This window comes from Amyelois transitella, chromosome 25 (assembly GCF_032362555.1).
Source record: "Amyelois transitella isolate CPQ chromosome 25, ilAmyTran1.1, whole genome shotgun sequence".
NCBI lineage: Eukaryota > Metazoa > Arthropoda > Insecta > Lepidoptera > Pyralidae > Amyelois > Amyelois transitella.
The window spans coordinates 3,664,662-4,129,993 of record NC_083528.1 but is presented as its reverse complement, the minus strand read 5'-3'; the positions used below and the strand labels follow the sequence as shown (position 1 = coordinate 4,129,993).

The 465,332-nt window shown below is 35.9% G+C and overlaps 19 protein-coding genes and 1 non-coding gene across 35 annotated transcripts; 12 read left to right on the top strand and 8 right to left on the bottom strand.

The window, feature by feature from the left end:
- Nucleotides 1-48,434: 48,434 nt before the first annotated feature.
- Nucleotides 48,435-52,060, top strand: LOC106137125 (uncharacterized). The gene has a single exon (XM_013337888.2). It carries the CDS (start codon nucleotides 48,450-48,452, stop codon nucleotides 51,816-51,818), a length of 3,369 nt encoding a protein of 1,122 aa, XP_013193342.2. The 5' UTR covers nucleotides 48,435-48,449; the 3' UTR covers nucleotides 51,819-52,060.
- A 19,160-nt stretch (nucleotides 52,061-71,220) lies between these two features.
- LOC106137138 (protein windbeutel-like) lies at nucleotides 71,221-72,088 on the bottom strand. Its single transcript, XM_013337906.2, has one exon. The coding sequence runs from the start codon at nucleotides 72,071-72,073 to the stop codon at nucleotides 71,315-71,317; it is 759 nt and encodes a 252-aa protein (XP_013193360.1). The 5' UTR covers nucleotides 72,074-72,088; the 3' UTR covers nucleotides 71,221-71,314.
- Nucleotides 72,089-144,673: 72,585 nt separating this feature from the next.
- On the bottom strand, nucleotides 144,674-188,855 carry LOC106137157 (catenin delta-2). 3 transcript variants are annotated; one of them, XM_013337934.2, is made up of 20 exons: nucleotides 188,457-188,855; nucleotides 183,307-183,465; nucleotides 159,624-159,744; nucleotides 159,123-159,248; nucleotides 158,481-158,633; nucleotides 158,032-158,117; nucleotides 157,514-157,655; nucleotides 156,541-156,637; nucleotides 156,001-156,201; nucleotides 155,358-155,539; nucleotides 154,968-155,127; nucleotides 154,292-154,481; nucleotides 153,855-153,946; nucleotides 153,321-153,496; nucleotides 152,825-152,966; nucleotides 152,392-152,564; nucleotides 151,932-152,097; nucleotides 151,278-151,406; nucleotides 149,293-149,426; nucleotides 144,674-148,225 (listed from the first exon to the last, which is right to left on the bottom strand). In XM_013337934.2, the coding sequence occupies exons 2-20, from the start codon at nucleotides 183,345-183,347 to the stop codon at nucleotides 148,097-148,099; spliced, it is 2,640 nt and encodes an 879-aa protein (XP_013193388.1). In that variant the 5' UTR covers nucleotides 183,348-183,465; nucleotides 188,457-188,855; the 3' UTR covers nucleotides 144,674-148,096. The 3 variants fall into 3 exon arrangements, with proteins under 3 accessions (XP_013193388.1, XP_060807490.1, XP_013193389.1); XM_060951507.1 differs by having other exon boundaries at nucleotides 153,321-153,493; XM_013337935.2 differs by lacking the exon at nucleotides 149,293-149,426 and having other exon boundaries at nucleotides 148,087-148,225.
- An 11,522-nt stretch (nucleotides 188,856-200,377) lies between these two features.
- LOC106137161 (collagen alpha-1(I) chain) lies at nucleotides 200,378-219,208 on the top strand. Of its 5 annotated transcripts, none has more exons than XM_060951503.1 (21): nucleotides 200,378-200,494; nucleotides 203,563-203,658; nucleotides 204,645-204,824; nucleotides 205,365-205,507; nucleotides 205,821-205,994; nucleotides 206,220-206,348; nucleotides 206,632-207,018; nucleotides 207,189-207,321; nucleotides 207,514-208,139; nucleotides 208,532-208,640; nucleotides 209,325-209,431; nucleotides 209,932-210,070; nucleotides 210,460-210,558; nucleotides 211,145-211,264; nucleotides 211,940-212,095; nucleotides 212,836-212,950; nucleotides 213,533-213,675; nucleotides 213,951-214,150; nucleotides 214,511-214,832; nucleotides 215,095-215,529; nucleotides 215,867-219,208. In XM_060951503.1, the coding sequence occupies exons 2-21, from the start codon at nucleotides 203,589-203,591 to the stop codon at nucleotides 216,199-216,201; spliced, it is 4,122 nt and encodes a 1,373-aa protein (XP_060807486.1). In that variant the 5' UTR covers nucleotides 200,378-200,494; nucleotides 203,563-203,588; the 3' UTR covers nucleotides 216,202-219,208. The 5 variants fall into 5 exon arrangements, with proteins under 5 accessions (XP_060807486.1, XP_060807487.1, XP_013193395.1 ...); XM_060951504.1 differs by having other exon boundaries at nucleotides 200,421-200,586; XM_013337941.2 differs by having other exon boundaries at nucleotides 200,421-200,588; nucleotides 206,223-206,348.
- Nucleotides 219,209-220,590: 1,382 nt separating this feature from the next.
- On the top strand, nucleotides 220,591-240,618 carry LOC106137123 (uncharacterized). Of its 2 annotated transcripts, none has more exons than XM_060951477.1 (18): nucleotides 220,591-220,834; nucleotides 226,533-226,635; nucleotides 228,007-228,081; nucleotides 228,568-228,681; nucleotides 229,181-229,330; nucleotides 229,793-229,879; nucleotides 231,231-231,420; nucleotides 231,806-231,937; nucleotides 233,449-233,490; nucleotides 233,895-233,964; nucleotides 234,730-234,857; nucleotides 234,966-235,634; nucleotides 236,013-236,515; nucleotides 237,158-237,327; nucleotides 237,706-237,849; nucleotides 238,575-238,669; nucleotides 239,463-239,581; nucleotides 240,154-240,618. In XM_060951477.1, the coding sequence occupies exons 2-18, from the start codon at nucleotides 226,603-226,605 to the stop codon at nucleotides 240,274-240,276; spliced, it is 2,844 nt and encodes a 947-aa protein (XP_060807460.1). In that variant the 5' UTR covers nucleotides 220,591-220,834; nucleotides 226,533-226,602; the 3' UTR covers nucleotides 240,277-240,618. The 2 variants fall into 2 exon arrangements, with proteins under 2 accessions (XP_060807460.1, XP_060807461.1); XM_060951478.1 differs by lacking the exon at nucleotides 220,591-220,834 and adding an exon at nucleotides 223,283-223,478.
- A 773-nt stretch (nucleotides 240,619-241,391) lies between these two features.
- LOC106137137 (carbonyl reductase [NADPH] 3-like) lies at nucleotides 241,392-243,370 on the bottom strand. Its single transcript, XM_013337905.2, has 3 exons — nucleotides 243,292-243,370; nucleotides 241,810-242,455; nucleotides 241,392-241,637 (listed from the first exon to the last, which is right to left on the bottom strand). The coding sequence occupies exons 2-3, from the start codon at nucleotides 242,441-242,443 to the stop codon at nucleotides 241,429-241,431; spliced, it is 843 nt and encodes a 280-aa protein (XP_013193359.1). The 5' UTR covers nucleotides 242,444-242,455; nucleotides 243,292-243,370; the 3' UTR covers nucleotides 241,392-241,428.
- On the top strand, nucleotides 242,915-243,922 carry LOC106137134 (protein lethal(2)essential for life). Its single transcript, XM_013337898.2, has one exon. It carries the CDS (start codon nucleotides 243,021-243,023, stop codon nucleotides 243,432-243,434), a length of 414 nt encoding a protein of 137 aa, XP_013193352.1. The 5' UTR covers nucleotides 242,915-243,020; the 3' UTR covers nucleotides 243,435-243,922.
- A 1,616-nt stretch (nucleotides 243,923-245,538) lies between these two features.
- On the top strand, nucleotides 245,539-260,526 carry LOC106137164 (latent-transforming growth factor beta-binding protein 4). Its single transcript, XM_060951476.1, has 25 exons — nucleotides 245,539-245,778; nucleotides 249,205-249,385; nucleotides 249,865-249,943; nucleotides 250,049-250,183; nucleotides 250,538-250,733; nucleotides 251,002-251,163; nucleotides 251,486-251,698; nucleotides 252,187-252,336; nucleotides 252,735-252,840; nucleotides 253,393-253,454; nucleotides 253,794-253,922; nucleotides 254,274-254,448; nucleotides 254,676-255,421; nucleotides 255,614-255,796; nucleotides 255,895-256,017; nucleotides 256,446-256,571; nucleotides 256,690-256,896; nucleotides 257,178-257,329; nucleotides 257,538-257,630; nucleotides 257,939-258,060; nucleotides 258,414-258,565; nucleotides 258,896-259,031; nucleotides 259,408-259,528; nucleotides 259,791-259,909; nucleotides 260,359-260,526. The coding sequence occupies exons 1-25, from the start codon at nucleotides 245,721-245,723 to the stop codon at nucleotides 260,519-260,521; spliced, it is 4,089 nt and encodes a 1,362-aa protein (XP_060807459.1). The 5' UTR covers nucleotides 245,539-245,720; the 3' UTR covers nucleotides 260,522-260,526.
- Nucleotides 260,527-261,101: 575 nt separating this feature from the next.
- On the top strand, nucleotides 261,102-266,099 carry LOC106137136 (delta(24)-sterol reductase). 3 transcript variants are annotated; one of them, XM_060951567.1, is made up of 11 exons: nucleotides 261,102-261,120; nucleotides 261,889-261,961; nucleotides 262,241-262,432; nucleotides 262,783-262,938; nucleotides 263,245-263,469; nucleotides 263,582-263,676; nucleotides 264,181-264,355; nucleotides 264,499-264,657; nucleotides 264,903-265,100; nucleotides 265,460-265,594; nucleotides 265,896-266,099. In XM_060951567.1, the coding sequence occupies exons 3-11, from the start codon at nucleotides 262,241-262,243 to the stop codon at nucleotides 266,097-266,099; spliced, it is 1,539 nt and encodes a 512-aa protein (XP_060807550.1). In that variant the 5' UTR covers nucleotides 261,102-261,120; nucleotides 261,889-261,961. The 3 variants fall into 3 exon arrangements, with proteins under 3 accessions (XP_060807550.1, XP_060807549.1, XP_013193357.1); XM_060951566.1 differs by lacking the exon at nucleotides 261,102-261,120 and adding an exon at nucleotides 261,353-261,372; XM_013337903.2 differs by lacking the exon at nucleotides 261,102-261,120 and having other exon boundaries at nucleotides 262,250-262,432.
- A 1,570-nt stretch (nucleotides 266,100-267,669) lies between these two features.
- Nucleotides 267,670-272,558, top strand: LOC106137154 (delta(24)-sterol reductase). Its single transcript, XM_013337930.2, has 9 exons — nucleotides 267,670-267,935; nucleotides 268,222-268,377; nucleotides 268,903-269,127; nucleotides 269,256-269,350; nucleotides 269,735-269,909; nucleotides 270,162-270,320; nucleotides 270,790-270,987; nucleotides 271,560-271,694; nucleotides 272,040-272,558. The coding sequence occupies exons 1-9, from the start codon at nucleotides 267,744-267,746 to the stop codon at nucleotides 272,241-272,243; spliced, it is 1,539 nt and encodes a 512-aa protein (XP_013193384.1). The 5' UTR covers nucleotides 267,670-267,743; the 3' UTR covers nucleotides 272,244-272,558.
- Nucleotides 272,559-272,565: 7 nt separating this feature from the next.
- Nucleotides 272,566-294,288, bottom strand: LOC106137153 (dual specificity protein phosphatase CDC14A). Its single transcript, XM_060951498.1, has 8 exons — nucleotides 293,670-294,288; nucleotides 292,609-292,808; nucleotides 283,227-283,486; nucleotides 281,191-281,400; nucleotides 279,902-280,220; nucleotides 279,426-279,564; nucleotides 278,917-279,097; nucleotides 272,566-278,680 (listed from the first exon to the last, which is right to left on the bottom strand). The coding sequence occupies exons 2-8, from the start codon at nucleotides 292,652-292,654 to the stop codon at nucleotides 277,712-277,714; spliced, it is 2,124 nt and encodes a 707-aa protein (XP_060807481.1). The 5' UTR covers nucleotides 292,655-292,808; nucleotides 293,670-294,288; the 3' UTR covers nucleotides 272,566-277,711.
- Nucleotides 294,289-294,986: 698 nt separating this feature from the next.
- Nucleotides 294,987-310,179, bottom strand: LOC106137141 (uncharacterized). 3 transcript variants are annotated; one of them, XM_060951548.1, is made up of 7 exons: nucleotides 308,812-310,179; nucleotides 300,397-300,477; nucleotides 299,533-299,603; nucleotides 297,772-297,954; nucleotides 296,074-296,286; nucleotides 295,418-295,616; nucleotides 294,987-295,143 (listed from the first exon to the last, which is right to left on the bottom strand). In XM_060951548.1, exons 1-7 carry the CDS (start codon nucleotides 309,773-309,775, stop codon nucleotides 295,064-295,066), a joined length of 1,791 nt encoding a protein of 596 aa, XP_060807531.1. In that variant the 5' UTR covers nucleotides 309,776-310,179; the 3' UTR covers nucleotides 294,987-295,063. The 3 variants fall into 3 exon arrangements, with proteins under 3 accessions (XP_060807531.1, XP_060807532.1, XP_013193364.1); XM_060951549.1 differs by lacking the exon at nucleotides 308,812-310,179 and adding an exon at nucleotides 307,329-307,521; XM_013337910.2 differs by lacking the exon at nucleotides 308,812-310,179 and adding an exon at nucleotides 301,402-301,523.
- A 1,130-nt stretch (nucleotides 310,180-311,309) lies between these two features.
- Nucleotides 311,310-311,381, top strand: Trnad-guc (transfer RNA aspartic acid (anticodon GUC)). Its single transcript has one exon. It is a non-coding gene; the product is annotated as a tRNA-Asp (tRNA).
- Nucleotides 311,382-312,616: 1,235 nt separating this feature from the next.
- On the top strand, nucleotides 312,617-417,194 carry LOC106137120 (ankyrin-3). 3 transcript variants are annotated; one of them, XM_060951674.1, is made up of 35 exons: nucleotides 312,617-312,917; nucleotides 356,881-356,988; nucleotides 360,403-360,505; nucleotides 361,420-361,613; nucleotides 362,633-362,788; nucleotides 363,180-363,381; nucleotides 363,857-363,981; nucleotides 364,346-364,492; nucleotides 364,900-365,029; nucleotides 365,443-365,642; nucleotides 366,326-366,479; nucleotides 366,859-367,092; nucleotides 367,456-367,554; nucleotides 367,841-367,969; nucleotides 368,413-368,611; nucleotides 368,958-369,051; nucleotides 370,010-370,118; nucleotides 398,501-398,581; nucleotides 400,701-400,872; nucleotides 401,536-401,655; nucleotides 402,329-402,436; nucleotides 402,541-402,670; nucleotides 403,225-403,413; nucleotides 404,171-404,362; nucleotides 404,727-404,878; nucleotides 405,367-405,429; nucleotides 405,738-405,864; nucleotides 406,571-406,699; nucleotides 407,210-407,302; nucleotides 407,950-408,067; nucleotides 408,521-408,627; nucleotides 409,382-409,454; nucleotides 409,539-412,361; nucleotides 412,675-412,756; nucleotides 415,433-417,194. In XM_060951674.1, exons 1-35 carry the CDS (start codon nucleotides 312,822-312,824, stop codon nucleotides 415,461-415,463), a joined length of 7,269 nt encoding a protein of 2,422 aa, XP_060807657.1. In that variant the 5' UTR covers nucleotides 312,617-312,821; the 3' UTR covers nucleotides 415,464-417,194. The 3 variants fall into 3 exon arrangements, with proteins under 3 accessions (XP_060807657.1, XP_060807656.1, XP_060807658.1); XM_060951673.1 differs by lacking the exon at nucleotides 415,433-417,194 and adding an exon at nucleotides 413,806-415,075; XM_060951675.1 differs by lacking the exons at nucleotides 312,617-312,917; nucleotides 415,433-417,194 and adding exons at nucleotides 354,596-354,661; nucleotides 413,806-415,075.
- On the top strand, nucleotides 391,292-393,278 carry LOC106137140 (putative nuclease HARBI1). 2 transcript variants are annotated; one of them, XM_060951676.1, is made up of 6 exons: nucleotides 391,292-391,572; nucleotides 391,685-391,925; nucleotides 392,008-392,204; nucleotides 392,304-392,436; nucleotides 392,537-392,678; nucleotides 392,832-393,278. In XM_060951676.1, exons 2-6 carry the CDS (start codon nucleotides 391,689-391,691, stop codon nucleotides 393,257-393,259), a joined length of 1,137 nt encoding a protein of 378 aa, XP_060807659.1. In that variant the 5' UTR covers nucleotides 391,292-391,572; nucleotides 391,685-391,688; the 3' UTR covers nucleotides 393,260-393,278. The 2 variants fall into 2 exon arrangements, with proteins under 2 accessions (XP_060807659.1, XP_013193363.2); XM_013337909.2 differs by lacking the exon at nucleotides 391,292-391,572 and having other exon boundaries at nucleotides 391,580-391,925.
- LOC106137142 (uncharacterized) lies at nucleotides 393,371-394,443 on the bottom strand. Its single transcript, XM_013337911.2, has 3 exons — nucleotides 394,327-394,443; nucleotides 393,997-394,129; nucleotides 393,371-393,820 (listed from the first exon to the last, which is right to left on the bottom strand). The coding sequence occupies exons 1-3, from the start codon at nucleotides 394,399-394,401 to the stop codon at nucleotides 393,549-393,551; spliced, it is 480 nt and encodes a 159-aa protein (XP_013193365.2). The 5' UTR covers nucleotides 394,402-394,443; the 3' UTR covers nucleotides 393,371-393,548.
- Nucleotides 417,195-420,187: 2,993 nt separating the features above from the next.
- On the bottom strand, nucleotides 420,188-459,212 carry LOC106137151 (polyamine-transporting ATPase 13A3). Of its 2 annotated transcripts, XM_013337926.2 has the most exons (20): nucleotides 458,967-459,212; nucleotides 439,345-439,431; nucleotides 435,372-435,539; nucleotides 435,056-435,126; nucleotides 434,619-434,728; nucleotides 434,164-434,326; nucleotides 432,854-433,058; nucleotides 432,281-432,467; nucleotides 431,333-431,468; nucleotides 430,637-430,802; nucleotides 429,856-430,056; nucleotides 428,742-428,942; nucleotides 428,305-428,430; nucleotides 427,826-427,979; nucleotides 427,300-427,421; nucleotides 426,593-426,710; nucleotides 426,006-426,139; nucleotides 423,858-424,019; nucleotides 423,465-423,591; nucleotides 420,188-423,376 (listed from the first exon to the last, which is right to left on the bottom strand). In XM_013337926.2, the coding sequence occupies exons 2-20, from the start codon at nucleotides 439,399-439,401 to the stop codon at nucleotides 422,400-422,402; spliced, it is 3,585 nt and encodes a 1,194-aa protein (XP_013193380.1). In that variant the 5' UTR covers nucleotides 439,402-439,431; nucleotides 458,967-459,212; the 3' UTR covers nucleotides 420,188-422,399. The 2 variants fall into 2 exon arrangements, with proteins under 2 accessions (XP_013193380.1, XP_013193378.1); XM_013337924.2 differs by lacking the exons at nucleotides 439,345-439,431; nucleotides 458,967-459,212 and adding an exon at nucleotides 438,257-439,004.
- Nucleotides 424,210-425,709, bottom strand: LOC132903383 (protein GVQW3-like). Its single transcript, XM_060951636.1, has 3 exons — nucleotides 425,273-425,709; nucleotides 424,686-424,997; nucleotides 424,210-424,301 (listed from the first exon to the last, which is right to left on the bottom strand). Exons 1-3 carry the CDS (start codon nucleotides 425,604-425,606, stop codon nucleotides 424,258-424,260), a joined length of 690 nt encoding a protein of 229 aa, XP_060807619.1. The 5' UTR covers nucleotides 425,607-425,709; the 3' UTR covers nucleotides 424,210-424,257.
- LOC106137152 (DNA-directed RNA polymerases I, II, and III subunit RPABC5) lies at nucleotides 439,686-444,201 on the top strand. The gene is made up of 3 exons (XM_013337927.2): nucleotides 439,686-439,822; nucleotides 440,070-440,175; nucleotides 444,073-444,201. Exons 2-3 carry the CDS (start codon nucleotides 440,081-440,083, stop codon nucleotides 444,179-444,181), a joined length of 204 nt encoding a protein of 67 aa, XP_013193381.1. The 5' UTR covers nucleotides 439,686-439,822; nucleotides 440,070-440,080; the 3' UTR covers nucleotides 444,182-444,201.
- LOC106137118 (uncharacterized) lies at nucleotides 445,722-446,135 on the top strand. The gene has a single exon (XM_060951453.1). It carries the CDS (start codon nucleotides 445,722-445,724, stop codon nucleotides 446,133-446,135), a length of 414 nt encoding a protein of 137 aa, XP_060807436.1.
- Nucleotides 459,213-465,332: the final 6,120 nt, after the last annotated feature.

Below are 465,332 nucleotides of genomic sequence, written 5' to 3'. Positions count from 1 at the left end.
GTATTCAGATATTGAAAAAGTTTTTTGGCTGCAGTAGCTCACTTGTACTGTGAATACATTGCGGTTATTTTTAGCGTCAGAATAAAAGTTTTGGGTGTCGGCCGTCGATGGATATGTTACAGCCGCCAAAACAGATCATATTATGTTAACAAACTTACAATTATTTAAATTTTATTGTACAACATACAAATTGGATTATCTACCAGTCAACCATTGGGTCTGACAAAGAACTATATGTCAGGTCAAACTAAATAAATATATTTATACCTACAAAATACAAAATAAAATAATTATAATAAACATAAATAAAAACTACAATAAATAAACAATAAACATAAATAAATAGGTGTAGCGATAACTAGCCTACTTATAGTTTTAAATACCCTTTTGAACTAAAATGACTTAATTTAGTTCTTTATTAATGACTATCTTTTGTCTTCAACTTCGCTTCGCCAGTGTATTTGTATAATTGTAATTAATATAATTCTCTATTGGTATCAATTTCAAAATGCTATAAAGAGTATTTCATTCAATCTTCCGTAAGTAATAATTCTATATCTGTGATTCTTCCGTTTCATAACTTTATTCTAGTCATATAACTTTTACATTTTATTATAACTCAACGAAAAATATCCTGCCAACTCAGAAATGGGAATAAAAAAGGGAAATTTAATTTACCGTAGACCGATGGGTAACAAATTGGTGGCGGGTCAACATATTTTAATAAAATTTCGCTGCAAACTACTGAAAGTACAGAATATGTATTTGTTTTGCGGTTAATATTTTTTTTTTCCACACCTTTTAGATAAATGATGATTCTATCTCACACACCGGATTGTTCTGAAGACGATGAAGAAACATGCGTGCTAACTGTTTCTCCAGCCGTGCAGATGGCAGAAGTCAATCAAGAGAAAGAATTATATACTTGGGATTCTTCTTTTAGGCGATGGTCCTTTATGGTGTAAGGTGCACTAAGAGAAGATTTCTCAATATCCAGCAGCAAGAGAAGTTTATGGGATTTTATTTATTTATTCATTAACAAACAACATATTATGAGGTATTTTGTAACTGTTAACTTTAATACTTATATTTTTAGTTTTTTAAATACATATTTTTTGTTTTACGCTTTAGCTCTCTAGTTTTAATATAAGTCTTAACATTTTCCTCATAAAATGTTTTTGTTAAATTTTTACGGCATAATATCCTTTCTTTTCTTTTTATTTGGTTCAATCAAACAAAATCACTTTTGTTTACACCTTTGTTATTTCCTTATTTTATAAGGTCTGCCCCTGAGGTATCCTTAACAATTGTCATTAGGGGATAATTATTCATCTTATTGACTTTACAAATTACAAATCGGCTTTCTTATACCTCAAAAAGAAAAAAATATATGCGAATTGAAAATTAATTCATTATTTTATCACGAGCAAAGATTTCAAATCAGAAGACTGACAATGAAGAGATCATATTATTTTTTAGGATATACTTAAGTTAATGTAGGATTCAGTCTATTATTATTTCTGGCATTATATCCTTACCTCTAAATCAATCTCCATTAAATTTTGCATACGTTTGTGGAGTACGAAAAAGGACTTACGGATATCAGGCGAGAGCCGTAGATGACAACTAAGAAGGGCAGAGGGCATCCACAGTGCGTCGCTATCCCGCTCGGTCTTGAGCTTCGCGTTTTATTTCGCTCCAAGTCTTCCCTAGATTCTTCACCTCTGCGATGATTGTCCGCCGCCAGGTCTGTTTAGGGCGGCCACGTTTACGCTTTCCTTGGGGATTCCAGTCTAGGGCTTGCCTCGGTATGTGTTCGGGGTCCCTTCGGAGCGTGTGGCCGATCCAGTTCCATTTGCGGCGTTTGATCTGCTGGTCGATCGGAGTCTCACCGCAGCGTTCCCACAGGTCTACTACTCTGTCAAGAAAGTAGCAGGAAAAGATCAATAATACACAAACTGTTTGTTATTCATCCAAATTTATTTTATCACCTTCAAAATATGCTCCTTTAGAAACGATACACTTACGCCAACGAATAATCCAATCATCAAAACATTTTTTAAACGCTGTTTCCGGAATTGAGGTCAGTTCTCGCCGCGAATTCTCTTTTATGTATTCTACCGATTGAAAACGGGTGCCACGAAGTGGTAATTTGAGTTTAGGAAAAAGAAAAAAGTCGGCTGGAGCCATATCTGGTGAATATGGTGGTTGCTCGATGGTATTTGTTGAGTGTTTGGTTAAAAATTCGTTCACAATGATGGCCTTGTGCGAAGGTGCATTATCATGGTGCAAAATCCAAGAATTTTCTTTCCACAAATCTGGCCTTTTTCGTCGGATTTGCTCTCTTAAACGCCGCATAACACTCAAATAATATTCCTTATTTACCGTTTGACCTTCCGGCAAGAATTCCGAGTGCACAACATCGCGATAGTCAAAGAAAACAGTCAACATGACTTTGACTTTTGAACGACTTTGGCGTGGTTTTTTCGGTTTCGGTTCAGTTGGAAGGCGCCACTCCGAAGCTTGTTGACTAGTTTGCATGTCAAACTCGTAAACCCACGTCTCGTCACCAGTAACAATGCGTTTCATGAATGTTGGGTCGGAATTGACTCGTTCTAGCATGTCCTCAGCGACTCTCATGCGATTGAGTTTTTGAAAAAAATTCAGGTCTTTTGGGACTAGCCGAGCGGCAACATGTTTCATACCCAAATTATTAGTTAAAATGGTACGGATCGACTCGTGAGATACAGAAAGTTCGGTGGCTATCTCTCTCAAAGTTGAATGAGGATTTTCAGTCACTATTTCCTTCACTTTTGCGATGTTAACTTCAGTTGCAGACGTTGATGGCCTACCAGAGCGAGGCAAATCTTCCATCACATCTCGACCGCTTTTGAACGCTTTGTACCACTCATAAGCACGAGTTTTTGATAAAGTCGATTCACCGTAAGCCTTCTGTAACATTTTCAGTGACTCCGAACACGATATTCCATTGGCAATGCAAAATTTAAGACAAACTCTTTGTTCGATGTTTTTATCCATTATGAAATTAGCAATACACACTAGATATAATATAACTAAAAATAGCACTGTATTTAATGTAAACAACAGATGCAACTCAAACTCCGCGCCAAAATGGAAAACAGTTGTGCCAATCTAACAACAACAAAAAAAACAAAAATTTGAATTTGGAACCATAAATAAATAATCCATTCCCGATACTTTTCTGACTGAATGTACGTTGGAGATTTTCTCAGGCCAGTAAACACCGAGAATACGGCGAAGACAGCGGTTAAACAACTAAGAAGTAGGTACTTATAATATATCTTCACTTACATAATTTTATTACCTAATTGTTAGTATCAATAACCCAATTACACACATTCTAGACTGGCTGACTTATTTGCAAACTTATAGACATTTATCAGTGTTATTTGTTGCCGTCCTATATGCCCTGAAAGGTTAACTATAGGTTAACAGAACAAGATAAACGAACAATTTGTGATAAGTTAAGCCAAGTATAAGTATTCTAATCAAATTATAGAATTTCTAAGATTTGGCAAACTCATTAAGGTGAGGAATATTAAATTCGAGGAAGTTTATTTATTTACTTGGCTTACTTTTGAATGCTACATTGGTACATGTTATATACAATCTTATTTATATCCTACTACTATTATAAAGGCGAAAGTTTGTATGGATGTATGAATGTTTGTTACTCTTTCACGCAAAAACTACTGAACCGATTACCATGAAATTTGGTATGTAGGTAGCTGAAGACCCAGAATAACACATAGGCTACTTTTTATCCCAGAGTTCCCGCGGGATTGATAGGGTTTCCATGCGGACGAAGTCGCGGGCGGCCTCTAGTCTATGATATTTTAATTCCTAAATATGCTAAACAATAATATATGATAACACTAATTGTTAAAATTCATAGTTGAAAACATTAAATTAAATTGGCCTTTCCTTTAGTCGCTTTGTTCGACATTGATGGAAAAGACAATGAATTATTAAGAGCAATTTTAGTTTTAGTTTATAAATAAGCTTTATGTTCATGTACTCATACTTAGTGATAAACAAACATACATACATAGCTTTAAAGAGTGAATGATCTACATCGGGCAACTAACGAGGCATGCGGAATGCAGTTCATGTCAAATAGAGAAACACGTGGTACAACAATAAATAGATGTTGTCAACGTTACGGGTGCGGACATGTTGACGGGCGGTAGCGGGTAGCGACAGTACTAAAGAGATTTTGTTGGGAGTCCCGTAAGGATGCGCTGATAGAGAAAGCAGAGGCAAGAGCAGCGCACTCCTCCCATGATCCGACAATGATGGTATGAGATGGCAGAGCCATGGGTGGTGATGGTATAGTGGTAGCCGGAAGCGAATTAGGTAGACGTTTAGTTTATGGTCCAGACGTTATAGAAGTTAATCTGTGGTGCATTGGGACTGCACAATATCGATAGTGAACTGGGTCGAAAGAGGCCGACATCAATCGTATGGGAAATCTAAAATACATGATATCGTTATTGTCCCGAGTAGTGGAGATGTTAATCGAATTTGCGTTGTTACTATAAAAATATATATTAATTCTATATCGTATTACAAGTAAACATATTTTAATTAGGTATAGTAAAAGGTTGTAAAATTTCACTCGTTAGACATTTTTTTATTTAAGTACCATTAAAGACTTTTTTCGTAACGATCATAATGTTGCAACCAGTAGGACAATAGGAGTTAGGTTGAGGGATGTTCTACTAGTATTATGTTCACCGGATAGAGCATTAAGACTCAATAAAATTAAAATTAACATTTTCTCACCTCCAATCTGACCACACCCTAAAGAACCCGTGGTCAACAGCTGCCTTCGCTAGTGGATTAAAACAATTGATTAATTCAACTCCAGCGAGGAACTGAATGCTGCTTCCTGGACGTTTTCCAGGCTCTCCGGACATGCAAGCCTGAACTAAGTTTGCCATAGTCCAAGAGTATAATACCTCTTTATCTTTTTTGTGCAAAAGATTAAATTTTGTATAGGTACCTATACAATTTTCAGTGTGACCTGAATCTAAAATACTTAGGGAAAAGTAATATGGTGTATCCATTCCTTGATGTTCTTATTTTGTTATATTAAACTTCTATCATTATCTCTATCTCTCATCATGGCGTATCTCCAGTTGCACCCTAAGACATTAAGCTTCGGAGCTTGGAGACTCTGCTTTGTTATATAAACTTTTCTAGAATATACTAGTGAGATCTGGGATAAAAAAACTGAACCACCAGATCACGGTAATACATAATAATACATAATATAATCACGTCTTTATCTCTTACCCTCGTAAGTATCTTGAAAAGGCTACGGCAACCTTAAAGTAAATATGGCGATCTTATAATAACAAAACTTATAATAACTGTCTTTAATACTGGCATCACATCGCACGCAATATTAATTATTTTATGGCTTTGATATAAAAGACAAGTTATTAAAACCCAGAGGGGTATCAACGGATGACATTTATTGAGCACTTGAGGATTTGTAATCGATTCTCGAGTTATATTAGAGTAATCGATAAAATTGATGATAAGATGTTTAATATAAGGCCTTTGTTTATGCCGTTGTTTATAAGAACCTGTGGGAAATTGCTTAAACCTTTTCTTATTTTTTTCTCCTAGAACTACAAATTGTAAAATAAATAAATAAATATCTCAAAATTTTCTGAACTGAATTTGATGCCACACGAACTTAAAAATTCTATTGATACCTACATACATATAAAGACGTCTATATCCCTTGCGGGGTAGACAGAGCCAACAGCCTTGAAACACTATAGGCTACGTTCAGCTGTTTGGCTTAATGACACTATTGTAAGATTCTACATACTATTAAAATTTCATGAAAATCAGACCAGCGTTTAGAAAGTTATCCCGTTATTAACATACATATAAACAAAAATATATATTTCTGACCCAAGTTGATTGATAGACCTCATTCGCTTGCTCGGTCAAAAATATGTTTTCTATGGCTGGAATTAATACGCCGTAGTTGAAGAGAGAGTGACAGTTATCAAACGTGACCTATATGTTATCAATATTGACACTCGCTCGTGAGAATTGATAACAAAATAATTGGGTACTGATAAAATATGATCGACATGATTCGTTTGACTTGAGAGTGAAATAACAAAACTATTTAATAAAAATGTTGATTGAAGAATGATGGGTGTAAAATTGAGTGACAGGATAAGTAATAGTGCTGATAAGGGAAAGTTGTGATATAAAAGAAGAAATAGAAAGAAGAATGCTTAAATGCTCAGAGCAACACGGGAAATAGGAACCTGCGCTGCCCTAAGCTTAATTGGTTATATTGAGAAAGTGAATTACAAAATATGCTTACAAATTAAATTACAAGGTTTTAAATACAAAATTTCAAATTACTATAAGCTCAATGTGCCGTGTGGCACCAGTAAAAAAAGAAAATAGGACCATTCCATTTCTTTCCAATGTATGTCTTAAAAGGCGACTAAGGGATAGACTTATAAACTTGGGATTCTTCTTTTAGACGATGGGCTAGCAACTTGTCATTATTTGAATCTTAATTCAATCATTAAGCCAACCAGCGAACGTCGCCTATCAGTCTTTTCAAGACTGTCGACTCTGTCTACTCCGCAAGGGATGTAGACGTGACTATATGTATGTATGTATAGGAACGTAAACGTACCAAGACGTAATTGATGTTATTGATTAAATTGAGTATTATCTAGTAAATGGTCAGGTCAAGATTACCCTAAATCGACGAGCTTGCATGAAAAGATTGAAGAATGTGGATGACTTCTTCAACTTAAGATATTTTGTCGTTCAAAGAAAAAAAACATACGTTGGTACGAAGACCTTAGCTAAATACATCATTAATAGGTAAAAAAAATAAATTGGATGTTAGAATATATACTAAGATAACATGACCGATATGAATTCATCTTTTTACAGTATAATAACACTTATCTATAAAGTAATATATTTAAACATTTAAAAGGATTTTCGAAGGCATTATCACTATATTTGAATTCATGGGCAAAGCTTGCCAAATGTAAAGCAACCTCTACAACTTTCCTCGGATTTACTCAAAAATCAGTACACTATAAAATCTGAAAGTCCCTTAATACAAACCATTACGGTTTTGCTCAATGAATGAGTTTGAAATTTCGGCTGAATGGATGAGTGGGTTTCCCGCTCACCCAAAACTATTTTACCCTTTAATGGGGGCTTTTTAGGATAATTGTTACCCCGATTAGTTTTGAGTTAATGGTAGGTGAGCGTTAATTTTGATGGAATCTGAGGGAATGTTAACATTTCTTGAGTTATTAAATTTTAACTGGCGGTAGATACGTCTGTCCTAGGCAGGTAGGCAGGGACTACATTTCCACTTGCATCTATCGCTCCATACTTCGGTTCAACCACATTTACCAGTCTTTTCATGCGAGCTTTACATGAGCTACATTTAGGGTTTGAATGGCATTGTTTTATTAAAAAAAAATTTCATCTAAGTTATATATCTGTAGGTACTCACGAAAAACAGACGTGGTGACCGTCCAGACTTACTTCTTACCAAAGCCTCGGCCGCTTTACCCAGGGTGCACTTTCTATGATTTTTTTTTCTCCATTATGCCCAGGTTCTATGATTTAATAAAAATTTTCTCTCCGTAACTATACTTAGTAGGTATTTATGAATTTTCTTTTACGGTATTTTCAGTTTTGTGTCCTATTACTAGGAAAAGGATTCCCAACTCCCCTTCAGCTTTGAAGCACAATTTTTCCATTCATTCAGAAAGATTTCGATATAGTCTCTCCACCTCCTGTGAGGTCTTCCCCTAGGCCTACGCCCCTCGGGTACCCATTTAGTTACCAGTAGGGTAAATGATAAATTTTAGTTCAGATAACTACCATAAAAATCCACGTATTTTCTCACCGTAATATGAGATTTTTTGAACAAGTCAGCTGTTACATATATTCATGTACCCTAATTAACGTTTACCAGTAGCTGCGTCGGAGTTTTCAAGTTTTTTAATTAAATTTTTAGCGAGTTTAACATTTTACATAGATAACCGTGAGTACGGGAAATACTTCATGCATGCTTATCTTTATATTTTTTATAAATAAAAAACTTTAATTTTTTTACTTGGATTTTTTAATGAAAAGAACATAATAGTGAATAGATAATTTTTTTATGGGCTAAGGCGTGGGATCTTTGTTTTGGCTCGACAATTTAAACCGTAATGTGGTTTAGAAGACACTTCGTCTGATAATTACGTACGTAAAAAGGATTGAACGAAAACAAAAAAAAATATACTAAAAAGCTATGGGCGGTGATAGCCTCGTTACCTTATCAAAATTTTTGAAACTACGCATAATGTAAAAACAAAATCGCATGATATTTTCAGGGCATAAAGGGTTGCCCTCATATGGTACACTAGCTAAGCCAGTCAGCAATTTATACTCACCTGTATTATTGTAAAAATCTCTTAACTTTTCAATTATAAGCGCTACCGGTGCAACCATAAGTTTCCTTGTATTTTCTTAGCAACACATAAATTTCAATTCCAGCGTTATATATAACAATTCTAAGCGTCCGTTTGCCTAGCTCTCCAGTGCGGCTGTGCCCTAGATTCCTAGATTTCTAGATAAAAGTGGCCTAGTGTTTGTCTTGGGGCTGCGTCTAAGCTCGCTAGAAATTGCTACGTCTCTAGACTAGACTGAAATGTCGTTGGGTATCGATTGGGTGGCTAAAATAGTCGATTGACCTGTTCGGGCTATTGATAATGCTTAAGGCAGCAGACCTGTGACTTGTGAATCAACATTCTCCTAGAATTAGTCCCTCCTCTCTAGAGAGGAGCCCGGGGTGCGCCTTTGACCATGATTCTGGATGCAGCACCTCCCGTCTAAACTCCACCATCTTTGCAGAAGAATCTAACCTATATTGAATTATGGTGAAAATTGCATTAGATGAATTTGCTATTCCCTTTACGAAATCCTTGGGAACCGATGACTTGGGACGAAAGAGAGAAAAAGAGTGGTCCTAGTCTAAGCTGACGGGAACGACATAACGTGTACGCGGGACAATTCCAGTCTTCTCTGTCAAAAATAGGCCTCCCCCAAAGATATTTTTCTTAAACATACATACATATGGTCACGTCTATATCCCTTGTGGGGTAGACAGAGCCAATAGTCTTGAAAAGACTGAAAGGCCACGTTCAGCTATTTGGCTTAATGATATAATTGAGATTGTAATAGTGACAGGTTGATAGCCCATCGCCTAAAAAAAGAACTCAGGTTTGTAAGCCTATCCCTTAGTCGCCTTTTACGACATCCATGGGAAAGAGATGGAGTGGTCTTATTTTTTTTGTATTGGTGCCTGGAACCACACGGAAAACTAGTCACTATAATACCAAGACCTAATTTTTGTAACCGTAAATGAAACGATTCTCTCAAACACCATATTTTACAAGCTTCCTGGTCCGGCTTAACAAAAAACTTGAATGCGAAAAGTCCTATCAATAGATATTCCTTTGTTCTCCAAAACTATGGAGTTTTAGTGGGCGTAGCGTAGGCTGTGACGAAGTGTCCATGCTAATGATACAAAGGGGACTGCTTAGAACTGCATTGCTACCAAGGAGATACAAACATACATATATCACGTCTTTATCACTTCAAGGTAGACAGAGTCAACAGTCTCGGAAAGCCTGAAAAGCCAAGCTGGATGACTTAAAACTTATACCAAGGAGGTAGTTTCCTATATCCTAAACATATTACCCTAATTTCCCCTCCACAGCTTTGCAGGGAATATGTAGCGGAGTGGAGTTCAGACGGGAGTCGCTCCGTGTAAAAACCTCAAATATATAATCCAAGATATATATTTGAGGTTTTTACCGTGTGTGCCATGTGGTTCCCGGCACCATTACAAAAAAGAATAGGACCACTCCATCTCTTTCCCATGGATGTCGTAAAAGGCGAATAAGGGATAGGCTTATAAACTTGGGATTCCTCTTTTAGGCGATGGGCTAGCAACCTGTCACTATTTGAATCTCAATTCTATCATTAAGCTAAATAGCTGAACGTGGCCATTCAGTCTTTTTAAGACTGTTGGCTCTGTCTACCCCGCAAGGGATATAGACGTGACCATATGTATGTATGTATGTATATAATCCAAGATCGTGGTCATGAGAGTACCTCGAGTTCCTTCTCCAGAGATTTTGGGACGCAACCGGAACTGAAGCCGGGATGATGATGCAAAACATTGTTTATTCTTCTTGTTTCCATCATGTCTACATACAATTTTGCATAGCCAATCTGTATCTTACAGTTATCCAGGTGGGTCATTGACCCCAGACGGAGGCATTAGTGTCGGGTGTCTGAGGGCGGCCCTTGTTGTTATTGTATAGAATTACAGACGTAATTAGCCGATGCTCAGTGCGATTGGCCATTGTAATTTATCATTTTTCCAAATGTAATAAATATTTTTTTTGGGGCAAAATGATCAGGTGTTTTAGCCTATTTACTAGATATACAATTTGTGTTATGGTCCTTTCGTGTAATAACCTGACCTATCCAAAAGACTGAAAGGCCTCGTTCAGCTGTTTGGCTTGATGATAGAATTGAGATACAAATAGTGACAAGCTGCCAGCCCATCGCCTAAAAAGAATCCCAAGTATATAAGCCTATCCCTTTAGCTGACTTTTTCGACATCCGTGGCAAAGAGATGGAGTGGTCCTATTCTTTTTTTTATTGGTGCCGGGAACCACACGGCACACAATGTACGATATTTGCTAAAAATAAGAAACAAACTAGAAAGTATAGACTTACAGAATTCTATGTGCAGCCTTTTTTTATATATTTCCCATTTTGATTACCTATATAAGATCTTGATTACATCTTGATTAGTTACAATAAAAGTATTATCCTTTTCTCCAGTACCACGTCGATATGGCTGCACGCAATTCTTTTGGGAGAAAGTTGGAGATTACACTATAATCCTCTTTGACGGCGCTCCCCAAACTGTGCGCTGAACCCTCGGAAATCACATAATGTAACACATTCAGGGTTAGACTTATTGAAATACATATTTAAAACTACTAACTTAATTGAAATTTTAACATTGCATTTAAATTTTGGCAATTAAACATCATTAATTATAATTACTATTATACTTTTACCTTCTTACTTTGGAGTTTAAAATGGTGAATTGATAATATTAAATTTAAGAATTTAATTATACCTATCATAATTTTCTTTCAAAATAAAAAAAAATGGAGTACACAAAACATCGTGTTAAACTACTACTTTCACGGGGCTTTCAAGATCACTAAAACATAATCTTTATAATAATTTTCGAAAACCTGCAGTTAACATGTGTTCCACAGAACTTTGGGAACCATTGCCGTATAAGGAAGGCTTAACGCCTTATTTGCACTTGTAAGTGTTCTATCTCATTCAAATAACAGGATCAAGGTAATATTATTATGCTTTGTAGGTAGAGCACTGAAGAAAGACGTACATATTATATATGTTCGATCAATCATAATTTTATCGTATAGCTAAGGGTTTTTCAAAGGTACTTACTTATATTTATAATATAAAATGAAAATAGGCTTAGGTTAACATTCATGACGTTCGTTCAATCTTAATATTCCATTTCCAACATTACTCTACTTGTTTTTAATATACAATTTTATTTAATGAGTACTTAAAATATTGTTTTTTCAACAAAAAATATGGAAATTAATTCTTTTGTAATAAGCTTATAGATACAGTGTCCCCACGGCTGTGAAAATGCCTAATTGAATTTCTGAAAAAAAAAGTAAATCACTGCTTATTATAAAGTAAAGTCCCCGTATTTACTCTGTCTGTATTGCGTTAATCTCGGAAAGTTGTGGACGGATTTAGTTCCTGTTTTTTCGAGGGCTCTCCTAGAAAGGTTTTTATCTATAGATGTTACCTATCTATAATAAATTGTGCAAAGACGGGGCCCTAGTATTTTATAAAACTTTATCGTTTAGTTCAAAATGGTTATTACTATATGTAAAACTTGTGCATATATTTTTAAATTTATTAAGCCCTAAAACAATAACAGGTGAACTTAATACTAAAGAATTTTATCACCTTCAGAAAATAGGCGAATAGATAAGAAATCAACCGTCAGGTGTGAAAAATGACTGAAAACAATTCACAAAATTTATTCCGTCAGTCTGGTGTTATATATAAAGATATAATATAGCAGCTACGTAATGAGGCGACAAATATGCGGAGTGCGTTCCTCAAGTAAATATTGTGACCGCGTGTGTTCGTGTGTTCCAGCGATAGGGGCTGTGCTGTATTAATACTAAAGCTAGACTCACAAATATACAGAAATTAATATGAATCTCTTTGCGTACATGATGAATATATTGGTAAATTTTACGTTTCTGTTTCACGATGTGTGTAGATATTTTGTTAAATTAGCAAGGATAGCTTTGGCAAATTAGAAACACTCTGTATTTTTTGTTTTTTGATATTACACACGTAGTACATGCGAAATCGAAAAATGCGAATCCCGGCCCCCTAAACATACCACCGGGAACACGCAGAGATGAGAGAGAGTTAGTTAAAAATTGAATTTTTATGATTTTATATCTTATCCCAGTGGATAGCTAACCTATAGATATAATAAAGTCGTCGCGTCACGCGCACACTGCCATCTCATTACGTTAAACTGTTTCAGTAAGGATTTATATTTAGCATAATTTATTATTTGTTTGTGTTTAATCACTACACTTAGCGATCTTATGCTCGAGGAATATTTCAAGTTATTAGACGTTACCGAGAGATTGAACGCATGTCACTTTTAATTAAGTAGTAGTAGGTTATTATTTGGAAAGCCTTCCTTGTTATAAATATTTACCCATTTCATGATCATAAAGGCTAATATACTCGGGGTTCCTCTTTAAGGCGATGGGCAAGCAACCTGCAACTATTTGTACTTACCTCAATTTTATTATTGAGCAAAACAGCGAACATGGTCTTTCAGTATCATGTCATATTTAAATTTCTGGGAACCACACGATAAAAAATATTATACATAATATCTTCCCCTACGAAAAAAATTGCTAGAGCAAGTCGAAATTTCTATAAATCATTTCAAATTACCGACGTCGTATTCGGCCATAAAAAGTACATTTAATCTGTACAGCTCAGCATTCGCCCAATAAGCGTAGTGGCCATAAATTGCTGTAAATAACTCGTAAACCAGATCACTCATTGTTTGGGGAGCGCTGACCTCAATTCAACTAATTTTGCTTGTGAAGTGTCGTTAGGAAAATGAGGTTGGATTGACATTTTATAGCTTAAAATAACACATAATTTCTATAATATATCAATCACACTTACATTTCTTTCTCCTGGCGTTAGTCCCGGCTTCATCTTCACCCCGCCTCCTGAACATTATCCTGGATGGTGAAGTCAGTTTTTACCCTCTCGTCTGGCCTCTACATCCTTTGCATTGACATAACTCATATTGGATCGTGAATACACATACTCATGATCCATGACCCATGCTCTCTAAAACCGCACTCTTTCTCGACTCCCTACAGAATCTCTTTACTGTTCCTTTAATTCTACAATACTTACTCCATATTTTAAGGGCGTGCTGCCGACTGGTAACCCTGAAAGTATAGTTGTATTGATATAAACGTAACTATATCGTTCGACCTCTATCTGATCAAATCTTAATTTGAATCCCAATCAAGTAATGCTGTGACCAGTGTCCGGCTGACTTGGTATGTTGGACATTACCGCAAAATTAGCACGCAACCTTAGGGCTGCCCACTAATTGTTAATATTGTTTGCTCACCTGTACCTTGGATGGACTCCTTTTGGACCTACTGAGGCGACCCTTTTTTAAATTTATCCATATCCATACAAATCTTACACAAGAAAACATTCATACGCATACATATAGTCACGACTATACCTTGCGGGGTAATCAGAGCCAATACTTTTGAAAAGGCAACGTTCAACTGCATGGCTTCATGATGGAATTGAGATTCAAAAAGTGACAGGTTGCTAGCCCATTCCATACAGGAGGAATCCCAAGTTAATTAGCCTTCTGTTTTAAAGTGAAAAGAAAAGATTTGTGTTTTTGTATTTTTATTAATTATTTAATAGGAAATATAAAAAAACACTATAATTTTTTTACGAAATATGCACAGAGAGACAATAATCCTTTAGAATTAACATAGTTTAACATACTTTATTCCCGAAATTCCCACAGAAACGAAACCCCGCGCAAATATAAGTTTTAGAAATTTCTATAGAGGAATATAAACTTTATTTCGATCGATCGAAATTTTAATATATTCTCGAGTAGTACGTAAAATATATATGTACAAACAATACTAAAATTAGAAAAGTTTCATTAATTCCGCAAGTGGATCAAATCTCCAGCCGCAAACAGAACAAACCGCGCCTTTCAGGAATGCCACGTATGTAATCCAAAGGTCGTTTATTCAACGAATTAGTACAACTGGAGTTATGCTGTAATTCCAGCTATGTGATTACGAATTACAGCGGTTTTCACCAGGGATTAATTGTTGGGAATTAACGGAGCTGAAAGACCTAGAATGGAGGTTTTGGGTGGATGTTTTGGTGATTTGTATTGAAACAATGGATGGAAACGTTTCTAAAGATTTGTTTATAACTTGATTTTGTTCTTGTTTATTTTGTGTATTTACTTAAACAAAAGCAATTTAGCTTTTGGCTATGCATAAAGCGATGAATAAGCCACTTTTATGGACTACTAGCTTTATCCGAAGCTTCCCCGCGCGAATTTAGCGCCACCTACAAAAGAATACAAGTTTTCACAAATCCCACGGGAACTATAGCTTTTACCGGGATTTAAAGTACTCTTAATTATATATAAAAATGTCAAGGAGATTGGTTCAGTCGATATCGCGTGAAGAGGCAACAGACATGTACATTTACCTGGATTGGACTCGATATAAATTTTCTTAAACCTTCCTTCCCTTTCTTTACTGTTTTAAAATACTTATCATTTAGAAGACGGTTTGTTTTGTTTGCATCATACAAATATTTTGCTTAATTTTTTAGTTGTTTCACAAGTATTCTATCCGAACGTCAATTCTATCATTGAGCTAAACAGCTGAAGCCGGAACATGTCCATTCATTCCAAGTCCTTCTATCCCGTTAGGGTAAATATATTTATATATAGACGTAATATGTTTTATATGCGTATCGTACGTTCCCCAAATAATGGCATTTATGAAGCAGTTATCGACCGGTACGCAATCCTATTAAATATAACGCGAGCCTAAAACAATATACCTACTATATTCTTGTACTCGGCGTAAGGAAAACTCATAATCCGGGCGTGCTCCCTCGGGATCGTGTATATTGATTGGTGTTTTCCGCTATTTTCAATACTTTATCACTACCTCCCGTGGGCTACATCTATTGTTTTACCCCAAGATTGCTTGGCCGTGATTATGAGCAAAGATTTTTTTGTTTTCATAGTATTTCTGAACGATTTTTTTGGAGATGAAAGAACCCTATAACGTGGATATTACTCGTAAGTACTTAAGATTAATAAAATATGCGTGTTTTTATTATAACTTCTTCCATAATTGTGAGTCTTACTCTTCTTCGATTGTGTTAAGGAACTTATAGGCGTTTACCCATATTATTTTATCCTGATTATAAATATCTAAATTGGGTAAAAGAATTAAAAAAGAATCTTAGTGACGAATTCATGGAAAGACCTGGACAAAAATACCTAGATCAAATTGGTAATGTACTGGCAAAAGGTGACAACAGGGCAAGAGTATCCTAATAAAACGAGCTGGTATGAAGAGTTTTATGAATGTGGAAAAACTAAAAGAATTACGCAGGAATCGTAGCAACATACAATATCCCTTGCAGGGTAACTGAGCTTTGAGAAAAAAATTCTGATAGGCCATTCAACTGTTTGACTTAATGATACAATTGAGATTCAAATAGTGACAAGTTGCTAGTCAATCGCCTAAAAGAAGAATCCCAAGTTTATAAGCCTATCCCTTAGTCGCTTTTTACGACATCCATTGAAACGAGATGGAGTGGTCCTATGATGAGAGTTAATAATAATATGGCCTCTGCTTACCGCTGCGAAAAAAATGCTCAATTTTTATATGTATTACAGATGATATTTTCATACATAAACTGCTACATTATAACTAAAACTTAGAAGATATAATACAGAAGATAAAATTGTGACAAGCGTATATCTTTCTAACAGAGTGCGCAATCACTTAACACTATTTATAAAGTGTTTACTTAAATTAAATGGCTGTAGTTGTATGGCGTACGCCACACAGGCAGCAACGACAAATTGATGCCATTAGAACGTAAACGGTACTAAAGAAATGTTTAGAAAAGAGGGATTCATTAGTATACGTCAACAATAAACTTAAATATTTTTTTACTTACATACATAATCATTGACATCCGCTGAAAATACTGCAGTGTAGTTTGTTCCGCCGCTTCTTCTACACATGCGCTTTGAAAGTGGTAGTAGATTTAAGTGATGTGTCATCAATAAGTGATACTTTGTATCCAATTTTAAAAATAAATCTATTCTAAATTCTTGTGTAAAGTACATTTTAATTGTTTTTGTGATTGGCCTGGGCCTTGGATGTTTATCTATATAAGTATTTATTTTAAAATATTGTATTGTTGAGTTATTAGTATCTCGTAACACAAGTTTCCAACTTACTACGATTCTAGCTAACTCAATCTGTGTAATTTGTCCAAAAAAAAAACAAACTTGGCTTGGCTTACAAACTTGGGATTCTTTTTTAGGCGATGGGCTAGCAACCTGTCACTAGTTGAATCTCAATTCTATCATTAAGCCGAATAGCTGAACGTGGCCATTCAGTCTTTTCAAGACTGTTGGCTCTGTCTACCCCGCAAGGGATATAGGCATGACCATATGTATGTATGTATGTATACATAATAATCACTTTTTTATTCTTTACGGTTTAGACAGAGCCGACGGTCTCGATAAGATTAATAGACCACATTCAGCTGTATGGCTTTGCTGCCAGCCCATCGCCATCAAGAAGAAGCCTTACCCTTTGTCGTCTTTATGGATATTCTAAAGTGCCGGTAACCACACGGCACGTGGGCAATAAACTGAAGGACGCTATTATATACTATATCTTGTAAGTAAGGTGCATTCCTTAAGATGACAGTATGGGGAATCCTCCAACCGCGAAATCTATAGAATACAAGACTGAACTATTATATGGCCAATGATGTGCAATATAAAGATACGTTCTGTTAGTAAATATTGTGCCGTGTGGTTCCCGGCACCAATATAAAAAAGAATAGGATCACTCCATCTGTTTCCCATGGATGTCGTAAAAGGCGACTAAGGGATAGGCTTACAAACTTGGGATTCATTTTTAGGCGATGGGCTAGCAACCTGTCACTATTTGAATCTCAATTCTATCATTAAGCCAAATAGCTGAACGTGGCCATTCAGTCATTTCAAGACTGTTGGCTCTGTCTACCCCGCAAGGGATATAGACGTGATAATATGTATGTATGTAGGTAGTAAATAAACAAGGCGAGACTAAATCAACATTGGTCGGGCTATTTAGAACGTAACTTGATCAAATCGGATATCAAATCTGGGAATATCAGAACAAGTAGAACAAGTAAAAGTAAGATTGCATGATTGATAAATGTCGATGAAGCAAAAGAAGTATGCCATGATCGTGGTAACTGAAAAGATCTTTGTCTCTGCCTACTTTACCGGGAGTAGGAATGATTTTTTTAAATGTTTAAAAATGCTGTGTGATTTCAGGCACTTCAGAATAGAACCACTCCATATCTTACCCGTGGATGTCGAAAAAGGCGACTAAAGGATAGTCTTAAACTTGGGATTCCTCTCATATTTTATGGGTTGGGCTAGCAACCTGTTACTTTTTGAATTTCAATTCCATCACAAAGCCATAAAGCTGAACGTGGTTCGGTCTTATCAAGCCTGTCTTCCCCGCAAGGGATATAGACGTGACTATTATAATGTTTGAACATCTCAATTATTTTCAGCTAGGCTACTGTCCCATATGAACGCTAGTTGGTGCAGCTACTAATGTGTGTTTCAATGCATTTTTTCGTATCATAGTTGATCTACATACAGTTGATCTGAATTTATGCGGATTATTTCAGGATGCGAATGTTACGATGGATGTGTGGAGTGACAAGTATGGATAAAATACGTAATCAATATATAAGAGGAAGTACGAAAGTAGCGCCAATAAATGAAAAGATGAATGGTAATAAGCTGGGTTGGTACGGACACATCATGAGAAGAGAGGAAGGTCATGTTACTAAAAGAACCTTAAATATTGAAGTGAAAGGTATAAGGAATAGGGGTAGACCGAAAAAGAGATGGATGGATGGCGTAAAGGATAGTATGAGGAGAAAGGGAGTGACCAGTGAGATGGCAATTGACAGAAGTAATTGGAAAAAACTAACATACTGTGCCGACGAAGAAGAAGTTGATCTACAGGAATTAGGTGATCAATGGCAATAGAATAGTGGTACCGGTATAGGCACGCGACCGCAGCCCTATCGGCCGGAATGTCTGGCATTCAATCCTAGTGGTCACATACTAACATGTTCATACCTTCACCACTTCAGTCTATACTGTGAGGTATAACATTAGTGTGTCGTGTGGTTCTCGGCACTTAAGTAACACTTTATGTCTTTTCGTAGTAAAAGTAGAGTAAGGGATTGGCTTTTAAATGATGGGATTCTTCTTGTAGGCGATTGGCAACCTGTCACTATTAAAATCGCAATTCAATCATAAAGCCATACACGCTTGGCTCTGTCTACCCCCAACGGATATAGATATGGTAATATGTATGTATTACAATAACCTTTAAACAATCTGTATCTGTTTCCAGCCGATTTTTCAATTATACTTCCTATCTAAATATCTAAATAATAATAAAATATAATAAGAATGTCTAAAATTTGTATGAATGTATTATGCATACTAAACAGATTTTCACGAAACTTTGCAGTCATATCGCTTAGACATTGGAATAACGTAACAAGTTCAAATTTAAAAAAAATTACTTTTGTACATATATACATACATATGATCACGTCTATATCACACGTAGACAGAGCCAATAGTCTTGAAAAGACTGAAAGTCCACTTTCAGTTATACGTGCTTTTATTTAATTGTATTTTTAGTCAAGAAATTAAGTTTTTGAACAGACAAGAGATAGAGATTTTGGAAAGACAAGAGATTGAGTTTTTGGTAACTCAGGCAAACAGCAAGAGCATCTTTAAATTTTGTTTACTTTGTATAACCCGACTGTGAATTTTGTTATGTCTACCCCGCCCACATAACCACGAGAGGTCTGCGGGCTACGACATCGACTCTTTATGGTATAACCTAAAAATGCATGTAAACGAATGAACGAATCACATTACGATAATCTCGGTACAAGTTACCACAAACATTGGCATCTCGCCAGACCCGGAGTAGGACGCAGTTGTGAAGAGTTACGAACAGTTACGAACAACGATGAAACTACAGAATTATGAGGGAACTGAAATAAATCTTAACAACGCAATTAACCGCCCGGCTACGATCTGTTTTCGACGCTTGGGCTCCGGAAAATATGTTTGTTTCTGCTCTATGGCCTAATTTCAAGCTTGGCTGTATATTCAATCTTTTTCCTGGTTATAAGTATACTTAGGAGTCTTACATATGTACATACATATAGTCTCGTCTATATTGTTTGCGGGGTACACAAAGCCAACAGTCTTGAAAAGTATTTGAATCTCTATTTTATCATTAAGCCAACTGAACGTGGCCTCAAGTCTTTGAGAGTTTAAACTTACAAAAAATAGGTAAAATCTGATTCAATGAGAGAAAAAAGCGTTGGTGGCCAAACGGAATAAAAAATATGCACAGGTTGATAACTTACCACGGTTACGAAAATATCGACGACTTTTTCAGAGTCGTGTATAAAATTATATACATTAATGTACAATCACATAGTGTTATATATCTCTGTGAATTGAAAAACCATGTGAAGAATCCTGTATAGACAGTCAACTGGATGGTGGCGCTATTTTAGCGCGGGCCAAGCTGCGGGTAAAGCTAATGATGAATAAAATCAAAAAGGATGATTCCAACCGAAATAATTCAACTAACTGAGCAACTAAAAATCATTCCTTTGATATAAAAGTTCAGTGTTAAAATAAAACTTAGTGCAGTTAAAAGCGACCTAAGTTTCCATTCAAAAGTGTCGCGACGCCGCCCGGAGTTCATTGAATAACTGATGACCCCAGACTTGTTAACTACGTGCAATTCCAGATTACATTGATATGATATGAATGGATATCCAATGCTTGGTACTCAACCTCTTCTTGCCAATGAATAAATTTATTTGCCAAAAAAAAACAATGCGACACAAAGCAAGTTCTATAATATTAGAAGAATATATAGGTACTACAATGTAAAAAGCGATAGGTACACAAAAGTACTGTGATGAGTGTCGGAGAGACAGATAATATTTTGTGTTTTCCATATTTTGATGTGGCAGTTTTTACGACCGGCCGTCTACATGACATCAAGCCTCATTGGGAATGAGATTTTTAAGTATTTGTTCCTTGCTTAGGCAGACTCCAGCTACAGAATTAAAGGGAACTTAGTAAAGATATTTCTTCGGGAGTCCAGAAAGAGTACGCTGTTAGAGAGCTTACGCGAGAGCAGCGCACTCCTCTTATGATTCCACTCGTAGAACTAGAAGGTTGGTGAGCCATGGGTGGTGGTGGGATAGTGTTGGTCTTTTCCCCAAAACATTAAGGAGGAGGGTGCAATCGGGAACATACATACATACATAAAATCACTCCTCTTTCCCGGAGGGGTAGGCAGGCTCTTTCCACTTGCCACGATCTCTGCATACTTCTAACGCTTCATCCACATTCATAACTCTCTTCATGCAATCGGGAACACACAGAGGATATCCAATGCTTCCATGTGGCGAATAAAAACATGAGTGTGACAGCTGCTTCTTTACCCGCGCAGATCGTAACTGCCTCGCGCCGTGACATCGACGTATGATCGCCTGAATCCTGAAAACCTCCGAATAATTCTTGATGTGAAAAAAACCAGGATGTTGTTCATTGGCAGTTGGCATGGCAAATATTGTTTGAGGAAAACGAAAGGTTCTGCGCGTCTCGGAGAAAATGCTGCTGTAGGTGTACTGAGCTGCTTATATATGCCGCCTAGTCTGCAGGCTATCTGGGGGATAAAAAATGCCTGATCATGCAGCTTCGGCCAGTCTATCAGCCGACCCAGGTTGAATAAACCCTGGATGGATGTTGCAAAAGATGTGCGAAACATTAGACTATAGACGCCGAAGGCCGGACAAAGTGGAGAGAGAAATGTCGGAAACTGGACCTCGACGCAAACTTGTGGAGGGTGAAACCGGGACCACGCAAAGATTCGCAAGAAAGAGTATTCGTTGAATTGAGAGTTCTTTTTAGAATAAAGTTTTTTTATCGACATCATGTGTCTTATTCCACAAGAGTTGCACCGTCACCCGTAATAATGCAGGATCTTAAACAATGTAAGTAAACCTACCTACCCAATAAAAGCAAGTAATTTTCACGAAAATTGAACATTTTCTAAAGTAACTGCCTAACAAAAGGGGTCTTGTAGACGTGTGTGTATACGTCTTTCTAATGTCCTATAAATAAACATAGAGGGAGCATTAGGGCAAGTTTACACTGAGGACTCTGACCTTTTTCGACATAAATGCGCTGGATAAAAGTAATTAATTGTGTTTAAAAGGTAGATGATTATGAATGTTTACTACATACACCGCTTATGTCTTAGATGAAATTGGGAGTTATCGTCTTAATTTTATAAATAATGTTTATCTTTAATAAGTGATAGATTTTTTAACCAACTTCTACTATTTTATTCCAAGAAAATTAGAATCAAACCTCTGAAACTGTAAAAGGAAATTCAGAAGAAGGAATGAAAAATAAAAACGGAAACCGTATTTAATATAATAATAGTAACGTTCAAATAACTAGATAGTATTTGATTTTTAATTCTGAAATAGCTCATTTATATATGTAACTGTAGAACCCAAAATACTCATAGCACGACCAACAAGTTAATTATATCCTTCACTTCCCTACGCATTAACTTCACATCAGCGAAGTTTAGATAAACGAAATCGATCAATTACTTCAAAGAGATTTAATAGTAGTCAGAAATAGTAGATAAAGCGGCGTCATGGTTAATGTTTTACATATCTTTTTGTAATCATAATAAAAATGCCAGTAATAGAATTAAATGTAAGTATTGTTTAAACTAGACAGTATTGCCCACTCAGATCTTTGGTCTTAGTTTATGACAACATTTTAACTACTTTACGACATATCCTTTTTTACATTATTCTATTTATTATTTCTATAAACATCAAATAATAAGTAAATAAGCGCTATACATTTCGTTTACCGAAATGTAAGAGCATAAATATTAAATTCAAAATTATATTCATTATTATAGGACATTTTTACATCAATTAATAATTGTCATGTCTTTTAGTTTCCCTACATTGGTTTACGTAAAATAAATAACTTAAAACTAACTTTTACTGCCGCTTCCAAAGCGTCAGTGCAGAAAAAGCCGTAACAAACCATTGCAGCATTTTCTAAATGACGTCATCATCACAATTATGCAAACTTGGAAATGTGGACGAGAGAATACATTGTTATAATTAATTGATTTATACGAAATTTTAATAAATAAAAGAAAGAAAGACTGTTACTAACAATTTGTTGGGCCATTAGGGAAATAATTGTATTATTTAAAAAAACCTATGTTAACGTCTTTAGTAGGTCTCCAAAGTGTGTAACCCCCTTAAGGTTCTTCAGAATGGCTTATTGATGGAGTGCGCCTTTAGCGACGACACAGCTGTGGCTGAGTTGTAGCCGATAAAAAAAAATCGCACACGTAAATAAAGGTATTTCTTTGTGAGCGATGTCCAACATATTTTACTGAGCGTACCCTAAGTATGTTCTCTGATTGTTATTGAATAAGGTTTTTGAGCTATACATTAGTTTGATTACTAACTAATACTCTGATGGAGAGGAAAAAATATCGTGAGGAATTATACGCATTCAAACTATAGTACCGTGTAGTTACCGGGACCAATTAAAAAAAGAATAGGACCACTCCATCTGTTTCCCATTGATGTCGTAAACTGCGACTAAGGGATAAGGTTTTAAACTTAGGATTCTTATTTTAGACGATGGGCTAGCAAACTCTCTTTATGCAAGCTCGGGTTTCGGGTACCTACTCTTGACCTGTCCTCAATTTGATCAAGGTATGTTTGTCTAAGCCTTCTTTTTCACCTACACTCTCCTTGTACCTATATTTCCTTAGTCAGCCTGTTTTCATTCATTCTCTCCAAACCATCTTAACATACCTTTTCTATTCCTGTTGACATCTTCTTTCACATCACAACATTCAGACTTATTTATCCCTAGAAGAGATTTTTTTCCCGACAATCAGTAATGTTTAACTTATACATATTTTTTGGAGCTGAACAATTTATACGTTGATAAGAAGAACGATCCGCACGATAAACATAATCGCATTATTAATGAATGAAGATTTATTTGAAATAAGTGTAATTATTTTAGTGATTTTAAATTAAGTTATAATTGTTTTAGTGATTTTAAATTAAGTTTCACACCAAGAAAATAAAACAATTTTTATTTATTAATTGATGGCATTGTTTTTTTTTTAATAAATAAGAATTCTTAAAATGAACTTTCCAATCGTATTTTGAATGAATACATACAAAATATTCGTTATTAGTATATAGTACTTGATTATATGTATTCTTTCATTAACTAATTTATTGTTTAAAGACCTTGTCATAATTCCTATTGTACCAAATCTTTACAGGGCATGTAATAATATAGTTATAGTGTTTGCATTCTATTTTTAGTAGACAGAGTTTGGAGCCAACAAAAGCAGAAAATGTATAATAGATTTTTCATAGGTAATTAAAAAGTTTTATTATTACCAGCGTGTTGAAGAGGAAAATGGAAAATGGAATCTTAAGATATTATCTCGCATCATTCTCCTAGTGTTAGTGTCAATGTATTTGTTCCAGAGGGCCCTGGGCCTAGCCCTGGCCCTTTGACTTAAAACCTGGATTAGGTAACACTTTTTTGCTTCATCCACATTCATCAATCTTTCGTGCAGAATCAAGTCTTGCAAGACTAGATTTTCGATCAAAATTCAGATGATAAAACTTTCTTCCAGTTGAGACATTGATATTTAGAGGTCAAACAAAGAAGGTGTTAACCCGTAACAAAATAATAGACACAAAATACGTATAAAACTCGTACACATCTGGTACACTTTAGGACAATGTATGACATCAATAAGCCTGTCTCTATAAAACTTAACCCTTTTGATAAGAACAACGATTATATAACTATCTCCTTTCGACTTATGGTTTATAATCTATTCGCGTCTCTGTCTAAGGTCGGGTAAAATTTTTCCGAGCCGTTTAACGCGGCTCTTTTGTGAAAATGAGAAGGATATATCTGGCGTCAAATGAAATAATTTATTTTGATCTACATTGTTGAAGGTTGGGTTGCTGAATGTAATGTTCTTTGTCTGCTCTGAGGCGCAATGGGAAATATGCAAGCTTCTGAATAACAAGGTCCCAAATTGAAACTAGCTATGATGAAAAACAAACAAATTTTTCTGAGTCTTGGGTGTCCGTCTATGTATTTACTAAATTATGTTGCAATGCTGGCTCCGTAGGATTTTGCCTAAAGATGTAGTCACAGTGGTTATGATTAAGTTGACTGATTTAGCATCCATGCGAAAAGAAGTGTCTAACCATCTTCTGATGGCAAATACATCTACAAAGTCTTACTCATTGGTCGCTTTAACAAACAAATCTGAAACCAAACATTCCTCGCATAAATCAGTGTACAAACCCTCTAGGTCTTAACAAAGCAATTCCCTAAAATTAATTAAAGGCGAATACCCACATGCAACTAACATTAGTCTAACTAAATTCCCGGCTGTTCATTGCGAACTAAATAGACACGTTACAAATTTGAATTTGGAACTAAACTAAAACTCGAATCAGTTTCGCCGGCGGCGGGCGCAGATTGGCGCGCTGACTGATGACGTCATCAATACGCGTCCTGCCAACCAACCACAGCGGTCCGTTCGTCAGGCGCATCATCGCGTTATTTAGTCTGTGACGAATTAGTGATTTCGCGTTTGTAAGTGGATAATTAATTTTATTTGTTTTGGAAGTCTTGTAGTAAGTCGAATGGAAATATTCCTTTCATAATACTCTTTATTTATATAGTTTTCAATTTCTTACCATAATATCTAGCAAAATGCACTTTTTGAAAACATACCTGCTTATAAAGTACAGTTTTATTTGAGCGTAAGTATCATATTTAATACCTACCGCGTCGAGTATAGGATCTAACATTAGTTAAAATATAAAATGAATGTAAATAAAACGCAAGACGTATGTAATATAGAGATAGTGTGTTAAGTCGCCCTTCCGGGAAAGAGGCGTGATTTAATGTATGTATGGCAATTTAAAACTTAGTATTTTCACGTCATAATAAAAAGCGAAACAGCGATAATTATTCGCGAGATAAAAATGGCGTCTATCATGCTGCCATACTACGAAGACTGGATTCATTACTTTATATAAAGCCAAGTGCACACTATACTGTGGATTATAACATTACAAAGCTAAGTACACACATACGTTTGAGTCGCATCTCATTAGCATTGTACCGCGTAGTGATGCAAAGTGATCGAGTTAAGACAACGCCGAATACCAACTTCAAACTAAGTTATTGTGTCTTTGGTGTGACTAACAAGCTATTGTTTTGTAAGATGGTTGTTAATCACTATCAAAAGTGCCAAAATCTTTCTATTTCATACATACACTAATGAAGTGTATACCTTGCGGGGTAGACAGAGCCAACAGTCTTGAATAGACTGATAAATCACGTTCAGCTGTTTGGCTTAATGATAGAATTTAGATTAAAATTGTGAAAGATTGCTAGCCCATCGCCTAAAAAATTAATCGGAAGTTTATAAATCTATCCCTTATTCGCCTTTTACGACATCCATGGGAAGGATATATGTAGGAGTGGCCCTATTATCTGGTGGTGTTTTTTTTTTTTTTGGTGTTTGGTGTTTTGGTGCCGAGAACCACATAGCACTGCCTGTATTCCTAATAAATGCGAAAGTATGTATGTATGTACTTACGTTTGTTACTCTGTCACTCACAATCTACTGGACGGATTTTGGTGATATTTGGTACACAGGTAGAGCACAAACTGGAGATTTTATATCCCGAAATTCCCATAGAAGCGAACCCCCCCAGGTTCAGCTAGTACTCAATAATATCGCAAATATTATGAATGAGTAAATGAAATTCCTTTTCTTCCATATATTATTATTATCAAAAGTACCTATTTATACGAAACCAGAGGGGGTACCTCAACAAACATAATATGATGATATGACATGAGTCAAATAAATTTCTGAGAAAAGCGATTTGGGTAAAGTTCCGGGAAACATGTGGACATTACCCCTGTAATCTAACTTACGTAGAATACTAACCAATGCTCTTACGGTGAGGAAAAACATCGTGAGGAAACCTGCACATTCGGCAACTGGACGTGTAAAAACAATCGATCCATTACCAGGTTCACCTGCTAAGTCTTTCAGTCGCTTCTTGTAAAAACCTGGCCCGCCCAATTCAGGATCCATGGTCAAAGGCATACTCCCGGGCTCCTCTTTAGAGTGATGTGGATGCAATTGGGACAAAAGCCAAGAGGAAGAAAAGTCTATACTAATTTGATACACAAATAAAAGATTCAAACCTAATTAACTGGAATGAAAGAAAAGAAAAAATAAACTTTGTCCCGTCAGTTACAGTGCCTTTCTTGCTTTAAGCTGTGGATTTGACAGCTCTGTTGTTAAATAGAAAAGATAATCTTAAAAAACAGACAAAATGTCCGCTTAGTACAATTTGTATGTATGTATTAATTGCGAAAGTTTGTATGGAAGTGCGATTGTTACTCTTTCACGCAAAATCTACTAGACCGATTGATTAAATTTAATACATGGGTAGACTATAATCTAAGCGGTTTGAATATAACCTGGAATAACGTTTTATTCCGAACCGCGATAGACTGCAAAAAGTGGAGAGTGAAGTAGGAAAGCGGACCCCAGGTCAAGTTTTTTTATATATACATATATATATTTATACTGGGAAGGATGAGGGAGAGGTTTTTGAGGAAGCAGCCAGTTATAAATCCATCATACGAGAATCAAGCATTCTTACGCTGACTTGAGACGCCAAAAAAATGTTTTTGGAAACAAATTGTTCAATATGAATATAATAATAATATTTTACAACATTTAGTAAGTACATAATTATTTGTATAAGGCAGGGTATACACATGTTTTCATTAAATTTTATTAATATAGGTAATTCCACTTTCCGCTCATTTTAATTTACATTCACATGCATAACAGAAGAACTCTTAATCATATTTTATGCATAAATAAAACCCATCTGTGTACAAAATGAACAACAAAATTCAAAATAGGAACTTTTGACGCGGGAATACAACCGTGCAATAACAATATCACAGCCGCTTACAGATTCATTCCAAATTCAAAATTTATGTGCCATGTTGGTACAAGCGGACGATTCATCAGAATTAGCACGATTGGCGGGGAGAGTGATGACGTCATCAATATGCAGCTGACCGGTAATACGGATTCGAAATTTGAAAATTAATCGGAATTATGTCGTCAAGTAGATTTAAAATTCAGTAGGTACTATATTAATTGTATTAATGTAAGTGAAGCATAAACTTGGGATTCTTCTTTTAGGCGATGGGCTAGCAACCTGTCACTATTTGAATCTCAATTCCATTTTAAAGCCAAACAGCTGAACGTGGCCTATTAGTCTTTACAAGACTGTCGGCTCTGTCTACCCCGCAAGGGATATAGACGTGATTATATGTATGTATGTATTACCAACAGTCGCTTGGTTCATTAAACAGTCAAGACGATCTTTTTATCTATAATTACATACTTTTCAACCACGAACGTTTGGCCATGAATCATACGCAAAGAACCTTTATTAGGCATTTTTGTTTTCCAAAATATTTTTCTAAAGTGCCTTTTAAAAGCTAAGTAAGTAGTACTTTTATTTTTACACTCTATATATGAATGTGTTCTTTTGTCATTTCGCTAAAAGTTTGTTTCCACGATTAACGATAAAAGAGAACATTAATTTGCTGTCTAGACGCAGTGTTAATCGGACATTTTGTAAAAATCTCGAATATTACACTGGGCGAGTTACTTGTGCGCGAGTAAAGCAAATTAAAAGGCTAAATAGTTAATAGAACAACACATACTTAGACTAAAAACATTGGGTTATTTTGACTGTAAAATGGTAAAAACAAGTCGAACATAGATATGATCAAATTGGAGGTATAATTATGAAATACTAGAACCAAAGTACCTACCCTAAACTGACGAACTTGTATGTAGAGTACTTTGGAACGTTTAAAGCCACTGGTGCATCTGGATTTCCCAAGTTTTTTGTGAGCTAGCAGATCGTTAATACTTTTCCAAAATTTTCACTGTATTCCATACTTTTGGCAGACCTCGAGCTTTGAAGCTTGTAATAAGGAAGCTGTTGGTTGGATATAGAACCTTTTATTGAAAGAGCTTGATCTGAACATGCATTGTAATGATGATATTCCAAAAAAGGAATCTATGCGTCTGTGTTGTTGCTCACAAAATATATTCACCTACTTAGTTGACTGGTGAAAAAGTCATTTGCTTCAAGTCCTTCGTCTACATCATTTCGTAATGAAGATACATAACCAAATAAATATAAAATATTGCTGGCAAACTCTTCACTCGACCAAAACTCGTCAAATCTGAAATTTGACCTCTCGTCTGAGTGTAGAATAAAATTGTTTGACAAGCATTCGCAGTAACAAAACTCAAAACTATCACGTCTCCTACTTCGAGTTTTCGAATATTAATAAATAGTTTCGTGTCGTTACTATATATTTTACTTATTAATTGTTTTCGAGTCTCGGAGACCGCTTCCTTCACTACAAACTGTTTTAACATCCTCAAATTTGAGTCTATCCTACCCAAAAAAGGCTTGAAGAACAAGATAAAATCCTCGGGCTCATAACCAACGTGTCTACTGTGTTATCATCACAATTAAGTTGCAAAAAAAAATAAAAAATAATGGGTACAATCTGAGCATCGCTACTAACGAGTTTTAAGTTTACGATTGATACTAAATTGAAAATATGATTATACAAAAAATGCAAATTATGAAGTCTCTTGTCAACACTGGTAGGGTCGACCAGCCGCACTGGCGTCTCGCCAGCTACTATTCGTCTCCATTACTGCTGCTATTGAATTGTAGATACGTACGCAAAAAACTAAGCACGTAATGCATTTAAAACGCGAATAAATCCAATTACGGCATGATCCATTGATTTAATCTAACAGAGAGGACAATAAATTTAATTTGGAAAATTAGTTGTTTGTGATTTTTTTAATAATAATATTTTAACGAGGGTATCTTATAGTTATTTGGTAAATTTAAAAAAAAAATAATCTGAAAATGAGGATAAAAAGTTAAAGCAAGTATTGAAATGTATACAAACGATTATCGAGGAAGCCAATAAAATATTTACATTAAGAAAAACATTCTGAAAATCCTAAATACCTTCACCATAATAAGGTCTTTTAATAAAAGTGGTAAGCGGTAAAATTTTGAGACATATATTTTAATAACTTCCGTGATAGATAAGTACCGAATGCCTTTTTCGTAGTATTATATGCTGTGCAAAATTTCATGAAGATCGGTTCAGTTTTTAGTAGCTTTGTCGTTAAAGACGGACAAACAAACACACAGACACACATTCAAATTTATTATCCACAAAATGAAACAACCTTAATGTTATCTCCGTGCACTTTAACTCAATGCCTTCAAATAAAATTCCGCTCAATCATCTTATGAGCTATAGATAATTAAACACTTATTTTACTAGTGAAAAAGCGATCTATATTTATTTTCACGCATTGCTGAGCGCGACATTGGGTCGTTGCAGACTTTGTTTTTTTTTACTCTTATTACAAATCTATGGTATACAGTACTACCGTATCTATACAAAAACAAACATACGCAGAATCACGTCTTTATACAAGAGTATCTAACGAGGCTGACAGAGCCAACAGTCTCGAAAAGGCCACGCTCAGTATAGTTGGGAAAATCGGTATGCCAGAGTAGAATGTTATTTTTTATACACCTTTATACCATACAGGTTAGCCAGAGTCTCGAAAAGTCTCTAAGACCCTGTTCAGCTGGGTTGAGACAATCGTCAGGTTGCGAGCCTAACGCCTTAAAGAAAAATCATTAATAGATAATTGACTAATATTTTTATATAAAATTGGTTTGTTTTTGTAGGTATAATAATAAGGTATAATCATTCATTCATTCATATAGTCACGTCTGTATCGCGTGCGGGGTAGACAGAGACAATAGTCTTGAAGAGACTGATAGGCCATGTTCAGCTGTTTGGCTTTATGATAGAATTGAGATTGAAATAGCGACAGGTAAGGTATAAGTCAAGACTACACCGCTTATACATACAATCTTCGTTCAAAACATGTGCATAAATGTGCTTATTCCTTTAGTCGCCGTTTAAAACATCCATCTGAAAAGATGGACTGCTCTTATTGTAAAGAACATGGAACCGATTTTTTTTATTTAAGCACAAAATAATTTTATTTTTTCTTTTAAAACGAACGGGGATCTTTAAGGTTTTTATATGCAAAGTTTAACACACATTATGTTGTTCATTACACTTTTTATGACGACCTTTAGGAGAGCCCTTATGGGGCCCTTCTGTCCCAGTTAGAGTGACCCTTGGATTCTGCAAGCTAAGATGTCCGTTGTGCTAAAAAAAAGGTTTTACTTCGATTTGCTAGTAATTTCTTAACATTTGAGGTACAACTAGCAGCTCATATTTATTATCTTATGAACCTTGAAGTCACACCAAATTACAGATACATTAAAATCTGATGATCAGAACATCAGATTTTAATGTATCTAGGGATTGTTTTAGTGTGCTTCTCGGCTCCAGTAAAAAAAAAAGATTAAGACCTTATATCTCGTTCCCATGGATGTCGTTAAATGCGACTAAGGGATTGGCTTATAAACTTGGGATTCTTCTTTTTGGCGATGGGCTAGTGACCTGTCACTATCTGAATCTTAATTCTAACATTAAACTTAACAACTGAACGTGGCCTACCAGTCATTTCAAGACTGTCGGCTCTTTCTACCCCGCAGGGGATATAGACGTGATTTTATGTATGTATGAAAAATCATATTCAGTATATTTAGATTTAATCAAAAAGTAACCTACCTATCTTTCTCCGTACTTCACACTTTTTGTATGCAAAATGTAATAGAGATCGGTTCTTTCAAAGGTTTTGACGTTTAAGACGGACAAACATATACACTTTCACATTTATATTATAAGTATGGACGACTCCTTACTTTTTTTTCCAAATATCTTGCACCTAATGACATTTAAATTTGTGACTTTTGTCCAAGTAAAATTAATGTTCTTTACCACCTAACCTTATCACTACATTCTATTTAGTTTCATACAAATTTTGATGAAATTTTGTATCCTTTATTATCAATACAGTTCGAGGGCAGACTAAGTCATGTGACAGATTGCTAGCCTTTCGTCTAAAAGAAGAATCCCAAGTTTTATCAATAATCCTTTGAACGCACAATATGCAAACCATTCACTCATCTCCTACGTTATTAATATTTTTTCGATTTTCAGCACTCTCAGATTGAACTTTCCAAGAAAATCGTAGGGGAGGAAACAGCAAAATCACTGGGAACCAATATCGCGGGATTTGTTTAAAATTTATTTTTAATCCCTTAAATAAAGGGGAGTCGAGTTCAATTTATATCAGTTTGTTTTGCCCCTGTGACTGATGGAACCTTAATGTTTTTCGGGATTTCATCCTTTTTTGGCATTTAATGAAATTATTTTGGGATAATGTAGGATTATGGACATAATATCATCATTGTTCAGGTCGGTTACATGTATATTGATGATATTCTTGATTACTTTTGTAAGCCGAAATTCAAATCCATATAAAATTAAAGCATTTGTAACAAATAAATTAAAAACTATTCAAGTAATTTAAGTAACATTTGGCACAGAGATAGACTCAACCTTAAGAATGGTAACTTAAATATTTCTAATTTCCCAAACGGGCGAAGCCCTGAAACCAAAGCATAGTTTTTATTTTAGTTTTAAATACAGTTTCACTTCTTAAAATCTCAATAAAATTAATCAATTTTTAAAGTTTTTAAAAAATCATACGCATTTATCAGTCGCATGTAAATAATCTCAATAAAACGAATAAAAAGTCCGGGCCAACACAATGAGTCAACCGTTGAAAATTTAATTTGCTTCAAAGTTGCCAGCCTAATTCGTTTACCCATTCGGGAAATTAAATAGATGGGTAATTTGGCAACCCCATTAGTGGCCCGAGCAGGGTCTATTCATAACAAAGGTTTTTTTCACTTCATCATATGAATTAGATATAGTATTATATTCAAAATAAATAGTTGCGCTCGAGTCTTGAGTCACAATCACAAGGTCTCATTGTATCAACATAAGTACATTGATTTGATAGCTAACCGGTACTCTTTCGGTGAGGGATATTATCGTGAGGAATCCTGCACATTCTACTCGATGTGCAACCATGATCCAATATTGGTTACGTTCCGTTGCGGTTGGTGGGGTCAGAGTCGTCCGTCCGTACATATGTATGTCTGTCTACTGTAACATGTGTGGCGTATCTATATAACTATTATTTGTAATACAAATGTTAGAACTAGAACTTTGTCCAGAGTTTTGCTGAGTGTTCATTTCTAGAAATAAATGTAGCCTATGTTATTAATGTAGCCTATATTGTTTAAACAAAACCTTTACAGTACTTTTTAGGTTTTACAAAAAGAAATTCATTTAATTTTTATATCGAATGTCAAGAAATATGCACTCATGACTTCAAAAACTGTATGTCAAAAATTACAGTTAGGTATTTATTGTTAAATGTGAATGAATTATTTTTAAGTGATTAATGATCTCTTTAGTTCAAAAGTAGTGATAAATTATTTCGCCTCGGTGGTTGGATTGAATTGAATTTTTGCATACACATATCACGTCTTTGTCGACTACGGTGTATCAGAGCCACAAGACTGAAAGGCCGCGTTTAGATAAATGGCTTGATGATGGAATTGAGACTCAGATAGAGACTGATCGCTTGAATAAAACAAATTATATGCTTGAAGGCACTATGATTTTTCGACGCTAGATCAGCGTAATAGGAATTATTCTATAGTACAGCATTTCGGTTTGCAATGAAAATATCAAATTTACTAAGGTGAACAAATTAAATTTCAGGCCTTTTTTATTTTAATAAAATCTCACGGGAGCAAAGCCCCAAGCAAAATACAACAACTCGCTTGTTTTTATATTGGTTCCGGATACTGATTCTCTGGGTTGAAATAATCATATTTTGCAAGTTAGTTTTCTAAAAAGAAACACCAAGAAGACTTGCTTTTATACTTAGGGCCTTTTTACGATAATATTTACATAATTTAATCTGAGGGTTAAATAAAATATAAGTAAACCAACTATTAATTGCGATTCCTATATCTGAATGTGTTCATCCTACTTGCAGGATTCGCCTTATATCTTAAATTTGGTAGGTTCAGTTTTATATTTTAAAAAATAACAATTCTTTATAAACCTATAAACTTAAATCAATATAATACAATGTACCTTCTCGGGTTCGTCTTTTATTATAATTATAGATAAATTGTCATTATAATTAAATATTTTATATGTCCTATCTACATCAATCTGAAACTTTAAAACAAATTTTACTATACATATGTAAACGTTTAGGTTTATAGTGAATATCTTTTCAAAATATAAAGTCGCGAAATCATAGCGAAGTAATTACCCAAAAATTTTTAGAGAAAATTTTCAACAGCTCTCAGACTATAATGGGCTAAAAGTAATTTTATAAAGCCAAAGGGCTTTCCCTATTCCTCCAGTTTTTATCTCAATCCCGTTAATTACTGGCGATTGTGTAGGGACCCGAGGGACTGCTAAAAAAATAATTATTCCAAATTAAAAAGGATTATCACGTCTTAGTGTTTTTTGCATAACGCCTTTTTTATAGCCGTAAGTCATCTGAGTGTATTCCTGGTTGCATCCTTAGCAATATCCTCATCCTCCTGGCATTAGTCCCGGTGGGGTCCTGGCCGCTAGAGAGAGGACCCTGGGCGCGCCTGTGATCATAATCCTGTAATTTGTAAGTTATATGGTTAAGTCATTTTGCCGAATGTGGCAATTAAGTCTGTTCAAGACTGTTATCTATGTCTACCCCGTATAAGGATGTGATTATGTTACCTACGTATAAATGTATGTATAACTTATGTTTTACCATTGATGTTCTAAACTAGCGTTTAGCATTTACAGCTACTGCATCAAAATTCCCTAAATAATGTTATCAAGAAGTAAAAACTTTTAAGGATGTATAATGTCACATGATGTGTACATAGCAAATCCCAAAATTTGATTAAAAAAACTCTGAAACATACAACTGAACGTGGCCTTTCAACCGTGTTAAGACTGGTAGCTCTGTCTACCCCGTAGAAGATAAAGACGTCATAATATGTATGTAACCAAGAAACAATTAATATTCGCACGTTAATTTTATCTAAGTACAAAAAAGAAAGTACTCATTATTCTATCTTTGGCATCAAATCGATAGGTAATTCAGAGAATTCTATAAAAAAAATTAATGAATCCGTCCCACTTTTGCCGAATTGAGCAATTATCAGATTAATTATACGTTAATCTGCTTCAGCCATAAAATATTTTTCCGCTTGGATGGGAATCATCCTCCTCGTTGGAGATTATTCCCCTTTGCGCTATAGTTTCGACCCAAAGAAAGCAGCGTGGAGACGAACAGTGAAGACTGATTTCGAAGTTATATACATTAGCTTTAATACTAACCACTGCTCTTACGGTGACGGAAAAAACATCGTAAATAAACCTGCACATTCTCACCCAATCCATGGTCAAGGGCGTACCGTCGGTTCCTCTCCAGAGAGGTGAGGATGACGGTGAAGAATATAGTAGTGAGTAGAAGTAGTACTAAGTTTAAGCTTATAAATATTTGTGTCAAATATAAAAAGGGTGTTACGTTTAGAGCAAGCAGGAATAATCCTCGTGGTCCATAAAAGATAAATTAATATGAATTGTGTTTTTATCAATGGCTGTAGCTGTAAATATATTTCTTTGACCCATGACCCGATATGCGAGTTCTGGTTCACTCCTGACCATATTTTTGAATATCAGAAACTTATGTAAGTCGTCGATTAATATATTCTGAATGAAATGACATACAGCTCACTCTAGAGATGTCTGAATCTGAACAAACACAATATTTTTATAATATGTTGTTCACAATAGCTTTGTAAAAAAAAACTTCATCTTTCAAAAGTTTGAATAGAAATGTACATAAATTATTTCTTGATGAATTAAAATAGGAAGTACCTAAAGCCTACAATTTTGAGGTTACATTTTTTAATGCAGCATATAATGACAGATTATATCCTGTTTGCTTGAATGAATATATTTAAAAAATCATTTTCCTTAAAGGTGCTTGGTTAAACTTTGCTTAATCTAGCAAATTGCAACCAGGTCCATGCCGATTTAATTATTTTAAGAATTAAACATGGACCGTAGAAATATAAACAGTGGAAAATTGCTTTAGGTGCTTCCTCTTAACTCATTCTCTCGGCTTTACTAGCAATAAACCGAAATTATAACGATTAAATCGGCTTTAATCGGACTTTGCGACCTTTTATTATAGTTTTATCTTTGAATAATAAACGTAATCTGTGGTATATTGAGTCCTTTCGTGTTACACCTGTGTACATATACGTTGTGTTTTAAAATCTGGTTTATGTGCCATGCCACAAGTGAGACTAATTCACTCATAAATAAATTGTTATAAAAAATGCCTTTATTCAGTTACAATTTTACACATATAAGCAAAAAATAGCATACAATTTTTACACTATCAGTATTTGGTTTATTGCTCTTATTTATTATTTATTTTATGTGAGACTTTATTGGCCTTAAAGATAAGTACATACATATACATACCATTCTCTACCAGTTAATTTTTAGAGTAGAATTGCAAACAGTTAAATAATCAGGTGTCAATTAAAATCTTTAACTCTTATTAGAACTCCATCAGAACCAAAAAAAAAAAAGAAAGATTAAAAAGGATACCATTAGAAAGTTCGTGAATAGCTTTAAAGGGTTTAATCACGGTTCAGCTTGTGTGTATCATTTATTTCAAATCCCAAATTTTGTAGGTTTTCAATAAACTCATATCTTTTTAGTAACTATGCTCTTTTTTATATGCACGCGAGACTTCGTGAAAATGCAAAATTTGTGGTGTTGAAAAGTCGAGATATACTTACATATATTATCACATATTATTGTTGGTTTTAGTATTTAGCGCGCGCAAAAATAATTGTAATTTGTATAATATACTCGTATAAGCCTATTATATAATACTATAAGAAAGTTTTTGTATTACCGTAATAACCAAAATCGGGAACAAATAAACTATGCCAAAAAAAAACATTCTTGTTACAATTACTTGCTTGTGAAATTCTAAAATCATCAGAATATATATTTCAATCTTCACTTTATAACTAAAAACTTAAAGCTCAAATTACCAAGACACGTGTGAATTATTAAAAATTTAGTGGCCAACATGTGCGTAATATATTTTTAATCTACGGTCGCTTTTTAATAATAAAATCGTTTAGGGTTCAAATTAGGTCGCCGCTTACATTAGACCGTTGGAGATGTATTTTTTATAACGCACGCTAACCCTCATATCACTTTTAATTTTGGATAAACTATTGCTGTGATAAGTTGAATTGGTAGTTCGGTTTTGGGATATTTATAGTATAAAACCTTTTTAACAAAGCGCTGAAAATCCTTTTTATAGTCAATCTTAATATTTTCATACTCGTTTATTTAGAGTAAGTACATAATTTTGACACCACGAGAATGTCCCCGAGAGTTTTATCAAGATACTTTCATCTAGAATTCTAGACCTTTCCGTTCCAAATACCAACTTTGTGAAATTAACACACCCTTATTTCTATTTAATAATTAATCAAAAATATCCAAAAAGTAACTCTATTAATAGCCGCTAATGTACAAAAATAAAACAGCATAACGAGCGAACCACATACCATTTGACAAAAACTTCAACGATTCCGCTACTGGTTTAATTCCAAACTGTTTTACCAATTAACACATTCGTTTTACACTTTATTTGACACTAGTTCTCTTTGTGACAAACAGACAAACAGGGGTTGCAGGTTTAAAGCCGTTAATTGGACTCATTCTGATAAATAACGTTATTTACGTTCGGTAATGGAAGATTTTTTTAACCCTCAATAAAAATAACTGTAAATTTTCACGTTTTGATGTGTTTTTTGATCTGTGAGTTTGTGATGTAGTAGGTACAGTAGCTTAGGCAGGTAGTAGGTTTGCCTGACTAAACTACGTTACACATAGTAACTATGGACACACATGACAAAAAGTCTTATTTATAAATATATCTCAAAATCTTGTATATCCTCTTCTGTGAATAAAGGTGAAATAAAAAAGCTACCTTAAGTACATACGCAAACCTATAAACCTACTTAGTACTAATACGTAGCTATGATATGTGTATTTACTTCGTGTCATTATTCCATTTACGAACCATTAAAAATGTTTAATTCATTCATTCATAACTTAAAAATATTCCAATAGTTCCAGTTCACTCTATGTTATTTATAAAATATAATGTACCTAAGGACGTTTGTCCGAATTTCCGAAAAAAAAAACACCATAAATATACCATAAAATGTTGAGCTCAGTACGCGCTTAGCCACTTCAAAATTCCGCTGTTTATTAAAGCTATAAACTGGTCGCATTACCGCTTCCAACTCATAAAGAATATACTGTGAGTTAAACAATAAATACATTTGCCAAGTGCACTTTAATCGGTGTTCAAAAAAGTAGAAAATAATATTTGACTATTCCGTTATCTGACCATTGGCCTAGGTTAGGAATATTTATTTATATTCTTTTTAGATTTCCGTACCTCAAAAAGAAGAAATGCTTATGGCATTGTCCGTCTGTCTGTCAAGATTCTGAAAGATCAAAACCTGTAGGATACTTGCCGTTGACCTACAATCTCGAAATTTGGCACAAAGTGAGAACGTAAACAGATAAAATAAATAAATAAATATCCTTTTTCTTCTTCTTGACGTTAGATCCATTTACATACACATCTCTCTTGGAGAAGATTCCGGGGTGCATCTTTTGACCATGACCCCATCTGACCACCGCAACATTTGCAGAGGAACGTTAATTGGATCATGATAACACGTCCTGGTGTCTCAATGTTCAGGTTTTTTCAGGATAATTTCCTTACTTTACTATTGTTCACTCGCATCGCACACATAATTCAAATCCTACAATTCTACACTTGAAAACATTACATTGTGACGTCATCAATCCGATGCAGGGCTGAACAACCGTAGGGCACGCCTGCGACCGACAGTTTTACAGCCCTGCCTAAAGAATTGCGCATTTATTATTTTTATACCCCAAATGCCATTCCCGGCGTTTTTTTCGCTCCGCTGATATCTTGTACTCGTATTGAGATGGGAAATTCTAAATGTTAGCTATTTGTTCGGCTTTGTTGTGAATTACCCAAGTGTTGTGTTATAATGCGAAATGTTGTATTTTCCTGTGTTGGTATAACTGTGTTTGGGAGTTCATTTGTGTATTCTGATCATCAGCAGCCTAACGCAGGATCCTTTAATACTCAATTGGTAACTTAATGTTCCTGTATTTATGTGTGTGTTGTGTTTAAGTTTGTGTGAATGCGAAAATCATAACGTTAAATTTACACACTGATTCATATGGGCTAGCTCAGTCAGTGTGATTTGTCCTTTAAGCGACCCGCACTAGCTTCACACGAGTATCATTTATAGGTAATATAGGTATATACTTTAATTTATAGGAAACAAAATCCATTCACAACTTTCCAAGATACGAGATATATAGATAAGAGAGCATACATACAAACTGAGAAAATAGAAGGATTTTATAATATGTAGTAGTAGGTACCTAGATATGTACTTTGTGAAAAAACATGGTTAGAACATCAAGAACCGTCAAACCTCAGACGTTGCCTGTCTAATACCAATTCTTAAGGAAATAAGGAGGCATTAAATAAGTGCCTTTATCCTTAAGCCCCCTACGACCTCCGATTAATTAAATAAAGCAAAAGTAAATACAAAACCATAGCAATGCATCAAAACGATTTTGACAGATAGGACACGGCTTTATATCACAATATTGACGTCAATTAAAACAAAATGTCCCTTAAATCAATCAAACCTGAAACTAGAATTACAGAATTAATTACTAAATACACAAACTGAAGTGGTAGACAGAGTCAATTTAATCACAAGACTAGAAGGCCACGCATAGCCGGACAGTTCAGAATATTTTTTAAGACTCGTTTGAGGGAGATTCACTTCAGATATGCTGAGTGGAAACCCTTTTGGTCGCAACATGTATATTTTTATTTCTATGATTATGAACAATGTATTGTGCTTTCTTTCTAAAAGTGAACGGGTAGTCAAAACTCGGACCGTTTTTAAAAAATGACAGTATTAATGTAAGTACGTTATGATAAGAGGGAGATAAAAACAGTGCACGTTACTTTGTGACTTTAAATAATCAATCATTCAAGCTAAATGTGGCATCTTAGTTTTGTGACTGTTGGCCCTGTCTACCCCGTAAGGGATAATACGTACTGTGTGTGAAAAAAAAAATTATAATTCTGTTAAACCTTGATCACAATTAATTATGAATCATATTGGCATGTTTTACTAATAACAGAGAATAAGAGACACGCATTTTTTCTAAGAATCGTTCAACGAAACTTGCCAATAACATTTTATATTTAGATCTAAAGAAATAAAGTTGTTTTTTGATCACAAAGATAAGTAAAAATCTCGTCGACAGCTCCTTTCGATGACTTCAAAGACCCAGTTGAAAAACCCAGTATAAATTGACCCGTGACGAATACTGTTCTTTAAAGTTTGCGAGGGATGATTTGGTTTATAAGAACAATCCAAGGTCAGGTTATGCTGGATGGTTGCCACCCGTGGAGACCGCACAGCGTGGTGGATGTGACTCACCACAAAGATTCGAGTTTAGGGTTCAAATCGTTTCGTACATGAGCCAATTTTGCGGATGATTATGAAGAAAATCATACATCAAAAACAAGTAATGAATCTTATCTAAGGAATCAATTGATTATCAAATTGTACAAGTCAAAATTCATTGTGCTGAGTTTGCCATTGTGCTGGCGCTTTTCCCATGGAAATCGTAAAAGACAACTAAGGCACATCAATATAGTTCAACCTTCCATACAAGTCTAATAACAAAAAAAACACAATGTGTGCCAGCTGCTTCTCTTCCCGTGCAGAATGCAAGTTGTTTAAAGAAACTCAATTCGCTGTAATTTTTTTTTTCAAAAACTAACTTTGCCAGAGAACAAAGCATGTTAAATACATAAATTTACATTTCTCTCGATAATTTTTTTTAGAGTTTACTAAATAATTGTTTTTTAAATTATTATTTTTTTTTACTAATTTAGATGCACTGAACAGTACGACCCCTGAATTTATGCCAATAACATTAATTTGATGTGGGAATATTTTGAAGAATGTTACAAAACGTTAATGTTAGGTCGTTACGACATTGTCCAGATTAATGAAGATCCCCGTGTTGGGAAGTGTTGAAGTCAGTGACCACCTTATCTGTTACCTCTTATATTTCTTTTTTTTATTGCCTTTTTATGGTAACATATAGATATAATTTTTGCTATAAAATGACAATCAACCTTCTGATGTTATTTCCGGTTGTATCCTCTCCTCTCTGGAGAGGAGTCCGAGGTACTACTATCACATTCAGGAACTGGTTAGTCACCTTCGCAACCTTTGCAGGGGAACGTATTCCACATTGGATCATGTTTACACAATTTGCACATTCAATTACCTGAATGTGCTGGTTTTCTAATGATTATTTGTTTGTATGTTTGTTTGTAATATCTTTATTGCACAGAAATGTACTCGTACACAATTACAAGAAATAGTACATAGTTATAAAAGAAATAAATCACTTACAATGGCGGACTTATCCCATAAAGGGATCTCTTCCAGTCAACCAGTCCTTCATCGTAAGAAAAATAGCTCTATCAATATAATGTACACAATTCAGAAAAGTGTCATTAGTGCATACTTGGATTTTAACCTTTAGATGTAAATTAACTTTGTTGCGATCTATTTCACCCCCTTCAAAAAAAACGTGGTTCTCAGTTTATATATATGTATGTATGTTTGTTCGCGATTATCTCGCGTTTTACTGATTTGATTTTGATGCGGTTTTAAGGAAAAAAAGAAGGATATCCATTGGAGGAGGTTCTCTTTTTAGAAAAGTTTATTATTATTTGTACCACAAAATTATTTCATTGATTTTCAAAAATGAACATTCATATTCTTCCACACGACTAAACTTAGTAGTATAATCATGACGCAATCATCACGGTCCCAGAATTTACTTTCTTGCTAAAGAAATTATGTCTCATTACGATTAATTTTAATCCAAACTTTGCAAACATAAAAAGTTTACCTACCTTGTAACTCTTCAGTAACCTTGTCATAAGTACGTAACTCTTCCCATCGACATAATTAACCCTTACGTTATCGATGACATAAACTGCATGTTCCTAAAATGCAGTTTGAATGCGGTCGGCGGTGTCAAACTATTACAGGCAGGTCACGCCATCTAGCGGCCAGCGGCATGCACGCCATCGTAGCCCCAACCATTCGTTTCCTTCCGAAAATTCGAAAGTAACTCTAATAAGATGTTGACTATGTCACAAAAAGAACTTGACATTTTTGAATTTTCATGAAAAATTTGTAGAAAGAGATATATTTTCAAAATTGGATACAAGGTATCACTTATTGACGTCACATCACTTAAACTTTACTAATTTAAACTACGATCGCTTCCTAAGCGCATGTGTAGAAGAAGCGGCGGAACAAAGTACACTGCAGCATTTTCACCGAACGTCAATTTAAAAATATGGATCTCTTAAATCTAAATCATGGACGAATGCACATTGTCTACATTAAAAAATATAATTGAATATAAAACTAATGATTTCAATACGAATATTTCGGTGCAAAAGTGCCAAGGCGGTTATTTTTGATTAACAAATATGAGAAGAAAAACTAAAAGGTAATAAGTAAGTCTACTTATTACCTTTAAGTTTTTCTTCTCACTACTACATATTGTCATATTACCTTTTAGTCAAAAGGTAATAAGACAATAGTAGGGGACAAAGAGCCATAGCACCGAATGAAATTGACTTGTTTCCGAGTAAGCAATTGAATCATTACATTTTTAATCCGAACTTCTAACTAGGCTACCGAAAGTGCCTCAGCTTGAATAAAATAGCCGTCGATACACGCCACATCAAGAAATAGATTGCAGTATGAAGAACCTATTTTTGTTTTTAGATCTATACTAATATTATAAAGCTGAAGCTTGTTTTTTGTTTGATTGAACGCGCTAATCTTCGGAACTACTGGTTCGAATTGAAAACTTCTTTTTGTGTTGAATAGACCATTTATCAAGGAAGGCTTTAAGGTTATATAACATCACGCTGCAAGCAGCGAAGAAATAATGGAAAACGTGAAAAAAACGGGGAAAATTATTCATCCTTAAGGGTTTTAATGATGCCCAAAATAACTATTCCACGCAGACGAAGTCGCAGGCACAGCTAGTATAAAATAATAGGCATACCTTTATCTGGTGCAAGCCTCCGTGCTGGTGTGATAGCAAAGAAAAATCTTAGTGTGTCCCAACTATTTATCTTCCCGAGCAGATTGTAAAGGCCGATCAAGGGAAAGGCTGATAAACTCGTCAACATTTGAATCTCAATTCCATCATTAAGCCGTACAGCTAAACGTGGCCTTTCAGTTTTTTCAATGTAATGCTCCATCCGCCATCAAATCTGTGGTCACAAGTATTTTCTTCTAAAGTCATCTTTTATCTAGATTCTGAAACAAATATTGCCACTACAGAAAGAAACCGCAGAATTGTTTTTACAAAGATTATGCCGGTAGATCGAAATATAACACATAATTGTAACCTATTTTCGTAAATAAATTGATTGATTGATAAAGTGAAAGGTTCATGGGATAGACAGAGCTTAAATTTATTAGAGTCGAAAGCAACATTTACAAGAATAGTGTGATCAGATCTAGCATTCGTGATATGCTAAAAAATGCTTATCGCAAAATTTTACAAATTATTTTACATCATTCCTAGGTACGCCAATGCTGACCCGTCAGTACCAAAGCCAATCCGTGGAAGCCCTCGTGAGCCCTCGAATGTACTGAATGATATTATTTGTTGAAGGTAGATTTGGTTATTTTACAAATTAAAACTATATATTATTTTATTTTCATACATACAAACAGTCTTGAAAAGACTGATAGGCCACGTTCAGCTGTTTGGCTTAATGATATAATTGAAATGCAAATAGTGACAGATTGATAGCCAATCGCCTAAAAGAAGAATCCCAAGTTAATAAACCTACCGCTTTATCGCCTTTTACAACATCCATGGGAAATAGATGGAGTGGTCCTATTCTTTTCTATCGGTGCCGGCGCACTATTTCATTTAATGCGATTTACAAGTCTGCTAGTCTAGATCAGGGGTCGAATCTCAAATGTTAATAATAATGTAGAAAAAATGCACAAATCTGTTCGAAGCTGATGTTTTTATCAAACTTGAGATAAAGAAAAAATGTGTACCTAAAATATTTTTGGAAGTAAAAGTAAAGTAGGTTTATTTGCACGGAGGAAATTTAAAATTAATAAATATATAGGTATTACACATTTATTTGCAATAATATAATGTCCACTTAAACCATAAATTTTAAAAATTCAAAAGCGTAGTGCAAAGTAATATTCTCATTAGCATCGATACAATGTAATCGATACAATGTAGCAGCTCATTAGCGGTTTGTCCGATTCCATGGTGGTGCTTTACGATTGCTGAATTGCCGCCCTAAAACGTACAACTTTGATTTTTACAATCTAGTGAAGCGACCCTAGTAACATATCGATAAGCATATGTAAACGATGACCTTCTTATCATTCCCTTGTAATACATACAAATAATAACGTTTTAATCCCTTACGGAGAAGACAGAGCCAACAGCCTCGAAAATACTGAAAGTCAGCTGTATTGTTTTCTAATAATTAAAAAAGATCAGCTTTAATGATGATGATTTCTTCATAACGTGTAAATTATCAAAAAAAATTACGGATTTCGATAATTTACATTTTAAAACGTTATTAATGAGAGGAGTGTGCTACGTATAAATTCCATCTGTATCAATTTACAACTCGTTTGTATTTTACAAATTATTAAATAACTTCCTTCACAGTCTTGAAAATAATAATTGTGAGTGAATATTAAAATTCATGAATATCTGGAAATTAAACTATTTCATAGTTTTACATAGATAACACATTTAAGAAGTTTGTTATGAGGCATTAAAATCGATTTAGATATATTTTAAGATAAAATTTTAATAAAAGTACACCAATTTTACAAACAAAATCAAAGAACTTAATTGATACTTAATAAAAATATTTGAGAAACGTGCCAAAATTATTTATCGATAAAATTCTGAATTACCGCCACCCTTGGCTCTCGATTGAGTCATTAGTCGACACCCTTAGGTTCTTTGGTTATTATGAACAATTTCCTTGTGAAATAATCGTAAAGAATTCACCTCGGAAGATAAAATTTTATTTAGGCAGTGAACCGTTCCGTTTTTAGTAGAACTAGTGCAAGTCGTCATACAATTCATTTTAGTGTGAAGCATTTAGGAATATATAATACATACATACATACATATGATCACGTCTTTATCCCTTACGGGGTAGACAGAGCCAACAGTCTTGAAAAGACTGATAGGCCACGTTTTTTTTTTTTTTTTTTTTTTTTCGGGACAAATTACACTGATTGAGTTACGTTCAGCTGTTTGGCTTAATGATAGAATTGAGATTCAAATAGTGACGGGTTGCTAGCCCATCGCCTAGAAGAAGAATCCCAAGTTTATAAGCCTATCCCTTAGTCGCCTTTTACGACATCCATGGGAACGAGATGGAGTGGTCCTATTCTTGTTTTTTTTTTTTTTTTGGTGCCGGGAACCACACGGCACGAATATATAATAAATACATTTTTACAGTTTACTGCAATTGATACATACATACATACATAAAATCACGCCTTTTTCCCGGAGAGGTAGGCAGAGACTAGATCTTTCCACTTGCCACGATCTCTGCATACTTCCTTCGCTACATCCACATTCATAACTCTCTTCATGCAAGCACGGCGGTTTCGGGTACTCTTAATCAAACCCTTTGCCAGGACGTCCTTAATTTAATCAAGATCCGTTCGTCTAGGCCTTCCTACTCCGACCTTTCCCTCCGCACTCTCCTTGTATATCTGCTTAGTCAACCTTCTTTCATTCATCCTCTCCCCATGAACAAACCATCTTAACATACCCTTTTCTATTCCTGTAACTTGCAATTGATTCTGCTATGAAATAAACAATGGCACACGAAATATATCCGATCTAAGATTGCATACGACAAATTTAAGTTCGCTGTACTACTTAAATGATTGATTTTATGTAAAGTATTTGTTAGTCTAGTTTTATTTGTTTTTCACAATTATGTCAATGTCATGTCTGTACATCAAGTGTCAAATAGATTGTTGAGCAAAAATCACGTCTTTTATTCCAAGAAATTAAAACACAAGCAAATATACATATTTTATAACAATTTCTACATGGTCCAAAATCGAGACGGATATCAGCGAAAAACCCAATGTAAGCCGGCCGCCAGGCACCCGATGCCTTGAGAACAATTTCGAAAAACAAAGAGAACAAGCAAGCGGCCATTACAGGTCAATTACAATAAGAGTGAATTTGTTTTATATAATACAATATTGCAATATTACGAGGTACGACAATACATTTGCATTATTTGGTTTAAAAGACAATATTATCTGTATGCAATACAATGGCTGAAGTAGTGAAAGAATCTTTAAGAATAGTGGAACATATTGTGAGTACCCTACGTAAAACGCAAATTAATTTAAAAAAATGCCCTAAAGCAAGATTGACACGGAATTATGTTGAATCTCGTATTAAATGTGTTGAAGATCATTGGGAACAATACAAAGAAGCGCATGCTGACATTTTACGTCATGCAATCAAGGAGAAAACTGAATTGCCGTATTTACAAAGCGATGAGTTCTATGAACACGAGGAATTATACATTTGCTTAAAAACCGAGCTTAAAGATTTGCTATCTGGTGAACAAAATCAATCTGCAGCGGCTCCATCATCAATTCCCAGTGATGTACAATCTGCTCGAGTTGTCTTACCTAAAATACAATTACCAACTTTTAGTGGGCAATATGAAGACTGGTTATCATTCCACGATTTATTCAACTCCTTGGTACATAATAACACAACATTAACGAAGGTACAGAAGTTGCACTATTTAAAAACAAGTCTTAGCGGAGAAGCTGCTTCATTACTCAAACATATACAAGTGACTGAATCTAACTATGAACAAGCTTGGGTGCTACTAAAGTCCAGGTATGGGAATAAAAGAATTACAGTTAATTCTATCATGAAAAGGCTATTTTCACAAAAAAGAGTATCTGTTAATACATCAAACCAAATTAAGAATTTATTGGATACCACATTTGAATGCTTACATCATTTGAATAATTTAGATTTAAATACCGAAAACTGGGATCCATTTATTATATTTCTTATGGTTCAGAAACTCGATACAGATACACACAAAGATTGGGAGGAATATGTTAGCAACAATTGTGAAAATCCAGATAGATTACCATCACTTGAAATGTGTCGCAAATTCCTTGAAAACCGCTTCCGTACACTTGAACTTGTTGAACCAGCACGACAAAAATCAACCCAAGTCTCAATTAAAGAAAAATCTTTTCATGTTGCCGCAAGTGTTGAAAAAGCAAAGATTTGTCCATTATGCAACGAGAATCATACACTCAGTCATTGTAAAGAATTTGGAAAACGCACACCTACTCAGAGAAGTGAATACATTCAAACAAACAACTTGTGCTTTAATTGCCTTGCATCGGGACACTCTGTGAGGCAATGTCGAGTACCATTATGCTGTAGATTATGCAAAAGGCGCCATCATTCTCTTCTTCACGAAAATAGAGAAAGCAATGAGAATTCAAGTGAAACATCGGGCAATACGGAGAAGACTAAACAACCCCATGTAGCACTACATACAAACATAGAGAGCTGCGAAGAAGAAGAAGAAACTGATATTACAATGCTGGCGTCACATGTAGTTACTAAACAAAACACAGCATTATTAGCAACAGCGCTTGTGCAAGTTCGAAGCGAAAATGACAATATAACTACACTCCGCGCACTAATTGATCCAGGCTCGCAAGCGAGTTTCATAAGCGAGCGAGCTACACAACTGCTTCAAGTCAAACGGTATCCTGTTAAGGGTACAGTAATAGGCGTTGGTTCTACAAAGGAAGATATCAAATATGTTACTCATGTTAATGTAGAATCAAAATGCGAATCATTTAGTATGAAGGTCAAAACATATGTTATATCAAAGCAACTAACCACTAAAATTCCCTCACGATATATCAATGCAAAATGTTGGTCACATTTAAATGGATTAGTTCTAGCTGACCCAAGTTATTCTATACCGGGTCCCATAGATTTACTGTTAGGAGTAGATGTTTACGCTCAAATTATACAGCCTGACTTAGTAAAGGGGTCGCCAGGTTCCCCATGTGCACATAAAACAAATTTAGGTTGGATATTATTTGGAACAGTCGAAGACAAAACACAACCAACATCTGTAATTGTTATGCATCATCAAATTATAGAAGAAGATTTTTTGAGAACGTTGTGGGAGATAGATAGTGATCCGAAGAGAAAGCAGACGAAGGAAGAACAGCTGTGCGAAGCATTTTACGAAAAAACCTATACAAGAAACACTGAAGGAAGATATGTAGTCAAACTTCCTTTTAAATATGACAATTTATTAGCGCCAAATGGTAATACTAGACAAGTAGCAATGAAACGTTTGTTACAACAAGAGAAAAGATTACAAAAGTCCCCTGATTTAAGAGAAGAATACGAAAAGGGTTTAGAAGAGTACCTGAGAATGGGGCACATGGAAGAAGTTCCGCAAGACGAATTAGACAATAAATCTGTCTATTTACCGCATCATGCAGTGGTAAGGAGGGACAAAGAGACTACCAAGGTTAGAGTGGTATATGACGCCTCCTGTAAAGGTGAAAATGGGATTTCTTTAAATGATGAACTGTTGGTGGGACCAGTTTTACAAGAGGACTTGCGGAGTATAACCATGAGATGGCGCATGTACAAGATTTGTTTTGTGAGTGATGTTGTTAAAATGTATCGAATGGTTGTAATGCATAAAGAACATAGAGATTACCACAGGCTGCTTTGGCGGCGAGTTACAAAACAAGCAGATAATCAAACAAATGGTAACGATGACATTAAAGATTTCAGGTTATGCACGGTTACTTTTGGTACTGCAAGCGCCCCCTATCTTGCGATCAAGACATTCATGAAAATTGCAGAAGAGGAAGGTGCTATGTACCCAGATGTTTCTAGAATTATTCGAGAAGATACCTATGTTGATGACATAATGTCCGGAATGGACACCGTAGATCAAGCAATACAAGTTAGTAAAGATTTGATAAAGGTTTTACAACGAGGAGGTTTCGAGCTACAAAAATGGGCATCCAATAATGCAGATTTTTTGAAATCTCTAAATGCTGAACAAATCACTACTAAAGTTAATTTGGACATGAAGTTGGATGGCATGATTAAAGCTCTAGGACTATCATGGAACATTGGTAATGATGAATTTCAATATCAACTACAATTAGAACCAATGACAGAAAAGGTCACAAAGAGAACTGTACTTTCAGATTTACAAAAATTATTTGATCCTTTAGGTTGGATTGCACCGACTATTGTCACTGCAAAAATTTTAGTTCAAAAGCTTTGGCTAGAAGGTGTTGGTTGGGATGAAGAAGTAAAAAGAGAATTAAAAGAAGAATGGCAAGCAATTAGAGAAGATTTAGAGAATGTTTGTAAAGTAAAGATTAAACGATGGATAAACACATTGAGCTCTGAAATCAACCAAATTACATTACATGGATTTTGTGATGCATCTATAAGGGCATATGCTGCTGTTGTGTATTGCAGAGTTATTACAGAATGCAATGAAGTGAAAACACATCTGATTGCTGCAAGAACAAAAGTGGCACCTGTTAGAACTATATCATTGCCACGTCTAGAACTGAGTGGAGCAGCATTGTTAGCCAAATTATTGCAAAAGGTAAGTCATGCCATGAGAGTTCCTCCAAAGAATGTTTTTGCATGGACAGATTCCACAATTGTCCTTGCATGGTTATCTGGAGAGCCAAACCGATGGAAACCGTTTGTAGCAAACCGGGTTGTTGAAATAATAGAACAAGTCAGCAGCAATCATTGGTTCCATGTGCAGTCTTCTAGTAACCCAGCAGATGTTGCATCTAGAGGTTCATCTATTTCAGAATTACAGCAAAATAATATGTGGTGGTATGGTCCTGCATGGCTTCTGAATGAAAGCATTGAATTCACTAAGCCCTTGACATCGTCAACAGATTTAGAAAAGAAGAACAATATACAATCTTATTTAAATATTACAACATCAGAGGAGAAATGCATTAAATATGAGAATTATGAATCACTTACCGAATTATTGAGAGTGATAGTACATTGTAAGAGATTTCTAAATAGGAGAAGACATCCAGACAAATTAAATCACGCTATAACAACAGAAGAAATACAGGACGCGTTAGATATTTGTATAAAGCAAAGTCAAGAAGAATTCTTAGAAGATATTAAAAGGTTAGGGGAAAACAAGATAGTAAGCAAAACAAGCAAGTTAAAGACTTTAAATCCATATATTGATAAAAAGAATATACTCAGGGTGGGCGGTCGATTGAGAAACGCTAACGTAGACGAAGATATGAAGCATCCTGTGATTTTAGGCAAAAGGAATGAACTGGTACCGTTGATTATAAAGGATGCACACCTGAAAACAATGCATGGAGGTATAAAATTAATGATTACTTACCTGATGAGCAAATACTGGATCATTGGCTGCAAAGGTTTGGTCAAATATTATATTCATAAATGTCTTACCTGTGCGCGCCAGAGAGCAAATAATACTCAGCAATTGATGGGTGACTTACCTGAATCACGTGTTACACCTGCACGTCCCTTCTCTCGATGTGGAGTCGACTTTGCTGGACCTGTTCATGTACTTAATCACAAGGGAAGAGGGGCCAAGACTGGTAAGGCCTATATTTGTATATTTATATGCATGGCGGTGAAAGCAATACATTTGGAGTTGGTGAGCGATTTGACATCAAGCGCATTCATTGCAGCGTTTAAACGATTTGTTTCGAGAAGAGGTAGGTGTCATGAAATTTGGAGTGACAATGGATCTAGTTTTGTGGCATCGGATAAGGAATTGTCAGTCATGTTCAAAGAAAGTGGACTTGAGATCCCAGGTCAGGTTGCTGATAAACTAGCTAATGAGGGAACACAATGGCATTTTTTACCACCATACAGCCCCAATTTTGCTGGTCTCTGGGAAGCTGGAGTCAAATCTGTTAAACAGCATCTCCGTAAAACGTTGACTGCTAATTTGACTTTTGAAGAGTTTGCTACAGTGCTTACACAAATCGAAGCCTGTTTAAATTCTCGGCCATTGACGCCTATTAGTACGGATGTGGATGTATTAGATGATATCCAGGTGCTCACTCCTGGACATTTCATTTGTGGGGAAGCTTTGGTTACAGTTCCAGACCGTGACTACTCTCAAGCTAATATGAACTTATTGACCAGATGGCAACATACTCAAAGACTTGTTCAATTATTTTGGAAACGTTGGCAAACTGAATATTTGTCACGTCTTAATCAGAGGCCAAAATGGTTAAAAAGAATGCCAGAGTTTAGGATTGGTGATATTGTTTTGTTGAAGGAGGAAAACACGCCACCAAGCAAGTGGGCTTTGGCAAGAATAATGGAAAAACATCCTGGACATGATGACTTAACGAGAGTTTACACTGTACGTTACAATGGGAAGTTAACCAGGCGATCCATTTCAAAGTTGTGCCCCTTGCCTATTTCAGTACATGACGAATAGAGTTTTATTATATATTTTTTCTTACATTTATCTTTGAGCATTTTAAACTGAGCGATTGGATGTTTTGCATTTTATTTTAAGAGAAGTTACTTATATGTTAAGAAAAGGCCTCATAGCCCTTTTGGTGGGCGGTATATGTTAGTCTAGTTTTATTTGTTTTTCACAATTATGTCAATGTCATGTCTGTACATCAAGTGTCAAATAGATTGTTGAGCAAAAATCACGTCTTTTATTCCAAGAAATTAAAACACAAGCAAATATACATATTTTATAACAATTTCTACAGTATTGTATATCTATACTTATATTATAAAGCTGAAGAGTTTGTTTATTTGAACGCGCTTATCACAGGAACTACTGGTTCGAATTGAAAAATTATTTTTGTATTGAATAGACCATTTAGCGAGGAAGGCTTTAGGCTGTAACATCACGTTGCAATTTTTAGGAGCAAAGAAATAATGGATAATGTGAAAAAAAAAAACGGCGAACATTATTCATCCTTGAAGGCTTCAATGATGCCCAAAAAAACTATTTCACGCGGACGAAGTCGCTGGCACAGTTTTTAGTGCATAAAGAACTTATACAAATAATAAAGAGCGTTAGTGGTGCTTTATTAAAAATGCGTGTTGCGCATAGCCTACTCCTTCCTCGGCCATGTACTCTTTTCTAAATTATATACGTACATTAGTTAGTGTGCTATCCCACGCTCTTATGATAAGGGAAACCCCCATGATGAAACCAGCAAATTCAGAGAACTGGATGTGTTACCATGATAAAATAATGGGTAAGGTAATTTGCAAAGGTTGCAGAGGTCAGATGGGAGACGCTTCGTGTCTAAACATCCAAAGACGACGAAAAAGAAGAACATTTTAATGTACGTTTATTTTAATAACAATGATGAACCATAAATAAGATATAAAATCATACATACATATAATCACGTCTACATCCCTTGCGAGGTAGACAGAGCCAACAGTCTTGAAAAGATCGATAGGCCACATTCAGCTGCCTGGTTCAATGATAGAATTGAGATTTCAATAGTGACAAGTTGCTAGCCCAATGCCTAAAAGAAGAATCCCGAGTTTATAAGCCTATCCCTTAGTCGCCTTTTACGACATCCACGGGAACGAGAAGTAGTTGCTGGGAACCATACGTCACATATAAAAAAAATCATGATAGCAGAAAATAATGATAATGGTTTAGAAGCTTTTATAATTGGATTTAAGATAGCAATAGAATATAAATTGTTGTACAAAGTTAGCTTTGTCCACTACGTTCATAACAATACAATTTGGTGACCGTGTATTTATAATTATCCCTTCATGCGCTATTCACGTACACTTTTATGGTCCATATAACTTATTAGGGTCTTAATTGCTCCCTGACGAGAAGCAAGGCATGCGGTATGGTCAAGGAGTAGAAAAAATACAGAGCCCAAGCCGTATCTCATATGGGTACGTTGCGCCATACCTAGTCCTAGTTAATCTATTTAATTTCAATATTATTGTCCTTTTAATAATTTTTTTCCTATACCTCTCCCACATGTTTTCGCAAATAATAGTATATTTTTTGACAAACAATAAAAAAAAGAATAGAACCACTCCATCTTTTTCCCATGTATATCGTAAAAGGCGACTAAGGGATAGGCTTATAAAATTGCGATCCTTCTTTTAGGCGATGGGCATTGACGTACTTGTTTATAGATGATCGAAGGCGATGGGCTAGCAACCTGTCTCTATTTGGATCTCAATTCCATCATCAAGCCGAGCAGCTGAACGTGGCCATTTAGTCTTTTCGGGACTATTGGATCTGTCTTCCCCGTAAGGGATAAAGACGTGACTGTATGTATGTATGTATTGTTTGACTGGTTGACCTACATCAATGGATATACTTTATAATTATGTACTTAATTCTTTATTTTTATTTCTTTTGTTGTTGCTGAGCAACATGTGAAAATGATATTAAATATAATTTATTATAGGCTTAAATAACTCAAAATTGAAGGCACTGTCTTAAATAATACCAACTAATGAATTCGAAGTAATCTTGAAGACAATCAACTTACAAGGACTTCCCTAAAATATATCTTCCAAAGCAACAAAACGTTAATTAATGGATCGTTAACGAGATCCGAGAAGTCTATTCTATTAGTTTTACAGTCAAATCGCAAGTTATTAGTAATCTATATATACGAGTATTTCACTCTTCCGGTACGGTCTGACAGACAACACACAGCCCAAATTTGGGAATACAGACTGGAAAATTAGCAAGTAGGTCTCCTCCTCTCCTGGATTTCCTGTAATTCCCACAGGAAAGGGAATTAACTGGATTTTTCGTTTAACTCAGGCGGAGACTCGTCATCTAGTTTACTATAAAGTTTGGACTTTGTAGTCAGTTCTCTGTACTACGTCAAGGAATGCAGATAATATCGGATGACCAGCGTTGGCGAATTTTACACGTTTTTATGCTTAATAGTATACCTATTAAATTTAGTACCAATATTAAGGTTTTCAGAGTTCTTCAAGAATAACATTGATGATGGCAATTAAAAAGTAGAAGGTAAAAATAAAAATTTAGATTGCTCTGGAATATTTTGGAAGTAAAGTAAATGTATTCACTAGGTATACTATACATATCTTATATCTGTCGATTTGGAGGTCTGTGCAATTCGGTCTGTCTGAGTGATGATGAACGATATGTGTAAATATTGACTGATCACTAACACTTAGCCAAAGTTATTTGAGCATTCTTTTCGCTTGTCGCGACATCAGTAACGTCACATGCCAGCTGCCAATCACAGCGAAGAAAACGGCGCGCTCAACCAATAGCAGCGAAGTGTATATGGCGCCATCTCAAACGTCACACGCCACCAAGCCTATCACAACGGGTATGCTAAATCGCGCAAGCAAAGATTACACGGATTGTAGCATAAATAAAACGTAACCCAACGTGTTGGTCCAACCTCAATCATCGCTCCCGCTTCACGCATTCCTTGGAAAACACTTATATTTCCCTAAACTCGTACAGAAGTGATAAATAACTATTTTACTTGTTTTCAGGGCTCTTAAAAGAACTAACTCTCTTATAAATAAACAAGCTTTCTATATCCACAATTTTTATAAATAGTCTATAACACCTGTCTTTTCCAAAGGAGGTTAATAAAGAAGCTCATATCGATTCGCCGTACAAGTTACCACCCCAGGTGGAGTTTTATTTAAAAACCAATTTACGTTCAGAATTAGCGCCTCCCGGACACCGGAATTAGACGTGGAGTCCCACTTTTTATTTCCATTCGAGAAAATTCCATTGTAACGTTTCCTGGGCAGACGATTTCAATTACCGCGCGCCGTTGGGAAGAAGTTCCATAGGGTGGAAAAGGACTTATTTATAGATTCAGGGCTAAAGCAGGACTGTTTTCTTTTATAGTTTTAGAGTAGAATTAGGAGGTAATGTGAGGTGATCGGCACTTTGGAATAAAAACAACTCCATATCAATGGATGTCGTAAAAAGCAACTTAGGCTTGTTTACTTGGTAATCTCAATCCTATCATTTAGCCCTTCAGCTGAACGTGGCCTTCCAATGTCTTTAAAACTGTAAGCTCTGTTTACCCGCGAAGGATACAAACGTAAATATATGTGTGTATGTTATCGGTTTATGCTGGCGAAGCTGCTTCTCTTGTATATAAACATTTAAGAGTGAACAATAACTCATTTATGTTTAAAATACAAAAGCCAATTAGTGGAAGTTAATTCTGAGTAATTATTGTTTTTAAAAAAGCCCTTTCCTCACCAATTATCCTATAGAAGCAGTAGCCAGTATCAAGTCGGTTGCAGCCCGCTACATGATATCGGAGTGCTGCTAAACGAATAAAATATTTTGAAGGGCCATCGTGAAACTCTCTAATTAACGGTGAAGGATCCAAGTAAAGATCAAGATTTGTTATTTAAAGAAAAGATGCTTATTTTTTAACTATTCAATTCTATTGGTATTCAAAATAAGTAAGTAGGTTCTGAAGTCAAGTCAGACAGGCAACATAATTTTTATTTTGTATAAGCGAGTATGGTGTCATTTTTTTTATATATTTATTAACTAATTTATGTACACAGAAAACATCGAGACTGATAATCACAAGAAACAAAATTACTCATTACTTAATTAATTTATATAAACTTCATTGTACAAAATTCAAATGTATGGCACAAGAGGCGGATGCAATATTAGAAGCATTATCTACGAGTACTAGTCAACCATTAGGTCTGACAGAGAACTTTAAGTGGCGTCAAACTAAGTAAATAGTTAAGAAAAGTTCATAAATGATTAACTAACTCTTATGTATAACATAGAGTCGACAGGTAGGAAAGAAATGGACTAATTAGTACAAGACTAATATTTCCTAAAAATTGTCATCTTGTTTATACTTTTGCTTTCCGATGAAAATGTCCGGAAAGAAACCAAATTTTCCTTGTTAATAACAAGGAAAATTTGGTTACAAAGAGCTATTTAAAGAAAAATACGACTTATTTTGAAAAAACAACGCCAATTGTTTGCTACAACTGTTTCTTCGGAGAACAAGGTTTATTTGTTAATTAAATTAATTATTTTTAATTCTGACTACCTGATCAGCTGACTACCTATGTTTCGTATTTCTACTCAAAAACTGAATCTTATCTTTTCGCCAAAATAAATAATTTACTTACACAAATTATTTATGTTAAAAATGAGACTTTTACTTTATTAATTACTTTAAATTTTCTCAGTATGCCGTGAGGTTCCCGGCACCAGTACAAAAAATAATGGGACCACTCCATCTCTTTCCTATGGATGTCGTAAAAGGCGACTAAGGGATAGGCTTACAAACTTGGGATTCTTTTTTTAGGCGATGGGCTAGCAACCTGTCACTATTTAAATCTAAATTCTATCATTAAACCAAATAGCTGAGCGTGGCCTATCAGTCTTTTCAAGCCTGTTGTCTACCCCACAATGGATATAGACGTGACCATATGTATGTATGTTATTTATTTATATATTTGTGTACAACAAGGAAAAAATATACAGCTAGAACTTAGACTAAGAAAAAACTTATTACTACTTATTTCTAAAGAAATATCTTCCAGTAGGCACACGACAGAAAATGGTAAAGAAAAGCACACGCTATACCGCTCCAAAATTCATCTCGCCTCTCATGGGTCTTCTGAAAGAGATTTCTATTGAAATAAGTAGCAACTTTGTACTAGAATTACTGTATTCAATGCTTCTGTACCTATATAACTTTATGTACATAAATAAAGAAACAAAGTCATTAGATTGTCTACATAATTAATAAGATATAAACTTACATAAACTTACTGATACTAATAAAGTTGAAACTTATATAAATCTTAAAAACAAAGAGATCTAAAATTACCATCAACTACTGAAGATGTGTTCATGCTCCTAAGTGCCTTTAAGGCTGTTGATGGCATAAAGTTTCTGTGACGATGAGATTTTTATACAGCATTGCTACACGCCATTACAGTTCATATAAAGGCGTCGAATCCGTTAAATAAATGTTGTACCATTTACTCTTAATAAAGAATTAAGACATAAAAATTTAAAATTAATCTTCTTCCTATTATAATAATAAGGAAATTCAATCAAATAAAGACATTTCATTGTTCGGTATAAGATATATATGTAGAAATCGACCAACATTGTTTTTTTTTTCAGGAGAATCACATCTATATCCTTTGAGGGGTAGACAGAGCCAACATACTTGAAAATACTGATAGGTCATGTTCAGCTGTTTGGCCTAATGATAGAATTAATTAATGGTGTTATATATCTATATAGTTTAGTATGTTTTTGTATTTTCACGTGATTTTTAAATCATTCACTTACTAGAAACTCACGAAAGCTAAAGGAAATTCCTTTACTAATATAAGACTCTGTATACCATGAGAGATTAAGACGTGAAAATGTATAAACACAATTTGGATATCGGTTTCCGTCAAACAAAACCTGCAGACGAAAAGCAAAACTGAACATTTCACAACTAGGGTTACCACGCGGTCTATTGTTCTCTAAGTTAAACGTCAAATTAAAAGTAAGTTCAGAAACAAAGGGGTTGGTTGCTTGGTGGAGCACCTAGTGGCACTAATGCAATTCCGTACAAATTCGCGTTTACTTTATCGACGCATTTGATCGAGTAAAAAGTCAATACTGACAACCAGCAAGCTTACATGGAGAGAGTAACGATTGTGGATTTAGTGAAATAAGAACTTGTTTATTTCATCCTTTGCCTACCCCTTCAAGAAAGATGCGCGATTTAGACTCTTCGCTGCTATTGGCTGAGCGCATCACATTCTTTCGCTGTGATTGGTTGATGGCGTGTGACGTTTGAGAGGTCACCACAATGATATAACAACTTTACAATATCGTAACACGAAATAAAATCTTAGGAAAATGGTTGTGTAAATATTCATATATATATTCAGGTCAAAAGTACCCGAAACCGCCGAGCTTGCATGAAGAGAGTTATGAATGTGGATGGAGCGAAGGAAGTATGCAGAGATCGTGGCAAGTGGAAAGAGGTAGTCTCTGCCCACCCCTCCGGGAAAGAGGCGTGATTTTATGTTATGTTATGTTATGAAAATGGTTGTCGCCCTACACCCGGGCAAGCTATTTGAGTAACGAGCCGGTACCCGGATAAGTGAAAACAAAGCCGGGCGTTGTTATCCGATCGCAAACATCCATATGCCGCAGACGGCGGGCACCAATACGATTTGCCATTTATATTTTTGGAAAGCTAGACGTATTGTTAAACGGCTAGTTTACAAATCTTTTTACATCGTTTTATTATTATAAGTGAAAAAAAGGTTTAACATTATAATTGAATTATTAAGAAAAATATGGCAGTCTTCTAAACTTGCATTTAAATTGAAGTACTTATTCGTTGATTCGTTATGATGTCAGATTTTTTCATTAAAACTTTCACAAACTATAGACATTTTTGACGGCTTCACTCCAAGGGAACGTATCTCCCACATCAAACGACCTAAACGTACGCACAATTAATATTTTCAACCACGAATAACGAGTGTATGTTCATTTTGCACCCCATTGGTGGATGTTTTCCCCCAGTAATTAAAAGCGTATGACAGCATACGATGATGGCGTATTGGAATCATGAGAAGAGCTGTCTGCACTTTACTTATTGCTGTTATACAGCGGGTTCTCAGAAATTCTGCCGTAAAATACAACAATAACTGGGTAAGAAAATAAGGAGTAAACAGAAATATGATTAATATAAACTTTTTGAAAGGGTATTTAGTCTTTTTGACAGGACTACACATAATTTCAAATCATATCAACAATTTGACCGGTGGCGCAGGTAGTACGCTTGTCTGTGACACTTGAGGTACCGGGTTCGATTCCCGGTTAGGGCATGATGTGAAACTTTCTCTTATTATCCTGGGTATTGGAAGTTTATCTATACATTATATTATAATAAAATATAGTATCGTTTAGTAAATATCTCGTAACACGCCTCAAACTTAGAAGATAACTTACTCTGTATAATCTGTCCCGTATATATTTATATATTCGTGGCAACTGCCAAATAAAGGCATATTTTCTAATCTTCCTGCTAGCGTTAGTACTGCTTCACGATTCAGAAATCATTTTTTCGAAGTATTAATTTAAATAATCACGTTATTCTTTAAGTTGGACGTAGACTTCTTTGTAGATTTTTTTGAAGATAGAATTCAAATAGTGACAATTTATTAGCCAATCGCCACAAGAGGAATCCCAAGTTTATAAGCCTATCCCATAGTCAGTTACTAGTTATTATATAACTTGCTGTTCTTACATTATTTTACATTCGTAAACAATGTTGTTGTAACAAACTGTAAACTTTTAGTTTATATTTAGATAATAATATTACAACTTCTAACAACAATTCGACTTTATTATATGTGAGTAATTATGGAGTCGTAGTTAAAGTTTGTGTCGTTAAAATACAGTGAGAAATATGTTCGTATGACTACGTAAACATACATATAAATCTCATCTAATATTATACATGCGAAAGTGAGTTTATTTGTTTGTTTGTTAACTCTTTATTGGTCATCTACTGATGATAATTTTCTTCTTGAAATATTACGAATGTATAATGAAGAGTCTGGAAAAGGACATAGGGTACATATCATCCCAATAAAAACTAAAGATCCCGTGGGATTTGCGAACAACCTGTATTTATTTGTGGGTGGCGCTAAATTTGTTGCTTATGTAGGCGGCGTTTAATTCATTGCTTTTTGCAGATGGCGTTAAATTCACGCGGGCGAAGCGACAGGTAAAAGCTAGTTAAAACTATAGACGCCACTTCAGCGTAATACAATTGTTAATATAATCATCATTGCTTTTAAATAAATACATTTTGAAACTTTTTGGGTATTACACAACCTAAAATAATCTGTATAGAGAAAAAAGATCCCGTCTGCCCCACAAGATCCCGTTGGGTTGTCCCTTGGTAGGACAAGCCATCAGAATAGGACCACTTCATCTATTTCCCATAGATGTCGTCAAAGACGACTAAGGGATAGGCTTACAAACTGAGGATTCTTTTTTTAGGCGATGGTCTAGCAACCTGTCACATCATTAAGCCAAATAGCTGAACGTGGCCTATCATTCTTTTCAAGACTGTTGGCTCTGTCTACCCCACTAGGGATATGTACGTGATCATAATGTATGTGTGTATGTATGTTTGTTATAACACTTATACAAATAATTATTTTTAAATGTTAGCTACCATACTGGTACCGGAGAAAAAATATAGTCTGTGCCAGCTGATTCCCTTCGTCTGCTGATTGTAAAAGCCAATCAAGTGGCCTTTCAGTCTATTCAAAGCTGTTGGCTCTGTCTACTCAGTAAGGCATAAAAAGACATGATAATATATATTTTTATTCAAATTAAAAAACAGAGCACCCTGTACGTGCGAGTGTAGGAGAGCGTCTATCACACAACATAGGCATGCCTTGTGGCTTTTGTTGCACTTTTAAAAAACGCATAGCGGTAACAATAGTCGAGAATGCAGGTGAGTCTGCAGCCATTATGCTTTTCATAGCAGACTGCTGTAAACAGGAATATCGTTTTTCCTGTTAGACATTTTTATGAGCTGTTTTTACTGTCCAGACGATGTTGTACACATACATACGTAATACTAAGTCACGGCTTTTTCTTAAAGGGAAAGGTTGTCCGTGCAATTTGCTTCTAGAAAAGCTATTTATCCTCCTGGTTAGTACCGGTCGTATCCTCACCTCTCTGGAGAGGAGTCTGAAGTGCGCCTATGATCACGTTCTTAGATAAGTCTGGTTTACTTCTGACCTCTGCAACATTTTGCAGGTAAACCTAACCCAATACTTACCACTTCTATACATATATCACGCCTCTTTACCGGAGGGATAAGCAGAGTCTACATCTTTCCACTTGCCTCGATCCCTGCTTACTTCTTTCGCTTCATTCACATTCATAACTCTCCATGCAGGGTGTACCGCATTTCTATAGTAGCAGGTATATAATTTGTTATTCTATGGATAGAAACAATCAGGTTGTTAGTCATTTAAATTAAATAACAATAAGACTGCAGGTGAAATTACTTGACGACGTTTTGGAGGAAGTCCATAATTTTCTATGTTGATGTAATGCCAACCAATTTACGTAATTATCTATTAATATTGGTCACGAATACTTTGTTTTTATGACTATGACAATGTTTATTTGGTTATTGTTTGTAGAAAAATCTGAATGTGATAAAAATATATTTGTGTCATATTTATTTATTTAAGAAAAATGTAGCCTATGCCCATTACTCCATCCACGTTTAAGTAAAAAGTTGTTGCTGCTCCCTTCCTTAGTAAAAGAAGCCTATATTTGACCTCGGGTATATGACTATATTCATACCAAAATCTTATCAAAATCAGTCCTACGATTTAGTCGTTGAAGTGCAACAGACAGACATATTCGCAATTTAATGTTTATAAATGTGAATGCATTCATTGTAATGATTTTTACGGCTTAGACTCTCTCCCTCCCTCTTCCTCTGGCGTTAATCCCAGTTACATCCTCACCACTCTGGACAGGACAGGAGTCCGGGGTTCGCCGTTGACCATGGATCCTAAATTGAGTAAGTCAGGTGTTTACATGAAGTGACTCCCAACCTGAACTCCGCAACTTTGCACCTTCAGTTGCCTAAATGTGCAGGTTTCCTCGCGATGATTCCCTCATCGTAAAATCATCCTTTAGGACTCAAATTAATGAACATAACTCATTTTACTAAGAGTCATTGGGACATGGCCGAAGTAGGATTTGAATCGGTGCCCCACACGTTTATTTGCGCATTTTTGCCGCGCTCTCTACTTACTAGGTAAGTATTTAAGAACTAAATATTCTAGGTATTCTCCATGGCTAAAATACAATTTTTAAGAACACCCGCTTTAATTTCTTCAAGTACATTACTAATTCTAAGCTCTTAATAAAAGTTTATACGTAAATCTCTTGTTTTGCCCCCACTCGTGCTGACAGACCGAGTTGCTTGGGATTTGTTTAAAATTTATTCCAGCTAAGACTGCCATTTTGTTTTCTACGCCCATTGTTGGAATTCTAAATAGCCCGCGAAGTTTGTCAACGAAGTTTACGCGCGAAAAATTGGTGATGGCCGCCAAATTTAAATTTGGAACGCGTATTTACTTAGTCCGCGTAGAGGATTTTAAACCATTCTATCGGTAAATATACAAAAGATGCACGTTAGTTCACGTTATTATTATTCATATATACCTACATATAATCACTTTTATATTCCTAGCGGGGTATACAAAGCAACAGTCATGAAAAGGATGATAGGCCATGTTCAGCTGTTTCGTTTAGGTAATGATAGAATTGAGATTCAAAAAGTGACAGGTTGACATCATATCGCCTAAAAGAATAATCTCAAAGTTATAAGCCTATCTCTTAGTCGCCTTTTCCTTTCCATTCTTTTTTTCTATTGGTGCCGCGAACCACACGGCTTATTATTCTCATAATTTATATTATAATAATTCAGCCACTTGGTATTCTATGTAGCATACTGTACTTACATTAAAAGTTCACAGTTAATTAAATATAGTTAGGACTAAATTAAAACCCAATGGCAGACCACACCAGCTTTAAATGTTGAAATTTAAAGAGATTTGAAAACTCGATTATCGAACCGATTCGATAAAAAGAGGATTATCTTCGCTGATCCAAAAATATAAATATGGAAGTTCATAGTTACCACGTTATTCCATTATAGTGGTTATCCCATAATTTCTGAGTGCTGATCCCTGTAACCTGTCACACAATATCGGACGTCCATTTTTATGTAACTACTTTATTATAGTTGGAGAAAAAATCTTTCCCTGTTTTATCTTTAACTTTCCATTATTGAAAACGTATTTTAATTGAACCAAAAATGTTTTATAGAGTGAGCATTGTTTCATTTATAGAGCTCGCGTAAGCTGCTTCTTGAAAAGCTACTCAAAATCTGAAAAGGACCTTGGTGTGCGCCAAAGAATAGGATATTGGATACCAAAGTATGTTTTTTTACAAGAAGAGACTTCCATCCGTTGACGTCTCCAATTTTTGTTATGAAAATCGTTTATAATAATACAAATTTACAACTCAGAAAAGAATCACTGGTACATATACATACATAGCCGCTGCAGGATTTGAACTCATCCCACCACACAAATTGTGTTAACATTCAACCCGATGATCTACTTCTGGAAAAGCTTTCATATTTATAATTGTTTTCACATCAATCACATCATTGCCATTTCGTCATCGATCAGATGTTAACTAAAATAAACTCCAAACATTATTCTCCACACTATACCAACCAAAATAAACTCAAAACACAAAGTCACCATACACAAAAATATATCAAATCCATTCGATTATACTGTTATGCATAAAATATAGTTCATAAAAACACCACAAACCATGTCAAACCAAGTTAAAATAATATAAATACCTTAGTCAACACAGATGAGCAACGCCGGGCCGCCATTTTCGAGACCGAATGTCAAAATAAGTGTTTCCAGAGACGTGTTTTATTTTTCCTTATAAAATTAATTAGTATTGCAATGAATTAAAATGATTTGTGACACAGACATTTTTATTATACTATGTCAAATATTTTTACAAAGTTAATGTATGCCAGTACATACACTGCCAATTTAAGGGTTAAGATCGGCTCAACGGCTACAGTGTGAAGAGGAAACAAACTTACTTTCGCAATAATATATATGAAATATACTTAAATATTCTGGGCATAAATTTTTTGGGAAATAAAAATAAGCTTTAAATTTATTTTAACCTCTAACGCAGCTAAGGAACTTCATATAAATCGTGAGCGCGCTCTACAGTAGCACAGCTATTGTAAGTCTCATTGTCGCAAAGATTTAGTGTTTTAGAAACTTTTTCACTTTTAACGAGGGATGAAATTCAAAGTTTATTTTAATTTCTGAATTTGAATAAAGCAATAAATTTTAAAAACTGCCTTTTATAATCCTCGTGATACCTTTGCTCAATGTGATAAAATAAGTTTGTTATAAATCTGTCGCTAGAATAATTAAAGATTATGGATATACGAGTAAAAACCATTGAAGTAATTGTTAAAACGAACATGGATTTGTAAGAAATCAGTATATGAAATAATATTAAATATTTGTCCTAACTAAAAGCAATACCAGAAGGTAAAAGTTTTTATTACCGACTGTAATTGGGACCTTAAAAGATTCTAAACAAAAGCAATGCATACATATATACCATGTAGCCTATTTAGGGGGTACAGAGGTAGGCAGAGACTATGGATTGCCCCCTGCTAAGGTCCTAACAAATTTGACTTGGTTCCTCATTATTTTCATTACTCTATTCTTGTGAATTGTGGTCACAAGCGAATCTAAGTCTCCTACTCGTATCTATAATGACATAATCGAGAAGAACCAGAAGGATGATGTTAAATCCTCATGAGCGTAATGCAATTAATCTTAACGGTAAAATGAGTCAAACGTAAATCCTAACATTTGCAAGGAATTTACTAAAGAACCGATGATCTCGGACATATTATTGAAACTACTTGAATTACTGAACTTATATTTTAACTATTAAATCAAATAAAGCAAGGTATGCAATAACAACATTGGTCTGTAATTTCGTATTGCAAATTCTCATTATTTACCCGCCAAAAGATACACAAACATAGACTTGGGTTCCCGGAATTGCATCCCCGTAAGCAATCTTTGATCACTGGTCCATGCGATAAGGGATGGCCCACGTACACTAAATGTGGCAATGAAAAGGACATAGTGACGTCATCAATCGAGTTAAATGGCAGAGGGACGTGTGTAGACAGTCGATAGAACGCATAAAGTTGCGGTCTGATTATTAGCGTTGGGAGAATAAACAAGACAATATTGTTAGTAAAATGACAATCCAACATAAATTGTGCTTTAGTGTAAGTAAATTAGTGGAGCAGTTTGGAAATGCTCCTTTTCTTATGAATGTCCTGTTAATACTTCCCCCCAAATAAAATACCTGCAATGCGATATTCTATCATAGTATGATTATTAGTTTCAACTGTAATTGTTTGTTTCGAAGGCAGTAACTTATAAGAGTTTTATAATTTCGATTGACTTACTGCTAAACTGGTTTGTATTTATCGTATATCATTGTTTATCATTCTATATCTCCAAACCTAATACTAATTAATAATATCCATTCTAGTTGTTTGATGCGAATAATGATGTTAATGACAGCTACTTGTCTTATGGTGCTGATTCTTGTGTCGTTTAGGTAAAACATCGCTGGTAAGGATGATGCGAGATAATTTTAAAATTCGTTAAATAATGAAAATCTCTATTGGAGTTAAACAATTTTTCAGAGGGCGTGGGTTTAGCTATAGACACGAGATCCAGCAAGTAGCCGGCTGGGGATAGCCAACGTCGAAGTAGACCAAAGGAGACCGGCCAGCGCGCGCACGCGTGCTTATAAAGGGAGTTTGCAGCGGCACAATGTCATATTCATAAACTTGACATGAACATTCTTCTTAAAGCGATGGGCTGGCATGTCCTCACTATCCTTGAATTTCGATAATGATCCCGCTAAACATGACCTTCTAGCCATTCGGCTCTTGACATAGTCTACCCCATATGAGATATAAACGTAATGTTTGATTAAATCCGTATTTTTATGCGTCTGGTTATCCACTTTAGAACAAAACCACTAGCATCTTTTTTTCACGGATGTCCTAGATGGCCACTAAACTAACAGCATTTAACATGATTCAATATGGGTTAGGTTTCCCTGCAAAGGTTGAGGAGATCAGACGGGAGTCGTTTCGTGTAAAAAACTAAAATTACCCGATCGAGGATCATGATCTAAGGCAGCTTCTCCAGAGATGTGACGATGTAATTTGGATTGACCTCCAGAGGAAGATGTGTTTGTGTAATAACCCCGCTGTAACTGGAACCACGCCTTTACCCCAATACTCCCAGTTAGCTATGTCAAGAGGACTTACTTTCAGGCTGACCGCAGACTAGACGGAGCTATCTCCAAATGAATATTAAAGTAATGAAGACTGAAGTTAAAGGGTTGCCAGATTTATGGAACCCCTTTTTTAGGGTAATTACGAATCAAGTGTTTTAAATTGTAAGTAGTATAAAATTTTATTCCTAAATTAATGTTACAAAGGGTGTACTTTTTTTTTAATTTAAGCGATTTTTTTTTTTAATGTCTTGTTTTTTAAATGTCATATTTTAGGAGTTATCAACTTTACATTATGTTTGCGATTGTCATTTGATTGATTTTCATTAGATTATTTATGCTATATATTATACATACATACATACATACATAAAATCACGCCTCTTTCCCGGAGGGGTAGGCAGAGACTACCTCTTTCCACTTGCCACGATCTCTGCATACTTCTTTCGCTTCGTCCACATTCATAACTCTCTTCATACAAGCTCGGCGGTTTCGGGTACTTTTGACCTGACCCTTTACCAGGACGTCCTTAATTTGATCAAGATACGTTCGTCTAGGTCTTCCCACTCCGACCTTTCCCTCCACACTCTCCTTGTATATCTGCTTAGTCAACCTGCTTTCATTCATCCTCTCCACATGACCGAACCATCTTAACATACCCTTTTCTATTCCTGTAACTACATCTTCTTTCACATCACAACATTCCCTTATCACGCTGTTCCTTATCCTGTCACTCAATTTCACACCCATCATACTCCTTAACGCTCTCATTTCCACTGCATTTATTCTGCTTTCATGCTTCTTTTGCCATACCCAACTTTCACTCCCATACATTAATGTCGGGACCAACACGCCCCTGTGCACAGCCAGTCGAGCCTTTTTGGATAGTTTCTGACTGCTCATAAAGGCATGCAAAGCTCCATTCACCATGTTCCCCGCGTTCACTCTCCTTTCAATATCACTATCATACTTGCCATCTGATGTAAACTTTGATCCTAGATATACAAACTCTTTCACTTGCTCCACTTTTTCTCCTCCAATCAAAATATTACATGCTGTCATTTCTTTCTCCATTTCAAAAACCAGTGTTTTAGTTTTACTTACGTTCACTTTCATTCCTTTCTCTTTTAAAGCTTCATGCATACAGTTTACCATCTCCTGTAACTCCTCCGCTGATGACGCCAGTATAACCTGATCGTCGGCATAGAGCAGACATTTGACGAGTAACTCATTCATCCTTAATCCACTTTTAGACTCTTTCAAATCTGTCAAACAGCTATCCATAAATAGGTTGAACAGCCACGGTGACGCAACACATCCTTGCCTAACGCCTTTCTCAATCTTAAACCACTCAGTGTGCGCTCCGTTTATCCTGACACAAGCACTCGAATCCTCATATAAGGATTTCAGTGCTCGTATTAAGAGACTGCTCACCCCATGCATAGAAAGTGCTGACCACAATTCATTCCTCTCAACTCTGTCATAGGCCTTTTCCAGATCTACGAATGTGCAATAGACTTTTTGACTCTTGGCCAAAAACTTTTCGGCTATGCACCGCAAGGAAAAGACCTGATCAGTACATCCCATTCCCTTTCGAAATCCCGCTTGAGCATCCCATATTTTGTCATCAGTTTCATTCCTGACTCTATTAATCAATACCTTAGCATACAATTTGCCGACGACGCTAAGCAGGCTTATACCACGATAATTTTTGCAGTCCAGCTGTGACCCTTTTCCTTTGTAAAGTGGCACGATAACAGCCTTACACCAATCTTTTGGTACTCGGCCGCTTCTCCAACACAAATTGAAAAGGCAGTACAACTGACTAGCTGCTACGCCTTTTCCTGCTTTAAGCATCTCGACCGACACTCTATCACACCCAGCAGCCTTTCCCGCTTTCATACTCTTAAGTGCTTCCACAATTTCGAACATTTCAATTTCGCCTTCCATCTCATTCTCTTTTTCTTCGCTATAGCAGAAATCTTTCTTATTTCCTTCCTTTTTTTCAAATAAACTTTCAAAATAGTCCTTCCATATCTTTAGTACACATTCTTCTCCTTTCACAACGCTACCATCCTGGCATCTGATCCTAGTCAGCTCTCTGGTTATAGTATTTCCTCGGGCTGACCTTACGGATTTCCAGAATACTTTCAGATTTGACTGAAAGTCTTCTGATAGCCTTTTATCAAAATCCTCTTTATACTCTTCTTTCTTTCTAATCACAGCTTTCTTAACCAAATCTTTCATTTTCTTATATTCCTTACGTGCTTCATTCACATCTTCATCTATAACCTCTTGCATTCTTAAGTTAGCTTTTGCTGCTAACAAATCCAGCCATGCTTTCTTCTTTAATCGCACAAGTTCTTGCACATCTTTACTCATCCACGCATTTTTGTGATTTTTTCCTTTCCTTCTTCTACTTACACCACACACTTCAACAGCTACTTTCACAATTCTTTCTTTAAATTCCTTCCATCCATCTTCAATATCGCTCATTTCCTCTAAATCTTCAAATTCATCCTTCAGTCTATTAATATACTTCTTACCTACATCCATATCTTGCAAATTTTCTACTTTTACTCTTTCCAAAGCGCTGGTTTGCTCCCTTACCCTGTGCCGCCAGCGATTGAAGATACCCCTTATCCGGGATATCACCAGTAAATGGTCCGAGTCAATGCCAGCACCGCGATATGCACGGGTATCCAGCACTTTGTTCTTCAATCTTTCATCTACAATCACAAAGTCTATCATACTTTTTAAAATACCTTCCACTCTTGTGTAGGTGTGGATCTCTTTATGTTGAAACATTGAGTTCGACACAAAAAGATCCCACTCTAGACAAATTTCTAATACACTTCTTCCATTATCATTCACCTTTTCGTCACCAAACGCACCAAGCACCTTTTCATATCCATCACGCTTTACACCCACCCATCCATTAAAATCACCTAACATAATAATCTTCTCATTTGGCTTGGTAACTTTCAATACTTCTCTTACACTATTCCAGAACTCCTCGTTTTCGCTTTTTGCTGATGTTGTACCCCTCGAACCCACATCCCACGGTGCATAAACACCTAGAACGAAGATCCGAGTGATTCCAACTTTCAGCCTAATCCATAGAAGACGAGGGCTGACACACTCATACTCATTCACGCACTCAGCCATTCGTGCAGAAAGAATTAGACCGACCCCTTGACAGCCTCGGCTGGTACTGGAAATTCCAGACCAATACGCCGTGTAAGGGCCGTGCTGCGTCGCGTCGCATCCTTTCCGCTTCGTTTCATTCACGCACAACACATCCAAACGTCTTTCATCCATCATCTGGCATACTTCCTCAATCTTATCCTTCATTCCTCCTCTTACATTCATCGTCGCAAAGCGGCTTTCAGCAGACCGCATACCGCTCCCGCCGGGAACGAGACGTGATGGGGTGCGGACACCATCGCCGCCATCTAGGTGCTCTTTCAAAAGATTTGCATCCATGCGATTCCCACGAGACGCTAGGGAAAAATTTTGTCCGCCCCAGCAGAGCCCCGCATGCCAGGGTAAGGCTAGCCATTACCTGGGGGTCGCCCAACCCCATGGCGGAAGTGGCACGCTCGAGACTAGGCTCGCCCCTAGCCATGCATCCATCGGCGCGGCAGACCTTAGATTGGCAGCTTTATATACGTGTTACGTGTACGTGCAGATTATTTATATACGTGTTATCAAACAATGCATACAGACGATTTTTGTAAAAGCGCTCTTTTAATTTTATAAAAAATCGTGACCAAAGCTTTTCTTAACCAAACAGATTAAGTGTTCATTAAAACATCTCAACATATTTTTCTTAAAATTTACAGCAATTTATTTTTATAAAAATTAGAACAAAAATATTTCGATAACTGTAGGTATGTTTTAATGTTGTATTCTTTTCTGTTTCACCTTTTGATTGTAAGTACTAAATTTGTAACTGGATGGAAAAGTTCGATAATTGTTTTAATTTTAACTCTACGATTGATGATATATTTATATATATATATATTATGTATGTTTCGATAACAAAAGTAAAAAAATGTAACAAATGAAAATTTTGAACCCGGTTAAGACATCCTTTTAAAGGTTTGGTAGCTGAATGTAAAATAAGAAGTATTTTGTTGAAATAGTGTTACAATCAAGTTATAACAGCCAATGCCACATATTATTAATTTAATTACCAAGAAAACTATAATTTACCTTGTAACGACACAATTTTACTATGTGTTTCAAGAGAAAACTAAAAAAAAAAAAAAAAAAAAAAAAAAAAAAAAAAAAAAAAAAAAAAAAAAAAAAAAAAACTTTTTTGTATTTAAATTTCTTTAAATTATTCATAAATTATACAATTCTCTAGTAACACATAGTGTGATCCATTAGCCACTTCGAATTTTAAAGTATCTCAGTGGATATCTCCGTCTTAATATCTTTTTATTATACAAATGTTTATAGTGAACGAATTTCAGAGCTCTTAATGGTTTAAAACCTGAACAGGGAAACTCATGGAAGGTAAAATTGTATTTCTATGATAAAAACTAAGTACAGAAAACACCTACAGTCCGCTTTCACCGAATTGTTAAATTAATACAGAAGATAATCATAAATTATTATTGGAGAAATAAAGTTAAATATTTACTTCATTTATAACACTCACGCATTTTATATTTATTTAAGCCTGTCCTATTACATTTATATCACAAAATAGTTTGATGAATCCTTTAAAACCCAAATATATTTTATAATTTGTATAAGTACCTATAATAAATTAACTCTATCATTTTGGACAGGAAAATTTGCCTAGCTGTAATAAAATACGCTAAAAATGTATTGCACAATTTATGTAGGTACATTATGCAATAGATTTTTCAAACATAATATTTTGTGCCACACTTCAAACCACACTAATAAAACCTAAAAATTGCACTTAAATGTCCCTAAAATAATCACAGTTCATCTTTGGCTGCACTAATGTGTGCCAACTGGAATGCTTGCAAGATATTGGTTCTAATTCCTAGCTCTTTCTTCTTCTCCTCAGATACTTTCCCACTGAGTATCTTCTTTACTCTTTCGCTTTCACTTTTAATGAAGTCATCCCCTTTTTCTAGAATCTTGCTCATTATAGTCTTATAGACTTTTCCGGAGGCAGCTTCTTTGTCTGATAATTTTTTGACATCTTCCTCCAGTTCTTTTAGTATTTTCTTTCTATTTTCATTATCACTGGCCTTTATAAATTTGACAGCAAGTTTGTCCAAGCTCTTTACACACCCTGGAAGGCTTAAATATAGGCCAGTGTTTTTACGAATAAACTTTCGAATTTCGTCACTAGTAAAACCGTTGGAATCGTCAAAGGTTAGCGGCTCATCCTTGTCTTTTAGAAATAGTTTCACGACGGGGAAGTTGTCTTTCGACGCCCCATATTTGAGCGCTAATTTCTCATTTTCTTTTTCCCCATAATCTTTTACACCAACTTCAGCTATCAAAAGTTCGTCCACATCTTTCGCGTCCTTTGCAAGTGCCACGAAAGCGTCGTGTTTGTCGCCATATGGAAATGCGACGTCGAATTTCACAAGAGAAGCATCGAATTTACTTGTTATTTTTTCAAACGAAAGCTCATCCAATTCCACTGATCCAGAACTTGAAGTGGAAGCGCTATAACTGTAAGGAGCTGTTATGAAGAGACACAGGAGCAAAAGCCGGTGCATGGTCGGCTGTCGGTTTAAAGGAACAAAATAAATAAACGGGTAAATGTGCTAAGATATGTGATGTTTTCCAAGTAGCTTAACTATTTATTACACTTTCACCGGTAAAGTTACCACTATAAATTACAAATAAATATATATATTATACTACGCACATTACGTCTATATTCAAGGTCGAGGTCAACTGAGCCAATAGTTTAGAAAAAAATAATTGTTCAGCTTATGATGGAATTGAGATTCAGATCATCATAGATATAAACATAATAACTTCTACATTGCTTGCGGGGTAGATAGAGCCAACAGTCCTGAAGCAAATGAAAGGTCACGTTAAGCTGTATGGCTTACTGATTGTATTGAGATTCAAATAGTGACAGGTTGCTAGCCCACCGCTTACAAGAAGAATCCCAAGCTCCCTCCCTCCCTTCATGAAGCTCTGAGGTCATAATAAATGCATGTAACGTAATGAAATGTGATATTTATCACAGCAGTTTTTTTTCCAATTTTGAAATAATTTCTATTCGGCCAGTATTTTAAAGGTCGCTTTTTTTCGCGCCATCACTTTTAAACCTCTTTTCAACACTATCTAATATTGACTGCCTTCCATTCAGCCAGTAATTGTAGCCAGTCAAATACATTGATTGGACCGACGAAATTGCTAACCTATACACTAAATAAAAGTGCTTTATAGAAATCTATTTTCGCGACTATACAAAAGATACTTCAAAGATAGGACAATGACATGTTAAGAGCTTTTGTAAGATTATGATTACGTACTAAATTGCGGTACAAGAAAAGGTAATTTTCCGCTCTTTACAAGTAGTTGGAAAGTCGTATTGTGTTCAATGCGCAGTGGTAAAGTGCTTGCCTCTAAATAAAAAGGTAGCAAGTTCGATTCCCGATCAGGTTATAATGAAAAATGATTTTTTATGAATCAAGTATTTATAATTAAATAGGTACATCATAAAGTTAGTAGATAGCTACTTTGCGCCTAGCGCAATGTGATTGTTATGAATCCATTTTATCTATCTGTGCTTAATGGCTTGGTCGTAAAGTTAACATAATAAAAGTATTTCTTATTTTCTGAAGCCTACTAAAGGCGACTAAGGGATAGGCTTATAAACTTAGGATTCCTCTTTTAGGCGATGGGCTAGCAACCTGTCACTATTTGAATCTCGGTTCTATCATTAAGCCAAATAGCTGAACGTGGCCATTCAGTCTTTTCAAGACTGTTGGCTCTGTCTACCCCGCAAGGGATATAGACGTGATCATATGTATGTATGTATGTATGTATTTTCTGAATAAGTTTTTACAAAAAGCAGTTGGAGCTATGTCTAAACTTATTTGAAACTAATCTCAATTAGACTGAACTCGTAATAAATTGGTCTCTAAGGAAATTCTATTTCTAGGAAATATTCCAGACAGGTTTATTGATATTTTTATATACTCCACAAACATGTTTATATATTTAGAAGACAGCTTTGTAACTAAATGACGTTGACCGATTTGAGTTTTGCAAATCTTCGTAAGTTCTTCGTCTTTTGGGAATTTTGAATAAATAATAGAAAAGAAACGGTTTTCTTACCTTCTTTTGTTATGAAAGAACATAATACGTGTTTATACACCTATACTTACACAAGTTATGTGAAAGAAATCCATCAAATATATACCTTTTTACTAAAAAGTGTACTGGTCCTATCTACCCAGTAAGAAACAAAGACTGATGCTTACAACCCAAGGAGCCTTAACCCTCACATGTCAAAAGCGAATAAAATTAACAGAAAATTGCAATTTAACACCGTCAGAATGTCGTGCTGGTGCCGGTTAACACGAGACCGGCGTTTTAAAACTAATTATTTTTATTTAATTTATTTATTGCGCACGCGAATCGAACCCGGCTCTCACGGCGCAGCGGCCGAACCCGTTCCGGACAATAAGGGCAAAAATTGGCAAGTTATGTGTAAGTACAGTCGGGCACGTCATGCTGTTGAAGATATACACGCGCGTGAGTGCGTGTGATGCCTTTGTTTTGTTAGCCCGAAAAAAAGAATAATATTATAAGTTTTACCAATAAACTGATTATGAAAAAAATTAAAAGGCTTGAAATGCCCTATCTTTAATTCATGAGAAGAACAATGTTTAAATAATGAGAATTTAAAATAAAGGAGTTGTATATTTATAAAGAAAGATTGTAAAAATATATTTTTGAAGGTTTGATTAATTGCGAGTACCTACGTTGAATTTCAATTAATAACACACGGTGAATATTCGGAATAGATAGAAATTTAATAACAGTTATCTGACCAGATCGTACTATATTTTATTTTATTTATGCGTCGTGAGTAAACTTGGAATTCTTCTTTCTCTTATTTAAATCTCACATTAAGCCCAGAAACCAATAGCCATGAACCAATTCTAACATTAAACCCAAGAGCTGCTATCAGTCATTCAAGACTGTTGCCTCTGTATTATCCGCAAATGATATAGACGTGATCATATGTATGTATATATGTGTCGTGAGGTGACGTGTAGTTTCAATTACTAAACTCGATTATCCATAATATACTTCAGTAATCTGTGGAATCCTAATAGCGATACCCGATTGCGCCACCTTGGCTAGTTTAGGCTATTAGTTTCCTAGCTTTATCACCCACGAAGCACGAGAAGTGGAGGCGTGAAGTAATTGGATAATTTCTGCTGTAAACCAGCCACAACACTCAACCTGCCGTTACCGGCGGCCGATCACACTGCGTCAAATAGTTTTGCATAACCTAGAGTAGGTACTTACTAATCTTTGAACACAACAAATGTGCCGTGTGGTTCCCGGCACCAATACAAAAAAGGAATAGGATCACTCCATCTCTTTCCTATGGATGCCGCAAAAGGCGACTAAGGGATAGGCTTATAAACTTGTGATTTTTTTTAGGCGATGACCTGTCACTATTTGGATCTCAATTCTATCATTAAGTCAAATAGCTGAACGTGGCCGATCAGTCTTTTTAAGACTGTTTGCTCGGTCTACCCCACAAGGGATATAGACGTGACCATATGTATGTACACAATAAAAATTTGAATGATAACCGATGCGTGAGAGTGAGGTGTGAGTTGAGGGTAATATCGTGAGATAACCTGTATCTAAATACAGGTCACTGGATATGTAACTACTTCCTGATATGGGTGAGGTTCCCTTGCAAAGGTAAAGGATGATGGAAGTCGCTTCATGTAATAACCATATATCAAAAGGAATAAAATAATTCTATAAATGCAAATTTTATAACACTTTTCATGGCTCGCCTGGATTTTTATTGCTAATTTTATCAAGTCTTATAAGGGTAATGTGTGTATAAATTGAAAACGGAATGTCCACCACATTCCGTTTTCAATCTAATGGGCACTCGACAGCTCACATTATATATAGGATTAAGGCAAGCAAAGCCGGGTGCGGCTGCCATGAGGTGGGTGTGCCGGCTATTGAATATACTTTATACTGCCTTACTTGACTTTGTAATAATCATCAATATCATTTTTGAATAGAATTAGACGGACCCCGAAACACTTCTGTATAGGGTGCAACTGGGAACATCCAGAGATGAGAGAGAGAGAGAGTGATCCTTTTTGCATAGAACTAGAGACTACGGAATTTCTTTCGCTGAAATTGAGTCTCAATATCCACTCAGTATGTTTGGATATACCAAATATACTAACTGAAACTAATACTCGTATTATAAATGCGAGAGTAAGTTTATTCGTTTGTTGTCTCTTTACGCGTTATTTACTTAACCGTATGTAGCTTTCGTATATATAATCTGGAGAACGACATAGGGTACCTACTATCTATCCTGGAAAAACTATAGTTTCCGTGGTTTTGCGGTAAACCTGTATTAATTTATAGATGGCGCAAAATTCGTCTATTTTTTTGGCGATGGCGCTAAATTCACTCGATGAATGATGATAAGTAAATAATATGCATCTTGCTATAAAAAGCACGGATCGTGGTAAGTGAAACAATATAATCTCTGCCTACTCCTCCACGAAAGAGGCGTGATTTTATACTATATGTATAAAGGTATTAATATTATTAACATCAATTTAAACCCGACTGTACTTCGTTATGAATAAACATGTCATATTAACAATGCTCTGTCTTAAAAGCCACAACTTCTTACGTGTCCCGTATTAAAGATACGTTGCATTCCGATCTCGATAAACCTCTGTTATCGATTGTATCGATTATTTTTAGCGATGGCAAGATCGATTTGTGATGGTAATCGATCGTCGGTCTGTATGTGTGGCATTGTGCGTCTGGCTGTCTAAGTTGAAACATCGAGATTTTTTTTGTTCGAAACTCTTTAAATCGAATAAACCTATATTTGAGAAATATTCCTAAGAATCTCTCTACTCATAAGTTTATATATGTATTGGAAATTTGAATGTGTACTTGCTCAATGCAGTTAAAAGGTTTCACATGTAACATTGAAAAACCCATATTATTATATATATAATTTTTTGCGTTTCAACCCGTTTAAGAATAACCTTCTACAGTATGCTCCGATTCATGATCTACAACCAAAATTTTAAAGAAATCATTAAATGGTTCAGCCGTAATATCTTTGCAGAATTTAAATTAACAATATTCTGATAGGCATCTATTGAATTCTAAACTATTCTTTCCGTCAATGCGTACATATTGTGAAGTCTATCACAGTACTAAAGTAATTTATTTCATGTATGAATTATACCGGAGCAAGAAATTGCGCGCGCGCAATCTGCGGATGTGTGACGAATCGGGCTCGTGTAGGCTTCCTACTGCAAAGTTGTCCAGTGGAGGGGTTAAGCAACAGAACTTTTGTAGATACGGCATTTATAATTTAATTTTATTTGAAATTTTGATGATATTTTTTACTAAGAATACTAAATATATATTATGTTCGCTCCTTAACTTACGGCGTTTAAAATAGTCAGAAAATTATTTTACTTAATTTTAAGATTAATTAACGGTATTTAGATCGTAATAAGTTTTTGTTTTACTTTTGCTTTTCTAGTTAATTGTAATAATTTATCAACGTTTATCAATGTCACATCCATACTAAACTTCTTCACTCCATGACATCGCATTACCAATCGGCTACGCGCGACGCCGGCCGCCGCGCCGTCAACCTTATAATAACACCGTAATATAATTACACGTGCCGCCTCTAAAATGGAATTAGATTTTCTTCGCACATCTATGCGTTTTTTTGCAAATGTTTTTTCTTTTTCAAAAAACTTATTTCATGATGCTTTTGTATGACTTTACTATCTTATTAACTGTTATTAATTATCTATATATATAAAACTCTTCCGTTACTGAGTGACTGACTGACAGACAACGCACAGTCGAAACTACTGGTCGTAGACAGCTGAAATTTGGAATGTAGGTTCCTTGGGATATGTAGGAGAGCACTAAGAAAGGATTTTTGGAAATTCAACCCCCAAGGGGTGGAAAAGGGGTAAAAACGTTTCTATGAAAAATCTTATTCCTTGGGTTTATAAACTTGAAACTTGGCATGAACACGTACATAGGCAAGTAAATATGTTTGACATTATAAGTTTTTTCAAACTACCCTCCAATCGTGATTTAGGGGGTGCGATTGGGTGACTGATTTATTAACGCACAGCCGAAACCGCTCGGTATAGGAGTCTGAGATTTTGAACAGAGGTTCCTTTAGTAACATAAGTGAGCACTAAGAAGGGATTTTTGAAATGTCAACCCCCAAGGGGGGGAAACGGGATATACTGAGCCGGGGCTGCGGGAAAGTTCTAACGAGATACCGTGGCCCCGGAACGCAAAGGGCAACTGAAGGAACGAGGTGGGTTTTAGTCAGTAAAAGTCTGACACTCCCTTCCGTTCCACCCAGAGCGGGAGAGGTCATTTGATGATTTCCCATCCTTAAAAAAAAAGATTTTGTATGACAACTTTCAGTCGTCTCTTTAACATACATAATAACATACATAATTATGTACATACATGCATAATATTAATAACATCACGCCTTTAAATCTCTATTTTGTGTTAACACTACCCATACAAACAGCTAAAAGGAAACAAGTGAAGAGACGAAATTTGTCCGCATCCATTTTCACCTAAATTCTTAACGTTAATGAGATTTACTTTTTATTATCAGGTCAACCTAATAGCCTCACATGTACGTATAACTTCGTAAGAATTTTCTTTCAACTCCTAACCGTTGAGGAGTTGTACCTTCCATCATCAGCTCATTCACATGGGATGATGACTATCAGACTTGTTTCTCTCATGGACAACTGTATGTTGCTTGCTCGCGTGTCAGCTCTCCCTCTAACCTGTTCATACTGGTAAATAATAAAAAAACTAAAAATATTGTTTACAAGGAAATCCTGTAAGGCCTCTTCGTCCTATAAATCCTGTTTTTTTTTTCTTTTGAGACGATGATTTTGTCTCGCTTTACTTTTTCTATATAGATTTGTATGTATACTAATATTATAAAGAGGAACAATCTATTTTTTTATATGTTTGTTTGTTTACACATGTAATCGATAAACTCCGAAACTACTGAATCGATTTCAAACATTCACCATTAGAAAGCTACATCATCCCTGAGTAACACAGGCTATATTTAATTCCAGTTGTAACAAGATTTCAGCCTGTGGAAGAAAAAGCCCTGTCGAGATCATTAAAAAACGCTATATATAACCGAATTACACGTGGGCGAAGCCGCGGGCGGAAAGCTAGTTTTAGTATAAAATTCATCGACTGTTTAATGCAATTATATTGTTGTAAAATATTTTTTAAAAGAATTACTATTAATTGCCTGACTACTTGGTCAAAGCCTTTCAACGTTCTCGTTTGCACTATTCATATCGATTCACAGCATTCCTTCTGTCTATTTTTCATATTACTTTTTTCTATGTAAAATTTACGAGATAGAATGACACAAGTATGGCGTATATATTAAAGCTATTCCATGTTAAAAGTATCAAATAGACTACTACTAACTACCTATTTTTATAACCAATTAAAAATACTTTAAAGCTAATCTAATCTTAGAATAAAGCATAATTTATTCAAGCATATAAAAGTCAAGTGGTTCTGAAAGTTTAACCGGTCCATTTCTTTTAACGGAACCCCGAAAAAGCCAAAGTTTTAACGCCAATTTATTCGGCATGCCTTAATTAGGGCTTTAGGACAGAAGTTCGGTGCTTGACCGGAGCTCTTGGTTCGTCGACATCATTTTTACTGACTCTAAACTCTTTATTTTGAAAGTATTGTAAAGCGTGTGTTTCAACTAATAATATAATAAATGTATAATCTAATCTGTTAATAATCTCAATTCTCTCATAGAGCCAAACAGCTGAACGTTTCAGTCTTTTCAATATTGTTGGCTCTGTCTACTCCGCAAGGGATATATATGTGATTATATGTATGTATGTATATTGTAATATTATAAATGCGAAAGTGAGTTTCTATATTTATTTTTCATAACCTGATTACATTTTATTTTCTCAAAATGTTATCTTAAATGATTTTTATTGTATCGCATAAGTTACATATTTAAAAATATTCAGACAAAGATATACTAACTCTTGTGTTTCTTTACACTCATATATATATACAAGGTATGTGACCAAAACACTACAATAAACATTACTAACGTGTGTGTAAATGCTATTGGTGAAATCATCAATATAAACGTGTATGCAAGAGCGGTTGCTTGAAATAACTATGTTTCAATATCTCGGTATGACTTTAAGAAAAATTATGGCGAGTTTCGAAACTAAGCCACTAAATAAAACTTCAACCAATTGAAACATTCTACCAGATGACATCTGACTGATTGACTAACTGGAAAGATCGATCAAATCCACATCAGGGCCGGTTAATATAAATTTCTGATCAGTCGTTTGATAGCAAAAACTTCATCCATAGTGAGTGACGTCTAAGGGAATGTCGCTTTAATGAATCTTGCATATTTCTCTTCTTGCTCACACATCAGGCTGTCTGTAGTTAGGTTTTAGTGCGCAAAGTTCTTTCATATGGTATTTTAAATATTTGCTTTATAAATAGAAATAAATGTATTTTACAAAATAAATGGGTATCGTTTAGGCGTTTTTATAAAATAGATAATGAACAAAATTTATCTATATAATCCAAATATGTCTTGATCAAATCCGGGACGGCCTAGCGAAAAGTCAGGTCGAGAGTTCCCAAAACAGACTTGATAAAGCGGAAGTCGTGATATGTGGGAATATGTAGTCTCTACCTACTACTCCGAAAATTTTATGTCTCATCTTCACTTTGTTATGTTATCGCATTTACATAAAAGCAAAATTAACCATAAATAAAAAAAACATTCTACAAAAGTTAACCACAACGTACATCAACAAACAAAAGTAATTCTCAAATTAATCCGGGCCGATATTTATAAAGCTTCGTATAAAACAGTAGTAAGTTAACAAAATATCAATTGGGCGGTGTTGTCGTTTTTTATATTCAGCACTGTTGAACACTGGACTTGCGTGAGTCCAGCCCTTATGCGCCGCTGGCACGCGACGGTACAACCGCCAACAAAATTATTCGCGTAATTTCTACCATTTCACTAACTAATACGCGCCGTTACGCACAGTTTTGTACAAATTTTTGGGGTTGAATTATTTTACGCACGAATCCGCGATGATAATTTAGGCTCATTTTTTTGTGATAAAAGAAGACAGGAGAACGCGACACGTATCTTGTTTTTTGCTATTTTTATTAGGAATGTGAAAAAAAAATCGATTATGGAAAAAATCGATTAAAAATCGATTTTTTTAAAGTAAAAATCGATTTTTATACTTGATTTTTTTTTAATTAATAATCGATTAAAAATCGATTTTTATAATCATCCAATAAATGCACTCCGAAATTATGTTTTTGTCTTCTGGCTTTGAGCCTGGAACGCGAACTGCCAAAGAATACTATCATAGCTCCATAATATTACATTAACGCCATCTGTGCATTCTTTCTGTGCTCTTAAAACAGTTTAGATGATTAATTTAATCAAACATTCTCTAGATGGAATTAGTCGATGAACAGTATTTTACCGACATTCGGTTGATATTTTATTCATTATTCGTTGCTGAAACTTCATTTTTCAAACTTGATTGTTAAAAACTTAAATTTGTGTTGATTATACAGGGTGACATTTAAAACAACTGCATCCTTTTAAACATACACTATACCCATGCTTCTGAGCCGTTTGAGCCTATTTTTATTTAAAGTAAACGTCATCATTTTCACATTTAAAAAAACCCTCAAAAACTACGTCACACGCTTTATTAAGACCAATACTACAAAAATAATTTAAAACTAAACATGTAAATAAATGTCTGAAAAATAAATTATTTTTCTAGTATCAAAATCAAGTAAAGTACAGAGTTGTCGAGATCGCTCAGCTGAATGCATTGTGTCGTTGACCTCTGAATCTTACGCGTCGCTTTTCCGCCGGCCGGGGTGATATTACGATCGTGGATTTTGATACTTTTATTTTTTTTCGTACTTTCTGAAATATGAATCGATATTTTTTTCTTTTTACGTTTTTAAATATCCTTTAGATGAGTACACTTAACAGTTAAATTTATGCAGTTGAATTAAATGTCACCCCGTATAAGAACTTACTGATTCTGTTGTTCATTTTTAATGAATAAATCTATTGATATAATGTATATGGCGTTTATTTTGACATAAATTGAAAAATTTGGAAAAAATCTATCAATATAATAAAATCGATTATTTTCTTAAGAAAAATCGATTATTTGTTAATCGATTTTTCATACTTAAAAAATAAATCGATTATATAAAAATCGATTTTTTATCAGCAATGTCACATCCCTAATTTTTATACTAGTTTGGCTTTTAATCCTTAAGTAGACTTTATAATCCCAATATTAAGGAACCTCAATGATACTTTTATGACATTTTAAGTCACAAAATGTTGTGGGCGTTATTAGTTTGAATACATAATTAGATATTGGACTTTGAATATAGACATTTCTCACAGAATTTGCACAATAAACTCTAGAAATTGATATTATCTTTATTTACGACTGCAATATGATTGCAATACTTGAGTATTTGTCATTAGATTAAAGTGATTGTATCCAACTGAACGTTCCTGTTTGGCTACTTAATTTTATGAATATGAAATATTTGATTATAAGTGGCTAATAAATTATGTTTAAAATAAGCGATAAAGGAAAACTCATTAGGGACTAGGTATTCATAAACCAAGTATAAGTCCATTAAGTTTACTTCACTTGATAGCAAATTTCCATTTAAAAATAAATAAATCCATTCAGTAATGTTGTTTAAACCAGCATTTTTAAACCTTACTTTATTTTTTATCCATTGAAACTATAAATAAATCTAAAGTATAATGTGGCATTCAAGCAACCAAATATTGATGCACTTTTTTAATCGAAAATCTCTTTTTATCTTCTTTCTTTTTAATCCTTTTATTACATATTTTTAAGTACTTCTGGCCATGACTGTACTTAAACCCTTTATATTTTAAAACCAGCGTTTCGAATGATCGAGCGTTCGGAATCGGTGTACTACGTCCCAGGTTCCGATCCGAACGTCGCAATTTGTTACCCGCTTTACAAATGTCATATCGCGACATGTGGTCACGTCATGTTGCTCGTTTTGTTCAATACATGCCTTTACTTGTGGTGCGAGAATTTCTTTATAAAGTCAGTTTAAATTAGATTTTTATTAAAAGAATTTGTAAATGATGATAATGGACGAGTTGCAAGATATCCTTTTAATAGATATAATTATTTTCTGAGTAAGAGTCGCTTCACGGAGAAACGATGCTTAATAGAGTGAAGTCAAGAAAATATATATTTTTTGAGTGATAAAATATAATATTTTTATCTACTACACAAAAAATACATTTCCTCCACGCCGCATCTTGTCTCGATGGGAAATAACCCGATGCTCTTACGAGTAAACCCAATATGAGTCAGGGTCTAACAATACGTTGTATAGCTTCGATTGTCCAGGGAAGAGGGGCAGGTAAAATAGCGTAGGGCTGTTCTGAAGGTTACCGCCCTACAAGATACGGAAGAGAAGTAGGCCATAGTTAAGAAAGACTACATAACATAGGTCATTAAATCAGTGGTATTTTTAAAAAGAAAGCATAATTTTCTCTACCTAAAATGGTTACTTTTACTGCAATTTGACATGCACTTTATTATGATCTGATAAAACATAACTGTCCTTACATAAAATTAATAATAAAATAACTTACTAGAATTAAACATGAAATTAACTACATTATATAATATGTATAGACCTATTATGTCCTTACAAAAGAATATATAAATAAATATATAAAAGCACGAACAGATACCCGTACAAAAAACATATTTTTGCTATAAGATTTATCTTATTATCTTGCATTCAGGACCACATTAAAATTATACAACTATACCGTATCACGATTCGGCTTTAATATAATTTCCATTATTGTTTCTGCTATGCAACGAAACAAAGAGATCAATACAGCCTTCTCCACATTGCACGCGATTTTGCAAGAATGTTGCAAGAGCTTCGAATAAAGATACGATTCAATTAAAGGATATGTTTTGTAGATAAATTATTCGTTCGCAAAAGTTAATGTTTCGTATAAATGCAAGAATTAATACACTCTCCTAGATGTAACATATATTTATCCCTTACGACAAATCAAAATCAAAGGGGAAGCTGGATGGCTGAATTATAGAAGTGAGATTCAGAGATGGTAACAGGTTGTTATATCATCGCCTATAAGAAATTTCATCGCATATAAATTCTACAGAAATATAATCACGCCTATTTCCCTTGCGGGGTAAACAGAGCCAAGAGTCTTGAAAAGACCGATGAGCCACGTTAAGCTGTTTGGCTAAATGATAGAATGGAAATTCAAATACTGACAGGTAGGTAGGTAGGCTAGCCCATCGCCTACGCGAAGAATCCCAAATCTATTAGCCTACCCCTGAATCGCCTTTTACGAGATCGATAGGATAGATACGAATCGGTCCCATTTTAAAGTGACGCAAATCACACGGCACATATTATATCTCATATCAATTCTTTTGGCGTTAAAAGTTGATAAAAATAGAAAAGATCTGTTTCCTCTGTTTATCTGGGTCCAGATAGATCAGCTGTGGCTTTAATTACAGCTATAAAACAATTGCGGCGCCTCCGGGGAGCCTTGCACTCATTAAGGCAAGATAATGGCGAAATGGCGGCGAAGAAATGGCGGGAAGAAAGATGTTTAGTGCTTGGAATGGGAAATTGACGGATTTTCTTTCCAATTTATTAGTATCAACATATACTCGTACTTACGAATGTAGGTAGCCATTGGGTCATTTTGTGCATTGGTTAGTAAATCGTAAAGTAATACATAATATAACGTTGTAGCTCAAATGCAAGTTATTTTTTTTTTCTTTGCTTTTAATAATGAAATTAAAATTTTATCTTGATTAGATTGTAAGGTCACGTTAAGCTGTAGGGATGGCTTAATGATAGAATTTAAAAAGTGATATGTTGCTGAACACATCGTCCAAAAGAAGACTCCCAAGTTTATTAGCCTTAATCTTAGTCGCCTTTTACGTCAACCATAGGTCCATAAGATTAAGAGTGGTTCTATTCTAAAGTACCTATGGCGCTTACCTTTGACTCTATTTGGATATATGACATTTCATTCGTTCATTCAATTAACACCTTACATTCACCAATATCCAACCTATAGTTATACGGATCTCATTGATCCCAATCTCGTGTTAACTGCAAACCATTAGGCTAACTTAATAGCGGAGTAGGCTAGAGCAGGCTACAATCAAATGACTACAATGACTACGATTACTGCCCCCCAGATAGGGCCTATTAACAGTGGATCGACCGCCTCACCCAATCTCTTTCTACATGAATGAAATACCCAATATTGGGTCACAAAATAAAAATGGTGAAGATAATTATCTGTTTAACAACTCGGCTTTTTTGTTGATTCAATAAAATTGATGTAGATTTGATTTAATTTCCTACATCTAACGCTGACATTTGACACCTCATTTATTTTGCGCCTTAACTCACACACAATTGTTTCTGTTTTGTCTAATGCCTTAAGGCATTCCAGCTTTTGTACTTATTCGTCGTATGGATTTAGTAAACAAGGCTGAGGGGGCCAAATAACCTTGGAATTCTTCTTAATTTGGATTTGAATTGGATCTCAACTCCATCAGTCAGTAATACAGATGAGCGTGGCCTTACAGCAATTTTAAGGCTGTTGGCTCTGTCTACCCTGCGAGAGATATGGTCGTGATTATTTAATGTATGTTTAGTTTGTAAGAATTTGATTTATGTAGAGAAATTATCTGAGATTCTGTATTTGCAAATAACATAATTTTCGACTTCTTTCTTTGAAATTTTCAAACTAATAGTTTAACCTATGTGGAACATTATCTATACCTTTAATATTCTGTAACTAATGTCAGGCCACTCTCGCCATTTATATCTTCCGGTAAATAGGTCTCAAGGTCAGACCCCGAATAACTTTACCGCAAAAAGTTAGCGGATTCATTGAAACTGCTGAAAGCTCTTCTTTAATTCATAAACCCTAATTGATTTATAGATTAAATTTGGTTTAGAGTTTGCCGTATAATTTTAGAAATACGTGGATTAATGGATGGAAATTTTTGAGTGTCGTTCTTTTTGTGTTGTGTTGCATACATTAAAACTCGCCTCTTTTACGCGGGGGTAGGCAGAGTCTACACTTTTTCACTTGCCACGATCCTTGCATACTCCTTTCATTTATTTATTTACATACATAAATACATATGGTCACGTTTATATCCCTTGCGGGGTAGACAGAGCCAACAGTCTTGAAAAGACTGAATGGATACGTTCAGCTATTAAGCTTAATATTTAAATAAATATTAAGCTTAATAGCGTAGTAAACGTAAATACGTTTACTTTATTGTACAAAAAACAGTCTATATGGTTCAATAGTTGACATTAATGCTAGTAGCATTATCTGACAGTCTAACCCTCTTCATGTTATTTCTTTAAATGATTGTCATTCTAACTTTTGTAATTAATTTTAAGTCCCGCCTTATATAAGTACACATCAGGCGTGGTCAAAGCCAAAATGCAATAAAGCGTACTTTAACATACATACATACATATGGTCACGTCTATATCCCTTGCAGGGTAGACAGAACCAACAGTCTTGAAAAGACTGAATGGCCACGTTCAGCTATTTGGCTTAATGATAGAATTGAGATTCAAATAGTGACAGGTTGCTAGCCCATCGCCTAAAAGAGGAATCCCAAGTTTATAAGCCTATCCCTTAGTCGCCTTTTACGACATCCATGGGAAAGAGATGGAGTGGTTCTATTCTTTTTGTAATGGTGCCGGGAACCACACGGCACATATAATATGTACTTAAACATAACTGCCATTATTGACACGTTAATAAAATTGAAGTGACAATAAAACATTAGTAATAGCCCAACAGTGTACGTGTACACTACAGGGCTAAGTAACTTGACCAATTATTGCCAGTCCCCCGCAGAGTGGCTTGTTCTTGACATTAAAAGAATTCTCTCCAAAGAATTATACGATTATCTGGAAGCGACTTGGAGGCGCCAACAAAAGTCACCGAATAACGATAGTGAGAAACTTTAGTTTGATATACCTAGTTTACATCCTAGTCTGCTTTTTAGAACAGAGCTCGTGTTTCGCCTTTTTGACCATGATTCTGGATTGTGTAAATCATGAAAATAGAACTTGTAAATATTGATAATAAAAAAAACAACACTATTAAGGAGTTTCTTATATGGAGGATGGCCATAATTAATTTTCCGGTGATAGATGTTGTTTGGCGGAAATGTATCACTCTGATCGATAATGTCAAAATAAAAGCTATGTTATGGCCTTTTTAAATGAAGTTTTCGACGAGAACAGGCGAGAACGATCACATATCCGTAAAACTACCTACTTTCCAACCTATGATATGAGGGTCAATGAACTCAGAACTAAATGTGAACTTAAAGCCCGCTATTTTGTAGATCAGAAAGCAAACGCAACTAAACTACTTGACTACTTCAGTCATATCTAGTAGTTAAATCTATATCGTTGTTGGTTCCAGACTGTGAAAGCCATTGTGGGAACATTTGACATCGTGATAGAAGTTAAATCTAAGTGTTCATTAAATACGAGGCGGGCAGTACCTATTTCACTTTCTATTAGTGATTTAGAACATCTTTTCTTATACTTAACTGTAATCAAGTATTCGTAAATAAAAGTATTAGCTAATTATTTTGAAATCCATGGTATAACATAAAATTTTCGAGAAACAATTTAAACTCGCACTTCTTAACCTCAGAAAACAATAATTGATGCTTTAAATTAAAACAACGGTTATTATTATAAAGATATCATATAACGTGATGGTATAAAATGCAATAACTCTCATTTAATTAATTGCCCACAAAAATTAACGACAGTCGGTCACCGGTTCATATCCACGGCTAAAAATAACGAAAGAACAGAAATATATATCAATATTACTTTGAATATACGAATGACTTGTATCAAATATTTATAGTTATCTACGAATACGAATAGTAAATAAGCAAAAGTCTTCTCTCCAAAGTGGTGGGGACGTAACCGGGACTAACGCCAGGAAGAAGAAGGTGAATAAGCAACGACTAAGGAAGGGTTTTAAGACTTTTCAAGTTAGCAAAGTCTTAATTGTCAGCATTCAATCACAAATAGAAAATGTGTCAGAGAATTTTGTATGATAGATCAATTTTTTTTAAGTGGCCGATATTCACGTCAACTAAAAACTGAATTTGAAATTCAGATTTATTTGTCAGCAAGGTATAATTTATATAACAGATCTTCATCGGATACGTTAGTTAGTTAGTTTCATATAGTATGTCAGCCGACATACTATATGAAACTAACTTATACCTACTTACTATCTCAATATGAATTTTGAAATTTGAAATGTTACTAGAATTGTGTAGATAAACCCAGTATTAAACAATTTACATATACTTATTATTATTAGGTGCTTGTTTAATATTATAATGTACTTATTTATTTATATTGTTAAATGCATAAGTTATTTTTATTTCTTGTATGATGTGTATTTGTATATTTTATTTGAATGAATAAATGTTTATTTTCATCCTGAATGTTATAAACTGAAATACAGTTACGAAATAAGACAGACAAACTAGGAATTGTTTATATATAGCCATAGTTGTATTATTTTCTCTCAGTTCAATCTCAATCCCATAATTTGATCTTGTCTTTGGCTCTGTCTACTACTGCTTAAATAAAATGCGTTTGCTTTATACTTTCCATATTTTATACCCCAGTATTTTGTGACCTCAGCATCCATCAAAAAATAAATTATAACCATAAAATAAGTGTCAATGCGGTCATTTTATTTTGCTCTTCGGATAAATTTAGTGTTGCCTGTAGCTAATTCTATGGGTGGGTAATGGGCGAAAGATCGCGCAACTAATCGGCCGACCGGTCCAATGAAGGCAGGTCGGTTCCAATTTTAACGAACGATTCGTTCCCCACATTTTATACAAGCACCTTTTGCTCCTAACTCTTTCTTTTGATTTGTTAAGTCGTCGAGTTCTTTAAAACACTATTATAAAATTAATTAGTGGGCAGTCGCTGACGAACTATGAAGACGAAGAAAGAGTTTGTCCTTTAGAAACGTACTATTTTCTTGCATACTAGGCAAGGCAATGAAGCAAAATCGTCTAATTAAAAATTAAAACTGAAATAGATGAAATCGACAACTTTTATTCAAGTTTGATTTCAAATTAGTCATTTTTAAACTTTGGGTCGAATCTAGTGGCTCATAGGGAAAGGCCACGCTGTACCAAAGAATTAGCAATAAGAATCATTTACGGCGAAAATGTACATAAATATGTCGACTTGCGAAAGGTTAGGAGGCGATATAAAGATTTCGAATCGATGTAGCTAATTTAATTCTCACAATTATTACTTGCTTAGTTATATTTATCCTCTCATTATTAGATATTGCAGGTAACTAAAAAATTAAGCGCTTACTACCTTGTAACCTTTTTTTAGCTTCGCTCCAGTGGGATTTGCCATGTTTTTACCTATATACAATTGGTCCACGTTACTTCTTAAGGTCTAGTCTAACACTAACCTTGTGCCGATATCATCAAAATCGGTTAATTCATTGAGTTAAATCGTAACAAACAAAATACAAGTCTTTGAATTATGTATAATTAAAAATATGGGTTAGGCAGTGGATTGGTTAGCATTACTACATATGTATTATTTCTTATAATACTTGTTCTCTCCTAATACTTACAATCGCCAGTTAGTTGTAGAATGTTGTACTCTAGTAACTTTGTATTTCAAGATTAAACTTTAAAGATAATAGGTACGATAAAATATCTCAAACCACCTTCAGACTTTACTCAATATGTGCCGACGCAAAACCATTGAAATCGAATAATTTAAATCGTAAATACTTAAGTATTTACATAGATGTATACAATGTAGAGTTTATTTTAAAGTCAAAAGTTTTCTTTGGCGTATAGTTGCACCTTATATAATTCTCAGTACGAAAATATAAGTAATGTGGCAATATAACAAATTTTATTTTGGTAACATAACGATTATAATCATACGGTCTCCTCTGGTAAATAAACGGCTAATATGAATCGCTTGCAGGGCAAAATTTTTGTACGAAACATACTTTGGAAAAGAACGTGAAACTATGATGTATGAAAATTCAACCAAGCAAAGCATGACATCTAGCAAAGAACACTAGAACTTTTCAACTTGTACTATGAATGTAATAGGATTAAGGAATAGTCATCACTAATTTCCAAGGCAGTTAAATTCGGTAAAAAAAAATTACAAAATATTAGACAAAATGTAAAGAATTATATTAAATTAAAAAATAATCTCTATGATGATTCAAAGAGGTACAGTAGATATAAGTTTTATATTGTAAAAAAATATTATGTAACTTATCAAGTCGGGTACATTATTTATTTTCAACTGTGACTCCTTCTAAGTAATTTAAATCTATGTTTCATCACATACAATCTGAGATAAACTCAAATACCTATCAGATTAGCACAACAAAGGTTTGCTCCGGCCTTGGTACTCCAAATGCCATGCCCGCTCCGTGGATTTCCTAAAATAGGGATTGCTGTAGTGTTGTGCATTGAAGTTGATTTTCCTAAATTGAATAGATATAATGGAATAGAAGTTTTTGTGAGAAATATGTGAAGGGAAAAGCATAGCTGACATTCTAGGTTATGCACGTAGCTCCGCCAGGGTTAAACTCGTTTTTTCCCTTCATGTAGGATATTATGATTCTCTCTTGTGCTCTTTGTATTTTTCAAGGAATTGTTGAAACAAAAGTATTCTTCTTTATTTATACCGTACTTAATACATCAACATTTACATGCCGTATGGGTTCATATAATCACGCCTCCTTCCTAGAGGTAGAGACTACCTACTACTTACCTTATATACATCTTTCTGCTGATACGATCCTTGCATTCTTCTTTTGTTTCATTGACATTTACTAATCTTCTAGGCAAGCTTTATAGTTATGTAGTCTGTTTAGGGTTTTCTTGACCTGACAAAGATGACTATCATCATCAAAGTCCTTTTTAGATTCTTACCTGTCGAGATAATCCTGCTGAGGTTCGCCTGTCACCACGATTGTAGATTAGGTAAAGGTTTATTCATGAATTGACTCCCGTCTGACCTCCGCAACCTTTTAAGGGAACACCCACATTGAAATTAGATTATTCTCTTTTCGACTTATTAGTGATCTTAATAAGTTCAGATCACATCCTGTATGTTTCCAATGTAACTTAAGCCTCGACCTATAATTATAATGTACTTTAAAGTTATCATAAACAATATTACTGAAACCATTCCAATTGATAGAATTGTGATAAAAACTTGGCATAATAAATAAGAGAACGTTCAACACTGCTACAAACTAAAATAAAGAGTGAGACAGATGTGTAATCTCTTCAGATGTTGGTGTTGAAAATATTATAAATCTTGTTTAGCTTTTCTATCGGTTCGGTAGTTATATTTTGTATCTTGATATATTGAATATATGTTTAAAAAAAGATTGAAATCCCAGTTTCAGGATTCAGATTTATGTTTATTTCTATCTTTTCGTTAATTTATAACAGAGATTTATCGGCCGAAGGTAAATTCATTTACTTACGATATTTATTACCAATTCTGTCCAAGTTTGTATGAAATATTTACGTCCATCATATTTATTAGAATTTAATTTAATACAACTAGGACTGACAGTCTTTATCCTAGATTAAAATACTTATTTATATCTGTATGCGACTAAAAGAAGCATGCTTCTCCAAAGTTGCATACTGCACACGAACACAGGTTCAAATTATGAATTATGTGTGTAGGTAACTACTTTTATTTTTAAAACATCGCATGAAAACCTACAGTAAGCCCGAGCTGGTTGAAATTCCTCATTTTCCCTTAAGATAATCATTAATTGCATACCTATATACAGATTATAAACACACATTCTTCCCTTGCTAATTGTAAAAGTATGTCAAAGAACTAGCGATTCTGTACCATCTACAATTCCATAAAAAGCTAAACATGGCCTCTTTATCAAACACCTCGTTACGCGTAACGTTATTTTATATTACATATGCATTCCGCATATTGCATGCATAATGTATGTCGCAATATAAATAATCAAAAACCGTCAAAGCACTCTGCTCTTGATTATTCCGTTTCCAATTCAAAATAATATAGAACTTAAACAGAATCAATCAAAGTTCGTCCTTCTGACTGACAATAACAAATAATGAGCAACAGCATTTGAATATCGCGTAACACTGCTTGTTAGTCGAGCGAAACCAGGCCGCGCCACTAGTCACGGTGAGTTGTAGGACGAAGTGCGCACGATAAGTGAACTGTGGGAATGGTATTCACACACCCAGTGTCTTGTGTAGGGCTGCCACCGCTGCGTTGTCAATGATGAAGATTATCAGCAGATTTTAAAAAAGAGAACATGGTTAATGGAGAATATTTTCCTGAAATGAAATAGGGAGCCTAGGTTTACGAAATGCATGTAAAATTTTAAATAATATTGAGAGACTTTTGCTTCGAAGAAAAAGCAGTTCCCACTTCATTTAACTAATTTTTTCTATGAACCTTTTATTTGTTTTCCAAAATTTTTTTTTTATTATGATGGATAAATAGATGAAATATATGTTAACCAACCCTAAAAGTTATTGCATAAACTGTGCAACAGAGGGCGCTTTTTGCGTACACGGCGTACGTATGAGTCGTTCCATATCCGGAAGAATGCCTCTCGAAGGACCAATGTTGTAATTGTCCAAGAAAAAAGTTAATTGAAACGGAATCCGCGTTTGAAATTTAACTAATTACGATACTGATATCTTTTTTGGCAGTGATTATGTTGGGGAATTGGTTGGTAATCGAGAAATTACCTGTATCAATGTTAATAACGTAATGACATGTGTGCTGTTCTTGTTTCTGATAAAAAGGTCTTTTTCAACATCGTACTGTTTGCTTAGATAGCGAAGAAAAAACGTAATGTGTAAAACTGAAAGGGTTATAAACTTAGATTTATCTTAAAGGCGACAGACTTGCAATTCTAAACATCACTGAATCCAGTTCTCTGGAGAGGAGACGCAGACCGCCTATCACGTTAAACGTAGCCTCACAGTCTTGTCAAGATTGTTGGTTCTGTCTACCCCGTAAGGAATAATAAGGTTATTTGTATGTATCTTGATTTTGTTTCAATTATACTTAACTTTTATTAACTATGGTAAAAGCAGATCTTTTGATACCACTTTATTTTGAAGAAATGAATTCAATTCCATTCATACAAATAATTACATGTTTTGAGATTCCAATTTGCAAAAATCACTTGTGTATAACAAATACTTTAACTTCGGAGACAACCGAAAACACGTAAGGAGTCAATAAAAGACACAAAAAAAATAAAACCATACCAAAATCCCAAATATATACTAACGAAAAAAATATGCGAAACATAGCAAAAAGAACCTTATTAATTTGGTGTTAGGCTTTTTCCGGAGGCAACATAATTGAAAACATGTATAAGCTTATAAAGGTGGTGACAGACAGTACAGTTGACAATATAAAACACAACAATTATATTTTTTTCATTGGTAAAATTTACCAGAAGTATCGTAAGTAACTGACATCAACTCCTGGGTTAGTCATAGACATTGCCAATCCGTCTATATCTTTTGTTCTCTCAATAAACTGAGGTTTACTAAAGATATGGAAAGAGAGAGAAGATTAGGACTTGGGAGTGAACGCCATGGGCTAAATATAACATTATTCTTTACCGTGTCTATATCCCTTACGGGCTAGACAGAGCCAACAGTCTTGAAAAAATTTATAGGCCACGTTCAGCTGTTTGGTTTAATGGTAGAATTGAGTTTCAAGGTTGCTAGCCCACCGCCTAAAAGAAGAACTCCTTATTTATTGAGTTATAAGCCTTTAGTCGCTTTTTACATCCATGGGAAAGGGATGGAGTGGTCATATTTTTTTTATTGGTGCCGGGAACCACACGGCACATGGTTACACATATGAGTATAATAAGCTATCTAAATTTGCAGGTACCTATCACGTCGTTTCCCTCACCACATGAGCTTCGGTAAATCATCAACCTGTATGATTTGAACTGTACACTCAATTTAAGGGTGCTTTAACTGTATCCCTTAGTCTTCGCACAGACTTTTGTCCCTGATCTTGTCATCAGCCAAAATATATAGGAAATATCAATTCTTGCGACCAAGACGATGAGCAAATATTTCGGTAAACTGTACAAAAAGGTACCATTACGTGTGAGCTGTCGCAAATAAAGTTGCTTAGATAACGCAGATCGTAAACACGCCAAAGTCCCAGTATGTATTTGCATTTAAGAATAATTTCGGATTGATTCCGCTGATTACATGCCAAAACACTGCTTGGTAATTGAGATCGCTTTTAATTTGCTAATGATAACTTGAGAAAATGCTCTTGGAATGTATGGAACTGACACAAGTTCTTAAAATACGGTTATAGGCTCCTTCTAAATATGTAAAAATTAAATGTGCTTGTTCAATTTAAAATATTATTGAGTGCCTATTTTGTTATAGAGTGAGGGTCCTAATTTACTGGAAGCACCGCCACTGATCTTCAATAATAAGTTGTTTTATATAATTATATTATACTTTTCTTAAATGAATTACTTTTCCAATAACTAAACTACGTATTCATTCGTCACTCTCATACAAAAACGCTGACACATAACATTCACACTTACATTGCGTCCCTACACGGTCAATCATCCTCCTTTTTTTAAAAATCGGTTAATTAAATTAGACTAAGAACCGAAGCGACCATAATGTTGAATGGGAGATTATATTGATTGATGCTATCTATGAAATCTTAGCTTGCGCGATTCAGTCTCGCCGCTGCTATTGGCTTAGCACGTCGCATTATTTCAATGTAAACGTCGTTACATGTCACTGTGTACTTTGGAATATTTAGAACTAGAGGCCGCCCACGACTTCGTCCGCGTGGAATCAATCCCGCGGGAACTCCGGGATAAAAAGTAAAAGCCTATATGTTATTCTGGGTCTTCAGCTACCTACATACCAAATTTAATCGTAATCGGTTGAGTAGTTTTTGGGTGAAAGAGTAACAAACATCCATACTGACATACTCACAAACTTTCTCATTTATAATATTAGTAGGGTATCACATCACAGCTAGAAATATTCAAGCATACACGCCATATCGCATTCTCGGAACGCGCAAAAAATATGCAAATGCTAAACAAATAATACGACACTTTGGCAGCTGTTGCCGGCCACTCGTATTGGTCGATACCAATACGTTCGAAATTCAAAATAATATCTTCTTTTATCCATACCGTCCAAACAAATATTTGAGAAAATATTTGTACCATGCTAGGTCTGTTAGGAATGGAAAAACAGTGTGGGCTAGAGGCCGTTCACATTGTAACAGACAATCAAAGGAAAGGCTAATATACTTATGGATTATTTTAGGCGATTTGAACAGCTTATAGTGATCTTTCAGTCTTTTCGAGACTGTTGGCTCTGTCTACCCCGTAAGAGATAAACTTACCAATAAGTAGTTCAGTGTTTTTATTGGTTTCCCTTATAAACTCCTAAACAACACATTCAAATGGTCGAATATCTTCGTAAATCTTTACACAACATGTATATTATTAATTATATCAGCTTCCGCCCGCGGCTTCGCCCGCGAATATGAAAATGAAATGAACCCTATGACCTTCACTATTACACATTTTAATACCTATGCAAAATTTCACGGAGATAGATTAAGTGGTTTTGACGTGAAAAAGGGACAAACAAACACACTTTAACATTAAAAAGTTATATTAGTATATAAGTACGGATTTTGAGTAACGCAGGTCCCATACTTTGAGGCTTAACAACTAAGAATTAATAGATATGTATATTTAAAGATGTTACATCTTAGAAGAAACAAAATATAAGTAATCCAATAACGAAATACACAAAGCAATTACTTGTACCGGGTAGATACTTACGCCGCAGATTTTTTTTCTAGCGAATAAAATAAATAAAAGGTACCTAGTATGGTATCCAGCACTTAAAAATAATTTAAATGTAACAAATGAGCAAAGTAATTTAAAAAAATTTTTAAACTTCTTATATACTTACATTTTATGAAGAATTTGATTTAAGTTAGAAACACTAAAAGTTAAATGCGCTACGTTACTGCATTTATTATTTGATGGCCACCTACGAATTTGACATGGAAAGATGAAATGGTCCTATTTTACTCTGCCGATAATTATAAAACTTATATTATATTGTAATAATAGAATTTTAATGATTATTGATATAATGTAATTTGTTATTACAAAAAGTTAACTGTTTTAAAGAGCGACTGGTGTATTTTATATGAGGGTATTCTATGGGTCTGTCACCTGAAGTCAATTCATTGATATTCATTCTTTTTTTTTTAATTATTAATATTTTTGAAATATTAAAATCTTTACTGACCCAATGACTGTAAAGAACGGAAATAACTACTAAGAGATAACAGTAAAGGTTTCTTCATAATGAAAACGGAGCGAAGACGCGATTGATAAAAGATCTTAATCTTGCAGCAAGCTCTCGCACTATTAAGACGATAAAACATTTTTAATAAATCACATTTCGTAACACCACTTATTAAAACGGAACGCAACATCTTTGACACGAGCGCACTTAATGTCATTTTGATTTGACATTTGCGGCTGACTAACAGCACGTTGACGCATTTTTAACTTTCTCACAGTGCCGTAAGGTCTACTTTTAAAATTTGATAGCAGAATTTTAAAAGCTAGTAATTTGCAATGTGAGTTTAGACAAATGAAATGGAAAGTTGAACATGGCATGTTGATTGCTCATTCAAAATTTAAATGATTCACAAGTAATAGGTATAATTGTGTATATGGAAATTATAAACTCGCTTTAATTTAAGAATATAAAGAATATTCAATGACTTCTTTTAAGAGCTGTGTCGCAATCCAAAAAAAGAATTCTTAGTTCTCAAAATCTTTTTAGTACGATTAGGTACACAAAATGTGGCGACAAGAACATAGAATAATTGCTTTACTTTTCAAAATTTTATTTGTATGACAAAAGATTTCGTTTAAGCGATTTCTTCAAGTATATTTTGCAAATTTTAATTTACATTTATTTTCTCTACATTGCGCAAAAGTGACATTTTCGATAAAAAAACAAACATTTTGATGAAAACTTAGATAAACTTAGAAATAAGTATATATTATGATCTAAGTACGAATATTTTCAAACTGAGCAGACTTATTGAAATTTCTGAAAACGCCTAACGTCATTTCTTTATTTATAAATTTCCTAAAAGTTATACCGTGTATAATTATATGTTTTTTTTTAATTCTAAGTTAAATGCTCCACTTTCTATTCAAAGCGTCCGCCCGGGGCTTTGCTTACGTGTTAATTATACTTAGCTTCAAAGTTATTGTGATGTATTAGCTGTAATTACACAAACATTATGCATTTATAATATTAGTATAATTGCATAAGTTTTAATTCTAAGAAGTTAATGTTACATAATTCAATTAAATGGATTTATGAAATGTCACACGGTCGCTGTCACACATAGATTTTTTTTTTTAAGGTATTATGAAATGGCTTTTTATCTGTGTTTAATAATTAAAATGCCACTTGCTGTTCCGGATATATCATCATTCAAGTGTCTGACAGTTTGAAAGTGGGTACTAGGTTTTTTGGCATGGCATTTTTTGGTGACTTTTTTGCGGGAACCCAAAAGTTTGAAAGCTAAAATCTTCGGCGAAGTTCTGTAACATAATATTTTCATTGAAATATAATCTATATGTCATAAATTGGTTTGAACAATGCTTATATTGTCGTTTTCGATTTTGTTATAAAAGTACCTAACCAATTTTCTAAGAATAATTACTATTTTACTTTTTTCACTGAATTTTTAAATGCTGTATCCAATTGAATATGGCCTATTTAATTGAATAGTTTCTTTTTTATTTATGGGGTGTATGATTAGAAATATAAAAAAAAAATCATATTTTACGTATATGTATAATACCGTTTTTACATCGTTTCATTACACCTTCCAACCTTCCCCGTAAAGTGAAAATACTTACGGGGTAGGCAGAGCAAAAAGTCTTAAAACTACTGAAAGGCCTAACATAGTAAAGGCGACCTTATCGCATAACATAATGACTGATAATAAATTAACTAAAAATAACTGATAAGAACCCTACCTCCAACACCAACCCTGTGATGCCGAGCGTAGAATGCGGTCCAGTTCACGCCAATTCACTCCGGAACGAATCGGCGACCGGGCGGGCCGCACTGACCACCTAACCACCTAACCACAGGCGCTTTGTATAAAATACTACATACATATATAGTCACGTCTATATCCCTTGCGTGGTAGACAGAGCCGACAGTCTTAGCAACATTGGAAGGCCACGTTCAGCTGTAAATCTAAATGCTACGATTTATAGAATAATAGAATATGTGGTGTTTTCTTTCGCCAGGGAGCCAAATGGCGAAAACGGATGGCTCTGTCTACCTCGTAAGGTAGAATACCTTATACCTTTTAAGTTATTTATCATACATCAACCATTCCGTGCCGTGTAGTTCTCGGCACCAAAACAAAAAAGAATAGGACCATTCCATCTCTTTCCCATGGATGTCGTAAACGGCGACTAAGGGATAGGCTTAGAAACTTGGGATTCTTTTTTTAGGCGATGGGCTAGCAACCCGTCACTATTTGAATCTCAATTCTATCATTAAGCCAAACAGCTGAACATGGCCTTTCAGTCTTTACAAGACTATTGGCTCTGTCTACCCCACAAGGGATATAGACGTGATTATATGTATTTATGTATCAACCATCCCGTGAGCCAGATAGCAAACAATAAAACATTCTTTAATAATATATTGTTAATAAAAGTGATTACATATCTAAAGTTTAATTCAACTGTTTTTTAACATTGAATGGTATTTCAAACTTAGGCTCTCTACCCAATAAAGATAAATACGTGATTATAAATGTATAAAGATATTTATAATCACGTATTTAATGAAATAATCTAATGTCATACCACAAATGTCTTCGTATTAATGAAAAAAAAGATGTTAAAACAAAAATCGACCCGTTAACAGTTACTAAGAAAAACAATTTAAGGATAAATCCCCATGGAGTGAAATCTTTACAAACTTACACCCAACTTAAATCGTTTTAAAATTGAAAATGCAAACTAGTTCTTTGACTCCCTGCTTTCGCCAAATTTCTTTCTTTGTTCTCTTAAGGAATCCTCCATACATTTATCTGAACGTTAAAAGTTCGCAGACTTTGGCACGAAAAATATGTTTTACTTTTTTTTATTTAATAATCAGGTGTTGTCATTTATAAAGATTTTTTCTAATTCAGTGCTTCTTACGAATTTAAGTAATCCACAATGCTTGATAGTTTATTTATTTTTTTATTAAAGTATCAATGATGCTTCCTCAACACTGTTGACTCACATTTTTAGATTATTTTATAACGAATGCATGTCAATGAATGAACTAAGAAGGAATTAATTAAGTTTTGAATCAATTTGAGAAAACAGAAACAAATTACGTCGAAGAATTTTCTTAGTAAGACATACCTAACTGGCGTAATAACAAGTCATTAATTGAGGTTATAAAGTCTGACAACTCATTTACAACTCAATAAAATCGATCAAAATCCAAAACTACACCAATTTAAAATTCGAACACATGCAACATGCTATTACACTACCTAAACGGCATAAACCGTCGCCAAAAAAAAAAGTAAACCTGTAAAGAGGCGCGAAAAAGTAAAAAAAAAGGTTGAACCTGGCTGGAATAACGCGTTCCCAAGTCGCGTAAAAAAGAAACTAAAACAGAAGAGCGAGAGGTGTGATTTGTGTACTTTTTCGCACCGTTCGATAACATGGAGTTGTTGATCTGTCGATCGAATTGGTTACGAGGTTTTATGAGTATTAATTTGAAATACACTTCATATCGATTATAATGTTTCAGTAGCATTAGCATTGGTTAAACAACTTTTCTTCTTTTTCTTCATTATACTTGCTAGTTTTACTGAACTTGCAATGTTCATTATACTTAAAGTAGGTTCGGTTATAGTACCTACAGCTAAATTTCTCGACCAAACTGTACGTATTGTACTTAGATCTAAATTGTCGGCATTTATTTAATAAATCCGAATTTGTCTATCAGCTGCTAAACCCTATAAATAAATCAACACGCACAAGTCATACAATAAAATAAAAAAAATCACCGTTGGCATCAAACATTCAGAGTTGGAAAATAAAAAATACTTATTAAACAAATACGATATATCCAAAATTTCAAAACACGAGCTTCAACAACAAATTCAGAATAGTGATGTGATTTGGTTCGAACAAAACAATAACAAAATAATACATTGTGCCATCAATATGTTTTCACATTCAACAAAAATTCCAATCATCATTCCAATTTGCGTACGAACACTCACATGCTTATTTTACAAAACACCTCGTGCAGTACACTATAATTTAAACAATTAAAGATTCGCCATCACATTAAACTCACAGTTATACATTAATCAAATCTGATAAGGCAGGCTGTTATCAAACCTCGTATTTCGCCAAGAAATTACTCAAATCCAGTCCACGCCTCTCCATCGGAAGATTATCTCTTCCAATGTTCGGGAGATGGAATGGTCCGAATAATTGCTATAAAATCGAATATTTTTTTATGTAACAAATCGAGTGCGATAACACTATAGGGATATTTAAAAAATCTTGCAATATCCTGTCAGAACTTTTATTATACGGAGTGCAGTAGTTACGTAAACTTACGCATATCAAAAACTGAAATGATAGCATTTATAGGTAATCTTTACTATTACTTTACAAGGAGAGTGTATTGTGTGTGTGTATGCCGTGTGGTTGCCGACACCAATAGTAAAAAGAATAGGACCACTCCATCTCTTTCCCATGGATGTCGTAAACGGCGAGTAAGGTATAGGCTTATATACTTGGGATTCAACCTATCACTATTTAAATCTCGATTATATCATTAAGCCAAACAGCCGAACGTGGCCTTTCAGTCTTTTGATTACTGTCGGCTCTGTCAACCCCGCAGGGAATGTAGATGTAATTAAATGTTATGTTACAAGGAGAATGTAAATGGAAAGTTATAAAGACCTAGACGTAACCACTAAGGTTCTAGGGGATGCCTGGGCCACCTCCCGTAAACTTCTCAAGGCGAGGTGGCACAGGTATCTCTTAGGTCGACTGGACCTTCTGATCGGGTTACTTACAGAAGAATCTCAGGTCTAGAAAAAACCTAAACCTAACCTATGCTTGCTGATTTGTTAAAAACGTCAAACATTTTTTAAATGGAATAAATAAATTTTTACTTGGGTAAATTTAACGTATTTCGTTAACTGTAATTATGTGTGATTTCATTTGAGAAAGTGCTTTCTTTACGATTACTGAAGAAACCAAAATCATTCCTTTGGTAATGGAGTATTGCCAACCAAAAAAGAAACAACACAATACATTCAAAAGACTTCGGCGGCCGAACACTACATGATAAATTTGTATGAACTGGTTAACGGTTATTTTATGCATAAACGTAAAATTTAATTACAGCGGCCAAATAACATGCAATTTGTTACTTGCACTGTATATATGCAGTTGGTTCTTTTTACTCGACTGTCCAAAAAAGGTATGTTAAATGTTATGGGGGTTACGTCGACATAACATACTTTTATTTCATTATATAACTGTTGTAGCATAAATATTGCTAACAATATTATCAAATTAAACAATTTACCGTTGTTCTTAAGAAAATGAATTAATTACATAAGAAACAAACAAACACACACACGTTCTTAGCGGAGCGGACGGGGAACGAACTCTCAGTTTCGGCGCGAGAGGCATTGCATGTAATAAACAGAAAACGCTTATTGTTTTTCTGACTTTACATCTCTCTGTAGATGCAATGGGGAAACCGTTTGTCGCCGTACGTATTTTATAGCAATCCACTGTAAAAAAGCTACATTGTAAAAAAAATATATATATATTGAATATATTAAATCACACAAATTGAGCTAGCCCCAAAGTAAGTTTGACATTTGTTTTATACTAACTCAACGACACTGTATTTTATACCCAAATAGAGTACGATACATCCCGTTAATGTCTGTTGCCCTGGGAATATCTTAAAACTCTTACAGTGCACCCCTAGACCAGGTAAGGAACTTACATAGCAAAATTAAAGATCCAGTAGTTTGAGCTGTGCGTTGTTGGTCGCTGTATGTCAGTCACTCCTCAGAAACAGAAGAGTTTTTGGCATAAAGAGGTATAAGCGGGCCTTAAGTAATGCGCACACGCACACGATACTTACCGCTCCATTGTCACCGCCATTTTATTCACGTCAAATACTTGAAATACCGGCGGCGCTATCTTCATGCATTTTCATACATTTTTTCGCGAAGACAAATTTATTGTCGCGATAGAGATCTCGACAAAATACTTGTAATTTTTGTGATTTTTGTTCTTGCAGGCACACTGTCTTTATTCTTAATAGGGTCGACAGAGTCCGAGGTAGGTAAGTACATGGTCATTGACACCAATAATCTTCAAACCAATCTCCCAATTTTTCAAACCAATTTTTATTGTTAGCTTTTTTTCGTCTAGGCATTTTTTTTGAAAGAATACATATATACCTATATATATAAAGAATACATATTACAATAAGCATATTACAAATTACAAGAATACATATAGGGGTGTGATATATAGGTATATATTTCCTCGAAGGGTAGGCAGGGTAGGAGTACCTACGTTCGCCTAGGCTTTCCCACTTGTTAGGATTCCTAACATTTTAGTGGCAACATTGCTTTGTGCTATTTCATGTATTGTCTGTTGCCGTTGTTGACGCTCCCGCGTTTTTATGTTTTTTGTGCTCTGTACCCTAAAGTGAAAATAACTATTGTTGAAAACAACTTTTGGGAGATATATTAACATTACCTCAGTTTAGTAACCTCACCCTAAGTCTTGTAAGTCGTTATTATAAGAAAATATTTCCAAAGATTACAACACAAATTGGAAGCGACAACTTCGATGTTTTTAATCTATTGCGAAGTAAAACCCTAAACAAACGCGCTCGCTTATTAAATTTTCGACACGGCTATAAATTGCATGTAGATACAAGCTGTGCTTTGAAGCTTTGCTCTCCTGAGATTATGTTATTAAAAGGTGAGTTGGTACATAAAAGTTTATCATGATTCTTAATAATATCAATAGGATAATAATCAAGTGATAAATTAATCACTTAATCGCGATGTAGTCTCTGCCTACCCCTTCGGGAAAGTGTATATTTGTTTGTTTTAACTCTTTTACGCAGAAGCTACTGCACGGATTTTGAAGAAATTTAGTACATGGATGGAGATACCTAACGTGGAATAACACATTGGATACTTTTATCCCAAAATTCCTAGCGAAACATACTAATCTACATAATAAATAGGTACGGTTAATTTTAACAGAATACTGTAATTTTAACTAGATACGTTACTATCAGTGATCTCATATAATTTTTTAAGTTTCCACGTTTTATTCATAACGAATATCGCAGTTATGTATTTATGTGCTGAAAGCAAATTATTTGTAACGTTCTTTTAAAATACGAGTCTAGGCAGCCTTTAGCTCAGGTAGTGATCGCAAAAGTCGATAATTTATAATATCGATATTATCCTTTCGTAATGTTTTACTAATTGGCTATGGCCTTTGTATGATTTATGGTATTTTGACTTACTACTGACACGTAATAAGAATGTTATTAATTACAAATTGTACAGAATACCTTATTATGTTTAGGTTTATTACTACGCCCTACCGTTATTTGTAAGTAAACCTATCACTCACTTATTTATGTTTTTCGTATTACCTTCACCAAATTATTTATATTTTCTGTATAATATTAATCATTTGGCCGCTTTTGGATTGGTGTGGCTGATCACGTCGTTACCCCTTACTTTGGATTGGATCGCTTACTAACTTAAATTGATATTCAGATAAAGTTAAAGGCTGCAAGCACGTTACTTTAACAAAATTTGAGTAATTTACACAACTACTTCTCAATAAAATAACTATATTTTGTATACAACACATTAAAGAGTTATCCATCATGGTTTGGTAATATCGTAGTGTCTAAGATGTTCACGATTGGTTTCTTGAATTTTCGCTTTTGTGTTTTTATTAGAATCAATCATTTTACATCTCACGTCAAGTCATAATTACAAAGTCAATTTTAGGCAAAAAAGGCGTAAAATTGAGCAGTTAGTCAAAATAAATATATACGAGACACATTACACAGATTGAGTTGGCCTCGAAGTAAGTTCGAGACTAACTACCTACTGACGAAAACAAGCCGTCAACGACTATATGACAAAACGTGAGAAGCGACATCTATAAACTTCATTGATAACACTTTTTATTTTCACTCTCGCCACAGTGTAACATTACAAAGCTTCGCGACTGAGCGCCAATAAAACTAGAAATTGCATCGATATCGATAAATTCCCGGGCGGGCACGCTCGTCAAAGATTTATTGTCTCATCAGAAAAGGCATCTTTTATTCATATTCATATTGGTAGTCGGAGAATCAACCTAATTGGTTCGTAGAAGCAAAAACGTCATTAAAGCAGGATCAGATGTATTAATTGTCATAGAGATGTATCGATGATTATTGGAACATGCGAATGTCGACATGTGGGGCTGATGGAGCAGCTAACATCGCGAATACGGTCGGCAACGGTATTTTTTTAAATATCTTTTATAGATTGGTTTATTGATTAAAAATGTAATTAATGAAAAGTCTCATTTTTCCTTTTTTTTTCTCATTATAAAGAATTTGCGTTCCTACCGAAATTTCGGGAAAGTTTATACACCCCGTAAACCATATAAGGAACTTACTTGCCAATTTACAAGTTAAAAGTCAAAGGTTGTGTGTCAGTCAGTCAGTCAGTAAGAGAAGAGCTTTGTATACGTAAATAAATAATATATTTATATAAATAAATATAACCGGACTTTTTTCGGAAGATATAATCTGTGGTTGGCATTTTTTTTTTATAATAACACCTACTTGGCTTTTTTAGTTACAAAGGAATTAGTTATTTGTTCAGGCTAGCTAGCTTAACCCTCCTAGCTTCGTCTACATTAATCGAAAAATCTTATTTATTTCCCGGTATAATGGAAATTTCATTTATGCTACAATTTCATAGTTACTGCTAGTCTACATCTTTAGGTAACAGTTTTATACACACGTATATTGATTGATGATACCAAGTTATGTTTATCTCGAGATAATATAACAAAAGAAGCTGAAATACATTTAGTGTGAAGAAGAAACGGGGTTGTGAATTAATGACTCTTCGTTTGGGGCAACCGAGCGCCGATTACTTGAATAAATGGAGCTGCAGTAAAACACAGTTCACTGTACCGCATTTTATTGTATAATTAAAAATAACAAATAGCATATCTTGAATAAGAAAATTATTGCAAAGCTCTTGGATCTTATTCAGGAATGTTGTTCCTAATTAATTTCATTAAGAAACTAACGTTGTTTGTAAATATCTAATATTCAACTAATATTATTAATGCGAAAATTTGCGAGTATGTCAGTATGGATGTTTGTTACTCTTTCAAGCAAAAACTACTGAACCGATTACGATGAAATTTTCACGCGGACGAAGTCGCGGGCGGCCTCTAGTAATCTATATATAGTACATGTTTATGTGATTCAAAGGTTACCTGGAGAATAATGCTTTTTGTTATAATACTTAAATTTATATAATACCACCACAATAAATTTATATAATACCTATATAAATTTATTGTGGTGCAGTGAAGGCTTATAGACAGTGAGAATATAATATATTTTTAATATTGATGTAAAAAAACAAGACACTTGTTTTTGCTGTCCGTACTCTAGAATTCACGCGATCGTTTATAACTTGCCTTCAATTCAATCGAATGACTTTCAATGAAAGTATAAATTTTATCTTAACATTTCTACATCGAAATAGATTTACTAACTGATATATATACACTTACATTTTCGATGATGTTTATATATAGATATGTACTACTTAAAATGTTTTTTACATTTTGCTCCTGACCTGACACAGCAATCGAAAATACAGAAAGAGCAACTTGAAGCACGCATATAGAGAGGAAATAAGGTGGTGTTATCTTTATTTTGATTTATCAGACATACATACATATAATCACGTCTATATCCCTTGCGGAAACAGACAGAGCGGACAGAGCCAACAGTCTTGAAAAAAGACTGATAGGCCACGTTCAGCTGTTTGGCTTAATGATATCGTTGAGATCCAAATTGTGGCAGGTTGGTAGGCCATCGCCTAAAAGAAGAATCTCAAGTTTATAAGCCTATACCCTAGTCGCCTTTTACGACATCCATGGGAAAGCGATGGGGTGGTCCTCTTCTTTTTTTGTAATGATGCCAAGAACTACACAATTTCTTTTTCTCATATTTTTTTTTACAATTTGTAATTGGCCAGAAACCATTATAAAAAACACATTCACAAAATCACGTCAAGAGGTATCCTAATCTCTGCCTGCCCCGGAAAAAAGACGTGTTTTTAAGTATATATTAATAAGGCTGCCTTGCAAAATACCCATCGGCTTTCCTAACTATTGGTCCACGGTATGGTTCACGTTAGACTATATTGTGACCTAGGTAAATGTTCCCCGTGTAATAAGCTAGATTTTGGTTTAATTAAACCCTGTTCAATGTACGTCAGGCGTAATTAATATACTTTGAACTTCGCTAACGTATAAATCATTTGAACGTACACCCCACTAAGTATATAATACATACATGTATGTATGTATGTAACATAAAAACACGCCTTTTCTCGGAGGGGTAGGCAGAATATCTGTTAACTTTCCACGATCCCTTCATATTTCTGCCGCAACATCCGCATTAATAACTCTCTTCGTGCAAGATCGTCGGTTTCGGGTAATTTAAATATTACTAACTAATAACATTTTGGAAATAAATTATTACCTAACCAATAGGTTTTTATTGAGAAAGTCAAAACGCCACAAAAGAGCACGTTGCTTGACAGTAGGATATGAAAAGCTAGAATAAAAATTGGATGATTGTAAGACATTGTAATAAGAAAGAAAGAGAGAGAAATTGTTTATTTGGTGCAAAACTCAAAGAACACATTAAAATTTTAACAACTACAAATGCACTTACAAAAAAGGTGTACGTTCAGCAAATGTAACAGTTCGAGCCGTGACGCTGGTCATCCGCTGATGCCTTTGACAAACATAAAATTAATTAAAAATTGTAACCTCTCCAAGCCTTAGTAATCTATACTAATATTATAAAGCTGAAGAGTTTGTTTGTTTGTTTGAACGTTCTAATCTCAGGAACTACTGGTTCTAATTGAAAAATTATTTTCGCGTTGAATAGACCATTTTTCGAGGAAGGCTTTAGGCTATATAACATCACGCTGCAACTATAAGGAGCGAAGAAATAATTGAAGATGTGAAAAAAAAACGGGGAAAATTATTCATCTCCGAGGGCTTCAATGATGCCCAAAATAACTATTCCACGCGGACGAAGTCGTGGGCACAGCTAGTTTGTTAGGTATATATATTGAATTTATTTTATGTAAGTTTATTATTTGATATAAATGTATATGTTTTATTATATTTTATTTATATATTTGTTTAAGTATATCTATTTTATTAGTTGTGTGAGCGGAGTACACGCCTGTCACCCTTTCCATCATCTCTCCTATCTCGGGTCTGCTGGAAGTGATTTCTTTAGAACAAGCAGAACCTTTGTAATTTTATTTCTTGTGTTTATCAGTCTCGATGTTTTCTGTGTACCTAAATTAGTAAATAAAAAATAAAATACAATCTAAAACGTTATCAAGTTTATAGAAATTTAAAGCAAAGAAAGTCGCGAAAAACCGTAAATAATATAAAAGTGATTATGTAGTCGAGTGTACAACTCGACCTAGTGACATCGTGAGGAATTCTAATGAGACATCGTGTCGGGCCTGACCATAATGCATGACAAATTGAGCACTTTATGACGTCAGCGCAATGTTAGGTCTGACCTCTAGATTAAGTACTTAATCATACTATATCTAAAAAGAAATATAAATGCAAATTGCCGTGTGGTTCCAGGAACGTTAGAATAGAAACACTCCACATCTTTTCCATGGATTTCTTAAAAGCCGAAAGACTAAAAACACTTCGGATTCTTTTTAAAGGCAATGGACTAGCAACCTGTCACTATTTACAGCTGAAACCTTTGCATGTTGACACTGTCTACCCCGCAAGGGATAAAGACGTGATTATATGTATGTATTTTTCTGTTTTTCTTTTTCTTATGGTGCAATAAAGAGTCTATCTTCCTATCCATGTATGAGTTTAATATATACCGCCAGATCACCAATTTGAATGCAAAGTCAGCATATCCATATTATTTTAAGCTTACTTTTAAAAGCACAATCGTCTTACATTTTATTTCTTATTATATAATAACCAAATTTAACCGAATTACCACAAAATATATCTCTCTTTGTTTACATGCGTTCGACCCGGATGTAAATAAAATTTAAAACAGACTGTGTTTTACACGACACGACTCTCTTCTGACCTTCTGAGCCCGCCCTTTGGATAATCATAGTTGCATACATACATATAATACACATGAAATCAAGTCTATATCTCTTGTGGGGTAAGCAAAACTAACGGTCTTTAAAAGACAGAAAGGCGTCACTTTCAGCTGATAGAATTGTGTGAATCTCAATTCAAAATCTTTATTGTAACTGTAATTCAACTGATGATACTGATACTATACGATATATATGATGTATATAGTACATCAGTTGAATTACAACTACTGCTTATAAAAAACTGCTCGCACAGATAAAATTTTACACAACTTTATCATAGTCCCAATATACATTCATAAAGGTGTCTCAATGTGTGAATGTGTAAATAAAACTAAAATAAACAAAATACCAAAGCGACATTAAAACGAGCTAGAAACGAAATAAAGCGCAAACAAGGATTTAACTAATAAATTATTTAACTGAACTGGGGGAGTTAAAACAGTGAAATCGGGCGGATCGTGAGATCACAAAATATAGAGATAACAGAATTCCATCCTCGTCTTGTAAAAGCCTATATAATATAGAGTTCTTATAACTCTTGACTGGTATGAAAATAAATTTTCTGTTTTTGCTCTTTATTGTTTATCTCACTCTCTCGCATACGCTCTCATATCTCGTTTCTCAACTCTCTATCTTCCTCTCAAAATAAGTATTTGTTATCTCTTTCGAGATGAGCTTAGATCCACCTATTAACTGTCCTATACTTATTCATTTTATTACACACACTCTTATGACTGCAGTATAGTTTTCACTGTAGATTTTAATTTAGGATTACGCTAGTTAAAACAAAATATGTTTAAAACAATAATGGATCCATAACTAAATAAAAATTAAACAGTACCTGGCAACGAATTGACGTTAATTTTTCAGTTAAACCATAGTTTGTGTCGTGTGGTTTTTTCACTTTAGAATAGGATAACTCCATTTCTTTGCCGCGATTGTCGTAAAAGGTTACTAAGGGAAAACTTGGGATTCTTCTTTTTGCCGATATTTTACACGACACTATCTGAATCTCAATTCCATCATTAAGCCGTAACAGCTGAACGTGGTCTTCTAGACTTTTCGAGATTGTGGGCTATGTCTTCCCCGTAAGGGATAAAGACGTGACTGTATATATAAAAGAACGTTTTAAGTGTAACCAAAGATAATTTAAATCGATAACAATTATTGTCGATACTTCGGATGTACCTTTGTACTCAAATTAATTTGCGATAAGTAGAACTAATTAACAAACAGTGTAACAAGTTGGATGTCCACTGCGATCCGAACACAGGCAGGCTCTGTGCATTTTTAATGTCAGGCGAAAACTTCTTTAAATCCATTTAGATAATTATCGGTAGAAATGTTTATGTCTAATGTAATCTACGAGAGGTAAAAGAAAACAGCTATAGAAAATACTAGAAAAAAAAATTGGTAAAAAGTGTCTTTTGTAAAGTTGTTCTAAAAACATTACGTTTTTAAAAAAAATTGGTAAGAAGTGTCTCGAGGTCATAAGGATAAGGTTTTATCCATAGTATCCAGGTGGGGATGTAAAATTATTATTTTCTAATTATTTTTAATGAGTAAACACAATTGGTAGCCCTATAAATTCAAGATTCTTATTTAAGGCGATGGGCAAGCAACCTGTCACTATTTGAATCTTAATTCTATCATTTTTCCAAACAGCTGAACGATATAGAATGATTATAATTTATGTATGTAAACATAATTATTTTTAAGATTTATAAAATTTTAATAGATGTGGTATGCAATAAAACTTATATTTAAATTTTAAATAATAAATCTTTTATATGGTAAAATACAAACAAAAAAAAAAACAGATCTATGACCAACTGAAAAAAACGACAATCATCTTTGTGGTTTATAAGAACACAATTACTTCACTATTGATTTTGTCCAATCTTTATTTACATTATTACTTTTATGTATGTGTGTTTATTTACACCAACGTTGGAAGTGAAGGCCAAGACGAACGTCGATCAAGTCTAGGACGAGACTACCTATTAATGTGCCGTGTGGATCCCGACAGTTTATAATGGGATCAGTGCATAGTTTTCACATAAATGTCGTAAAAGGCAACTTAGGGATAGGCTGATAAGCTAAGGATTCTTGTTTCAGGCGATGGATTAGCAACCTGTCACTATTTGAATCTCAAATCCATCATTAAATCATACACCCGGACGTGGTTTTTCAGTCTTTTCTAGATAATTGGCTCGTTCTACACCGCAGGGAATATAGACGTGATTAAGAATGTATGTACCTAATAATGAATTTGGTTTAAGCGAAAGAAGAAAGAAGCGAAAAAGACATGATACTACTGAACTTCCATTATATTTATATAAATCATGGTTAATAGGAAGATCTATTCTAAACTTTGCCAAAAAAACAGAATTTTTTGATTTATGTAAAAAATTTACAGACACAATCAAAAAGAATCACAAAAGCCTTACCCAAAACGAACGATAACAAATACATACCACTACATATTGTCAGCGAATTTGGATATTAATCCTCGTATCTTACGTGTCGGTTAAAATACGGTTTTCCTCTTGATGGCGACATCAATTTATTGCGGAGGTTTATTGAATTCCGTGACGTCATCGGGTGCCACCATAAACATTCAGATTTCGGGCTGAGATCACTGTGGAAAGAACAATTCTTAATATATATGTAAAGTATATGTGTAAGAATACCGTGCTGACCGTAATAGAAAAAAAATAACAAAAATATATTTCGTTTTATTATGCCATGCAGCTGAATGTGGCATATCGGTCTTCAAGACAGTTGGCTTTGTCTACCCCGCAGGGCACGTAGACGTGAATGTGAATATGTATGCGTAAATATATTGACGGCCTCTGTGGCGCAGCGGTAGTGCGCTTGTCTGTGACACCGAAGGTTCCGGGTTCGAATTCCGCCCAGAGCGTGATGAGAGACGATTTTTTTTCTGATTTATCTGGGTCTTTAATATTTAACTATATATGCATTTTTTTAAAATATAGTAAAGTTACTGTCTTTTAACTAGTAAAATACTCAAACTTACATCGAGGGTAACCTAATCTTTGTAATCTGTCTCGTCCTATATGTATTTATTTCAATAGAAAAAGACGAAACATTTCGAGCAAAAGTAGACAGTATTGCGCTACTCGTGACTCGTCTGGCAATGGCAATTAGATCTTATTACTCCCTGTTTGGTTATATAAATTATTAGAATATAGTTATAATAAAATTTCTGCAAGGAATGTATTAAATAGCCAAATAGGCCATTCAGTCTTTTCAAGACTGTTGGCTCTGTCTACCCCGCAAGGGATATAGACGTGACCATATGCATGTATATAACGTATTCAATACGAGTATTTAATTATTACTAATAACACGATGAATTACAACAAAGCGTCTTTCACAGAGAAAAACTTACAAAACGACCTAACGGTATTTTATTAATAGCTAGTTTTATTATAAACTTCAATACTAAACAGGAAACGCAGTAAATAATTATGAAAAATACGTATGTAAATTTAGAATTCAATGGCATAAATTATTATAATCGCTACCGCCTCACACCCAGTCATCACCCTTACAATATTTGCGATAAATCACGCAGATATATTGTAAATAAATACTTATTCAGGGATTCCACGTAAATATGTTGAAGTATTAAAAGTCCACATAAATTATTGCCTTTCACAGTTTTGCAGTTGTTATAATTTATGTTTAAAACTCTATATTGATATTCAAATTACGTGTTTTTTTATACATAGTGTGAGTGTAAGTAATCCAGGGAGAGACTTATAAACTTGAATTCTACTTTTTGATGATAGGCTTAATTGCAACCGCCACTAATACGTAGAGCTTGAACTTTGCTAATTGGCTCTATCTACCTCGTAAGAGAAAATAAATGATAAATTACCTGTCACTATTGGAATCTCAAATCTATTGTAAAGCCGCGCGGCTGAACGTGGCCTTTCAGTCTTTGCGAGACTGTTGGCTCCGTCTACCCTGTAAAGGATGGGGACGTGATTGTATGTATGTAATATTTATAAAGTACTTATTATATGAAATAACCCAAAAAGAAAATAATCAGTTGATACTTTCTATCCCAAAAACAACTTCAACGCACTAAATCAGCGTTACCTACCAGTACTTAAATATGTCTCATGTCTATGAATTTTAAATGAAATTCCTTAAAATTTCGCACCATGTCGACATGATACTAACTTCCAAAATATTTTTAATACCAACATATTTGGCATCGCTTTTGTTGGCATTTTTTAATAAACAAGCTTATGAATCTTAAATTTTTAATGTTTCATCTTCTGCACTTACTAATGAAAATAAAACACGCGACAATCTAATATTACAAATGCGAATTTTCTTAGTCGCTTTTTACGAAATCCATGGGAAAGAGAAGGAGTGGTCCAATTCTAATGGGAACTACACGGTTCATGTTTAGTGGTACAAACTAGGTTGCCAAAACCTCTATATCAAACTTGAATGCGTGAGCGAGATAACACCAAAAGAGCGAGACGCAAGAGTCACGTTCCGTAGTTTACCGAGCGTCGATTTAGAGTTATAGTAATGAATATGATATAAATAAGTTTCGTAAATGGCTCAAAGTGCATCCATAGAGACGTATTCAATAATATATATTCAAAAAAGTTTTAGAAAATTTTGTCAAAACAAAGAAGACACACTTCTTTATTTATGTTTTATGCACATTACCCTACGGGAGACAGAGACAAGTTTATCTTCATGATGGAATAGAGTGAAAAGGTAGATATTATTTGAGCTTGCGTGCACCACCACCACCACAAAAGAAGAAGAAAGAAGAAGTTTCTAAACCTTTGCATTTATTAACTTTTAAACCAAGCGTGGTAAGCAAACAAAAAAAATATTTGACAACGTGTCCACAGCACTCTTGTTCTTTACCTCTACAGCCTCCGAGCCGCATGTTCGGGAATGTAGCCGCGACCTGCGTCTGCGCTGCCACTACAAACATGCACATTCACCAACCGCCTGACAACTACCTAATTCCCGCGACTCTTCTACCTAAACTTATTATTCTATTCTTCCATAATAATATTAAAGATTATAGATTTATCAGTCAAAAGCATCTAAACCAATTTTTATTATTTAGCACAGAGACAGGGAAAACGTTCAATAAACACTTGCGGGACAGACAGAGACATCAGTCTCGCAAAGACTGAAAGGCCAAGTTCAGCGGCATGGCTTAATGATAATGATTTTAAATAGTAATAAAAAGCGAACATCAGTATGTTTGTTAATAACAAATTTTATTTAACAATTCTCTTAGAAATCTTTGTGAGGAAAACTGCACAATCAAAGAAACGGATATGCAATCAAGATCCCAGTAGGTTCCTCTGATATGCCGAAGGTTGTAGATGTCAGGCGGGAGTCCGGCGGATCCTGGACTTCACTCCATAAAGGTAAGGACGCCTGGACTATAGCCTGAACACGATTACTAGAAGAAGCTGGCACGATGCTCCATAAGGAAGTAGGATTTCAACATAATGATATATTAACCCGTGTATTGCTTCACTAACATTAACAGTAATTAATGTATCTAAGATATTCGCAAGATAACGGTCGCGGCTCATTCGGATTGCGGCAAGCCGCGTGCTAAAGTTAGTGTTACAATAAATCTTTAGAGGGAGCAAAGGTTGCGTTGTATAGAAGTGTACATTTTATTGAGAGAGCAATAATGTAGCTGAGTTGCGTCGGCGTTAATGTTTCCTGTGATCTGGATCAGAAATATTGTCGATCTAAGATGGTCAGTTAAGACTGTCGATAAGAAAATTCATGGTGCTTTAATAAAATCTAATTATTTAGGTATTCAAAATCTTTTCCTTAATCGTTATTTTTTAATACGAGTATATATCGATTAAGTGTTTGATCAAGCAATCCTGTAAACCCTGATTGAAGCAATCAGACTTCCATATTAAACTTTATTTTTTCTTTAATACGAATATGAATGTGCCCTTTTCCCTTCGTAAAAACCGACACGCACTGAAAAAAATGGTGACTTGTAAACAAACCATTACTTGACCATATATTCTCGTAAGAGCACTAACCCAAAGAGTTTATGATTAGATTACCAGATAAGCTAACTCGTTGCATGTAACAGTCATAGAGTTTACTATGTGTCTGCATTGTCGGCCAAGCTAGACCTAGCTGGTACTGGGCTAGTTATCGGCTGGGCCAAATACGGCCCAATCTGAATCTCATCTACCGTTTGTTCCGTAAAGGACAGGGTAATAAGGTAGTAAAGTGTTAATAGCCTGATAATGGTGCGAACTGGACTGAAATAATACTAAATCATTAAATTTTTTTCCTCTAAACGATATAGAAACTTAAAACATTACTATATCCCTTCAAAATTGACGTGTCCTGATCGAAAATTCGGAAGACTATGCGGTGTCAGTATAGAAAAAATATGTCAGTGGGTATCAGTTTTATTTTCACTTCTCTGCCGGCACTGTTGGAGTACACCCATTGTTTTTTTTGTCTTCTACCAGACCAACATGCTTGCTATCATATAACATCATCATCCTGACTAAATCTCTTTAGTTTTTTAACAACATAAAGCTTTACCAGACAAATGTACGTCTTACAACTGCGTGCATCCAATAGAACCAGAATTGCGACTGCGCGCTGAACAGATTTTGATGTTACTTTAAGAGGGCGATAGCGGTTAATAGAGGCTGCGTTTATGGTCTCGAATAAATCAAATCTGTTATAATGGGCCGAGTTCAATGGCGGACATTACTTATCTTTAAAGGAGGAATGGTTGAACATTTATTTGTTACTTCGCTAAGTTTACCCTCTCGGAGGTCAAACGGGAGGCGCTTTGTGTAAACTTGTCATAAACAGTCCTGGATCGTACTAATAGGACCCTGGGTTTCTCACAGTGATGACTTTTATGGTCTTTGTCAAAAAAGGTTTTTTTTTATGTTTATATTAAAGAATATATTGGAGTGATGAAAAACATCGTGAGGAAACCTTCGCATTCAGGCAACTGGATGCGTAATCATGATCGATCCAATAAAGGTTACCTACCCTTTAACCAGGAGAACCTTCCCCTGTAAAGGTTGCGAGGTCAGACGGGAGTCACTTCGTGTGAAACCTGCTCACCAGAACCAGGATCCATGGTCAAAAGCATACCCCGGGCTCCTCTCCAAAGAGATGATGATGCAACCGGGACTAAAGCCAGCAGAAAGATAGACTTATTTATTACTAAGGGGTCTTAAAATATGGGAGTAGGTTTTAGAAATAAGGGAAAATCAAAGGTAAAGATTGCTAGCGAGATTACATATGACAAAACAAATTGAAAGAAACTATGTTTACAAGTATATTTAGACAAGTATATTCCCTAAAAGGTCAGGTCAAAAGTACCCGAAACCGCCGAGCTTGCATGAAGAAAGTTATGAATGTGGATGAAGCGAAGGAAGTATGCAGAGATCGTGGCAAGTGGAAAGAGGTAGTCTCTGCCTACCCCTCCGGGAAAGAGGCCTGATTTTATGTATGTATAGTATACCATACTCCTATTTTGAGAGGCTGGCGCTCTGAGGTACAAGCTCGCTTAGTTCAGCCACCAGGCTCTCACAATCTTAGCTCATTTAAATTATTTTTAAGAAGGAAGATTGTAGAGAGAAATACAGTTTATTATTCTTATTATGCCCAACTCACGTAAATATGGGAAGTGGTATAACGAGGAAGTGGAATACTTAAAGCTAAGTTACAAGGAAGAATAAAAAAGGACATTGTTAAATAAACCCAAGGAAAAAAAACTGAAAGAGAATAACCAGACATTTAAAATTTAAAAAGGAAATAATTGTCGTTTATCACAAATTGTGAAGATATTAAGCAATGCATTGAGTAAAATATACCTCAATTAGGCTTGCTTATTCCGCGTGATGTTAAGTTAGACAAGTATTAACTTACCGATTGCGCCACCGGGCGATTCCCGCTTGCGCAATTTTGCGCAACAACCGATGGTTTATCAGTTAATGCGGTGATAAATACAGTTAATGGTGTGGTGACCCTAAGGTGCAGACGTCGTTTATTTAAAATAAATAAACTGACTGAATAAAAAGACTGTTATTGACTGACTAACTCACCGCATAGCCTACTGCTAGGCCTATAAACTTCAAATTTCTCATCTAGGTTCCTTATGTGGTCTAGGGGTGCACTATTTTTTGTTTGGTGGAGCCGCGGACGCCCTCTAGTTATAAATACGAAAACGCCTTTGTATTTTTCTTAATTGTTCTGTTCACCTTCTGAACTAAATCTTCTTTTAATTTTTAACATATAATTCCGATCACCAAAAAAGGTTAGTATTGTGCAAAGGTCAATAATGTACCTTTCATCCCACAAAAATAAAACTGTTCAAGTTCAAAAATTAAAAATAAATATACGTAGTATCTATCATTAAGCTTACCGGCAAATCACGCATAGAATTTATATTCTAGTCAGTTCTAGACTAGCGTTACGGGATACTTACCAGACGATTCTATAAGGCAAACACTTTTTAAAAACATCTCGTTTTTCATCGCGAAGTTAGTTTTGGAACCCGTGATATAAACAACTAACTCAAAATCAGGTTTTGATAAGAGTATTGAGATGTGTGGAAACTTGGTATAGGAAACCGTAGTGTGGAAAGACGAACGTACGTTAATCAAATTGGGGAAGTCCTGGCGAAAGGTCTTGCATAAAGAGAGTTAAAAATATGGATAAAGCTGAAGAAGTAGGCAGGGATATGGCAAGTGGAAAGATACACTGTCTACACCGCAAGGTGAGACGTGGTTACACATTCATATGATAACTTTTTTCCGTTACACCCAGCATATAAACTTTGAGGACTGGAGCTAGCTACTTGTTTCCAGAATTCTTACGGGAACAAAGTCTCATACAAATGTCTGGTTTCTACGTTAAACATGTTTTAAATTAAATAAACTTAAGTAAAACATAGTGAATAGCCAACAGATATAATTTAACACACCTTATTGGCAATAGGACGCGAAAGCGCCCATTCATTGGAATAATGAGGTTATTTTACATTAATACTGCTATATGTGTGACTGTGATATATTATGTTCTACCACAATAACATAACACTATATGCACACCTGCTCTATAATCTTATATTATATTTCATACATAAGTATGTTGTTTGAGTAAGGTTTATATATTTTACGGCTAAGGATTAATATGTGTTTCTTTTTTGATGTTTTCCGACGACTCTATAAAACACACATACATAAAATTACGCCTCTTTCCCAGTTGGTGCTGGCAAAGACTACATCTTTCCACTTAATAAAAACAAAACTATTATTCCTTGTATTTCCTTGTACGAATCAGTGCCATGACTAGAATTTAAATATCTTCAGACGACGACCTATTTTCAATCAAACTAGATTGTAAAATCACTAAATGTATTTAATATATAAGTGAAATAACATAAGTAACTAGTTTAAATAGAATTTGAAAGTAGGGAAATACCAAATGCCGTAAATGACTTACATAAATCAGTGTCCATTCATTATGGTTGGACAATGTCTTAATTATTGCATTTCCATCTGAATTATTGTACAGTCAGCTACATTATTGAATTCATAGAAACTGTTAATTATACAAAGTACCTGGGTGACCGAGCAGTGCTCGTTGGACATCAGAATAACCATAAAAAAAGGACAAATAAAAAAACACCTAAAAGTCAGAAAAAACCATGACAATATGATGATAAAGAATAATAAATAAATATACAATACAATATATAAAACTTACAAATGTTTTTTCTTATATTATTTTCTTCTTCCTCCTGGCGTTAGACACAGTTACATTACATCCTTATCTCTCTGGAAAAAAATCCGAGGTACGCCCATGACCAGGATCCTGGATTAGGATACCTTTATTCTAATGCAAGCGCACCCGGTATGATAGAATAGAAAATATAAGTGAAAGTGACTGTACTCTCTGATGAAAATACTACGAAAATTTTACTTATTTATAAAATATTTTGTATGTCATATACATTCGATGTTCTTTTGTAGGTACTGATTATCCATAAAAAACACATAAGTCTTGTTACACCCCGGACTTTTTTATGGCTATTATAAGGTTTCCCCAAAGTAAGTCGCTAGTTATTCTAAATTATGGCAACGAAAGTATAGAATCGAAAGTAAACAAAAAGAAAATTTTGTTAAAAATCAAGGTAAAATAATGAATGTAGAGAACCTAAAATCTAAACAACTAAGGTATATATAAGAATAACAAATTAATAACTTTTCATGACTGTACTTGAATCTAATTTACATTTTACGGACAAAGTATTTCAAACGTTTGTTGAATAATGATGGCCGAAAACAGATGTGAAAAAAATAAAAATATTTGCCGCCTTCCCGCGAGAGAGGAAATTAACGAGATTTTTCGTGTGACTTTTAGATACTTGTAACAATACCTATAGTTATATATAAATTTCATTAAAATTAAAAAAAGGTAAATCTTTAGTATAGAACATATTTATTTTACCTAATCCGAGAAGTTTAGTTAGTCATAAATGTAACTATGATTACGACACTCATTGACACCTTTATGTAACACGAACGTACACTTAATGATTTATTTTAAACAGTGCGTGTGAAATTACACTTAGGGAAATATAATTTATTCATAATTTTATAAGCAGTATCGTTAACCGCACCTAGCCCAGAGGCGTTTAAAGGCTAGGAAATATAATATTGGATATTTTATACCTACATTAATGTGGTTCTGCCTAGACAATTGGTCTCGTATCCAATTACGAAAATCCATCAAACCTAGTGACCTTTTGAAATATAAAATTAGTAACTTACCTATTTTGTCCTTCTATATTGTTGTGTACCTTTTGCATCTATTAGTTTGAACTATGTTTTATTACAAAACTGAGTATTCAACATGAATGATATAAAAATGTTGTTAAGTCATCCACTCGTCCAAAATTGTCTGTCATTACAATGAAATACATAATAATAGATCATTATCTATTGATAAAACTTATTCATTGTAGCATTCTCAGCTTATTACGCTTCTGAGCTTAGTTAAGAAGAGCTTAAGATTTTTAAATTATTTCTCCCACACATTCGAACATCTATATGCATTAAGAATATGTGGAAAATCGAACAATCGATGCCTATCTAAAACCAAACGGCATTGGGGTCTTTAAGTGCATTTGCTTTTGAAATTTATCCTTTATTTAACTTTACTATAGAGGTGCAAAAAACGGGTACAAGTGGAACAATCACAGTACCATAGGTCCCTGTATCGTAGGTATCGTGCGTTGACATTTGATAGAACAGAATAGATTTCGCAATACAGCTATCTCATTCACGCTCAAGTTCCCAAATGGATATAGAATAAGATAACGAATGCACATTTAAGGGCTGTTTAAAGCGATCGTGATTTTATGAACTACCATATTTTGAGCTAATTGTTTAATGAACTATCCGGTACGAAAAATAAATCGTTTTGCAAAGATATTAAATATTAAACCATTAATCACTATCTGAATTCGGTCATCTAATTGTATTTTATGTAAATATAGCAATACCAAAATATATGATTGTAGCAAATACATGCATACATACCCATCACTTTCCCGTAAAGGTAGGCAGGAGCTGCACTAGCCATGTTCTCTTCTTCTTTTTCTTCATCCACATACATAATCTTTTTATGCAAGTTCATCTATTTAGGGTGCACTTGACCAAACCTGTAAAGGAGAACTTCATAAAGATCGTCTGCGGTTCCGCCTGCATAAAAAGAAAAATCTATTTATCTCCGTTCACGCGAAAGTTTCTAAAAATCCTTTGTTAGCGGACGTGTCGTATCCTAGTTACAATTTAGGTACCTTATTTTCCTGCCAAATTTCGTTTTTATTGGCTCAGTAGTTTTTGCGTATGTGTGAGAAGGTATTTTTCTCTTTATATTATAAAGATTAACATCATATGATACATTTTCGAAAATTGGCAGCCCTACATTTGTGCAGCCGACGCAGGAGTCTATCGCGCGGGCATCTGTACAATTGTAATACGAATTATTTAGCGAGTAAAGCCGCCATTACTCATTGACAGCATTAATTAAATTGTATCGGCTGTGGGTTATATCCAATGAAGTTCTTGATGTAAATATTAATAAAAATATATTAAAAGGACTATTTTTTCCTTTTATCAGAATTAAAAGATCCTTTTTATTTGGGACTTATGTGTACTCTTTCATCACATCATATTCAAAATTCTATTTTATAATTTGAAAAATCTTTCACGAAGAGACTTTGCGAAGAAAGAAACAATGTAATATTTTTTCGTAAATGTTTATTTATTTAAGCCTGGCTAGAAATAAAACGCAGAATGAGCACGTCCCGAGTGAAATTCAAATTCCGAACAAGATGTGTTCGGATTCCACGAATGGCGGTGGAGAAAACTTCAAATTTGAATGAACGCTAAACTTTAGAAGCGGAGCGAAGACGTAACCGTATTTCAGTAAATGTGGCCTAAATTAAATTATAAAATATGACATTTTCATGATAAACAAAGCTGCAGTTTAATGCATGAGACTCAAAAACTTTCCTCGAAGTAGGTACATAATATAATAAAAACCAGCCAATTGACTGCTTTTAATGGAATTAATTAAAACGATTGCCATTTTTTATGAAAATTTCAAACATAATTCTCCAAATATGATAGTAATAACAATCAAAGCTCGGAAATCGCAGATTGTACAATTCAGAATGAACTGCAGTCGGTATCACGACACGAGAACGCTGCACGCAACATCGAAATTACGTAATTAGTACTCCCGGGCCCTCGAATTTGCGGTATTTAGATAGTTTGTGCATAGTTATCAAGATTCATTGCGATGATGGCACGTTATTCCGCATATTGACAAAGCGTCGCGCTAACGGCAACAATTTAACAAAACAGGAGAATTTATCGCCAGTGACCGTTGTTGGCATCTATGCATAATTTAAAGTAGGCTCGAATGCGCCATCAATAACGAGAGTCATGGCGGCAACAACAATTTAGCGCGAATTAGGGAAGTAGGTCAGTGGTGTATGAATGTTGAAAATGTAGTGCTCAAAATGGTTCTTTTTGACAAGCATAGACAAGTGGGTGTTATGTAATGTGTCTAATTCGTTGCTCTCAGGATATGTTCAGTTTAGCGTGAATTAAGAAAGTAGGTCAAAACAGTGGTCAGTAGAGGTAATATTAATTCGTGATAGCAATATATAACGTGCATTAAAACTAACAACTTATTACATTTCTTTCACTTGAAGACATTCTCAAATCTTTTCTTAGCTAATTCTTTTGTCATAATGTAAACTTTCACTGAAAACGGATGTGCGTTAATAGCGAGTCGGTCACTAGTTTTTTTTTTAAATAAGTATACACAATATTATTCAGCCTAAGTTCAAGGCTAACAACATCCATGCTGTATTATTATGTTTTTTTTTATGTGCAACTGGTATGGTATTTTTCATGCGGGCGGAGCCGGGAGGGAAAGTCAAAATAAGTACAAACTGTTTCACAATCGCAGATCTAATTGGAACTACATCCATTCATATAAAGAGTCATGTCTATATGCCTTGCTGGGTAGACAGAGCTAACAGTCTTGAATGTAACTGAAAATACGGAAAGACCACGTTCAATTCTACGGCTAAATGATGGAATTGAGATTTAAACAGCCGGTTGCAAGCCCGCTAACATGAAGAATGCCAAATTTATTAGCCTTTACCTTGGTTGCAATCAATATTAGAAAAAATACCAATATTCGGAATCTATTATAATCTTAATCTATAATCAATGTGGATGAAGCAAAGGAAGTATGCAGAGATCGTGGCAAGTGGAAAGAGGTAGTCTCTGCCTACCCCTCCGGGAAAGAAGCGTGATTTTATGTATGTAGGTATGTATTCAGAATCTAACAAACCCCGAAATGAAATAATAGCATGTAACATTGAATTCGGCGGAATTTTCGCGGATTTTTCACTAATTCCCTGTCAACGACACGTGTTTCAGAGTAAGGCCTGCCAAAGGCCCAATAGGCCCCGTCACTGTGACGCAGTTGGGCCTTGTGCGTTTGACTGGCCCGTGTAGTGCAACGTTCAGAACTGTTCCTAACTAGTAAAATCTAAAACTGAACCTGTCTTAAATTTCTGATATTCTTACCTATGTAATTGTTACCTTTTATGTTAGTTACGCGATTTTTTTTTAATTGATACAATTTTGATGATTCTTTTGGTTGAAAATAAAAAAGAAACTACGAAATTAGAAAAACTTTCATTGTAAAAACCTATTTATCAATCTATTCTATATAAATATTATCTATCTAAATCTTATAACAATAACGGTTATATAAGATATTTGGTTATATTACCTTAAAGTTCTAGGTATATATATATATATATATAACAAATTTCTAGTAATAATTAAAGTAATAAATGTGGCCACTACCAAACATACCAACAAAGCTTACCTCTATATGGGGGTAGCATGGTCATGTTCCCTCATCTAGAATATAACCCTATATAAAAATATCTTGTCCCCGTGCCTTCATCCCCCTAAAATATCTATAAATTTTAACTTATCATATTATTCCAACGTCTTAGCTATGTGATATACATAGCTAAGACGTTGAAAAGTTACATCAAATCTGTTCAGTAGTTTTTGCGTGAAAGAGAAACAAACACACACACATTCATACAACTTTCGCATCTACAATATTAGCAGGATGACAGGATTACTCGCGTGTTGACGATCTAAACTCACCCTTGGTGCTAACTTCCATCGACTTTGTTGTTACATCGGCGGTTTAAAAACTTTGTTTACTCTCAAGATTGCGCTGTTTATATTATAATAAGGTGTCTTAGCAAGTATTCTTGAGAGCGACAAAGTTGCCGACTCTAGCCGAGTGTAGGAAGAATATATGTCTAGTGTACAAATACCCTAATTATGTTATGGGATATCCTACCTGACTATGTAAATTAAGGCTGTGTAGATGCAGAAGACTGGTCAAAGTTGAGAGAAGAATTACAGAAAGCGGAGACTGGCGTCGAAAGCTTAACTTCTGAAGAGACGACTTGGGCAAGCAATGAATATAAAATACAACATTGACTGACTTATAAAATTTGGATAGGTATCCATCTGTTTAAAATATCATGTAGCTATTGTATGGCTAACTGCGTAAATGAGCCTCAAATAGTGACAGTTTGCTTGTCCGTCCCAAGTTTATAAAAGTTGTATAGCTGTCCATTTTGTGTGTTACTACTTTAATTCTGTGCTGAAACAGTAATAAGGTAAGACAAGCCCACGCCATGAAATTAATGACCAATTTTACCAACTCCTGCAACGTAATTCAAGCTTCCTAAACGCCCACGCGCATACTTTACGTTGTAGCCATCCGTTTTTATGTTTATTTTACTCTCTTCCCATTTTTAATTAATTCTGTGACCAAAATTACAAATATTACATTATAATAGAAACAGAGTTAACTACTGCCTACAACTTCAAGATCGAATATACTTAGTACAAGTTTCGCTTTATATGAGAAAGAACGTAATTCATCAGACACAGATTTCTAACTTTATCTGTGAGCCCCGGAACTTGATTGTAATTAATACATACAGACATACATATAATCACGTCTATATCCATTGCGGGGTTGACAGAGCCAACAGTCTTGAAAATACTGATATGCCACGTCCAGCTGTTTGGCTAACTGATAGAATTGAGATTCATATATAGTGACAGGTTGCTAGCCCGTGGCCTAAATGAAGAATCCTAAATTTATAAGCCTATCCCTTAGTCGGCTTTACGATATCCAAGAGATGGATTGGTCTCATTTTTTTTCAATTGGTGCCGGGAATCACAAGGCACTAATGAATAATATTTTTTAAATATTGACCAGTTTAATGATTTTTTTGAATTATTACCATTAGAAACGTAGTTTAAGAATTTAACGTAGCCAATCAAGAAGTACTTTAATTACCTTGTTAATATACAAACTGTCAGAGCGATGTTGAAAGCTGGATTTGTCGCAAGTCGCCGGGTCCTGATTGCACCTGATCGGCGCGACCTGCGACTGGCGATCGCCGCCGATATTATGCTAAGGCCCGCTACATACATGTGTAAATAAAATATTGATAAAATACGAAAACGCTAAATTGCTAAACTATCAAGTTATATATAAGGAGATATACAAGGAGAGTGTGGAGGGAAAGGTCGGAGTGGGAAGACCTAGACGAACGTATCTTGATCAAATTAAGGACGTCCTGGTAAAGGGTCAGGTGAAAAGTACCCGAAACCGAAAAAATATGGATGAAGCGAAGGAAGTATGCAGAGATCGTGGCAAGTGGAAAGAGGTAGTTTCTGCCTACCCGGGAAAGAGGCGTGATTTAATGTATGTATGTATGTATGTATCAAGTTAAACGCAAATTAATGGGATTTCACCAAATAGTTTTAGTTAATAGTAGTTAAAGTCGGGACTGTTAGGTCTGTTTGCCCCATAAGGGAGGGAAGTAGACGTGATAATACTTATATAATATGTATGTCATTCTCTAGAGGTGAAAATGTGTAACATAAATATTATTTAATAGACTCGCTCAAATAGGTAAGTGATCGACCAATAGTTATAGAAATGAAGCAGAAAACGTAATTCGATTTGGCGTGATTGCCATTTATCATACCGTGCTACGTAAAATCTAAAAGTGAGCATGCACAGGTCACAGGACCAATAAAATTATTTTTTTTATCGTCACCACGTCAAAAAATAACTAAAACGTTTCTTTACATTTGGTCGACGTCATAAGTAATCAGTCGCACATATACAGCCACCCTAAAGATCTGGCACAATGGCGATATCAGCTAAGTTAGGAGTCGGCGCGGACAGGGATCTTACGAAAACGTAATCTGCAATCTATCGGGCACATCGAGACTTATCTAGGAAACGCTTTGTAGCCAGGGTTGACAGGTGCCGGACTTCTAAAACAAATCAACGAATGCACAATTGAATGTTTACAATTAACTTACAACTACAAGTTTGTTTCCTCATAAATCGTAATAATGAACTAATAATGAATCAATAATCATTTTTTTTAACAGATTTTTGTTTTGATACAGATTGTAATTTAATGTAGAACCTTAAATTATTACTTAAGACATACAATCTCAAAATGACACCCGAATTATTTGTTTGCCTTTTCCAAATGAGAATTAAGCTATTAGCATTAAGTTCCCTTTATACCTTTAAAGCTCAATAAAGTTTCAACAAGCAAAATAAGGCTTATTAAATTTTACATATAATCGAGTAAGCAGATTTACAATCTATAAAAGCAAAAGTAGTAAATGCCAAAATCATAGATGATTGATATGGTTGGTTGGAGAAGGGTGACGTTCTGAAAACTATATTAAATAGTATGATAATAACACTTTTTTCACTGTTTTTAACGTTTAGTTTTATTACTTATCACAATGCTGTTTGACGCTTGCTTATTTTTGTGAATTTGGGTTTGGGATTGGGCCCATATAAATCTGACTAATTGATGAGAGTTGGAACCTTTTTTGAGAACACTCCTCATTACCGTAGTTGTTTATTTCTACTTAACTAAACATTGCAGACTAAATGTTGTGATCTATTGTGACGCATTTAGAAAAAAAATCTATGTGCGCTGGGCAGCCCTACTTAGTTCCAACTTTCAAGTGTGGGGTCCTGCGGGTTAAATGTTTTAATAAAGACGTTTCATAATGCCGTGAAAGTTGTTTAGGACTTGAGAACCACCTGATTAGGTAGTACCTGTGAGAAATTGCATGTATCAAATGGACTATTATACAAGTGTTACGTTGGCGAAATGTTGGTAAGTGAAATATTCTTTTGAAGAAACATGGGTTGAATATTATGTGGACTAAATTTTCATGAATCAATCAAATGTTGGTATAATGTTCTTAGTTAAATTAGAAGTCATACTCATTTTCTCTTTACCACGGATCCAAACCTATGGAGACAGAATGACAATTATTTTCTTTTCTACGTTGTTATTTCAAAGCCTACACAGGTGACGCAGTAAAAATAAATCAAAATACGTGTAATTTTATGAATATTAAATATTCATAGTGTTGCAATTTCACAATAACTATAATGAATAACAACGAGCAATTCCGAACGTCCATACAAATCATAACAATAGTTCAAAACTGCTGGTTCGCTAATTTCCTTCATAATTAGATAGTTGCTAATACTTAACTATAAATTATTTGGACCGCAAGCAAAAAGGTCGATGGTAAAACAGAAAATGCAATTTAATGCAACACCAAGTAAGCTTTACACCGCTTAACTTTACAATAGACCTAAATATGTTATATTAAAATGCAAAATTGAATACTGTTTATGTTAAGAATGATTTGTGTAACTTTGTATGATTGGAATATAAGCTTTGTCCCAATAAGTAGGCGCATAATTCGCAAGGAGATTAGCAATAAATTGAAGGCAATATATCGTTTAACGTTCTAGGTTCGGGCCGTAGGGCAACATTTGCAGTTAGATTTTAGCTCGATTACGCACTATGGGTAAATGGTAGTGATGTGCGTTAGGTTTTTAAGATCGATTTAATCTATTTCATGTATTATTTTTTATTATTTAGGACGAAAAGATAGTAGATTAAATCGATCTGGTATATTCTGAAGGAGGTGAAGGTGATAATTTCGTCTCTTTTTTTTGTTAGATCGCGTTTAATTTAAATTCACACGAAACCGCCGGTAAAACGTATTCTAATAAATTTACAAATTCACTTTCGGTATTGATATTGCATTACAGCCACAGCCAGTCTTACAAGTCATAAATCGTGAATTTACCCTTTGTTAATTCTTTGCGCGTCACTTCGTCCTATAATATTTACTGTGCCGGAAGGCACACGTCTAACAGATAGTATTTATGTAGTAAACATCCAAGTACAGTCAGAAGCATATAAATCTGGCCACCGTGAATCAGTAGTCGCCACCGATTTAATTTATATGCTGCTTACATCCCTAAGCTTGGGAAATTATATGACATGGACATTAAAAGCAATTATATATTTCCTTCCAGTAGGTAAGAAAGAGACAGCATATACATCTTGCTGTAGACGTGGAGGCTCTGTTGTTTCGCTGTTGCGCCAAACCCTAATAATCCTACTATTATAAATGTGAAAGTAACTCTATCTGGTAAGCTTTCTCGCTTAAACCACAGAACCGATAACGATGAAATTTGGTACAAAGATAAAGTTAAAGAAAAGATGGAACAAAGGCTTTCTATTGCGAAAAAAGAAACTCCACGCGGACAAAATAGCGAGCAAAAGCTAGTTAAAAATGAGATTTAGTGCGGTGAGGAAAACCATCGTGTGGAAAAGAACTACATCATCTTCTTTCCGCTGACATCGTCTATGGCCGTTTCTACGGTCGGCACCGAAGGGACTATGCACGCACACTAACCTAGTCTGGTAACTATTTTTCCATACATGGTCAGGTTAACAGTCGCCCTAAGCTTGGAATACTTTTTTTGGGTTATAGGATTACTAAACTCTGAATTTTTAATATTTGATTTTGTCTTGTCCGTAAGGATATAGACGTGATGCTTGTATGTGTATCTAGATAGATAGATAGATAAAACTCTTTATTGCACCATATGAGTAAAACATACAAAACAACACAAAGCAGACATATATGGTACAAAGGCGGACTTATCGCTAAAGCAATCTCTTCCAGTCAACCTTTGGGTGGAAGGAAATCAAACAGGAGATTGGCGTTGGCGCAGAGCAAGAAAAATAAATGTTTGAACATAATAAAATACATACATAATATATATCTATATATAATACATACAAATACGCATAAATACATAAAAATAACATATACTTAGGATAGAGTAGAAAGATAATGAGACCTAACGAGATCTAATTATAAATCACTGGCAAATGTAAAGTTGTGAGTTACCTAGATCACATTTACCTATATATTTTGTATATTTATAAGTATTGTTGTAATCTGTTCTTGTGTGTTTATACATACATATAATCTCGTCTATATCCCTTGCGGATAAGACAGAGCCAACAGTCCCGAAAGACTGAAAGACCACGCTCGGCTGTTTGGTTTAATGATAGAATTGATATACAAATAGTAACAGGTTGCTAGCCCAACGCCTAAAAGAAGAACCCAAAGTTTATAAGCCTATCCCTTAGTCGCCTTTTACACCATCCATAGGAAAGAGATGGAGTGGTCCTATTCTTTTTTCTGTTGGTGCCAGAACCACACGGCACGTATTTATATTTTGTAGTATTGTTACTACCTGTTCTTGTGTGTTTATAATAAATAAATAAAGTAGTATTTCTAAGCAAGCTCTGTAAGCTAATACAGCATCGCTACAAATTGATTGACGCATAATATGCATGTAGTTAGCGGAACTTGTGACGTCACCAACGCTAATCTCCGGTCAATCATAGTTAGCGCTGGTATTCATACAGGTGCTAACTGGATTTCAGCACATTAATCTAAAATGTTGTGTAATAAATAATTATAATCTACTAGCTTTTAGCTTACTACTTAGCTTACTAGCTTCGCTCGCGCGAATTTTGCGCCTTTTAAGTCTGCGTCTTATAAGATTAGTCATCCTAAAGCTGTCTTCTTACAGATGTTAATAGGAATTGTAAAACAATAAAATGGCTTAAGTTTCTAAAGGAATTCTAATTAGAACAAATTAACTGATTGGAGCGGGAAACCATTTAAGTAGGGGTAAAAACATTTTTTAAAGACATCTCACCCGTACAAATGTAGTTATGCGAGTTCTACTAGTTCTGCGCACACGCACACGCATTCGTTTAGGGTAGATTTCCATGAGACTTCTATTTTTAAAAAGGAAAATATCTATCTTTGTTATACGATGATCATATGGGCTTCATTCTTTCTAGAGAAACTAGAAACGACTTAGAGTTATCTTGGCCTCACTTTTCACTATAACAACCCTGGTTTGATCAAGCGTTGTAAGGCAGCAGCAGCCGATGTAAGCAGAGTACAATAGCACCACTCCATATCTTCCCGTTTGTATCGTAAGAGGCGATTAAGGGGTCAGCGCCGCAGCAGCGCCTCCTACTGATATTACAACATAGTCTAGAATCAATAGACACTGGAGAGGCCTTAGTAAAACAGTAGACTTTTATGGGCTATTATGGTAAGCGTTCATCTGGGTCTTTTCCTTTCATATAATGTCCTTTATTTTTTTAACATACCTCCTACACTTAGTTTTTGGCTTGTGTTGTAGTCAATTTGAGCTTCCTTCAAGTCGTTGTGGGTTACGGACATACACGTTTGGCAATTGTCTCGATTTTATCCTCAACTTTCTGAAGTTCAGGTTCATCCTGACTACGAATCTGGAGTAGTTTGTTAGGTAGTTAGCTACAAAGCGACTCCCGTCTAGTGGAATTCTACCTTTACAGTGTAACTACGACTACTCTTCGAGCAGATGTCAATCAGGAATATTTTATCTTTTTTTAACTAATGGCGAGAGTATTGTGTTGTTGTCTCTCTCTCACTCTTTTTGCTTTTTAATGAGCTATAATAATTGGAATTGAAAGTCTAGGGCGAAGTCCAAGTTTTAGCTGATTAGTATGTGATCAAATTACTGCATAACTTTCATGGAATTTTTGCTAACTTTTTATAACTCATGGGGTATTTCTACCGTTCCAATTTACTCTTCCTTTTAATATTATTTAGGTATTTATTATTCACGAAACAACAGAATTTAAAATAATTTACTTCAAATTACTCATAATGTTTGTAATTTATTTTCTGTTTTATATATATAGTGTGTATATATAGTAGTTATATATATAATAATAATAAAACGCAGCCTACGCGGCTTCCGATCTACACAGCCTCAGACACTGTCTACTCAAATACCTCCCTTAATACATCGTAAATAATTACATATTTTCTCACAACACAATTTTCATAAAAGCCCTACGATATCGCATTAAAAAATTATTTATCGTACCTTAATCCTAACCTAATGCACTTAAACATGTCTTGAAACTAGATGACGCAGCCTACGCATGCGTGTAAATGTAATACAAGTTAAAAAATACATTTTGCGCAAAATATCACTATAGCTCAGCCGACATTAAATACGTCTAATGCCCTAGCTATTGTATAACTTTATAGCAAAAAAGTTTCACTAATTTGATCCCATCAAATGAACATGCAACACTGAATAAAAAAGCCATTTCTAACACCACACCTACAATTACTACGTCCACACTTATAGCCTTATTTCAGGGTACAGAAAATGAGTAATTGTAATGAAAACCTTTGTTAAAACAACCGGTGCCTTAATACTTGGATTTCCTTCATCAGGGTTGTATATAAGATTCCTTATGTTTCTTCATCATCTCCATCCACTTCCTTGCCCGAGATCCTGATTGGCTCTCTCTCGAGTAACTTCCCTTATTACTGGAAGTCATTAAGCGCACAAGCTTTCTTCATCGGTTCCGTTTGGATGTAGACCTCACCACCTCGTAGAACCTGGAAAGGGTTATAGCCCTCTTTATTTGGTTAGACCATAGTGTTGGCCACATCTCGGTATTGCCAGCAACTGACGTCAACATCTTCCATTCTATTTCACCAAAAAGTTTATTAAAAAGTAACTATTTTTCAATGTTTCATTATATTACAACAAGTCTCTAGCTTCATACTTCCCGACATAACATTAATTCAGCTATCCTATCCTCGGATTAGGATGTCATTACGAGTAATCACCATATATTTCAAGGCGCGGGCGCAGCGGCTCCCTTGATCGTCATAACATGGGCTTTATTGCCCTCAGTTACCGGTGCACTTGTGTGAAATGTGGCCAGACTGTTGCGAACTGGTTTGGAGTAATAGACTTAGAATATGTACTAGCTTGTGTATGCGACTTGCTTTCCTTAATGGTTTGTTGGACAACATAAAAATAGATTACAGGACTTCTCGCACTCTTTCTTTAAATGAGTTATGATACTTAGTTTAGTTTTTTATAAATCTATTAAGTAATGGATATTCGTTTCATATTATTTCAGGACAGCATATTTAATATAACGTTTCTATTCGTACCTAAATGTCAAACTCCATATTTATTTATCAGTCGTTTGTTAGGTCCTCTTGTAAACAACACACACTTATGTAATGCTGAAGAAGCCTCATCCTGTTTTTTTTCTCATCTTGGTCTTCAGATTATACGTCCCTCCATGTTGTTATCCAAAATGGCTGCCTGTAGCAACCCTACCATAGTGGCTATCAAAAGGTTGCGCGTGCAGATAATTAAGACGTCGCCCGACCGCATAAAATGTCGATAATTCATTTTGTGTATAACATCAGGTCGCCCACGTCGCCCTACAGGCCGCAGGTTTACATCGAACGATTTTTTGTCGCCTCGCAATATAACAATGTCTTTCATGCTCTTATCATGCATTGCATTCCCTACTTAGGATCAGACTCGCGCACGAAGGGTTCCGTACCAGCATCATGTTTGTTACTTAAATATTTATTTTGTATATATTCACGTTTCTACCTGTTTATTAAAATGGACTAAAAAAACTGTATTAAAATTACGTATGTTGTGTGGGAGCTTTTTAATAATTACTTTATTGTTATTTCATTATTTATTCTGAAAGGCAATATACAAGTTAATATTCTATGAAAATTTAAATCTCTCTCTGTTACTTTTATTGATTTTGAGCAAAACCATATAAAAAATCATGTTTATTGGAAGCAAGTTTGATGAGATACTACCTTTCTTTCTGGACGCGCTCATCTTAAAGACAAAGCTTATAAACTTGGCATTCTGTCTTTTAGCAATGGGTTAGCGACTTATTTCTTCCTTCATCTCAATTCCGTCTTCAAGCTAACATGACTTTCGACTCCGTCGACCCCGTAAAGACGTGATATATGTGTGTGTTTTACTTACCTTCGTTCCGTTCTCCCCATAATCGTACCGTATAATTAAGTGTCTCAACCTCATATTTTAGAAACTGAGGTGCAATTTTGATATGAAATAAGTACTTAGATGCCGCTTATCGCGGGTTCAGATCCGATTAATTGATCTTAGATATGAGCGCAGGGCTACCGCTTAATAATTCTGCTTTGATAAGAATTTAGGTTCTAATAACAAAAGATGATACTTACTCAATTGATTTAATAACTAGGTAGCTACGAATTTTATATTCAAAAATAACATACATATATTTCATCAGGTATTTATCCCATACGTGGTAGACAGAGCCAACAGTCTTTTAGGAACTGAGATTTTAGTAGTTGATAGGTTGCTAGCCTATCGACTAAAATAAGAATCCCAATTTCATTAGCCTTTCCCTTGATTGTCTTCCCGAAGTCGGAAAAGCTACCTTCAGCTAGACGGCTTTACAGGAATACCAGAAAAGCTAATTTTATTATGTAGTTACTTACATAAATTGTTTTGTTTATATTTACACCGTGTTTATAATAAACAGGTATTACAAAACATACAATATTTATGAACCCAAGCCGGTAATATATGAACGTAGATTGGAGAGACACGCAGAAGGCAGAACATATATATTGGACAGTATATATCATTGGTTATGTAAGGGCTGAGGTAAAAGGTACAACTAGTGTTGCCCCTCGATAGTCAACTATCGATAGTTTGAGGTAAAACCAAAGTACCTATTGGTAGAACCGCTACTACCGAGAGCCAGTTTTGGTGCAATTGATACTGTCACAAGCTTTCATGACTATTGAGCTAATGTAGTAGTCTGTGTGATTTGTGTAATTTTAATTTTCTTTATTAACATAGATTATATAATTAATGTAGCTAATGTGCAAAGCTTACAATAGATATATCCAACTAGCTTTCGCCCGAAGCTCCGTCCGCGTGAAAAGTAGGTAGGTACTCCATTGTACAGTACACACTATCTCCACATTTTATGTAAGCAATATTTTATGGAGATCGGCCCAGTCGTTTACTGCAAACACAACCGTAAATTAAATACTCAAAGTATTGGTTCAAAATTAATAGCTATTGATCGATTATTGCAATAATAATGACATTATCAATCAATTTAAATCAAATAATTGAAATCAGCTTTCGATAATGAAACTAACGACAGTTCAACAACACTATACTACAAGCTATATGACCTGCGCGTTAGTTTACGCAACTAAAATGTGTAATGCTGTCATTTTGTAGATTTATAAGGAGAAGAGTAATGCTTCGCTTTAGAATGGGAATATCGTCCTACTAATATAAATGCGAAAGTTTGTGAGTTTGTCAGTATGGGTGTTTGTTACACTTTCACGTAAAAACTACTGAACCGATTACGATTAAATTTGGTATGTAGGTAGCTGAAGACCCAGAATAACATATAGGCTATTTTTTATCCCGGAGTTCCCGTGGGATTGATAGGGATTTCATGCGGACGAAGTCGCGGGGGCCTCTTGTTTAAAAATACTTTCAAATGTCACTATGAATGACACAGGTGTCTGATGTAGGAGTACGCAACCCACCTAGATCGCTTCATCACTTGGTTATAAGCGCACCCTGGGCTCCTGGCGAGGATGATGACATGTAGCAATCCCCGACTGAAACCACTGAACTGGTTTCGTCATCTGGCGTACATAGATATCTCACTTATTATTTTTAACCGCTGACAGAAAAAGATGGGTGTTATCTCAGGGTGTCTGTCCGTGGCATCATAGCTCACAAACGAATGATGCGATTTCAATTTAGTTCCCCCAGTAGGTCCCCAACACGACGTATTTCTTAAAAATTATTACATACATACATACATATGGTCACGTCTATATCCCTTGCGGGGTAGACAGAGCCAACAGTCTTGAAAAAACTGAATGGCCACATTCAGCTATTTGGCTTAACGATAGAATTGAGATTCAACTAGTGACAGGTTGCTAGCCCATCGCCTAAAAAAGAATCCCAAGTTTGTAAGCCTATCCCTTAGTCGCCTTTTACGACATCCATGGGAAAGACATGGAGTGGTCCTATTCTTTTTTGTATTGGTGCCGGGAGCCACACGGCACGGCAAAAATTATTACTTAATACATAAAGGGAGATTAAAATTGTGTCGAGGGTTCTTAAAAAAATTTATTAAATTTTTTGTTTGTAAGTAATGTATGTTTGATAATCTTTCAGCCAAATCACCAAACAGATGAGGAATTTGAATGAGACATTACAGTATCATAATATCAACGACACCTGCCAAGTATTTTTAGAAACTCCAACACAAGGAAGGCCTTAAAAAATATCAGTTAAGTAATGCTGCCACTTGCACATAAATTTTATTTTATCAAAACTGTATCTTACAATGTAGTATTTTACATCTTATTTTTCTCCCTTCGCAAATGGTAATTATTCCCGTTTACTTATGCAAGGAGCTGAAACAGTGCAATGTGTAGGCAATATTTTCAGGGCAACTGAAGCGGGATTACAGCGCGTCTTGCCTCGTTTAAACTGTTAAACACAGTGGCTCTCAAACTTGCAAGTGGTCTACGGTCACAATAAATTATTGTTAACACAACAAATGATTTTGTATTCGTCAAATTTTGGTCCAATCACTTTTTGTGCGATCGGTTTAATCGCGTTTGACTCGTATCCAATTTGCGACTAATCGTGAATAAGACCCAAATCAGTGTTACACTTTTCCTTAAATTGCAAACCTACTTCCTTTTTACACGTTGCAATATGGATGACTTGTTATATTCAATTAAATATTATGAAATCATAAAGATTTCACATTAAAAAACTGTATAGATACGTCATTTAAGTAGTCTAATGCAATCAATTAATACTTTTTAAATAGTACGCATTCCCTGTCTTCGAATGTAGTTATAATGATAGATCGTAAATAAAGTTAGTGAGTTTATGCATTATCTTTGGATATGATTATCTTATAAAGTATTAAGATTAATAGTTTTTAATGCTTAGAACATATTTCAAAATATGAGACATCTTGTTTCTTTTATACATAGATATAGTTTGAAAATGGATAGTGTTTAAATATCTTGATATAGTCTCAGAGTGAGAAGTACGTTATATTTTCTCTATTCTTAGAAATAATCTGTAAATTGTACTAGTAGTTCAGAAGTACTCTAAGTACTCTTTAAGTATACGAGAAATTGAATGAAGATCTATTATAAACACTTTTTCGTATTTACAAGTAAAAATTATTTTCGATATACCTACTTATATCTTGTAGATACTTCTACTAGTCAACATAATATTTTTTAAAGTCAAGTCAGCGTTCGCTCTAAATTAAATTACAAAGGTTGAGAACTACTGGCAGAAGATTTTCCTTCTCTATGCTGTAATAAATTACTTGGTACCACTGATGGTGGGTTAAGCTGCAAAATTAATTATTCATTGGCGATAGGTTGTATCATTTTACTTGATTGTTGCCAGAGCCGAGCTATATGGTCTATACTAAGTATCTTTTTTTACGTCGGTGTGAAAAAAATACATTTTTTTTAATATCTTTTGAGTAAGCCTTGTATATCCATCCTTGATAAGTCATAGTTAGTTTATATGTCTTATCGGATTTACACTAATCCGATTTAATCATACAAGCTCGTCTGTTTAGGCTACTCTTGACCTGACCTTTCCCCAGATTTTTTTTTCAGAATTTGATTCAGGTAGGTTTATCCTCTCATTGACAGGATATTTAATTTATTATATTAAATTTATACTCCTACATACAAGTAGTTTACCTGACTTACCCAATCCATGATCTTGGTCTCTAAAGAGGTGAGGATATTCGTGATTATCGGCAAGAAGAAGTAAAAGATTTATTTATCTCGGTCTAGCAGGAAACCGAACCCCAACCCTGGACAACAGTCCAAAAATAATAACGTTACCATTACACCAAAGAAGTCTACAATATAAATCTGTGCCCGATTAAATACTAAACGAAATTAATGCCTATCAGTTTAACGGCTAATACCTAGTCTAGGTCTAATGGAATAACTGTGTCCTGTCCATGAATATAGCTCTTATCAGTGGGAACGAGTGAAACCTGTTACTTCCAAAGAGTTAGTATAGCTTTTGAAACTGTTTGCAAAAAGGTACAAGAGGATTCGTTTGAAATTATTGCTATAGAATGCGTAGTGTTGTGTCAATATAGAGTGTTAGCAATTAATGTACTACTATAATACGAAACTTAAAAATGCGGAAGTTGAGTATTTTTTTACTCTTTCACCGTTTATTTGCAAAATATTAGATTGTCAAAATTGAACGGGAATTTGGGTGAAAATTTACGTAGTTATATATATACTATTTGAAGTAAAGTAATATTTTATCTAGTAAATAAGTTTATTCATCAGAATAACACGAAAGCGAAACTTAGCACTCGAGATTCGAATTACTTTTTCAGTAAGTCAAATAGTCTTTAAGTACCCTAGCCAGAATTCCGGAAGGGGGCCAGCCCCGTAGCATGGCCCCAAAACGGAGTCGCGCGTGACATGCTACGAGGGTAGGGCAGAAATATCAGTCATGCCCGGTGTTCCACCAAACCTGGAGGTAAGTTCTATAAGAATGTGCACAAAATGTCTACAATTACTATGGAACAATACTAACTACCGAATGGAAAAACGATGCCATTGAAATTCTATCGACATCATATCGAGCCATGCATCATTATTTCATTTCATAATTTTACTACCTATTATCACAAATTCACTTGTTCTACAGACATAGTTAAGTACTCTAAGGTTGTAAAACTATCTTGACATTTCTGTTATTCCTTTTACACCTGATAGGTGCAACTAGTCACCTTTAGATGCGGTTCTAGATAACGAATAGGGCGTAAAGTGCCAAGCTTGTTTCCCAGAGACGATACATTCCGGCCCTATCATTATTATTATATGTCAAACAAATTCTATATCTCTAAATTTACAAAGAAAATACGTTTACGACGAAAAGGAAATAAGATTTAATGAAGACTCATTAATACAATATTGATTTACCTATCTCTCTCTCTCACTCAATATTCTAGCCCTCAGAAAATCATTTTATTTTTTAGCAGAAGAAATAACGTAACAACTTTTGCTGTGAAAACAAGGAAACAGCTTTTGCAATAGCTACATCTTCTACATCCAAAACATATAACTGGTGAAATGCAGAAGCAAGAAAATAATCTATATATGTTTTATAATAACGTATGTGCAATAGCTGTCAGTTTTGTTATTTCATTAACATAAATTTGCACTTTCAGTATTTAGTTTCTGAACAAAATTGAATACGCTACAAAGTATCAAATGACCAGGTTTTTACTAAACGAGAATCATTATGATCGAAGTCTTCGCATGGTAATTTTAATAACAACAAAATTGCATTTTCATTGCATATTTTCTTAAATATCTTCCTGATAGCTTTATGTTTGGAGATAATTAACTATTTATTTTGATGCTTATAATCAATAGTTAATTTACAATCGAAGTTGTGTTGTTAAGTAGGAAATTTATGGCAACGAAATATGGCCGACTATTTCACACTCAGAACTAAAAGGTGCAAGCACGTAACCCATGCAAACAGATGAATCAACTATTTTCTAAACAAAATGTAAGGAATAAATTATTTTATGGCTGTAGAAAAGTCTCTGCTCCGCTTCTACTAAGTACTTTTTCTAAAAAAAAAACTAGATTGTGCCCGTAGTTTCCTGTGCGCGTGAATGAAGAAATTTCACCTATCCCGATAGGAATAGGCGAAATATCGGGATATCCTCTCTTTCCGTAGTTCAGTGGGTGTCCTGTATAGTTATTTTCCGCAGTAAGTTGTCTGTCAGTCAGTCAGTAACGCAATGATTTCATATTACATTGATTGATGGCAAGAAAGTTTTGCTCAGAAGTTATGTCGCATTGCATGTTTCAAATTAAATAAAAAATGGTCTTTTGGGACTTTGTATCTAATTCCGTAATAAGACATTATCGTAGAAACCCCAAGTTGTACCTGTGAGTCAGTTAGTTCAGTCAGCCAAGTTAATACAATACCTATGGCTACTGTACTGACCATAGTAATTACAATAATATGAGACTATAAAAATACCATATGTATTATTCATGAATTGAAAAAGAAATATAGGGCCGATGTGTCATTGTCTTGGTTAGCTCGCAATTCAAAAAGCATTCAAATTAATTTCTATAAATATGAAGGTACAAAAGGCGAGCGTATCGAATCATCTTCCAGGATACCCATAATTTGAGATGAATTTGAGTTGAGTATAAAAGTTGAATATAAAAGGCTTGCAAACTTGGGATTCTTTTTTAGGCGTTGGGCTAGCAACCTATCACTATTTGATTCTCAATTCTATCATTAAGCCAAATAGCTGAACGTGGCCATTCAGTCTTTTTAAGACTATTGGCTCTGTCTACCCCGCAAGGGATATAGACGTGACCATATGTATGTATGTATAAAAGTTTTATGGTGTCACATTGCGATAGCGACATTATCATATTTAGCAGTAGGTTCCACCACTAGCCACTTCTATAGTCTCATAATATTCCGAATTCTACGGTACTGCCACAGCCTTAGACACGCTTTCGCCGGGGGTAGCGATTCTACATTCCAACTTGTGTTCACTTACGTGAATAACAGCCCTTTCCCTTTGTTGTAGTAGTTACACATACTCGAACCAAAATCCTGTCGGTCTCAGCTTGTGTACCCAGTCATGGAAATAGAAAATAATATTCTAAACAACCAAAACAACGTTCAAGATGTTCTGACTCAAAATATGTCAAAATAATCCCCCCTTATTTTATTACATTTATACTAGAGACCCACCCAGACTTCGCACGAGTTAGACTTTGTACATATAAACCTTTCTTTTGAATTAATCTATTTATAAAAAAAAAACATCAAAATCCGTTTTATAGTTTTAAAGTTCTAAGCATAGGTACCTTTGTACTTAGTACATACAGACATAGGGAGAGACGCGGGAAATGACTCTACTTTATACTATGTAGTGACAATGAGCCTATTTCTTATGTGGTTATTTAAAACATTAAAAGATTTTTAATTATTGATTTGGTCACTATCGTTATCATTGCATTGTTATTTTGTTGTTTAATTTTTAGTTAATAACTTACGTTAGACAAATGAAACATAAATAACTTTATTAGACTGAATAAGTTTTTTAGATTTTCATCTCACAAGTTCTAAAACTAAGTTGTGAGGCTTCGATATTTAAAAAATATATTTTGATGGTCATGGGTTACATATCAAATTCATTCTAGTGGCTTCCAGTCTTTCACTAGTGTGATAGCGTACCGGACAGACTGACCCAGGAACCATAATACGGAATATAAAGAAAATGGGATATAATTCTATTAGCAAACTGCTTTCCTGTTTGCAAACACGGCGCTGTAGACTCTGCTAGATGATACTTACCTTATTTGCAGATATAAAAACCAGATCGAAAATCCTTCGCCGCCTGAAGATATACGTATTTCAAAACGTCAAAACAGCGACACCATAAAATTATATAGTGGTCGTTCACAGCGAGATACTACTATAAAGCTGTCGTTTAAGTTATTTGCAGGCTTATAAACTTGGCTTATAAACAATCGCCGATTGGAGTCCAATAGTTTCCCGTTATGATTGGATAATAGACCGCACGATGCTGTCGTATTTATCAGTTAACTAATGGAATTTTATTTTTATGGTCTACCGGCGTACGATTTGCTGTTTATGGTCTTCTAGAGATGTTGACAGGAACCTAATCATAAGTTTCAGTGAATCTACCAACCATTGGGTCTTTTGCTTGGAGATATCGAATTGGTTCTGATCCTAAAGGAACTTATATTGTCCTGGATTAAAATTGGACATCGACTGTAGGCTGTTTTAATATTGCACAGAATTTAGATAATAAGCAATTCGGGTGATGGTTATACATTCGCCATGGAGAAGAGCACAGGGTAAGTCTGATTTTTCTTGTCATCATAATATTATAAGTAGGTAATCCTATATACGCGTGGGTTATACTTACGTCCACAGTCAAAATTTACTTGTTTACGGTCCGGGAACGAGTATATACCTACTTATAAAAAAATTACACACCGCAACTGCCGTCTGTTCGCAGTGTGAAATGGGTAAACGCGAACTAATCTTGGCATAAATACCTATTGCAGCTAAAATACCAACTAAGTTTTGAAGCATCCCAGTACAATTTACAATTATGTCTAACTGTGGTGTCGCAACGACACCGTAATCCTCGTGTTAGTGACTCGGCAGTATCTACACGTGTCTGAATAGCTGGCATCAAGTTTTCGATACGGTCTTTAAGACCATGGAAATATAACTAACCTGGAAAGAACATTCACTGCAGCAAACTCCATATGGAAAAATACCGTCTAAGTATTTAATAATGAAACCTTAAATTTAACGTTTTCCCCCTTCTTTTCACGCTGATTGGTGGGAGGAACGCAAAAAAAAATATTTCTCTAATCCCAAAATACTAATGTCAACAAATGTTATTTGAGGTCAATGTTTCCTCAGAATATTATCTTTTCATTGTGATATTTTTTTGTTTTGTATATTCCAGGCTCTCTGTAATTCCATGTCTGCGACATTACCGAGGGGCGACCTTATTACGCGTATCGCCAACCTGCAGTCAAGAGCCAACAGATCAAAAGTCAGTCAGAACCTTTGCTGTACAGGTACGTAACTTTGCTGTCGTAAAGTTAGCCAAACCTGTAAAATTGCGTAATCGGTTAAGAGAAAAAACACTATAAGTAGTTAAAATGTCAATTCTTTGCTATTTCTTAGCTTTTATTCAACTATTTTTCACATCAAAGACTTCGCCGTATGAATAATATCTGTACAACTTCAGCTAGCCGTTAGTTTTTCCTATCCCTTAGTCGCGTTTTACGTCAATCATGGGAAAGATAAATAGATGGTTCTATTCTAAAGTGGCGGAAACCACACGGCACTTTAGAATAGCACTATTACTTACCTAAGCTTAATACCTTTTACTTAGAATAAGCCAAGTCTAAATATAGACAAGATGGTATTAGAAATAAATCACTATGGTTATTGCTAAACGGTTTGTACTAAACCCCTAAAGTTAGCAATAAATCTACGATGTCTATCGTATTGATTGTATGCATTCTAGCGCGGGCTATTGTAGTTTCTGTCTATTGTGGCGTGGCTAGGTGCGGTGCGCTTACGCATTGATGCAATCGGACCAAAGGTCTTTGAAGGGAAGCCTGTTTGCTATCGATATTTGCAGTTCGTTAGTTGTTTGCAGACTTGCTACTTTTAAGTTTTGGCTTCACTCGGTATTGTTGTAAATCGAATCTGGACTACACCAACTTGACTCATAGTAGGTCGTAGGTGAAACGTTTGTGGGTGAAATGTTAACAATACATGGATCAATTGAATGTTGATGAAACGTTTCAGACTCGGAACTTGGTGGTCCAGCGGTTAACGAGATTGCGATTAAAAACCCCTAAAAATCATCTTATGCGGAAAAAATATTTTTACGAGAGAATGTGTATAAGCGATTTTTCTCCAACTCTGGGACTAACTAAGCTAAATCGATTGTTCAGCCCGTGGGCTAACTACATTTGTGACAAGAGCGATCAATCATAGATCTTTTCATGTCATGCTAGCTGCAAAAGAATCATTATTACAAAAATATTAATTATTAAGATTCATGTGGAAATTACTGATCCTTTAAGTGCAGCGGCAAAAAGGAAGGAATGAATCGGGTATAAAAAATCATCAATTCTCAGACTGAAATTATCCAGTAAAAGTCGCCAGTGTGTTTAATGTTGGACCTATCCTGTAACTCCAAATAACTAGGTCCATACTCGTATAACCAATAAGCTTTGTCATAATCGTAGTGATGAATTCGCCATTTCATTGTAAGTTTAAGCTCATAAGTATTTGCAATTCCAATTGACATACTTAAATTCAAAGTGGTATTAAATCGGTGATTAAACTTACCGAGTGACAAGTCAGTTAAAAGGTTGATTTAGCTTCGAAATAGTATCGAACTTATTTCGAAGCTAAATCAATCTGTGTAATTTGTCCCGTACTTAGGTATTTATTTTTAAGTCCAACCTTTTTGTCTGCATGGACTTTTGAGTCATGAGGATACGCAGATGACCAGGTGTGTCTTCTCCGCCTCATTCGCGCAGAAATATAAAAGACTGCTTGCTCATAATGTATCTTCTCCAAGTCTTACCGCCAGTTTTCAACATTGAAAGGTACTTACTGTGTTATCCGTGTGGTTCTCGGCACCAATACAAAAAAGAATAGGACCACTCCATCTCTTTCCCATGGATGTCGTAAAAGGCGATGGGATTCTTTTTTAGGCGATGGGCTAGCAACCTGTCCCTATTTTAATCTCAATTCTATTTTAAGCCAAATAGCTGAACGTGGCCATTCAGTCTTTTCAAGACTGTTGACTCTGTCTACCCCGCAAGGGATATAGACGTGACCATATGTATGTATATATGTAAAGGTACTTACAGATTACTGAAACGGTAAAAATGAAACACTTATTTAAATGTAGTAAGTGTATTAGCAACGTTGGTACATGATACTGAATAATACTGTTGTGGGTGGGGCCCGCGCGAACGGCCCCGCACGATGACACGAGTAAAAAATGTTCGCCTTCACATCGCCGAAGAACCGTGCTCCTAACATTACATAATCTTCCTCGCTATCCGGCATACACCGATTAGAACCTTATTACACCAACTTAACGGCGACACCACTCAAATATAAACTTTGTCGTGTGAATATTTTCCATGAATTAAGGAACCTTACGCCAGCGGTTCACACTTAGGTTCATATTGTTTTCGTAGTTAAAAGTGGTTTCAACGTCAAGTTCGTGTGATAGGCGAAGTCCTGTAATGACACCTCTCTCACTTATCCAAAGAATAACTAGTATGAAATATGAAGATCTAAGTCCACGCCACATTAATCTGGAAATCACTCAGATCTTTGCGGTACTTACTGTTAAATTTATTAACGCCTTTTCGTACGTAACTGCGTGTTTACCAAGTTAACGTGAGTTAGCTTTATAAGCATTCACGAAGTAACGTAAAAAGCAACAATTCAAAGTAAATCTATAAGCAATCTTATAAAAGGAATGGTCGTAGTTTTAGTATCTACAGAAAATTTTATCCTGCATACATTTATTCTCGTATAATTGAAAGAGATGTCTTCAACGGTTGACCGCATTACACCTATAAATTCAATAACTGTTTAATTTAATATTAAGGATACTACAGATAAATATAAAACGTGAGCATTCATACAGATAGGAAATTTATCATCGCTTAACAATATTCAGACCACTGGCGAAGTATTTCCGCGCATTCTCAGTTCAAATAAAGACATAAGTTCAGCTGACGTCGAAAGTTTTTGAAGCATTACATACATTTTGTAATATGCTTTATTACAAAATATATGTATAATAATATTACTCAAACTGTTTTGCCATCTAAGGGTTCAGAGTCCAGAGTGACAAACGCAAACATCCAAAATACCTGTATAACAGATGCCTTTGGTATTAATATCAAAGTTCTCCGCTTTTTATATAAAGAAGTTTACAACAGGTAAAGTATTTGGTGACAAAAGACAAATATATCATGAAGATAAAAACAGTAAAAATTAAAATGATGTTATGCCTTTTATTATGAACGAATTTTAAAAAATCTTTTGTGAGAAAGCGCGGATATAATTCACAATTGTGACGTCACCCACTAAACATTAAATGCCGTGCGAAAACGCATGTCCTCCAATCAAATCATTGGGTACAACATATAAAAAATCGTACTACTTGATAATCATACATCACTACAATTCTCTAGTACCCAATTATGGTAAAAATACCTTTGTCTAGTCTCGTGAACTACAAATGAATGAAATAAACTTGGAAGCCATGGTAACTAACATGTAAATCTACGTTGTATTGCATCGTGGTAAAAGCGTCAAAAACGTCACTTCCAGTTTAAGTCTTTATCAGTGTGTATAAATCCCTATGTTTAGACACATATTTACCAAAAACATTAAAAACAACAAAAAATAACCTGTAAAAGAAAAATCAATGAAAAAAAATAAAAAAAAACAAATAAAAAATCATTCATTTAATTCTCTGTGATAATAATATAATAATTTCTTTAATCATAAGTATCTTTATGTATAAGCGAATAATGATCTATTAAAATCTACATACAACAAGACATAAGAGCTATTCCATTACCGCTACAGCGCAACGACAAACTAAGATTGCGGTTAGTTAAATAATTTCAATATAAAATTTTAAATAAAATATAAATAATCGAGTATTACTGTTCCAACAACTCTATAATTTATGGTTCACCATAGTCATTTATATATTTTAAAACGAGGAGTAACACTAGATAGGATCTCCCAAGTAATGCATGTGACACTACGACTTACGAAATAATGCTTAAAGTTCAAGAGATCTGCAAATGGAAGGTCTCATATAGAATAAACAATGCGAATCCATAAATACAATTGCCTATAGAAGCATGAGTAAGATACAATGTACAGACAGATCGTATTAAAGACGTTATAAAACAACTTTACCTAATAATGCCTACATTTTTGTCTAAAACTCACATCTACATTCGATAAATAAAATGGTGATTAAATAAATTCTTAAAACTAATTTAAATCGAAAGGATATCAAGTGAAAAACGTATTCTAATATAAAAAGGATCGCTTCATAGAAGCGACGGCGCCCTGGCAAGCAATGTTGTCAAAAACTGTTGTATACTCGCTTACATTTTAATAAAATATGATACAAAAACTTACAAACACGGGTACTTAAATCATTATAATGCACTGGATGAGTTAGATTGTACCAGCTGATCAGTCGAGTGGCCGTCCTGAAGGACGTGTACAAATGCTTTATTGTGCATAAAAGTATCCAAAAAAATGTCCTCACAAAACCGCTTAAGATATTGCCTACGAATAAAATTCAAATCTTATACTTTAATGTAAAATAAATAGCTTTACACTATAACTAAACGCAATGACGGAGGGAAAATAAATCAAAATCATTTTAAAGCTGCATCCACAATTTTCATACTCTATACGGGTACGATGCGCTAGTTACGCCATCTGGCTACATTATGTGAAAGCCGTTTCACAATGTTCTCAACAAAAAGCATTTGTATGAAGAAATCTTAGAGCTCAAAGTTCTATAGCAAATAAATGCAATTATTACTAGTTTGTAATTGGTAGGAAATATCAATCAGTTGGTTAGCAACTTTCATTTCATGTCGACGCAGGCATTTGTATGCCGCCGTCAAAGCATTGAATGGCTAATAAAGGAAATTAGAAATGTCGTCATATCCAGTTCTAGATTAAACAAAGAAAATCGAGCGAATAAACGATATGATTCAGATTATTGCGAGGTATTGGTTAAAATGTTTAGTTCAACTGTAGAGAACAAATGGTTTTTATAGATTCACATATATGTACATTTGTCAGAATATTTTATTAGAAGAAAAAGAAACTTATTCAGCTACCCACATATAAATATATTAAGTTTAAATGCCCATCGCCCATATTGGCACATGGAAATCGATGTGATCAAGATGTGCTCATTGCTCAGGGCCAATACTCGTCCAATATATCCTTAAATATTTATTGCAAGCCAGAAGACGTAACTGCGCCAGTATATATATCGAGATCGACAATGTCTATTACAGATAGACATGGCATAGCTGCTTTAAACTTTAAACCAAATTCGACAAGGACTTTTGAAGTTAAGAATGCAATTAACAATCACTCTTTGAATTCGATTATTATTTCCATGTGTTCCATTTTTCTAAAATTAATATGCGGGTGAAAAGTTGGAACTTTTTACACAAGGTGAACATTTTCTTACAGAAGCAAATTGGCGCGCATACATTTATCGACCAATAGAACACCGTTCGCAAATAATGAAACATTGTGATTGGTTCCTTTCGGTTGCAATGCATTATTAATTCCAAAAGTCACGGTCTAAAATGCAATACGAGAGCAAACTTCTCATAATAAATCTTAACGCTAAATATAAGACGGATATTTCTTAAATATTATTACAAGAGGACATAGACACCTATATTACATTTATTCGTAAAGGGTCGTGGAATGGATACAAAATATTACAAAATTCTATATATTTATCATACATATACTTTTAACTATTCGGCAGTACGCGGAGAATCGAACGATACTCGATAACAAATTACAGTTATGCATAAATCCTTCGATTTTCAAACGAATACGGCTACGTGAGTTCTACGAAACTAATGTTATAAATAATAACAATAATATTCAAATTTCGAATATTACAATGTAAATTTATAATAGTTACTCGTTTAGTTATTACATGGGTATATTTAGAGATTAGTATACGCGGTGCGATCCAGTTCCATAATACATTGCCACTTGCGAAACCTTCTGTGGTTGTAACAACAATGCTCAAGGAGCAATCGACTCGGTACAATTACCAAACTCCGAATAAGATGTAGTATTTTAATTAATGTGAGCTTCGATTGAAAAAGTTTTGATTTCGATACACAACACATCTACAGAAAGAATTCGTTTAATAAATATTTAAAATACTCAAATGGCACGACTATATACATTGGGAATTGACATGATCTCTTCACAAAATGGCGCTAGGTTACAAAATAAATTAGGCCTTAGGCAAATTAATTGGTCTACACTACTGAGACTTTGTAATCAGCATAACTATGCATTTTGATCATAAGAATTAACTACAATTCAGTTATAGAGCGCAAGTATATGCGACTATCAATAATAACATGTTTATGATCAAAATTCATAGATTTTATTATTTATAATGTTATGTCCTTAACTACATACACAAATGTTATTAAAGTTAACAAAACACGCTGAGAATTGTACAGTTATCTATATAAAAATAGAAACGAGTGAAGTATTCAAAGACTTTCTTGTTGAAATCTATTTAAATTCAGATAACTCTACGAAATTACGTCAAACCTTGCCAACCAACCGGCGACATAATTACAACGTAAAAATTGTGCACGTATGTTTATTCTTATTTTACTCACAAAGTTTTCGTAGACATTGTAATCCGTATACTGAGGGTATAAAACCTAAAGTTATCCCAAGTTTAGAAAAATCAGAGTATTAATACTCTAGCAATATGGTAAGATGTTAAGTATATGAAAAATAATAGTAAGAAAAATATTAAGAAAATTTATTTTACCTTCCAGCCTTCGTGTTGTTAAGGTAAAACTTTAATAATTTTTTTACTGCTACATCTGTTAATGTTCAACCTTCACAAGTATCAAAATGACTTGTGTGGATTTACGGAAAAGATCAAATTTCATACACAAGTATATATGAAAGTTATGTATATAAATTCACCACGCCTCTTTCCCGTCGCTGTAGGCAGAGACATCTTTCAACATCTGTATAATACTAAGTGAATATACCCTCAATCCACGGGACAACGCCCCCTTTTCTAGAACGTTCTAGACTGGCCACTAGCGACTGCTAGGCGGCATCGGCATCTGCGCCTGTACCCCTTGCAAGTTCATCGGCCTCCCGTTGGGGTTCCCCATCCCCAGTCCGTCCTGGTAGCTGTTCACGTCCATAGCTGGCATGTCATCGTTCTGAAAGCAATTGTTTATTTAGAAAGACTGACTTATAGCTTCTTTTTTAAGCGTTAAAACTGACTTTTCTTTCTTTCTTCTCCAGTAACCTCATTGTTGAAGAGGTCAGATGATGTATGCATATTAAGTCAAAGTTATATAATAATGAGTTTCAAATTCAAATTCAAATTCAAACTTTTCAGTTTTGCAAAATGAAATAAAAATAACTACATAGCATTGGTAGTTTTATATGTTAGCAGCGCTTTAAGAGCTACATGTTCAAACGCACATGAAGCGATGCTTCTTGATTGTCCTCGTTTATCTGTTACGCACGGATATTTAATGTTGCCATTAATATGTCAGAATACAGACTTGTGAGTTTCGAAGGTTAAGAAAGGTAAGTTTAGATTTGAAAGGTGATGTGCTTATTGCCCTTGCGTGTCAAGATTATGAAAGTTACAAATTGCAGAAGCTGTAAGCTGGTTTCTACCTCACATTGATTTGACATTGAGTAGATATAAATAAACAAACATATCTTTGAAAATTATTTGGGGGATCTATGATTACCCATTATGAGTGCAATCTTGACCATCGTTAGCGAGAAAATACATTAAAAGAAATTACCTTATGTTGCTGCTATTTTAACGGGTAGTTTTAACATTTATGTACGAATAGGTATATTGAGTGAGCAAAACAGTGTAATGTTACCAATACCAACCTTAACCGTTGGAAGTGACGTTCATCCAGCCCCGTCCTGAATCCTTGATGAGTTCGTCGGGCTACCTATGGCAGGCCACCTAGTGTATTTGTGGCGACATCTCTACGCCACTTGTCACAACATCCAATCAAACAACTACTGTCAATCATCGCGAAGAAATTGACGCGCTCAACCAATAGCAGCGAAGAATCTAAGACGCGATTTCAAAGATTTCACGGATTGGAGCTATATATACAACCTCCGACACAACATCGTCGGAGCCGCGGTTCCCCAGGCATAATACCTAGCCTGGCGGAAGATCTTCCCTTTGGTGGCGGTCGAGCCGAATCATCGCGCCCGCTACATATTAATTAATTTGAGTTTCCGTTACCTCGCGATGTCTGCGTATAGTGCGGTCCTCGTATCGGGTGCCGCCGGTGGACGCCATGGGCCTGCTGAGCGTGCTGTTGGCGTTGCTCGGCGAGTGCGGCGCTCCGGTCGCCGCGGACGACGGCGTGCCTTGACCTGCCCCAACCGATTCACTATGCGACACTTGCTACCAATTGATTTGTGGTGGGTGAACTAAGTTATAGTGTATATTGATACGCAAGAAAATGTCATCATTGTAAAAAATTATATTAAAATCTACCTGTCAAAAACTTTTTTTTTACAAATTAAGTTTTATTTTTGAATATCGTAAAAATACGTATTTAGGTAACCAATGTAACTGATGATAAGTTCACCCGCAACAAACAACAGTGCACAGAAAGACAGCGCAAGATTCTCATAGCAGTTAATAGTATGAAATTGTTATGATTTATGCAGTACAGGTAACTCAATCATGAAAACTTATAACTTGTTTGGAAATAAAGTGATTTTCTTTAAATTTATTTTATCTCTTTTGCCATAATGATGTGTATTATCTATTTCGTTATAAGAACAACAAACATGTATATGTTTTTAAGATACAATATTTTTAAACTACTACTATTTATAAATTTATAAATACTTTATAAAACTTTTCACACATATATCTAGATGATTGAGTTACCCACGTCACTTTTTTTGTACATATTCAACAACATTTACACAGTACAAGATTCTTAATGTATTTACATGGTATTCATTATAAATGATTGTTAGAACGATGAAATTAGCCTTTTATTATTTAGTTATTTGCAATGCTATGTGCCTTGCGTGGTAACCCGTATGTTTTTGTAACCAATGACATTTTAAAAAAAGTTCTTAGTGTGGTATGTATGAATAATAATGACTGAAATTTGGTCCAGCATTTCATGAATGGGACACTATGAATGGCAAATATCGACCCATATAGAACTAATTTAAGTGCTGCCTCAGTTTGTATGGTTCACTGGGATAAATACTATACACCTCAGGTGTAAGCCACGGTTGCGTCTTCTCTGGTGAGAAACCCCGCTATGACCCAGATTAGGAACTGTGGTCAGACAATGATGTGGAGCGCTTGCCGTCTGATTCTCGTGACCACGTTAAGAGGGGAACTTGACCTAATTTGCAGTATGATAGAACCTTTGATGTTTCCTAGGCTATTCAAATTGACGTTTCTTAAAAAAACAAGAAGCTGTGACAATGAGAATACAAATTCTGCCCCAGGCACAGATTTACAGAACATTTTCACGCTTGAACCATATAAATAAGCTCCCAAATAGCAAACTCGCATGAGAAAGTGCACGCTGCAGTTTTCAAAAGCAATAATTTTACTATGAATCAATGAAATATCCTTATCGCATTTACGCATCCCCATAAAAAATATCTAGTTATATATATCCATACCCATTTTATGTCCAAGAAAATGTCAAACTATCTTTCGAATTCATTCGATTCGATTTAAAAAAAAATTTATCAAATTAAGATTATAATTTTTTTAAAGGTATTTTTTTGTAAAACAATAGGTTTTGAAAAAACTTGATGGCTGTGACAGATGTCAAACGCTGACATTGAATGGGCCGTCTTATTCGCACCTACGTCTGTCACAAAGATTTCATATTTTAAGGTTTATGTGCCGTGTGATTTCCGGCACTTTAGAATAGGACCAGTCCAATTCTTTTCCATGGATGTCGTTAAGACGACTTAGGTATATGCTAATAAACTTAGGATTCTTTTTGTAGACGATGGGCTAGCAACCTGTCATCATTAAGCCATACAGCTGATCGTGTCCAGTGTATAGACATGACCTATGTTTAAAGTTTATGTATTCACCTAATAATTCATTTTTTATAGGCAATAAGATAACTTGTTACAGTGTCGAGCACGAATCAATCTCCCGCTGCATATATATGTACGTTTAAGGTTTACATGTGTATTTTAACTGATGAATAATGGTATGGTATCACCCACCGCTGCTGTTGGAGGACCCCCTGGGCTGGGCGGCGCGCGCGGGCGTGAGGAAGTCGGCCTCGCGCCAGCCGTGCTTGCGGTACACCTCGCGCAGCTCCGCGTGCGACCACATGGTCATCAGGACTTGACCTGGGGGGGGGAGAACATTTTTTGTGGAGTTGTAGGGTGCTATTAGTCTTTTTGAGATTGCAGGCTCTGTCTACCTTTGTTGTCTACCCCGTGGGTGATAAGGATGTACTTGTATTTATGAATTGTTTTTGTCATGAATATTTCTTTTGTCATCCTCTTCTTATGGAACACACTCTCATTTTCGCGCGTACGAGTGCAGTACTGAATATTTCGAAATAAGTCTTCCTCTTAAGAACCCACAACAAAATATGTTGAGTAGTTTTAAAGATTTAAGCATATTTAGGGACAGACAGCATGAAGCGACCTTGATTTATACTATGTAGATGATCTGTAAGCTGTGTTAACTTTGTCCAGTATTATATTCTCACAAATATTTTAAGTTATATACTCTATGACGTGCTTCTCTTACCGCTTTTTTCATAGTGCATTCTCAATATTTTTTTTTCTTTAAAACCAGATAATTACGGCACATGTCAACTCTCTCCTTGATTACAGCGTTGCGATTCTCTGTCTACCCCACAATACCTGCGAACTTGAGCACTCTCGGCGTGTGCCGGTGACGTTGCTTGGTGAGGTTCAGCAGTCGCTCCACGCCGCCCGCCTCCAGTAGCGACCGTGAGAATTCTCCGCTCTTCTTTATGACTTCGTTCAGAGTTGCCAGCACGGCGGCTATCGTATCGTCAGATGTACCCTGTTAATAAAAAAATCATTTGTTAGGTATAGTAGTATAGTACTTCTTTCCCCTTGACCCATACTAGGGGAAGAGATGCCTGGCCATGCTGCTACCGCCGGGTCCAGGTAGAAGAGGCAGGCCCAAAAGATCATGGCAAGATAGAAACTTTAAATGTTCACTGCTATTGGCTGATGACGTAGCATATTCCGCTATGATTGGCTGATGGCATGTGACGTAATGTTGCTACATTGTCACTAGGATAATATAAAGATTACACTTAACCGACGATGAATATTAAGCTACTAAACCAACCTGTTCGTGCTGCTGCGTGCCACTAGGCAGCTTCTGCACCAAGTCTCTCATGGCGTATTTCCCGATCAGCTCCTTGTTCCGCTGGTCGATGGCTAAATTTCTCAAAGCTGTGGCCACAGCGCAAACTACGCGATCCACTTCCATTCGGAGAAGTTCCACCAGAATTGGGAGACCTGTAATTAAAACACAATTTTAGTCGATTGACTGGAAAAATCAAGTACATTAAGACCACGCCGTTTGAGTAACAAGTACTTCGTGTCGCTGTTTATTATTTTGGAGCAGATCACTCCGATTCAAGGGCAACTCGAAAGCCAACCTAGATTGCTTAATGGAGATTGAATATAGAATGGAAATCTAAAGGAATATAGAGTTCCTGGTACTTGAGTAAACAAAAAGTGGTACCTAACGTAGTGACAATTATAATATAACTAACCTTTTTCCTTGCGCACTGCAGCACGGATATCTATAGAAGGCTGCCAGTAACAAGCGGCTAGGTTTTGTAAAGCGCCCGCCGCCGCTTCTAGAGTTTCAGGGTTAGAGCACGTCTGTAGCAACGCCATGTATAGCGGGACCACCTGTGGAAGAAAAAGGTGAAAGATTTTATGAGAAACCACGAGAAAATAATGTAAAGACCATCAGAAACCAAAGACTTATTGGCAAAAAGCTGGATCGGATGCGCATACGATTCAAGGTCGTCATCGTCAAACCAAGAAGAAGATTCAAGAAGAAATAATAAACTCCAAAACAATATCACAGTTCTTGTCAAATGGCTTGGTTTAAGACGTAGGTTTTCGTTGTCAGTTATTCTTTCTTCCACGGAGACTCTGTCGTTGCGCTTAAAATATCAATGATGGAGCCGCAAGGGCTAAAAATTACTTTTACGAAGAGCCATTCTTGTAAATTCATTCACTTTTAATGACTTATCTTACCTCCGGCGACCATAACATTTCAGTTCCCTTGGGCACGCTGTAGCCCAGTTGTGAAGGCGGTGTATCTCCCAATGGCTGGGAATCGGGTTCACTCTTGCCGAGTGGACTTGTAGAGTTAGACGAGGAGGAACCTTCTTTCTTCTTTTTACTGCCTCCAAAACAGCCGAGATTTTCTCCTGGGCGAAAACAACACACTATACAACTAGACAAATTGAAGGAAAAAAGTCAAGACTTTTATGCAATGCAATACATTTTGACAAAAAGAATTACGAGCGGAGAGGAGTTAGCTCTGTAGTTCTGTTTTTGCATAATCACTCTATCTACACTGCATGATCCCAGATTGGGTGAGTCAGGTTTTTACACAAAGCGATTCCCATCACTATACTTAAATTCTTCGTATCACTTTCGCCAAATCTTTTTATAATTCGTGTATGCTGTCTTCACCTAACTAAGTTTTTAAGACAACACTGAAGAATACAGTTGTTACTTAACTTAGATTAGAATTAAGTATGATAATGAATGTATTTGGCATACCTTTAGACGCACTAGCCTGTATCCTCGCTTGACCAGAAGATTGTGTGGGCGGCGCTCTCGTGTCGTACAAAGGATCTTCTATTTCTTGACATCTACAAACAATATCGATTACGTTTAGTCATATTTATGATTGACTGAATAGTAAGAAGAAAGGCTTAAATCAAAGGATCAAATAACTAACGATTTCGGAGAAGTGGATGATACTAAATTTTTTCACAGAGTCATTAGAAAAAAACTTATAGGATAGGATGTGATATTTAAATTTTTCAGGCATAACCATAGCCAAGAGTCACGTTCAAAAACTCGAACTTCAAAACATACAAGTCCTATTTCTCGGATATTACTCATGTTTCTCACATATTGAACACGTTTCTCAAATAATAAACACATTTCTCAAGTACGAAACACGTTTCTCATGTATTAAACATATTTCTCACCTGTAAGACAAATTTCTTAGTACACAGACACAGTTCTCAACAATCTTGGTGCCGATTGCGTTTGCTTGTATGGCGGCTCTTACGGCGTGCAGTAACGCTTCTGCCAAGCCGGGCAAACCGCGAAGCTTTCGCCGCGCGTATTCGCCCGCTGAAGAAGCGTTCCGAAGCACACCAGAAGCGTTGCGGAACACTGTAGAGAATATAATGTCAGTTAAATTCACGATTTCTGAATCAAAAATCAACATATTATTCAATTCGAACGGGCATCCGTGGCAGTCCGAACAAAAATTGCTGGTCGCTAGTATCTTAAAACTGTTTTTTCCTCCTCATATTAGTCCTAGTTGTCCTTCGATCCGAACTATAATCCTGGTTTGGATGAAGTTTTTACATAAGCGAATCCCGCCTAAACACCGCAAACTTTGTGCAAGAGAACCTTACCCACATTGGCTCACACATTCATTTACCTGGATCTGCAGATACCTAAATATACCTTTAAGATGTTTATCCTTGATGTAAGAGCATGCCTCAAAGAAAGGAGAGAGTCATTGGTATATTGTCACGGTAAATTTTGACACGGTGCTTCATACTTTTTTAGTTGGGACACCATAACCGTTCGATCTGACGTTCTAAATCCTTAAAAATATCTATGGAGCTCTTACAAATATACTAAATTTACCTGTAGACCAATAAGTGTCCCCCGGGTTGGTGGGATGCCAGCCCGAGTGCGGTATGATGACCTTGTTGACGATGACTTGCGCCGCGTCGTCTATGATCGACTGCTTGAGGTCCTCGCACGACGACATGTTCCATATCACGCCGGTCACCAGCTCCTTCACCTGTTATAACATAAAATACTCTAGAGAAACCAGTAAAGCTAGTACAATTGCGAACTTGTAAACATATATTTTTAAAGATCTAGGGATTGCTACACTTTTAATAATTATTGTTAGGAGTCCGATTAAAAAATCTGAGGTTTGGATAGCGTCCATCATGAGAGCGTTGTTCTATGTTGTCGTATGTTCTGCCTGCCGTACGACAAGTAGCGTAGGGCTCCACAACATGTTACCTCGATGTCAGTGGCGCGACACAACAGCGCCATGAGAGCGGGGATGCCGCCGGCGTCGCGTATGGCGCGCTTGTTCTCGTCGTTCTGCCTGCCGTACGACAAGTTACGTAGGGCTCCGCAAGCGTTGCGGCAGACTTCGGGGTTCTCGTGCGATACCAGGCGTACTAGAGGAGGGATGCCGCCTGAAAAGGGGTAAAATTTGAGTTATGAGGTTACAACTAGAATAAAATAAATTCTACAATGTCACACTCTTGGGTTTGAGTTTGACGTTGTGCCGAAAAAAAACATATTTTTTCTATTTTTAGGGTCGTCCACATATGTAAAGTGCTTCTTCGAAAGTCAAGATTCACCAGTCTGAAGGACAGAAACCGACGACTTTTAGAAGGTTGAATCCCCGCTGTTGCATACCCTGAAGAAATTAAATGTAGCAACACCTATACGTAACACGCAATCACGGCGAACTATGCTACGCCATCAGCCAATAGCAGCGAAGATTCTAAATCGCGCAATCAAAGATTTTGAATATTAAAAAATAAAGACATCGTTGGAGGCAAGGTTCCGTATGTATAACACCTAACTTGGCGGAAAATCTTCCTTTTGAAGCCCGAAACATCGCTCCCACAACATTAAAAAAGCTACTCACCTAAACTCCTAGTCTTTTGTTTATTTGGGTCGTCCATGTAAGTCAGATGCTGGAGATACGCCGCAGCGTTCGCCTTCACCACGTCTGATGGAGAATTGAGAAAGCCGATGACTTCGGGAAGGTTGGGATCCCGCCATTGCAGACCCCCGCCATCTTCGCGGGGACCCACGCCCACGCCCACGCCGTGGACGCCGTATGAATCTAGAACGTGGAATGTTATATATATTAATCAATTATAGCATCGGTTGTATGTGATTCAAGACAAACGCCAAAACATATTACACATGCTTTGATGAAGCACGTCTCGTCAGGGCTTTCCGAAACCGAAAAGATAAAGATAGAGAGAGAAAATAAGATATTAAGCTTTATCGCAATTCTATTAATCCTACAAAATTGAAAAGATTAGAAGGCCTAGAAGGCTAAAAACGACTAGAAGGCCACGTTCAGCTGTAAAGCTAAATGGAATTGAGACTCAAATATTAATAGGTTGCTAGCCCATCGCCTAAAAGTATAAATAATTAAAAATATTATGTATCATACCTAGCGCCATGCCGGCCATTTGTTTCTGCAACTCCTCGTCGTCGCCGTACATAGACTGGCCGCCGGCGCTGCCGAGGCTCAGTCCGTTCTGAGAGTCCTAATGAAAAAGGGCACGATTACATTGCAGCGCTAATATAGCTTAAACAATCTGAACGCACTTGCGACGCGACGCGATTAGAGTTGGTACATTTTTGGGGAAATATGACATGTGATGCGCCATGCAACACGAGCGTGGCTATTTCCAGATATGACAATAACTAAGATTGTAAAATTAGTCGCATCGCGTCTCAATGCAAAAGTATTTAAACTATAAGACTTGTAGTTTGAACATAGCAGAATGGAACTAATGAAAACTTGATGTTTTACAGAAATTTCAGCACTAAAAACAAAAAATGGATGGCATAAATAAACCCGACTTTAAAATCCGATAGTCGCCAGTTAAACAAAGCCAGTTAAACATAACCATACCTTTAGCTGATAAACCCTTGGCCCTTATTGGCTGTTAATTTTTAATTAGCATATTTAGAACTATAGTTAAGTCATAGACATGCATGATTCACCATTAGGTACCAAATAAACGGTTATTCTTTGTTGTAAAATATGATTTGTTTCCCGTTAAATTAGCACAACCATTGGAATTGAGTAAAAATAAGATAGACAGGTGTTAAATAATATAGTTGTTGGTGCTTTCGATGAAGAGGCACGGTTTGGTGAGCTTCCATTTAATTTCTCCCAAGATTTTCTCCTCGCTACCTCGACCCATATTTATATGTAAAATGAATTGTTTAAACATAAACGAACCCTAGGCATTGCAAGAAAGGTATGAATTATTTAACTATATTTAAGTGAACTTAACGTACAACATACAAATTTTATAAACTTGGAATCCTTCCCCTTGGAACGTTCCCATTTACACTCTCCCTCAATATTATGCACAGGCAACCAGTTTTCATTCATACATTTCTTACTGTACCTTAAACTGGTTCCCCTGGTGAGGCTGCGTATCGTAGGTGGCGGGATAGTGCTGGTAGCCGTACGCGTCGCCGGCGTACTCCCCGCGCGGCGACGTCACGCAGTAGTGCCGCCCCAGCTGCTCCAGCGACGCGGAGTCGTACCTTAATGGAGATTCTTTTTTTAAACTGCTGTTTTTGAAATAAGAATAGAATGACATGGAAATTGATACTTTGAAATTATAAAAATACTGGCCACTACTTATGTTACTATGAGAAAAACAAATCGTAATGTAACCGGAATATTTATGCAGCTGGTACTTACGAAACTGGTTTAGGATATCCTGTAAGGTTGCAGAGATCAGACGGAAATCGCTTTCTAAAATTACGTAAAGCCACCCGAAGACATAATCCGAACTAACGCTAAGAGAAAGATGACTGTTTCTTGCAAAGACACAAGAAGACTAAATAACACTAAATAAGAAAGGTATGTTATTATAAAATAAGGCTTTTCTAGAGTAAAATTATTTGTTTGTATTACCTCTGCTGTAAATGTAGATTGTGTTGTGGTAACGCGCCCGGTGAAGTGCTTCTGGGTGACGCACTACCGCCACCTTCTCCGTACTCCTGGCAATAAAAAAACAAAGGTCTTATTGTCAGTTTTTAATTTGTATTTTATATTAAGTACCAATAACAGTCTTAATTATTTATTAATTTCTTCACTTTCTTTATTGTCTGTTATCATCTGTCCCCCTTCTCTCTGTAAACCCCCACCCACTAAATACAATTGTCATCACCTGAATTTATGAAGAAATTAGATCATAAATACTTGATTGTATAAAACATGTGTATCACAAAACCCATACAATTTGGCACCTGCGTAGACGCATCTACCGAGTAGGACAACGAACAGGCGGCGCCGTAGCCCCTCCTTCACCCACCAAACAGTATCTTAGTCAGTTACTAGGTAACATCATCTTGATCTCTCACCTGTCCCATGTAGTTGGGCACCTGCGCAGGCGCATCCACTAGGTAGGGCTGGGACGGGTAGGCGGCGCCGTAGTGGCCGTACGTGCCGTAGTGACCGGCGCCCCCCGCGCCTGCGTAGCTGCCTCCTCCCGCCACCGATACCGACTCCATCACCTGGGTGAAATATTAAAAGATATTTATTTCAAATCGAAACTTTACCACATAAGGCGCGCGAGTCACAATATTGCCATAAATTATTTTTTTAAATCTCTCAAAAAGATTTTAAATTGCCTAGTTTAGAAACTTTGTGACTGATAGTTACCGTCCACGTCTTATTTGCAATACCGTGTCTAGCCACAAAAAAACCAGACAGTAGAAACTCTTACGACACAAAAACTGACCCAAATGATGCTTCGTGAGTAATAATAGGAAGCCACAGCACCTGCAGCTATGAGTCTATAAACTTTATGGCAACTCCCTCCATCATCACTTCGTGGCCTCTCCATCAACACAGGGGATCATTTCCATCAGTGTATATTTTGTTTTTAATCTATTTTCGCAATGATTCAGTGATCATAGGGAGCCCAAAATTTTGACCTGTGAAGAAGGGAAAGACCAGCCTTTTCTTGAAATATTCTTTAGATATATATTGAAGAAACTTACATGTGGGTATTTCTGCGAGGGCGCCATAGTGAGGTGCCCCATGTGGTTATAGTGCGTGGCCGGCGACGACACGTATCTCTCGTAATCCGGCTCCATGCCGCCGCCCACGCCTGGGTATTCGCCAGCCTGGAACAGACGGGCGGAACTGAGAAACGACCAGCAGGGTTTGTAGAGAAAGCAAACGCGATAGCTGCGCATCCCTCCCATGATTCGGCTCGTATTACCTGACGATTGATAGAGCCATGGGTGATGGTGGTGGTATAGTCACCAGGGTTGCTAGTAGGTATTTTTAGTTCCTAGAAAATCTTAAAGCACTTCATTATTAAGGCTTCAAATGATTAAGAAGTAATTGGAACCGACAGGCACTGCATAGAAAATCTTATTGAGATTGCAGGAAGACGCCGATTTTAACGAGTCCTGGTCTTCTTAGTGACTCCCCTTTTTCCAGTATATGTCGCGTTCGGGCCGTGCCGGACCATGGCTGTAACACAGTGTACACACCTGCATCGCCAGGTGGTGCTGGTGAGCTAGCGCGGCAGACAGCTCCGCGTCCTCAGTGGACGCGTCGGACCGCGACACCGGACTGTGCTGCGGGCCGTACGCGCCGTCCACCGGACCGTTGCTGTAACAAACAAACAGAAATTATAAGCGTTTATTATAGTATAAGGAATAAGAGACTAAGAAACACTTAAAAACGATGCAAAAGTATAATATATACCTACAGATAATGGACATTACGGACAATTTACGTTTTGGGACGTGAAAGTTTTCGGATATTGACGTTTTCTGATTTGGACGTTTTCAGAAATGGGCGTTTTGGGAATTGGACTTTATGGAACGTATTCTTCTTGTATCTCAATAATAAGATTTTTTTTACTGCTTAACAATATAAAAGCGAAAAAAACTTATTTATTCATACACTGATCACGAAATCTTTAAAACTACTGAAGGAAGGTAGATTGCAACATTGCATCCTACGTTAAAGGCGAGCGCTCTCTAGAGCGACATATTATTGTCGAAGTCCTGAATACCCCTGTATCTATTCTGCCCGTCTGCCCCATTCTAATTTTTCTATGCTAGGCATCTGTACCAAAGCAGTAACTCAATGACATCATTTTGAAATATTATTGCGTTAAAAAGATAATTGTAAAAAATATGACATTTATCAACAGATACGCTTACATACGCTCATATAAAAGATGAAGGGCACAGAACAAGACACAATCAATACGTAGGAAATCATCTTCATATGAGAGGTAAACGTATCAACCTGTGGATCGACAGCAAATCTTAACGATAATTTAAAGAACTAGGACAAAAATCACCAACTGATTGCGAGTATTGTATGGTCATTAAGACATGTAAATCTCATTTTTTGTTCTATTCGTCGCCATTACAAACAACATAATTAACAACAATACTTTGTGTAATGTTATTGTTTTAAGCCATATTTATAGAAATGCCATTTACACATAGATGGACATTAATTACGGGGATCTTTAATTTAATGAGACAAACGACCATGCGACTGCCAAAACTGATATAGCAAATAAATAAACTAACTTTGCAACTGGAAAAAATTTACGTTTTCTTAAAATTGCTTCCATATCTAAAAAGGCAAAATGAATAAATCCTATTTCTGTCCGATCTATGCGGCGGTAAAGGAAAGACTTCAAAAGATTTCTAAAAAGTCAACACTGTATTTGATACCCACTTCTTTCAGTTCATAGAAAGTTTATTACAGCCTCATTTCATGCTCGTAGATTCATGAGTTATTTATAGTCAAAACATTACAAAGAAACAAAGACTATTTTTTTTACTCAGCATTGCGGATTAAAAAGAGCTGACGGGTAAGGTATACCTGCAAAGGTGGCGGTTATATGGGAGTCGCTTCGTGTAAAAACCACCCAATTCAGGGCTCATGTTCATACCCCGGGCTAATCCCCGAATTGGACTAAAATGCCAGGAGGAAGAAGAAGATTAAAAAGACAGCGTCGACTACGGGAATGACGAGCAGAGAATACTCATAGCGCAATTTACCTTTTGTATAGTACATACAGTATACAAGAGTACGCAGGTTGTTAAAAATGAATAAATCATAAAGAAAAAAATTTGCACACTTTGAAGCTGTCCATATGTTTAGGAAGCACGGCACAAACGGAAAAATCTTTTACCAGGTCATCGTATAAATGAAAAACTAATTCTCATAAAACTCCCTGAAACGCCAAGCACACCCAATAAAAATCCAGAGCACTAAACCGGTGGCTATTTCGTCCAATAATTGATTCGTTTATTTAAGTGCCAAGTGGTCTCTCAGCGCCGCCTGCGTTTATTATTTATTCACAACCTCCAGAGACTAATGTGCAAATATTTCGACTATGGAAGATTTTTTGGACGTTCAGCTGTTTGTATAATGAGAGGTGGAGCTAGAAAATTACATTTTGCCAACACTAGAACAAATTAAGGTAAACCAGCAGCAACATAGGTTGAACTGGACTAGCTACCGTGTCGTATGTAGATAAAATCAGAAATACACAAAAAAGACAAATAAACCAAAGAAGATGCTGATATGCCGAAATACATTCTCATTCATAAAACATGAAGTATCGAAATATACGAATTGTTATATTATATTACGAATAAAATGTTATTTCTCCGGAGAACGTCGGTGGTCGAATCGGTAAGGTGCCTGGTCAAAACGCGGTTGCGCATAAAGGCACCGGTTCAAGAGCTTACCGCGGGCTCCAATCAGAGTAGTGACGTTGCAACCATTAAATAAAATATATTGTCAAATTTTATTTTCTAGTAATAATACATACATACATACATACATAAAATCACGCCTCTTTCCCGGAGGGGTAGGCAGAGACTACCTCTTTCCACTTGCCACGATCTCTGCATACTTCTTTCGCTTCGTCCACATTCATAACTCTCTTCATACAAGCTCGGCGGTTTCGGGTACTTTTGACCTGACCCTTTACCAGGACGTCCTTAATTTGATCAAGATACGTTCGTCTAGGTCTTCCCACTCCGACCTTTCCCTCCACACTCTCCTTGTATATCTGCTTAGTCAACCTGCTTTCATTCATCCTCTCCACATGACCGAACCATCTTAACATACCCTTTTCTATTCCTGTAACTACATCTTCTTTCACATCACAACATTCCCTTATCACGCTGTTCCTTATCCTGTCACTCAATTTCACACCCATCATACTCCTTAACGCTCTCATTTCCACTGCATTTATTCTGCTTTCATGCTTCTTTTGCCATACCCAACTTTCACTCCCATACATTAATGTCGGGACCAACACGCCCCTGTGCACAGCCAGTCGAGCCTTTTTGGATAGTTTCTGACTGCTCATAAAGGCATGCAAAGCTCCATTCACCATGTTCCCCGCGTTCACTCTCCTTTCAATATCACTATCATACTTGCCATCTGATGTAAACATTGATCCTAGATATACAAACTCTTTCACTTGCTCCACTTTTTCTCCTGCAATCAAAATATTACATGCTGTCATTTCTTTCTCCATTTCAAAAACCAGTGTTTTAGTTTTACTTACGTTCACTTTCATTCCTTTCTCTTTTAAAGCTTCATGCATACAGTTTACCATCTCCTGTAACTCCTCCGCTGATGACGCCAGTATAACCTGATCGTCGGCATAGAGCAGACATTTGACGAGTAACTCATTCATCCTTAATCCACTTTTAGACTCTTTCAAATCTGTCAAACAGCTATCCATAAATAGGTTGAACAGCCACGGTGACGCAACACATCCTTGCCTAACGCCTTTCTCAATCTTAAACCACTCAGTGTGCGCTCCGTTTATCCTGACACAAGCACTCGAATCCTCATATAAGGATTTCAGTGCTCGTATTAAGAGACTGCTCACCCCATGCATAGAAAGTGCTGACCACAATTCATTCCTCTCAACTCTGTCATAGGCCTTTTCCAGATCTACGAATGTGCAATAGACTTTTTGACTCTTGGCCAAAAACTTTTCGGCTATGCACCGCAAGGAAAAGACCTGATCAGTACATCCCATTCCCTTTCGAAATCCCGCTTGAGCATCCCATATTTTGTCATCAGTTTCATTCCTGACTCTATTAATCAATACCTTAGCATACAATTTGCCGACGACGCTAAGCAGGCTTATACCACGATAATTTTTGCAGTCCAGCTGTGACCCTTTTCCTTTGTAAAGTGGCACGATAACAGCCTTACACCAATCTTTTGGTACTCGGCCGCTTCTCCAACACAAATTGAAAAGGCAGTACAACTGACTAGCTACTACGCCTTTTCCTGCTTTAAGCATCTCGACCGACACTCTATCACACCCAGCAGCCTTTCCCGCTTTCATACTCTTAAGTGCTTCCACAATTTCGAACATTTCAATTTCGCCTTCCATCTCATTCTCTTTTTCTTCGCTATAGCAGAAATCTTTCTTATTTCCTTCCTTTTTTTCAAATAAACTTTCAAAATAGTCCTTCCATATCTTTAGTACACATTCTTCTCCTTTCACAACGCTACCATCCTGGCATCTGATCCTAGTCAGCTCTCTGGTTATAGTATTTCCTCGGGCTGACCTTACGGATTTCCAGAATACTTTCAGATTTGACTGAAAGTCTTCTGATAGCCTTTTATCAAAATCCTCTTTATACTCTTCTTTCTTTCTAATCACAGCTTTCTTAACCAAATCTTTCATTTTCTTATATTCCTTACGTGCTTCATTCACATCTTCATCTATAACCTCTTGCATTCTTAAGTTAGCTTTTGCTGCTAACAAATCCAGCCATGCTTTCTTCTTTAATCGCACAAGTTCTTGCACATCTTTACTCATCCACGCATTTTTGTGATTTTTTCCTTTCCTTCTTCTACTTACACCACACACTTCAACAGCTACTTTCACAATTCTTTCTTTAAATTCCTTCCATCCATCTTCAATATCGCTCATTTCATCTAAATCTTCAAATTCATCCTTCAGTCTATTAATATACTTCTTACCTACATCCATATCTTGCAAATTTTCTACTTTTACTCTTTCCAAAGCGCTGGTTTGCTCCCTTACCCTGTGCCGCCAGCGATTGAAGATACCCCTTATCCGGGATATCACCAGTAAATGGTCCGAGTCAATGCCAGCACCGCGATATGCACGGGTATCCAGCACTTTGTTCTTCAATCTTTCATCTACAATCACAAAGTCTATCATACTTTTTAAAATACCTTCCACTCTTGTGTAGGTGTGGATCTCTTTATGTTGAAACATTGAGTTCGACACAAAAAGATCCCACTCTAGACAAATTTCTAATACACTTCTTCCATTATCATTCACCTTTTCGTCACCAAACGCACCAAGCACCTTTTCATATCCATCACGCTTTACACCCACCCATCCATTAAAATCACCTAACATAATAATCTTCTCATTTGGCTTGGTAACTTTCAATACTTCTCTTACACTATTCCAGAACTCCTCGTTTTCGCTTTTTGCTGATGTTGTACCCCTCGAACCCACATCCCAAGGTGCATAAACACCTAGAACGAAGATCCGAGTGATTCCAACTTTCAGCCTAATCCATAGAAGACGAGGGCTGACACACTCATACTCATTCACGCACTCAGCCATTCGTGCAGAAAGAATTAGACCGACCCCTTGACAGCCTCGGCTGGTACTGGAAATTCCAGACCAATACGCCGTGTAAGGGCCGTGCTGCGTCGCGTCGCATCCTTTCCGCTTCGTTTCATTCACGCACAACACATCCAAACGTCTTTCATCCATCATCTGGCATACTTCCTCAATCTTATCCTTCATTCCTCCTCTTACATTCATCGTCGCAAAGCGGCTTTCAGCAGACCGCATACCGCTCCCGCCGGGAACGAGACGTGATGGGGTGCGGACACCATCGCCGCCATCTAGGTGCTCTTTCAAAAAATTTGCATCCATGCGATTCCCACGAGACGCTAGGGAAAAATTTTGTCCGCCCCAGCAGAGCCCCGCATGCCAGGGTAAGGCTAGCCATTACCTGGGGGTCGCCCAACCCCATGGCGGAAGTGGCACGCTCGAGACTAGGCTCGCCCCTAGCCATGCATCCATCGGCGCGGCAGACCTTAGATTGGCAGTAATTCTGCATCTAACGTATATTCCCAAACACCAAGCTTCATATCAAATAACCGGGCAGTAGCTTTACAAACTACAGTACACCGTGCCATGGCCTTTAATAACGCCACCGGAAAGTGCCAACAAGCCGCCATATTCAGTGTACAGTGATACGGAATCATTGACTGACGATGTTGATTATTTACAATTCGAGAGGGATGCTCTTCAAGCGATGGCGGAGAGGAATGGAGGGAGATTACTGGGTGACAAAACACGCCTGCGCCGAGCCGTGCAGGGAAGTGTTGAAGGCGACGACTCGTACCGACAACAGAGAGAGAGGAACAACATTGCAGCAACAAAGTTTGCAACAAAACAGTCCTATTCTCAAACGAAACCTGCGGCTAATTCTGCATCGTACATATTTTCCCAAACACCAAGACAGCCTTCATTCTTCAAACGCGCATTGAAAACAAGAGAAAAATTACTGTGTCGGAGATGTCCTATATTTTTCCAACTTAAATCTAAAAAGCTATGATTTTTTTCTCAATATTTAGGTATATTCTATGCCTGAAGGCCGAATACAGAAATCAGTCTTAGTGAAAAGTGATATAAAGTTTAATATTAATGTTGAAATTGTAAATATAATAAGTTGTACATAAGTTTAAAATTTGATTCTTGAAAACAAATTCTTATTGTTTATAATATTTATGAGTTGTAAAGTAACATACCCGTCATATTACGTCTATGCCGGGCAGAGCTTACAGTCATCAAAAGACTGAATGGCCACGTTCAGCCGGTTGGCTTAATGATAGAATTGAGATTCAAATTGTGACAGGTTGTTAGCCCATCACCTAAAAGTTAATCCCAAGTATATAAGCCTATCCCTTAGTCGCCTTTTACGACATCCATGGGAAAGAGATGGAGTGGTCCTATTCTTTTTTCTATTGGTGCCGGGAACCACACGGCACATTAATTAAGTAATAATTAACCTTATAATTTTTTTTTTAAAGTAAAATCTCTTCGTTAAATCATATTTTCTATCTTAATTAAATAATTGCGAATTTTCTTTCTCATCTTATAAGGAATGTTGTCTTAAAAATTATTCCCTTTATTCTTCGTGAAAATTGAGGAGGGTGAAACAGTGAACCGTTTCAAAAACAAACTTTCCTTTTTAATTTTTCTAATTGGCCTAAAATAAAGGAACATCTAAAATGGCGGCAGAAATGCGTAAAGTGTCACATTTCGCGTTAAAACTTGTTGAAATTAATGTAATCGAGGGGATTGATGATAATAACGGCAATTATAAATGTGATGGTGCCGTAACTGTCAGGTTGCGTCACCAATTTGTCAAGTGGGTTAACCGAGCGCATCGTATATTGACTTCTAGATAGGGTGGAGACCACCACAATAGTTTATATCACACTCGCACACTATTTATGTCACGCTAAATGCTTTCATAAATGTATAGTTCATACTGAAAACTTCAAGTGCAACGAGTTACGTGCCACACAGAGATTGCACTGGTTATTTGCTATATAACATTTAAAACAAAGAATTCAGTTTATTCTTGAACCCTACAATAGTCTAGATTCTATTTTAAATCTAACAATGAATAAAGTATTGCAGCATTCTCAGTGCACACGATACCATTCATACGTAATGCAAGAAATCGACAAGAAATGCTAAGGAAAATCTGATTGTAGAGCAAATACGACCTATTTCGGAGTCAGTGGGAAATTAACAACATTGCGCAAACTATTGTTGCTATTGCATATATCGTCTGCAAAAAACAAACTGAAAAAATAAACGAATCCCCATCAATTTGATAACCCCTTGATAATGCTGAACGAATTTCCGCCAGAAGTCTTCTATTTTCCTCATTGACAGCTGTCATATTCATCGGCGTTCGATTCGTTTTCAAACGAATGAGTGAACTTTTAAATTGAATCCCGCCAAAATAAAAGCAATTTGAACGTGGAACAATAATAATTAACCGGTACCGAAGGCAGCTAAATATATCCACGGGTATAATCAAGCTAATGGACGCCAGGAGACTTGCAGCTGCTAATTTTATCAGGAATTGGTGGAATGATCAATCCGGAACTTCACAATGCAGCAACTGTGTCCAAATTTTGTCTGTTGATGTTCTTCAAAAAGTTAAAATTACTAAGTACTTTTTTCTACATCATTTTTTTCTAAATGTAATTTTAATTGTCAATATATTGTCTGGAAGAGATAATCGACTCGTTTCGGCCTTCCATTTCCAATTCACTTTACTACTCTCTTGGTCTATTTGCTTCATTAACCCTGCTCTCATTCTACCCATGATTTTTTTAAACAAGTCATAATTTTGTAAATCATCAACTAAATTTGGCCTTACAATAAATCATCAAGATATATCCTAGTGCCTCGGTACGTTGCGTATCAGTGTCTGTCTGTATGATATTAGCTTATGGAAATCAGATAGACCAGGAAGATTACGTCGTGGACGCTGGATGCATACGTAATTATTGATCAGGCGCAAATGCGAGGAAACAAGCACATCGCAGGCATTCCTATCACGGAAACTTGTAATTAGCATTGTTGTAGATATGAACTATAAAACTGAGATCGAAATTCGGAAAACTACTGTTAGTTTTGAAGTGGATAATAAGCAGAACTTGCTAGATGAGACGTTTTTGCCTATAAATGCCAAACATGAGCAAATGAAAGTTTTACATGAAAAGAAACCGGCTGCTTTTGTTACTTTATCAAAACAACGTATGTATGACTAGAACTGCTCAATTAAGCCTAGCTCAAAACCAGTACGTCCATATCAGAACAATTTCACAACGTCTTTTCAAGCGAGATTCCTTCAACATAGCTTAGTGCCGCTTAGGGCCATAGCAGACAAGCTCCCTGCATTGAATTGCCGGCGGGCGATTTAGCCGCTTTTCGGAATCTACACTCGCCCAATGCTGCCAACTCTCTCTGATGAAAACGCGCTAAATTGGAACAAGAAACACGCTTTAATGTTAAGATTTAGAAGAAAAAGCGACCTTTAAATCACCTGGGAAACTTAGCCACGTTATTTAAGTGGAATAATTCTTACTGTATTCCCTTTATAATACTGACAAGCAAAAGAATGGACATCTGTTTTTTAACAAATTAGTAAAAGTAAAAACAACTTCATCATCACCGTTTTTAGATGTTAGACTTAGATATTTCAGGGCAGACATAATCAAAAGACGACAGATTTAGCGCCGAAAGCGCTATGTTGGCAACAACTGTACTCGACGGCTGATAACAGCAATACGCCATATATGGAGTGCCGGTCGTGAAGGTTTAGTGACAATTTTGCGTCTGCCGTTAGCTTCAAACATATTGCCAGTCCTCAACTGAAGTCATGATCAATTTGAATATTACATACATACACACATAAGGTCACGTCTATATCCCTGGCGGGGTAGATAGAGCCAACAGTCTTGAAAAGACTGAATGGCCACGTTCAGCTATTCGGCTTAATGATATAATTGAGATTCAAATAGTAACAGGTTGCTAGCCCATCGCCTAAAAAAGAATCCCAAGTTTTTAAGCCTATCCCTTAGTCGCCTTTTACGACATCCATGGGAAAGAAATGGAGTGGTCCTATTCTTTTTTTTATTGGTGCCAGGAACCAACGGCACACCAACCGGCAACCTGCTATAAATAAATGTCCTTTTTTCGACTTTTCGAACACAAGAGTATTCCTAGACGACTTCTGAATATCGCCTCTTCTAAAAGTGCGAGTGTGTGTTTAAGTGATAAGGTCCTCAAGCCCAAATTACATACGCAATACGCACACCGCACAAGCGGACAATTAGCGCTCGCTACGCATGCGAGGATTCTAATTCGAGTACATACGGTACCTAATGAACGCTTAGCGGTTGCTAACTAGATCGTAGGGAGCCACTATCTTGGCAGTGTTCTGGATAGGACTGAACTATAGTATGGCTCGCCGGACTCAATGAAGAACACTTCCGTCTGTTGAAGTGAGAGGGATTTGAGACATTTATTTATTAAAAACTTTATTGCACAAAAAACAATGTACAAAGGGCGGACTTAATGCCTGTCCACCAGCCGACCAAACAGAAAACCATAAGTTAGTTTAAGTTCCATTACCACAAATAAATAGGATTGTTTCTGACCACTCCATAATCGGCGGATTCTGGGCTCCTCTCCAGAGATGAACTCCACGCTTGAACGCAAGACGAAGACACCAGTAAAAAGATAATTAACCTGACCCATAAATGTAAATTATATGGGACATTTGCGCTTCGAACAATATTCGTCAACGCAATAAATGGATTATTGTTACCTAATGGATTCCTGATTGAGTTTGCTAAATGGCGTAAGTGGACAGAAAAATTCTTTGACACTTTTTACCGTTACCAAAATACCTGACTACGGTTTTATCAATAATACGAGGGGATCACTTCCAAATCTATCATTATTAGACAAAATGCATACGAACGAATATTCCAATTGGAGTCGATCGCCGACAGACATCCACTTAAAAGTTAGTGCTTCCGTAAGTGATAATACTGAGTTTTAATGGTTTGCTTTAGAAGTTAGTCTAGGCGGTAATATCTCGCTCATGTGTTTAAATAATTAATGCACTTTAGCGTTTAGCAATAACGGCTAGTAGTTGCAAACTCAATCGCAGAGGTGCAATGTTAGGATACCAGAGTTAGCCATGAATTAGTTAGTTAATTTAATTTAAGTCTATTTTGTTAATCCAAGGAGAATTCTGAGCTTCCGAAAACGAACCTTAACTAAAATTTGAGGACATCCAGAATTTTTGAACTTTATGCCAGCAGTAAACATAATGTCAAGCTTTTAAAGGTTGTTCAGTAGCGTCACATAGGGTATGGGATCAGGTATCTTCTAGGTCTCTAATGGACATAAGGTGGGATGAAGTAGAGGATTGTAACGACCCCAACAATGCTCTCTCAGGTAAACGGGTAATTTAAAGATAAATGAATGAATATAATAGGCAAAGTTCTACTGTAATCAAAACAAGTGCCTTAAATTTTAATTACATCCAAATCCTGGTAACCCTAACTAATGAAAGTGAGATGATCTAATGAATTAGTAGTGGTCTGATTTCTGAGTCAAAGCTAATTAATATTGTAAAGGCGATGAGTGATTTCACATTAAGTTTGAGTGAAGTTTCAACATAGTTGTGATATAATCCTGGTCGTATATCAATGTTTTGAGTCCTCTACAAATCAAATTAAGCGAAAGCCTGTTGGGCGATACATAACATAATATTATAAATTTGATGCGCAGGCCGAGAGCTAGTACCTAACTATTATATTTTTTATATAATTTAATGATGAACTTGTCCCAAAATCTTTATTGCAACAAGACTCAATAATACTAACCGCGGATAAAACTCTAAAAAGAAAAAAAACAGTACACAGACAATGATCTATTTAACTGTTTTATTAACCATCGTAAAAGTGTACCGTTTAATGGATCATTATCTGCGCTTTTTAGCATAATTTTCTGCTTCTTTCCCAAACACGATTATATAGTCAAATTAAATAGTATGTATTTTTGGGTTGATTGTATTACATTTCACAAATGTACAATGGAACGCATAAACAACAAATTGGTTCAATTTAATTGCGCGAACGAACGATCAATGAATTCCATTTCAGTGTATTTGATCACTTCATTGACGCGGTCACTTCGTCAATACTGAATGTGTTTTTATTGTTTGTAAGTGGCATAAAAAAATATTGCAGGTACTTTACGATATAATTATTTTGATTTAATTAGAAGACCAACATATAATTGTGTAAAATAAAACAGTAAGAAATTATTTACATTAAATATATTTATGTACATAAAAAACAAGTTATAGGCGATGAAGAAACGGTAAAGGTGAATGATATAAAAAAATATCTTTAAATTATGCTATAGATAATATAAAAATTGAAACATCTGATGGAGAACCATGATAGTCCAATTAATAATCTTTTAGTGTTTAAAATAAATCTTAGCATTTAATTTCGTCCAAATGTCTTCTGTTCATTCCAACAATCAAGTGGTAAATAGCAATGCCAAGTGTAGTGTGGCGGAAATAAATGGGATACAGGAATCTCGGCGAGTTCCTGTAATAAAGCCACGCAATCCCCGGCTAATTTTGGAAACCTAAGCTACGGTAATTTGCCGACAGAATGGAACTCATCACGACGTTTGAAAGCATCTTTTCTTAACTGATATTTAAATTCACAATTTTACGGTAAATTTACTAAGCGCGTAGAGGCGTTTTAGTAAATAAGTAGGTACGTTTCTTAAAATATTTTATTGTCAAACTGAGAATTAGCTTTTTCATTTTATACTCATAAGTATACCTAGGGCCAGCAACCTGTTACTATCTGAATCGCAATTCCATCACTAAGCCGTGCAGCTGACTGTTGGCTCCGACTACCCCATGAAGGATGGAGATTTGATTATAATCTATGTAATTATATTTGTAAAATGTCATGTACAGTGTGTAATTATACATTTGAGTGTTACGCTATCAAAATAAATCAATATTGTACGAAATTTGTCTTACAACCGTTTGGTCTTATACTGAGAACATAATATATCTGTTTCAATAATTGTCAGAGAACAGAGAACTAAACTGAACCAGAATAATAAAGTGATTGATGACACACGACCAAGTTTCCTTGTCTCCGACTGTATGATAACTTCAAACGCCTGATAAAACACGTTTACGTTGCACACACAGCGATTATAGAATGTTAATTTTAATGAGGTTTAAAATTAATTTGGCGAAGGTTCGGATCGTGTCCAGTCCCTACTGGTGGTTCCTGATTCCTTTAGAGCATTTTGCGATAATTTTTTTTAAGGATAAGTTCTACAATATTAGAACTTTTTAGGAATTTAACGATATAAACAAAAATTGATTTTATAAATTTACATCTAATATTTCGTTGCTAAATATTACCCGTAACTAAAATACTACACTTTTAAAACATACATGATCCTAAAATTTTTATTGACAATATTAACGCGTCCTATGTTTTATGTACGGAAGGATGAGTTATACGAACTCATTATGCAATATAACAATCAACAATGCACTGCCAAGGTCCACTACACCCTTTCAGGCACTAATGAATGATTCATAATGGTACATGATGTTACGCAATCGATCGGCCTTGGCAGGGAACTAACGGAATTTATCCGTAAGGAAAACTACAAGGGGAACAATTCGATTGAAAATATGAATGAACCACTGATTTTATTGAGTATTTGTGGCGTAACAAAACTACACAGAGTACATTTTTTCCCTCTCTGTAAATACATGTCTCTTATTCACTCCATTGTTTGTTTCACTCCATGTGAAGTGGATTTTCGCTTCTGTGAATATTATGCAGCTTTTGTAGCCTCTGCGTATTGCATTCTAGTCTTATGTCCATAAGAAAATATAATTTTATTTGTTACCATAAAATCGTCTTGTTATGTTTATCAAGTTTTACAACTTTAAGTGTCTCCATAAGGACTAACGTGAAAAAACTTTATATTATAAATGTTATTTAATTTTTTATAGTCCCAACGAACTCAAAACCTTCAATTCTCGTAGGTTTTAAAACTTAGTCTATATTTTCTTGTTGAAAAGACCTGACGTTTAATTGTACAAAGGTGGGCCTTCGTGTAAATCCGCTTGGGCGTATAATTATTGTGACGAGTGTCTCTTGACCTTTGTAGATCCTCATTTTTCAGCGAAATCGTTAAAAGTCTAATTAACAAAAATAATCAGGTTAACGGGAAATTGAAGAAGGAAATAATTACATGCAAGAATCTTAAATTGAGTTGCAAAAGACATCAATTAACAAGCTAAAGCACACAGATAAGAAAAACGCGCTATTCCTGACTATGCTGTTGAGGAGGCGCACATAGCTTTCATGCTGGCCTGGTAGCGAGGGAAAATCCGCCTGTTTTTCTTCCCTTACGGATTGTAAAAGTCTATCTAAGGAAAGGTTAACAAACTTGGGAATCTTCTTAAAGGCGATGGGCGAGCAACCTGTCACTATTTGAATCTCAATTCTATCATTATGCTATACAGCTGAACGTGGTTATTCAGTCTTTTCCAGACTGTTGGCTCTGTTTACTTAAAGGAATAAAAACGTGACTATATTATATATGTATGGTTGAATACAAAGAAACAGTCTAATGGACAGTTTTAACACAACAGACTTTTTACAGACCTTACATATGTAATTAGATAAGTAGATTGCAAAATTACAAAAGTGAAGATTGGACAACGACCACCTTGTGGTTTAAACCTTAAACCTTGCACTTAATAAACCTGTGATGTCAAGTGTGATGATCGAAACCGCAAAAAACATATACCGCAAATATTTTAACCATTTAGCCAAACACTTCATTATTACGGGTGCCGTGTGGTTCCCGGCACTATTACAAAAAAGAATAGGACCACTCCATCTCTTTCCCATGGATGTCGTAAAAGGCGACTAAGGGATAGGCTTATAAACTTAGGATTCCTCTTTTAGGCGATGGGCTAGCAACCTGTCACTATTTGAATCTCGGTTCTATCATTAAGCCAAATAGCTGAACGTGGCCATTCGGTCTTTTCAAGACTGTTGGCTCTGTCTACCCCGCAAGGGATATAGACGTGATCATATGTATGTATGTATGTACTTCATTATTAATAACGATACAAAAAAAATCATGTAAATCAAGTGATATAAATTTCCCAAAAGGTACGACTCAAACAAAACAAATCGAGACATCGGATACGAATGCCCGAATCCGAGTGTCTCTATAAATCCCTTCTGGGGATTCCAGCGCAATACCTGATAATGAATTTGACAAAGTTGAATAACTTTCATATTTTACGACTGGAAGATCTCGCCATCTCTCACTGCCGCAACAGAGTTGCAACTGGATATTGATTATCTTCTTTATGTTTACAATCATATTAACTTAGAAATCCGGTAAGGATAAATAGAATAAAATGCGCAAGCTAAAGATCTGTTAATCATTAAAACTCAGATCTTGTAATGTAAACGTAATTTTGGATCCGTCACAACGATATCATCTACTTACCTATTGGTTAAATTTCTTCCGTCAAAATAGGATGCAAGGATGATCACCTTAATGACGTCAACCAAACTAATTATTAAATCTACTACTACTTAATCCAAAGCTCAAAAGTGTAAAAGTAGCGGAATAAACTACACTGCAGCATTTTCACCTGACGTAAATTTAAAAATTATAATCCATTGTCTAGATTAAAAAAATAATGAATAAGTAAAAAATGCTGAACATCTATTATTATTATGATGTAAGTATGTTACCAAAACAATTATACGGCAATGAACAAACGCCCAACATAAACCAAATGTATTGTAATGACAATAATTATATTGCTCGTAATATCTCAAAACAACTTGTGTTGTATTTTTCATTAACATCTACACATCACACGCCTGTAATTAAATGGGCCTAGTTGCTACTTACAAAGGATTTAATTACAGACAATTACACGTATGTGTTATTTTGTAATGATCATGAAGGAAAGAGAAAACAAAATATTCGAATGTTGCGTCAAATCGAGGTTCATTTAATTGATGCTCAGATCACCTTAACATCAAAATAAACAAAATTATTAAAGTTTTATAAAAATACAAAAGATCGTTTGTTTTTAACCTCTTAACAGTTAAACCACTGTACCGATTTGCTTGAAATTTCACGGAGAAGGACATTTGGGTATCTTTCGTCCTGGTAAAAACTAGAGTTCCCGCGAGATTTGCGAAAAACATTTATTCTTTTATAGGTGGCGCTACATTCCCGCGCACTAAGCTGCGGGTAAAAGCTAGTAAGAATATAATTTTCTCATGTTCTCTCAAACAATATCGATTAGGGCCATATTGAATAATTTATAAACCAAATCAATATCATCATGACCTACTTTGTCAAGGAAGATTGGATTAACGGAACAATAAATAACACCGATTGAACCCTTGTAATAATTACCAATCCATGCATTTATTACAATAGTCACTGAACGACGTATACTTGAAACATATTGGCAAAATAAGCCAAGACCAAAAGACTGTATATTTGTACTCGAATAACGCCTTTACAAATTAGGTTTGTTTTTTCAACTTATTAAAACTGATATAGAATAATTTCTCCCTTCACCCCTCTAACTAGGAATACAATAGTCAGCTTCAGCAAAAAAAATCGAATAAAAATAAATAATTAAAAATAAAGTAAAGTAAGCTTTTGACAGTGAACTTTTAATCAGATTTCACGGAGAACGAAGTCGCGGGCTACAGCTAGTAGTAAATAGGAACACATTTGGTTGCAGTTGGTAAGAAAGGGGGATCGATTGCATTCCGTGAATTCAATTAGCATCGGAGAATGTCATGCCGCAGCTGAGAATTGGAGTCAGTTATATCCAAGTGGCATTTACACCTCGACGATGGGTCTACGATATTTAGATAGATAAACTCTTTATTGTACCATAAGAGTAAAACATACAAAACAGATAGAGACGGCACTTACACGGCACGCGGACTTATCGCTAATGCAATCTCTTCCAGTCAACCTTTGGTTCTAACATTGATCCAGCTTATATCTTGATTTTTGCAACTACGTCTTCAAGAGGGTCTTCGAAATCCTTATAGTTTAAATTACACTTAATACGTCTTTTAAAGAAGAACAATGACAGCGATCTATACGCACATCTAACACTATTCTCTCATCTGAATATATCTATTCAACAAATCTATTCAGCAAGCTACAACAAGAATAAGTCAGAAGATGCTATTGCTAATATTTTCTATCAACAGTTCGCAGAAAACATACAAGTCAAACTAAATAAAAGCTTTTAAAAAATAAATAAAAGCAGAAGCACTAAAGCAGTACTTTGTGAGCTTCGTCGCCAACACCAGCTTAGGTATTGAATAATATTCACAAGAACATAATGTTACTAAAAGTGGAACTGGTTTGTCAACAATAGCCGGCCTTGGAGATGTAGCTAACCTACATATTTGTCGCGCAGGTGTAAAGCGGCTTCAGGGGACCGACACATGCACACCGCTGAATCCGGTGAATGATGTACACCGGAATTGCTCTGGTTTTGAATGCTAGCTACGAACTAGGTAGGTAGTTAATGAAAATCAAATAGTACGTAAACGGTTGTTTAGAACAGCAACTCGGGTATTAATAATAATCGGGAATACTACACTATATCAAGAAATCCCTTTACGGCTTAGACACAAAGGTAGATCTTTGAGACTCGTCAATCGTCAATTTAATAGAGGCCTTAAAAACTTTATGGATTTTCTATCCACTGATAATAAAACAAAATCTAGACTCACAAAGTGTGTGTATTAAGCAATTTAAAGAATTTTACGAAAAAACAAATTGTGTGAAAACCGCCGCAGTACGGACCCGTGTGTCAAGCCATTGAGCGACCGTGATTGCCCAGTTATTTTTACTTCGGAAGCTGTTCGCAGAATTTCCCTATAAAAGCAACTCAACGTGGCGTAGTGAAATATATTTTTAACTTAACAGGAAATCTCGGTATGCCACTACTGTCTCTTTTTACGATTGAGAGACAGACAGTGCATGGCAACTGATAGTAAGATAAAGCGATATGGTTATTGATCAATAGAAAATATTAATTGATAAGCATTTGCATTTAAGGCACGTATATTTGTATACACAGACAATTACACTAATTTACATCAATTTCCAGAAGTTTGTTGTGTTCATTGCAACAGAAATCTGTTTGTTTTAAGTTCAAAACCCATACTAAAAAGAAATATTTATTAAATGTCAATTCTTTTCTGAAAGAGTAAACGTAAAAACGTATCAGCAAATAAAAAATAATAGTGGTCTCTCCACTTTACTCTACCGAAATGACTGCTACTCTTAACTAGCTGTAAAACATAAGAAAAAGATATCACACGCCAAACATATCAAAAAGCAAACACTTCTGTTCAATCAATAACAACCTTATACATAACAGTAATATGCATCCGACAATGAATCCGTCGACAATAGCAACAGTCCGTTGTTTGTGAGTACGCATACAAACAATACTGACCGCTCACCGCAGAGATAGCCTCCATTCACGCCGGCCATCCGTTCAGATCGCGAATTGAGAACGACCACAGATCTCAAGTATTACATGAACGCTGCTGGATTGGATGTCTTTACTTATAATCATAAAAATATAACTTTCTCTTCGGAGGAAAGCAGAGCCACTAGATATAGGCCTCTTAGTTTCCGTGTAGCTGGATGACTTAATGATGGAATCTACAAGGATATAGTAACAGCCCAAATCGTCTTTACCCTTCCCCCTAATATTATTGTCTGAGATAAATGGACTACTTTTAAAAATATATCTGTTAGCATAAGTTCAAACAAAAGACAACTTAACATCTGAGAGGGACCGTCAAAAACAATACATAAGGTAGCAGGGTAAACAGAGACTGGATTTCAATTTGCTACGATCCTTACAAACCTCGCCCGCTTCCTCCACACTCATTACTCTTTTCACGCACATTCGACGATTATGGGTACTCCTAACTTCTCCCTTTTTTAAGACATTCAAAAATTCGACGAGGCCGGCCCGGTCCAAAACAATGGAACGTAAAAAGCAAAACCAAAAACGGAAATCTGTTTATTTGCACCTGTAAAGAATCTTAGACTGCATCCAACAATACTTTCGACGTTATAAAAAGTTCAAAATCAATAGGTATGCATCTGATCCTTCAAATTATAAAGAGTACAAAATCGTTTTCTTTTTAATTCTCTAATATTACAAAGGGGTTTTGTCACGCAATGACTATGTCACCGTAAGGTTTCGTTAACTAGATGGAACATAATAAAATGTTTAATAACTAATAGAGTTAAGTTCATTTCAACATTTTAAACTTATCCAAGGCGTGTGCTTTAGTAGCTTAAATCAAATATTTTCTCTTCACACATCGACACTTCATTCCACCATCCATTACATGAATACTTATTGAAAGAAAAGGACCAATTCATCTCTTTCCCATGGATTGTGTAAAAGGCGACTAAGGGATAGGCTTATAAACTTGGCAAGCAACGTGTCACTATTTAAATCTCAATTCTATTATTAAGCCTAACAGCTGAACTTGGCCTATCAGTCTTTCAAGCCTGTTGGCTCTGTCTTTCCCACAAAAGATATAGACGTGACTATATGTATGTATGTATGTGTACAACAAAAATGTATCTAGACAATAATTATACATATACACTATACGAGTGACCCGATTCGTCATAAAGACAATGTCATCTGCAAATAATAAATCATAGCGTGACGGTTGATAAACGAGCGAGGAATGTGTGGATACAACTTATATTAACATAATAAATATGGTTTATCTGAGTGGACAACGATTATTACTGTCATACGGAAAGTACTTCTAGTGGCACAATATTACTTTTGAATAGAAAAAGTAAAAGTAGTTTAGACTCATTTACATATATTCATAGTATATATGTAAATCAGTCAATACTACTTACTACGTCTTGCAAAGACTGATACGCCACGTTCAGTTTTTTGGCTTGATGATAGAATTGAGATTTAAATATTCTGACAGGTTGCTGCTAGCACATCGCTTTAAAGAAGAATCGCAAATTTATAAGCCTATCCCTTAGTCGCCTTTTACGACGTCAATGGGAAAGAGAAGGAGTGGTCTTATTATTTTTTTTATTGGTGCCGGGAACCACACGCCTTTCATTGGTCCAAATTAGTTTTGACTGGATATGAGATTTGACTCTGGAAGTGGCATCATATTAAGCTTCAAGCTTGTGTTGTACGTTCAATAGACAGACGACAGATAGATATTAAGGACTCCAGTATACGAAAACAATTAAAAGCTCATAATAACGTCAGGTTATAATAGACCAAAACTTTGTACCAAACAATAGGTCCAATACGAAGTTACCATAGAAACCGTGATATTTAGGTAAATATAGACAAAACTAGACAGTTTGTCACGTTGTTCAGTGGCCATTCAAACCGCTGAAGCTTCTAGTTATAGTTCTAACCATTGTCTCGAACTCTCTATACTATACTACCATATAATAAGACCAAGTTTAGACGCTACAGCAACAATATTTCCTATACTTTAAAACTATGTTTTGGAGTTTGGTTTCGCTTAGTATTTGCTGCGATAATTAAAAGTTTATTTTGAACACCAACTTCTATTCAAAATTGAAATTAATTTTTTTTTTTTCATTGTTATGGGACATTTTAATCTCACTTAATCGTTGTCATATCTTTTGGTTTCACAAACTTGGTTGACGTCAAATAAATTACTTAAAACTAAGTTTACTGCCGCTTCCAAAGCGTCAACGCAGAAGAAGCAGTAACAAACTGCACTGCTGCATTTTCATCAATGACGTCAACAATTATCCCAAACTTAGAATAGCAATGAGAACCACCAATAAAAATGCACCAATAAAAAAAGAATAGGAATAATCCGTCTCATTCCCATGGATGTCGTAAAATGCGACTAAGGGATAGGCTTATAAATTTAACATTCTTCTTTTAGACAATGGGCTAGCAACCTGTCACTATTTGAATCTCAATTCTATTATTAAGCCAAACAGTTAAGCATGGCCTTTCAGTCTTTACAAGACTATTGGCTCTGTCTACCCCGTAAGGGATATATACGTGATTATATTTATGTATGTATGTATGTATGTAATCGAAGCGTATCACGCATTACTGAATTATATCATGTATCATCATCCGCACATCATGTATTATTGAAGGACTTATATTTAAAAAAGAATAATTGATAATGCAAATTACCCAATGGACGGGTGCACCATAAGATGAAATTGAACAAAACAGTCGATCTCCGTTAGCCGCTAACCAGAGAAGTTTCAGCGGTAAACTCCTGCTTATAAAGTGTTTATAACTGGGTTATACGAGTAGTTAAGTTCGTTGTCTCTGTAAACATACTGCGACACGTAGTAAGACAAAGTTGTAAGAGTTTGTAACTAACATTATTATAATGCTTTTAAATCATAATCTACTTAATGCCGTGTTATGCTCATAATCCCTAGTAAAATAACTGTTGTCTTGTTTTATTTTGATACCAACAATACTACAAAATTTTATTAAACATTTAATCACGTCTTTATCCTGTACGGGATAGACAGAGACAACAGTTTCAGAAAAGACTGACGGATCTCGTTCAGCTGTATATAAGCTTAATGGTAGTTAAAAGGATAGATGATTTACTTTAATTAAAAAGCAAAAAAAATATCTTAAGATGAGCGTTGAATGCTTAGCTTAATGAAAGTAATGAAACTAAAATATATGGACGCTTGGGAAAAACACATTAAAATCTCATTAGTAGATCCTGCAAGTGCAATATATTTTAATTCTTCAATAAGCTAGTATTATTATCTTACAATAAAATACAGCAATAACAACGGAATTATGAACCATCTATTGTAATTGTAATTATTTAATTATGGGATAAAAATATATTCGGCCGACTAATGGTTATTTACTAATGATAAATAATAAATAAATATATATGGGACAAATTACACTGATTGAGTTAGCCTCGAAGTAAGTTCGAAACTTGTGTTACGAGATACTAACTCAACGATACTATATTTTATAATAAATACTTATATAGATAAACATCCAAGACCCAGGACAACCAGAAAAAGTTCTTTTCTCATCATGCCTTGATCGGGATTCGAACCCGGGATCTCCGGTGTCACAGACAAGCGTAGTACCGCTGAGCCACAGAGGCCGTCGAAATGGAAAATTTTTAAGCAATGAGACTCCCAACAACACAGAAAACTTAAATTAGAAGCCAGTAAACAGTATTTATTGTTACCACCAAAATAACAATATTCATAATTTGTTGTTGTATGCTTATTCCCATGTAAGGTGTTATTTACATATTGTCATATAGTTAAAGCCAAGAGACTAGTATACATTCCTTAATACGCTGTGATGCAACAGTAAGACTTATATTACAACGAGTATATCAGAAGAACAAAAATCTATAGAGACTTCAACTCGTGCGAGGTCAAAATGCGGTACACCCGACAAGGACGCGGAACGGCGTATGAATGCGAATTAGGGGGTGGGAATCTGCAGTCCAGGATTGTCTAGAAAATACAGCCGGAATCCAGGGATGAAGCAAAGCCACGACACGACGCCGTATACGTAATAAACGTGCGTATTAACTATATATTGGGAACGGTAAGGTCGACTTTCAAAATTGAAAATTAAAGATATTAGTTCATTGTAGTTACTACTTTGGATGGAGAAGACCAACCTATTAAAACGTACCTCGAGAAAATAGTTTCTTTGGGAATATATTATCAATAGTAAATAACGGGTAAATATTCTAAAAACAAAGATTTAAGCTACATAGGTAATTATCAACAACATGATCAATAGGAATCGCTTGTATCCTACTAATATTATAAATGCGAAAGTTTGTGAGTATGTCAGGATGTCAGCATGGATGTTTGTTACTCTTTCACGCAAAAACTTGTGAACCGATCGCGATGAAATTTGGTATGTAGGTAGCTGAAGACCCAGAATAACATATAGGCTACTTTTTATCCCGGAGTTTCCGCGGAATTGATAGGGTTTCCATGCGGACGAAGTCGCGGGCGGCCTCTAGTACGTCATAAAAATACGTAGCATGGTCTTCTTACCATATTTCACCTTGCACCTTTATACTGTTAGTTTTCATAACGAGGCGCCAGATCAAACTACATCTTTGAAAGTAAGTAGAAAATTTCAAACCCGCTCCTTCGCGACGATAAACGTTAGGAAATGGTCTTATCTGTCCACTTGATGACCGTAAACCGGGGCATAATAATTTAAATACCGAGATAATAAGGATTACCTTCACTTCCACACGGATGTTGTAATTTTATAAAGGAAATTGTTCGCATCAGTCGCGGTTTTCTAATAGATTTCTTACTAACCAAACATTTTGCAGAAAGTATTATTATAATCACGTCACTTCAAATCAAAACCTTACATGTTCCGATTAAGAGTGGGAAAGTGTTTGTTTGTGGTAACTTCACATTATCTCTACTGGATCAATATTCATGAAATTCGATGAATTTTCGATAACACGCCCTAAATAGGCAAATAATCTCTACGGATACGGAGAGAAAAAAAAAGACTTCTCCATCATCGAAACAAAAATAGGACCTTTAGGGGTGCTATTTCTGAATATGGTTACAGCCGAATACCGGCGAAACGAGTGATCTTCAATCAGTCTTGCACATAAATAACAGTACTAAAGTAAAAGACTAAGGGATTGACTTATAATCTTGGGATTCTTCTTTTAGGCGATGGGCTAGCAACCTGTCACTATTTGAATCTCAATTCTATCATTGAGCCAAACAGCTGAACGTGACCTTTCAGTCTTTTCAAGACTTTTGGCTCTGTCTACCCCGCAAGGGATAAAGACGTGATGATATGTATCTATGTACTAAAGTACTAAACTAAAATATAGTCGTGACAGATTCGGTTACTTCAGAATGTTCCTCAAGATTATAATAAAAATAGTACCTACATAGAAAGAAAAATTACTCTACCCTTTTGGCTGCCCGAAGTGCCACACAATTATGTTGTGTAAATGTCATGAGTAATTTACCCCTAAATCGAAATAAATCGAAACCAATCGACAAGTGGTCACGCATATAATATTTCGCCTAAAGTATCTCAATTTTAAGAAGAAGATTTTCTTCCACATCTTCACTATCATCTTGAAAACTCAGTACTCTGTTACCATTAAACGTCAGTTTCACCGATCTTAATAATTCAGAAACTAATTCAGAAAAATAAATTAACTGTCGTAAGGAAGTTTCTGAACAACTTATATCGAGTACTTATGCGATTTATATCGAGTCAATCGTCTCTTGCCATTCCGTGGGATCGAATCGGTATCTCATTTTCGTCTTCAGACATCGGCCCCAGCCCAGTCCCACTTTAACTTAATAAAGCTACAATAAAATCAATAAACACTCACCGATACAGTGTTCCCGAGTGTATTTTCTTCACGCTGTCCATTGCTGCAGTTGTGTGCTTAACATGTCTAACTTGACGGCCGGTTGCTTAATTGCCAGTTAGTGTATTAAAAAGTAATGTCATTATGAGCCGCTCTTGATAATAGGTCGATCTGGGTCACCTGGAACAAATTAAATTATTTATTTTTAATTGCCTACGACGTGGATACGTAGATGTATGGTATTGTTTTTAGTTTTACACTTAAAAATCTATTACGATATTTATTGTTATAAAGGAACCACACGGCAGCATTACTCCGCCAACATGCTACAATTCAGGCGAAGTAATGGTGCCGTGTGGTGCCTCTATCTCTTTTCCATGGATTTCGTAAAAGGCGACTAAAGGAATGGGTTCATTTGTCTTTTACCGAGATACAATGTGGGGTTCCCCAAAAACCTGATTTACCGAATCCAGAACAATTCCGTCTATCCCACTGAGTTTTCCAATGGGGAGTTTGACAAGTAGGACGATTTTGTCCTAGCAATCCTGTGGGACAAGTGACAAGTGTGTGGCCAAATCTTTTTACCCTTAAAACTAAAGACTCTGGACTATCTTACTCGAAGACCTCAGACAGATATCCATCAGGCATCATTTTAATGGAAAAGTACATTCGTTCTTCCTCAGAAAGCAAACGGCGGAATGATTCATCATCTTTTACTTGCGTTATAATATTTATGCATATTTATCTATATTCTTATTTACTTATGCATGTTTCTACTACATATGTATTTTTTATGGGCAATAAAGATAATTTGTATATATATATATGTTTGTGTAAATTTTCTTTCACTCTTAAATTGATACCGGATTGTTTATCTGTTTGCTATTTTAAGCTAGTAGCATTTAGTTCAACTATTGTACCTTTGATGCTCAATTAAGTTTTAAATAAATAAATAACAAAATCGTTATGTTATGGTCAAAATTCGCACCCCGGTTAAGATATAAGAGGTCCTTACGCCAGGAACAAGGACTAAGATGAATTAAGGCGAAGTTCTATTGCAACAACGGCTTCACTCTCACCCATCACTTTCTTCATGCAAGCTCGTCGGGTTCAGATACATTTGACCTGACCTATCAAAAACATATTCGCTTCTAAATTCATCACAGAAAATGCTGACGTGAAAATATCAAAAGAAACAATTTGGCCGAACCAACCAACCGAGATGACCCCAAAACGGCGCAAGTAAGTGTGTACCTCTTAGAATTATTACGTTGTGTAAATACCGCAGGGTTTGCTTAGTTTAAAATTTGCTCTTTCTGGGCTGTCTTCGTGTCTTTTAGTGGCTCAAACGAGACTGGAACAGGGCGAGTTTGAAAGATTCGTTATCTTTCTTATTGGTCTGGATCATGGAATTTTATTTATAACTATTTGAAATATAGTATCGTCGAGTTGGTATCCCATAACACATGCCTCGATCTTACATTGAGGTAAACTCAATCTAAAATTTTTTCCCTTTGCTTCATCTACGGTCATCACTTTTGTAATACATGCTTATACATACATACAGTCACGTCTACATCTCTCACAGGATAGCCAGAGCCAACAGTCTCGAAAAGACTGAAACCCCACTGTATGGTTTAATGATGGAATTGAGATTCAAATAGTGACAGGTTGCTAACCCATTGCTTACAAGAAGAAAATCAAGTTTATTAGCCTTTCTATTAGTCGCTCTATTACGATATCCATGGGTAAGATGTGGAGTGGTTCTATTACAAAATGCCGAGAACTACACGGCAGGTAATACACGCTCGATAATTGTAATTAATCTATCTCTTGTTAGTTCTACTTCTGAACAAAAAGGGACATTTCAACTCTGCGCATGTCCCCGCTCCTAGATGTCCCGCACAAAAAAGCAATTAGACCGACTTTGATTTCATTTGATAGCACGAAATCCGTCGCGATAACATCGAACCGCTGCGACTGGGAAAACCACTTAGCCGATTATGACTCGTAATCCAAATTACAATAGTAATCCCTTCAAATTATTTAGAGATCAGGGAATAAAATATAATAAGGACCAAAGAATTATACATATCTCGATTCGGTCGATTCTCACGGCAATCGAAAGAATCGAATTACATTTCGATGGATCGTTAGTCACTACGGAACACAATGTATTGGAACCGCGGTGCGAAAATCTCTATTCGGAATAGGCTGTTAGGCGATTTGGACCGCGGTTCGAATTGTGGAGGTGTGAAACGACTAAAGACCCATTTCGACATAATTTTTAAGGATATATAATTATGTGTAATGTGTGATTCCCGGCACCAATACAAAAAAGAATAAGAATAATCCGTCTCATTCCCATGAATGTCGTAAAGGCGACTAAGAGAAAGGCTTATAAATTTGAGATTCTTCTTTTAGGCGATGGGCTAGCAACCTGTCACTATTTGAATCTCAAATCTATCATTAAGCCAAATAGCTGAACATGGCCATTCAGTCTTTTCAAGACTGTTGGCTCTGTCTACCCCACAAGGGTACCCCGCAAAGGTATAGACGTGACCATATGTATGTATATTATTATATATTACTGCGTGCCTTTACAATTGCCAAAATAGGTAACGAACAGTGTCGGAAGTCAAATCGATAAGGATTGAAAATGATAGACCGACTTGAAAATGCTTGATACGCATATGGAGACAGGTTCAAATCCCACCTAGGCCACGTTCCAATAACTATTTTCTATTTTATAAGTTCAAATACTAACCGATGTTTTTACGATGAGGAAAACGGAAAACATCGTGATGGAACCTGCACATTCAGGCAACTGGATGGGTAACCATAGTCGATCCAATACGAGTCAGGTTCCCCTGCTATGGGTTAGTTTACAGAGGTCAGATGGGAGTCGCTTCTTGTAAACTATGACACATCCAATCCAGGATCCAAAGCCAAACACATACCCTGGTCATCTTTCCAGAGTGATGAGGATTCAACCAGTACTAAAGCCAGAGGAAATGACATTGAACCCTATGTTTGTGTAAAGATAATCTTTCAAACCAATAACATACATACATATGGTCACGTCTTTATCCCTTGCGGGGTAGACAGAGCCAACAGTCTTAAAAAGACTGAATGGCCACGTTCAGCTATTTGGCTTAATGATAGAATTGAGATTCAAATAGTGACAGGTTGCTAACCCATCCCCTAAAAAAAGAATCCCAAGTTTGTAAGCCTATCCGTTAGTCGCTTTTTACGACATCCATGGGAAAGAGATGGAGTGGTCCTATTCTTTTTTGTATTGGTGCCGGGAACCACACGGTGTGTATGTAGTAACAACTTCATCCCTTAATATAGACAAGAGCCAATAGTCACCCAAAAAGAGGCTTTTATAAAAAAAACAATATCATAATCAACAGACTAACAATGAGCAAAATAAAAATATTTACAATAACATGTTGGTAAAGAAAGGTGTTGGCTATTGTTATTTGTTTAGAAAACTGGTTATCTTCACAGGAACATTGGGGTTAATGTATTCAATAATTAACTTGAGAAAATGGAGTCAGCAATTACAATAACTTAATGATAGTGACATTAAAATCACTGTGTTTGTACAACATTTGAGTAGAAAGTATAACTCTTGCCAACTCTAGTTACTGCGGAAAAAAATTGAGAGTGTGGTGACACCCTAATGTTCAAATCATCAGTCAATCACAATATTTTGTACTCTATCTAAGTATTAGCTAAATCCATCACACTTATTTTTTTGTGCAATAAAAGTTATTCATTTATTCAATGAAAGAATGTGATGCGCTCAGCCAATTGATTTTTAACAGATTTGAGAGTAAGGCAACCTCTGACACAACATCGTCAGTGCTACAGTTTCCCTGGCACAACACATTGCCTGACAGAAGATTTTCCCACTCGAATCATTGCTCCCATTTCAATACAACAAGTATTCGAGAAATCGGAGCATCTGTAGTGGACTGATTACAGCCAGAATAAAATAACCATTTTCACAGGGTGGCACACATATAAGTCCTACCATGTACCATGCAGTTCTCTAAGTTATGTCAGTTCAAGACTTCCCTATCATCATAGGGAGAGCTGCACAGTGTGGATTAAGCTTATATTCCTTTGACGCTCACCTACCCAACACAACCGCACCTCCAAGGAGGTGATGATACAAATTGTCAGTTCAGGGTAGACAGGAGATAAACTATAGCTGCCCTATTTCATGTCATAATAAAAAGCAAAACAGCTAAAGTAGTAAGTCATGCAATAAAAATGGCAGCTGATCATTCTTATGTGGATAGATAGAGCTTCGTTGTAATTTCATTTCACAATTATCATTAAACATTAATTGTGTAATTAAAACTAGCTGCAACTTTTATAGAAAAAAATTTTAATCTTGTGAAATACATATCATTATTATCTCTTTTATTCAGGGAGGTAATTTGATAAGGTAAAAAAATATTCTAGATTCAGTGAAGAGAATAAAAAATGTCATAATGGCTAGTAAATCATAAAGCTTAGCTTAGCCAAATCTTTTCATGCCAATTTATACATATAGTCACATATCCCTTATAAGGTAGACAGAGCCGACATTCTTGAAAAATTGAATGCCAACATTCAGCGGTATGGCCTAAATGATTGATTGAGATTCAAATGGTGACAGGTCAGACAGCCCATCGCCTAACAGAAGAATCCCAAGTTTATAAGCCTTTCTCTTAATTGAAACTGTTTTTTCTTCACTATCAGATGGGCATGGAAGCTTAATGGTATACAACTCAAAATGTGATAGAGAATATGCTATAATGAGCATTAGGAACTGTAAATCTTATTAAAGAGTGTGATCTGATAATAGTCTTTATTTATTTCAAACAAATTGGATCAGCATGCTGAAAAGAATGAAATACAGCAACAAATCCTAGCTTATAATAAATAGAACTTAAATAGACTTGACATTCCCCACATCTACCTTTGATGTGGTCCTGAGGCGGTTGAGTGTAATGAATGAATAAATAGCAAGAATAACATAGAGAGAGGAACATATACTTAGCTCACAATTTGTTCTATAGCCGAATTCATTAAAAACAGAGTCATTTAGAAAACTCAAATGAAGCACTGATTTTTCGGGACGTAAATAAGTAAATAGATAACTGGGAACTCACCGAAAATGGCTACAATTTTACAAAACGCACTGTCTCGACGATCACCTCATAACGCTCACAAATTTATGGAACGTGGGATAGTTTTTTACACTAACAATTTCCCATACCAATGCACTTTCCAACAGCTTTTACTATTACGGTCCGTACTAGAGCAAGTAGTACAAACAGGCATGAAAATACTTGACGACTGACGTGCTATACGCAGGGAGCGGTCGGAATGTAATCGGTGAAGGTAAACAACAGGCAATAGAAGTCTTAAATTAACACTTGCACACAATTCGAGCACTAAATATCGTCATTTATTTTAATATTCATACACCAATTCCTTTAAGATTCACTGATAAATTATAAATTCTACGCGACAACGATGCGAAATCACTCCTCCTCCCTTCACCCGAGATAATCATAGACTAAGAGTTCTCTTTTTATTCGACTCGATGACTCCGTAGCAAAAGAAACTATCCATATAGAGGAGGAACGAAAAAATTACCACCGAATTTTAATCATTTTGAATGGAAGTGGCGCCTAAAATTTTATTCATACTAAACTTTTCACTAAACTCTATCAATAATATATTACGTACAGTCAACAGCATATCAACCTACCTAAATTCAGTGAAAATCCGTTACTTTTAACGCGTAAAATTATTTTTGTTCGATTTGATAACTGCATTCAGTTAAGAATTGTAAGTTTTAACACACTTCAAAAATATTTAAAGTTCGTCACAAAACAAACATAATTTTGACATTCGGACACTTTTAGTTCAATTTCTTTGCTCCGAATCGAACATACTTATTAGTACAGGATTGAGAAAGAAACGAATTCGTCCGACCGTTCGAAAATGGATCTTAAAGTATAGGCACATAATTATTAAATATTAACCAGCAGAGTTTTATATTTAAAGAATGTGTGCTTTATTACATTTCACTAATATCTTCTTTCAAATGGTATACTAACCTACTTTTTTGAAATGTATGAAACATGGACGTTTACAAATTTGTTTAACTATTCTCGTATCTGTGAATGTAGTATTAATAAGTTGATCAAAGGTTTCAAAGTCTAACAAATCCGAATGGATTGCATATGTTGCATAAGTTTTATATGTTAAAGTTTTACAGTGTATTGTTTTAGAGCGTATAGTTTTAGAGCATGTTTAACACAGCTAGATATAATATGTTGGTAATGTCAGAGATAATTATCTCAAATTAAATGGAGATACTATGTATGATATTATTTAAGGTAATGTTTAAAACAGATGCAACTGCCAGGTGCAACTCTAAAGACAAAAAGTGATCGTATGAAACTATTTTATTAAGGCGTATTTTTAAGACGTCTATGTGCGAAAGACGCTTCACGTGTCATTAGACCTGTCATGCTGTACGGAGCAGAGTGTTGACGAAAGCGACGGAGGAATTGCATGCAAGTGAGATGCAAATGTTAAGATGGATGTGTGGAGTGACAAGAATGGATACAAATACGTAACGAGTATATAAGAGGAAGTATGAATGTATTTTATTTTTATTAATTTTTTTAATAAGCTGGGTTGGTACGGACACATCATGAGAAGAGTGGAAGGTCATATTACTAAAAGAGCCTTAAATATGGAAGTGAAAGGTTTAAGAAATAGAGGAAGACCGAAAAAGGTTTAAGAAATAGTGAGATGGCAACTGACAGAAGTAATTGGAAGAAACTAACATACTGTGCTGACCCCACATAGAAAGTGGGAAAAGGTAATGACAAAGAAGATGTGCGAAAGACACTTCATTTAAAAAAACAATGGACAACTGACGGATTTCGAAATTTGTTGGATTATACTAACCGACATCTTAAGTCCGCCATGCGGTTTAGTTGACAGCTCGTCATTTTACGTATTTCGGCATTATCTTAATACGTCACATTATTATCTCGTCTCTTGACTTAACTAGACAACATCTACTACTGGTCTCATGCTGTATTTCGTCAATGCTCTATCTCGAGCTGTCAACTAAACCCGCGCATGCTGGCTATCGAAGAAACATTTCTCCGTGACATAATTTAGTGCATTGAAGCTAAAGCATTTTAGGCATGTTTATAATATGTATGTGTAATACCTATAATCTCTGGTTAAGCAAAATATCTTAATAATAGTGAATAAGAATCATACTACATACTAGGTGCCTACCTAGTCTAGGTAGACCAATTTATACTGATGTGTGATGTGCATCCCTATCACCTTTTTCTTGATTTTGGCACAATGTTGCATTGTCAATTTATTTGCAGCCCTCATGTTGGCTGGACTGATTACAATTGTTTCATTCTAAAGTATTTTCTCTTTGTCTTTGAAGAAGTCCCGACACCGGTTAAATTTTTTGGCCTTTATCATGTGACGAAGCACCAAAAACCAAAATATGGCGGTATAAGGCCAATAGTGGCGTGCGACACTAGCGCTATGCGCATACAACGGACTACAGTGTTTCGGGTCAGCTTTGAATCTGGTGTTGACGTGACAGTTTATAAAATGACGAGTTGAGATGAGCATCGTCAACCTCATGGTGCATATCTTTTGGAGTAAATAAACAAGGATAGCTATTTGTAATGCAGTTCACGTTGGTGCCTAACCTATACCGCATTTACGGTAAGCATGGTTTCCCTTTTCGATTGTCCATTAGCACTGTTTTGTAACTAAAATATCCCTAATAATTAACATGTATTTCGTATCTATTTTGTGATTTATAATCTATTATTTGGCATCAATTTATTTATCATTAGAAAGAAGACTGACTGGGCTCAACGCTGGTACATCTGTGTGCATTGAGAAGCATTGCAATTGTGAGTAACAACAACAATTAATTTTAAAATATTTGCTAACGGGCATTCATCAACGCACCGCTGTGCCGGCCGCAAATTCAAATTCAAAATTTTTATTAATTAATATAGGATACTTTATATCGCTTAATAATTGTCAAAACGTATGGTTTAACAACATTGGTTGACGTCTAATAAATTACTTAAAACTAAGTTTACTGCCGCTTCCAAGGCGTCAGTGCAGAAGAAGCGGTAACAAACTGCACAACAGCCGCAACAACTGCTGTGTCGTCTCGTCATCGAACGGTGACTCACTATCGCTTCAAAGCCACGCTTGCATGTACTTAGCTTAAGCCAACCTATTGATTGTGAGCAGTATTCGGCAGTTTGGCAAATGCAAATAAATAAATATAATAATAATAATAATAAAGGCGTCGGGACGTGACGACCCCATCGCCCCCTGGGTCACCTTCCCAGTGCAGTCAGTCTCCGCAGGGCAGCTTGTGGCGAGCTGTTGGGGAGTAGCGACCCCACGGACCTGAGTGCTCCCAGGGGAGGCCCCTGTTCCTCGCCTCCGATCTTCCTTCGCCAAGGTCGGAGTGGAAACCGATGAGGGACAGGACCCCTACCTCTGGCTTGCCTTAACCGGCCGGTCAGAGTGGAGTCGCGAGAGCTATACGCTCGAAGGATGGAAGTGTAAAATGTCATAACGCCGGGGGTGCCTGACTGGATCACCACGATTTCACGCCCCGCAGTCTCACCTCTCGACATCCTTAGCCACCCACGCCGATGTTGCCCCTTTGTTGCTTATCATGGTGACTGATTTGAGGGGCCCATTTAGTGAGTGGCGAGTCACCACCTGCCACATAATAGTCACGTATTCATGATTATGGCAGGTGTCCGAACTTCTCCAGCAATAGCCCAGTTTAAATCCATCCAAACGTCAACTCCATAACCCATCATTCTTTTCCTTATTTTGTAATAGCTCCACCTCCTGCCGAGACCTGTTCAGGGACATATCGTGTATTGATATGGCCGGGAACGGGTTTTGGCAGGAGAACAACATAACATCAACTTCTCCAAAGGGCCTCTACGTGTTGGATTTATATCCCCACGCAAGCCTCTCAAAAATCCGGGGTGTATAGACCCGTGAAACCCAAGAGGAGAAACATAATAATAATAATAATAAATATCTTTATTTCTTTCTCCACAAAAACAACTTAAATATAACTTAATATTATAGATAGCATGCACAATACAGCAAGAGATATGCGCTGGTTGTTGCAATGTCATCTTCACACGACAGTAATTAGTTGAGAAGGTTGAGAGGAATGAATTGTGGTCAGCACTTTCTATGCATGGGGTAAACAGTCTCTTAATACGAGCACTGAAATCCTTATATGATTCGAGTGCTTGTGTCAGGATAAACGGAGCGCACACTGAGTGGTTTAAGATTGAGAAAGACGTTAGGCAAGGATGTATTGCATCACCGTGGCTGTTTATGGATAGTTGTTTAACAGATTTAAAAGACTGAAAGTGGATTAAGGATGAATGAGTTACTCGTCAAATGTCTGCTTTATGCCGACGATCAGGTTATACTGGCGTCATCAGCGGAAGAGTTATAGGAGATGGTAAACTGCATACATGAAGCTTTGATTGAGAAAGGAATGAAAAGTGAACGTAAGTGTAATATTTTGATTGGAGGAGAAAAAGTTGAGCAAGTGAAAGAGTTTGTTTATCTAGGGCAAAGTTAACATCAGATGGCAAGTGTGATAGTGATATTGAAAGGAGAGTGAACGCGAGGAACATAGCGAATTGAGCTTTGCATGCCTTTGTGAGCAGTCAGAAACTATCCAAAAAGGCTCGACTGGCTGTGCGTAGGGGCGTGTTGGTCCCGACATTAATGTATGGGAGTGAATCATAAGAATCAATGTAACTGCCAAAATGTTATAGTAAAATACCGTAGAATTATAACCTGTGCGATTAGTCACATCAGACAAAGTGCTTTGGATAACTTTTGCCCGCCGATTCTTACACACTATGACGTACGTACGTTTTTCCGCTCCCGTACGAATTTCGATAAATCTTAGAAACAACATACATAAATCACGCCTCTTCCCCGGAGGGATAGGCTGAGACCACAACTTTCACTTGCAAGATCCCTGCATACTTCTTTCGCTTCATCCTCATTCATAACTCTCTTCATGCAAGCTCGTCAGTTTCGAGTAATCTTGACCTGACTATTTGCTAGAACGTTCGATTTGATCAAGGTACGTGTTGAAGTTGTTTTTCGTCTAGGTACGAACGTACCTTGATCAAATCGGCTTAGACTCTACACCTTGCATTCACTCTCCCCTTGTATATTTGATTAGCCAACCTGCTTTCATCCTCCCGACATGACTAAACCCTCTTCAGAGGACAAACACATGCACACCGCTGAATCGGGTGTATGATTTGAGTACACCAGAACTGCTCTGGTTTCGAATGCTAGCTATGTACACGAATAGAATATGTACACCAGAACTGCTTTGGTTTCGAATGTTGGCCTAGAATATTTATTTGATTTTGACTAGGATTTACAAAAGGTGTAAAAACAAAACATTTCCTCCTGGTCAGCCATGAATTATAGCATGCAAATTATTATAAAATTATACATAAGTCACTTAAGTCAATTAATAAATTATTAATAAAATGATGAAAATATAATGTCAATTTGTTACAATAAATAAAAAAAATTACTTCATCAGTCAATATTTGATTTCAAGGAAATAAAATAATTATGAATAAATTTAATTTTTATCTAAAATATATAGTACAATACATAGTACGTAAGCGGAGGGGGAGGGTGGAAATTGTTCGCGTCCGGTCCCTACCTGCGATACCCTACACGTGCTACCCGGGTGGTGCCAAACGAGCAGGCGGTGGTACCTGTTTCCCCACGCACTTGGGTGGAGGGCTCCTACAAGCCCTGAGGGACTAAATCACCTCAAAACAGTGACTAGACTCGCCAGCTCGCAAAGGCCAGCACGGCATTTCAAGGCCAACTAACCTACAATGAAAGAAGAAATGGCCTTCACTTCCCAGTGGTCCTGCTAGGCCTGACTACGGCAGCGGTCGGGGAGCCGGCAAGACGGAGGGTGCTAAGAATCCCTGGGAGACCGGATACGGCTGTCAAAACGTTTACCTGACTATATAATGTAAGAACTCTGTTAACCGAAGAACGGTACCAAGAACTGGAATCTGAAGTACCTACTCAAAAAAATCAGATGGGACATCATAGGCTTAAGTGAGACTAGACGACGAGGACAAAATCTCGTGAAACTTAAATCCGGTCAGTTGTTTTACTACAAAGGCTACGATGACAAGTCAGAGCATGGAGTAGGATTTCTTATTAACACCTCGATGGCGTAAAGTCTGCAAAACGTGCGAGCCTTATCACCACGTGTAATTTATGCCACTTTCCGCTTAAATAAGCCTTATTCTTTAAAAGTTGTGCAGGTGTATGCGCCAATGAAATCTTACTCCGATGTCGAAGTGGACGAGTTTTACGACGAAGTTACTCGCGCGTTAAATGAGAATTCGTGTTTTTACACCACAGTTATCGGAGACTTCAATGCTAAGTTAGGTAAAACAATTGAGAATGAAGAGTATGTGGGCAGTTTTGGACTGGGTGAGAGGAATGAAAGAGGACAGACCCTGGCAAATTAATTATGCCAAAATAACCTGTTTGCTACGAACTAACCCTAAATCTGAAGAACTAGATAAACTTTTAGAAGAACGCAGGTTGGAACTTAAGACATTAGACCAATCTAACATATCTCGCATTAACAGTTAAATAAGACACTTACTCCGCATGCTGCTAAGACAAAGGAAACGTGATCTGATTCTACAGACGTAAGAACGACATAAAGGTCTCAAAGTCTACCGCAAACAGCTCAAAAGGGGGAACGAACAAATTCGTGGACTATCAAATGTAAAAGGGGACTTAGTAACGGACGGAGATAAATTAAAAGAGATAGTAGAACAGTTTTATAGTAACCTTCACAGTTCTCAACAGCCAAAACCGAGTTCCAGCCCCACTGATACAACCTTTAGAAAAGCATTTTACAGAAGATCTTCCCGAAATCAGCCTCTATGAAATTGAGTATGCTCTTAAACTTATGAAGGCAAATAAATCTCCCGGTGACGATAAAGTCACTTACGAGAGTCTTAAATACGGAGGAAACCCCGTTTTGAAACAGCTGCAAATAATCCATACATATAATAAAACTGTAACTGTCTGTACATTGAAGATATTTAAGAAAAAAAGGTCTTATTAGGGTCAATAGAAGCCTTTAGAATTTTAGTTTTTTTTTTTAGAATTTTTGTCTGTCTGTCCGTCTGACACAGACCAGATCTGAACGAAATTCGGCACAGATATAGTTAGTAACCTGGATTAGAATTAGAATATAGGCTACTTTTTATCCTGAAATTCTATCCCAAGGGGATGAAATAGGGAGTGCAAGTTTGTATGGAACTTCGTCATTTTTGAATCGATATAAAAAGCTTTAAATAATTAATTATTATATTTATTATAATGATTAAAAAATAGCATTTTATTGATTTAATTCATTATGCTTTGTTTTTTGATTTAGTTCCCGTGGTTTAGATATTTATTTTTTGACCACCCGATACGAGATGGCGCCTCATGAGAATTTAAGAAATAACACGATTGTAGCCGCTGGCAAAATTTGAAATTAATTATAAAAAATTGTTTTTTTCATTGATTTAGTTTCGCCAGTTCTTACCGTTTCACCACATCTTTGAGAAGATTTTTTTATGTAGGTAGTTTGACGCGCCCCGCATCGGCGACGGGTGCCATGTTCCTCAAGATTAGCAGGAATAACACACATATAGTTACGTTTTACCATTGATTTGGTCTATAATAATATTATAAAGCTGAAGAGTTTGTTTGTTTGAATGCGCTAATCTCAGGAACTACTGGTTCAATTTGAAAAAAAATATTTTTGTGTTGAATAGATCATTTATCGAGGAAGGCTTTAGGCTATATAACATCACGCTAGAACTATTAGGAGCGAAGAAATAAAAGAAAATGGGAATAAAACGGGGAAAATTTTTCATCCTTGAGAGCTTCCGTTGCGTGCGTTGCAAGATACCAAAAATATATGTATAAATGAATTATTCCACTTGAAATAATCTAAAAAAAATGTTCACGACAGTATATGTCTATCTTTTAAGATTAACTCACTAGAACCGTTTTTACGGTAATCAAATTTGATCGAAATTAATGCATTATTTTTTAAGAGCTGTATCAACGTAATAATATTAATCTAAATCCAAATAAATGTATTGTTGATTAAGAGTATTTAATTGTGAACAAAATTGTCTTTGACATTACTTAATTTCAATGAACATCTTAAAAAATAAAAATAACATCGATATAAAATCCACTCGCGCCGCATGAAGTGCAAAACATTACGCTGCAAGGAAGAGAGGAGCCTACCACTTAGCTCAGATATTTTATATTTTCCGTTACAGGTAGTTAGTCTACTTTTTTGTTTGTTTTGTGAATCCCAGCTAATAATATAAATGCAAAAGTTTGTTTGTTGTCTCTTTACGCGTTATCTACTGAAGCAATATTCTTATTTAATAAGGCACTCTTTGATGGTGAGATTTCTGATCGGTGGGGCAATGCATTGGTGATATTATTGCATAAAAAGTGAGATACTACTAAGCTTACCAACTATCTTTCTTTTGAGTCACATCTACAAGCTATTCACTAAGGTGATTACTTTACGGCGAACCAATAGACTCGACTCAGTCCAACCTGTAGAGCAGGCAGGATTTAGGCAAGGCTTCTTAACCATTGATCACATTCACACTGTGCGTCAAGTGATAGAGAAATGTAACGAATACAACTGACCCTTAGTAGTAGTTCTTATTGAATACGAAAAGGCGTTTGATACAGTAGAACACTGGGCGGTAACTAACTCTCTAGAACGATGCCAAGTTGATACTAGATATATGGAAGCAATCAAGCCATATATAAATCCGCAACGATGCAGGTAAAGTTGCATGAGCTCACAAAACATGTACCAGTGAAAAGAGGTGTGAGACAGGGAGACACCATATCTCCTAAACTATTCATTTCTTGTTTGGAAGATATTTTTAAGCTTCTCGATTGGTCTTATAGAGGCATAAAAATAAATGGGAGACACCTGACACATCTACGATTGCGGACGACATTATACTCTTTGGCGAAAGCCTGGAAGATCTTAAAGCCATGGTCGAAGAACTCTATGATGTATCAGTAATGGTGGGACTAAAGAAGAATATCTTAAAAACTAAATTCATAGGCAAAGACATAGAAGCCGACCACATTACTGTAAACGGAAATGCCTTAGAGAGAGTAAACGAGTACGTATATCTCGGTCAACGGCTGAGCCTTGACAATAGCAGACAGAAGGAGGAAATAAAGCGCCGCATCAGGCTAAGATCAGGCTAGAGAGCGTTCGGTAAACTGTCTGATGTTTTCAAGGATAGCAGTATACCGATAAACCTAAAGCGAAGAGCCTTCGAACAATGTGTCCTTCCCGTAATGGTGTACGGCTCGGAAATATGAACGCTTACAAAGCAATTTCTAAGCATGCTACAAATCGCTCAGAGGGCTATGGAGCGGGCAATGCTTGGTGTGTCTATCCGGGATAAAATTAGAAACACGGAAATCCGAAGACGGACAAGGCTTACCGACATTGCTCAGGAAGTAGCCCAAAGAAAGTGGCGATGGGCGGGCCATATATGCCGCACCACAGACGACCGCTGGTGCAAAGTGGTACTGGAGTGGAAACCCAGAACTGGTCGCCGAAATGTGGGTAAACCACCTTTCAGATGGACGGACGATCTGGTCAAGATTGCTGGAAGGAGATGAATGAGAAAAGCACAAAACCGTGGAGAATGGTGTATATTACTAGCGGCCTACATCCAGCAGTGGATGAATATGGGCTGAAGAAGAAGATAAGAAGAAGAAGAAGTACGTAAGCGGTTTTTTAAACAGCAACTCGGGTATATTTATCAAAATATATCAAGAAATCCCTTTACTGCTTGCCGGAAGTCGCTTATGAATAAAGAGCAAAAATTTAAAAGCGTATAAAAATCCCACTGACTTAGATCTTTCACAAAAAGATATCGATAGATTAACAGCATGGTAACGCGTGAATGATCTGATATACAAACGAATGTCATCATTACATTCACAAGACCATTTTTTTCATTCATATTCATATATAAAATGATAAATATATACGGGGCAAATTACACAGATTGAGTCAGCCTCGAAGTAAACCCCCGGGTTCGATTCCCGGCCAGGACATGGCACCTCAATTCTTACAGACAAGCGTACTACCGCTGCGCCACAGAGGCCATCAAAAATATAATGGGAGAAATTGCAAGAAGTGAAATTTATTAGAGACCTTGATATTTGGCTGGATTTCGAGTTCAGTTTGTTGAGAACTTTGAAAACATTAAAAAGAAATCAGCCCAAATGTCGCTGAAACGAAAATTCTCCTTTTCAATATCATGGTTAGAAGCAACTTAGAATACTATAGTTCAGTTTGAAATCAAGCATATTATTTGTAAATTTTATTGTGAAATAAGTTATTTTGTTTATTTATTTTTTAAAAAGGAAAATGTGCGTGATGATATAAATACTTTTTTTTCTAAACTGAAGAAAAAAAGTGACAGAATATTTTTTTGAGTATTTTTTTTGTTTATTTTTTTTATGCAGTATTTTTGTATTAATATAGAAGGTCATAAAATACATACATACATAAAATCACGCCTCTTTCCCGGGGTGTAGGCAAAGACTACATCTTTCCACTTGTCACGATCTCTGCATACTTCCTTCGCTTCATCCACATTCATAACTATCTTCATGCAAGCTTGGCGGTTTCGGGTAAATAAAATAAACACTGTTGGTGTAGCAATTAAATAAATAAATCAAGCGTTGCGAAACATTTGTGTTCTTTGAATCTGGTGTTAACTTGACATTCGAGGCGCCTTGCAAGTGACGAGGCGCTAAATCTTTTAATATTGAATAATCATAACAATCACAAGTTAAACGTCACTAGTCATGGTCACGGTACTATTTCTGTGACTGCGGGCAAGCTGGAGGTACCTAGGATAAGTAATTACTATGGCGATAGAACATGAAAAAAACGCTTGCCCTACTTACTGTTTACTAATTTAAAAAAAAACTAAAAAAAAATTAGTTCTCAATTTCTATAGGAGTATGAAAGTCTAAAACTAAATTGTTACCTACACGTTATAGATATATATAGTTTTATTTGTTGTGTTAAATTAGTAATTTTAAATGAGACTGACCGCAGTCAAACTGTGAAAACAGTTTTGCGGAATATTGTTTAAGTTTATAATGAATATTGTGTAATAATAATAAAAAAAAACTTGGCCGAAAATATGGCGGCATAAGCGGCTAATAGCTGCGTGCGACACTAGCGCTATGCGCATACATCGGAACTGCTGGCCATGGTGTTTAAGTACCTACTTGTGTAAACCTAATGGCTATCCGAAACTATTTCTCCCTTTTTCTTTTTTTTATTTAAATGTTACTAGAGAGACTAGAAGTTTTAGTGACCCATAAACTATAACAAATATGTATAAACAAATCTGATTACCTATTTAAATTCAGTATCAAAGCTCTTTCAGTGATACTTGAAATTGAAATATATTCATATCGACAATAGAAAAGGATCGATTACGCAATCAAAAATCGATGTCTCTTCATACTATGTGTGTGTTCTTCTGAGATTCTTCTCATATTAAATGTAAGTCGTACCTATGTACATTTATAGCAGAGGTGATCGATGTTGCAAAAACAACGATGATGGTATCTGTAGTTGATATTATTTGCATACGTTATAATAAAAGTAATCTATTGTGTCAACTATTAGAAAACAAAGAATTTTACATTAAGATTACGTGTCCGTGATTAATATTCAATTTTATTTAAATGTATGTTTCCTTGATGTGACGATTTTTACATCGGTGATCATCGAAAATTTATCAATATCGAGTGACATTGTTATATCGATTTTTTGCATTTTGCAATATCGATTATGAAACATCGATGTATCGTGCACGTCGATGATCATCGAGCATCCCTACCTATCTGTATGTTGTGTGTTGTGTGCGTGGTGATTTGTGTTAAATGCTGAAATAAAGAAAATTAAGTAAATCAGGTATAATTTAACGATGAAACTAACTTAAATGTGAAAAAAACACAGTGTTTTGTGTTATCAAGTGAAAGTAAATCCGTCGGCAGGCGGTAATCGTGTACGTTTATTTGCTATTTGTGGATTCTGGATCTCGTCGATGTACCATAAACAAAAATGTCACCGATCCTGATTTTTTGTTTCTTGCTGCATACCTATCACTAAACCTTAATTATATCACAAGAACGATATAAAATTAAACTAGTCGCTTTCTCCAGTGAATTAATCTCTACTAACGAACGTCCAAAAGTAATTAATCGGCCATAGTAGCGTGCGTTTCGTGTACGCGCGCCTGTCTACACCCGACCTATCTCATTGTTTATGTATGGAGAATAAGCCAGGAATTTTTATGGAGTTTCGCAGCGTAATCTTAATCTAAGTGAAATTTTGGTTACAAGTGTGGATCTAGTCGGTGGGATAGTGATGAAGACAATGCGCGCCGCCTACTTGTAAATCAAGGTTTTCTTGGTGTTCCATATTATTAATATCTCGATCATTTGCTGCAGTATAATGACATTCCTGTAATGAAGTGCCGTTTTGGATTTGCGGGACTTGTGCCAATAACTATGAGCGTGACGAAAGCGCGCCCATATGTTTGTATGTACACAAATGCGTACTATACCCTGAAGCTATTAGTTCCCTTTGCTATTTTATGTTTTATTTGCACATTCAATAACAACAACATTGGCTGTGCCTGGATCACCAGATAAGATTTTATGCATTCATATTTTTGTCAACAGTGTGACTATTTATTTACTAATCCTTTCAATAACCTGTTGGTTTGTAAAAACCATTTACAGTTAATGAAAATCTGAAAAAAAATCATGCAATAATAAGATGTCTTGACATCCATAATGTATTTTGTTTACATCTTACATAATGTGTTTGGTAACCGTGCAGTTTGAATGTTTAGTCAATGAAAGCTACTTGTTCATTGAACAGCTGATGGTAAATAACTTTATGATAGGAAACAACTGACTGACTGACTTATCAAACCTTGTCTATTTGGATATGATTATTACATTTATTATTAGTGTGAGGTAGGGCCTTCTTGGGCTTGGCTGGATGTGCAAATTCCTCAATGTGCCTTTATTGAGGACTTTATTTGGACCTTATCCATTATCCTCTCTGTTCTCATCTGTGACTTGTGGTGTACTGGTAGATCAAAATTTTTGCATGCTTTTCATAAGGATTAATTTGTTGCTCTTCTTGCTGTGAGGCCATCAAAGTAGGTTTGAATTTCATGGCATTCATTGGCTTCTGTTATCAGGTTCTTCAGTTCATTCACTGCTTTGTTGAGTGCAGTTTTGTCACTTGAATGCCTATTGGTATGCCAAACCCTTCCTAGTCTCCGTTTGTTCAGAATTTTTTTTGGTGTATTCTTTCTGAGTAGAATTCACATTGCAGTTGGCGCCCTTTGACAATTGAAGTACACTGCCAACAATTGGATCATTGTAGTGATTCTCTGGGCAGCTTCGTAAATGTCTTCCTCTATTTTGAAGGACATTTTGAGATTCATTCTTTGGTGTAGTAGTTCTCTATAGGAGACGCAGTCAGTATTTGTTTTTGTTTTTTTTATATTGACTCCTGTGCTTCCGATAGTTAATGTCACCGGTATGTTAGTATCTCCGTCTAGGCTAGTTCATATGTTGTAGGATAGCTTTGATAGACCCTTTACAATAAAGAAATCTATGACATCTGGTTATCTTTATGGATTACAGTTAGTGGAAATTGTATTTAAGTTGTTCTTGTCTAGATTTTTAAGTTCTCTACCTTTGGTATTAGTAAGTCTTAAACCCCATTGGAATTTTTGCATTCCAACTTGGAAGCGTGGGTCAAGCGTATTAAATAGTTAATCATATTGGTCCATTGTTATTTTGTGTTTTGGCCGACAGTAAACAAGCTACAGTGGGGACAGTGGCTACTTGTATATGATGCGTCTTAAACTGAGGCTACTTGTATATGATGGGTCTTAAACTGAGGCTACTTGTATATTATGGGTCTTAAACTGAGGCTTCTTGTATATGATGGGTCTTAAACTGAGGCTACTTGTATATGATGGGTCTTAAACTGAGGCTACTTGTATATGATGGGTCTTAAACTGAGGCTACTTGTATATGATGGGTCTTAAACTGAGGCTACTTGTATATGATGGGTCTTAAACTGAGGCTACTTGTATATGATGGGTCTTAAACTGAGGCTACTTGTATATGATGGGTCTTAAACTGAGGCTACTTGTATATGATGCGTCTTAAACTGAGGCTGCTCACCATGTTTAATGTTCGATCTTACTATTATTACCACACCTGCATGTGCAGTTCCATCTGGGTGGTTTGTGGTGTAGATCTCATAATTCTTTATCTAACCTTATTGTTTAAGCGATAGTTGTGCATTTGGAGTTAAAAATGATTTCTCTCTCCTTTTTGTTTACCTGTTGTTTTAGGGTTCTTTTGTTTGGTAGATTACCTGGCTAGTATCTTTTTGTATACTTCGCAATCTTAATGGGACAACCTGGATGAGCGCCGAGATAAAGAGCACATTTACCTATTTACCTGGGGTGTTACGATCTCTTTTGGGAAAATCCTTTGTTTTGTTAGATAGTGCATGATTCACACAACAAAACTTTAATGTGCTGTGGAAAAGTTACTTATTATAACTGCATTATCTACGCTTGCATTACTATAGGTACTAATGCAGATGATCAAGGCCAGAGCATAATTAGTAAACATTTATTTATAGTCTAAAAAGTGTTTTTGTTTATGGTGTTATTGGTAATTTATTAATGGTATATTTGGGTATGCAGTGGGGGAAAAAGAAATTTCTTTGGAAGAGAATGAAACTTATTTGAAATATATAAATTGGATGTATGTAATCATCACAATGGTTAAATTATGATTGAATGTTTTGTCACAAAAATGTGTGCAGAGTTAGCTCTCTAACAAGACATTGAGTTGCTTGGAGAGCATTGCTCTGGTGGAGATCACATAAAGTTATATGTTTCAGATGTTAAATAATGTTTTTTGTATCTTTTACAGTCAAGTTGGCGAAGGCACGCAGGGGTATGATTAAGGAGAAGGAGAAGGGAGGGGGTGCTCGCCTCAAAGACGAGCCTAATGACCCCACAGAGCCTGGTAAGATTTTTATATTTCAATAACATGACTAACTGGATTCTATAAGCTGAGAACAGTCAACAAGGGTTATAATAATAAGTATGCAGTGCTGAAAGTTTGACCAGAAATACATACATACCATCAGGCCTGGTTTCCACTGGGGTAGGCAGAGGACTATGAATTTCCACTTGCTACAATCTTTTCAGACTCATTACTTTTTTCATGCAAATTCGACGATTACGGGTACTCCTAAGGTCAAGCCGTTTCACAGGAGTAGGTACGGGAACGAACATTGTGACAGAGGACAAAAACTGCCTGATTATCAGACTGTTAATGCACAGCCCAAACTGCTGGATCTAGAAATTTTAAATGATTGATTTAGGTTTCATATAATTATTGGCTATGAGTGCACTAAGAGATGCTTTCCCAAAAATCCCATTGAAACAGAAATTAAGAGAAGATATTTTTTTTTTACGCGGACGGAGCCGTGCGTACTCAAGTCACAAAATAGTCCGACAATATAATGATAGATTTCAAATACTAGATCCAGTTCATTAAAAAAAAAACTTGCAGAGAAAACAATAGTAGTGAAAGCAATGCTTACAGTCCATGAAATTGATTCATCTCATTTATTTATCAGCTAATAATTTGATGTTACGGACAATGTATATTTGTGCCAATTTTTGCCATGCAGTGTTTGATTTTCAACGTTTATCGTTATGAATTTAAATAATTTATGTCAGTAAAATTATAATTCATGGTATAATTTATTTTTCGTAAATAAATTATTCTCTCCATATGACTAAACCATTGAAGTATTCCATTTTGTATTTCTTTTACTCGAAATCGATGAGTTTTCCTGAAGAGACATGAATGCGGATGAAGCTAAAGAAGTGTGCAGATATCAGGGCTACCAAGGAGAGTGGCGAGTTTATATGTATGTATTTCGTTTACGTCAATGCCTGCCTGTTCACTGCGCGTCAATGCAGCATGATATGCTTATTCAGGCCACGGCTCTCGGCCGCCTTCAGCGTCGCTGCCGACCCCGGCGGCGCTGAAGAAAGAGCCCGAGGACGGACCTCACCGGGTCAAGATTGAACCCCACCAGCAAGGAGGCGAGGACTCCGCCCCCGATCTAGCGGTGGACGGGATCAAGACTGAGATTGACACACTCATGGACAACGATGGTGAGTTGTTCAATACTCACATAAGCAAGATGTCAACAGTGACGTGTCCATAGCCCTTCCGCCTCTTTCAAGTTGGTACAATAAAATAGAGACAGAGGGGGGAAATGAAAAAATATTACCTATCATTCTAATTGGAACAATTTGAAAAAAAAAAAAAAATGCAAGTGAATTTTCTTTCCTACAAACTGAATGAAATCATCTTCCACGGTATTATCTATTTCCCGAGCCCTAAGGGTGTTATATAATATACAGTTTGTGGAGAGCTTGCAATTTCAAAGAAATGTAAGCTCAATTTAATTTTTTTGATTAATGTAAATCTTTCAGTAGGTAAAACGTTTCCTCTTAATTTTTCATTTTCAGCCCCTTTTCAACCGACACCACGAAGTGTCCGTTTGGTCGCGATTGCTATAAATAATAATCGTACAGTCTTTTTTATTTTCTAAGTCTAATTACTTTATTACTACTATATACTAGTACTATGCTACTTCTATACTATTACTATTTGAAGTAACTCATTTTAACTAATTATCATATTTTCAGTCCCACATTCAGGCGACCCCACAAAGTCTCCGTCGTGCGAGATGGGCGGGCCGGGGTCGCTCAAGTCGGAGCGGCTTTCTTCAGATTCCAACGATATACTGGATCCGCAGACTGGACTCAGAGGCAATACAGGAAATATGCAGGTAATTGACTTGTATTGTTTAGTTGACGCCTGTAGAACAAATATTGTGTGTCCATTACAAATTTAAACCGTAGATTGCAATAATGTGACAACTAATTTCTAAATGAATGATAATATTTTATTATAACCATACTATAGAATCCCAAATGATAAAAGACCTAAGAAAAATCTATGTCTATGACATTTAAAACTAACTTTTACTTAGGAGAGTACTGTTTCCAAAATCTGTTCTCATGGGGAAGGTATTTAACTTTTTGAAAAACTGGTAATAAAAATGAATGTTTCTATAAAGGATTCCATTTACTTTTCTACAGGATGGTAACCAAAATTGCCGGAACCCAAACGTGGGTCCCGAAGGTTTGGGGTCCTGCCGCATGGGCGGCGGCGGAGGGCCCATGGGGCCTGGGGTCTCCATGGGGCCCATGTCCGCCAGCGAGGCACAGACACTACCTTCCAATGTCATCAGCAAACAGGCGGGCAGTATGGAGGTAAAGGAGCATATTATTTATTTTAATTTTATGCTGGGCGAGGTTAAAATTTATTAAGCCTTTATGCTATAAAGGATACACTTAATTGTAATACCGCTGTATGTTAGTCGACCTTCATAATATAACATAGCCGTCAAATCGGATAATAAATGAAAAAAATGATATATTTTTTTTGTAGGGTTTTGTTGTTGGTTGTATTTGTGTAATAAACCCTTATTCCGCCAGCAGCAAAGCCAGATCTTCGTGTTCTCCACGATGCTGGCCAACAAGGGTGCTGAAGCGGTGCTATCTGGACAGCATCACTCCATCATCTCGTACCACTGCGCACAGCCTGGCACTAAGAAGTATTTGGAGGTAAGTTCTAACCCTTAACTAAAACTATGCACATACATAATTGGATTCATTAATCGAACTGTAATATTTCTATTTGAAATGCGCCAGAAGCTTAGTTAGCAATTCTCGAATTCTTTGTTATTTATCTGAGTTGCATTTCTCTGGGGATGATCCGGACTGCACCTATGAATTCGATCGAGGGGGGTAATTTTAGAGGTCCAATACCCTATGTAGACACGACAAAAGACAATTAAATCCGTTTAGAGGATATCTGCGAAGTTCATGATCTGCTTCATTGTTGCAGAAACACCCTCTCAAGATGGGTCAGTTCAACAAGCAGAGTCCGGCGCAATGGCTCAACAACCTCGCCATGGCGAAGACCAGGGGAGGAATGAGAGGCGGCCCTAACATGATGGGCGGGCCTAATCAAATGGGGCACATGATGGGCGGTCCAATGGGTCCTAACATGGGGCCAATGGGACACGGCGGTATGGGCCACATGGGCCCTAATATGATGGGTCCAAACAGGATGGGAGGGCCCGGTAATCAGATGATGATGATGAAAGGAGGCCCTGGCCCCATGGGGCAGATGGGGCCGGGCATGGGACCCATGGATGGGTTTCCAGGAGGCACCCCGTCCTGTGGTGTCATGGACGGCCTCGGTGCTGATGGTGAAATGCCCTGGGACACCGTAAGTGGGAATATGCATTTACCTATTTTAATAATAAAAAAGATTGAAAAAATCATTTAGTCTATCAATAAAAGCATTGCAAATAAAAAAATAATTGAATAAAAAAATTATGTGAATTATCTTTTTATTTAACCTTATTTTTAACATATTAAGTTTTATTTTGTCAACAGAAAAACCCCTCCGTAATGTCGAACGGCATGGCAAATGGCGGTGGTAATATGCCGCCGTGTTCAGAGTCAAATGCCAACGACACACCCACCTCTGGTGCAGATTCGTCTGAGACTTGCCAACAAGGGCCTAAAGGTAGCCGACATTTACAATTTATATAAATTCAAAATATATTTCATTCTGTATTCTATTGGAATCAATTCTTTGATCGTTCTTTGTTCAGAATTTGAGATTATTATATTAGAATTAAATGAGTAATAATGTATAAAAGAATAAAAGTAGTACAAATATCATCTTGTTATTAACAATTTTCTCTGTCACACACAGGTGTTAAAATACCAGATGAAAACTTAACGCCGCAGCAAAGAGCACATCGCGAAGAGCAACTGGCCACGATACGCAAAATGCAACAGATGTTGTTCCCCGAAAGTGGCGGCAGCAACCCCAACCAGGGTCCCAACGACCAAAACCAACAAAACAACGATATCAACCCGCCTAATTCAGCAGGAAACATGAACATGCCCTTCCCACCTATGTCGGGAATGGGGCCAAACGGACCTATGGGCTCTGGACCTAACGGGCCTATGGTGTCAATGTCAAACAGTATGAATTCCGGCGGACCCAATTGTACTATGTCCGGCCCGATGGGACCCAACGGACCTATGGGAGGACCGATGGGCCCCGGAGGTCCAATGGGGCCAAACGGACCTATGGGTGGGCCAATGGGAATGGGCGGCCCGGGCGGTATGGGAATGGGGCATGGATCGATGGGGCCTAATGGCATGATGGGGCCGAACGGGCCCATGATGCCGGGTATGGGGCCTAACGGACCGATGGGGCCAATGGGCCCGTGTGGGATGAAAGGAATCAGAGGAGCGTGCGGAGGCCCGGATATGAAGGGAGGAATGTGCAATGATATGCACATGGGAAGAGGATGCGGTGGCCCTATGGGGGTAAGTTGTATTCACTTTAATTTTAAATTACCATTTCTTTATTTTAATTCGCCTGATTCATGAAAATTTCACGAAGATCAGTTCAGTGGTTTTGAAGTGAAAAACGGACAAACAAACTCACTTGTTCGCCGCGAACTATTACTTCGTGACAACTTAAATTTTTTACATAATTGTGAATACCTCATAAACGACTTAAACAATTTTGATGCCCCACGAACTTAAATATTGATAGATCTTACATACCTTTTAATTTTTATTAAATCAAACCCACGAAAGTTACGAACGTACATACAAAAAATGTATTTTCTTCCCAAGTTGATTGCTAGATCCCGCTCGCTTCACACTCTTAGTCAATTAGTATTGGTAAGCAGTAATGATATTGTTTGTTCCAGCGAATGCCCAACCCAATGGGCGGCATGGGCGTTCCTAAGCCCTGCATGATGGGCGGACCCCACATGGGACCCCGGATGATGCAAGGGCCTAATATAAACGCTATGAATGGTATGTATTGTTGTTGTTTATTTGTTTTATTGTTCAGTGTTGGTTTATCGTAGCTTATAACCCTGTTATATTTAAACATTTTGTATTATATTATCTAATACTGGTTTTTAAATTATATACACACTTGGTATATAATTTTAAAACACTAGGTATATAATTTAAATACACACTAGGTATGTAATTGAATAATTTTAAATATCATTAAAAAAAATTGAAAAAATTGGCACGGGCAATCAATCACGTGCCAATTTTTTCAATTTTTTTTAATGATATTTAAAATTATTCATTACTATTTATTTATTTGATTTTATTCTCATAAATCTACAGACAATAAGAGTTCATGAGGTTTATGTATTATAATTGATTATATTGTTTATTTTGTTATTTGTATGTTTTGCTGTTTGGTTCTCGTTACTTTAGAATAGGACCACTCCATATCTTTCCCTAAATTAATGGCGAAAAGGCGACTAAGGGAAAGGCTAATAAACTTGGGATTCTTCTTGTTGGAGATGGGCTAGCAACTCAATCTCAATTTTATCATTTAGCCATACGGCTTAACTTGGCCTTTGAGTCTTTTCAAGACCATTGGCTCGGTTTACCCCACAAGGGACTGGAATATACATATGTATGTATGGTTTGTAAAAATTAATTTTTTTCTTTCTCTAATAAATGACATTATTCCAGGTGGTATGATGATGGACAGCGGCATGATAGGCATGCACGGGGAATGCGGGGACCACCACCCGATGCCCAACGGGCCCATGTGCGACGACTACGGCCGCGGGAGAAACGTGAGTCGGGATTTAAATCTATACTAGACACTAGCGACCCGCCCCGGCTTCGCACGGGTAGCATTTGTGATAAATTACTTGTAAACTTTCACTCCTCGTTTTAGTAATTTAGAGTATGATTGTTGAAAAAAAATGTATCTATCTTAGACCGCTGGTTTTTACGCATGGCAAATTTAATTCAAATTAGTCCAGCGGTTAAGATATAGAAACGGAACGGACAGACAGACTTTCGAATTTATTATATAAGTAAAGAATTAGTAAATAGGTAAAATTTGTGTAGCTCTTCCTTCTGGTGTTAACACGGTCCCATCCCATCACGGTTACATCCTCACCTTTCTGGAGAGGAGCCCGGAGTGTACCTTTATGATCATGATCCTGGATTATCTTATAAATAAACCTACTTTTAGAATATGGCTCTATATCAGATTTTTACCAAACTCTGCGTCTGCGTACACATCCTCCACTATTTTCCGATATACTTTATTATTGTTTCTGCATAGATGGGCCCAGGCGATCCTGGCGGGCTGGGTCCGGGCCCGGGGCGCGGCATCCGCAGCCCAAAGAGCCCCAACGACATCGACTGGCACAAGTTACACCACCAGTTCTTCGATGACCCCAAGTCTATGGACACTGAACTAGGTAAGGTTGCATATTCAGATAATTGAATATATTATCATTCAAACACGACAATCCCCAGGAGCATTAAAGAATTTATGAAGGCTCAAGGAATTCAGATAGCTCAATTAAATCGGACAACAACATGATTGAAACCCTTACACAAATTTTGTTTAGTTAGCATAATGAAAACACAAAGCACAGTTTATTATTTTTTGACAGATTTGCCACTTGTGTTAAGAAGCTGCTGAGTTTAATATTTGTATTTATTTATTTGTGAATATCTTGGTGCCTACTGTTGTGCTATATTAACCAGAGGTTTCTAAGCTCAATTGTTGATGTGACCAGAGGTTACTTAGTTAAGCTTAAGCTTAATTGTCTCAGATGTTTTAAAGTCACTGTTTTTCTTCCAGGAACACAAGCAAAATCGCCTTGTTCAGAACGCGGCGGCTGCTTACCGCCGCCGCCATACGGAGCCTCGCCTCTACACAGATCTGCCTCAGTACCTATTGGTAAGTGCTAATATGTTCGGAATTAATTTATTCGTCAGTTAGTAAAGTAATATAACAGTGTTTATTGTGGCTATCTTGATTCACATCACAAATTAATTAATTAAAAACAGAAGAATAGCGAAGCAGTTGCCAGAAATGGTACCATCTCATGTACAATTATACAAACATGTGTTTATATGAGAAAATTTATCGCCGACTTAAAAAGTGTAGCGCTGACATAAATACATTTTGCTGTGAATATAAGTATATGACTGGGAGCGATGATTCGGGCTCCACTACCACCAAAGGGAAGAACTTACCACTTACACCAAGTAGGTGTTGTGCCCAGGGAACCGCGCGACAGACCATTTTGAGCCTGAGATTGTGATATTATACTCCAATCCGTAAAATATTTTATATCGATTTGAGACCCTTCACTGCTTGCTATTGGCTGAGCGCATCGTATTTTTAGCTGTGATTGGTCGATGGCGTATGACGTTTCAGATATCACCACAGATTTCTGTATATCTATAGGTTACAATGACGTCCGCTTCCACTAGGAAACTTCATTGCTTGAATTCACTCGATATAAATATTTCCCCCCCAGCAACACAGTCCCCCAGTCACGGCTCGGTACAAATGCCGATGTCGGCCGAAGCGTCCCGAGCGGGTTCGGGGCTGAACAGTCCCGCGCACTGCAAACAGGGGCCCAAACAGGACGCACCCGGTATGTACATGCGATGTTACGTGTCGTGTGGTTACAGGTACTTTTGGAAGGGTTAAAGAGTGGTAAAGTTTTGTTTAGTTGCTTGAATTATCATTAGAAATTGATCTTGATGGATATAATGCTTTGGTAAAACGACAAATTGAATCGCTATCCTTTGAAGAATCTTTGTTTGGATGTTTTGTTTGAAGTGTTATAGTAACACGAAGTAATTCGGATAGTGGTGTAACCACGCCTGCTGTGGATTTGAAAATAAATTTGACTGATTGGTATAATGATCATTGATGATGAAATAATTCAAGCAATATAAAGCAACCAAAGTGCATGATCCTACAATTGCCTTCCAAAAGTACGAGTATGTTTTAAACATTTCAAGAGTATTGCATGCGTAATTAAACGTTTTAATCTAGCAACATAGAAGCCATAGACGTAGAGCATGCTGTGTCCGTGTTAGACATTTTCCCAACCACGATTGTTTTTTTTTTATTAATATTAAAAGTCATGTGAGGTGCATTTTTTTTTGTTTTAATTTTGTTTTATTCTGTAGTTGTAATGCGTATTTTTTGTTTTCCCCCCCACCCTCTAAAACGCTTGACGCTTGAAATTCCAACGTGTGCGGATATAACAACGATATAATAAAATTGGATCAAATGTTGGACGAAACATTGGCCACATAAGAAATACTAGAGAAGTTGGACGATGGCGTGTTCGTTCGAACGCTCCAATGTTTGGCGGCGCAACAGCAGAAGAACCAGGGCGGGTCGCATAGCAAGGAGCCAAGTTTGATGCCCGTGCCATCCCCACAGCAAATATCTTACCTCAACCAGTTCGAAGGTAAATTGGCTTGAATACACGGAGGCAGAAATAATTTCAAAGTTGGGGCTACAAATCGTCATCCGTCATCCTATCTTGTGTGTTGGTTTTTATCTTACAGCTGTTTTTTATTTATATATATTTTGTTTGATTATACCGAGCAGCATTATTGGTAAAGACTTGACGTTTGGTCACGTCGCTTTATATAGTTATTCAAAGAGAAATCAGAGTGCGAAAGTCCAGTAAACGTAGCGGCTCTTGTATGACTTTGAAACCTACTATTAGAACAAAGTTTAAAACATGTTTCATTTTGTTACAGTCATTAAATCCTACCTCAATCTGTCAAGATATTTGTTTGTTTTTAATTGATACATACTTACTTCCCTTAAATATATTTTACTTTGCGCTTTTTTTTGTAATAGGTAATTATTTCTGTTTCGTGTTTTTCAAGTCATTTATGTTTATGTGTTTTTGTAATTCATTTTACACGTGCTAGTGCAACCATTTGTGTTCCATTCTTGTGAATGTTAAAACGCATGCTTTTCGTGTCCTGTGTTTCTATATTTCCACGGCATACATCTTTAATATAATGTATAAATTATAAAACATTTTATATTAGAGTGATTATGCTTTGTTCTGTTCTCATTTTGGTGATGGTTGGTGAAAATGTGCTAACATCGTATCTTCATACTCTATGGCTAATTCGTCTATCATTGCGTCCGTTGTCTGTGGTATGCCATAAACAAAGTAACCTCTTTCAGGCCAAGAGCTGACAATACAGAAGCAGCCGAACACGTCGTTGAAAGACAACGGGCCGCCGTCCAATAGTGGCGGTCAGACGCCGCAGTCGGCCTCCAATCAGAAGTCTCCTGCCGGGTAAATATTTTTTTTATTATTGCTTATCATAATTGTTAATAAAAATGTCAGACTTATTTGGTTCAAAGGATTGCCATAGCGATACAGCGTGGCAATGCCGCCGGTGCATTGGGAACCATTGCTACAGATAATTAATGGAGAAATTAATTGTTAATGTTTAATTTATTTGTTTGTTTGTTTGTAATATCTTTATTGCATAGAATTTTTTTGGATTTATTACATAAATAATACCTACCTTTAATATTGCATTGAAAGAAAGTGTTCACTATGGGCAACTTTATCCTTTGGAGTTATTTTATCGCAACAATATCTACGAAAAGTCGTTATACTTCTATATAGTGGATTTGTAACTATGTGATTGTATTTGGCATAATCATCTTTAAACATCACTTTTCATTTGGGAAACTATTATTATTCAGCTTTTTAAAATTGATTGAAATTCTATTAGGCCTGATCTCGGAAGTTTGTTTTTCTCGAATTTGGCGAAATTTCATAGAAATCCACTTTACGTATCGTATAAAATCTTAAGGTTAAAAACAGTTTGAAATGCTCTCGTCATTATCACATAACTTTTATCGCTAGCATGATGCCGGGCACGCCAGAGCCCCACGGCGCGTGCAGCGGGGGCTCGCTCACGGAGCAGCGCTCGGGGCGGTTCTCGCTCGACCACAGTCCCGGGTTCAATCCGCAAACGCCGCAGTCAAACACCAACAAGTGTTCTCAAGGTCAGTAAAGTTAATCAATAAATATAATATACGAGATTAATTAAATATAATATAATTACACAGTTCGAGTTAACCTCCAAGTAAGTCCGAAACTTGTGTTACGAGTCAATGATGCTATATTTTTTAATATATGTATTATTGTAATCTCTCAACAGACTAAGGCATAAATAACATAGATCGAATTTACCTCGAAGTAAGTCCAAAACTTGTGTTACGAGATACTAACTCAATGATGATATAATTTTTTAAAATATTTTATTGTAATCTCTCAACAGACGAGAAATCCCGGCCGAGTCCGTCCTCGAACCGGTCAAGTCAAGACAGCGCCTCAAAAACACCCCAAAGAGACTCCGGCCTCAGCCAGGGTCCCTACGCCCCGTCGTCTTCAGCGGCTTCGTCTTCTGTCAAAAGCAGTTGTAGCGTCGCCTCCGCGCCTTCCAACAGCATGGAGGATAGTTTGGCCGGCAACACGGAGGTAAGAAATAAAATAAATATGATTGTAATTAACTTGTCGCCAGTCAGGATCAGCCTCTGATAGCGATTCTGGAGTGGGTTAGTTAGGTTTTACACAAATAAATACAAATTCATGATTTGATTTGTGGTGATGATATTAATGGTTACATACAAGCTATCCTGAATGTAAAGGTTTAGACTGCATACTTTTTCACATCAAAGAAGCATTGGTATATGGACGCAATGTTATTCGTACCTTTAAACATTTCAGTCTGATACCATAAACTTTTGAGTTTAAAATTATAATTGAAGATTCTTTTTAATAATTTAGCTACGCGTCTATGTTAGAATAAGATTATCATTCTTCTATTCCTATTCCCAGACGACGTTATCAGGCGGGCCGAACAGCACAACGCTCCCGGGGCCGTTCCCCGGCTCGTGCAGCATGAACAGGCCCGACAATATCCCCATCAACCCCAACCAGGGCCCCGGGGGTCCCATGGGTCCTAACTCGGCCTCGTTCGACCCCATCTCGTCGCTGGCGCAGATGTCGCAGCAGTTGACGTCGGGCGCCCCGGGCCCGGGCCCGCCGGGGCCTGGGGGCCCGGGACCCATGGGACCCTTCGCCCCTGCGCCACACCACATGCAGCATCACCACTCAATGCATCCGCATTCGCATCCACATATGATGATGAATGATTTAGGTGAGTTCAAATATTTGATTCCTTTATCTATTTTTTTTTGTCCTGGACGAAGATCAGGTCGAGAGTACCCGAAATCGCCGAATTTGCATGAAGAGTTATGAAGTGAAAGAAGTATACATGGATCGTGGCAAGTTGAGGTTTAGGTCTTTGTGTTCACCTTCACCGCAAGGAATAAAATTTCCAAATTTCATTTTCCTTCAAGCCTTCCTCAAGTCCATCATCATTAAATTTATCTGGATGACAACGAATGTATAATTTCCAGGCTGCCATATGGACAACATGGGCGGCCCCGGCATGGGGGGGCCCATGGACTCGATGATGGGCGGCGGCGACTTCCCGCCGGACATCAACCTCAGCCCCAAGATGGGCAACATGCCCGGCATGCCCTCCGACGGCATGATGACCAGAATGCCGGGCCCCGGGAAAATGCCGCCCTTCAACGGAGCCAACGTCCAAGTGAAAGCCAGCGCGCCGAACACGATACAGTACCTCCCGACTAGGCCTCAAATGCCGTGTAACTCGGGCCCCAGAGGCCCCCCCAGCCTGGACTTCCTGCAGCGAGTGACGAGCCCCATGCAGCTGGAGGGCGGCAAGGGCGTGCAGTACTTCCCGGGCGCGCGCGCCGTGGACGTGGAGGGCGCCATGCGCGGCGTGCTGCGCGCGCCCGGCATGCTGCGCATGTCGCCCTACCCCGCAGGTCACCATTGCTATGCATTTATGTTTTTTATGAGCATGATAACAATTTCGTCTACTATGATCTAGCCGTTTAAATCTACAATATGAGGATTTGTCTTACTATTTTCGCATGAGCTTTGGGGTTATTTTACGATTTATAAGCTTTCCTAACGGGAAGCCTTGTATCTGTTTTATTCTATTTTTCTCATTACAACGTGTTCTGAAGAATCATATTTTAAGCTTAGAGTTTGCTTCAGACACCAGTAATATTTGGATGATCATAAAAATTTTCACGGTTTCTCTATGATTTATATTGTCAGTTACACATATTCAAACTATATCATTGTTATCACTCGCAGGATTCAACTCACCCCCAAAGATGGGCGGCGACCCGTTCGGCCCCGGCGGGCCCGGCGGCCCCGGCGGCCCCGGGCCCGGCATGTGCGGCCCGGCGCCCGGCTTCCGCGGCGTGAAGGGCGCCATGGGCCCGGGCGCGCGCCTGGGCGCCGCGCAGCCGCTGCCGCCCTCCATGCAGGGCGCGGGCTTCAAGGGGCAGGGCTTCGCCGTGCCGTCGACGGCGGACCCCAACTACGCGGCGCAGTTCCACAACTTCCAGCAGCAGCTGTACGCCACGGGCAGCCGCGCCGGCGCGCCGCACGCGGGCTACGCGCACGGCAGCTACCCGCCCAAGTGATGCCGGCGGCGCCGTACGGCTGACACTCGTGTACTTAAGGACTCGCCCCGGCTGTGCGGCTGATTGTGTTTCGATTGCTGACTAATTTGTTGTTGTTTACGCGGATATGCTTATAAGTTTGTGTAAATTTGTTTTAGAATTTCCAAAAGAGTTTCAGTAGTTTGGATGGAATTACTGCAGTTTTTAGTTACTCTGACTACAGATTGAAATATTAGACTGACTAAATTTTGAAAATATTAAAAAAAAAAAAACATAATAAGCAACCAAAAAATTAGCTGCTTTTCTGAAATATAATCAAACATTTTTCGCGCTGGGAGTGAGGAAATTAATGTTCCCTAAACGTTGGTCCTTCGCCGATACAATTTTGGTGTTGAGACGTTTTGAACTGATCCCCTCTTTACTAGTTACTCTGTAAGTTACGACTAAACGTTGTTCGCAAGCCCTATGTCGGACACGCTAAATGACAAATTTCGCATAAAGCCAGTTTTTGACTTAACAGTTTTGCTACGCGGTATAGATACAGTTTTTTGTAAATAAATAACATTGATAGCGGTATTTTTTTATGATTAAGTTTATAGCATTTTGTGCGGTTCATTTTTACTTCTGACATTTTATGATGTAAATATGAGTCTTGCCGTTTTGCGTGTCTGGCATTTTGCGCGTGAATCGTTTTATGATGCGTTAGTGAATGCGAATGCGTTTTGTACAAATTGTACAAAATTAGACGTGTTATTGTGTACTCTACATAATTTAAAGTACAGTCTAGTGGTAATTTGTTCGCTTATGGCAATAAATTAGTTTAAGATGATGATTTTTTTACAGAGACATGCCAGAAATCAATGTAATCGGTTCCTTTACTTAGCTATTTTATGTACGATTCCTATGCACACAGATAATCTAGTCAATTTTGAAATTAATGGAGTCCAATTTGTGTACACAGCCGCTCTAGACCGCCCCGGTTATGCACATTAACTACATGTTAAACAATTCGTCCTTTTTAGTTTAAGATTTTTACCTAATTAGTGAAATTGGTTTTATCATTATTATTTTGGCGCACGGCCAGTATCTCTTGGAATTAATTGACCAGTCTATACGACTAATTTTATTACTTTGATCTGATAGCAATGTTTTTCCGTCTTCCAATACCTATAATAGACTTTTAATTATACAGTAAGTGGAGTATACACTAGTGCTCACTGACATTTCAGACTTACAACACGATTAGCGTAGTTCTACTTTAAATATTTTTTATATATATATATAATTAAAAGTACTTAAAATCTGATGCCATATTATTTGCCACATGATTTTGTTCTCGTGATATGTTGTATCTTAATTTATCGCTTTCTACGGAGTTTTTTTTATGTCGAATGTTTTTGACACGGTTTTTACGGCATAGTATTAAAGTGCTAGGCTAGTTCGCACATTGTGGATCCACGGTGGCCTTTGACTCATGGCGCCTTGTTTATAAGCAATGATCGGGGTGAGGCCCGGGACCATAGCGAAGTGAGCTGCGGTTTGCGGCATTTTAAGCTGCCTATAATGTTGTGTAGAGTGACGTTAGAGTAAAAAAAAGTGAAATATTGTTTTGAAAGTGCTCATTTCGGATTAAATGAAAAAAGCATTTTAAACTATCATCGTTAGGATAACAGCCTGCGATTTATCTTTTCAAATTATTTAGTTTTAAGACTTAACGAAACTTGCGCACACGACATCTGCCGGCAATTCGTCGCTCACTTCACCCCCCTCGAGATTATTAAGGCCTAAGCGAGCCTCTTAAACGGGAGCTTCGTGTGAAGATTTACTGAAGAAAGTCAGTTAAGTTGTCTTATCTAGTAGATATTTTATTATTTATTTATATATAGTGAAACAAGATGTTAGGTGTCATGGTGATTTATGACTTTGTAGCGTTGTTTACAAAAGAAAACAGAATGAGAGTTTACAACGAGGTAAAATAGAATTAATATCCTAGGCCTATCATAGATGCGAATTCCTATATGGAATATCAACTATAACTCACTTTAATTAATAAAAAGAAACTGGTCCTATTACCACATACACTAGGATTTAGTGTCTAAACACACTATGCCGAAGTTACGCGACCGAAATTCGGCGGCTGATTTTACGTTCCGACGTGTTCGGCTGATATGACACATCATTAGTGCCGAACTTACGCGGCAGAAATTCAGCTCCGCAACGCTCCCCGCTGCTCCCCACCCTGGATCTTCGTCGGTAATCGAACCGAACTTCGGTCGTGTATAATGTGTTGCCGTATCGCCGAATCGCCGCCGAAATAAAATAGTAATTCAAATAGCATTGCAAGCGTAATTGCGCCGAACTTCAGCCGCGTAACTTCGGCATAGTGTGTTTAGACACTTAGGAATGGGTTGTGTTTAAACGCTCTTAAGATTTGAACGAATCTTAAGCGTTCGGTTTACCTGTCCATATTTTGTTAGCATGCGTTTTGTTGTTCGGGCATAGAAAAAGAAGTACGCTCGTTACTATAAATAAATGTGATTCCCCCGAAGCTCCCGTATGTGGGTTCGGGCCTAATGGCATGAACATTTGATAACAAGCACAACAAAGTCCAGTGAAAACACCCGCTCGATTAGATAGTGTTAATTTAACTGTAATTATTAATATAAGGTAAAGAATGGTTCTTGTTTTAGGATAAGTGAAGAGCAATGATATAAAATAGTTTGTGTAATATTGATAAGAAATGAAATTAAGATGCAAACTATTGGTTGTGATTATGACACAATTTGTTAAGTTGTTCGTAGATTGTGACACAGTAATGTGGACTTACTGACGATAAGACCCTTTTTATTTTTTATTTCCTTGTTTTTTGGATATTTTTTACTTGACGTTCTCGTTTGTACATCGCTAACAATAATTGTACAGAGTACTTTTGGACTTAATTAAGGGCAATAAATGTATTTATTTTATAACTCGTGATGTAAGAATTTATTCTTAATTATTATAAAAAAAAATATACGATATGCTTGTACATACATGTTTTATTTATATTAATAGTCGTTCGAAGTTAATGCAGATTTTATCTTCTCGTTAATTATTATCCCTCCTCTACAAAAAAGTCCAATCCACGAATACACTCCATTTGAAAAATGAGAGGATATAAGAGGCACGTTTTCCTCGTGGACCAACTGATATGAACAACTAGTTGTGTCATCCCAGGACTGTTCCCAATCCCAATGGCACAAGTGCTTAGTTTGTTTCTTGTTTTAAACTAAATGGCTGAACTGATTTTAGGGATTTTTTGGAGTTCCTAATCACGGAGAAAGGCATAGAGATAGCATGGAATGGAAGTAGTGAAAAACCTGAAAAAGTACCAATGAATTTTCTTAAGCATGCTGTAACTTTTCGCTATTTTTCGATATACCTATTACTTATTTATTCTGTTGATTTTTGAGGAATTCCCTGGAGTTTTATCCACATTTATGATCAGACCTTACAAAATTTGTAAGGGACCACATCTACGGACACTGCTTTAGAATTTAATAAAGTCACGTTTATATCCTTTGCGGGGAAGTCTTGAAAAGACTGATAGGCCATATTTAATAATAACTTTTCAAGGCGGATTATAAATATAGGAAATATGTCGTAACATACATAAAAAAACGGTCGAATTGAGAATCTCCTTTTTTTTAAGTCGGGGTTAAAATAATTCATATCAGCTTCCTCTATAAACAAAATTTTCTGCCAAACCTAATAGAAAGCAGACATGGTAGGTTAGCAATGGCATTAGAAAATTAATCCATGACCAGACTATAAAGATACTAAACAAGATTTTTTTTAGAATTTGATTTTTAATTTGAAAAAGAAATAATGTTCGTACGTAACATAACAATGCTTATTACATTTTCATTTACTAGTTCCATCTGTGGATGTTTTTAAGAAATTTATATAAAATAGTATAGTGTCGTTGCCTATGATACATAAAGCGCCATCTAGTAGTGTAAAGTTGAACTAACTATTAAGGTATCATAGACAATGTGTGCGTTTTTTTTCGGCAATGGTAAATAATTGGTTCAGTCACAGTGATTTGGAATAAAATTATTCATATCTAAATTACTTTCTAAAATAATAGGTAAGACATATAGCAAAGCCTAAATTTCTTCAAAAATAACGAAAAATAGATATATTATAGGTATTTTTCGATAAAAATTACCTTACTAGTTAAATACTTTAACCTTATTGAAATAAAACAATAATTCGTCTATTATATGATTTAGACCATATTTATAGCACAATAATTATTTTAAATTACAAAAAATAAATAATTGGAGAAGAAGAGAAAGTTGCATCCTTGACGAAAGTGGAAAATTACTCATAGCTTTTTTTTATTATTTGAAATTAAAAAGTATATGAAGTTGTCTATGGAAACACAGAACGGAATCTTGTAAAAAGATTAGGCCATTTCATAAAACAAATGTATAGTAACTCGCAGAAAATATCTTCGGGACACTTGTATTTATTTCAGCTTTGCATTTTATTTTAAATTGAATTGTGAGCAGCATTGTAGGTCCATTGAAAAGGATTCATCTTCGACTTGCGGAAGGGTTAGCAGTCTTGATTCTGCAATAGAAAAGATTGCATTGAGAGGAGACGTAAGGTAAACATCGATTTTAATTTTTTCTCCTAAAATGGAATCGGGTGCTAAAATTAAAGAATAGAAGTTTGTATACGTAAGAGACTGTATCTTGAGTGTTTATAGTGTATTTTTAGTGCATCCTTGTATGAAATGAAAGTTTGACTTTTGCCACATATTCTTTTGAATGGCAGCTGACGGACGTACATCTAGCTTAAAGAGTGGGTACATAATTGATACGTGTATTTTAGGTATTTCAATTTGTTTTTACTGGGTGTAACTATGCCGTTATATTGCCTTACACGTATATCAGTAAGAAATAAATAATTGTTTTTTTTCAACTAGAAAATGTCAAATTGTGAACTTGTCAATGCTGGGTTGAGTCATGTCATTGTTGCGATCATTTATCAGAACCAACTTATTGTTAGGGTCCCGCTGTGCATGACCCAAGAACACACTGTTTGACCCCTGCTAAGGTACACTTGCCAAACAACAAGTTTTGTTTGCATTAATTTTGCTGTTTTACAAAATTAGGTAACACCTAGTTAAGGCTTATATGACAAAGGCTTTATAAATGTTTTGAGAATCATACTGTACTCTCAAACAGGTACATCTATTATCCAATTATTCAAATAATTCTGGAACAGTATTGTTGTAAAATTTACAATATGTACGTCTGTCAGTTATTTCACATTGAAGAGTGCACCTAAATTATATTCATTTCAATTAGATATTTCATTGTGAACACTCATATCTATTTCGGGGAAGGTAAGGTAAGTACATCACCTGTAAACGGTTTAATGAAACCACAAACACTACTCTTCAAACCCTTACTTTGTGGTTTTTGTTTTCAGTGTTATCAGCAATCAGCTGAGATGAATGTAAATACACAATGTTCAGTAATATATAGTGACGGCCACTTGTTTGAAAACTTAGTTAAATTTTACATTCGTAAAACAACAGTATTCACCTCAGACAAATTTCACAAATTCTTTACGAACAACATAAATATTTATCATTTTACCAACAACTTTCTGTAAATGAAGACCAATATAAAAAAGAATATTTAATAGCTGAATACCAAGAAGAATCAAATGCAGCTGTAAATTTAAATATTTACATGGAGGCTTTATGATCTGTTGATCACAATGTAAATTTTTTCATAATAATCAAAAGGAAACTTTCATACAATAAAGCTTAATTTGTAATAAATAAATTGTTAAAACAAAGTCCATATCATGATAATGGATATGCACTCACTGTTTATATTTGTTGATTTATCATGCCTATTGATTTATCTTTATTTGAAAATAAAAACATAATTTGGTGGGAACCAATGTATACAATATCTTATGCACAGAAGTATAACATATCAATAGAGTGAAGTAAACACTGAATGAAGATGCAATCAAATTTTTTCTTATGTTTCTGCTAATCCTTATACAAATTATAACAATAATAAAAGCTCTGTATATAACATACACTAGTAAGAAGCCAGATGAGAGCTGTTTGAACTTAGGCCAATACAATCTTAACTACATCCAAACTATAAAGATAATTGGGCCTGTGTTACAATTGCCACTTGTCCAGTGTGTCAAATCATGTTTTGTAATTTTTGACATTTGAGAAACAATTCGAATAAAATCCTTCATCAATTCACATAATGGGTCACAGCTCCCACTGGTACTATATGTACATTGTAAAATAATGACACTTCTATTACTATATAATTTGTGGCAGATATAATCTGGAGGGTGATTTAATTTCTCTTTAATTATATTGATATAGCAGGGTGTAAACATACTATCATGTCAAATATTACTACAAATTGATATTGTATTACTATAACTATTAGTGCTAATTTAAAATTTTCCAATCAAAATATCATGATTGGTTGTTCAGATTGTCACCTCACTACTTAGGGTTTATTTGCAACCCAGGTTCAAATCCTCGCCAAGACGTGATGTATATATTTACTAACATTGACTTTAATTTATTTTTCCATAACTCGGAGTTAGAGTCAGATCTTATCGTATTAGCATATGACTATGATCCAGTAGAGATTTAGTCAGTTTGATAAGTCCTGGCTGACTCACATACATACATATAATCACGTCTTTATGTCTTTCGAGACACACTGACTCACATAACTAGTTATATTTATTATATATTTTATCCTGCAAGGTATTTATCTATGGGCCATTGATGCTTGAATGTAAATAAATAAAATAACTTTATTAATAAGTGAACCTAACCCAGCTTGGATCTGGTTCCAAGGATACGCTCAACATTTAATTGGAATTTACTATTTGTTTTGATAATTCGTGCACTCAAATCGCAATCGGGGCCATATCGTTTCTTAATTCAAATGGTTCCTTATCTACCTTATCTTGGGTAATATCTATGACGATTGTGTGATAGATAAGTTAAAAACGCATGTGTGTACTTTATTTTTATTAGTGACAAGAATGTTTTGTTTCAGTCGCTTAATTATAAACAAACTGTGTGATTGCATAGAAATTGCATAGTTACAAGTGTGTGTGTTTATATATATTATATATTTTTTCAAATTTTGTAATTTCTGTGTGTAAGATACTATGGTTGTCAAGTCAGATTTGACCATGAGTGCCTATGTAATGTTAGTTCTCCTGTGGAGTGTTATTTAAAGGTTTTTTAATTTTCTAATAAAAACTTTCTTTTTTAAATTATTCAAGCTTTTTGCAAGTAAGATAAATAGCATGGGAATAATTAATGCCATAATGAATTTTAAATTCCATCTTGCATTTATTTATACTTATATCAAACAACTCCATTAATTTTGAAATCTTTGTCATTATTAAACTGCTTTGCACAATTCAATATATTTAACAGTCGTTGTTACACTGAGATTTGTTTTCGTGGGAATTGAAAGAAAAGATTTAATTTTTAAAATTGGTGTAGGTATAAGTTCGAGATTCTTATTTACTATATATATTTTTTTTATTTATCTACAAATTTCGATGTTGCTACATACTCAAGACTGTTTGCTCCTTGGTGGTGGTGTGGTGTCATGTATGTAAATTTTACTTTATGATTTACGTGAACTTTGCTTATTATGAATCGAATCTCCACTGACCTTTGACTATTGGCTCGAATCACGATTTTCGTACAAACTTCATAGCTTCCTCGATCCTAAAGTAAAGTGATAATATCGACCTTAACCCAATAGTAGCCAGTTCGAAACCGAATCTTGGTCGAAACATCTGGCTCTCACGCATTCCCTTTCTAATGCCGTATCTTACATAATGTACATCTTTGGCGCCAGAAGCCAAACTTGCCAGTGTACAGCGTAATTGAGTCTGACCTCCTGTCAGTAGCAACTGAAGAGTCATTTGGGGTCAGATTTCTGTATAATCTACTTCTTTAGGTTCTTACTTAAATAGAGGCACTGAAACAATCTTGATACCTCCTTTAATTCAGAAATATGTAAATATACATTGACAAAATAAAACAAAAATAAATTTAGTTGATGTTATGATGAATTATTCATGCTGTCAAGTAAAAATAAACTAAGTTTTTTTTTAAAATTTATTTTTGATATTAAGACATTTCATGATTATTTTATTTTAATACCTTAGAAAATGGACTATAACTACTCACTGCTGTAGCGTGTGCATCATAAAAATATATAAATGCGTTTTATACCAATACCCGTAGCAAAGCACGCGCGAGGTCGTTTTTATCGCGAAAAAAATAATCGCTGTTTCGCTTTTTATTATGACGTGTAACAGGACAGCGATAACTTTTCGGCGCGATAAAAGCTGCGTCGCGCATGTCATGGTACGGGTGCAAGACTTTCATGTCTACAAATTGTTATGTTTTCTATGCAATAAGTTTCCTATTATACCTATCATTTTTATAAAATCGCGTTTGTTGATGTTTATTTTGAAATAGTAATTACGTCACCGTGTTTACTTTAGTCATTAGCAATCGCCTTATCAATTTCGCGAGTGTCTACATACAAACGGTTGTAATGATCTTTTTAAAAATAAAAACAACTTTCTAATATATATTCACAATTTACACAAGTTCAGTTTGGCGTAGCTATATTAATTTCCTCATGACCTTAGCCGCGGATTATTATTCGATAGGATGGACATTTAAGATAAAGTATATTCTTTATGGCTCATTTTGCTTTTTTATTTTATTTTTATTTAACCTGCGGAATGCCTTAAAAGACCACTTTTAAGTCATCCCTTGGCCAAGTTTGTAACAAGACAGAAAATGCTCTATATTAAAATAAATACAACATAAAGTATTATGACATCGTCATAGTCGTAAAAGTTATTTAATTATATACATTGTTACTTTTTTGTTTTTAAAACAAAATCTTTGCTTTTTTATGTGGTTGTAAAATTATTAGTTTTAACAATTAACTGTGATTTATTAGGTCAAGCAAATATTAAAGATAAGGTGAAAGTAACCACGTTCATTTGTGTGAGTAATGATACGACGATGAATTTCTAGTAAAATTGTGCAAACTAACTTTTCTACAACCTTCTGAGAGTTTAGGGGAATTCGTCCACTAACAAAATAATTTTTCGGAGCACATGTCTCGTCTCGTTGTGAACATACATTTAGGCAACTGCTAACAAAGTGGTCTAATAAAATTCCCATGGGAATGAAAGCCAAGCAAAAACGATGGGGTAGTTGCTTACATACAGTCCTTTTTTATATTTTATTTATTTCCTTTACTAAGTAGTATAGTAGATAAGCATATAAACTCACAAATTACACTTTAAGACTTTCGGTGACAATAGCAGTGTCACTGAAATAATTGAAATTTGAAACTGAGCTGAGTAAATGTCCTTTAGAAATGATTGCTGGCCATTCTGAATATTGTGCTTCGAAGGCCGAGTGGGTTTTGTTATGATTGTGTAATGTTTGTTGGTACATCCAACGAAGATCATTTTCTCATCTTACGACATGAAAGCGGTATATTTTTACATTATTATTTTACATATATTCCCATTGAAAGCACCACTAATGTAAAAAAATATGTTGATTTTTTTTTTGTATGTTTTTCTTTCGTGGATGAATGTAACTTGTTATTTATTAACAGGCAATTAATCACTACTGAAACTTTAAATGTTGTCAAAATTTGCAGCATAGTGTCAGGCGGAATTACTTCCAAAATCAAAGCTTAAAAATTGTGTGATTAATAATTTAGTTTAACTCAATTTGACACCCACCTAAATAAAATTTATATTGTACCAAAATTTAACCCCCACAAAATAGCCCGAGTTGATCCGACGCCTACCTCCTGCCCTTTAAGTCTCCCACACGTTTTGATACTAAATCCTAAAGTGGATAAAAGTATCTACCTCAATACCTATCTGTAAAGTTTTCTAAGAGGCTGCTGTACATCTTGGCCAAAATAATTCAAAAATCCTAAATCTAAAATTTAAAGGACTAAATTTCTAGCGCGACTCCGCCAGAATAAAAATTAATTTAACTTAAGCATATAATGTAACTATGTATATGCATGCAAATTTCATTAATATCGATTAAGTGGTTTAACAGTGAAGAGGTAACAAACAAACCTAATTTTGGATTTATAATAATATTTGGGATGGCATTTTTACTTTTACATATTTTGTAAATTTTAATCTGTGCCAAAACAGTTTGACTACCTACTATGAAAGTATGTACAAGTAATTAAAATAATTGCTTTTTTTTTCAGATTACAGTGTAAGCTGACATTAGTTTGCGTTATACTGGAGGCTACGGAACCTTTGGCGTCTGGGGCTAGGATGTCAGTACTGAATCAGAGCGGAGAAGAGCAGGTTAATCCACAGTATTACATATATTAGCATTATAGTTGTCAGGGGATTCCTTTTATTAAAAGTTCCCATAAAAAAGGAAAATTAAGTTATGCAGTAAATTGAAACATTTGTGAATCCATAGTTAGGACCTTAGGACTCCTGCATTATTATATTAATGCGTGCGATTTGAAGAAATCACAACCTTATAGTAGTGTAGACCTGTGACCAACGCGTTTTAATGTGTCTGTGGTCATTTATGACTTGTTAAATTACAAACTTGACACCTGGGTGTGCACTGTGCAGCATAGTTTGATTTGACATACATACAGTACATAAATAAAAAAAAAGTAAGTCAAAAGTACCCGAAACCGCCGAGCTTGCATGAAGAGAGTTATGAATGTGGATGAAGCGAAGGAAATATGCAGAGATCATGGCAAGTGGAAAGAGGTAGTCTCTGCCTACCCCTCCGGGATGGAGGCGTGATTTTATGTATGTATGTACAGTACATAAATTTACACATATAATCATGTCTTTATCTCTTACGGGGTAAACAGAGCCTGCAGTCTCGAAAAGGCTGAAAGGCCACATCCTTCCAATAGTGGCAGGTTGCTAGCCTAGAATTCCAAGTTAATTAGCCTTTCCCTTGATTGATTTTTACAATTTTCACGATAAGAGAAGCAGCTGGTACACACTATGTTATTTTTTCATTATAGTATACCAGGTAGACAGCATTTAAACTTGCACTAGATGAATGTGCACCTATTACCTTAGTCGTCTTTTACGACATCAGTGGGAAAGAGATGAAGTGTCCTATTCCAAAGTGTCGGGAACCACACGGCACATACTCATATAATGACATTAAAGTTTACTTAATAGTTTGTAGCACTTCGTTTGGTTACCGTAACATTAATTAAATGCATGGCTTGCTATTGAATATAATTGCGGTTTACTTTCTATAATTATTTGGTGCGTCTCGCGTCTTGATTGATTGAATTACAAATAAGACATCACATGAACGCTTCGCACAACAATTGTTCAGTTTCATATGAGTAATATGACATTAAAAACTGTTTTTTAGTTTTATACACTCTTGAGTTAACGTTAAGTCACATTCCAATATCTTGTTGTATTTCGGGAAGCTTATCTTGTTGCGCGCCTTGACCAAATATCGCCAAATATCAATCTATGGCTGTGCATCGATATGTTAGTCAGTCAATCAATTAGTTCTTTTTTTTACATACTTGGTGATTTATTATGGATTCCTAATAGTTTCATTTAGATATATAAGATTTCAATTACAAAAACAAGTATAGTGGTATCTAGGTAGCATATTTTTTGATGATTCTGCCGTCTGACTAGTATAGTTAATGTGTATGTTTGTACGTGTTCCAGGTGGAATGTCCCCTGTGTATGGAACCCCTGGAAGTGGACGACCTTCACTTCTACCCGTGCACATGTGGTTATCAAGTGAGTTGACCATTTTTTTAAATCTTTTTTTCCTTCTATTTATCTAGCTAGACTCGTTCCATTGTCTCTAGCTGTATGTTATTATGATAAATTTGCAGAATATCTGCTTCTTCCTGAAGTTAGTTTCAGTTGTTTTTTCACCAATCTGGAGAGGAGCCCAGGGTATGCCTTTGACCATGGATCCGGTTTTTGTAGGGAAACCAAACCCGTGCTGCACAATTTTTTTTTATTTATTATTGCACTACTATTTTAGTAAAGAACTTTTGGATTTATTAGACTGAAACTTTTTGCATGAGCCATGATTGTTTCAATAATGTTAAGTTTTCAGTTACATGAAATGAATGAATCATTGTTATTTATCCATGGTTCTTATTTTTGGTTAAATGTAGCCACTGGGTCGTCATATGGCTAAGCGTCAGGCGTCAGGGCTAATGGCCAACTATTCGTACGAGTGGAAAGTTTTAACAAATTGTGTTTGTGTTACAGATATGCCGGTTTTGCTGGAATCGTATTCGGGAGGGCGAGAACGGTCTGTGCCCGGCGTGTCGGAAGGCCTACCCGGAGAACCCCGCAGACTTCACTCCGCTCAGTCAGGAACAGGTAACATTACCCCGTCTTTTTGTCAGGAGTGGGCAACAGTGCCCTGTCTCCTTTTTAGCTGAAGCAAGTAACAGAGATTAAATTTACTGTATTTATGGCAAGAGAAACCAAAACAAAGCTTGTCTGTGGCATAAATCAATTTCTATTAAAATACCTGTTAAAATAGCAAAAGAAAGGATAGTTTTTTTTTTGGAATATGAGGCGTTATTTTTCACAAAATCTATTGATGGATTAAAGAACAGTTTATCACATTTATTTTTCATTTTCTTATTGAACTGAAATGATGAAAGATAGTTTAAGTAAGTTGATGTAAGTTTAAGATTCAAGTTTGATCCATCACTGATTAGTTTATTGTTGGCAACAAAATACCTCGAGACTGGAATTCGATTTGGAATTTATTAGATTTTTTTTTAATCCAGCCAGCTGATCGTGGCCTTAGTTTTTCTCAAATTGCGGCTACCCGGTAAGGGATAAAACATTATGTCCGTTTTGTTTCCAGGTGGCAGCGATAAAGACGGAGAAGAAAGCGCGCGAGCAGAAACGGCGGAACAAGACGTTGGAGTCCAGACGCGCCCTCGCCAACGTGAGGGTCGTACAGAACAACCTCGTGTTCGTGGTGGGGCTCCCTGTGCGGCTGGCGGACCCCGAGGTAACTGTCTGTCCCCACAGGGACACCGTCTCGACTTCCTGGACTCTCTGCCGGTCTCTGTCTACCAGGGAAGTAGAAACTAACATCTCATGGCCATGGCGTATTTACCACATCTACCTTGAGAAGGAGCCAGGGTTTCGCCTAAGACCGGTTTCCAGGGGAAATTTAGATATACGAGTCGACTTTCTTTTAACTTCTGTGGTTAAGCTGAGCAATCATGGATCATGATAAACATTTAGCTTTAAGAACTATGTGCAAAAAGTAATATACATGACTAAGAAAAGAGTCATTGATGTATAAATACAATAAGATTTATTTCTTTTATAACTATGTAATATTTCTTGTTACTGTATAAATTTCTATGCAATAAAGATATTATAAACAAACAAACAAGATTTGAACCTTACGAATCAAAAATAAACAATTGACAATGTTATTTTCTTACAATATTTTTTGTTTCAGATCCTCAAACGGCAAGAGTACTTTGGAAAATACGGAAAAATCCACAAAGTAGTTATAAACCAAAGTACCGCGTACGCAGGCTCACAGGTAGTTCTTGTATCGCCGTTTGTTTGGTAGGCGTGTTTGGTTGTATTGTCTTTGCACCTGTATACCCATAACCTCAATGTGAACTTCTTGAAATATAGCTTGATAATTATAATTGTTGGGAATTATAAATAAGGGACAAAACAAAGTAAAAATAAATACCTGTCATTGTTATCAAGCTATGTATAGCGATGTACAACCCAAGACATTCTCATTGGCGTGATTATTTGTGATGAAATGCATTTTAATATCTTGGTGTCAGATTTTATAGCTTGCAAACTGTTTAGCATATATTTTGCATGTTTTTATGTAGAAAATAGATGTGTAGATTTATTTAGTACTTTTTAATCATTAGTGTTTGTTTGTTATACCTTTTCGCTGCATTTATTATTTATTTATTGTCCAGTGTAACTTTCAGTTTCTTTCGCAAGTAGTTTACTATGATAAGATGCATTCCTTATTTGCAATAATTTATTTTGCACAGTAAATTGGCTTTAAAATTACGAATGGAGTTATAAAAACAATATTTTGATATGAAAAAATATTTTTCTATCATGTCCCTAATGGGTGGCAAATTAATAAATATTTACTTTATTATATACAGGGTGACATTTAAAACAACTGCATCCTTTTAAATATAGACTATACCCATGCTTCTGAGCCGTTTGAGCCTATTTTTATTTAAATTAAACGTCATCATTTTCACATTTAACAAACCCTCAAAAACTACGTCACACGCTTTATTAAAGACCTATACTACAAAAAGAAATTAAACTAAACATGTAAATAAATGTCTGAAAAATAAATTATTTTTCTAGTATCAAGATCAAGTAAAGTACAGAGTTGTCGAGATCGCTCAGCTGAATGAATTGTGTCTTTGACCTCTGAATCTTGATATGACGTATTTTGTGTTATTTTTCGTGGATTTTGATACTTTTATTTTTTTCGTACTTTCTGAAATATGAACTGATATTTTTCTATTAACGTTTTTAAATATCTTTTAGATGAGTACACTTAACAGTTAAATTTATGCAGTTGAATTAAAAGTCACCCTGTATTTGTAACCAAAAAAATCTTCATCATGGCTTGTTCCCAGTTGCAACAAAGCCTTTGTATAAGATTACATACATATGGTCACGTCTATATCCATTGCGGGGTAGACAGAGTTCACAGTCTCGAATAAACTGAATGGCCACGTTCAGCTATTTGGCTTAATGATAGAATTGAGATTCAAATAGTGACAGGTTGCTAGCCCATCGCCTAAAAGAATCCTATTCTTTTTTCATTGGTGCCGGGAAGCACACGGCACACATTTTGTATAAGATGTAGCGTTACAAACGTATTGCAACCGCAGGGCCCGTCCGCGTCCGCGTACGTGACGTACGTGTCGCCGGCGGACGCGCTGCGCGCCATCCAGGGCGTCAGCAACGTGGCGCTGGACGGCCGCGTGCTCAAGGGCTCGCTCGGCACCACCAAGTACTGCGCCAACTTCATGAAGAACCAGCCCTGCCCCAAGCCCGACTGCATGTACCTCCACGAGCTAGGTGGGAGCGCCTCTCGAACCTTCTACATTCAATTAAAAAATATATATATACTTGGATAAGATCGAAAGGGGAAGTGAGACATACAAGTGTGCTGAAATGAAAAAGCAAAGCTAATGTGGGTTCTCAATGGGACAGGTGGAAAACTGGTTGTTTTTATACCTATTTGTGGGCCATTCTATATGTCTCAAACGCGCACGATACACATGTTCATAATACATATGAGTCAGCTGTCTCTCTTCCTACGCAGAGTGTACAAGTCAACAGAAAGAGAGAGATGATGGGCTAACAACCCGTCACAATCTGCATGTAAATTCCATCATTTAGTTCTGTTGACTCTTCCCTCATAAATATAAAGACTTGTTATATATTGGTACTTGGTTGGCAGGTGATCCTAAAGCGTCGTTCACGAAGGAGGAGATGCACGCGGGGCTGCACCAGGTGTACGAGCGGAAGTTGCACAACCAGTTGCAGCAAGCCACTCGCGACACGCCCACAGACAAACAATACAGCAGTTCAGGTGTGTAAATCGCTTACATTTTATGTAAAAACCTGACTAAGGTCTAAGGCATATCTCCTCTTCAGAGTGATGAGGATGCAATCAGGACTTGGGTTTACTAGCTTAAGTCCTGGTTGCCTGATTCCTCCTGGAAGTAGCAGCCTGTGCCATCATGGCGACCCTAAGGACTGGGAGGACCGTAATTGAGGTGGGAAGACGACCTGAAATAGATAGTACGTACTGGATCCTAATTGGCCAAAACAAATCATAATTGGGTCGGACCAGAAGGTCTATACCATGCACTTAGTAGGCAGGCAGGTCGTCTGTCTTCTCTTTTAGATAGTTTAGATATTTGTAGCGACAAAACAAACATTAATAACAGGAAATAAAAGTTGGCCTAAATACGTAAAATAAACCACGCATGCGAGCATCTTTTCTCGTGGAAGGAGATCCTTCGACCCACGATCCTGGAGTATGTGGGATAAAATGCAAGATAATCTTACTCATTTTATGATAATTACACATATGGCAGATTTCCTCACTATCCGTAAGAACATAATGTGTGGGACAACCAAAAAAGACTCATACTATTTATAATATAATAGGTATTAAACGCTCACGTAACGTACCTTTATTTTATATCGGATGTTTCGATCTATAAATAGTATAATGTAACGCGAAAGTTTGAAATCAGTTAAAAGAGGCATACCCATATAGTATATGTCATATATGAGGCTTATACAAGAATGATGACGGTGAAAACTTAATAATTAAAATTAAACAAGTTTATCGTGAGAACTTAAAAATGGATTTATCGTTAAAAATATTTATTTGGCAAACGCGCTTTATAATTTATGGTAACTGTGTGCCGACTGAATCTTGAAGTCGTGCCAAATATTATATTCATTCAGTCGATGCATTTGGTAACTGTGTAATATCTATTACGTAAGCTCTGTTAATGAGTTTTTATTTTAGACTAGATGTCGTCCGCGAACTTTGACACGTGGAACCTTAATTTGTTACATAATGAGCGACATATGTATGTATTTATTAATAATCGCATTACATTTTATATATTGAAACTTTGGCGTGATGCGTTATCAACGTAGGCGAAGCCTATATATTTTCACACGATCTCTGCATTCTTCTTTCGCACACACATCCACATTAATTACTCTATTCAGACTCGTCGTACACAGATATAATCTCTTCAAAACGTTCTAGTGGCTTCTTTAGGTTCAATGAAGAACCATTTATTCCTTTATACTCCTATACGAAGATCAGCGGGGCTAACATGGCACGCGCGACGCATTTTTTTATCGCGCGATAAACTATCGCTGTTTTACTTTTTATTATGTCGTGAACAGGGACAGCGACAGTTTATCGCGCGATAAAAAACGTTGCCAGTGCGCTCTGTATAAGCGAAAAAAGTATGTTTATTCCTATTATTTCGCAAACCTTCAAGTTTTTAACATCGATGTTATTTATGAATTGTAAATAAGTACTATATGCCAAAAATATTGGAATTTCAGGTAATTCTAGTACGAGCGCAGAAAAAAGCAGTTCAAAAGATGGTAAGCATTTTATTATTCTCAATATGTATTTTATTAGGAAATCTATTAAAATTTACATAAATTTAATATTTTATAAGCTGAAGATTTATTGGATAAAACACTGATAAGAAATAGGATGAACTATACCAGAATTAGGTATAGGTAATTTGAATTTATAAAAAAAACTTAATTATTATTAGTATATTAATAGTAGGTAGTCTTTATATCTCTCTAAATATTCTCTTACTATCCCTCAGCGAATTCTCTCTTATGAAATGTTTTTCTTGTTGTTTGGAAGAAATTGCATAAAGCGATAAGGCCGCCTTTTGTAAATTTCCTTAACATAAGTTAAGGATTATTATATTGTTTAAATTTTTTGTGCAATTTAGGGTAATTTATTCTATTGTTAACTTTATTTGTTTCAGGCAATCAATCAAATAACAGTCAGGCGGCAGCGGTCACATCACCTAATATAAATGTAGTCAATTCATCTAAGTGAGTATTACATTCATTATGATAAATTTGAATTCGAGGCGAGGCAAACAGTTAATAAGTTGAATAAGGAAACACTAGTTGCAGTTTTACTAGATTCGATAGCGTGGTGAGAGAGTAGCGTGTGAGGCGTGTGCGCATCGACAAGTCAGGGCTGAATTAAATGTTATTTGTAAGAAAGTTGTGCTATTTCACATTTTGGTTTTTGCTTTCTAACAGAACGCTGCGCTGAAGATATGTTTTCGTGCCTTCAATAAAGAGTCGCCCTTCAATATACATACATATAATTACGTCTATATCCCGATAGGCCGCGCTCAGCTCATTTCGCTTTAATATAGAATTGAGATTCAAATAGTGACAGGTTGCCAGCCCATCGCCCAACAGAATCCCAAATTTATAAGCTAACTCGCTTGGATGTCATTAAATTGATGGAGATGGAGTGGTTCTATTCTTTTTTCTATTGGTGTCGGTAACCACACGGCACTTCGCCTTTCAAAGCAAATAAGAATCTTCGCCTTAACAAGTGCTGGACAGTACAGATTTTTACGTACACCCGTCTGTAAACAGCTGATCTAGTCTTTTGATGTTCGTGCCCTCCCCTATTTTCTAAATATCTTTTAGCATATTTGTGGTTTCTTGATCCCACTGTGACCTCCACTCTGGGCTTTTATTCTGCCACAAACTTAGTTTTTTTTTTTAACTTATCCATTTATATACCCTGCTGAGCGAAATAGCTTGAAGACGAGAATATTTCGTTCCGTGTTGCAGATCTAAAAAGGAGTGTAACGGCGTCAGCGAGAGCGGGGCGGGCGGCGACAAGAGCGGCAAGGAGGCGTGGCCCAGCCTGGCCGAGCCGCCCGCGCCCGCCAGCCCCGCGCCCGCCCCCGCCGCCCGCAGTCAGTATATTTATTATTATGTTTTGTGAAGTTCCTCTCGAGATCGTCTTTTGCTGAGTAATCAAGAAAAGATGATTTCGATCTAAAACGAGTTTCCTCTGTTTCCAGACAAGTCACAAGAAAACGGCACATCAGAATCTTCCAGTCCCACACAACTCACACAGCAGGCTCAAACGAACACAAAAAGCAACAAAGACCACACGGACAAAACGAGAAGCAAGGACAGCACAAACCCTCAGCCCAACAAGAAAAGTAAATCCGACAAGAAGAAAAGCAATAGTATTAACGACGAAGACAAAACAGAGAAACACACGCAGAGTAGTAGCACTAGCACTGTATTCGAGGCCGATTCCCACCAGTACTTGACGAACGAATTGGACGAGTTGGAGTCGGACAGGCACAGCCTTCTCGAGAACCACGACTTATTAGATAATAGCGAACACAACCTACTAGAGGACGACACACACAGCCTGCTGACGGACCCCAATAATGACGTCATGATGATGCTCAGACACAAGGAAATGTTCGCGGGCTTAGTCGAGAACAACATGGCGAAACCGCTGAACGGTTACGGTTTATTAGACAGAGACACGATCAGTTATTTAGGTAATGATAGGCAAATTAGTCAAAAAATTCCGATGGGCAAAGTGGAGAGGGACCTGAGAAGAGAGGAGATGCTGCGGCAGAACGAGATGCTGGCGCGGCAGCGCGCCCTGGAGCACAAACACTACTTGCCCGCCGCCAGTATAGCGATGGATTCCGCTAGTGAAATGTTAGGTGAGTGCCTCCACAGTAATAATTCAGCTTTGCTGATTTGCTATATACAGCGCTATTGTCTTGATGTCCTGGCAGACGTGTTACAGCCAGGGCGAGTTAAAGCAGTGCTATTGTAGTAGGTTCTTAGTCGTCCTGGTGTTTATGCACTCGCCTATAGATAGATGTATAATGGACGTCCTTAGACCAATGCAAAATCTATGAAAAACCTACTCAAATACATAAACTTTCGGCATTTGGATGGCCGCCTTATAGTAAGTTAGGTAATTTATAATCTATCATCATATTTGGTTCTTATAATAGTTAGTAAATTCGTATTTGTGTTTATCAACGACAAAAATATGTTAGTGGGTTTAAAAAAATATATATTTACATTTTCAGGTGCTAATTATCATCCAAATCCCAGTATGCTTCCACCGTTCGGCATGCGCATAGACAATTCAATGGGCACAAGTTTAGGCATGAACACAATGGCCAATATGAACACCAACCTAGCCAACAATATGCCCAGCAGTTTGACCAACAATATACCCAATAATCTGACTAGCAATCTCCCTAATGGCTTGACTAATAGTCTTCAAAATGGTATGGTGAATAATATGACAAATAGTTTGGTAAACAATATGCCAAACAGTTTGGTCAATAATATGCCAAGCAGTTTGGTCAATAATATGCCAAACAGTTTGGCCAATAATATGCCAAACAGTTTGGCCAATAATATGCCAAATAGTTTGGTTAATAATATGAGCAATTTGAATAATATGCAAAGCAATATGAATAGTATTCCGGCCGGGTTTATGATGCACAATCAAATGTTGGGCCAACAACAACAACAACAGATGCAACAGAATGCACTCGTCAACGGGTTCGATGCGCCACAGTCTGTAAGTATTTATGTTGTTTTTTTTAACAATTCTTGTATGGCCGGGGGCAGATAAAATTAACCATCTTCTTCCTCCTGTCGTTAGACCCGGTTGCATCCTAACCATTTTGTAGAGCCCGGGGTGTGCCTTAGACCATGGATTAGGCGAGTCAAGTTTTTGCACGAAGCGACTCCCGTCTGACCTCCGCAACTTTTGCAGGTAAACCTTACCCGTTTTGGATCGATCATAGTTACACCTCCAATTTCCTGAATGTGCAGGTTTCCTCATAATTTTCCCTTACCGCAAGAGCATCGGTTTGTATTCAAACTAATAACTTCGAAAATAGTCATCGGTACATGGCCGCGGTGGGATTAGAACCTGTGCCCTTTTACGCCATACGCATTTCAACCGGGCACCTTACCGATGATCAATAAAACTTACCATCTCGCCGTGGAAATAGCATGGAGAGGTTGTTAGTTTTATCTGCCCCCAGCCGTACACTCACATATCAGCTATTTTGAAACCCGCAACGTTAATGTGCGATGGTATTACAATCTACAGAGGTTGAACCGTGCGATTCATTTTGGGGGTAAAATACAAATTCTACGAATTTCAAGATGTCGGATATACAGATTAATTTGCAAATGAATCATGAATTTGCAGAGCGAAGGACGATATCTCGCTGAGAACATGGATAAATTCTTCACGGACTTCCACAAAGCGCAGCAGCGCAGGCTCATGCTGTCGCGCGAGGAGCTGGAGCCGCAGCAGCCGCACATGTTCGCCAGGAACATGCTCAGCGCCGAGAGACTGGAGATGGAGCACAAACAGAGGTTAATTGAATTTTTTTACTTACACAGCCGGCGTGTGAGTCAACTTATTTGTTGTTCATACATACATACATCTATATGTAATCCCCGCAAGGGATATAGACGTGACTTTTCACGTCTATATCCCTTGCGGGGTAGACAGAGTTGAAAAGACTGAAAGACCACGTTCAGCTGTATATCTTTATGATGAAATTCAGATTCATATAGATGGCTAGTCCATCGCCTACAAGATTACTATAGTTTATTAGCCATTTCCTCAGTCGCGTTTTACGACATCCACGGGTGGTGGTCCTATTCAATTAAAGTGCCGGGAACCACACGGCACGATTGTATTGTACAATATGTATTTTTAATTAGTAATAACATGTTGAAACATTCCAGAATGAACAACCTGCGAGTGGGCGAGAGCAGCGCACGCGCCGCCGGCGACGGGGACGACGACCTGGACTTCGACCCCTTCAAGGAGACGCAGAAGGCGCTGCAGGAGATGATGGAGACCGAGATGATGCAGGGCGTCTCCAGCGGGTCAGTACATACAGACTTTAATCATTCCTTTATTCCTTACCAGGTAAACAGTCTCCATTAGACTGTAAGGTCACGTTCAGCTATATGGCTTGATGGTAGAATTGAAGTTCAAATAGTGACAGGTTGCTAGCCCTTCAGCTAAAAGAAGGATACCAAGTTTATAAGTCTTTCCCTGTTTTGCCTTTTACAATGGTGCGCGTTTTTGACCATACTCCAGAATTGGGAGAGTCAGATTTTAATATAAAGACCCTCTCATCTGATCTCCGTAATCGCAGGGGAGACTGGAATCGTGTGATAATAGTCTTGTCAGTGATACCAGGTGTTTTTCTCCTAATATTTGAAACAATAATAGTTTCTCTATAATAGTTTCTCTCATCATGGTATGTTCCCAATTGTACCCTCTGCCATTAAGCTGCAGGTCCTGGGATCCGCTGTCCCAACATAATTAACCAGCTTATAACAGTCTTCTTCCTCCTGGCTTTAGTCCTGGTTGTCATATTCCTCACTCAGACGAGTCCAGGGTATGCCTTTGATCATGGACCAGGGTTGGGTGAGACACGAAGCGACTTTTATCTGACCTCCACAACCATTGCAGGAGAACTTAACTCATATTGGATCATGGTGACACATTCAGTTGCCTGAATGTGTAGGTTTTGCCAATGTTTTCCCTCACCGTAAGAGCATCAGTAAGTGTTGAAAGTAACGTACGTTTTGTGTGGTTGCAGCGACAACATGGAGCGCGTGCGGCGCGCGCGCCTGGCGCCGCCCGGCTTCGGCCACCTCGGGCTGCCGCAGCCGCGCCCCGTCGCCCACCACGCAGGTCACACATACATACATACATACATATGGTCACGTCTGTATCCCTAGCGGGGTAGACAGAGGTTGGCTCTTGAAAAGGCTGAATGGCCACGTTCAGCTATTGGGCTTAATGATAGAATTGAGATTCAAATAGTGACAGGTTGCTAACCCAATGCCTAAAAAAGAATCCCAAGTTTGTAAGCCTATCCCTTAGTCGCCTTTTACGACATCCATGGGAAAGAGATGGAGTGGTCCTATTGTTTTTTGTATTGGTGCCGGGAACCACACGGCCATACATACATACATATACTTTTTATTATTTGTGTACTTTTTGTTATATTGTGACACGAGAATTTTATATACGAGTGTACTCATATATAAAATGAGTACACTCACATTTTTTTTAACTAGAAATTACTTTAAAATTATTAATATGGCAAAACAACGTTTGCTGGGCTTTAAATGTAAGAGCTAACTCTTGTCGGTGGAGTTAAGTGGGACATACCCCATTTAGCTCTTTTCTCTACAATTTTTTTGTTGTTTGTATTAGAATGTAGCAGACTGTAGGTAGTTATATTAAAGTTGGAAACCATACTAAACTGGTCTTCAACAACAGTAACTGAAAAGATACGCTTAGATTTGATCTCGGAAGTAAAATTTATTGACTGGTTGCTAGTCCGGTAAGAAGAATCTGTTGTTTACAAAAAGCCTCTCCCTTAATTAAGAAATGAGTAACATATGAATGCTTGCCTTAAATACTTACAGTTGATTATATAAAATTAAAAAGTTATAAATAATATGTGTTCGTATTGCAGGTTACACATCTCAGCAGAACTCGTTCTCCGACTGGACGCAGCTGGACCCGGCCATCGTGTCCACGTCCGTCAGCAGAGCCAAGGGCGCGCCACAGGGCTCGCTCACGCATCAGCAGCAGGTAAACACATCTATACATGAAATACATACATACATAAAATCACGCCTCTTTCCCGGAGGGGTAGGCGGAGACTACCTCTTTCCACTTGCCACGATCTCTGCATATTTCCCTCGCTTCATCCACATTCATAACTCTCTTCATGCAAGCTCGGCGGTTTCGGGTACTTTTGACCTGACCCAAATGAAATCACGCCGCTTTTCCGGGTTTGTCGTGTGACGTTTAGGTAAGGGTGTTGAGAGACAATTAAAAAGATCATAGATTTACGACAATCTTTATAAGGACTAGTTTTACAATTTAAGAGGGCGTGGGTTTAGCTAATGACACGAGGTACATACAAAGTATACTGAAGTTGACCAAATTACCCAAATAAAATGTTTAAATACTATTTATGATAAATAGTATTTAAACATTTTATTAAAAAAGTAAGATTTAACATTTTTGTTTGTAATTGTCCAATACAACACTTTGTATACTATTGCACATATTTAACGTTTTGATCTATACGTGACTTTGCTGCGTTGAACAGGTTGTATTCGTGCTAAAGTTGATTCGCATGTTTTCCGTGCCGCCAGGAGCTGTTCGCGCAGTTCAGCCAGCTGTCGGCGGGCGGCTGGGCGCCGCGCTTCGTGCCGCTGCCGCCCGGCTTCGCGCCCGCCAAGCGCCCGCTGTCCAAGGAGTGCATCGACGCCAAGTAGACCGCAGCGCACACGTTTTCTACAAGATATACCCGTTTCCGTTGGTCGTGTCATCGAGAAATCTTTGTATTAAGAAGAGCATATTTTAAACGAGAGAAATATGATAACAAAGGAATTTGTAAAATAAATTAACATATTTGTTTTATTTAAAAGAAAATACGTTATATATATATAAAGTTTGATTTTCTTTTCGGTTTCGGTTTCATAACTCGCTGTGACCTCTCTTTTTCTTTGTTTCGTGTATATGTATATTCGTTATTATATTATATATTTACTACAATCATATCCCTGTTATGACAGATTATATTTTCTATATTAAAATGAGATGCCAATAACTCGCTGTTCCTTGTGTACCTTATTGAGCCATTACCACGGAAAGATCATTAAATGAAGCAATTATACTCACTCTTTTACTGACACACCTTCATCTTACTAATGCTTTTACAAACACTGAATTGAAGAAAGTTCAACCAGAGTACCTACTCGGATTTTAAACTAACTGCAGGTCTATTTAAAACAGTAAATATTTTGTACTGTTGAACACATTCAATATGAAGAAAAAATGCCCGCCTATTGTACTTTATAAATTGTAGTTGTTTGAATAAAGAATAAATAAATAAGAAAACAACAACTGAGCACAAAAACAAATTAAATGTACTAAGCAGACATTAGATACTCAAGTCATTGGCATAGTTTGCAATTGGCATTGGGCTTTGATGAGAGAGACAATTTATTTTTCTTAAGCTACACAGATGCAGTTTACTGATTTTTGTTCGGAAAAGTCTTAGTTAAATATGTTTAGTCATTTGACATATAAATTATGACATTCATAAATTTTGAAAAATCATCAACATCACCCAATACACACTGGTTTTTAGTCAATTTTGCGTAGTTCAATCGAAAATCATAAAGGGTATTGATTATTAACTTACTGATTTTAATATCTATATGAATCGCCTGACGACAGCCTTAAAATGGTTTTTCTAATAAAGGAATCAAAACCAACTTTGTATTTTTGTTGAACTAGGTATAAAAAATGTCTGGTTACCCCTTGCTTCATTGGTTCACGGGAAAGAGATCCTAGTGCCGGGGATCATGGAAAACATACAAATAAACAATTTTTCATCTTCTCTTTTACTTCAAAAATAGTTATTACACTGGCTTCCCATCAATATATCCCCTGGGATCTGGTCCCCCCCACGGCACGGTGGTGCCATTTCTCCACATGTATAGTCCCCCGGCTTGGGGCTCCAACGCCAGCCTCACGGGGTGCTCCGCCGCCGCCGCGGGGGACACGTCGCCGGCACCGTGCGTCATGTCCGACATCACGTACCCGGGATGCACACAGTTCACGATGATTCCTGGTGTGGAGGGTAAGAACTATGAGAAAATTTCCACGGGAGCGAAGCCACGGGCAAGATAGTGAGCATTTATTTATAGCAAGTAAGTATTTATCACTGAAATCTAATGTTTTTGGATTTCATATTTAAAAAAAAATGGAATAGGTAACTTTTATGTAGTAATTTCGCTCACCTCTCGATTTCAATCTGCGATGCAGCAAGAACGTGTACGCATTTACAGCAACTTTAGACACCACGTAAGGAGATTCTCCCCAACCTTCTTCCATTTCCTTATTTCTTTTCACAGCATCCAAATATAGATCCGTTAATCTCCTCAAACCTTCTAGCGTTAACTCTGGTGAACTGATCTTCTCTCTTATCTCCTGAGATGGAATCCTAGATAGATGTCCAGAGGAACTGGATATGTTAACTATTTTCCCGCCATCTTTAGTTAATGGCAACATCGCTTCGGTAAAATTCACCAATGATGTAAAATTAACGAAAATTGTTTGTTCTGCTTGGTATGTTTTTGGTTCTTTTGCATCTTTCAAGAATAATATGCCAGCATTGTTGATAAGAATATCGATCCCTTCATATGTATTTTTCATATAATCGCGAAATCTAATTACACTTTCACTATCTGTGACGTCTAGTTGGTAATATTTGGGTGTTAATCCCTGTTGATTCAGTTCTTCACAGGCATTTTGGCCTCTTTTCTCGTCTCTGGATGTAAGATAAACTGTTCCGTCGAATCTCTCACAAAGAAGTTTAACAATTGCAAGCCCGAGGCCCTTATTAGCTCCAGTGACTATGGCCACTTGTGTCATCTTTAACAACAACTGTAATACAGAAGTAAAGAAGTTATTAATTTATTTTTAAGCTTATCTGCTCGGAGATAACGAACCTAGAGAATATGTCAGAAACAAAGTAGGTATACCTATAGATACTTATAAGAAATTTATGTTAATCTTATCAACCTCTTTCACTCTACAACTTCATAAGAATACAGGCGCCTAGTTTAAATTTTCTAGGGGCCTAGTTTTTATATGGCGAAGCTGTTCAGTGATTTTTTAAATACTCAGGAGAAAACTCAGTTTGTGTAATTTTAAAACTACCATTCTATACGGAAGAAACAATAAGTCATTTCTAGACTAGACATCAGGGTGCTGTTTCCCGTGTTTTGAGACGGTTTTAGGTCATGGTCAAAGTGTAGTGATGGACAGATACACGTAACGCCATCTAGAGCCAATCGATGTAGTTGAGTATAACATCCACGAAAAGCATCGTTCTTATCAAAGCAAGGTCGACCAGCTCGTGTGCAGAGCGTCGCAAGCGCATAAACAAAAAACAGGCAGGTGCCACAGATTGTGGAAGTTTGATTTATTAGACAAGTGAGACGGAAAAATGTCACCACTCCCGGCGGTTAATCAACCATTTGGCGACGAATTAGTCCTAAGATCAATAGATTGGCTGGAAAATTTGCCTTGGAGGCAGGAAAATAACGTTCGGAATCAAAAAGATAAGTATGAAGTTACTCTCTTAGTGAAGGACTTTGCACCTGAAGATATATCAGTAAGGACAGCTGATGGCCACGTTGTGATCGAATGTAAACATGAAGAGAGGAAGGATGAACATGGTTATATTTCTAGAAGGTTCACAAGGAAGTATGCTTTACCTGATGATTGTAGACCGGAGGACGTGGTGTCTACGTTATCGTCCGATGGCCTGCTGACCGTCACTGCCCCAAGACAGCTGAGAATGAGACAAGACACCGTGATTCCTGTTACACACGATAACAAAGCGAAGAGCAAGCTATGAGAAATGATTTGGTGATCATTTAATGTTTAATGGCAAATAAGAACTTAATGTAAATCATTTTAGGTATCACAGGGAACAAATTGATGATTTGGAGCACAAAGTTTACCTGTTTATTGTTTGTCTCCTTCGGAAAAACTTGTTTGGTGATGGGCTATTAGATCAAAATTTTCATTCATTTATGTGTTTATTATATTAATTAAAATCGCATTTATATAAAACTTTTGTATATATACCTATATCGTGAGAATTTACTGTGGGGTAAGAGAATCAAGAGAAATATCTACCTACCTACTACTAATAAACGTACATTAATATATTTGTTTAAATAAACTTACATAAATGTAAATACAATAAATATGTGCGTGTACTTGTGTTTGTGTGTGTGTGTAATAGGTACTTATTGTAAAAATATTGGCTGTGTTTTTATTTTTATTTTACCAAATTATTTGTTATTGTTAATTTGTTATTAAGTAAAAAGTTTGAATTAAGCTTGCGTACTTATTCTTGAATCCTAAAATCTTCCTAAATAGATTGAAATCTTTCTAAGTAGGGGTTTAATTGTTTCCTAGGGTTTTTATGCAGGGTAGGAATTTGCCTGACCCAGTTTGCAACAAATAAAGAAAAGGAAAGATCATTGGCGAAACACCAACACCCTTTAATCAAGAATATTTAAAATATATTTCAAAAACAGTGCCTAGTATCTTACCTACCTTTTTAAAACTACAGAAGAGATGATTCCAAAAATACTTTGAAATCAGGTAAAGTCGCAGGCCGCAGCTAGTACCTATAAACAGACCATTTGGTTAACAACCCCAGCAGAAAGCTATACAAACAAACAGCCTCTTTGACATTTCGCTTCACATTAACATTTAGGTACAATTGACGTTGTACCTATTATACGCAGACAGACAGTAACCCTCATAGTTATGGAGGTACTTTTTACTTTACGCAAATGTGGGTTAGTACCTGAAAATTTTATGTCTAAGTAATTACATACATAGGCATTATTAATTTTGAAAGGGCTCTGGAAAGATATTATAGAACAAAATACAGTCGCATTGAAAACCTGCTTTCTTGAGGTCTGTTAAAAAATACTAATTACCTAATGAGTGAAAAGAAGAGAAAAGCTTCCATGCTCTATTTATAAATAGCGCATGCGCTGTCTAGTATTGAAAAAAACATAGCGTGTGTTAGCTGATTATTTTCCCTTGCAGATTTTTGGATATAGACATGATTATATGTACCTAAGTATGTAATTATTATATAAAATGCTTTTCATGATTCTATACATATAAATACTTACATAAAATCACGCCTTTCCTGGAGGGGTACCTAGGCAGTCTACATCTTTCCAACCGCCACGATATATGTATGTATTTTCGTACAAAATACCTACAAATACATTTTTAAATTTGAAGACACGGCAAGAACGTGAAATAGTTACAGACAGAAGCATCAAAGGATATGTTAACCTCGATGGAGGTTTGAACATTGTACCTTGTTATTCGTACCTAAATATGGGAATTGATTTTATCATTTACTACACCAATAAAATAAAATTCTCCCCAATTGTACACATCGTTAAAACGATTATCTTGGACACAAACATTTGTTTTGGTCCGGGAATCGAACCCAAGGTCGTCTTGCAACATCGCACGGCCCGATCTCGATAATAGGTTAATTTACTTATGCGTTTGAAATACTTATAACAAATGTAAAAATTAATGGTTGGTTAGGTAATATAGGTACCTAATTGTTTGTTACCATTAGTGCTTAGGGTGTCGTTTCAATGGGAACCATCATTCTATTAATATCCAGCCTTTGTCTTAATTAACTTTATCCATAAAAAATTACATCAAAATTGATTCGGCATTACCGCGAAATCAAAATTTTCTTACCAAAGAAGTAAAAAATTTTTTCCGTGGGATTTGCGATAAACTTCTTTCTACTAAAAATACGCTTGTAGGTAAATCCCTATATATCTATGTATATGGTGAATGTTTTTCATTACGTGATGCGTCTGTGATTCAAACAAATACTGTTTACTCCGTATAGTGTGTAGACGATACTTTCAACCAAAATAGTTTTGGTCCGAGGATGGATCTACGCATGCGCGAAATGTTATCAGCAAGTTGACCCGCTATCATTACTTACGAAGGCACTGCGGAGGGTACTCGTTTACCAAGAATTTATCAATAACATCTAAGTATTTATTAAAAAATAAGTGAAAAGTTTATTTTTAATTTTTAAACATTATGTGCCAGTGACTTTCAGTGATTTAAAGAAATGAATGTGAAAATTGTATTATTAGTGCTGTGCGCGTCACTAAAAAGTTTTGGAGAAGGTAAGTACCTATCCATACAATTGTACAAACATTACTCATTTTAAGAAACATTCATCTTTTTCGTGAATAAGATAGCAAATATAAAATGGCCTTGAACCACTTATCTTGTTTAATTAAGTTCAAGTTTTTGAGGGAGTTATTAGGATTTCCAGAATTATGGAATATGTATATACTCTGCTTTAAGTAAGCATGATATTGACAAAAGGTCTAACTTATATTATTTTAAAACAGAAAAGCAACCTAATTTTTTTTGTTAACTATTTGACATTTTTCAATTTCTTTTAGACATACTGCATGGTCGGTCTTATTCTATGTTAAGTATTTGCAAACCGGAATTCATGGGTCTGATAACATGTATAATCACTCTTTCATAACATAAATAACTATCAAATTCGTGGAAAATTAATATAAAACAGTTTTGTTTTAAGACATAAAAAGCTACTGAAGCTTTTTGATAAAATCGCATACTTTTTTTACTCATATCATTCCCAGCGCGATCGTCATAGACTGTCACATTAAATATGGAGTCTCTGCCAACTCGTCTGGAAAAGCGGCTTTATGTGTCTATGTATCCAGGTTATTAGCTCAGTATAGACCTAGATGGACGAATCTTGGTCAAATCGAGGATGCTGTGACCAAAAGTGTGGTCAAGAGTATGAACACATTGAACCAACGAGAATGAAAAGTTTGATGAATGTATACTAAGATGAAGCAAAAGAAGTATGCAGTGATCGTGAAGGGAAAAGATGTAGTCGCTGAATTCCCTCCTTCGTCCTAATAGTTGCAGCGTGATGTTATATAGCCCAAAGCCTTCTTTGAAGGCTTCAAAAAGAATTTGAACCCGATAGTTCCTGAGATTAGCGCGTTTAAACAAACAAACAAACAAATTATTAAGCTTTATAATATTATATCTACTATACTTTGTTAAAACAAGTTCATAAGTAGGTATTATTCGGTGAAAGAGCATCAAAATTTAAATACATACATATGGTCACGTCTATATCCCTTGTGGGGTAGACAGAGCCAACAGTCTTGAAAAGACTGATAGGCCACGCTCAGCTATTTGGCTTAATGATAGAATTGAGATTCAAACAGTGATAGGTTGCTAGCCCATTGCCTAAAAAAGAATCCCAAGTTTGTAAGCCTATCCGTTAGTCGCCCTTTACGACATCCATGGGAAAGAGATGGAGTGGTCCAATTCTTTTCTGTACTGGTGCCGGGAACCACACGGCACCCGGGAACCACACGGCACTCAAAATTTAAAAACAGAAACAATAGGTAAGTCTAGTTCACTCGTAGTCAATAGCTGAGTTGTAAAACTTAGTTCTAAGCGACTAATCAGTTAATTGGTCGACACTCGATCCGGACGCGGTATGGGTTCAAACAGGTCAGCCCTCGCATGACTGGATTTACTAACACTTACTATATATGATATTACATAAGGTAATTTAAAAAGGATGGACTGTATAAAACTCTACAATAAAGAATGTAATGAAATGTTGTAATGATAGAAAATAGGACGAATATCGTTGAAAATATTATATTTTGATACAGAATAAAACGTTTTAACATAAGTACTTATAATAAATGGACACAAATAGAAAGACGGATATCGCAAAGAATTTATTTACATTAAAAGAAAATTTGGGGGAAAAAATTGTCATTTTGAAAAAACCCAGGGATTCTCTTTTGATTAGAGATATTATTTTACGAATTGGATGTTTTTCGTCTCTGACCCCCGCAATCTTTGCAATTGCCTGTATGTACAGGTTTCCTCAAGAAAACCTATCTGGGCGTAGTGTCATTAATGTTTGCGTTACGTGTAAAGTCGGGGCACCATATTAGTAATAGACCTAGAAGATATCGAAGACGCGCGCAGTGCATCGTGAGGGAGGTCGCAGAGATTATCGCGGACATCTTCATAAACAACCCGAGGTCGCAAATAATATTTCGCCGGAAGAGTCGCATTTCTATAAACATGGGATAAAACATAAAGCGAAGGTAGGCTAGACCGTCTACCGTCGAGAGAAGCGTACCCACATATTGTAGGTATACAAGTACTATATTCTATGACTACGTAGTAAGGAGTAATAATATCACAAAGTTTTAAGTATACTTATAATTTTCTTCGTGGGGCATTCTCGTATGATTGGTCTGACCGGAACGTTGGTGAACACTTGGATTTAGGACACAAACATTTAAACCTCTCGTTTTTAAAAAAGCAATCTGAAATCTTTCAGGTGAAAAAGTTCTTGGGGTTGAGCTTCGAAATGGGCATGAGATATATTTCAAATTCTTTTTAATGAAGATCACGTAGTTTTTGCATTAGCGATAAGACCGCCTACACCACATAACCTATGTTTTTTTTATTTACTTTTTCTTTTTGTGCAATAAATAGTTTATCTATGTAGATGCGTCTACGCTTGGTTATCGTAATCGAAAATTTCAGCAATATCTGTTCTTCCCTCTCCTTCCTTCATTGTCCTCAAAGTATTACACAATATGTACACTTAGGTGCTTACCATTGCAAATAAATAAAATAAAAAAATAGGTACAGACTTGTTCATTCCTGGTAAACAAATGGGATGCTACAATTTGTTTACTTAAAGTTTTAATAACGGGATGTTTACAAACGTCGTTAATTTACAAGAAAATATCGCGGTTTTTTTAATTACAGATAAGAGGGATATTTACGATCGAATTACTTCATGCAATAAATTTATTTAGATCATTGGTTTCATCTGTGGATTTTTATTACAAGTGCCTTTAAACTAGGTACTTGCTACTCGTGTCATGATGCAAGTATCCATAATTTAAACATGAACTTTGTTGCAAATAACCATATCAGTGCAAATTAATAGCGTCATGAGTGTCATTAGACAATTGTACCAGAGTAGAATGTGGGCCTGTAGGTGAGCAAGCATTTATCCAATCAGTACAATGAGGCTTAAGTTACTGAGCTGAGACCTTCAAAGGATTAATAGAAATCAGAAATTACGTACACTTTGTTGTTATTTCGAGTTTGTCGAAGAAGTCTCATTTTGTAGAAGGTGCTCTATTTGTCTATGTTACGAGATGAAGGCGATATAATTACCTAGTTTAAACAGAATACCTGGGTTTTTTTTAAAAGTTTGTATATATTAAAGATCGTAAGGCAGACATGTTTTTGTAGGAATAGAATGTAAATAAGTCAAATTTATGTATGCCTTTTAAAGTTTATTAGGATTGTGTTATTGCAAGAGAAAACGGGTGAGCGTTTTAGTTTTAGAGTGAAATTCAGGGATCGTGCAATCTTACAAAGTACATACCTACTAAGGGCGATCTATAAGTTCAATAAAGTTATAAAAATATTAAAAGAAAAAATATCTAAAATATTATACCACTAAAAATATCTAAAAATAACATAACTAAATAATTAAATCACAGGTTTGACCTCTGAAGAAGAGGTAGACATAAAAGACACATGTTGCGGCCACGCGGACTTGCTGGCCGTGTCGACGAAATCTGTTCAGGAGTGTTCCTCATCAGACCTGCCGGACTTTATCAGCCCGGACGAGGAGGGCACCTGCAGAGCCGCCATGCAGAGTTGCTGCAGCAAGATATTCACGTGAGTCCTCCTGACGGGAGCCCGAGGATACGCCATAGACCATGCATGCTGGATTGGGTGAGACAGGCTTTTGCACGAAGCGATCCCATCCGACCTCCACAACCAGGGGAACTATACCCGTATCATGGTGACACATACCGTTACCTGAATGTGCAGGTTTCCTCACGATTTATTTCCTCACCGTTGTACGTTAGTACTATACCTACAGTCTAAAGTATATTTGTCACTTTTCTCATAATGTTATTACGTACCTGTTTTACGAGTATCTTCATCAGTTATCTTTAAGATACGAGTACATGTGGTACATTCGCCATAGCGTTTCTTACTTCCACCGAGGACTGCTTTCCTGGGCCTTTTACCTTGGCCATTTGCTCATTATGGGATTCCATATGTTAATCGAGTCATAGTATTGTATTGTCAACATTTTGCATTTTCTATAACTAAGTCTTACCTACTACTTACTACTTAATTTTTTTCAGTTTGAAAGATGAATGTACAGCGGGCACAAAATATGCAGCTGAGAAGCGATGTAGTGTTCCCAAAACGGAAATAGGGAAGGTTGGTATAAATTAGATGAATTCACTTAACTTTTCTTAAACATGATTCTACTAATATTTATTAATAGAAAGCTTAGGTTTCTTAGTAAATGAAATTTGTTTTCAGACATGCTGTGAGGAATGCTCGATTGGTCGTTGGACCGGGGAGTCTCAAGGTGTTGAGTCTTGTGGAGCACCCGCCTCGGAGGGCACTCCTCCCAACACGGCGCTTAGGAGAAATACTTTCTATCAATGTTGTGTGGTAAGATAATAGATGTCTGTAAGATAAACTTTAAATGCACTATACCACTGCCAGTTCTAAAGACATATATTTTTGAAATTTAGAAGCTTTTACTTTTTTTTAATAATGCGGGCTTTCGCCTTAGAATAAAGTTCAGCGAAATTATCATGGGTACAAAGTTTCAGGCTAAAATTAGTTAAAAGCTACATTTGATTCAAAGCTTTAATGAACTAATATAAATACCTACCCACAGAAAAAAAATAGATATTTACAATGAGTTAGTCAACATTTGCCGGCACTAAGAATTGGACGATCAGTAGCAAACGTTAATAAACGCCATGAACATATAGCCTCTTTATTATATCGTACCTATAGGAAGCAGCATCACAGCCTACGACGACGGAAAAAGTGGTAATCACAACGACTGAGAAGAAGATAGAGACGACCACGGCGAAGAAAGAGAAATGTGCGAAAAACTCCTGTGATCATGTCTGCAATGATGAAGACGGGAAGATCAGGTGCCAGTGCCACGAGGGGTACAGACTTCAAGGGGACAAGAAGTCATGTAAAGGTAAAATTAAATAAGTATTTGAAGTAATTGGGAAAGACTAAACTAACATCAATGAGGTTCCATTTCGTCGTATTATGTTTAGCTACAGAAGAGTGTTACTTTCGCAATGCGTATCCACAGACAACTTTTTAAACAATTTAATGAATAAGAATTTTGGAAAGTTTAACAGAAATTTACCATTACTTTGTCACATCAACATAAAAAATTTGTTACAATGATATCTATCTAATTCTTATAACTTTAGATAAAAAGATAATTCTCTTTACAGATATAAACGAATGTGCAGAAGCATTAGATGATCTGTGTGTAGCACAGGACACTGTCTGTCACAACACGGCTGGATCCTTCAAGTGTGTTCCTATCAAAAAACGAGAGGTTGGTGGCTGCCCGCCTGGCTTCAAGAAGAATATCGAGAGTCAAGTCTGCGACGGTAAGATCATTTGTTGCTAGGCTCAAATTATCATCTTCATTAATGCCATTAGATTCTATGTTCTGCAATATAACGATGAAAACGTTTTGGTGGTTTTACACCTATATTGTAAATAAACAAATATTATTTTTATATTCATTTGATGAGATGAAATTCCATTCAGTCAACATCCACTTCTATTAAATTTCTGTTATAAAAAATGGATGAGAAAAATGGACGACTATAGCGTGCGTTACTAGGGGCTTACATTCAGTATTGGATAAAAACGGGCTAAAGAAGAAAAAAATTCTCATAATTTTCGTGAATTCAAAACTGGTTTCAGATATAAACGAATGCCAACACCCCCGTCCGCCGTGTCCAAAATATCTTTGTAAGAATACCATCGGCGGGTACACGTGCGCGGGCAAGCCTGGCACTCCCTACGTGGAGGAGTCGCCCAAGGCCACCACTGAGACCAATGAGGCCACCGTCCCCACTCCGAGGAACGACATCTGTCCTCCAGGATTTAGGGCGGGACCTGACGATGAGTGTATAGGTCTGTATTGTTATACGTAACTATTGTAAATTATTCTGCTGTTCAAGCTTTTCTGCCTGCTTGAAGAGTTCATGTTTGATTATGTCAGGATTTTCCATCTAGAGATATTATTAAATGACAAAATTGCTAAAGGCCATTGACTTTATATTCGCATTATTGATTACTTAATCATTATTGTAGATAAGGTCTTTTCTCAGTTTGTCGTTATGCAAACTATGTGAACTTTACTATTATCTAGTGTCATTAAGCCATTATAACCACATGGTTGGGTATATTCTGTATGATAAATATTTCTAATTACTACCTAAGCACCATAAGCATTACCTTTCTCGTATTGTCAATCTCTAATGGAATTAAGCCGATAGCCCTAGTAGTGCGGTCTGCAATCTATTTGCATAGCGTTAATTGAGAATTGAAAATATTGTACCAGCGTTCCCTTAATTATTCATACCTGCCTTGGATATGAATTCATATAAAGGACATTTCAGATATCGATGAGTGTGAGGAGCGGTCGGACGATTGCCAGCATCTATCCCAACACTGCATCAACACCCACGGCCACTTCTTCTGCCAGGACCATGTCTCCAAGAGGTGCACCCCTGGCTTCGTCATCAACCCCACTACGGGGAAGTGCGAAGGTAAAGTTTGTTTTACTGATCAAGACAAAACGCAAGGTTACAGTATCTGCAGTAGAAGAATAACAGGCATTGATACATCTACAAAGTCCAGTAAAATTAGATAGCTAAAAGAGCATGTAGAACAAATGGCCGATAGGATAAAATCCACTCAATCCAGAATCATGACGTCGTATTGGCAAGCTAATGCACAACAAACAACCGTTCATAGGTAGGTTACCTATGTATTACAGTAGAAAAACGCGTCCAACCGGTTAAAGTTACATACTTTGGGAGAAGTCTTTGTTGAAAAGAGATCTTCATGCGCCTTAGATAGTGGCGTGTTAGAACCTAACACTTTAAAATTATGCGGCGTCACAATTGATTTCAAAACCAAATCTTGACTGTAGACTTTGTTGCAGACATCAACGAATGCGAAGACATCACGGAGGTGTGCAAGCGCACAGAAGTGTGCATCAACCTCCCAGGAGCCTACAACTGCAAATCCAAGATCAGCACTTTGCCCAAGTAATGTAATGTTGTGATACACTCTTCTTCGTTATAATATATTCAATGTGTTTAATGCTGTGTAGTAATTTAATGTGTGTTGTTATTCCAATAAATAGTGTGGTCTCCTGCACGTACTCCTACCTTATCTGTCTGAAGTAAAGTAAGTAATGAGAGATATTAGAATGTAAACTTACCATGACACTCATATGAATAATCTCCAGTCGTTAACAATCTTGACTAATCTTCATATGTATTAAACGTGATAATACTTGCATAATTTTATTTTAAGTGTATTTAATAGTTTCAGTATAATCTTAATCAGTTCTTCTTTTTCTTGTCTCTCTTTCTTTGTCGGATTTAACTTTATCGTACCTAAAGTAGAGTATTTCATAATTGACTAAATTTCCACGAGTAACAGAACATACTACTTGTTCTATCATAACATCTTCAGTAGGTAATCAGAATTGCACAATCCATGCTAGCAATACTATGCACGTGCTTATTTTTAACATCTAAGTATTGTAAAAATCTGTAGGTAGGAAAATCTATAGTAATTTTATAAATTTTCAGGCTTGCTACTAAGACCTGTCAAGAAGGCACCCGTATTCGGCCAGGCGGTACAATTTGCGAAGGTGAGTTAAAAACTAAAGCTCCTGTAATTTCCCATAGAGTAGAGTACGTTACGACTACTTTTTCTCTTCGTTCGTAAGCCATGTAAAATATCAGAATATTTATTAAGCAATAATAACTATATGCACTGCACTTAATTTTTTATATGCCTTTGTGTCAGTCAGCAAATATTAAGTGGCCCCTCAGATTTTAAGCGAACCTCTGAGTTCCTAATAGGGAATACGATAGAAAAAAAAATCGAAATCACTCCGAGCTGAAGAGAGGGCTGCTCTATGCAAAAAGGGCCCGAGTTTTTTGTATTTGTTCTGCAAAAACTATTAATTTACACCCACACTTTATAGATATTGATGAATGCAGAGAAGGTACCCACCTCTGTGACGAGTTCCAAAATTGTATCAATACGTTTGGAGGTCACGAATGTCGCTGCAAGAATGGGTTTGAACTGGACTCCTCCTCAGGCGCCTGTGTAGGTTAGTATACATTTTCTGTCTACTTAGATATGCATTTGTAGAATCTTTTGAGTCGTTGCTCATTATACAGTATACACTCTTGGGAGAGTGGTCGTGATCGCCTAGTGGAATCTGGTGCCAAGCCAAACGTTTCGTTGCTATTTGTCCCTGAGTAACTATCAAGACCGCTATAGCCCGTTCGGCAATTTCATTAATCAGAATAGTTAGGGATATTTTTTGTAATTGATGACATCCTTGTCTTTCATAATGTAAATGACTGATAAATAAAATATTCATCTAAATTCACGGAAGATTTTTGCATCTTGATCTTAACTAAATTCTTTCAACACAAAAACCTCAATGATTTTCCAGACATCGACGAGTGCGCCTTGAAGATGGATAACTGTTCTCCGGGCACTCATTGCCTGAACATGCTAGGCACCTTCACCTGCACCCGCCGGGCTCCAGCTACCACCAGCACCACCACGCCGTCTACCATTGCACCAACACCAGCGCCATCCGAATATGATTATGAATATTATTCTGAGTAAGACATTTCAAGTACTTTTTGTATCCAGGGTTCGAATGAAATTTCATTAAAGTTGAGATACTTAGTTCATTGAAACTAAATTGGATATGAACTATTTTTTTTTAACCATTATCTTACCTTTTTTTCTCTACCTAACGTTATTTCCCTGCTTTGGCTTAATTTCATCGACATTTAATGTATCATTTCAGAATAAAAGCGGTAAATATATATTTTTTTATTGACAGAGAAGACAATTCAACGGATTCCACAAACGAAGCTGTTCCACCTCCACCACCAACTACGACGCCGAGACCAACAACACCTAAACCACCTACTACTACGTCAACAACAACACCTCGGTCCACCACAGAAAGTTCTGCTCGAACCCCCAAGTACCCTTACTACTATACACCTAGAACAACCACAACAAGTAGATCACCATACAGACCTGATAGACCAATGTACACACGACCCATATACACTACTTCTACTACTACTAGAAGACCACATATACCAGAAGAGAGACCAAGATATCCTGAATATTCCTATGATCCATACGGAAGACCGAGAAGACCAGAAGAGACAACAACTGAATTATTAAGAAGACCAGAAGATCGTCCTCGTCCTGACTATTCCCGACCAAACACTTACGATAGACCAAGAAGGCCCGAAGAATCTACGACTACTGAAGAAATACCGAAGCCATACATCCCAAGGAGACCAGAAGAACCAAGACGACCTGAACCTTCAAGACCTTTGGATCCTTTTGCTAAACCTAGGCCTGATGATTTTACAACTGAAGAAGTCCCAAAGCCATTCATACCTAGAAGACCAGAAGAAACTCCATCCAGACCAGAAGATCCAAGGGAAGAAATACCAAAGGAACCGGAACTTGGGCCGAAACCAGACGATGATAATAGACCAGGGTTTGACATCAATAGCTTGCATTGTTTGGATGGATACGAAAAAAATGAACATGGTGATTGCGTTGGTAAGTTATAATTTAAGTAAAGTAAGAGTTTATATATTAAAGATTGGTTTTGTCTTTTAGCTTCGAAATTAAGAAGTCAGATGTACCGTCTATTCTTCTGTTGTTAATGCTTGTTCTCTAGACAGAGTCTAAAACTTTTGTCTTAATGATTTACAAGTCTATTCAACAAATGTATTTTTTTTAATGCTTCAGATACCAACGAATGTGAGGCAAACCGCCATCTTTGCAGCAACCTGGAAGAATGTGAGAACCGCCCCGGAGGGTATACCTGTGAATGCATCAGGGGGTTCACCAGGGACCCCTCAGGTTGGTGCGTGGCTATCACTACCAGTAGCACTACTACTAGCACTACCACTGAAAGAACAACCACACCAGGTAAATTAAATTATGAAGGTATCATAATGTATCTATATTAGATGGCGTATTATGAGTAGAAGATGATTGTGTTCTACACCATGCTTTTTATGTTTTAGTTCCCACCACGACCCCTCGAAGAACACGATACCCACCGAGAGTACGGCCGACTGCTCCTCCGCCTTCGAGGGTTAACTGTGACTTCGGGTACAACTTTGATACCAGTGAGGGTAGATGTATAGGTGAGCACTGTTCCACGAACATCCATGGCCCCACTTACCACGCTCCTTTGTAATGAATTTGCCTTTAGTGTCCCTTTGTTTCTGTATTACTCATCCCCTATTCTAAATGTTGTAAGTGAACAAAAATAACGTAGGTCACCTACGTTACAATGCAATGTTCCTATGTTTTTAAAAGATGTAAAAATTTTGTTAATTTTATCATCTTCTTCGTTTCCTTTCTCCCCTCTCTACGTGGGTTCGGCATAGTATGTTAATTTCTTTTAATTTTCAGCCACTTATCACACACCTTTTCTTTCGCGCTATCTACTCGTACACCATCTCTTTTTCGGCCTTCCCTTATTTCTAAAACACTTGTACTATCTCTTTATTTGCGAAGGTTATTCAGTAATTGGTCAATATGAACTTGTTTATTCAATCTTAATTTTCAGATATTGACGAATGTGCGACCAACAAGCACACCTGCGCGCCTAACGAAGACTGCATCAACTTTGGAGGAGGCTACAACTGCGAATGTGGCAGAAGATGTCGCGGGGAAACAGATAGGCAACCTAATGGTACTATTTACTTCTTAAAGCACATTTTATATGTTGGGCTTATATGTTTCCTAATGTAAAGTATTACAAGCGGCATGGAATCGCTAAGGGATTTTTACATTAAAGTTATTTATTTCAGTCTATTATCCAGTGTCTCCCACAAGAGAGACAGTCCCAATGGCTACGACCCCGTCGTCGCCAACAGACTCCAACATCATCACAGTGGGGGCCCAGTTCGGCCAACGAGGGCCTAGGGTCATGAGGCCCCCGTACGTCAGGTTCAACTACGGGACTATGCAGCCTTGCCCGTGGGGCTACAAATTGACGCCAGACAAACGATGCTTAGGTAAGTAAAATAATAATTAAATCATCAAAGTAACTATTTTCAGAGGAAGGCTTGTAATATTTTAAGGTTCTGCTTACCAAGAAAAAACCTAAATATGTAAAGAATTAAACTAAATGAGCAATTAAAAAGCTAGATCATTGCAATATGGATTTCAAATAGGTGTTTCTGTTCTTTTCATCAATTGCAGAGCCGCTCACGTAACTCTTCTTCCTAGTATTCGTTGCTCATATAAGAAATCCAATGCTGGCTATAAGTTTACTTATATGTATCTTGTTACAAAGATATCGACGAATGCGCCCGCAACGTGTCACAGTGTGGTCCCGAGCAGCGCTGCGAGAACTTCTTCGGCGGTTACTCGTGCCACTGCCCCGGGGGACACCGTCTGTCCGGGGAGGACGGCTGCGAGGACATCGACGAGTGTCGCTTCGGCTCCGTAAGTGTTTGTATTGCCAAGAGTCCTAGGAAGTCCGTGGGAGAATTTTTCGACGGGTATTCCTGGCACACTATCACGAAACTGCGGCTGTCAGGGATGAGATTAGTTTTCGCGTTACACCTTCAATACTACTTGACATCCACCAGTTACCACTTACAGCTAAAATGCTGAGAGTTTATTAAAATCATAAAACAAATGTTTTTTCCAGCCCTGTTCTTACAACGGAGAATGCATCAACACTATCGGCTCATATCACTGCAAGTGTGGAGATGGCTTCCGTAACGCGCCAGCTAACGACAAGGTAAATTAAATAGAAGAATGACCATAGTTCCTAGTAAATAAAGAAGTCCTGAAAAAGATAACCAAGTATTGTCATCATGGATACCTTATAAGGCGAGTTAGGATATGCAAGTTAAACGTGTGACAATTAATGACATCAATTCTTCGTTCGTGCTATAGGTATTAAAGGTTAGGGAGTCGTTTTATTCTAAATCTAAACTACACTACAGATATGAAATCATGATGCAGTAAATATCGACAAGAACACAAATTTATTTCCAAAACAACAAGTTATACTGACATAAATTTACGTACTTTTTTCGTGTTTAGGTCTGTATGGACATTGACGAGTGCTCAGAGGACCCTGGAGTTTGTGACCACGAGTGTACCAACACGTGGGGTGGATATAGATGTTACTGCAGGCGGGGCTATCGACTGGATAGAGACAATAAGTAAGATGGGAAATATTTCACGAATAGAGTTTAGACTCTGTCGGTGTTCGGAATATAGAGGAAATCTGGAATACTAAGTAAACTACCTGAAATAATAGAAGCAACCCTCCGCCAGTTATCAAAATGGCGGAGGGTTGCAAGTTCAGTCCCTTACTTCTCTAATCCTCTCTTCTTCATTTCCTTCCTCCATCTTTGTGAAAGCAAGTTTTGTTTAAGTTTTTACCTCATTAGACACATCGTCGTGAAATTCTTTCACGTTTTCACATATTACTCTCTTATATGTACGTTTTTTATCGTAATATAATAATTTTGTGCTTCCAATCCGATATTAAGGTACACCCACTTTTTCCCAGAACATGTGTGGACGTAGACGAGTGCTCCGAATGGTCGGCGGTGCGCCTGCGCGGGCGCCTGTGCGGCGGGGAGTGCGTCAACGAGCCGGGCAGCTTCCGCTGTCGCTGTCCCGCTGGGTACAGGCTTAGCGACGACGGGAAGAGCTGCGTGGGTAAGGGAATACATGTGCTTTAAAGGTATTAATATCTTCATAGTGTTTTATCTGCGTGGGTGAGTAAGATTTGTCGTTCAATGTCTTTATGGGTCTTCTAAAGTTTGCTTCATCATTATCCTCCCACTAGCCTTTGTCGTGAATCCACCCCGACTATTTCATAACTTGCTTAAAGGAGAACGTAACTCTATCTAATTTAAATGTTTCATACCAAGTAAGGCTAAACATTTGTTATACTATATATATGATTCCTTTTTCCGGATGATCTATCCGGCTCGAAGGACCACATACTCAAAAGATGAAAGACGATACTTTTTTTGTTAACTCTAGATATTGATGAATGCGAGACTGGCGAAGCGTCGTGTGCGCACTCCTCCACTCCCGGCGAAGTGTGTCAGAACACCCGGGGGAGCTACCACTGTCACCGGATAGACTGCCCTAGAGGGTACCGGCTGGAATCTAAACAGTAAGTACGTAGCGTATATGCGTGACAGAAAATAGCCTAAATAAAATTTCAAAGTTGATTGTACGGAAAAATAAAATTTTAATGTTGATAAAATACAAAATACTTAGGTACATAGGTACATACATATAGTTAATATCACTTGCGGGGTCTTGAAAAGACTGATAGGCCACGTTCAGCTTTTTGGCATGATGATAGAATTGAGACTCTAATAGTGACAGGTTGCCAGCCCATCGCTTAAAAGAATAATCCCAAGTTTATAAGCCCATCCCTTAGTCGCCTTTACGACGTCCATGGGAAAGAGCAGAAGACAAGAAACATCTTGATGTTTACGTAAAATAGCTACCTAGTTATATTTAACACGGTTTTTGTTTCGCAGCCGTTGCACGCGCGTGCAGCGAGCGTGCCCGATTTCGGACTGGTCGTGCCTGCAGCAGCCCAGCGCCTACAGTTACAACTTCATCACCTTCGTCTCCAACATCTTCCTGCCTTCCGGAAGGGTCTGCATTGTTATTTATTTTATAATCTGTTGGTACTTTGGTGAGAACTTGGTAACATTGTAGTCGAAATGTAGCTATTTGTTGCTGGCCACTTTCACACACGATAAAAAAAATGGAGGTTCGTTTTACTCCTATTTACCGCTTCAGATGTTGGTAGGTACAATTCAAATAAAACTTGTATGCAAATTACCACCTTATATAATGTCATCTACATAAATAAAAAAGTTGAACAATTTGTCAAATATTTGATTAATTGTTGCAGGTGGATCTATTCACGATGCATGGGCCATCGTGGAGGGACACACTGGTGACCTTCGAAATGAGGATGATTGACGTCCAAGCGTCTCACGGAGTGAAACCTGCAGATCTTAGATGTTTTGAGTGAGACCAATTTATTGTTTTAAGATTTGGTTAATTTTATTAGTGTGTTAAAAAAAACACTACTCAAATTTAAAATTAAGGGATTAATTATATTTTTTCTGTAGGCTACTTGAAAATTTTAAAATTAAGTTTGTTTTTTTGGGTTTCGAAAATATGATTTTATTTTTACATTTGTAACACTAATACATTATTTAAGGTGCAATAAAGTTTAAATATATAAATAAAATAATATTATACTAATATAGTATAAGATACTATCAGATAGATAGGGAGAACTCTTTATTGCACATAAATTATAACAAGGATAACTTATCCTAAACTTATGCTAAGGTAAAGTATAAGATGCGGCCTTTTATACGTTACTCTAGCATTTTATGAAGTGAGAATTTAGTGAAGCTAGTATGGATTTAAAATGCAACTCGTAAAAACTCTTCTATATTTTTTGACAGTATGCGACCAAGCAACAACGTGTGCGTGATATCCCTGCTGTGCTCCCTGCAAGGGCCGCAGGTGGCGGAGCTGGAGCTGACCATGTCTCTGTACCAGCGGGACCAGTTCGCGGGCAGCGCCGTCGCCAGGCTGGTCGTCATAGTGTCGCAGTATGAGTTCTAGTAATAAACCGTTGTTTTGTATTCACTGTGTTTTATTAAAGCTTCCAGTAATAATTAGACAGGTGGAGCTGACTAAACATTCAACAGGTTGAACAACCAAGATGACGCAACAAATCCTTTTCTAACATCTTAAAGAATTTAAGTGTTTGTATCAAGATGCTATGCGAGTCGCAGTACGAGTTCAGAATAATACCTATGTTTAGTATTTTTATATCCGCTGTATTTTATAAACTTTCAAGCACGGCCTTGTACGGATTCAGGTATTGCGATGGATAAAGAAGAACGTGCTAGGCGTGCAAAACTTAGAAAGGAAGGAAAAAATTAAAATGAGTCAAGCGTGTGGCTCCCGCATAGACGACGCATAGGTACCTACTTGTAGAACACGCTAGACGTGTTTTAAGCAGTGCGTCATCCTCCTGACGTAAGTCCCGCATTTTACCCTCACCTATAGAGAGAGAAGTGACTCCCAAATTCTGCCAACTAGTGAAATTAACAAGCTTCAAGTAATAGTATGCTGAATCTGACCATGTCCCCATCGAGCGGGACTATTCGTCGTCAGCCAGGATCGTCATCATTTCGCAGTTGATTGTAGAAAGCATAGTAAGTAATTGCATAGTGTAAAGTATCGTAATGTTTTATTAACGCTAATCAAGTCGGTTAAATTGTAGTGAAAATATTTTTATTATTACCTATACTGTCATTTACTATGATTACAATAGTAGACATTGTCTCTGGTAATACCTACTAGTGTCTTATCACCCACTGCTTACCCTTTGACCGCAATTGCTATCCATGTGATAAAAATGTATTTCGCCTAACGCCTGGATTGCGGATTCTTATTGAAAGAAAAAGGTAGGTTGATACAACTGGAATAATTAATTACTTTTTAAGTTTAGTTTTAAACTAATAGAGTGAACTCAGGACTTAGGCGGGCCATTATTTGCGAGAACCGCTATTGACACTACGGAAAAAACATTATCTAGCTATATTAAGTGTGCCATGGTTTGGGGAGAATAGGGGAAAGTCATCATTTGCACTTCTTACCACGTTTTGGTCGATCTGAGTCTGCAGGCTTTCATACAACCAAACCTGTCCTGTCCAACTGAAGGACACACACTTTTACTTACAAATTTGTGAATGAAACAATAACGATACATCATGAATGAAAATACAAACTATTTCAAACTGGGACTAGAATCTTATGACGATTGACATAAGAACCATTATAGAAAACACAAATTTTAATGATTTCATCAATTAAAATTCATAGTGTTTAGATTTTTCTTACGTCTACATGCATAAGGTTTAAAATCGAAGAAGAATTTTTATAATGTTTGCTGCTGTAAGACCGGTGCCCTTGAAATTTAGTTTACAGATATAGACCATCTGCGGCTGACGGATTCAATGTAGAATTTGTGATTCCTGCTTATTTGAGTAAAAGGTGCGTACTAAAAGATTTACCTTAATCTCGACGTGCTTATACTAGTTTTCGCCCGAAGGATGTCCAGAAATAAAGAAGCCAATGTTCCTTCTGATAGTGTTCTCTATCTTCTGAAAGTTTTATGTTAAGTATTACAAACAAAATATGAAGATCGAACAAATTTAGTATTTACGATTTTAGTAATTTAGTATTTCACCATTTAGTATGTGTTTATGTAAATGATTGAATGACGTGATTGTTTAAAGATTATATCTATACATATTTTAACCACCTATCAAGATGGTGCAGGTCCAAACTGAAGGTCTAGCGGAGTATATCCTGGTCCAGCACAGATGGATCATAGTGCTTCTGGCGTTGCTGCCCATGTCCGGCGTCTGGAAGCTTTGGTCTATCGTCAGGAATTACGTGGTCTTCAAGATGAGCAGCGCGCCTAAGATGCACGATAAGAAGGTCAAGGATGTACAGAGACAGGTTAGATAAAGTGATAAAGACTTTTAAGTTGTTTAATACAACAGTCAAAACCTTAGCCACATAAAAAGAGGAAGTTCTATGACCATAGGTAAATATTTTAGAAAGCTATTTTTTTTCCAATTCTACGGTTTACTTGGGATTTTCGTTATCCAGATAAAACAGTGGTTGGCCACCAACTGCAGCCTGCATAAGTAGGTAATGTATACATTCATATAATCACGTCTTTTTCCCTTACATTCAACTGTATTTCGTATTGATGGAATACCACCGCCTAAAATAGAGTCTCAAGTTTATTAGCCGTTCTTCTTGTCATTTTTATGCGTCAATAAGTTTATCTACCTCTTTTCCAGGTAAAGCAGTGGTTGGAGAGCGGCCGCAGCACGCACATGTGCACGGCGCGGCCGACGTGGCAGACCATGTCCTTCCGCCAGGGGATCTACAAGAAGACCTTCACCAACATCAGGGTCAACCTCGTCGACGTCCTCGAGGTCGACACTAAAAACATGGTATGTTGTGAAAGGCAGGAGTGTCACATTTCGTATTGAAACTTCTTTCGAGTCTTATTATTTTTTTGGTCACCAAAGATAGTTTGTCAGTCTTGAAAGGAATTGATTGAAATAATATTTAAGTATTGATTTTTTTTTTAACTTCTCAACGTCGTTGGCGTTCGGGAGTTTGTCCCTGTCTCTTCCTTCCTTGACAAAGAAAAATCTTTGGACAAAGAGACCAACCTTTTAGATACATAAGACAACGCTATATTAGACAACGATAACAATAGATTAAAGAATATGTATTAACTTTAATTTTCACAGACCGTACGTTGCGAGCCCCTGGTGACCATGGGCCAGCTCTCCCGCACGCTGCAGCCCCTGGGCCTGGCCTTACCAGTGGTCCCAGAGCTAGACCAGTTGACAGTCGGAGGGCTGGTGATGGGCACAGGAGTAGAGACATCTTCTCACATCTTCGGGTTGTTCCAACATATATGTCTCCAGTATGAACTGGTTTTGGCCGATGGATCAGTTGTGACGTGTAGTAAGGTAAATGTGAACAATGATACATACTCGAAAACGGAAAAGGAAAGTTCTAATCGTGATTTTTTAATTTTTTTTATGAAAGCCGATAATTTTAACTCATCTCTCTTCCCGTTAGAATGAGAACCCGGATTTATTCTACGCGGTTCCCTGGTCCTACGGAACCCTGGGATTCCTGGCATCGGTTGTTATTCAAGTTATCCAAGCGAAAAAGTAGGTAATTCTTAAACATTAATAAAGATAATCACCAAGAACAAACACAACTGTACAAAGTCAAATCAAAAATCAAATGCTGAAGCTGAAGAAGACTGGGGGTGTGGGTTAATAATGAGTGGAAATAATTGAAGCATGCAAAAATTTTCTAAATACTTTTTTTATATCAATCTTTGCTCTCTTCTCTTCTTCTTGTGAAACTTAAGGAAATAAGTGTCCTTGACTTTTATTCATAAAAATATTCCTTATGAGATTTTTATGTAAATTCGTGTTGCCAAATTTCAGCATTCGGTAGTTTTGGCTAAGTGTCTTGTTTAATTTCTATTTATTCTTTTAACTTCGCAGTTGGAGTTGCATCCCTCGACACTTATGTTTTAGAGTCAGGGGTCGGTTTTTGATATTTTTCTCACCACATTGTCTGTACTTCAGCGTTTTCATTTTAAGGATGGCATGCATAATTCATTAATCATCTTTAGCTTTAATATAACAGCTTAATTTCTCCAGATACGTGAGGGTCCAGTATGAGTCCTATACGAACATAAAAGAGCTGTCAGCGCGCTTCAGCAAGGAATCCCTAGCTGTCGATCCTCACCAGTTTGTGGAAGCCATTATGTTCAGCAGAGACCATGGCGTGGTCATGACCGCTGATATGGTGGACGAGGTCGGCCCTGGTGGAACTGTAAGCTGATATTTTCTCATTCTTACATACTTTTTTATCCAATTTTGTAAGGTTTTGTTACATTTCACAATTACCCGAAATATAACTAGGATACCATCTTCACGAGCCACGTATCTATTAATTCTTGACGAATTCTCTTTCAGTTCAATCCAATCGGCAAGTGGTACTCGGAGTGGTTCTTCAAGCAGGTGGAGAGGCACCTTCAGAATTTCATCTATGGCTTCAAGCGTCCCGTGGTAGAGTACATCCCTCTCAGGGACTACTACCACAGGCATTCAAAGAGTCTATTTTGGGAAGTCCAGGTATGATTATGTCATCTCATCAGAGTACTTGAATATCGTAAATCTTAAGTGGTCACTAAACTACTTTTCCAGTAGCAGTGTGAGCAAAATATGACCATTCTGAACCATCCATATAAAATTTAAACTCGTGTAAGATCCTTCTATCATCCTAATCCATTGGGGTAGCCCTCCGATTTCTTTACAACTAAAAAATTGCTTTAGTAATGAACTTTTTTATTTTATACTTCTGTTACCAAAACTTTAAGGACATCGTCCCATTCGGCAACAACCTGATCTTCCGTCTCCTGTTCGGCTGGCTGATGCCCCCTGAGGTGTCTCTGCTGAAGCTGACCCAGCCCGAGGTAGTCGCCAGGCTGTACGAGAAGGCCCACGTGCTGCAGGACATGCTGGTCCCCATTGAACACCTGGAGAACGCTATTAACAAGTTCCATGAAGAGTTTGAGGTTAGTCGTGAAAAAGAATTTAACTAGCTACTTCGATTTTGTGATTTTTTTGTTTGAGCTGGTGCCAGATAATGAACTTCACCTCAGGGTCTGTAAAGACCACTTTATAATGATATCATTATAAAGTTCATAAAGCTACTGCCTTCCTTCTCACCTTCTGGTTATTCCTATCGAATATTCCATCAAAAAGAAAAAGAGACCCGCAATGTTATTGTCAGAAAAAAATTACCTGTAAAATAAAATTATCCTTATATTATCCATAGGAGAGAAATGATTTTATGAACAATTTTGATGGTACGAGCTACCTATTATGATTTATAGTACTAACTATAGTTGTTTAAACCTGTTTGTAATTGCAGGTGTATCCGCTATGGTTGTGTCCGTTCAGAGTCCGTAACGAGCCGGGCATGCTGCGAGTGAAGACTGGCTCCGAGTCGCAGATGTTTGTTGATGTCGGGGTCTACGGCGTGCCTAAAGCCAACAACTATGAGACTGTAAGTTGACTGAGCTAGTAAAACGTTTTGATATATAAAATTTATTTCTTTTCCTGAGGGGTAAGTAGACTTCATCTTGCCACTTGCCACGATCCCTGTATACTTCCTTTGATTCATCCACGATAACGACCCCAAGCTGGGCTAAGGTGCCCGTAATCGCTGATGGATAACGGCATAGTTCGATGCCAGAATTTCCCACAGAGAGGACAAAATCTCGTCCAGCGCCTAAAGGATGATCAATTCTAGTGGGAACAGTCACAATAATGGTCACCTTCTGAAATATTTTTTGTTTTGTTTCCAGGTACCATCAACCCGTCGCATTGAAGAATTTGTGACCAATCACAATGGGTTCCAGATGCTTTACGCGGATACCTACACCACTAGAGAGGAGTTTCGCCGCATGTTCGATCACACCCTATATGACAAGGTCCGAGAGAGCCTGCCCTACTGCAAGGAAGCCTTCCCTGAGGTCTACGGGAAGGTCAACAGGAGTGTTAGGAAATAAATAAAGAATATTGTTACCTAAATAAATGTGTTTTTTTTTCTTTGTCAATAGTTCTATCGAAATTTAAAGTACATTCATCTAGTGCTGTAGCGGGAGCGATGATTCAGGCTCGACCGCCACAAGGGAAGATCTCCGGCAGGCCAAGAATCGCGGCGCCGACGATTCTAGTTCTTTCAAAAATTGCACGGAAGACGCGTAAAAAACTAATTTACACATTCAAGTATCCTAATGGTCAATAGGCTCACCCCGGGGTCCTCTCTACAGAGGTGAGGATGTAAATGGTTATACAGGCGTTAATGTCAGGTTTAGGAAATGGCTTTTGGCTGTTTTTACAGGCTTTTAATCAGACCCAATAAAGCCAATAAAGGACACGAAAATTTTAGGGTTGTTACCAATAGGTATTCCCTTATTACGTTAGTTGAAACTACACAATTAAGTAATACTTAACGGTTTTTTACGATCTACTATTGAGATAAAATGAATAGAACATAGTAAAGTACCCATGTACAAGAATGAACCTCCAATCAGGGGAGATAAACCTTCGTGGGAGCAAATACATGTGACCAGGAGGTATGTAGGTACATCCATCCATACGTAATATTATAAATTCGAAACTAGCTTATCTGTTCGTCTGTTACGGCTTCTCGACTTTGTGGTATGAAAAATGTAATCTTGTATGAAAATTATCTGAAGTCAAACATGGGACAGTGTGGGATTTTTTAGAGAATAGAGAAGGTAACTACTTACTTATTCTCTAAAAATCAGGAACAGGACAAACAGAATTATACTTTAACATTGGTTGATGTATTAAGTTTTAGGTACCTACTGATGTCAAATCTTTTTCTTACTAAAATTATCAAAAGAGCAGAGATTATCACTCTTCGTCATTAAAATAGTAACAGCTACGGTCTTGCTGTAGGTATACAGACGAAGATACCCTTTGACCATTTGGGTGATCATGCCAATTGGACAAATCACCTTTTATTTCTAACCATAGTTTTTTTTTTGTGAACATACTCTAAAAAAGTACTGAAAAAGTGATCTCCTGCTTTTTTACTTTTTTACATCTTCTTTCTTACATGCATAGGTTAATTTTATATTTTGTAAGTACGTAGGTATATTCAGAAGTTCTAAGCAGCTCTTGGTAATATCAAATATTTTTTAGATCGAAATGAGATTTGGCTACAGATAATAGCTAAGGTAGCATGTTATGATAGATAGACTATGATCAGACGGATTAATAAGAAGTGTCAGAGAAATAGAGAATGATAAAAATTTGATGTGTTTATAACATCGTGAATGAAACGAATCCCATTGAAACTCTCCACTCTAAGAGAACAATTGTTCACGTCAGATTATCGATGACTTATGTGCATATTGTAGGTATTAAATCGTAAAAGGTAGGTATATATATTAGGTACATTTACAACATGCGGGCAAAGTCGCGGTAAATAGCTAGTTTACTTTAATCATGAATCACGTGCCTCCAAGAAGCCTTACATACTACTGAACCCTAAAAACAAAGTATTACTGATAACATTTACCAGATAGGTGTTTCTTAAGTTAGTTTACTCATACATTATTATCTGCGGCCAACGGAGACGAGTATCAAAGACTCTAAGTAGTCATCAGCTCGCTCCCAAGATGGCGGCGGTTCAAACCGAAGGACTGTTGGAGTATATTCTGGTCCAGCACAGATGGATCATCTGTCTGCTGGCCTTGCTGCCTATGTCAGGCATTTGGAAGTTCTGGTCCATTGTCAGGAATTATGTGGTCTTCAAGATAAGGAGCGCGCCGAAGATGCACCACAGGAAAGTCAAGGATGTTCAGAATCAGGTTAGTTATTGAAATTGATGTTGAGAATTTTCGATCTGCTGGACAGTAAATGATGTTTTTGTAGTTATTGACGTTAGTTAAAATTTTGATAACGTTATATATAATCTTCAGCATAATGTCTCCAGCATTTTCCCATGGAAATGACGAAGAGGTCCTTAAAAGAGGTTGAGTCTTAGAGATAGGTACTAAATCGCCATAAAACATAGTAACATTACAATATTTTATCGTCGCTCTCATGGCAAGCATTGGGGTGATATAAATAAACTTTTTTACTACGCTTTTTTAGGTTAAGCAATGGTTGGCGAGCGACCACGGCACCCACATGTGCACCGCCCGCCCTTCCTGGGAAACCATGTCATTCCGGCACGGCTTGTACAAGAAAACTTACACCAACATCAACGTCAACCTCGTCGATATCCTAGAGGTTGACGCTAAGAAAATGGTACTTGAATCAAGTTCTACACAATATAAACAAAAAACTAACACAATAAGTTTACCTCACGAAGTACAAGTGAAGCAGCTACAGCAGCATCCTCCCGGTGTCTCCAGCGTCCTCTCCGAGAACAAGATCTAGGAGCGGGATAATAATACATACATACACGTCACGTCTATATCCCTTGCGGGGTAGACAGAGCCAACAGTCTTGAAAAGACTCATATGCCACGTTCAGCTTTTTTGCTTGATGATAGAATTGAGATTCAAATAGGGACAGGTTGCTAGCCCATCGCCTACAAAGAGAATCCCAAGTTTATAAGCCCATCCCTTAGTCGCCTTTTACGACATCCATGGAAACGAGATGGAGTGGTCCTATACTTTTTTTTATTGGTGCCGAAAACTACACGGAACATAATACGAAGCCCAGATAATGAGGGAAGCGAATCCAAATTGGATATAACGGTCATTGAATGCCCTACAATGTTCAGATTTTATTTCTCTCATCATTAACAGAAAACCATAACAATTACAGACCGTCCGCTGCGAGCCCTTAGTGACGATGGGCCAGCTATCACGTACCCTTCAGCCCCTAGGCTTAGCCCTAGCCGTGGTCCCAGAACTAGACCAGCTGACAGTCGGAGGTATGGTCATGGGTACAGGAGTGGAGACTTCCTCTCACATCTTCGGGTTGTTCCAGCATATTTGTCTACAGTATGAGCTGGTTCTTCCTGATGGATCCGTTGTGACTTGCAGTAAGGTAATTAAGTTTATAGACACCATTATTGTCCGATTTCTATGTTGGTATCTTAGGTTGAACCCTTGGACCTTTCCGTTAGCTTATCAACTTAACGTTTAAAAAACTTATAACGAATATTTTTTGTCTAGGAAGATAAACCGGATCTATTCTACGCTGTCCCGTGGTCTCACGGTACACTGGGATTCCTAACGTCAGTTGTGCTTCAAGTGGTACCAGCAAAAAAGTAAGTCATACTCGCTTTTAATCTGTTGCGACTGCCACTAGTTGTGATAGGAAAATTGATTTCAATCATCCTTTTATCTGGCCCATTTTTTATTGTACCTATTTGTAATACTGTTGTTATGTTATGTACATGTAAAGTTGAACGAGACATGGCTTTGCGACAGCCATCTTGTTCTTTCTTTCTTTTCTATATTATGGCTTCCACCGGACTTTCGGTGATTCTGCCAATGTCATGGTTAGAAAAGACACGAAAAACCATCTTGTTATGTCAGCTAGAAGCAAATGCTTAAAGTACCCTCCGAGGCGTGGAGAAGCTCGAGAAAATTTCGTGCCACCACCGAATGGAAGAGTTAAACTCCAAAATATAATATGGCTTATTTCCCAGATACGTAAGAGTACAATACGAATCGTATACAAACACTACGGAACTGGCAGCCCGCTTCAGCCAGGAATGTAACGCTCCCAACCCTCACCAGTTCGTGGAAGGCATCATGTTCACTAAAGACACTGGTGTGGTGATGACTGGCGACATGGTGGATGAAATAGGCCCTGACGGTATTGTAAGTTCTTAAACATACCTAGGTAGATAATAATATTCACAAAAATGGTATCTTTACTTAAGTATTCCCTGTAATTGCAAGTTAACAATAAGAAGTTTTTTAATTAATACATTTGATTTCAATAAAAATTCTCCAAAGTAGATGGAGAATAAACATTGGCGAGATTTCACTTTAACTTTCTTTTTTTTTATGTACTCCCTCGTCGTCAAAAAGTAGTACCTAATTGTTGTTTGTTGTTTATCATTATTTCAGTACAATCCAATAGGCAGGTGGTACTCGGAGTGGTTCTTCAAGCAAGTTGAGAGGCACCTTCAGAATCACATCCTAGGCTTCAAGCGACCTGTGGTGGAATACATTCCTCTACGGGACTATTACCACAGACACACCAAGAGCTTGTTCTGGGAAATACAGGTATTTAATTTATGTCTAAATGACAAAATTTACCAATTAGGTACCTCCACCAACCCATCATATTAGTCACCTTCCGGTTGTATCCAAATAAGGGGAGCGTCAACAAGACAAGCTTTTTGCATCTGGCGGTGAAACCGTAGTATGTGCCAGCTGCTTCTCTTATAAAAGTCTATCAAGGGAAAGGTTTATGAACTTGGAATTCTTCTTTTAAATGATAGTTAACCTGTGTCTATTTGTATCTCAATTCCTTTCAGTCTTTTCAAGACTGTTGGCTCAGGTTACCTCATAATGGATAAAGATGTCATGTAGTATGATATATATGTATATGTATGTGATGATAACCGAAATGTCGTTTGCACCTGCGTAGAGCGTCGAACGTAATCTTGGGTACATAACCTAAAAGCTTTGAACTAGTATTAAAACTACTGCTGTACTTATCTGAAAAAAGTTAAAACTTAATTGTTTCCAGGATATTGTTCCTTTCGGCAACAACATCATCTTCCGTTTCCTGCTCGGTTGGTTGATGCCACCTGAAGTGTCCCTGTTGAAACTGACCCAATTCGAAGCTATCACCAAGCTGTACGAGAAGGCCCACGTGTTCCAGGACATGCTGCTCCCGATCGATCACATGGAGACAGCGATAAACAAGTTTCATGAAATATTTGAGGTTAGCTTATATTTGTCTTCAAGGTTAGTTCAAAGTGCGTAAGTCATAGAAAATTTTATTAGTACAGTGGAACTTAAGAGATAGCTGTGCCACCTCGCGTTGATTGGTGTATTGGAGGTGGACAAGCCTGACTCCTGAGTCGTGACCTTCTCATGAGATTTTTTTAAATATCTAAAAATGGTAAGTAATTCTATATACTTAGTCTACGTACTTGTGAATTGATAGATACACTTACTGTTTATTTTCGAGTTAAACAATCGGTAGTCCAGCATATTGTTACATGTAGTAGGTATACTTATATAGGTTAAATTCGTTGTAAAAAGCAGGTCATCATCTCTATCCCACCACCACCTATAGCTCCTCTACCAACCATCCAGGCGAATAATGGGAGTTGCGCTGCTCTCGCGTTTGCACCCTAAAAGACGACGGTCAATAACTAAAATATTCGTATTCTTGCCAACTTAGTGTAGTACCTACATTGGACTTGAAATTAGGAATAGAGCATATGACTTACGTGACTTTTTACAGGTACCTACAGCATCGATAAAATATAATTTTACCAATATTTACAGGTGTACCCGATATGGCTATGTCCATTCAGACTGCGCAACGAGCCGGGTCTGCTGCGAGTTAAAAACGGGGCCCGATCTCAGATGTACGTCGACGTCTCGTTGTATGGCGTGCCTAAAGCCAAGGGTTATGAGACTGTAAGTCTGACTATAAGTACTTTACTAGAAACTTTAAAAAACTGAAGACAATTATTTATAGTCAAGTCCCTTAAAAGCGCCTTATTCAAACACCGATTTAAAGGAGATCTGGTAAGTAGGGGTGATGGTAGGTAATGCCTGTTTTGCAAATAAGGGTGTGCGGGTGATGTTTTGTGTCAAGCAGACAGCTGCCCATGAATTGGGTTTGAAGCGAAGAGTACATAATTCCATCGATGTCTAGTACTATAATGATTGGGTAATAATGAGGTATAGAATATTTCCTTCCATCCTACGGCTGGTATTTCAGATAATTTACTTCCGTTTTAATATACAAAACACTGTCAGGTACCATCCCACCGCCGCGCCGAAGAGTTCGTAGCTGGCCACAACGGGTTCCAGATGCTCCACGCAGACATCTTCACCACTCGAGAGGAGTTCCGCCGCATGTTCGACCACACCCTTTATGACAAGGTGCGAGAGACGCTGCCCTACTGCAAGGAAGCCTTCCCCGATGTATACGGGAAAGTCAACAGGAGTGTTAGGAAGTGATAATGACACGTGATGGAAATTGTTGATTATGATAACTAAATAAATAAATTTATTTAAATCCTTTAAAAATGCATAGTTTCAAATTCTTCCTTTTTTTTCAACTGTGCATCGACCAGAGTAATCTAATCTAAATAAGTAATAAGAGGTGTTCATTATATTAGATAGCTGATTAGATATTTGTAATATTATTTGGCAAAGTTTCTGAAACTGAGTGCCTTCTTTTTATATGCAATGCGAATTACCAGATACCCTGTATACTACCTTGACCAATTGAAACATATCGAGTTTCGGCAGCAATTTACTTAGAAATAAAATAACTCAATTAAATTGGAATATATCTTTTTATTTTGTATTAAGCACAAGCATTCAACACCACTCGTTATCTCGAGCACACACGTACCTACAGGTAAGAGTGCATTAGTAACTGATTAGGTCTCCGGATCACAACATAATTATTAGAAATTTAAAAATTACATCTAGACAACAGAGTAAAACAATATACAATCTATATTTATCACTACAACGCTCTGGTCCCAGGTTCTACGCGCTCCATATGCCATCTGTAAACGTGCATTTTCAAACAACATAGCTTACATTTCCAAAAAATACAATTAATTTTGATGCAATTTTGGCAAAGTAAGGATACAACATCGAGTTTTGTTATTTGTTTCTAGAAAAAAAAATCCTATTAAGTATTATTTTCTTTATATGTAAGTATGTGATACAATCAACTTGGGTAATATGATATAGGTATAATATCATCAAACGGCATAGGTATCATTGGAAAATTTAAGCGAGATTACGTTGTTAGAAAAATACTTTAACGCTTACAGAGGACTCATAACTCGCCAATATATAACAGTTTGCTTCAACGACAATAACTTACAATACTCGCTAGAGACTCAAGTATTTGTATGAAATCGCGCCTGGCGGTTTCCGAATACTATCGTTAGCGATTATAGCAAGTCGAAACACATGGTATTTGTTTATTTAAAAATATATGCAAGTCAGATAAATCAGAGTAAATGACAATGCTGTTTGTTGTATGGGCACATCTTGCAATAATAACATTACACAAGGCAGTTTATTATAAATAGTCAATTGAAATATTATTTACTTTTTGCATTATAAATTTGTGAATTAAACTGATTTTTTTTTGCTCTTCAACAAGATCCAAATCCAAGGAGCAATTCTGCATGGATACTAAGAATTTTTTTTCCAATATTTTCGATAAGTATGTTTGTTACATACATACATACATAAAACTTTGACAGACTTTTTTACTTATTTTAGGGCTGACTCAAACTTTTTGTTAGAGTCGGTAGTTGGAGGAGTAAATATTACTTTGCCCAGACACAAAACTATTTGCTAATTACCTGGTGTTTCAAGATAGGCATTTTTTAAATATTTAATCGTATGCATCACTTACACTTAAAAAACATAATTAATTTTTGCGGACATTCTATTTACTTGATGATCTTAGAAAAATTATAAATGTAAACAAACACTTAGAAATTGTAAAAATATACAAGTGATACAATTATTTAAACATAATATGTTAAATGTAAATGTATAAATATCAAATGTAAAATAAAAGACACACATCATTCAGAAATAGAGTATAGCAAAGACCTTATAGTTCATGATAATTATATGGAATATTTTATCCTTCATTTTAGGCCTGCAAAATAAGCCAGTATAAAAAAAATTGTATAATACAGAACACCATTTCTATATCCATAAAACATGTGTCATTAGAAACGATTTTATCAAAACTAATTTTTCAACCAAGAAGTGCCCTAGCTTTGCCAGTTGATAAGTCAAATATTGTATTGATAGAAAACCAAAATCCATTTCTCAACTTAAACCTCGGTCTCCATTATAAATACAACACATCAGATTTCCGGTGAAAACTATCGATAGTAAGGGAATCACTATTGGATAAGATTCAACGAAGAAATTTTTTGAAACATTTTTATATTAAGTCCACGTTAAACGAATAACAATAAAATTTAATAGCAACAAATAAATTGAATACAACCAAAATATCGTATAAAAAGTCACATTTTTCACAGCTGCCGCACCGCTTTAGCGTATAATAATTATAATTTAACTATAATTATAAAGCGTCTTACATACTGTACTCACAATTATAATATCTATTTTGAGTCAAATAATTAATATTTATTTAGGTAAAGACAGCATAATAAATAATATTGAATTCAATAAGTCCTTTTTAATGACTGATTATAATAAAGGAAAGGGAAAAAAATTGAGATATGTACATATTAATTTTAAGGCAAATGTTAACATCTTCCGATCTCACACCAAAATATTTTCTATACATTTTGCAATTTTGAGATGACAACTTACTTGGTTGTACTTCTTGCAATAAAATTGTAAGTACAGTGATTAACAACAAATTATTTTAAAATGGCCGAGACAATAGTCTAACAACATTCACAGGTGTTACTACTGGGACGTCGCACCATCATAATCAATCACCATTCAAACCATCAAAATCACCATTATAAATTTTATTAGTGATTTTTAAACTTCTGAGGTGGCTCACCTACGACCTAGAATTCACAACATTTATCGATATCGGGGGCTAGCCCCCCCGCTGGATAATCTCTGTAGATACGCCAATGACGTTTCCTTGGAGATCCATTCGATGGCGCGGTAGCATAACTATATAAATAAGTGCTTAGACGCATCTGCGCTTGCATTTTGTAAAATAATGCAGGCGTACAAATCTGATATGACCACGGTAAATTCGTACGATTCGGAACTTCGTAGAGGATTGTGTATGGACTTAAGGCTTCTTTGTTTGCTAATGTAACAAAAGTTGTTAATGTACTTAGACGTATTTTTATAAGCCGTTATTAATCACATGTGCACAACATTTTTTCCGTGTAAAAAATGCATAAAAATGCCTAATGTTCCATGCAGGGCAACTTGATATGCGGTTGACTGTACCACAAATAATACTTGGACAAATGTATTCCCAAAACTGGCATCCCATAACAAGATGAAATATGTAAATCATTAATGAAAATACGTCCATACACCACCTTACAGTACAGAATATCTATAAATCCTTACTAAATGTAATCTAAAAGAAATATTTTCATACAATATAATTTTGTGAAAAAAATATTTACAACATAAAATCAATTTAAGTAAGTGATAGTCGTCAAAAGATTACAATTCAATAACAACTCGAAAACATTTTAAACAACATAAGGCTATACAAGCTAAACGAAATGGCATTGGAAAATCACTTAGTGCTTACGAACTAGAAAAATATTTCTCCTTAACTATGGCGATTAACTGATTTCCTTATATTTTTGTAAGCATATAATAAAAATGTATTCAATAAAAACATAAATCATATAAAAGAGTGATACTTTAACTAAGGTATTTATCGCTTTGCGTAATGCATGAGATAGTTAATTTTAATACCTAATGAACTAAAGTAGAAAAACTTAATATGTTACCAATTCAAAATTTTAAAAGGCTAACATTATGATTTATTAATAACACACAGAGTAACAAAATGAAATAATTTTCGCGACTAGCAACACCATTTATTGATATCATTTATGTATAACAATACAAATAACATTTATATACCTTCCTTTTTACTATGTCATGAGACGTTGATAGGATAACGGATTACTACAAAAGGTAAGTAATGCGGTGAGAGGAAATTGCTATGAATATGCCTAAAACTTGTTAAAAAAAGTAAATTAATAACCCAGTGTAAACAATGGAAGCTATAGCTGCATATACTTCGTAAATTATTCTTAGAATTAAGATTGCACATCAAATCAATAGCACAATTAACCCATCAGACAAATCATTCTCGTTCATAACGCACTTAAACAAACACACATGAGATTGTAAACATTTAGGCGCCCTCTGGGGTTTTACAACGATGGAGCCGTCAGTTTGGAAACGTTGAGATCAAATGTCAAATAAGCATAAAAGATAGATTACTTTTAGAAACTTTCGGCAAGTGGCTGATTCCATAATAAGAGCCTTCCGATGCTGTATATTTTTGAGCTCTACTTCTTTACCACTACGTATGTATATCAAGACCCAAAATAATAGGGAGGTGAGTAATAAACACAGGACACTGAAAATATTTTGAAGGTAGTCAAGAAAATGTGCACTGTCAGAGCGAGAAGGGAGAGCAGCGCGCCCCGCCCATGATTCGGCGACAACCTATAGGTTGGTAGAGCCAATGGTGGTGGTGCGATAGACCATCTCAATACACGGTACCCAAAAAGCTGATATGATTTTGATCACGGAATAGAATTAGCCATAGTAACTAAAAGTACACCTATCTCTCGAAATACGCGATTAAGTATATTTTACCGCTTTGGTGAATGCTTCTGAGCAAAATCTAAGACCCTTTTGGAGGTAAGCCAACGCCAAAAGTCTCTGATTAGTCAAAGAAAATTAGATTTTTAATCCGTCTTGACCACGTTACAAACTTACGGCCCGGCTACACGCACTAACACATAAGGAGGCGACTCGTTCACACCTGTCTTTTCACGCTTTAAGGCCTGCGCAGACGAGTGACTTTTGTCCATGGACTATTTTGTCCGCTAAAATAGAAAAAAAATCGTCCTACCGGCGAAAATAAAAAGCCATGAAATGCATTCGTGTGGATCAAATACCTATTTAAAATCGACAAATTTATTTTGGCGGCATAAATGTTCGTGGTAAAACGTTCCTCGTCTGTGATGGCCTTTTGGATCCCCTACATCAACTCTACGTCGATGTTACTTCTACTCGACTTATTGTAACGCAATCAAATATAAGCTTTATGATCTATTTCAAAGTGGAAATTCTAATATCTATCGAAATACTACGTACAAATTTTGAACTATGTTCTATCGACTATGTTTTAAATATTAAAAATTCCACTTAAATTAACCACGCTCACATTTCTAGGTTTTACTGTGAGTCGAATCGAAGTACCCATCGAGTTGAAGTAATGAGCTAATTTTATTTAATCTTGATATGAGTTCAATAAAAAATCAGTCGATTATATAAAAGAAAAATGGTCTGAACGAACCCGCCAACACTAATACAACACCTGTGCTATGCACAATAAACACCTATAGGATCTATATTATGTGCAATACTACATCTAAGCTAGGTAGAGGGCAACTCGTCCCAAATTCAATGAGCTCATGACTTTTTACATATACTGTAATAAAAAAAAAACCCAAAAACATATTCGTAATTCAAAATATTTGCGTTAGATGAAAAAGAAGAGACAAGGAACGGCGAATCTATCTCTTTAAGCAGAGAATGCTCATATTATGGTATCGAAAAAACGAAAACGAGTTACCTTATGATCATCTGTCATTCAGCCAATTAAAAAAAAAGTGGGACGAGTTAGCATTGGGACCGATTGCCCTCTAACACTAATTATATGAAATTCACGAGCATCATTTCTTTTTAACGGTCGAGCTACTCGCGCAACTACTCGACCGAGTTTGAACGCCGTCTTTCTTCAGTAAACTTACACCGAACGCTGGGCACTTTTTCCTTAGCGCCTTTATTTTGTATAGTTTGTTGCCTTGCGAGTTATTCGTCTCCTCGAAATTGTCGGGTGTGACATCGGCCGTTATGACCGAATTTGAAATGATATCCATAGGTTCCGGACTGTTAGATTTGTCCCTTTTCCTTCTAAACCTGAAGGGGGTTTCGAGAGAATCGGCCGATATGTTGGTGACGTTGGTGTCACTGGAAGACAGGTCCTGAGTGGACTCGAGTCCACTTTTGGGAAGATTACTTTTGGGGAGTTTCTTACGGGAGTTAGAATTAGATCTTACTATAAGTTTCTTTCGCGTCATATTGCCCGGGCTAGATTTTGTTTGTGTAACAGTTTTCAAATTGGGTTCAGACGGCAGCCGTTTGCCGTTCAGATGGCAGTTCTCAGTGAGCGCCGACAACGTCGACGTAACGTTGTTCAGCGTGCTAGTTACCGTCGTGTCGCTGTTAGTGATTTTGGCGGCGACAGTTTTCCTGGTAAAGGTTTTCAAAGGGCTAGAGCCGTGAGTGTATCCTAAGGCCGGCCGCGCCAGATTGGCTCTTTGGCCGTGAAAACTGCTCTTACCTGTGAATGGTTTGGCATTAGTCAACTTAGCTTGGGAATTGGCACTTCTTGTTGGCGGGAAAGTAGACGTTTTCGACGCGTAGGATTTCAGCGTGTTGTTGATGATCCTCGGCTGCGGCTTGAGGTTGGTGTTGTTGGAGTTTCTGATGTTGTTTGTCGGCATCATGTAGTTCATCTTGGGCGTGAACACCGTCTTCGGCAGCATGGGCGAGGGTATCGTCTTGTATTTGGCGATCACTGTGGTCACGTTGTTTTCGGAGTCCGTTTCGTTGGCGTTCAAAACGTTCGCGTTGTCCAACTGAACAGAGGAAAAACTCTCTTATTTAAAATTTAATGTTTTCACAAACAAGAACCAATTCTTAAATAGACATGTGTATGTGTGAAATGTTAAACTCTGTCAATCAGCGAGCGAAGAAAAATATCATAACCCACATAGAATGATATCTCTCGCATATAACAAGAACGGATAAAAATCTTGACCAAAGATTTTGACTCACACAATTTACATAATAATCGATTTAGATAAAAACATACCTTATTCGTGGCATTCTTGTTGTTATGTAGTATAGTTTGCAGCGACACGGGTTTATCGTCCTCCTTAGCGGCGCCCTCTGGCGGTAGATCGCAGTAGATGCCGCGGGCGAAGACGGGGAACGAAGTGATGTTGTGTCGCCGCCGGAACGCCTCGCCTTCCGCGTGCATACGAGGTTGGACGCTGCGAAGAAATTAACATTAATTTATTAAATCAATTTTTGTGATTTGTAACTAGAAAATATTAATTATGTAGGAAAAATAGTCCGTATTTTATTGACTGAAAAATTGAGTGTGTTTTATGTCAAACAGATTGTTGGTAAGCAGGATGTATTGTATTTTAGAGTGAATTGAATTTGTTACGTTACATCATCAAAGCCGCTCCAAATCTTATGCCACTGCTGGTCAGGTCTGTGTAGTATACCGGACCAACCCTGAGAGGAGAATCCGAAGAAGACTTATTTCTCTAGTAACCACCGCCAGTGCTTGTGGTGCACAGCACTGACACTCACTTCTCCAGGAACCACTGCTGGTGCCCGATGACGGAGCCGGGCCGGCAGACGCGCAGCCAGCTGATGGCCTCGCGGGCTGTGAAGCCGTGGTGCTTCATCATGTAGCAGGCTATCAGCGTGCCGGTGCGGCCTAGACCGGCTGCGGAAATATATTATTCCTTCATAAACAGAACTAAACAGACGCTATATTATCAACACCCACGTTTCTGCCTCAGTCATACCACCAATATCAAGTCTTTGACCCACCAATATCAAATATTTGAAGGCCAGGTATAGATGGATAGCTTAGTGCTTAAATTGCAACTCAAATTATTGATATGATTGCAGTTAAGGAAAGAGCAAAAGCGAGAGCAGCGCACTCCTCTCATGATGCGGCTCGTGTAACCGGACGGTTGATAGAGCCATGGATAGGTGGAGAGATAAATCTACAAAGAATTTTCCTAATTGTCTACATTACTGTAAATGGTTAAACATACCTTTGCAGTGAACAGCAACTGCTCCCTTAGCAGCCTCCGAAATCCTTATAAACCGATTAACAATCAGATCTGACGGCACAGAGCCATCCACGAAGAACAGCTCTCTATGTTCGAAGCCGTGCGACGTGAACTGCCTGGCGTCGTACGACTTCTTGTTCAGTCGCACGATGGTCGTGACGTTGTGTCGGCGGAAGTAGTCGTGGTAGTGCTCGGGGCTGTGGAGGGGGTAGCCGCGGTCGAGCCGCGAGCGGTGGTGGGGGCCGGAGAACGCCAACATCTTGCCGGGGACTATCCAGTTTAAATCGCCGTTCTCGACTTTCTGTTAACACAAAAGAAGAATACCAATTCAATAAGTCTTTTCCTACATGGCGGAAAAGGCTCCTTCATTCATTTTTAAATCTGCGCATACACTTTGTTTTTTGTTCACTACCATACCAGCATGGACGCTGAAGGAATTTTACTCAATTCAATTCAAAATCTTTTTAGAATTTTAACTGTGTAGAAATGTGGATATGCATAGTTAAGTTCTCCTCAAGGGTCGTAGATGTCAGACGCTGTCATTTGTCCCACCCTCCCCTCCAATCCCGGGCTCCATCTCAAGACTGAGAGGCGAAATGATAAGTTTATCTACTTTACGGCAACGTGCTGCTTTAGCCAGGTAAAAAATAATTAGTGGCAGAAGAGTCTTGTCACAGTCTTCTACCAATGTGTGTCCATGCATGCACCAAACAATATGAAAGAAACACCAACATATGCCTTAATGCTCTCATCTGAGAAAGATATAAAACAAGTGATGTCTCATTCTTCACGATGGCACATTAATATTTATAAGTGTCACGACCATATACAGAAATGTTACGTAAATATTTGACCAGATTTTATAAAACTAATACAATAAATTTCTATGTTCTACTCAATCCATACTTCATTATGAATTGTCGATTATGTCACCCAAGCACGCATCGATTCCTAACGAAACTGTTTCGGTCCTTCATCGATTGTTTTTCCATAATTAGAACTACGTTATATTTAGGCTTTATGTCTATAAGAAATTCATTCGATTTGTTGTGAAGGTCGACTCAATCCAAGGACTTCGTTTTCGGACGATTGAAGGTTAGAATTTCATGTACATATAATCATTTTTTTTGCAAGTGGTAAGAGGGGCTAAACTGAGTAAAATTACTGTCTATTGTCTCAGTAATGGATAAAGCCGTCCCTATCATTCTTCCACGTTCTCTATACCAAATTCCAAGCTGTAATGCGCTACCGATTGCATATAATCCACTAACCTCATAGAACAAGTACTGCTCCGCATCAAAATGGTCGAAGTTGAAGAAGCCAGCGTCATGAGCGACCTTGATGCCGTGCAGCACGTCCAATAGCGAGATGCCGAAGAGTGGGGGGCCGCCTGACGCGTCGCGGAAGTTCAGCAGCGACCAATCAGAACCCTCCGTCAACTGCTGGTACACTACTGCGGGGTTGCCTTCTAAGTATATTATCTGAAAAATCAAATTTATAATGATTATCATCCTTTATGATACTTTTCAGATGATCTTTTCGATAAGCAAGATCAAGATACCGTTCCGGCTTTTCAAATTTCTTAGCAGAACCATTTCTTATAATAATCATTTGCTATACTTAGTAAACGTACACTTTCTTATCCCAAAGAGTGAGAGACAAAATATTAGTAGTTTCAATGAAGCAAATAATTTTATTGCTTGTGTTAACGTCCACCTTTTTTATTCCGATTAAGGATCTCGTGGGAGGCAGTGGGAAGCAGAAAACGCTACTGGAACTCAATTAACTGTCTTATACGGCAAATATCTTATTTTTTATTTTATTCCATTAGGAAGACCAACAGCTATAATGGTTACAATATATAACAAAAATAGTTATTGAAGCAGCCAATTATCCTCACAGCTAGAAATACAATGGGTACTTAAACAAAGTAACTTTTAAAACAGAAACAGTTACATAAACTTGGCAGGGAATAAATCTGCTAAGTATGAATTGTCTAATACAAAAATTATTCTGTGATATATTCGTAAAAATCTTTTTTACAGAGTTCTACAGATATCCTCAATGAGTACAAACATTACAAAGTAAAATTAAATTTCCATTTCTCCATTATCTTGAATTATTGAAAAATAATTTGTATTAAAAACAGATTCTGGACTAAGTATCATGACATACATATTTTTGCTGAATTCACACATAAAATTATGTTTAAAGCATTAATAAAGTTCAAAAAAACGTTGAACATGAGAAATATATTTTTAAACTGTCAATATTGTCCTTTTTAAAAACCTGTGGCGGTTAGTGTCATCTTTACAATAGACAATAACACACACACACTAACCTATGCCATGGCCCATGACCTTGGTTTCGTATTGGTTCTGTTCTGCTACTGCCGTCCAAAGGTCATAAATTAATACGCTAGTATCCATAACGAACACTTTTTTTAGCATTTGAGCAACATTACCGCCCTTTAAAAAATTTCTCATTTTCATTTCGTGGTAAAGACCTTTTTGGGTTCCACAAATTATAGTGGCATAATATTAAAAAATATCTCGCCCACTGGCTTCCTACTGGCATCAGCACAAAGGTACTAAATATTAGAGCAATGACTTCATTGATGATTCCGCCTTAATATGTCCTTTTTTTTGGCTTCAATAATGTATGTATGTTATCTATGTACGGATAAAATAATTGCATGCGTCTTTCTTGTATACAATCTCCACTATTTATTTCCTCCATTCTAACACACGCAACATATATAGTACAAACGCGTCGTTACGTACTTCTTAATTGAGGATTGTGAGCGGCGTGTATTCCCACGCGCGGCCAATTATCCAATAACACGAGAGTGAAAATAAAGTTGCCGTGGCCGGTTAAAGTTCTGCACACATACATATACTCTACTACAGACGACGATATTTTATACAGTACTTTAATTGCCAATGTTGTTGAAGTAAGAAAACAATTTTATTTCATAGAGATATGATACCTATATACGAAATTTATAAAGACGCATCGAGCCTACTTCGTTAACGTTCTCACATATTTCAAAATAAATATTCAAATAAATTTCTTTCTAATAAATATTTTACTAATTATTAAGAAAAAATTACGCACCTGAAAATTATGCCTATTTTATAATTATGCAATATTGCGGTAACGGAAAATATTTCATTTTTATTATTCAACTATATAGTTTTGTTTTAATAGATATAGTCCACTCATGACATGTTTGTAATTTACTTAACATATTATAAGTTTAGTAACTTCATTAAACGTTTCTAATAACTTAGTCAAAATCAATCACCTGATAACTCCCAATAAGGTAGGCAGCATTGAGTCTGAGGGTTTTATCATCGCTGGTGTAGAACACGATCTTTTTCTTCGGACTCTTATCCAATTCTTCGCGTAGTTTCTTGCAGAACTGGTACAAATGGCACAGGTGGTAGGGGCCGAAGTCGAAGTAGAAGTTCTCGTAGACGATGTCATCTTCAATGTGGAAGTATTTGCTGTTGCGTGTCGGCTTCGGCTTGTAACCGGATTTCAGGGTGGCGAAGTACAGTCTGTCTGTAAGAGATAGGGAATAATTGTGTCTTAAAACTTTTAAGTGAACAAAACCACTATTTAGTATAGTCGCCGGCAGAGAAACATGAGCCTCTCTTCACACAAACCAAAACTATAGGAGGTCAAGTTGTTCTGCAGGAGATTGTAGTGACCATTAGTTCTACATTCATTCATGTTTTTTAATGAAGTGCATTAAGGGATCTATATTTGTAAATTGACGTCTGATGAAAATGCTGCAGTGTAGTTTGTTCCGCCGCTTCTTCTACACATGCGCTTTGGAAGCGGTAGTAATTATAATTATATTTAAGTCATGTGACGTCAATAAGTGATCTATTCTATTCTATATGAGCAGAAAAACAATGTACCGATTTTCAGAAAAATGGTAAAGGGCTACATAAGTATGCACTTTGAATAGTGTCTCAAATTTTATAGAAATTTTGTTTACTGATTTCATTATATGCAGATTTGCAGCCCCTAAGCAATACAGCTAATGACGCACCCGGGAACGCATAAAGGTCAGTTCAGACGCGACATTTTATGAAGAGCCACTCAAAATTTAACGTTAATTTCTTTTTACATTTGAAAATACACATTTCCTCTAGAGGACATTAGAAAAGGGGGTTGTAAAATGACCTCCCTTATATTGGGCTATTTCCAATGTGATTCGGAGGTGTTTCACTATGATTATTATTCTCATTAGGACCTCGTGCAGGCAGCCACAGTATACTAGCGTGAACCGTGAAGTAGTACGCTCCAAAACTATTTGCAAAATAAAGTTTTTGTTGGTCTGGTATAGCGTTCACTCACACGACAAGTTGACAGTTTTTTTTTTGTCAAACAGCAAAGTTAAATGGCCATAAATGTTTTCTAGGACACAATTTGTGTGTTTATTTATTTACTAATGAGATTGCATAATACGATAAAAGCCGCCTTTTGTGCATCATTCATTCAGTCAACAGAAAGAGTAAAAAGTAGTGACAATATGTAATCTCAGTACGAGTACCTATCTCTGCCTACCGCTCCTGGAGAAAACATGATGTATATATTTGATTCACGAAGTTTTACACATTATACATATTTATGTGTTGAATTCCCAGCCGCCAGCCTGACTTCAACTTTCCTTGGGAACGAAATGAAACCTAGACATTATGCCCCTCAGACGACAATCATACGTTATTGAAAATCGCAATGTATATTTCTAACATGCAAAATAAAAAAAATGTAGAAGAAACACCTGACCTGGGCGAAGTTATTACTTACTATTTATTTCAGAAACTCAACCTGATGAAAAAAGAAATTAAAGACGGGAATTTCTAGAAAAAATGTAGCTTACAATGCTTAAAATGTAGCTTTAATTTTTTCTAGAAGAAAAAATGAAAAAAGAAACGAAGAAAGTTATTCGTTACAAACATACAAGTGTGTGTGTATTTAGTCATAGTAAGCCGATGTTTTTCTATAAAAATAACAATTTTTAAACTAAAAGGAATACCTAGAAAGAAATACCTGAGTATTTCAACACAACAGTTAGTTCGCGAGGAAAGCGGTAATCAAATCGTGTTAAAAAATAAACCATCTATCAAGCTTTTCACAATTTTAGCGATAAGTTGAAAAGTTCAAACCACTAACTACTATCATGCATTCACATTATAAGACAGGTCATTCTTCTGTACACTATCTATTTTAGACCCAGAACCCCAAACACGAAACCGCCGTGAACTTAAAACGATATTACACAGCGAATGCATATAGTGCACGTTTTAATGGCGTCGTTAGTTCGTAAATAACGCTATTACGTATTAACATAACGCTGCCAGTTTTAAAATACGTCGGTTACTTGCGTGAAACGTACGGGGCTCATGAATAGTAATTATTAGGAGCTGTGGCAGGGTCGACACCAATTTAAACTATCAGAATCCATACATACATACCACAAAAAAATGTACATAAAATCACGTCTATATCCCTTGCGGAGAAGACAGATCTAACAGACTTGAAACGACTGAAAGGTCACGTTCAGCTGTATGGGTTCATGATGGAACTGAGATTCAAATAGTGTCAAAGGTTGCTATGCTAGCCCATGCTTACAAGAAGAATCCCAAGTTGATCAACGACATTACACATTTACGATATCTACTTATAGGTCCTATTCTAAAGTGCCGTAACCACACGGCAAACCAATCAGAATTACTAAATAGAATTCTGAAATAGTCGCAATCATGTGTAACCTTTCAAGTTCTCACAGACTACAAAAAGACATATTTCAAATAAAACAAAATGATGACAATTCAGATTCTCTTCTGGATTTTCTTTTAATAGAAAATATGACGGACTGAATTGATCGTAAAGGCTTCTAAATGTAACCTTGGCCACTGCTCAGTAGTTTCAATCCGATCAAGCAATTTTACGGGTCACTGGTGATGGATATGGCACATGTGGCTTCCGTTTTTCCAACAAATGATACAGCGAAGATATATTTTGTCATTTGTTAGACGTCTGAGTAATTTTCCGGTCGCATGGCAGGCGGAGACGTTTCATACCCAGGGTTCGCTACCTTCCTGATATGAAAGGCTGCCGTCTTATCTTCTACACCATAGACCACTTGTTCCTAATAATACTAAGATTGTAAAACTAACGCCATCTATATGTTTGAAACCATAGAATACAGAGATAACACACGTTGAACATACCTTCCGTTCACGCTGATTAGACTTTTTTTTTCAGGAAATGAGACAAGCATTATGATTCTTCAACCCATTCAAACTTTTCTTTATTTGGATAAACATATATTATGCTTACCAGATAGTAATAAAAAATAATAATTGAAATAATTTACTAACTGGATGTTTACAACCCTACGTTGCGTTGGCCTCAGGTCGCATGTCCCCAAACAGTCTATGCAGTGCTCGAGCTATGCTAGCCAGTACAATTATTTTCTATTATACTATCCTATTCACAATTTTAATCCCTTGATAATAAGAGGAAGAAATAACTGCATTTAGAATTGAGTAAAATAGCCGATGGACACTGCCATTTCTGCCATTTAGCCAAACCGCAGAACGTGGCCAATCAGTCTTTTCTGTCTACCCTTCAAGGGAAATAAACGTGAATATATGTATGATGTACGGCCCCGTATACATATAAACCGCCGACGATGGCCGTATCAATTACACCACCGAAAATTACTATGAAGACTTTTAATTTAACCTTTTTGTCACTCAAATTGATGGGTTTCCGCCAGCAAAACCACGCCACCGTTTCGACCTTGGAAGTTAATTGTAAAAGTGGTGAAAAGTAAGCTTGTTTCTTAGGTATTAGACTAAAAAATAAATAGATAAGCTGTTTAACAAATGCATGCATTCATACATTGCGTAATTTTGCACGAATTCCTAAAGATTATGAAACAGTACTCGACAAACACTTTATCATTGAATTTTAGTTACAAATGAGCATAATACTTTTGTAACTAAAAAAGTTTATTTGTTGGTTGCCTCTGCACGCGTTGTCTCCTGGACTAATCTTCTTGAAATCTTGCGTATTGAGAGCCTGGCGGAGGATACTAATAGGGTACTATGCATCCCGGTAACAACTATAGTTCCCGTAGGATTTACGAAAAACTTTATTCTTTGTAGGTGGCGCTAAATTCATCGCTTTTTGTAGGCTAAGCTGTAAAAGCTAGTCAAATCAATGAGAGTGACTGATTTCACAAAGAGATAACAAGAAAAAATAAAAAGAAATAGTGTCTACCTATATAATATTAATTTGCCAAACTGATAGAAGTGTTAATAAATGATTCACAATCTATTAGTTTGTATTTCTACGTCTACCGCAAAACTGTGACGCATAGATTGAAGTTTTGAGACTTGACAGAAACTTAATGGAAATTGCTACCCTTAATATTGTGGTGAATTGTGATGAAATGATAGGGACGAATAGAAACCTGCCATAACGTGACGTCACTTGAGTGTTATAAGATACAAAAGATGTGTGCCCCGTAACCATGAACTTTGCATGGAGGCTTTGCATGTTTCTGTAGTTGGATATAGATCGCACTGCATCAGTCTTGCACATTTACCTCAAGTGGGTGTAATTGCCTCAAGTTCCGTGCTTTTCCGTGCGACGCTCTCGCGTGTGGTTCAATGTATGATGGTAAGCGATTTGACAAAGGGAAAGTGTGTTTAAGACCTTTCTTTTCTTCTTTTGTCTAGGCTTCTTTTTTGCGCCTCCTCGGTTCTCTGAAGCGGAGCCTGACGCCTGAGTTTTGGATTGGTTAAGTCCCTCCGTGTAAGTGACTCTCATCTAGCCCCCGCATCCGACTTTGCAGGAAAATCTAACCTAGTTTGGTTCATAGTTTCACATGGAATGGATGTACAAGTTTCCTCATATTATTTTGAGAGCATCTGCATTTAAACTAATATAAAAAAGAAACTAATGAATATTAGTAAAGGCATTATAACTCGAGTATCTTGGAACGGATACGTTTTCTACTCATTAAATTAATCACTCGCGCACCGAAGCAATTCACGTACTAAAATCCTAATCTTAGTAAACCAGTATACCGCAAAATAATGGATTATTCAAAAAACGCTAACAACTTGCCCTTGGACCACGCCCCGTATTGCATTGGCTTACGTAATCCCAAGGTCAGTTTGACACTCCTAGTTTGCATGTGTTCAGGTAAAGGAAATTAAAGCTATTCAAAGCTATTTCAGTTACAGCTTAGCTGAAACCCTTATGGTTGGCGCCATTGAAGATTTCAATTTAGGTTTTAAGTGTATATTATATTACTTTCATAATTAATGTTTCTCTCAAATAAAAGGTTTAAATTTTTCTTGAACCAAAGTAAGTTGAACTTCCCGTCTCGTAAAAACAAAACACCCAGGTATGCAACTAGTGATTTGAATCCGGGCTTAAATTTCAAAGGTAGATACTCGTAGTGGATTAGACAGTATTTTAAGCGCAATTTTTCAGACTTGTGCCTAATAAATTTCAACTTTAAACAACCCTCACGTACGAGTCAGACCATCCTCAATAAGAAATTATATATTTGTGATGAGGTTGAAGTTAAAACCACCGCCTTCGTCGGCTATTCAGGCATCGTTGCAAGTAATTTAACGTTTTTTATCTAAGTGTTAGTCGGTTTTACTCGTGACAGAGTCAAATCTATATAGACCACGTTCTAAGGAGGTTGAACGGCGCAACAACACGTTTTATTCTGACACTCGATGATGTAGCCTGATAGAAAAGAAACCTTGAGACGCTTGTAGAATTAGCTCTACTTGTGTTACAGTCTGAAACACGAAGCCAGGCAAATGTAGACTTAACTAGCCGTAGGCGTATGACGTACAACTACTGACCTGTTAGTACACACGTACAATATTTGTACAATGTATGCAAGGCTGCTTTGCCATCTAAAAAAAAAACCAGCCAAATGCGAGCCGGACTCGCGCACGAAGGGTTCCGTACCATCATCCATCACGTTTGTTACTTAAATATTTATTTTTTATATTCACATTTCCACCTGTTTATTAAAATCTAACAAAAAAATTTTAAGCCTTCCTTTAAAAATTAAAAGGTAATAAACACAAGTTAATATTTGGTGAAAATTTAAAGCGTCTACCTGTTACCGTTGTTTAATATTGATCAAAAATAGTATGTTTACTGTATGGGGTCCCTTTTAAATTTTGTTAGCGGCAACGGAAATAAACGCACATAATTTGTGAAATTTCAGTTTTCTAGCTATCTCGGTTTATGAGTCACTTAAACGTGGCTTAATAATAGGGTCCCATTTTTACCTTTTAGGTACGGAACCCTAGTCAAGTCAAGAGGGAGTAAGTATTACGCACACGTAAGCCAACATTTAATTTCTTTCTTCAAAATTGAATGATGTGTGTTTCATTTTATTATGAGGAACCCTAAAAAGGGTGCTCAGACTAACAAAGGCCAAATGGAACCTAAAATATATCACTGTAATGTACAAAAAGGGCCCCGAAATAGATGTTAAAGGTTCGCAAACAAATCTTTTATACAGCTGTACAGTTGGCTACGTAATCCATATTCTTATACATATATATATTTTTGTATATACATCAAGAAAATATAACTTGAACTTAGACTAAGGAGAAACTTTACTTTTTCTGCCGTGTAGTTCCCGGCACCAGGATAAAAAAGAATAGGACCACTCCATCTCTTTCCCATTGATGTCGTAAAAGGCGACTAAGGGATAGGCTTACAAACTTGGGATTCTTTTTTTAGGCGATGGGCTAGCAACCTGTCACTATTTAAATTTCAATTCTATCATTAAGCCAAATAGCTGAGCGTGGCATATCAGTCTTTTCAAGACCGTTGGCTCTGTTTACGGGATAGGGATATAGACGTGACCATATGTATGTATGTATGTATCTAGAAACTTTAAAAAATATCTCTTAAATGTCATGTATAATATAATAAAGAGTCTGGAGAAGCATATAGGCTACCTTGGAGAAAAACCTGCATTCCGTTGTAGGTGGCTATTTAAGATTCAATGAAGTTAAAAAGAGCATTTTTTTTACTCGATCAAAATATTTCATTTCAGGACAACCTGTTCATTTCTATTTCTACCGATTAATTGAGACAGCTTAATGTGCCCTCGCCTGTACTTATTTACATATGCACAAAGCCGCGTCCTTGGGTTGAGAGGTCGAATAGCACGAACGGCAATTTGTATGCAATATGCCATGGAAAATGTTAAAAAGATTAACAATATCCATTCATCAATCTTTTATTTACTTACTTTCAATGGATATTGCTTACCGCGACTTCGTATGCGCTATTCATAGGTCTTTCTCTCATATTCGTGGAAACTATCGAAGAACCTCGTGCGATTAAACCTGCGTGGTAGTTGACCCCGATCCATTGGTTTTGATTTTTAAGAACAAGGAATAACGTTCTAATGACTGTACAATTTTAAAAGTATATAATTTCACTTTGTTCTGTTTCACCAAATTCACTGAGGTGAAATATTTACAACTGACAGACTACATTATATGTTTTATATGTAAGTACTTATGTGAACTGATTTTATCTCAAAAAAACATGTATTGGCGCTTAGAATGCGACGCAAAAATCACTTGTTACGACAATTTTTTGCCACTTTTATGTGGTTACTTTGCGCGCAATAACATCAGAGTTACTATAAATAACAAAGGTCAATCATCAATAGTTTTACTACATATTACGACTGCATTATTGCCTAGACTGTTGGCTCTACCCCGCAAGGGATATAGACGTGACTATATGTATGTATTATTTCCTAGGCTAGGTAGGATATCAATCATAGGTGTGAAGGTCGTCTGATATGCAGTCGTCATCGTCACACCGATTTGCTATAGTGCTTACACAATCATTGACCATTATGTTTGTGTGGGAGTTTTGACAAATTACATCCAACTGATGAAAGTGTACCTACTATTCATTTTCTGCTGAAGCTGGTGAGGAGCCCGGGATGCGCATTTTAGATGTATCTACTATTATTATGTTTGACAAAATGTTAAGGATCCTTTACCTGTCTAAAATATGTAGACTCTGCCTACCACTCCGAAAAGAAGCGTGATTTTATTTACATATGTATGTGAGTTCCTGTCTGACACAAACCCACATTGAAAAAATTATGATGAATCAAGTTAATAGTTTAATGCTTTCATCAGTTACGACTTGTAGATAGCCAGATTTTGTAACATAGGTTTAATATTTAAATATTATCACGATCAGATTATCCAAATAAAGTTTTGATTGAAACGGCTAGACACTAGACGTTGATAGCGTTATATATTGGGCGAGTAGCTGGCAGAAATGTTACATTTTAGTCGTGTTCATCATGACGAGTCCAGTTAGTTCAAGTAGTTTTAATTGATATCGGAGCTGATTGGGGAAATATACATATCTCACACATAGAAATAGCCCATATAAAGTAAAAAGCAAGCTCGTGATTTGCTGTTCAGTTCAGATGGTCCTTTTTAAGACATGGCACGTCAATTGTTCTCCTTCTATCTCCGTCGTCCTCACAGTTCGAAAGAGAGAAAAGATAATACGCCTTGTCAATGTTCATGAATATACACGCAATGTGAACAACGGCCTTAAAACAAATGGGCAATTGTTTCAGACAACGACGGGCGGCGGCGAACAACGATAAAGAAAGTTGATAAGTTTTTGTGCTTTTATTTTAGCTTTGACATCAGACAAATTAAATAAGTATCTAAATAGTTAATGCAAGTTCAGTGACTTGCAAATTTTGAGATATATTAAATTAATTACACATAATAATCTATTTTGCGGATTTTAAAAGAAGAATGCAGTGCAGCTCTCGTAGTATAGAACACGCGACGCCGTTTTTACCGCGCGTAAAACTCGCTGTTTCGCTTTTTATTATAACATTTATGATATGAAACGGGATAGCGATAATTTTTCGCGTTAAAAACGGCGTCGCGAGTTCTACATTACGGGGCAGGATTCTTTACTTCTCGACCGGCACGAGCTAAACTTGAAATATTATTATTTTTACGTTATTCTTTTATGCCAAAGCCTCTACTTCGCATATTCTTTGCTTCTACTATGACTTTATCCTTCTATTATTCTGTCAAATTATTAAGATGATTTATTAAATTGCTTGGTTATTGTAGATAGATTTATTTATACTTTAACTATTAATCGGAGTAACGTGTTGTCTAGACATCGAATTGGAAACCTAGGTAAGCACCTGCTGAGGCGTGACCAAGATCAGCAGATCAGATCAGCTGATAATCAGACTGAAACAGTTATTATTTATACTTTTGCATATTCACTATTATTCTTGAAAATGCTTTTTTTTAATATTGGCTTGCTTTGGCTAGCTAATATAAACTCATGAGTTATACAAAACTACCGCCCCTCTGAAATGACACTGATAAAAGAATAAAAAAAAACTAAATATTTCTTTCTTTGAATGGCGGAAAAATTGTTTATTTTTTACGTACATTTTAATCTATAGATATAAACTAATAAAAACTAACAAATGGTGAAAACCTAGGCTTTCAACATACATAACTTTTGAATAAATTGAAAGTACAAAAAATTCCAAAAAGATAGAGGAAAATAGCATAAAAAATTCTTACCTTTTATGATTTCTGTGGACGATATTATAACATCACTTTCATCCATTCTTGTTTTCAGGTAAGCTGATGTCTTTATCTTTAATACTCTTTTCGATGATCATAAAATGATTTTACACTATAATTTTCCTTCCATTAGAATACATTTTAAAAATGTAGATTTTTTTTGGGGCAGTCTGCGATGGCATGAAAAGAAAATAAATCTGAAAAAAAAATGCAAAAAATTACACTAATGCACAGCTTGGACCATACTAATATTAATTTATCTTATTTTTATTTATTGCATGTATATTTTTCTCTCTAAAATAACTTCATGATACCTATGTAAACAATACTTCTCCTTCTTAGTTGAACACTCTTGTCAGAGTGGTCGTGGTTGTGCAGACAAAATAAATGGACAAACAATACTTAGCATTTTATAAAAAATTGGCAGTTCACTGCCTACTCAGAACCTTTGGAATGTTTGATGCACTGTGACTACTACACTGATAGTAGCATTCATTATTTAGCTTTACATAAACACTTGGTTTGCTGAACAAATTAGTTGCCTGTACACCTGACTGATCATATGTATATGTAAAATTATCCAGCTTGATAGTTAAGTGAATAAGGTAAGACTTTATTTACTTGAGTGGCAATGCATGTAGGTAACATTCCTAAAAGGATAGCTGATTAGAAAGTTACTACCTTATCTGTGGTGGAGCAATGTCTAGACAAAATTGAAATCTAATATGTGTCTTACAAGAAACAGGTGTTCTATGAAATTATAATTTTAATTCTTTAAACCTATTTATTAGTTATTTCAGGAAAACTATTTGGAACTATAAAAGAACCAACTTGATGCATAGGTATTTTCTTGTGAAATTATGTGAAAAATATTATATGAAAATTTAAATATATTTATGATTATAAACTTGAGATTCCTCTTTTAGGCAATGGGCTGGCAACCTGTCACTATTTGAATCTCAATTCTATCATTAAGCCAAACAGCTGATTGTGGCCATCAGTCTTTTCAAATACAAATTCAGTTCGCTAAAAAGTATTTAAATAAAATATTATCTCACCAGTTTGCTTAGAAGTCCTCCAAGTTCGAATAAACCGCAACCTTGAAACAGAATTTCATCAAATAGGTACAACACATACACTGCACAAACAAATTATCACTACTTTTACTAAACAATAATACACTATTATTAAGTGTCTATTTGCATGGCAGTAAATATAAAGTTGTTGGAGTAAGGATATCTTGTAGTTTAGTTGTCATCTTGTTTTGTTAGTCGGATAGCGTAGTTTATGCCGCGTAGGAGTGCCTTTATTATTGGCGTGGGTCGATCCCTCACTAAATCTAAGGTCAGCCGAGTTTTTATCTAAAATGCAAAAGCCTCTGCTATAATGTCAACTAAATTCTATTTTCACATTTCTTATAAGATGAGGAGAAGAGCTAGGACCGTGGCGGCGTAAATGATAAGATGTAAACAGAAGCACCGGGCGTAACAATAGATCGCAATTTGCAATACGATTTGCGAAGAAGCTTTGTCACGAATTCACGCTCAGGTTGTACACAATATATTTGCTCTACACTCCATTTACTGTATGACGTTTCATTTTATTTTATTCAACAGAGCCGTTGGAATTGGAACTCGGGACGGAAGACGAAAAGAAAAACTGGTTGTTTCATTTCAAGTCAACCTTTCACAGATTGTCAAAAATGACAGCTACAGTGGCACCATCTTTTTTTTTTTTTCGAGTCGAGGGGGCGTGCTTTAGTATTATGAAAGACCTAATTTACCTAACGAAAAAATATTAAAATGATACATAGATGGCGCCTAATCGCTTATTTTTATTTTATTAATTTTAATTGACCTTACCATTACCATGTTCCATATGAAACGAACGAATCTAAACAAACTCGTTTTACGTTAAAATACGTGATATTATAGTAGGTATTGTTTTCTCTGCTTCAATGTTTGATCTCAGGAATACAGACGACGATGTAAGAGAGAACTTACTGTAGAGGTATCTATAAATTTGAAATCAAATTCGGAGGCTTTATTGTTTGCGCATTACGCCTCGCCTTGTTGACATAAACATGCTTTGCTTTGCAACCTTAACGACTTCCCTGTTGCAACGTACCCACCTAAGCTTCGAGGCTAGCGATTCGTTATTTTTAAAGGTTTTTTCCTTTTAGAGAGGCTTACAAGCCCATCGAATAACATTTTTTGAATCTCAATTCAATCCCTAAGCCAGCTGAACACGGTGGTGTTCCTTTCCTTTCTGGATTGTTGGCTATGTCTTTCCCGTAAGGGAGTCATAATTTCATATATGTATGCATGTAAGACAATAAAAAATCTTATTAACAGTCAATAGATTTATTAGTGATAAAAAATTCTATCAAATTACAAAATATTTTGTAACGCATAATCTTATCTCATTATTTTTATCTTATATATATTTTAAACTAATTATTTAACTGTTGATTGACTACTTTGCATCGGTCGGCAGCGGCGGACACTGCACCGATAAGAGCGGCTCTAAATCCTGAAAATAAAAAATGAAAACTTATAAAAAACAACATATTTTTTATATTGAATGCATTGTTTTACTATCTACTAAAACGATTTAAACCAATTTTCATCGTTATTTAGACAATATATTTCCGAAGGCTACCTACAAAATATTATTCCGTGCCAATCAAGAATTAATAGTTTGTAATAAAGGTTGTTGTCTTAGGTGCCCATTGGGCTCATGTCCGAAGCAGTACGGGCGAAGTCATGGCGGGCCGCTAGTAAGTTATGTTTATTAAGCAAATTACCATTTTTCTCTAAATGGTAAGTGCCCTCCGCTGTGGAGCCGGCCGGGCTTGTGACGTTGTCCTTGAGGACTGCGGGGTGGCCTTCCCTGACCATGGTGGCGGCGCCCAGCGTGGTCTGCGAGGCCAAGCGAAGGGCGAGATCCCGGGGGAGCCCGCAGCGGACCCCGCCCTCCGCTAGGGCTTCTATCAGCATGTATATCTGAGAAAAAAATTCAAAGTTTATTTCTTCCTGCGCAGATTGTGAAAGTCATCAAGGGAATGGGTAGGCAGTGAGCTAACAACCTGCCACTATTTGCTATCTAAATCTTTAAAAAAAAAACAAATCAAATTATTTATTTATTATTATGAGAAATTTCGAGTATCACTTAATAATTGTCACAACTAAAACCGCCTTCAAAAAAATGGTTTTTAATTTGACTTGTATGTTTGTATGCATGTACATATGTTTGTATGTATGTAGGTATACTTGTATGATATTCCAAACTTAAAATTAGCAATTACTGTGCCAGTCAACCCACATAACCTGCGGAGCGGTCTTCTTGGCGTCACCTAGCATTGAATAAGAAGCAATAAAAAATCAACATTCATAGAGAGGAAGGGAGTGTCTGTCTATGCCAAAAGATGACATTTAGTCTGTAGTCTATGACGGAACTTACATAAGCGGGTCCACTGCCACTCAGAGCGGTAACCGCGTCCATCTGATACTCTGGCACCTCGTCACAAGTGCCAACGGCTCGGAACAACGCGCCTGCTATCTTGGCGTCTTCGGCCGAAGCCCTGGAACCTCGACTCAGGGCTGCGGCACCTTGTTTGACCAGCGCTGGGGTGTTGGGCATTACTCTGATCACGCGAGCCTCTGATGGCAAGGCCTGGAAATAAAGATCAGTTTGTTCAATAGTGCCGTGTGGTTCCCGGCACCAATACAAAAAAGAATAGGACCACTCCATTTCTTTCCCATGGATGTCGTAAAAGGCAACTAAGGGATAGGCTTACTTGTGATTCTTGTTTTAGGCGATGGGCTAGCAACCTGTCACTATCGCCGAGCAGCTAAAAGTGGCCATTCAGTCTTTTCGGGACTATGGGCTCTGTCTACCCCGTAAGGGATATAGACGTGAATATATATATGTATGTATGTTGTTCAATAATGGAAATAAAATCTCTATATTTATTACCGAAATAATACACACGAGACTTTTTCCTTAGGGCACGCCCATGTTTTTTTATAATAGATTTGAGACCGTTTGACGTTAATCTATCTGGTGGTAATCAAGATGAGGCCTAAGGTGGCGCAGGCAAGATCAAATAGTGCCTATTCATTCTTGCCTTGAAAATATCCAAGTTAATGTGATTTCATAGGACTATAAACCAATGTTACTTGTGAAGATCTCTTCTTGCTTAATTTTTTAGCCAGAAACCATATAGTATACCACATAGTTAATTTAGTCTAAAAACCGGTCTTCTAGATTTTGAGTTTAATCACTATATTTTGTATTTCTGTTAGAAACAAACATATAAAGAAAAAACAAATCATATTTCTCTTCGTCAAAAGCCAAACTAAGCCGAAATCTTTATCTTGGGCTAAAGCTGTTTTATCAAATTCTGATCAGTCTTTTCCATACACGGCTCGAATAGCGATCTTCCATTTATAAGTCCGTTAAAATGACTTGATACTCTAACGACCCCAATTAGATTGCGATAAGTAATAGGAATATAAATTATGGAAAGACAAACAAAGACTAATGAATATGGAAAAAATAATCTCAGTAAACATAGTTATATGATTTAACATAATATTATGCTCTCTCGTTTCGTGATGAACAATAATATGAAAAAATTACGACATATAACATACTTAGCTGAGCCATCTTGTTGAATGTGGCCTTTGTCTCTTCGAGCCCCTTGTCTCTGTCTCCCCGTGAGGAATAAAGACGGGACAAATATAATTATCGTGTTGGTATACAGTTAAACTTTCGGAGAATAATACGTGTCAATGAAATGAAAGAAGTTATGCAAGGATGGTGGATGTAGTCCTTGCCTATATTCCTCCGCGAAGAGGCGGGATTTTTTCTATGTAATAATACATACATACATACAATCACGTCTATTTCCCTTGCGGGGTACGCAAAGCCAACAGTCCTGGAAAAACCAGATAAGCCACGTTCAGCTGCTTGGGTTAATGATAGAATTGAGATTAAAATAGTGACAGCTCGCCTAAAAGAAGAGTTCCAAGTTGATATGCCTTTGCCTTATTCACCTTTACGACATCCATGGAAAAGAGATGGACGCGAGATCCGCACGACAAAAATACACAAGTTAGTCAAACTTAACCTAACTCTTATATAAATAAAACTAACCTTTTCAATGGTAGCCGTGGAGACTCCCATGGCGACCGATATGAACAGCTTCTTCTTAGAGTCCGGGAGGTCCTTGACATCCTCCAGAGCGGCCCTCACCACGTCGGGCTTCACCGATATGATCACCACTTCCGAACGCTCCACTACGGGTTTGTTTTCAAAGATGGCCGTCGCTCCGAGTTTCTGGAAAGATCGATATGAAGAATGTTGTACACGTTGCGTCTGTTAATCCATACTGTACTTACAACGTACATCGTCATTCGACGACAAAAGGATGCATGAATCGGCTGATTATGACCTCAGTATAGTTGCTAATATTATAAATGCCAAAGCAAGTTTGTTTGTATGTAACCTAGCCTCGCAGGTAAATCACTGAAGCGATCTCCATAAATTTTTGCAAATCTATATATATAAAAGAAAGTCGTGTTAGTTACACCACTTATAACTCAAGAACGGCAGAACAGATTTGTCTGAAAAATGGTAGGGAGGTAGCTTAAAAGCCAGGAGACGGACATAGGATACTTTTTATCCCGTTCGACAGCGTTCCCGTGTGACTTGACATGAAACGTCAGTCACTATAAAACGTGGTATAACAAAAAAGAATGACTTGGAATAACAAAACGCAAATGACAGCTATGTAATTGACGTAAATTCAAATAAATCCTACCAATATTATAAATGCGAAAGTTTGTGAGTATGTCAGTATGGATGTTTGTTACTCTTTCACGCGAAAACTACTGAACCGATTATGATGAAATTTGATATGTAGGTAGCTGAAGACCCAGAATAATATATAAGCTACTTTTTATCCCGGAGTTCCCGCGGGATCGATAGGTAGGGTTTCCATGCGGACGAAGTCGCGGGCGGCCTCTAGTAATAAATAAATTACCTTCGTTGACTTTAAACATTGTTAGGACTGAAGTGAAACTGAAATAAATTAGGAGTTGTATAAAACCGTTATTATAAAATAAAACATACATCTTTTATTTTATATCATTATTGAGTTCAGCTGTTAGGCTTAATGATATAATTGAGTTACAGGTTACTAGTCAATCGCCTAAAAGAAGAATCCCAAGTTTATAAGTCTAAGGGATAGCCCTTAGTCGCGTTTTACGACATTTATGGGAAATAGATGGATTGGTCCTATTTTTTTTATATTGGTTCCAGTGACCACACGGCACTTACTTTCATTTCATTGAACTTACTTTCACATTTATAATATTAGTTGGGATTGACAAAAATATTATTGTTGCGGTGTTGCGCCATCTTTAATTAATGGCACCGGCTTTGTGTTGTATATGTTTAACTGCTGCTATCTCAATGATGATGAAAACAAAACACAAAGTCAAGGATGTGACGCAAATAGAACATGTTATTAAATAACTCAACACTTAAATGATTAAAGTCAACTAGGTTTTTTTTTAAAACACTTTCATGATGTTATGCTTGTCATAGATTGCTTCAAAAATGTCAACGATTTGATTAAAATATTTACATCAATAAAATTATACAACTTTTAACATGGAATCAACTAATTTAGATATTTTTTTCTTTTATTATTTTTCAGCTTTAAAAATGTTACCGAAAGTATGTATTACATACAGAGATTCATATAATCTCATATTTATCACATACAGAGGGTATACAGGGTCTAATGTCTCCAAACAATTAAAGGCCACGTTCTTATTCCTTTATGGCTTAATGATAAAAATGTTTTTGTCACATACTATGGTTATATGATTTGTATCAATTTTGTTCTACCTTAAATGCTTCAGCACTGACTGTATCGCTGGGGTGACAACTCGCCGTAATTTCTTCGGCCTTGGCCAAACCTGAAAAATAAAAGTCAAAAACAATTAAAAACTTTGAGTCGATCGTCCTAATTAAGATCACCATTTTAACATGCCAATATTTTATTCAAAAACCCGCCCCTGCTCTACACGGGTATATTTCATACATATAAACATTCCTCTTAATCACTCTTATCTACGAAAAAAAAACTGCATCAAAATCCGTTGCGTAGTTTTAAAGATCTAAGTGAACATAGAAACATACATGTTTTCGCTCGTGATACATAGAAATGGCAGCACCCGCAAATAATGTTAGTTTTTAAAAATCAAACAATTTTACACATGCGTCAGTATTTCCGAAGATTTGCCTTACAAACAAACCATCAAAGAAAACTTCTCTGCCTCTTTAAAATATTAGTATAGATTAGTTTAGATCATCTAAAACCAACGAAACTTATATAAATTCGATAGGTAGGTATAGTTTTTCATATTATTTAAGTACTTTATTACTGATGTACATAAGTGGTTAGATAAGTAAAGCTGATGTTTATGTGTATCACATGAAGTCATTGAGATAAAAGTAACACATTCACTAATGATAGATAAGAAACGACCATATAGGCTGTAACAATATTTGTTATCATTGCCATTAAAAAAACGTTCAGTAATTTTTGTGTAACAGGAAAACAAATACACGCACATCCTCACAAACTGTCGCATATAATACTTATATACCTAGGATAAGATCAGTAGGAAATCCATAGCCTATGGGACCCAATGGGAAACAGACGTGATGGTATGTATGTATGTACATTATTATTGACATATGACTCACCAGCTGAAATAAACCCGTTGGCCAGGGCAAACGCCAGCCTGCCTCCTCCGATAAAGCCTATCTTCATGGCTTCAGTTATTGCTGGAAATAATATAAAGAGGCATATTTAGAAAGTAAGAAAAAAAAACCTGTACCAATCCTTCTCTTTGCCATGGATGTCGTAAAAGGCGACCAAGGGAACGGCTTAAACACTTAGGATACTTATTTTGGCGAACGACTTGTAATATTTGATTCTCAACTCCATCATTAAGCTATACAGCTGAACGTGGCCTTTCAGTTTTTGCGAGACTGTTGACTCTGTCTACCCCATAGGGGATAAAGACGTGATTATATGTAAGAAATTTGATTGCATTTGCTCAGGGATCTAGCTGAAAATTACAGGTTGAATTCAGTCATAGAAACCTTTAACTCTGAAATTACACTAATTTATAATATTGACTGGTGGATACGAGAGAAGCCATAGAAGCTACCTTTGACAAGAACTACGTTATTGAGATCAATATAAGATTGGTTATAAAAATCGCAAGATAAAAATACCAAGGAATAAAATATTTATTCGAGAGTGCAAAACAATTGCAGCAAAAATCATAAAATATTAACTTAACTGCATATTCATTGAAAAACAATTAATGTTCCATGAAGGTATTGTTACAGAATTGGTTTCTTTCATAAATAAATAACTCCTTACTAACATTATAAATGCGAAAGTCTGTCTGTCTGTTCCACTTTCTCAGCTTAACCACTAGACTGATTCAAATAAAAATTGGGTATGCGTATAGTTAAAAACCCGCGCTATAACATGGGATTCTTTCTTTTCAAAAATCAAACTCAAATTCTAAAGTTGGCGGTTGAAGTTTATATGAAAATCGCGTCTGTTCCTCTTTGTTCACAGCTACCGATTGTAAATTCTACAAGTTGCGCGAAAAACGAAGTACATGCGGACGGAACCGAGGGCAACAGCTAGTAGTAAATACATAAAAAAGAATCTCAATTCTTTTCACTTACCTTGTTCTTAAAATAAATGTAAATACAAAGTCGTCAATAGACGTCCTGTTACAACGGCGTGCACATGAAGACTGAATGGAGTTAGAAAGCAAGTGTTATTGTTAAGATTTAATTTGTACTGTATTATCAGCGTTATCAGTGTAATATGGGAACTTAATGTTTGGATCGATATGTCTGTATAGACCATCGCATGGACAGCAAGATTATACTTAACATTGCCATTAACATTTTTGTTTTAAGCTCTCTTCTTCTCATGGCTATCGTCCCGGTTGCAATTCTCACCACTCTGGAGAGGAGCCCGGGGTAAGCCCTTAACCATAGAACCTGGATTGGGTGAGTCATGTTTTTACACGAAGCAACCATTGCAGGGGAACCAAACCCGTATTGGATCATATGGTTACCCATCTGAATGTGCAGGTTTCCTCACGGTGTTTTCCCTTACCGTAAGAACATCAGTTAGTAATCAAACTAATGTACATTACTTTGAAAATAGGCATTGGTACATTTCCGTCGTGTAATTCAAACCGGTGCGTTAGTGCGTTGGTGTCGCTAGTGCCGTATGGATTCCGGCACCAATATAAAAATAAAAAATAGAAGGACCACTCCATTTCTTTCCCATGGACGTCGTAAATTTATGCCTTTTTGGGATTCTTCTTATAGTCAACGGGATAGCAACCTGTCACTATTTGAATCTCAATTCCATCATTAAGCCTAACAGCTCAACGTGGCCTGTCAGTCTTTCAAGACTGCTGGCTCTGTCTATGAAGGGCAAATATATAGACGTGATAATATGAATGATTAACATTTATATTGCCTTGTAATTTTACGATAAATTGTGTTGTAACAATTCTTACTTACTTACTATTATACACGAATAATTAATTTATTTGATCTCATCCTATGCAATGCCTAACAAACTACTTACCTATTTGTAAGTGATAAAATTATTTATAACCGTATCTTCTTTACGATCCTAACTAATAATATAAATGCTAAAGTAATTTTATTTGTTTGTTTGTTATCTTTTCACGGGTCATCTACTGAATTAATCTTCATGAAATAACACGTATATATGTATAACTAAAGGTCCAGACCTTATTCTCCAGAGAAGGATCTTTGATCCCGGTAAAAACTAAAATTCCAGTGGGATGTGTGAAAAACTGTATTCTTTTGTAGGTGGAGCTAAATTCGCGCGGGCAAAGCTGCAAGTAAATACATAAATTATATTTTCACTGCATAGAAAAATAAATGATTTTATTTATTGTTAAGTGACCGTGCATTTTTTGATTGAATGCGACATTTCTAACTAACGCAAATAGATGCACTTAGTGTTCATCTACTTTAATTGCCATCAATTGTAAAACCCAATGGGGCTTTTCACGAACTGCAAAGCATAATATGTCTTTTCTCCCTCACTCTTATTCTCTTTTGTAACTTCAGAAATAGAAAAGATAAGACTTTATTATGTATATATACATAAATATAATCACGTCTATATCCTTTGCGGGGTAGACAGAGCCAACAGTCTTGCAAATATAGGCCACGTTCAGCTGTTTGGCTTACGGATAGAATTGAGACTCATATAAAGTGACAGGTTGCTAGCATGCGCCTTAAAGAAGAAACCCAAGTTTATATCAAGTTTATGTACCACAGTCGCTATTGCATAGCAATGAAAATACATGTACCATCAGAAGATAACACGTTAAGAGGTAATAAACAAACTTACTTTCGCATTTATAATATTAGTTGGGGAGGGATGCATTGCATAAACTTGGGATATTTCAACCAATAGTGGTTATAAATTACGTAATTATGCTTAAATGTCAGTTAATATTTTAAGATATCACATTTATTCAATGTGAATTGTATCCTTTGAGGTAAACAACTGGGTACAAAGATACAAATAAAGGTCTAATGACCACAACAAGCAGTCCTTGAGCTCACTTGATGTTAGTTGCCGCGTTTATGCAATTGATTACATTTGCAATATAGGACCGGTGTCACGTTGCATGTGCAGTAGTTTGCATATTGTTGATCATTATCTTAAATCTAAATATATATAATACATATATCAAAATGTATTTAAAAGAGATCACCGACTTGCATATTAACGAACACACAGCCCAAACTGCTGGACGGTTGATATGCGTCGATTTTTCAGAGTGCGTTGAGATAGATACCTAGATAAATCATTTATTTGTTGCTACAAGAACGTTTAGTCAAGAGGTTTTAATTTGGCATGTCGGTGCCAAAGTCGGTAGTCTATTGGTTCAATATTATAAATAAATAATGAATAATTTAAGAGAGGATTTGCCCAAATTCTTGCGGAAACAGAAATTAATTTTTCTTATTAAGCGGGGGGAGCGGCGGGCGTGCTCTTAGTCTCAATATTTGAGTCATAACATCGAATAAATATCGCAATAACCGATAAAAAGAAATCGTTTATTGAATACTTCGCTATCATAATAAACATATACTTACATAGAAGAAAAAAGTAACATTTTTCTGTTTCGCAAACTATGACGAAACATTGTTTTCGTCAGTTTTTAACAAAGACATGTTTCTTTGCCTGTGTTTATTATCTAACTGGTTCATTATTTGTATATTGATAACTACCTATTTTATTTATAACTGTTGTTTATATTGCGATAGAACTTCGGCCTCTCGTATTCTGAATATCACGCATGGTAGACATGTACTCAAATTTGATGTACCTACCTAAAATCTGTGTCCAACTTACAATAATTAACCCTACATATTATATATCACATTTTTATCTATTACGAGGTAGACAGAACTAACAGTATTGAAAAAACGGAAATGCCAAGTTGAGCTGGATGACACGACGGAATTGATATTCTGAGAACTTATAAACTTTACATTTTTCTAAATCTTTTTTTAATATTAAAATATATTTAAATTCTATAAAACATCGAGTTTATGTTATAACTTAATTACATACTTTAGCTATATGATAATGAGAATGAGAAATGAATAAAAAATAAAAAATGACTTTTTTATAGCATAGGTTATACACACTTCAAAGCTCCTTTTGTAATCGATACCTTCATAGTCTGCCCTTTGGGAAAAGCTCAAATAAATATATATCGTCGGTGATACTGCAATACCGCGTAAGCAACAATTGCTAATACCGCGTAACTAGTGAGTGATAAACTTTACAGGAGAGCAAAAAAACTGAATATATTCTATATTATGACAGCTTTGGCTGACTGAACTTTATACGAACTGTAAATGTATGTACTTTAGCTATTAGTAAAGTCCATTGGTAAAATAACTCCATAGATGATATAAAAAATCACTTTCGCGGTATTGAATCATCAAAAATTAACACTTATTTAGCCTTTTCATTATTAACGCGTAATTGTAAGAGGGATGAAATTAAACATTGTGTATTCAATATTATTATTTTATTATGTTAGACAACACCTTATCAGTCTTATTTTTAAATGAAGTCTTTGCAAATACTAAGAACTTACTTAACTTCCATGTCTTATACTTAAGACATGGAAGTAGTTGAACAGCTACCTACCAATGCGAATATCAACATCTAACACATACAAATAAACATTTAGAAACAAAAACCGTACTAAGTACTTAAAATTCTTCCAAATCAAAAACAAAATTCTAACAGAACTTACAACATAATTTATGTAATACTAGCAGTAGTAAGAAGGTAATGCGACCTAAACATTTTGATGAGCAATCCTACGTTTTGCAATTTCTTTATCTTTACTCTTTTCAGCTCCAGGCAAATTTTTCAATTCGATGTGACGCTGATAATCCTCTTGAGAAACATCACCTACTGCATAAGAACAACAATAGTCACAGGCATCTTTTTTGGCTGAAAAAGACCTAGGTTTTCCTCATTTAATATGTCAAAAAATAATTTTCTCGAAGCTACTGGCTTGTATTCTGACGACGAATATACGACGTATATATTGTATAATTGTGATTTTGATTGTATTATCGGTTCAACATACTGCTTTGTGGTTGATTGGGGACAATAATGTAAGGGCAACTTGGGCAATAAAGATAAGTTCAACAGAGTCTCGTTTAAAACTGTGCAAAATCGGAGTAAGGTTCGGATTTACTGAATTCACAAGTGTTCTATCACCAAGCTAGTAGCGGATAGTCTACTCTTTTATGCCTAATGTCGCCAGAAATGTCTTCAAACAGACTTTCTTTTTTACCGTCTATTTGTAAATAATATAGTTTAGTATCTGATCGTCTAGAATAACCTTCAGTTGTCTTCCTTTTAACATGTTTCGTATCAATCGTTGACCGTACATACATCTTTTTCTCAGCCCATGTCATGCTCCAAAAATGATTAAAAATGTCTGTTCTAATGTCCTCAGCCAGATTTGAACAAAATAAGATTTTATTTACTTCGACCACAAAATGCTAACATACACTTAGGGCCCATAGATCTTTCCGGTTTCGGTTGTTTTTGATGGTACTTATTGTCTCCTTTTTATATACCCAAGATAAGCTTTTCCTAACATTTTATCCTTCTTATTTAGTTGTCTTTTCCAGGTTTCACAGTCAGCTTTAAGTTTTCTTTTTCTTGAGTCTCTTGCAGCTTCTGGCTTCAAATTTCTTTGAGGAAAACTTTCAGAATCATAAGGTTTTATAGGCTCTATGTTGGTAATATCAAATAAAGGTACGCAGTCAGGATCGGTGGTAGAGTCATTGGGAGAAGGATGTACGAGATTTGTTGGGCAACATGCGGGACATCAGTGGACGAAGTGTTAGGATTATCCAGACAAAATTGTACAACCGTTTCTTCTGCTATGTTTGGGATGACAGTACATAAACAGTTGGGATCATTTTGAGTAAATTCAGTAACCATTTCTTCTACGACTACCGGTACTTGAAATACTCGGATAGTCTGAAGTCATTTCTAAAATTGTATTTCTTTAATATCTGAGACAGCAGTGGAAAAAGTGGGATCATCACGAGAAAAATCACCGTGGAAGTACTGGGAGTTTGGAGTAAAAGTATCAAGTGTTTGATCAATAATATCTGGGATATCAGTAAATGAAGTCTGGCTGGGACAAATGGGGAAAATTGTTGTTAAAGTATCGCTATTAGCTATTTCATAAGCAATATCTGTTATGTTCATCGGTTAGTCATTAATTTTTTGAGGTATGTTCATCATGTATTGTTTTTGTGAAAGTTTTTTATCTGAAATATTCTGCCTTTTCAGAAGAAGTTCCTGTCGTTGTCTTTGAAGATCTGTCATATTGGATTCTATTTTATTTTCTTTAAACTTCAATGACTGTTCACTGTTTATCTCTTCCATAATTATTTTATTAGTTACCTGAAATATAATATAAAGAAAATTTTATACATAATCGCATAATCCACTAAGCTATTCCAACAACATTAGAGTGTAAATACCGCGTAAGTACACGAATCACGATGTAAAGAGAATGTTAAAATACCGCGTAACTACAATAGAAAAGTTATTTACCTTTTTAGAATTAATTGTGCTAATTTAAAATAAATAAATTATTTAACATAGTGCCAAATGTAATAATATATAAAAATAAAACATGTACTTACCGTTTAATTGAATAAACTCTGCTTAAATCACTAATATTACGGAGACACTTACCAAATCACCAAACTCTCATAGTAATTCTGTGTAGATTCGCGGTTTTGAAGCAAAATTCGTCAGTTCGCTATTCGCGCGGTTTTGAAAAGCTTGATTTGAACCGTTTTGATTGGATAAAGCGCTCGTGTGATCGCACAGGACGACGCCAATCGCTATCAAGAATATGTAGGCGCGAAATCTCAATTTTGATTTTTTCGTACTTCCGCGGTTTTTGCAACAGTTGGTTACGCGGTATTGCAGTATCACCGACGATATACCTATATGTTCACAAAAGTCGGGAACAACTTACATTTTATCATTTTCACAATAGGCTTTCGAAACAAAAACCAAAAATCTTTCACTACACTGCAAAGTTCATAAGTTTTTAAATGTTAGTATCACTTTGTTTACGTATTTAAATATTATTTTGTTTGTATATAAATGGTGCTATAGGCGTGCTTATCGACTGGACTATGGATGTAATACTGAACTTATGTCCTAACAAATGTAACGACAGGAAAAAAGGTCTATATGATATTCCAAGCTGATTTGTTTTTCCAGGAAAATAAGCAATGTGCATGTATGTTTACATAGTGCGATCGATGGTTTATAAATTTTTAATTGTTTGCTGAAAAATAATTCTAAAAACCTTAATAATTATTAGGTATAATATGTTTAGAGAAATTTCATCTTAATGCAGTTATTAGCAAACAAAGCAAGCACGTTTTAAAAAATGAAGGGATTAATAAAAAAAACTTGACTAATGTTATCGTATTAATATTACATAATTTGAATCTATCAAAAAAATTAAAACCAACTGAATTTAGTATTAAATTCAGACTTTTTTTCCGCCAGTACTGTATCAGTATCATTATGATAAAGAGCGTTATCGCTTGTCCGTCTGTCAATGTATTTCACGTTTAAGATAATTAGACGTTCATTTTCAATAGTATTGAAAATATCGGACGAGTCGAGTATGGATGGGTGATTCGAGTTTCTCTCAGGTTACTTTCATGGACAAGTCCTCATGACAGTTCCAGAAACTATGGCTATGAGCTACATTATTTGTTTATGGTCCTCTGGACCTTCACTCAGTTAGAGGAATGTGGGACTCCTGACACCTACACTAAACCCACTAAAACCCCTCTGGTGCGACCTTCTTGCCATTTTGTGAGCATCATGGAATCGCATGGATTAACACCATAATGCCCTCGGCCGAATTACGGCCGCCGCTTGGAGTTTAACCATGTGTTAATTAAAATAAATAAATATACTAGGCATGTCCAGAATGTAATAGATTGGGGCTATATTTTAGGCATGGTGACATATACCACTGCATAGCCTGATTCCTCCCTTTACGATAAGATCAATGTGAGAGCTGTTGATGCAATAAATAACATGTTTCGTAAAAAAATATCTTCTTTTCCCCGCCAAGAGCAAATAACGCAACAGCACGATGAATTTCGCCATACTATTCATTCATATAATCAGGTCTATAGCCTTTGCCACTCCAACGTTTCCTTTCATACAAATTCTCTTTAGGTACACCCTGTTTCTTATTCTGCATACATAAATTAATATTAATAATTCAACTTAAAAATGTGTTTTCTTATTTTTATCTAAAATCATTTTTAATACAACGAAACTTACAGCAGAGTTATACACGAACTTTGACAAGGTATTTTTCTCATTTTCCCTCAGTCTGTAACACAAAGGTTATCCAAAACGTTAAGATTCATGAATGGTCCCCAGAACTCTACAACTATTTCCCTATTTTAATGGATGGTACTCACTTGCACTTTCATCTAGAGGGTCTATTGTGTCTCCAACAAATTGCTGTTCTGTTTGCCTTTCCACGGCAAGGAGTGAAATTCCATGTACACATTTTAAGTGCCTTTGTAGGTTACTTATATTTCTTTCTTGAAAAACTAGGTTCCGATGACAATATACACATTCAGCCTTCTTAGTATCTATTTTATTAAAATGTGACCACACTGCACTTTTTACTTGTTCAGTAAAATTGATGTGCGGCGGTGGTGTCACCAATACTCTCCTTGTCTGAGATGGTGATGAATCATCTGATGATTCATCACCAGACCCAATTTCATTTTCATCTTTAAGTTCTATTGTGTCTGCAGTATTTTGTTCTTTTGTGTCATTTTCCATGGTACTCAGTATAATCTTGTGTCTATTTTTTAAGTGTCTATGTAAATTAGATACATATCCCACTGGTGCTGCTAGAATTTGATCGCAGTGCACACATCTAGCCTTCTTAGGTTCAGTTTCCTTAAAATGTGACCACACAGCACTCCTCTTCCGATGAGGTGGGTTTACAAACTCATAAATAATAGTATTATTATGAGGTGGTGGTGTCAATGATGCTTCTCTTATTGGAGTTAAAGATTTGCTTTCCTGATCAGGTATACTCAGCTCAATTTCATTATCAACTTCAGAGTTTATCATGATGTCAATTTGCCCATCTACTTGATTTTCAAAGGTACGAGGAAAAATTTGGTGTTTATTTTTTAAGTGCCTGAATAAATTACACACATTTCCATTTGGTAATGCTAGAATCTGATCACAATGTACACATTTAGCCCTCTTAGGTCCTGTTTCAGTAAAATGTGACCACACTGCACTTCTTTTCCGGCGAGATGGAATTTTTGAAAGCTCGTTAATAGTATTCATTTTAGACAACGACATCGGCATTGATTCTCTCGGCGATGTGCTTCCATTATCGGACACACTTACCTCCATTTCATAATCAACCTCTTTCGAGTCCACAGCTATTTGCTTTTCTGATTGACTTTCAATAGCTTCAACAGGCGTCCTATGTACATTTTTTAAGTGCCTATATAAATTGGATACACCTCCATTTGGGACCGCTAGGGCTTGGACACAGTATTAACATTTAGCTTTCCTAGACTCCGTTTCAGTAAAATGTGACCACACTGCACTTCTTTTTCGTCTAGGTCGCATTTTTAAACAAATCGTAAATATTTCAAATACAATATAATACGTGTAAGGATTACAAAACACAGAATATCGCTCCAGTTATGTACGAAAGAAAAGTACATAATTCTCATACTCATTACGTATTTCTGTTTTTATCTGACTACAAACATATCTAATAAACTAACTAAACAAATAGTAGAGTTCATAAATAAAAACAATCTGTAGTGGTTACCATACCATTGCAACTGACAATGTATGACAGAGACAGTAGTAAGTAATGTAATGTCACTGTGGCGACATCACTAACGTCACACACCATCTGTCAATCATAGTGAAGAAAATGACGCGCTCTAACAATAACAGCGAAGAGTGCCCGCCGTCTCTTGCCATTGTATTGTGTTGTGACTTGTGATGTAGCGTAGATGTTGAGTCAGAGGTTGTATTCATGCTCCAATCCGACATCCGTGAAATCTTTGTAAACGCGATTGAGACCTATGTTGGCAACTGTCTTTAATAAAAAGGCTTTTTATCCTATATCTATTTAGTGCCGTGTGGTTCCCGGGTGCCGTGTGGTTCCCGGCACCAATACAAAAAAGAATAGGACCACTCCATCTCTTTCCCGTGGATGTCGTAAAAGGCGACTAAGGGATAGGCTTACAAACTTGAGATTCTTTTTTTAGGCGATAGGCTAGCAACTTGTCACTATTCGAATCTCAATTCTATCTTAAAGCCAAATAGCTGAACGTATGTATGTATGTATGTATGTATCTATTTAGTTAGTTATGTTACAGTGTGGTTCCTGGCATTAGTGCAAAAAAAAAATAGGACCACACCATCTCTTTTCCATGGATGTCGTAAAAGGCGATTAAAGGATAGGCTTATAAACTTGGGATTCTTCTTTTAGGCGATGGGCTAGCAACCTAATAACCAAGTCTATCAAAAAGCCAAAAAGCTGATCGTGGCCTTTCAGTCTTCACGACTGTTGGCTCTGTCTATCCCATAAGGGATATAGACGTGACCATTATGTATATATATGTATGTTACTATGTAAAATTAAACGATATAGTATGTAAAATCTTTATTGAGGGACTAATTAATTGCAAAGTGTGGAAGTAGAGCCCAAAGAGCCCTTGGTAGAGCCAGAGCTACAGACTTGTAAATGTTTTAAAATCTGTGGCCAGAGTCCATTACATGCTATTTTATATACATCGTACGATTATAGGATTTTTTGTAGGTACGCCGACGCTGATAACTTTTCGGAAAATTATAATTGAAATTGAATACATAATTACAAACGTTTTTTAATAAGATACAAAATTTTACCAAGTACTACAAGTCTTCGGTAGTATAGTGGTCAGTATCCCCGCCTGTCACGCGGGAGACCGGGGTTCGATTCCCCGCCGGAGAGAACTTTTTTGTTTGCATTTTTAAGCACTAGCTTTATCCTTCAGTCCGCTGACGTGAATATAAACAATATAAAAGAATTCTAGGCTTTTTAGCCGGCATTTTTTTTGTAATTTAAGGGCAATAATTTTGGAAATAATATTAGATCAACGGCATACTCCAGTATGTCCGTTGATCTAACATAATCATATCCAAGACAAAGTTGCATGTTTTTACTTATTTATAAACATAAGAAAATTGCTGAGTAGTAGAATAATAAAAAATATGAAAAGAAAAACAAATAACCCCACCAATCGAATCCACACAAACGAAATTTTAAACAGTATTGAACAAGCTTCAAATTATGTATGTAACAACAGTTTTACTTTTTATTTTGGAACAGAATAATATTAGTAACATCTAGCAAATTTTCCGATTTTTAAGTTTGAATTTGAAAGTTATAAATTAAATTAAGCTTTTAATTAATGTAATAATTGTCACAGTGCCATCTATGACGCATATGGGTAATTAAGAAATAAGTAATCTTTTAGCACCGCCATCTATTAGTTGCATTGTAACTGAAAGTTGTCTTGTATTTAGTGTTGCTATATCACACCCGTGTTCTAATTCTTTAGGTCTTCAATAATACTTTAATTTGTTACACAGCAACACAGTAGGTTTCAGGTTCGAATTTCGATAAGGACATGATGAGAAATGAACTTTTTCAGATTGGATGGATTTAGGATTGTAGGGAGTTAGGTAAGTAACTCAAGTTCCGAACTTACTTCGAGGCTCACACAATTTGTGTTATTTGTCCCGCATTTATTTATTTATTTACTCACTTATTTAAAAAAAAGTCAATTATTATCAATTTCTGTTTTTAACTTACATAAATATTTTTAATTTTCCCTCATCTAGCATTTTTATTCATTGAGTACGGCTACAAAAATCTTTGTGATAATACCTACTTACTTATCTTTACTTACGAATAAATGAAGTTAGTATTTAGTTTAGTAGTTTATATATACTAAACTATTAAATAATAAAAGTAGAGTACATATGTATCGTACATAAAAATATTTTTTATTTACGTAATGAGAATCTAGTAAACTTAATATAATTATGTATGCGTGTTCATCCTATGTTCCTATGAGCAGACAGACCATGGGAGCAGACGGATTCGTCATGTCTTTCCTTCCTGCCCCTCCGGGACGCCGGCCCGTACCGTACCGTAGATGTATGTAGGAAGTTTTTGAATTTCTTTTCATTCGCGCTCAAGGCGTCGAGCCATCGACCGCTGCGTAGCGTTGCGAGGTTTTTGACGTATCCGTACCGCTGTTGTCTATGGGAGTGGAGTTGAAGTGCTGCTTGTCGTATTGGATTTGTGTGAAATTATTGTATGTCCAGTGATTAAGAGAATTCATAACACTTTTCGCATGTTATTAAATAAAACAATCGATTGAATATGGCGTTGGAGGGTGTAAAAAGTGAAAAAAGTGAGGAAAACAACGGCAATGTACCAGACGGCAAGGCGAATGGTATCGACAACAAAAGTAAACAGGTACGATCGAATAGATTCTATTTTCAAATGTTTGATATTTTTTTCCAATATTGTTGGGTTCAAGATGTTTGTTTTTCATAAAGACGTGAGGTCTTAACAAATAGTTTTTTTTTGTTTACATTTTTTATTATCAAAGTGCAATATTTTTCGTATTAAATTAAACGCCGCGGTTTACTGCATAGCGGGTTTACGCGCAGCCAGCTCTTCTCTTGCTCTATCGTCGGCTGATCTAAACAGGGATATGACCTATTTCAATGTGTAGAGACGTAACACATTTTTTCAGATTCCGACGAAGTTATTCCTTTATGACATTTTTTTATACTGTCTTACCTATTTGATTTATTGAATCAATATTAATCCATTAAATTATGAATCTTGGAAGTACCAAAGTTTTTTATATAAAGGTTGAAATTTAAAAATTGTTTTACATCTCTGGGAATTAAGTGGCAGAGCAAAAAAAAAATGTGTCATTATCTAATAGGAAATCTGTTTGTCATATCACATCACAATCTGTTCTGTATCTGGCCTTGACAGACAGACTACCTACTGTACCTACTAAGATGATATGATTTAAATAAATCGTTGTGAATGCCAGTATGGGCTCTATGTCCCATATAGGTAGAAACCTTTATTCATGGAAAACATAAAAGTTAGTGCATGTTAGCACATTTATTATTTTATACATCTCTTTTCCATGGGCTAGCAAACTGCCACTATTTGAATTTCAATTCAATCTAAATTGTAAAGCTTAATGTGGCCTTTTAATCTTTGTGTGGGTCTGTCTACTCTGAAAGCAATAAAGATGTGATTATAAGTATGTATGTTTGTTACACATATGTATTTTATGATTTGTTTCATTGTATTCATTTTGAGGGAAATAATACCTACCTACTGATAGGTTTGCGGAACTTATTTAACATGTTTATGGAACTTATTTAAAAAATCAAAATCAACCTATCAATCATATATTATATGAAGAAATATTTATTTGTTTATATGCATTAATGTGTGAGTGGGACTGGAGTTGAGCAATATTTTTAATGAAAATTAAATTAGATAAGTAGATTGTGATAGGTAGTCCGCCTTACTTCATAACTAAATAATTTAATTGTTATTGCCTTATGTCAGATATAAGTGTGGTTCGAGTTAATAAGGCCAGTTTAATTGACCTAGTCTACTGCCCCAATTAGGAGTATGGGACATCCCTTGTCTTGTATCTACTTGTATTATGAAAAGATGCATACCTACTTAAAATCATGCTACTTTCCCAGACTGGGCATGCATAGACTGCATCTATAGATGTGCCATACCTTTTTCATATTTACCACTCTCTTGTTAGCTCATCAGTCTAGGGCACCTATCACCTACTTGATAAAAAGGAAAAAAACAAAAATATATTTTTTGCAAATACACAATAATATATTTCTGGAACTAGTCTCATTTGCATATTGGGGATGAGCCAGGGGGAATTATAATATGATAATACTTTTCACATAGCTACATATAAAATTTTTGTGTTTTGTTTATTATTGTTACAGGTTTGTATTTGTGTTTTTGATTTGATAGAGTCAGTCAGTCACGTTTGTGATTTGTATTATAGATTTCATTCTAAATTAGGCTTTCTGTTTCTTTTTTTCGTTGTCACAAAACCTCGAATTCGAAAAGACTTCACGTCCGAAAACATTTTTTAAATTCATATTCGAAAAATGTAAGCGACGAAATAAATAAATAAATTCACGGGAATCCACTGGTACATAGCTGAAGACACTAGGTAACCAATTTGTGTTCTCCCAATAAAAGTTACGTGTGTATGCTTTTATAAAAAGTAGGTAATTTATTACGTCGATAACATGACAAGGTGATCGAACAAAACCTGCAACAAAAATAAATAGAAATACTATAACTTGTGAACTTCTACTCTTTGGACTACCAATCCCAACAAATGGGAAGTGAGTTTCTTATTGTTACGTAGGTACTTATTCATCTTCATGGACCCGCCCCACGAAGGAGACACAACATATGAATTAGATTTTTTAAAATTTTAAAGCGTCAATCAAATGCAGTGTTTATAAACCTACCTAAAGGAACGTGAAAGAGACTTGTGATTTGTAAACTGTCATTGTTATGCTCACACATCTGCCTTCAATTTGCACATAGGGGTTTGGGAGCCCCAGTTTTGGGAAGGTAAAAGATTATAATCGTTGTTTGTTGGTTAAGCGACCTTGCTGCATTCCTGTCCCTGTCTGTAGTAATGAAAAGTTATTCACAACGATTTTAATGCAAAAAGCGAAAGCAATTAGGTACATAGTTAAATCTCCTTTAGCGCTCGATTTTTTATATATTCGAGTTATTTACTTATTTCAGCGAACAATTTACTTATACGTTTATTAATAACGAATTCGACTGTGACCGAGCAGTGGCGCAACACACAAAAATAAAGATGTAAATAGTTACCTTAAACAATTATGAATTATGTAACATCCTTTCGTTTCAATCAAGACAATCAAAAACTAACCATAATCTGGTAGATACCTTTGTATTTTGTTTAAATATTATGTACGTAAACTTATAGTAATAATATATAGGTCCTGTTTTTATAAAATTATCAAAAGCCATATAAAAATGAAAGATTAGTTTGTCTTCGACTGTAAGTTATATCCTGCCTTCCTGTCATAAAATATATGTATTAAATACAAACCTGTAGGGGCAGTTTTTCTTATTAAATACATGAATACTTGGTTATAAGAACCTTAGGTACGGAATGACATTATTATACAGCCAACCAAGGTTTCATGAACCGTGAATACCGCGGGCGTGGTCGGCCCACCTTACCTTGCAGATTCGCTGAGAAAATCGTTAGCCGTAAAACCTATGAGACTGGCTCTATGATCCAAGCAATATGCAAGGATAAGAAAAAAGAAGGCGTTTTAAATTTCGAAGGGTGGTCTACAGAGATAAAAATCCACTTCATACAATATAACTTGCATGACAGCTCTCCTTAGGTAATTGATTACCCACTCTGTACACTTTTTTAAAAACATACATACACAGTAAAAATTTTGAAGTACGTACGTCGAGCCACAACTATATAACAAGGCTGTACGTAAAATGTTTTGTTGAAAGAGTTTTGACCTTGAGAGGGCTCGTAAGCATGACGTCAGCCCTCCGGAGGGAGGGCCTCCAACCGATTTCCGACTGACCAGTAAGTATAGAGCTGTGAAACTGTATTCCAAATTGGCAAATTTCATGCGTTTCTCCGCATCGGGGAAGGTCAGTTGAGTCTGGGTACATTAGCTCTCTGCTTTGTGCTGTTCGAGAGAGATGAATGATTACGTGACTTGTGGTTTGAATGTGTCTGCGGTTGATTTCATACTTATTCAGTTTGGTTTTTAACTCTTATGTTTTATATTCACCGACAGTCCACAATCATTGACAATCTTGCAATAAGATACAAGTAATCTTTATAGATTTAAAAAAATCTTTCTCTATTTTTTAAGATAATCATATTTTAATAATGTTAAATAATAATTAAAGTAAGGTTTCCTATCAAATTTACACAATTTATCGACCGATCTTGTCGAATGCCAACTGTTCCTTGTGGAGAGTATCTATGGAAGGTTTCAAAAATCAACTAGTTTTCCTGTATCAATTTCCTTATAGAAACCAAACAAATATAGAGTATCCGTTTGCGTTCATTTCTTTTTAGATAAGTGAAAAAGGGTGAAGAAAAGAAATATAGATACCGATTTAAAGAAAGTAAATGCAATAACCTGAACAAATGAGCTTGTCTTTACTATACTTGTAAAATATGTTCGTGGTTTATCTCGTGTTTAAATTTTATCCTATATGAGTGTGTCCTGGCAAACGTTGTTTTGTCATATAAATAATTTTTAAATTAATTTCTAGATAAAAAAAAAATTAAGGGTGGACAATCCTTATCACTCAGGGGTATTAAAAAATACATGTTTGCCGATTCTTAGACCTACTTAATATGCTCACAAAATTTCATGAGAATGATACAAGCCGTTTCGGAGGAGTACGGGAACGAACACTGTGACACGAGAATTTTATATATAAGGTTATCCTCATGTATTAACATTACTGTATAATCTCATCTAAATTTGTTTAAGTACGTGCGAAGCCGTGGCGGACGCTATAGACGGACATTAATAAAGTGACGGCACCCGTGTCAGTTTGACTGTACCAGCACCCCGGCGTACGTCAGTTCCGGACCCCCCCCCCCGACAAAGGGGCTCGTGAGCAAATTCGATTATTCCACTACGATACACGGAACCCCGTAAAGAGATCATATACTTCAATAATAGCCGGAGCTGTCTTACGCAACGTGATTTAATTATATCCTTAAATAAGTGTATTTAAAAAAATATGTTATGTTGTTAAGTAATAAATAATGTATAATACATATTGTGTACGAAAAAATAAAAGGTATCGCCGTTTTTTATAATAAGTCGCCTCACCTTCTCTACATGGCGACCCTGCCAGGATGTTTTATCATTCTTTCATACACATTAAATTATAATCATTAAAACCTAAGAAGCAAAAATATATTAACTTATTATTTCTTCGTTAATAATATCCTTCTGGTATTGTATCACACTATTATAAGTAACCTTTCTATCCCTCAATCGCAGTTTATGCTATTCGCAAAACATAAGAGCAAGCCATGATATATTCTCAAAATAGCACATTCTCAAATTTCCATCCCAACTTCAGGTTCAGTATTTTTTGCGTGAAAGAGTAACAAACATCCATACTGACATCCTCACATACTCACAAACTTTCGCATTTGTAATATTAGTAGTAAGTAAGATTTTGTAAGTATTTATTATTTTGTAAGTTAACATTATGTTCATTACGCTACCACGTACACGTAACAGTGACATTGAAATAACTAGGTTATTATTCAACAAGGAACCAATTGTAAGTACATGTAAACATAACGTGAATCAATGAGTGTTCATTCATAGCAATCAAACATATAAAAGGTCGTGTCCACGCGTCACCATCTTTTATTGACGAGTGTATGTGCATATCAATTGAGACCATCGACCGAATGTAGCACAGAGTTAACTAGTGCATTTTGTATGGCTGCTGCTTGTTTTAAGGCCTAATTGTGGAACTCTGTGCGAATTTTATGAAATTACTTAAAAATATTTGTCAATTAATTGTTAGAAAAGAAAAAAAGGGGCAGTTATTCTTTACACTCGTACATTGAAAAATAAAAGGATTTCACCAAGAGAAACAGAGAGGGGAGAAAAATATATAATCATTTCAACAGTTACGATGGAGAATAATATATAATCATTTCAACAGTTATATTGATGATGATTTCAACCCTGCAATGGATATTATGTATGTAGTTGTTAGCAACAGCGACGCTGTCTGCGCCTACGACTGATACCACTATCACCTGCGATATATCGATTAATTGTATGCAAATACATTCTCCTAAAAACAATGTCTAATATGGTAATTTAGTATTGATACATGGGACATGTTTGAAGAAATTTCGTGAAAATAAAAGTTTATTTTTAAGGCAGAAGAAAATAGCAGTATCTCCTGTAGATTAAAAGTTTATTTTTAAGGCAGAAGAAAATAGCAGTATCTCCTGTAGATATGAAAAGGTCGGTCTTTTGTACTTACATTGGAACATTAAGTTGTTTAAGTATTTTATCCCACTCCTTTCATCCGCATATTATGTCTTTTGATTTTTATTGCCATCTCTCCATAGACACTCCCCTCCATAGACTCTCACATCAGTTTTTTACCCACATCTATATTTTATTTTACGCAGTCAATAGGTACACATCTTCTGGTCTTCCCTCATTTCTAAAAAACACCACTTTGTGAGCAAAGACTAATATAGCTCCACTATATTTTCTCCGAATCGATTCTGGTATAAGGTGGGGTTTATCTTAACATACTATAGACTCATTACTATAGAGGCAAACTTTAATAAATAATCTTTTTGTTCTATCATGAACTTTCTCATGTCGAAGCGGAATTAAATAACAACAGCTTATTTGTGGCGCCTACTTTGCGTTTTTTTTTACTCTATTTTCGTGCCTAGACGGTGGCAAGTGAAAGTAGTTCTGACATTTCGCTATTGTTGGTTCAATGGAGTTATATTTATTTATAGTTGCAATGAAAGTAAAGTGGTGCAGGATTATCAAATGGCATTAGCAAATGTCAGATGTCGAGCACGAACGTGTACTGTTAGGATTATGATTAGAGAAACAATGGAAAGTTGGTTTTTTTTATTTGCTAAAGTTCTTGGTTCAAACCGAATAAAAGTTTGTGTCGTAACTTGGTCGTCCTACACAGGTATTCAGACTTTATCCGAAATCATCTATTTGGAATATACTGAAATAGATAAATTTTAACATTATTCGTAGAATAACGTATTGTCAAAATATCTAGCTAGATAGAGTTTGTGCTACCAAAATAAATCGATCGGTTACCAATAGGTGCGTGCCTGTAACAGGTGGGTTTATTTTTGGACGGTGTACACGGCAAACCTTGTGGTTTACGGAATTTTAAGAATTACAAGCGACCACGGTATTGTACTAAATAACTTCTTTTCTGATCCCTGATAAACGTTACAACATTTTATCTGTAGTTAAGTAACTGGTACTAGCAGTATCTTCGATTTTCTTTAGTTGACATTTATACGATACTATTGAATACGATTCTTTCCACTTTATCCCTCTTTGCAAAGGAGTGACAGACGGCACTTTTGAATGGTTTTTCGTAGGTGCCTGCGCCTAACCTTTCTAAGTTATATATATCTTTTCTTTCCCTTCCACCGGGGCTAACTTCAACCACCATAAATTGTTGTGTGTATGAAATCACAGTAGTCGTGTCTGAATGTAAATAAATGGGAGAAGGGCGGCCCACGCCGCAATGATATCGTGTGAATCCGGATGAATCTTGTTTAATAAATGCACCCAATACCAAGCGGCATTAAAAATGGTGGCGTGTCGGGAAAGCGTGCGTGACCACAACAAAGTGTCTACTCCACATTTAGAGGGATATAATCAGCCCACTGCGTATCGGTTTTTCGACGCTTAACGCGGCCTTATCGATTTTTGGCAATTTCACCAGTACAGTGTATATTATTTTCTCTATTATTTTTTGACTTATCAAATATTCAGCATTGTAACTTAAGTGCTATGTGATCTATACTTGCTTACCTATATTAAAAGCGCATAAAACTACAAGTCCAAGAGTTCAAGATCAAGATTGAGGCGAGTACTATCCGGATTATTAAAATAATCACAACACGAGTGAATCCCGGGTATGATCGCTGTTTGTGACTGTAACCTTTTTGTTGTTTAAAAAATGGATTTGTCAAAAAAAAAAAACAGATAAACAAAACACGATAACCATCAAATATTCATTAAAATTAAATAATGACGCTAATGAAACACGCACAGAACACGCACTCTGTTTCCTGTGTTATTTTTATTTTATAGGGTGCGGTGTGCTTTGTAGTGTTTTGTTTCCACGAGATACTACAGAATAGTAGTGAATTATTTATCAGTAATACTACAACATCAAATCCTCAAACAGTTTTCCATGTTTTAATTGTCAGTGTTTCCAACCTTCATTTCGTCTCAAGATATTTGCGGCAAAAGATAAAGAGTTGGCCCATATACTACTCTTTTAGGTTAGAAGTTAAAAATGTAAGTGGAACTTGACCGCCATAATTTATTTATTATTACGTATAATAAATTGATTAGTGTAACGTCACACATTATTTCCCACTCCCTATATGTAAAGATTGTTTTGTTGACATAGTTAACAAAAAACTTCTGCAACGTTTAAATATATAAGCAAGGCAATGTTTTCTACAAGCATGTAATTTGGCAGTTGCTATAGAAAAGCTACTTGGCCATCGACTGGCAGGTGATTTGGTCTGTTTTACGATCGCCTTGTTTACACTTACACGGGGTAACTCACTGACCTATTATCGATCGGACTATTCGGGTGGGTATGTCATAGGGAGGGGCGAAAATAGGAGGCATACTCTTGGTGTAACATAAAAACACAGAACATAAACACTCAAATACAGAATAGAAAAGCCTAGGAAATGTCTGCAATCTTTAAAAACATACATATATATATAATAACGTTTATATCCCTTGCAGGGTAGACAGAGCCAACAGTCTTGAAAAGTAATAGGCCACGTTCAGCTATTTGGTCTAATGATAGAATTGAGATTCAAATGTCCTTTAAAACCTTGTAAAAATTGGGAACTATGCAGTTTGATTAAACGGAAGAAACTTTAAACATTTATTTTCTGTTAACGTAAGTTATTTTTATAACGTTATGTTACCTGTAATTTTAATAATAAATGAATGAAGCGAAGATGACGTAATTGTCAGAACAACTAAATCCTGAAGCCATATTAATTAATTTCGGGGACTCGTGTGAGCTGACCGCAATACAAACAAGTAAGCTTTAAGCTGCAAAAACAGGATGCAAGATTCAGAAGAAGTAAATTTGATCTAGTTTCAACAGCGATCTACCACGGTGTAACACAGTTGTGTTTTATTGCCACTTGGCATTGCTCGTGGTTTTATACGCAAACAATTACGATAGATATTATCAAAATTGTTTGAAAATCTGTTACGGATTTAGACAGAGAGGACAGGAAGGAGGAACAGGACTGCAAAATTTCTCACCTTTGAATGAAATTCAGTAATGGTAACGTGACTTGGTCAAGAGTACCCGAAATCGCTTGCATGAAGAGAGTTATGAATGTGGATGAAGCGAAGGAAGTATGCAGAGATCGTGGCAAGTGGAAATAGGCAGTCTCTGCCTACCCCGCCGGGAAAGAGGCGTGATTTTATGTATGTATGTATGTTACGTGACTTTATTTTATACATATTTCACACATCTTCTATTTATGACAATACATACATTTTAATCTTTATTTCTTGCGGGATGGACAAGCACCATTTACTCTGAGCCAATGTAATTCTATTTTCAATCAGTTGAATAATGAAACACCAGCAAAGGTTTCCTTGTTTCTACACTTGTTTTAGAGGTGGCGTTCCGTGACGTCATCAGATGTTCAGCCGACCGGGGACAAGACAATGCCCCCATGACTGCAGGAGTACCACCATGCCGGCTTTAAAGCGTTGTTCGCTCTATGGTTTCGCAACACCACAAAATACACTCTTTTTCCTAAATACATAGATAAATCAGACAGCTAGTCCCAAAAAAGTACGAGAGTTGTGTTATGGGATATTACCTAACTAAAATATTTGCTATTCCGCTAAAAATGATATTAGGTTTACTAGGTAGGCACCTAGTTGCTACTACTATAACCATGATCTAGGTCCCCGCAAAGTTGCGGAGCTAAGATGGGTGTCGTAAAACCCGATTTACCCACTCCATGTGGTCATAGACATGATTATGGTATGGACGTGACTCTGACGATGGGATTTCGTAAGACTAGTATAGGATCTTATGAATTCTCCATTCAAGTTTGAGGTGTGAAGTAGTCGGAATTTATAGACTTTTGTTAAGATATTATCAGCGAGGTAGAGTACGCATTGTATTTAAATATTGTGCAAAACAGAAGACTGACATCACCGCTGATTCATCAAGAAAAGTTTTGTTGAAACTTAAAATACTTTGTGTTTGCTTTACGAGAGATACTGCTTTTTCCTATGTTAAAAAAACAATATATTTCATGTAACATTGGTATTGTAATCTTTGACACAAGCACGATTAGATTTTTAAGGAGTAGGTTATCATAGTTGAAGTTTATAAAACATATTTTACTTCTAGTATACTGATATTCTCGACTTCACTCAAGACTCAAGAGGGCTAATCAAGCACGTTTTTCTTTAAGACTGAAGTTTGTGTTCCGCTGACTAAATTTCCAGCAATTTGAAGAGTCATTGAAACAAAACCTCTTTAAAGAATAAGCTAAATCTCGTCATTAATCTGAATCCGGAAATAATGAAAATGATACATATCTGATCCTTATCTATCCTTCGTTGATAATGTTAAATTAAAATGTGTCACGACGACCATATTTATGATTTTGGAAATGGACAGATTTATTCCATTCCACGTAAGACTACCGTAGCTTTCGTACACAAGCATGCCAAAATCTACAATACAAAAATATACCCCATACAACAGTCACTGGTAAATCGGTAATCGTAGGTGCGAATTTTGCAAATACAATACTTCGTGCAGCTGCCAATGATAGTTTTACAACTCGGCCGGAAGGCATTACGTGACCGGAGCTACCGGTGCATGTGCTGTGCGATTGTGCATCTGGGAATAATGCGATTCTGTTGCGGTATCGCCGCGTAAGGGAGAAACTTTGACCTCAAAATCAAAGTTCCATCACGATCTCGGTTTTTGCGAAATGGTTTTTATATTCAAAATACAATGTAGCATTTATTGACCGCTAATTATTATTATATAGCTGACGATCTTTGAAGCTGTGAAACAATATATCTCTTAAACCAGGTTACAAGGTAAAATAATACATTTTATAGGTTTGGATAGCTGATGGAGTCGAAATTGAAACTAACTTTGAAGTCGTGAATTTTAAAGTATGTATAAATAAAATAGCGGGTTCCGAATCGATCTTTACCTTTTTTTAAATTTTAGTGAACAAATTTTATTTACTATCTATAATAGTTTTCTAAAGGTTGCAAAATAAAGATTACTTACTAGCACTAGTATCATATTGGATTTCTGTAAGTTTGTCGTTGTCTCTTGAGCGGTTAAACTTATATAAGATCAACATGAACTATAAGTTTTTTTTTGTTTATGTTTCTATAACGTGAAAATATAAAAAACGCGATGAAAATGTTATGACAGGGTGTCGTGTGTTGGTGGGTCATTAGCGTAATCATGCTAATTGAAACAAAATTTGGCCGCTCCCTTTGCGTGTAAAGAACTGACTTCCAATGATTTGCTGACCTACTGACACGATACACTTTCTGCAAGTCTTCTCAATTTAATGTCATTATTTCGCAAATTTATTCTTTTACCACGAATTTATATGATGCAAATACGTCATTTCAGTAGGTTTAATTTCTGAGAAATTTATAGGTAAGACAGATTTCGACATTGTTACAAATCAACAAATACCTAATACCTTGTCTTTAGGATTGACCAAGTTTACAATGCTTTTAGCTTTACTCATTAGATTAAGATTAAAGATCTTCAATGCCTCTTGATATTCCTTTATAAGCTACATAGGGCACTGGGATTACTCTATTAATCCCAATGTATCGATCGCGTCTCCCCGGAGCTCGCGAACTTCCAGGCTCTAAATTACGTCGTCGATAAGTATAAGACATTTTATTGCTTCATCTCGGAATAGATTGCAGTAATTATGTCATATCTGACGTCTTGAAACGTGCAGCATACCTATTTCTGGTATTTACATCATTGAATAGGACGAGGTCAACGGTGACCTTATTCTCGTTGTATGACAACTCGGTGTTTTTTTCCAAGATTGCCTTTTTGATTTATTGCGCGTGTTACACCTACTTGTTTATCTAAGCATACACCTATCACGTTTCTATACTTTACGGGTTTTAAAGCAGACTAAATAAAATACTCGAAGGCCATGCTGAAAGGCATTGAGATCCAGATAGTGCCAGTTTGCTTACCCAGTACCTAAATAATCTTTTTTGTTTGTAAACTCTGTATTAAAAAAAATATAATACAAAACCGTAATAATGTTTAGGGTAACTTTGTAAAGTCTACTTATATGTATATGTAATGTTATCTTTAATTCTTATCGATTTTTACAATAAGGGCGGGAAGAGTAGCAGCTGGCACTGACCTGACACACACTTTTCATCGTTACCATACCATAAGCATAGAGACTTTCTATATGTTTTTCTCTTTTTATCTTAACTACATTAATTTATCCTCGTTCTTCCGCTTGGATCATATTTGTTAGTACAGTACCCATTAAAAAGTATCTCTTCAACATCATACAATGTGTAAGTAATTAACATCCATTTAATATCAGCTTATCAGAAATGTAGTTGACACAAAAGCGTGACTTTGCAACAATTTTACTATTTAACTTGAGGGTGTAAGGGGTTCAAATCAAACAGATCAAATACTTTATTCGCGATCACGTCCAAGCCTTTGTCACCAAAATAATCTCTGTAGATACCTATAAAACTATCGTTCAAAAGCTGCTGTACAAACTGCCCAATGTGAGATAAAACTGAACTATAAAAGTTACTAAAGAATACTGTTCCAACATTTTTAGAGATGCTTGTACCCATATTTATCATCGAAATCGGGATAATATTTTTAATGACGGAATAAGGACTTATTTTGGCTATTCCTTGAATTGTATGACTTTTTGTAGGAAAAAACAGTACAATTAAGAAACACCTTCGGATTTAGATGGCAAAACTTTAAAGGATTTTAAGAAACTAGATCTACAGTAAAACTGAGGGCTTGGCTACACTGAACAAATTGGAATCGCCCAATCCCATTTGGCTTCCTACATTTTCATTAAAGCTCGGACCGCTGTTGCACTGCACGTATAATTTAGCAGTTGGTTGCATCCGCCTGTTCGTGTATGTTCGTTCCTTCATTTCGAAATTTTCTGTTTATTTTTTATCTGTGAATATACTTTGCCAGTAATAAATAGGCTATTTGACTGTATTAAAAATATACATTTCTTTTATGTCATCAGTCTTAATATTATTTTTTTGGAGCGATTTGTAATAACGCGAGATAAAAATATTGCATTATTTAAACAAAATCCGTCTCAAAAAATTAGGTTTTTATATGCAGCTGTCACGTGACTAAAAACGAACGTGATTGGCTATTTCGATTATGACGTCAATTATCCATAAACAGACTGTGGATCGTAAAGTTCCTTAGTGTTCGCTATTATTTTTCAAGATTTTATAAGTGTTTGATCGCTCAGGATTACTCAGATAACATAGGTATTTAATAATGGAAACCAATTCCGCGAAAGCTGACAGTCGAAACCTACCAAAAGTGGACGCAATAATGGTTGGAAGAAGAAATCTGGATTGTCTTCTTCAATTCAGACAATCCAGATTTCTGCCGAACTGAGGAATGTGAAAACATCAATGTAAGTATACCTTGGTAACCACTGATCTTAGATCATGATCTGAAACCACTTCTTGCGAATATTCAAATCCATCGGCATAGAAAAAAACAGTTTCGTAGGAGATTTTATTGTTGTATTAGTGCATTGAGGCACTGCACAACATTTATAGGAACTCATTTTAATAATTTTCACACATATGACGTGGCACAAGTTAAATAAAACAAGAGAAAATCAAAACTTTTCGAAACACCAACAAGCTTTGTATGATATTTACACGAAATTTACGTCACTGCATGCCATGGCCGCCATATTGCTAAAAGTCGCGTTTTGGCGGCATATTTAAATATTGCATTTTCTTTTTCGATTTTTTAATAAAGTAGCTGTAATAAAGGCAGAAAAGTATTTTTGTAGGGCTCCTTATAAACAAATAAATACCCTAAGATAGTTTTTAGAACTTTGTCAAATAGCCTATTACAAAAGCCCACGAAATCAATTATTGTGTAATACTGATTTTCATAGTTCAGCTAGCATAACTGTTAAAATTGAAGGCGATTGGGATTTGAAAATTGTAATTAAAGATTTTTTGTCATGTACATGATTATTCTGGCATTACAAATACATAATATCTTTTCTAAAAAAACAAATACTGAAATAAAAGTGCCACTCGATAAATTTTTTCGATGTTAATATACTTACCATTCGGATACTCCAGAAATAAAAAAATAATACATTTGAGTTGGGAGATGCAGTGCCTAAATTGGGGAGTTAGATAATCGAGATGGCAAGACAATGATTTCATCCTGTCGTACCGATTTCTGCCAACCGCGTGGTATGCACCAATTTTTTCATTAGTTTTATTACTAAAATGTTTCATGAATTTTGTCTTAAAGTGGTGTTGTTGTGGAATAAGTAGAGCTATTATTTTTATCTAATGTCTCGTTTATACAATATGATGATAGAAAACTTGTTTTCCCCTAAAGTATTACCTGTGTCCTATTTATAAGTAGTTATTTACACAATATAGATGTCTCTTAAACAAAATTTTATTTCATCAATATGATAAAGTAGAAGTGTTTGTATTTTTTTACCTATAAATAAGGGATTTAAAAAAATAAAAATATCTTTCAATAATATCTAACATGTCAAATATGGATGTATTTAGGCTATATATTATTTTACCTATGTACAAACAAGCACAACCGTAAATTGCCATACGACGAGAAATCGCTGTAATGGGTAATGAAAGAGAGAACCACGCCACATGCAACCCACGCCACTATCTAAAACCATCAGTGAACGGATATTGCACCGTATGACGCTGCCATCAGTGTCGACCTACTTGCAGTTAACAGTACATTTTAATAATCTCAAAATTGGTAAAGACTTGTAATTAATGCCCTTCGCCATACCTCGACAGATGTGAAAAATTGGTGTCTATGTTGTTGGCGCGGTATAGATTCAGTGTGGCTATGACGCGTGTACGGAACAATAAATCGTACCACTTGACTTGAATTATAACAATTGTTTGGATAGTTCGGGATTCATATCATAAAAGTCTTTGTGTAAATTTAAAGTCATCTTGCCAAGTATTTATTCCATGATAAATCAAAAATGTATGATGGAAATACCAGTCTTTGTCTGCTTTTAGTTGAATTAAGATTAAACAAAAGTGCATTTTTAGATTGTATACCTACTTATTTGTTCCGTGTATTTGTAAAAGCGAGATTTTCTTCAGTCAAGTTCCATCTAGGCCTTAATTGTTTCGATTTATTTGACTAAAGAGACATGTCCCTACATATTTGTATTGGTATGATATTCGATCTTATCTCATTACTTTGTTGTGAATGTCTACTTAACGAACTCTCGTAAAAGCTATATTGCGAATTTTATCGCTAGGTTGATAATGTGGAAGACTTGATAATATTCCTTTACGGTTGCTACTTTTGTAATTGTTACTTTGAATTTTATAGTTGGTAACATTTAATGTGCCTTTATATATAAAAGGTAGGCTTCTATTTAAGAATTCTTTTTTGAAACTATCTTGAAATCATCATTCTACATTTCACAAGCAAGCAAAGCTACGGGAGTACGCTATTGTTTCATAGGTACTTGCTGTGAAAAAATATAGCTTCAAAGATACCAATTGTTCCAAAGAGTAAAGAACATTATGATAAATAGATTATCTGAGAAACAATCTAGATTATTAGGTTTGCTAGTAACTAAGCAAACATAAACATGAAAAAGTTTAATGAAACTGGATTATAAGGAGACTTTGAAATGTCAAGATCAGAAATAAACGAATGATGTAATAAGCAGTGCGCCGAAACAAATTAGGTTTGATATCTTGATGTGAGCCAGCTTTGTAATCGTCATATTAGTCAGAAATATATTTATGTAAATGACAAAAGCCAAAGAATAGTTCAATTTTAGCCTTGCAATTCAATGCTAGGTGTACCTACGTATTAAAATCTGTTGACGTAATAATAAAAACAGCGTTTATGTTCCTTTCTCCTTATGCTCTAAAACAAACAAAAAAGTGAAGCATTTTTGCCGTAGATATGAACAAGATCATGTTCTGGAACAATCTCTGTTTTAAAAAGATAAAATCAATTTGCTATCAATTCAATCGATATCGAATCTTCGTCTGATACGAAGATGTAATAAATCATTGCCGAATAATATTGCTGTCGTCATCGATATTAAATGGTTATGTAATGGGTTTCGGAGATGAATAAACGTCACGTCTTGCCTCGAAATAAAATTGTTTCTTCAACCTTTATTTGTTGGTGAAAAAGTTATGAAGTGAGTTGAACATAATCTATCACAATACGTTCACGACTGCCCAAATTTACATTTTCTCATCGTCATAATAGTTTGTCACACATACTATCATGAATAAACATACATACTACAATAAATGGCGAAAATGAAAATATTAAAAAGAAAATGCAAATTCTGCGATGGACTTCAAAAGGAATAAGACGACACGTGATAAATACAATCTGCGGCAAACAACAAAAATCAGTTGCAAATCAATATTTAGCATACAGTCAATTCAGAGTTCAGACTGTGCAGATTTGAATAAATTAAGATGAACTGACAAGGACATAGTCCCGATTGTCTGGTGTGGGGGCCGTTTATCAATCTTCTCCCAAATTGACAAATGTTTTCTGCAGTAGCGTCGCTCGGAGTTGTATCAAATGATTTCAAATTCATATTTGGTACATTATTGACAAGTTACGAGGATTTTATATTTTCGTGTTGATAAAAAATCTTTCGTTTGTAAAGTGTCGCGTCAGTAAAACCCATATATTATTTCTGTTTGGTATTTTTGTTAGGACTAAATACTTCTTTTATTTTCAGAAATATAACAATCCCTAACTAATTGTGTCGGTAATATAAGATTAACAAAGATCATCATTGCTATAAGTAAGTGTGTTATTTGAATCAATTCTGTCTTGATATGTCAAATAATAATCGAGGTTTTTTAATAAATCTTCTGTTTTTACTTCAAAACGCCAAGGTTATTCTATTTATGTGCTAATAGTCATTAATGCAAACTACCTACTTATTTCGTTCGAATGATGTAAAACTTTAATATAACCAGTCTAAACGTAATCACATTCTGTTACGGTGTGGTTACGAAGATTACTGCATTGTGATGGTGTTCTGCTCTTTGATTACGGTTTTGTGACTCTTTTTTAAAGTGGCTGTCTTTTCAAGGTTATGTTTTGTGGTGGTTTTATTGGAAATCTTTAAATTTTGTAAAATTATTTATTACGCATTAATTGTGCCACACAAGATGCTGCTTTATGCAAATTTAATAAAACTAAAATATAGAATAAAAATTATGAACATGTAAATTTTTCAGTGTGTTATAAATAGAGATTAAACAAACAAGTCGAATACCGGATGTTATCACAAATTGCGCATGAGATGCATATAGGAATTGGATCAGTGACGCATTAACAAAACATATGATACTCTGCCGAAGAAAACAGTAATCAAACAGAAAATATCCGATTTATTTGTACTCGTAAGATCTTGAGTACCGCCTATAACCGTGAACCAAGAGTGACATACTTAGTCCGCTCTCTGTGACTAATAATACCTCTAACCGGACTAATTTTGATCATGGTAACGCATTTAGTTGGCTGATTTATCAGGTTTCCTCATGATTTATCACCTTAAGGACATCGATCAGTAGGTAACTCAGAATAAGTTATTGATAGATGTATGACCGTTTTGGGATTCGAACCTCTATTACGAATTTAATATTTCATAGGCCTTAACCAATCTGCCACCGACATTCCTCACATCGTAAAGAGTGTTTTTGAATCACGCATGTTGATTTGATATATATCCGTAGTTTACTAAGTGCTCGTATAACAATGATTTATAGCTGTCGAACATCGGCTAAAGAAAGTTCCATCCGTTTTTGCGGAGCGTTACCGCTTTTGTTCTCACTTCCTTTTCCTTTCTTTGCTCTAGTTCTTGTTTTTGTCTTTCTTTTAACAACTGTGATCAATTTTCAATTTTTGTCGCCCGTATTATGATTCGATGTTTGATTGGTTACAGGTACGGATATTTCAGCTTTAACATCAACATATACAACACAGTTTTGGTTAAGTAATGATAACTGATTGCCGCGATCTTCAAAAATTTTATTATAATTATAATATTTAGGTATAAATACAATAGATATTTAGCATTTCTTTTTCTAATGTCTATTTTTCATTTTAATTTAATACTTAATTTTTGCACCTGATGTGATAACTTAGTTTCATACTAATCACTAATGCGTTTCTATTTGCACGCAAGATCGTATCTGTATTATCATAAGTCGTATAATATCTGATTTTAGGATTACATATGTTTTAGGATTACAATCAATGGTATCGAAAATACTAAATAACAGTTGCATGTCACATGCAAACCATTGCATTGATTCAAAATAGTTTGTCTACCTATGCGTGACATCTGCTCTGCCAAGTGTATGATCCATACTGGCCCTTAAGTTTATAGCCGTACGACTGAATATCTAGTTTATATAAGAGCATCTAGTTGCAATCGCATTGTTACGCACAAAAGATTATTGAATTTATGTTGTCACAGTCTGATGCAGCCATTATTAACAGATCATTTGTCAGGGATATTGTTCAGAATGGCTATGTGACCGTTCTGAAGAATTTGGGGCACATTTGCAAATTTATTTTTAGATTTTATCTACTAGACAAAAATAGGTCACAGGAACATAGATTTCACACATTGTGGCTAAATTTTTATATGTTTTACATTGCGGTTTACTGATTCATCAAATAAAAATACATCTCAACCTCTGAATCTCTAAATCGGAAAAATGTAAGGTAAGGCAGGGCAGTGTTTCACAATTACTGCAGGGAGATAGATACTCGAAAAGACATGATACAACTATTTTTGGTATTTTCTAATTGTTTCGTCAAATTTTGAATGATGTTGCCCACGTTTTGTTTGTTTCTATGTAGATGATATGATAGTGCTGTCATGCTGTTTCATGATATTCACTCATATATTTCCAAGGTGATCTTGAAGTGTTGTCGACTGGGTCAATATTTCCGGGAAATTTTCACTTGTTTTACAATTTAAAAATTTATTCCTCAGAGGGGTTACTCCTTATGCGTAAGGCGTGGACGTTTGGTTGAATCAATGGGTCGATACTGATGTCTAACCCGTATTTTCTAGAGCCCTTTCTCCTGGCGTTAGTCCCAAAATTGCGAGCCCGGGATTTTCACAAGTTTTTGGTAGTCGCTTATTATTTATTTATTTTTTTGTATAAGCATTTAGATCTATGTTAAATGCGTTTTATTCTAGATGTACTTTCTAGTTCTTCAAACATGCACCCGCAAAAATCACAGCAGGTGTAGTGAGGTTTAAGTAAACAGTCATTATAGCTGGTCTTGTTTTCGTATGATCTTTATTCTTTACTTCTTTTTGTTTGAATTATGATTGTCTTTTATGTACAGCTTTACCATGTGGATCTGCTTTTAGGTTTGTTCTTTTGTAGTTCAAATGTACGTACATGCTATTTATTCTATGATGCTAAAAGCTCAGTTTGAAACACGACGCGAGCCAGGGATATCATTTGTTTCATTTATCCTTGTCCCTTGATTTGAAGAGTTCGTTTTTTAGAAAATCTTGACAATCATTCTGGGGCTTTGTATATATACATGTATTTCTAAGTATGGTCAACCAACCATCTTCAAACCACTTATGATTATGACAAGATACACCTGAACAGACCATCTAGGGTTTGCAGCACATCATACAATTATACTTAATTGGTCTGCGTGGGAAGATGCCGATCATTGTTCTGCTTGAACATGTCTTAAGTTTGTACGGTCAACGACATTGATGATAGCTTAGCTTCCTTAATAAAATGAAATAACACGTTATTTGGTAGCTGACTGTACTGAGCAAGACATACTTGGTGCTAAAATATATATGTATGTATGTGGTCGCGCATGCGTGATCTCTTAGATAAAAGTTCTAACATCACCTAACCTACTTTTGGATCTTTTGTGATGAGCTGCTCTCTATCCGTTTCAAGATTTTCACTTCTTCTGCCGCACTTCATTTGCCTATTGATTTTTTTGGTTCAGCTCTTTTGTTGAAACAGACTCTTAAAAGTTTATGCACGTTATAAATAAAGTTAATTTAGGGTAGAAACTAACCTACCTAAAATTCTAGAAATCCTGTAATCTTCGGGACTAGTAAGTAATGGTTTATCAACTCAACGATTAAAATTATAAAAACCAATTCTGAACTTTGGAATTTGCGTATCTGTTTAAACTTCTTTTAATATTGCGGTAAAATATGCAAGAAGCTTTATGGACTATGACTAAATTGATATAATTTATGATGGAATAACTTTCAAAATCTTTTACTTTGAAACAATTATTTGAATGGTGATTTAAAGAAATTGTAAGTACTCACTGTGAGGCCTATCTTCAAAGTGGTAATATAGATAACAAGCATCTTAGTTAGAATTGATTTAGACCTCGTTAGAACGGCTTTCTCTAGCGCCGATTAATCATTTACAAGCATCATCCAATCATGCAAATCATTGCACCGATACTTAGGTTGCCATGAAAATTGCGTTGCATTGAAATATCTTCTACGTTCACACGATAAGGGATCCAATTTTCATATGAACCAGTTTCTATAAGAATTCAGGTAAGTTAAGGTTTAACCAACGATAAAATTTTTTGTGATAAACCAATTCTGATCTTTTGCGATTTGTGTATCTGTTTAAACTATTTATAATAGCATATTTTCTAAAGTATCTCGGGCAATAAAATCCAAATTCTGGCAATTTTTTATGGGTTTCAGGTTCATCAGCTGCTTATCCCTAGTTTATCCCTTAAAATCATGGTAGGTCTTCATAATAAAGCCATTAAAAAAAGTTCAACTTGTACACAATGTTCGTCCCACATTTAGAAAACGACAAATTAGTACAAATGACGTCATTCCTATTTTTGTCGTCCGCATGTGGAGGTCCGTGTGGACATGACGTAAGGCAATTACCAACGGGCAAGGAGCTTGTAGTATATCGAAACTTTAAATTTTGTTCTGCTCTTATAAACTTGAATTTAAGTGACTTAGATTGTTCTGTTTTTATTTCAAAATGGTGTTAACTGATTAAATCGACATGGTAAATCAATATCGAGATAAATAACACAATGACATATCTCACGTGTAAAAGACGAATGTATCGGTAAAATACTAATTTAAGAAAACATAAAACAGTGTTTTTATTTCTAATATGTTCGTAGAGATTTATTAACTCTTTAGCTCATGACATGACACTATAGGTCTAAATTCAAATCAGAATAATGGTTAAGATATTCTTTAGGAACAAACAACACATAATTTTGGTTTATCTTTAGGTTATATCTTGCATCATCAAATTCTCGTATAAAAAGCTAAATAAATAAGTCCCGCTCCACTTGCATAGTCACATGGACGATTGAAAGAATCGCAGCCGCTCGGTAATGAGTTTTCAAATGCTAATTGCATTCGTGCTTGACTAATGAATACCTCAGACTTCATTTGCTTAATTTACGTGTCGTATACATCCAATTGAGACTGATTTAATGGACGCTGGAACAATTATTGTTCAGAGTGTAAATTAGGCAAATATATTATCATATCTTATGTTTTCTTCAAGTAATAACACTCCACGAGTACGGGGACAACGTAACCTAGGTGATTTGACCAGCAAATGCTTTTTGAATCCCAAAACCCACAGCCCAAATGGAAAAACAGAATCTGTTATACTTATTAAAGTGATAATGAGGATGAATTATTTAAATATAATAATATCATAGATATCAGCCAGTAATAATCAGCAGAAATTAAAACTCCTGTTATGTAATTATAAAAAATAACTGATTCTATTTATATGGAAGAAATATGCATAGTCGAAAAAAGGTCTGACTGGGTGTCATTAATACCAAAAATATTAAGTAGATATTTGTTTTTAACATATTAACCCAAACACTACCATACCGATTTTAAGGAAACTGACACAAAGGTAGGCTAAATCTTCAGATGTAATAAAATATGTATATCCCAGGAAATCCATACAAGAGTAAAAGCTCGGGCAAATGTCTTGTAACCATTATTTCACGCGAAAACGAATAAACTAGGTTCATTTAGAAGTATTATAAGTTCCTAAATTGTAGACAATTTCCACAGACGAGAAAGCACGGATAATTTTCACATTTTTTATAAATTGTATTGTAATTCGTGTATAAACTACTAGTTTTAGGTATTTAATCTCTACTCAATCGAAATCGGGGCGGATTGAACATAAAAAACCCGTCAGAAAGTAATTCGCGCTCTGTGTGTGGTGCATCTTATGCAGACTGCACCGCGTACGTTTACATTGCATACAAATGCCTTAGTTGAAATGCAGCGAATACCTCCCAACTAAAGTTATGGATTTGTGCTGGGATTTCCTTTCAAATATTTTCGATATTTTGTTAGATTTCTGTAGGTCAGATGAAAAATATTGTTAGCTGTTTGTCTGTATGTACACAGATTTACAGATATTTTGGAACTTAGTTGTTGATATTGTGTTAATGAGGTGTTCTCTTGTTCGGCTACATAAATGTTTATGAGATACTAGCTCTTCCGGCAAACGTTGTTTTGCCATATAAATAATAAATGTTTATGAGATATTAAATATATTTTATTATATCCCTGTTGAATCCGCTTGGCGAGGTGTCCTGTTTTTGCAACAATAACCAAAGTCCAGGAATACCTAAGTCCTATGTATGTTTGTAACTTTGTTACGCAAAAATTATTTAACGGATTTTGATGAAATTTTGTACACTGGTATAATAAGACCTTATAGGGTACTTTTTATCCCGAAAATGGATCCCTGGGGCGCAGTTTGTCTGATTTAACATTCAATCGTCGAGAAACTCTTGGTAAAGATAACCAATAGAAACATGGTCCTCCGTCTTGTAGTGCTTATCTGTAATTAGGCATTGAAGACAGCTTCAGATATCATGATGAATAGTTATTGCATTCGCCACTCCTTTCTCTCACTGCACCAGCTCCAAGTGATTAGAAATCTACAGAGTTCTTAGTTATTTATTTAAATAAATCATTGCCCCTGCTTACACTTGGTCCGGGTTTGAATCCCGACCAGGGCATAATGAGAAACGAACTTTCTCTGATTGGCCTGGGTCTTGGATGTTTATCTATATAAGTATGTATTTTTTCGTATCGTTGAGTTAGTATCTCGTAGCACAAATCTAGAACTTTGAGGCTAACTCAATTTGAGTAATTTGTCCCCTATATTTATTAAGAAAAATATATATATTTCTAGAAATTCATTCGTTGTGACAATAAATTTGTCATTTTGATCTAAAACATTTTTATGTCTTTATTTCCAGTCTCAGGGAAAAAATATTTTAGAAAGTGAACTCGTGATTACATAAGAATGCAGCCTATGTTATTTTCCAATGTCTAAACCATTTACCAAATTTCATCAAAATCGTTTGAGTCGTTATGTGAAGGGTTAACAGACAAACAAACACATATTTACCTAATTTCAGTAAGTTAAATTTTATAGTGAAAGCCTAATAAAAGCTAGTCCGGCTAATAAATGTTCGCAATCATTGATTGCCTATGTGAGGTGATTACCAGGCAGCACAGACCACAGAGCTTAGTAGCGTCGACCTCGGACACCGGAACTTCAGTGCTCTGTGCCACGCACGAAGTGTGTGAAAACGAAAGTGATGGCGTTACATTACAAGTGAATAATTTTTTTGATTGATGGTTTGATTACGGAAATAATTACGTTAAAGACGAGTTAATAAAGAACTGACTCTCAAACAGCATTCCCTGATTGCATTCTAATCTGTTCGCAAAAATAGAAGTCTGTCAAGAGTATTCAAGTTATTATTGTATATGTGTAGGTTTCGTCACGATGTTTTCCCTGTTAGAAAGAGCATCGATAGGTTAGCCATCAAACTGATGTATATGACTCAGAACAGAGTCATTTGAAGGTTACTACGATGATCGCGGTATGATTTTAACCACTGATGCTGTCAGTCTTTCAAGACCATGAGTCTTGAAAGACTGACAGGCCAGGTTCAGCTGTAAATGTAAAATCCGTAATCATAAGTTCATAACCCTTAATCATTTAGATATGTACCTATATGAAGTGCAGTTTGCGTACAATTCAAGCCTAGAATTGTAAATAATTTGCTGTTGTAGCGATTTATCATGTTATATGAACCTGTTGACCTGGACAATTGACATTTACACCTGGTTAAAAGCTTGTATGATATATAATAATAAATATTCCTGTTTCTACTTACGTACAGACGTTTTTGACAAGTATGTAATAAAAATAAAGAGGAAAAGTTATTGATTGAATACAGAATATTCCTGAGGCACAATTTTTTAAAGATTTAAAATATTTTTTGGGAAATTACTACAGTTTGTGATTTTGGAGATTTTATTTTATATGGTATAGAAAAAAAATTGGGATAGGTATAAGGCACCGGTCTTATCTCATTACAATAAAAAGGTCAAATGTTTTTGGTAAGAACTAATACTTCATTTTAATAAAGTTAGAAGACATGCTCTAAACTAATCTAAATAGATCTCTCCAAACTAACGTCGGTGTGTAAATACACTGTTCGTCTATGGATGTGGTCTTTCCTTTTTGGGAAAAACCATTTGGGTTCAAAATATGGTACGCGGTAAAAGGTGTGCAATAACACACCTTTGAAGCATATATGCAAGATATATGCACATATGTAAACAGTGTTCTATTCGCACGTACAAGTTTAAGATCAGTTCACATTGACACGTGACTCTACGAAATTTTTTACAGTTACCGAAATGTGTCTCTTCGTTAAGTAGATTCATTCTGAGTAGCGCGCGTCTCGACAACATTATATATCTTCATAGTATAACAGAAAAAAGAAAAAATAAATGCTGCATGCTTCATATTTCAATGTGACGATGTTGACGTATTTGACTGTTAGTTGGTTTCGCAAACATAATAATTAAACTGAAACCAGAGCTAATATTCAGGACATTACGACAGTGGCGCCAACTGGAAGGAACTACATAAGAGAAGGCATAGGTAAATCTTTTGTCATGCATGTCACATTGAATCACTGATAGTTTGACATTATCGTTAGCATTTCAATGACTCTTCTTGTACACAATAGTGCTTTTATATATTCTATGATAATAGCAACAAAACAAACGGGGTATACCTATCATAGCTTGGCGATACTGTCCATCATAAATAGTTTAGCACCTGCGGCTGCGCCGTTACTGAATTACAAAGTACTACCGTGTGTTAAGGGGAAGCGGTTGCATGGAGTACAGACATAAATAATATGCGAAGTATATCACTAAAAGGTTGATCCCTAAATTTAATTATTTTAAACTTCATTGAAACAAAAACTTTCAACAAGTGAATTTATTGTCATTATTTACCAGATAGCGCTAGAAAAACAATAACGAGTACTACCTTATCCTCGAGACCTATAAGATATTGTACATACGGCAATTCAAACTAACTACAACTTGGAGACGTCTTGATGTGCCCTGGATATTAATTCCAGAGCCTTACAACTGATTGGCGAAAGAGTTGGAGACAAATCCTGCGGTGGCCAGGTTTGAATAACCTTGTAATACATAAAATATTTTATTAACATGATAAATATGGTGAAAGTTTATTAATTTTACCACATAAAATGCTGGGTATATTTTGAGCCTGCCTGAACATCTCGGCGCCTTATAGTTTATTTATAGTTGGTAGTTATGTTACGTAACGCATATACATATGTCATATGAAGGGTGAACTTAGATGTTTACTTGGCAAAAAAATATTGTCTTCTCATTCATGATGACTTTCCGGCTCTAGAACTTATTAAGTGGGTCAAAGTTGTTTCTATTTTTACTCTTATAAATTGGATATATAATTTTACGGGCATCTTTCTTCCCCTTAATAAATTTATTGAATCAATGACATGAAGTACAGTTACGCTCAGCGTGTGTTGACAAGAGTTGCCCTAGAATGATTGGCGTTTCCTTCGCAATACAAACCATTCTATTGTTTATTTCTTGTTGTATCAACTTGATGCGAGTCCCTGACATCAAGTACCAAAGAAAGAGAAATATTCATCTATATGTAAGGACAAGATAACAAGTTTTGGGTCGTAACAATCTAAAGGAATATGTTTTATTATTTTATTAACCCAATATTTTGCCTTAACAAGTTTGTAGTATATATACATACGTATAAATAGCCGTGTGGTTCCCGGCACCAATACAAATAGAATAGGACCACTCCATCTCTTTCCCATGGATGTAGTAAAAGGCGACTAAGGGATAGGCTTACAAACTTAGGATTCTTTTCTAGGCGATGGGCTAGCAACCTGTCACTATTTGAATCTTAATTCTATCTTAAAGCCAAATAGCTCAATCTGGCCGTTCAGGCCTTTCAAGACTGTTGGCTCTGTCTACCCCGCAAGGGATATAGACGTGACTATATGAATGAATGAATGAATAACGTATAAATAAGTACTTTGATAAAGTAACTGTTTGTAAATTATTGTATTTACTTTTTCAGTAATAGTAGCGGGCTAATAAAGAAAGCAAGTGTTCCATGTATAGAGTTTAAAAAACTAAGGATCAGAGGCCATTTTTATTTGTATAGGTTATATTATGTAGTTTCATTTATTAATAACTACTACTAATAAGTATGCATTTAGTCGATGGTCATATTTTTTTATATCACAAACTCCTTGTCTGTAACGAGAAGATCGATAAAAAAACCTATAGTGCATTCATTTCAAATCAGTGTTATTTTAGATTTCGCCTTTTCGTTGTTTCTGCAACAAAGTTGTATGAAAAAGACAGCCTGCCTCAGTCAGGTTCATTTTCAATTCAATGCGACAACGTAAAAGTATGGAATACTAATAGTTTGTGTTGAAGATTTTAAGATTCACAATAGATTTTCTGTGCTATTGTGGCAGGCGACTTAAAGCTTTTTGTAAACATCTCAACGCGACTTTAATTAAATAATATTCTTCTTCTTTTTCAGGTAACTACAAGAGAGTAATTTCTGTGAGTGGAATTAGAATTATTGCGTGGACCACCAATTTATAAAGATACACTCCAAATTTTTTGTAGTTATTTTTAAGGCCATGTGCATTTATTTATAAGTTGCTTAAATTGGGTCATCGTTGTATTAATTCATCAATTACTCATGGGTAGTAAACATGTGGCAGTGATCCAATGCTCGTTATACCTTTTATTATGTTAGTTTACATTTAGCTTATATTAGCTAAGCTTATATGACCTCAAGTCCAAGAGTTTTGTTCAAGAGAGAAGTTATATAATAAACCAATTGTCACACCATATCTTCTTTTAAAATAAAATAATACATTTTCGGAATTGTTGTTATTCATTTCTTATGTTTGAAATTAACTTGGTTTCCATTGGTTATTCCATAGCTGCTGGGCTGAATTCTAAATGCTGACTCCTTTAAAATATGAAATAAAAAGAGGCGTAGATTAGAAAGGTAGAATGTCAAAAGTCGACTAAACGAAAGTCAAGTAGTACGCCCAGGAATATATGTATATATAGAAACTATTACCTCAGAGTATCCACTTCATTATAAATAATACTAAAACAGACCCAATTTCATTTGAACTTCACGCCTGTATGGAATGACATCTACTTATGTGTTTATCAGCTTATGTCATCAGTGCTGTAATTATGAGCACGCTTGGCGCCTCACCACGTCGCCAATTGATGTGAGTCACCACCACGACAAACGACATTTGGGTCAGGGTCATGCATTATTTCATTAACATAACTATCACTTGTTATTGTGGCTTAAAGCGTGCCGTACCCGCACCGCACCCCCCTCTTTACCTTAGTTTTGCCCTTTTTTTTAAATATGGTTTGAATGTCTTCATGTGTATTGCCAATGATTGCTTAGGCTAAATATGATTCGACAAGATATTACAAGAGAACAAAGACCTTAAGATGACTCTTCACTCTGAGTTTCTTGCAGTTACTGATATACTTTTATATCGCCAACTACAAAATCTGGCAAATCTTTTAGTGCTACATATGTTGCCACTTTAACTTCAAACTAAACATGGCCTTAGAGTCTTATGCGTATTCTTTTGGTTTCGTCTACCTGTTAGGCATAATACTAAATGTATTAAATAATTTATCCAAATAATTAAAATTTAAATACATCCAAAAATCACGTCTATATCCATTGCAGGGTATGAAAAGACTGATAGGTCACGTTCAGCTGTTTTGAGTTTCAAATAGTGGCAGGTTGCTAGCCCATCGCCTAAAAGAAGAATCCCAAATTTATAAGCCTATCCCTTAGTCTTTTACGACATCCATAGGAACGTTTCAAATTTTCCTCAACAAAACCAAGATCATAAACTTAAATCATGATGTCATTTTAAATCATTAGGCCTATAACAAGCATATTTGGAGCTGCTGCTCACCGTGGCCTGTAAGCCAAGGAATATTTATGACATAATCCAGTGGTTCGCTGCCACTAGACTTTCTCAAGTCATAAACTTGTCTCTGCAAATGGCAGATAACGTTGGCAATTTGTCTTGAAAGGTTGAAAGTCGTTAGATGCGGTCTGTAATGAGATATTGATTGCATGGAGTTGGAAAAACATTATTTTGTCTAAGGTGTAATCTTTTTACTTATTCCAATGTCTAAGCTATATTTCAGTGAAGTTTCATGAAAATAGATTCAGTAGTTTTTGTGTGAAAGAAATTAGTTCACAACGGACAACACACAGTAACACATAAAATTTGTGAGTTTTTCCTTGTATGATTTTCGTGGATTATTCACAAAAGTTGATGATATATGTTCTATTCTCCCTCTCCTTTATCTTTGAGTTAATCCAAAATGTTAAAGAGAGAGAGAAGATAAGACGTCAAGGTTCGTGAATAAGGGGAATGTTAGCCTATTCTCATTCCTCTGATCAAAATCTTGTTTAGCATAACAATTTATCTTTGTAAGTAAAACAAGCGAAATCAGTTAAATTTACGTAAGCTTTAGGACACACTGAGTTTGCGATAACGATATTTGTAAGTTCCTGTTAGGGATAATCCTGTTTGTACGAGTAGATAATCTCACTTGCTGATAACGTGGGTAAATTTTCTCATACAAAATGCACAAAACAGTGTATATACAGGAATATGACTGATTTTAATAAATCTTTAGCTATACAGCTGAACTTTCAGAATTTTTAAGACTCTTTGGCTCTGTCTACCCAATAAGACATAAAGGCGAGATATAAATATTCAATAAATCATATGTTTTTATGGTAATGAAAATAATCCGGCGAACATAAAATTTATGTCGAATTCAATATTATGTATATTTATATTATATTTCTGGCAATAGTTCTAGCTATATCCTGAATTTGATACTCGTAAACCAACCAGTTAAGGCAATCCAGTATAAATTCATGATATAAATTGACTCCTATTATAAATTCATGGTATATTTTCCTTTCAGGCAATTTTACAAGAGTACTTCCATCGCCTTAAATTTTACCTTATTATTTTAATCTAATATCTATGCTATATTACTGCAAAGTTTTTTAAAATCAGTTCAGTACATTTTGGGTCAAAAACTAACAAATACACTTCCTTACAATAACCGAAATAAATCTTTGCTTCCATAGTTTAATTGTTTTGTGATGGTGTTAAAGTTACTTAACAGTTGATAAGCTTTGTTGTTTATAGGGGTGACTCAGCGTGGGTGACCTTGTAGTGAACTTTGGATCTAGGTTTAAGTCAAGTTCGACAACCTAACCCTGAAAATTAATAGTGACAATCTATTACGCGTAATTAACATCCCATATGGGTAAGGTTCCCTTGAAAGTTTGCAGGGGTCAGACGAGGGTAGCTTCGAGTAAAATCCGATCTATTAGTCTTATCGAGTTATCAAATGATGGAACAAGTTAGATGATTTTGTCCCAATTGTCCCAAGGGACTAGTGACGCTAACAAAATCGTCTTTACTTACTTAATCCAGTATTGTTTGTCCTATAATGATAGGCATCGCGTTCCTTGAAGTGTGGAGTGGACGCAACTGAAACTAATGTGAGGAGTATGGTGATGAAAATAACAGTGACGCTACTGAAACCAGTATAATGTTTTGTCAGCATCTTGGTGTTTGTACCGGTCGCTTCCTCCTTGATGAAGAGGTTCCGCCAATGATCACGAAACAAATGTAGGAGAAGGATTACGTGGAGCGACTGTCGTCTGACCTCCGAGACTATTTAATTTGACAGGGGAACTCGACCAGCTTGATTTGTTTACAAGTGCGAATTAACCTCTCTGTCATCAACGCTCAAGGTTACGCGTTCGCCCGAACGGGGAACTGAGGACGGGTTAAAAGTTAGTTCTAATTAATATTTCAATCCTGTTCTATCTTTTGAATTAAAAACAAGTCTATAATTGGGAAACATGTGGACGACAGAAAGGGAATATTGTTTTTGCCTGAAAAAGTGATCGTTGCAAATTAAAAAGCTGTCAGTCGCACTGAACGTGGCGCGACGTATGCTTGAAATGGAGCGACAGCCGCCATAATGGCCCCCATTTGGCGGGAATTTACTGTGGATATAACATGCCCGCTTTTTGTCCTTCGTAATTGAAGAGTTTTCCATCATTCAGGTTATTTTGATAGATTAGATATTTTTTTTTTCTAAGCAAAATTTACGCTAACGAGATAAGTTTACAACTTTAAGAAAGCGAACATATTTAAACTGTTGTTTACCCTTATATGCTAAGTGTCTTTATGACCCGAAATACTGTATAAAATCAAATCCACACACTTTTATAATAAAAATACTAAGGAAGTAATATCAGTAAAAATTATGTAAAAACCATCTGATAACATAACATTTATTTAACGACCAACATACTATTTTTAATGGTTAATGCTGATGATACTCTATGCCCCTTATGAAACTCGGTTTATAAATAAAGTGATAAACTCTTCTGGTGCAAGTCAAGACAAGTAGCATAAATACTATAATTTAAAAGACACAAACTATCTGTTAAGTCAATAAGAACACGATCAGACACTTAACACTACATATCTTTAACCATAACAGGTACAGACTACACTGCAGTGTGGGCAGACTTGTTCGAGAGTCCAGACAGTAACCCGACGGGGACATGATGAGAAAATTAATGTTGTCCTTATAAAGTTGTTTTATTTTTAACCAATTGCATTCTGGCAACAAATAAGGTAAAAGAATTACAGCTTCTAGTAACAGATCTACATTTGCAACTAGCTGTACGAAGAATCATTTCAGTGGAATCACGACAAAAGTGATGTTATTCTAATCCCGGTTGATTTCAGTTGTATTTTTTCACTAAAGTTTTGTAATGAAGGTCTGAATGGAAATTAGTGTGTATTGTTTGCTCTGAGCTTTTGTAGTATTATAAGAAAGATATACAGTAAAAATTTTATGTGGTACGAAATGTTGTCAACGATTCTGTAGACATGTTATCCTTTGAACGAAAAGTTGTTACATTAACGTTACGATACATTAGTTAATAAGTAATGTAACAGGTCCTCATCTCAAAAACGCGTGGGAGAACCAGTCTATGGACCGCTGACTCAGACACATTTAAAGATGCTTATGCTATTGATGTTAGGATAAACTTGTTGATGTTTGATGTCGTGTTTTTAGATAAACCTATTTCGGATAGAGATTAATTTAAGTTTCATTATATTTGGGAGCTTCTTTAGCTGATTTTAGAGAGAGTCAATTGTTTGAGATGCAAAATTAAGATAGTATGTGCGTTGATCAATTTAGGTAGTTATTTCGGTACTTACCTCTTTAGATCGGTAATCTACTGCTCAGACTACTGGGATCAGATTTTTTTTTTACTAAATCAAATAAAAATAATGGCCATTAATCTAAAAATATAAGTGGCGTATTGTCCAATAATTTTACAACAATCATGCAAAGTGGTCAAAATAAATCACAAAAGAATCAAAAAAAGTATCATTCCACACTATAAGAAACATGTAATAAAACCAATAATTAAGCTGTAAAATGAAGCTTTCGACACTCTCTGCGTCTTTACGAGAAATTAATACACCAAAACCACAGATTTGGAACCGTTAATATAACAGGAGAGGACACCAGGGTTCGGCGGAGGCATAACCAGAAACCGGTTCCGTTCTGCCGGGACTGCATTGCGCCTGCTTGATAAAAGAATTGGTGCAAGTTAAAGCTTTAAGCGAGGTTGATTTGATGTAGACACCTATTTATGTGTCTATAACGCAGGACACCAGGGCTAGGTGGAGGTAACATACTAAACCGGTTATAATATGCCGCATGCTGATTGAATTGGTTGTTCAATTAGAAGCTTGAACGCCCTAAAATTAGATCAAAATCTCTTTGGTGCACATTGATGTATTGTGGAAACCGTCAGTATAACAGGAGTGGACACCAGGGTTGGGCGGAGGCAGCACCAGAAACCGGTTCCGATCTGCCGGGACCGCATTGCGCCCGCCTGCTAATTGAATTGGTTCAAGTTAGAGCTTCAAGCGTACGTTATGAACCCAGATCTGTGTTTTTGGTGCCGGTTGATTTGATGTATTTGAAAAGTTGGAAACCGTACTTATATTGAGCTATTGAAATTAATCATCGAAATATTGGATTGTAAGACGAATAGTGCAATGTGTTTCTTCAATTTTCTTCATGAAAATTTTGATAGTTTCATATTTACTCCTAATGTTTCTACTTCTGTCCTAGAAGAAATATCAAGTAAATTTATCTTATAATAAACCATTCGCAATTTTTTTTTAAATATACATACTTCGCTTTTTTACCGAACTTAGACCAAAATCACAAAATTTTTTGTAAATTTCATTCAGACAACTAACTAGTCTAATGCATCCCTGATTACATTAAAGTCTAAACAACTATAAATAATCAAATTTTCTCTATAATTAAAACAAACTTTCTACATTGTTCGTACTTTTATTGTGGGCGTCTGGTTCGTTAGCCTCACAAAAGATCTGACTTGGATTTTTAATCCTTAAAAGCTTACCTCATAACCAGTTTTGAGACAATACATTCCAGGTTTAAAAGCGATTTTAACATTCGTCTCTTGAATGTCTTGCTTGTTTCCAAAGTCAACATATTTTGGTAATGGAACTTATAAATGGTTTTGTTGGTTTATGGTTATACGAGTGTTACATCTTATGTTGAGAGGTAGGTAGGTATTTGTATTAAATCTTCTAATGACATTAATTACGAGTTGAATATATTGTTGTAGTTAAAACTTTGTGAATCGGGATTATTCAAAGCATTTCTATCTTGAGATGAATTTCTAATTTCTCTATCTCTTTGATCGCTCTTTATACTTATAACACAATATATTTGTGATAATCCACCGTTTTTCTCAAAATTTCAGCAGTCTTTTTTTTTTAAATCGCATTAACTTTCCCCTCTTTGAGTTTTTCACATTTCAACAACAGCGCCGTTTCACCGCAAACTTTATGAGCTTTTAACTATAATTTTCAGACCCATTTTCTACTGGAAAAACTCCGCGTATTATTAAATACTGCTTTGTTGTTCTGTGGCGCAAATGTAGAACGCAGCAATGATATAAAGGATTTCATTGTTTGAAATAAAAAATGTATTTCAGAGTTCAGAGCCAGTATTGTGGCTCAAAAGAACGGTTGAACAGAATACAGATTCGTTGATAAATAAATTCGAAATAATGAAATGATCTATTTTAGAAGTTGTACCTAGTTAGTTTTTATAAACTGACATTTTTTGTCGTAACTTTTACTTCGTCTTCCACTTATTTCATCTTTTAAGTTTACTAAAGTTCACTTGAGAGTTTTTGAAGTTAATAAAGCCACAAAATTAAATTGCTCTGTTTCCTTCTTTATTGTGTGATACTGTTTCATTGCTTTTTGAATGCTTTATCGCCGGAGGATTGCGCAAGATATTTCTGAGATAAGATTCGAAGAAAAGCATTAAAACTGTTAATGTTAAAGTTGAGTCTTGTATAGGTATGTTGTTTTCAATTTACACATTGTATTTTTACTTTTATCGTTGTTTTGATAACATCTATAGAAATAATATGTGAAATTTTGTAGATAATGTTTTATAATGTTCTCTGTTGCCCCTTTTGCAATTGCAAAGACATTTACTGGTTCAAACAATAAAGAAATAAGCCAAGATACAGTTCCTAGTAGTTCCATCACTGTCTGTCTGTAAAACCGCTAATGCACTTATGGTGTAACACTTGGAATATAACTGTGTTGAAAAGATAAAGTTTTTAAATCCTATTGCTTCATTGTGTGGAGATTTGGAAAGCCTGAGTCTTGCAGTGGACTTTCTGTGGCTGAGACTGTGGGCTGAGATTTTGATTATTTTTATCGATTTAAATACATATACCGCGTCTACATCCCTTACCACGGGAATACAGAGTAATCACTTTCGAAGCAATGGATAGTTCATAGTGATAGCTCGCCTACATTAAATACTTCAAGATAGTAAATCAAAGTACATCAAATTTGTGATGTACTTTGTCTCAGTGGCAGCAGCTTTCCTATCGTTGAACTTCTTTATCAATGAGTTAGCTTAATTTAAATTTAAAATACTCTCATGCAATTTGGAGTTGCATAAAGGACTCTTTGACAAACGTTTCATTATTTATCGACTAACACAAAGCAAATAGTGGGTTATTATGCTTTGTCCTATTTTCCTCAGTCATAACACGTTACGTCAGAGCAGGGAACTCAACGGGACGGGTGTTTTTCTTTAAAAAACGGTTGCTCATTTTAGAGAAAGATTTGTTTTACTGAATCGTGCATCGTGACATCGTGCTCGGGGCATCTACATTATAGTCTTTAAAATACTGAAAGGCCACCTTCAGCTGTTTGGCTTAATGATAGAATTGAGATTCAAATAGTGACAGGTTGCTAGACCATCGCTTTAAAGAAGAATCCCTTAATCGTTCTTCTTAATCCTATAAGCCTATCCCTTAATCGCATTTTACAACATCAATAAAAACCGAACCAAGGTTTAATCTCGATAATTACAATGTTAAGTAGCCCGGATATATCTTCACCCTATAAATATACTAAAACACGCTACAAAAGATTAATAAGCAGCACTTGTATGCAACTGAAGCTCATCAAAATGCTTTTGAATCGTTCGGTAACTATGTTGATTGCATTCTAATTAAAGCACTTTATGAACACTGTGAAAGGAACTATGAGATTGTTGTTTTTAATCTGAAGTGCATTGAGTCTAATTGCATGGTTCAATTATAGATTTTTTTAAGTTTATGTGTATACTTTGTGTATTTAAAGATTCAACGTTTTCAACCGTCGGAATCGGAATGCAAGTAAAATAAAATATATTGTTCCTATTTTTCCGGTGTCGGAAGTCGGTGTTCGGAGTATTTACAGGTAAACGAACGTTAAAGTTGCCAATTCTGTACCGTATTAAGTGCCTCTTCATTCGGTCTTGAAGACGCTGAACTTTAAATAAGAACACTATCGGAAATACACTATCATAGAAGAAAAATGTACGATTCATGTTTGAAGATTTATGCCAATTCCAATAAATCCATTAATAAATCCAAGCGGGAGTGTAAATAAAGTTATTTCGGTAACCAAACAAACTTATTCTGGATGATGTAATCTTGAATTAAACGCCCTAACTCAAGAGCTCTATTTTAGTGTGTTGTGTTTGAAAACTTTCTTAATTGTCTCTAATACTGCGCACGTGCGGCTTGTAATAGAACAGTGCTGGTCAAACTTCGATAACTATATGTGGTTAAAAGACTTCCTATGTTATTTCATTATCAGGAGACATTTTTCTGCGTGGAGTTAGCTACCTAATGGCAGACCTTTGGCTCTTACATTCTGATAAAAAGGAACAGAAAAGGTTCATTTCATTTATCAAATCCTAGCCGGGATTCAAACCTGGGAAACCAATGTCTTGACTTTTTCAATTATGAGTAAAACTCCAGAATATTATAACAAAAGTCTGACAAATAAACGGATCTAATAAGGCCGAATGCAGAAAGCTTATTTCAAATGTCAAGAGAAAGCTAATTTGAAATGTAATCTAAAACAAACACGAAATGGCCGTTGATAAATCAGGATCTGCCTCCAATCTACTAAATTGTAGAAGAAAGTCGACAAACGGAGTGATAGAGTGGGCATGACCTGGCCCAATTATGGTGCTTTTCTGTTGTAAAGCGGAGCGTACACTAAGAAAACCTTTGAATTACATTTACTTATTTAATATTTTTTACGTTGGTCATACATAGCGTTCCGCTGAACTTCTCTATAGATTTTTGGCCCTATCTACCTCATAAGTGGTGTATTTTTGTATAGCATTCTATCTTATATCTAACTACGAATCTTAGGACTTTTGTTTTTACCCATAAGTGATAAAGACATGATTTGTGTGTGGATGTGTGAATATAAGTTAATAAAAGCACCAAAACAGTGCGGTGTGTAACGGACTTTAATGCAATTCGCGTCGCGACGCCAATGCGCCATCGCTGCATAATGAAACTTTCACGCCGCATCGATTTCTGCAGCTTCTTGCTATTTATTAGTTAACATTACACAAAAAATACATTTGGAAAAAGTTCTATATTTTTTTTATTAACAATTTGTTCTATAAAACAAAAACCTTTTATTGTATATCATATTAATGCATATTAATAAGAATTGCCTTTATAGAATTATACTTAGCTGGAATCACGTTAATTATATATTTTTTAAACTCATGTAGTAGAGATAAACTCCTAATAGAAATAAAGCAGCAATGCCGCAATGACGCAGTATATCTGAATTGAAAAGGGGCTTTTAGAAATCTTCTATTTATTGAATTTTGTGATATTAATCTGACTGATTCTAAACTTAGGTGTTCATAAATTAAACTCTTAATCTTCTAATTTTGACCTATATATTTCTGAAGTCGATATGATAGAGGACAGTTAGAACTACTAATCCAGCCACTGATCCCAGCTCTCTAATAGTCGTCGTAATAAAAAAAGCAGCACAGCGAAAATCACTGGCTTTTGTTTGTGAAAGATATGTATTGTATATTACCCTACCAAAAAGCGAATATCGAAAAAAGCCACCGGGCCCTGAACTGTACAATACAGAGGCGATGGATACAACTAGGAACACACAAAGATAATAGCAAAATCCCCTTTTACGTTTTTATAATTTGGAGCCTTATAAACTATTAAATTTATCAGTAAGCTCCTAAGATGGTTTTCCTTCACAATAAAAGCGACTAACTCGAGTAGGTATTAATTACTAATCCCTGGTCACTTGATACGAACTTGAAAAGGTGACAATCGATACCCATGGGATGTAACCCAAGTACGTCCGACCAAGGTAAACTTAACGGTCCGTATCCTAAGTACTACAATCATTATTGTAACCCTTATTTCTTCTCAATAAAGTTCAGATTTGTACAAACATAAAGATATATTTTTCGGGACAGATTGCGGAAAAAGCGTCACGTGTCCTCAAAATTGATTACCGTCCCTTCAATTTTCGGTTATAGAAATCGGTAAACGTGATCGACTTTTGTTGGGTAAGACTACTTTAATTTTCTTGTAATCCCCTGATCTAGTGCTATGAAAGACCAATAATCTAAAAAGTATTGGGTTTTATGCCTAGCGTTAAAAATTTGTTTTTTGATCCTATGATCAAAAAACAAAAAACATCTATATGTGCTTGGTTGTGTCTTCGTCTCTACCCCACCGAATTTACGATAGTAGGTTCTCTATCACATATGTTTATGGCCCCAGTCCATTTCATAGAATGTAAAATTTTCTACTTCCAAGAATATTTGAGTCATTCTTAAAACAATTTAGGCGTATTCTCTAGTTGCGAAATATACACCCAGATATTTTTATTTTGATACCATCTTCTCTCAGTTTGTAGAAAATAAGAAGTAAATAATAATTTAAACATTTGCATGTTATTTGAATTGTTGATTCAATTTAGCAACCACAACAACTTTGTTGACGTCAAAAGAAATGTCTTTAAGTTAAACAATAGACTGCTGCATAATTTATGACAAGTTTACAATAATCAATTGAAACTTATTAATCTCAATTTTTGAGTTGAATACTGATATGTAGTGTAATCACCTGAACAGTACACATTCTTTGTTTGCATTTACAGATTTAAATTAGACCAGTATGGATATTTTTGAGATGAAAATACCAAAGTAGAGGATGACAAAGGCTTGAAATGTCTGTTTCAAACGTAACTAGAAAAGCACACTCGCCATCAAAGGAAGAAAATGTAATAAAGCCTTACAAAGAGACTCACATTTCCACAAAGGCTAATGAAATTCATTTTGGTGGAATCTAGTTGGGTTTGCTCTCAATGACCGGCATCCAGTTGCCGCTATCCGCTTTGCTATGGCGCAGGTTACTGCTCAATTTCGCATCACTTCATCAATTGGCTGATTGCCTCCTTGAAATCTATTGTGTGAATCAGGACCCGCGTGGGTGGGTCGTTATGGCACCTAATTATTCGCACATGTGTCATGAAATTGGTCCCCTATTTAAGATTGAAGATATTTTTTTACAGAAAGGCATATTACCAAGAGCTTCAAAGATGGCATGAACAAATTGGAAGAAACTTACATACTGCCACAGACTGTGCCGATTTCAAGTAGAGAATAAGATTTATAAAGTTGAGGATGCAGATTGAGCTGCCCATTCAAACATTTGTATCTTATTAAGTAACTTACATAACACCTCATTAGTCATTACACTCAGAATTGCTTTAGGCCAAATTGTATAGTATTTGCCAGTTATCACCCAATTATTACCACCATCGTTAAAGCGCGAGCCTTTTCTCCAAACAATAGTGAGATTTGCTAATGAACGGTTCTTTGATGTCATTGTTCTTGTATCTGATAGCATTTTACAAACAGAGGCTGATTGTTCAGTAATTTACAAGTCTGTAATTGATGAAGAGATAACTATCATTGTTTTGACGTACTTTCTAAATGGAGATACGAAATTTGAGCACGGTCTTGGCTCATTGGAGGAGGATCTGCCTCGATCCTGGATTTGGTATAATATATTTCAAGATTATAAGTTTGAGATGCAGAAGGTAGAACATCTTTAAGAATTATCAGTGCAAAAACAAAACCGCTTAGCAACGGTTCTTACAAAAAACAAAAACAGAAGTGAAGCGATGCACGCTACGCCCTATAAAGGGCCAGGCCTGTCCTCAATCAATTGATACTTTTTGTATTTTCATCTAACGGTTGTTACGGCTTGTAAGTTTTAATTATGTTCAGATGATTAAATTTCAAATATCAAAGGGCTGGCAAATTGTTACGGAAGGCCAAGATAGTAATGAATGAAGATCAGAGATAATTTTTACTTGATAGAAAGATTCAATTTTGTGCTTTGTTTATTATGTTTTTTTCTACTGCCTTCCTCTTGTTGTTACATACATACATACATACATAAAATCACGCCTCTTTCCCGGAGGGGTAGGCAGAGACTACCTCTTTCCACTTGCCACGATCTCTGCATACTTCTTTCGCTTCGTCCACATTCATAACTCTCTTCATACAAGCTCGGCGGTTTCGGGTACTTTTGACCTGACCCTTTACCAGGACGTCCTTAATTTGATCAAGATACGTTCGTCTAGGTCTTCCCACTCCGACCTTTCCCTCCACACTCTCCTTGTATATCTGCTTAGTCAACCTGCTTTCATTCATCCTCTCCACATGACCGAACCATCTTAACATACCCTTTTCTATTCCTGTAACTACATCTTCTTTCACATCACAACATTCCCTTATCACGCTGTTCCTTATCCTGTCACTCAATTTCACACCCATCATACTCCTTAACGCTCTCTCTTGTTGTTCGTTGGTGATTTTAAAATATATCTAAATTAAATTGTTCTGTCCAAGATCTGCTCCAGCTTACAATATAATATGAAAGAGTATATTCGTATACACATGATTGATACCATGTCATATAACTCTACCAAGCTTAATTAATTTGTAAAAGTAAGCTGTATAATTGTGAAAAATTTTAAAAAGACCCCGGGAGTAAGCCCAAAATGTAATTATGTCAGTATCAGACTGCAGAGATTAAGATTAAATATGTCTTTAGATTTCATTAGGAACATTTAGAAGTACATACTTAAATTTTAAAGTAAAAGTCAGCGTCGTTTGTTAAAGATAAATGGCTATATGCGATGACAGGGAGTGCAGTAGACACGTGATTACACTTTCATGTGGGTCGAGCTACGATCGATAAGGCATTGCCGGCTAAGCCTTATTTTACCGGGTTATCTGACATATTTCTTTTAGAACTTAAATTTTTTTGATATTTGTGCTATTTTTGTTCAATTTATGTCGATAAATATCTAAGGATGTCGTGTTATTGATTTTTTCATTTGCAATTTGTTGCTTTTAGTATTTGAGAAATAACACACTAAATCAGCCCGGTCATGGTTAAATTTACGGCCAAAAAAGTGTGCCTGACTTCTGATACTATACATCAATTTAACTAAGACACTATTTTTAAATCTCAGAAATTTATTTATCTACTAGCTCGTTTATCATGTAGTGTTCTCATAAAGCAATTTACTTTCTGTGTGTGAAATATTTTGTTTAATATTAATAAAAACCGTATTTATTCCGCGTCCACTTTTCTAAGTAAAAGTGTACATACCTGTCAATCAAGAAACACATCTGGAACATCTCGTGTTCGACAAAATTGATCGGCAAAAATTTATTAAAGTGTTGAAAAGTAACATGATGGTACTTTCCAATCTGTCACCTTTTGGTGGCCAGGAACATTAACAATGGAACGTTTCAGGCAAGGCACTTTGTGCCTAATGTTTTAAGCATAGTCTGCATTGAAGTGTCTTTTTCCAAAACAAAACTTATGGCGGTATTTAAGTTGGTATTTAATGCGTTATGAATGTAAACTAACCCGCTTTTACCATGATAGTACACACCTAGTGATAATAGTTTGTCATCTAAATTACCTACATTAATAGAATGAATGTGAGCACAAAAAATTGCTCGAAAAAGACTACACAAATCAAAATACATATGATTAATGTGCTTTTTTATAGTTTCATAACTTAGGTAATTAGATTTCTAAAGTGTCAGTGATTAGTGGCGTTCGCTAATTTTAATATTAATGAGAGTAGAGTAGAAAACAGTATTTTAAGTAAAATATGTGTAGGACTTAGTACGTAAAGAAACTTTAACAATAAGTCCTCCTAGTGACGATTTTAGTGGTTCATTTAAATCATTGTAATTCTAATTCAACGAAATTAAAAAAATATCTCTCGTGATATCTGGTGAAACGAAATTTGAAAACGGTAATCATCAAATCCAACTGGCATCAAAAACCTATCTTTAGTGAATGTTAGATTTTCTGAGCAGAGCTAACTCGTAGTCGTAAAATTTTACAGCCGTTATCTTAGAAATTGTCATCTCCGCTCCGCCAGAGCCATCCTGGATTTACAGAACGCCGTGTCGTTTCCTACTTACTGCATCTGCATGTTACTGCAGTTTCCACATCCTTTTGTGGACAAGAGTTATGATTTGATGATGAGCCTAATTTCTTTCGTATTTTTGAACCCTATTTTCGTATAGAGGCTAAAATGTTTAAAAAGTTTTTCTCTTTTTGTAGGTTATCATGTTTTGGACCCTTTTTTGTTGATATAATCTATAGTGATAAAAGAATGAAAACATTGTCAGATTTAATGTAAACAACACCAAATCATCAGATTTAATGAAAACAAATCTTAGTTACAAATTCGAACAGGTGCTCTCATCCTTAAGCACTCGTGCGTCGCAAAAACAGCAATAATAATTTTTTTGACTGATTGACCCGTCTACCACCTCAAGAACTTCTTTGACAGCAGTGAGTGTACCGTGACGCCGGCGCCCGCGCAGTGCCGCCATGGCGGTGTGGTGCGGCGCCCGTATTCTGCCGCTCGAACGAAGAGTCTACTCGATCACGCTGGTGGTGTGTTCCAATTTTAAAAAAATCTGTGATTTTGTGATGTGCTTTTGGGAGAAATATTGTTTTTCTCGATCTACCAAAGATCATAATTGAGTACGAAATTAAGAGTGAATAAATTTAATTTCGTCAAAATTTACTTACTGGAGACTAACAATTAAATGAACTACTTTTACACTACCTAGAATTATTTAAATAATTTGAGTCTCCTTCAATCTTCTTTACTTAACTAAAGTTAATTGATTCAAACAACAATTAGAAGCAACTGATAAATATTAGTGCATAGTCCAGAAAATTAAAATACAGACCCATATTTTACTTTTACATACATACAACTTACAGTTAATTTTCGCAAAGATTTATTTAATTCAAAATAACATTTATGGTGATCCTCAAAGTTTCTCCTTCATAACACACCATAACCCAATAAATCGCTTAGTATTCTAAATCCGATGCTGTAGTTGATATAAAATCGATTGTAGTTGTTCCGGTCACGATTAAAACTCAATGTAATCGGTTGATAACTGCAGAAGCTATTTTTTATCTAGCATCTCGGATAGCAGAGATGTGTCTTGATAGATTGAAATCAAATCTAGACGGTGAATCGGTCAGATTGCATCTTTATAATAATTTGTTAATCTACATGATAATATAATTTATTTCAATCGTTCACTAATGAAATATATTATCTAAGAACTTTAATTCCCATAGCTTTAAGTTTAAATTCATGACATTAGAATATCACCTCTTTTGTATTTGAACTTACTTAATGATTTTTTTGGTATCTGTTAAAGCTCTGAAAATTTGAAAAAGTGCTTAAGTATTAATTGTATATAGTATATTCATTCTTTCATTTTTTTAATTATTTAATAGTATTATAGATCTGATTACTACATCAAATTGATTTTATCGTAATATTGGCTCTTAAAGAGGTAAAGTGGTAAGTAGCCTTGAATTAGACATGGTCTCCCATGGGGTTAATGATCTATCCGTGAAATTGTAGGGCACGAAAGATGACAAATCTTAAAATTTTCTTTTATGATTCGAGATGAAATCTTGCTATTTCAAATTAAAATGTTCTTTTATATGCTGTAAATTTGGGAAATAATATAATTTTTAACTAATTCCATTAGAAAGTGTTACTTCAAAGATGAAGAATATATAATTCCAGTTTTTAAGTCCAGTGCCCTTGCTGACCTTTGAAAAACCGAAAGCAAAAAGTATGTGGTAGGTATTGATTCAGAGTTTAAAAAAAGCAGGGAACCTACGTAATCACTTATACATTATATTTTTGATATCAATTGATCAACAGTATCATATGAAATGACTTGCTGATCTTAACTTTCAGTACCTATAAAGCTTGAATGCTTTTTTCATCGCGTTTACTTATGGCATAAGTTTAGTAATTGTATCTTTTATTTAAGTGGCGTTAGTTTAACTAATTTTATACTTGAAAATACCGTCAACATTAAATAGCTATACCCCAAAATTTGATGTACCTACGTACATCATCACAATATAATAAAATTTGTTAAAGTTAGATTTAATAGTATGAAGAAAAAAGTATATAGAATATGGTGTATCAAATAAAACGTGGCCTGATAGTAAAATCTATTTCTTGCCCATTATTAACAACACTAAATACTCGCTTTCAAAGAGATCGGTAGCATTACATTACATGTATAAATATACAAGTAGAACTTGGATATTAGTGTTTAAACTTAGAAATCTAGCTCAATTGCAGACATTAGACATGTCTAGCCGTCCACAGAGATGGTCTTACAAGATCCAGCCACGTTTAGCAGCGAATGTGGCTAAAAAGTGGCTTTTCCCTCGGAAGTCGTCCAGATTTAATGGCCGGTGGATGATCTGACCAGTTTTTGTAGCGTTGTTAGGCAAACTTTCCTATTTTCTTTATAGGTATTAAAATGTTATTTCATTTTCACACTGCATCTCATTTATTGATGCGACGATTGCAATGTTATGGTTTTTGTGTCTAAATGTTCCTTCCTTTAACATAGGTTATTTTTCTTTCATTAAGTTTCGCAAACAATTTATGAGAATAAAACCTCTCAAACGTAATTTACAATGGCAGGTCAAATAATATAAGATTTCTGTGGGTACCTAAAAAAATACCTTCAGGTATTTTTAGAATGCTGAAGTACCTACTTCTTATCCATGATTTAGTATTTCTGATGTTAACATATTTATTTTTCTATTTTCAGATAGACCCAAACACAGCGTTCCTCCGAGCGGCGCGCGCCGGCCAGCTGGACACAGTGGTCGAGCTGCTCGACTCCGGCGCAGTCACAGACATCAACACATGTAACTCGGTGAGTTCACTCTCATCTCAATCCTTCAACTCATAAATTTCAGAATAATATAAGACTATGGATATACTGGTGGTTAATACTGGTGAATGGGACGTCGCAACAATTTTTTTTATCACACCATATAACAGATTGAATATAAAATTCTGAGATCTATGTTACATGTTCACAACTGCGCAGAAACCTGTATGTAATGCAAGACACATAATTACTCTAGTATTTTTGTTGTATACAACAGAGCCTATAATACAACAATTGTATTACCCTTATAACAAAATTTACACACTTGCTTGTACGAGTATCTTTGGTCTTATTCTAAAATCCCTAACTAAAAATATCCGTCCTATGATGGAGTTACGAATAACAAACATACTAAACTACTGTTTTCTACATTGATATTTCATGGTCTGACATCACTGGCCTTTGCCCATGTCACTGTTGATCTACAAATGAACAGAATGCGTTGAATTGTATCTATGCAGACCATTTCAAATGCTGTGGACATTAGGCCGGCCTAAATTTGCTATTCAAATGCATAATAATAAAGTAACATTTTTGGTTTGACAGTGATTACTTGCAATGGTCGGAGCGTTATTAAGTTAACATTATAAAACGCTTCGTTTGATAAACATCTTTGTGTTTTTGTAAGTGTATGTCTTCTTTTTATTGATGATTTTGCCTTAATTCTTAGTCCTTGTAACGTTCCGATACATTCGCAAGATGTGGTAAAATTAAATCAGATACTTAAAGTACTCAACGTTGCTATGAAAATGTTTTTAAAAATAGAATGTGTCACATGAAATTCCCTATAGTTTTACGATATTCATGTTCGAAGTGGATCAAGTCTCATGCGATTTCAAAATCGTATTACCTACTTCTAATGTCTCAAAGGATTTCATTCACAACCGATAGCTCTACCAACCAAAGTATCGAAACATCTAAGACAAGACATTCCTAAGTGTCTGCTATTTTTACGTTTACTTACTTACTTTACTACTTATGTTACTACACGTTTTTCAAAATAATAGTAAAGAAAATGGATACCCGTGATAAAAGAAAAGGAAAATGCCAAGAACCACTGTTTTTAACATATAAAGATAAATTTCGGGCTTACGGCAGATACTGTCAAAATAAAAGAGTAATGACATGCTATTTAAAATAAAAGCATTTAATCTTCCCTTTATCTACTTTGGTCGTACAGTCTCTATCAGATTCTGGAGCACCCATTTTGGAGATACCACTGGTTCGCCTGCCTCGCCACACTGGCAGGTATTGTTAAATGGGTTCATCATAAACGATCTTCTTGTAATTCCTTATTAACCTTGTATGATGGTGTGGTCTAAATTTCCCTGCCAGAAACCATAAACTTAATTACTTTAACCTAGACATAAATTAATCTGAACTGTATTATTGTTTACTAAACGCGTGCGCGTTATTACGCCAATGAATGGATATGCGTCGTTTGCGCAGGTTTATATTATTATAATGCACGCCATCAGATAGCCGGCAATGGGGACATCCTGGTGCAATCACTGGCGGGAACCCGTTGGAGGTCGGGTTTTCAGTAAACGTAGCTATAAGCCGTATGGATTTGCGTATAAAATACTTAGGAGTTTATTATATCTTGTCTTGAAAAGGACAAAAGCGTTTAAAATGTTGAAAACCGGCCGTGAAAACCTTTCTATATTTACACAAATACAATTTTAATTAAGGATTATGTATTTTTGGCTAAATAATATGCTTATGACAATAATTGTAGTTGGAGATCGTTCGTACACGTGTTGTCAGGGAATATCTACTATACTTTTTATTTCATTAACTACAGTAGCCGCTTTATTGTGTTTTTTTTTGCCATGAATCGTGTTTCACAAAAAAGACCTTTGTAATTTAGCTCCCTTTTTGTGACTGATATTGTCAAACATGTTCGGTACAATTGTACACGACAGACTAAAAATTGGTATGATGCAACTATAAAGGAAGTAAAATGAAATTCTGACCATGTGGGTAAAAGGCATTAACAGAAATAAATATGAACTGTACCAGATTTGGAGCTTCGCCGTGGTAGATCGCGAAAACCCCACTTTTACAAATGCCTTCATTACTATACGGATACAAAATCACGTCCCTATTCCCCCGTGGGGTAGACGAAGCCAGTAGTTCCAAAACTCTAAAGATCTCGTTTTATCTAAATGGTATTGAATTGAAATTCAGATCTGTGTGCCAAATTCAGCAAACTCCTTTCAGTTTCGGCTGTTCGTTTTTTTTTTCATATTCAAATTCATGTATTCCTTTAAAATATGTGTTTTTCTTTTCGCTTATGCACGTAAGTATAGATTTATTTTTATCATTCGAATCTGAATTGGAAATAGTATTTTGAAATAATTCTGCCATGCATGAGGAGAAACGTAGCACTTATCGATATAATTTCCAGTATACGCCCTTCAGCCGGTCTCGCTCTGCTGATCAGCTGATATCATTTTACACGGCGATATTACACGTAAACAGATACTGGATGTCATTTATTTATTGCATGATCGTTGATATTAATTAAAGGATTTAAAGTATGTATGACGTGTAAGAAATTAGAAATCGGAATTATATAAGTATTATTCCAATTACTAACTGCTAAACCCAAAGGGGGATGTCAGATAATGATTTAAGCATTAAGTCCGCCCATTGTATCAACATTGTTTGCACAATAACGTTTGAATAAATAAACAAATCCTTTGATGGTACGAGTAGCCATTTAAGAAGATGGCTTAGATGCGACAGGACAAATAATCTACTGAATGACATAAAAACTGCTTCTCTTTCCGCTCAGATAGAAATGAGAAAGTCTCATGAATTTGGGCTTCTGTTAGGGGTTAGGGGGGGCTAGCAACAGTAACCTATCACTCAACTGAATCTTACTTCCAACATTTAGCCATCCAGTTTAAGTGGCCTTTGATAACTATTGGCTCTGATGTCAGGCACGTTAAAATGAATTCAAATGATTTTCTGGTTTGTAAAACATACCACAATTTATAACAAATTTTTATTACATGAACCAAAACAAATTTAACATAGCGACAAGCTCACTTCTAACTATCACAAGCTTTCATATTCATAGACAGTGCGGTTACTTTAATATGAAAATTATTTTTGTCCAAATGACTTGGTACGGTTAGGTCGTTACCCGGTAACTTTTGGCCTTGGAACTTTATTTACAAGTCCGGTGTGAAATGTTATGATCTAATTTAAGTGACAGTTGTTAACGTAACAGACTTACTCTTTGGGAATGGTATTAAAAAGGAGGAAATAGTTTGTGTATTTATTGCATTCTTTTTCGATGTATCTGTGCATAAGAAACCACGCTATATCCCTTGGGATGGAATTTTGCCTCAAAAAGTCATAACTTTTTCTTTATTTTGCTCACAGAATGGACTGAACGCGTTACACCTTGCAGCAAAAGATGGTCACATAGCGGTGGTCGAGGACCTATTAAAACGAGGCGCCATAGTCGACGCTGCTACCAAAAAAGGTATTTGTTTCAAAACTTTAAGCTTTATAGCAAAAAGCGTTTCTGCTAGTCTGCCTTCAAAAATGGTAAAAAGTTTTTCTTTGAGATCGAATTCTTCATTATGTAAAGCTATTAATATAGTAAACGTACCTATTTTAATTGAATCATTTGGTTTAAATTTTTTTTTGCACAGAAATCAAATTATCCAGCGATTTGTGTCTTGTCATTGCCAATGTCTTTAGCCCTCTATTCTTTCCGCCGAGTACATCTTCAGGTACAGCTAGTAAAGTGTAATAATTTAACATTCCGTGTTTTTGGATGGTACTCAAATTTGATGAAAGCAAAGAAACTCATTTAAATTTAAGCGTCAAGTAGACGCCGCATCCAAAAGAGGCATTACAAAAAACCGTACAAAAAATGCCGAATTTACCGGCAACTCTTCATAGTCCTGGTGTTAATGGGAAAATAATGACTGTGTTATGTTTTTTAAGACATGACCATGTACAAATCTAATAATAAGGTAATGAGATTTCCCAATGGTAATCATAAAAAGAAAGGGATTCGATTAAGGCATTGAGGCAATATCTCAGACAAAAAAATATATCCACGTTTGGCTAATGTAGAACAAAAATTGTGGTACCTAAATCAACATTGCCATTTTTTTTTTGTTTTTATAAAAAAGTTAATATTTTAACAGCTGTAGCATTTTCACAAATCAATAAGTGTTTAATAGCCCATAAGAAAAGCTACAATACCTTAAGACTGGGGATAGACAACAAGAATGCAATCTATCAAGATCAACCACATACAAAAAATAATGAACAATTGCATTGATTTTAAGATTGGTTTCATTTATAAAGGCGTCGGTTTACGAAGAATTTTCGAAGTCCTAAACCAAGGGCACTAATACATTATATGTAATCTTTATTTTTCAGGCAACACAGCACTTCACATAGCATGTCTCGCGGGACAAGAGGCAGTGGCGCGGGCGCTGCTAGCGGCGGGGGCGAAGGCCGACGCGCAATCCGCCGCCGGCTTCACCCCCCTCTACATGGCGGCACAAGAGAACCACGCTGGCTGCGTCAAAATGCTGCTGGCGGCGGGCGCGAGTCAGACTTTGGCTACAGAGGTAAGAAAAGGCGAGGATACTACTTTTGTGGTGCAGAAGTTGGTGAAGAAAGCCAAGGCCGACGCGCAGTCTCCTACCGGCTGCGACCCTCTCTACATGACGGACCAAGACAACCAAACTGACTGCGTCAAAATGATTCTGTACCTAGTAGATTTGGTCAAATTTGGCGAAGTTACCTTCGCCTTTTTTCACTGAAAACAGGTTAAAGTAATCATCATAAGTAGTAAAATAGGCCCGGTTGCTTTCTCCTCCTTGGGAGGATACGCCTTTTACGGCGGTCTTGGAATGGGTAAGGTGTCATGCTGCGGAACCTAACTCATTTTGGATCATGGCTAGACATCCAGTTGCCTGAATGTTCAGGTTTTCTCGTGAGGTTTTCGCTCGCCAGAACAACGGTTAGAAATTAAACCGTTATGGTGAGTGATGCAAGAGATACAAGTAAATATCGTAGAGATAGAAAACTGGATAAGGCAGTTACAAATCTCTACTTTAATTTTTTTGTTGAGGCGTGATTTATATGTAAAAAACAGTTTACCGAGAAATAAGTTCTGAAAAATATCTGAACTAAGAATGTAACGTTGCGCTACAATCTATGTTGATTACCATAATCTAGTTCCACACATATCGGTAAGTAATACAGGAGTTAACAACATTTTTATCACGCAAAATGATTTATTTGCATTCGCCACGCGATGCTGACCTACATCAGTCACCGTCATAAAATAATAGACTATTCTATGCTTTATTACGATGGATTTAGACCAATCTATCAAAATAAATCTTGATTTTACCTAGTTAGTTGAATAACTTTGCGTACATCTAAGAGCCTAAGACACGTCTAGAAACTAATTAATGTATAAGATAATAGATAGATAGATATTTTTTAAAAATATCTTTTTTAGAATACCTACTTGACGTGGTAATTAAAAAAAAGCCAATGTTCGGTTATTATGACAATGCCTACCGTTAGATGGCGCTGTAAATTATTGTTATCTCAATCTCATTTCCCCTAATTCCAGGACGGCTTCACACCTCTAGCTGTGGCGATGCAGCAAGGCCACGACCGCGTAGTGGCTGAACTGTTGGAGTCGGACACGAGGGGCAAGGTTCGATTGCCGGCGCTACACATCGCCGCCAAGAAGAATGACGTCAAAGCTGCCACGTTGCTGCTAGAGGTAAAACAAATTTAATGTTTAGGTAGGCAAATTACTGGGCATCGAATATATATAAACTTTAATAGTATACGACAGATCTTCGGTTCCCTGAAATACTGCTCTAGCTCAAGAGGCAGAATTGTCAACAGTACAAATTCAGACTACCTACTATTTCAAATTAAGTTTCTGTTTTTTAAAAGATTCTTACCAGTTTAAGAACTCAATTAGGTACTTCACTATAATCTAAAAATCTGTATTCTCATCTTAAAAAAACCATTATCCGTAATTACCAGAATTTATAACAGGAAAGGTAGGCATAATGCACATTCTTTCGTTTCATCCACATTCATAACTCTGTTTATGCAAACTTTATTCTACTGTCATTGACGAATAAATTAATTTTGTCCACCAGAACGAACACAACCCAGACGCGTGCTCGAAATCAGGGTTCACTCCGCTACACATAGCGGCTCACTACGGCAACGTGGGCGTAGCTAAGGCGCTGTTATCGGCGGGGGCCGACCCGGGGAGGGCGGCCAAACACAACATCACGCCGCTACACGTGGCCAGCAAATGGGGGCAACTGTCTATGGTCGACTTACTTGTGGAACATGGTAACTACGTTTATCTTATAAAAGAAGAATGAAAAAAATATATTGGTGGATTGGAGCCTACACTTTGAAAGCCCATCAACTCTTATCAAAGTTGCGTTAGATACCTACTCATTTTAAAATTCTTAAACGTGGTTAAAGATGGATGCTCAATTTTGCTCATTTGATGTGTTTATAAAAAAATCCAAATTTATGTATATTTTTAATCACTACAAATATTATAAATGCGAAAGTAACTGTCTGTCTGTTTCACGCTTAAACCACTGAACCGATTTTGATGAAATTTATTACAGAGATAGAGTTGACCGTGAGGAAGAACATAGCTATTGTTGCAAAAAAAGGAAAGAAGGGGTTAAACGCGGGGAAGAATGTTCATATGAAAACCCACCCACCAACACCACGTGGAAAAAGTCGCGAGCAAATGTCATCGATAAATCCAGAGGTCAAATGTATCTAGCGAATCACTTGATGTTCCCAGGGGCTAACATAGCAGCCGTGACCCGGGACGGCCTCACGCCGCTGCACTGCGCCGCCCGCTCCGGGCACAGCAACGTGGTCTGCCGGCTGCTGCAGCACGGCGCGCCCATCGCCAGCAAGACCAAGGTCCATATAATCACGTCTATATCCTCAGCGGGGTAGACAGAGCCACCAGTCTTGAAAAGACTGATAGGCCAAGCTCAGCTGTTTGGCTAAGTGATAGAATTGAGATTCAAATAGTGACTTGCTAGTCCATCGCCTAAAAGAGGAATCCCAAGTTTGTAAGCCTATCCCTTAGTCGCCTTTTACGACATCCGTGGGAAAGAGATGGAGTGGTGCTCTGACAAGAGTGTTCGACTTAAAAGAAGAATTAAGAAAAAAATTGATACTTATTCTTATATTTAAGAGCTAGCTCTTGTCAAGGAGCATTCAGCATTTTTCCTGTTAGCGTTTTTCAAGCAATTATGAACAGTATTAATTTATATTTCAGAACGGTCTCACCCCTCTCCACATGTCCGTGCAAGGCGAACACGTGGAGACGGCAAAAGTTCTGCTGTCAGAGGGCGCGCCGATCGATGACGTCACAGTTGATTACCTCACAGCGTTGCACGTCGCCGCTCATTGCGGGCATGTCAAGGTAATTTGAAGTATTCCATTGAAGGGTTAGATTTTAGGTACGCCCCCGTATCGTGAAGGATATTTCCACGTTAGAAAAACATGACTGCCTGTTCATATAAACCAAAAATAAAGGGGGCTCCTGTACACTTTACAGCGCCTGCTTAGGATAAAATATGTAACATAAAATAACATGGAAAAAGAGGAGACAGAGAATTTTTTGAGAATGAATGAAAGATTTATTTGAAATAACTCAACGTATACAAGCTTCTCAAATAGGTACATAACATAAAATAAATAGAATAGAACTTAACTCTAAGCAGGTGTGCGCTGCAGCAATTCAAAAAGGTCATAAGCTTAGCGGATTTCTTTGCTCGAGATAAGCAAAGCACACTTGAGAAATAAGTAAAAAAAATGTGTTTGTTACAGGTAGCAAAATTATTACTGGACAGAAATGCTGACGCTAACGCGCGAGCACTTAACGGGTTCACACCCCTACATATCGCGTGCAAGAAGAACAGGCTCAAAGTTGTGGAGTTGTTGCTCAAATATGGCGCTAGTGAGTATACATTGTCAAATATTATACTTAGATAACTTACAGGAATTAAGAAAACCTAAAATTTTACGGAGATCAGACGTAATTTCTTGCAAAAGATGATTAACCTACTCCAGGGTCGTGGACACGTGGAGGTCGTCTTCAGGCTCCTTTCTAAAAAGAGGACACGATCGAGACTAAACGATAACAGGATGACAACCATAAAAAGAAGCAAAAGATATTGGGAATAGGATGCCAAAGTAGACAACAGCTTTTATCATTAAAAAATATATGCTATTTCCATCTTACATCTCTTACTAACTCATCACATACAATTAAAACTTACATCCAATGGTTGGTCCTGTTGAAATAACAATGGTAGCTGCAATACTGTAATTCTGAATTATCTTTTCACAACAAAACCAATTTATTTCCAGGCAAATCTGCAACAACCGAGTCGGGGCTGACCCCCCTCCACGTGGCCTCGTTCATGGGCTGCATGAACATCGCGCTGGTGCTGCTCGGCGCCGGCGCAGAGGCGGACGCGGCCACCGCCCGCGGCGAGACGCCGCTGCACCTGGCCGCCAGGGCTCACCAGACTGACCTCGTGCGGGTCCTGCTGAGGAACAACGCTAAGGTCACACCATACTCCTTTTTGATAACATTACAATAGAATAGAATAGATTTATTTTCAAAATTGGATACAAGGTATCACTTATTGACGTCACATCACTTAAATCTAATTATAACTACTAACATTCACGTGGCATCAGGAGCTGTCCCACCACTAACCATCCATTTACCCTCGCCTAATCATGGAAGGAGTGCGCTGCTCTTGCGTTTGCTTTTTCAAACAGCGCCCCCTCTCTTGTCCCTTCAAAATTTTTTTCGTGTCCCTATGGTTCTGTAGTTATTACGTCAGAATACTGGAACAAAGCCAAAGTAATACCACACTCCAGACAGTCCCTATTTTAACATCAATAATCTATAAATTCACATACATGCATCGGCTATATGAACATGTCTTGACATAAACGTCGGTCTATTGAACTGATTTAGTGTGGGGTCAACAACGCTAACTTCACGGGGTAGATAAATTCACTTTCAAATATGCACAAGCAACGTTTCACTTTAAAATATTCACAAGCGACGTTGATGTGAGGACACCGCGTTTACTGACTCCCGCGCTGCTAATGTGTTAAGTGACTTTCATCATAAAACATCTACCCCCAATCAATTCTATAGAATAATCAATAAAACAAACACAAACTCTTCAGCTTTATAATATGAGTATAGATCAACAACAATAGTACTGAGCAGGTGGAGGCGCGCGCCCGCGAGGAGCAGACGCCGCTGCACGTGGCGGCGCGGCTGGGGCACGCCGACATCGGCGCGCTGCTGCTGCAGCACGGCGCCGACGTCGCCGCCGCCACCAAGGACCACTACACCCCGCTGCACATCGCCGCTAAAGAAGGTGACGGCCTTTACCCACAACCAACTGGTTTTACGAACCGCCAAAGACGGTACTTTGTCAAACAGTCAGTCAGAAAAATTGTTTTTAAATTTTGTCACAGAGACTTGTGAGACACAAGCTGTCTATCCAAGTTCCTTTTGGAAGCTACTAAAGTCAAATGTTTGAATTAATGACTCGTTCTTATTGTAATTGCTGTCCTTATTTATTTAGAATGTCTGACTTTTATCAAATACAAGCTGCTGAGGTGGTTAAGTAAACCACGTAAAAAAATAAATGTCCATCTCTCATAAAAAATATACATATTGTGACAGGAAGAAGTCTATTCCATGTGCTAGCCAGCAATTTAAGCCATTAATGTTTATGTCTTGTATCTTCAAAGGCAAAGAAGAAGTAGCGTCAATCCTCCTCGACCACAACGCGCCCATTGAGGCCGAAACGCGTAAAGGTTTCACTCCACTTCACCTAGCTGCTAAATACGGCGATATCGGCGTCGCTCGGCTGCTCCTAGCGCGGGGAGCGCAACCCGACGCTCCGGGAAAGAGTCACATCACGCCGCTACACATGGCCACGTATTACGGACATCCGGATATAGCGTTGCTTTTGCTGGACAAAGGTAAGTTTTGGTTCTAAATTTATAATGGTGAATGTTTTTTTTTTATATTTTGGTAGGTATTAGAATTATTGTTTTTGTACAGCGTTGTTTATTCTTTTTTGGAATGATTGGTAGTGGTAGGTATCAACATAAATTTTAAGGCAATGTTTGTTATTTTAAGAAGTTTCAAATAGTGGATTTTAGTATGTTTATCATTAAACTACTCAAAGAAGCAAAAAGCAAACAATTTGAACAAAATATTTACAAAATTTGTATTTATAAATCAGTAGACAGTTAGTAACCCTTGAAATAGCTAAATAACTTTGTATATTATATGTTGTAATTCCTTGCTAGAGTAAGCTAGACCTTTTGTTTGTTCTTAAGGTGCGTCTCCACACTCGCTGGCGAAGAACGGCCACTCGGCGCTACACATCGCGTGCCGACACAACCATCCAGACATCGCCTTCGCACTACTTGAACATGGTAAATTGTTTTCCTAAATAGTAAAAAAAATTCAGTTCGCTGGCTTATCACACAACAAATAACGATTGAAAAATATTACAGTAAACACTTACAATGGTTTATTCAATCATTACTTAGTGGCAGCGGTGGGATATCTAATTCTAAGATTATGGATTAATCTATTTTTAAAGCAGTAGCAGTTACAGTAGATTTTCCGAAATTCCTAACGGATTTTCACGTAATTTTCTTACTCTTGGAAAAAGCTAGTTTAAAGTATTAATTTAATTTGTAAACCTTTTTATTACAGACGCAGATCCTAGCGTGAAATCTAAGGCAGGGTTCACTCCGCTCCACATGGCGGCTCAAGAGGGCCACGAGGACTGTGTGGAGATGCTGATTGAACGAGGGGCTGACGTCAACGTGCCAGCTAACAACGGTAGGTTGATAAACGATTATCGTGCAACAGAGACCTAGGTTCTAACCCTCTGGGAATTTTGTGTTTTTTTTTAGTGTAGGATGACTCCAGCAAAGAGAGATAGTAGAGAGGAGGCCTAATATGAACTTGTCAACAACGATCCGATGAACAAGCGTTCGAATTAAAAAAAAAAAAACAAACTTACGAAATTTTTTGATGAAATATGTTTATAATGCGCCATTTTTCTATATTCTAGTAGTAGTAGTAGAGAGTTTTTATGTCAAGACATGACTCAAAGGCAAGAGAAAACCATTCAACGGGTAATTTCTAGACATTCCTAAGAAATCATTCATTGCCACTTTCACTGCCACTTCATTCACCAACTGTCTGGTGTTTAAAACGAACTCTAATTGCCGAGAATGCAATTTGATGAGAAATGAGTTTAACCAAACAAACCTTTCCAGGTCTCACCCCAGTCCACTTGGCAGCCTCCGAAGGTCGCACAGCAGTTCTGAAGTCTCTCCTCTCAGCTGGGGGTCAATGCAGTGCCCGAACTAGAGACGGGTACACCCCCCTCCACGCGGCCGCCCACCACGGGCACCACGCCGCTGCGAAGACTCTCATCGAAGCTCAGGCCGACGTCGACGCCAGAGCTGCTCATGGGTCAGTAGAAACCATGGAAATATAGTTAATGCCATACTAATTTAAAATAAAAAGAAAACTCGGAATGACCTTATCACTTTCAAATAGGCTTACCTAAAAAGAGATAATTCCCTTTTTATCATTGTACATTTAATTAGAAATTGACAGATGCCAATTAGAAAAATAAATACAGTCGAATTGAACACCTCCTTATTTGAAGTCGGTTAAAAAAAGGGGTACGGAGAATTTCAATCTTATTTTCCTCATCTGAACCACCACAGCTTTTTCACATTAGGAAAAAAAGCCAAGTACTGTAATTAGAACTATGATATTGTTTATGATTAAGTTGTTGTTTTTTTTTGGCCAGGTTCACTCCTCTCCACCAGGCGGCGCAACAAGGTCACACGCTGATCATCCAACTGCTTCTGAAGAGTAGTGCCGACCCTAATGCCGTATCTTTGGTAAGCTATTGCGGGTTGTTTTCGAATGCGTAAAGCGTAGACTAGATGTCAAAAGGCGAAAAATAAAACAAATAATTTCGCAGCATTTAAAGTAACGATCAATTATTTTCAACGCGCTTGTGAACTTAGTAGCACTAGCTTTTGATTTCTATTTAGTGTTTTGGTTTTATCATACTCCTGACGTTTTATTCCATTAGCATTCTCCCCGAGGAAGATGCCGAGGCAGTATTTTCATTGCCTCGGAAGTGAAGTAGGTATATGTTCAGTGGTGTTTTTGGAGATAAAAAATAAACTTTAATTAAAAAACGTATTTATTAAATCTAGTATCATCAGCAGAACAATCGCAGGGAAAATGAGAGGTTTAATTGTGTGACAGAAAAAGAAACAGATATGTTGTGATGTGAAAGATTTATAAATAAACAGTAACATAAAAAGGAAAGCTTAGATGATTGGTCATGAGGAAAGGATTAATGAAAGCAGGTTGACTTAGCAAATATACAAGGAGAGTGTGAATGGGAACCGTGGAGTGGGAAAGCCTAGACGAATGTACCTTAATTAAATCGGGGACGACGGGTACAAGCTCTGGTTCAGTATGTTTACTTATTTAACTATTAGCTGTGCCCACGACTTCGTCCGCGTGGAATAGTAATTTTGGGCATTATTGAAGCCCTCAAAGATGAATAATTTTCCCCGGTTTTTTTTTCACATTTTCCATTATTTCTTCGCTCCTAAAGGTTGCAGCGTGATGTTATATAGCCTAAAGCCTCTCTTGATGAATGGTCTATTCAACACAAAAAGTATTTTTCAATTAGAACCAGTTCGCCGTTCAAACAAACAAACAAACTCTTCAGCTTTATAATATTAGTATAGATTACCAGCACCCAAAAGCTGTGATAGTTCGGCTACCAGCATGTGTATGGAAAATGCAGGCTTCACGTTAAATTTATTGTTTAAACAGAATGGGCAAACAGCGTGTGCCATCGCTGACCGCCTGGGCTACATCAGCGCTGTGGAGGCGCTGCGCCCCGTCACTGAAAACACGTTGAGTCAAGCCGTAGGCGACACTGGTAAGTCTTGTTTTCTGATTACAATGATATTCACGGCCTTCTTTTGTACATACGTATGGTCGCGTCTTTATCCCTCGCGGGGTAGACAGAGACAACAATCTTGAAAAGGCTAATAGGCCACGTTCGGCTTTTTGGAATAATGATACAATTCAGATTCAAAAAATGACAGGTTGCTTGCACCGCCTAAGAAAAATCCCAAATTTAAAAGCCTATCCCTTAGTCGCCTTGTACGACATCTATGGGAAAGAGTTTTTTTCCAAAACCTGTTTCTTTTGTGGAGTTGATTGTTTCTTTACCACTACAGTAAACCTCAAAGTTAGAAAGAGATAGAAGATATGACATTACCTTTCAACAGTCGTGAATGTTACCGCTCATCTCGTCTTCCCGTTTGAAACATGTTAGTTAAAAAAAAATCAAATAAGTATTTGTTAAAGTTTAAAAACTCTATGATAATTAAATTCATTATAACACACCGTATCACAACATAATTCTCACATTTTGTCGGCAATAGTCGTACCGAGGCGATCTTTGATCTAAATACAACTCGTTACGCAACTAAGTTTAATGATATCCGTCAAAGCGGGTATAAATCCTAAACTGGACACCGGCCAAGCGGGTACAGGCGGCTTGAGAATACTTATGTATTTATCTTTATTTGTAAAGACATTCTTTTCTTTTTACACACATTGTGACGACGTCTTAATTAGGAAAAAATTTGAAAAATACTTAATGACACTAGCGAAATTGCAAAATAAATAAAATTTGCGCCTGAAAATAATAGAATTCGCAGTCTGTGATATGTAGGGACCATACCAGCGCAAAGCCGACATCTCGATTCAATCCGATTTCTACGGCTGAAACCAATGAACTATTTTCGTTAGTATTTATCACATCTATAGTTTAATGAAATTGTGCTGAGTGCATAAGGACATTTGAGAATTTCTATGTAAGCCAAACCCCCAACGAAAACTAATTTAAATTAGATAAGTAGCTATGTGATTTGATTTAAACCTTATACATACAAATAATCACGTTTATATTCCTTGCGGGGTAGACAGAGCCAATAGTGTTTAAAACTTAATTAAAATTTATAATAAAATTAAAATTTATTGTCAATTAACCTATTGACCGATATGAAATAAAAATGTTATCGCGTGATTATCGTAACGATATTTATGGAGTGAGTGTATTTATATTGATGTGACGTACATTTTGTACTGGCACTGTGAAGTTGAAATGTTAAGTTCTATGAAAATATTCCAATATTTTCACTACACTCTGACTTTTACTATACTCTATAGTGTACTTAACATGTTCTTTCCTCTTTCAAAGAGAGATTTTACTTTTCCATTCTCTTCCCTCATCATCCTCCCAAATCGAAATAACATACAAATGTACGACCACCAGATTCCCAGTATATAATACAATCAGTATACAAAACAGCGGATTGCGTCAGCGCCTGTTGTTTGAAATTGCTGTAGCCAGTACATACGTGTTTATGAATTCTGGCTTCATTTGATATTGACTGATGAGTCATTTGTTATTAATTTTATACTTGCTCGGTTAGTTTGCCTATAAAATAAATAGAATTATGTACCATTGTGCTAAAATTCACACGATTTTGTGGATAAAAGCACACTACTTTGATGTCACTACTTCTACTGCTGCGCCGTCAATTACCCACAGACATAAGTACATTTACCCACCCAGTATATACTTCGCGTGTCAATGCGCGTGGTAAAAAGGGGGCAGAATTTTTCGAAACTGTTCGGCATTAGTAGTACTTACCCTAATCGTCATTAACTCTAATAATATAAATGTACTAAAAACCAAAAAATAATAAAATAGATACAGTCGTGGGAATTATAAACATATGCATAGACTAGACTAAAATAAAACCGTGGGGCACGTCAATTGTCTACAAATTATAGACTTAATGTGCGATAGAAGAATCGTTTAATTCGTCGTTAGGCAGTTGGCCCGCAGACGGTGCCCAAATTACTTACTATTTTGCTGGCTAGCGAGGAATCGTTTCACTGCTCGTAGTTTGTCTTTAATCGACAAAACTTATGATAAAAGTACTACTCGCTCAACATTATGAAACCCTAAAACTCGCTTAATCGAGCTTGCTAACTTGTTTCCACATTCTAGCCCTACTTATCACACGTCCATCGTTGTCGGTTGAACAACTGCCTAATTATAGTGTAACATTACAAAACAAACATTTTAATCAACGATTGTAGACAATTGACGTGCCCCACGGTTTTATTTTAGTCTAGTCTATGCATATGTTTATAATTCCCACGACTGTATCTATTTTATTATTTTTTGGTTTTTAGTACATTTATATTAAACATTGCAATGTATGTTTAACATAAAACCGTTTAACTTAAAAAGTTTTTTTACCTATTTTTATTTTCTAGTTTTTAGTTTTTATTTCGCATTCTGTTTAATTCATTTATTTGTTTTTGTAACGAATAAACTCAAAAACTACTGGACCGATTTGAATGAAATTTGGCACAGGGATAGACTTAACCTTCAGGAGTAACATAGGCTACATTTTATCCCACTGCTTAGATTTTAATTTTGAATAGTAAATTGTATTCTACTTGTTGAGACCTTTCATTTGATACCCATGTTGATGGGATTGATAAAACCTAAGTTACCCGCCATTTTGTAGAGGCCGCCATCTTGGATTTCAATTTTTTATAGTATATTGTATTCTGCTTGTTGAGCCCTTTCATTTGATACCCATATTGATGGGATTAATGAAACCTAAATTATCCGCCATTTTGTAACGGCGGCCATCTTGAATTTATAATGATAATGAATAAACATATTGTCACCAAAATCCAAAGTGTATACAAAATTTCAGATTAATCGGTTGACAGGAAGAGGGTGAAATTTGAATTACTAAATTTGACCCAAGAATAAATAAAACAAACGGGGTGAGCTAAATAAAACCGTTTAAAAATATTCTGATTTGTATCATTTGTATCTGGAATAGTTACCATAAAGTTGATCGAATTATCGTGGTTTTATCCCTTTTGAATCCATAATAAGTCGGAAAAACTTTAAACGGTTGTTTTTCCTACATATGAGTGACCTAGCGGTATACTTACATCTGTGTATACACAGGCTACGTACTTGTATTGTATCACGATTTGACATGTTCGTTTGATATTAGATTTCTTCAGCAAATAGTTTTCCAGTTCTCTTATCAATTTGTCATTGTATGAACTCATGCATATAATTTATTTAGCGTCCAGTTGTTCTGTCATTGTAAGCTAATCATTGCGTTTCTGCTCGAGTAATGCAACGATACATTATTCATGTTTCTATAGATTTTGATTGCTATTTGTTGAGTCAAACGGGCATAATTGTCTATTGTTTCTTTTTTTTATATCAAATTAAAACTTAAATAAAATAAATTTTTCTTTTTTCTTTGATTCTAATATAATTTATAATACTTTTTTAAGATATTTCAACATAAGAAAGATGAAAGTCAAAAACAAATGAACTTCATGAAATGATTAAGTACATTTTCATGGAAAGATTTTTTCATTTGGGGAAAGGACATTTGATTCCCGCTTCTATGAGTAATAGAAGCGGGAATCAAATGTCCTTAATTGATATTGATAGTATGATAGTACCCGGTAGTGTATCTGGCACTGTTATCTAATCAGAAAGGGCGTCGAGTCAGTGTGTCAGTCTGTTTGTATTGGAATTTCATTCTCAACTAGCGCCTATAATTAGATCTCTTGTTGACAGCGCGTAACAACTCGTCTAGAGGAGACACTTAAATATTCAAATATGACATTGAAGTGATAGTGAATTTAAAAATTACTAGCTTTTTTGCTGCTAAGCCCATTTTGAAGTTCAAATTATCTTTCCAAGAGTATACCTTGAACTTTAAATATCTGTATTTATAAATTTTCTTTCCGATTAACGGATAATGGATGAGCCTATCGAACAAAATTAGTTTGTGTGTATAAAATAACAGTGGAATTACTTTGTGAAAACAAATATTTATTAGGTCACCTTTTGATATGGTTCCTTACACATAATCGGTAATATTAAATGAATGAAATGAAATTAAAAGCGCGTGAGGTTTTCTTTGATCGTTATCGGTCCATTCGTCATACGGTTCACGGCTGCACGTCAGTTGGCTGGCTGCCATTGTTTTCAGGATTCGAATAGGGTGCCCATGAAGCTTTCCTATGTAGATTTGTACGGTTGATATAGAAACAAATTACACAGACTGCTAGTTCAGACTGCACTCCAACGTCAGTTCAAGACTAAATCTTACAACTTCTAAAATAATAAAAATATTTTAATAGTCTAGGATTTATAAAGTTCCACGACTGGGTTACACGACACTGACCTTAAACACAAATTTATTCCATAAAACCAGTACGTAGTGAAATGACTATAATCATAACGATACTATCTGCTATTGCTAGACTAGCAACTAGTAACTATGTGAGAACGCATCGCATACTGTAAGTATCCATCGCATACATTTTTACTTTAGTGTTACCCGTTTTGAAGATTTACGGATTCTACGTGTTTTCGTGATCTGTTTTTATTGGAACCTTCAAAAAATTTCGTTTACTCTCATTCTTCACCCCAGACCCTATTTCATTAAAGGTAAAAATAAATTTTATGAACTAGTTAAAATATGAACATAAATTGCAATTAAATTTATATAGATTTGTAAATTAAAAGTAAAATTTTTACGAAGATTGACGACGGACCTAGTTTATTATACCTATGTATAGCGTGCGTTCTGTGAGCGTTTTAACCCCACATGCCCTCTCTGGTAGTTATTTTCTCCGTGACTGGTATTAATTAAAGTCCGCCTCGATAATCGCCAGTTAAACTCATTTGTCCTAGATAGGTCCGACGGGAAGAGGGCTAGGAATAGTAAAGCTGTCGGGACTGAACAGGATGCTGCAGACATTTAGGTGTTACATTCAACATAAGTTACAAAAAAATATTACATTACCTTGCTAGGAATATTGGTTTGTTTAATCTTGATGGTGTCTAAGATACACTAAACATTGTACTGCATTGTACGCTTTATTTCCAAAAATAATAGGGTAGGCCTTTCAGTCCTTGCGAGCCTGTTGGCTTTGTCTACTTGGACTCGGTTTTAATTTAATAAATACATACATATGTCTGGCTAAATAATACCTAGTTAGATATTGAAATATAATTTTTGCATAAATATTGTACCCTTGTATTTTTACAATTTCTTGTGAAAAAATAGTAAAGATTTAATATTTCTTTAGCTCCTTGAATCCGTCTATTTACGCAGTCGAGTTAATTTAGCCCTCGTGTAGGTCGAAGGGGAAAGGTGGCGTCCCAGTTAAGGGCCGTGTTGCGTCCTTGATATTATTATTATGCTGCAGCGGAATTTTTTGTTTTTTTTATTATTAGCTCAATATGTTGCTGATGTGCTGTAATTAATATGCGTGTATTTCTTGTCGATGAAGTAATTTCATCTTTGTTTTTATAATTTGTAGACATCTTATGCGTAAGTAAGTAAATTTTTAAACAGATGTAGCCAATGAAGGCTGACAAACGCTTTTTTTACACTTTTTTGTAATAATTTCATCTTATAACACTAGGTGAATCTGATTTTTGTACAGAATGCGTTTATTCTCTACCATTCAACCTTTAGAAAATGGCAAACAATCAATAAAACAGGTGTAAATTTTAGATCAAATTTGGAAAAATCACGGGATTGGATCTAAAAACCCTTTAATTTTTTATTTAAAATTTATTAAATAATAATTTTTAAATCTTATAACTTTTTTTAACAGATTATTTTTTAACACATGTCCGAAAGCGGCAACATTGTTCGAAAGTCGTTTGTTTATTTAGGAGTTCACACGATACACACTGCACAAATGCAAATGTTTAACAGCCTTCCGTGAATTGGAAATTGACACCATATGTCATGTTTCACAAATAAAGCAGTCCAAACTACTTTTGTAGTTTACGAAGAATGTAGTAATGACGTCATATTGTATTAACATACGATGTATATTATGACTGAGAAACGGTAATTTTGTTTATGTGCATTCTCTTCTAGCATAGAGTTTCGAGTAGGTAGTGTAGACGCGTGTGAGAATTTATAACGGTATGAATTCGTTTCTTTGAATCCGATAATACGTGATATTTCTTATTTACTCTACGTTACTTAACCGTATAAAATTGACTGAAAATAAAAATTGGTGAATAGTTTAGTTTATCTCAGGTTTATTGATTTTAGTTTTAGTTTAATTAATCATCAAATAATAGAAAATTTAATTTCGCTTTAATCGATTCTTTATGAATAAAACTTAACCGTCATATTGAATCTGAACTACATTATTTCATTGAACACGTGCCGAATTTCCTCGCCGATGAGTGTTTCCCGCGTCAAAGTGTACAATTAGCATTCTATGAGAGTTCGAGTTCTGTGTAAAAGTTTTTTTGCATGCAAACGCACGTGAGCCCGCCTCAATGATATAGCGGCAGTCGCCGGCCAACTTCTCTACGTTTATCACGGCGCCCGACCTTACGCTTCGCAATCCAATTAACCAATCAACACAATCCTATTTAAAAAAGTAATAAATCAAAAACCGAACGCATCCGGAAAAAATCCGCGCGCTAAATTCATCTTCCAGCCAATGCAACTTCGGAATTTAAATTTGAGTGTTAATTGTTACAAATTGTTCGGTAATATTACTAATTTCTGCGAATCATGTGATGTAACTCTGAATCGCTGAATGGTTCCTTTGTTCTGTGGTAGACCGAACCCAGTGCTAACAGTGTGTTCTAAGAAGAAACTGAAAGTGTATTAGTAAAACGCTAAGTACGGGAAACTTCCTCTTGTGCTTCGTACTGGTATGTTTCTTTTTAAATTTATCTCTCTTTTTAGGCTTTCTAGGTTACTTAATCGAAATTCAGGCTGGCCGCTTGGACCGTAAAGTCCATTTGAACAGATTTGAAATCTATTTTGTTCTGTTTATCCTTGTTTAGATTTTGCATGAATATGCATATGGTCGACTGCGTCCGCGTCGGTGGCGTTTCGCCAAAATTTATTATTAACTCCGCCGAGAATTTTAATTTTAAGATGAAGACGCCATGCGAACTTTATATTTGTAGCAAAATATGAATTTGGTAAACATTTCAACAAATTATTTACAAAGTTATTTAATTTTGCAGTGGAGAATCTTTTAATAATTTGGCATTGACTTTTAGCAAACACTACCGGTCTTGAAAACAAAGTAATCGACCTTACAAACAAGCTACAAGAATTTATTGCTAGTTTTTTTTTCCAAAGTCAAAAAGTTATTTTTTTTTTGGCTGGTATTTATCCTCCATGGGGTCTATAATTCATTGGCCTGTGGCTATATGATGTAATCAAATCGGGTTTGACCTCCGCTGTATATCTACTCGTATACGTTACAAACACGAGTTATATCGCCGATAGGAACCTGTTTGGCCTGCTATGTGGGTTGCACAGCATAGTCACATCTGCTTTGGAATAAAATATTTTTGTGCTCAATAATAAAACTAACGCGCTTGGGCATGTGTTGGTCACGAACATGACTAATATTGACAGGAAAATGTCTGACTAAAGTACACCACATAGTAGGATAGTAAATACAGGAAAATTGGCTATATGTATAATATGCACATACATAAGAAAAACTTTTGCTATAGATAGGTTATTAGAATGATACTAGCTATCGCCCGCTACTTCGATCGTGTGTCAATTTTAGCCCATGTGATATTCTGATATAAGCTATATTGCTGTGATTTTTATACAAATTTGTTCAATTAGTAAAAGCGTGAGTACACAATAAATATACCTACTTACTTACCTTATAAGGTAAGATAATTAAAAAAATAAGTAAAACTGGCAACTACAGTTGCCATCCATCTTTGCTGCGCCCTAGAGGGCCACCTACCTGTACTTTAATTCTGTATGTATTCCAACACCTACTAAACTTGAGACTTGCAATAAATATCTCAATATAAGTCTGCTTTTATATATATGTATATGTATTTGTTTACTTCAATGTTGCGATCTATCTTGTACAAATATTGCAAATGCAAATCGTGCCATCTGGTGCAGTCGGTTAAAAATAACATACAATATTAATATAATGCAATCAAGTGCGAGTTAAACACGATGTAAATTTATCATTTAATCTTCCACAAAGACAGCGTTTGTGTGCTCTTTCAACTGATTACACGATTTTATGCAAATGGCTGAGATAAAGTTAATGTGATGAAAGAAAGGATTACTTACCGCTATAATATTTACAGTTTTCTGGCAGACTGTAAAAAGACTAATTCAATTTACCATGCGGATATTGAAATAAGCGACTTAAGAAGAAATACACTGTCAAATAGTCCGTAAATGAACATTAGCAGTTAAAGTTGACTAACTGACAGGCTGGCTAATTTATATAAAGAAAATTAGGCAAATATACTGTATATTTGCTTAATTTTCTTTTCTCAGCATGTAAAGTTAGATACATGGTTCTTACTGAAAATTTTAAGCTTTCACTGTGTATAAATAGAGTGCAATTTTGAGAGTATTACCTACACCTAACTTTATTATTATTCTTTATTACTATCAGCACCTAGTTAATGCTTATGTGCTTAACAAATGTCATTTGGATAATTAATCATCGGCCTATATTTACAACCCCCATTGCTAAGAGAAATTCTTAAACATCTAACATATTATACGGTATATTATAGAATACAATAAACAATTTAGCTTTCCAAAAATACAAATATTTATACAAAAGACATCGACGCGTCATCTTTCATCAAAGAGAAGAACTCTGAATTGATGACCGTACATTTTTATCCATTGCTTAACTTAAAAATGTTTTGTCGATCTTTTTATATTGCTGACTCAGTCAGTGAGAGTCAAGGCTATGAAATTACCTCAATTATTTTAATAGATACATTTTTTTTTTATAATAAGCACGCATGAATAACTTAATGGTTCTTCTGAGCGTGTGGAATTATTGTATAGATACGTAATAAAAATAAAGTGCACTGATCAAAAATAGACTTTGTGCTCCGAACACTAGTTTTTATAATGGTGTACTTCATGCTTTAATGTTATGAATTTAATAATCCATGTATTTTTATTTTATAAATATAGCAAGGCAAAAGATTAGGTTAAGAGTACCCGAAACAGGTACATGAACTTGCCTCAAGAGCCCGATCTCTGCCTACCCCTCCGGGAAAGAGGCGTGATTTATGTATGTATGTAAAAGCAAGGTGTATCGTTATTCATTAATGTAAGATGTTCCCGTGTCGTTTTCACGTGGATATTAAGAGCTTCTTCTATGGAAAACAGTAAAGTGCGTGTCTAATCCACGTAGCCCAGAAATTCTTGCATTTCACAGGAAAATTCGACACACATAGCTAGCTGAAAACCGTGGCCGTACGACTTTAGAAATGTTCAATTGTTTTAAATACTTACTGCTGGTAAATGCATATATACAACGTACATTGAGTGATATTATAATGATTATTTATTCAAAACTTTATTTAACCTTAAAGCTAAAATAAAACTGGTATAATTGAATCTCCTTACTTATACAAATAATTACGTCTTTCATCCTTTCCGGGGTAGACAAAACCAACAATCTTGAAAAGGCTGGAAAGCCATAAGCTATATGAAAGAAGTATGCCAAGTTTCCCATGATAGGCTTTTACAATTTGCATGCATTTTTTTTATATCGCTACCAGACTAGCATGTAGATTCTTAAATTTCTACATACAAACATACATATAATCACGTCTTCTAAGGGATATCCCTTGCGGGGTAGACAGAGCCGACAGTCTTAAAAAGACTGATAGGCCACGTTCAGCTATTTGGCTAAATGATAGATTGAGATTCAAATAGTGACAGAAGTATCCCAAGTTTATAAGCCTATCCCTTAGTCGCTTTTTACGCCATCCATGGGAAAGAGATAGCGTGGTCCTATTATTTTTTTATGGTGCTGTGAACCACACGGCACTAAAAATTAAATTTCTGATTATAATAATTATTTATCCGAATCGACCTTTAGAAAATAGCTAACAGGCAGGAATGAGATGTTAATAAATATCCGTGTTCTGGGAATTTATATCGGTTATATTGTAAAGTTGTGAGGTTGTGAAACTCATTTCGTAGCTGGACGCTGGCCAGAGTGTGCGGTCACCACTGTTTCCCGTGTTTTATCGTACATAAACAATTAACAAAGCATAATTTGTGCCTTGCGTGCCGTTAGTTTTGAGACCTACATTCTTATTGGATATATTTTAGTAAAATGTACCTTTCCATTGAAGCAGGAATGTAAATATCTTAAGCTTGTTATGTACTTACTTGAAAACAATGTTGACTTCATACTAGTTATAAACGTAAAAAAACATAAAACTTACGTGTTATATATATGTATATTTTTATATACAATTCTTGTTTTGGATCATATTGAGCAAAATCGAATCACTTTGTATAAATGTGATCATCAGTTAAAATAAATACAAACATGATGTCATGATTGCAAATTTTACATAAACATACATACATATAATCATGTTTATATCCCTTGCGGGGTACACAGAGCCAACAGTCTTGAAAATACTGATAGGCCAAGTTCAGCTGTTTGGTTTACTGATAGAATTGAGATTCATGTAAAGTGACAGGTTGCAAGCCGGCGCCCAAAAGAAGAATCTCAAGTTTATAAGCCTATCCTTAGTCGCCTATTACGACATCCATGGGATAGGTGGTCCTATTATTTTTTCTATTAGTGCCGGGAACCACACAGCACAAATTTTACATAATATTTCTTATATTGTTCAATTTTGGTTTGTTTAAAATATTTTTTAAATATGTAGTCAAAATAAGTGGCTGGCTTTAATTTATTAATTAACCTTAATTGCACGAAATAATATGAGTGACACGAAATTAATTATACAGTCCACTTCTTTATTTCATTTTTTTTAAATATCTGCTGACGTTTTAAAAACAGATTTTAAAAGGACAATACGAGTATATTGTGCTTATGGTAGGTATATGGATGAACATTATGTGATAGATAATAAAAGTTACACAATATTGTCGTTAACTGTTATTCTCAAAGTGATAATAACATTGATATTATTCAAGGTTGCTAATTAATTTATTTATTGTAGTTGGGTATAATTTGCGAGACAAATTTATTGCCTTTTTACAAAAGTTTTCGTTGGAAAATACCAAATATTATTTCGATCAAAATTCATAAGAGTACAAAAAGAGTTCACAACTTTCTTACAATAAAATAAATAAAATTAAAATTTCTTTTCATGGTCCTTCAGTCCTTTAGTGTATTATTTATAGTCAAGTGGAGTTATTGATGCTTCCCAGTACATTGTCCTGTCAGCTATTTTTTAATGCAGCCGGTTGCCAACAGGTGGCGCTACGAGTATTGTAGGTGATCGTAGTACGAGATCATAGTTCTCACAGAATTCTGATATTTCTCGCGTTACCGAAAAAAGAAAAAACATAAAGAGATATAAACTTGAAACTTTTATTCATCAAAAATAATTTGTTTTTAATAAAGTGTATCTAAAAGTATAATTTTCAAACTAAAGGTAAAGTTTCCAATTTGATAGCTCTAATTAAGATGATTTAAAGCAAATTTAAAGAAAAATAAAAGGAGATCCTCTTTGATCTTTGGCTAATTTACCATTAAGGCTATGTTTAGATGTTGTCTAACCTAAACTGAACCGATCAGGAAACCATTAGACCCAGCGTCAATAAAACAAATACTTACAAATGAGTCACGACCTTATTTTGACAGGCGGAACTGAATTAATAAAGGCAGATTATTAATCTCCATTACTTTACGTGTAGTTACATAAGTGTATCAACATTGACACGTGAAGCGCGGTCCGTGACGACCGTGACATTGGATGAGGCACTTGGTGTTGGCTTACCGTTTCAGAGGCGAACGAATTTCGGGAAATATAGAGCATATATATATAAATCACGCCAGAAGGGTAGGCAGAGAGAGAAAAAAAAACTTTAAAAGTCTTCTGTCACTAGAAAAACGCTGTTGTGAGTTATCTAAAGGACCATGATCTTGTTTGTTATTCGAATACCGTTCAAATATTTATATATTGCTCTCTCTCTCTCTCTCTTTCTCTCTTATCTCTCTCTTTATCTCTATTTCTCTCTGTCTCTATCTCTCTCTCTCTTATCTTTATGTGTTCCTAATCGCACACTCCGCCACAATGCTCCGGGGCCTGGGGTCCGATTTCCGACACTTTTCCACTTTGTTCGGTTCGCGGCTTCTATAGTTTTAAGACCATTGACGCGCGCGCATGTCATTTCGCGACGTTCAGCCAGGATTTAAATATCTATTGCCCACCTTCGTTTGTATTGCACACATTCAAAGTCGCGGAATACTGCAAATAAACTACAAAACTGTAAACACAGTCATTCCACTCGTAACCAAACTGGCAAGGAAGATTTTTATAACAACAATCAATATTTACATAGCAAACAACTAGTGTCAATATTACGAGCGTGCGGAATCCAGTTATTTTTATATTTTGTACAAGGTTGTATCGATATCTACGCAAATGACGCTGGTCAGAGGATTTTTAGGTTGATGGCCAATACAAAAGAGAGAGTCAGAGACTTGTCAGCGGCCCAGACTTTTTGAGTTAGTAGATCCTGGAACGTGGGTAAATTTTACATATAACCTTTTGCTTTTGTAGTGCAGAGTGATAACTTGCCTTTTTAATATTCGGGTTATTATAGGAACGATACCAGAACGATACCTACATAGATCAGATTAGAAGGGTTAGATTCGAAACTATTTCTTTTTCTCGTTCCTAACCTGTAATACCTTGTAATAATCCAATGCTGATGATATGTACTGTTTTGCTATAGAGCAATTGTACCTCTGCCTCATCATTTGTGTGCTCCCAATTGCACCCTCTGCCACTATGCCTTTGTTTGGTTTACAACGTTAGCTTTATAACCACTACTACATCACTACATATTTCTTTTATATTCGTAGAGAAATGATTAAAATGTTATTTCGTAAAAACAGTTCCTTGCTACCACCCGTGACTTCGTCTGCCTTAAATCTCTATAAATTTGAACTTATCATTCCAATGACTAAGCTATAGTACTTACTGCAAAATGTCATGAAAATCCGTTCAGTACTTTTTGCGTGAAAGAGTAACAGATCCCCACTACTTTACAAACTTTTTCATTTATAATATTAGAAGGATGTAAAAAAAAGAAATATACTAATAGCGTACCATAGCATAACAACGTAGAAAACATAATCACACCATGACCCTGACATTGTCGGAAGCTAGGTAGATTCACCGGACCGGCAATGGTGCGTGGATAATGGGCCGTGACGTCGATGGGAAGAACTAATAACTCTGTGATTGAGCCATTAAGGCTGAGCACTACACAAAGCATTTAAGACCAGGGTTCAATTTTCGCTGGTCCTTTTGGCTAAAAGCCATTGGATTGTCTAACTCTATGTTTGACTTTACCATTGGATTGTCTAACACTATATTTGACTATTTATTGTTGTAATTAAAGTTTTATGCTCCGGATTAAGTCATAAATTGACCGCCTTCACGTTACCTTTAAGGTCTTATTTCTTATTCGGTAGATGTCAGGTCAACCGAGACGGCCCGCCATGTTATCTAGATTTTTGTCATCAAATAGACAGCTCTTATCAAAAAGCATTCTATGAAAATTTAAAAACATAACACCAATAAGTCAAGTTCACGTGCGAAGTACGAAAAATGAAGAACGTCTCGCCATTTTTCTTTTTAAAAAAGTTGTTTGATCTTAACTGTCTACAGTGCTGCACATAAAAACTGGACTATAATCCGGCAGGTGCATCTCAGGATGGAATGTAGTCAAACACCGGCTAATATGATGTAGTTTGCTTCAAATTACCTATCCATTTAATATATCTCTCTTAAAATAAATATATACCGTACTTTCGTTCCCATCCTACAATCACTGGATGGAGAAATTAAAATATTCGATGGTGAAAGAAAAACAATTTAACGATTTAAAGCAAGACAATGAATGAAATTGGACATAAAGTTTGCTCTAGATGGCTATATTGGTTCATAATATAACGATAATTAATGAAAAGTTTTTGAAAGAAATTGTTCATTTTTTCACATGCCTAACTGTTTTTATAAAGGAAACTCGTAGGAAGTCCAACATTACGTTACGACTACAACAATTGTTATTGAATGCAACTGGCATCGTCTATTATGTTCTTGTTATCTATGCAACTATTCTCAGTTTAACTCATAGCTTTGAGTAATGCAGCAGTTGAGAGAATTATCAATTTAGTCACACAGGTCATGAAATAGCACTTCCAGGATCTTCGCTTAGAATGCTAACTATCTTTAGCACAGTGTCATCCCTTTTTTAATTGGATTTTATATCACTTCATAAAACAGACGTTCACTTTAAAAAAAAGCCACGTAATATTTTTTTTGACCGGCTGTAGTTGAATTTTGGTGAAGGGACATTAAAACGCATTAACATAAGCATTTGTAGAAGCAGATCTTGATTCTCTAGAGCACGCAGTGTGTGACCCCAATTGTGTGGCTTCGATAGCTTTTAGTATTTGCATCCTGGCTTGCAACAAAACATATTTCAAACTGACGTTGATTAGGCTATAAGTAACAATTTATTACCAGCCCGAAGTAAAATCCGCAATCGCATGCTCAGTAATCACGACTCGCAATTTCAAACACATATCAATTAATTGGTTCGTTTCTACACATCGCCTTGCTCCGCAGACTAACACTATCTGTCCTAAGAATTATATCGGCCAGACACGCGTCTCCTTGACTTTTGGAGTCTACTCCAACTCGCCCTTGACGCTGCTGTTACTACGAGTTCGAGCTTCCAAAACTATCGATTACTACCGCTCCGCAAATAGGTCCACTATGTTTTACCTACTCCCTACCCAGAATTTTATTTATAAATCAACTACACTCACAAACGGACGTATCGACTTTTTAAAACGGTCATGGGAATATGACGCCGAAATAATAATTAGGGGAAATTAGCATCATATTTAGGTGGTGGCCTCACATGGAATAGTAATCCACGTACTGGCCTTGATTCCCAATCGGGCATCCCGATTTGGCGGACGAGTGAGCTCACGCGCCGCGCCTCATACTTAGACGTAGTCTGCGGCGAGTGGTTTGGTTTCCACTAGCATCATTGTCGGTTGCCAGTATTTCCTTGGTCGCACGCGAATGCAGTTAGCGTTGCTAGTCCCGCACTAGTTTCCGAACGCGCATCTGCAGCACGCGCCGACGCCCGCGAAAATTAAAAAAATATTAATTGCGTTCGGATACTTACATGTTTTGAAAAATGGGTGTGGTGAAGCATAAAAATAACAATAAAACAAAAAACGATGCTGTTAAAAAAGATGAGAAAAAAGTCGCAAATGGAAAACCAAAAAAAGATGGAAAAGTGAAAAAGAAAAAAATGGTGTCGTGTTTACAGTGCATCAAGAAGAATGACGACGGTAAATTTTTCTTCTTAAAACATTTTTCATAAAAGTTTGCGCGAAAAATTTGTTCATGAGCGGAAAGTATGTAGCGCCTGATGTCGATCGTTTGTGCAATTTTGTCTGTCTAGTAATTATTTCCTTCTGTTTTCGTAAACTTCCGGCATTTAAGTAAATGTTTAGAATATTGTGAATCTGATTGGAACTACATTGGGGAGTCGACTCGCAATAAACAGAGATTGTATGCATTTATGGTTGACAGTGAAAATTCTCTTGCATTTTAATTTGCATGCAAACTACCATAGCTACATATTTTACAATAAAATTAGCTCTCGAAACCATTACACTTCGTGACTATTTATTTAGATTTGGATTCATATAAAGATGATTGATACTATTTTAACAGCTTTGATATTTTGTTATTATTTTGAATAGTTACACTGCCGTAGTTTGCAGTGATTGGTTCGCTAAGCCCGATTGTTTTTTAATTTGATACAGTTAAATAGATTCTTTTGTCGTAAGATCAGACAATGGATATTTCAGTCATATGAATTTCATTAAAGTTGGAAGGAACAGTCCTGGTTCTATCTCCTCAAACTCCAACAACAAATGAAAGAAAATGCAAGTTTTTTTTTGTCAACACATATAGAAACACCAGTCAACGCGTCCCAAAGCGTTTCATAATATAAATAACAGTTTTATTTATACTTGATTACGATGAACAGATCGGCGATTATCTCGACCTAAATGCGTGTTTTAACATCCCGAATCTCCCGAACTGCTGATGTTTCGTAACTGGAATATTAGGAGACGCCACAGAGCACCAAAGCCTACCAAAGACCGACCCATGCTTGCTTGCTCTGTGTGAATTGCGGAAGATGTTAGAGGCTGGATTGTTATGGTTCATGTCAACGAGGGCTTTCTCAACATTTTGGCTAACATTATTGATGTTGTTTACAAATCCTAGATAGCTATAAAGAAAGCTCGTAAATATTGCATTAGTTTATTTCAGTAAATTCACTTTCTTCCGGCAGGTTCATTTGTTTATGTTATAGTCTTTTGTAATCAGACACCTAATTATAAATATACTTAAATATTTTGATCACATTCGCAGCCCTCGTATTCAAAGCCCATTTCTTTGCCTTCTTTATAACCACAGATTAAATCAACAATGTGTAGTACTTACATGATATATTTATTAAATTAAAAGTTAGAAATGTAAGGCTTCAACACAGAATTACAGTACTGAAGGCTTCTGTGACAGCGTGGGCATGATTTTCTGCAGATCGCAATTGAAACGTCAGAATCAGTATTGATTTTAGGATCATGATTCTAAATTGCGTTAAACTACTCAGAAAGTTAACAAGTCTTTTCATAAAGATAAGACCTGGAATCATGCGCGTGTAGATTTAATTTATACATTTAATCACTATCTGAGTTTGATTAACGAGGATAAAAATAACTAGAAAGGTTAATGAAAATTGTTATAAATGGGTATGTGGGAAGCTTGTTTTAAGGGTCTCCAAAGTATAGTGTAGAGCAAAACGGAAGATACTTTCATTCTCTACTGTCCCTTCTGCTGTCTCCGCAAAAGTCCAACTGAGCAAGTTTTACTCAGTTGGACTGTTTGTAGAGTATTCTTTCGAGAACTATTGATAAATCCAAACTTCATGTCTTATGTACTTACTTCCCCAATATATTTTGATTTGACATCCCACCTGTATGATGACCACAGATAAAGCAAGAAAAAAAATACGAACCTGCGCATATCATAAATTAACAGTGGTCCGCGAAGAGGCCCATTACGTGATGAAGGTCGACTGACATCACCATTGCCGCGTTTGGTGCAGATGACTGACCGTCAGACTCTCTGACTCATCAGCGAAAACATACTGATAACGTGGGCATAAACATTGTATCTATGGAGCTTAAGAAATTTACTTTCTAGGCTTGCGTATCTGACATGCGTCAGTATGATCAGTTTCATGCGTAAATCCGCTGAGTAAATGTACACGCAAGTCGTACACGCGTAACTTCGGGCGTGTATGCGTTGTTTATTTTGTTTTATATATCGAAGGAAGGTTAGGGTTTTAGCTATTAAGACTTCTTCAATATCGTATTTTACATAAACTACCTTTTTGTTATTGCAAATTGTGCTGTAGTAAATTTTACATATTGGGAAATCGCATTAAGACTGTTATTCAGATTGCCATAGGATATCAATACTTACCTACCAAATTATAGAGAAACTCGACTTAGATTTTTTGAAAAACTAAAACTAACAATCTCCTCATCCCTTTATAGTAAAAATCCACAAAGACTAACGAAACTAAAATTCCCACAGACATAGTTTACAAACTTGTCGCTTGCGGTGCTGAGTCGGCGGTTAGTACTGAGTAGTATATACTGAACATGTGCTAATATAAATTAACCTTGGCACCAATCTACATTTTGATGTAACATATCTGTACATTGATTTCTTGTAAACAATTCTTGAAATCGTGACTGTATATTTCATATTTTACTCATTAGAATCAGGAGCTCTCTCAAAGATCGTTCCTAATATGAAGTAGTCTTTTCAATTTGCTACAGATGATGCTTGAAGCCAAATAAAGTTATTAAAGTTTCAAACTAACAAATGAACAGAAGGCTGCCCTGCTCCACTTCGCAAATTTTCGCCGTCTTAGAGCGCGAGGTCATGAAAATCATACAAGATTAATTCTAAATTTTTAATCGCCCTTTGCTGCCTTGCTGCTATGTCTGCAAAAGTATTTTCATTCGAAAGAACCAGGTATATGTCCTGCCCAGAAGCAATTCGATTCTTTCCTATACAATCATGGATCGATCGTAAATTATAGGATGTATACGAGTATTATTTAAGGTTAAAATGCGTGTTGCGCAGAAGGGCACAATTTCAAATATCACCTCGGCTATCACAATGACTATTTTCGAAGTACCTACATAATTTTAAATACATACCGATGCTGAACCTACAAATTCAGGCAACTGGATGTGTAACCATAATCGATCCAATACGGGTTAGGTTTACTTGCTTGCTGAGGTCAGATGTGAGTCGCTTCGTGTAACCTGACTCACCCAATCCAGGATCCATGGTCAAAGGCTTACCCCGGGCTCCTCTCCAGGATTATGAGGATACAACCGGTAAAGCCAGAAGAAGAATGGACAAAAATCTATAATTTAATAGATTTTTGTCAACGAATCCTGCTACAACGATCTTGGCCGTATATTACACCGATGAGATCACTTCACGTGCTAATGCAATCAGAAGCGCTGTAAACATTATTAACATACTGGCACACGGCGTAGCATCAACACCGCTAATGATTTGTATACATTGTAGTATTTTTACTACATCCTCCTCATTTCGTACTTGTAGCTGGAATAAAAATAAGTATTACGTGCGACCTTGAATGGAGAAGCTGTTTAATTAAATATTTACTACATCAAAGTAGTGAAGTTTTCCATTTCTTACATTTACTATAAGTAGATTAGTTTTTCTTCTCCTGTTGCACTGCAAAAGTACAGAATGATGAAGGCACAACTTAGAGGTACAGTTACAGAATTTCATAGAAAGCCTGAAAGACATTTTTTTATATTTGCTCAATACTGTAAATCTCAATCCCATCAGTAAGTCATCTAATGGAACGTGGTCTTTCAATCGAGACTGAAGCGCTGTCTTCTCCATAAAGTGTAAAGGCGAAATATATATTTATCTGCAAATATGTATGTTTATCTGCACGGTTCTTTTCTCTGTGACCCAGTACAATGGTTTTCATGGTGTTGTGCTCGTTATAATCAACAATGGAATCATCGGAGACAGATGTGTTTAGCATACACGTGGATAATTGTGATATCGTCACACGACCTCTAATTTTTATGACAGTTAAAACTAATATAGGTAGATCTCGTATCTATATGATCTGTAAAAACTACTTCGTAATCGTAATCAGCAGTTAAAAACAAAATGATAAACACCTAGTTTACACCACCTTTGTCTTAGGAATATGATTTTAGGCGGATTTTTATACAGAATAATTTGTTTTAGGAAAAAGTAATGACACAGCTTATTCATTTTTGTGAGCTGAATTGTAATGTACGGATGCAGTGTAAAACATTTTTTTTTTTCATGAAAGCGATTTCTTTTTGTGGTCGCCTGTATTACCCATCGAGCTTTGGATTATTATTGTGATAGTGAGTGCCATTATTATTAAGCAATAATAATGTCACTTAGTAATTTCATTTTTTTTTCAAAATATAACTTTCATTTCTTAATAAACCTTTCTAAAAGCATATCGAAAGAATAATATACCCATGCTGGCCGGTAGCACAGCTAACGTACATTAACCCATTCATACAAGGTTTAATTAATGTTTCCTAACCTAAATAACTCTTAATTGATCGCCCGGCCGCCGTAGGCAAATGGCTACCTGCTTTAACAGGCCATTTTCTAATTGTAGTGTATATGGAAGAGTAAACATATCATTACACCAACTTTTATGAATGACTGGCTTTTACCCGCAGCTTCGCCCGTGCAAATTTAGCGCCATCCTAAAAAGCGACAAATTTAGCGCCACCTACAAAACAATACAAGTTGTTCCCAAATTTCACGGAAACTTTAACCGGAATTAAAAGTCTATGTCCTACTCCAGACTCTTAATTACATCCGCTAAATGTTAAGAAGATTATTTTAATATGAACATATGAATGAAAACAAACAAATAAACTTACTTTCGTATTTTTAATATTAGTATGAATTTTGTGTCGTCTTCTTGTCGATAATCTCAACCACAGCTTTACTTGCTGGTGTTGCTTTCTTTCTCCCTAGTGCCACGAAAAAATTAAAAGAAATGCTTTTTTGAAATCAACGCTTTCCTCTAAGCATCTTCAATGTACCGGTCCGGTAGAAAGTGTATCCAATGTAAGCCTAATTATATACTTAGTGTGTACTATGTGTACTAAGCAAGGTTCACCTTGCACATAAAAATAGAAAAGACATCATAACCATTAGAATGCAACACAAACAAAACAACAATAGACGCATAGACTTAAATACATATATATGTAGATGATGTCATTCTCTGAATAAAAGTGGTCGACCTACCTACGTTCCTACTTATTAGTATGATTGGTATATCCCAGACGTTCATACATTAGTTAAAAATAAAGATACTTGATAATATAACTTTGAAATGTGAACATAGACATTAACTGTGGGTTTTATGGAGCATGGTAGCGCCAACCTTTAGGAAAATTAATGGGGAGGGTGAGCGTTTTGTTTTAGGTTCGTATAGGTTAAAGGTTTAATGATTTTCTGCTCAACTTTATGTTCATGTGTCATTGTAAAAAATAAATTTAATTAATTTGTTTTTACTTGTAGTGTGTTTAATGTATCTAAGACCTTTCTATACACTCATCTTTTGTAACATTCTCTAGTTAGGAGATCGGGGTGCGTCTTTGGGCCATGATCGTGGGTGTATTGAATCATGGTCTAATGGACCCATACCAAGAAGTTACTATTATGTATATTATACCTTCCGACATATTATTAAATAACACAATTACACTAATGTAAACAACAGTAGGGTTACTCTTGACGCGGTCGAGTTACGATCAAAATCGAATTGACATCGAGAATCAGTAATTTGGTACTCTGGAAAACGACCGAAGCGCCAATCGAGTTGTGGTCGAATAGTGAACTACTTGAAATCGAAAACCGCCGTTATGTCTTACTCTCGACACTATCGAGATCGAGTTATGCTCATGTTTAAATCGAAAACATACGTCAAATCACACGATTCACAAGACGCTACTTTTTTGAAATCAAAAGTTTGTTTTCAAGATTAAATTATAGAAAATAGGTAAGTTTCTTTAACAATAATGCTTTGAGATACAATAATCTTTCTTCGTGAGTGAAAGTGCTGGGAAATATTTGCAATTTTTTGTCTACAACTTTGTTTTGTGGATTGATAGCAGGATGGCTCGACTTGCAGCACAATTAAATTTATTGGATGAAGCTGAGAGAGTTGACGCACGCCAAAGAAGAAGAAGAACGCAAATAGCACGTTATTGTGCAGCAGCTATAGAAATTGGCGATGAAGAATTTGTGGCAAACTATCGAATAACAAAAGAAATTTTTTTGGAGCTTGTGGAGGTGCTCTCCCCATACTTAAAGGCACCTTCTCGCAGAAGTGATATTCCCATAAAATTTAAGGCAAGTATTTGAGTTCTTTATAGTTTTTTCGTTCTAGTTCTAAAATCTATACCTAAATCTTTAAATTTTCTTCTTGTTATAGATATTGGTTGCTCTCTCTTTTTATGCATCAGGCAGTTATCAACGTATCGTAGGAAGGAACTATGGTACTGCAATGTCACAGCAGTCAGTGTCAAGGTGTATCAAAGAGGTGACCGATGCGTTCAACCAAATAATAATTCTACAAAAATATATAAAGTTCCCTACTAATGTTAATGAACGGAATGCTATAAAGATGAAGTAAGTAGTTACAATAAAATTTTCTTATAGGAAAATGTTTGTAGGAAACATAAATTTTATAATAAATATTACATTTCATAATTTTTTTTTAACTTTTAGATTCTATGAAAAATATGGAATACCCGGTGTTATTGGTTGTGTAGATGGAACACATGTGGCCATGGTAAGACCATCAGAGAATGAGGATTGGTATTTCAACCGAAAACACTACCATTCCAGAAATGTGCAAATTGTAAGATCATTTAAATTAACTATACCTTACCAAATGAAGTAATTTGTGAATGTATAGGTTGCCACTGTTAAAAGATATATTAATTTTTTTATTGTTTCAGATATGTGATTTTGATCTAAATATTATAAGTGTAGATGCATGTTTTGGTGGTGCTACCCATGATTCACACATCTTTAACCAACATGCAATCAAAAATCACCTAATTGATTTAGTGAACCAAGGGGAGACAGTGTATTTGTTAGGTAAGTGTTTATTTTTATTATTTATTTACATTTCTATGATTGGAAAAATTTCATTAGAATATTTTCCTAGATGCTACCTCAGCTGTTAAGCATAGGTGCCCAGTCTAGGTACTAAGCTGAAGTTAAATAATGACATCTTGTTAATATTTGCAGGTGACTCGGGGTATGCACAAAGAGAGTACATGATGACACCAATTGTCAATGCTGCAGCTGGTTCTCCAGAAGAATTCTATACACAAATACACTGTTCAGCTCGTAACAGAGTGGAACGAACGATAGGGTTATTAAAGGCACGTTGGCGGTGTTTGCTGAAGCATAGGGTGCTTCATTATAAACCAGACATGGTTTCAAAAATAATTAACGCATGTTGTGTGCTACATAATATGTGTAACACAGCACGCATCCCCTCCCCCAGCGAAGTTAACCCTTCGCTGTCGTCGGGCACCGCGCAGCAGCCATCGTCGGAGCCCGCGCCGAGCGCCGCCGCGCACAGCGCTGGAGCCACGCTGGAACTGCGCAGAGGAGTTGAAGCCCGGCAACGTATAGTGAATATGTTGTGGACAAGGAGACGAACAAATTAATAAAGATATATCATATTAATATTGTTTTATTTTATACATTTATACTACCACTACTATTCTATGCTATTAATTTAATTGCAAAAATTATTAAGTAAACATAATTGTAACACTTAAAAATATGGTACACATTACAAAGTATTTCTGTTAACATTGGTATTTGTCAAATAATACTAATGTAATCTACTAGTTATAACATGGAATAAAAAAGAAAAACAACAAATAAACAGCAATACCATCCATATCCATAAATCCAAAAACTACTTTACTTTTACGTTTAATTGTAGAAACTTTAATGTGATTGCATAAAAGTTTCTACAACATTAACCAGTCTTTCCCCAAATATTGATATGGCTTCAGCTATATTATTGCAAGCTGCAGCAAGTCCCGCCATATTCTCTTGCAATGCTCTAGCCTGAAGAAGCTCTGCCTCCACCCGCTTCTCTTCAATGGAAACAAGGCGATCTCTTTCAACTTGAAGTTGAGATCGCCTACCTCGCTCTCCTGTTGTTCTGGCAGCTTGACGACTCAACCTGGCTCGAATTCGAGGGCTTCTTCTCGGGGCTGTAAAATTAAAACATAATATTGGTAAACTTTATTTATTAACTAACATAACATAAATCTTTAGGTAATTAATTTCATATTATATATTTATAATTATATAGATTTCATCTAGTTGAAAAAGGGGAAGAAATCCAAAGTTTGTACTCCCGTTGCATAAAATAGAAAGACAAACTTACTAGATTGCATAGAGGCTAAAGGTGGAGAGTGGGCTGGAGTTCCCGGTAGAGGTAAGACGATAGAATCTTCCTGTTGTCCTAGTGGTGTTGATGTTACACTGGCTGGCAATGGCTGGCTGGTTGATGGTTGGTCCTAATTACAATAATTCAGAATTAGTTTAACAATAGAAAAACAAATTTATCAACTCCATGGTTCTAACCTGCATGTTCCAATAAGTTCTTTGTTTAATTTAGCACTGAGGGGCAAAGGATTGTGGAATAAATATTTTAAATGCAAAATTTTATGCGATCTCTCTTTGCTATTTTAACTTCTTTAATAAAAATTATCACCTGAGATGGTAGTATTGGAACACTAAACTGAGAGTCCCCTTCTGCAAAACCCCTGCCACCAAGAATAGCCACCATTCTCTCCTCTATACATGTGAGTGGAGGTAAGTTGGCAGATCTACCACCCCCGGTTCGGTTGGCATCTGCATTACGCTGCCCTAAAACTTTCTTTAGGGCATATTTTTTGTCAGTCCAAAACTGAAAACGAATAAATAACCATTAACATTATGCATATTTATACTTTTTTAATAAAACATTTATGATTGAATAAAGAAACTTGTAAATATCCATAGAAAAATGCATCAACATTATCTTCACAATGAAACTACTAGCAATATTTAATTATTTATATATCATGCATTAAACATCTTACCTTTGTCCAACCTTTGGCATCTTTTTGCGTCCCTCCCATAGCATTTAGCGTAATGGTAATTTCTTCCCATTTTCTTTTAGTCTCCCACTTTGCTTGAGCGGAACGCAGATGACCTTTAGCTATTCCTGGATTTTCCTCCAAAAAATTCACCAAAGCTTCCAACTGGGGATATGTAGGCCTTGCATTCTGACTCATGTTCAAAAAGTTTTGATAGCGTATTAAAGGAAATATAACAGATGAAGTAAAAATATTAGACGTGTGAACAAACGAAGCTCACTCTTCGACTTACTTATAAAACCCATATCAATAAATAACATAAATTCTGTTAAAAAGGCAACACAAAACCACTTAAACATTTTTTCAAACATTCCAAGCACTTGAAAGTTTTCTGTTTTTACTAAATTTTTTTATAAACGCGCGCCCCTTTTTCTATGAAGTGTCACTGTCAAAGTTCTTTTTTAAAAATTGTGCAAAGGTATTTATTAATCCAATAAAATTCTTTAGTTTGATCGAAAATTAGTAACGTTTCACTAGTTATTGTGCCCTTATTTGATGTAAAATAGCTTATATTTACAGAAACATTACAAAATATATCTGTTTTTGGAAGAAAAGAAGTCATTGTAAATTTAAAATTTTAGATAGTAGTGTCACTATAAAGAACCTTTCATTCGATGTAGATTACGTCATCACCCGGAAATGGTTAACGGATCGCCATCTTAGGTTGATTTCAACTCGATCTCGATTTCGATTCGATTCGGCTCAAGAGTACCGTTTTGTGATCAATATCAGATTTTGTCGAGATCGAATCGAGATCGAATATCGAGATCGAATCAAAGTCAAGAGTTGGCCTGCTGCTCACACCTGAGTCATTGACAAAGCGAGGCACGGCTGCCAAATGTCCGCAATGTCAGAGTCAAGAGTACATTATTTTTGCGAACTCATTCACTGCACATATCACATCTTATTTTTAGTACGACTATTTATAATTTCTGATTCGTTAAGAGCAGATGCTCACACTCATTGCTGTACTTAAAATAGGAGAGGCTATTAAAATTTTGATTGTTTTTTACGTATATTATTAGATCTTTAAAAGTTTTATTTGACTTTTAATAGTTATTCAAATTCATCCAAACTTTCATAATATGAGCAGAATAACGTTTATTTCAATTGTCTGGAATATGAATAACGAATATCTAACTTAGCATCGCATTTATTAATGTAGAGACAAGTGAATTCACGTTATATTTCCTTACGGAATGTTACAAATATCATTCCTTACATCGAATGTGACTTCCAGAAACATTAAACTTTTTCCAAACTTTCTCGCGCGACGCAGTACAATAGAAGTTTCTTTATCATTACCATTGCCTGTCGGTAAATGCACAATACAGGTAAAATCGTCAGAAAGATTATTTGCTAACTTTCACTTCTCTCTAATAAATGCGGTGAAGATTTTAAACGAATGACGTATCGATTTTTTTAAATATTAATACAATACAATCTGCTGCAGCAATCTCGTACTTGAGACTGTGTAACAAAGTTGCACTCTCATTAAATTTAAAATGGGAAAATCTCCTGAATACCATCGATTATGATGCCAAAACTGTTAATAAGTTCGCAGAAAGATTTATTTTGTTCATCTTAAAAACACCGGAACAGTAAACCGTATTGAGAAATTATCACTGACCAAGAAAGTTCACTGGATTGGAGAAAATTAGAAAAGTTAGCAGCAAAGCAGTACGTTAGGCAACTTGCTTAAATCTCTTCAAATCTATCATTAAAAAAACACATACTTAAAGATTTCTATATACCGGTACTTATAGAAGTCACAGCTATAATTTCATAAAGACAGTTCAACACAAACGAATGCCGAAACGCAATTAACCCCATAAATCAATGAGTGTAATCAAAGAATGTGGTGTCAGGGGGCAATTCTTTCATCACACGACCGGAGTCAGAAGTCCGATACGGTGTCAATTGTTACGGCCATGACGCTCCCACGCAGGCGACGTCACAACTAGGGTTGCTAACTCTTGCGGGATTCCGGGATTCTTCCGTAAAAACCTAGTAGTAAACAGCGCACGACTCCAAGTAACACTGCTTATATCACCTGGTCATTTTTATTCCTTTATTAAAGCTACAGATAAAGTAGACTTAAGAAGGGCCAGATTTTTTTTTTAATTGCAGTGTGAATTGGGTTAAAAATCGATAAGCTTTAAAATAATTATTTAGATCATATTTCTCTGAATCAAAATCATGAGAAATCGAAATACAGATTTTATTTGTTTCAACTTCACTTTAAGCTAGCACAAAATATAACTTATTTGAATAAAAACACATTTGTTTATAATAAATTTTATTTTCATCTCCCGTAATTCTGATACACTTGATTGGTAACCCTAATGAGAACTGACTTTGTGAATGAAAGTCGACAGTTTACTTACTACAGTTATTTACTATCATCAACATAATAAGTGTTCGTTTTGTGCTCCATTGAAAAGACGTGAGAAATTAATATTGTTGAGAATTTGGTTCTTACTAGGTATAACAGTTACTTGTCATACTACACACTATTTTAATTGAGTTTAGTAAGTAAAAATACATACACCAATATGTTTTTTTTTTTTTGCATCAGCATAAAGTTTTTCTTTTTTTTTCATTTCAAAACTGTACTTTAGATTTATTTAAAATAACCCCAATCACTATAGTTGCTTTTTGTTACTTATTTATTTTAAAGTATAATTTAGTATCCTGTGTCGGAAAGTTTGTGTGTGGTTATAAAAGTATATGTTCCTGCCATCAGCAATATGGTACTATGTTACTAAAAACTGCAGGCCCATTTGCATACATAGTATGTGCAGAAGTAAATTATGTCAGGGATTATGTATTTACGCTGAGTGGTATCGTATATCTATGAATAGCCAGTTTTATATGTCAACTGGTTTTACTTTGACCTGAAATAGGGTAATTTAGTGGAAATTGACATAATAGAGGAAGCTAGACATAGACACAAAGCAATGTTGAATAAAATATATGTATGTATTTTGTATATATTTTTATCAAAATAGATTAATCATCTGATGAAGAAAACAAGTTTATCACTTTTTTTGTGGATTAAGAAAAAGCGCACATTTAATTTTTTTAATACGTCATATTTTATTTTAAGCAATAAAACAATTATTAACTCAGTCACGATTCTACAATTTGCATAAATTTAACAATAAAAATAAATAGCTGACAGTCAATGAACTTAACTGTACCAAATGACGAAATGCATATTACAATTGGAAGGAGACAGCAACACATACGCTTGTCTCAGTCATGTATACTCATTAGTAATTTGGTATGCAAGGTAAGGTATCAATCACATACCAAAATCCTATTATAATAGCTTCCTGGCAAAGTACAAAATACTTTCTTTCGAAAGCTTGACCCTTAAGTTTGATGCACATATTATTAATAATTGTTTATACATACACACATACATATAATCACGTCTATATCCTGCGGGGAAGACAGAGCCAACAGTCTTGAAAAGAGTGATAGGCCACGTTCAGCTTTTTGGCTTAATGATAAGAGTTGAGATTCAAATAGTGACCGGTTGCTAAAAGAAGATTGCCAAGTTTATAGGCCAAGATTTCCAAATATATAATAGTTTATAATACAATATATATATAATCACGTTTTTATCCCTTACGGGCCTGACGAAGCCAACAGTCTTTACAAGACTGTAGGTTTTGTCTGGTCTATAATTAGAATCTAAATTGAATTGGTATTTACAGCCATAATTTTTTTTTGTTTCAGGTGGAGCGGAGGGCAAGTACCGGGTGGCGGCGCCCGAGCTCATGCAGGACACCTTCATGAGCGACTCAGAAGACGAAGGAGGTTGGTATTAACTTCATTTGAATAAAATGATTTCATTTGAGGAAACTAATAACCGTGTTAAATATAAAATACAACAAAACATACCAAAACGTTTGATCAATTGGGACCCTTTGCAGACATCTAGAAATCAGTAGACCGGAGACGTGATGCTCATGATAAGAATTTGGGCATAAATAGACGATCGATATAAATATTAAGTAAACAGTAAGTTCATCTCCCAGCGCTGGGCAAAACAATTTTTAGATATAGTTACAGAGCTAATAAGAAATGTAAATGAGGAATATGATCAAAAAAATAAAATGCTGCAGTGCAGTGTGTTACCGTTTCTTCTGCACTGACGCTTTTGAAGCGGCACTAAATTTGGCTTTAAGTAATTCATTCGACGTCAAGCAATATTGTGAAACCAACAGATTAAGTGATGTTCGATAAGTCCCAAAATATGATTAAAAAAAATATATTTTGGATAAATAAAAGTAAGTATAAGTTGTCGCAATCGCATAAGCACCATCCTATCGATCGACACACACACAAACTATTTCTGAACTTTAGATAAGCCTTGTGAATTTTGAAACGTTTCTTGTATTGCGCTACTGTTATGGTTAAAATATTGAACCTATTCGATCAAACATATTGGAATTATTCATGTTTCTATGATATTGATCAATGTTGAATTCTATGATGTTCCTAATCCAAGTGTTAATCCCGGTTTCTTCCTCGCCTCTCTGGAGAAGAGACCAAAGTGGTCCTGGATTGGGTGTATGGAGTTTTTACACAAAGCGGAAGTAGCTTTGCCTTTGATTATACTTGATTATTGAACTAAACATAATTTGGACCATGGTTATACATCCAGTTGTGTGAATGTGCAGGTTTCCTCATGATCGTAACTCACTGTATCTCCCCGCGCACTGTTCAGGCATTCAGCTCGGGCACTTTATCCATTAGACCACAGGCGCTCTCACGCACTTCCGTATCTGAGTATTTAACTGATAACTGACAATCATCTAAAAAAAGGCATAAAAAGCGCTGAAAGCGAAAACATTTTTTTTTCATTTTTAGATGCATAAAAATACAAATGCTTTATTGAAATACTCGTTTAGTACTGTAAAATAAAGGGATTTTACGTTTCACATTGTTGAAACTGCAGGTATGAAAAATGTTTTGCGTAAATACTAAATCTAAAATCTGCGCATCATTCCTTGTTACATATAAATGCACCCAAGTTCAAAATAACTCTAGTAGTCTATACAATATGACCCTGGATTTACGACCTAGATTGGATTCTAGCACTAGATTGCCAGTGACGTCAGAGGCTTTGTAAATGAATTGATACTTTGCTTGTACTCTATTCATACAGCTAATAGCTTCCTATTGCACTTTTGTAAATACTTCATACAAAATACTGCGCATGCCGATCTATCGATGGGTTTGTCAATAAAATCATACCTCACTATACTATACCTATACATACATACACTAGAGTTGTGTATGTTTTATCTGTATATACTTATTACTATGTCTTGTCTTGTGGCTGTAGAAAAGGCAATAAATTAGAGAACGTAGATATTTCTATATAGAGATGTTAATTAGGCATGGCGAATAAATGCCCAATTTGGCGGGTAATGTGGTTGCCTCTGTAGTGGTTGTTACCCTGCGGGGTAGACAGAGTCAACAGTTATCAAAAGACTGAAAGGCCACGCCCAGCTATTTAGATAACAATTTTTGTAATTAAATAATAATAAATAAATATATACGGGACAAATAACACAGATCGAGTTAGCCTCGAAGTAAGTTCGAAACTTGTGTTACGAGATACTAACTCAACGATACTATATTTATAATGAATACATATATAGATAAACATCCAGGCCAATCAGAAAAAGAATTCTTTTTTCATCATGCCCTGGCCGGGATTCGAACCCGGTGTCACAGACAAGCGTACTACCGCTGCGCCCCAAAGGTCGTAATTAAGTCCGCCTTATGCTTTTTGCCGTATAGGAATTTTAATTCCTCCTCTTTTATTACTAGCCTTCAACCGAGTAATACTTAATTTATCTACTACCCAGCAAAACAGTAAACTCTACGTCATAACCTTACCCTAAACGCGTGTAATATAATCCAGGTGAAGTGGAGTGTCCGATCCAGCAGCAGCAGCAGTACCGCTACATGAACAGCGAGGCGGGGACCCTGCAGCGGGCCAAGCCGCTGGAGGAGAGCGTCACCGACGGCCACCTGTGGCCCAGCAACAATGACAGCAAGCGGGCCACCATTGACCGGCAGCCGCTCGACATCGGGTTAGTGACTCTGAACCTTCTCTCTTATTTTATCGTGCTTCACTACATAGTATAAAACAAAGTCGCTATTTTAATCTGTTTGTCTGTATGCTTAAATCTTTAAAATAACGCAACGGATTTTGATGCGGTTTTTTTGTAACAGGTAGAGTGATTCAAGAGGAAGGTTTTTATGTATAATAACATTTATAATTTTGCACCCGTTATAAATGCGAAACAATTTTTTTTTAAAAGTAACCTCTCTTTGTTGACCCTAGCAAAGATGGGCCTTCAAATAGACTCCTTGGCAAATCAGGGAAATTATATTTACGCATAAAATACATATATATTAACTAAATAAGTACTACCATGTCACACTATGAAAGTGCATTTTGAAAAATGTTCATTAACACTAGTTAGTTTGCTTACAATATATATCCGTCCGTATCTGGAAAAAAGACAGGGACTACATTTTTTCATTGGCCACAATCCATGGATATGCATTCTTTAGTTACATTCATCAATCTTATCATGCAAACTGCGATATATGGTAGACAGAACCCTGTTTCAAAAATTATTATTTAGTTAAATAGTTAGAACAGGACTACTCCGTTTCTTTGTCATGGATATGGTAAAAGAGAAGATGTGTTTACTAGTATGTTATGTTAAACACATTTTTTGTTCCAGATTCCTGGTGTCATTCGTGGTTGACGCGCGAGGCGGCGCGATGAAAGCGAAGAGACGAGGGGGAGTGAGAATCATAGTGCCGCCCGCCGCCTGCTCGGCGCCTACCAGGGTCACGTGTCGGTGAGTCGGCGCTCAACCTAATAGTATTTAGCATCTACAACAAGCAACACTATATTCCTGCTATCCCTGTTATCCCTGTCTGTGTCACGTCACGTCATAATGAAAGCGAAACAGCGATAGTTTTTCGCGCGAAAAAATCGGCGTCACGTGTGCTTTGCTACGAGAGGTGCCATGGTGTTATACATTTTAGACGAAACGGTTAGATATGCTTGAATATATATCTATTGTGTCAATTATCTTTATCTAATGTAAACAGATTCTTTAATTAATGATCGCCATAAGAACATTCATAAAGGCTTATACTATATGGATTATGGTCAAGTTTAATCTTTCTTTAACGACACGATTCAAATTATCAGCTATATGGTTTTATTATGTGGATAACATTCGAAGTATGCCGACAAGGTTACTAACATTGTATGACGAACATGTTCTAGGCACGAATAATTATCCATGCATACCGTAAAATTGTCACTGATCGAATATTTGAAAGATTTTGCTAAAAAATCGATAAAGGGACTCATATGACCAACAGAAGTGTGACAATAGATTTATATGGTATTTTTTTAATGCGTTTATTATCGGTTCAGTCTCTCACTATTAATGTTACTGTCATAGATGGTATATTTTATTATTTTCAAATATTAACGAAATACGTTTGTATTGATTTCAGAGCCGCCACACGTCGGGCGCCGGCCGCCGCCCCGCCTCCGCTGATGGAAGGCGAAGCCCTGGCATCCAGACTGTTAGAGCTGCAGCCGCAAGGTGCCAAGTTCTTGGCGTAAGTTTACATTCTATCTTTTACCCACATTTCCTACAGCAATGACAAAAACTCCCGTTTTTTTCTTTTGAAGAATAAAACTAAATGAAAAAATTAAATTTCAGGCCAGTGATAATCGAGGTGCCGATCTTCACGGCGCCGTGCAAGGAGCGGGAGATCGTCATCTTGAGGTCGGACACCGGCGAGACGTGGCAGGACCACTACCTGCATAATAATGACAATCCCTTGATACAGGTACCGTACTCTTAGCTGGATATTATTGTTACTGGTTAGATCTTTGCTTCTGCGTCATATGTGAGAAATTCCGGAAAAAAAGTTGTCCTTTTAACTTGCCTGATCCATTAGCGAATTAACCAAAGATAAAAATGTGTGCTTAAGATATAAATATGGATAAGTTTGAATGCCCTATGGATATGAAAGTGTGAATATTGGCTGACTTTGAATACGCAATACTCGGAGAATCAAATCGCTCATACTGGAAGCGACTACCCCTACCAAACGATTGAAATGTCTCGTCTAGTCCACCTGTAGCTTGGTATTCTGCTTGCTTTTGCTGCACAATTGCTTCAAGCATTAAGTCTGCCAATTGTGCTATACATTTGTATTTTGTGCAATGAAGTTTAAATAAATAAATAAATATTCTTTTTTAAAATGAAAAAAAAAATCTATAGAAAGATTTATATATATAAAAATATATAAATAAATATATTATATAGTACACAAAAGCGAAAGACTGGCCATATGTACGTAAACAACATTAATTTCTCTAATTCATTTTACCATTTCAGGAAGCCCTACAAAGAGAGCGTCAAGAACACGGCACCTCCGGCGAAACTATAGGCGAGAATGGCGAGAGAGTGACTCGCATCATCTCGTGCGACTTCCCCCACTACCTCGCCGTGGTGTCGCGGATTCGACAGGAAGTGCACATCATTGGCCCAGAGGGCGGCACTGTGTCCAGTGCCCACATTCCACAAGTAAGTTTTAATACTATTTATACCACATGTTAAACATACATACATATGGCCACGTCTATATCCCTTGCGGGGCAGACAGAGCCTACAGTCTTGAAAAGACTGAATGGCGACGTTCAGCTATTTAGCTGAAAGATAGAATTGAGATTCAAATAGTGACAGGTTGCTAACCTATCGCCTAAAAAAGAATCCCATGTTTGTAAGCCTATCCCTTAGTCGCCTTTTGCGACATCCATGGGAAAGATGTGGTGGAGTGGTCCTATTCTTTTTTGTATTGGTACCAGGAACAACACGGCACTGCCAGAAACCACACGGCACTACACACATACATACATAATATATAAAAGAAGCATCACTGGATAGCCAACACCATGCGCAGAGCAATACGTCTGTTTCATTCGGTCACAGTCATTACTGTCTTATTCTAAATTGAAACAATTATATTTATGACATGGAAATGTTCTCTGTGTTAACCTAAAAATATATACAAGATGTCACTGGCTCACCAACACGAACACGTCTGTTTCATGCGGCCGTTGTCGTGATGTCAACTCACGCGCACGGCACGATGGTGAACGACTTCGTTCGAGTTAACGTGGGGATAGTCAATACGAGTACCACTATTGATGGCATAATTTAGGAGAAAACTCCTCTTGATTTGTATCCCTTACACCCTGGGGTTTAATCCGGGGTTTGATCGACTTGTCAAGTTAATGTCAGTCCAAAACAGTTCATCATTGAAGCATATCCTCAATTCCAGGTGCAAGCTCTATTCCCCCCCGCGGCCCTCACGAAGCGCATCCGCGTGGGGCTCCAAGCGCACGGGGCGGCGCCCGAGCTGACGCGGCGCCTGCTGCCGCGCCACGCCGCAGTGTCGCCTGTCATCACGGTGGAGCCCCGCCGCAGGAAGTTCCATCGCTCCATCACACTTACCGCTCCGCTGCCCAGAGAGGTAGGTCGCAAAATAAATTGTTGATGGTTACTGGCTACGTATTATACAAATCAAAATTGTAATTACATCCTAATGAGTAGAATAAAAATACGGTTACATGTACCGGAACGTATCTATGATTTATCAAAACTTCTGTAATGAATTTATTGGGGATCTGAATCCGTTTGTCATTTATTTGTGTGATGATAAGCAACATAGATTTTTAGGTGGTACATGTAAACCCAAATAATACTTTTGCTTCTAAAATCTTTGAATGTAAAAGTTGGTGTACAAGGATCTGCCATCCTATCCTTAATATAACCGCCTCTCCCCATACACACACACGTTTGATGATGATGATCTCATGATGATACTCTGTTTGCAGGGCGCCGGTCAGGAGAAGTCGACGGCCAACCTGCGGCTGCTGTGCTCCATCATGGGCGGGCAGGCGCGCGCCGTGTGGGAGGACGTGACGGGCTCCACGCCGCTCACCCTGGCCGGCGACTGCGCCTCCTTCACCACCACCGTCTCCGCCAGGTGGGTGGGCCCTTACAGGGTAGTCCAATCTCCGCTGATGTGCTCTGTCACGGTTTAGTGGCCGGTGTTGAGAGACAATTTGAAACTTCATAGGACTAGTTCTACAATTTTCAAGGGGGTTTAGCTAAAGACGAGACGGGATCCAGCAAGTAGCCGCTTAAAGATAGCGTGCTACTTCACTAGGTGAACAACGGAGTTGAATAGAGGGGAAGCGCTAGCGCATGCTTATACGGCGTTGAAGAGGGCACCACGGCGGCATAACATAACAGCTCCTTGATTTAACTTTTAATGAAAAAAAAAATCTTAATAACTAGCGTTATCGAGTTGTTGTTTGTTTGTTGGTAAACTCTTTATTACGCAAAAAAATATTATACAATTCAGTTAAGTACTGAAAATAATACGTACAATGACTGACTTATCCAATTTGGTAATTCAATTGAATGTTATCAATGTAATTCATATTTAATTAATCTTATTAATTGTTGCAGATTTTGGCTGATGAATTGTCAAAACGTCAGCGACGCCACAAAACTGGCCACAGAACTATACAGGTAATTTATTTCTTAAGTCATGTCGAGCACCTCTGCCTTTGATTAAACATTTTGAAATTTACTGTATGTTTTTTTATAATAAAACAACGTTTCTTTTGAACGCAGTAGAACGACTAATTTATTGCAAACTAAAGTTACACATTGTTGGACATAGATGGCAGCACTAGTTTCATATTCAGATATTAACATTACAACATTTTTGCTTACCTTCTACATCCACTTTTAGTAGGAACTAGACGAAGACGCTTTAGAGAGATTTAAAACAATTTTGTTTTACAATATTTTTCATAACAATTGTGTGGTCCCAGAGACATGCTCCTGGTGCCGTTCGAGGCGCGCATCGTGGTGCTGGGCAAGCGGCTGGACGCGCTGGAGGGCCGCCTGCTGCTGCTCTACGTCACCGACCGCCGCGCCTGCGACTCGCTGCTGCACCAGGTCAGAATGGAATACAATAGATTTATTTTCAAAATTGGATACAAGATATCACTTATTGACGTCACATAACTTAAATCTAATTATAACTACTAACCGCTTCCAAAGCGCATGTGTAGAAGAAGCGGCGGAACAAACTACACTGCAGCATTTTCATCGGACGTCACGGTCACTGCCGGACACTACACAATTCTATTCCAATTTCATTGTTATGGGACATATCAAACATTACATACCTTTTGGTTTAACAAACACTGGTTGACGGCGAATTAATTACTTTAAGCTAAGCTTGCTGCCGCTTCTCAAGCCTCAGTGCAGAAGAAGCAAGTTTAAGTTAGGAGGTTTACGTATAAAATGTATCGCGTCTATTAGATTTTGTCAGAGACGAGGTACAAGGCTGTTTGTCTTCACAAACCCATTGAACTATCACAATCCTAGCAACTTGGACTTGTTCAATGTGTGTGCCTAATCTGATGAACTGCAGGCGCTACATAAGTGCTTGCAAAAGCCAGGAGGGAGAAAGCGAAGAACTAAAGAAAAGAGCAGTGCCATTATCTCTTTTCACGTTTTACTTCAATTTCGGATACAAGGAATTCCTGCGTCTTCGGATTTGATACTACGTGATCGTAAAATGAGTATTTTTCGCAAAAAAGACCCAACCAACAAATAGTATCACACATTTGTTGATAATTGACTGACTGATTGACAGGAGCACTACACGGAAGTGGCGCAGTCGACGGCGGTGCGCCTCCTGGACGGCAAGCAGGTGTTCCTGGAGTTCTCCGGGAACCTGGTGCCCGTCACCAAGTCCGGCAGCCAGCCCATGTTCACCTTCGAGGTCAGAGGATTTCATAAACCACAAATAATAATAATAAATGATTATTTTCCTGTACAAGGATTACAAAATTGCTTCAAGCTAGTACAAAACTATCTAGGCAGTCAATCTGAGAGGAGGGACTAGTTCCAGAAATAGGTTCTAAAAGTACCTAACCTGAATGTTTATGGTTGCAAGCGCGTGCGCACACACGCTGTAATACAAACACATCTATTTTCTATCTACATTTTCGCGGGGCACTAGAATGAAAGAGGTATACTTCCTTTCTCTCCTACGTTGCACCGGCGTATGTCACATGGTCTGTGATATGTTTAACATATTTTTACCAATCACAATAAGTGCATAACGCCGTTAAAGAAATTTTCACAAGTGTAATACTATGGCGCGGCGGTGCAGAAGAACACCAGCTTGCTAGGAGACCCTAGAAAGCTGGTGTTCCTGAAGAACTGTTCTCCGTGCACGTGGCGAACCTATTCATTTAGTTTTCAGACTAATATTTGTTTTTATTACCAGGCATTCAAAGACAACCGCGTAGAGTTCACGGTGCGGGTGAAGCATCACGAAGAGACCCCTTCGGGCAGGATTTACTTCATGAACGAACCCAAGGTAAATTGTTACGCGTACACATATAATGAAAATCACGACATCTTTTACAGTGACAGGTTGCTAGCCCATCATCTTAAAGAAGAATCCCATGTTTATATGCCTTCTCTGAATTTATTTATATTATTGAATAATATGTTATTTGAATGTCAAGTGGACCCCAAGCCCAATACTATGGTGGAGGGTGCAACTGGGATTGCACAAAGATGAGATGAGAGAGAGACCTTTTATTTGTATTATTATTAAATTTGATTCCCTGGATTAAACTAAATTATTTTTATAATTATTCTGGTTTAAGCGAGCGTCGTGTGCTATCTTTATATCGCACGTATCTATTTACATGTTTGATGGATACATATAACATATATATGTATAATGTGACGTAATGACGGCCTCTGTGGCGCAGCGGTAGTACGCTTGACTGTGTCACCGGAGGTCCCGGGTTCGACTCCCGGCCAGGGTATGATTAGAAAAGAACTTTTTCTGATTGTCCTGGGTCTTGGATGTTTACTTATATATGTATTTATTATAAAATATAGTATCGTTGAGTTAGCATCTCGCAACACAAGTCTCGAACTTACTTCGAGGCTAACTCAATCTGTGTAATTAGTCCCGTATATAACTTATTTAACGTGTGTGTGGCGGAGCAGGCGCCGCGCGGCGAGCAGGCGGGCAGCCCGCAGTGCGTGCTGGACGTGTGTCTGCCGGCCAGCGTGGCGCCCCGCGCCGGCAAGAGCCAGCTGGACTGCCTCAACCTGGACCAGTCCGGTAAATACTAACAACATTATAATATTTGTAGCGAGCGCGTCAGTAGTTAGGCACTGCGGCCGCGTTGCTAGGCAACCGAGCCCGGCTGAGCGGTGCCTCGTACCCCGCGCGCCTCCCCCGCGACTCGCGCGCCGGTACAGTCGAGATCGCGTTCGCTGCGCACACGTTTTTGCATCCCATCATACGACCCTTACATATTTAAATTATTCAAAAACTAGCTTTCAGCCGCAACTTCGCCCGCGTGTATTAAGCGCTATCTACAAATTGCGATGAATTTACCGCCACCTACAAAAAGCAATGACATTAACACCACCGACGAATTAAAAACATTATAAAATGTATTTAAATTTAATCGAATATGATGATAAGAGCAAATTAGGCCGATCATGCCTAAAGCAAAATATTGTTTATATTGGCATATCAACCCTATCATGTAAATTCAATCTCTTGCAGGCTTCGACGCCCTGAAGGACGAGCTGAGCTTCCACTGGGGCGACCCCAACCACAGCCTGGGGCCTGGTTCCCTGCCCTATCACAACGACAAACCGGTCAACGGACACGTAAGTTACTGTTTTTATAATGGTTTATCCACACTAATTTATTGTAGAAATAATTAACAATAGGAAGAAAAGATTTGTATTTTTGCTTGTTTGCATTTTTGTATTTTTATAACGCATAAAACTAAAAACTACTGAACAGATTTTCACGGTATTAGGCACAGATATAGAATAGACCTTCGGGAGTGACAAGGGCTACTTTTCATTTAGGAATTTATCACGGGAGCGAAGCATCGCGCAAAAGCTTACATTACAATGCTTTTGTCAATAACAAAACCAATAAAAGGATTCCCTAATTTTTAACCAAAATTCGTAGCTATAAATATGCTAATACAAATGTAATTAATAAAAGACTAATTGTATTTTGTAACATACAAAGGTAGTATTAAATTTTTATTAGGTTGATGTGAAGATTTTTTTTTTTGGGTGTGGTAGTGTTTATTGTTTCTGCGTTTGAGAGTGTTTCTTGTATCCTTTTTAATTTATCTTCCATATCTTAACGTTCATAGTTATATTTACGCGGGGCAAACCTAATACGCAAAATACCAACTTGGCGTCATGACTAAACTTCATTTTCGGTTAGCATTAAGCCTTATTCTCTATTTGTTCGAGTTGCTTAAGAATTATTCGTTGCTTTCGAATTTTTCATACTTTGATGTTGATTCATTTCGGAACATTCCTTCTCGAGCTTAAGTAATAAAACGTCAAATAAACAAACCCCTTTTTACTCCATTTAACTATTGCTTTCTCTTTCCAGGACAAGATTATCACCAATGGCGACGTGAAGAACCCCACGAAGGACAGCGACGACAAAGATCCAAAGACGCAAGGTAAGCAAATGTTATTTGTTTTTAATTTAACTTTTGAATGCAAGCAAATGAATATGTATTTACGACTTTACTGTTCTTTTACAGTCAATGGCGGCACATTACACGTAGACTCGAACAAGACAAAGGCAACTTTCGATTCAGATGAAGATAAAACACCTATGAATACCCTAGAAAAGGGAGACAAGGGTAAAAAGAAACCCGAAGGAGGCTTCCTTGGAGGCCTCGCCGGTAAAGTTAAAAATGTATTCGGCCACAGCGACGATAAAGACGAAGAGAAAGAGTCCTCTCCCAAACCTCAGCCGAAACCCAGAGAATCCAAAGAATCCAAGGAAAAGAGCCCGCCTAAACCAGCCCCAAGAATTATCAATGAAGATCTCCTTGACAAAGTCGAAGATATGTTCAAAGATCTAAAAACAAAACCGCATCAGAAAGACGAAGAAGAACTTCAAAACGAGGTTTATTCCACGAAACTAGTAGTCGACGAAGACAACATAAAGCCTTCCAAAGAAATCGAGGAACACATCTATGAACAATATGCTAATATGCAGCCAGTTGACACGCCCCTCCATAACAAGGTTTCAGACCCATTCCAGTACCCAAAATGTTGTGATAAGAAATACAAACATGCCCACGACGAAACTTCAAACTTAGAAGATATCATAGAACAGACCAAATTCGCTGCTCATGAGAGGCTTGAAGATGTCAGTGACAAAGTGCAAAACAATGTTCAGGATGGTCTAGCTAAAGTGGAAGAAGGAGTGAAAGATGTAGAACAAAAAAGCACTGAAATAAAAGAAGACGTTATCGAAAAAGTTGACAAAGCAAAAGGATCTTTGAAAGAAAAGAAACAAAAATTAGAGTCCCAGGCCCAAGAACAATTGGATGATGTAAATAGGACCGCAAATACGGTACAAGATAATATTAACGATAAAATTTCCGATGTGAAGTCCAACGTGTCCGATGAAGTTGGCAATTTCAAGTCTTCCACGAAAGCAGGAGTAGATCATTTAGTACATACAGCCAGTGGAGTTACCACTAACATTACCGATAAAGCCCATGAATTGGATTTCGCTGCGCGAGAAAGAGCAGAACAGTTAAAAGAATATGGTCATGATCAATTTGTTTCTTTTGGACATTCGGTAGAGAATGCAACGGATGACTTCAAAACAAAGGCAAAAGGCGTCGGAAATGATCTCAAAAATAAAGCCCAAGATGGTGCCGATGCTGTTGCTGAATCTTTACATAAAGTGCAAGATGACCTGAATCACAAAGCACATGATGCGAAAGAAACAGTAAAAGAAACTGCAGAAAATATTAAAGAATCTACGAACGAGAAACTACATGATCTTAGTGATTCTTTTGACAATGCCAAAGCGAAAGCAGGTCACGTTGCTGCGGATCTCAAATCGAAACCAGAAGATGCAAAAGATGATGTTAAATCAGAAATAAAAAAGAAATCCAAAAAAGGAAAGAACTTCTTTACTGGTCTTGTAGACAATATATTTGGCGAGAAAGACAAATTAGAAGATGAAGTAAAAGGAAAAATTGCTGAACGCAAAGAGTCTGCTAATGATTTAATAGAGCAAGTTTCATCTAAGAAAGATGAAATGGAAGAAGACATCGCGAAAAAGAAAACTGAAATTAAAGATGGCGCTGAACAATTAGCTAAAGACGCGGAAGCTAAAAAAGAAACAGCAAAAAACGCTATTAAAAACAAAACCAATGAAGTCAAAACATCTTTTCAAGATAAAACGAATGAATTAAAGACCGCTGTAGAAGATAAAGCACATGAACTAAAATCAGCAGTTCAAGTTAAGGCCGATGAGGTTACGAATGCTGTACAAAATAAAAAGGATGAAATGGCAACAGCCATTCACGACAAGGCGGGCGAAGTAAAAGAATCCCTTGTAGAAGTCAAAGACGCCATTCACAGTAAAAAAGATGAATTTGAAAATGCTGTACACGACAAATTTGACGAAGCCAAGAGTAAGAAAGATGAAGTTTTGAGTTCCATTCAGAATAAAACTGATGAAATTGGTCAGGCGGTGCATGACAAGAAAGATGAAATTGCAAACACGTTAAGCCATAAAAAAGAAGAATGGGAATCAGCTGTTCACGAGAAGACAAATGACGCTATTTCAGCAGTTGAAAACAAAAAGGATGAGTTAAAGTCATCTATTCAATCCAAAAAAGAAGACGCCGCGACTGAACTGGACAGAATAAGACAAGAAGCTGAACATACCACCGAACAAATTAAAAAATCAGCAGAAGACGCAATAAACAAAGGCAAAGACAATTACGATGAAATCCAAAGGGCAGCCAGCGATAAAGCGAATGACCTACATAAGTCTTCAAAGCAGGCGTTCGATCACGTTCAAGACGCAACCTTGAGTACTTTCGATAAGGTCGAAAGTTCAGCCAAGGACAAAGTGAACGACGTTAAGGACACGTGGGAAGACTTGCAGAGTTCGACGCGGGACACTTACGCCGATTTCAAAGACGACGTTCACGGCTTAGAAAGTTCCGCACAGGATACCTTGCATAGTTTTCAGAGTTCCACTGGCAATACATTCGACAGCCTAGATGATTCTGCTAAAGAAATGTTCGGTGGTGCCCATAATGTTGCCAGTAACGTCGACGCGAGTTCTAAGGACTTGTTCGGGGATGTGAAGAATGAATTTGAAGGGTTCCAAGTATCGGCTGATAATAAGTTAGAGGATGTGAAGGGCGAGGCGAAGGAGAGGCTGGAAGAGGCGGGGGAGAGGCTGTCGGAGGCGGGAAGAGGCGCGGCGGAGGCGGCGCGGGAGGCTGAACAGAGTGTATCCGACGCAGTCAATACGGAGGCCGATAGATTCGCGAGCAATTTGAATGATTTGGGCAATTCCGTCTTCGGTTCTTCAGGCAAAGGTACGTGTTACAGAACTGTACAACCGACAAACAAGTTTACTATATCACTATTTAACTTGCTTTTGTCAAAAATATAATAAATTTTCACTTGAATTTCACTTTCTTATGACATCTTTATCTTTGTGTATGTCCCGGTTGCTATGTCTTATAGCCCATATCCGCCTAATATTTAGTTGCCTAAATGGGCTGGTTTTGTCACAAACAGCATCGGTTAGCAATCAAACCAATGTAGTTTAGTCAGAAAAGAGTAACTATTTGTTGACTATATAAATAAACATGAATTTTTGAGACAAACTCAATTGAATAATTTCAGGTTTTATGAAGGACTCGAGCGCCAAATTATTGGAATCTGAGAAATCGCAGTCATCGCCCTCGCCGCACAAGAAGGGATCTGGGTAAGTTACATTTAGACTTTAATTACGAACAATAAAATATAATATTATCTTCTCTCAATTCATATAGTTGCCATGATGTATATAACGGCACGCGATTCGCACTCAATTAATCACCAGCGAAATATACTATATCTGGGCTTAACACAAATTGAATGAATGAACATATTTCACTATAACAAAAAAAATGTATTTTTTTATAAAAGTATGAACTTATGTCAAAACCATTATTGTCTAAATAGTAGTTCTGTTTAGTTTCATGACCAAAAAATATTTATCAATTTTATTATAAAACCCTTTTTAGCAATAATCTAAAACGCTCTATGGAAAACAACTTATGGCTATGCATGCTATCGCTTATTAGAAATTTGATGTACTCCACAAACCTAAGTCTTATTTCTCTCATTAAATATGTGTGGTTTCTACCACACGCATTTATATACGGGATATATATATATATACGGGACAAATTACACTGATTGAGTTAGCCTCGAAGTAAGTTCTAAACTTGTGTTACGAGATACTAACTCAACGATACTATATTTTATAATAAATACTTATATAGATAAACATCCAAGACCCAAGACAATCAGAAAAAGTTCTTTTCTCATCATGCCCTGACCGGGATTCGAACCCGGGACCTCCGGTGTCACAGACAAGCGTAGTACCGCTGAGCCACAGAGGCCGTCATTTATTAAATGTACTCCGATAGTACTGGGAAACTGTGGGAAACACAACAATGTTAATTCGCGTATTTACATAAGGTGCATAGTCATATTTATTTTTAATACACAGAAGCAGAAGGACCTACTTTTGTTTATTTTTATCAGTCTTTAATATTTGTTAAAGTAAGTGTTCCATATAAATCACAAGACCAAGTACACTTTTTCGTGTACGAAATATCAGTATGTTCCTTAAAGTTTATCCAAAACATTGTATAATTATTAATTAGGATATTTTAATCTCAAAAACTTCTACACCGTGTAAACAAACTATCTAACTACCCGCATTTGCACTAGACGCCATTCTAACTCCACATGCACGCTTTACAGAATACCGAAGTTAAAGAAGAAGAATAGAAAATAAAAGCCGAACGACCGCCGAGATACATGTATGATATAGTTTAGTTATTTATTGTTACGAAGCTTTACTACGCAGACTATTGTTTCATTAATAATGTTCGTAAACCATTTATAAATACAATATTGCATTCTATATATTTTTGTTTGAATATCACTTGGATCTCGTTTACTTCAAAAATAAAATAAGTAAAATCCTGAAAAATTAATGTAGAAATTAAATTATTTAGGTCGAAATAAACATAGTTTTTTTATTTCCAAGGCACAGTTGAAAATATTTCATGTGACGAGTATTAATCTTGAGATACATTACTTTACAGTACAAAACTAAGGATTATTAATGAATCAATAATAAATTAGTATGTAGGCGCACTGTAAATGTTCTGTGACACGGTCTCAGTGAATTTTATCTGTCTAGACTACGAGATTATGTAGTGTGTTAATTCGAATTTAGTCATGTACTTTCGAGTACGCAAGTATTTACTGTGTCAAATTTAAATATTAACTTTTGACTAACGAGTTTAGATTTCAAGGAAATCTATTTCTTTATTAACGAATGATAAAATCTTAGTGCTTACATTTCTAGATGTTTTTTTTTCTACAATTTATATAATTCGTTATGTGACAGTTGATTATGTCTGTAATCTTGCCTAACCTGACATTATTTATGTAACTTAAAAGTCAATATTTTCGATTTTAAATATTTTCAGATGTGTATAATCATTTGTGACCTCAATTGTTTGTAACTTATAAATTTGCATTTTATATAAATTGAAGTATTTTGTAATAAATAGATGTCTTATCAATGTTTTGTGTTGCATAATTTATTCTATTTTAATCGTGTTTTTAATATAAAGTTTACGGCGCTTTGTACAGCTACGAACGCAATTGTTCGAGATCTTTATTATTTCTTAGCATGTTGCGACTAGCTTTTTAGTAGATTTTTATTTAACTAGAATTTACTACATAGATCTGCTAGTTTATTTATTATTCAGCGCTCCAAGTGTTATAATATTACAAATAATATTTAGAGCTCTGTCTGTGTCACAAAGAATATAAATCAGAATTTTAATATATTAAACGACGAATACGAATATAAGAGAGAGAATCTTTTATCATAATTACGAAATCAAATCAAATGTATCGAATTTTCAATATCATGAAAAAAACGTATTAAGCGCTTAAGTAGCTTTTGTCTCTCTTGGATATTATTGTTATTAATAATTACAATTTTACAATTACAGTTGTGTTTTTATTTTCTACTTACATTAAAATCACTTATTAACAACTTTCCGTTGTGTTCACATGTATAAATATATTTTTCAGTTAATAACACATTCGTTTCCACATTGCACATGTGACGCACTTGTTTTTACCGATGACCTACGTTGTAAGTTTATGTTTGTACGTAAGTCATAGGTATCCTACACTCTGAATCTCACTGACTGAGACAATCATAACTATGAAAATTGGTAAGTTGCTTGTTTTATTTCAACTTTATTTGCATTCCGCACCTTTCTTTGCATTTTGCGTCATTGTGGCTTGTAAGTGTTGTGATGATTTCAAGTTTAATGTAAATAATGTGTGTTCTGTGTTACAGTTTTTTCTCCAAATTGCGACGTAAAACGTGAACGTAAAGCCGCTACAAGAATGCGTCGCTTCAAATTATCTACGTTAATAAGAGTAGAATTACCATAATTTTAAATATTATTGGTTATTGATAGTCTGGTAGACGGATAAGGTTGGATAGGACTAAAAAATGTCCGTAATTGTTTGATATGCATGCATTTCAAAACTGCAAAAGTTCAATTTGTTATTTATAAAATAATACGAATGCAACGGTTTTATCTTTTTTTATGTACAAATATAAGTTGTTTAAAAATATAGTATTTAATTGTTTAAATTGCATTAACTTATTGTGACGATAAGATTACACCTCGTGGTATTGCATGTTGTATTGTCTGTTATTGTGTCATGTTTATAAGCAGAGTACTAACATTGTTACACGTTATGAGAACATTTTATGGGATGGTGTGCTGTTTGTGTGTTAAAACCGTTACTGTAAGTAACCGTGGTGCAAATTGTAAAAACTTCACATGCCATTTTATTTTCAAAAAGTACACTTTAAATACAAATATTGTATCATTTAGTTCATTGATAAATATTGAAACAAAACTATGGAAAAATTATATTCCGCTTAGATTGAGATGCGATGAGATTATTTCCTTTTCACACTTTTTAAGGATTTGGCACCTATTCTGAAGTAATATAGACTGTCGTTGAATGGTCGTAGAGGTGCTTCTAACAGTGATTACTCTTTTAAATACCACTTATATAATACAACTAAAACCTAGCAATAGGTGCCTACAGCAAAATTAGTGAATTTCCCAATTATGCCTTGGTTCTGGAGACCTGTCGGGATGACTGTAATAAATATGTATGTCCTAGGAAAAATTACAAATTGTAAGCGATTTCTACTTGCCAAGTAATAACCAATATATAGTATAATAAACTAAATTCAAGTTTTTTAACCAAGTCGTAGTTTAATTGGGTTAATTAATATTTTATTTTTTAACATAACACCTTTTTTCCTAGTTGTTAACGCTAGACGGCTGTTGTTTCGACATACAATGAAGCTAGGTCAACAGTTTTTGCCATACTCGTAGGAAAGAGCGAGTAGCAACCTAGAATGTATTTGATTAATAAAAAATAGACCTATTGTGCTCATTTAGGTATTAGGTTTTAATCAAACTTAATTCTAGATATTGAGAAAAACTATTCTAGACCATCAATGAAAGAAGTTTTGAAAAAAAAAGCTCTTAATACTTTTTTGTCTTGGTATGTACGTGGGTGCAGCGAGTTACCTTGGCTATTTATATAAAGGATAAATATACTGGAAAGTAATATTTAGGCATTGATTCTTGACACATACTAACCTAATTATAATCTACTTGCACCAAATATAAGTAAGCGTTACAATTTATAGTATAATCGCTATTAATTTAAATGTTACGCCATGTTGTTTCAAAAGTTAAATGTCTAGATCGTGTATGTTAATTTTAAAAATGTGTAAATTTTGATTTTCATTGCAAAAGTTCTATTAAAATGTATTTTAAAACTAAAAAAGTAATGAAAACATATATTTAAAAAAAACAAACTGTTTTTTAAATACTATGTTCAAAAATTATTCATGTTTGAATGAACACGTACGGACATGATAAACCTACTTTCATTCTGGAGAACTGTGATGCCAAAATAGAACTACGTGTAATGTTAAATAACTTTTGTTAATTTATTGATAGAGTCTATGTTTGCTCTATTTATTGCTTTTAGCGAGTAATAAATAAACTTTTCAAGATTGACTATTGTTTTTTTTATTTCTGCATACCTATATCGATGGTGGAAATGTCAAAGGGCTTAAAGGACAAATCACCGTTTTTCAGGAGAGCCGAAAAACTTTTTTTACAGATTTATAGGCATAACTTTTTTGTTTCTTAATCAATCTGTTTGATGTAAAAGACCATTTATATTAACTTTTTGAGCTGAGCCGTTTCAAATTGTTTAATTTACTCCATCTATCGTATTTTAAGAGATAGATGTCCTTTAAGTTTTGTGCTTTGGTGACATTGTCCTTTAAATCATAATTAGAAAAGCAATTAACAAATGTTTGAGGCTTAAAAGACGGCAATATTGTTTCTATAGCTCTTAAAAGATAAATACATTCTTAACATTAGCAAAAAAACATCCCTTAGGCTGTAAATAAGCTAATATTTTTATTATTTTCATTAATAGTATGGTATTAATAGTATTATTCTTGGTATGGTCCCGTTGTTGCATAATTTGCTTAGGTCATTGTATTTTGGCAAATTGTATGCTAAGGTATTGATTAATAGAGTCAGGAATGAAATTGATGACAAAATATGGAATGCTCAAGCGGGATTTCGAAAGGGAATGGGATGTACTGATCAGGTCTTTTTTTGCGGTGCATAGCCAAATAATTTTTTGGCCAAGAGTCAAAAAGTCTATTGCACATTCGTGGATTTGGAAAAGGCCTATAACAGAGTTGAGAGGAATGAATTGTGGTCAGCACTTTCTATGCATGGGGTGAGCAGTCTTTTAATACGAGCACTGAAATCCTTATATGAGGATTCGAGTGCTTGTGTCAGGATAAACGAAGCGCACACTGAGTGGTTTAAGATTGAGAAAGGCGTTAGGCAAGGATGTATTGCGTCACCGTGGCTGTTCAACCTATTTATGGATAGTTGTTTGACAGAATTGAAAGAGTCTGAAAGTGGATTAAGGATGAATGAGTTACTCGTCAAATGTCTGCTCTATGCCGACGATCAGGTTATACTGGCGTCATCAGCGGAGGAGTTACAGGAGATGGTAAAGTGTATGCATGAAGCTTTAAAAGAGAAAGGAATGAAAGTGAACGTAAGTAAAACAAAAACACTGGTTTTTGAAATGGAGAAAGAAATGACAGCATGTAATATTTTGATTGGAGGAGAAAAAGTTGAGCTAGTGAAAGAGTTTGTATATCTAGGATCAAAGTTTACATCAGATGGCAAGTGTGATAGTGATATTGAAAGGAGAGTGAACGCGGGGAACATGGTGAATGGAGCTTTGCATGCCTTTACGAGCAGTCAGAAACTATCCAAAAAGGCTCGACTGGCTGTGCACAGGGGCGTGTTGGTCCCGACATTAATGTATGGGAGTGAAAGTTGGGTATAGCAAAAGAAGCACGAAAGCAGAATAAATGCAGTGGAAATGAGAGCGTTAAGGAGTATGTTGGGTGTGAAATTGAGTGACCGGATAAGGAACAGCGTGATAAGGGAATGTTGTGATGTGAAAGAAGATGTAGTTACAGGAATAGAAAAGGGTATGTTGAGATGGTTCGGTCATGTGGAGAGGATGAATGAAAACAGGTTGACTAAGCAGATATACATGGAGGGTGTGGAGGGAAAGGTCGGAGTGGGAAGACCTAGACGAACGTATCTTGATCAAATTAAGGACGTCCTGGTAAAGGGTCAGGTCAAAAGTACCCGAAACCGCCGAGCTTGCATGAAGAGAGTTATGCATGTGGATGAAACGAAGGAAATATGCAGAGATCGTGGCAAGTGGAAAGAGGTAGTCTCTGCCTACCCCTCCGGGAAAGAGGCGTGATTTTATGTATGTATGTATGCATTATATTTTGCCCGAGAAATTGTTTGCTGCTTTGTATAAAGCGGCAACAAATTGATGTTTTCATAAGGCTCACTCTGAGCTAAAATATTGTTGGTAGCCTTCGGTAGCTTTTTTCCTCTTCGTTTAGTCTTCAAAGTTGGGACCTTGAAAATTTCTACTACCGTTGTTTTAGCGTCATCTTTCATAGAATATTTAATGTCAATGCTGTTCAAATTATTTTTTTCATAGTAACCACTCTCATTTTTCCAAAATCTTTGATAGGATCACCTAATAATGCTTTGACAGACAGTTCATTCCAATCCAATATGTCTGAATACTCTAGAGTTTCTACTTTACAAGGAAAAGGCTTTTTGCGTGCTGCTTCAATATACATAGGTTGGCCATTGTGATGGACTCCATACAATTAGTCTCTTCACTCCCCTCTCGATGACTGCGTGCATGGAGTCCACAGGCATACAAGAGTTTAATTGTTATTATAAGATTTTTTATTGTTAAAAAATCCGTGGGTCGTAAGTTTAATGTAAATTACAATGTGTCCTTTAAGTAAATAATTAATAATTAAAATATGGTTATTTGTGTTTTAAATATAATCACAACTTACGTGATGTCCTTTAAGCATTGAACACATTAAAATCGAAACGTTATGTTCAATTTGTTTGTTATGTCGACCTTTAATGCAAAAAATGAAAAAAACGCAAATTTTACTTGTCTAATATCTCGCTCATTTTTTGACTTAGAGAAAAGTTAATAATACCAATCGACAGCGCTTAAACTGTACTATAAAACCGCATCAAAAAGTGATTTTAGCCAATTTGTCCTTTAAGCCCTTTGACATTTCCACCATCGATATAATAAATGATCCTAGTAAGACTGTACTAAAGAGCGTAGATGTGCGAAAGTTTATTTGAGATCAGTGTTCTTTCCCGAACCGCGCGCCTTGTAAATTGAAGTCGTAAATAGACTTTAATTATTGAAGCACACGTTTTCCTTATAAATTAATACTGTTTCACATCTGTGTATCTCAAAAACTACTGAAATTAAGTACTCGTACCCTCAGTTCATTTTCCTGTGCAATCCAATCTAGAGGTCAGGATATAACGGGGACAAGACATAAAAACTGTCCGGTTAAATTTAAGTTAACGCCCACTTAGAACAGATATATAAAATAAAACAAAACAATATTGTGAATATTAATTATATTGTGTATTCTCTACAATAATTACACAATCTAAAAGGCACTGAAAAATATTTTACTTATTTGCTAATTGCATTTTATATGGCTATACGTAACGTAATAATTAAGTATAAAAAATTACCTATTTAAATCGCATAGTTTGTGCAATTTTAGTCTTAATGACAAAATCATTTTCTGAGGACAAACATCGCACACAAAGTAACAAAATACTCTTACTAACACTGATTAGTAATAATCTATGTTAATTTTTTTTTAATAGTATATGAAAAATGTAATCATCTTTTTGGTAAAACTGTTTTTTTTTTCATAAGCACCAAAACTATTCGAGGTCTCACAGTTACCATGTAAAATATAGAGCACCATTATATTAATAGAAATATTTGTAAAATACTTTGTACACGTATTCTTGACTTATGGGCAAATAAATTAATATACTTACTCTCTTAATTGTTTTAACACTACACAGAAATTGGTTAATGCAGTAGCCGGTAAGACAAACAAATTGATACATATTTCTTTTCCTTACAACTTCTTCAGGAGTTTCGTAACAAAATATTTAATAAACATCACGACAAGTCAACCAAACTCATCTTACATGCACAATATCTACTAACTTACAATGTATACTAAATCAATCGCACCTTGTAATCAGGAAGCAAGAACACAACACCTATATTATGAATACTGTTCACTAAATATAAAATCTGCAAAGTAAGAAGAACAGAAGCCCTGAGGTGCAAAAGGTATGATTATCATTAGAGTGGGCACGACCTTGCTGAATTTTCGTTTGTATAAATAAAACATACTTACCTAGAATCACGCCTCTTTTCCAGGCTATATATGTTTCTTTGTTTCTCGGCGACAGTACACGGCCCATTTTAATGAGAATCATCCCTTAATCCAGCTTAGATTATTGATAAACTTTTTGTTAATCCTAGTACAGGCGTGATTTGTGCATATTTGTTATTCCGCCAGGAAATATAGCGAAGCTTGGACCGACGATAACCTCTTAAGTTCTAGTTAAGAATCATAAACATATAGATCAATACTATATTATATAATTTTCACTTAAATGTTCAAACATCAAAACATTAAGTTTCAAAGCTGGCTCACAAATCGCGCCAACTACAAAATGCCTCGATAAGAGAAAGACTTCTAACTCTAAGCAAGATTAAAATCTGGTTCTTAAAAGTACTGAAATATCATCTACAAATTTAACTACTCACAGTCGGAATGTTAATATTCCTAACCTATTTAATACTAAGGCACTTGGTGCGTATAGGTGTTTAACATATCGTTATCACAATGTGCTTACAGTTTCAAATAAATCAACTTAAACTCGCTTCAGCATAAATAAAATCATACCACAGACAATACCGATACATCATTTTCATAAAAAAAATTACTGTGTAAATTCAAATGCCAATGACTTTATTAATACCTACTACACCGAAATTGGCCAATAAATCAAGACTGATAAGTGGTTAGTTGTGCAATAACTTCTTGCCTTACAAGTAGAAAGTGTATTTGTTTTTCATAATATGTTATTATTAAAATCCCCAAAATAAGTTTCATTACGTTGCTGAAAGCATCCATAAATTCATAATACAAACAATACTTTTGAAAATAATTAAACATTAATTGGTAACTATTATTAAAAATGTACGGTACAAATACATAAGAATGTTTTAAAAAATATAAAACTTAATCAAGTAAAGATACAATATATTTAATTTTAAATTCATTTAAAATATCCATATAAATGTCAACATATATAAAATGCGCGTCTTTAAGATATGATATATCTTATAATTGTAAAACCCTAGTACCTACTAGTAAAAGGTACAAAATAATACTTATTAAAAAGTTAGTACATAAGTTCTAGTGATTATACCTACCTAATTTAGTGCTATAATAGCAATACAAACATCACATCATCTTTGGATCAAAACATAAATTTTTAAGGAAATAATAATTTGTATTAATTTCTATAAATTTTAAGGTCCGTCATTTTTTATTGTGTTACGCAAGTAAACCGTATATCATAAACAATTATTTGTCAAAAAAAACAGCAGTGTTAAAAAATAATATATAGTTACATTTATGGAACAAAAGTCTTTTTATGACATATCAGGAACGGTATCGCAATTAAATGATTTTATAAAGTACTAAAAACTTATTGTAATATTCAGCTATTGCCTAGACTGCTATTAGAAGTTCCGCTTTCCTTATCAAACTTGACCACACTATCGCAATCCAAATAGTCCATGTCCGTCAACTGCCGCTTTATCATGAGATGCGGAGTCTTTCTCACTCTCTTCTCCTTCAAAAACTTGGGTATCATTTGTTTCCCTTCCATTAAATATTCAATAATAACCCTCTCGAAGAACAAAGCTATCAGAAAATTAAACGCCGCTATAGCTAATACTATATACGATAGAAGTACGTCATTCGGCATTCTTAATTGTAAGAATGTATACACCCAATGCGCGGGCGCAACAGTAATGTATATGCACAGAGCAGTCATAATACACATACTAATCATAAGTTGTTTGTTTGTAATTACTGATTTTCTGTAAGGAGACCCATGAGAGAAGACTATAGCTAGAATAACGTATTGAAACATGGAAACTGTGAAAATTGCGTAATTCTCCCAGCACTCGTTCTCTTCTTCCCCTTCGAAGGTATGCCTCACGTACCACGGGAAAAACGTTAGCGCGTAATAACTCAAATACTGGGCGACACCGATCAAAAACAATTGCCCTATCAAAGAAAAGAGGGGTACTAAACCCAGCAGCGACGTAAGGGGTGGTATTTTACACAATTTGCCCGTGTACGCTTCGGTCATGCCGAAGAAGAACGCAAAATTGACTATCAAAGCGACATCTATGTACAAAAACTGGAAATCCGTTAGATTCGAATCGAAATAATACAAAAAGGCTACGGAGAAAAATTCCGTAAGGGAATATGCTATCATGAACTTGAAGACTCCGAAGGAAGTGGACAGGGCTGCGCGGCCCTCGCGCAGCACCCTGGCCACGCACACGATGTCGGGCTGCGCCGCCGTGAAGGGCGCCGCCACCGAGCTCTCCAGCTCCGACAGCGAGATGCCGGTGTGCGCCGCGCGCAGGGCTCCACAGTCGTTCGCGCCGTCGCCACACATACCTATATTTTATATAAAAATAAATATATTTTTTATAAATTTTTGGGTACATTTACACTAATAGTAAACATCTAAAAACTGTACACATACCGACGTAGTACCCCAAGGCCTGGTACTCCAGCACGAGCTGCTGCTTCTGGTCGGACGTCATCCGGGCGAACACCGCGCCGCGCTCCACCACGCGGCCCACCATGTGCGGGTACTGCTCGCGGAGCACCTGACAAATCAATCATCAATCAAACGTTTTCCAAATTATTTACGACCACGGATGTCCTTCTCAATTTTTTTAATAATTCCTCAGAATGTCCAAAGTTTATATTGTTAGGCGTTGAAATGAAAATGAGGGCATAACCCACGTGCCAAAGATAAGACTCGCGAGTCTCAATTTTGGCATAAGAGCTCAAGCCGAGACCTATTATATGTAAAAAGAAAAACAAAGGTATAATAAAAATTGCAGTTGTTGCATGACAAAGAGTGACTCACCTTCCAGGCATCGCCCGTCATGACGACCTTGTACCGCGGCTCACCGTGAGCAGCCTCCGCGTCCGTAGTGTCGCTCTCGGAGCCCGAACCTCGCCACGAGCCATGCCCGCTGTCTACACTTCGCCAGGATCTTTGTAAAGCCATGCGACGCCCGATTGGTGCCTGAAGTTAAAATATTGTAGTGAGACAAGTATGATCGGCTAACACGAGCCTTACTATGAGTCATAACAATGGACTTGTGGGTCGTATTCAATAAAATAATTTGAATGACTTAAATTCAGTTTATTTTGCAATATGACATTTACTAAACACGTTAGCTAGAAATAACTAAATAAGAAAATTAACATACTACTCTGTCAAGAAAGTAGCAGGAAAAGATCAATAATACACAAACTGTTTGTTATTCATCCAAATTTATTTTATCACCTTCAAAATATGCTCCTTTAGAAACGATACACTTACGCCAACGAATAATCCAATCATCAAAACATTTTTTAAACGCTGTTTCCGGAATTGAGGTCAGTTCTCGCCGCGAATTCTCTTTTATGTCTTCTACCGATTGAAAACGGGTGCCACGAAGTGGTAATTTGAGTTTAGGAAAAAGAAAAAAGTCGGCTGGAGCCATATCTGGTGAATATGGTGGTTGCTCGATGGTATTTGTTGAGTGTTTGGTTAAAAATTCGTTCACAATGATGGCCTTGTGCGAAGGTGCATTATCATGGTGCAAAATCCAAGAATTTTCTTTCCACAAATCTGGCCTTTTTCGTCGGATTTGCTCTCTTAAACGCCGCATAACACTCAAATAATATTCCTTATTTACCGTTTGATCTTCCGGCAAGAATTCCGAGTGCACAACACCGCGATAGTCAAAGAAAACAGTCAACATGACTTTGACTTTCGAACGACTTTGGCGTGGTTTTTTCGGTTTCGGTTCAGTTGGAAGGCGCCACTCCGAAGCTTGTTGACTAGTTTGCATGTCAAACTCGTAAACCCACGTCTCGTCACCAGTAACAATGCGTTTCATGAATGTTGGGTCGGAATTGACTCGTTCTAGCATGTCCTCAGCGACTCTCATGCGATTGAGTTTTTGAAAAAAATTCAGGTCTTTTGGGACTAGCCGAGCGGCAACATGTTTCATACATACATATAATCACGTCTATATCCTTTGCGGGGTAGACAGAGCCGACAGTCTTGAAAAGACTGAATGGCCACGTTCAGCTATTTGACTTAATGATAGAATTGAGATTCAAATAGTGACAGGTTGCTAACTCATCGCCAAAAAAAAGAACCCCAAGTTTGTAAGCCTATCCCTTAGTCGCCTTTTACGACATCCATGGGAAAGAGATGGAGTTGTCCTATTCTTTTTTGTATTGGTGCCGGGAACCACACGGCACATGCCACAACATGTTTCATACCCAAATTATTAGTTAAAATGGTACGGATCGACTCGTGAGATACAGAAAGTTCGGTGGCTATCTCTCTCAAAGTTGAATGAGGATTTTCAGTCACTATTTCCTTCACTTTTGCGATGTTAACTTCAGTTGCAGACGTTGATGGCCTACCAGAGCGAGGCAAATCTTCCATCACATCTCGACCGCTTTTGAACGCTTTGTACCACTCATAAGCACGAGTTTTTGATAAAGTCGATTCACCGTAAGCCTTCTGTAACATTTTCAGTGACTCCGAACACGATATTCCATTGGCAATGCAAAATTTAAGACAAACTCTTTGTTCGATGTTTTTATCCATTATGAAATTAGCAATACACACTAGATGTGATATAACTAAAAATAGCACTGTATTTAATGTAAACAACAGATGCAACTCAAACTCCGCGCCAAAATGGAAAACAGTTGTGCCAATCTAACAACAACAAAAAAAACAAAAATTTGAATTTGGAACCATAGATAAATAATCCATTCCCGATACTTTTCTGACTGAATGTATATACACACACACACATACATTATACATAAAAAATATACCACTTTAAACGAGGTACGGAAGGTTAAAAAGTAGAGATGTTTGAAGGTAGAAACGTTTCATCGCTCTGACATTTTTCACCTTGCGTTTTTCTAGTAACACCACTAGTGCGAACCTAAGACTAGTGTATTTATCCCTCACGGGGTAGACAGATCCAATACTCACCCCGTGCAGAGAACTCTCGCAGAACAAGGCGGGCGTCTTCCCCGAGTTCTCCACGTGGAGGGTGACCACGCGTTCCCCACGCGCCAGGATACCGCACTCCTTGGCCACGCTCACTGCAGTGTGGATGTTGTCACCTGTTTAAACAAAATTTACATCAAGAGAATCTCAAAAAAAGTAGGTACGCAAAGTAGAAACTAATTGACTTACTAATTGATCAAACACACAGTGGTCCATAAAAATTTAAATAAGTAAACGAAGACTAAGAGAGAATTACTGAAACTTTCAGAAAAGGGAAAAAACAGATTATTAACGGATTCACAAAGTCGTGAGTAACCACTACTAATTTATGAATAATGAATTCCAATCTTTAATTGGTGTGAAATATAATCTTTGTAAAGTAAAATTGTTTCAGTAAAAGTAAGGACCAAAAGTTATAATTTCTGGGAAATCGCATAGAATCTAAAAAAGTGGTTATAATAAGTGATATCTTACGAATTTACATGCATGTAAATTCAAAGTATTCTCTATAATGACACAGAGATATTAACAATAGCTTTAACTAAACTGGTTAAAAGAACTGTTTCTACCTGTGATCATAACGACGTGTATGTTGGCCTCCTTGAGTTCCCTGATGATGTCTGTGGTGGCTGCCTTCAGGCGGTTCTCCATGATCACCAGCCCGAGAAACTCCAGGTCTTTCTCCACCTACAATATTGATAAGTTTACTTTTTTCCATACAGTTTGAATGCCGTGTGGTTCCCGGCACCAATGGATAAAAATGGGATCACTCCATCTCTATCACATGGACGTCGTAAAAGGCGACAAATAATAAGTTTATAAACATGGGATTCTTCATTCGGGTGATGGTCAAGCAAACTGTCCCTAACTTGAACTCAATTCGAACGAACGTGGCCTCCCCATCTTTTCGAGATTGTTGACTCTGTCTAATCCGTAAGGGACGCAATGTACATATGTAATTTCCCGAGGGTAGTGAATATACAAACATAAAACATTTCCAAAAAATAAAAAAATAGATCTTTCTTCTGACCGTAAGTCCCATTTACACACTTGATGGGGTAAGACAAGTTTTACACGAAGCGACTTCCGTCTGACCTCCGCAACGTTTACATTATCCATGGAATGTGTAGGTTCGCTCACGATTTTCTCCCTCACCGCATACATTCAAACTAGTGTCCCAGAAAAGATTCATTGGCATATAGCATAAGTGGCAGTTTTCGGAGTTGATCAGTCATTATATATTTATATTATTATATATTTAAAGAAGCCTCCGTACCTCCTCCCTGGTCATCCTCTGTAGTTGTTTGAAGGTGGTTTCCATCATTCTTGTAGCTAGAGCGATCACTCGGTAACCTTTCTCCGCGTATGAACTTAGCACTTCGTTGAGATTGTCGGGCACTGAAAAAAATAACTTTACTTTAACATTAAGTGCCTTATTTTTATTTCTTCAAAATTATTTCTCTGGATGAAGCGAAGGAAGTATGCAGAGATCGTCGCAAGTGGAAAGAGGTAGTCTCTGCCTACCCCACCGGGAAAGAGGTGTGATTTTATATATTTATGTATGTATTTCTCTGTATAAGTCTTTAAACTCTCCGACAGTGCTTACTAACATCACAAAGTAACCAATTGAAGGATAAAACAAAACAAAATAAAAACAAAAACCTACCTAGTGGAAATAAATAGAAGTAACATACACGATACTTTCTCTAATATTTGTGTTACCCAATCCTTAGTGGCAGCTGTGGGATTCACAAAGTTCATCAATATAAATAAAGTAAGGCAAATCAATAGGATTAATTTACCAGTGTGAGGTACACATAGAGTGCGCAACATCTCCGGCGCGCCCTTGCAGTACACCCGCAGGACATCCTCGCCCAGCATGCGCACCACTACGGAACTCCGTTGCAGGGACGATACGAATTGGTGTTGTTGGACGATACCTAGTTCTAGGGGCAGCTGGGGGATAACAGAAATATATATTTTTTTAAATAATAGACAAAATATTCGTAATTAAGAAAGGGAAGATCTCAATTTAAAACGGAGAGTTGTAACTACTGTGCTTATCTTTTCACAGCATTCAAAGCATCACTTACACGTATTTTATTGTCTCGGAAGTTTGAAGATAGTAGCTGATAATGCGTTCGAGAAACCTACAAACTATCTAAGGATCAAATATCAGGGCACACCGCCTCCACCGGACCCAAGAATAAGGGGCAAACCAGAGGAATTCCAGTTTTGAAATTGATAACATACCGAGTCAATATCAAATTGAGATACATACATGTATGTCGTCCACGTTAATGTTGGCAGACTTCCTCGGCCTGACGATGGTCGGCGTCAGGATCTCGTACTTGGCGGTGTCAGGTACATCAGGCTCTTCCAACTCCCATCCTGTGGATTCGAACATCTGAAACAATGATATGTATGCTTGAGAATGTTAGAAAATCATTTTTATAAAATTACGTTTAATTAAAGATTCACGTGATTATGATACCTACCGAAAATAGTTTTTTGGTAATCAGCTAATTTTAAGTGACACGCAAACGCCGATTAATTTAATATAATAAAAAATTAATTAAATGACTCCACAGTTGCTGATTCGTGTATTAAGATTTCGATCGCAAATTTCCTAAAAATAATGATTAGGATAGGAGCAAAGCACGTGTAATTATTTATGTAATTATATTTAAAAAAATCACAAAAAATATCCAATCATACCTTCAAGTCCAAGGGATCCCCAGCTAACTCCCCATCCAGCAAAGTCAAGCTGTGACAGGTAGCCATGCCCATCTTGAGGTCGTGGAGGTCGTTCATGTGTCGGGGGTCGCGTACCGCCCGCCCCAGCCGCGGACGTGAGGCGGCCGCGCTGCACGCCACCACGCCCCACATGTCCAGGCCGTCCTCTGTTAATGTGCCTGTCTGTATACAAAGTGGAACATTAGATAAAGAAAGAATATAGATATTTGGGCCAAGTGACCTTAAATTAAAACTGATGACGCCGAAGATCGGGTAAAATGATAGAGCAAAGTCGGGTGATTAAAGGAAATACGGGATTAGCTAAGTACTTGCCTTACCTTGTGAACTTTTGTTATGTCACAAAGTATTAAGTTAGGTCACTACAGGGTGACATTTAAAACAACTGCATCCTTTTAAACATAGACTATACCCATGCTTCTGAGCCGTTTGAGCCTATTTTTATTTAAATTAAACGTCATCATTTTCACATTTAAAAAACCCTCAAAAACTACGTCACACGCTTTAATACAGACCAATATTACAAAAAGAAATTAAACCTAAACATGTAAATAAATGTCTGAAAGATAAATTATTATTCTAGTATCAAGATCAAGTAAAGTACAGAGTTGTCGAGATCGCTCAGCTGAATGAATTGTGTCGTTGACCTCTGAATCTTACGCGTCACTTTTGGTATTTGTCGCGGGGTGATATGACGTGTTTAGGATCGTGGATATGAATATTATATTTTTTTTCGTACTTTCTGAAATATAAACCGATAATTTTCTTTTAACGTTTTTAAATATCCTTTAGATGAGTACACTTAACAGTTAAATTTATGCAGTTGAATTAAATGTCACCCTGTATATCTATGACATTTTGTATCTTAATCTATACCATGGAAGTGATTTCGTGGGATGATGTGGAATAGAGATAAAAATAATAACAAGTTTCACAACTCTTTACCGGAGAGATAAAGGTGGGTAAAGACTATATCTTCTAACCGCCGCGCCTCTGCATAGTTCCTTCGCTTCATCCACACCCATCACTGTCTTCGTGCAAAATCTTCAAAGTAGTAGGATGGTAAGTCGATACGAACCTTATCAAAACAGACGCAGTCCAAGGAGCCGCTGACGTTGACCGCCCTGGTGTTGAGGCAGGCCACGCGCGCCGCCCGCAGCCGCGCCACGGCGTACAGCCGCCCCACCGTCATGGCGGCGGGCAGCGCGGGCGGGATCACGATCGTCACGATGTCCAGCGCCTTCAGCACTATGTCGCCGGGGGTCATCGAGCGGTACGCCTGCGGGAGAAGGTCACGTCTATATCCCTTGCAGGGTAGACAGAGCCAACTGTCTTGATAAGACTGAATGGCCACGTTCAGCTGTTTGGCTTGATGATAGAATTGAGATTCAAATATAGTCCATCGCCTAAAAAAGAATCCCAAGAAAGGAATTCAATCTTTTTGACGGTCTCTGTGGCGCAGCGGTAGTACGCATGTCTGTGACACCGGAGGGTTCGATTTCCGGCCAGGGCATGATGAAAAACGAACTCTCTCTGATTGGTCACGGCCTTGGATGTTTATCTATATGAGATTTTTTTATCAAAAATATAGTATCGTTGAGTCAGTATCTCTTAACGCAAGTCTCAAACTTACTTCGAGGCTAACTCAGTCTGTGCAATCTGTCCAAAAATAAACTTATTTTTGTAGAGATTCCTGAAGTAAATCTTTTTTTCAACCTTAGATCTCCGCGCGCCCTTTTTGTATAGGAAAGGGGAGTACCCTATGTCATTCATAGAAATTCAGTGGTAACACAATTTCACATTTATTTAGCATTTACATTAAGATGAATTTCTACTAAACGAAAAACAACTATCCTCACCTTCAGAGCCACAGTATAAGAGAGTCCCAGAACAGCCAAGAAGGCGAGAATAATGATGAACTTATAAGAGTCGCGGTCGAACTTGAAGTCAGCGGGCACAGGGTACAGGATGCTGCGCACGAGTTGACCCTTACTGGTGTTGTACCCGGTTCTTAGAACTAATGCCCTGTTGAATAACAAATACTAATATGTATAAAACAGGCCCATAATAGTAGTATGTAATTAAGATACATACATACATACATATAATCACGTCTATATCCCTTGCGGGGCAGACAGAGCCTACAGTCTTTACAAGACTGATAGGCCACGTTCAACTATTTGGCTTTAAGATAGGATTGAGATTCAAATAGTGACAGGTTGCTAGCCCATCGCCTAAAAGAAGAATCCCAAGTTTATAAGCCTACCCCTTAGTCGGCTTTTACGACATCCATGGGAAAGAGATGGAGTGGTCCTATTCTTTTTTGTATTGGTGCCGGGAACCACACGGCACACTAATTAAGATGACCACCTGAATCTTCTATACTTAAGACCCCCGGATATTTTTTGCTGTCAAAATCCTAAGACCCGGTCCATGTATTTTCTTTCTCAATTTTTTTAAACCGGCTGATTCTCTACGAGGTCGGAGTATTACACCGGGCCGATCACGAGAGGTTCCAAAGTATTCCCCTGGGGAACACCACACATGACACTCACTTGACGGGCTCGTTGTCGTAGTATCTGGTCTGGATGACCCTGGTGCCGCAGAATAGCAGGCTGGAGGCGTGCTCCTTCATGTCGAATGGTTTGTCTACGCGGAGCAGTGCAGTCTTCGTTACAGGGACCGATTCCCCTGGAGAACATAGAAGTTTTTGCTAAAATTCATTGATTTAACCAGGAAAGGATCTTATTTGGTAAACGCTCTGTGGTGTGTGGTGATAATACAGTTTCGGTAAGGTGCCCAAGCAAAGGTATGAGTCGTTTCGTATAAAAAACCTTATCCAATGTAGGGTTATAATTCATCGTACACCCTTCGACCAGAGACGTAAAGAATTTAATCAGGACTAACGCGAGGAGGAAGAATAAACTTCAATGGGTTTTCAAGTCTTACTTTTATAATACTTATAGATAATATTATACCTGTGCCGTGTGGTTCCCGGCACCAATACAAAAAAGAATGGGACCACTCCATCTCTTTCCCATGGATGTCGTAAAAGGCGACTAAGGGATAGGCTTACAAACTTGGGATTCTTTTATAGGCGATGGGCTAGCAACCTGTCACTAGTTGAATTTCAATTCGTTAAGCCAAATAGCTGAACGTGGCCATTCAGTATTTACAAGACTGTTGGCTCTGTCTACCTCGCAAGGGAAATAGACGTGACAATATGTATAAATAAAATAAATAAATATATACGGGACAAATTACACATATTGAGTTAGCCTCGAAGTAAGTTCGAAACTTGTGTTACGAGATACTAACTCAACGATACTATATTTTATAATAAATACTTATATAGATAAACATCCAAGACACAGGCCAATCACAGAAAGTTCATTTCTCATCATGCCCTGACCGGGATTCGAACCCGAGACCTCCGGTGACACAGACAAGCGCACTACCGCTGCGCCACAGAGGCCGTCAAAATTAATATGTATGTATTATACCTGTCAGCATGCTCTCATTGGCGACGGCGGCACCGGTCAGCAGCGCGGCGTCGAAGTGCAGCAAGCAGCCCCGCGGGGGGAGCACCACCACGTCCCCGGGCGCCACGGCGCGGCTGTCCGCGGCGCGCCCGTCCCACAGCTCCACCGTGTCGTGGGCCTCCACTGTCGCTTTCAGGCTGTGCTGGTTCTGGAAGGTGGAAGATGTTGTGAGGTGCGGCTTTTAGGATTAAGGTACCCCCAAAAGTAGATGGCTAAGGCTCGAGATTGTAAATATTTAATGAAAATGGAACAAGACTAGATTCTGAATTAATAAAACACGTTTGTTTTTCTGAACTTAATAACCTGTTGTGACTCTTTGTTGTTTGTTTGTAGTGAAACTGTAAAGTTTTTGTACACCAAAAAAACACATCCAGTTAAAAATTGTTCGTTTAGATTAATTTAAATAAAGTGTATAAAAACACAAAATTGCAATTACTCGGACATAATCTTGCCTATGTCAATTATAATAAACATCGGATAATTATTTTTTGTATAGAAATAATTAAAAAAAAATTTTATAGTTATATCATTAACCTTCTTAGTCTGTATAACAGACGTGGCCACACCGAACGTAGACATGAGAACCACGGCTATACAATAGTAGTAGTAGGGCTCCGCCAGCCACACAGCTATGGTGAAGAGTTGGAACACGTAGAACGGGTTGAATACTTCCAGCAGAATCAGAGTCAAGATGGATTGAACTGGGACTTTGATCTCGTTCAGGCCGTAGATATTTAACCTGTAGATAATATACGAATCATATATTATATCTTCAAAGAAATCAAAAATCAATCAATTTAACATTGAATGCTTATTTTTGTAGGTAAACGCTGTAAGCCTTATTGATTCTTGCAATAAACAACAATACACTTATTAATAGCCTTTGATAAAGTATATCACATAGTTTTACGTTACTCTAATCATTGCTTGAAATAAATATGGGGAAAAATTATTTAAATATTAAATTCATAACAAAACTAAATAATTATACGTGATAAGAATCAAGACGATAATAGGCTATTTTACACCATGTAAAAAAAAATATAAAAATGCACGTATCTTATAGATTTTGTAAAAAATAAAAGAAAAACATCGATCATTATTCATAAAAGTGCAATATGGATTTTATAATTCAATTTAAAAAATCCTCTTTTTTAATCTGTTCTTCAAAAGTCGAAAACGCTATCCGCCATGTTGGGTACTGACGTGACGTCATACTTTTAGTAAACAAATATCGAATCGAAAACATATTGATGATGTAAGGCTCTGTTTATTTTGAAATTTTAAAATTTCTATCACGTTTTTGGGTTTTTACTCTTTAATAATTTAATAGAATCATGGAAGACGGTTTTGTGAAAGCAGACAATATAAATCTACCGAGGATTAATACGTTGATGGTTTCTCATTTTAATATCACTTGGCAGTGGAATCCACAATTTTTCTGGTGTTTTTATACTTGTATTCTTGCATTCAGGAACAAGACACCAACAATATGTATTGTAATTCATTATTACAAAAATCTTTTTACTTTAGTCTTACGTAGAGCCGTATTGTTTACTAAAAGTATGACGTCACGAGTCAAAACAGCATGGCGGATGACGTTTTCGCGCGAAAATACAAAATCATAAATAATAAATCGTTTTTAGAGCACTTTTCGGCTTCAAAAAATTTTAATAAAAATTCTATAGGTATAACACAGTCTCAGGATTGATTTAAAACAGTTTTCAAAAAAGAGTGTAATAGCCTATTAAATATGTGATATTTTTACAATCGTATTTGGCGTTCCACAAGGCTCTAACCTAGGCCCACTATTAACTTAATATGACAGATATTGAAGTACTTACATCCGCACTCGTCTCTCACTTGACGGTGCCCTGGCGCCCATGGCCTGTAGTTGGGCGCACGTGACTCCAGTCTCAATGCCAGCCAGGCGTGACCACATAGAGCGCACGCCATCCCAGATGAGAGTTTGTTTCTTGTGCCGAAAATATCGGTAATTTTGAACGTCTAATGGAGTAAAATTCAGATATTTAGTAGAAACGTATAAGAGATAACATTAAAAATGTCCGATAGTGGAACAGTCTATAAATATAATGAAATGACGGATAAAAAAATGGCTTCATTCAACGAAACCGATATAAACAAAAATTATGATTTTAAAATGAACATCATCCTCTGCGCTTACACATAGTTCGTCGTTCAGGAAAAGAATTAAGCTCAAAGCCGTAATTTGATTTGGTTTCCCTCGAATTTCAAAACACATCTTAAAGTAGAAAAAAGAAATAAACAATTATTTTACCGAGTGTGGATCCATCATCCAAATGTATGGGAGTATGTATGGCGTCTGCGCTTTCAACAGTTTGCTCTTTACTGCCAACATCATCTTGAAATCCTTCATTAAATAAACCACTGAAAACAAAATATGTAATTTTATTTAGACAATGTTTGTTTGTAATCATCATTTCAAAAATCAAATTACAATAAGAATATAGCTCATTCTTAAAAGGAAAAATTTGAACAAGATAGAAATGTTTCCTTCATCTTGCCTATATTTATGGTACTTACCTTTTTTTTTAGGCTGGTAGAATAGACATTAAGAATATTTTTCTCAATCCAATTTCATAGTAATAAGCAAATTATAATGATGTTAAAAAATTTATAACTTTAAAAATTAAATATTGGCTTTTTGTCAAACAAATATATGAGAGAAATTAATTTACTCAAAATAAAAAGTACCTTATGTCTGCTATGTTTTTGTTCAATATCCTATGTATGTAGAAACTCTTGTATTTTTTCTGATATGTCTCCTGAAAAATACAAAGAAGACGCATGCATTAATATTTAACCTACATGATAATAGAAAGAACATATGGAAAGTTTATTCATAGTCTTCCATTTTCATAGTTTAACATTCAATCTGTGTATTAAAATTTTTTCATTAAGTCATCGAGTTGAACCTGTCATTAGTCTTTTCGAAACCATTGGATAAAATATGTAATCTTTTAACGTAAAATAATCTTTCTTTTATTTAAATTAGAATATGGTCACTTACAACCACTAACACTTGATCGGCCACCTGGAAGCAGCACCTCACTGATGTAGCATAAAGTAACCAGGTGGGGAGCCAATGGAAGACCAGAAATGGCAGGCCACAGCTGATGGTCGATAGGATGTACACGAGGATCGTCCGCCATCGGCTTTTATGGTAGCCATACACTACCTGCAGAAAAATATTTGATAAAGAATTATGTAAATAATAATATGTTACTCTGAGCAAACTGAAATCTTGTAGTCTTGCTGGAATGTAGCCAGTTTATTCATTTCAGAAATAAACTTCCATATTCCAATAAAAGATCATTATTCTGAAGAGCTGTGATATTGCAAAGAGTGCAACTCATTACGAAATGACAACACTTCACTCTGAAGTTCTCTACGAGACTGGTATAGTCACACCGAGTGACAAAAGCCTCTTGAAAAAAAATGTAGTGTTACAAGTCAAATGATGAGGCCAGGTCTTATTTATCTTCCTGCCCTCTGAGTTTTATCGGATTCACTGCCCTAAGAATTAATTGAAATTCTAATTTACCCTATGTAAATTAGGGTACATTATAATTTCAAGTTCTTTGAATTTGTAACAATATCCTTCATCATATGCCATCAGCCAATTTCAATGAAGTATGCTACACTGGCTGAGCCTAGCAGCAGCAGGCAGGCTTTGCTTAGTGGCTGTAGTGCCCGAAATTACCATGAAAATCAGTAAGTTAACTTGATGGAACAAATAAACATACAACTTACTTTTGTACTTAGGTTTAATTAGGATTAGCAAGGACATAAAACATTCATTTGATGTACTATAACACATATTCAATTGACTTTATTGTGAGTCACTACAGCTGCGATTCGTGACTAATAATGCAAACAAGGAAATAGCACAGGAAATCAGATGGTCTGTTTTGTTGCCTAATGACATATACATACACAACTAGCTTCCACCCATGGCTTTGCTCACATTACTATGTGAAATGCAATAATTGAAATACTTAATATTGTACCCATACATACATAAAATCACGCCTCTTTCCCGGAGGGGTAGGCAGAGACTACCTCTTTCTCTGCATATTTTCTTCGCTTCATCCACATTCATAACTCTCTTCATGCAAGCTCGGCGGTTTCGGCTACTTTTGACCTGACCCTTTACCAGGACATCCTTAATTTGATCAAGATACGTTCGTCTAGGTCTTCCCACTCCGACCTTTCCCTCCACACCCTCCATGTATATCTGCTTAGTCAACCTGTTTTCATTCATCCTCTCCACATGATCGAACCATCTCAACATACCCTTTTCTATTCCAGTAACTACATCTTCTTTCACATCACAACATTCTCTTATCACGCTGTTCCTTATCTGGTCACTCAATTTCACACCCAACATACTCCTTAACGCTCTCATTTCCACTGCATTTATTCTGCTTTCGTGCTTCTTTTGCCATACCTAACTTTCACACCCATACATTAATGTCGGGCCTTTTTGGATAGTAGTAAATATTGTACCCTAAAATAATAATATTATAATATCAAAAAAAACTTGGCTATGTTAGGTCATTCCCAAAGTATTCAATGTACAGTTGAAACAATGCTTCTTTTATATTATATTAAATTGACAATATTAATTAATAAAACTTTATTGAGCCTTAATACAAGCTTAAATATGTGAACCTAATGCTACTCGTAATTCTCCACCAGTCCATCTTTAGAAATTAGCCAACAGATAATATAAGTGGTGTCAATTAGAGATTGAAAAACACAGAACAATATTACATGATTATCAACATTAATCATACAAATATTGCTTGTAAACTATGTTGCAATTATCCAAACATAATAGTTTAATGATAATTGTATCACATGAATTTGATAAGCAAATGAATGGCCCGACTATTAAGCCAGTAATAAAATTATCATATTTATGATATACTATGTTGCTTTATCAATAACCAGCAAATTTAAAGCACTATAAAATTAGTTTCAGTGATAACAAACAAAATTTACTTTTTAAGAAAAATTTATTTTTAGGGGTATCACCACAACTCTCGTGGAGGCAATAGGAGACTTGAGAACTGGCTTAATAGTCGGGCTGTTCATGTGTTTATCAAATTCATGTCATACCATTATCATGAGGTTTTGTTCTCAAAATTACTCCTTTAAAGTGACTAACTTTTTAACCTCTCAGCTGCTGTGGCGCATATGTGCGCCACAACCGTAAACTGCTGTGGCGCACATATGCGCCAACTATCCGAGACAACTTAAAACTCGATTTTAAGCTTAAAATACATATCGTTATGGTTTAAAATTGTTTAATTTACATCCCAAACATACTCAGCAACCACAGACAACAGAAATTAATCTGTTACTTTAAAATAAAAATTGTTGAAAATCAGTTCAAAACAGATCCTGTTTCATAAGTGCGTGACCTTGAGAGATTTATTTTGAAAAATATTGGATTTTTGAAAGAAATAATATGATTTAATTGCAAAAACTGTGTTATTTATTAAAAATATGATAAATATGATGTTCATCTTGATCAAATAATACATAAAAACTATTTTTTTGTGGTTATAATGTGGAAAAAAAGACTACTATAGATCGCGCAAGTGTTTTTGTTGAATGTTGTAACTAAAGGTCTAATAAAGTAAAATGAAATGAATTTATTTGCTATAATATGGTGTTATAATATGCAAAACATATCTAGCTTTGACTGTACAATAGTATTTTATTAACTTCAAAGCAAATATTCCTATATTTTCATCAAATTCCGAAGCAAGTCACGCGCGACATTTTTCGTTCAAATCCGCCGCAGTTTTAGTGTCTCGGTAGTACGGGCGCTTAGCATCTGAGAGGTTAATAAAGTGGGATGCTAGAAAAACAACTAATTATTACCTGTTCAAAGTCAGGGTCTGTATTAATCCTTTGTACCAAGAATTTAGAAAACAAAGCTTCCTGGGAGAATCTTACATCCTCAGTTATCAAAGGCTGATTGTCATCTTCAGATTCCATGTTTTTATTTTATAATAGCTTCTAAGTTATTATTATTTTTGTTTATACTTTACAATTTTATGAGATTAACAGATGCCTTTCAAATATCCAATCATTTCTCCCTTGAAGGATGTGCATCCTATTTATCCTCAATGAAAACCACTTCCAATGATGTCAATAAAATTTAATGGCAGGAAGATCACGAAGAAATTTATTTTATCAAAATACCTAGTTGTACTGCTTCTTCTTCACTAGAGAAAACCAAAATAGTTTGCAAGACCTTGACTTTCTTGGACTAACCATTTACATTATTGCTTTCAATAAATAAAACTATTTACATAATATAACAACTTAAAATTTGATTGCGAATATTATGAATTCTCCCAATTATTGTATCACTAGTAAACAGATGGTTTTGTTTGGTTTAGAATAATTTAAATTCGATGCAATTCGTATCATCATATTTTATGAGAACTTTATTGTTTTCATTTGAACGCACATGGCTAAATCAAAAACAACTTTTGGACTAAGATCACAAATTCAAATTCAAACTTTTATTTGCACGATTATGTCTAATTTAGTATAGAATTTTTTTTATTGAATTTGTTTCGACTTTTACTTGAAAAACAAAACGACAGTTTACGACAGAACAAAACTGAGAAACTGACTGAACCAGTGTTGGAAAAGTGTTAATAAACTACTATCGATAGAATATCGATATCGATACTTGAAATGAAAAGCTATAGGTAGGAAAAGCCATACATACATACATACATAAAGTCATGCCTCTTATTAATTAACTTTCGTACAATTGTAAACGAGAGATGGATTACCTATCTTACTTCCACATTTTCGCAAATTTATCAATTTGCGACCGCTTGTGGTAAATTTATGACCTTACGGATATCCATTCGTAAAATTCTAATTTAAATCAAATTATCCATAGATAACAACAGTCACTAAAAATGTTATGATTTACTCAGTTAACTTACCATTTGACTGTCTTCAATATTTAGATGTTGCTCCAAAATCAACTTTTTCAAAGTCATTCTTATAGGTTCTGAGATTCTTAAAAGAAACTGAAACAAACAAACATTGTCATTATAAGGAAGGTTTTTTTTATGCAATACATGTCAGTGTCCTGAATTTCTTACTTTCTTCGTATTACGTATAAAGTTTTAAGAACACATGTTTTTTATTAATTGATAATAATATTATCAAAACCTCATTAATATCGACACAACACTACAGTTTACCTCTTTCAATGTCAATCAATTTTCATCGTAAATGTCAATGTCAGCATCTACTGTCAGCCAGAAAAAATATTGTCAATGTCAGTGAAGTCAATGAATCAATGAAAATCTGTGGTGTGTTGTGTTGTGAATTTTAGCGTGGTGGTTTAAAAACGAAAAACGTGTAGCTAAAGTGTGTAGCTCTCAGTAAACCTAACATTTATCAATTTTTCAAATTGTAAGTATTTATTAAACCGCATAACAATATGTAACCAATATAACCTCAAAATGTTTCTACAATTCTACATTATTCAAAGCACACGTTCTAATACATGTGTATGCAAGTATATTCTAGATTTTTCATAAAGTTACCTGCGTCACCTGGCAATAGAACTAAAAATGAGACATGACAACAACAAAATCCAGTTGGTAATATTTACTATGAAAACAATCAGAAGCATAATAATTTGCTATTTTTTTTTCAGTTCAAAGCAAGATGATCATCCCTGTGAGATGTTTTACCTGCGGGAAGGTGATCGGGAACAAATGGGAGACATACTTAGGGTTATTACAAGCTGAATATACGGAAGGGTTGGTATTAAATTTATTTCTTTGTTAGCTCACATTTTTCATAAGCAGGTTTCTTCAGCTATTAAGCTTCCTGTAGCTTGGTAGAACCCTCAGTTAGTGTGAATTATTTGGTGCCATTATTTTAAACAAAGCCATTTAATATTATTTTTTTTAGTTAGGTTTAGTTATTTAGTTTACAGCAAGATAGGTCGGTTACAGACAGTTGTGGATATAATAATGTGTGGATGCCAAGACGAAGGAGAAGAATGTTTTTACAGTCACCTAATGCTCCATGAAATTCATTCATTCATATAATCATATCAATATCCCTTGCTATTCAAGTAGTGACAGATTGCTAGCCTGTCGCCTATAAGAAGACTCCCAAGTTAAAAAGCCTATTCCTTAGTCACCTTTTACGACATCCATGGTAAAGAGATGCAGTGGTCCTATTCTTTTTTTCATTGTTGCCGAAAACCCCACTCCTTGAAATTGTTGTTGGTAATTTGTTTTATAACACCACTAGCTGTGCCCGCGACTTCGTCCGTGTGGAATAGCTATTTTGGGCATCATATTTATTTTTGCAAACATCCTCCTCGGCTTTATCAATTATAGCTGCTAATTGTTATGCGACTTGGCGACGACTTGGCCCACATCATTACCCGCGACCGAACGGAGACCGTATATATGCGTTAAGGGTGAGAGGTTGTGCGTTTGTGTGTTTGTTTGTGCAAACCAATGTTAGCAAATATCTCCAAAACTACTGGTCCGATTTTAATGCGGTTTGCACTACTGGATTTAGATTTGATTGGTGCATATTCTTAGATAGGTGTTATGGTTACAAATCACCAGGATGCGCTGCAGTATACAATTGTTTACATAAATGAATGTTAGCATGTATCTCCAAAACCACGGGTTCAATTTGAATGCAGTTTTCACTGCTACATACAAAGGAAGTATTATAAGTAGAATGATACCTATCTATATGTAGGAAGTAGGATAGAGCAAGGCGATCGAAAGATGCGGGGTGAGGGGGGGTCAGGCGGTCACGCGTATTAGAAAGAACGCTGGTTCGCCGTATTAAATGTTTCGCTGCAAATTGCTTATAACGACTATATCTCAAAACCTATTCGTCTGATTTATATACTGTAAATGGCAATTTTAGTCTAAATGAAAAGCCGAAAGTAATAAACATATACTGAATTAAAGAAAATTGGTTTCAAAATAACTTATGTTTTATTATGAAATAAAAAATAGAAAATAAAAATTAATGACAAAGGAATTATAAAACAGTAGTAGTAAGTCGAACAATCAGTTATAGTCAATTACCTCTGATTAAAATTATAACAAAATTAAATTTATAAACAAAACAATTTAAATCAGAGTAAAAAGCGTGGGGTGCATTTTACTTCATTTTCATAACTCTCTTGTCATAAATATGTGCTAATAGAATGATTTTAATATTTACTACATCAGGCACCCCACGCTTTTTACTCAGATTTAAATTGTTTTGTTTATAAATTTAATTTTGTTATAATTTTAATCAGAGGTAATTGACTATAACTGATTGTTCGACTTACTACTACTGTTTTATAATTCCTTTGTCATTAATTTTTATTTTCTATTTTTTAGTTTGATTAGCAATAAAGCGTAGTTTTTTAGTTTTTTTAAACTATTATTTATTTTCTATTTTTTAGTTCGATTAGCAATAAAACGCGTAGTTTTTTAGTTTTTTTATACAATTATTTTTTGGAAGTTAACACTTCTAGTATAACTATCTTACTAGAAAAAACTTTCGCAACCATGCGCCCATCGCCGGAGGTTTTCTCAACTAACTTTCTTAAAGTTATATGTGGCCTGATTGGATTAAATCTCATAATATTCTCATAATGATGATTCTTTTTTAGGCGATGGGCTTGCAACCTGTCACTATTTGAATCTCAATTCTATCTTAAAGCCAAATAGCTGAACGTGGCCTATCAGTCTTTACAAGACTGTTGGCTCTGTCTACCCCGCAAGGGATATAGACGTGATTATATGTATGTATGATGATTGTTAAACCCAGTTGAAAAGAATTTTATAGTGATAAATCACTGTTAATAATATTTTTGACTATCCAGCAAACATAATAATTTTCGATTGTGGCCTTGCCAGGAATCAAACCACAAGATTAAGAGGCAGATTGACACAGGAACAAAAATATTTCAAACATACCTCCACTGCCTTTACAACCAGGAACGCAACAATGTTTATCGGCAGACATCGTGGCACTTTCGTTGTAAAACTGTCTTTCACAAAAACAAACACAAACTTGGGACTCCTATCTCAAATAATCAGGTACTTTTTACAGGAGTCCTATCTGCACAACACAGTGAACACAGTCAGAGTCCAATCTCAGATGATAAAATCACACGAATATCCGGAAGAACAAAGCTCGACTCAACGGAAGATTCCAAACTACAAATAACGACAAGTTATCAGCACAAAACAAAGTGCAAATAGGTAAATACACAGGCACCGGTATTAAAAAACAGAAAGAAAGTTTACAGGTTTTCTAATCGAATTCGAAACTTACTGCAAAACTTATTTGACATAAATAAATGTCACTCATTTCTTAAACGAGTATTACAGTGTTGCTATTATAAATAGGCAAAAGATACCTAATGTTAATTCAAGAATTGCATTAATATGTTTAATACGTATTAAATATCACAAAGTTCTGTAGGTAGTAACTTTATTCTTGTATTGTTGTAAATTTAGTTGTTCAATTTTCATTTATTACTTTTGTTTTATTACTTATATATTTTTTATTGTTTTAAAATATTCTACTAATTCTACTATTGTTTCTAATGGTAATTCTAAATGGAGCGATGCGATGAAATAAAAAAGCCTCAGATTAATAGTAACATTATATGGAAATATATTACATCTCTTTTTGGACTCCTTATACGTCAGAACTTCTTGGTTTCTTGTATAGAGATTACTGGCAATGGTGCTATCTCTGTCTCTCTTACTCTCATACGAAGGATCTAAAAATGAATTTATTAATCCTGGCAGTTTTAATAAGGATAATGAGAAACTCTTATCAAAATATTGCATTGTCATCGGTCCTTGATACGTGTGCAAAGTTTCAAGTTGATCAGACTTTTTTAAATCAGTGAAAATTAAGCTCAAAGATTCCGTTACATACATACATACATACATACATACATACAACCCAAGCTAATAAAAGCGTAGTAAAAATAATCTTAAAAAATGAACATAAAAGTGGTTATTGTAAGTAAACCTTAAGAGATAGATATATGCTCTCGCGGACTTTTTTGTGGCAAAAAATGAGTACTTCACATCTTTGGTACATTGTTTTACTATATCTTTGTTGGTTTGCGCAGCGTTCGCGTGGAAAGCTCGCAGATGGCCGACTCATTCAACTTTCACCTGCATTGTTGACGTTTCCCGTAGGAAATCCGGGATAAAATGTAGCCTATAGCCTTCCTCGATAAATAGACTATCTAACAGTGAAAGAATTATTCAAATCGGTTCAGTAGTTTCTGAGATTAGCGCGTTTAAACAAACAAACAAACAAAACAAACTCTTCAGCTTTATAATATTAGTATAGATTAGTATAGATATTCCACTTAAGAAAGCTTTGTTCTTGTACATCTTGTTTTAAAATGACTTTCTTCAGTCTTGTCAATAGCTTTATTTCCATATTATGTAAGTTAGCTTTTATCATTATTAATTTAAGTTGGTCTGTCCAAGGAAGCTGAGTGGTGGTCTCAATTATCTAATTATTTCTAATAATTTTAAAATTAGCAGGTATCTTACCCTTGACAGCAGGAATGTATGTAGGTACAATGTTTATTGCTACTTAGCAAAATTATCTTTGTGGTAAAAACTATGTTTGTTTCTTTTTTATTCCAGTGACGCCTTGGATGCACTGGGTCTGAAAAGGTACTGCTGCCGAAGAATGCTGTTGGGACATGTGGACCTCATTGAGAAACTACTCAACTACGCACCTTTGGAAAAGTAATTATAGTTCTTAAAGTAATAGGATTTCTACTAAAATGGAGTAATATTATTGTTTGTGAAATTCTTATAATATAAAATGTTACTCTTGCACTTTATATGTAAAATGTACAGTCAAATAACACCATGAAATTGCTCAGTGAAATTTATTTTTGTTGTTTTTCATATTCCTGAGTGCATGCAAACTACTACACTACTACAAAAAACAACTACATGTTTAGTTTCAGTTCAAATAGATAATATTCAACTTTATATTTAATGATCACAGGCATAACATAGAATGTAACATCAACTGTTATCTTCCTAGTTCATTGTATATGCATAGAGACTTTGAGTTGCAAAAAATCCATCTAGTGTGTAAGAAAATATGTTTAATTAGGATCAGTAAGATATTAAGTAATAAATAAGATACACAATTATATTTCTTACTTTATTATTTTTCCTAACAATTACTCGGGTGTCGTAGAAAGGCAATTAAGGGATAGACTTATTAACTTGGTATTCTTGGCTAGAAAACCTGTCACTATTTGAATCTCAATTCTATCAAACCTAACAGCTGAACATGGCCTGTCAGACTTTTAAGACTCCTTGCTCTGTCTACCCCCAAGGGACGGACAATAGACGTTATATTGATGAATGGATGGAAAAATTACCCCTTTTTTTTAAATCATATCTATCCATATCTCATATTCATTTTTTTATACAAGTTGAAGATTGATTATTCAGTAGGTACCTTCACTTGAGCATCTCAAACAACAATGTTCTTAAGGATTCTTTTATCACAAGATCATGGTTTACACTTGTAAATAAATACTAGACACGGCAAGGTAATAAAGCTGAAGAACAACAATAAAATGCTCTCTCTAGTAGAACATTGTTGACTAAACAATAAACGATGATGGTATTGTTGTAATAAAGATAAAACTATTGACATTGAGCATCAGGTACTTGAAGAACTGGCAAATTTTTAAATAACGAAGTTGTTCTTTTTTTGCAAATAATTTTTGTTTGTTTTATGTCTGTTTCTTGTGTTGCTATCACAAATGCAGACTCAAGGTAAAGGGAGCACTAAGGTTTAGGGTGCAACTGGGAATACGCAAAGATGAAAGAGAGAGAGGCTACATTTCAAAAGGGGAATTTCTGCCGAAAGCGAAGCCCTAAATAGCCAATCAAATAATGATACCTCTAAGTCTAGATCATAAATAGAAGCAAATGTAAGGGGTTTGAGGAAAACTGCCAGGATACACCAATGTCGCCAACCGGCGAGACCTCGTAACATTTAAACTGGTTTGTTGCGTCAAGATCTTTCTTAATCCTTACAAGTTCCATGAACACCTACACAGAATCTCAATTTGTCGCTATTTTGAAATTAAATTATGCTTAATTTTTTTTTTTTTTGTGAGCATCATAGAGCGAGTTTTTATTATTCAGAGGTAATCTGAAAAAGCCTCAATACATACCTCCAGTACTTCTGAACGGAGTACCTTTGAACTATGTTTCACATTTTAAGTATCTTGGTCATATTGTGACAGAAGACCTGAAGGATGACCAAGACATTGAAAGGGAACGCAAGGCTCTGTCGATTAGAGGCAATATGTTGGCCCACAGATTCACATGGTGTACAACAGGAGTTAAACTTACGTTATTTAGAGCCTTCTGCCAAAACTTTTATCTACACCTGTGCTCTGTGGACCAGCTTTTCGCAGAGGTCGTACGATGCTCTGCGCGTCCAATATAATAACACCTTTAGGGCCCTGTTTCGGCTCCCCCGCTACTGCAGTGCATCAGGCATGTTCGCAGATGCAGCGATAGATGACTTCTACGCAATCATGCGCAAGAAGTCGCTATCGCTCATACGCAGGGTCAGGGGGAGCGGGAACAGAGTCCTGAGGATGATAGCAGACAGGATGGACGCAGCGGTCTTCAGGAGGTTCACTGAGTTACATGTGACGAGGTGAACCTTCTGAGAACCATGTAAGTAAACTTAAACTTAAACTAAAAATTAAAATTATTATTATTATTATTTTGTAATGGAATTTATTATTATTTAATTTATTATTATTATTCAATGAATGTATTAAAATGTAATTTTGTGTCAACGATATGGGTCTAGAAACCTGGAATAAATGATTTTTATTTTATTTATTTTATTTTTATAAATAAATTAAAAGGTATTTTTTTCAGAAAACTTATTTATTTTCAGGAGTAGTATACTTTATAATATAAATATATTATTGGACAGATCACATTACCGCCAATTTGATAACAACTGAAAAACTGTCGCTTCAAACTTCGCTTTTGGGACTGCGATAGATTTTCGGGCAATAAAAATGGCAGCGCGTGCGCCATAGCCGCGTGCCACGGGGGCTGGTTGCGTCTTTTCCTCTTTAGAGAGGAACTCGAGGGGAATTTTATATTGAGTCACATTCATTCCATAAATATTCTTTTCGATTATTGCAGGAATTTAACTTCTACGAGTATGCTTAGTGCTCTCCCCAACGAAAAATAAGGTTATTGTGGTCGTTAGTCGGTCATTCAATAAAATATAACAGAATAATTTAATTTCAAAAATTTTGAAATTCTAACGAAATCATTATTGTTCACTGTAATTTGATGCGGTGACCCTAGTAGTAATAATCTTAGCACCTTGATGACATTGCATCTAATAACGGTTGAAACCTCGTAAAATATACCTGTTTAATTGCACTTATTAGGATTACCTTCTTATGTTTCCTGCTAGAAGTTAAAATTATTTAAGTGTTAACTATTTATTGCCTTAATAAAGTAGGTAGATAAATGCAATAAGACCTGTAGGTACTTACGCACAAACCACTTACCGAGTACATACACTTACCTTCAGCAATTGATGTTTGAAATTCAAATAGGTAGTGACAGGACAAATAATCAGATAAAATCTCGTAAACTCTCATTATCTTTCTACTCTATCCGAAGTAAGATATGTATATTTGTATGTATTTATAATATGTATTACTAATAGGTACCTATCTTTGTATTGTAAAATGTTTAGCAGTTATTAAATTTGCTTTGCGCCAAACTCCTGTTTGGTTTCATTAGCGATAAATCCGCCATTGCACCATCTTTGTCACTTTTGTGCTGTTTTGTATGTTTTACTCTTATGGTACAATAAAGAGTTTATGTATCTATACTTACGGATTATATTATATCTGTGAAGGACAAAGAAATTTCTGTCCTAATGTTTGTGGGCGATGGACTAGCAACGTTTGGCTGTCTGACTCTGACCTCGTTGTCAAGCTGAACGTGGCCTTTCAGTCTTATAGAGTCTGTTTTCTTTGTCTTTCCCAAAAGGGATAAAGGCATGATATACATATAAGTATGTTTTGTAAGAGTTTTACATTTACAACCAGCTGAATAATAAAGGTACGAATAATAACAGCCATAATAATTTTGCGCCATTGTAAATTTCCTACCACTTCACAAAAACCAACCACGTTTAAATAATCGTCATCACAATTTAGCACAGTGATTATGTAAGCAAGCAATTTTAAGCTGTTTACGACGCGGGCCGCATAGATAATGAGATGTCATTCGAACAAATTGTATTTAAATAAGAGTACGAACGTCGTATAAGTATTTATCATAGAAATTGACTTGAGTCTTGTTACAGGAAAACGAACTTATATTTCTCAATCCTAGATCATAGCTGAAATACAATACCTTTATTTGATCTTAGCTTATACCCTGATGTAAGCTCTTTTACCTCAACATAGAGATGTCTCTATGTTGAGTTACAAGAGTCATGAGTGATTGAGTGTGTTCCCGGTTACAGCCATTACTGTTTTGTTGTTTCAGAGCCCTGAGCCCACTTTCTTTTTGTTTTTACACACAGTTATTTATTGCAAATAAATAAACAAAGATTAAAAATAAAGGTAAAGTAGTCATAGTAAAATTACCTATAATTGGTTCTCAATTCTCTTATGTAAGACTAGAGGCCGCCCGCGACTTCGTCCGCATGGAAACCCTATCAATCCCGCGGGAACTCTGGGATAAAAAGTAGCCTATGTGTTATTCTGGGTCTTCAGCTACCTACATACCAAATTTCATGGTAATCGGTTCAGTAGTTTTTGCGTGAAAGAGTAACAAACATCCATACATCCATACAAACTTTCGCCTTTATAATAGTTGTAGGATAAGGGAATTCCAAATCTTGGCGGTTCTTGTCTCCTTTTTTGACGTTATGGGATATGGCTTTATTTCGACGTACCTAGTGGGAAACTCCATTTCACATTAAACACTTGGTGGGTAGGTTGTCCGCTTTATAGCCATACTTTTCTAAACGTGTTCTTAAATTTAAACTTAAGAGTTTTCCATAAAGAGTGGTGATGTCAAGTGATGATGGATTGGATATGTTTCACAAAATTTAAATTTTAGAAGTGCCGTATGATATCCCGTAATCTAGAATAGAACCACTCCATATCTTTCCCGTGGATGTCGTAAAAGGCTACTAATGAAAAGGCTTCAAAACTTGATTCCTCATGTAGCTAATGCGCTAGCAACTTGTTACTATTTGAATTTCAATTTGATCATAAAGCCATACAGCTGAACGTGACCTTTCAGTATATTTAAGACTGGTGGCTCTGTCTTCATCGCAAAATATATAGACGTGACTATATATATATATATTTATGTTGACGCAGACACAAAATGTAGCTTAAAAAATATCAGTACGCAAATGTAATTTTGCAACGCGTTAAGACTGAGGGCAATGACTGTCCTCAAATGTATGCAGCGGCAACAGACTGTAGCTAATTCTGCGTCATCATCTGCGCACACTGCAGAATCCACGTGAGATGCAGTTTCGTTTAGAGCAGACAGTTCATCAAGATACGTTATGTATATTTAGAACTAATTCGAAGAACGGTCAATTGGTACATGTATATATTTACATGGAATGGAGTAGGTACATATACGTTATACTAAATTGTGAGTTGGTCTCACGTTGGTCTTTTTCCGAACTTAAGTAATTTTAGATACTTTAAGTAAGCTGATCTCTGAGTTAGCTCAGTTAAGTCTCCAGTGAGAACACCTCTTATTTTGGCATAACAATATGCAACGCCATTTTTGTTTTTGCCATCAAGTTTCCGCCTGCATTTTTGAGCAGTTACTTCTTATATTTCTTTCTCAAACTGTGTTATTAAATTTTTACTAATTTCGTATTCAATGCTGACTTCAGAGGTCAAACTTACATATCTCTGTACGTCGTATCCCGATGTTTCCAACCATCCCGTAGATACAAAACAAATAGACATGAAATGCGGCAGTTTCCTCGATGCGTTATTGTGAAGAAGCTATAGACTTCACGCTCCGCTGGTCATTGAAGGCTGAAGGATAATGGTCCACAATCAGTTGCCAACCGACCGGAACCAACAGCGCTTTGATGGATTTATTTTATTGTAAAATCTTTCAAAAAAATGCAAATTTCGATCCTTCTTTTAAACATATGTAGCGGGAGCGGTGATTCAGCTCGACCGCTACCAAAGGGAGATCTTCCATCATCGACACCTAGCGTTATGCCTGGGGAACCGCGGCTCCGACGATGTTGTGTCGGAGGTTGTATATATTGCTCCAATCCGTAAAATCTTAGCTTGCGCGATTTAGGTTTTCCCTGTTTTTGACTGATAGCGTCGCGAAATTTTATTTTTTATTTTTGTGACTTGTGGCGTAGGTATGTATGTCGCCACACATTTGTTCGGTTTTTGGAGTGCCTGTATTCTGGCCTGGAACCTGGATAATTATTCGAAAATATGTTGTTTTAATAATTAACTTTTTAATGCTCTTTTGCTTTTATTATTGTGTACTTAGGTGTCTAGTATGGTATGTACTCGTACCTATCACACTCTTACTAAGTACGCATGAATCTTTTAAGTACTTATTAATATATTTTAGCATTTGTGATTCCCCGTCATGTTGAGTCACTGGGATGAATATGGTAAGGCTTTTGTGAAGTAAGTAAGTACGTAAGTCACTACACTATAAAACAAGTACAACCTCAAATCTGTAGGGGACGCTGGACTCTGAAGCAATATAGCTAGAGATGCAATCGGGAACACACTGTAATTTATAGTGCGGGAGAGAGATATTTCTAGTAATATGTGAGAAAATTAATAAGAAAAGCCCGACCCAGTCTGTTCATCAGCTCACCATTAAATTCCTAAAATGGAAAAGCTCTATATACGGTCATGGGTGTAAACTGAGCCTTACTATTCCAGCTCCCAGCTGAGGCGTATCAAAAATTAAAACATCAACTTGACCTCAACCGGGAATTATTGACCTTTAGTTTTTGGCTGTCAGGCAGACGTCACGTCATGAATCATGATTACCGCGTTTCCACGTGTCGCGGGTCCCCGGTAATCCCCAGACTGAGGGGGACCTTGGATTCCCCTTTCGATGATATATTGCAAATATATTGCCAATTGGCCGCTACCTGTTGCTAAGCCTAGATTTAAGGTGTCGGGTATAGCTTCGACATTTCTGTGTACTGCACAGTTGTATTGGAAACTAATCGTGGTCGCACTAAAGAAAGTTAAACCGAGTTCCGACTTCCAATTCTATGAAACTTTTTCTGATAAATTTAAAGCCCAACACAAAAAGTAAAATTTAGATAGACGTGTATAGTATAATTGGCAATGTTTTGGAAAAGTTAAGTGATAAAACGCATAAAGTAGGTATGCTGAGATTGTAGCATGTCAAAATTTACAAAGCCACTAGGATATGTCCGAAAAAAAAAGGCACTTCGCACGTAAAAACATCATAGATGATTTAGAACAATCCTTGTTCCACATTTCAGGCAACATATTACAAAAGCAGGTGTTACACGACACTTAGGTACCTAGTCTTATTACTTCAAAGTTCTATTAACTTAATGGGCCTTAATAACTTACTAGTAACATAGTTCTCTACAATACTCATGAATAATGTTTAAATTGTAAAGAAAACGTTTGTTATGGAAATTTTCTTATTCTGGTTGATACTCAGTAATGTAATATAATAAATGTACGTACGTACGTACAATAAATGTACGTGATGTAATGTAAACTGGATAGTACAAATATTGTAATTGCATGTGCAAGTATGCTGCTATGGGAATCTTGGGGATAAACCGCTTCATGGTCGATGAATCGAATAATCTGGATAGATTGGTGTATAAATGTAAAATGCAAGAGAGTTGCCTGCGCTGGTATGGCCATATTGTGCAGAAGCCTGCAAACTATCTGGAGGACATTTATCTGGCTATGCCGCCTCCGCTAGGTCCGGGTAGAAGAAGGTAGACCCGAGAAATCCTGGCTTGATGTCGCGAGAGAAGATATGCGTCTTTTATGCGTGTAAAGGTCCTACGATTGAAGACGCTTTAGACCGGAAGACGTAGAAAGAAAAAAGTAAGAAAGTGAGGCGAAATAGCGGAGGGTACAACTGGAAACACGTTATTCAAGTAAGTTTTGTTACAATTAATTATGTCGCACTGGCTTCCACTTTTTGTTTCCCTGTGTTGTGGGAGTCAGAAAATGAGAGAGAAAGTTTGGTGTATAAAAGTGACTGACAGGTACCTTTTATTACGTATACCTCGAAAAATATAGGAAAGCCATCTTTCCACTTGCCACGATTCTAACAAACTTCTTTTGTTACATTCACATTCATCTTTTTCATCTCGTCGGTTCAAGGTCCTCTTGACCTTTCAACCAAACCTTCCTCGATTTGATCAAGGTATGCTCGTGAATAACCCTACTCTCTAATAGACCGTCGTATCGAAGTTATGCCTTGAATATAATAGAAAAGAATAGATTTATTTTCAAAATTGGATACAAGGTATCACTTATTGACGTCACATCACTTAAATCTAATTATAACTATTACCGCTTCCAAAGCGCATGTGTAGAAGAAGCGGCGGAACAAACTACACTGCAGCATTTTCATCGGACGTCAATATACAAATATAGATCTCTTAAATCTAAATCATGGACGAATGCACATTGTCTACATTGAAAAACATGAATGAATGTAGAACAAGTTACTCGTATTTCAATACGAATTACTTGAAGTGGTAGGGTATGGGTATTGGCCTAATCTGGGTCACATCGCAAACTGCAATACTTCTAAAGATCCGACTACAAGCTTTAGTTAAATATCATATTTTAACTACACGAAATGACACCGGACATTACTTCACTTTCTTTGGAAACCGATAAGCTATCAATCCAGGTTAACGAATATTTTATACATACCCACTCACCTACATACATGATAATAGAAGAATTTGAAGTACTTACTTGTTGTGAAGTGAATGAAACACTTTACCAGATATCGATGGTAATGCATCAAATTGATGTGTAAATATTTATTTGGTAAGTATAGTAACTACTTACTTAGTACCAAATAAATATTTGTAAAAAAAGTAATAAGTTATTGACACTTATTAGTAAGGATTTTTTTTGACATCACATTTTTGTTTCGACCTTCACCGCATTTATCGAAATTTGACAGACGTAAGAATTCAAAAACTTAGAAGGACATAAGTAGGTATATATGGATCTCCATGCATAACTAGGAAAAGTATTATTACTATCGAGAGCAACAGCAGGAAAGAGTTATCTTAGATACCTTTTGTTTTGTGCTTGCTACGTCTCAAGTTATGAATTAAATTGTTCCAGCCCCTATAGCATGGCACGCTGTTTTTGTCGCGCGAAAAACTAACATTGTGTCGTTTCGCGCGGATTTTCGCGTGATAAAAACGGCATCGCGCGTGCGAGCAACAGAAGACAATATACTGATGTTATATATTTAGAAATTTTGCTTGAAGATGCTACAAATTTATTAAATACTTACCTACCTGCCTAGGATTAATTTCAAAGTACTTACTAACTTGGACTTACTATTACTAATTCGTTAGTCTTATCGCTACTAATTTAAACGGTAATCACGCTCATGGCATGTCACTGATTTATTATAAACGATTTATGAACGCGCCGCTTTATTTTTGACCCCCGACGGAAAAAGAGGGGTGACAGAAGAGATGTGTTTTATAAGTGAGCCGGTGTGTCTGTGTTGCGTGTGTGTGATAGTCGCAGATATAACAGTTTTCTTTTTAAATATTATAACAAACTAAATTATATATCATGTCAGAGATCAATGGATTGAAGTGTGAGTGTCACTTATTTCATGGGATTACTAAAACAAAATCATCAAACTTAACTGGACAACTCGAATCAAAGGCAAAAATATTGTCCTTTTTTTTACGAAAATTAGGCATGTTATATACTTACGTAGGCACGTACAATTCAAGTTTTTAAGATAAAGTAGGTACCTATATATAGTTAAGAGTTTGGAGAAGGACATAGGGTACTTTTCATCTAGGTAAAAATTATATTTCCAGTGAGATTTGCGAAAAACCTGTAATTTTTTGTAGGTGGCGCTTAATTCGCTGGTGAAAATGGCGCTAAATTCGCGCGAATAAAAGCCTAGTAGGTTATATATACACATATTCATTCACTCATTGACCACGAAATCTGAAAAACCAATATGAATCAATAAAGATGAAATTTGACAGAAAAGTAGATTGTAACTAAAAGTCGTCCGCTATAGTAGTAGGATTTACCACAAGTTATTTTTACTTTTTTAGTCTATGCCTTTTGGTCTTAAAAAAAATATGATTACGCAATTGTTGTATCAATGAGTCAGTCGTGAAAGTTTCGGACGTAACCCACAGACAGACACACGAGTTACATAAACTACATTAATATACTTGTAGCCCGTGTATCGGTTATACGCGATAGGTCGCCATTTGTCAGTTTAACCTTCGACCTTAAAAGGGGTGTTCAAGAACAATCAGGTGTGAATAAAACTGACATCTGTGTAAAGTATGATTATGGTTTATTGGACGGAGTGTCAGGTCAGCTCAGCGGTCATGCCCCTGTCTGTACCGTGAATTCGAAGCCGTGAATTAATCCTCTGGTGTACAGCATTATTAATTACTAGAGGCCGCCCGCGACTTCGTCCGCATGGAAACCCTATCAATCCCGCGGGAACTCTGGGATAAAAAGTAGCCTATGTGTTATTCTGGGTCTTCAGCTACCTACATACCAAATTTCATGGTAATCGGTTCAGTAGTTTTTGCGTGAAAGAGTAACAAACATCCATACAAACTTTCGCCTTTATAATAGTAGTAGGATCTAGCCAAAAGATTGATCCATGAATGATCTAATATTGAAAGAAATCAAATAACATTTTTTTTATCTCTTCCCATACAAATTGAACTAAAACCCAAAAGCTAATGCCACATCATATTGATTGCCGGAATTTCAAAATTTTTAACGAATGTTATCGTGTCCCAAAGTAATAGTTTATCGGGAAAAATCGTAATTTTTAAAAAGCCACCCTTTCAACTATAAAAAAAAAGACGTTAAAAACGCTTATATATACATATCTAAACCAAAAACTTCTTAACTAAATTAACAATCATTTGACATACTACCCAAAAAAACAAATAGTAGTAAACGACCCAAAAAAAGATTTTGTTCCCGTAGGATGCAATGACAAGCAAGCGGAGTCGCGGATTTAAACCTAGCAGATTATACTTGTCACGTGACCTCTATTATAATCACATATATCAAGCTGTCAAGTCCACTAAATAAGCGGTTATTATGTACGATTATAAGTAACACCGTGGTATGGTTGGTGTTTATGTCCAATTTATTATTATTTTTTAGTTTTACATTTATTTACGCCCATGGATGTCGTAAAAGGCGACTAAGAAATAAGCTTATAAATTTGGGATTCCTTTTTTAGGCGACGGGCTAACAACCTGTCACTATATGAATCTCAATTCTATCAGCTGAACTGAACGTGGCCTCAGTCTTTTCAAGACTGTTAGCTATGCTTACCCTGAAAGGGATATAGACGTGATTATATGTATGTTACGCTTACGATTTAGACAGCTCCAACGTCCTCGAAAAGACTCAAAAGCCACGTTTAGCTAAATGGCTTTTAATAATGGAGCATAATCAAAAAAATAAGGATATGTAGAGATCGTGGCAAGAGGATCTTCTCTTAACCCGTTTCTCTGAGCAAGAGGCTTGATTATATCTGTGTATCAAAAGTTAGAACTTTGTTTGTGTAATGCTTTTAATAATACATCTGCAAACTAACAAAGTATATTTTTAAACAGGAAGTAAGTGTACCAAAGTATTTATAAGTACGTACATACTTATATAATATTTTTTTCTCATCATAGCGTATTCGATTGAATAGGATACATGTAACTAAATTGTAAATATAATAATGTATGAGATCAATCTTTAAACAAAGCATATTTATTTAAAAAATGAATACTATGAATGGGTAAAAAGTTACAAACTTATATTTCTCAACCATTAGAAAAGACAATGAACTTTACAATACATTAGGTATACATATATAATGAACAATTTATGAGTTAATCGTTGCCTCTTATCTTCGTTTTTATATACATATCTACATATGGTCACGTATATATCCCTTGCGGGGTAGACAGAGCCAACAGTCTTGAAATGACTGAATGGCCACGTTCAGCTATTTGGCTTAATGATAGAATTGAGATTCAAATAGTGACAGGTTGCTAACCCATCGCCTAAAAAAAATACTAAGTTTGTAAGCCTATCCCTTAGTCGCCTTTTACGACATCCACGGGAAAGAGATGGAGTGGTCCTATTCTTTTTTGTATTGGTGCCGGGAACCACACGGCATTTATATAATTAACAGTATATTAGACTATCCTACTTAGCCTCGCATCTAGACTAATCTCGTACTAGGAATAGGAGATAAAGTAACTTTTATTGATTATTTGTTTGTAGCACTAATCATCGAAAATACTGAACCGATTAAAACAAAATCAGCTTAATCGGCCCCGCCATTTTCAAGTTGAAGTTATTTTGATAAAAAACATCTATTTGACTCGTACAGTCTAAATTAAATTCATCTGTAATGATGATACTAACATACCTTTAAGGTTCTGAAAACTACTTACTTAGTGAGAAATAAAACAGATCCTAAAACTCACTTTTGTCGGGATTTCACTCCCCGTGGTTGTGAGACTGTTAAATTACGAAACTTTTTCCTTTTCAAACGACAACATCGTAGATACAATCAAAATTCAAACAAATTAAATAAGTAGTTACCTGAATAAAAATATTTTTCAATTAAAGTTACATACTGCACACATATTGAACGTATTACGGATTTTTTATTGCTGAATACGTCTGTACGTCACCAAAAATGCAATACCACAACAATATCAGTGAAGAAAAGTCAATGTTTTCATAACATAATCAACGCGGGGAAATTCCTCAACAAAGTACTTACAAATTTAACCGAATAAATGCCTGGTCAAAGGCCCTTGCGCACGTTGGTTTCAGAAATTGTAATATTTTTAAAGGTTGATGGAATCTAACCTTAGCCCTATTTGGGAAATTTCCATTAAAAAAAAATGTACAATTGAAGAGTACTTTCAACGGACATTGTTTTTTATATTTCGTTGTATGTAAAGCTTAATAGGCGGAGCATTATCTACCAGTCAACTATTGGGTCTGACCAGAGAACTAATATGGAAAGAGCGATTAATGAGGATCAGCGGAAAGATCGTTTCTGCCAGACCCTTCGGGAAAGTGGCGTGATTTTATGTAGGTACCAACTAGCTGTTGACCGCGACTTCACCTTCTCTATTACTTTTAACTATTTCCAATGTAGACATAGAAGCTATAGTATATTATTGCATAGTTTCATGAAAATTCCGAAAAGGCTGCCGTTCAGTTTTTTTCCGTGAAAGAGCAAGTAACATACATCCACACATACTTATAACCTCCTGCATTTATAATATTAGTAAGACAGGATGTATATTTATAAAATTCCGTTTTAAAACAAATCAGAATTCAGAATCAGAATTTTTCCAACTTCTCAATATTTACCTACTTATATTCCAAAGGTTTGCGACAATCACACTTCTGCACAATGCCCGATTTCCAGTAATTCTCAACATAGGTATATAAAAATACGCGTAACATGACATATCACCCGCATGCTAATGAGAACCGGATTTGTATAAATATCACAACAATATGTAGTTTAATGTTTTCAGTCCAAAATAAACACTTCACTGCATCATCTCCGAAATTTGAGATTTTATGTCAACATTTTTCAAGAGTTGCCTTTTAGGATATTATAAATTTACAATGTAATTATTTAACATCAGGCAATCTAATGTATCTAGTATTACTCGTATATTATGCCGATTTCATAGAATACATTCTTGATGGAAATAAAGCGTGTAAAATACTATATATTGTCAACTATGGCCGGCGAAACAAATTGATTTATTTTCTAAATTCCGATATAAAATAAGAAATTTTTAACATTTTTATGATGTTTGGTCTAAATAATTTATGAAACAAAAAAAAATTATGAAGAATCCATATCTTCCAGCAACGAGAAAAGTTATTTACGAAACTCAATCGTAATTCAGGCCATATCATATTTTTTTAAATGTCTTCATCTTCTTAATTATAAGATCTAGCTCTTAATGGTGGACTCTCCACTTATCTTCACCGACAAGAGTTAGTTACCAATAAAAAAAAAGCAAAAAGCTTAGATAATTTATTGTGTACAACCAAAAAGAAATGCGTGTGGTTTGCAGCGTGATCATCACTGACACTGACATTGATTCCATCGAGTAGTGTTTAGCAACAGCAAAGTGATAAGTTATAATATGATCAATACGGGTATACATATGATTCATGCATTGTTTTTGAACCGTTCTTAAGCGATGCAAATTTGCGAATACTTTTCTTAGTACGAGTACGAGTATGTTGCTTAAATTCAATTAAGATATTAGCGTATCTGCTTTTCTAGGAGAGCAATTCTTTTAAATCTACGGTATTTCAGCGTTTTTCCACTTTTTAACTTTATAAATTGATAAACTGGACTCGAAATGAGAATTAAAGAACCTAAAGCGAACACACAAAAATGTTAAAAATGTTTATTAATTATATTTCCTTTTAGCAGTTCAATTAACTAGCTAATTAAATAACAATCTTTGACGTAAGGAAAGTTGAATGTTTGACACTTAAATTACAAGGGAAAATTATTTCGTTTTCAAATTAGGATTAAATTGGGATTGGCCCCATACTTATGTTAAATAATTCAAGGTGTCTCGTAATGAAGGATCTGTAGCATTCCCTCTTACTCATACTTAGTTGAACCAAGTATAATTCTGTGCTTAAACCATTTTAATAAGTATATTCCTAGGTACACCGGTATAAAAAGTGGTAAGTCCCTCTATACTAAGACCACAATCAAGAAGTCCAAATATTAAGCTAGGAAAGGCTAGGCTTTTGGAGGTTTTACATTATACTTAGTTAATTCTTACTTACTTTAATCACACGCAATGTGGCTTAAGTTTATGTGTACCACTTTTATTCAGCTTCAGTTTCTATTGTGCGATTGTGACCACACAATAATTCAAAATAACGACTGCATTCGAATAACCATACAATTGACCGCAACAAAACAGTGAGACAGTTTTGTAAGTTAGTGTATAATGTGTATATTGCATCTGTCTATGGTTGGTAATTTGATATTAATAATGTTCATATTTTTTAATTTTGCTACTAAAGAATTAGGAGTGCTTTGAAAAAAATACCATTGCTAAATTACATTAAAAAAAATCTAGGGACTTTACACTTTTCTAAAGAAAAATTGTATAATAGTGGTACAAAAATAATAGGTACCTGCAATATTGGAGTCCTCTGTCACAAAGAGAAACATTCAATTTACACTCATTTTATTTTCACGCACAACCACATACAATTTTACGCGCCAAAACTCGGGTTTTCGCGCGCAGTGAAAATAATGGCCGCCGGCGCCCGCGCGCTGTTTGAATGCGAGTGCGACTGTCGATCGGCTCTCGAAGGAAGGTCGAAGATATTGAGGCATCGCTTGTCATTTGCCAAGAGTAACATTAGCATGCAACGAGACCGTCATTTAAAAACTAACAGATAATTTCACAGCTGAAGCGATTTTCTTTGTTTTCCAGCGTGACTCGTTTGGTGCACTTTGTCAATATTAACATTACAATTTTAATTTTTCAGTGCCTACTTACACGAGTTTGACTTTTTAATTTTCAAGTCTAGAAAGTCTGTGGATGCGTAATCTATTTATCAGTTTTGCTTAATTCTATGAACCAAATGCAAACTACACACGTCACAAAAGTCCCTGCGGTTTATTATATTCACATTGCGACGATGTATAGAAGGCGATACAGTTATTCAAATTATGGATTTTATTATATATCACGGAATTCGAATGAAATACTTACAAGAAATACATATCAAAGATTTAAAAATTATGACATTTACTTACCGGTATTTACTTGTCAAAGATAAAAAGTAGGTAGGTATGCAATACCTAAATGTAATATTGTTAGTAGGTATGTATTTTGATGTTGTAATTGTTCGTGATATCCGGTAAATGACAATACAACAGACATACAGAACATCTTTAAATAACGAGACATGTATAAAAAACTCAAAGGGGTTTGATTTCAGGCAGGCCAACGATGGGAAATGTTAGTTTAGTTGACAATTTAAATAAGTCTTTTCTCAGCATGATTTTAAGGATCAAAACAAGTGTGGATATAATATCTTGAGCTTTTAAATCAATGAATCAAAATTGATATTACATTTAAAGAGATAATATTTGGATTTTGTGAGTAACAAACTCTTCAAAAACCACTGGAGACCAATTTTAATGATATTTGTCACAGAGACAATCAAAACCTTCAGGAGTAATAAAGACTAAGTATTAGGTATATTTTTTAGGGCTTTGTTTTCGCTAAAACTAGTCGATTATATACACGCATATAATTGCATTCATTCTGTTTCATTATCTGACTACGGTTGCTGTAAAAATCCTCCTTTAGGTACCCTAGTACCAGCAGTGTAGGGTGAGAAGCCAGTCGGAAATGCCAAAGGGGCGGGACATTGAATGACTACTTACTGAATTTGGGATTTTTCTTTTAGAAACAGCAAACTGTCACTATCCGAATCTCAATTCTATCAAAGTGAACTTCACCTTTCGGTCTTTACGAGACTATTGGGCCTGTCTTGACCGTCAGGTATAAAGACGTAATATAAGTATGTATAATTATTTTCCTCATTAGCTTGCTTAATTGTTAGGAATTATTTTCCTGTAAAGCAACAGATAAAAAAACATTTCTAAAAGCAAGACTGATCTCATTTGAAAACAAACTTTTATTATTTTTATATTCACCTATTGTTATCACAATCATAAATGTTTCAAGGTTCTGCAAATAGGACTTGATGAGAAATAGATTACATACATACTTATTTGTTTTCTTTATTTTTTTATAATTTTTCTTAATGACTTGACACTGGTTCCTACAATCAAATCGTGTAGGAACCAGAATCGAAGACTTTGTTCCCATAAAAAATTTCTTACATCCGAAATTAATACGTGTGGCCCTAATAGTATATTCTTCCTCCTGGATTTTTATCTCGGATACATCCTCACACTATTTTGGAGGGGTTTGCCCTTGACCATGGATTCTGGGTTGGGTGACTCAGGTTTTTACATCCAGCGACTAATCTGACCTTCGCAACCTTTGCAGGGCAACCTTACTCATATTGGATCATGGTTACATATTTAATTTTGTACCATCTCTGTTTTGTATGTTTTACTTTTATGGAGCAATAAAGAGTTTTATCTATCTATCAATTTCTTGAATGTGCAGGTTTCCTCGCGATGTTTTCCCTCACCGTAAGGGTTAGCATTCAAACTAATGTACATAACTCAGAAGAGACATTGTTACATGGCCCAGGTAAGATTTGAACAGGTTCTCTGCGTGTAATACTTGCGCTTATTCTTAACCGTTCGAAAACCAGCGTCACAAAAAGCCTACTGTTTTCTTTTACTGGGTGCTTTTTGTGGCTCGGCCAGGAAGTGCGACACCTTTAACGGTGACTCGTGGTACCTTCAATACTTCGACTGAACTAAACGGAATAAGTTAATAAATATATACTTGACAATTTATACAATTGATTGAATAGTATCATAAATATTATACGATGCTTATCATATTTCAACGTCATTGAACTCAGTTTCTAAAAAAGATTAGATTAAATCATAAATAGGCCTATCTCAAGTTGTAGCCTGGAGTGAAGGTCACGCCTCGTTGCTATGATCCATTGAAACTGATTAAATAGCCAAGGTTTGCTTATATTTCACTACATTTTCCCCGTTTCTATAACGATGATCGAACTCAAGAATTGAGCTTCTGAGAATAAAGATTCTTCTCCACACCTGAACTTTACTACAAACAAACATTGTTCTTTATATGGGTCACAACAAAGAATAACAACTTTGAATGTTCTTTTTAACTTCTTTTAAAAATGTTTTCTTAAAATATTTTTTAAGATTGTTCATTTATCTTATCTTTTGTGATATCATATCATTCGACATCATACAATTCGGAGTAAAAGTAGAGATGTTCGGTACACAGTCACAGGTCTAACACACCCACGGGGGAACACAACAATATAAACACAGGTTATTTATATAATTCATTTATTTAAATTGTATAGTTTTCACATTGTCGCTACGAGTTTCAAGACGTGAAACACCAGCATTACATATAAAATGAGAACACAATTCACAAAACTAGGTTCAAGAGAAATGCAGCGGTCCAACCAAAGCTTTAACGTCCTACAACTTTGCTATGCGGCCTGTAGCAAATAAGACTTAAATTCAACTAAATGTACTTACTTGGCAGTTTTGCGAGACTTGAGTGGCAGAAAATATTTTACACACATAATGTCCGATTAGCAGAACGACATAAAAAAAGTACCAATTGCGAATGTTGTCGCGAAATGACTATTAAAAGTCATCGTAAGACTGTTTTGCCAGACAGACATTATGCGTTGAACGAAAAAAAAAGTACTTGCTTAATACTGATTGGTGCCAAGTTGATAGCTTATGCGGGAGTTCAGAAGTGGGATCAAGACATAAGCTATCACAATTTTAAGTTCCACGGCTGACGAATTGACTTGTCTCAGCCCGATGTAAAATTAAAAAAAAGCTATACAATAATTGACTAAATATCTTAAATTGCTACTAGGGTAGACGTTTCATTCAGCGAATTATAGAAGAAAAAAATTTGCCATTTTTTCTAAATAATTCGATGTGTTACGCTCCCGAAATAAGAAACTAATGTCATCGCATTTGTCAGTACCTAAAAGAAACGCTGGGACGTTACAGGGATGGTCTTCGTTGATGCGACAGCGATCAACCGGGATTGTTCTAAATTAATTTCCTGTAGGTTCACCGGTCCCTGGGCAAGCTCCCAACTTACTATATCTATTGAGCGTAATAATACACAAAGGCAGTCAACTTAATAAAATAATCGAAATAAAAATGCTAGGTTGAGTATAGTGAGATAAGTTTAAATAATAAAATTACTTGGAAACTTCCAATACGAACGACGACACGAAAAACTCTCACGAGATTAACAAAATTAATTATTTCATGTATGTCAATTAGAATTATGTATTTATTATTTACATAAGGATTCAACAAGTTTTTTTGTTACAGATCCCATTTAAAAAAAAATCATTATAAACAAATGAGTTAATAACATTCTAAAACCAAATTGTGCGCTCGGTTTAACTTATTTATACGAATTTTGTTCTGTTGACTAATCACTCATTATTTGTTTAATTAAAAACCGATTCATGTCAATTATTTATGATATAATCAGTCTCGTGAGAATTCATCGTGTAAGCCATCACAGACTCATAAAACTGCAATCAAAGTGTGTATTTCATATAATTGATACATAAAAATTATGTAATCGAAAAAAATAACTACAAACTAAAAATAAAAATGCTTTTAGTATTTAATACATACATCGTAGGCCTTTTAAAACAGGAAGACAAAAAAAGTGACCAACAATATTAGTGACTGACAAACATCAGGTTACCTGCACCTCAATTACAAAAGCTGATGGCTTTTTGGACCCTTGTGGTTTCATGTATTTATAAATACAATGCTATTTTCTATTGGAGCCTTGGTCACAAAATTTTAAGAAAGTGTAACAATAATACCATACCATATTTGGTATGACAAAAAAAATTATTATATGTTCAGCCAATTTTTTTTTGATATCAAAAGTTTACTACGATTGAGAAAAATTTTATGTGAGAAATCTATTTAATTTTTGGCTAGATAACAGAAATTTTAAAAGTTATTAGGTAATTATTGTCCAAATTCATAGCTCTCAACAAGACTGAACATTTCAACAGCATTTTGCATATATAGAACCTTGATGCTTTTCAGTCACATTAATCGAGCATATTGCACTAAAACACGGTACTGTTTTAGAAGCGTATTCTTAACCAAATACGAATCTGTACTCACATTTTTATGTCAGTAAATAAAAAAAATACATCGAAATTAATTACAAAAGAATTAGTACTGCGGTGCTCTACAAAAAGCATTTTAAAAATGCCCAGATATGTTCAATTTCAAGAAATAAATCAACAATTCAATTGGATAAGTAGTAAAATGTCCACAAAATAATATTATAATACGCGAAATATATGTAACTCTCCATATTATATGGCAAAGGGGCATTTATACGTCCCCCTTCTATTTAAGCGCATGTATAAATTATACAGTATTAAATTATACAACGCATCATAACATTCTCCATGCTATAATCAGAAAACGATAGCATAGCTTAGCTTATAATTAGCGAAGGCCTTGTAACTACCTACCCTTACATCATTTTAATAATTCCGATTATAAGGTCACCATTTTGTTACAAATACACCATCTTTATCACTTGAGAACGTAACGAGGTACAACTTAAATTCAATTAATTAAGATATTTGATTTGTAGAAAATTGTTATTTAATCACACACATAATAGTATCGCTTAATCTACGGCTTCGAGAGGGAATTTTTTTTTCATAAAAAACAATCGCTCTAAGCCCGGGACTTTGCAAGCCCGAGCCGAGGCGGCTACCCCGCGCCACACGCCCGGACATTGGCAACGGTCTAAATCTAACACTATGCGGTAAATATCAATTTCACAGCTGACGTGTAGCGGGGTGTAACAAACTCGCCCCGCATTTGGCATGACATATAAAAATTCAGTTAAAATCTTGTTTGTAACATCGTTGCAAGATTCTACGAATTCACGTTGACGCTTAGTTACGTAAGCGTAAAAATTCGGCTCTCAAAGCATACGCGTCGTTCGGTAAAATGATCAAAGAGTTACTTAACAGTGGTCGAGGTTCCTAAACGTAACCAGACTTAGTAGGCACTAACACCAACACACCCGACTCGTACGTCCTTACATTACGTTATATGTATAATACATAGAAAACAGTAAAACACGTTAATGATTCTCGCACAATTCCACTAGAGTCCGTTATACTTATTTATAGTCTTTATTTATTGAGATCAATTTTGCCTCTATGCACTAGTATAGCCCCGCGGTGCCGCGCGTCTATAGGAACATGTCACGGACGGATTCCCTGGAAGAGACGCGTTACAAGTTACTAGCGCGCTTGTTCGAGGGAATCGCTCGACGGGATGGCGCGGGCAATATCCCGCACGGAGGTTTTCATGGAAAATAACGTGCGAGGGAATTCCTCGCGCCATTTAATTTACTCTGATGACTCTGGCTGAATGTTGCAAGGCGACATTGAAGTCAGTTGACGGATTAAAACAACTCAATACATAAGTATGTTAGTCAAACTGGAGTAAACTCCTGGTCCGTTGGCTCCTGTTGTCCAATGTCAAAAATTATACAATATTTTATGTGCCAAAAAAAATATTTTTGTCCTACAGTGGTAGGTAGTAGTCACATGTTATGCTTGTACACAGCTCAGAAGATACCTGGGCCACTTCCCTTATACTAATCAAGGCGAGGTGGTACAGTGATCCCTGAGTCCATCATGCAGTAAAATATTGCTTGCAACATCCAGATTTTAGAGATTTAAGGCTTGCACGCTACATTTTGCATCAATTTTATTATGTATTATCTTTACTTTATGCTCGCTATTTTACCACAA

Bases quoted from the DNA above. Each gene is read 5' to 3' on its own strand.
- LOC106137140 (XM_060951676.1), top strand. From the start codon at position 391,689: ATGGCTCGACTTGCAGCACAATTAAATTTATTGGATGAAGCTGAGAGA. The intron at 391,926-392,007 runs GCAAGTATTTGA...TTCTTGTTATAG, and splicing joins ATATTCCCATAAAATTTAAG to ATATTGGTTGCTCTCTCTTT. The intron at 392,205-392,303 runs GTAAGTAGTTAC...TTTAACTTTTAG, and splicing joins CGGAATGCTATAAAGATGAA to ATTCTATGAAAAATATGGAA.
- LOC132903383 (XM_060951636.1), bottom strand. From the start codon at position 425,606: ATGGATAAAAACATCGAACAAAGAGTTTGTCTTAAATTTTGCATTGCC. The intron at 424,998-425,272 runs GTATGAAACATG...GATTATATGTAT, and splicing joins CATTTTAACTAATAATTTGG to GTATGAAACATGTTGCCGCT. The intron at 424,302-424,685 runs ATCAAACGGTAA...GTATCGTTTCTA, and splicing joins CTCGGAATTCTTGCCGGAAG to AAGGAGCATATTTTGAAGGT.
- LOC106137154 (XM_013337930.2), top strand. From the start codon at position 267,744: ATGGCGGCGGTTCAAACCGAAGGACTGTTGGAGTATATTCTGGTCCAG. The intron at 270,321-270,789 runs GTATTTAATTTA...AATTGTTTCCAG, and splicing joins GCTTGTTCTGGGAAATACAG to GATATTGTTCCTTTCGGCAA. The intron at 270,988-271,559 runs GTTAGCTTATAT...CAATATTTACAG, and splicing joins AGTTTCATGAAATATTTGAG to GTGTACCCGATATGGCTATG.
- LOC106137123 (XM_060951477.1), top strand. From the start codon at position 226,603: ATGTCAGTACTGAATCAGAGCGGAGAAGAGCAG. The intron at 228,682-229,180 runs GTAACATTACCC...TTTTGTTTCCAG, and splicing joins CTCCGCTCAGTCAGGAACAG to GTGGCAGCGATAAAGACGGA. The intron at 231,938-233,448 runs GTGTGTAAATCG...TTGGAATTTCAG, and splicing joins CAAACAATACAGCAGTTCAG to GTAATTCTAGTACGAGCGCA.
- LOC106137161 (XM_060951503.1), top strand. From the start codon at position 203,589: ATGATTAAGGAGAAGGAGAAGGGAGGGGGTGCTCGCCTCAAAGACGAG. The intron at 206,349-206,631 runs GTAAGTTCTAAC...TCATTGTTGCAG, and splicing joins GCACTAAGAAGTATTTGGAG to AAACACCCTCTCAAGATGGG. The intron at 207,019-207,188 runs GTAAGTGGGAAT...TTTTGTCAACAG, and splicing joins GTGAAATGCCCTGGGACACC to AAAAACCCCTCCGTAATGTC.
- LOC106137138 (XM_013337906.2), bottom strand. From the start codon at position 72,073: ATGCACCGGCTTTTGCTCCTGTGTCTCTTCATAACAGCTCCTTACAGT.
- LOC106137141 (XM_060951548.1), bottom strand. From the start codon at position 309,775: ATGGAGGTAAGTGTGTCCGATAATGGAAGCACATCGCCGAGAGAATCA. The intron at 296,287-297,771 runs GTTAGTTTTATT...CTTTATTTCCAG, and splicing joins CCACGGCTACCATTGAAAAG to GCCTTGCCATCAGAGGCTCG. The intron at 295,617-296,073 runs GTAAGTTCCGTC...TTTTTTTCTCAG, and splicing joins GTGGCAGTGGACCCGCTTAT to ATATACATGCTGATAGAAGC.
- LOC106137134 (XM_013337898.2), top strand. From the start codon at position 243,021: ATGTCACCACTCCCGGCGGTTAATCAACCATTTGGCGACGAATTAGTC.
- LOC106137120 (XM_060951673.1), top strand. From the start codon at position 312,822: ATGGCGTTGGAGGGTGTAAAAAGTGAAAAAAGTGAGGAAAACAACGGC. The intron at 362,789-363,179 runs GTAAAACAAATT...TTTGTCCACCAG, and splicing joins CTGCCACGTTGCTGCTAGAG to AACGAACACAACCCAGACGC. The intron at 408,628-409,381 runs GTAAGTTACTGT...TTCTCTTTCCAG, and splicing joins ACAAACCGGTCAACGGACAC to GACAAGATTATCACCAATGG.
- LOC106137136 (XM_060951567.1), top strand. From the start codon at position 262,241: ATGGTGCAGGTCCAAACTGAAGGTCTAGCGGAGTATATCCTGGTCCAG. The intron at 264,356-264,498 runs GTAAGCTGATAT...ATTCTCTTTCAG, and splicing joins AGGTCGGCCCTGGTGGAACT to TTCAATCCAATCGGCAAGTG. The intron at 264,658-264,902 runs GTATGATTATGT...CAAAACTTTAAG, and splicing joins GTCTATTTTGGGAAGTCCAG to GACATCGTCCCATTCGGCAA.
- LOC106137125 (XM_013337888.2), top strand. From the start codon at position 48,450: ATGCATCATCAAATTATAGAAGAAGATTTTTTGAGAACGTTGTGGGAG.
- LOC106137137 (XM_013337905.2), bottom strand. From the start codon at position 242,443: ATGACACAAGTGGCCATAGTCACTGGAGCTAATAAGGGCCTCGGGCTT. The intron at 241,638-241,809 runs GTGAGCGAAATT...CCTCCACACCAG, and splicing joins TCGCAGATTGAAATCGAGAG to GAATCATCGTGAACTGTGTG.
- LOC106137153 (XM_060951498.1), bottom strand. From the start codon at position 292,654: ATGGATGAAAGTGATGTTATAATATCGTCCACAGAAATCATAAAAG. The intron at 280,221-281,190 runs GTTAGTGGATTA...TTGTGTTAACAG, and splicing joins AGCAGTACTTGTTCTATGAG to AAAGTCGAGAACGGCGATTT. The intron at 279,565-279,901 runs GTATGTTTAACC...ATATTTCCGCAG, and splicing joins AGTTGCTGTTCACTGCAAAG to CCGGTCTAGGCCGCACCGGC.
- LOC106137151 (XM_013337924.2), bottom strand. From the start codon at position 438,373: ATGGAATCTGAAGATGACAATCAGCCTTTGATAACTGAGGATGTAAGA. The intron at 430,057-430,636 runs GTGAGGATAGTT...CTTCTCCCGCAG, and splicing joins CTTATACTGTGGCTCTGAAG to GCGTACCGCTCGATGACCCC. The intron at 427,422-427,825 runs GTAAATTAATCC...TATTTTTTTCAG, and splicing joins TCTATGTGTACCTCACACTG to TGCCCGACAATCTCAACGAA.
- LOC106137157 (XM_013337934.2), bottom strand. From the start codon at position 183,347: ATGGACAGCGTGAAGAAAATACACTCGGGAACACTGTATCG. The intron at 155,540-156,000 runs GTGAGTAGCTTT...ACCCCTTTTCAG, and splicing joins ACAAAAGACTAGGAGTTTAG to GCGGCATCCCTCCTCTAGTA. The intron at 151,407-151,931 runs GTATTGTGGGGT...TCCCCCCCCCAG, and splicing joins GAGAGTGCTCAAGTTCGCAG to GTCAAGTCCTGATGACCATG.
- LOC106137164 (XM_060951476.1), top strand. From the start codon at position 245,721: ATGAATGTGAAAATTGTATTATTAGTGCTGTGCGCGTCACTAAAAAGT. The intron at 250,184-250,537 runs GTAAGATAATAG...TCGTACCTATAG, and splicing joins CTTTCTATCAATGTTGTGTG to GAAGCAGCATCACAGCCTAC. The intron at 252,841-253,392 runs GTAATGTAATGT...ATAAATTTTCAG, and splicing joins AAGATCAGCACTTTGCCCAA to GCTTGCTACTAAGACCTGTC.
- LOC106137118 (XM_060951453.1), top strand. From the start codon at position 445,722: ATGACCAAGACATTGAAAGGGAACGCAAGGCTCTGTCGATTAGAGGCA.
- LOC106137152 (XM_013337927.2), top strand. From the start codon at position 440,081: ATGATCATCCCTGTGAGATGTTTTACCTGCGGGAAGGTGATCGGGAAC. The intron at 440,176-444,072 runs GTTGGTATTAAA...TTTTTATTCCAG, and splicing joins CAAGCTGAATATACGGAAGG to TGACGCCTTGGATGCACTGG.
- LOC106137142 (XM_013337911.2), bottom strand. From the start codon at position 394,401: ATGGTGGCTATTCTTGGTGGCAGGGGTTTTGCAGAAGGGGACTCTCAG. The intron at 394,130-394,326 runs GTGATAATTTTT...TATTGTAATTAG, and splicing joins TTCCAATACTACCATCTCAG to GACCAACCATCAACCAGCCA. The intron at 393,821-393,996 runs GTAAGTTTGTCT...TTAATTTTACAG, and splicing joins TTTAGCCTCTATGCAATCTA to CCCCGAGAAGAAGCCCTCGA.